Genomic DNA, 519793 nt, shown 5'->3' on the forward strand with positions numbered 1-519793 from the left:
CAACGGCATCACCATCACCAAATCATTGTTCGCCCGCTTGAATACCGGATGTTTTTTCTCCTCCAATATGACAATTATATCGCCCGGTTGCATGTCCGGTTCCTGATTCCCTTCGCCGCTGAACACAATTTTCTGTCCGTGTCGCATACCCTTCTCAATGTGTACCTCCAATATGTTGCGGTCGCGAATCGTTTTCTTGCCGTTGCACTGCTTGCATCGGTCCTTGGCAGCAATTATCTCGCCAGCGCCGGAACAGTTTCGACATATCTGTTCGATTTGCTGCACCATGCCGGGAGCAATTTGCTGAATTCGTGTTTCTGTGCCACTACCACGGCACGTTTGACATTTCTCGACGCATCCCTTTTTGCCGCCACGACCCTCACATTTATCACAGATCACGTTCTTCTGCAGCGCCAATTTTCGTACACATCCGTTGTACATTTCCTCGAGCGTTACACTCAACACATGCTCAAGCACCTTGCCTCGACGTTCACGACCGCCACTGAAAAGATTGAATGAAAATGTTATTTGCTGTTCCAATTAATGGTAAGAATTCATTTGGAAAGAACATGACCGACAGTGCAGTAAGTCAAAACTATTGATATTGGGACTTCCGAGAGACGTTACATAAAATACGCTTAAGTGACACCGTTCTCATTTCGTCATCTTTCCTTCTTTGTATTAAATCCCTTCATACATTCACATACGCAAAAGAAAGGCTCTACAAGTAGCACTTAATCGACGGTAGTTTGGCAATAAGTTAATGTTCCGATGGTAATATGGACTTAGCTTATCACGAATGAAGAGAACGATAAATTCAAATTGAGAATGACACAAGGAAACAGATGCGTTGAATGGTCTTTCTCGCAGTCTCCTTTCATTTATGTGAATTACCATAAAACAAGAAACATGGGAATGAGGTAAAACTGAAAGAAGCATCACAAAGAGATCAGTAAAGTCTGGTCTGATGTAAGTCTAAGTTTGAAGTCGGTGTCGACGAGACATCTATGGATGCGAATCTACAATTGTATGTTTGACGTCACAGCCTAAATATCAATTTCTGAATGAAAATCGGAAGAAAGATTTTTTTTTTGGTTTAGACTTCCTGACTAAGTTGAAATCGAAGAAACAAAAACTGTGCGTCGTCAGTCGAATGTCGAGAAAAGTAAATTAATTAAAGAACGTGCGATGATAAATTTAATCACAAATGCTAGTCCTGGACCGTCTCGACGCAAGCTGCTCTTTCTAGAAAGACGACGCTGCACCTTTCTCAGATACGATTTCTCTTTTTGAATTGGGAGCATTGAACGCTTTGGTTTGGTTTTTGTTCAACTTTCTCAAGAGGTCTGAAATTCTCAAAAAAAAAAAAAATTTTGGTTCAAAAGGGCCTATCGGTCGAAGAGGCTTATTTCGAACCATCACCATTTCTGACGTAAGGCTTCGAAATTGTGCCCAATACGGACCTTGATTAAATCGCACCGATTTTCAATGCAAATGAGAAAGAGTGGGTTGAAAATCGCTGCATTAAATGCGATAGTGAAGCCAACGAAAATGTTTGCATAGACATTTCCGCGTAATGTTGACAACAATTCGATCGATCTAATAGAGCTTCGGTTCGTCGTTAATGGTATATATCAATAATTGGCCTTGAAAAACTAAAATTAAATATATTGCCATGCTGCGCATGTGCAATAAAATCTCAACAAAGAATTTAAAATATAGTCGGATTCGCCGAAAACTGTACAATTGCTCCACACACTTCTGTTGATTTGCATTTTATTTTGACAAAACTTTCACTTACCCCATTCGAAAACCTCCATTGATAAACATATCGAATATGTCCATTGGGCTTGAAAATCCACTACCACTTGAACCACCTTTCTTGATAGCTGATTCGCCACCCTCGTCATAAATTTGCCGCTTTTCCGGATCGGCCAACACTTCGTAGGCCATGGATATTTGTTTGAATTTTTCGCCCTCATTTGGATTCTTGTCCGGATGGAATTTCAAAGCCATTTTGCGATAGGCTTTCTTCAAATCCTCCGACGACGCACTTGGCGATACGCCGAGAATATCATAATACGTAGTTTCTTTGACCATTTTGTACACAGGCGAGCGTAAATTTTATCCCTAAAACAACCAATTTATTGCGATGATCAAAATAATTTCTTTCAAATTTCAAACAAAAGCGAGACACAGCATAAAAAAAAATCAATTCAGTGAGCACACTGTCACACACAAGACATTTATATATTTACATTCAATTATAATAGATTCAGATTTGAAACTATCTCGCAAATGGCCCGTCCCTATTAGATAGTATTTCATCAGCGTCCAATTACCTTTTAAGTGTTTTCCAAGTTAACCAGCTTTCACTCAAAAACGTTCTAATAAAATAAAACTCGATTTTCAAATGTTTTTAAATAAAATTGACGATGACAATCGTGAGACAAGAGACTGAAATTTTCTGTGAATGTTCTAGAAAACGCGACAAAACACAGAATCGCATTTGACATGCGCTTTCCTATTTTACAGTGTTCACAGCGTTCACAGTTGTATATTTTCCAGCAAATGTCCTAACTGTGTTATCGATGATTATACTCAGCGTGGCAGCCAACGAACAAAGTAGCAGAAAAACTGAATTATTAGCTAATTTTGAGTGGTTTTTGAAAGGTAAAAAAACTGTCGAAGTTTTGCAGAAGAAAAATTTTTCATGTGTCGGAGCCGAAATTTTTTTTGAGCATCCGTTTTGGACGATTGATTTTAGACATTTTCGCAGTTCGTTCGGGCTACAACTTGCGAAATTGCCTAAAATCAATCGTCCAAAACACAAATAAGTAGGGTCCGTGAGTTTTTGTGTATTTGCATTATCTTCAGTATGTTTATATTACTTTGTACTGCTATGACCTTTCATGCGACTGGTGTGAAGTTGTTTCAACAGAAAACAGAGCGCAAGAAATAAAGTACTGAAAAGCATTGCAGTGGCCTCCTATAGAAGACAAATAATATACAGCGGTACCTTAAGCACTAAAGCCTTCAAATTCGCAATAAATGTACCATACACCGGTATTTCTTCAAAATCGGGCCATTTATCTCGAACGTACAGATTTAGGTAACCTCGCTTATTATATGTTTATTATGTAGGTGTAGGGTATTATGTACGAAATGAGTGCTTTGAATTTGAATTCGTTTTTTAAAATCGTAATTTACTCCTGGTGACATTAGACCATACCTGGAAGTTTATATTCATTGCAAATTTGACTCTTGATTTAATTTTAATGCTAAAGGAGCAGTTCTAAGGTCATGCCGCTCACATTCTAAAAGTGACTTTCACACGTGCTAATGTTTTTATGTTACGCAAATGTCAAAAAGCACGTGTCAATGTTTACATTTTTTCCCTTATATCTAATCCAGGTAAATACTACACTCTACTCTCCGCGCTCTTTCGTTATGATTTTTACTGTTTTGCACACGTGGAAAATCCCCAAATTATTCAGAAATTTAGAATTACTTAAAACTCGCACACGTAAGTTATTGCTGTATGCTTTTTAGCCATGTCATCGACTTGATGACTCCGTTTTAAAAATTTTGGTATAAAAAAAATCGTGTGCGAGTTCACATTTTACGTAGTTAAAAAATGCGTTGTTTTAGCACCGTGTGCCAAATTACCCCACGCCTTGAAATATGAAAACCAGCTTCGGCAAATTCGACATGGCATGATTCATAACGTAAAACAGGAATTTCGGACCGATACATCGTGACAAGGACGAATACAACTAAGCAGTGCCTACATTCGCGGAAACATTTTCACGAATTTTCTCAAATTTCCGCGATTTTTTCAAATTTTCACAAAAAACGTTTTGCGAAAATTCACGAAAATCTGAGAGATTCGTGAAAATTTGAGAAAATTCGTGGAAATATTTTCGCGAATATAAGCACTGCAACTAAGCGCAAATCAATGGAAATAAGCAATACTCTAATAAATCGTTGGAGATATTCTTTGGTAACAGAACGAAAGATAAAACCGCAATGACCACTCCATATCGTTATCAGACATAGTTAGCTTGGCATTAGTACGGTTATCTCTCTCTTGGTGGCTCGTGNATGTTTGCGTTTGCAATGTTGACAACAATTCGATCGATCTAATAGAGCTTCGGTTCGTCGTTAATGGTATATATCAATAATTGGCCTTGAAAAACTAAAATTAAATATATTGCCATGCTGCGCATGTGCAATAAAATCTCAACAAAGAATTTAAAATATAGTCGGATTCGCCGAAAACTGTACAATTGCTCCACACACTTCTGTTGATTTGCATTTTATTTTGACAAAACTTTCACTTACCCCATTCGAAAACCTCCATTGATAAACATATCGAATATGTCCATTGGGCTTGAAAATCCACTACCACTTGAACCACCTTTCTTGATAGCTGATTCGCCACCCTCGTCATAAATTTGCCGCTTTTCCGGATCGGCCAACACTTCGTAGGCCATGGATATTTGTTTGAATTTTTCGCCCTCATTTGGATTCTTGTCCGGATGGAATTTCAAAGCCATTTTGCGATAGGCTTTCTTCAAATCCTCCGACGACGCACTTGGCGATACGCCGAGAATATCATAATACGTAGTTTCTTTGACCATTTTGTACACAGGCGAGCGTAAATTTTATCCCTAAAACAACCAATTTATTGCGATGATCAAAATAATTTCTTTCAAATTTCAAACAAAAGCGAGACACAGCATAAAAAAAAATCAATTCAGTGAGCACACTGTCACACACAAGACATTTATATATTTACATTCAATTATAATAGATTCAGATTTGAAACTATCTCGCAAATGGCCCGTCCCTATTAGATAGTATTTCATCAGCGTCCAATTACCTTTTAAGTGTTTTCCAAGTTAACCAGCTTTCACTCAAAAACGTTCTAATAAAATAAACTCGATTTTCAAATGTTTTAAATAAAATTGACGATGACAATCGTGAGACAAGAGACTGAAATTTTCTGTGAATGTTCTAGAAAACGCGACAAAACACAGAATCGCATTTGACATGCGCTTTCCTATTTTACAGTGTTCACAGCGTTCACAGTTGTATATTTTCCAGCAAATGTCCTAACTGTGTTATCGATGATTATACTCAGCGTGGCAGCCAACGAACAAAGTAGCAGAAAAACTGAATTATTAGCTAATTTTGAGTGGGATTTTTGAAAGGTAAAAAAACTGTCGAAGTTTTGCAGAAGAAAAATATTTTTCATGTGTCGGAGCCGAAATTTTTTTTGAGCATCCGTTTTGGACGATTGATTTTAGACATTTTCGCAGTTCGTTCGGGCTACAACTTGCGAAATTGCCTAAAATCAATCGTCCAAAACACAAATAAGTAGGGTTCCGTGAGTTTTTGTGTATTTGCATTATCTTCAGTATGTTTATATTACTTTGTACTGCTATGACCTTTCATGCGACTGGTGTGAAGTTGTTTCAACAGAAAACAGAGCGCAAGAAATAAAGTACTGAAAAGCATTGCAGTGGCCTCCTATAGAAGACAAATAATATACAGCGGTACCTTAAGCACTAAAGCCTTCAAATTCGCAATAAATGTACCATACCAGGTATTTCTTCAAAATCGGGCCATTTATCTCGAACGTACAGATTTAGGTAACCTCGCTTATTATATGTTTATTATGTAGGTGTAGGGTATTATGTACGAAATGAGTGCGTTTGAATTTGAATTCGTTTTTAAAATCGTAATTTACTCCTGGTGACATTAGACCATACCTGGAAGTTTATATTCATTGCAAATTTGACTCTTGATTTAATTTTAATGCTAAAGGAGCAGTTCTAAGGTCATGCCGCTCACATTCTAAAAAGTGACTTTCACACGTGCTAATGTTTTTATGTTACGAAATGTCAAAAAGCACGTGTCAATGTTTACATTTTTTCCCTTATATCTAATCCAGGTAAATACTACACTCTACTCTCCGCGGCTCTTCGTTTATGATTTTTACTGTTTTGCACACGTGGAAAATCCCCAAAATTATTCAGAAATTTAGAATTACTTAAAACTCGCACACGTAAGTTTATTGCTGTAAATGCTTTTTAGCCATGTCATCGACTTGATGACTCCGTTTTAAAAATTTTGGTATAAAAAAATCGTGTGCGAGTTCACATTTTACGTAGTTAAAAAATGCGTTGTTTTAGCACCGTGTGCCAAATTACCCCACGCCTTGAAATATGAAAACCAGCTTCGGCAAATTCGACATGGCATGATTCATAACGTAAAACAGGAATTTCGGACCGATACATCGTGACCAAGGACGAATACAACTAAGCAGTGCCTACATTCGCGGAAACATTTTCACGAATTTTCTCAAATTTCCGCGATTTTTTCAAATTTTCACAAAAAACGTTTTGCGAAAATTCACGAAAATCTGAGAGATTCGTGAAAATTTGAGAAAATTCGTGGAAATATTTTCGCGAATATAAGCACTGCAACTAAGCGAAATCAATGGAAAATAAGCAATACTCTAATAAATCGTTGGAGATATTCTTTGGTAACAGAACGAAAGATAGAACCCGAATGACCACTCCATATCGTTATCAGACATAGTTAGCTTGGATTAGTACGGTTACAAAGTAAGCAAGCAAGTCAATAATTTTTATTGAAATAGTTCTAGCCGAAATGTTTGGAAAGTTAAAGTTAACTAACAAATATTCGGTCGAACGAAGCAATTATTTGGAATTTGAAGACATCTCAAAGATTTCACATTAAAAATTTGTTCGAGAAATTATTCATGGCTTTCTATAAATATTAGAATATTAAAGAGGGGCTGATAATCCCGCGAGACAATAAATTTCAAGCTCCTTAAACATTCATTATTCATGAAAAACTCTCAAAAAAAAAATTGTGTTACAAGAAAACGCACTTGAACATCAAAATCCATAACTTAATCTACATACAAAAACCCGAAAGTTCTGTCGCAGAATTGTGTCTAGTCGTGAGAACACCAGCAATAAACAACATATGGTTGCATGGTCGGTAAACCCTTCGTTACCACCAAAAGCATTAAATTAATTCCAAACTATCACTTCATTTCGGCATGCAATCGTGAGTGCTATCATCCGCAGAAACATTATCGCGAGAATGCTAATAAAATCTCCGCAATAAATTAATTTAATGTGTCCGCTTGCGTAGTACTCATAAAAGAAACAAAATAATGCAAACGAAAAAAAAGAAGATATCGTCCACCCCTTCCATTCTTATATATACTCTTCCACGATATCATCATATACCTGTGAAAGTCTTCCATTCATGGTATTACTCCTTATAAATGATATCGAATAAAACTTCTATGTTAGATTTATGTGCCACTCTGCTATTTTATAAAAACAACACAATTTCGGGCATATGATTTTCTCTATGGAATTTTATGTTGTTTTCGTTTTCGTTCCTTTTTTTATCTATACGAAACTTATATTGCTTTGGCTGATTCATGTCGCAAAAGCTTTGGCATTGCGCAGGACCGTAGTTTTCCACCATGGAATTTTGTTGCATCTACACCATTGCAAACAATTGAAAATGGCTGCTGCATTTAGTAGTAATTTGGTTCAGATTTATAAACCATACGTCCTGTAGCTCAGTGGAAGTCGACCACATATTCGTTATAATTTCTACGAATTTCTTTTCATACAAATCACATAATCTTTGTTTGGACCATCGAACGTTTTACTGAAAAACAAACTTAGAGTTGAGTTATCTCCCGTTCATGATTTTCTCATAACAGACTGCGTTAAAATTTATTGATATATTTGGTTCTTCTTCCACTTTTTCACCCAAAATTCCAATTCCAATTCTGTATCGCACTTACCGAATGAGTTCTCTAGCAACGATCAACATTTTCCAACGTAAATTAACAAGCTCTCCCGTTCTCACATTTCACTTGGATCTTGTAATACTACTCTATTATTTCCATTTATATTTTTTTAATTCATGCCCTAAAGAGTCCTTTGAGCGTACAAAATCACTATTCTATATTGATAACAAGGCAGTTCACGATTTTGAAGAGATTTGCCCATATTTCGTCTGAATGAAGTAGTTTTTCCACTGAAAGATGAAACGAAAATTTCACCCAGCCAACAATATAAGGAGCGCAAAATTCTTGGTTCTAAAGGCTTGGAATTGTTGGGTGAAGATAGTTTTAAAAACTATGGTGGCTGCTCTGAATCACCTAACCTTTGAAAATAACCTTTTAGGATCGTATTATTTGCATAAATCTGTCACTTATATTGTTCAAAATATCGCCTGGTGTTAGATGCAAAATCTATTTGTTTATAAAGATTCATTTTACCACATTGGCAGTAGGACATCGCATATTTTTGTGTCGTTACTGGCGATAACAGATGATTAGCCGTTTAAGTACACAAATGTTAGCAGAATCGTCAACTTATCCAACAAAATTCTAAAAATCCATAACAAGAAAACTCAGTCCTACGAGAGACGTTTTCATATAACATGCAGTCCATATTATACCTCCATTCACGTAAATAACTTTTGATCAAACTGAGTTATACTTTCATCACGAATGGTTCCTTTTCTATGTTGTAAAAACGACATCGGTAAAAGCTTCTATCGTGTTTATTATATGCGCCTCTTAGTCATACGAATTTGAATATTTGAGAAATAAATTAAGTTTTGTGTGTGTGTCATTCAACCACATATTCCTGCACGTAACATTTAAATTATGCGTTGATTGATATCACTAATTTGGTAACAACAACAACAGAGAAAAACGGTGACATCTTAATAATAAAAACAGAATCATTCATAAAAAAAGGGTGAAATTAACCATTGAAATAACACCACGAGCTTGGTTCGTTTGAATAGAATTTTTTTATTGAAAAATTAGAATTTGTTTTGGCTTTTATAACGCGATTACCAATCGTATTGACGGCAAAATAAACAATCTAATCGCGAACATAAAATTGATATAACATTTCTGAAGGACTTGCTCTTTAATTAACGGAATCGCTGTAATAACAATTCAGCTTTTGGAACACAATTTTGGATTTAACTGTTTCAACCAAATGGTACGTGTTAAAACAATGCATAATAGCAATATAATAATAACGATAGAGTTATATTATAGTCATGTGATGTCCTCTAAAAGCATGTGTGGTGTACAATAAGAAGCAATTATAGTTCAAACCCCAAAAGTTTATGGCACAAAGATCTGTTTGTATTATCTCTGAAAGGATGGTATTCAATGTTTTGTTGATATGGCGGTTATACAAGAATAATAACAAAAAGAAAAGAAAAGAATGAAAAAAATGGAAAATTGGAAGCACTTCTTATGTACTTTTATGCATGTTTTGTTAGCCTTAACATAATATAAAATCAAAGGATTTGTTTTGTATCTTTACTAAGGCTTATAGTGAAATCGATTATTATTTTTTTTCTTGTCGTCAGTCATGCCAGTTTATTCTATCCTTATTTATTTACATTATATATCATTCTATAGCTGTATGAATGTTAAGTTTATAGTCTATCTGGAAAAGAAGAACGAAAGAAGAAAAAAAACGTATCACTCCAGATTATGAGGGTCATAGATGGTTGTGGAAGATTAAAGTTTGAAGTGATATATGATGAGTTATATTATGGATGAACCCGTTGAAGTTTTGTACATAGTCACTAGAAGGTACTGGCGGTAATGATAATTTAATTTTAATTTAGTTGGTGAAAATTCATCTCATGAGTAAACATAATAAACAAAATGTTCGAATAAGCAGGAGAAATTAGAGATTTAATTTCTACCTCAACTTTGTTTATAAAATAAACTTTAAAATTAAACCCATTAATTTGGAGAATGCAAGCACCGCTTGTATACTTATAATACTTGGTCAAATAAGTGAGTCATGATTACATGAGTTTGGGTATTTTAGTGAGAGTATATATGATTTCAGTGTGATTCAGGGAATATTTCAGAGATAATGCTCGGGACGGAATTGGTCTGACCACAATCCAAACCTGGTACCAGGTTCGATCCGAAACGAGGGGAATGCGGTCATCGTTTCACTAATTACCAGTCTTCTTCTTCTTTTTCAGCCTGTTTCTGTCCACTGCTGGACGTAGGCCTCTCCAATTCTCTTCCATTCCGAACGATTAGTTGCCACTTGTTGCCAATTTGCGCCTGCATTCGCTTTATACCATCATTCCATCTCTCTGGTGGTCTACCTCTAGGTCTCGTGTTTTAGGTGGTCTCCAGTTCATGATCTTTTTGGTCCAACGTTCGTCCGTCCTTCTGGCAATATGTGCCGCCCAGCTCCACTTTAAAGATGCTATTCTTTCCATGACATCAACGACTTTTGTTTGTTGTCGAATCCATTGATTTGTCATTCTATCTCTGGCTCTTTGTGCCACTCGTAATTTATTTTAGGAAGCTTTTGTTAACGTTAACGTTTCCGCTCCATATGTAAGCACAGGAAGGACACACGTATCGAACACTTTACGTTTCAGACTACTGTTCATTTTGCTTTTGAAAATAAGCCTGAGTTTTCCGAACGCTGCCCATGCAAGACAAATTCTACATTTTATTTCTGCAGTTTGGTTTTCTAGACCCAACTTCAATTTATGATCTAGGTACACATAACTGTCGACTCGTTCAATGACAGTATCATCAATTTTAAAGTCTCTGTCGTCGTCAATGTTTGTCATGATTTTCGTTTTCGACAAATTCATCTTGAGGCTGACTTTGTTTGACTCCTCATTCAACTGTTGCAACATAATTTGCGCCTGATCTAGATCAGCTGCCATCAGGGAGATGTGATCTGCGAAACGGAGATTACTCAGGTACTCTCCATTTATGTTGATCCCCATTTCACTCCACTCTTATTTCTTAAAAATACTCTCCAGAATCGATGTGAATAACTTAGATGATATGATGTCACCCTGTCGCACACCTCTGCCAATTCTGAATTTTTCCTTGCTTTTATGGAGTTTTATACACGACGTAGCGTTTTTATAGACGTATCGAATTGTGTTGGAGTACCAGTGTTTGACACATAATCTATTACTTCACGTGTTTTAACATAAAATTTTCAATAGAATATTGCTGTCAATTAGCATTGCATATCGTGATGATAGGATTAGGTTTTGGAACACTGAATTTTGAGACTGAGCGTTACCAATTTTGCTGCGCCACACTCGCTAATATATAGTTTAATGTTTGTTGGTTTGTTTGTTTGACTCCCAAGACGAAAAGAAAAAAGTCCACGAGAGTCTAAACTTCGCATACTACTGAGTAAAGGTTAGGACGAACGCGAAAATGCGTGAAAATATATTTTAGGAAATATATTTGCCGGTGTACTCCACTATTATAGTACTGGATGTGTTAGAATATCATCTATAGGTGAAACTATCAACTTTCATCATCATAAATTTAAATATCCATCATTGACAATTCGTCATATCAGAAAAAAGGCAACCCAATCGGCATGTTCAAAAAAGATTAGTAGAAAATTACGACATTTGTGGTAGAAATAATATTTTCCATCCGCGCGGCGTGAAAAACCTCTCTTAACTATTGTTTTCCATATGGGTCCCATATATAGGAATATTTTTGAGAAATTTTTTGAGAATTCTTTGAGAAATTTGAGAAATAATTCTTTAAATTTTGCAAAATTTTACAAATTTTTTTTTCTTATTCTTCTGAATAAAATTTAGGAAAATTAACTTTGTTACGTGCCTAACGATGTAGACAATATATTAAACGTTTTTGGAACTGATTTAGACAACTAGTTTTGATAAATACTTGAAAACTGAATATCGAAGGCTTTAATTACTTCTTCTTACTCTTTTTCGACGTACGAGTTCTCTGGTTACTTTTTTGTCTGTCTGCACATAAAATTACATTGTTAAACCATGTTTTAAGCTTTAAATTTTTTTAGAAATTTGTGAGAAATTTGAGATTTTTTGGGAATTATGAGAAAGAGTTTTTTGTCACTTTGTTTTGATTTCGATAAATTGTGAAACAAATTAATTTCTTGTTTCGTAAAAATTATGTGTTCACCTCGGCGAGAAATGCTAAATTCCAACTTTCGCTCTTGTTGGAATTTCCTTTTTTTTCACTTGGTAAACAAATAACCATTACTTACCCAGAGAATGTTCAAATTTCGTGCCACCTATCAAAGTTTCGGGTACTCATATAGCTGATATGTTGGCGTTTACGACAAAAAAATGGAGATATGGGTACGAGTTTTATACTTTCAATTCTTCCTATTTTTTGCTGATGCAATTTGCTACGGTTCTAAAGTTTTCCTGTAAATGTCTACAGAAAAACAAACTTTATCTATTCCTAACACTCTTGTCATATATTCGACACGTTAAAAGAAGGTTTTATTGAATATTTTATTCCATCATGCATTTTGTTGTTATTATCGACACGACAGAGTAAATACAGGGAAGAGCGATTCATTCCTCGGATGTCAAGGAACACTGTATGAAAATGAGCTCAAATATACACTGACTAAATTGATTGAATTTTCCTTGGAAAAATTTAAGGCTTCTAGATAAATCAGGTCCCTAGTCAAATCACGTGCTCATGTCTGTCGTATTATCGAGTGTTACCAACTGTTACCAACCGAGTATAACTTTGTTGGCCCTCTGCTGTCTCCGTTTGTTGCATCAATGTTATATTTCGTAATGCTAATATAATAAGTATGTACCAGAGTGAGCGCCACCAATAACCCTTTTCGAGGATTTTTGTTCAAAAACAGCATACCGGAATCGGGCGCATTTTCCGGTATCCACGCAAGGGTATGGGAGATGATCAAAAGTCGAAAACATACACTTTTCTTACAGAAATTTTTTCAGGTACACGAAATGCATGAAATTTTGTTTATAGTAATCTCATCGTCAGTCAAAATTGATAAGTTTGTAACTTGAGCAAACTTTACTCATCCTGCAACTTTCTATGCTGACCTCTTCGCAAACAAACTTCCAAGAAAATTATATCGAAATGAAAAGATACCGGGAGTTTGGGATAACTTAAATTAACAGGGATGACAGTGTACATGTTCCATGCCAAGAGGAATCGAACAGAGAAATTATATTCATTGTGGAACACTTTCTATAATAATAACTTTGCTGAAAAAGAGAATAATTTGGAAGAAATTTAAAAGAAAAAAATTGAACTTTCGATTTCATAATATTTATTAATCTAAATTAACCGCGCATTTCTCGGTTTGATGCCTTTTCTATATAAACTTCATCGTTGTTACTTCTTCTGTACCACCAACCAAAGTGACTCTCAGCGCTGCTACCAGTTTTATACGGTTCATCCATAGCCTCAAACATATACGTTCGAACTGAATTACGCGATGCCCATTCTCCCATTTTTGTCCAGTAATCTCTTAGATTGGCCACCGAATTGGGTGCATTGTTAAATGATTGTCCTTCACTCGCCCAGCCCGTCTCACCGATCAAAACATCCAAATTGCTATTGATGTCTTTAAATGCTTTCCGAACAGCCAGATAGAAATTACCAACAGCATCAACTGCTTTCTGCGCACCACCATGCACCACATCGCTGGCAGGGTACATGTTACACATAATGAAATCCGACTCACGAGCAATGTCGCTTAATACTCGATACAAATGAGAATTACGATTCAGTATCTCGCCGCACACATGGATTCTAGTTCCAACTTTCAGACCTTTACCATGAGCCCGATTTTTATCGTATCGAATCATGCCCAATACTTTCTGTCCCGTCGCATCGTTGACGATATATTCATTGAGAAAAACTAATCCCCAAGCGGTTCCACCAAAACGGCTGTTTGCGTCATCAGCAGCATCGAAGGCATGATTAACTTCTGCATTTTGAATGTTCTGGTCATCGCTCTGGTAAATTCCAATGGCAACATCAATCGCCCTATTTCCTCTCTCCCTATTCAAATTAGCAGCAGCACGTGCAATCAATGCACTTGAATCGGCTTGGTCCCATGGATTGTTTACATTGTAGCTACCGACGCCCATACCATACGTTGCAATATGCGTAAATTTCGAATTGATAACAGCTAGCATTCGTTTCAATTCGTCCACTGAATAGGAATTGAACCAGGGAATTTTTCCATTTTCCGCATACTTTGTGTATGGCCCGAATGCCACGCCAACATTGTTTCGATCAAAGTTTTGCCCACAAATGAATGGCTAGAAAATGTGTGACAAAAGAGTAACGTTATTCTTATACGGAGAGAACAGAAACGAATAATTTACAGTTTAAGTTTTTCCTTGTTTTTATCTCGCACAAAAGGAAAAAATATTTGAAATGGAAGTTTAAGCTTCTTTATCAGCGACAAACATAACTGTTGACTAATCTCGTGACTAACACCCAAAGGTCACAGACTTATTGTTTTTTATGACAAAGACTTTATTATTTGCAACTTTTAAAGAAGAACAGACGTATGGCGTTATATTCATGAAGACATCGTCAGAAACAATTGTTCCAGTGGAATATACCTATGGCTGGGATATAGTTATTTACGCATATATCTTTGACCATTGAATTGTTGTAGCGGAACAACACCAACATGCAAAAGTGCCTAAAATCAATCATCAAATGTGAAATCTCCCTAAGTTACTGAAACAATACAAAGAACTCCTAAGTTAGTGAAAGAACACAAATCACGGACGAACTTTTTGTGTTGAAATATTAATCGAAATCTGCATAATTTCGGATAAGAATTGTTTCTGACGTTGTTCCTCCCAACTATGGAAGCAAATTTGATGCTTTAGCATTCAATTTTAATGGTGAAATGAAAGATTTAAAAAATAAATTAAGTTTCCAAATATTTCCGATTGGAATCAATCGGATTAAGTTTCAGTGTTTCACTTTTATTGGATCTATAGATTTTGTGGACTACCACCACAGTCCACAGTTTATTGTTTCTGATTTGAATTTCTCAATCAATTTTTATCGACGGCCGAAACGCAATTAGCATAAAATTTAACAATTCAATAGTTCAATAGAATCTGGAACATAATTTTATTAACTTTTAATGAATTGCTAAATTGTATGCTAATGGTGCTTCAGCCAAACTACTTGACACAAAATAAAAATTAATGGATCGATTTGGGTTCACATATTCATTTCACCGCGCTCTTCAAATCCCAATTTGTAAAATACCATCGCAATATTTTCCACTAAATCTGACTGGATTGAAAACTTTTTCAAAAGCATTTTCCATCCCATATTTGTTTTCCTTTTCCGTATTTGCACAAAATTTATATTGGAGCATATCCACCAGGACGTTTTACAATTCACTAGTTTTATCACTCAACATACGGATTCACAACCAACATTTAGGTATTGTTTGGAGAAAAAAAAATTCACTTACGACAAATGCAAGTACTAGAACGGACAGGTTCTTCATTTCGTCTGACTGGATTGTGGAAATACTATCACCTTATATATGCCAAGTTTTTTTGCACACGCTTTCCCACATACACACTTTTCAAGTTGATAATGCATTTCGTATAAATTAATTGTTCAAATTTTATATTACTTTTCATGCTTTCGGGCAGAAAATCGGTCTTTACAACGATTGATCCAACGCACTTCAAGCAAAAGTGCTATTAATGACAGCTGCCAAATAGAGTACTATTTTGTATGAAATTTTATCACCACTCGTTTGACAGTGTAAAATTTTGTATGGAGCACTGTCAAGTTTCAGTACCCTATTTAGAGTACCACTTTTGCTTGAAGTGCGTTGATTGATCACATTGCGCAAAGTAAAAACATTTTCATGTCTTGGACATAAATTACGGAATTTTTCTGAGATGAAAAGTCTCAGCTTTTTAATTTTTCCACCCTAGTTGCCGCAAATGGGTATTGATCTCGTTCTTGATAATCTCATGACATCAACCTATTTACTAGTCATCGGTTTGAAAATCCCAATGTTTCATCAGGATAGGAAACACTACACAAACGTTTAGTTTTAGTCGGAAATATTAACGGAAGTTGGTTGATTGGGCATCAAATGAAATGAGGAATGTAGTCATAAGTACCATTTTCTGCTAATTATTTTAGTTAATCGGCATCGAATGTCGATCGCTTCCTGCAGTAACCTGTAGGTACCACTACTAATTTGTCACATACCAACCAACATACTGTGGAAATCCAAGAAAAGAAACTTCTTGAAAATGAGATATAATCATAGTACTGTCAAGCACCGGAGCTGAGTGCAATGACATAATTCAAAGTACTTCCAATCAACTGAACAATTGATTTACACAAATTCCAATGAATTCTTCAGAAATATTAACAAGTAATGTTAGTCTTTCGAAAAGCTAACATTTATCATTGTGCGATATACATTCGGTGCTGTGTATATCAGCACAATATTTATTTTAAAATATTAGCTTTTTCCAACGAAATTTTTTATTAATTAGCCTGTGTTTATTGTCTAAAGTCTAGGAAAATCCACAATACGTCTTACAAGTATTTTCAGTTTAAATTTTGCATGCAATTAATGGGAAATACAATTTATTGGGAACATGATTTGCATTTCTTATTGATTTTATTTGTTTAGAGTGAATGTATGTCGATATCAAGGTATGCGACGAATGATTTTTACAGCCTATTTAACAAAAAACAAACTGCACAGATGACAAATATTCTGATAACAGATCGTCTCAGTTCAGATATGAATATGTCCATTTGAATAAAGACTGCAATACGAGGAAATATCGCACGTTCTAGGTGCAACTTTCAGCTGTCTTAGTGAATCTATTCGACTTTATGAGTCTCCCATTTAGACCTTTTCTCCTGAACTTTATTGAATCATGGAAAAATCTAATTCGAAAGTTGCTCTAAGTACGAATAGTGGAAATCGTGGAAAGACTATTCTATATTTATTCTATAAGAATATTCGTATTTTAAGAAAATCAAACACTCAGGATCGAATGCAGTTACTAACATTTTAACCCATTGAACGAATTGTTATGGTAAGAACCAACGTCAGCTAATTTCGTTTTTTCTTCGATCTATTGAAGTTATTCCAGTTAAGACTAACCTATGATTTCAAATTGCGAATTCACTCGTTTAGTGATATGGTAGAAAGCGCTGCATAAAAATGCGGACGAATCCGATATTTAGAATTTTTGTCCATGAACAAACGTTGATATCTCCGTTGTTTTTAAAGAATAAGATCCAGATTTTGCTAGGTTTACATCTTTTATGGAGTTTTATCGATTGGCATACTCAACTCATTTGTGTAAAATGTTGAGTAAAATTTTGTTCCTAACTATTTCACACAAATGAGTATGCCAATCGATAAAACTCCATAAAAGAAGCAAACCTAGCAAAATCTGGCTCTTATTCTTTAAAAACAGCGGAGATATCAACGTTTGAATGTGAATTCTCATGCAAAAATTCAAAATATCGGATTCGACCGCTTTTTCATTCAGCGCTTTCTACCATACCACTAAACGCGTGGATTCCCATCAATGCATTTGCTATTAAGATTGAGTAATATTTATTACGTGATCATTTCAGCCATAACAGGTCGACAACTGTTCCCTGTCCCCTTCCACCGATTTTCCTATACCAATCAATCCCGTTCAAAACGGCTAAAAGAAAACAATGTCGAAATTGTAGATGGTATAGAACTGTCGAGAACGTTACACGGGCATTATTATTATTTGTTGTCACGTGTACTGTCGTCATTTGAAAATTGACTATTTTTAAGTATAAAAACGTTAATTCAATTAGGCATAGCGAAAAAAGTGTCGATTTTCCGATTAAAAACAATTGATCCATACCATTCCATTCCTACGGTATCCTCTCGTCGATCCCACATAATGTATAATTAATGAAATAAACTTTTTTTATTACCTGTCTTTTGTCTCCACAAGTCTACAGCGGAGGACTTTTATGAGCCCTAACGCTGTTCCATTATGTTAAGTAAAATATTACTTTCATCATTATTTTTCTGCTTTGTTCTAAACATTCCCAACCAGTTTATTGATTAACATTGTAACTGACATTATAATTGACATTGTTCGTATGCCCGCTGTTAATGTATTAAGAAAAGCCCTCGTATATTCAATGGTCATGATGTTTTATGATTGCGTTTGCGTTCCAAAGTAAAAGTGCTTTCAGCCCAGAGAGATGAGTGGCTAGTGAAAATTGAAAGGGAAATATATTAAATTCCCTTTGAATTTAATTGGTGGTGGTGACGCTATTAAAACGCGAATATTAATTAAGAAGTGTACACCACACTCGATTAGTTTTGATTGTGTTGACTTTGACTCGATATCATTGGAGCGGAAATCTAACCAACCTTTGCTGATTACACCTTCTATAGACAGATATGCTCATTGTTCTCATAATTTTTATGTTGGATTACTATAAAGTCAACGTTTTGTTCAGTTAAACCAAAATCGATAATCTAATATCGCATAGTGGGTACGATAAGATTATATAATTTGGCTTACGGTGCTGTGTTCTATTGTGGCAATATAATTATCGCATTTCCATAATCAAATTAAAATTCGTTGGAGGAAAATTGGTCATATGAATCTGATTGCTAGTCTATGTGGTTTACCAGATTGGGCAGAAATTAAAGAATTCCAGAGAGCAATCAGAATCTTACATTGGGGTTCATCTAAAGTCAAAATGGATAGGGGTTCCACACTTCTTAAAGGGACTGAATGGACTGAATTGTATGGGATTAAGTAAGATAAACACTCTCGATGTGGTCGAATGGTTATTTACGCATCTGTTGTGGAAAGTAGATTTTACAATTTCACTTTGTTCGGGCTACAACTCGGGAAATTAACTTAAATCTACCGTCGATAACAGACGCGTAAATAACTATTGTTCTTTAAAGGAGCTTTCGGTAATTTTGGTATTAGATCAATCGACAGTACGAAACAAGCTTGGTTTTAGAAGTGATACGTTGTGAGTTTTGTCACAAGTTATATCGTCAATCCAGCGATTTCATTCACATCGCTTAAGTTTTGTGTAAAGGCCATTTGAGCTTTTACCCAAACCTGAAGCGATTGGCCATGCTAGTAAGATCGCTTCCATATAAATGCTTTAGGCTCCTCAGTGCTATTAAAGAGGTTCTGGTTCAATGGCTGCGCAAGTATAGCTACGCTACGAACTTTTAATAAATAGAAACGACAATATTGTAACACCGTGTTTACGGCGTCTTCGGATAGCCAATATAATCTCGAATTTTGTAGTTACCTTTTCACGACCCTCGTTATCCTTATAAAATTGTAACATAGCATTCCATGTGGACACCGAAACAGCTTTTTCCACTATGTGCATCGATGAACATCATTATTTTCAATGAAAGTATAAATCAGGTACCATAAAATTTTTACACCGTTTCAAGGTCATGCTATGCCGTTAGTGTAAATATTAGACAAGTAATATTCTACTACGATATTAGGTGATTCGTTTTGGTCTAATGTCGGCCCAGAGGATATCGAAATTGTGTATACGTACTCATTGTTTATATTATTTTGACGCTTCAATTGTGAGTGCGTTGAAGGTAAATCGCCGTACACCAGTATAAAATCGATGGTTAGGTGAAATGTGTGTTTCTTTGCCTTTGACTTTATTGTTTCATGTCCTTATTAGGACTAGAAATAGACAAAGCTTTGAGTTTCTTTATGAATGCTGCGCAACGGTAACAATAATAATAATTAAAAGAAAATCTTTTTTTGAAAAAGTAAAACCATTAAAGCATGCAAAAATGTGTTACTTTTAAAGATGAAATTTTAAGTCGTCTATATACTCCATATGAGATATGAGTAAGAATTTTCATCATATACCACTTAGCCCACTCATAGTCTATGGTGTCTTATGTGCTGTTGCTATAAAGATTTTTATTGCACCCAATAAAGTATTCCGATGAGGTTTAATACTAGATGTTACACTGTACCAAGCTCGAACTGACCTTACGGTCGAACGTGCGATGAGCGAAGGGCTCTTTGAATTTTTGAATGTACAAAAGGCCTGTTACAAAATGTTCGTCATTCAACGCCCGACAAGCTGTCCGGTCCTGCACCGTACTGCGTCGAAATCGAGACAGTATTATTATCAGTGCTAAAATGTTGCAATTTATAAATATTGGCTTTAATCAATGCTAGATTGGAATCGCTAATTGGCTCTAATTGTCGAGTAAAACGAAAACGTTTGAATTACAAAACAATGAAACACTCTACTGAAACACTGTAAGTGAAACCCGTTGCATTTACTGGCGTAGGATGATTGTATTTCAGTGGAACGACGAAATAGTTTTCCAACAGATTGTGGGAGTTTTTGTGTTTTCGTGTAATCACATTCTCAGTCGTAGAATCGTTTGTTGCGGTCCTTTTAAATTATTAGGCTCGGTACTCAGCACTAAGTGATTTGAAGTGAAAATACATTTACTCGTCTTTAGATATAGCGACAACATTGACGTACATTTTCTGTTGAAATTTCATTCCACTTTCAGCACTATTGTGTAGCGCTGTTGTGGTTTGAGTGCATGAAGAAAATATTTATGCTTAGTCGTCGCATTGTAATTTAATTAAATTAAAACTGAGCTAAACTTCAGCAAATCCTAAACTGTAAGTGTTTTTAAAATTCATGATCCGAAAATCTCTTGACAAATTTAGAATTACAAAAATTTGCGAAGAAATGTATGTCACACTGTCACAACAGTATAATAGTGGTGCATTACACTATAAGCAATCGAAACATTATTATGGCTTTAACTCTGTATATTTACGTAATATAGATAAAATGTGTGGCATTTGTACTGAACAACACAAAACGAAGAATTTAATTTATATTTTCCAGCAGCATTGAAGGTAGGAAGGTATTAAACTATACATTTACGGTAACGAGACTTTGTGAACGTATAACATACTAAACTACTGGAGGGCGGTCGTTCGTTTTATTGCTTGTCCTTACAATATATTTTTTATGGCGAAATCTTATTTAGCTTTATGAAAAACTTTGAAATTATTATAGTTTCCACCGATCGTTCTATCTTCATACTGTTCTTTACTTTTTTATATATAATGTTGGCAGTTTATTGGACATCGTTGTGTAGATTGTTTTCAATGATTTAGCTCTCTTCAATTTAATTTTGTTTTCCCTCCTTTCTGTAAAATAATAAAAATTTCTTTTTCAGAAATATTACGAATTTTATTGAGCTAAACATAAATATACTTACCATAAAGAGCGTTTCACAAATTGTACTTACTTACTGAATGGAATGTGAAAAGTTTGCTTTTTCTTTGTAGCAAAACATTTTATTATTTTCAATTTAGCGAAAGCATTGCTTCTCTATTACAAAAATGGTTTAAATATTTCAGATGCTTTCCAACACATCAACATCATCCGGAAGTTTACTTCTGCTTATTGGAATTCTTGCATTTTCTTTGTCATCGTTTGTTTGTGTGACAGCGGCCCCAAGGCCAAACGACGCACGAGATGCAGCGAATAAATTGAGTAAGTTTTGAAGTACAACTTTTTTAGTTGGAGCAGAAACATTATAAAAACTCTGCTCACTTTACATGACTATCAAATTGAACTTTATATTAACTGTCCGATGAGGCTTCTTTTTGTATAGCAAACTTCAATAACACGACTCCAGTTACAACCATCGATATAATAAACTGTAGATAATGAGACACGAAGAACGAAATTTCGGAAATATAGCACGCATGCAAGTGCAAAAAATACGAATCACAACACAAAACGAAGAGAAAAAGGAAATTGAGAAATACAGAGTTTCAATTATTTTCAATTATTTGTATGACATTATTTCGCGCGCTTTCTCAAAAAGTAAGTTATGTTACACATACATCCATGTGATTTTTCCGCATAAAGTTGCTTTGACATTACTTATCTACCCTATGTTATATCGATGGTTACAACGAATGACAATTGTTATTATATCTGGGTATTGCTATATTTTGGTCGTTGTACATCACATTAACTAAAATAAAGTCTTAGCGTCGGTCGTTAGGGAGGTATACAACAAAACTGTGACTCAAATGTTATTAAGGTATAGGGAAAAAACGCAGACATGGGGAAAGTGACTCTGAAACACTAGAGAAAAAACATGCGTCTTTTATGAATGACGGTTTGCAATCTTACTTTACCACTGGCAAATGGATATCATCAACGGTGTTTTATTGTGATTCAGAAGATAGTTTAAGATAACTTTACATCGTTGCATTCGCTCCGGTTTGTTTTAGCATTAAACTTTTTGAAACAAATAATTTCCCTGAAAGTTTCTTCGTCAGATACTGTAAGCAAATTAGTGTGAATCGGTCGTCATACAACGAAGTAATGACTCATTTTACGATGGATACAGTGAGTAACAGTATGTATAGGCGATGTGTGAATTTCTCTCAGATGATATTCAATCTTCGTTAGCTAAATTGCATTGAAATTTTCGAATATGATTACTCACTTCTCAGAGCAAAATAAATTTCAACGCTTCCAACATGCACAGGCCTACGTCAAAGTTTCCATTTTGATTATTTTTGTGCATTTACGGCACGAGTTCACGTAAGTGAACGATTTAATGAAAAAGTGAACCGAAAAGTAACTTTCAAGGCTTAAGATTAAGTGTCCACTTCACTCAACAAAAAGTACTCCGTGAGAGAGCAAGCTGTCAAATAAACAAAGAAAAAATTGAAAAAAAATCAATTTTGTCCCTCACACGGGGTACTTTTTTGGTAAGAGGAAACTAAGCATTATGAAAATGACACTGCGTTAGAAAGTATTAAGCGCTTTCCATTTTGAATTTCGACCGCACTTACGGCAATTAGAACAATGAGAAATTTGTCAACTGATACATTTTAGAAAAGGTTATGCCATCCGTTATCGACAACAAAGACAATATGAAAAGGTTCAAGCTTTTATATCGAAAATTTAGTTAAATTAGCGAAGCAGTTAAAAAATTGAAGTACTAGATTTTAACCTCGATATTGTGATACGTGTGCGTTGTTTGCGTTCATAGTGTTTTAATCTTGTACAAAACGCTGTAATATATCGACCGTATTGTTACAACATTCTTTCCAAACAGCAACTATTAGATTGTATACTCTTTTGAAATATAGTTTTGTCAGTGCTGAAAAAAACACCTGATCAACCGTTGTTAAAGGCATAGGAGCCCTTATAAGTATGGTAGCGATTGTAGCCTGATACTGATGGATTCACATTACATAACGAAGTACAATGAAACGTTTTCGGTTAACAAGAAAGGGATCACATAAACATTCATAAAACACTTTCCAGTTCCGCTAAACGTATAGTGCCTTCAATTAGTTAGAGCATATTATAATACAAGGTGTACGCATACGTAAAGTACATATAACAAAACACATCTAGCTAATTGAGACTTATTTTCTGTTGTGAAAATACACTTTATAAATTAAGTTAATGTGGATGTAATATCCTACCTATACAGTGATTGTTAATGGTACTGGTACATATAACGCGAAAACTTCGCATTTCATTTTCTTGTATCAGCACGACAATTTAATTTATTACACAGAGAGGAAACGCGGAAAAAGTATACAAATTTGGGTCAATGTTATGCATAAGTCGAATAAAGCCCATTAATGTATACAATACATGGTAGGTATCCTTTTTGGTATTTTATGTTTGAAATACATTTCCTTTCGCAAATTATGTTTGTGCCGAGAAACAAAAAAAAAGAAGAAAAAAGAAAATCGCCGGGAAGGAAGCTTTTTGGGGTTGGTGTCGGCAAAACTTTTATTTAATTTCACTCGAAATTTTAAACATGAAAAAGATGTAAAACGAAAAGAAACTTGTGGCAGAAGTGTTAATGCTTTACAATTCTGTCAAACCTTAAAAATTGTTGTTTTTTTTCTGTCTGAAACTCTCCTCGTAATCTGCTCTCATCCCGAGTTATACTTGATTCGATTCATGATACAATTAATCTAACCCGTAAATTGAAACAAATTGAAAATATAAATGAGATTTTGTACTTTCTGCTATTGGTGCTGGCGGCTATTTGAGGTTCAATATTTTATTCGACATTCGTTTTAGAATTAAATTATACAAATTTCTGTGTGCTCTCGCTTCTTTTATCGAATAAGTAATTTATGTACATTTTCCACTTTCGACCAAAATGTGTTTCTGAACCAAATTATTAAAAAAAACAATTTTTGGTTTATACACGACCAGAGTTTCGAAATTAAGAGCTGTAAAACATGCACGGAAAATCAGTAAAATCTACCAACAAATCTCGTCTTATCTTCTGCGAATAATAATGCTTTTCTATGAATTATTAATTTCGGTGAAATTTCTGTCTTCCTTTGCACATAAATTTATGTTTTTGTTCCACAAAAAAGTGTGAAGATTTACGAGATATTGCATTGCATTTGCATAGATATTACGGCATAGATTATAGCGATATCAACACAACACGATTTCCAATTATAATTTATGCCGATGCATTGCTCGCACTGGTTAAAATCTTACCAAGGCAGTACTTTTTGCACCCCTTTGGCGGGAAGGATACACAAAGTATTGGAATTTTGCGAGGGACTGTAAAATGGTAACTGGTAAGAAGTGTAACTAGTGATGAAATTTAATTCAAGAGTGAGAATAACTTTTGAGGAACTGTATTTCTCGAATGGTTCGATCAGACGTTTAATATACAATATGAATATAAGGCGAGGGATGTCGCCACACAAAATAACAATCTGCAAACCATTACATAGTGTATTTTTCGAAGACCGCCGGAAACGGGTTTAGCATCAGTCCAATTAGTTTCTGTTCGCGGGACATGCAGCGAGTAATAGTTGTTTTCATCAAAAGGAGAGAAACCACGAATTTACAGTATACGTGTGAATCCGTATGTCGAGACGCAACATACATACGTATGCAAAAATAATTCTCGTGGCATACGAATTCACACACATACTGTGATTGAGTATGTTCTCTCCATATGATGAACAAAATTTTACACGCTTTTTGATACGAAAAACAGAAATAACAAAAAGAGCAAAAGAAAGTGAGAGAGTTAGCTCCGCCTTCGTATACATCAATTCAAAACAGGTCGCATGCGAGTAAAACATCATCTATATCCCTAGACCTGTTTACAAGGTCTGCTCAGAGAGAACTAAAAAACTATGGTTTCCGATAACTTTCGGCGCGTGATTTCGTCTGTTTTCGTATCATGAAGGATGTAAATGTAATTATCAATTGATGGTAATCATTCAACGAATTAATGTCGACTAAACTTTGTATGTATAACCACATCCTTTTACCATTACACGTAATTATTGTTGACATTTACTTGACATTGTGTGCAGTTTCTGTGAATTTATTTAGCTAATGATCAAAACTTAAATTTCTGTTATTTAATTTCGTGCGAAACATTCGTATATAATTCCGTATCTGTAATTCCACTTTATTACTCACAGTTGTTCGTCAAGAAGGTGAGGAAACAACTGGTAGCGCAGTTGCTTCATGAGGAACTTACCAGGGAGGCAAGCTCACGAACCTCGTGCGGAATCCTCCCCACGCTTCAATTCTAATTTAATCTAATCTTGTGATCTTCCATAAAGTTTTCGTTCTTAGAATTCATAAAGTAATTAGATATTGACTGAAGACAGTTCAATACAAAATACAAACATACGGAATTCGTATTACGGATCGAGTTCCACTCTGAGTGGATTATGATAAACAGGCAAAAGATCTAATTATTAACCCAAAACCATTCCATTTTCTGGAAGAAAAAATGATTCAGGGTCGTTCTTCGACAAGAAAACGCTCGATTTTGCAATTTGTTTTTCCTATCGAGAAAATCAATTTTTATGGAATTCTGTTGGAATTCTTCATTTGAAAAACCATAACCTTAGCCCTTATATAGGTCCAGACAAATTATTCAAAACACTCGTAAATGTCTGTAACTTAATCGTCAATGCTGCATACATAAGTAAAATATGTATTCATTCAACATTTTTATTGTGCCGATGTTAAAATCCCATGGTAATGTGCCTAAATAGGTAAAACATTTTCGGAAACATTTTTTTTGTGTAAACATTTTTCTTCATAACAAAAGTTGCGTATTTCATAGATTGACTGACAGTTAATTTATTTTCGAATGAAATTTATTATATTTAGATTAAATCAGGGAGCGTCTGTAGCTGAGGCTCTATTTATATGTATACATGGTTTTAATATACATTGCCAGAGGGAAATATTCGTAAAAATTCAGTCTACCATCGTTGAACCTATGTAGTGAAGTTCAATCGAGAGCTTTGGAGTCTTATTTAGCTGTGGAAAAACTTCATTTAAATGATGGGATTAGTAAAACGGAGGTTTAAGAAGGTTTCAGAAGAGTCAATTGTTTCTTTGTTAATCAATTATGCAATTCATTTTGTTGGTCTTCAAAAAATGTTTTTATTAGCTCTGATACTAGTGCAATTTTAGTTTGTAACGAGAACTGTGTCGCCCACAGTCGGTAGAGTCGCGGAGAGCTCCGACTTATATTGGGATCGGCAGAAGGACTAATTCTAAGAAATTTAGCAAAAGAATTATTAACCTGTAACATCTGGTCCCGCAACTGTCATCAAAAGTCGAAAGATCACGATTTTCAATGGGAGATATCTCATCTCGGAGACTGTAACAGACTGAAATAAAACAGGCAGAAGCGGTTCATTTTTGAAACGTCAAATAAGGGACCTAATACACTGTAAGTGAACTCAAATGTCATGGGAACGAATTCATAGTTTTGTGTATCTTTAGATTTTTTATATGAAAAAAGTAATAAACGATGTGGAATGAGAATAGAAGCTCCAATTTCTGAAAGAAATTATTTAATTTCCTATTAAATATCTACCTGCAAAAAACTGTATGAAAATCAAAATTTTCACTTTAAATTGGTTGCATGAAACTTTTCAAACTATCATGCAATTAACTACTGTGAATGGATGTTGAGAGTTCGTTCTAATTATTATCGTAAACACACGTCAGTGCGCGTTATAATGTCTGATGCATAGAAAACTGATTGTGTGGTCGGTTTAAATAATATTACACTTAAGATGTTTACGTTGTTATTATGGTTGTACGTTATAGATTGGGAGATCACGTATTTCTTATTCCGCAAGGACTCTTAAACAACTACAGTACGTCTAGTGTTTAACAGGAAATTAATTTTGAAATTTTATTTGAAGTGATGGGTCACTTCTGATTTTAATTGGATTTTTCCTAGTTAGTCCATTTAGTTCCAAGAGTGCGATGTAAGACCCTTGACCAATTTTGGAATAAAAATGGACCTTCTAAAATGTCACATTTGAATGATTTCAAACCCTGTCCCGACTAGCTCAAAAATGGAAATTGGTACCATTGATCACCACACTTATAGCAATTATCTTGTCCGAAATATATATGCGTTAATGTTTGAGTGACCAAGTTTCAACACAAATATTGTAAATGACATATTCACGCAATGTGGAGGAATTTTAATTGGGGTTGCTACTTCTATGGACGGATGAGGCGCGGAAAAGAGTTTGGTCTCCCGGTCTGCTTCGTTGCACCAACAAAAAAAAAGTTTCAGAAACTTCAGAGATTGAACGATAATCATGTGAAATTTTTACCATTCCAATGTGGCCATGTAACACCGTGTTCCATTTATAAAAATATTTTTTCCATCCAAAAGTTTGCTCCTTATCCCAACTTTATAGAAAGTGTTAAGCGTTTGGCAAAGTTTCTTTCTTTCTCTTTTTTCCTTTTTAATAAAAATGTTTTCGCCTCAAGTTTTCTCCTTCTTTCTTACCCGAAACCATATCCAAGGAAACAACTCCAACATATCATCGTGTCGCTCCATTATTGCATTTTTCGATTTCCACTTCACAGACCGATATATCGATGTTCTGAACGATGTCAAAGGATATTATTTTGAAATTGTAGTTTTCTTGACAACGTCATCATTTTCTCTACTATAAATAAATATCAGTTCAAATACTGGAGAACGTTAATCTTGAAAAATAACGAAAGCAAACGAATTTTCCGCAGGTTGAACAGCGTTTATTTACAAGCTGAAAGAATCACTGAAAACAATAGTATTGAATAGGGAGGGAAGCCAACTAAGTGATCATCATCTCTTATTGATATTTTAACCGACTCACTCCATTGCCCGTATTACCTCGTTGGCTTCTCGTATTTTATCTGAAACGTACGTTTAAGTAGATCTGAAAAAAAGCCTTGACAATTAACTGTTAGATTTTGCTCAAGTGCATGTGCATTGTTCGACTTAATTTTGCATTTCGTGTCAATCAAGAGCTGGATTTTCCATTTCCCAGCCTTAATTTTTCATCCACATCCCTTCAATATGGACATCACCCTCATCAGTCATTTCGCATAACCCCAAACACCTCGGAGCGTATGAGTAAAAGTTAGTGCTATGAAAATGAGATGTTTGAAAAAAAGATGTCCAAAGTTTTGCCTTCGTTTAGTTAATTCTTCCCCATAACAATTTTCAACAAAACTTTTTCCAATTTAAACTAATAAAATCGACCACTCGAAAGGTGTTACTTTTTTTTCAAAAAGTCAATACGAATCAGAAAATATTTGCATTTTCCCGTTTTCTTTCCTCATCTTTTCCTCGTCTTTTATTATATATAGTTATACTATTATGCCACTGCCGTCAACACAGACATTATTATGAGAAAAAAAGAGAAAGGTCGGTGTTCAATCGAACTTAATTCGATTAGTGCAAAGTCATTTCACATAAAATTTGTGTTATTTACCGCGTTTTCTACCGTGTGTTTGTGTTTCATATATTAGAGAACTTTAGCAAATCACACAATAACGACAAAACCAATAATTTCCAACAATAACGAAAACGATATTGACACGGAAAAATTTTATCATTGTGAATGAGGCGGGATGGGTAAATATGTTCACAAATCATGGTGTGTTATGTGGTGGCAGAATTCAAACTTCTTTCATTTTGTGTTTAAAATTTTTGAATCCGATTGATCTGACAATTTCAAATGAAAGTCACACAGAAGATATAAACGTTTCATGTGAAAATGATAAATTTATATGAATCTCTCGATAGACCAGCGTTGACAATAAGTGAATTTCGAATTTTTATGAATAAATTCTAGTTTTAGTCTTCACAAGTTGTCAAGGATTTACTTTGAATTAGCATCTCCTACTAAGGAGAACTTATAAATATAAAATTGAATCCATGTGAAATAAAATCGCTGATTTAGCCTATCGGTTTAATCAATGGGAATTTTTGAAAAAAAAGAAAGACAAACGAGAGGAAAAAGCACTAGTCTTCAGTTTTAGGACGTGTGCTGAGAAAATCACTTTTCTGTTGAGGTAGAAACAACGATTTATGCACAGGACAACCGAAATAGACAAACGCCCAAATGAATCAAGACTCGAATTTATGCTCCAGTAGATCCAGTAATCCAGTATAGCTCCAGCAATCCAGTATATTTGAGTATATCCACTATATTGTCTATAAATGTGTTGACAGAATCGTCATATCGTTGATTGTTTATTTAATTTAGAATTTTTGTCTACAACGTGTGTCTCTGAACATACATAGATTTATTGAAATCTGTAGACTAGAACATTCTGAAGCTAGTGGAAATGAGATGGAAAAATTAGCTTGCCTTTTGACGACACAATTTACAGAACAAGTTGTGCTGTGGTGAGCATAACCTCACAAACAGCACGTGGAGCACATGCTCACCCGAAACACATTTTTTTCGGGTAACTCCCTTTACCATTCAAATAGACACGTTGTAGACAAAAATTCTAAATTTGTAAGTTGACTCAAAATTTCTAGTTGTAAGACAATTATTATTGAGAGTCAAAAATTGCGCAACCAATCAGAGGATGCGATTTTATATTTGTCTCAAGTGGTTTATGAAACAACAGCATCAGACAAATATAAAATCGCACCCTCTGATTGGTTGCGCAATTTTTGACTCTCAATAATAATTGTCTTACAACTGGAAATTTTGAGCCATAAATAAGAAGTTAAATAAGATTGTCCACATAACAGATTTTTATGTAATTACACCCGCTACTCGTAAAATTCACCAGCACTGCAAATGAGGTATCAATGGAAAGCTTACAACTAGCATATTAGGGTCACATTAAGCGTCATCAGTACCAGCCCAGACCTGTCAAAAGTTCACACAGATTTTGAAAATTTTTGTTGTACATTTTTTACAACATCTATCAATGAATCTAATGAAACTAGACATTCCCCGAAAGTAGTTGAAGTCAGCTTTCCAATGAGCCCACTCTCACCCGGAACGATCTCCAAAAAATTAGGTTAAAAATACCCTTTTTCCATCTTCGGATATCTTCAGCCAGGAACCAAGTGTAGCTCGAGACTGTGTGATGCCTGTTTTGAGGTCTACTGGCAAAGACCTTTCAAACCATGTGTATATTCATCCCAGACGAAATAATAGCACTTTTTCACTGCTATTATTTCACCTAGGTAGATAAATTTTTTAAAGCTCAATATCTGCTTTTAAGATAGTTGTCCGGTGCACAAATTATATTTTTCTACTTCAATTTAATTTCTGTTAAAGTACTTCATAAGTATTTTGAATTCTGCCACCACATAACACGCCATGATTTGTGAACATATTTACCCATCCCGCCTCATTCACAATGATACAATTTTTCCGTGTCAATATCGTTTTCGTTATTGTTGGAAATTATTGGTTTTGTCGTTATTGTGTGATTTGCTAAAGTTCTCTATTTATCGACTGAATTCAAAAGAAACCGACCGTAAATTTGAGGATTTAAAATCAGCGATTGATGTGCGCACTCAATGTTTAATACCCCACATCACAATTGGTTCGGAAAGATTACATGTTCATTTTCTTGACACTTTTGCCATTTTAACCCGCATCCATCATATTTTAGGTTTTTTTTTTGCGAATACTTCATTTAACTGACGAAATTTGTCAATTTTTAAGAGACAACACTACCGGGAAAAAGATTAATGTTATGACACAAAATAGTCTGAATTTTTGATTTCGAAATATTTTAGGTCATGGAAATTCAGCATACACATTGAAAGAATGGGAAGAGTATTTATATCGACACTTAATGAAAGTGAATGATAAAAGTGTATTTTAGAACGTGAGCAAGACGTGATGCAACAACGCGATAAGAAGAAACATCTTAGAGTTTTAAACAACTCGTGATTTATCTTCCGCAATCCTCTAAAAGTTGGAAAGTAATCGTTAAACTCCTTGATATAATTTAATGGTTGTGTCGTGTCGATTTAGATTTTCTTTGCATAGACATAATACCTTCTTAGCATCTTGTAACGAAAAAGTTGAAATATTGTGAGTTTCGTTATTTAACCATCAGTCAAAAAACTTCGAGCACCTTCTCTCTCGCTATATGTAATGTCAGATGCGAATCGGAACTAGATGCGTATTGTACAGTTGGTGAATACAGCGGAAATGCTTAATTAACAACTAGCTGTGTAATTGTCAAAAAAAGCCGTTGGCCGAGTGTTACAATACACCTTGTGTGTCTAAGAGAGCAGCATACGACGTTTTTTTACAACAAATTCATCTAAAGTTTACTGTCTTCGGCCTTTGCACATTATGATGCTGAGGTTCATAACTAGGCAACACAGCTCAATTGCAATATAAAAAAAAGTTGTTCGAGTGTTTAGGGAATTTTTTCTCTTTCATACTATTAGAACTAGATCAAGGACTTCACTGGCCATGACCACCAACCATTTTTTTTTTTATTTCGTCCGACTGGAGCAGTGGGAGCAAACTAATTACACCGACATCGGTGTACTTTCCAAAGGTTTTAAATTGTTGCTTATTTCGGATGGGTTTAATTTTCTATTAAAATTCTAATCCCAAAGAGTTCCAAGTATGAAAAATATCCATGCAAAATTCTAATTCATGGAGGTATTCATATGGAATTCTTATTCATAGCGGCTAAACTGGATGATTGTGTAAAATGTATATTATGTAAAAATAAATTCCATAATTTCTGGTTTGTGAATACTTTGTGGCTTGTGGATGAACGATTATAAAAGTGGTTGGAATATGGAATATTTATAAGGAAATGGGTGGGTTTGCGTTATTCGCGCATGAAATGATACATCAAAAAAAATATTCGATTGGTGTCTCATTTGAACGAAATACCGAGTTTTAAAGTGACCACAACCAACCACCCGATTATCTTGCAACGCAATTGATGTTCTTTGCCCAGAAAATTTTCCAATCAATTTTACGCCATATATTCCACTCAGTCAATGCCATTGTTTTATTCCAATATTTTCAAATTCCAACGAAACCAACCATGGTGTTTTATATTTTGTTGATAAACAGAATCTAGAATTCCGAATGGGATACGTTTCCATAAATATACGGAGCCGACAGACAAAACCAATGTAGAGTGAGACGAAGAGAGGATATGGTTGCGTTTAGATTGTGTTCAAAAGTGGTCGGAATTCAAAATGGATAATGTATGTTCAACCGCTTACAAAAACGTTTCCTTAAGCTATTTACCGCTATTTACCCGAAATTTATGCCTCGATGCCTTTGAAACCGATACAATTTTACATTGGGATTTATATTGCGAATCGTGTTTTTTTTTATATAAACATAAGAGGAGACGTACAATATCCATCTATTTGCCGCATAATTTAAAATTGATGTGTTCGTAATATACGTAACATAAAGCAATCTGTTTTCTACCTGTTATTTGTAAAACGTATGTCATATAAAAGCGTATCTAAATTTATATTATGACGATATCCGAAAGCGTGAAAGAATTCGCTTCAAAGCATTCGTCACGTTAAATTGAGCTATATGGCATATATGGATCATTCCATGAAGTATAGGTAAGATTTTGTATGGAAATGTCGATTTATGTTTATCATTTCACGAAATTTATCGGTTTTTCCATTCATTTTAAGCGAAACGATCGTCAACCATTTCCGACACACTAGAAACAGAACTTCGTTCCCAACTCATGCGCAATACGTTTTTAGCGAACTTGATTCCAGATCCTAAGAGTAATCACTCTAAGTCCAGAACCATTTAAAAAAAGAACCTTTTAGCAGGCGTTAGGACAAGTACTATTGTAAGACTTAAAGCGATAATATTTTCTGACTTCTGCCATCAGTAAAGGTTCTCATCCAATATTCCATATTTTACACACAATAATTTTTGGTTAAACTCGAGTCAACTTGAAAATATCTGCGTCTGAACTGACCTGAATTTATCTAAAATCAAAAAATCACTAAGAGTTCAGGTAAATGAGGTCAGAATTCAGGTATACCTTAGAAAATCCCAGCTATACCTGAAATCTGACCTGATTTACCTGAACTTTTTTGATTTTCAGGTCAATCTCACCCAGTCCTACTAACATTTTATTTTTCCCATCTGCGACATCAAACAACACCAATTTTATAGTCCGTATAGCGAAATATGCTATAAAAGGTACGTAAGAAGTTACCATAAATGCACTTTTAATAATGTTGGTTAACGTTATATGGAAATAATAGTGAATGTGGCTACTAATGAATTATTGTGCAAAATCGTTATTGGTACGAAAAGTTGTAAAATCTAGTTTTCGTGTGAATTTTATTAAAGCGAGACGAACCGAGTTTGATAAAATTAGACGAAGACGTTTCTTTTCATTCATTATCGCGAGTTATGTCAACAATTATAATTTTAAAATTGAACCATGTTACAACGTACATATTTTCTTGAACACAATTTATTTCGATTCAGCCCATACTGGCCTGACTTAATTACGGCCGTTGTGGTTCTTTTCACTACGGGGATTTAATCAATTTTCGTAGATTCAAGTAAAACATTTACAATATCTTTGATGGGTCCTGTTATAGTTATTCTTTTGAAGTAGCAACTGAACTAATATATACACCTTTATAGAAGAACCGGAAGCAATAAAATGATTTTAAATTTTCAGATTTGTCGCCACCGAATGAAACCAGTGACGTTGGAGGCTCAACTCAGGTAAATAGATAAAAAATACTTCTAGATGCTTCTAGTCATTCGAAAGAACTTAAATGGAATTTACCGCCACTTATCGACTTAATTTAATTTGAATATTAATTTCCCATTAAATTTTCCTCACTTTGAGGCTCTATATCTATATATAGTGAGTGTAAATATAATTAAATATATTTCTCGTGTAATAAATCAATTGTTACAGAGGTAATTATCTAAATGTTAGTCCCTTTATTCAATGTGTGAAATAATTGGTGTTAATTTGATGAAAGGTTAATAATCAAACTTTACTTTGTTAGAAAGGGGTTCAAACGGCTTGCCTTTTTTTTGCTGTACATAGGATGCCGAGACTCTCCTTAAGTTTATTTAGTGTTGAATTAATACTTTGATTAACATTTTATGATGGGACTTTCGAATGATTGATGAGAAATGTGCTTTTTGAATAATTGAGTAGATGGTGTAGTTATTAGGTAACAGGGACTAAAAAAATAGTCACCCTTATACTCATGTTACGCCTTTGTTTTAGACCGGAGTAATATGAAATCCATATTAGTTGAACGGAATGTTTGATTTGATTTATTTAGATACGTCACTAACAGCCTTTTACGGCCAATAACAAATTCAGTCTGGACCACCGGCTTATGTGACTACCGAATCACACCTCAATGTATGCAATTACTTTCTGACGAAAGTCGTGTGTACCTCGCTTAAATAAATGTAGGCTACACATGTGTACACAAATGTATTTGGGCTACGTCATGCGAGTCAGTCAGTGTGTACACCGTTGCATCAAACAGACTTTAACCCCTCAAATCATGAAGCCTGACTGAACTTCAGGACGTTACCAAAGCGATGTAATAGCTAAAATCCAATGTGAAATTGTCTCACACAGGAATCGAGCCCGGATCAGTTAGGTTGAAGTCTTATACGTAACACCTGAGTCATCCCGCCTGTAACAATACAACGATCTTTGTTACACGATCTTACTTATTACGATTTTTCACGCAACCCTTCAGAATCAGATCGATTTTCCGTATTTTTGTTCACATAGTAAGTAACTCAATCAATCGTATTATATGAAAGTTTGGTTGGCCTGTAGAGGCGTCACATTTTTTTCAGTACTTCATTCCTTACGCTATATTTTTAGGTGACATTAACTTCACTCTGGTAAATATCTATGAAATGTCATAGCCATGAAGTTGCTTTACAAGAAATAGATCGCTGACATTGACCAAATATATACTAGAAATTTACGAAAATTTATTACCTTTGAGCTTTTGTTTCCGAACATCATTCCCTATTGCACCTACTGCGAAAATTGTAGTTTTCGGTTTTCCCAGAATGCTATGGGACGTGACGAAAGTACGTAGTTGCAAAAGGATGAAACCTACTGTTTGCAGAAAAAAAAACAAATCGATTTTTTCATACGAATTTCAATTCCTATAAAAAAAAGTCTGCTTGCAAAATCGCATTGTGTTGGCGGAGAATATTATTTACAAAAAATACTTTGATTACACACACCCGGAGCTATTTTTATTAAATATCAAAAATATTTTATTTACTTAATTTGGAATTTAATATTTCGCTTCGATTCCAATTAAAATTCAGACAAATATTGTATTGCGGTGAGACCACTGAAGCGTATTCTCCGGAATTAAGTTACAGTTTTTTAAATTTATAAAATTAATTGAGATTTGATGCAAAGTGCAATAGTTATTTACATAATTATTGATGACGCAGTAAAAATTCGACTTGTCGTGTGAAGTTTGTTGTCAGAGGCGAAGTCGATTCATATGTTTTCGTTTCATTTTCATTGATCTGAGGCGTAGCCGAGGTCAGTAAACACACAAAATAAAAATTTCCGAGTTATCGAATGGTTATACAAGCTGAGTAGAATTTGTGTCACATTTATTCTATGTTTCAAGGATCTTTTAAAATTAGCGCGGCAAAAAGAATCCTTAGAAAATAGTTATTTACATAACAAGGGATAAAAAGTTGAAAAGTAGATTTTTTGTGAGAATTTTGTGTTGAAAAGTACGGTTGTCGACGCATGTAGAATGTAAAAAATAAGTTCACAAAATAATTTCTTTGAAGGAATGAAAAATACAAGTAATTAAAATGGGAATACAACATTGCAGGAGAATTATATTTAAAAAAAAATAAAGTAATTTCTAATAAAATACAACAAAATGCACCAGAGAGAGTGAAGTATAAGTGTAAAATACAACCGAGTGTTTTAATTAAAAAAAGAAAAATATTCAACGTGAAACATGAATACAAAATTGTATTTTAATGCCGCAAAGGTGAAGGCCGAAGCTTTGTGTTCACAAGAGTTTTAAATTTTCGTAAGTTTTTTTTTCTGTTTTACATTTTAATGCACCGACATAAATTTGATCCAATATGGTAGAACGAATTTTATTAATGAATAGATTAAAATACATTATGCGGTCTTTTATCAGTCAAGCTAGCGAACTTTCATCTTGTCTGATTTCTGTTTAAGTTTGCTTCACATATTTTAGGAGTCCTCTTGTAAAATCACACTGCGGTTGAGGAATTTTGCGCCGTGTCATTCACAAACTGACATTTTCCTTATACAAAATGGGTCATTTTGTCAATTATTGACTCTTCAAAATATCCAAGGTACTGAAAAAATAGGTTAAGACACTTCTGAGTTTTCAAGAAGGCGGGTGAAATCAAGGTTCTGAAAGAACAGGTTAAGACACCCACGAAGGCGGGTGACACCGAAATCGGAAATTTGTTACGTTACTTTTTTCATATAAACTTCGTAGCCGCTGAACTCAATTTGTGTGTCACCGCCTTCGTGATCAACTCAGAGTTGTCTTAACCTAGTTCTTTCAAACCTTGGGTGAAAATTTTGACATTTTAGAAATGTATTGTTAAACACACTCAATACAGATTGTGTGAAATGTCGACTTGATATTGGAACCACCGCCTATTGTTCGTTGTCTTTTTAAATAAAATTTTTCTTCAAGTTTTCTTTTCATACAATCTATAAAAAGTGTGTTAAACAATACATTTCTAAATTGTCAAAATTTGTGTTTCACCCCCCCTTCGTAAGTGACTTAACCTGTTCTTTCAGAACTTTGAAAATATCATAGATTGTGGAAATTGTTATCGTCCCTACCGCAACGATGGCGCAGCCTCCGAGTCCGTCTTTTAAGCTCCAAAATTTAAAAGAGAAATCGTTTGTTAAGAAATTTAAATTTTCGATCCATTGTCCATGAAAATATTGTTCGTGTGAAAGTAGAGAAGTGACCGACTTGGCGACAGCGTCAATCATTGAGAGTCCCGTGAAATAGTGCTTAAATTCAAAATCTATTGCGAAAAAAGCAGCGTTACAATACTTAATTGCACAAAGAAACTCTTCCCACAACGAAAAAAGTCCTTAAACCCCGTAGTTCAATAACTACGTTTTCCGAGTCATTCATCTCGATTTTCTTTTCTTTTCATGTAAATGAAACGGTTTGAATTTTTCACAGAAACGAAAGACATCACTCGCAAATCTAAAATAATCGTTTCCATTTTCTGCAAAAAAAAAATCATAAAGATTGAAGAGGCTTCGTGGAATGCTATACAAAGCAAAGCACTTAGTCCCACATCAATTAAAGTAAACATAAACCAAAAGGGAAACACTCTTATCCGTTCGTAAAAAGATTTTTTTTACTCTTGCTTCGTACTCCCTTTTTCATAAGATGCAACCACATCACCAAAATGACTATGTTGTCAATATGTTACCATTTTGATGCCCCACATATATTTATACAGAAATATATAACGAAAAGAAAAAGTAGTAATGAACATAAATGATGATGGGGCTTTCTTTTTTTTATATATTATTTGTATCTAATCCCAACTGCCAGATGGATCCGATATAATAAATAATAATAAATACATGTGTTCACTTTGTAACGAACGTTTAATATTGAATACGCGCGCCGCGCCGTACTCTCGAGAAAAAAAAAGTTAAATAGAAAAATCACGTTTCCCATGAACTTATGTTTGTTAAAGTGAGCCAGAAGTGCACAGCATGAAATGAACATGATACTGAAATTGGTTTTTATGTTCGAGAAAATTAGAAAAACGTGTTTCTGCTTGAGCCATCAAATTAACATTTACAACATTTCTTTAAGCATATATTTACCAGAATTTATAATATGACAAAATATGGTGGAATTCTAAGCACGATAAAGCAGTGATTGTTTTCGGTCAAACTAAAACTGCGAGGGCAATGAAAAATCTGCAAAATGCTGTTGGTTTCAATGACATAAAAATTGGGATAGACAGGAATTACGTAGCCGAAGCAAAAGAAAACTGAGTATAGTATACATTTGAGACACACACACTTAAACATTCCAATTCACGCCGTAAGTGCGGTCGAAATTCAAAATTTTTCTCACGTAAGAGCTCGTTCAGAAACGGAAATTCTTTTACTGGAGTTGCTCAGTTAATTTAACTTTGTAGCGCTTTTCTTCACGATGTATTTTGGTCGTGAAGAAAGTGAGAACTGTCATGAGAGGCGTTCGTATTATTTGTTGTGTACAACAAACAAATATTTTTATTTGATGTTGCGGTAAGTATGTGATGTGATACTTTTGATGGTAAATATGTGAATTTTTTGACAAACATACATCTCTACGTGGAAAGTGGACATTTTATTGAAGTAATTGTTTTGTATGTAAAGCTGATTTAACGACAATGTTCCTGAACGATAGGTGTCAAAACAGCGCAGTTAATTTAACTTTGCTCAAGTTTCACCGAGAATTTTTCGTTTCTGAACGAGCTCTAAGTCTTTCTAACGCAGCGTCATTTTCATAGAAGGGGGTTGAAATGTATTTTTCGGTTCACTTTTCATCGACTCGTTCACATCAGGAAAGATGTGTCTTATTTTTGAGTTGTCAAAGTTAGCTGTCAAATATGTCAATAATTCCAAAATAATAAAGATTCGAGAGAAAGAGGTTTCACTGAAAAATCAGCGACATTCTGAAGAAACAGCGAGTTCCTGAAATAGCGGTGTGTAATTGCCGTTTTTTAACATTTTGTAAAATGGTATATTCTTTGTACCTAATTTTAAAGTGGAGAGAACAAATGACAAATTCCTGAAGAAAAGGTGAGTTCATGAAGAACCTCTTTTTCAAGAATTCGCCGTTTTTTCGTAAAGGAACACATTTTTCTATATCCTACTGCGCGGAAAGAAACGCACTCACTTGCTGTGGGATCAACATAAAGCATAGCAACTCTTACTAAATTTTCTGCAAGGTTCTGAAAGAACAGGTTAAGACACTTACGAAGGCGGGTGAAACACAAATGTTGACAATTGGTCAAACACACTCATTTAAGATTGTACGAAAAGAAAAATTAAAGAAAAAAAAATATTTTCATCAAGTTGACGTTTTACAAAATCTGAGATGAGGGTGTTTAACAAAACTCGCAGAAGTGTCTTAACATGTTCTTAAAAAAAGATTTAAAATTATTTAATACTGTAAAAAATTGTCATGTTGAGCCCTTGCGATATTTATTACTGTCCCTAGAATTGGTTTTAACTTTTATTTTCGCAAGTACTCATAAAAATACTTCTGATAGACAGGTTTGTATGAAAATCCAACATAACGACAAAAAAATCATTGGGCTTTCATACAAGTTCAAATTTTCAACGGTTAAAAATTATTTTTATAAAGAATCCCAACAAAAATCTCTTCGAGAAAAGTGTGACTCAGTCTTTGAAATACAATTTCTAAAATGAATGATATCGCTAGAGTTGACGCTTTCAGATTCGTTACGCAAAAATTAAATTTTACACCCAATTAGTTCAAACAAGCTGGCTTAGGTTTTCTCACACACTCAGTCGTTTTAGAAGTGTAGTCAACACTGCTTTTTATAACAGTTTACAGTTTTAATTCAAAAATTTTACGAAAATCGAAAATTTGACGAAATTCGAAAATTTGACGAAATTCGAAAATTTGACGAAATTTGACGAAATTCGAAAATTTGACGGAATTCGAAAATTTGACAAAATTTGACGAAATTCGAAATTTTGACGAAATTTGACGAAATTCGAAAATTTTACGAAATTTGAAAATTTGACGAAAATCGAAAATTTGACGAAATTCCAAAATCTGACGAAATTCAGAAAATTTGACGAAAGTAATTCTCTATCTGCCACCATTCAAGAAATATCTCCAAAACCCCAATTGACCCACCCATTTCCAACTTTCGACATTTTTCATAAATGCCCCTCTGTTCTACTCGTAAAACTCTGAGACTTTGCCGAAGAAAGTAATTCTTTATCTGTCACCATTCAAGAAATACCTCTAAAAACATAATTGACCCACCCATTTCCAACTTTCGACATTTTTCACATATGCCCCTCTGTTCTACTCGTAAAACTCTGAGACTTTGCCGAAGAAAGTAATTCTCTATCTCTCATAACCCAAAAAAATATTAGTCCTTTCATCCTACGCTCGAGTAGCTCAAAATTTGGTCACTCTAATCACTCTAGCTCAAACGAATCTGCTCCGATTTTTTTAATTATTTTTTTGTTCGAATCGTGTTACGAATACCTTTCATTTGATGGGTCGCACGCCTCTGTAGGTTTCAATACAGCTAAGCTACAGCCGAAAACGCGTTCCCGACCCTCGAAAACCACACTCAGAAACCACTTCGAGGCCAATAAAACAAAATTCTGGTTTTTCCTGGGGTAATGGCGTATCACAATTTCATTTTTATGCCCACCCTGAGGTTCCTGCAAAATTTCATGGAGATTGGCTGACTAGTTTCCGAGATCGTCCGTCGATAGATAGATAGATAGATAGAAACATACAGAGTAAGTTGAAAGATTTTGATTGTTTGGGAAAAGTCAATTTGGTGTATTTTCTATGAAAAGTGCAAATTTCAAAACGATGTATCTCCGGTAATTTTAAAGCTACATAGTCGAGTGATAGCTCGTTTTGCTCGTATTAGAAGCGCGAATAAGATAGAATAGGATTTGTGGTGATACAGACCAAAGGAAAGAAACTTAAATTCTCGCCTAATATAGTTGCCGCGTCTCAAAAAAATTTCTTCGTTCTTTTTTTGGAAGTTAGACTGCGTCAAGTCCTCCGCTAACGCTCCGGACATGATTCCAACTGTACGATATACAGTCATGAGAAGCTTCTGAAAGATTTCAACTTTCCCAAAAAAAATCTTTCAAGTTTACTTTTCATACAACATGCAATGAGTGCGATTAATTGATGACGCCCGCCCTCGTGGGTGTCTTAACCTGTTCTTTCAGAACCTTGTGAAAATTCAACTTGAAGAAAATGTTTTTTTTTTCTTTGTTGAAACTGTGATGTAAGCTATCTTGCGTAAATGTCGTTATTTTTCTTGTGTCAAGATTATAGCCCACACGAAAATAATTTTCCAAACAACTGCGTAGTGTACTATTCTGGGAAAATTACTTCCTCTTTAAAGTGGAACAACATTTAATTCATGGCAAGTTAATAGCAATGAATGTAAACTACCTAGGTACGTTCTAACATCATTACGGAGGACGTAAATATTTTAAAAACGGATTCTAACTCACTCATTCTCATATTAATTTGACAAAAATAATGAATGCGTTCAACATAAATCGACCGATTTAAGAGAATCGACCATACCTGGCATGTATATTGGTTAATAGTATAGCTTGTTTATCTACCATTTCTCTGTAAATAAATGTACATTATTGTTGATTGTGAAGCATAAATAATTCTGTACATTTGCTAGTTCATTTTTGTTTGTTGGAACGATAAACCTATTTGAAAGTTTATTGTCGAAGCCACAAAAGTGTTTTCAAGGAAAAGCAGAGCCTCCAACGCTCTGTTCTTTCAATTTGCCTCCAAACATTTGAAAAGAAATAATCTCTCCACCAACACACTATACATTTTCATGTCTCTGCTACGCTACACAATAATAATAATATATTGATAAAATGGAGTGTGAGAAGTCCAACAACTTGCGTTGTATTTTTGTTCCATCTACTGTATGTACAAAATATAAGTATTGCGGTGTAATGATTGTTTGAATCATTAAGTTGCGATAAAGCCATAACAATCAATTAATCAATAAAATTATTAGATTGATGCGTCCAACAATTTTTTTTATTTATTGAACATGTCTACAGTCCCACAGCTCATGCGTAGAAAAACAGAAATGGAGATTATCCCAAACACCAAAATGTGTTGTTCGTTCGTTCTCGTGTATATTTATTGAGAATGGATGGAATATATACGTATATATGCATCAAAGCCAGCATATATTTTTTGGAGAGAAAAATTCTACTTTTTCTCCATTCACCGATGTGAAGATCGATGTGAGTCGTACACATGCGTAGTAGTTGTCTCTTTTCTTCCTTTAGTTTTATAATGGCGTTCAATACGATTTGACAAGCGGCATGCGAAATGAATACATTCTCCACTCTCAGCTGATAGTGCCATCATATAGTAACGCATTTACAAGATGGCAAATACGGCATTTACGAAGCGCGTCCTACTTACAATATCTCTGTTTTTACGTGAAAAGAACTAAGTATTTCGGGGACTTAGCATTAGAATGTGTCGCTATACATAATTTACTCATTCATTGTAATAATCTGTGACAAAAAAGACGCTTATACGAGAAAATAATTGAATTTACACCAGAAACGGTCCAAAGTAATAAACGATAAAACGTGTTTGTGAACGCCAAACAAGTGGACAAAGTAAAATTTCAGAAATTTCAAGTGAAAAAAAATTGTTTTTCTGAAAAATAAGTTTAAAAAATGAATCGGTCCCGTGTATACGTTGGTGGCTTGCCGTACGGTGTTCGGGAACGTGATTTAGAGCGATTTTTCAAGGGATATGGTCGTACAAGGGAAATATTCATTAAAAACGGCTACGCGTTCGTTGAATTCGAGAATTATCGCGATGCTGACGATGCTGTATATGAATTGAATGGAAAAAAATTGCTTGGCGAAAGGGTTCGTGTAGAGCCCACTCGTGGATTACCTCGCAGTAATCGACGATATGATGGCGACCGATACGAGGGTCGTGGACGCGGTGGTGGAGGCGGTCGTTACGGCAATGACAACAGATCTTCATCCAGATATTACGGACCGGCATTTAGCACCGAATTTCGTGTGATTGTGAAAAATTTGTCCAGCCGTGTTGATTGGAAAGATCTTAAAGATTATATGCGTCAAGTCGGTGAGGTTACATATGCTGACGCACATAAGCAGCGCCGTAACGAGGGTATCGTAGAATTTGCATCCGTTTCGGACATGAAAAAAGCCATTGAGAAACTGGATGATACGGAGCTGAGTGGGCGTCGCATACAATTAATTGAAGACTATCATGGAGGACGCAGTGGCGGTGCAAGTCGGGGAGCCGGCCGTCATTCACGTTCACGTAGCTCGAGCCGCTCCAAGTCACGTAGCCGCTCTAATCAACGTGGTGGGAATCGCAGCAAATCCAAATCTCCAGCAGGTAAATTTTTGTTTTTGTTTTTTTTTTTGAGTGTGTGTTCGTCATACTTCGGCATTGCTTTTTCGGTGTAAACGAAAAATTTTTCCATTGACATTGACAAACACCATTTGTTTGCTTTTATAACATTTCTGTTTGATTTTGTATCATCATTTTTTTTTTCTTTCTTTTTCTCTTTCCCAGCAGCAAGCCGATCCAAATCGCGCAGCCGATCCAACCCGCGTGGTGGTCGGTCGCGATCCCGATCGAATCAACGCAACAACCCATTCAAATCAACATCAAAATCTCGTTCACGGTCAAAGTCCCGATCGAGCCGTTCGCGTTCCCGCTCGGCGGTCAGCCGCTCCCGTTCCAAGTCGGAGAGTCGTTCGCGATCTCGCGACCATTCAACATCCAAGTCCAAACGACGTGAATCCAAATCGGTCTCACCAAAAAACAATGGGGATTCGCCCAGCAGACACGAGAGCATGGAGGATTAGAATTTTTTATTCACAGAATTGTGTTGAGTATTTTTTGATTCTCCTCCCCAAAAAACAAACAAAAAGAAACGAAAAATTTTCGTCAAATTTAATATGTTCTTTCTATCCTTTATTTTTTCCAAAATTTCCAAAATTTCCAAAATTTATTGTTTTTTGATTGACCAAAAAAAAAAATTGCTGAAAAATTAGAATTTTCAATTCATAATTTTCCTAACATATTGTACATTGAGCGCAAATGTTCATTTTTTTTAATGAAAAATATTGTAATTTAACAGCTGAAATTTAAGGATTCAAATAAATCAAGATAATGGAAAATGCAAATGCGTTCGTTCATTCGTTTGTACCGAAAATCGATGGCACACACGTTTGCGTTTGATCAATTTATGCCTTGTAACACAAAAACCGAAAAATTAAATTAAATATTGACCGAATCTGGGGTAAGTTTTAACTGAAATTGTGCGGTGTTTTGCATTTTGAGATTTAACCAATTCTACTTGATATTGACTTCTTTCAAGGAAACATTAAAGTCATCCACATAAATTTCACGCTGATGATGCACACACACATCCATCCACAAATCGCCACATTATTTTGGAAATCAAAAAAAAAATGTTTTCCTTTCGGGGTTGTTATTTTGTGCGGCACACAGCAACATGCCAATTCAATTGTTCCTCCCTCTCCACACAAAAAATAAATACCAAAAATCGAAACAAAGAAAATAGTGCGAATTGGTTGGTCATAATGGTCATGGTCATGGTCATATTATGGTCAGCCAAAAGACAAAACTGTAGAAGCCACTGTGGAAACCAATGTTCAATGGGTTCAATGTCACTGTCGAGGTCATTTTCGTTTGCCAAATTGCCAAATAGAAAAACGTAATTGATTTTTGCCAGCCTTAAAATATTCCCATTCAATCATTAGGAGAAGCAAACGTGTCTGCTCAAACAACACAGTCGATTCGCTCCTGGGGCCAAACATTTCACGTTTATGTCACACAAGTCAAGTCAAGCAAATGTCCAGTCGTGTTACCGCAAGAGGCAAAATTGTCCGTTTCATAATTTCGAACTCAGTGCGGCTGGCATACTTGGTGGATAGAATCGCTCGAATCATTTGTTTTCGATTGGCTGGTTGGCTCGTTTTCATTTTTCATTGACAAATTCAATTGTGAACGACAAAGTTCGTGTCATTGGAACGCACATATTACTGATGGCGGATGATAAAAATGGGTTATTTGCACGGTTCAAGATAGTAGAAAGATAATGTCAGTCATTTCATTGTGTTACAAAACACAACACAGTGGAGTGCTTGGTAATCAATCCATCAGACGTTTGGGTACGACAAAAGAGGTGAATACGCAGGAAAATGAGTTTTTTTGTTGGTAAATATGGATCTCTTCTGAGTGAAACGAAAATTTGTCGAAAAATTGTTTGCTGCACATTTCGTACTAAACTGCAGTAAAAGACCCACCCACTCACATAATTGAGAACCAAAAGTTAAGTTTCCGTGTGAAGTTTGTTGATCTGAGGCGGACCCGAGATCAACAGCTTCGCGAAAATGCAACTTTTCCTTCCAGATTATGAATTTACATGCTGAATGTGATGTTTTAAGTGATGAAACTTCGGCTCAACCGTTGAAAGTACGATTTTCGTCCTTGTAAGATATTATTATTATCCATTTATTTCAAGAAAAAAATATAAAGGTCACAGTTTCCTTTCTCTAATTATTACATAAAAAAAACATTAAAGCAAACGTTAACAAAAAGAATAAGTCAAAAAAGGAAAAATTAGCCTGCGTAGCTTCAATTCGCAATTTTAACGATTCAAAGAAGCTACGAAAAACAAAACTAAAAAAAAAAATTCTTTCTTCAAAAAATTTAAATAACATTAACTGCGTCAAATAAGGGGGAAATAGTGAGGGACGATGCAACGTAAAAATCATAAAAATTAAATAAACAGGAAAAGCGCATGTACGTCAAACAATTATCCGATCAATTAACAGTGACGAGCACTAACGGCTCTCTTTCAGCAGTAAATCCTTTAACGAACGGCAGAATTCTTCATAGCGTCTTAAGTTTCTAAGCGACAGTGGCAGTGAGTTGTACAACGAAGGTCCAGAAAAGAGCAAACATCGCCTTCCGTATTCAGATTGGACCTTCGGCTTCCTCAACAAGTGGGAGTACCTGGTCCTGTAGCAATTAACATTGTCGGGAAAAGCTAGAGAGCGGTGCTTCATACGATTAACACAACAAAAGACAAACCTGCAAACTGCCTGCTTATACAGCTGAGGCACTGAGAGAACGGTAGGAAATTCTTTTCCATAGAGCAACTCGGTGGGATACCGAGCTGGTAGCTTATGGGACGCTTTCAGTGCCCCTCTCTGTAGTACACAGAGTCCATCAATGAGAGTCTTGGCAGCGGAACCCCAGACTCCCACGCAATAGGTCAAGTGACAGTGAACGGTTGAAAAATAGATGAGCCTCAGGACCTTCCTCGGGAGAAAACGCAGTCTCTTAATTATCCCTATACGCCCAGAGACAACATTCGACACGCTAGCAACATGAGCGTCCCAACGGACAAATTCGTCTAGAGTCAGACCTAGGCACTTCGCACTAGGACACGTTTGGATCGTAACACCATTAAACTTCAGGACAGGCATATCTAGAACCTTCATGCCTGGCTTACGGAAGTGAACAAGCTTTGTCTTACCGAGGTTGATACTACCGATATGATACTACCATTCGTCCTCAAAAGAAATGCCACGGAAGTCGATTTGATCAGCAGCATATTTTTCGAAAGAGCTTGCTTCTGCGTAAACTGCGTATAATTATATTGAAGCTGGATGTTGATGGATCCATGTAATTGATATTTCGTTGAAAATATTCCAATTTGAGTAAAAATTTGTAAATGCTTCTCTCGCTAACCGCAGCCCAAAGATCACACGTACAATATAGTGGGAACCGAGTCGTGAAGAAGTTATCGTAAAATTCTGAAACTTATTGTTCCATTGACACACGTCAACTCATCATCGGAACTCACTTCCCCATATACCGTGCGGGTGATTTTGTTTTGTAGCTGATCAAACTGTATATTGATTTTGTCTCTGTTTTACGCGCGTTAAAATTTGTCCACGATGCTGGTGAGAGCTCCAGAAGTTCCGAATGTTCACATAACGTAATCGGTGGAGAACTAGTTTACCAGCTCATGTTGCATCCACGCTGTGTGACTAACATCTTACCAATGGATTTCTGTGTTGATTTCAAATTTTCTTTTCCTTTGTTGAAGGACAAGGATGTGGCCGACTTAGATGAACTGGTCTCACCACATCGCACACCAGCCGAACCAATTAAGTTGGATCAGGGCGAGTTCCTTTCGAATCTGGAAAAAGAGCTAGCAGCTTTGGATGCAACCCCACCTCAAGCGCCAGCAGCTCAACCAGAACAGCACGAAGAAACTGTCGTTCCAACGGATCCGGAAGAAAGTCAACATGGAAGTGCGGCTCATCCACAGAAGGTAAAATAATATTTGCTTTGGAGTATTTTTTGTAGAATTGAAGTGCACTGGCAAAAAGCACTTTCCTAGCGGAAACATTTTTTTTCGATTCTTACAACGACGAAGACCTAAAAAGAAAAATTGCATTTCCATTTCAGCCTCTGTTCTACGGTGCAGCTAGACTTACATTCGGACAAAATCCTGAAAGTGTAAGTACCACAACGACAACAACAACAACTACCACTACACCAGCGGCTACAACAATAACAACTTCAACTGAAGAAACTAGTGACGAGACCTCTTCCCTGTCTTCGGAAACTGTTAGCAATAATGGCGCTAAGCGATCGGGAAAGGGACCAAAGGTTTTTTGGATTTGATTTTCATCCTTTAAATTTCGAGTAGATTTTACTCTGTAGCTCATCAATTTTATTTTGGCTTAACGCATTTTTTGTGCGGTGTAGCACACAAATTTTATTGTTAGCAACTAATTAGCACCATCAGTTTATGTTTCCCATATCCACTGTTAACAATTTCTAAATTTTTCACAAGACGCATTTGCAAGCACCAGTTTGGAATTGCTCTGATTAAACCAGAAAAACCTTTCATGTGTAGTTAGACGTAAGAAGGAAATGAGCTGATTGCAAGATGAACATAAAAATCAAATTTCCAACTGAAATTTATTTCACTCTCTTTATGGGCCATACGCACGCAAGTAATTTAATGTTGATATCAACTGGGAACCGTATTAGTTGCATGTTAGTCGAGGTTGTGTTGAATTGGTTGAATGTTGATTTGGAACCTAATTTTTCTGTTAGTTGTGTATGACTCAGTGACAGTCAACAGTTTCTTAGATTTATGATCATATGAACCACTCAATGTGAAACGTGCTCAATTGGACAGTGCTACTGTCACAGTACACATTTACATACCAGTAATTTATTATGTCGTTTCGTTGGATTAAAATGATTATTTTACGCTGTTGCAAGGAATTAGTTGTACGTACACAAAGTATATTCCAGGTGGAGAAGATGACTAGTTTTACCATCAAGTACCTCATTAACATACGAAATTTAATGGATGTCAATGGGTAGCATTCGGACAACACAATGTTCGGTGCTTGATTTTTGTGCGCCTTGGAAAGGGTACCGAAACGATGATAAAATAGTATATTACGTCAATGCTTGTAAGTTTGTTGTTTCGGTAAATATGAGCTTTGCGGAACGAGCCGAAGGCGAGTGGAGTAATCACACAAGCCAAAACAACAAATTTAGAAGCAATTACATAAGTTATTTTACATTTACATGGTTGTGAACGGAAAGTGCATTTTCACTGTCGCAAACATAAGCATAAGCTTTTAAAATATCAAAGGGTGTGTCTGTCGTTGCTTTATTGCCATGGAAATGGCTTCCACAGCAAAAGTTTCCTAACAACAGTTTTCTTCCACAACACGAGTTATTCAAGGTTACAAATCCTAGATAGTAGTTACAGGGAGAGACGGTGAGAGATTTATGATGATAAGTACTATTTTGTATGAAATGGTTTTTACAGTGTTTTACAGTTGTGTGACACACTGTCAAGTTTCAGAACCTTATTGAGAGTACCGATCATACTTGAAGTGCGTTGATGCTATGGAAAACATGAGTAAAATTTAAAATAAGGTTGGACACTTTAACATTGTCAACCGAAGCTGCTGAAGCAGACATGAGAGCCGAGGTGATTTTCCGATAACGGCTGGAGCCTCGGTTTGGGGTGTAAATGTCGTTGTTGAGCTTTGAGTCCTAGGTGAACTATTAGATATTGAATATAGCTAACATATTATAAGGATTTCTCTGATCGGCTCAGTACAAAATAAAAACTTATAGCTTGAATAGAACCCGGCTGGTACGCTTTTTCAGAAAACCGGTACCAGCCGTGCCTAATCAATATCTAATAGTTCACCTAAGACTCAAAGCTTAACAACGGCATTTACACCCCAAGTCGAGGCTCCAGCCGTTATCGGAAAATCACCTCGGCTCTCATGTTTGTGCTGAAGCTCAAATTTTGTAACTTTAGCAGCTTGTTAAGTGACGCAAGAAAATTGCAAGCTTAAAAATTCTGAGAGAAGAAAGTTCCTTTTTGAACAGTTTCATCATAGCCTAAGCCTTAGGGAAACCAAAAGAAAATATTTTTTTCATGTACTCAATTGCCACCAAAATATCATTGTCGATTTATTGGTGTGTGTGAGTCTTATTTTACTATTTGTGACTTATGAAATAATTCTTTTTAAGCCTTGTAGTGCCACGAGTTAATAATCGTCGAAAAAAAATCAGCTTTTCTTTAACTGACACGTAATGCCATAATGCACCCTTTGTTAAGGATTTTGTTTCTCCAAATTATTGCACCTGGATTATGTTTCCATACTAGAAACTTACGTAGTAGCAACCATTCTTTTAAAGTAAAATGCATGCGACGATGACTATTATGTAGCCATATCTATCTCTCGAAAAGAAAATCTTTTTTTTCTCTCCACCAGAATGCTGAATACTTTTTGCGTCACAACAATGGACAGTACTCCAGTCTAGAAATGGCTCAGTATGTCTTTTGGACTGGTGACGAAGAAGGTGTGGCTAGAGCCGTGGAAGAATTCATTCAAAAAGGACTGGTAAGGATCTCGCATGGTTTTACAGAATCGCTTCAATTTTCCAACATTTTGTTTTCGAAATTATTTCCATTTTTACGTACTCCAGATGTCACGCGAAAATGCAATTAAATTCCTTCGGGAAATATCTCTGGGCATTGAGTATTTGGAAAATTCGTACGCGAATCGAGGTCAAAATGAACAGAATGCGGAAATGGTGCGCAGGGTATGTACATTTTACAAAAAATTTAATTTCGTGTGGTCAAAATAGATATTTTTTTGGTACAGGAAACTGTGGCTACATTCGAACCGACAACACCGAAAATAGTCAAACCAACTTTTGCACCGCTTCCCAAAGAGATCCACAATTTACCAGCTCTATCAAAAATTAATGAAATTTCTAATGAAAAAGTCAAAGGTAAAACTTTCTCTATGACGAGACAATGAAATGTAACGGTAAAAATTACCAACAAAATTTATTGCTCGTCAGATTATGATGAGAACACAGGTAGATTAAGGATTGCTGACTTTCTTTATGCTGAATACTCTTTAGAGGAAGTTATTTATCAGTTGGCTAAGGTGCGTATTTCGTGCGCAAATTAAGAGAAGGAGAGATGATTAATGGAGCCGTGTTTCTCATTATTCGTAGGTCATGTTCTCTCAATCGTTGACTAGAGGCTCGGAGCAGGCACAAGCCGCTCTGCAGAGACTTACTGGTTTCCTAGAATCGGAAGGTGCACATGGAAGGATCTCTCCAGCTTTGCAGAAAAAAGTTTTAGGTAAAACTGAATCTAAAACTAAAATGCATGCAGAGTCTGTAGTAAACAATTTTAATATTTTTTTTTGTTTATTTGTTCAGATGTGCTGCTTGCTGCTCTGTCCGATTGTTTGGCAGAACATCCAGAACTCGTTCCGATTGCCCGTATTGGTCTGGGCAATAGTTTTGATGAATTGCCCAATAAGCATACACTTCACAAACCATAAAATCATTAAGCTTAAATGTTGAATGAAAACAACATGATCAAATTGAACATAAATAATTGTAATAATTGAAGAAAATTAGTTGAGTTTGAATAGCCAATTTTTAGTATATTATATAATGGAAGAAGAAAAACTATTATCTAGACTCTAGACATTATTATATTTGGTGGAATGCATATAAATGAATTACAGAATTCTATAAATATATTGAACAAAAAATGCTAATTACAGGGTCAATCCTATAAATTATAAAACTAAATTTTGCAATGCATAAATGTGATGAAAAGATGTGTCAACCATTCCGATTCATCTCACGTTTGAATTTTTCTCACATCCTAACTGTTCCCAACTAGTGAACCATCAGAAGATTCATTCTCGTCTCAGACGATTGATTTTAGGTAACTTTGCTTGTGTATTGCACAGTTAGAAGCGCGGGCTTCGTGCGACGCTGCCTATAATCAATCGCCCAATACATGTTAGGGTACACAAATTCGAGAAATATCTTGAAAATCTCTTATTTCTGTAGCGACAAGTTTATGAAATGAAATTTCGTTGATTATTTTGACAAATACTTTTTCAAGTGAAGCCGTCCATAGACGATTCTGTTCTTTTACTGTTAGGGTTCAGGGAAACATATTTTGATAGAACCGTTAACGCTATGAAATATGACACCTAAGTGGTTACATTACTGACAAACCAATATATACCAAAAGAAAGGTTCTGTGAATAAAAATGGTGTCACAATGGGAAAAATAGAAAAATCTAAATACACATACCATATACGATGAAAGAAGTCCAATCTACACCGGGTAACGATCGAAAACTCGTCCAACGAAGTATGCATCTTTAGAATTATCACTTTTTTAAACCGTGGTTTTAAAGTGTGACTATCTTGACGATTCCGTGAAGCGGTTCTATCTCAAAAACATAATTTTTTCGGTAAAATTCGATAATTTTTAGTCTTTTCATCATATTTAAACAAATAAGATGAGTACATAATCCGTGGAAAATTGGAAAATGACAGAAATATACTTGAAATTAATGTACATCGTGCCTCGAAGGGCAGATAATCGTGTAGTTTGAGTGCAAAAGTCTAAAGAAAAATCCTCCCGTTCTGAGAATTTTCTGGGATTCGACAGGATTTTTTTTTGGGCTATTTTAAAGGATCTTAAAGCATTTTTACACGATTTTTAAGGATTTTCATAATATTTAAAAGATTTGAGGATTTTCATCGAATTTGAAGACTATCTTAACAATGGCTTTTGAGCTGATTACACAAGGAATTCTACGTTTATCTGCCCGTCGTCGTTTCTAAAGTTAAACAATGAGTAATAAACCTACTGAGAAAACTAAAATAGTTTACACTCATTAAACCTAAAGCGTGTGCAGAATCAGCAACAGCTGATCAACAAACACACTCTAATTGTATATACAATCAAAACACATTCTAAACAACGAGTTTACTACAGTCATACGTGTTATGTGTGCACATAGATAACTTTAACGTATGTATGCACTGTACATAGCTTGCCTTTGAATTGTTTTCGATGCAAAGATGTTGTCTTTGTCGACCAGCGTGAGATGTTCAGCTGTTACTGATTCTGCACAAGCTTTAGGTTTGATGAGTGTTAATTTAATTTGAACATCTGTCTAACGGTAATTGGCTATTTAAATGAGAGGTAAATTATTCGTTCAAACATGATTGATACAGAAGTTTCACGGCTTACTAAATACTTCCATGACTGCATATTCAACTTTTGGACCGATGATGTACATTAGATGTTATAATTCGATGATTTCACGGACTGTGTACTATCCTTTGTGCATTACATAATACCATACGCCCTATACCGTAATTAAATGTAACTTACTGTAACTTACTGTAACTTACTTATGACGAGGAATAATAAAAAAGAAAACCAAAAATATTTCTACCAAAATCAATATACGAAATTCAATATGGAAGAAACAAATTGTATTATAAGTGCAGAAAGCTGGATTAAAAATGAAGAAATTGTTTGTGATGTTGAAAGACGTCTTCTAGAGACTCTAAATTGTTTGATTTCTTTCTGTCGCTTATTTTGAGACAATTAAGTTAATAGGAAAGCTTTTAGACGAAAGCTTTTTTGGAAAGTTTTTCGATTTGATAATAGAACGTAAAAGACATTTGGCGATAGAAATGTTTGACGGACATTTTAATTATATTTCACTTTTATGGTAGGTAACAGTTGTTTTTCGTCGGTCAAACGTGGTGACAAGGAATCGCTACACCGAATACACTTGTCCAACCAACATTGTACCAACAATTTAGCGACAAACAGAACAAGAAGTGTAACAGAAACCTAAGAAGAAGATTGTTATGGAAATGCAGTGTTTTAGTTTCGGTGGATTCTTAGCTCATACATTTTTGACATTTAAATAAAAAAAATGAAAATTTACAAATCAGAAACTGTTTGTATCCAGTGTAGTTAAACGGCTTAATAAAAAGAAACCCATTTTGATTTAGAATTAATTTTTAAAATAATTGCAAATTATGTGGGAGGAAAAATAAAACACAGTTAACAACCAAGCAGTGATGTTTTTCTCACATTTTGGTAGGTTACTATACAAGGGAAGTAATTTGCTATTCCGTATCCAGATGAGTAAAGTTATTCGAGGGCTGCAAGTACTTTTACTCATCATGATATGAGATAACAAATGATTTTCTGTGTATGTATTGGGCTTTACCTTACGAGCGCGACAAAGGGTCTTCCCTAGGACCGGAAGAGTTATATTACCTCCGTATTATTATAATAGCGAGGGTTATTAATGGTTATTATTTACATACCAAAGGGATAAAAGTTGAAAGGTAGAGTTTTCGTGTGAATTTTGTTGATCAGAGGCGAAGCCGATGTCAATAAACTTGCGTCGAAAACCGTACTTTTCATGTAGATTACATTGGATGCGGCGGAAAGCATTCATTACATGAGTGATCAATTTGTGATACGAGCCGAACTCACAAGTGTGTTTTTAAGCAACGAGGCTTGGAAAATGTTATGTTGACAAGTGTAGAAATTGCATATCTAAGCCGAAGGCGTAATAGTATGTTGTGTTACAAGTATTGTAATGTTGATTTTTTCAGCACTAGACCCAAGTTTTCCTTACGAGCGGAGCGAAACATACATACTTATGCAAAAAATATTCTTTTGGTATCCGAATTCACACGTATACTGTAATTTCGTGGTTTCAAACCAAGTGATGCAAATAACTATTAAATAGTGTTACCACCTGCTGAGCCTGAAAGTCGCCAACTCACTGTACTTACCTACAGAAAATAAATTACCTAAGTCAGAAAATGCACACACACACACCCTTCGGATATCACCTGTTTAACTCTGTTTCATAATATGTTTGATCAATTTTCTTCGGATGAAAATGTTAATTTTTGATAAGTAAACAAACAAGTTTTTTGAAATTGTGGGCAGCAATAAGTGATCATCGTATTTATAAACGAACAAATCAAATCAAACACATACAGCCTTGAAACTGATGATTCAGCATTTATACTTATCTTTTATCTTTTAAAAGCCCTCAATAAATCAAGAGATAAAGCTGAAAGATGCATTTCAGTAGATTTTACTAACTGCATACAGATCGGTTTTGACTATTAGCCTAGGCGGTTGGCCTGTACAGGTACCACATTTTTTTATAGTACTTTAATCTCACTGGACTACTTTTTTTGTGTAACAACTTCACATTAATTTATTCCCATCAAATGTCACAGCAGTGAAGTTTGTTCATGTAGTTTTTTTATGAAAAAAGTACTAAATGGTAATTCATAGATTTTACCCTTAGTTTCTAAACTCCATTCTCCTATAGATCATCTACGATTTACGGTACTTTCAAACGTAGCCTCAGATTATTTTCGTTGTGTTTTATTTAACCCAAGCTTTCATGTCAAAAAAAAGCTGCCATTTGAGTACTAAATTTAAAATCCTGTGTAAAAAGGGTACGAAGAATAGGCGGCGGTTCAATATCTTTTGTTGGAATGACGATATTTTTAATGTGGATGGCAGTTCTTAACGTGGATGGCCTTTCAAACATTTCAAACGGCCTTGAAGATGATCTATTTGCTTCTATTTTCAATTGGAACACTAATAGTATGAGGGAACGAGAGATATTTTCTAATGTATCCATTTGAATGAAACTCAGAGGGTAGAATTTCAGGGTAAAATTTAATGAGAAATAAATTTTGAATATTCTTTTTCTATCAAAATCCCGTTTATTTCAACACATTTTACACATTATTCACTAGCATTGACTCGGAAGTGGTAAATACGGTAGATTGGGTCCTTGTACAACGCGCCTTGCGTCTGACCATCTAATATTATTCGCCGCCAATACACGACGTACCCGAGCTTGTAAAGATTCGCTCAATGTGTAGCTGCGAGAATAGATAAATATGGTTTCGTCACGATTATAGGCCGGCGTTCCTGGTTTACATCCATAAACAATTGTAAAGTTATCGTAATCCGTATCCAATATAAAGTTGGGATATACATCGTCGTTGACTGTGTAAGTAAATACGCCCGGAGCTAACCCAGCTACGACACCCGATCCAACATCGGAACCACAAGCAGTAACCGTAGGATCGGCTGCACTTTGGCAACAGAAGGCCACATTGATGGCGGTTGCATTCCACTGTGCAGCGAACATTGTCTGAGCCTGATTATTGTAGCACGACGGATAGTTCAAGTTGGAGAACACCCGATAATACCATCCAATGATTCGAGGCATTTCTAAATTGGTTATAAATCTGATTCGCGGACAAGAGCCTTCCAGTTGCAATTCATCGTACTCAAACTCGGCTTTGCACACGCCTAGCGCACAAATCAGTAACAACAACAGCACCGGCTTGTTGGAATACATGACGATCGAAAATTACTGGCAAAAACAATGCTTTGCACCGGCTTTTATATCATTTCGAGGAAATAAACCGTCTTAGTGATGCGAACACTGTTTTTGTTGACACGTGCGTCATGCGTAATCATTATGCAAATACACTAATAAGATGTCGGATAATACATACTTAAGTCGAAAGTAAAGTTCTTCTATTTGCAAATTTTAATTACAAAAAATGAATTGCAAATTGGTTACATTGAAATTAAACTTTGAGTTGAAGCTTCGCATTTGAACTGGTGTTTATCAGCAACAGATGTAGGATTCGATTTGAATATTTCCACAAAAATAACCTACTTGCAAGCGATTCTTTACATTATTAGTTATTAGTCGCATAATCGGTCTGCTCATGAATTCTATTTTCAGTTCGGTTTGTTTTGTTCGCCACTTTTGTTTCCACTTCTGTTGTCAAGTCTATTCGAGGGATAACATAACAGGCACGAAACCATCTATGAACGATCATAGCGACCGCCCGGTTCACGATGTTAATTTTTTAAATTTTTGAACCATATAGATGCACATTATATCAGAAACACAGAAGCCTCACGGGCCATAGCATGAAGCCTTGCATATCAATAGATTCGATAATGTATGGTGTTTATGTGCATCTCGATTAGAAATATGCAAATAAATTTTTTTGTAAGAACAGGATAAGAGTTATAGAATCTATCGAAGGCATTATCTGTTATGTTTTCGAAAAACGAATTTATTTGGCTTTTATCGGATCTGAAGTTAATTTATTGTCGAACTATCTTCTATCAGACATCAAAAAATAGTGGATATGATAAACCATGAGAACAACTTAACAACACAAAGATTAAACATTAACATACACTGACCTCAAAATACTCAGCAATATTCATGCGATTCTCTGGTTTTCTGAGTGTATTATGTTGTGAGAAGTGGAGCTGTTGGAATGTAAGAAAAAGAACCGAAGTCATGAATTTCTTGCTAACTATTTTGATGTGAGTGTAGTTATCAAAAAGAATAAGAATAAACATAATTTGTGTTCGCTCAAATTTCAATACTATTTCCTTATATTCACCTGCCGTCCTATTATAATCTTCGAGTCATTCACGTTATCTGAGGTTATTAGCCTGCAATTATAACTTTAACGGTTTATAGAGCCATAACATTTTATGTTTTAATGTGTTTAACGAACTGTAATCTAGTAATTAATATAAATCGTGTATAGATCGTGCCTCGATAACGGGAATTCAACGAACTCATTTTAAAAATTGGGGCCACTGCTCCACTAAAGTGTAACTTTGATCGAATAACTTTGGATGAATCAATGCCACATCCTGATTATTTAAAGTGTCATGCATGGAATTGTACTCTTTTACTCGGATCGGAAAGGAAAAATTACCGTGTCCGAATCGAGGACACAAGTATATAGCAATCCAGTGCAGGTAAAGGCAAGTCCGATGCAAGGGAGATGAGTTCGGATCGTTGTGTTTTTTTAAGCAATAGTACTCCACCTAGCATAGTAGTAGGATATGTCAAATAGAGTAATTTGGATACTACAATACCTTGAAACTGTGTAAAAATGAAAAATCGCATGTTGCACTATCGTAATTTATTACTCTATTTGACACAAGCAATATTCTACTACTATACTAGGTGCTTTAGTTGCGTATGCCCAGTAGTGAACATAAGATATTGGTTTTGGTTCTTGGTGTACGGTTGCAACTGTAATAGACGCAAAAAATATTCAAATTTCTCATTTGAAAAGAGATCAGTTATACAATATAGTGATCGTATAACAATTCACGCCGTAAGTGTGCATAAAATTTGAATTTTAAGTGAACTATTCGATGAAAAAGTGAACCGAAAAGTACATTTCAACGCTTCCATGTATGAAAATGACTCTACGTTAGAAAGACCTCCGCACTTTCCAGTTTGAATTTCGACCGCACTTACGACATGAATTAAATAAAAAAGTCTTCTAAAATTCTAACATCAAAGGTGATTTCATAGTATACTTTACGAACATTGAAACTCACCGAAGTTTCCCTTCGTTCATGTTTAGGATGTTTAAACTAACGCAACACCATGCAGAACTTAATTTCTCACCTGTTCTCTTCTAATTAACCTTTTATATATGGTATGTATAGCATCGTCGAATCTGCTGCATCTTTCGATGGAATTATTTTCATTACACAAATATGTACTAAATCTTGTACTTCATTTTGCCTAGATAACATAAATTCTGCTATTATTCTTCGCTTATTTTTGGTGTCTCGATAATAATAACAGATGACCAAGTCCTTGGAGATATTTTTGGGATCCTTGGGATCCTTTGGGACCTCCTCATATATTGAGAAGGTTCAATCTTCAATCAATGTTTTGATATAGGTTAAACATTATGGTGTGAAAACCAATGAAGGTCAACACAAGGGATGGTCGAATGTCAAACTTTGTATGTAGCGGAGAGAGGTGAGTTTGTTTATATGAAATCGCTATGTCCTCCGGTTTGTACGAACAGACCATACCTGGTTTATAGTTTCACTGGTGAAACTATTTCGTAATTGGCGGAACTTTCTTAATTGTTTCAGTGTATTAATGGCATTTTCAGAAAATACACTCACGGAATTTTGAAAACCGACACATTTTCTGTTTCTGTGTTTTGCTTGAGTTTCTGATTTCTCCATATAAAAATACATGCAAAATTCACAAAAAACCAGTAAACCCCGAAACAGAAAATGTGTCGGTTTTCAAAATTCCGTGAGTGTAATGTACCAATCAATTCAAATATATAATACACAACCTATCAATTGCCCCGCCTCCAATTATTGGAAATCATCGATTTTATAGGGATATTTTCAAAAGTGAAATAAGGGGATGTCTGTGAACATTAGACATTTCAATTGAAACACCCAATGTTAGACCAGCAAAATCAAATGCTAAAATTGTACTGGATGTCAGCTACTGACGACTAAAATTCCATTTCTCTGCTGGTAAACTCTAGCATGATTTGATTGTTTATTTTTACACCATCGACTTTCTAGCAAGATGTGATGCCCCAATCAATGCTCTTTTATTATATGTAAAATTTAAACCCTTCGTGTGTATGATAAGGACAGAGCGCCATCGTGTTTTCAACACCAAAATAATCAACCTGCTGATTGGAAAACTTTTTGAGAAAATTAGTTCGGGCAACACTAACGTCATTTCTGCAATCAAAACAGAGCAACAGCAAAGTGACAACCAAAATAACATTTTCCCACTTCACGGCAAAACTATACTGAAGTCAATTTATTATGGAAATCGGCGACAACGATATGCCTCCAGACCTGGCCAGGCAACTATTTGAACAAGGTGCATTTTTGATAATAGCTGGCGTTCCGGTGAAAACAGAATTCGGCATCGATCTGAGTTCATATTCCGTTGGTGAAAAATTTCGCGGAGTTAAAATGATTCCACCGGGCCCACATTTTGTCTACACTGCTGCTCAAGGACCGTACGGAGACACTTCATCGCGCATCGGATTTATTCATTACTTCAAATCTCAAGAAATCGTTATCCGCGAATGGGATAATGAGAAAGAGGAGCTACGGTTACGAACCAAAGGTAACAGAGACGAAGAAGTGGCTGGCATTCGGAACAATTTGAGGGAGCTGGACAGTTTTTTGGCGCCATACGATTTTTCCTCCTCAGCGAAGTGGAATAATTTGACGAACCATCTAACTGAGATGACAATCAATCGGTGTCAACCAGAATGTGGACTTATTCGGCCATCGGTGGAGTTCGAATCGTGTTCAAATGATGACCGGCCGAAAGGTAATACCATGACAGGACAGCGAATCAACAAGCTAACCAGTGATGAAGAAGAGCTACTACCAAAATTAAAAATGGTCCCTGAAACCGCGCCGAGATTCACTAAACTTCCCGAATTGTATCCGAAAGATTTGACACCACACGAAATCTCATTGGCTCATATGGATTCGATTCTGGCTGTCGATCAGTTGTTCAGCCGGTTCCAGAACCCCAACAATTTACTCGATGAAATCCAATTTTCGTTTGCTTTGTTCCTCGCCGGCTATTCGACGGATTCTCTAGCCCATTGGCGAAGGATTTTGGGAATCCTATCAAATTCTGAAGCTGGAGTCGAGAAGAACACAAATTTTTATCAAAACTATTTGTCGGTGCTACAGTACCAATTGCCAGAACTACCAGAGGAGTTGATGGAACCGACGTCGCGCAACACTGTGTACAAAGATATTGGAATTTTGTTGAAAAATTGTGCACAGTGTGAACTGGGCAAAGAAGCGGATTATTTGATGGCGAACTTAAGACAGGAAATGGGATGGACTTTCGACGATTTGCTGGATGAAGATCCGGAAGACCTTCCGGTTGTTGTAGAGATGTGAATGAAATGAGTTCGGAATAAAATATTTTTTACTGTAAGCTTTACTGAAAAGTCAATTGAACGCAATTTGTGGATAAGGTTGCCGAACACCTGATCTCTCCTAGTTACACAAACATGGACTTGATAATTCAATGATGGTCTTACTCTGGATGTGGAACCGTCCTCAAAGATTCACCGAAATCCATGAAACTTAACAGCGCGAAGCCTATCGTGACTAATACATCTGCCGCTTGGACAATGTAAAATAAGTTAGACTTCTCTACTCAGTCTCAAAACCAAAGCTGTATTTTGTTGGGTTGTATATGTGTGTGGAAAGTTGGATGACGCTCTCGCGTTTGTGCTGAAGTTGACTTCCCAAACAGTAGAAAACATCGCACAGGATTATATATGCAGTAAGTCTTCATCGAGAACTGAAAGGCTCAAAAATAATGAAATATGCATTTACTTTGTCTAATCAAGTAGAGGTACGTGGTTATAAATTTTTATTTTGACGAAAAGGAATTCTTTTTTAAAATTTATTCAAAGCGAAAAAAAAGACTGCTCGCATACGGCGCAGTCAGTAAAAAAACGATCTTTTCAATCAACAAATATTACAATAAATAAAAATCATCCGCTCTGTTACTTCCTAAAGTTCTAAGAATACATGCCGCATTGCCTCTTTGTATAGCAATAGAAATTTTCTGCAACAGATAATCTTTGGAACGTGGCTCCCCTGATGCTCTCTTCATTAATGATCCCAATTTGTCAATAAATTTCTTTGTTTCTGGACCCATGCAACCTAATGATTCAAAGGCAAGGGGAGTAAATAAATAGATTTCTTTAAGACGTATATAATGATTATGCTTAAATCTCTCCGCTTTATCTGCAATAGACCCTGCTTTCTTAGAGGATTCACTGATGTATGAAGGATCCAAAGTATCACGAATTGTTACATCCCATAAAAGTGATTTTCCATGACTCCATGGAACTACTGTCATACCATCAGGTCTTTTACCGTCATCTCTAGAAATACCAGGTGGTTGCAAAATATTGGGAAATCCTGCAGAGGAAAATGCATGACCAAAAACATTATTGACAGAATCGTGTTTAGCAATAATCCCTATCTTTAATTTGCACGATAAACCATGCAAACCGTCCTTCTTAACCACATTACCACAATTACACTTGTACTCTTCACACAACTGGGATCCTAAACGAAGACCAACAGCAATTCTCGCTGCATTGTTATCTAATAGTAAACCTAGTTGACTCGATGGGACAACCTGCAGCCACTTTGAAGATTCTTTGGTAGATGACGCAAGTAGTCTAGCACGAGTAACAAGTTCACTAGAATCTAACATCTCGCTAAAACTGCTCCTAATCACCGGTAGGTCCCAGTTTCGTTGCACCTTTCTCATTTCATCATTATCTGGAATAAAATCGTTAGGAATGGTATATACTATGCTCGAAATGGCATCATCAATTATTCGCAAATTAAATCTACTCAAAATTTCATTCGACAAATCAGATGATGAATACACAGATGACAGATAGGCAGGCACTGCCAAATCTTCAACCTTCCGAATCCCCAAACCACCAAAAACTAAAGGAAGAGAAGCTTGATCCCAAGCAAAATCTGACAGCCTAACATTCTTAATCGCCTCAAGCGCAGAACGGAAAATCTCGTCAACACTTTTCAAACGATCGCGCAGCGAAAAAGTCCTACAAGTACGCAACAAATAATTAAACCTACATAATGTACTATTGAATCCAATCAGTACCAGCATATCTTATGTAACACATTTCTTCATATATTTGTCTTAAAAATGTATGTTTGTGTCATCGCCTAGGTCAATACTGAGAACTTTCGATTTCCTGCCCACTTTGTTCATTATTTCTTACATTTGATTACTTCCCAAACTTTTGAATCACAATTCTCGAACTCCATCTGTGAACTAACATTCAGCCGTCTGGTACCACTAATGTCATTCACAATATTATTCATACTTCAGCGACACTGGCGGATATTCCGTGAGAAAGAGCAGTGCAACCATATGGATAAAAGCACTATAGCTGGACGCTACTAATGCTTGCGCAACATACAGAGGTATTACCGGTATTTCAGTGTGTATATGAAATTTCAACCTACAAAAACAAAAAATCTACTGGTCGTTATACCAAAGAACTTGAGTTCGAAGTGACACACAGCTGGGGAAAAGTAAAAAAAAAGCCATTATTTTAGAAGTAATACGTTTTCTTGAAATTCGTTTCTTTTAAGTCCATTTACGTTTTTTGAAAGAATTATTTTGCAGTGGCTAAGGTTGCTTAGTCATGACGCAGAATTTAAGGGAAAGAAAGTGGATAATCTGAAACATTTACTTCAAGACTCTCTGGCCCCTTACAATATTAGAATATTATCACCAATGAAAACAATTCAACGATTTCGAATGTTGTGGCAATGATTTTTTTTTTCACGCACCTGGTGAACGCAACCTCTGGTAAAGTAAAAAGTCACTTTCTCAATAAATGGTAATAATGGTAACATGCATAACATGATCAAAGTTGCATTATTCCCTTTGCCGCTTATTCGATAACAATCCGAAATTTCATTATGTTAAAATGATCGTTATGTTAAGGCCTATCGATTGGCGGTAAGAGAAAATTTACTGGGCTAGAAGCACCCAAATTAGGTTGAAATGATCGTTATGCTACCCACATATACTTCGTGGTTTCAAAACAAGTCATGAAATAACTATTTCTAACCGTGAAGACTAAAATGAAAACAAAAGTGAGAATTAGTCTTTCAGCGATCGTTCAACTGGTTTCATCATTCAGAGCTGCCAAAATTATTTGCAACATCTATGTATACGAAGGTACTTTATCGCACTAGGTGTGAGATTATGAACCCGAACCCGGGTGTTGCATACAACGTTTTATGCAATGAACAAAATCGTAGTTTGCCGTTAGTGTCATATATCGCGTTGTACAATCGTATTTTTTGCATTTGTGCAAAAAAAATCCTTACAAAATCCTTTATTGCACTAGTGCAATAAAATACGTTCACACGAGATTGCTTCGTAATAACAGACTTTGAGTGAGGGAATTACGTGAATAAATGAATAGGCAATGTAAATGCATATTTCATATGAGCGAAGCACAATTTTCATGATTATTTAAATTATCATTATGGAACTGTACTATATTTTTACGCATTCGATAGTTTACTTGATTTATTTCAGTGGATGAAAATCAAATAGGTAATCAAATTTTCACAAACATGAATCTACGGGTGGTGAAGTTTTTTTTTAATTACAAAATCTGAATTGTTTTTTTTATATTTTTATATTAATTTGAACGTATCATTATCAGTATCAGTATCAGTTAGAATCAATAGAGGATGACATTATTGAATTCCTCATTGTTGTTGAATACACATTATTGAACCACTCAGCATATGTGTAAGTGAATGGTCAAATTCAGCTTAATGAGAGTCTTTTTCCATAAATCTGTTCTTTCTCATTTCTCTCATAACGAATAATGGTGAATTTTGATTTTATTCCATTCATCTTAAACAATGGAATACAATCAAAATTCAACAAATTATTTCATCCAGACCGTCGTGTACCAGTACCAGTACATTACGCTACATTTGCAATTAGACACACACATCACTTACCAATAAAACTTTTCTACCATGTCTACCCCTCTCGCATGCCGCCAGTATCGGTATCGGTACTCTCGCGCTGAAATAAATGTCATCAAGTCAGTGTAAATATAATCAAAACAAACTTACAAATCGAACACACAAGCAATATTGCCATAGTCATTCAAAGAAACTTGAATATGCTGACTGGTAAAGAAAAAAAAAATCTCGACGATAAATCTGAATGTGATCGACATCATCAATTGAATCTGTGGATCTGTGATGTGGATATGGTACATTTGAACAAATGCCTCCGCTGCCCATGTCTAAACTATTTTTTAAAATCCTAAAGATCCTACGGGTCCAATATATCCGGACACTGAAAATCCATTATGACCTGAATTTTAGACTCTTCACGTAAAATGAACATGCCTAATGTATATTTGGATGGAAATCAACTGGACGGTAGTGGCAACACAAAATAGGAATACAGTATTGTTCGGAAAGTGCCGAACGCAGATTCTCTGAATTAACCGACAATGTTTCAAATTTCGTTGCTGCTGCATAGACCATCGACGATGAACATGATTTCTACAGAATAAATAGTTTGGGTACGCTCAGTAGCGTATTCGCTAACGTGGATAACGAGGAAGGAGAATGGGACAAAATTTTCGAGTCAGTTCCGAGACATCCGTCAGGAGGTGTTCAAATGTTACAACCAGAAAATGAAGTTGTCGAGTTTGTGCCGCACTTTAACGGGGATGGCGGTGGTGAGATGCTAATATATTAGCGACTCGCATTAGACAAAAGCTAATCAATTTTGTCATTTCTTTCAGTGTGACATGCACCGTCTATCTGGACACAACGAATCTGCGAGGTGCCACATCAAATGTCTCTCGGTTTCACAAAGTACGGCGATCATATAGCGAAAAAGTACGTACAGAACCGATGTATACTGGAAAACCTTTATATCATCAATGCCTTTGCTCGACATTTTTACAAGAATGATCCGCCCGATTACACCAACTGTTTGCGAAGCGTTTCTTTTAATGTTATTTGAATTGTCAACAAACAAATCGCAGAGATGCCGCAAACGATGTAGGCTCTGGTCAACTTCTTTTCTTCAATTAACGTTGGTGGTACGATGTAGTTCACAATATCAAATGTGATCAATGTGATCCAAACTAAAATGTTATACAAAGACACACGTGGCACAAATGTGACACGAATACTTGTAATTGAAATGTGATGTCCATTAGGACATATTTTTATTTTTATTTTTTTGTATTCTTCTCTATAAGTCATCAGTTATCTATACTATTATTGTCCAGTGTTTTGCGCCAGTTTTTGAAAAAATATAAAATTGAATGCAACCGAACTGTCATTGCTGGTTTTTTTACTCACACATATACGCCAATTACCATTAGCACCATTAGCACTATAATTTCCCCACCCAAAAAGCAACATGGCCACCTTTCGACATGAACATTTGAATCGGTGACTGACCAAGAACGGTACTACTACGTAAACGTAAATAAATATTATTCGCAAACGAGTGCTAATTAATTGGAACAATTCGAATCAATTGTAGTGTTAATTGAACAAATTTAATGTCGGTCCAATAATTCGCTCAGTTAATTGTAATTGCGTCAATGATTTGGCCAAAATCGTGAATATTGAAGGCAGGTGCGATTGTGGAATATATTGTTTCCCGTGAAAAATAAGAGTTTTTTTTTGTGTTGTGTCATCTATCAACCTAGTTCTGTTTATATTTATTTATTTTTTTAGTTACGTTGCTAACCCTCCCGTTAGTTCATGGATAAATAAATGGTAAAAAGTGAATTTTGTGGAAATCTTGAATCGAAAAATAGAAAAATTGGAAAAAGGAAAATATAAATTTGCAACAAAAAAAAGAAGAAGTTCAAAGCCAAAAAAAATTGCTAGTTTTTTAATGTAACAGTGATAATGATCGTAAAAGTGATGATTTTATAATTCTTTTGTGCTTTCTTTTACAAGGATATGCATCGTCAGCAAAATCAGGTAAATAAACGCACGTTCGACTTTTAAACATTTCCTTACGTTTTTCTCTGTGGTGTTAGGGAATTTCTTCCTTTTTCGGTAATACAACCAACATAAATCAATAAATTTTTACGATCTGTCAACCCAAAGTTTTATATATTTTGGCTTTGTTTAAATTGGCTTTTAGCCACAACTTTCCCACAAAGTGATTGAAATCGAAATTTTTATGATTTTATACCTCGGGTAAGAACACTTCAACGAGAAAAATGTTCTAAAGTCGTAAATGAAACAAGCGATTTTAGGCAATTTCCCTAATGTCAATAGAAATATTTTCTAACATAAATCGTTGTTGGTTTCTTGAGAAATTAAAAAGCGAGTCGTTCAGTTTGAACGAGGGTTGGGGTAAAAAAAAAATTGTTCCAACTTATTTGGACCTGCACCCCTTGGAGGAATTTGTACAAGAAATCGTTTAAATTACATAAACAAAAAAAGGTGTTACCGTTGAAGTTGAAATTTCACGAAAAATATGTTAATGCACGACCGAAATGTAAACAACGAGAAATTATCGACACGTAAAACCTTTACAAACTTTAGATTGTGTGGCCGTGTAACGATTCGTTTTTTTTTAATCATTCTGATTTGACTTTCGATTGGAGATATCGATTAAGTGCTGAATGAAATGGGAGAATGGGCTTTAACTTTGTTACATGAAATGGAGACACCTCGTTTTGCGTCATATCGCTGGAGTCGCGATCATGTTCAAATTGTCGGAATATATTTCTGGCCTTCAAAACAGAGCCAAATTATAACTGTCCACACTGCAACAGTACCCGGGAAGTGATTTTAGTTGATTTCGTTTTAAAGTGGACGACCTTGGTTGCTGGTTTGAGATGAAATATGCTTTTTTGATTTGAAGAAGCAAGTTTTAAAGCTGAAATTTCTCAATGAATCTCGTCGAATCTTGTCGTTGTTCGTTAATAAAGTTTCAGGGACCACTGTATCATTTACAATTACGAATAAATTGGCTTTGATACATTGTTCTAAAAGTTTTGTCTAAAGAGATTTTTGTGAATGAAAATTGAACGACCTTAAAAATCGACAGTTACCCGAGTTACCCATTTCTCATTCATCAATTTTAGGGTAACAATGTTTAGCTGCCTTAGATCCAGTTAGTACTGAAACTTATTATTAGTTTCGGGTCGCTCATTAGCGGGATGTGATTTTAGATTTAATCGATCTTGTCTGCAATTTTTCGCACAAACGAAGTACATTTGTTTGACAGTGACACTACAGGTTGTCATTCTCTTACCTATCTCCGATATTAGTAGTAATGTCCGATGAAGTTCACTGTGAAGATTTTGACAGGTCTACCGTCTACCCATATAATTTATAGACTTGTCAAAATTCACAGGTTAAACTTAACGAAGAATTACTGTACGAGCTCTGAGTCATGAAAAGAACAAAGGGTGGAACTTGTCAATGTCAAAATGAAACAATGAATACTACGCCCGAGACCCCAAAACTAACTAATTTTTGTTACTCTAAATTTCTCTCATTAAACACGCAATAGCTCATTTCTGATAGAAAATGTGAGGACCACGATGCAAATTGTATTTTCTCATCAGACTTTGACTATGTCATTAACCAGCCATTCATCGTTATTACGTTAACTTGACACAATTGTTGTTGTTAAACGGAGAACCACTGTTTGATGTCAATATGTCAATAAATCAATTGAGTCACTCATTTCGCTAAAAATATTTGTAAATTTTTTGTCGGATTCCCGCAGCATCCACATCCACTGTAAAAATTTCGTTTTACACTCAGTCGACTGCAAATTGACTGAAATCAAAATCAAATTACACACGAATGCATCTGGGTGCAGTTGTGTGTGTGTGTCTGACCTACGGGTGAGTTCCGATAATTGTCAAATCAATAACGCAAACATTTGCCGCATTATCCATCCGAATCCACCCACAATATTTCCACAATGTTTTACGATACACGGATCTGAATGTTGTTGACTTTCAAATACCTCGCCAATATACATCATATCAAATATGTGGATCAAATGGACCGTTTCATCGGCATATTTTACGATTTTGTTTAGCAACACAAAAATAAACATTTCTTCCATCATTCATCCAAAAAGTTGCTGTAAATTCGACGGATTTTTATGATTTCCATTCAATGAGTGCCCTGGCCCCAAAGCAAAACAAAAAAAAAACATTTTCGTTGGTTGGAAATTATAAATGAATCCAAAAATATAAATCGAATTGAAAATTGGTCCACAAGCATTACATTACGTTATTGCATATATATATGTGTGGTGTACTACATACGGTTTTTCAGTCGTTAACGAAATAGTAGGAAGATATCGTAAAATCGTAATATTAATGGGTCGAGACCTAAAATGCACTCAAATATTTTCTGTTTGTTTCTCCTCCATACACGAAAACTAAGCTGAAGAAATAAAAATAATAAACAAGAAAAAAAAAGAAAACGAAAAATGAAGACGAGAAAACAAAAAAAGAAAAAAAAACTAAAATCTCAAAGTGCATTAAACGAATTATGTTAGCCGCTGTGTGCATTTTCTCGACTCTTATGTATGGGCAATAAACATGTAGTAATGTGATAAATTAAAATTTATGCTTTAACACATTCTAGCAAATAATACTTCTCTTTTATACATAATACTGTGAAATGATCGTCCACATGCACTGCATGTGCATTTCATATTGTGTAATTCATAAACGCCTGGTAACGAGAAAGATGTGAATGATCCACGAAAAATGGTTTCTCCCCCGATTTAATCATAACGATGTGGATTTTTGAGTGTACAAAATTAGATCGCGTGACCAGATTTACAGGGAAATCAAATCATCAAATTGTTAAGCTCAGTAAGACACGAAATCGAGAATTTTTTTTTAATGTTAACTAGAATTTGAGAAAAATTTGTTATAACAAGAGATTTGGGCGTAGATCGTTTTACCTTTCTCTGTATAACCATTTGGTCTGACATAAAGATGATTATCACAGATAAGTAAATTCGTTCAACGACCACTGCCAATCAAAGATTTTGGTTACTCCAATATACCTCCAGTGTCTCTTGCATATAAGACGTATATCAATAGTTCTGCTTCATCTGTCACTGATCCACACTTCTGATGTGTTATAATCAAAGGCTTACTTTAAGGAATGTTGTTTGGGATGAAGCGGAGGGAGAGTAGGGGTTGCTTACTTCAAAAATCAGAACGTTCCAAGACAGCTTTCTTGGGTTCTAAAATTTCGAACACAGAGGTCGAATGAAGTGAAAAAATTGATTTCGTCAAGGCGGATACAGTAACGACGTCTATGACACTAATTCGTTACTTGAAACTTGACACCATCTTACTCTTCACGTTCTTAGTAGTACAACTCAAGAAGGCAAACGTAGGTAGACTGAATGTAATCAAATATTCGAATCATATCGTTGGGATAAATTAGATCTGATGAAAGAGAGCTGAGCGAGTTCTGAGACTTTTAATCTGCCTGTCAACAGCTTTAAAAAAATTGAATGGGAGGTTCCACAATCAATTCGACAATTTTTCGAGTGAACTGAGCAAACTGATGAATTTTCTTCGAAAATTGTGGAATCTCTCATGAGCGAACTGGTAAATTTCAATTGCTGTTACCAGGAGCTAGTCCGAAAAGATGCGGCTCCAAATATTGTCAAAAATTCAACCTTTGAACATTAATGAAAATGCAGACTTTTATCCAGCCAAAGTTTTGTTAAATTAAACAAATCAGCAAACCACGAAAATGTATCTCAACTGCAATATCAATTTAATGTCACACGGAAAAAAAAGATTTGGAAAGAATTGTTTGCTAGAAATATATTTATAGTTGTGACAAATATATTTATATTTGTCACAAAATTTCAGGTAATTTGCTTGTCACAATTATATTTAATTATTTGTGACAAATTATTTCAAAATATATTTGTTGCAAATATGTAAATATTTGTTACAAATATATTTAATTATTTATGACGAATTATTAAAAAAATATTTGTGGCAAATAATTAAATATATTTCGGACAAATATTTATATATTTGTAACGAATATAGTTAATTATTTGCTACAAATGTTTATCTAATATATTCGCCACAAATATTTATATATTCGATACCAATTTTTTACATTAAATTGGTATTGAATATTTCTTTTTTTTCCGTGCACTTAAACGAGTAGCTGGAATATTTGTTAGTATTTTACAGCCGACGTCAGTGAAATTTAGACATGAACTAGTGCTGTTCTTCAGCGTGCGCCATTCTACCTATTTATACGAGTACACTCACTCGCGTGGTAGTAGTAAAACCGTATAAAGAGGTATGAGTAATTTTGCTTGATGGGTGGACCAGGTGAAAAACAGCTGATAAAGTCTAAATTTCAATGTCGCTTACTGTATTTACTTAATTTAACAGATTTGTTTCATTAGAAAATGTCTTAAATTAACAAAACTCCTCTTTCTAATTTGGAATCGGCTTCTGGTGGGAGAATAATTTTTGCTCGAATCAACTGCAACCATTCCGACTCATAATTATTATGAAAGTGTGCGTTAAAAGATCAGGAGTATTTTCTTTAGTCCAACTCTTTATCAGTTTTTTTTTCGTTTAATTTTGATTTATTTTGATTTATTTTTGTATCTAAACCAATTCAGTTATAATTTGGAAAATCGATTTAAATTATTCAAAAAATTTCCACAGAAAAAATGTAATCGACTTTGTTGTCATTTCGTTACTCGATAACCTTCCATCAATTTCAGAATAACAAAATTTTTATATTTAAATTGATCAATAAACCAGCATGATTTCTATTAATTATATCTGTGTGTAGTGTTCCATCGTGTGTACAGTAACAACACGATTTCATAAAATTATTTATTTTCAAAATATATAAACGATAAATACGGTAACTCAATTATACATCTCGCCTATATCATTTGCATTTGTATACCGAGAGTTTTGAATATAAAAAACGCCCGGTAAAGTCACGTTTTAAATTATCCAATAATCGGCCAAAATTTTCTGAAAACCAAAATGAAAACAAAAAAAATTGAACATGCAACTGTTAGTCAATTTGAATTTGCAATATAATCCGAACAAATTTTATCCACACCTTTCTCTGGCAATTACACATTGCAACTTACGACAAGCGTAATAAAACAACCAAACAATTTTTTTTTGATTAATTAATACTCTCAACTCAACGGCAAACCAGAACATTTCAACAGAAAAAAAAAGACTTTATCTGAACGAATGCATCTCGACAAACAGTTTGCCGAAATGCAAAACACAGTTGCAGAATGGTTATATGTATATCTATATGTATCTTGTCATTTTCGAAGTCAGTTGCATTTATATTAAGCGCCATAGCGTTACAGTGTGTTTTCGGGTGATATGTGCAACGTGTAAACAGTGAAAATTCGCTTCCATTATAGTAAATGACATTATTATTTATGCAATTACAGAGAGACCTGAAAACTCATTCATGTAAACACAAAGTGCTTTTCAGTAAACTTAGTCACCGGTTAGAGGCAAGACACACATACGAAAAAAAATATATTTTTTTAAATTTATTATGCATGAATGCCACCGAAAATTAGAGAGAGAGTTTATAAATAATTTAATTTAACACCATATGCGAACTAACTGCTTTTTATGTTTGTATGTTAAAACCTACAATTTTGGAATTGCATTTTTTATGAACTTCCAAGAGAAATGAATTCTATTTTATGCTAGACATTTTATATATTTGAAGAAAAAAAAATCCATTTTTAAATTCCCCAAAAAATAATTCAAATGCATAGAGAAACATTGAATATATTATATAACCGACACACACCAACCAAAACTACATACAAGACAAAACGGAATGATTATTTTCTATTTGGATGTCGCTTCTTGTTCAGAATTTTTTTTTTGACTCGTTTCATGTCGTTTTAATTCTTTCTTTTTTAATTCGAACCCAAATTGACTTCCTCAATCCAACACATTGTCTTTATTTTTAATTTTTTTTTGTTGGTTTTAAATTAATTTGAATGAATTATGCAGTGGAATGTTATACATACACCGAGGGGAAGGTCTTGGCTTTGTTTATTTTCGTTGGAAGTTGCTTAAGAAAAATCTATTAGTTTTTTTTTGTTACACAAAAATCATGTGTATTCTTCTCATATAATATAATAATGGTCGATGTGTACGTTTTTATTTAGTTGCTACTTAATGTTCTAGTGTTTAGAGAAGACAGTCATTATATGTGTACATAATTAATTCCATTTTTTTTTTTGGTGGAGGGAGCACTTTGACGACAAACATATGGCAGTTATTACGACTCTTTGTCGAGAAAGTTTTGTTTTTTCGTATAAAGAAATCAGGTGGGTGGATATGGTGCTTAATAAGCTTATTATAAAGTCAATTTAACTAGCTACTATCAGAGGGATAACTGAAACACGCATATTTACGTTGTTTGTGATGATGACGAAAATCCTAAGCAATCAGATATATAGGTCCGGTCAACGGCCACGTTTAAATTAAAAATATTAATTGGAATTTCAGTTAGAAATTCGTTTCATAAAATTTATGGACATTCAATTTCGAATTGAAAATGGAATTCTGTCGATGCAATAAAATCGTATAACGATTTAGAGGGATTCTTTTGAGAACGTACGTACCTACCGAAATCGGACGCATTTTCTAGCGGACTGTTTTATTTGTGCCTAGAATGCATAGAAGGCATTGGTCCATAGATGCCAAAAAAAAACAATTTTTTTATTTTGTCGCTTGTGTGCCTAGGAATCAAAACCGAAACGTTCACTTTTATTATAGCTTTGCATGCGGCTGCACGAAACGGCCAAAGTCGTGTGAGGTGTCATGAGAAAGGTAATTAGGTGCAAATAGGGTTTTGTTGGGTTTAAAATTCATTCACATTGAGTTATGAGCGCTTGACAGTTGGGGTAAAAGTACGACTGTTTCGACGAACTTCTAATGGTTGCCCTTTAGCAAACAAGCGGCAGAAAGACCAAAAAACTGTTTTCCCTGATTGCTACTGGTCCCAGGTCACTGAGTATATAGAAGTAAAGGACGGGTTAGGCTTAGTCCAACCACTGAAAAATCACTAAAAGATGGGATGTGTAATGACACGATGAATGTACCTTTGAAGTGTAAATTTACCATAAAAAGGATTAATCTTAGATACAATTGAGTAAAAAAAAGTTTCCGTTTATAATCATTTTGTTAAAGTCAAACTTTGCGTTTAATCAAATTCAGATGACTCAAAGGCTCTGATGGGTTAGAGTGATCTGACTATAGCATAAACAGAGTCATTTACAGCTGCATTTACCATATAATGCCTTGTTGCCCCATATTAGCCCAGCTCACTGTTCTATCGACACATGATTCAACGTAAACAAAAACTGTATCGACGAGATCAAATTAGTTTGAATTCGCTTTTTGTGTGTGTGTAACAACTTTATAAACATGGCTAGCAGTGAAGTGATCACTTCGTTTTGCTTCCGTTTCATCTATCGTTCAATCTCTGAATTCGGTTCGGTTCATTAAATTTAACCGATACAACGGAAGTTTTGTTTACATTATTACATATTGCGATTTTGACGATGAACCAATTCGGTTAAAATTATTCAATAATTTCATGTGAGAGAAATCTCTTTCGACACCAGGCTCAAAAGTGCTAAGATGGTTTCCGGTTGTTTGAAGTGAATGTGCATGGATGGAAATTGAGTGTGTAACTTTGCAGAGGAAAAAAATCGCAAAATTTACGTAATCGGATGAATTGTTTCTAAATGGATTCAGAGACAAATTGGAAATGTGTCGAGGTTTTGAAATCTATTAATCTTATTGTTCAAATCATTTTCTAATTTTCGATACAAATTCTATTACTTCAGTAATTTTACCAAACATTTGGTTATTTACAGAGGAACCTAAGCCGGAGCGCATCATTTAATTTTGTGCTTTTTCACCAAATATTTAGTGAACATTATTTAACGATGGCCATATGTTTGTCGTCGTTGTCGCTACCAAAGAATTGCTTAGAGCTCCATTAGCTTGCATTAATTGTATCATACACCATAATCATCTCATAAAATGTTTTGAAACGTTTGTAAGAACAATGCAGAGCAAGAAAAAAGGATTTTGAAAATTAAACTATTTTTAATAAATCAATTGATGCATGCTGAGCCACCGAAGTTTGGCACCGTTTAAGTATGTTTCTCAATGTCTTAATGCAGAATTCGAAAAGTTTATGAAACAATATTTTTTTCTTCTTCATATATTCTAAATGGAAACATACTTCGGAAAATCGGTATTTACGAAAGTTGGAACATTTTCAATATTCGCCGCGAACACTAACTTTATCGTTTACGGTGAAAAACTTTAAAATCGTTTCCCTATTTTACTTAGCATTAAAATATAAAATTCCCTGTGTATTTCTCCTAACTAATAACAGCTTCAGAAAGTCTTTTGTTGCCGGAAAGTTGTCGAAAATTTTCGAAATCTCAAACTTTATAGACCCATTGTTTATGTGAAATAAATGACTGCAACATACACTGAACGCAATCCAAACAGATCAAAATACACGAGCCACAATATGTAAAACAGGAACATAAGAATTAGTTTCAAGTTCTTGTTTTGAATAAGAGATAAGAAAGTTTGAAAGTACAGCAGCACGAAGAGTAGGAATATTTTTCGCTTACTAGCTGCACCTAAAGTGGATTTTGTCAAGATAATCGGATAAGCAAATCTATGACATCAGATCCTGCGATCTGTTCCCGAACAGTTGTTGTTTTTCGCGATTTTAGGAGATTTTAAGGTAATTTATTGCAACGTTCAACCACTGTAATCCACGACTATGTGCTGTGTTTCAGTCTTTTGTTTTTCAGCTCGATAAACGTAATAATGTGCTCACAAGCTATTGCGAATGAGAGTCATTGGAAGATCATACTTGTTGATTCACTGCAATGTGAAGTTGATTGCAGTGAATCAACAAGTATGATCTTCCAATGACTCTCATTAGCAATGGCTTGAATTTTAGTTTGATGTGACGAAAACAAATTTATTTTGCGGATCAGAAATTGCCGAGAGCACACATGCGTATCAGTCTCTCATAAGGTCACGATTTTTAACCTAGGGCCTATTTTTGGGAAATTGATTTCCTGAATTTGCTAATGTTTTCCGAAATTTGTCAAGGTTTTGCCAAAATTTGCTAGTAGCTGTGTCATATTGTTACAATAAGCCCGACACGAAATACATTTGCTTTACGACTTCTATTTTTGAGCCTTAGAAGGACCTAGCAGCAATTCCAAATAGGTGTCAAAATGATGGTATTAGTCCCAAGTGACGAATGAAATTTAAAAATAAAATGTCTGTTTAAGGGCTTGTTGTACCAGATAAGTCGGAACCTTCGTAGATTTGTGTTGTTTCATTTTTAAATTCGTCACTTTTGACCAATACCTTCATTTTGACACTAATCTGGATTTTCTACGATATGTTTCGATCGCGATATTTACTAGACACACCCTCGATATAGCTCTAGGGCTCAGTTATCAAATCTCTTTTGTATTGGTTAAAGCAACAATTTGGCATATGTTTCAAACCGCAGCCTTATGAGGGACTGATATTCAGGGGAATCTGTATAGGTATACCCAGACCAAATGAACTTTTCTTGTAAACATTTTGATTTGCTTCATTTCAACTCGTCGATCTATCAATCCTGCTTAAATTTCATTACCACTTATTAAATAGCTGGATACCTACTACGAACGCAAACATTCCACAAACGTTTCTTTGATAAACGAATCACTCCCAGTCTCTGCGACATCAAATGAGAAATGATGAAAGAAACTAAACGACATCCAATAAACATATTTTCTCGTTTTTTTTTATTCGCGTCTCTTTGTGCTTAATAAGCTCATCCTTGGTAATCGAATATAAACTGTAGAATATTCTAAATAGTTTTTACCCCCGTCTCGAACAACGACTCATTGTAACGAACCCCATAGGTAATACCGAGTCTTCATTGTATCATTTTCATGAATACAATTTTATTGTTAAAAGTTGGAAAAACAATTCCAGAACATCTTTACAAATGCGATTTCATTTCCCATTAATTCCTATGCTCCACCACAGCAAAGGTTATTATTACGTTCTATATATTTACATTCTACTTTTATTTTGTATTTCGTTTTGTATTACATTTTTTTTGCGTTATATAGATATTCTTTTTGCTATCCCGAAACCATTCTCAGATGCTGGTGGATGCTGTGGAGGTTATTTCTTTTATTTAATTAATCAAGTTGATAATGACAAAAAGTTTTCTCCTTTTATACATTGCTCATAGTATATACGGATACATAAATGCACAGACAATATTGTATGTAATATGTATGCTAAAAATGGAAAACTTTTCACATCAAATACGGATGAATGTATGCATAGCGTGGTATAATGAAGAGAAAGATATTATGCAAATGTAATGTGCATTCAAGGCGGGTGAATTACGAAGAAAAAAAAAACACACACACACACTGACTGGTATACAGAGGACTACAAAATGTGGAATGAGATGTTATGAGAAAGTGAACCTCGAATTCACTGTGACAAAGACAATAAATTAGAATAAATTCAATTAAATGTTACGTTCAATGCAGTGACACTTTGTAACCCCTTTTTTCGTTGTGAAAATGTACATATCTTAAGAGTGGGTGGGTGGGTGATTGTTTTTTTGCTTCCACAAAATATTATTTGACCATTAGGTTGGACGATTTGGACGAAGTAGAATGTGAATGACGTGAATGTTCAAAAAAAACGAAAACAAAAAACCAGAGAATAAAGGCGGAGGGAGTGAAAAAGAAATGGGAACCCTTTTACGAAGACACTTCAGACGCGAATGCCGTTTCGTAATTATCAAAGAGACAGTACATTACCCCATGCCACTCAACTATATTCAACTCCTCATCCCCATTTGTAGAAGAAAATTTATGTTGTGGTTAGTTGGTGCATTTTGTGCGATCAACATTGACGCTTTCGAACGGGGAGAATGTATATAAAATAAAAGACGACGTAGCTATTTGGTTAAACACAACGGTGACAATCCATTCTCGAACAGTACAGAGAGCGGATAGAAGACGACAAAGACAAGACACATTGTGTTGACTGTATCAGACAAAAAAGAAAATTGTTCATGCAAAAAAGGTTTCTCCTTTCCCTTATTATTTTACCTCGTCTTATTGCCACAGGAAGTTATGTTTTATGCATTTTTCCTAATTAATTAAAATTCCGTACTAATGGGGAATATTATGTGCTAGCAATATAGTCGACTGACGTTTGATGATGTATGTCGTGAATTAAGTGTTTTAAATGCATCGATTTTTCTGTCGTTCTCACCTCGAAATCGTCAAAATTAAACATGTCGCAACAATGTAAGCAAACACGTTGCTAATATTCTTTCTCGCTGTTTTCGAATTGATTGCACACATTTGAATTCAATTCGAAATGTTTAAACATTTTACCCATTTAAATTGTAAAACTGAGTCGAACCGTTGTGTTTACTGTTTACAATTTCAAGATGAAATGGTTTGATATATAAATTGATGAACATTTGCTCTGAGACGCGAACTAAATGGAATGGTTTGGCGCTAAGTGGTGTTCAATTACCAGAAGCAATTCATGTAGCGCAAATGTGAATGCTAGGACGACCTATATTTACGTTATATACAAGTATTCTCAATTAGTTTGTCTTATTTCCACTTTAAACCGTTTTCATGCATTGTACCCAACGTAAAACAATTTCTAAACTTTTTTTTTTGTCATTTGCAGAACAACTCAACTGATATCCTTAACAAATTAAATGGCTGCGGCTAGCTCCGGCACCTTACAAATACAAGGATCTGTGCCATCAATATCCCAATCACATCTACACCAACAACAGCAACAATCATTTCAGCAAAGATTGTCTTATGTACAGCGATCCGGTAGTCAGTTGAATGTTGTTAGCGGATGCGGTCCGGTAACCGTTTCAGCAATACAACAAAGAGGTCCTAACGTCGCGCCTGGATGGCGAAGACAAGTCAATAATGGGGAAATTATTTATATAAGGTAAGCAATGTCAATTGTTGACTTTAAAGTTAAGATTTAAGTCAAAAATAATTCGCACAATGAACGGTCGATGTAGTCTCCACTCTTTGTTTTCACACATTCGTTTGTCCTGTGAAATTCCTATCGAACGTACGGTCGGGTTCGGATTGTTTATGGTGCACGTCAGGATTGAGTCATAAAATAATAAAATCATAAATTTTGTCTTTATGACCATAATGGTTTTGTGAGTGCTAGTTGGGTCGTTTTTTTACTTCTTTTTGTGCAATAGAAACCCAAGAACAAATTAGGTTTGACAAAATCGTTACATTAGCTATGAAATCGTATAGACCAATATTAGTGCATTGCGTCACACGTCTTCAATTTTATTTTTCTATCGGCTTTGTTAGTTATTCAACTCGCAACTCACAAGTATTTCGGCTTGGCATTTTTACAATGCAATCAGGTCGGATTTGGTAGAATTTAGATCTGAAAATTAACGAGGCGTGACGCAATTTAAATGGACTAAACCTTATGCTGCCAATAGGTGAATGGGGAAGTACGTCACCCCTTGGAAACTTGTGGAGCGTAACTAGCACATGATTCCATGTTTTTACTTTCGTCAAAAAATATCGAAATTTAACTGAATAAACACTAGCGCATCAATTAGCATGTCATAGCGTTGGAGCGGTTCCGTATGTGCTATACGAACAGCAGTCATCTTTCGCTAGATTATAACATCTTTGCAAATCTATCCACATTTGATTCCTAGCAGACAAACAGAACGAAAATTCAACTTCAGCACATACTGTGCCCGTGTGTGCATACAACATGGAACATGCAGTTAGTTTCTCTCGTTTATCTCGTACTACTGTTGAAATAGTCGTTCCTTATATCGCATTTTAAAATAATTTAACTTTGACATAATAGTTAGGCAAATAATACGTTACGAGTGTTATAAACGATGCAGGTTTGAATTAAAACGAACATAAGTCATAAATGTATGTGCGTGGAGTCGTGCAATATGAAAACAATATATAGACATATATACATGTTGTCAACGGGCATGATAAATTATTCTCTCTATGATAAACGGTGAAAATCGAATTGATGTCTTCATTATAGTAATTTCCAGTTGTACACAACTTGTGTACATGCAAACAGACAGCGTGTATGAGTGTGTGAGCGGAGAATGTGAAGGCTATTCGGTGGTTCTTTTTTTTTGCTTATTTCGTTCTACCTATCAAAAACAAACCACAATTTGTGTGCGATGCTGTCCATTTTGTATCTTTGCGAGTTACTTGGAAGCGTGGAACACTAATTACGCATATTATTGTCGATAACGATTCCGAAAAGAAGAACTTCTTTCATCGATTGGGTCGTGAGTGGTTATATTAAAATCGGATCTGTCACGTCTCTGACTTTTTACAATGTTTTTCCTTTGACTGTACTTCCCAGCGTCTTACAGGATACAAATCACTCGACACTGTTTGTTACAAAATGTTCACTATGATTAAAAGAGCAATTATCAACTAGAGAAAGAGCAACTTTGAACTGATTTCCAAAAACCTTTTTTACTTTGATGAGGAATTCAGTTCCTGGGTTTAAGTTCGAAAATGGGCTATAATGGACTGGTGGTCTTTAATATATTTCCAAATTTGTTGTCATGTCACTGGAAATCACGACAACTTGAGCAATTTTCAACGGATTTTCAAAGACTTTTTTTATTGGATGAGAACTGAAATTCATTGAAATTGTAATATTTGCATAAAAGAAATAAATTCAAATTCCAAAGAGTTCTGTACACTTTAAAGGGACAATTCAAATAGTGTGCACCTTGGATTTAGACATGAATTTGTCTCAGCTGTTTTTCAGCTGGTCCACTCATACAAACAAAACTTCACATACGTTTTCATACGGTTTTAACTCTACCTCGTGCGTACGTGTAACTATTTCACCCGTATAAAGACGCTTGAGTGAACCAGATGGAAAACAGTTGAAACAAAATAATTCCTATATTTCAGTGACGTCAACTGTACGATCAAACATGACCATTTTATGCTCAATAGATTAAGGTTTGCTCGCTTAATTTTTGTTTATTACGTAGGTGGAAGCACGATATTCAGGGGGTATAATGTACCAATTAGGGATTACAAACCGAACTCGAATTCAAAAACCGCGGTTTCGGTTTTTTTCCACTGAAAACCGCGATTAACCGGTTAACCGCGGTTTTTTCAACCCAAAGATCAAAAAAAAAATTCTTTAAATTTCACAGTTTTAATACTTTTTTCGCGTTTATGACGCGGTATTTCATATTTAATTCAATGAAATGAAATGAATTTGTTTACCATCTTTGGAGAGGGAATTAGGGTTTATCTTTGCATCGATACATAAAATATCTTAAGTTTCTGCAGAATAACTGGTCTATAATTTCGGAGGATTGCATCTCTTGATTTCGGAGCAGGATACAACCCTCCTCCTCGAAGATAAACCAATTTTCGTATCACTTAATCTAGAACCTAATTTTGTACATAAAAGTCCAACATTCGAAAATGTTCTCTCAGTGTCAACACTGTCAACTTTTAAGTAAATGCTGATAAACGGTCCCTAGATTCGGTCGTCAAACACAGCCATCTTGTGTTTAATAACGTTTTCGATGTTGCGACTACCATTTGTCTACCATGAATGAGTACTGTCGCTAACTTCTGTTTTCTGCCTTATTCGTGCCTTCGGTGCTTCTATTTATCTACTACACATTCCACATGTCATGAGGAGTTTTTGTGCAAGGACCACAACGCCGGCTTCGATTTTTTGAAGTTTTTTATGTTTATTTTGAAATCATTAAAAATGTCAAAATTCCGAGACCAATGTTTTGCACCTCATATCACACATTGCTCATGTCATAATTAAGAAACAAGGATAACTCCAATAAAACGACATAGGCAGAAAATACAAGCCTGCCACAGTACTTTTTTAAATAAATTCTGGACTTTCGGAGCGACTTTTAAAAACCGAAAACCCCGGTTTTTGTGCCTAATAATGCACGAATAATGCAAGAACGAATTCCTTACTCTATTGCAAAAATCTATTAGGAAGTCAGTCAGCAGACTTTACCCCACCCAACAGGTGGGACCTTCTTCCGAGCTAATTTCTCTCTTTTCAATTTATTATATTTCAACAAATTGAAAGAATATTCAATATAAAGATGCCATAAATTACGATTTTCAACAAATTTTTTTTGCCGTCTAGCGTCTATCAAAATCTAAATTTTCACTTTATTTTATGAATAACCATTTATAGAAATAAAATATCCATCGGAAATTTTCTTTCTTCTTTTTTCCACACTCTGTTTCCATTACGACTTGGGTATTATGTGGTGTATCAGTAAAATTCAGAAATATTTACACAATTCATGTGGATGTTATTTTGTTATGCAGCCGAGGAGAATTATCGATATTGAATGCCATGCATTACTTATTATTGTACCAATACGAACAGATAAAACAGAAATATATATTTAATAAGCAGTTTGAAAACTCCTTTTTATTTTATTTTTTATTTATTTTATTTTATTTTACTTTATGAGCACGGCATAATCGCTTCAATGCGGTGCTCGGTGCTTGATTATTTTAATATTTTTTTTTTGTATATGGTAACTTGTCTGGTAGACAATTATATTCTGGCCTTTAGTATACTTTATTATGAAAACATACCTGGCTTAAATACGATTGTACATTTTACACATTCACTACACATTGGTATATACGTTGTCGTTGTTCGATCGTATCAAGGTGTTGATTAAAGGCCATAGATCTCCCATCTTATATTCTCAAACAATTTTTTTTTTGTATGATCTGAATGTAATTAAGTTAAATGCGCCAACGTGTGTATCGTATTTGGCATGAATTATGTTGAAAATGTTGATTCAGAATTTTAATTGACGGAAAGGGGAAAAAAACTGATTGTACTTTTGATATCTAAATAAACGTGGTTGCTTGTGTGCATACCAATGTGAGTGACATTCAGATATTGTTGAACGTGGATCGGTATGGAGGGAAAATTGCATTCTTATTTTTGTCTAACTTATCTATTTTAGCAGAATTTCTAGTAACTTTTTTGCACAAGATTTTCAGTCCTTGCTCAATTCAATCGAATTTACTTTCGCGCAGCATCCCTCTTCCCGCTTGCGGGTGGGTTTTTTTATATATCAATATTTCTGTCAATGTTAATGCTATTTCAGTCAGTTTATTTTTTCGCACAACTGTAGGCTCGATTTGATATTGTTTAAATTAAGCATTTGAGTTAGTCGAAATGTAAATTCAATTCGCTTTCTAACTCTCTACCGATCAGTGTCATAAAATTACAGTCAATTTTCGTCCTCTTAAAGCCATAACTTAAGGTTAGCTCGTCTAGTATGTGTTTATTATGTAGGTGGAAGCGCGGGTTTTCAGGGGGTGTACTGTGCCAATGTACGTGTGCCTACTTGTAAACACGAAAAATCAAAATTCATGAGAGACATGAGGTCATCAGCATCACAGTTTTAAACGATTCCTATTAAAAGGTACGAAGGTTGACCAATTCGAACGAATTGTCCCTTTCCTGTGTGAATAGACATGTCTGTTAATGAGTTGCAAATATTCGTACAGTTCGTGAATTATATATTCTTACAATCAACGTGCGTATCTTTTCATATTCATCGCCTCAACCTTGTAATTCGCTTTAAAGAATCACAACGTAACCTGCAGAATAAAATAACACCTCGCCAAAGTAAGCGATTACTTTGGCTTTGTTATGTAGGTCTGCATGCAATTTTTTTTTCGACCTTAGCCGAAAGACATGTAATTAATACTAAAAAAAAATATGTCCAGACGCGTACGTGCAATGTGTAATATATTATATTCATACGACACGAAAATGTCTACCACAATGTTGTTCGTCTTTACAATGAAAATCGAATCCATTATACAAACAGGCGATTAATTTACCCTAACACAACCCTTTACTAAACTGAAAATAAATAATATATTTGAAAAACACCGCACATCACCAGCTCTATGCAGTCTTTCAATTAACCTGTCTGATATAACTGCACTCGGATATTGATTAGCTGTCATGACGTTGTTTTAACGTTTTTTTTTGCACCACTTCAACTCATGTTGTTGTTGTTATTGCTTGTCTGTGATATAATATTTTTCCTCTATATCGTGTACTTTGTTGTTCAGCTTTTATTGTTCGAGGTGCAGTTTCTCTAACGTACACCCGACACCCCTTTGGGGGTTTTATACTTTGTCTTTAATGAGAAAAAAAAGTGTATAGACGCACACACACCAGCACATCTGAAGGTTTTTGCTTCTTTTTCTGTGTGGCTTACGTAGTGCAATAAATGTTCGAAGTACAACAATGGCATTTTCTTCCAAGGAAAAATATTTTTAATATTCTCTTGAGGATATATTGCTTAGGAGAAAACGTAGTTTGAAAAGTTAATTTTCATAATAAGACTTCATAGTTTTATAAACGTTGTACATACTATAATATACAACACAGAATGCAGAGCGACTGTAACATCAACTTCGTATTTACGATATTGTTCAGAGTGTAGTAGTTTTCGGTTTGCAATTTTGATTAACAAACAAGCAAAAGTCAACAAAAGTTTGTCGTTTATGTAGCTGGCAGAGATGATTCGTCTTTTTTTTTTTTAAATTAAATTAAATCAAATTGATGATTTCAGAGTACAAATTTTAGTTTGCACAACTTTCATTCGAAATATCAAACGTTGACTAGATCTCGATAGAGCTTAAATGGAATTCTTTCAAAAGGCTGTTTTCAGGTTGTAAATTAAAACAGTGCACAGAGTGGGAAATCAATGGCTGAATTAAAACATTTTTGGTCCTAAATTAAACTTTTGTCAATTCCTAACAAAAATCAGTTCATTTCACCGCTCGTGCAGTAGGTTATAAAAATGTCCTATTTAGTAACTTAGTAACTCCGGAGCTATAGTAGTGTTAAGCTGAACTGAACTCACAATACTGGGTTGGGATTAGATAAAACATTTCAACGAAACATCAAAATATTAAAAAAACTACAGATACGAGTCTCTGCTGTAATACGAGCCCCCTATTTTATTTTGATCGTCTGAATCCTAGATCTGAGGTTAAGATCATTTTAATGACTCAAAAGTCTTTATCGTCTTATGTTCCTACACGTCACAAATGTCACAACCTTCAACGTGTAATAATTCAGTACAAACACGTCTTTTATAAGTCAGGTGTAAAAGAGCTAGGACTGATAGAAGCTGAGTTTTGAAGAGAACAATGCAGATCAACCTTTCGTGTGATTCACGTCTTCCATTTCCAGGTGATTTTTTTGCAAATTGCATTTTATTTTGACAAACAATATTACCATCCGTATATCTACTGACTAAATAAATTGTCGATATTCAGTTCGGCAGTTTATATGACATTCTTTTAAACAGATCAAACACAAAACGTTATGGGGGATGCAATTTTCACATCAATTGCAATGTATCCCCCCATAAAACCAAATCCCAAATTCAAAGTGGATCAATAAAATTACTCGAAAATAAATTCTTATCTGCTTTAATATACAAAGCGAAATCCTAACCGAAATCGATATTATTTATGTACATAGACCATCTAAAATTGAAGAAATTCACTCGACGAAAAATATTTTTCTCCGATTTTGCATCCTTTCGTAGATTCGTTCTTTTTTTTTCTTCTTCGTCATTTTATTATAGCTAGAACGATGCTATTCAGAAAAAGAAAAGAAAAGAAAAATAAATATTCAAATAGAGTTCCTTTGTATACATTTTGTATGTTTCATTTTTTTTCTTCTCGTATTTATTTTGTGCTTAGATGAAAGGAGAAGAAAATGGTTTCATAAAATAGGATTTTTATGATATAAATATTGAATAAATGCATACTGGATGTTTGGTTGCAGTGGAACTGAACGATTTTCTTTTGTTATATATTTGAATGGAGCTTTTTTCTTCGTTCTTATTTCTTCGTCTGTAATTCTGCATAATGATCTGCATTTATGGATGTGCTTTATCCAAAGGATCAATAAACCTATTAATTTCCAGTAAACAGCGACGAAAAGTTCCAAATATTTAACAATAATACTTTTGCGACAAATGGACAAGACTATCTCTGTTCGTTCACTCTCTGTACTGCGCACAATGGATTTTTCACATCGCATTGAAGCAAGTTGTTGCATTGAAGCTTCATCATGGAAAACTTCAAATTTGGTAAAATTACTCATCATCACCGTGATTGCCGGTTCAAAAGTCAATGCACAAAGTATATAACTGGCATAGACAAAACCCAGCAATTTATGGTTCTTTGACAAGGAAAACGGAAAGAACGGATGGCATTTCAATAATTATGCATATACCGTTATGCTGAGTCATTTTTATGTCCGACAATGATGAACAGACAAGAATTCTGTAATTACGAATATCAAAGCATTTCAAGTTTGAAAGGAAGTTTGAAGTATATATTTGAATTGTGGCTGAAAGTAAAAGTGCAATTGGACTCAGACGTTAAAGAATCGCATAGAAATAGCTCTGTGTCCACGAAAGTATGTCAATAACGTCTTACAATACAACTCTCAAAGATTAGTGAGAATTTGGATTAGAGTGAAATAGAAATCAGAATGTTCGAATAAAACATCCACAATTGCAAAAGGTTTCATCTGTGCTCTGAGCTTGGATGCATAGCGAAATGTCCTGGATTTAATCTCCGTCAGATTAAAAATAAAAGGTTTATTTAAAACTAGCGTCGACAGCCGGGCTTCGCCCGGCATAAAATAGACATAATGTTGTCCACCATTTGAGTGAAAAATGGCTGAAAAACACATTCTGAATTCAATAATATTTTTGAGAGTACAAACCTTAATTTTCAAAATATAATTTTTAAATTTTTACATAGTAGGCTGTCTAGAATTTTTTCAGGTCATTTGTATAACATATGGCCATAGTCTTAAATATTTACGGAAAACATTGAAGCACAAGTACCGTAACCGTAGTCTTATTAAAAATATCGCAATAAAATGCATAAATATTTTATAAATTTTATAAAATTCTGCTAGGCATTCATTTGCAATTTTTTTGTGTTTTATTTAAGTTATGGTCGTATATTACACTTAGATATCGGGGGTTACTGCTTTTGATATAAATTCAATTTTAAAAAACCAAACGATTTTGTAGCCTTTTTGACCTAAGCCCTAATTCATCAAAACTCTAATTAAGTTAAAAAGTTTTAGTGAAGTAGCCTCGAATATAGGGGACAGGTCCGTTTGGTCGCAGGCATTGCATCGACTTCAGGGCTTTGCACCTTGACAAAGCAAATTTTTATTGTAATAGTTGTTGAAAGTCATTTTGAAATTGAAAAAATTATCTTGAAACAGCTCTGCTCCTACATAAAAATAAAAAATTTCAGAGGCTGACGAAGTCACAGACTGATTTTCGTAGGTTGAGGTAAAACACATAATGCGCACAATTTAATCGTCCACTCAAATCACAAAAGCATCAGAATTAAACATTTGTTAAAGTAGTGTAATAGCTACAGAAATACGCAACGATAATAGTGATGACAAAAGAGTAACATCTATAAGGAGATTACGATTTAACCAAGGTGGCTCTCAAGCACCCTGAGTGATTTTCGGCCTCGAAATTTTGTAAACAATCGGTGTGATATTGCTAGAGAGCTGCCTTGATTTAACTTTTAATTATAGGATCAAAGTTGTATTTGCTCCATTAGAAAGACATAGTGTGATATTATAATTTCCAATTTTCCGTCAACTCAAAAATGACTGCTAACGCTACCCTCTTCTAAATACCTGCAATGTATGCATTATATTCAAGAAATCAAAATATTTCTACGTGGATCTCTTAACGCAAAAACAAACACGGTTATTTTAAATTGAATTCGTGAATGTTCTTCGATCGGAGAAGGGCTTAGCATAATCTAAAGTTAGTCTAGAAAGGAACAACAATATAATTTAGACCATGATGTAATTTAGACAATTCAATTAAATGTGAACCACGCATTCCAGCGATATAGTCCAGGTCGATATGTCGAAAAAAATGCTTCCGTGCGATTTACGTTATTAAGAAATTATCTTTGTCTTATCTTGTTTGTGATACAAGATACGTTGCTATAATTTGGAATGCTAATTCAAGCGTTTCTTCCACATACATTTCGTCACTACTTTCCCTATCCTTGATTTCGGTTGAAGGATTATGGGAAGTTCCATATTTGGGATGTTATTGACGATTTTTGCTATACAAATTTAATTTGCATTTACGAAAGCTTTATCGTGTGACCTAACTATATTATTGGTCCCGTTCCAGGATGAAATTGTTTTTGTGACTGTTTATGAAGTTACCCATCCAAAAAAAAGTCGAATCCCGACGTTTCTAGCTCTTCTTTGCTCTAGACATTTCTTATGTTTTTGGCCGTTTTTTCGGTTAACATTCGGACTTTTAACAAGTTTGAAGTCACCAGAGGTCAGTTCCTAAAAATAGGTCACGTCTTCATGGTCCACTGTCTTCCCTACCCTAAAACTACAGAACTGCAGGGAATTCGGACGATTTTTCTGGTTCCTGTCTGAATTCTCTCGAGGGGAGAGGACGCTTTCTCCGACAATAAAATAAATTTCATTTGTCTCTCTATGGTTAACGTAATAGCATAAGGAAAAACTTGAATCTAGCCAGCGAAAATGGCCTCAAAGTTTATGAATTTTCCGGGACACTTTTTGGGAGAACCCTAATACCAGGTCCAGTCCGACTCCTCAAAAAAAAAAGTTCTTCCACGAAATATCGGCAATAAGGCATACTTACCAGAACAGAAGACATTTTTCAAAAAAATATTGTATTTTCGGAGATATTCGACTTTAAAGGTTTTCATATGAATGGCTTTTCCGTCTTTTACATATAAACTAAACTAAACTAAACTAAAGAAAACCTAGTCAGCACCTCTATTACAGGACGTTGTGTTTTAATTGCACTACAAAATTAAAATTTATTGAACAGATATATTAAATAGATTAGATTACTGGTATCATAAAACGATGGAATCTAAATATAAATTTAAAGGCTCACTTATAAAATCATCTTCAAGGCTGTTTTAAACGTCATCCACGATGCGAAACTTCAGTGGCGGTAATGACGCCTGATTTGATTTTGCCTTTGCCGTACTTTACAGTTTTATAAAGAGTAACTGGTGCACCGAGATGTAGCGAGGTGTAGCAAGGTGCAGCTTGGTGTAGCGTCATGTAGCGAGATGTATCAAAATGCAGCAAGGTGTGGTGACATGCACTGCAGTGAAATGCAGTGAGTTAGGGTTTTATGTATAAGATAACTGGTGCACCGAGATGTAGCGAGGTGTAGCAAGGTGCAGCTTGGTGTAGCGTCATGTAGCGAGATGTATCAAAATGCAGCAAGGTGTGGTGACATGCACTGCAGTGAAATGCAGTGAGTTAGGGTTTTATGTATAAGAAGATAACTGGTGCACCGAGATGTAGCGAGGTGTAGCAAGGTGCAGCTTGGTGTAGCGTCATGTAGCGAGATGTATCAAAATGCAGCAAGGTGTGGTGACATGCACTGCAGTGAAATGCAGTGAGTTAGGGTTTTATGTATAAGATAACTGGTGCACCGAGATGTAGCGAGGTGTAGCAAGGTGCAGCTTGGTGTAGCGTCATGTAGCGAGATGTATCAAAATGCAGCAAGGTGTGGTGACATGCACTGCAGTGAAATGCAGTGAGTTAGGGTTTTATGTATAAGAAGATAACTGGTGCACCGAGATGTAGCGAGGTGTAGCAAGGTGCAGCTTGGTGTAGCGTCATGTAGCGAGATGTATCAAAATGCAGCAAGGTGTGGTGACATGCACTGCAGTGAAATGCAGTGAGTTAGGGTTTTATGTATAAGAAGTGCAATGAACTCTGCTCCACTATACACCAGTAATGACTTGTAACACATATTACTGAATGGGATCAATTATAATTTTGCCTCAGGTGATACCGTTTTGGTTTCGTTTTGCAAATCAAACAGCTCACAATAACTATAGCAATGCAAAGTGAATGAAGGTGAAATATTGTACAAAATTAAGAATGGCAGACGAAGGTAGTTACGGGAATGGTAATGCTGTTTTTTGCAGTTACAAGTATTGAAAATCTGGTCCTTCGTTTGATAAAACAATTTGTCAGTCCTTAGTAATAAATCTATTACTTCATTGGTTTTAACTTTCATTTTACTCTTTCACCGTATAAAAGGACAATACATATAGACCTCATCACTTAATTTGTCGTTGTTGTCGATAACAAATAACCAGCCGTATCTAAAAAAAACATAATTTGCAACTACCGATCGAAAACGCATTGAGCTTTATGCGAAAATGGTAGACCCGCGTCCTCGTTATTACCAAAATAATAATACTGGAACGTGTATTTTTCAACAAATTTTGAATTCGTGAATGTATTTTTCGTCCAAATTACATTGTCTCGAATTATACGCACTTAAGTTGGTAAAGATATCTTTGTATGTACTTACTATGTTCAATTTGTATTTTTTTTCTCGAAAAAAAAAATCTTCTCTTCTCAATACACACATTTATTAGAAACCTGTTTTTAATTCGAATTACATGCCTCACCTTTCATATATTAAATTTTGTGTTTATTAAACTTCTGCTTCATATTAAAAGTTACGATACGAAAACAAGCACACCGTGTGCAACTTCAAATCTTTCGATATTTTCTTGTAATTTTTTTTTCTTATTCAAAAACTGGTTACCGTTACGATTTCTCTGTACGGTGGAGTCGACGTGATGTTGAATTTCGATTACACTTATGTGTGGAGAGAGAAGAAAAAACTAATGTAAAATGTCATAAAGATAGTTGAATCATTACAAGCAGTAGTGGCCTACAAAAAAGAAATGACAAAAGCAATTTTACATTATAGACAAAAGTATGCAAAAGTTGATTGATTACCGATTCGAATCGATTGTATAAATAGGTTCTTCGGTCATGGAATTTATTATGCGGGTCACTGTATTATGTTAATTTTGTAGCAATTGTGCTGGGACATGCACTCAAATGGGTTATACAATTTAGGGTTAACCATTTACGCAAGCAAACATCATTTACAACAGGTAAACTGAATTGAATTCATTGTTGGAAGTCTTTAAGCATGTGAAACGGTTCGTAATGGAAGTGATTTTTCTTAGTCTTTTATCACTTCACAGAAGATATTCTTGATCTAAAAGAAAACCATTCTCTTAGTCTTTAAGATGAACTTGACAAGCAATCTTATGAAACCTTAACTAAATTTGAATGTGCAAAATTTGAAACTTAATAAAAGATGTTGATAAAAGAAGACCCTTGATCGTTCAGTAATTTCTTCATTGTCTCATTAGAACTATGATGTACCAGGTGCGTTTTTCCATGTTATATAAATGAGTAGATTACATACTTGCTTGGAAATTTGTTTTGACTAGTGGATGGTTTGTAGCCCGAGTCGAAGGCAAGCACAATCTCAAGTCAAAACAACATTTTCCAAGCAAACACGTAATGTACTTTACGTGTTACGGCATGTTTCATTTTCATTTACATTGCCTAATCACGTAAAGCATTGTACTTACGAGGTTCCAAGTTGTTATTTGACAAGTGGGGAATACACCCCACTTATCAAATACACAACTTGGAACCTCGGAAGTAATATACTAATAACAAGCTAACTATCAAGTTGATAGTATCAACGATATTCAGTATCATCATGCAACCGTAATGACGCCATTACGTACTTGTAACAGTGCGTAAATTTAAATCACAACGTGTACAACAGCTAACAACAAATTACGTGTGCTTGAGTGTATAACAAAGTTTTCCTTTCAAAATATCAAAATGATTTTGCCGAACTTGTTGTGTGCACATACAATTTGTACTTGCCGTACCTCATGAGCAGATTGAAGGCTCGATTTTGATCATACTCAAGTTGGTATTGAAGTTTTTTCTCAGTTTTTTCCTCAGTTTGTTTTTGTGAATAAAAGTTAATTATTAAATTTTTGAAATGTTAAGCATCGAAGCTTTAATGTAAGTCTCAATTAACGCTATAAAGTTTACGATAATAGCCTTGAATCACACGCGCTTTTGATGGTAGATGTGTGGAAAGTATTATTTCAATATTTTTTTTAAACGGTTATTGCTTCAGAGTCGTCCACCGTTTCATTTAATTTTCTAAAATCAGACAGGTTTCCGCTGAATAAAAATGTGTCAATTTTAGTTAGCATAAGCAATTATTGCTGCTTGGTGTAATTGATTAATTTATAATTATGTTGAAAGGTTTCTAGTTACATTAGTCACCATTTAATGCAAGCCACATAATAAACTGTATGAAATACACAGTCGGATATCCATCTCAACATATATTATATGCCACAACTCAAAACTTTATATACGATTTCACAAATTCAATAACATTTATTTCTCCTTTAGAATTTGTACTGACGAAAATTCTACTATTTACCATTCAAATTGACAAAAATTAGTTATGGTCGGAAGGCTGCGAATTAAATTGAAAATTTGTGTGCATTTGAGAATATCTTTTTCTTCATAAATTCTGACTTATAATACACGAACACTGTGTAACAACTGTTGTGTAAAAAAGAAAGTCTTGTCATATCGTTCGAATTGTGGTTGGTATACTCGATGAATGTGAATTCCGGAAGACGTGATTCCTTTGTTGGAGAGAATTTCAAAAAAGTTGTACAATTATGAATAGTTGCAATGTTAACTTTTTTCTTCTTCCTTCAATGGATTCGAATGCATTGTCAGCATCTCTTAAAGTATTAGATTTGGTTCTTTATTAACTCATGGTTGACTTTAGTAAACGAAAAACGACAAGCAACGTGGAAATTACCTGAACAGTTTACATTTTTACCAAACTTCTTCATTTCCAATCTGAACTGGATCGTTGCACGAATGTCTTGACACACGCATAATGTTTAGTTTTGAAACTCTAGTACATCATCGTTGTTATATTGAATATGGTCAAATGGTACAGGGCCCGGCTCTTCATATTTATACAAAAACCAGTTCGGGGACCTGCAAATGGACCAACAAAACATTATTTTCTGTAATTTTTATGTGCGAATTCTGTTTGCATTAAATCTAGACTGGTTTCTTCTTTCACATCACTGGAAGAGTCGAGTATGTTGTAAGCTAGTTCACTCAGAGTGAGGTAGCAACTGGGTGCTAAGAGTATTTAGCTTATAAATCGAGTGAATGGAGTTGAAGTGTAGTAACAACAATTTATCGGTCTCGTGTTGTAGCTGGGGAACGTATTTGGTAGTTTTACCCTATTTAAATTTTTTGATGTGGTAATTTATATTGTACTTCGGACAGACTTCCGTAATTGCGCTATGCACTTGTACGATTATACTTTTCGCAAAGTTTTTAATGCAGTAAGCTATACGGGGTCGTACAGTGCTAATAACAGAAATTTGCCACGATCCCCATTGGTTTGTTTTGCAAATTATGACTGAGAGAAACTTTATACCGTTCACAAGCGATATTGTTTTATGGAGTTCTATCCAAATAGGTAATGGCCAGAGATTTAATTTTACAATTTTTAATTCAAAATAATAATAAATTTTACAGTCTCTCTATTTTCAATGATATGAAACTGTGAATTATTTAGAGAAGTTATTTAATTTGTTTTACCACAAAGCAGCGCAGTCTATATGACGTAGATGTTATAAAAAAGAGTTATGATATTCAGGTTATAATATTTTTACTGTTTAATTGTCATAAATTCTTGTTCAGACGGATATTATGTTTCCGTCATTTACGTAATTACCTTGTAATTACATATAATCTCTCTCGAATTTATTGTGTATAATATATTATGCAGAATGAACATTGAATTGGAAATTATTATTCTCCTAAAAAACAACGTTGTTGGGCTAGTGTTGATGTAGCGTTTGTGGATAGTTGAAAATAAATTTAAAAAAATGATTGGGTCATAATTATTCAATTTAATTGAAAACATTTTTTTGTCCCAAGTGGAAAGCCCTGCAGGATAACATTTAACATTTGAAATCGATTTGTAATTATTTTTTAGGTCTGAAGCTTTTTAGAGGCCATTCAAAATTACGTCCCTATAGGGAGTATGTAATTTGTGATTCGGCCCGTATGATTTTGGATTGAACTTTACTACGGCCGGGCAATCGAAAATTATTTTAGAAAAATTTCAGTGACATCTTGCAAGAGATCATATATTTAATTATCTGTCAAAATACACTTCGGATGCTTTACCAGCTGGGTCACTCATCCCAACATGCTGCTTATACGTGTTAATCGGGTAAAAAAATCACCACCGTGTCCGTATAAGCGAATAAGGAGTGTATCAGTAACAGAAACATTTAAATTAGATTTGAATATTGAATATTTCTACTGTGACTATATGACGGAATGGCTGGTGATCAAAAATAATTATTTATTTGTTCAATTAGTCAATTTATGACACCCCTTCCTCTCTTCAACACGAAACGCTTAAGCACTTCGTTTATGGTCAAACAATGAAACTTCCTCGCCTTTCCATTAAGGTAAGCTTCATTAGTTTTAAAGTAAATTCAGTTGTGTAAGGGCAAAGAAACCATAGCTCATATCTGTCGTCGATAACTGATGATTAGTCGTTTCTAAAAGATTTTTCAATTCTTCTCTTGTGAAATTATAAGTTTCATCGTTTTAAATCCAATTGGCTATATTAATTGATAGCACATACGATAGCCAGAATTTACGATAATGCTGTCTCATGTGAAATAAATGTGGATTAAAATGTCTTACAACCACGGAAGTTTTCGTTCCGTAATTGTAACCCTTCAATGAAATGCTTCTGAAAATAGATTCTTAAAAACAGTTCGATTGAAACGAAAGATTTAAAATGATCCTTCGATAGATCAAAAACCTTTGAATTGAGAATTTTCATCTCGATTCCAGCCATTTATTTTGATTATATGCAAGCGAACACTATGGAAACTTTTGATTCAACAAAATCTTCTTAAACTGTTTGCAAATACAATGTTCATAAAGGATAAAATGTAACCGTTTAACCTTACCTTTCTCAATTCTCCCTTCAAAACTTTCAACAATTTATTTAATTCGCCTATCAATCCCATGAGCTGACTATATATTACTACATGTATGCATATATGCATGTACCAAAACACCACTCCAGTATCATCACAACATCCTTGAACTACGAACGAGCATACGTACAATTTTATTTTTACCTCACCGAAATATCATGTACCATTGTACAAAAGAAAAACATTGTGCGTGAGAAAATTTCCGATGCGAAAGAATGAAAACGAACTTCAAATTAGTAAAGTGGTTTGTCTGAAGTCTATATATAAGAAATTCTCGTGTGTGTTGTGTTATTACCCGATATGTGTATTGTAATACATGTTTAGGTTAGACTATTTTGATGGCATGGTTCGGTGGTTTCTTTTTTTTTGTTTTCTTATGCTCATCGTTTGTGTGTTCCAGTTTTTCATCAAATTTAAACGGAAAACGCCACAAGAATTCTTTGCGTGAGGAGAGAGAGAAAAAAATATTTATACCCAACAATAAATTCTTATTCATAAACCTTTGCCCCTGTCTTGTCGTACTGTCTTTCGGTTCAAACTATGTCTTACTTTAAGTCGGACGAGAAGAGAAAGAAAAAAATGTTTTATGTTAATTTTTGGTATATAGAAGGGATAAATTACGTTTATTTTATTAGTTACATTTTTATGCTAATACCGTTCAATTAAGTATAATTTAATAAACATCGGAATGACCGTCGAAAAATAAATTAAAATAAAATGCAACCAAGTTGCGCTCACAAAAGTCATTTAAGAAAATAATAAAACTGTAACGAAACATATTCTTACCAATTTAACCATACAAATTCAACGTTTCCAACGTTTTTAAATATTTATATACATTTTTCTGATCCGCAGACATGGACATTTGCATACATGTTTTTTAATTCATAAGAAAAATCCAGCATAATCATAAAACAGAAATCAACACATCTTATGTGTATATCAAAATAGTCTCGGATGCTTTGTGTTGTTGATGTTGTTTTTACATAAATTACATATTTTATGATTTCAAGGACGCAAAAGACTTCATCAGTTTCGATTTTCTTTGCGTATAAATATTACTTTACATTCAGGTTTCTTTTATATATGTTTTGTTTGGGATTATTTTTACGCATAATTCGTCGTCTCATTTGGAAATAAGTATTTCAAAAATACACATACCGTGTGTATATGTGATATGGTGGCGGTGAGAGTATAACGAATTATATTTGTACATGGTATACCATTGCGTGATTAGAGTATGTTGTTGCTGAATATCGGCCGTGTCTGGAATAAAATATCAAAACAATTTCTTGAATGAATTGTCTGGATTTCATTGAATTTGTTTAAATTATCGAAAATGATACGGTCAGGTTAGAATCAGTAATGAACCAACCGCTTTATGTATGTTATTCGAGCGAAGTACAGATCACTTATTTTACACTTTGCATCACGTAACGTGGTGTAACACGTATTACTTTACTGTCTTGCTAGGAAATTTTTTGTTGACAAGACAACAAAAATACATAACAGTTTTCACTGAGCAGTAAACACATCGCCAAAAAATCATTTAATCTATTACTTCGTTTGTTTAGAGTATCTGTTCATTAGTTTAACAATCACTTTTGTTATATAAGAGAACGCCAGATAGAACTCTTCTCTTATTTCTGTTGTCGCTGTCAGTAACACATGACCAGATATTTTCAAAAAATGTCCATCTGTACTTGTGGAGTTCTAAAGCCTTGTATGATTGTGTCCAAATATGACACAATTAAACATTTTCGACTTTCCGGAAGAAAACATTACCATGACGGTAAATCATAGTCGAAACGTTTTTATCTTATGGCAATTTCAAAGCTATCCACTTTTGTTGGCAGCTTAAATGTTAACAAAGTTACTGTTCTTTCTGTGGTTTCTTTCGTTTCGTTTGTTAAATTATTTGTTGTTTTTTGTTTGTGCCATTTGTAAGGGATCATACAACTACAACAAGATTTGAAAATAAAATGTTTTCTTTTTCCCTCAAATAATGAATAAGTAAGTGTATGGAGAATAAAATGTAAAGAGGAAGACAATTCTCGAGTGGTTTAAAACTTTTCCTTCGAAACTTTTACCGAACGAATTTCATTACGGGTTTCGTTTACTTTACCTACCATAGATGATAAGTTCAAGCTTCGCCATTACAAATGTGATTTACCCAATCCATCCGAAATTGTATTGAAAGTCGAATTATGTTCACAAAAAAGGACTAAATTCATTCACATGCCAATGTTTTGGTAAACGATTTGGTGAAAAAAATAAAACCAAAAATACGTAACAGAACGGCTTGTACTCATAGCCCAACTTATGAGTCCCTGAATACGTGTCTATCCGGTTTGTAAAGAAAGAAAAAAGTTCGAAAATAATAATCATAAAAACGGGATGAAATGAATGGTTAGCTCGGCATTTCGTTTGAACCTTGGTCACATTGAAATATTGAACTCAAGAGTAATGAAATTAGAAACCATAAATTAAATCTTTGGACGTTGAATTAAATTGATGTGGAAAACGCGAATAAAAACAAAATTGAAATAATTCCATTGGAAGTGACACATTAAATTGCTTCATGTGGTTGAACTTGTTTTATAATTGTTTTTTTTTTATTTTGTTGTTGTTGTTGTATCACACAATGAAAGTGCACAATCGCGTTATAACCAATATCATTTATTCCAATTGTTTTGGTGTGACAATAATGCATATAATTACATTATTTTATTAACTATAATTTTAATCGTAAATGCTTTCCTTTTTTCAATAACTAATCTGAATTTTATTGCTGCCTGAACTCGGTTGACTGAAAATTTGCACTTTAATTGTTGTAATAATTACGTAACTTATCTAAATTGAATTTAAAACAAACAAAGCAGTCACACGACATAATATAGTGTGGGTTTCATTTAATGCATAATCTTGGTCAAATATTTTGCATACGACTTGCAGATTTCGTAAGTTCTGCTTTTTTCGTGTGATGAGAACGGTTTTTATTACCTACCCAATGCGAAAGTTGACCCCTGCGAAAACGATCAATTACATCTGCTGTAATTTGCATAAGAAACAACAAGTGTCAAAAATTCACAAAAGAATTTTCGCATGGCGCAAGCAATAAACCAGAGTTGGATGCTGCTACATAATTCATTAATTCGGGAATAATTTTGTAATACTCGCAAAGTCACCCGTGTGTTTTTCTGTCACTGTCACATTCGGCTCTTTGTCTGATATCTTTAACGACGACAAAAATAATGAACAAGCTCTGGGTAGTATGGTCTGGGTTCAACATATTAAAAATGCTTTGTTTATCTAGTGTCACAATGTCGCGACTTCGCCTCTCATTTCTAACACACTATAAACAAAACGTTGTTCCTAACTTACGCTAAGTAAAGAGGTTTTTTTTAGCGGACGAGAGATTTCTAGCACGAGCTGGGGGTATGCGTTAGGAAATAGTATTTAACATAACTAGGGATAAAAAGATGAAAAGTAGAGTTTTCGTGTGAATTTTGTTGATCCGAGGCGAAGCCGAGGTCAATAAATACACGAAAACAAGACTTTTCATCTTTTTATCCCGAGTTTTGTAATTGATTTTATCACATACGCGCGGTGTTCGGATGTCAAAATTACTTACCTAGAAGTTTAATTCAAAAATTACACTTCAGTTCTATGTTGTTGTCTCGTTTTCGCTTATGTGATAAAACAGAGTACACACTTGTCACATTCAGTCTCGGCAAGCCTCGACTTCTTCGTGACAAGTGTGTAATACATATTACATGCTGAGGGCGTCAAAAGAAGTGCTTGAAACATGAAAAGTACGGTTTTCGCCGCATGTAGCATGTAAAATACTATTCATCGATGGAATGTAATAGAACCGATAATAATATTGGCCATATGCATTGCTGTCTGTACAGGTTAACTATTTTTCGACTAGTGGAGTTCTATTGGAGTCGAAAGGTACTAACCTGTGCAATTTTAATTACATTTCTTTTCATATTTTGACCATTAATTAGAACCGAACCATTACACCGTGGTATGTTATTAAAAATGACGAAATGATGACTCAAGAAAATAAACAATGACACAAAAGGGTAGTATCACATTACATGTGAATTAATCAAAGGGAATATGTCTGACCCCAATGAAAACCACGATTTCATAAAATAATTTTTGCATTGTATGCGAGTGGTCAGCATTTCTACTGTTTTTAATGTGAATGCTGGGACTGTATACATTTTTCTTTTAATTGAATCTCATTGAATAGCACACATACCCATGTTGCATATTGCACATCATCCACATGGTCTTCATTTATGTGTTTCCGCAAAAATTATTGATTTTTTTTCTACACTTGCGGAAAAGTGAACACCGACATATTATCTGATTGGGGAGTTGTTGTGGTTTGAAATTGTTTCCACATAAATTTCGTCTGACAAATGAAAATCTAGATTCTATATCTTAGTGTTTCGTTGCAGATCGAGAACCCGGACCTAACAGAAAATCCGCTACATAAAATCTAGATTTATATTTGTTAAACAAAATTTTTGTAGAAGTAATTTTAAACCAGAACAACTCCCCAATCAGAAAATATGTTTGCATTCCAGGTTGTATTCACCTTTCCGCGAGTGTATGTAAACGTTGAGTGGAAAGCACTTTTTTGGTGTAAAACTGTTCGTCGTGTATGTGTAAATGAATGAAATGCTATTCAGCAGAATTAATAAAACTTTTTGACGAATTTCCAAATAAAAGGTGGTTTATTACGGATTATTAAAAATAGTAGACATACAATTAACGAGTACGGAGGACTTATTTATGCCTTTCATATTTAAGAGCAAAGCAAAAACGTTTGCTTTTCAAATTTAAAATATACAAAAACCTTATAAAATTTTTCTAAATAAAATAGATGACGAGCTGTGCATAGAATTCGTTTCTATTCGTAATCATGCATAACATTTACGCAAAAAGGAAACTAATTTTCTGTTTTTGAAACCCTTTTTATTGTTCTGAAAATGTCGTTCCGAGACTAGGCAAAAAACAACAATATGAAAAATACCGTAAAAATGTGACTACGTGATTCATATACATGCAAACAAGCAGAGAAGAGAAAAAGAGAAAAAAGTGTTCGAGAAAAAAAAAGATAAAGTGACCGTCGCACCCAAAAGAACAAAAAAAAAACAGAACCATACGACCCTTAATGTGGCTCATAAAACACCCACCTTTTCCACATAAAATCTCTTAAAAGAATCATAGAACAATGTAATTGACAACCGAAAAAAAAAATATTGGGGACATGTTACGAATTTGTGAAGACAATGCAAACTGATAGAATAAAAAGAAAAGAAGAAAAAAGAATCGAGCAAAATTGAAAAGAAAGAATTGGAAAATTTATGACCGTTTGCATGCCGTTACAGAATTGAATATATATGTGTGTAGACAATATGCCTTGGAAGGATAGATAACGAGACATTATTGTGTAAACGAATAGAATATTGGTTTTGGTTTGGATGGAAAGTTGGAATTTATTTTGTTTTAAGGGTGTCCTTTTGTCGGGGAAAGTTAAGTGGAAGTTATTGGAGTGTGTATATTGTATGAGCACATATATACTGTACATGCCGTGTACGGACTTTCAGAAAAACAGTTTTGTTTTGTCAGTTTGTAATATGATATGTAATCTCTGGGCCCTGAAACGTTTAGAAAAAATGTTCTGTCGAGTATCTTGAAACAGAAAAGGTTCTTTGTGTACAAAAAAGTATGGATTCAGGATTCGGTTTAGACGATCCAATTATTTCCCTATCTGTGTCTCATCAAATCTCCAGCATTTCGTTCAAGCTTTACCGGTACATCGGTTATAATCCCGGACCAATTAAACCTCGAAAGCATCAACAACGAAACAAACAAAGCTAAATGTTGATTGTTGATGATTTGGTTAAATCTCCTTTGTTAAAGCCTGACGAAAAAAAAAACGAAACCGTTTATAATTTCGCCCGACCGAAGCATATTTCATTTTATAAATTATATTGTTACATTACTCTTGGTTTGCGGCTGGGCATATCAAAATCAGACAGTAAAATAAAAATATAAAATGTTGAGCTGCTTTTTTTTGCAATGAGAGAAAATCCAGACTTATATGCATGACTTTTGAGTTGTACAAAGAACGATATAATGTAGAAGAAGGAATGTACAATTTATACACAACTTACGCCTGGGATAATATTTTATGGCAATTTTATATCGAATTGTATACAAGAGAGAATCATAAACTTATAAAAGACGATGTGGATTTGTAATAAGCAGTTCTTTAGTTTTCTTTCTTTTTTTATATTCTTTATTCCTATATTACATCTCTCTATACCCATTTTATTGTACATTATAATGTCGATGTCTTGTATCTCACTTTTATATTGACCTAAGCTTTCTGTTCGTTGGTGATTTTTTTTCCTTCTTTATTTAAACATAAACTGGATGACAGTCGAATATAAATGAAATAACAAAATAAAAATATAAGCTGCATGTATGTGACGATCGGAAAAGGGTTTGCCGAGTCAAGATAATTATTTTTTTTTATTATTAATTGGCTTATGGAAGCAGTGGAAAAACGTGATACAAATTGATAAAAAGGCTTTTCGAACGTAATTGCAATATCATATTTGCTAAGTTTAAATACGTGTCCTTTTCGACAAGAAAAAAATTATTTACACATTGAATTGAGGATTGAAATTAAATTATTATTCGTCTTTTTTGCTGCGTTGCGACTTCGTGGACAGCTTGATGATGAAGTGCATGTATGTTATGAAGGTACTACGTTTATTACATTGTCAATGAAGGGAATGTAATAAAACCGATGTAAAGAAGACTTTTTTTGTTTTTAGAATAACACGTAGAACAGTACAAATTACCATTTGTTAATGTGAGCCTCCATACGATGTTTTTGGTCTTAAGTAGGATTCTAGCTATTAAGAAAAGAGCTCAGACTTACTTCCACAGATGGATGTCATCTGTTATCGAAAAGGTCCTCAGAAATGTGGTCTTATTGTAAAGGAACATTTTTGAGAAAATGAAGTAAGAGATTTGAAACCAATCGCTTCAAAATTCTCACATCAAGTGAAGTAATAGATCCAATGGTAAAACTGCTGATATGTTTGCCGTCTGTAGTTTAACTTAACACCTCCATCTTAAATAAAAATTTAAAGTGATGATAGTTGATAGGTCGTAAAATATCTATTGGGATGGATTTTGATTAGCCAGATACGTTCACCACCAATGCGAAACCAACGTCATATAATCTAACATCAATAGCATATGTTCGACGCATCTTATGTTGTAATTGAACGAAGGCTATGGAAAAGAGAAATGATGAAATTGAAGCGGTAATAGGATTGGAGTTAATTTAAGAGATTCTTAAAGCTGCTTACATTATAAATCGAGATAATATAAGATTATGCACCTCTTGCCTAAATTGTTATCGAGACGTGTGGGCATTGCTGGTAGAGCCGAAGGCGAGAGCCGTAATGACCACACGTCAAGATAACAATTTTGGCAAGAGGTGCATACACTTTTTTATCTGCCGAGAAAATATATACCGAGATAAGCAAATAATCTCTAGAGTGATAAGAGTGGGATAAGTGCCTTTTCTGAGTCATACCGACCAAGACAACACATAAATGTAACCATCTCTGCAATTGAAATATATTCTTTTTAACAAACAAACTTATAATTTACAAATGGCTAATGCTCTGACTTTCTTTTAATTTACAGTCCGTCAGGTGCGGTCCTTAGAAACTTAGGACAAATAAAGGAATATTTACTTAGTGCTGGTACATGTAAATGTGGATTACCTTGCCCGCTCCGGCCGGATTATTTTTTTGAATTCAACTCTCAGGTAAGTGATTTATAAAAAAATAATTCAAAATCAAACACAAAAATAAAAGAAAATGAATGACAATAATTGCGATAATTCTGTCTACCATAAAATCGTCTGCGGTTCTCGCTCATTAATTATTTGATACCAAAATTTGTCATAACCCTCAAAATCCATGCATGATTACATTGTGTATTAAATACTTAAAAATGGATAATCTATCCATCATCAAAAACCATATACCATGTTACACACACATTTACCCTCACACCCTGCCAAAATACACAATTTGTATTTGATGTCACCCTTCATTACATCACCATTTACAGCATATTAAATACGTTTGACATTAATCTCTTCATAATACCTCCCTCTCTCACACACTCTACCGTCGTCTATGACTTCTATAATTTGTGCAAAATTTTGTTAATGCTCCCTTGGGCTACTGACCTTTTTCGGTGTGTTTTGTTGCTGACAGAGCAAACAGAATGGTATAAATAAGTTATAAATGACTGCTGGTCTCTGTGTTTTCTTTTCATTTTATGCTAATTTATATTGAATTGCTACACCTCACGGTTGTGAGACTTACTATAAAATGTTTTCATAGAATCTACCATTTTCTTTTGCCGATTTTTTTATTTCGTCCCAAATTTTTCACTTTTTTTTTCGGCAACAACACTCTTTGTAAAAAAAAGCCTCGTCAATTCCATCGTTTGTATAAAATTCAATATTCATTTTTAAACATTTTAAAGTGTCATCTCGTTCTACAACCTCCTCAAAACTCAAAGTCAAACCGTCACATAGAAGTATCCGATGTATATAATACACACACACCGTACTGGGTATTGAGCACTTGTATCATAAAGGTTCTCGGTCTGTAATTCAACTCTTTTTTTGTATTACTTTTGCGTTGGAAAATCAATTTGGTTTCAGAAGAGTACAAATTAAATTGAATGTAACTCAGCATGAAAGCAAACAAATTTTTTGCACATCATTACGTTTTGCATCATGGGCTTTTTATTTGACTTGACAGACGATTTAAACAATAAAGCTAATTGTTTGTTAATTCATTATTTCGACTTCGGTTTTTTTTTATGTATCACCTTCAAGGTCTCACCGTGCGTTTACGATTATATTATTTTTGTGTTTTTATTATTGATTTGAATTTGTACTAATGAGTCGAAGTCTTCAACAGTTCTGTTGTCGGTATCCACTTGGTATGCCGTATGGGAAATTCTTTTGTCCGAACAGGAAACATTGAAATTGATCGAGATTGTCTTAAGATATCAGATCAAGATTATTGTAAATATATTTGACGGTTGCTTAAATTTTCTGTTAAAATGTTGCGAGACTCTGTACACGGAAAAAAGTATGCGAATAAAAAATAAAAACAAATTATTTTTTGATGTCAAGAACAGTGGCAGATGTTGAATTTTATGTTCATTGATATTCATGAGACAATTTGTAATCAATTTCAAATGCATTTTGTTTATTTATTCGTTTCAATATTTTTTTTCTTATGGCAGCCAGAGGAATTATATTCTTCGGTGAATTTATTTTTAGTTTTTTTTTCTGCTCTCATACTTTGTACGCTTAGCGAAATTGAAATCGAGTATGTGTAGTTATACATACTCGATTTCAATTTCGGATTTGATAAATACGTTCCTTAGACGTCTAGCGTTTCTGAAAGGTTACTTCAATAATTTTTTATTTTACTTGACGTGGAATTTTTGCCCCAGGATGCTGCGGGAAAGTGGGTAAATATTATAAAATTGCCTATTATCTTCAATAGCAGTATTTATTTTTATGAAATCTTCGGTAACTATTCAACAACACCGAAAAGCGGTTCGCCATTTTCATTCAATGTAAGAGTGGTTTGACAAAATAACAAGAAATTTGAGTAATTTCTTTCGCTCGTATTTTTTGGGTACTTTCCCGCAGCATATTTACCATATTTACGAAATAGTTGTGTTTGAGTTGTTGAGGCAAAAATTGTTTACGGACACAAGCGGTAGTCTTAGTGACAAATTTCATTTTTAATGGTCTACCAATCGCTATCCAAATCAAATTCCCATAGAAGGTGTTTTTTATGTGCGCTGTGATTAACCTTATTGTCTCCACTCAAATGGCGTTTTGCTGATGATGGTCCAATGACATTTCTAGTGAAAAAAATGTCTGCGTTTTGTCAAACATGAGAGAGACAAAATTGAATTTTTTCAATTTTTGCTTGGTTTTTGTTTGAAAAGAAACCATACATAGGGAAGAAAATGAAACTTTTCTCACTTGAGTTGTCACTTTCTTTTGAAAAATGTTATAACGAATTGATATTTCGTGTGAAAAAACGGTTATTGACATCACGCTTCCATGAAAAACGCTGTGTTCACCTAGAGGAAAAATAGAAAATTCAAACTCTCATCGCTCGCAGTAAACTTTATTCTTGTTGGAATTTCCTATTTTCTCCTCTCGACAAATCTATTTCATGCCTTGGATCTATCTAAATATTGGAATTTTTCTCGTGATTTGCATAAAATATTGTGTAAGTATCTCTTGTGGTCCGCAACTTTTGGACGGTTGATTTAAGTGATTTTCGCTTGTAGCACTCACCTCGTTCGGGTTAAGATTCGCGAAATTCCCTAAAATCTACCATCCATAATAGTACGTGAAAAGCTATTGTAGCATTTCGACTCGAGAAACGTATCGTAATGAGATGTTATAATTTTGATAAATTATTGTTCAGTTCCAACTCATTTGTCTTGCCGAGAGTAGCTCATCAAACTACAACCAACGCCAAATGGGAACTAAGTTTTTACTCCTATTTATTTTCACTTAAAAGCAGCAACTTCTGCAGCAAGTGTGATATAGTAACTCACTTAATTAGAGAGAAAATGTTTCTCTGTGTGTCGATGAAACTTGAAGTCGAAGGTATAACGCTATTCCAATTGTCTATAATTAGTTGTTAGATCGTAAATTTCGTTTACAGTTTAACAGCTACTCTCCACAAATCTCATTTATTTCTCTTCTTTATTATACCTCAATGCGAAATTACTAATCCGATCACAAATAAATTTTATTTTATCTTCAATCATATCAGCACTTCGAATGTCGATACAATCACAGTTCAATCGTCGTCGATTGTTAATTGGTATATGTTTCAATAAAAAAATCCTTAATTAAAGTAAATCCGTAAATTATTTATTGTAATAAAAAGAAATCCGAATATTTTATGAGTTAAAATGCCAATAGTTTCAACACAAAAAGTTTATTGATCAAACTTATTTAAGAGGTGTTTGCATCGACACAAAACTTGTTTATTTATACGAGTGTTACGTTTACATAAATTACGTTTTATGTTTGCAGACTTGGGAAGCGAAACACATATTGTTTATGTGTGTGCTCTACATACAGTTGGCTTGTAGCTGGGTGTAGTAGCAATTGAAGTCGTGTCAATTTACAACTTGAATTATTTGCAATCGAATGAGATTTTAATTGGTGTACGATGATGTTGACATGAAAAGGTCAGATGAATTCTTTGATGTAATTGAGACAAATTACTATAAATATTTAACTAATGTAAATTCCGATTGGAATAAACAATTTCTTAAGTAGTACAGGTACAGTGTACGACAGGCTCGCCTTATTTTTATTTAACAATTCCTTTAGCGTATTCAAATTTTGCGCCAAATTATGATTTAACTAAGGGTTCAGCAAAATGTCTAACAGAACTTTTTCGTCTGAATACATTCTGTGTAAACTGATGTTGCAAGTATCACGCTTTTCCGAACCCAACTCGCAACGACGCCCAATTGTTCGATTTATTATTTTATATGTCGCAGTGTGATAAGACTAATATTATGCATCAGCTCGGAGAGGGAGTTTATGGGCTTATCTTTTCATCGACACATAAAAAATGATTATGATCCGCGTCTTCGGCTTAGGATCACAATTGCCAACTCGTCAAAATAAACATTTGGACACATTTGGTGCAGCATATTTAATGTCCGTTGTTGATTATTCTACTAGATTCTACTAAGCTAAGCTAAATATTCTAGCCTTGACATAAAGTGTACTTTCTCGGTCCTTTTCACCACCAACCACTTGCTCAATTTGGACACGTATCTGTCAACGATCCCAACATCATCAAAATTGGAAACATTATTATAATTCCGCCCGAAGCGAATATAATTTATAAAATAACATGACACAAAATAGTTGTTAATATGACAACGCCCTCGTATGCCGAAGCTACAAACCAAAATCGTATAACAAATGTAACAAATCAGTCTTCAATTTCAATTTAAATCTATCTGCAACGTTTGTTCATCATGTGTACAGACAAAATAATGTATGATGTATGGGTATGTATATGAATAACGTAAAACAGTAGCAGCAGCATGGAAAATTTAATATTATTTTCCAACAAAATGACATGTCATTGTATTTAAATTAAATGGAAACTACAAATTTGCTGAAACATAGAATGAAACTAACTGCAACGGTTTACAAATTTCGTATCACATTTATTTTGTAAGTGAATGTGATGTGCGAGTATATTAAATGGGATGTCATCTAGTGGAGAATTTAATATTAGAATATGGAATGTTGTATTTATTATGAATGTGTAGATATAGATATATCGCCTAATGCATTACGTATATTGACAGGGTGAAATTCTGTCTGCATTAAATCACTATGTCTGCACAAATTGTACGGTTTTTCGGTTTGAGTCTATTCAGTTTTTGAACATCGTCATAACATCTTACGGTGTGACCTGATATGAGATGAAAGATGATGTCAGAAGACCGTAGACTGTGTACGTGCATCCCGCTAATCTTTAATAAACGGTATGATCATATCCCCCATTTCTTTGCCGATGAAACAGGTGACCAGTCGTATCTATGTTTTTTATCGTTCATCTTGAAACATCATGTCCGTTCGGACTTTTTGCCACCTATCTTCATTGTTTCTCATAAAAAAAATCACCGACAACTAATCAGCATAGATCCAACTCGACCTGCGTCAGAAGCCACTTGGCTTTCGCCGCATCAAATTGAAAGGAATTTCTTTATCTTCCACTTTAACGCCTAATGTATTCATTTGTGGGCATACTTATGTTTTATTAATTGCCATAATAGGTAAATGGATTGATTGCCTGCCGTTAACGCTAAAGAATTAAACGAAGCAAGAATGTAGCTAATTGACCGTGTATATACCGTGGAATCGCGGCTTTAAGTCTACAATCTGTAGAATGTAATTATTAATTCCGATCAAATTAGATACCAATCCGAGAATTAATAAGCCTGTGTGCATTTCTTTGGAATACTGTGTTTGTGAGTGCACATCAGTGTCAATATTTAAAATAATGAAGAAAAAAAAACAGATAAACTAAATGGCATACCTCTTTCACAAGTGGGTTACGCTAAGTGCACACACATCTTGTTTCTTTGTACAACGAGTATCAACCATCTCTGTAATTAAACATTACACCTAAATCGTATGGTGTACACATTTACACATACACTAGAAACAACGACATGCATTAAAATAATGAACATCGTTTACAATTTTAATCTGAATGCCATATTTCGTGACGTGTCACATATATACATCGATTGGAATGAATGTAGTGTTCGAACTCAAATTGGTATTTTTATCCCCATCTATCCGCCACCCTGTCTTTGAAACCATTTTTTTTTATTCGTCTATAATTCCATACGCATAACAACAAATAGAATACAGCATCCACTGTATCAATATCAATAATAAAAGCCAGAGAATATTAATTGCAACAAACAGAGAAACGTCGACTCTGAATAGCGGCTGTGTAATTAGTTATGCGGGTGTTAATCAATATTTTGTAATGGATGCACATGAGATACATACAGAACACAGAGAGACGAAAAAAAAGTTACCCCAAACATTGATTAAATGAAAAATCTACGAACGCATGTTGTCCGCAGAATTAATTGAAATGATTAAATGCTGGGGTATACTTTGGTGGAATGAGAATTGAATTACAAAATGAATTACGCCAAAAATATTAATTAACTATAGACAATAGATTCGCGTTCTCACGCTTAATATCGAACCGAACGAAAACTTCTGTATTCATGTGATCGCATATAACAGCAATGTCATCTTTATGCAGTATACGTAAACGACATGCTATGACAAATCGTTGAAAAACACTGTGCAGTCTAGAGGTAATATATAACATTTAGAGACCTTCACAAAAGACACAATCGTAATTGATTGCGCTTTGAAGCTTTTTGCTTCCATCTTCTATACGATGCAAATTGCAGTATTGCTTTGATAATAATAAAATGACAAGAGCAATGCAATTAAAGTAAATTATTTTTTAAAGCGTCAAAGACATTAATTTGAACGAGAATTATATATAATAACGTTTTGTCCATAGCCACGAAGCTTATATATTACGCCACAGAGGCTCTGTAACAATTTTTTGGTGCTTTTGTTGACCATTTCTAAAAAAATTGCAATGAGTGTGGTGGCATGGCATTTATATTTATATTTAATGCCCTTTTATGTCCTTTTTATGCGAGTTCATGAACTTTCCGATAATAACTGTATTCAGTCTGCGAACCCATTTTTCGCTAAATATACCCTATTATATACCTTTTATCAGTCGATATGCACACATTACCTATATACATATATATCAGAAATTCAATATTTTTACCAACCACCATCCTAATGTGTGCAAAAGTAAATGTTGTCCAAGGTTTAGAAATTACTCGATTTCGTACGACTAATAATAGAATGTCAGAATTTTAAGTATTTTTTTTTTGATCTTTCATATAGAAAGCATTGCATTATAATCCTCCGGGCAATAACCTGTACACACTCTCCAAAACAATAGATGCTGTGAAAGGAGATTTTTCTTCTTTTTTATTCAGTTTTCTTTTCATTGTATTCTTTTTCTGTTTTTTCTTCTTCTTCTCTTTCACCGAATCAAATTTCTGTTAGAAAATTCTTTACATGATAGCGTATTAAAATGGCATCGGGGGATAACATGGGGTTGTTGAAATCCAATTTTTTTCTGTGTTTAATAAGAAAAATGTTTGTTGTTTTTTCTTAAACTTTTTTTTTTGCCGAGTGATGATAAATGGTTGTTGAATTTGATTAGGAAATATAATTAAAATGGATGAATTAAGCATCCATAAGCCGTGTAGAATTAGATGCGCAGCTTGATGGGATTTAAAATGAATTTACCATTACGGCTTTCTACCGAAATTAAAAGTTGAATTTTAAAACAGAATTTTATTAAAAATTTCTTACAGCACAAACGTTGTCATTGGGCTGAATGTTGACACAAATTATTCTGACTACACTTATTCGAATATAACATGTGGTACGGTTCGAACTGACAGAGTTGCCCCAACCATGACTCGTATCCTGAACTTCATGTTTATATTATCATATTCGCTAAAAATTACTTTGTTTGCCTGTTAACAGTAGAATGTAGAATTTGAAAGAAGGTAAGCAAATCGACCCACGCAACTGAGGACATATTAGCACATGACGACACACCCACGCTGTCAAAGCACACGGTGTATCAAATATCTTAAAGAAAATGTCTCAAAGAAATTTTCTCGATTTCACACTTCAATGAAATATCATCAAATAGTCTCTCTCGTTGTGCTTATGAACTGGGTGACCTGCAGTCATAAAAACATTAATTGCGCAAGTGTAAATCTCAATCTCTCGGTCAATAAATATTAAAAATCATTTATCGCAGCTTTGTACATTATTAAATCATGCTGATTTATATTAATCCACACGAACATGACATCCAATCACATTTTAAGTGATGTTTACGTTAATGTGTACTTCTCCTATGCGCCATATAGTCATTATTCTTTATCCTTCAGTTAATTTACAATCATGCAAGCTGTTTTATAAATAAATTTATGAATTTTGAATTCAGGTTAGAAATTACCCTATAACTGGTAATTCCGTCGTTTCCATGTACGACGTAAAATTTAATTATTATGTATTCATGGATTTTGTTGTTATCAAATTTGGCACTGTTGCAACAAAGAGAAAGGTACTAAATTACTGAATTGCGATTATCATTGTCACTGTCCGACACTATTAAGGTATCAAAGAAAGATTGGTACAAGCGCTCTATCACATCACTGATTAGTTATAAAAATGTCGTGTCAAAATAAAAAGTTAGAAGCATTGAAGTAATCTTACTCAACAAAATAAGTAATAGATTTCTCGATAGACCCGTAACATTAAACGAGGGAGTTGCAGGAAATGACGTAACAAATTCAGAGTAATGCTTTTATTATCATGATTAAAATCAAAATGCGAACAATTTCTCTCCATTCATAATGCTTTTGTCGATAACCTTTATCGGCAAGTGTGATTTCATTTTCAGCAAAGTTCAAGTACAGGTCCAGAGCCATTTCCAAATCAGGCCATTCTCCGCATGGCAATCCACCGGAAGCCCATACGATTTCTGCCTCAACAATTGAAATCACGATTTCATACCCGATTCCAGCTGCCTTGAACTTATGACTGTACCATTTTCTATTAAATGGTTGTGGTTCCTCTATTTTACAATCCACGCCATCGAGAGAAACTCGCATTTTAGGATTTTCCGAATTCGTTCGGAAATGGCAGCGCCCGGTTTTTTAACGTTACGCATTTGCAACGGACTAAATGCAACACTAGAACTCACCCAAAGAGCGAGGCTATTAGACTAAAACCAATTTCAAGCATAGGGTAAACACTTAACAACAGAGGCGCCGACTTTGAATTCGTTCATGGGGGGCTCATGGGGGGCAAAGAGCACAAAATGATAAAAAAATTGTGAAAAACCCTAGGAATTTAAAGAAGTTTTGCATTGTCATGGGGGGCAACCGCCCCCCTCGCCCCCCTATACTCGGCGCCGCAGATGCTCTTCCTTTACCCAAACGGATCACGTGAAGTGAGTTTATTTTCAATGAAGCAAAGACGCTGTTTCGACCGACTGGTCCCTTCCCAAGACAGCACTAAAACTTTCATTGAACTAGTATTTGAAAGTTTTGCGATAGACATTTGCCATCTGCAGATGGAAGTTTGGACATTATTTAGAGAGCTACTCTGAAAATCCCCAAATCGTAGCATGAGAAACAAGTGCGAAGATGGGTTACATATTGTTTTGGCCATATATTCTTGCTTCATCAAGGACTATGTCAAAAAACTGATCGACCTATGATTGATCGATTTTTTTTAAATCCTTGTCATGTTATGATGGATCGATTTTGTTTACTTCATTTATTGAATAAAAATTAAAAACCTGAAAAATGTGTTATTTCCTGCAACTCCCAGCAAAAATCGATTCTATTTATTGTTACATTTGACATAAAAATATTCGACTGACTCATTAGTATCCCATCGAAATGAATTGTAATTATCGTAAGACATTAAATATAATATGCAATTTACCTCAGCGAGCAAAGACATTTTAACATCAATCAAATCTATCCAACTAAATGGAAACAAAGCCACAGAATGATTAATCATATGCCTCGTTTATGACATTAGCATAATTTCAATTTTCTTTTAATTGCATGGTTGTCTTACATCTCATAGTATATATCCTACAACTGATCATGAACTCATTTGATTGTGTTGTTGTTGTTATTTTTATATATTTTTTTTAAATAAATAAATAATTATGACGATTTTGCTTAGTAATGGCGATGAATTGTATTTATTGTATTCATTCAACCGTACAAAGTTCACATCAACATATCACAATTTATATCACCATGCATTATAACAAATAAATATAAATAAATAAAAACGATGGCATGTCTCAGCCATATCATTTCCAAATTACTTCAAGTTGTGTGACATTTTGTCGTTTTTTTTTCGCTTCTTTTTTTTCTGCGTACAACTCGCATAATTTCTATATATTTGTGGTGTCTGGTTGTCGCATTCGAACGCTTAACCATGTGAATCGGCATAAAGGTTTTACTCGAGAGCTATTCAGAAAATTCAACTTGACTAATAGCAATGGTTTTTCAGTTTATACTTTCTGTCATTCAAACTATAATAATATAACAAGAAAAAAAATAACAAACGAAAAGAAAACATTCTTGGCATTTTAAATTGACTGCCAGGAATAAAAATTGTTTTAGAGAAAAGTTTTTGTTATTTTTTATGTTCGAATCAAATTGTTTTTTCTTCTTCAACTCTGTTTTTGAATTAAATTTATTTGATCCATCCTATAAAGAAAGAGATTTCATTTGTATGTATTCACATGTTCGTAAAAAGCGTCATACGTCCTTCAATTCGTAACACACTCTCAATCGAACGAAAGTCGACAAAATTGTTGAGACAATAAAATATTTACAGCTCACATTTAGATAATCTGGTAGTGCGGTCTCGTCAAATGCGTTCGCGCGTGTACGCTATATGTATATATCAAAATTAATGCAATGTCAGAACGATGATGTTACTAGATATTTATGTCACCGTCATGTCATTTCGCCGACAAAATGTCGGTCCTGACAACTTGTACTTGATATAGTATTCGTCTTCCACATCACAAATTCACCAGTCACTTTTTGTGACAATTTTTCAATCCATTCGAACCATTCGTTGTAAGGAAAATATATAATTTATGTCGCCCGAATATAGATCGTTGATGCGTTTCTTGTGTGTTAGAATAATGATTTCCAATTAAAGATGTTGATCACATGCACATCGTTTTGCCTTAACCTTAAGTTGTTCTTGCGAAATGAACTGAAATTGCTTCTAATTAGATGTGAAGGTCAACCATTCGATTTGTGTTGTAGAACACATTTTGCGCTAAATTTAAATATGTTTCGTATTTGATTGGCATTACTTACGCACATTACAAGTCAAGAATGGTAATATTTTAAGATAAGTCTCATTCATTGTCGAATAAGTTAGACGTCTACACTATCATCAACGGTGCATAGACGTATTTAAGAGAATTTAAATTCTGAAAAACTCAGAATAATTCCACAAAACTCTGGAAAAACTAAGAAAAATTCGGAGAAAAATCTGAAATTTTCGGATTTTCGGATTAAAATTCTTTAAAGTAAGCCCGGCAACCGTGTAAACTTAAATCATCGTAAAGAACTTTGTTTTAGCTTTAGTAGGCTTCGAGCTTCGTTTACATTTTACTGGTAAAGTTGTGGATTTCTTTGAAACCCAAATGAAGCTTAAAGCTCTCTTTGTCAATTGACAATTTAGACCCTTTTGATTGTATCATAACCTCTTTCTTTTTCCAATTATCTATTTTTCCGTCATTTCTTAATCCTTTTTCAATTTGCCGAACTCGTTAAAAAATTGTTTCACCAATCATTATGGCGCTATTTTTGTAATATAATATTTTGAATGAGGTCATTGATTTGCATAAAAACAAAGTCCAAAATGATGATTGAAAACACTGTTTCGATTGCTAACTTTGGTTTCCGTAACGCGCCAATTATAACGCCGTTGAAAATAACAATCACTAATGAAATTGCCGCAAATGTTTCTCATCTTTAATCGTTAATTGATTATCGTGCTATGCAATTTGTTCATTATTGACAAATCGATTGACATTTGGTCTGTATTTTACTTACTTCTAAAAACACTGAGAAATAACATGTGATGACATTTTGCTCATTCAATATTTAGCCTCTTCACGAGTTGGATTTATTGAGACAATTCGGCGGTGTTGTGGGAACGTTTAAAAGGATTAGATTATTTGATTACTCATTGACATTTTCACCGTCGCAAAATGTGATCACAGTATTAATGTTAGCATAATAACAACCTGTATCTTCTATGCAAATATCCTTAATAGTAAGCTTACTCAAAGATACTGGAAAAGCTTCATTCGTCTAATAAATTAATGAAAATAAGTTTAATGCGAAACCTCCCTTCTTCCGTAGAACATAATATTGCGTATACATTGTATACTATACATATATACACATACGATACACCACATCAAAGAACTATTATTACGCTTCAAGTGGTTTCGATTGGTTAACACTCACTTATTTTGGGTAACCCTTCTCAATGATTGAAATTGATTAATTCCTCAGGAAATAAAATGGTCATAATGTTTGACAAAATTGAGTCGTTCGTGTTTGTGTCTCATTTGATTTCTTTTGTGGTATTTACAAGGCAAATCTTGTGTCACATCAATACTTAAAGCCCCCTCTAGTTATACATTAACTTGTTTGAAGTAACTTTTCAACCGTAGTTGATGACTTATTTTGCACTCAAATGTTTTAGCGTTCTACATAGGTGTGTGGTGGTTGAATTTTAATGAATTTATCATCTGGTCAGGAGTAATTGATATGGATAATGGAGAAATGTATTTGACTCTCAATGTTTTCAATTAGGTTTTTATCAGTCGGATCTCACTTTTCATAAAACAATCGATTTCGCGTCTTAATCTGAAAATTTCCGAAAAACTCCAAAAAGATTCTGAATTTTTTGAAACTTTTTCAAATTTTTCTAATTAAAATTCCGAAAAGCCCCGATTTCAGAATTTTCATTGGTTTCGAATAAAACTTTAAACATCTACATTTGTCTCACTTACGGTAGGCACAGGGTCTGGTGACGCAAGTCCCATTAGAGATCATGCAATTAAAATGTTTTTCATTTTCATTCAAACACTTAACAAATTAAATCGAGCTATTAACATATTTATTTATGGAATTTGATTAGAATGAAGTATCATCACGTTTCTTTCGTTGTGTACCAGAATACGAGACTTATCTGATCTTTTATTGTGATATTTAAATGTCTATGTTTTGTGTGCAAGAGTGCAAGGCAGAGTGTAAATTATAGTTCATATTTTTCATTGGAGGACGCCAGCTTTTTTGGACAAAAACGATAATGCCCCACAATAACAGTAATTCCCAACAATAATGCCCCGTCAAAAATGGCGACCATTGTGAATGCATACACATGGACAAGTCAATTTTCTATTTATTTTTGATTTTTATTCTAAAAGTTCGTCCGGATCTATATTTTATCACAGCAATCCGTAGATCTAAGCTGTAGCTAGCTAGCGACATTGAGCTGGAAAAAATCTATTCACTTTACAACGCGCTGTACGACGACAAACATCATATGTTCCGCTTGCAGGTTAAGCACGTGTTTGTTGTGTAGTGGATGATATTTGTCGTCGAACAGCGCGTTGTAAAGTGAATAGATTTTTTCCAGCTCAATGTCGCTAGCTCGCTACAAATTAGATCTACGGATTGCTGAGATAAAATATAGATCCGGACGAACTTTTAGAATAAAAATCAAAAATAAATAGAAAATTGACTTGTCCATGTGTATGCATTCACAATGGTCGCCATTTTTGACGGGGCATTATTGTTGGGAATTACAGTTATTGTGGGGCATTATCGTTTTTGTCCAAAAAAGCTGGCGTCCTCTATTAAGTATAGTTCTAACAAATTGTTTATCGGTAGAATAAATCTAGGGCATTATTGAAATGAGCAAAGTAATCATGGAATGACCTCGGCTTAACTTAAATATCGCACAATTATGAATTGTAAATTTATTGCATTGTTTCTTCTGTCAATGAAGAACTTATGCCAGTCACGTATATCGAAATATTTCACACTCGCATCGAAAAAGTAAGATCAATTTGACCTTTTGCGGATGACAAATATGTCACAGCTTAATTAATTGTCTCTGTCATTTCGTTTGATCTAAGTGTATTCAACAGATCGATATACACAGTCCTTTGTTTCGCTCAACCAAAGAGACATCGTCACTTCTTTTGCTACTGTCGATAAAAAATGACATTTCCGTAGTTTAGTCCGTCTCAATTTTTTCTTCATTAAAACATTACGTAGCGAACCTTTCTCTTTCTAATGGGTACAACGTATCTCTTTCTCCTCATCCTGTCGGTTTCATTATATTTGAATGTAATTTTGAATTCACTTATGTAGACGTGCTGCTTCAAATTCATAAGAAACAGTTGAAATAACACAACCCAATATTTAATGAGCCCCATTATTCTCAAGTCTGCGTGTAAGTATGTGGTTTCTCTTCGTTGATTTATTCAAATTTAAGGGAACACATTACGGCGTCAAACTTAATTTTTACCATTAAATGAGACGTCTAAATCAACCGATTTACGTAAGTTCATGGAGGTTGTGTAGACTGCTCTAGGAGTATTGCAGTGGAGTTAAACAAATGTTATACGAATCTGAACATATTTCATCGTGAAAGTTTTCATTGGTTTTGGTGTTATTGTCATTTGACCGACTCCGATGCTTTTCTTAGTTCTCTCATTTTCTAAATATCAAAGTGGCTGCACAATAATTGAAAGAAACGCCTAAAATCGACTTCACTCTAGTACTACCTTTATTTTCGGATGTCATCACAAAATGCCATAAAACTAAATTGCTTATTTGCACGGCAAAATGCAATAAAACTGTAGAATTGCAAGTTAATTCAATGCCACACATTACAGCTTTTTAAAACGATAAGGAAATCAGTAACAATGCCAATAATGTGTGGTGCATACACAACACATATATTGTAAATATCCCATTAATCTTTAGCAAATAAAAAATAAACTTTCAATTTTAGAATGGCTTATTGGCATTGCTTGCAATTTAACGAACAATATCTCAATTAATTTCGAGTGCAAGCATTAAAAAAAAGCCACAGGCCATGGTCAATTTTATGATCGCATAACTTACATGCTGTCGTTGTGTATCGTACGTATATAGTATATGTAAAGCATCAGCGTGTAATGCACCAAAAAGTTTTCATATCGAGAAAATATTGTGGAAGAGAGAGAAGGGCAACGTTAAAAAAAATCAATTCACTTTTTTCTCGTAATTGAATTAATGCATTCTGTTTCCAGCCAATAACTGCTCAGCCATTTAAAGCATTCAAATATGAATGATGTGTGTGTCTCGGTTTAAATATACAATGTGAATAGCCTAATTGATTTTACCAGTAATTGTACATGCTTTAACCAAATAAAAAAAAAAAACGAAAAAGAAATTGAGAATCGTGACTGTCGTCGGACTGATTCTGTTGAAATGAGCTCTAAAAACACGTTTATGTTACCAACGATGTTTGCTTAAGCGTTCATTGATTTTTTTTTGGCAAAACGTAATATTGAATGATTCCACTTTGAGGCCGTCAAATAAATCAAATGAGAAATTGGCTACTATCGGATTTATACATGAGTGACTTGTTTTATAACCGCAAATTTATTTCTTTTGTTTTCATTTTTGTTGTACTCGAGACTGGGAAGACCATCATCATCATGTACAATATTCCTCTTTTTTATGCTGAATTGGTATACGCTTTGTTGGTACGTTTTACGTGAATGTATTTTTAGACTAGTCCGAAAAACGAACAAAGCGCGATACATATTCGTTCATGTATCAGAGCCGCTATATTCGTCGATTCATTAATGGATTGGATGAATTGTTATTGAGATGATAGAACTTCAGAACCTCCATTTGATTGGTATTATTAGAATTAATTCAAATGAATAACAAACCGATTTCACCGATTGTAAAAATTTTATCAGAAAATAAAAAAAAAAAAAAATTATTTAAAAATGAAAAAAAATAACAAAACTTGGTAACATTATTCAGCGAAAATTGACTCTTTTCCCCACAACTCGGTCTGCATTGTGTCATCAAATTATTATTATTTTTTTGTCGTTACAAAAGTAACAAGTGCAAAAGGTGACATTAAGGTTAAAATATCGGGGAAGCAGTATGTCGCGTCGTAGAATGTCTATTAATATCTGAACTGGAATTGTTTTTGCAGACTTTCAAATTAAAGTTTTCGAATTTGAAATTTAAATTTCTTTTAAAAGTCATGACAGGATATATATTTGTTTTGATTGGGAGATTTCGGTCTTAGAAAAATCTTTTTCCATTTTCTCCTTTAAGTTTACGACATTTCGCTTCTTCATTTACGGTTGAGTGATTTTCTTAGACTGACTTATGTCTCAACTTTTTACTGCAAAAAACATTTCGAGATGTAACTATTTTTTGTAGTTTTACTAGCTCTTCAGAATGCTAGCTTCTAGAAGTGTTTCCTTGATATTAGTCAGAGAGATTGTAAACGTGTGTGAAAGGTTTGAAACAATCGATGAGAATTTGTCTACTCCTGTGAATTTTATCGACAAATTTTCCCAATACCACTATGCTTCCCCGGAGCGTGTCACCTCTTATGTCATGCATCCCACCATACTGACATATTTCAAATATTATTAATGAATTATCTATTCTCTACGCCACCATCGTACCGACAACAGCATTCGATTCATTCAACGTATGTTCATTATGCAGCGTTTGCACATATTCTCTAATTAAAAAATCTTTTTTTTTTTTTCATTACGTGTCTGGTGTCTTTTCTGTACACATACATGTCCGCATATTCCGTTCATAAATAATAAAGCGAATCCAATTAATTTCAATAAACACAACACAACAGTTTTCACGCATCAATGCGCATCAATTTTGCAAGTTCTCAATATTTTATACGAATTTGTACGCCACGATATCTGGATATGTAAAAGTTAAAACCATAACAAATCGCCATAAGTTAATTTTATAAATTGTGGATATAGTCGGACGAAGCATAAAATGGTGAGTGTTTTGGTGAGGTACATTATAGCCGTACATAGTGTTTATTTAATAGATCACTCAAAATAGCTATATTACATGCAGATTGCAGATGCAATTGCATTTGAATGTATGTATATGTACTGTGTACTAATAAATATCTATAGATCCGGTTGAGTTTTCCGCGCATACAAAACAATCAAAGTCTATTGTACAACTGCGTGAAAAATGTTTTCTGTAATTTATGGGCTTCGTTGTTGATTGCACAGAGAAAATATTCAGATTAGATTGACTTATACGACGGGATGAGTTCAGTTTGAATCGGGGGAGAGATACTCTATGGAATTAAACGACTTTGGAGTATGATACGGTTCGTCTTGCTGAGATGGCAGGAAGTATAGTTGTTCAGGAAAGACTGAACTGGAAAGTGTCTCAGAAATCACTATTTCTGCCCTTTTTATTATACGATTTGTTAAGATAAACAATTGGACCACCGCTGCCTGCGGGCATGTTGTATAACCGTCACAATTTACCTCCGACATGAGGCTTTCAACATTTTTAAAATGACAACAACTCTCAGAATATGACTTGTCGGACTTAGAAGCAAATCTTCAGTTGAATTTGAAGTAACGTTACTTTTGTGGTGAGATCACATTGTTATTACCAGATTTTGGTGTGTGTACATATGCAGCAGGCATATAAATAACTGAGACATATTAATTGACAGTGTGTTCGATCTTCTTGAACCGACAATGTATTTTTCTCTCCTCCAATTATCATTGAGTCATACATTGTATTTTCATGGACACATTCAATTAATAAATGCAACTCCAACGAAATCCATTAATTTTATTTCTTACTGAAAGCTATTTCTCTGCACTGTTAACTTTTCTATTATTTCACGCTTGTTTAATTTATACTTTTTACGTGCATATACATTTGGCCCCTCACATTAAATCTATTTACTTTTTCGATGGCAAAATACTTTACATCAAACCATTTTTTTTCACTGTAATTTTGTTGTGGCTTCACAAGTAAAACATTTTTCGTTTGCTTTTTACTTATTCATGTGTATCAGCTGTGCGAATTATGTAGGTGCTCTTGAACGCATAAGCACATGAAAGGGTTACGTGCAGACTAAAGGATTTTGTATATTTTGTGATGGTTATATTCTTTTAAAAAAATCGTTGTAATTTTCGAGCTTTGTTTGTACGTACTCTTTAGGTTTTTTTTTTACATTTGACACTTCATGTGTAACTTATAAACCTGCAACTTTTATCGTTATTAAAAAAAAAGCGTAAATCTATTCCAATTTATTTCATAACGATAATCACGGTTAATATCGTTGTCAAGTTTAGCATTACACGACTGAGTGTCTCGTCGCTATTGGACTTTTCGTCACCTATGCCATTCATTTTAATTGAGCGTCACATTTGAATTTGCAGATTTAATTTTCTCCTGTTAAGTTTAACAGTAAAACACCAGAAACATTTGAATAAGGTCTCTTTCACGTTGCTATGTGTACCGACAGGTAGCTTCACACAACGAAGCTATAGCTATATGAGTTTTTCGACTCGTTTTTACACACAACGATTCAAGCCATTTACATTTAAAATGAGAATGTCGAAGATTTTGCAACCGTTTCCAAGCTAACATTCGAATATTCGATCAAGACAAACTTCATACTTTAACACTAAGCTGAGCTTCTTACAATAGAAATTCAATTAAAAGTCTCCCAATTAGTATCGACGGTAAGATTTTTTTCGTTAGAGAATTTAGATAGAAGCTAGATAAGGAATTCGAAGAGCTTACCAAGGTGAAAGGTGTCATAAGTTTTATTAATCGAGTCCTACGCTGAAAGTCGAACACAAAGTGAACTTCAATCTCGGTGCAATTTAACAGTCATTGTGGTTCATTGTTTTCTAATTGCTAACCACAGCAATTTATATTCCGCATCGTATCAACGATTTTTTTTCTCTTCTTATTATATTCCTGCGCTACCGACAATATTTTATCATCGTTTTATAATAACAAGCAACATAGTTTGATATAAATTATATACAAAGTGTATGTATAGTATATGTATGTACCGATGTGTATGACTTGTAATGTACAGCTTCTTTGTTCAATTACTTTATCTTGAACACCATCAGCTTGCAAAACCGCATTATATACAGTATTGTATGTAGGTATGAACCAAATAAAATAAAAGATAAAATAAATAATAAAAAAAATCCTTCGGCGAGAATTTAATTTTTTTTTAATATAAAAACAAGTTTGTAATTCGAAATTGTTTCTTTTCTTCAGTTTTTTTTTTTAAATATCGCGACTAAATACATTGTGTTCATTTTGATAAAACAATGATTCTTGTTTGTAAATCTTTATACTCCTTGAAGAGAAAATGCGTCGGCTTTTCAATAAATTTTATTTTAATCGATGCCCTTAGGGCACATGACAACCTTGATTTTAGTTTTGCTATTATGATTGTTTTGCGATTTTTTTGTTATTTTTTTTGCATCGTTCAAATCAATAAAAATTCATTTACAGGGACCTATAACAGGGAAACAGTCGTAGAATAGCCCACATATTGTAATCGCATTTTTTGTAAAAACTCTTCTTCGAGAACATACCAATTGAAGCAGGCCCTATGTGCCACCCTAAACCGGTTCACTATTGACCATTTTGTTCTTGAATAAATATTGCTCAAGCCGAGTGCGATTAACCTTCTGTTTTTTCTGTTTGGTTGTCTAAGTCGCATTTTATTTAATGGTCAAGGTATTTGTACAGAGCAGGTATGGCCGATCGGCCGAATTAATCTGAAACGCTCTCACAATTTACGTCAAAATAATATGACAATGGGTGCGGAAATCAAATTTTTATGTCCTCCGGGCGGGCAATTAGACCATACCTGTTTTATACTTTCATTTAATTGTACGAGCTCACTGCTATTTCGTCCTCTACTAATTTCTTAGTTCTGACTCTATGAATGTCCGTAATTGATGATGCAGAACAGAAGTATTAATAAAGTAAAACTGACGGAAGTTTGTGATCAGTTTTCTTCCCTATCAATTTCTCGTGTCGAATGTACTGCAATCATACTAGTTCGATGACACAATAGATTCTATACGCTGATACCATCGAAACTAATTTTTTTCTTCTGATTGTGTATCAATGGAAGCCAAAATTTTCGGTATAGACAATAGCAAATAATGTCCAGAAATCGTCTGGCTGAACGAACTCATTCGGTAACATAAACTGAAAACTGAAAGTCACTCTCACTGTTTACTGTTTCATTATAATATCTCAGAGCAGACAATCAATTGATCTTATCTCAGACATTTTCAGATAGTCAACGCAAACAAAATACAATCAATTTTCCCATCAATTTTCTAGAAAATAAAAACGGACAGACACAACATCATCGAATTGTGTTTTGTGTTGTTGTACTTTTAATACGGCCGGCGCTCGTCCATCATATAATTGTGTGTATATTTAATAATAATTTTTGTTTTTCGATATATTTACAAACGTCAAAACGAAACCATCCATTCAATGTAATCGCAGCTATACGTAAGCTCCACATCACCCAATATTGTTTCACTCCCATTATATGATTTATGCGATCACGAAACGTTTTGCTTTGAATATTAAACGTGAGGTTAAAGCCATTTGTTAACCATATTTAATGTAGTATCGCTGACGTTTTCTTGTTTATAATCGTTGGATTTTTTATAAAATCATTTAAAATAGTCGCTGGCCGATTCGTTACATACGTTTGTGCAGAGCGAAGGTCTCTTGTGTTTATAAGTTTTTTTTTTATCAACTCGATGATGAAGATTGGAATATTCACACGAAAATTAAATTTCAAATTGATACAAATCGTGTCGCTTCGTTTCAAAATAAATATTAAACGAAAAGACCATTATATCACTGCGTTGTTAAGTTTCCATGTGAAGCGTTAGCGTCTTCAACACATTATAATAGAGTCAAATTATACTTGGACCTATAAATACGTATTTTGTTGATAGAAAGAAGTAGTAAAAAAGTCAAACGTCAAACGTCAAACCGATGGTTAAATCCTAGCCACGACAGGTAACCTTTCAGAAACATATGGCAATCGAATCTGTTACTTTCTTTGTTCAAAGTACCGATATGATCTATCACTTCATTCTTTTTACAACACATTGTACAATATATTTGATTGTGTCCGAGCTTATCGTTTATTTTTGACGTTTCTGTCAGTAACAGTTGATTGGTTACCAATCCAGAAAACTTAGATCGACTTTTTCGTTATTAGTTAACCGACTGGAGATAATAGGAAATTCCAACAAGAACAATGTTTGCAATTTCGCACGAGTTGGAATTTCCTATTTCTCTCAGAGGGGAACACAACGTACATGATGTGTTTATTGCCGTTTTTCTCCACGAAACGAAAACATCGAATCGCGAAACGATTTTCGAAAACATAAAGTAACAGTTCGAATGAGAAAAGTTCTATTTTCTTCCCAGTGGACGGTCCACACGGTAAAGAAAGTGCCGCATTTTTTTCACTAGAAATGTCACTAGAAAACACAACGCACGCATGCAATCTTTTGCTTGTATTTCTACTGATATTTATCAAAATTTTGTCATTTGTCGAAATTGAATGAACATTTCAAAACAGCTACGAATAAAATTGATTTTACCTTCGATACAAAATACGGGTACACAGGCTGATAAATAATGTATTGTATATTTAATTACAGTAAAAGTTAACCGTTTCACCTTCTTCTTCTTCATTGAAAATCAATCTTTTCCCCGCATAGTAATCACTACTTTCTAACGATGCCTTTCATAAAAGATAATCTTGTTACAGTTATGTTTTATAAATTTTAATTTTCTCCGACTAATGGCTTTGAGTTTTCTTAATGTGCACAAAATCGTTACGATGTCTGGTTGAACTTTAGATTATAACAGACATTTTTAAACAATGCAATATAGCCAAATGAAATATTAAATTACTCAATTGTATTGAATTACATAAAACAAATGTAAATGGCATTTCATTCGAACGAAATTCAAATGTTCAATTTCAAGTCACAGAATCAATTTTAGTTTACAGTTCATGTTGCAAATCACAATTCATGCATGAACATCTCGGTAACACATTTCTGAAGTTAAACTAATTTTTTTGTACGCGTGCGGTTATTGTTGATATTCATCTTCTACTCTTTTATTCACAATCAGCAAGTTGTTTCCACAATCTGATTTTTCAATTAGAATAATTTGCCTTAATTCAAAGTTTCTTGAAACTTGACGATACCTGCATATGCGATTATGAGTTGACTTTCTTTTTATCATCAGTTCGCTGACCTGAAAAATCACAGAAATTCATAAGCCCAAAAACTGGTCGAAGTCAAAGCTATACCATTAACAGTGTCAGGCCAGTAAAAATCAATTAACAATTAGTTTTCCGATAACTTTATGCGTAATTTTCCTTCATGCAATCAGATAACTTCGAAAAGTTTTGGGTTTCAACTCGACAATATAATTTGCTTCTCAGAAGATAGTTTTTCCTGATTCCTTCAGGGTTTTTGAGAACGTCATGAAAATTTTAATTTGTTGGAACTTCACTTTTTTTTACTGGATGTGCAATGATAAGCCCTTACTTGGCTTGTTACCAAAGTTTAAACTCAATATAAGTTTTACCTCCTTTATTGTCTCAAAAACCATCGACAATTTCACTTCCTCCATTTCAATTTATCGAAAAGTTCAATTTCACAATAGTTTTAGCTCAAGGGGACGGACGTAACTATGTGAACTCGACGTGGGGTTTTATAAGTAGAATTTTTACTCTACATCTCTTTGAATATTTGATTTAATTATTCAGGAGTAAAATTTTAAAAAATATATTCAAATACCTATACGGCAATCGTTTGTTTACATAAACATTTGTCGGATATTCAAATATGATTTATGGAAGGAAGTAATTTTTATTAAATTGTAAAATCGATTTGAAAAGAAAAAAATTCAATAATTCAATTAGTGGACATTATGTTTCTCAATTATTATTATTTTCATAAAAAATGTTTTGCCATCTGCGCACCGGATAATTGAAAAATAATTTTTATGACTGTCAATACCCAATGGCAGCAAAGAGTGAATCACTTTATCAAATTTGTTAAATGAAAAAAAAAAAAAAAAAAAAACGAAAACGAAGAAATAAATCGGGGCTATTGATTCATCGAGAAAGAAAGACATTTAAAAGAAAATTCAAACGGCCAACGTCTGACAATAAACGTGCAGATACAAACGAGAGTTAGCAATGTTTCGGGAAAAATTATGAAAGAAAGAAAGAAAAAAAATCAACGAAAAGCACTTTTCCAGTTATTTGAAACATATAATACGCATAATACGTTCACTAAGATCATAAATTTTATGAGTTTAAGAACTTTCCTTTGTTACATGAAATTGCATGTGCGGTATATATATATATTATGTACATCGGATTTGGTCGGAATATTGATCCTCTCTTTATACCTACTCCAGCCAATAACAATGATAAAATAAAATTGGTTTACTGAAAACAGATTGCAGTCAAGTCACATGACTATTTGGTTTTTATTGCTATTTGCAAGCAGTTTTTTTATACATTTTAAATAAAAAAATTCTATCCCAGCTATCTCGCATTTATTGGACGATTGGTGGTTAACAGAAGCGACAGTACTGTTTTTTTCTTCGTCGTCTGTTTTTTCTCGATTCAGTGACGCTTCAATGGGAGTCGTTTTTAATAAAAAATGATTTTAATTACACACTTAACGGTTATTTGGTATAAAATTGAAGTGGATAGGCATTCTGAAGATCATAATATCACATCAGTTTGATTTTAACGATAGAATAATCAACGTTTTATTATCCACTTTAAAGTTATAGCCAAATTCTTTCTACCGTATCGTACGGACTGACTTCTAAATTACCGCTACTGCATTATATTCTCTCTTTTTTTTCCTTCAACCATAGCCGCACTTATTACCACCTTTTCGTTTTTTCTTCTTCTCCTTGTTTCCATTTATTATGAGCTGAGCTCCATACCCTTTCAAGCGATAAAATGCAGTTAAGCCTTTGTTTTGGCGCGATATTATATATCATGCAATGTCTAAGAGGTTTATGTACGTCTACCCCCATACAATAATTGGAATATGTTTTACGATTATAACACGGTGAGTGTATTTACGTATAAATACCTTGCTACAAGAAAATGGTACCCCTTTTGCTGAAATAGGTGTATATTTCTTATGTTTTATAAGTCTTGTACTTATGCAGTGCAACATAAAATATATTTGTAAAACGTACAAAACCGTAACATGCATAACACTAATAAAATAAATGCAAAAGAAAAGGGGATGTTTTCGGAATGCCATGTTCATGTTCCCCATATCGTACGTGTAAGGTGGATTTTGTAATTAATATGGAAAATTGAATTTGATATTACTTCACTCACACATATAGTGTACACTACACGTACGGTACATGTGTGTACATAATAAACATAACATTTATGTTCTTTCGTAACAAATTTATTTAGGAAAAGTATGTTTCATAATTTGAAAGAATAAGTAACATGCACTCCATGGTGATTATTTTTACATTATACATGTAAAGTGTTCTATCGAAATGTTCATATACATACTACAGGCAGGTAGTGTCTGATCAAAAGCATAACTTAATTCATGTCAATTTATAAGTTGAATCAACTTTCAAATTTAGTCACTTTTTAATAGAATATAGGTAAGGGCGTACTCCACGTATGTAAGGGGTTTCGCGGTTGTTGGGGTTGAGGTAGCCATAAAGACTCAACACTCAACGAAGCCATAATGACCACCAAAAAGTATCTTTAAAAAAGAAATGAATTTAGAAGATACCAATATGCAGAGCACTTGTAGAAATCGGTCTGTTTGTGGTTTTTCGAAAAACATCTGCCGATATAAGGAATGTCTGAAGATTTTCTGGTATGTCTGGTTCTTCTTCAGAGCGGTCATCTAAATGGATGTATTACCACAGAAATATATTACTCGATAGGGTGATGTCCGTTATTCACTTTCTTACAGTTTATACGCCTTGTTGATGGACACACATTAAATATGCAAAACTTTTCGACCACATTGAATCGTGAAATAATATCGAGATTTGTATCCGATGCTCGTATAAATGACATATTAGCCCTCAGATTATGGAAATTTAAGCTCTCTGCTACAAAAATTAACGTGCACAACGAGGTGTCAAGTATAATAGAATATAAAAACACCGAAATAATTAATAAATCAAATTGACATTCAATTTACACAAATTTCATCCATTGCGAGTGCGGAAAAGTATGTCATCATTTAGATACAAGTGTGGGAAAGTATGTCACCATTTCGATAGAGTGCGGATAAGTATATATGGACATGATTAATGACCTAATCTGTCATATTGCGAATTCTGACATACAGTTTTTGATCTTCAATTTTTTTAATGAAACATTTCTGACCATAGTCTAATAATAAGAACAATAGTAGATTACTGTACCAGTGAAGGAATTTGATATCTCGTATCCCGATGACACCCTCGGATACTTTTACTCATCGTGATACGAGATATCAAATTCATTCTCGTGTACAGTATGGCGTTTTACTTTACGAGCGAGGGAAAAACTTTTCACTACCACATTCCCTCACTAGTAAAGTAAAAGAAATTACCTCACACTAATCGGCTGAAACAGTGTAAAACCAATGGTGCTATTAAGTCTGCCTTATTAAGATAAAATGATTGGTTGATGTATTGACGAAGCTAATTTAAAAAGATAAATGACTTTTATCGTGCGGTCATATTTTCAATTAAATTAACGTGTACAGCCTTCCTTTATTCACAATTGCCGTTTCCTTTTTATTGTGCACAAAAAAAATCCTGTTCCAATTGCCATCATTCAACGATCCCTTTTTCATAAAAAAAAATATTCAACAAAAAACAACTACAAAAACACCCATAAACATTAACATCTTCCGAAACATCCTGTAAAACCGAACCATACTTTACAATCAACACAAAGTTATGACATGTACTCTTTGCCATAACATTTTTTTTTTAAACTTGTACTTTGTGAATATAAGTAGGTTTTAGTTTTCGTCGTGTACACAAGGCAACATTCATTGTTGACTTTCATATTATGCGATGGTACGATGATAAAGCGTACAGCGAAATAATAAAAAAAAATGCAAAGAAAGAGAAGAAATAAGGCTATTGCGTTTGAAATTGCAAACATAAAAAATTATAAGTACCTTACGCTTCAGAACCAATTAGTTGCGATGGATATATGGAGAGGGATCTGCGACATAATGAATTATTAATTAGTTAGACACGTAAGTTCATTTAAGATAATTTTTTTTTTCTCATTTATTTCGTTCTTAATGAAATCCGTCTTGTATACATACAATGTTCGGTGGATGGGAGTAGAGGTATGAAGAGGTTGTGCGTTATTATTATTCAGAGGATTTAGCAGCTCATTAGTCGCTTTCGACGGAATCGAAAAGAAAAGTTTTTTTTTTGAAGACTGGATAGTTTACAGACTCCAGAGTTATTTCACAGGGCGTTTCTTAATTGATATTTATTCGGTGCACATAATATCCCAATTATCCTGTCATATCACATCTCCACACGGTTTTCTTAAATTCACTCAATTCGTTATGTTGACCAGCCTTCATAGACGGCATGATTGAGATTTAAAATTTGATTTCGGACGGAGGCTACCTACATCAGCAGCTTTATTGTGTGAACTTAATCACAAAGATTTTGCCAACAAAACTGATTTGTCTATTCGTAATGTGGATGCTTGCATCCGGGTAATTTTTTTTTTGCTCATCGAAAGCTATTCCGATAATTAAACTACCCAATGTGCACTACAAACAATTTTAAAACTAAACACCTCGCTGCAGTGCAATTTGAAATTTGTGTATTGTTGTAACAATGCCATTAAATCAATTAAAACCATTGCACATAAATCTATTGTTAGCCTTTCATTTCACACTAAACAGTGATAGTGTGTATATAGATGGATGAAACTGAAGCATAATTGAATTTCTACGGAACACATAGATATACTGCACGGGGCGATATATACACTCGAAAGTATATAAATTGGGTGTGGAATTTTCTGATAGTCTGGAACGATGAGATAGATATACCAATCCCAAAACTTAAATTAGAATTAACTTTATCTACACATAGCGTCAAATTGAATACATGCGAGTATAAACCGTATACTCTACATAATATGACACATGTAGTAGACGTAAAACTTGATATGAATAACGTAGAATGAACGTGTACTTTATGAGCCGAAGATTTTGTGGAAAATATATTTTAGAGTCAATTTAGACGATGTGGTGAGATTGGAAATAGTTTTATTATAGTTTTAAAATTGGATTAGGTTTTGTAGTTGAATTAGGTTTGTTCAGTGATTAAATTATGGAGACTAAATTAACTTCAATTGTTTAAGTAAGAAATTAGTTTTACTGTTCGGCTTTACGACAAAAGTAAACACCATTTTCACTTGATCAACATTTAAATATTAAAATTGGAAACGTTTATTTACCGTTTCTGATTATATATGTGTTTTGATCGAATGAAGAATGTTTCAACTCGTTCACAGTTGGTGAGTGGGAGTTTTGCTGGGTTCCATAGATTTTTTGTATTTGCAAAAGAACTCTAGAATTGGAATCAAACATTGTCATTCTATGTTCAATAAAGAAAAAACTATAAATTCATTCTATGACGCAACTAGGTATGAAGAGTAAAAGAATCTAGCATTCGTGTGAGTTTGTTGATCTAAGGTGAAGCCATTTTTACTATTATGACATCGAGTGCAATAAAGTACTAGATGTGTAATTTTGAATGGAGACCGCAGGTAGAGACACACAATACATACCGTGTACCATATCGTCACTTTGCACACCGAGTTTCATACAAGTTTCATACGAGACATCTAAAGTTTGCAAATTTTGTACATTATGATGCTGGCTTGCATGAAATGTTTATGAAAATCTATTACACCACCCATGTAAATGAATAAAAGAAGGAACACCAAGCCAATTAGCCTAAAGAAGAGCTTGTAATAAGCCTTGGATACGTTATAGCTAGTGGTTTAATTTAAAGTTGATAAAACTGCTGATGCAACAAAGTTTTAAAAAAATAACGAATTCAACTTCCATTCGTTATATAAAGAAAACTCCAATAGATAAGCTTGTAAAACGTGAGTAATTCACCTGTGAAGCGCAAATGGTTCCCTTGTGAAACAATGGTACGATAACGTGGAATGAATTTAATCCCTCACAAGTTTCCTTTTTATTAAATTCCCGTTTAATGTTCTAAAGACACAAAAAAAAATCACGAACGGTTTTTCAACCGGAAAATCTTAATAATGTTGCATTCAGTAACACAATACGGAAGACTTTTTACCTCATATCGTACCACCGTGCTGGTGTTCAACTACTTATTCGGATGTAAAAAGCTTGTGGAAAATAGTTTGTTTACCATTTGTATCTCATTCTCATATACACGAAGAAACTCTTGTAATTTTTAACATGATTTATGACTAAGTTCGGAAAGAGTGCACAACTGAAGTACCATTTAGAGAGATATGTTGCACCAACTATACTTGAAAGACGAACATTAGTTTAAATTTTCTTTTGTTTTCTTTTTTTAATGTCATCTTGTGATAAAGCTATGAATGTAGAATTTAACGATGAAACATTTTCCAGGTTCCTAATGTTAAACTCCAAATACCTCTCGAAGATGCTGGCACAATACGCACAACGTCTTGCCTACATCAAGCCAGATTATTGGGAAGCAATAATTTATTGCCAAAAGGTATGTAACGAATTTGTAGTATTTAAGATAATTATATGTGTTAAGCTGGATTGCAGTTCTCGACATCAACATAAATAGCGATTGAAAATTAGCAACGGACTTTCTTTACATCAATTGACATTATAGTTTCTGATTATGCACACTATTTTCATCATGATGAATACAGTCAGAGGCAGTGAAATTTCAGCATGAATTTGCTTCAGATGTTTTTCACCTGATCCACACAAACAATCAAAACTGTTTATACTTGTTTATACGGATGAAGCTGCTACACAGACACGCTCGGTAGTGGTAAAACTGTATAAAGCCGTATAAACAGTTTTGATTGTTTGTGTGGATCAGCTGAAAAACAGCAAATTCATGCTGAAATTTCACCGCCTCTGACTCTTTGTAGTGTCTAGATTTGCGTTTAGTTTTTCGTGTATTCACAGATCAGTAAATAATTTTCGATTTCCTTCAGTCAATGCACTTAATAGAACAAGTTGAAGCTATAAATAAAAGAATTCAACTTTCGAAAGTGTGCGAAAATTTAGTGTAGACGATAGTGAGAACTTGCTGCCACTAGGTGTTGCCATTCTATGGCTTTGAATTCGATACAAATAATAGACTACCGTAGACTAAGCAAATATTTTCTGTTCTACCGACATTTTTCCTTTTTCATGGTGAAAATATTTCTAAGGGTCTGCCCAATCATTAAAGGAAAAGGAAAAGTTGATTGAAGTACTCACAATTCCGCTACTTTCACTCCCCTCACGAGAATGCGGCAACCAGGTCTTTCATATGGTACTCAAAAGGCTGTGTAGCAACACAATACTGCTTTTTATGAACTAAAGCGCTTAACTTGAGTACATATCGCACTAATGTTTCTTTTCATTCGCATGTTGAGTGAAATCAAGTAAAGCATTTTCTTTATCGAAATAAAAGCACATCGCATACAATAAAATGTGAAAACTGTAATTGAAATGTTTAAGAAAAGAAACAACATCAAGACCCATTCCTTTTGCGCTATTGTATATATATATACCATACCCATTCGAAACTTTTAGTTTTTTTTTCTCCTTTCGTTTCTTTTGCGTTCTTTCCTCCTGCATTTCGAATCTAATACAATATGTTTGATTGTATTTGTATATTACTTGACGTAGAGGTACTTACATTGAATGCACTGCACATAAATGGGGTTGAGGAAAACAACGTAAAATCCGAAAAGGGATTTCCTTTTTTATTATATTTTACGTTTTTTGACTTTACATGAACTTACCGTTTTTATAAGTATTTATGAAAATGTTGTATATAATACTATCCGTACTGCACTGCACACACATATATATAAATATAAACTAAATAAATGCCTGAGTATCTCCTCCATCTCAAAAGATGTATTTATATGCAACAACAAGACGTATAAAAATGGCAAAATCTTCAACACAAAAATTTATATATAAGAGAAACTCACAGGAAAAATAAAACTTTGATAAGTAGAAAATTGCAAAAAAATGCATCTCAGATTGGCAAACGGGAATGGGGTGCTCGGTCTGTATTTTTGCGCAGTGATGTATGGATTTTTTGCTCTGCTTTTTTCTTCATTTCTTTTCGGTCGTATATGACGTAGTCATGTATTAATGGACTCGGTTGAATGAATCGTCGTCAGTTTATGTATTGAATCGTTTTGTGCATTTCAAATTGAACATGTAGAGTCAACCGTGTGTTGCGGGTGCACTTTTTTTTAGATCAATAAAGAAACAGATCACGTATTTGCTTAAGAGAGAAAGAGTTTTATAACCATTTTTGTAATGGAAATTTAATTGATTTGATTGAAGGAAAAAGAATGTTGGTACCGGCGGTGTAGCATTGGAACGAAATGATGCTGTATGTATTTTTATTAGGCACTGGCAGACGGAGGTATTGACTCAGTTTACAAAATTTCGAGAAAAAAAAAACAAAACAGCATTGGACATGTGTCCTTAACATGAAACACCAGCGCCATCTATTTACTATTTACTTACCAACTGATGAGAGTCTGTTCACTATTTTTAGATTGTCCAGTAGCTCTCATATTTTTCGAGTGGGTGGGGAATCGAGTGTACCTTATTTCGATTCGACCCAACAGAAGGTCCACTATTTATCTAAAGTTTGATTAAATCGTCGGTAAATTAGAACGAAGAGTTGGTAAAAAAGACGAAAGAAGAACAATCCGTCGACAATGTAGATTTTATTTATTTATTTATTCTTACGTCAACCGCAATAAGCTTCCTCTGACTACAACAAACGACATACATAAAGTGAAGTGTAAGAAAAATGACAGAATAATTGATATCTCGCTATAGGGTAATTGACAATTGGCTTCTGCATAAAATGAAACTAAATGGACCTATGTGGAACAAGATTTTGCCTAGTTGTTCCCACTCTCAGATGAAAAATCTCAGATGACATTGTCTAGATTAGTAAATAAAATTTAATGTTCGCTTTCCATGAAGTTTCAAGTCAGGCTTTGGGACTCGTAAAGTGTGTAACGCTGAAATCTACGTTTTTCAGACCTCTATCAAAAACGTTCGGAAATTTTGCACATTTCAATGGGCTACTATAACACTCAACACCATAGATAAGCTTTTGACCACTCCTCGATTCGAGCAGAATTCCCAGAAAGTTTGAGAGTTTTATGTTAAATTTGTCTCTACTGAAATGCATATTTCGGCTGCTTCGTTTAGATGACAAATCCGACAAACAGATTTCTACATTACATTTTTCTTAGCATTTACACGAATAAAAATATAAAAAAATTGTCAAAACAATGTCTGGTTTTATTACCAGTTGTTGATGATCACATCTCTCTCCTCATTTAAATTATTCTTTCTATAACACTTTAAATAATTTCGTTAATAATTTCGGTATTCCGGTCGAGATGTAAAACTGTTGCCCATCTCCATCTCACTCACTCTGTCGCTGTGTTCACAGTCTTTTGTTCGAAATATATATATTTTTTTAAATCAGTTAAACCAAAATGGTTCTGCCTTATTGAATAAAAAGGAAACGAAGATCTTTCGCGTATAATCATTGTACAAAGAGATTGACTAATTTTCAAATTAAATACGAAAAAGTTAATTGAGAATAATTATCTTAGCAGTAGATATAATAAAATGATAATGAATTGTTGATCAAATAATAAGATAAAGCGTACAAACTCCCACGCAATTTAATGGTTGTTTACCTTTTCTGTATAGTTCTATGCCTTCCACTAGTCGGCATGAAGTAAATGCGTCGAATGGTATATTACGATATATTCCATGATTATGTATGTAATGCTCAGCTAGTTACATCAACCGTCGAAATACATTAGACAAATCCATTTACGAACGGCGTTATAGCTAAATATCCACACACACACACACTGATTGCATAATATACGTAATCGTTTACAAACAGTATGTTCGATGTTCGGCAGCAATAACACAAAATTAAGGTTATCTATTCGATGCACAATAATAGTTTCAATCAATTTATGGATATTGATAGTATCGCCCATTGTAACAATAATTCGAAAACTTAATTGAAACATTATGCATGCTTGGCTCGGGCATTCGAAACAATATTTCATTAGGGTAAAGAGCTTTTCCAGTTGATTATCAATTAATTTAATATTTCATTTGAGTTGCGTGCGATTACACGTATAGCCGGTTATTTGATACACCTTCAATACACATGACCTTTTATATTATGGCGATGTCACAATTCTTCGGTGGAATAGTTTTTCTTCATTTATTTGCATTTATCTTTGGTTTCTCATGTAAATTGACGTGCAACTATCTGTGTGTCACTTCCGCTGTGTACGGTACCACCGAATGTATTGTTGAGATAGAAATGCAGTCTTGTCATATGATCATTTTTTTTCCTGTCTCAATCGCCGTTGAAACATTATAGAAATTTTAGAAAAAAATTGGTTTACTGACTTGTGGCCAGTTCAAGTTTTTTTATGCCTTCGGAAAACTCAACAACATTGATCATAACAGAACATTAAAGGAATTGATGATGGGAGTCAGGGATAAATTTCGTGAACATGTACTGAACTTGTGGTCTACCGTAATTTGCATTTGAGACTTAGCGACAAATTTTAACAAAATAATTGTTCTGTTTAAATTTGTCGCTGAGTTTCTTATGCAAATTACGGCAGTGGTAGAGTCTTATGTTCAATTTGATCTAATGTTTTAGTTTTATTTACAAAAAGACAGAAGAATGACAGATAGTTTATTGGAAAGGAAAAATGTAGAGTTCACTTTTGCAAATAGGAACATATTTTGAAGCCTTTAATTCTTATTTTCGGATCATTTAAGTAATATTTTTCAGTGTAGTCATCAAATTTAAATCTTAAATAACCATGTTCTACCCTCTCAACCTACTCCCTAAGTGGGGGTAGACCTTAATTTTAACTTAGCAGAGAGTGATTTAACTTACTTAATTCATAAATGATTTCTAAGAAAACCGTTCATCATTTCTTCATAAATAGAGGGTACGAGAGGAGATTATTTTTTTCCCAATAACATTGTCTATCAGAGAAATGAGAAATGTTGATTATGGCGCTGTGAAATCAATTCTTTGTCACAGCCGAAAAAAACATTTTTAACTTTCTGTTCAACATAATCATCCAATATTTAGTAATGGTCCTCCTCACGACATTTAAACACCGGACCTCTGGAAAGCCAGTTATCAGTTTTTACCATCGGTACCCTGTCAGTCTGCTTCTATTACAACTCTAATGTGTTCATGAGAATAAAATTTTTCCTTTGATTTTTCTGTTCGTTTTGAATGTACAAATGTTCAGATCTAATCTGATGTTTTAAAAAAAAATTATTAATATGATTGTCACAAGTATAATGACATGTAAACTCAAAACGATTGTGCAGCCACACAAAAACCACTATATTTAAAAAATAAATAAAAATAAAAATGAAATATGTTCGAAAAATGTTGCGTGCACCTTATCGTAGTTTTTCTATCGAAAATAAAAGCAACAGCAACATTATAGCGCTACCTAACACAATAATACACACACACAAAAAACTTGCCAGTCCCATTATTTTGCCCACTCCTTCGAAGCGTTCATACCCCCGATTCCGAAAATGTTATGTGATATAAAATGAACAAAACAAAACAAAAAAAAATTGTGCACTTTATTGCAAAAAAATAATAATGGCAGGTGATTATTCTGGATAAAAACTGAAATAAAATAAAAATAAAATGCACAATGGCACAGTTTTTTAGATTTTAATCTTGAAATTACAAAAAAAGAATTGCGTTTTGTTGCCGAAAGGGGGTGATTTAAAACAAAATGGTTATATACACTCAGTGGTGTTATTAAATTATTGTTTTTTTTTTCTTCTGTCTTTCTCCATTCGAATTGTAGATGTACACAACGATAGTAAAACTAGAAATTTGCATGAATGATTTTAAGTTAATTTTACATTTTTAATTTGTTTGAAAAACATTTTAAAATAAACCAAGCTAATCGCATGGATGTGGATTTTGTCAATATAGAATTTTATGCATGAATCACTGGCACAACCTGTAACTGGATGCAAGATGAAACTCATCTTGCAATTGCATATGTAAGAGTACACACATGAACAACAACAAAAAAAACACACACAACTCTATGCACATATTATGCATCGTTGATAATTGATCACCAGACTGAAAAACAGAATAAAAAAGTGCTCTCATATCTACCAACTTTAACGCCAAATACTGTCATACATCAAAATAAATTGCGCTAATATCGATCAAGCCCGTATCACCTCAAAGACTTTTATTACGTAATCCATCAATGAGATTTCGATTCGATAAACATCCAAGGATTATTAATCAAAATGTTTATTGGAAAAACCGATAAAATTAAACTCTCCCGAACAGAAACATTTAACGACTTCGAAAGTTATTAAAAAAATACAATTGGCGAAAGCTACATGATACAGAGCCCACATTGGTAGACCCATAATGTTTATTGACTTGGTATATGCATAATGTGTATTGACAGTGCATTTTGCGCTGTTCGTTCGTGTTGGGTGGTTTTTCACTGCGAAAAAAAATTGATGCAAGCAGCAGTATAATAAATTGATCCTGTTCTTCGCACAACCAATCACACATCAGGTGGAATGTTTTGTCTATACGTAAATTCATTGTTAAAAAATGCAAATAAATGAAAAACGTAAAACAAAGAGAGACGAAGAGTGATTGTGGAACAAAATGAAAGAATCCGGATTATGTAAACGACTCGAAAGTGAATGACTTTGTGTCACACACATATCATTGTAAGAATGTTTTGATATCAGTTAGTTTCCATGCGGAATGCACCAGCCTCAATGTAAACGTTAATTTGCAAGTGTTTACACATCTCCTACAATGCAATGGATTTTCATATTTGTTGTAGAACCCCAAGGTTGCACAACATTTCTGGTTTTCCAATTCGTGTGTAAAGTTATGCACCTAACTCGTTATCCCTACGAGTAACTATCAGAGTTTACAACGAGGACAATAATTGTTTACGTACCTAGGGATGAAACGTTGAATAGTTTACGTTTCTTGCAATTGTTCTGTGATGACCATTTCAATCAATTTCTAACTTGCTAGCTAGGTAGCACACCAGAATGAATCCATGTCTAACTATCGAATACATGCATAAATTACTGTGGCGTATGTTTAATATTAGTTTATGCAACTCAGCATCATAACGTCTAAAATTTGCAACCTTTAGATGCCTCTGTTGGTTAAATCGTTGTATAAATCTCGGTGCAAATTACTTTATTAGGCTCACGATGCCTGCGGCCTCGTGTCATTACTACTAAACATCTCGATCCTAATAAAGTACTTTGCACTCGAAGCCATAAATAATCTTTGAGGAGTCATAATGCAGTTGGTAAATGCGTGTGACAATATGACAATAACATAGTTGAGGATCACCTGCAGCTAGGAAAAACCTCACAGACACAGGTGACACCGGTTATCTTTGACCAATTGTTTTAGGTAATTTCGATTATTGTAGCCAGAGTTATGAAATTAATGTTTGGACTAGTGGGATTATACGACCGCCTTGCCTTCGGCGTAGACTAAATTCGTAAAAATAAAAATGTTGAAACAAGGACGAAATCTGTTGCTGGTCTCTGATACGAGAAGTAACACAGATGTCCTCGGAAAGCGAATGGTTTGTCTTGATTTCTGAGACTAAAAAGTATTTCAACATGCAAACTTACCAGACTTCAACATAAACCATACGACAAATTCCTATGAGTAACTATAAATAATTACATCAGTAAGAGAAAATTGTTTTTCGTTTTTTTTTAATGAATCAAAAAAAAAGCGAACAAGCGAACAAAATTCAAAACATGTGAAAAATAAAAAAAAATGAAATGAAAATATTTTATTTAAACTTTTTAATTAAAATGTAACTCGGTTATTCGGAAAATGCTGATGCGAGAAATGAAATTCGTCCAGGGAGGTGCGGGAATCGTGGTTTTACAGAAAATGAAAAGCATTTCTCTAAAACAATATATAATTGAGATAAAAAATGTCTTGCAGATTGTTCACATATTTCGAAACATGGTTTCTATTCGAACGAAAACATAACACCACTGCACTCACGAAACATTTATTCAAAAATGATCACATCAACGTTGATTTTTTAATACAAATCCTAGAAGTTGAAATCATGTGTGCATTGACTTTTCATACACACGAAATTATTCTGTGAGATCTTTTATTGTAAGTTGCCAAAATTGCTTCGAAAAAGTGAAACAAAACAAAACAAATCAAAACAAAACAAATCAAAACAAAACATGTTTCGGCCACTTGGCAACAAATTACAAGATCTGTTTTAAGGATTAATATTTGGATTTCGTTAATTATTCTTTTATGGTAGCTTAATTATGATTGGACTTAGAGGTAAACAAAGTGAAACATAAAAATATTGTAAGTATTAGATCGCGAAACAGCACAAATTAAATTTGTTTTCCGTAGATTTCCCACGGAAAAACAATTTGTTTTTAGCTGTTTCGAAGCAATTTAAATTAAAAAAGTTTAAATTTTACTTTGTTTACCTCTAATGCTTAGTTTCCTCTTACCAAAAAAAGTACTCCGTGTGAGAGACAAAATTGAATTTTTTCAATTTTTCTTTGTTTATTTGACAGCTTGCTCTCTCACGGCGCTCTAACGGCTCTCTCACGGAGTACTTTTTTTAAGTGGAATGGGCACTTAAGTTCAATCTCAATGATGCTACCTGGAAAGAGTGATAATCGAAATCCATGTATTAATCTTTAAAACAGATCTTGTAATTTGTTGCCAAGTGGCCGAAACATGATTTGTTTTGTTTTGTTTTGATTTGTTTCGTTTTGATTTGTTTTGTTTTATTTTGATTTGTTTTGTTTTGTTTCATTTTTTGAAACAAGCATGGTTTACAAAAATGTCATAGAACAATTCCATGTAATGTTTGCACAGCGTACTCTTGCGAACTTAAATGAAAATAAATCAATGTGATTATTTTTGAATGAATAATTGGTATGGTAAGTGCAATATAGTGTACGTTTTTGATTCAAATAGAAATTCTTCTTCGAAAAGATTAATCGAATTGCGAAGAATTTTTTATCTCAAATTATTTTGTTACACAGAAATGCGTTTCATTTCGCTATCAAACCATGATTACCGCACCTCCCAGGGTTGTGTGTGTTGTTCTGCGTTGTACGAATTGCTTCAACATATACATATATTCGGTTATCAAATCAAATCAGCAACAGAGCAAGAAACATAAATTTCTCTGTACATATATACGAAATTCATTCACGTAAAGTCAATTCACACTTCTCATTCCAACAATTTGTTAGCCCCGGTGTATGTGCAAAATGTTCCCAGTTTCACATGTGGGTATTTATGTATACACATCACTATAACAAACATTTTGTGAAAACTACGGGAAAAACAATAACAATTTTCGAACATTCGACAGTACGGCTGCATAACATTTTTTATTGTGTTATTCAAATACTGTAGATCATTTGTGTGCTTCGGCCATTTGAAACAGCTTTCCCATTAGTTTGGATTTTTTTGTTGTTACAATTTCGAAAACAAAGTGGAGAGCTCGGATCCAGTTAAAAGTTACGTTTGAATATCAACAATCGGCTATTTGTGGACGGTAAATTTTCAAATTAATTCTAAAATAATTGTTTATGGCTGACTGTAATCCTAGTTTCACTTCTCCAGTTTAATTGTAAATGCATCGCTGCAAATGTTTGTAGTGAATTCAATCGGGGAAAAAACTTTTTTCTAAATATCACACAAAGGAAAACCTCGGTTGAAAATGTATTTCATTCTTTTTTTTTATCTATAAGCGAATCGATGTTCGATTTCATTCCCTTACTTCGACACCAACTAAGTCCCATGAATTGCTGTGAGTGCGTTGATAGAAACCATTTAAAAGAAAACGTTCAATTCCAGATTTCCGTCTCTGTTTACAGTTGATTTTTTGTCCGTATCGGGTTGAGTATATGCAATAAATTTCAAGCGGAAACAATAACCATTTCTCGCAGAAACTACCTGGTTGGTAATTTGCTAAGCAAAATTCAGACAGCGTGTAGCGTGGTACTTAAGTTCGTATTGAATTGCTTAATCAACTTTACAACCGAGCCTAGGCAGTGCTTTATAATGCAATCGACGCAATGAAGAGAAGAAAAAAAAATGTTGATTTATCAACTACACTTTTCTGATTATACACACAAATATATTATGTAAATACCGAAATTGGTTGCGTGCAAGGGAATATTAAAGCCACCCTGTTTGCTGGCGGAATTATAAAATCTTTTAATTACCTGCACGTTAGCAGTATGTATGAATAGCAGAAACTTTGTCAAGCAAACGACATTATTTTTTCTCTCTAATTCCTTTATTCGCTGCATGCAGGAACATTATCGAAGTTATTAAGTGAATTTATACACCTTTGTACGATGCGACCATACGTATTATTTTGAGGGTGGTTGTTGATATTAATCGAATGGGGCTAGATGATATGTGTAATTCTACATTTTAATATTTGACCATTTACATGAATATGCACGTAAAACAAACATGAAGAAAACGGCAGTATATTAAAAGTCGCGCTTTCTTTTGCCGCACATAAATTAAGTTTTAACAAACTCAGCCGCCGCACACATATGTTAGTTAATTTACATAATACATTTAATTACGATCATACGTGTAGATTATTAGGATATGTTGTGCTCGCAGAGAAATGCTCGTACCACATTGAAAGCGTCGTGCATGGCTTAATTGGTACATTCAAAGCACGTGCCATTGATTATACTGTTTTCGAGTCTATAATTATTTTCGACTGACGAATTACTTTGACGTTAATATGTACAGTGTATCCCTTGAGGTCAGGAGGTATTTTGTAGAATTTTGATCTTTCTCAATTTAGCAACATCTTGCAGGGCATATTTTAACTAATTTTTTCGCTTTACTTAACCTGTTACGGACGACTATCATCTGTTATCGATAACCACTTCAGGAATAAAGCTCTGGCTAATGTGATCTCAAAAATCACGTTCAAACAAATAAAGTAAAAGATATGAAATCAGTCCATTGAAAGTACTTAGATCTAATGAAGTAATAGATCCGATAGCAAAACTGCTGATATGCTTGCCTTCTATCAATGGTTAAATATGGCCAAAATAGTCATTGCCGATAGCAGGCCATTTTATAGAATTTTCCGACATTTATCGTATTGATCGTACCCGTAACCGAAAAAGTCTGATCCAAAATTTTCTTTTCTTTCAGATACATCTCCGTCTAAGAAACGTAAATTGGATGGTGCCTGGTCGCCTGCCTCGTCAATATCAAGCAGTGACTCAACTCGATCGTCACAAACCACGGCACTTTGCAACTATGTCGGTAGCCCCATACCAAATCAAATGGTTATAGCGAATCCGCGTGTACAGCCGACAATAATACAGAAGCGTCAAGTCGTTGGTATTCCAGCACAACAACACCTTCCTCAACAACAATCACAGACAGTGGTTTATCAAAATCAAAATGTTGGTGAAAATAAGGTAGCAAATGTTACGGTATCCAGGACGCCACCATGGCGAAAAAATTCAATTGTCAGTCAACACCAAGTAGATCAACAACAAACGACACAGCAAATTATTACAAACTCAAATGGACGTGTTCCACCTCTACCGCAACAGCATATGGTACAACAATCGAGTCAGCCGCAACTACAACAACAACAACAGCAGCAGCAGCAGCAGCCACAACAACAGCAAACTGCTCCTTGGCAAGAAGAAACATTGAAACGTCGACCAATTCCTAAAAAGAGGCCTAATTTCAAAGAAGACCCTACTGGTTACTTGGACCATCAAACTGCCATATTGCATAGTTCCATATTAAATGTACATAGTCCCGATATAGCTGAAAATAGCAACCAATCGACAATATCTAATTCAAATGTTAGCTACCAATCTGAGCCAAAGCTTTCTAACCAATTGAACGTATCTACGCCAAATAACGACAGCGTCCAACCACATACGATCGGTTCAGAACAGTCATTATCTGTGATGCAACAACATCAACATAATCAAAATGTTTTTATTCAACAACAACAGCAACAATCAGGCGTAGAGTCTGCAGGTGGAAAAACACAACCCCATGTGATTATTGGTTCGAATGGTCAACCAATACGAATACTTCAAAATGGCCAAATAATTTATTCGAATCCGACAATGCAATCCGTCAAAGTCCAAGACACCCAAAATAATGCATCTACTGGAATTGTTTCTTCCGGTCCGCGTATTATTAGTGATGAAATCATTCAACCGGTGCAAACTACGAATGTCCATCAGCAAGTCTTCCAACAACAAAACGCTCCACGAATGATGGCACCACAGCAAATCATACCTCAAGGTCAAATGGAACCCGTTCAAATACAACACAATCGACAGGTTCTTCAACAACAACCGCAACAACAAGCGTCTTCTGGACAAACTCAAATTATTACTGTGCAGCAACACGTTCCAACTAGTCAACCATTTGCTATGAATCAATCTGTCCGCCAGCCACATCCACAAAGCATTGTTCAACAGCAGGCTGTCAACAGAAGTCACCAGGATCATCGGATCATAATGCCCAGTTCAAATCAAACTGACAGCAACCAGTCAATGGAATTATCAATTGGTGGACAAACCGTGACTCATCTTCCAAATGGAATGGTTCAAGTGCAACAAAACTGTGATATCGCTCATATGAAGCAGCAACAACAGATACAACTCCAACAACAGATCCAACAACAAAATATGTTATTTAGACAGCAGCAAGAGTTACAACAGAATCCTCGTCTCAAAGATCAATACCAAACATGTAACAGTACTCAAGACACAATTCGTCAGCAACATCAAGTCAGCACACGTACTGTCGCTACATCTCAAGAATCTCCCGTTTCGTCAAGCACCACTTACCGAAACAAAATAATTGAGAAAAGATCCTCGTCGAAAGGACCAGCGCAGGTTGGAGCAATTTCCACCAGTAATGAAAGTCCACCTGCAACTTCTTCCTGTTCGTCACCGGCCGATTCTCCAGAATCTCTACAAGCTCGAACTGTGACTTCAGCGGCTGCATTGTGTCCACCAAAAATACAAACAGGAGGAATTGTAAGGAGCCAAACAACCGGCAAAAATACTATTACGTCTGTGCTGGCTGGAAAAGCAATGACATCTACCACAACCACCAATCATGGATTCGGAAAGCAAAGTGGTAATGCAAATGAAAAAGACACAGCACCAAACACCTTCGACCGTCAAATCGTTCATGTATCTTCGTCGCAGATGGTTCAAATTCCATCATCGGTGCACCAAGCAAAGATCAGCACAGCAGGCTCGAATCAAAATAGACCAATCGCCTCTATGATCCAAAATTGTGTTCCAGTTTCGGCGGCTCTAACAAATTTGCAGTTGCAACCAATATGTCGCGGCGAGCCAGGTAGCCAAATTATTATGACGTCGTCGGGACAGATTTTAGTTATGCCACCACAAAGTAAGTCGTCCAACAATCAGATGATTATTAGCGGCGGAAATGGATCGTCGCTAGTCATGAATAATTCACCGCAAGGAGTTGTTATCAATCAACAAGGACAACAAATTCTGAGTGGTGATATGATTCACGGCATAAACAATCAAGTGTTGGATGGTCAATCCGCTAATATCTTACAAAATTCGGGTAACCAAGTCGTCATACAAGGTCAAAATCTGATGTCTGGAAATGGAAACCGTGTAATTGGTTCGAATAATTCCAATTTTATCGTCAATTCAACGAACAATATGCAGCCGATGATCATCAACAATTCGAACATCATATCTCACAACGGAAATGTCCTGCAACAAGGCCAGAATGTCATTCATGGGAATCAAGGAAATCTCATTAGCGGAACCAAAGTTATTTCAAGTAACGGCAACATATTGAACGGTTCGAACATCATATCCAACCAGTCAAACGTTTTGGCATCGAATAACCAAATCATTGGTAACAGTAACTCAACGAACCTTATTTCACCCAATGGTACCGTTGTCCTTCCAAACGGTTACGTCCTTCAGCCGCACCAATTTACTACAGTTGACGGTCAAGTTGTAAATGTGATCAATCAAGACAACGGCACGCATCAATTTATCCAATCAACACAGCAACGAATTATTTTGTCACCAGACTCGAAACGGCGAGCTAAGAAAAGAAAAAGCAGTTCTGGAACACCGCCAACGCCACACAGTCTGTCGCCGCAACAATCTCCGACGATTCAGCAACACAGTCCAACAATTGTTCAACAGAATCAATCGGGTGCAATGCTTCAAATAACTCCACAATATCAACAGCAAAGCTTCCAAATCAGTCCCGGTATGTCGGGCATTACGCTCGTTCAAAATAAACCGCAAACGAATTCGGGACCTCAACAACAAATTTTGCTCCAAAATGGACAAACGATCATCCAGCCATTGAATATTATCGGTCAACAACTGTTAGTACCAGCTGGTTTGATGGTTGCGCCCGACACAACCCTGCTTCAAATACAAAATGTTGGACCTTGTGGAAGTATTCTCACTCCGCAGGGTATGATGATACGTGCTTCTAGTCCACAAAATAAAAATTTCCTGTCGCCGAACAGTGGCGGCCAACAATTCATTGTGAGTGGAAATGGACAGATCAGCCCCATCGGACAAATGTATAGTACGCCAATGGGACTGGTTGTACCTCAAACAAATTCGAATAATAGCGGACCGACCTACGTGCAACAAAACACCACCATTCTTCAGCAGCAAACTACAATGATAAATAGTGCAAATGGCAACGGAGGAAGTAGCAACGTCGATGCGGATATTCGTTCGCAAAATCAACAGTCCATGTCCCAATCTCAGCAACAGCAACACCATCATCATAGGACTGTTTCTGTTTCGCCACCGGATACAACGACACATAGTCCCAGAAGTCCCGAACGACCGCCCAGTCAGAGAAGTAATGGTAGCGACACAAATATGGTAGGTTTGATTTTTTTTTTTTAAATATTCGGATGTGTAGCGGTGTGATTTGCTGTTCTAATACGGATGTTGAATTGCTTTTTAGGTACAATGTGTGTCTAGCTCAGAACCGGATGCCGTTTCACCGGTTGCTGACAGTGCCCGGTCACCGTCCAACAATTCAGACTACGAACGTAGCGGCGGTGAGTTACATTTTTATTATTTTTAAAATAGAGAGTGTAGACGAAAAAATGCCAGTTTCGCGTTATCTACGAACATTTGGTCACAGATCACAAATATGATGGTGTATGTACGTACAATGTACAATCATGGCAACGGAACGCAATTATTAATTTCGTTTTATTCCAAATTCGCTGGCATTCTTTCGGTCTAACATTAGAAAATAGAAAATCCCCCCATGATAAAAGAACATCAAAAAAAAACAGCAGTTCGAAATCGAACGTCGAAAGAGAAAACATAAGAAAGAAAAGCGAAATTATTAATAAAAAAAATATTTTTCTTTTCGGAAAGGTATTTCGTATCAACAAAATACATTCAAACCGTCGGATGCCAAAATTAGACGAATTCAAACGCCTACACAACTATCCAACAGTCATGTAATTACGCAGGGAAATCAATCTAAAATGAGACCCGATTCACATGGTGAGTGTTTTTTTTTTTCTTACTTCTGTTGCTCATTTTCGAATAAATTTTATTGATTCAACGATTCCGTTTATAACATTTTGAATTAATTAAAAAAAAAAATTTTACTTATCCCATACTTTGCACACTATTATTGTTAAGTTAACGCATGCGATTTTTATTTGGTGGTGGGTGTTGTTGTTCTGAGTGTAAAAATTTGTGTAACTTTTTTTTTTTCGTTAAGTTAAATCGAATGTTGTGGTTTTGTTAAATTGAGATCAGTGGCCTCAAGCATTCCTTTTCATTTCACGCAAAAGACGGAAGGGATTTTTGTAGGGATTATTTATAGGAAATTATTTTCCCACATTTTCTTAGACTTTTTATTTTTCTCTTATTTTCAAAAAAAATTAGGAAAATTTGGGAAAAATGTAGGAAAATTTACGGAAATACAAGAAAAAGGTTTTCGACAAAAAATGATCTTAGTTTTTGCCGAGTTCGACAGGAATTGGAAAAGTATAGATTAGGGTGGGAGCTAGAGTCAGAAATACCGTAGAGTAGACATCCTCAATTTCATTCAAATTCAATATCTTTTAAGTCCAAATCCCACTCAAATTCAAATACTCTTTTTGGGAACCAATTTACTCAATTTTTTCAAAAATTTACCTTCTTCTTTCAAGTTATCCTATATTTTTCCAAAAACATTTCTCGAGAAATAAGAGAAAATTTTGAGGAAAAGCGGGAAAATTTAGGAACAATTGGTAGAAAAAGGATCTCACAATTAATCGAAAATATTTGGTTCAATTTGAAAAACCCATGCAGAAATCATCACTGCTATCGCTCGCGTGAAACTCCTCTAACTGACACATCAAACTAGACTTCTGACGATTTTTTGTTTTCGATTTTTTTTAAAATAAAAAACCCAGGCTTCACGCTTGCTTCAGTTATCGAAGAAACATACCATTTGTTCTATTCTCAAGTTCCCCATTCCATACACACAGAGTAAACCTATTAGTCCCGCGTTGACGTGTACACGCGTTTAGAAACCGCATTCCAAGTCCTTTTATAGGAAATCCTATTCTATTAATAGAACAAAGTGCTTTCGTGTTTCCTTCAATTGTTTTGTTTGAAAGCTGTAATCGAATACTAGGAGACATACCGATTGAACTACATCGTTCGCTGGGTATGGTGAAGTCGTAGTCGGAAAGCTGTAATCGAAACTCGTTGTCCTGTGGTATGATAATAACAGTCGGTCTAGATCGACGAAAAAGAGAGAAAATTAAGCAAACAATTGATTAGAGATTGTCTGCCGAACACATATTTTTGATTGTCGAACATGAAACCGAAGCCAAAACCGTAAATTAATTTGACTGGCTCAATAATATTTCATAATATTAAAGGCACGAGAGAAATAGAGAGAGGGTGGGATGGTGAAAGAGAGGAAAGGATATTGTTGTTTTGCCTGTTAATTTTCTTTTCTTTTGACTCACACGTTTTTAATTGAATGAGGAATGCTCTGAACGTTGATTTGTTTTGAACAATTTGTGTTGTGCTTGATTTTTTAATTTTATTTACTAACCGTAGGGTTGAATTAAAAAAAAAAACTAGTTACTCATTAGACACACAATTTTAATTTTTTTAATAAACTCTAGTAACTACACATTATGATTACTTGTAAATAAAACACATTTCAGCTTCATTAAAATTTTAAATATAAAAAATTCTTTTCATTAATTCATTAAAAATAATTTCACTTAATTGGCGGGACACATTATGTACATTGAAAAATGTAATTTATATAAAATGTACGTAAGAAGCTTTATATACAAAAAAGACATTTCACATTTTACCGAATATAACAGAACGACAGAATAATGATTTTAATTTGAAGCGATGATGCTAAGCTAAATTTAGCTTAACACAAAGGTTAAGGTAATATAATACACCCAGATAATCGACCCATTGTCTGTAAATATGTAAGGATGTTCTCAGGAGGCGCAAATTTTCTCCGTCTAACCTTCTTAAAAATATTCAAAACCAGTGGAAGTCACCATTCGGTACTTTGTAATTCGAATCAAAAATTTTCTTGCAACTCATTTTTTGTCATTTGACACAGAAAAACGACGGTTTTTTGGCATCAAAACTTAAAGCTGTCGTTAAAACTTCTTTCAATTAACCTTATTAAAGCAGATACTAATCTGTTACCGACGTTTTCGAAGTTATCAAAAATTACTTCGAGGGTTTTCGATGCGCTTCAGGGATACGCAGCACAATTTCCATTGGATAGAGCGGTAAAATGTGTGATTACTAAGTATATTGGGGATGAAAGATTTTTTACGAAACACTAGGCACAATTGAAGTAACAGATTTAAAGATGTTGTGTCAATATGCTTGAAGTTTCTAACATGTTAACTGGTTCGTAATTTCGTTCAGAATGATTTACTTCATTTGTTTTATAAGACCACACAAGCCAGAATTTATTTTTGTTGTTCCTTGTTCATATTCAAAACTGATGAACTGCCATCGATTATTAACTTTCTACGGCTTTTTTGTCCCGACCAAGCCGTGTTCTCACATTTTTTCGCAAAATATCATAAGTCGAGATAGTTTTCTTCATTTCGCTTTATTTATTACACAAATTTCTAAACGTTGAACTTTTAGAAATTATTCTCGATTCTAATTGAGAAGTCAAGCTTTACGAAGCGCCTACTGCTAAATTTGTATTTTTCACTACTAGAGTTCATTTTGACCCAATTGATTTCGAATGAAATTTTCGCTCACAAAGCCTAGTTAGCGCATACGTATAGGACTTCTATGTTTCGTTGAACTTAGGTTCTTGGAACTAACTGCTACTGTTTTTGCTCCGAAGAGGGTTCTAGAGCTTTGATGAACACATGACACTGCATTAGCAGATTCAAAAAATAAAATAAAAAAAATCAAATTCCTTGAAACGAATCTGCTTTATGTTGCATGTTTCTCTTATTACGATCGATACAACCTTGGACTCCCATTATGTACCCCAATGTTTTCTCCTACCGAAAAGCAAACTTACAAGCTCACCGTGTGAACGAGAAAAAGACGACCACACCAGATAAACTATGTCTCAATGGTGCACTTTGCTTTTTGTTGCTTAGTTTACTGTTTTTTTAGGTGTTTTATTTTTATGTGTTTAAAATAACCAACAGCAATAACACTAATCGTCAAAACATGTTTGTAAATGATAGTAAATGTTTCATGTCTGGTGATAGTGCCATGTGAATACTAAGTAAATAATCACGCGCCACTATATAGTTAATGCTACACACATACACTGACTGACGAGCTGTGCATAATATTATAAATAAAATTGTCCTCAAATAAATCATCACTAACTGGGTGTGAATAACGAGTTTTCTAATTGAAAGCGAAAAGGCAAAAACAAAACAAAAACGATTTGGTGTCGGCTGTGCTATTAATGAGATTTAACAGACACATTAAACCTAGAAGATAATTTATCGTCATCATAATCCAATCACCTCACCTGTGCACAATAAAATACCAACCAAAAAAATACAAAAAAAATTATATTCAAAGAAACCAAACACAAAATCTTAGAATCTCCTTCAACACCAACATTATGTTCAACTGCTACATTTTGTATTGGTGAACTAGTTTGGGGCGCTGCTCGAGGTCATCCGGCCTGGCCTGGTAAGATCGTTAGTCCACCTGAAACGTATAAAGGTGTGGCAACATCCAGTGATTCGACATGGGTTCAATGGTTTGGAGGACGGCCGAATGTTGAATTGGTCTCGATAAACTCACTGAAAAGCTTGTCGGAGGGATTGGAGGCCCACCATAAAGCTCAAAAGGATACGAGAAAGTGAGAATCTAGTTTAATTTTCGTTTAACCATTTTTGTTCCGTTTTTGTTAGCTGCAAACATCAGCCAACCGTTGTTTTTATGATTTACCATTTTCGTTTACTGTCCACCACAAAAGCTTTTTCATTGATTTTTGATAACTATTTACCAGAAACAAAAAAAAAGAAACTTTCCCTTCGTGTAGGTTTTGGGTGCTTTTTCGAAAAAAAAGGAAATTCTGTTTCGAAATTTTTGTGTAACTCGATAAATATGAATATTGGCTGCAAATAAGTATAATGACAGCAGAGATTCCTACCTGAAATGTGTTTTATTTATGTTTTTGACTGTACGTTTGTTATTGGCATTTTAATTGAATTTGAGTTTTATTGATTGTATATTCCCCCTGTAGACTTTGTTTATTTCTTTTTTCTTCGTCAATCACATCTAGTTGCAAGTTGCAAATTAACGAACGAGAGAGAATAAATCTAACATTTTCCCAAACCGTTTTTTTCCCGTCTACAGGAGTCGAAAATTAAATTCCCAACTTGAGTGCGCCATCCAGGAAGCAATGGCCGAACTAGATCGTACCGTCACCGCTACATCGTCGACGCCGACAACGCCATCGAATCGAAATAAAGCTCGCACGTTGAAACCGACGTCTACGCAGCAACGAACCAAACCGGTTAAAATCGCACCAGCACCACCCAATTCAACAACCCATTTGCCAGCGAAATATTTGCGACAGAGCAAATGACCGTTGGAATTGTTGCAAACGAAAATTATGCCAGCAAATTTTTGCTTCGGTTGGGGTTCAAGATAATTTCGTTGTTAGTTTGGTTTTGAACCGATGCATCATCCTTGATAATTTGATGTAATATTTGGACAGCCGACTGAATATTTTTGATGAGATAAATTGTAAAGAGTCAACGATAATATTTAATACAACAATCGAGTCATCAGAATTCCTCAGAGAGCACATACCATTATATTGTGTTACGTTGCTCATTTATCGTTGTAGTCAATAGATGACTTCGAATGACCGGAAGGAACAAAGAACAAAAATGTACGTCAGTTTTTGATCGTCAGCCCAGTGTACGAATATTTTCACATTTTTCTATACAGTTCGTTACCGAGGTTCGAATTTATGATTAAGATTTTCGGAATGGCTTGAGCTTTTTCAAAATACAAATCGAAAATTTTAATTTAAAAATGGAAAATTGTCAGATGAATGTGATGTTAGTAATATTGGAAGACATATACCACATTCAACAAACGAATCAACAAAATCCCAGCGCTCCATCAAACTGTCTCAAGTAAAATTAGTTCCATCAGCATTGTCACATGACAATTTTCATGAAAAACGTGATTCCTCAACGGTAACGTTACAGCTTCTTCTCACATAAGCTTTTCCACTGTGTCTCTGGAGCCGGTTAATATTAGTGAATAGATATTATAACTATCGATGTAAGCTAAAAATGCTGCAGCTCAAGAATCAGAGTATTGTCATTGTTCTAGCATATTCGGTCTCGCTGATGAAAGCAGAAAAATAAGTTCTTTGTAATTGGAAATTTAGAATCAAATTACAAATTGCGAAGTATTTTACCTGAAAAGACTCTAATTTGATGATGTAAGACCAGGTTAGGATCATGGCTTATTTTTAGGAATTTTAATTCCAAAAAGTCTCGAAACAATTCGGAAAGCACCGATTTTGAACTGAGTGAACCGGCAACCACCAGAAATGTATCAGTTCAGGTCAAATAAGGTTTTCACCTTCACATGAGCTAAAAGCCACCTTCAACACTTCGACGAGAAATATTCTACCGCCCGTAAAATACCAAAATCCATGTCCCCCAGTGAAGAAATTCGATTCAGCAAATCATTTTTCGATCGATAATTGTCGATAATAGTCGGTTAATGATGGTTTTTAATTTAAGAAAAAAGTAAAATTGCTACTTACGTAAAAGAAAACGTCTCTGTTTGTCATTTTAAAAATAACTTATTTATCGAAATTTGTAAATAATTTTTTTTTTGTTTAATTTAATTTTGTTTTTTATGTTTAATAACGTACCTGTAAACGCAAGAAAAAATAATTTGGTTCATTGATTAGCCATATATGTGTCCTTTTCGTTTTTTTGATCCTAATAAACTCTCCCCGGTGTTAACTTTTCAATTTGAATAATTTTAATTTGTCATTTTACTTTTTGAATACAAAATTTCCGATTGTTTTTATTGTACGAAAAACAGAAAAAACGGAAAAATATTCTTTGTACAAACTTAGTCGAAATGTCCATTTCTGCTCAATGAAAAAAGTAAACTTAGACGGAATGAAAAAGTTAATTTTGCTTAAATGTCCATTTCTGCTAAATGTAACATGAGAAATTAAGTAGAATTTGGTTTTAATTTAGTAAATCGTAATTTTTGAAAATGGAATGCACGTTCAAGCTAATCAAATACAAATGCCGTTAAATCAGGACTATAATTTCTGTATAATTGGAGAGATAATAAAAACCGAAAACAAAAAATTGATTTGAAAAATTATGAAGAGCCTTTTCGGCATTGCCGATTACGCAATAAAATTACGAAATTTTGCATGCAATGTCGACATGTACGTAAATAGATAATTTAAGTCGAATTTTAATGCAAGGTCGTTGACAGATCACCATTTCGACAGCCATAATGACGTGATGACGATGGGAGTTTGTGTTTCAAATTCATGATTGCCGCCGCAATGATTATCGTGATAATATTCTCACTGGTTCAGACTGAGATTTGTTTAAACTTTTCTGATCGAATTGACGGCTCCACTGTTGGCATGCCATTATGGTTGTATGGGTGATAGAAGTGTGAATTTCCCTTGTGCATTCGAAGTGATATTATCTGGAGAAATGGAATAGTCATGGATAATCGGTTGTGAGAACCTGCGATATAGGGGACCAACGTTGTCGTTGCTATTTCAATTTTTTTTTTTGAACGGTTTCGACACGATTAAAACCTTACTGATCTTATGTCTGTTCAATACTACCTGTTCAGTCACGGTGAGTTAAGTCCAGTTATCTCAATCGGAATATCAGCGTATCCACTGTTTTTCATACCTAGGACCCGAAAATATTATTCTTACCACGGACTAAAAGTCATTTATAGCTTATTCGATTCCAGACCTCGCCTTCGGAAACCTCTCACACGCTAAAAACGACTTTAGTCCTAGGTACGAAATATACTATTCTCATGCGTTAGGTAGAAAATATTTACCCCGCACTTTTTGTACATAGCTCGGGGAAAGTTACTTTTCCCTAGTTTTGTAAATAGCTTTTCCAAATCATAGTCAATACTATCAGTTTATTCTCATATCGGCATACGTGAACATACCAACATGACTTACCTGAAGTAATAGATTTCTCAAAAGAAAACCCAGATGAGATCATTCCGGTATGGAATAAAGTCTATCTATTTACTATGCGGTGTTCTTTTGTTCAAAATTAGTATGCATTTACACTGTGTACACATATAAACGAAAAGTAGAATGGAAGCGTTACACTTTAGCTTCAAGCATCAAATGTGAGATTTCAAATTTGGAGTCTATTACATGTGTTGTTTGATTTTGAAGTCAAAAAACATTCTTTATACGACCAAGTCGCCCTTTTTTGGTCCAGTATGAAAAATACTATTCATACCACGGACTAAACGTCTTTTTTAGCGTATTCGATTTCAGAACTCGCCTTTGGCTCGTTTTGGCAACCTCTCACACGCTAAAAAAGACTTTTAGTCCTAGGTACGAAATGTACTATTTCATACCTAGGACCCATTGTTCGTACCACGGGCTAAAAGTCTTTTTTAGCATATTCGGTTGCAGAACGAGCCGAAGGCGAAGACTTGTAAGTACTAGGTACGAAATGTACTATTTTCAAAAACTCGTACATATTTCCGTTATGAATGCTGGAATTGTAAATTCAATTAAATCAGATACTGTAAAATGAAATGATGTTTTATTCGAACAAATCAAAAACAATACACGACTGTAACTCCTGCATCCAGCAAATTTATGCGAGCCAATTATCCATGACTAAAAAACCAAACAAAAAATTTATTATTTTTTTTCCAAAATAGGCTTCTTTATGTGCTATGTGTGTAAATTATGGCGCATTTAAAAAAAAAAAATAGGAACGAAAATTGATTGAAAAAAGTTAATTATAAATAAACCATAATATGAAGATAACAAAACAAAAAATGAAAATATTTTTATTAATTTATTACATAAAATCCAGATGCAAACAGAAAACATAAAAAATATTTTTAATTTTAGACGTACGCAATTGTAAATATTGAAATTTAAATTGAAAACAACAAAAAAGATGAAGTAAACTATAAATAAATAAATATATTAAAAAAAAGTGGATTCAATGTACAACTAATTGTAATTTTTTTTTTTTGGTAATTTGTAAATAAAAATAACGAAAAGAAATTAATGCAAAAAAAATATTTAAAAATAAAATACAAAAAATTGTTATAGTAGATTTATTGATAATGATGAAACAAAACAAAAAATTAATTAAAAATAAAGTAATAAAATTCGCATGACACATTCATAAACATAAAAAAAAAGAAATCAAATTAAAAGAAAGAAATTCGAAACCATGTAAATTGATCACACTGAAATGTCATGTAACTTTTTTTTTATTTGTTTCAAAAAATATAGTTAATGTGTCATACATCAAAATAGATATGTTCAGAAAAACAAAAACAAAAAATAATATATGAAAAAAAGCGAAAAAAAAATAATTGAATATATACGGATGAAAAAGAAACATAATTTTAATATTGCATTTTCCATTACACCAAGCCAGACGTGGCAGCGATTCGAGTTTGAGCCGCAGTTACACAGTAATTTTCCATCCGCAGTTAGTCGAGCCGATTTAGAGCCGCATCTTTTTCTTTAAATTTCATGAATATGGGCAAATTCCAGACAAGTTTACATTCGGTTATCTCAATCATTTTACAAGTGTAAACAGTATTCTCATATTCACTGCTAATAATTGGATGCGTGGTTATATTTAGAAATATTTTTTATTTTTTCCGAGCTTTCGTAAAACAAACAGTTTTCGTCTTCAGGGAATAAATTGATATTGAAAGGATTGCTAAGTGAAATCAGTGAAGTCGGATATCTTCGGAGTTATTGGAGCCCATGCTCGACTTAAAACTAAACCGTGGTTTGTCCACGCTCATTAAATTACCGTTGTATTGCTGTATTGCTAAACCTTCTTTGATGCTTCGTAGGTGGTAATTACTCTCTTATTGTTATTTTTGAATTTTTCCAATCGATTTTGTGATTTTTGTTACGTATCACATGTCTTGCTACTGCAGATTTTTTTGTATTCATGTCGTCTTACATTTCCTTCGTGATCGTTTTTTCTTTCCACGAAACGTAGTGATTCACCCAAAAAAATTGAATCACAAGAACTGCATGGAATCTTGTATACTCCTGCTGGTTCTTTCTCTTCTTTGTCTTTGATGCTATTTAAACATAAACGCTTTATATTACGTATGTTCACACGTGGATGTAATACTTTTTATTTCATCTACGAAAGGTTTACATTTAAACAAAGAAAGAAAAAGAAGCCGATAACTTTATGTAATGTGGGTAGTAATGGTTTTTGCCAAGAACAGTAAATGGAATGTGTACAACTGACATGAAAAGATTTGCCTCTTCTAGTTGCCTCTTCTTAGGGCCCCGATGCACTGACACACTGATAAAAAAATTTCGTCAACAAACGTCCAGTATGTATGAAATGGTTGGCAGACAGCTTCATTTCTGCCTTACTACGGATATGAATGTTCCAACATCTGACACGTATATCGTACATGTGCGACGCATAAACATACGAGTGACACGAATAATCACGAGCCGTATATCGTATCATATCGTACGTCGGATATGTACGGTATACATGTCAGACGTTGGAATATCCATACATATATTTTATCAATGCACCAGTTACCTCTCCGTCTATGATCAGACAATGTGAAATCATATCACTTTCTTTTGTTGTAAAGTAAATGGAGAATTAAACGGAGTGACTACGATTGCAGTTGATTTTTTGTTATGAAATGTCAGATTTTCCCGAACGATATAGCGTGCGGGAAAAAAATTCATTGCGTTACGATTTATCGTGCGAGAACGGTTTTGAATGAATTTTTCCATGGCAATATGATCGAACAAATTGAATATGGTGAATGTGAAGTTTGAATTTTTTCAAGTAAATTGATGTGTTTTGTCTATTTCAGTTGTCCGGTGCACAAAACATTGTTCGTACCTCGACAGGAAATGGATTTTTTCACCCCACTTCCTAATTTTCACTTAGGACTGGTGCTGAAAAAATCGTCATTTCCTGTCTTGGTACGAAAAATACTATTTCGTCGCTTATTTCTTACGTCGTTTAGGAAAAATATATAAGTACTTTAAATTCTACTGTGTTAAATTGACATCAGTGACAGCTCTTCACCTCTCGAGTGTTAACTCTACATGTTTTCAATTCTCTTTGTGGAATTTATTTAAATTTTCAGAAGACTAAGTTTTGCATTGACAGCTCCCATGTTTACTAATTGCAAAAACGGCAATTTCAAGCATTAATATGCTCTTTATTTCCGACTTGTCGTTTTCTAAGACCGTTGCCTAGCAATATTGAAAATAACAGCACTGAGAACTAGATTCGTTGATATTTGTCGTAAATGAAAAAGCTCTTTGAGATTGTTACAGTTTGATAATTTCTGATTAGGAAATAGATTTTCACTAACTTATGGATTATCAAAAGCCACTTTCCATGTGAAAATGTTGAGTGAATTTGTAAATGTTCTGATCATATGGTGACTATTATTCAGTTTTAATATTTCCCAGTATTTTTTTCAAATGTAGATATAAGGAAATACTGTTTGAAAACTAAAGCTCAAATATGTAATAGATTTCTATTACATTTATACTAGACTTGCTAGACTACTAATGTCAGGGCTCTATTTTTTGTGAACAAACTTTACTGCTATGGCATTGCATGGATATTTACCAGAGTGAAGATGGCTCATCTGAAGATGGAGCCCAAAGAATGAAGTATTGAAAAAATTGTAACGTCACTACAGGCCATCCTTCATTACGAAATTGTTGTTTAGTCAAGCTACTAATTTCAATTCGAATCACAGTTAACTTATTCAATGCAACTTGTAAGATCCGTTTTGGTCTGTTGCACTCAGAAATAAAAAGAGTCTCTTTCGCATTTCGCATCCTTTAAACACAGAATGACAGAAAATGTAACAGAACGTAACGTGGACAATGTCATTCTTCTGTCTAGAAAACGACATGATTTTAAAGCTTTAGAGCAGAAAACTTCGCCATGAAAACGGTCGTGTCGCAGTTGTCGATTTTTCATCGGCTGTGATGTCTGCACCAAGCTGTCGATTCGGTATATCGGCGATTTTATTTTGCTTCGGTGAATTTTAATTTCACTTTGCCGAATTATAAAACATTGTGACAGGTGTCATCAAAACGAAAATGATACCAGATTGATATTCGCACACATGTGATGTGATTGCATGAATTGATTGACTTTGGGGGAAGGAAATATAATTTTTCGCATATAACGTTCATGCGGCACAAATTTGCTCTTCTTTTATAGATTCAGGATATTGCATAGAAACATTGGTTAGTTATATAGAAATTTAAGTTCGGTAAATACCTGAACGTGTTTTGCCCTGAACATGATGTCATCAACGTTGACCTGACCTGAAATCTGAAAAAATGACAGAGAGGTGATACCTGAACTATAATCCATTTAGCTAATGGCATTAGGCTACCTGAAAAACTTCGTTTGATAACCGTAAGTTCACGACACATAGTTTTTCACAAAGGAAGCGAATGTTTCTAGTCTCCATCGACCGAGAAGAGTATGTTAACTAAAAATGTTATACGAAAAGTGAGTTTATACGGAAAGTGAGAATAACATACAGTGCAAAGAAATGAGCCTTAACACATAGAAAAAAAGAAGTGGATTTACGTTCCGCTTCAGTTAACTCAATGGCAGATCTCTTCTAACTCCATTGAACGAGTATTGAATATTGAATTGTATCTTTTAATATTTTGATAGTCAATATTGGTGACAATGTAAGGTGCGAGAGATAAAAATAAAAAATGAAATCCATAAATACAATTGTTGTGATTAGACAGATTTGCTTGGTTATCTCATGCTTGGCCAACATTTAACAGAAAAATGCTCTTGAGGGCAAAGATAAAATGATTTATCGATTGGCGAAAAGCGAAATTTTGATAACACTAGACTCTGAAAGAAGTAGCGTGCCTTAACCTACTTGCTTGAATTCATCGAAAACCGAAAAAAAATTATTCAACAGTCGATTCACAAGAAGTCCATTTAAAATAGTTGACTTTATCAATACCAGTCATCTATTGTCGACAAATTTGGCGAAATATTTGATAGATTCAACTATCGAACATCGTGCTTGATTTTCAAACCGAATTCTTTTACCAGAAATCACAACAAAGAGAAATGAGAAAACGTTTTTCTCTCAAACGCACGTCTATCAGTGAAGGGATTTCCAAGATAATCCTTTTATTTGAATCCCAACCAAGGCAACTGGATACCTCAAATGTCCCAGGAGAATTCCGAATTCAATTTCAATAGGTAGGTATGCGGTTAAGAAGATATGATAAAGAAAATACGTATCACTTTCAACCATTTATAATTTTACCGTTGAAGTGGTTGTGATAAGGCGGTTATTTGACAGTAAAACATTTCCTGTAATTGTTCGAAACGGATGAAGATTAGAAATTTGTGTCACTTAGTAAAAGACTGATCGAATCACAAGAATATTGGGTCTATTATTGGCTATTTGGACCGAGATAAAATCTTAAACACATCGGATGTAGAGAGAAAGGGAGAGTCCGGTGGAAATGATATGAGCCATTCGATATGCATTTAGAAAACTTGAAAGGGCAATGACGTAATTTGTGGACGATGTATGATTATACATGCTGAATCGTTACAGTCTGAAATCGATACGTTGAAATTTGTTGATCGTTTTTAGATTCGAAAAGTTGTCATTTCTGAGTCACATTTCCATTGCTGTTCGGAAATGTTCATATTTTTGGCCTCTGTCTGAGAATATGTACATTCTCGTATACCCAGAAATAAGATAACACTTTTAACTTGTTTAATAGTTGATGAAGTCAAGCGACTAGAAATCAAAGATAGTATTATCGTATTCCAACGCGCCATAGATTGCCCAGGTCAATAAATATCAGTTATCTTAAAAATCCTAGATTTTTTGTTAAATCATAATGCAAGATTATCATTCATTATTTACATTTATGGTCAAGGAAGCTGCCTTTTGGTATGGTTTCTTTATAAATAACTCTTTAATACATCAGTCAATTTCATCGATAAACTCGGCAAGATGATTTACAATGCAACCGGCGAAAAAAATGCAAAGAAATATTTAAAACAGAGAATAAGTTTGGCAATTCAAAGATCTAACGCAACTAGGGTGATGGGAACCTTCAATGCTTCAGAGTCAATGAAAGAAATTTTTTATATTTTGTAATTACTATTTTCATGTCGTTAACTCCATTATTTTCGTCGAATAAAAAGATAAGATCAATCAAAAAAAAAAAAAAAAGTCAGTTCCTTAAGGTCACAGTAAATGACCATTCAAGTCAAGCTGCCTTGGACCATCCGATTTTATTTGTTCTTTTTAATTAGTTTCTTTGTTTTCATCCAAGTTTTTATTGATTTGTAACAGACGATATTTTAAAGTAAGCCAAATGATTAAGAAGTGAAGTCTTTTAGAGAAGAATTTTAATGTGAATTTCTGTTGGTACGGTTTTAGCATCGAAATGAATTTGACGACACACTCGCTTCGGTGTATGAGTTTACATTTAAGCATTTAAGGTATGGAGTGTTGAATGATTTGTGTCCTCATTGTTTTAATGTTTTCAGCCAATGAGCGACACCGATTTTAAGGGGACGGGTAATGTGGCACACCATACAAATTGATGGTGTGCCAGATTCACCTATAGGCGGCGAATTTGGCACAATCATGACTTCTCATTACATGTCGTAAAAGGACGCATACTATGATGCGTGTGCCAGATTCCCCGATGCCAAATTTTTAATATTATTTTAATCAATGTCTAAAGAAGGCGCTTATACAGTCAGAGGCAATGATATTTCAGCATGAATTTGCTTCAGCTGTTTTTCAGCTGATCCACACAAACAATCAAAACCGTTTACACGTCTTAATACGGTTTTACCACAAGGCGTGAGCGTGCAGCAGCGGCATCGGGGAATCTGGCACACGCGATCATAGTATGAGTCCTTTTACTACATGTAACGAAAAGTCATGATTGTGCCAGATTCGCCTCCTAGAGGTGAATCTGGCACATAATCAATTTGTATAGTGTGCCAGATTACCCGCGCCTACACTTCAACCGTATAATCAGTTTTGATTGTTTTTGAGTATCATCTGAAAAACAGCTGAAGCATGCTGAAATTTCACTGCCTCCTCTGCCTGTCGTTTTTTTTGTAGTTTTGACAATTTACACCATACCACTTCAGCACTTGTTATCTGAAACCTTTTCATAAGATTCAATTCAAACCAAATATTTATTTACAATGAATGACTCGTTTATTAACTTTATTTTGTCTGTGTTTCTAACAGTAGCACTTAATTGCTAACCGGTATTGTACTATTTGTTTCCAGTAATTCTATTCTCTCCTCTAATAAGCTAAGTTGTTCGACTACGGCTTCCAGTTTCTCATGTAACGTAGCGGTCGCACTGTCGATTCGAGACTGAACCGCAAGTCCCAGTTGATCACCATTCACAATTCGTTCCTCAATCATTTCAAATGTTGGTGGACATTCAAGTAAAATTTGGAACAATACATCTGGAACCTTATCTGGTTCATTGTAGACGAATTCGTTGGTGCAATCGTTATTGAACATATATAAGGTACGAAGTAAAGTTAAGTGATCGAATACATTGTTAGCGACATGTCGTATCTGATTGTTGTCTAAGAAAATCAGAGTCAATAATGGATTCTCGATGAATAAATCGTTGCCGATCTCTCTTAAGTTGTTGTCAGAAAATCTTAACGAACGTAATTGAGCGAATCCCGTTAAGTCCTCACGTGTAAGACTGTCCGACTGAATTCCATTTGCCTTAATTAATAGAAGATTCGGAAAAAATGAGCTCACATTGCGTGGTGTGAAGCCAATGGGTGCATTATACTCAAGTGCTTCGACATCGTCGTTACCATAGCCTTCCAAATGTACTGAATTTTCAGATATGCTAAACACGTATCGTTGATCCCCAACTGGAACGACTCTCGCTTCACATGTGTACACTAAACCTATATCGTCTTGGACTTTCCTGCTGTAGTTGCATTCCAACATTAGACCACTGGACACTGCCAACATTGAGGATAAACCGCAAAGGACTAACACGTTTTTCAAATACCTAGAGTACAAAAACGAAATTATTTATTTTTTTGATATTAAGTACTTTCAAATTACACTCCTTACATTATGAGCTGTTTTCTCTACGAACGGACGAAATCTCTTCTAATAAAAATCGTTTACAGATCTCCAGTTATATAGTACGAGCCACTCGTACTCTAATCAAAAGAAATTCCAATTCAATGTTAATCAATTTCGTGCAACAAGTTTCTTCCTGCGATTGAAAGATTACGAAAAATGTTTACGTGATGCGCATGTGGGTGATGGATTTATTGTCATATCTTCGATTAAATTTGAAGTTTTTAGAGAAGTGACGGATTCAGGTTAAGAGTGACGTAAGGTGTTTTTGTTTTCAATACATTCAAATAAAATGTTGGGCTGGGCCAATACTCTCCCTAGCATCCAAACTCTCTCAAAAAATCGATTTAGGGGGGAAAATAAGTTTGAGAAACGCTGATTTTTAACATGGCATAAAAACAACAACAACAACAACACGAGCGAACAAAGTAGCAGTGATTCATAAACGTAGTTACCACCTTAATAATTGTAGTTTGGTTGCTAGGGAGAGTATTGGCTGGGCTGGATCGACTTGAAGCTTTTTTTTAAAGCTCATGTTATGGCGGAAGAACACTGAACGGGCTCGAGGGATTGAATTCCTGATATTTATTCAGAGAACGTCCACAAATCCCGCCATCTCTACAGAAGAGATTATACAAAAAAAAAAATATTGGTAAAATGAGGACGCGCAAAAACTGTCGAAAAGGAGGAGAAGAATTTGAAGAATTTTTGAACAGTCTGTCTTGTAAAAAAAGAAAACAAAATCATTTCATTTATGCTGTACAACAAATAAAACCCAAGTCTTTTGTTATTACAATAGCGATAAGGTTTTCACAGCAGACTTGTAAATATCCGTAAATATCAGTTCGGCACTGACCATGAAGAATGGATGTCTTATTGTTTCTTGAATGTCCATGTTTACATAAGTTCAGAGTTTTCGGAGATAAAATTCAATATTCACGATAAGAAATCACCGACAAATTGTGGTATATAAGTTAGGCTATAACGGGATACGACAAGTTATACTTAAAAATCTTCTTGTGCAACAAACATCTTCGACAGGTTAAATTGTGTGAAAAATGTAGGTCTACCATTACATTGACCCAAGTGAAATAATTTTAATAATTTTCCGTTGCACAGGTTTCGTCAGACATCTTTTATAATTTTACTGGCGTTGGGCTTATCTAACGGCATTTTTTTGGAATGTGACTATGCACTAAGATCTGTTGGAACCATTGGAAACGTTTATTCTTGTCTCGCCAGAATTCATCCATCTCCTGGCGAAAAGAACGTATCAGATGTATCACACAATCATTTAGACGGTCGTGTTGACGCTGACGTGGAGTCGTTAATACTCAACGATAACATAGCTTTTACTCCGTTCAATATTCAAAACTTTTTTCCAAATCTAGTTGCAATTGATATAAACGGAAAAGGTACATTGGAACTGACACGCGAAAGTTTGAAAGGATTGCAAAGCTTGAGATATTTCAGTTTCAGTCGCAATCAACTTCAAATTATTGAACCGAATTTGTTCATAGAAAATCCTCGGATCGAATGGATATATTTCGATGGTAACCCAATACGGCACGTTGCATTCAATGTGTTCGATCATCTGGAAGAATTACGCGTTTTGTATATGATCGAAACCACATGCATTAACGAAGGTGCCAACACCGATAAGAATGCCGTTGATTTGCTGAAATTTCGTATTCTTGTTAATTGTCCGCCAACATTTGAAATGTTAGAAGAAAAAATTGTGAGAAGCAGTTTGCTACAAATTATTATTGCAGCACAAATAGATAGAGAGATAGATCCAATCAATGAAGCGTTAGAGGAAATTGTTGAGGAGCAGAGGCTGCTTATCGAACGAGTTGAAGCTTTAGAGGAAAGTCATAGACACTAAGCTAACTTTTGTAAGATCCATGTGGAACAATAAAGTGATTTAATGTTAATTTTATGAAGAAAAAGTGTTGGTCTAAAACAGTATTATAAAGTGTAGCAGTCCACGTCCACAGTCGCTTAACTAATGTCTAGAAAACATATGTGCACCCTCTCATAGATGGCAAACCTTTCACGTGAATCTCACGCCGTAAGTGCGGTCGAAATTTAAAATGGAAAGTGTGGAGGTCTTTCTAACGTTGCATCATTTTCATACAAGGAAGCGTTGAAATGTATTTTTCGGTTCACTTTTTCATTGAAACGTTCACTTAAAATTCAAATTTTAGGCACACTTAGGGCGTGAATTAAGACTTTTGAAAAAAATGGACAGCCGTTTTTGCATGATGTTATGGTAAATGGAATAATTCAGAAAAGTTGGACGGTTCGACAAGCTTTGTGTTGTAACTTTCGGTTTCTTCAGAAACTTTCAAGCGTTCCCCATTCCACATTTGCTCTACTGGCCTCGAATGGTATCTGGACCCTAGTAATTTTGCATTGAAATAGTTACTTGTTTACCGACCAAAGCTAGAGCGAATCTGAAGCTTGGAGGAAAGGAAATCACTCGAGTTGGAATTGCCTAATTTTCCGCAAGGTTTTCCAAGGTTTTCTTCAACACAACGTTTTTAGAGTGAAAATAACCGTTTCTTTACACGAAACGAAAGCAATCGTTATAACAAAGTGACAATTCAGGTGAGAAATTTCCTTAAGAATGGACAGGTGTGCAGTGCTCTTCAGTCTAGTAAACCCTTAAGCCAACTACAACGACGACCACAGTACAGGTCAACTAACGTTTGTTGAGATTTCATTTGTACACGGATTTCAATTTCCTGAAAATGTAGGCTGAAACTTACCAAAACAGCTTCGATGGATTGCATTGATATCGTTCATCGCTTTGAGTCAATTCAGTGTTGGCCACAGTTTTCTTGATTTCGTTGCACAAGTCGTCACATAGCACAATCTAATCCAGCTGCGGAGACATTGGCTTGTTGCAGTAGCGAGGACACACGATTGGCTATTTCAAAAATATTTATTTTTTCACAAAGGTTAAAAACGGACATCTAGCCGTAATATACACATGTTTGAAGAATTACGATTTGATCTCGTAGGTAAGACATTTCAAGGCAACAACAGTAAAAAGCGCCGCTGCGAGCGCTACAACAAACACGCATGTTCATTTAAAAGAAGGGAAAGAATGGCGATTCAGACTCATCAGAGGATTCTGCAGATGATCGACCGCATCGTTCGCACGGTAGGCTTTGACCGTAAGTACCTGCAGGCGAAAAAAACACAAGTGAAATCAATTTGTTGCTCCCAATTTGTCATATACGGAACAGAAATGCGCATTACATTTGTTGCATTTATCGCAATGCCAAAACCGCCACTTGTTACACGTCTTACAAATGTCACAGTGCCAGTAGCTATCGTCCTCTAATAATTCGTTGTCACAAAATGAGTAGTAAAGATCGGATGATCGGGAGAAAACGATTCGGAACAGTTCTTGCGTCTTAGAAATGTCATCTTCCTCAGCATCGTCATCCTTCCACTCTTCAGCCAAAGCCGAATCAGCAAAGCTGGAAATTCAATTAAATTTCTCATTACCGTTCGTCGATTTAGTTATATCAATGTTGACGAAGCACCCCGGCAGTTAGGGATGCTATGAATTGTAGGTTAGGTTATCAATGAACCGCACTCACTTCGCAGAACTTGTGATCTGGTCACGCAGCGCGTTTCTGTCGATGGTTTCGACACCATTTTTAGCATTTTTCATAAGCCATTGTTCAAAGCAAGGATTTATGTCGCACGTCGTATCTGCTCCGAAGAAATATTCCAGATGGCCGAAGACATTTTTGCACTTAGATTTACATTTACATGTAGAGCCACAGTCACGTTTTGCTTTGACGCAAACACAGCGACTGGTCAGACATTTGCCAGAGCAAGGGCAATTATCTTCGGTTTTTGATCTTTTTGCCTTTGAGATTTGACCATCGTCTTTAGACGTGCTTGCATGCAACATCTTTATCGATAAATATAATATGGACAATCAAATATTTAATTTCAACAAAATTTTAAAATGACGACGGACTCGTTACGTACTGTACTGTACGTACAGGAACAGAGGTGATTGTTATAATATAGATCTCTTCAGTTGGCGACACTAATGACAGTACCCAGTTCACTTTGACTATTTTGTGTGCTAACTAATTACAGCCAACATCACTAAAGCGGAATATTTTTTAAATTACTGAGAAATTCAACAAAAAATGTTAGCAATTTTAGACTAAAATTTTTAGTTACTTCAAGCAATGAATGTACAAACCAGGTATGGTCATAGCGATTTCATATAAGCAAACTCACCTCTCATGAGAGATGACATTCGACCATACCTTGTGTTGACGTTCATTGACTTCAAGTTGTGACTTGAAGGTTTATTCCAAGTAACATTAAACACGAATTTTGTTGACTGGCCGAACGGAGACGATTTTATCCACAGAGATCGGTTTTCATAAAAATATTGATGAGGTTTTGTCTCTATGGATGAAATTTGACAGATTTCTGTTTTGTACAGAAAAGATTTTTGAATTCTTTCTTTTCACTTCTGACACTAAAAATCTAGCGAAGTTTGTGGTTTCTTAGTTTTTCTCTTTGTCTGGTAATCGGGTGTCTTAGCACGACACTTCTTATAATGTTTCAGACCCCAAGCGATGTATTGTGTTCATCGATTAGCGTAATTGTGTTCTAGAGAAGAAAATTACAAAATTCGTACTTGGTCAACTCACTCCAAGAACAGAAGGCATGAGAACCGAATTTGATTAAGAGGCATCCACGGCGCAGTAGTATACAAATTTACCATATAAATTCAGTTTTTTTAATGTTAGTATAGGTCACTGCGTTACGGGCGTTCCATACATAATAAGAGGCCGAATGACTCTGTGGCTTATTGGAGTGCGATGACTTGGTCTAGCAAACGATTGACTTTCGTATCTGAGTGGTGTACTTATCAGACATTGTTCTTCTTAAATAGTCAAACGTAGACTTAAGCTTACGACACATTGTAGGCCGCATACGAGCTAGACTTACTTAAGTGGGCATCATCGCATCATAATACAAAACCATCGGCCAACGCAGACATGCCTGGGATCGTTGTCATAAACTGTCGGCAGGCAGACTTTCTTTTATGTGATACGCATACGTGTGCAGGAATAAGCGGAACATTCAGTTTGAGGTTATAAATCATTTAGACTGAGCTCTCTCTGATGGCATAAAGTGTGCACATAAAAACTAATTAAATCATTGTTTACCCACGGCATTAGATTTAATACAATTTCCATTTGCCATCAAAACACGCTCATATTTATGTTTCATTTTCGAATAAACCCAGCAAAATTTTAATGTGTTTTTAAAAAGTTTTCCGCTTCTTTGCCATAATATTTTCATATAGCGAGTAAAACACATTATGCGTGTGTGTTTATTCATATTCACACAGCACCCGTACCCACATATTTATAACCCATTTTCTTGCTCGCATTTCAAAGCTTGAGTGGTTGTTAAAATACAACACATTATGCACACAGCCAATACAAAACAGAACTTCTTTGCTTTGTTAACTTCACCACCACCTTCAATGAGAACAAAAAGCACAAAACGAAATAACTTTAACGCCATCACCGTAAGTATTAAACCTAACATCTTTTGAGATTTTTTCCGTTTCGTTTTCATATTCTGATTCATACAGCTTAGGAAGCGTAGAAGCTCTCACTGTGTGTATGTGTATATAGACCCATGCATATATTATATGCCTCGTGAGTTTTATATGCAACTTGTATTATTTTAAAACAATATCAGGAACGTAAAATGTAATAACGAGCTTCATTAAAATAATTTCAAATGTATACAAAACCGACTTGCGAAACGGCTTTTATTTTTCCATTTCCTAAACTTTAGTATAGAAAAGCGCAGTGGATGTTATAAAAGAAGTTGCTCGTCTATTTACTGTTTTTAACAATAATGCTGGGTGGGTGGCTGTTCCCATAAATGTTAGGGTGAGCCGATTTGAGATAACAATCGGTGAACTTACCAGTCGAGGCTCACCATTTAAAGTGAATAGAATCCAGAAAGGGAATATGCCGCGTTAGCGAATGATGAGAAAAATTAAAGATTTCTGAGGCTTTCTTAAAGCTACATAAAAAATCATATCCGATGGTGATGATTATCGTCGCCGAGATGATACGCTGTTTTTTATATGCAAAATCATCAGAAGTGGTGTGTTCCCACGTAACTATCTGATAAAATGTTAATCTGTTTGACATCCCCAAAATTTATTGATCGAAAAGAAAAAGTGATGCACCTGCACAACAGAGGTAAAAAACACAACTTTCATTTTGCATATAATGTGAAATATTGACATATCGCATACGGCGCAGTCAGTAAAAAAACGATCTTTTCAATCAACAAATATTACAATAAATAAAAGTCATCTGCTCTATTACTTCCTAAAGTTCCAAGAATATATGCCGCATTGCCTCTTTGTATAGCAATAGAAATTTTCTGCAACAGATAATCTATGGATCTATGAATCTCTTCATTAATGATTCCAACTTGTCAATAAATTTCTTTGTTTCTGGTCCCATGCAACCTAATGATTCATATAATGATCATGCTTAAATATCTCCGCTTTACCTGGAATCAGGTAGCGGGGTCTTTCTTAGAGGGTTCACCGATGTATGAAGGAGCCAAAGTATCACGTATTGTTACATCCCATCAAAGTGATTTTCCATGACTCCACGGAACTATTGTCATACCATCTGCTCTTTTACCTTCGTCTCTAGAAATACCAGGCGGTTGCAAAATATTGGGATATCCTGCAAAGGAAAATGCATGACCAAAAAAATTATTGACAGAATCGTGTTTTGCATATAATTCGCTAATGCGACGGCGACGTCTCCACTTCCTGCATTTAATTATTCAAAAATGGTTGAAACGAACTTTATTTTCACAAGGTTTGAGTTCTTTTTCCGTCAAAAATGCATATGGCAACCTAACAATTCAACTTGCTACTTTTTTTGTTTTCAGTAATCGTGTGACGTTTTACACCAAATCTTGTCCCTCTTTTGTTCAGAAAACCATACGTTAAAAAAGTACCATCTTAGCTGGAGATCTTCATGCATTGTAGACGTCTTTGTCGATAGCAGATGATTGGTCATTTATAAAATTGTTATTGAATTCGAATAAGAAAACACTTCTGGGCACTGTGGTAGAAACGGAAACAAACGAGAGAACGCAAAAAATTAACGAAACAATGAGGAAAATTAATGGTTGTAATAGGTATAAGTAGCCCGTATAAAAACTCTGTAAGTATTCCAAGTTAAACCACAATGTGCGCTTCGCACAAATTTGAATTATTTTTTTACTCTTAAACCTCCATAAACTAGTAAAATATGCTTCGCAATACTATTTCAAATATCGAAGCACCCTAAATAAATAAAATCTTACGAATCGCGTTCCATTACCGCACACCTTTTTGTTGATGTGGAAGAGATTCGTGAGGCACCTTTTATATATATAATATGTTTTCCACTGTTCATCGTCGCTCTATCAAAATATTATTTTTAAATATAAAATGAAAAGTTTTAACTGATATTATTTGAATCAAGAAGTCACTGAAACCCTGTTATACAGTCAATTATTCCTAATTAAAAACGTTACAATGGTAACAAGTTTTCGTTTTGAATGCTTTAATTAAGTTCTCTCTGATGTTATTATAATTAAAAGTCATAATATGAGTAAAATATAAGTCACAGAGACGTATTACATGAGCAGAGAGACAAACATCATTTTGTCAAGCATGGTTGGAATTTGTTCGAATTTTTTTTGCAATTAAAAAGTTAGAAATGTACTAAAATTCTCTGTATTTAGCACTACTACGCTGGGTCGTGCTCCTAATTGTTAATTTTAGTTTTTTTTTGTGCTGCAGATTATTAGTTGTAAGAAAACGAGAGTAGCGAGCCTCTGACCGTGATTTGCTTGTGGAAATTGACAGGCAAAGAAAATAATAACATAACTCGCCGTTCTTAATACAATTAACTATCTCGGCTCAGCGATGTTATATGAAATATCACAAACCACGACCATAACGCAACTCTTTCAGTTTTCAATTTCGAAGTGTTATTGCTTGAAGCTATTCACAGAAACGAGCAAATATCACTTTTATAGTGAAGACTGACCCTTTGGCATCGTAATTAATCAATAATTAATTAGTTTTTGCATTTAAATGTTTTCGGTACATTGAGGCTTGCGTTGTGGTGACCGTGGCTTGTGGTAAATCATATAAAATCGAACTATAATATGTAAATTTCCATAAGCAACTCACGGTCAGGCTTTCGCTACCGCAACTCTCGGTCAAATACCTTACAGTTTTTTTTCGCTTATTTTGTGAATGTCATTTTATTTACTATACACTGGTCAAAACAAGAGTATTAAAATTGCAGAAAGTCTCACAGTCTTAAATATTTGTTTCTTTGAGGCGTGTCGGATGTGAAGCATTTTTTAAATTTTTAGATGGTTTAGCCATGATTTGATCTTTTGAGTCATTCATTTTTACCCTGGTTTGCAAATAAAAATTCGAAACAGAATTTTTGCTGCACTTGGAATGGTTTTTTCGGATCAATTTTTGGATACTTATGTCTATTTTTGCATTTCCTTACTGTTTTGTGCGCTCACATTGGTTACTTTATTGATGGCTTTCTCGCACTAGTGCGCAGTGAACACTTTTCCTAACTATCAAAGATCAAATTGATTTTATTCAAGTCAGCATTGTATTGTGCACAACATGCAAACTTTAGATGCCTCTATTGCATAAATTGTTGTATGAATCTCTGTGAAAAGACCCACAACCACGATGTCATAAATAACCATTATATTGTCATTATATTGTAGTGTGGATCACTACTGATATTCCGAGACAGAAAATACAAAATTTGTGAACTTTGCAAAATTATTCACCAAGCAAAATATTATGGCAAAGCAGAACAAAAGACCACCCTTTCACGGTCTCCATCTGCCACAATTTACGAGAAGAAACTTATTCTCTCGTTCGAAGAATTCCATCACTTACAATGGACATATAAAACCTATTAGCCCTACGGCAAAAACGCAAGATATTGTGAAACTATTAGACATTGCATTTAAAAACCCATCAATGTAAGAACGTCGTACATGCATTTTGTATTATACCTTTAACATTTTCTGCAAATTCGTATCTTATCCAACCGAAAGGAAAATAGGCCGTGATTTGATTTAATTTCCGAAAATCTAATATAGTTTTTACTCCACAAACGTGATTTAAATTTCAGTTTGCATTCGTTTTGAAAGGTCGAGTGAAGAAACCTTTCTAGTTTCCAGGGCTTCGTATATGTAATGACTATACAAAACACGGAGACATTTATCCGAAATTGCGTGATTGTAGTTTTGGTATTGATTTAGGTAATAGCTAAGGCATCTCACAAAAAGAAACTGGAATATAAAGACATGAGCTGAATAAATGTTAATTTCAACTGGTGAATAGAACAGTACTAAGCCGAACCGAAACGTTGAATTACTGCCTCCTCCTACTACTCTTTACCCCGACACTGTCACCGAACGACGATAGATACAATATAGGTATACATTCTCTAATAAGTCAAGTGGGGTTATACCGAAAATACTTATCTATCTCATTAGATTTATTCGGTGAAAATTTCTTGACAGTTTTCGACCCTTTTTTTCATTACATTATATTGGATGTATAAAATACGGATATGGGCACAAACGACACACAAAACTCCCCACAAAAAAAAAATTAAATTTAAAATCGAATAGTCATTCAATTAAGATTATGCACAGCAATTGCGTTCGAATAATTCTTCCTGCTACTCTCGCTTACCCTACCTTTTCATTATACACACAAACAAATGCGGATATAAACTTTTTTTTGGAGGAAAAATCCTCTAACACATTTATTATTAATTTCCATTTATACACATTATTTAAAGCAAAAGCGCACCCCTTTTTCTTCCGCTGTTGAACCTGGTTATACAGCCGAATTTGCCGAACGGAAACAGCTCGAGAAATTGAGTTTTATACATTAGCCTATCAGTACATCACCATACGAAATTGGGTTATTATCTTTGAAAATTAGGCACACAGCGGTAGTCACTTTATAATATGGAAATCCAGACTCATTTTTTTATTTTTTGTGTCACTCTGCCTGCCTGCGTGTGTTCGTTCATCAGCCCCTTGAGTGGGATATAGATTCAAACATATTACACATAATATTGGTATAGATCGAATACGATGAATATAATGCTTTCGCGAGATATATACTGTCATTTCGATTATTGATATTGAGTGAACTTTGGAGTTGATTATCAGTTTGATTTTTTTTGCGGGTCTTTTTTCCTGTAGCTGTTCGTCAAGAATTTTTTTCTTGTGCTTTATATAACCTTCATTTGCCTATACCCTGTCCCGGTTTTCTTTGCCGTGTTTCGTGAGTATTTTCTTTTTTCTTTTGCTTCAATTCCATTCTTCAGCCAAACATTTCTGATTTATCTTTATTTGCTGATGACACGCATAATTATTTATTCGATTTTAATTTGACTGAAATATTATGCATAATTTGTAAGGGTTTGCGGGGAACAGAAAGACGGAACGAATCGTAGATCAAGTTGTGTTATTTGATGAATTCATTCGAATTTATTGAGTCGTTTGTTAACGACAAAAAAAAGGTTTCATTAGCGGGTAATCCAAATATTGTCAAGTTATGCAATTTTCTGTAATCAAAATTTCGTATATCATAATCATATTCGGTTTGTAGTATATTCCTCTGCCGTTTACACACACACTCACATAGATATATAAAATATATAAAAGTCAAAACTCTGGGTGTTTTCTCCGTGTAATGTCTACGAACTTAGAACAAGCAGGACGCTTCATTTCATGGAATTTTCTTTTTAAAGTTTAAAGTAATGCTTTGAAGCCAAAAAAAAACTCAAACGAAATACGATCCGTACACTCAACAGCAACTGGCTCACAGGGGGCGAGTAGTGCGATTGGCCCACATGAGAAATTAGAGGACAACATTTCAACATTTCATTGAGGAGTAGCTACCAAAACAGATTTCTAACATTGTCTTAAGTTAGGTGGAGTTTAGAAAAATAACAATAAGCATATCCAAAGTCGGACGCCTCTGCTCGCTCAAGGCGCTAAATTTGCAGAATACGAAAAGTGGTTGTTTCCCTTACTAGATGTGAGGTATGACCATCGATATAATAAACTGTAGATAATTATCTATTATAATGAGACACGAAGAACGAAAATTCGGAAATATAGCACACATACAAGTGCAAAAAATACGAATCACAACACAAAACGAAGAGAAAAAGGAAATTGAGAAATGCAGAGTTTCAATTATTTTCAAATATTTGTATGACATTATTTCGCGCGCTTTCTCAAAAAGTAAGTTACGTTACACATACATCCATGTGATTTTTCCGCATAAAGTTGCTTTGACATTACTTATCTACCCTATATTATATCGATGGGTATGACAAAAACACCACTTTTCGCAACGTGTTGCATATACAAGAATCAGGCAATTTCGTCGTGAAAAATGGTGTGAATGATCATGATCAGGACCAATGAATAAGAGTAAATGGTTTGTGGTGTGTTTGTGGATATGTAATTGAAAGGTATCGGCTAATCTGGCACACGAAGCAAAAATATGACATTTTTAAAGTCCATTTTTCACAATCTCGCACACGTAACTTTAATGCTTTAAATATTTGTTAGCTCTGTCACCAACTTTATTATGCCTTTTACGAAATTTTAGTGAAGTAAAACTATGCGTGAGTTCACCTTTTACGCAGTTGAAAATTGTGTTACTTTTGCACTGTGTGCCAAATTACCGCACGCCATTATTTCCTGAAATTCCTAAAATTTTCCGAAATTTGCCAAATTTTTCGAATATTTGCTAGAATTTGCCATTAGCTTTGGCAAATTTCCAAAAATAGGCCCTGGTAGCTATAACCGATTGACCTAGCATGCACCATGACATGTTGATCAAGGAGCGTTTGGGCCTAGGAAAGCAAGACTATATTTTGGAAATCACTTTCTTATATTTTCTTGAAGTTTTTTACATTTTACTGGATTTCCCATATTTTCACTAATTTTCTCTAATTTTCCCATTTTTTTTTTAAATTTGGAAATGTAGGAAAATTTGGCATAATAATACATTACTGTCATACACACCTCAACGATTCCCAGTGCGGTACTCTGTTGTCTTGTGACAGTAATGACGTATTTTCTGGGCGCAAGCCAACAAAAATAGTTACCGGCTGATGTAACAGATTTAACGACTGTGTCATAATACGCTTGCCGTTTGTCATAAAGTCGTTCGAAGTCGGCAGACGATATTGGTGGCGATTGAAAAACGTCAGAAAAACATTAATAATTCGAGTTAACCACATTCGTATACAGTTTTCATTTGTTTTATTACTTTCAAACTTCCCAGCATAAAACTTTATAAAATATCTCAATCTAAGTCGTGTCTTTTGTGAATGCGGTGGTGGATAGAAATTGCTTACTCGAAGGAAAAGTCCAGACATTATCGAATATAAAACACCGCAATATTATCGAAAGCGTCAAGGAAACACATGAAAACTTTTTAATTTAATTTTAATGTTTTATTGAAAAAGATTTACAAATTACTTTATGTCAATTGAAAAGGCGGAAAATATTTCGGTATAAATGGTATACCTTATTTTTCCCCATGACAAATAATGGAGAAAGGGAGAGAGGAGGACATGCCATCGAGTTTTTGCCGTAGCTATTCAGTAAAACATAAACCAATTTTAGATTTATTTAAATTTATTCAAACTGTTCGTTTGATGATTGCGTGTAACCCATAGTCTTTCAGTGCTTTCTCTTCCACTTCGTCGAAACTTTTTTGCTTTTAAATCTTTCTATAGCCCCATCAAAGCTCCTTTTACGAATTTTACTTTTTTTTTCTTGTTGTTTCCTTTGCTTCTCGCTCAAAAATATCGACAAAAATGTAATGTACATACCATACCCGAGCCAAACATAAAATGTACTTATATTTCGAGATAAAAAAAAACACACAGAGAAACTGCCGCACAATAGGTTTTTCTATCACCCGAAAATCATTGCCACCTCATACCCGTCAAAGAACCATAACCTTTGGGCCCTTTTTTTGTTTGTTTAAAATAGTCAATACACAATCGCTAAAATGAAGGTACGTCGTATACGGTGTATGGCCCATAGCCATCGGTTGTATAAATTTCAAATACAAAATCGATATGCCGTTGGATCGAATAATATACATATGTTTGCCCGATGTGTGTTCAATAAATTTTCATCATATATTATGAAGAAAATAGATGTGTTTACACACAAAATATATTTAGAAATCGAAATGGAAAAAGTTTCTTTTTTTTTCTTCACTTTTTCACAGCAAAAGTTCTGAATAAATACCTCCATAAATATAGTCAGAGGGGATCTGTGTGTATCTTTTTCAAAAATTAAAGAAATCTGAGAATTTACATTACCATTTGAACGACCAAATTTGAAAATTCTTCGATTTAGACAAAATATCAAAATCGGCCAGTGCAGACTAACGTCGATCAAGCTGATAAATTTAATAATTCGGATTTTCGAGATCATTGATTTTTACATGTGTCAGGTTCGAAAGGAGCTATTTGTGCTACCGAGTGGTAAATGTATTTATTTAGGTTCTAGATGTGAGATTGTCACTTGAGGTCGCATGTATCTCAAGTTTTTTTTTAGAAAGATACAATAAATGGAACAAATGATGGGTTATGGCTTCTGATGTGATTATTGACATAGGACCTCTGGTGAGTGTACTAAAAAATTCAAAATGGAAAGGGTCAGAGTTAACTCACCACCATTATCATTATAAGAAAGCGTTGAAAATAAGTTTTACATTCACCTTTTTAACTGACGACGTTAGTTTTGACACATGTTTGACCTTTTCCATCTTTTGTCAAATTCACTGTGATGTACCATAGCGACAACTTGGGAATGAAAAGTTTTTCATGCACCTGCTTGAAGTAGTAATAGACTTTTGAAGTAGTGGCGAAAATTGCTGTAGAAAACTCTGAGCAAAATATTCCTTTTACAGCTCAAAAGCTCGATACATTTAAAATTACGAAACTTACATATAGATTGAACGTAAGAACCGAAGAAATAATCGCTCGGACTACCACTGATAAAAATCTCAAGCCATCGAAAGGGTCACAAAGTGTATAACTATCATAACACATCTGCAAACCAAAGAACTCACTATAGCACAAATCGCCCATCGGAAAAGTTGTTTTCGTTATATAAACACGTTGCAAGTGAATATGTGCTGATGTTTTCTCGTGACTTTTGTGATGTGAAAATATTCTGTTGTGAAAACGATAAATTTCGTTTCCCATTTCTGTAAAAGAAAAAACAGAATCAGGAGACTGCCGTTAAGGAGTGGAAAACTTGGCGCCGAAAAAGTTTGACGAAGCTACTCAGAAATTTAACTTTTGCATTTCTTTAGGCAGGCGTTTATTCAAAAGTATTTTTGCGAATAAAAATAGATTTCTTTCGAACGACTGTATTAGGATCAACAGTAAATTCAGAAAAACAAAACAACTATGGCAATTCACCATGTAACTTTTACGAAAATCTGTGATGCTACATGAGATGCCACCATAAAGAGTCAAGATGGTGAAAATGAACCATAAAGAAAATCTTTAGTTCACAACAACATAATCTAATTTCAAATATTGCCAATGAATAGGTCACCATAATTAAAGGGACGTATGTTTATATTGCAGACACCCCACTCTCAGTGCGTTAAAGATTGGAAATGGTATTTAGAAACATCAAGTGGTGGTATCGAAATTCTACACTTTATTGCTGCGTTCCAATGTATTTAGGCTTTCGAAATTGCACTAATTAATCAAACCAAAAGTCAAATTATAATTTTGATAAATACGAAAAATATACAAATGTTCACCTTCATTCACCTTCACGTTCGAAAACAGAATTGAATGCATACCCATTTAAATAGAGAAGTAGAGAAAAGCTGTATACCCAAGAATCGATTGCACTTCTCGTTTGATAAAAATGTAGAATGCATTTGCAAACGCTCAAATCATTATTTATCATCACGGTCAATTTGAACTGCAATCGCAGTAAATCGTAATAAGATGGTATAGACAGATAAGAGCTCGTTAAATGTGACATCTGGTTTTTGGTATAGTATTACACACATAAAGATCTGGTCGAAATTGAGTCACTTCGTTGGAATTTAAAGTGACACAGAAAAGTACAAGGAAAAATAACTTAAAAGGATTTGACCGAAGTGGTTTAACCTACAAATACAAAGGCATACTAGTAAACGGTTGTACTTGGTACCTGTAATATGAAAACATAAAATATGAACAGACCAACACAAACAAGATCAATTCGTTTAATATTGTTAGATTTCGCAGGGTACAAAAACCCTTTACGGATTATGCTTTCTGTGGCTCATTCGCACATCGTAGCTATATCAAAATAAAGGTATTGGAACCAATTGAAGAATACAAATGTAAAATATTCTATTAAATATCTCAAGCGAAAGTTGGCATAGCAGTTTGCCCCCTGTAAAAGTTGATCATTTTGTAGCACTTGACCATTTTATCCATTTTTTTAAAAAAACTTTCGGGGAAAAGTGGTAAAAGTAAGTGGAAAAATTGGTAAAAAATGTAACAAAAATAGTCCCTGCTAATTTTATTAAGAACTTTGCCCCCATATACGTTCAAGCAACCTACCTGGGTTAAAATCGCCTTTGTGACATCATTTACCTACTATTGTTCGAAGCAAGAAATCTAAACAAAAGGCGACTAATTCAAATCAAACATCCCATCTGAAGCACACAATTGGCGAACGCACAGCAATAATTTTTTTTTTAATGAAAACAATTCTGACTATAAGGAATACTTTTCTCGAACGAATAGGCACCTCTGTACGAAGGTATTTCCACAACCAACGGTTTTCATAATAATTTATACGTTCCGCATATGAGCCATTATCTCTATTCCTTCCGCTAGAATAAGCAATGGATTTAATTAATTTCGCTTTTATGGCCTGTGAATAATGTTAAAATTTTTATTGTCTTCAGCCACTCCACTGCCATAAATTTAAATAAATATTTTAGAGAATTTATTGAGGTTAATAAACATGGCTGCCAATCCAGGTGTGAATATTTAATGGACCATACATTGATCCGAAAACGTACCACTACAAACACCTATAAAATACGAGTCAATCTAAGTGTTGAATACCGAAAATAACTGTAATGAACTTCCTGCCAAGTCAAAGAACAAAAAAAAAAAAAAATATGCAACATGTTTCACAAGGCATGTCTGTACCGAAATCATTATTTCCAAAAATAAAATGTAGACGAGAAAAGAATAAAACATTTTCCGTTCGCTCTCGAATGTCCATACCCAATTACAGAGATCTCATCTTTGTCTTCATTTAAAATTAGAACATCATTTGACACGGACGACTTAAATCGAATTTGAATTCTCCTTCATTGAATCCAAAACATTCACCCAACAAGGCAGATAATCGAAATTTCAACATTTCTATCCCGAAGTCAGCATAACACATATCCCAAAATCCGAGAGTGTTCATCCCTTGTATTCAAAGTCTCATTCCACACGATGTTACAAGAGCGAAATGTATAACACACGCAGCACCGCCACATCGAAAACGGAACATTCAACTTCATATAATGCAAACAGAAACAGAATGTAGGCTCTGTCAGTCAAGGATCACTATTTAGTATAAGGACAAATGGGTTCTCAAGAGGGTGGGTTGTAAATCTCATTTTGATCGCTTTGGCTGCTACACAATATAATATGGAATATATATACGGAAAACGACACATAGACGACCCAAATTACACACACAAATCACCGACAGCATATAATAGATGGGGTGGAATTTTTCGGAACGGGAGCGATGTATAGCTAAAGACAATTTGCTGTATAGCTAATTTGATATGGTAGGATTGCCTTTTATTATTATTAGAAAACGGCAGAAAAGACTCCGGGTTGTAATAATAAGGATTTGAAGTTTAAAGTCATAGAAATGGAAACGATTCTTTTTGTTTGGGAATTTAAAGGATTTAATCGAACGAAATGCAAATATGGGAAGTTTAAATTCCATAAAATGGCTAGTTACAGAAATCCAATAAATAAATTTAAAAAAAAAATTGAAACTCCCATACAAAGCTGGAGAAAGAGAGACAGTGGAAGGAACAAAAGTTTTTATTGTTTCAATGTTAAACGTCGATTGATTTTCAATTTTACAGCTTTGATTTTGGCTTAATTTGGCTCAAAATGAAAAAGGAAATTGCTTTTGTTATATCACTTTGTGACATCGTTCCTTACTTTAGTGCAATAAAAAAAAATCTTTTTCTCGATTAATGCTGTCTGTGAAATTTTTACAAAATCTTCGCGATGTACGCCGGATGCAATGTTTATACAACACGCTCTCTAAAACGTGTTTCAACCATTCTTGTAAATGTCACTATACAGTCGCAAATAATGTGAAATACTCCGTTCCTTCCTATTTGAGAGAGTGTGGTAAAACTAGTGAAATTTTCTGACGACATGTAGATTATAGACCTGGAGTCCACATGCATATCAAGATCAAGCCTACATAAGGCCTCGATTTGAAACTTGTTTCATATTGTTAGTGGGTGTATCCAGCATTAGAAGTGGCCTCACAAGGATAGGCAGACATCGTTGAAAGTGTAAATTGGTGTCAAAATGGGTGGCCGTTCTAGGGTCGAAAAATAAAATTCAACGAACCGATATTTTTCGTATTGCACGGTGGGGTTGAACAAAACTTAAATAGAGTCCTTATTGAGGGACTCGAGTCTGCTTCAAATAACTTAAATCACTGATTTATGAAGAATGGATAACAATTCCACTCATCCTAAAGGAACGGGCACTTGAAGATAGATAATAAATTGAAAATTTTGTCGTAGAGTGACCTTGCTGCAAAGAAAATGTCGAAGTCAGGTATTATTTTTTGTTGCAGACAGGCTCAACCTGGGTATTACAGATGAGTCCAAGATGAGTCAATTATTGTACAATTCAGACAAATTTTGTAAAATCCTTTTTTCGGTGGTTAAGAGGGCATGGAATCCTCTATCAATATCGCCATTCAAAGAGTTTTAAACTTTCTTCAACTTGGACATATCACGATTTAAAAATGTCGAAATTTCGACTTTAGCTGGCTGTGGCTACTTGGTCAGGTTGTCGAGGGAAACTATTTTAACACGAATTAGCTTAGAATTAGTACATCTATCCGTCGCGATAACAATCTGTATTCAAATTGACTCGTTGGTCCCGCACGGCACATGAAGAAAAATCAGAGGTGGTATCGCGACTCTATTTAAGCTTTGTGCAACCCCACGGTGATTGGGTAAGTGGTTGATTATATGCATGTGGGCCTCGGTCTATTTTTCAACTTATTTCTTCCTCACGGAATTCGGTAATCACCAATCTATATCCAATACAAACATCAGAAACTGTTAACATCACGTTTAAATAAGAGCATAATTTTCAGTAAATAATTTTCACTTATTTGCTGAAAATTGTTTACATTTCTCTACGTAATTTGAGTTTTCCAAAATAAACTGGTTGAAAATCGATCATTTCCATTTTAATAAATACATCCACATAAACCGATAAACTTTTAAAGCGAAACCCCTTTATTGTATTTCCAATTGTGATGAAGCATTCCCGAATGAAGAAATGCTTCCATCAAAATTTGGAATATATTTAATTTAAGCAAAGAAAGGGAGCAAAATGAACATAACTTACTCAAAAATCGACCCTAATCTTGTTAGCGCAAAACATCACTCCAAACGTCTGTACATAAACAACAAAAAAGCCTAGCGACAAAGCTTTTTTTCTATGCAGCACTAACAGAGTCTGTGTATGGTTCATTGCACACATACATTTAAAAAAAAATTAAAATAAAACAAAAACAGAAAAATAAAAACATTGAAAATCGTTGACGCTGAATGGCACAATTTTTTTTTTATGTTTAACCTTGTACACATATCAAATGCGAATCCCCATCGGACATAAATTTCATTTATACTCTCGATGAAGAACAATAATACCATCATAGGATTGTCATTTCAGTTAACCAACACAGAAAATTTTTGTCGCTGATGTCTGAATGTACAAAACATTTGCTTCTGTAATGGCGAAATTGGATTGAATGAAAAGTATTATACGCAAAATTTTATTTTTTTTCTGTTTTTGTTTTTTTTTTATTTATTTAATTCCAAAAGCGAGTCTAGGGTAGATATTTCGAATGAATTGGTTGTTGTTTTAGAGAGGATTCGATTTGTTTTTAAAAATCCAATGAAATCATGAATTATTGCAATGAGTTGATTTATTTTTCTACTTTTAAAATTGGTTTACATTTTATGCGATGATGGGTTCGTTTAATTAATGGGGAGGATAGTTTCAAAGCGTAGTGGTACCATGGTAACCAGTAACCATCAGTATAAAAGAGAAAAAGAAAAAATAAGCTAGAAGTTACACCCGGACTGAAAAAATAATGTTCCATTTTTTGTCGAGATCCTGGAGTAACGAACTTCTTCAACTTACAAGTTCGGAATTAGGGCCCGTCATAGGGAAATGACAAAAAGATGTGACAGAAGAATAAACTAAATTTACTCAAATCAAACATTTTAAGAACTTTAACGACTGTACAATGGAAAGCATAAGAGGTGAGTTTCTTTGAATTTTTTCGGCGAATTTTTGTGATAAAATTTTCCATACATTTTCGGGAAACTGTCCTGTCATTCCTATGACGGGCCTTAAGGCGATTACAAACCACTGTTCTTATGACCGTAAATACACCTGTCTCATATCCTTAGGGAGCATTTGTCATCTTTAGATGGTAGGCACCCTAACGAATTCCTATCGAAAACTGGAAATTGGCACTGATGTTTGTTTGATGACCAAACTTTGGTCGTCGGATGATGGAAGAGTTGCATCTCTGCTTTTCTGAAATATTGTTGATATGATCAACGCTACATTTGTACAAATGACTCGCTCCCTATGCCTAAAATATTTTTTAAAATTCTAAAAAAAAATACGAGTCCAATATTTTAGCCTTCCAGACCAGAAAAACATCTTATTAGCCCAATGTCCCACATTCCCCGAAATCTGAACTGACCTAATCTAGGTATTTCAATAGAGAACCAGACGTTCATACATTTAAGTGCGAACATTTGAGTTTACATACTTCGAATGTACATAAGTACTGATATGTGTGTTTGTTGGCATATATATATATATATATATATATATATATATATATATATATATATATATATATATATATATATATATATATATATATATATATATATATATATATATATATATATACCAGGGTAGCGGTCGCTTCACCACTAGACCCGCACGTATCGGGTGATGAAACGATGTAAAAGTTCATTTCATTTATGATTCACTAGACTTGTACATGAAAAACGATATGACCTACTTTATAGAAAATCTCGTTGGAAATATCCCTGAAAACGGAAGTACGGCCGGTGAGTGAGTAAAAAACAACAAAGAATCTTTGATCTGGCTTTCTTCTTTTCGAGAGGAATTATGTTGAGTAATAAATCTTTTGAGTCCATATAAATACGTTAACTTTCCCGCGCAGCATACTACTTTTTTTTGTTTACAATATTGCTATTAGATAAAAAAAATCTCTATACTTTATGAGTTTTAACATACGCATTGATATCTATAACATATAAAAGTGGTTGGTGGTTTGAAAGTGTTTTTAAGATCCTAGCATCACATTGTGAAGACATGCAATCATATGTGCAAATATCATCCATGCCGTGCCTAAAATCAACCGTCGACAACAGATCCGTATACAACTTTTCATGCTGAGAGCCTAAATTACGAGAAATATTCCGAAAGTGATTGAATGTGAAAATGATTTTTTTTTGCTGAGGTTGCATGTAGCTCGGGTTGCAACACTGAACACTCGCCAAAAAACTCACTTTCTCCTTGATGCGTCAATAAATAATTCCTTACAATAAAAATAGACAGACAGATAACCTCTGTGTTGAGGCGCCTTAAACTAACCACAGACACATTTTAAATAATTTGTCTTCCAGTTGTATTTTCGATTTTAGCAGAGATCGAGCTGTGTTTTGTTAACGGAACAACAAAATACTTCTTGTTCACACTTCACATACGTACCGAAAAATACAGCCATAATAGACACATTTTGCTTTATCCATGTGTGTTACGTATGTTGTATTTACGTATGTACCTAGGTATAATGTACACACAATAAATGTATCCGTTGAGAATGTCAGATGTTGTACAAGACGAATGTACAGAGAAAAAAAAAACGGTAAAATGTTTGATTTGGCAATGTTAAAATATAAAATCCACTTGAAAACAAATTCATTTCTTCTACATAAGTAGTTACGAAGTTACAGTGTTATTTGACTCATCCCTCCAACCGAATAACCCCCAAGGAACACCCAAGACAATATGAATATTTTTCCGAAAGAATAGCACGTCTGTTATGAAAATATTGAAACATCCCCAGTTTTGTTGCAAAAATATATGAAAACACAAAAAGTAAAGCGAAGCTAGAGAGGAAAAAGCGTTCATGTTAAAACAACATTTCACAATTTTATCACGAACTGAATGTTGTTATATGACGGAACATTTCTGCTCCTTTTCATATTGCATATCCCATGTATGACAACTCCGGTCTTTTTTATTGATAAATAAATTTAACTGATTTTCATTCATAATTCATAGAGAAGATTTGGAAGACACACACACACGTTTACATATAAAAAAAGCGAGCGAAGTATGTGGGACTTTCTATTGTCGTTTGTTTTATTTAAATTGGCGCCGTTTCTATGCAGAGACTTATCTCAAACAAGTGATTTGGCAACAAATTATTTTTTACCAAAACTCAAACGACTTAAAAAAAATACGAATTTTTACGTGCCACTCGTTGATAAATGCTTCATTACATCATAAACTATGGCATTTACTATCTGATTTTCAGGAAAAGGATTTTCAACTGCAAGTCTGAGTTTTATAGTCGAATTTTAAGCGATACCCATAAATATTGAACATAAAATAATAAAAAAACATTTTTCAAATGACCGATTAACACGTGAACGATTCGGAGTAGATATTAGTAAGGTAATTTATCGTAGTTCGTGCTATTTCACAACATTTTGAGTTTGAGCATTGATAACGTGGAAAGTGTTGTTGGAATTGGCTTAGACTGAGTGTCAACTTGAAGTATGTTTAATGAATTAACGATTAAATCAATAATTTCATGAAAAAGAATTAATAATTAAGAGCAACTTATATTTTATCGATGATTCAGCTTCGTGCTATGCTGATCGCGGTTCGTGCTTTTGTATGAATCTTACTTCGTGCTACCATACAAAAGTCATAGCACGAAACTAGATACATCGAATCAAACTTCGTGCTATCAAATTTTTTGCATGTAAATTCCCATAAGCGAACCAAGATCAGTTTTTGATAGCACGGACCCAGATAAGTTATCTTACTTTCAAACTTCGTCAAAGTTAACAAAAGCTCTGTAATGTCTAGTTTCCTCTTACCAAAAAAGTACTCCGTGTGAGAGACAAAATTGAATTTTTTCTTTGTTTATTTGACAGTTTACTCTCTAACGGCTCTCTCACGGAGTACTTTTTGTTGAGTGGAATGGACACTTAAATCTAACAAAAAACTACTTCAACATGGATAATAACGGTAAATATTTGAAAGCTCAGTTCATCGCTGCCATTTTTGCTCTAGGATCCGTTGCGGTAATATGCACATTGTTTAGGCAGTACTTCTACCAATACGACCAATACAGTATTTGTGTCTCGCTTAAATTTTCGAATACGAATGATAAATTCAATTGTACGACCGCGTTTGCTGTTTTTCCTTGCCAATGTTTCCTTACTTATTCATATTTCTTATATGTATGACATACGTGTGTACCGGGACTCAAGATCATCTCTAGTGATATTCTGTGATATTAAAGCAATATAAAAAAGCCATACTCACTCACAAAACACCCACATCATGACAACATTTACAGGAAGTATGATTGAGACATCATAAAACGATTTTGATATCGTTCGAATAGATGGGAAATTTATATGTTAGAGTCACTAGGGTTGATGTCAATATTACCTCATGAACCTGTCCAGTCTTTGTGAATAACAAAAATGATTTTTCTTTTATAATTTTAATGGACCGTTCGGTTGGATCTTTTAATATTTTCCAGTTGATGAAAGAAAAAATCGTAATGGACTTATGTTTGGTAAGTCTATGTCAATAAGTTTACGACAAAGGTATCAGTTAAAATTAATGACAGTAAAGACATACATCTGTAAAGTTAAATGTCTGCAGGCTCGTTTCTCTGTTAACAACTCGTAAACCGTAGGAGTTGACTGGCTCGCAAAGATGGCGTTTAAACATCTCCAATATATCAGGAGCATCAATTCGATTCGCATGACGTCATACATAAAGAACACAAGGCTGCACTTTCGCCTTGGCTGAATGTTATTCGATATCAAGGATCTTTCGTCGATAGTCGTTTGGTGGAAGCCCAAAGGCAACTATACATATGTCGATCGTCTCAGATTTGATACTGTATTGCTGCTGCAATTTTGAGATACGTAATTTATTTTATCCAAATCTATTCTTCAGCGCTCCAACTCTTCAACATTTACGTATATGCACAGACGACTCGAGTCTCGATGTAGCACGCTATCGGCATAAATGTCAAATGTGGAACGTTTTATAAATAGCATGCGTATCGTCAAATTGCAATTAAATCTATTACTTCTTTACTCCTTGTGTTTGATTTACAATCTATTACTTCAATATTTTTATCATCTGTATCATCACCAGTGACAAATATCGCTTATTATCGTCATACTTGTCTCATAGGACTAGCCGTTTCGTTAGGGTTGAAATTTTCAAAATTGTATACTGTCAGACCATCATTTTAGATGCACGGTAGCAGACTACGTCTGATGATTTTACATACGACAATCATCACAAAAACGATAGGGTAATTTTCTTGAATTCCAATATCTGCTGTCTTTTATCATCAAAAGTTGAGCATCATCCACGCATCTGTATTGAGGTATTGACGCTACCTACCTTACTGTATATAGCGTAGAAAATTTTCATCAATGCAATAAATTCGTGCTATTCATGGACATTTTGTGGACGTCTCTTTTAAAGATTATCGATGCCTTTGCAACAAACCTTTTGTACTTTAGGCTGTATGCGAACGGTATTTTATTTATAAGGATCATCTTCTTCATCCGTCTAGACAAATCATGTATTGTACGTTTTTATTTGTCTAGACAGACAAAAACTGACATGAAAATGACATTTTTAGCGGTCTGAAAAATTCATTTGTTTGATATACCACATCGTCTACACGATAAGTGTAGATATAATCTCATGTTTTACAGGAATTTAAATCCATTTATGCACAAAAAAAGAGCGGACTACATAATGGACTCTTTTCTCGGCAGATTACTCGAATCCAACAACTCTGAAATTTAACCTCAAATTATCCGCAAGTATCCGCACAGAATAGTCGTCGTACACCGAATATATGCCAGATAACAACACCTTTTGAAATGGGTCATTATTCTTTCCGCATATAACATATTATACCAAACGATATGCACGAGAACACCGAAATCCAAATTATCATTGTTTATTGCTAACAACTGCCTTATTTATACTTTTCGAGTGGTCATTTATACTCCGAACATATATATATTCCCTGAAAATGCTTTACGAAAGCACACACACACACATACACACACCACCTTTCTACCAAAAATAAAAAAGTACTAGCATACTACACACTACACACATCACAGTTCTATGGCATGGCATCCAGAGTCAGACACATTTGGTTAATAAGCCTCTTTGGAAATTCACCTTTAAGCCCAATGTATTATATGTGCTGTTGATGTTATTAATTATGCATAATACGGTAGCGGGGGTCGATGTGGGAAAACTTGTGCATACATGGCTGCGGTCTGTTCCACAACACATGTGTGTTATATTTTATTATTTATCTCTGCGTCGATCTGTCCTACCAAAAACATGAAGTTAAGGTGAGAGGAGCATGTGTTGGATATAAAATGATGAAGCAAGGATCGAATCAGAGATGATAACGGTATACTTATGCGTATGTTATCTATACATATATACGATATTGGAGCTGATGAACGTGAATTTACAAGACTAATAAGTATAATCGAGATTCATTGAAATGGTAATTTCGGTTTAGCCTATAATGCCTATTGGTATAGCATTTCGATTATCCGAATATTTGTATATAGTCAATTATTCCCATTGTGTGCACATTGTTGTAAAATATAATGGGGTGTGCATGCAATATTCAATAGTGTGGTACTAACAAGTCGCATTTATATCGATTCTGTTTGAATTTTTAACTAGCTTATAGCTTTCTTACATCTTGGCTCGCTGTAGTAGAGGCAGTATTTTTAATCATACTACTCTTGACCAAATATACAAAAAATCTTTACATTCTTCTTCTTCTTCTTCTTCTTTTTCAGCCTTTATAATATCCACTGCTGGATGTAGGCCTCCCCTAGCTCCTTCCACTTCGTTCGATCCATTGCCACTTGTTGCCAGTTTGTGTTTGCTGTCCGCTTGATGCTGTTCGTCCGTCGTTCTGGCGGTCTGCCCATAGGTCGTGTAGGCGGTCTCCAGTTCATGATGGTTTTGGTCCAACGTTCGTCCGTCATCCGTGTAATGTGTCCAGCCCAATTTCACTTCAGATATGCTACCCTTTCCATTACGTCAACGACTTTCGTTTGTTGACAAATCCACTGATTTGTATATTTATCTCTCAGTTTATTTTCGGATGCTTTAGTTAAAGTCAACGTTTCTGCCTCATATGTTAGTACTGGGAGGACACATGAATCAAACACTTTCAGTTTCAGGCTATTGTTCATCTTGCTTTTGAATATCAACTTAAGTTTTCCGAATGCTGCCCATCCAAGTCCAATTCTACGTTTCACTTCGGCCGTTTGATTGTCGAGACCCAACGTCAGTTTATGACCAAGGTATACGTAAACTGTCGACTCTTTCGATGACGGTGTCTCCAACTTTGATCTCCATATTATCGTCGATGTTCGTCATTATCTTCGTCTTTGACATTCTAGCTTGTGGTAAAGTGCACTTTGTTACATGTACTTACATTATGTCCGAGGTAAAAATAGTCATTTGTGTACCTGATTTACTCGATTGATTTTAACACATTCAAAATAATTGCGGCTTGCCAACTTTTGGCACCCTGGACTTTAATTAAATAGTCGAGGAATGCCTCAAAATAAATTTCTAAAAATCCAAAACTGAATTCTAGATTTTTAGAAATTGATTTTGAGGCATTCCACGACTATTTAATTAAAGTCCAGGGTGCCAAAAGCTGGCAAGCCGCAATTATTTTGAATGTGTTAAGCAATTTCGCGAGTTTTAGGCCGAACGAAGTGAGGCTTACAAGCGAAAGTGGCTAAAATCAATCGTCCAAAGCAGGTACACATGTGAGTTTTCATGCAAAGGGCCGAAAACTCGAGAAAAAAAATCAAAAATTGCATGAAAAAAACTTACGTACCTGCTTGTAAGTTACTGTTTCTCTTGCGTTTTGCCTTCAGCTCGTAGTCCTTACACTTGCCACAAAAACAAGTTTTCTAGTATGTACGTAATGTACTATTTGTCGCGCTCAACCCATTTGTTCGCTGAGATGTCTTTGTATCATGACGTTGCGGTAGCGTATGTCAGGTCAGTACTGGCAACCCACATAATATCGAACAGTTTCCTTTTGATGCTGTTGTTCATAAAGCTCTTGAAGCTCTTAGTTTTCCACCTGCCGAGTACGATTTTTCTTATGATTTCGTCGGTTTAACATCGAGCCTAGCTTCGGTCTGTCCCCGTCGATGTTCATTATGACTTTCGCTTTCGAATTGCCAGTTTTCTGCGATTCTGCGTTGCGTTTAAACATCATCGCTTTATCTATTCCAGACGTTGCTATCAGCAGTGCTGGTTCAGGATAATTCAGACAACAGCGCTTTTCGGCTTGATAATAAAGATAATATAAAAGTAGTTTTCAAAGCTCTCTTTTTAAACAGTCGGCGACTTAGGATTAAGTGACACACAGTACTAGAGTTCTTGAGTTTCACCTTAACAACTTACACGTTCAAAGCATGTGTTAAATCGACTTTGCGATTGGCAAATTGCGAATGCCATTAAAATTTCAATATTTCCTGGAATGCGCTGTTCAAAATCGGTTAACAGGTAACTATGTCAACTGTTATTGAAAGCGACGATAGAAGCAAGCGGCAAGCTTTAGCTATTTAAGAGGGCAGACTAGGTGCGAAGTAGGCTATATATTGAAAAATTGGTTTTAAAATTAATGTAGACCATATAATGAAAATCTGTTCCAGCAATTAGATGAGCAATATGTTTATCTATCTCTAAAAAATGAAAAACGATTTACAATAAGCAACAGTTGGAAGAAAACCGATTTCCAAAAAAATATTGCATAGCCTAACTTTAAGCGACGTTCATATTTTGGAAATCGGTTTTCTTCCAACTGTTGCTTATTGTAAATCGTTTTTCATTTTTTAGAGATAGATAAACATATTGCTCATCTAATTGCTGGAACAGATTTTCATTAAATGGTCTACATTAATTTTAAAACCAATTTTTCAATATATAGCCTACTTCACACCTAGTCTGCCCTCTTAATGTGGTAATGCATGTTAAAACGAATGGTGTAGAAGAGGTTGAGTGTAGAGATTAAAAATGAGTGACGGACTCGTTAACTGGCGATTCAATTGCCATCGGTGAAAGATTTACCCATTATATTAAGTAAATAAACAAACAATTCTGTGTGTCTGTGTATCGGCATAAATGAATAATCAGTTTATCGAACAAGCACACAATAAAAGTAAGATTTAATTCTATTCCTCCCATCGCATTTCGAATTTGTATTATGGGAGGGTATGCATTACGGTCTTAATTGTTTGTAATGAACCAAATAGCAATAAAGATTTTCTAGTTCATTAGCCGGCACATAACACTTTCTTTGCGCGGCGTTTTTGTGTATCGTCCTTATGTACAAATAGAATTAGCTCCATTCCTTTTTCGTGCTGTCCCCCCTCATCTAAAAAAAATCATATAAAAAAGTAAATAAATTGCATCATTAGGGAGGACTTATGATATTAAGTAGTAGCGTATATATACAATGTTCCAATAATGTAAACGACGAGATGGGCAAAAGGAAAAGCGGAAAGCAAGATTTTTTAGTTGTTGGTGTCGTTAAGCCGAAAATAATTAACTGCGGCTTCGTTGGACGTTATTGTGTAGAGCACAGTGTATCAGTAAATGAGAGCGAAGACCAAGTAAATAAATGTTGTTTTTAACGACTGCCACATATAAATTTCCTTCTTTTCTTCAACTTTGAAATTCTGACATCTTAAGACGACGAATTCAATTTCTTTTGCTGTGTCGGAATAATAAATGTTGCCTTTTTGTTTAAAATTTCAGCTTTGGAAACATTTTAGGTTTATATTAGTAGAAGTATACTCGTTATAGAAGTAATGGGTTTTCTCATAGCACTGCTCCAAGCAATGAATCAACAATCGTCGAAATTGGGGGCTCTAGCGTTAAGAGGTATCGCTTATAACTTTAGTGCAAAATAAATGCAAGATTTTGAGAGATTGTATGAAATTCTCTCACGAAATCGGGCATATCTTTTGAACACTAGGGTTTCTATGCATTGTGTGGCAGTACTGTGACCTTCTCAATCTCCGAATATTTTTTATGTTAATGCTAGGAATAGTGCTATGTTCAGCAAATCATTGTAAAGATACAGAAAAACCAACAGAATTGTGACGTAGAGCTGTTGGTGGGAACTAATATTGTCATTGCAACTATCCAATATAGCAGAGGGGAAACTACATCAGAAAGTCATGGTAGCAGGTAAGTCACTATACAAATACACGTAAGGTCAAAGTCAGCTTGACATACAGCTTAAAAGAAACCAGCAGCGTTTTTCGAAGTAGTTTTCCCCTCGAGAATAGCAATACAATTAGCGTTTAGTATCTTAGTCGCTAGAACATGCTGCCAATGCTGGTAGTTCTTCCTATAAAGGTCCAAAGTTATCTGCTAGCACAGTGACCAGCACGGCAGACACTAGAAGTACCCGCCGCTACAAATACACTAGAAGTACCAGACGCTACAAATATAAAAAGCTCCATAGACGAGGGAGAAATCTGGGAGACAAACGGAGACAAAAGGGAATGCATTTTGGACTCTGTGTGGACCTTTATCCACGCGTTTAGTGGTATGTCGAATCCGATATTTTGAATTTTTGTATGGGAATTCACATCCAAACGTTGATACCTCCGCTGTTTTCGAAGAATAAGAGCCAGATTTTGCTAGGTTTGCATCTTTTATGGAGTTTTATCGATTGGCATACTCATTTGTGTGAGATGTTGAGTAAAAATTTGTTTCTAACTATTTCATGATCGTTATGAATCGGTGTCGGTCGGTAATATAATGGTCGGTAAAAGTGTGAAAAGTGGCAATGGTCGACACGATCCATTGACTTTCGGCGACATCTTAAGCAAGGTATAATTTTGCTAATTTAAAAAACTACGTGTTCAATCAATAAGTTTTCTTGTAAATTCGTGTTCGCCTCCACGTTCATTCTTACACAAACAAACACAATATACGTTTCTACAACGTACTGACATTACAGTACACTCTGTGCTCAAAGAAAGCCGGGACACACAACAATGTTGTTGTTTACGTTATCAAAAGGCGTAAAATTGGTATACATATAAAAGATTAAATTAGAATTTATATTAGCGTTGCCGTTCTGTCGCACAATATCTTAATATACAATAATGTATCTTCACTTCAGAGAGATCGTTGATCCCCTCTATAACAATATATTTTAAAGGGAATATAAGAAAGACTATACACAATATATGCGGGGGGTATGGGAATTGAAGCGGGAGTTCCACGCCAAGTATATCATTTTCTGGTGATATGAAAAGGCTTATGTCAAAGTGATAGGTTCTGAGGTGTATTAAGATTTTCTAATTAAAAACAATTTATAAATATTTATTAAAATTTATTTACTATATACAATGGTTGGAGTATTAGACGTGCTGTGTGTGTTCGCTCTGTATAGTCAAAATGTGTTTATTTATATATATCTATCGTTTTAGCAGAGTTGCTTTTATTGCTCTTAGAGCTTAAATGGAAATAAGTTGAGGTGAGGAATTATTGAAAATTACATTTCAGAGCGTGAGAACATCAACAGATGTTTTATATAATATAAATAAGAATACCTAACACAAATGCACATGTTTCATGCAAATTTCAAAGTGAACTAGCAACGATATTTATACAAAAGTAAAGTACTTCGAAGATGTGTATTAATGTCAGCCGAAATGGTTGTTCACCCTGAAGGGGTATTCATAAAGTATGTCAATGTTCTGATAATTCCTCGTCTAAACACCACAGAAACGTATGAATCCGTCTAAAAATTTATTCACCAGGCAATTCAGTTGTTTTCTGAAAGACATTTTGCATTTTTCTATGACAAAACTGAGTTTATGTTAAATTGCCCGAAGGGGGCCTTTGGCAGCCAGTTCGGCCCTGATGTGTCACAAACTCCTTCTATTGCTGAAATGGGCGTCCTCAGTAAACTTCATTGATGAAAGCTTGCTCCATGGAAACATTCCACTAGCTTCATCATTCATAATAGCATCAGCACTAAACTAAGAGAGTTAAGAGGCAACGGTAGTTAGCTAAAATTGTAGCCTACATTTGTGTGCCTCGTATTTCATTTTTGATGATATCTTTTCATCAGAATCCTTTTTGAAAAATGTACGACCGCAATTCAGACCACGCATGTGTAAGCTTCAAATCAAAATTGGTTTTGGTTGTAGTCGTTTGACCAGCTCTGAGAAAAGTGAGCAGTCGAAATTTTCATAAACTGCTCATTGTTCTCAGAGCTGGTCAAACTGCTGCAACCAAATCTATTTTCTGTTGAAAGCTAACACATTCGTGTTCGGAATTGCGGTCGTACATTTTTGAAAAAGGATTCTGGTGGAAAGATATCCTACCTAATGAAGGATTTTAAGCAAAGTGCCGGTGCCTCGGGGTAGGGTAATCTCGCACACCACACAAATTCATGGTGTGCGAGATTCACCTCTAACTGGTGAATCTCGCACAGTCATGACTTTTCGTTACATGTCGTAAAAGGACGCATACTATGATCGCGTGTGCGAGATTCCCCGACACCGGTGCCTCTTAAGTGATTTGTACTTTTTTTTACTAAGTCTTGTAGGTAACTATTATCAACATTTAGGCGGTAATGTATATTTGTATGGCTAAAATAGTAGCCTAAATTTGCGTCATTTCATTTCTGATGATATCTTTTCATCAAAAAACTTTTCGAAAAATGTACGACTACACACACCCCCCCTGAACAAAAATAAAGTTTTACCGAAATGCACCCAAAAATTTATTGCTGTTCTAAATAGAGGGACCCTAGAGGAGTTCAAAACGATGGTCCGTTAAGCTGGACCAGATGCTTCCCCACACCCATACAACTAAGGAAAAAATTGTATGGGCTGGGGAAGCATCTGGTCCAGCTTAACGGACCATCGTTTTGAACTCCTCTAGGGTCCCTCTATTTAGAACAGCAATAAATTTTTGGGTGCATTTCGGTAAAACTTTATTTTTGTTCAGGGGGGGTGTGTACAATAACGACCACGAATCTGTTAACTTTTAATAAAAAGTAGTTTTGGTTGTAGTCGTTTGACCATTTTAACGAAAATTTCATAAGCTGCTCAGTTTTCGTAGAGCTGGTCAAACTGCTGCAACCAAATCAATTTTCTGTTGAAAGCTAACACATTCGTGGTCATTATTGCGGGAGTATATTTTTGAAAATGAATTCTGTCGGAAAGATATCATCAAATGTAAATTAAAATCCAGTATTTAAGAAACGCCCAAATGCATGCTTTTCAGCGAAGCATCGATGCCTCTTAATGTAATGATAAAAAATCCAGGTACTTTACTGTGTGCGTGTTATCGTTTGTTTTTCGAAACACTCGGAACATTTGAATAGTTTCTAGAACATAAGTTAAGCTATTATGCGCCACCAACGGAATACAAAATTTTGCTTAATAAAATGGGAAAAATCTGTAATTAACACACTTGCTTTTAATATAATCTAATTTATGTTGCATGATGAAAAAGCTTGATGCATTAAAATTAAGTGGCTTTTGTTTATAGCGTTGAAGAGCTTTGAACGAGATCAAACTTGATTGGACTTGACTTGAGTAACCAAAACGTGAGTAACCAAAACGTGCTCCTGTGAGCGATCCCATGAGAACATTGTACGTGAGAACTTTGACTTGATTGTGAGTCAGGCCCTAATCCCCCATTTTCAAAATCTTAATGTGTGAATCCCTTAATGTGAACGAGATCAAAGCTGACAAAATCTCTTCGAACCGAAACACATTTTTAAAGTGTACGAAGTACTTGTCTATTACAGTTTATACTTTCTTTCATAGGGCTGCCATATTGCGATTCTGACAATTCAGCATTGAAAAAAGCTTGGCGTTTATAAAAAGAAAGGAAGGTCGCCCACCCGCAACTGTTGTACCTGGTTTCGTAGCAGCATGTAGTACCTTTATCGATTTTATTCGCACAACAAAAAAGCAAACACAGATACGAGTAAATCCTAATTCCATAGTCTATTGAAGTGAAGAGACATGGATTTGAAACTATGAATGTGCTCAGTTAGAGTCACATAATCCGATTAAAGTTAAAGTTTGTTAATCGATCTGTAAATTTTAGACTGCGGTTCGACGAAACACACGAATCATAATGGAAACTTCAAACAATTCGTGAAGCAAAGGTAAGTTTATTGAGTTAACTTACACAAATCTACGGATGGTTGTCAATGCTTTCAAAACGTAATTTTGATTTCATTAGGTGATATCGCTATGTAATCTGTCATTAGTATGGCTTAAAGCTTAAAAGAACCACCGACACATTTTAGATGTGACTTAGTTAATTTGCTCTACTTTGTGCACATTCTTTCTCATCTTTTTGTTTTTTGTCCGTGACGCAATCACTCGATGGAAATTAATTTATTCCGAGAAATTTCTGCATTTTTTTTATGAAGCTCGAAACTTTAACTCGTAATGCATTTTTATGGGATTCAATAAAATGAATTTGGCTCGTAACGCAGCCGTAACTTTTCGTAAAATTTGTCTCGCTTCCAAGAAAAAAATTTAAATTTTAAAATATTTCCGTCATTTGATGTTTTAAAAACTTGCGGAAACAGTAACTATATACCTGACTGACGGTGGTATAAGCTTAAACGAAATTTTAAATTAATTTGTATCTCATTGAAGCAAAGTAATAACGCGAAATTGGTAAATGTAAATTGTCGTCAGACGTCAGCAAATGCCCTCGAGTTTCGAGGTTTAGTTTCATAATTTTACTTAGTGGCAAGGGTAAAACCACAGCACCGCTACTAGCATGAACACTGAATTGACAAGTGTCAAATTTGGAGGCTTTAGTGATACGAGCTGCCGCTTAGGATGGTTTGTGTTGTATGTTTTAACTCATACAACAAAAGCAAGTCAACAGAAACGCAGTGCCTACTGTGATTTCATCAGCCTCCGAATATTTTCTATGTCCATGCTAGAAGCAGGGCTGTGGTAAAACATATGCTTTAGAATGTATTGAAGTGGTTTTGTTTTACACAGGTTGCCAGGAGCGGTAGGCTAGTTTGGCAACACATTGTGTGCACAAAACACCACTACTTCGCAACTCAGTAACGCAAAGCCAAATCACTAAAAATATGCAACCGTTTTAACCGTTGGAATAGCTGATACAACCGACACTTTCCTCCAGCATATTATTATGAAAGGATTTTAAAACACCGGTAATTTGAATGTGGGAACAAAAGTGTCAATAAATCATCCTTATTTCCTGTTTAAAAGAAGAACGTTTTCAATTTTCTCATGTAAAATCGAATTCCATAGACTGAAGTACCTACACCAATCATATTCAGATCATACAAAAAACAACGCTTGAGAACTAAAACAGTTGAAGTGTATGCAGTGAATGTTACTTAGAAACAAAAGGCTGGGAATCCAAGAGACATTGATTTGACATTATGGTGAAATTGATTAGGTTTTCTTTTTGACTCGTAACAATCGGGTCAACAACTCTCACACTAAAAACTCAACCACTATTCGATGAGCAGGCGACTTAACCACTGTTGAGTTGTTCTAGGAAAATAGTTTAGTTGCCTAAGTCAAATTAAAGAGGCTCCAATCCTAGTGAAAATAAACTCCGTATCTCTTTCACTACCAGATGAACAGCATTGCTAGTTTGCTCCCAGGAATAGAAACTTATATAAGAAAACGAGATCATCGAATTCGAATGTGTAACGAAAGAAATGAAGGGAAAAAGTGGAAGAAAAATTTTGACGATTCAATATAATGGTATTACAGCATTGGATTACATATTTCCCGAGCATTTTTCATTTTAAAGTTTAATAGCAACTATTTCCTCGCACTACTTTTTTGTGTATTACACTTCCCATAAAATGATTTTTGATGTATTTTTCGGGATGAATTTCTTTATGGTTTTGCAACCCCTACACGAGTATATCGATATAACCATAAAATAGACATTCTGTACATAGTATTACATCACATTCCGCATTTTATTATATCGCTCTCGTTCCATGTGTAGTAACCCATATCTTTTTTGCCTGCAAATTACTGCTGATGCTTGCAAAAGAACGTCAACGTTACCACCGTACAGATTTACTCTTTTATATTTATATCTCAATATCCCACCGAAAAACGTTCCTGCATTTTGCTGGGAATATGATATTGGTTGCGATGTTAGTCATACTCATGTGGAACAATATAACGTACTCATAACGCGATGTTATATGCTATAATATGAGAGCGCTATACCAAGTAATTCCATTCAAAAAAATTCACTTATATGGGAAGAAATTGGTTGAAATTACTTTGGTTTTTCTGCTGACCCATATAAAATATCTTCATCATAATCTCTTCGTGTAATTCGATCAGTATATTCAACATCCTATTATGGTACATAATATGAATGGCTTTGTACAACATTAAGAAAGATTAAAGCGATGTCAAGCAAGGTAATTTTTTCAGAAATTGTTTAATTCCCGAAGAGGGTTGTATGTACGTCGTACATCCATCCCCTCGATGTTTCGTCTTTATGGTAGCTGCCAGATGGTTGAGAATTTAATACGAAATTCTTACATGTATGAAAGAACAGAGAAGGCTAAACAGTTATTTACTTTACATGTTTCAGCACGTAATAGTTTGGGAAAAAGCCATTGCATAGCACTGTCTTTTGACAGTGCTTCGGCCATTTCCATCATTTGACCCGTTAACAAGTGAAGGAAAATTTCACCGTTTTGAATAAAATTTGAATTTACATCACGTTTTTGAGCAATAGTTATTTTGCAGAGGGAAGAAAATGCGAAATTCCAGCAACAGCGAGGACACAACTTTTACATGTTTGCGATGTGTGACTAACCGTTTTTTGACAATTATATTACCAATATTTTACATGATTTTTCAAAAGAAAACCAAAGGTGATAGGTCGGTCAAGAAAATTTCTATTTTCTTTTCTGTCAAAAAAAGAGGGAAGAAAGAAAATAGACATTTTCACCACCGAATTGTCATCAGACAAAACCTCAACAAATCGTCATTTTCTCATAGCCTCTTGTGTGGAGAAAACAACGGTAATCACCGCACATACGAAAAATGTTATAGGCACCTAGTTCAAGCCAATGCGTCTCTATTGCATGCTACGGTGGTCATAACGAAGCTTTTTCAAAAGGAGAGAAAAATATTGCTGGCCGAAAAATACCTGTCGTTTTATCAAACATTATCGGTGGTTAGATAAAAAATTTCCATTTCTTCTAATCAAAATATCCGTAATCAATTTTCTCTATTCAGATTCGGTGTTTATGTAACTGATGCATCTAGCCTATACCTTTATCTCAATGTGAAGAGCGTCTACGTATCGCGTCTGACTACGTATCGATTCCTATCTAATCGTTGTTGAAATATATAATAAGCAAAACTGTAGTAAAGTCATTCAAAGTAATCGAAACCCCCACGTGAAATTCGCCAGTTTATTATCTACGCGTATACACGTTCTGTTTGAACGAAATGAAATCTTTATTGTCCATTGTTTTGGTGTCGATTTGCATCTACGCATGTAATGGCCAGCTTTATAACTACACTGAAGTAATCCGTCTTTCCACCACATTCTACCAAATTCAAAGGCAAGGTAGAATTGCCGATAATCACATTCCCTGGAGAACCGATTGTTTCCTACACGATGGTCAGGATGTTGGCCGTGATTTGTCGGGTGGCCATTTCCATGCAGGTAACCCATATGTCAACAATATTTACATGCAACATCGGTATACAGATACTTGTTTACTGGTCTGTGCACAGGTGACTTCACCAAGTTCCTCTTTCCGTATGCTTCATTCACGACAATTCTGAACTGGGGCCTTCTTGACTGGGCGAACGGTTACAATGAAACAGTTGTTGACAATGCCTTCGATACGGTTCGTCGTTCATTAGAATATCTTATGCGTATGCATCCATCTCCCAACCTAATGTACGTCCAAATCGGAAATGGAAGTCTAGATCACACTCTTTGGGACAGATGTGAAGATTGGCCACATGGACCAAGACGAACGTTCGAGATTAATGAAACTGCACCGGGAAGTGATATAGCTTCCGGTATGTCAATTAGTGTTTGGTTTACTGATTTGACCAGTTAGACAAATTATGTATCCCTTATCGCAACTACAGAATACGCTGCTGCTTTCGCATCTGGCTATCTAATCTTCAATAGCAGGGACGCTACATTCGGTGCTGCGCTTCTTCAGCATGCAATCGATGCATACGAATTTGCATTTAACTTTAGAGGTATTTACTCAGAAAGTGTTCCAGAAGCAGCTGAATTTTACAAGTAAGTGAGTGAATCTATCGTGACTACTTCGTGATCCACTTGAAAAATTTATCTTGCGAGTTGATTAGAAAATAATTTTGTTTTTAGTTCGACTGGATTTAATGACGATCTGGGTGAGTTTGTTATGAGGCCGTTTCGTGCGGCCGGCGTAATCGGCTTCCTGTTGTGGTTTCATATTTCACTAACAATTTCTGCGATTCTAACTTTTTTTTAGGATGGGGAGCTGTGTGGCTTTTAAGAGCAACAAATGACACACAAAAGTACAAACCCATTTTGGACAGATTGTGGTGCGAAGATGATTTCCAAGGGCAAAATCCAATTCAATTTTCTTGGGATAACAAATATGCCGGTAAAACCTGTTCAACGTGTTCTCCTGAGAACAAAGTTTATTTTGTTCGTTTGCAGGTGTGTTCATTCTCGGAAACAAAGTTCTCGCTGAAGCAGGAAGTGCTGAAGCTCGATACCGTGACAAGGGCATTGAGTACTGCGAAACGGTAATGAACCTCGAACAGACACCGCTAGGATTGACACTCTTGGACGAATGGACTCCACTTCGATTTGTGGCAAATGCAGCTTTTGCTTGTTTAAATCTTGCTGAATGGCCGAATATAACCAACGCAACTCAATATCGTACCTGGGCTGTGAGTCAACTTCATTACATTTTAGGTGATACAGGACGAAGTTATGTCATCGGGTTCGGCGAGAATTCACCAAGAAATCCTCATCACCGAGTGAGTTCATGTCCTCCCCGACCAGCACCGTGCGGATGGACATTTTTCAACAGCGACGAAGACAATCATTTTGAATGTACTGGAGCGATGGTGGGCGGACCAAATAGCAATGATGAGTTCGAGGATCTGCGACAGAATTGGGAACAAAATGACGTAATTTTTATTTCAATCATTGAATCGTGGAAACGTTGTAATGTTCCTATTGATTTTTAGGTTGGCCTCGACTACAATGCTGGACTCCAGTCCAGTGTAGCTGCGTTGAATCAATTGCATCGTTTCGGGGTTATTCCATAAGCAAATAAAATGGGGCTATTAAAGGATGATCATCAATAAATCTAACGAAATCATTTGTTTTCACTTCAATGATCGTTATTCCTCTGTTGTTCTCTTCGTCCTTTTTCCCTTTTTTGGCTTTGTCATTTATATTAAACTGAACCAAAAATTTTACTTTACTATTCGACTCGTCTTCGACTCGTGCTGGGAACCTCTCATTTGCTAAAAAAAACCTTTTATCATAAGTGAGGAACAACGTTTTTCCCATCGATTTGACCATTCCGAATATTTTGGGAGCCGAAATATCTTTATTTTCTTAGGTTAGAACGATACAAAAGTGGAGGCTTAGTAGCGTGCGTCAAAATTACCGGTTCTTTTATGCAATGTTTCACCTTTTTGTTTTTTTCTTCTTCTATGAAATGTCGAATATAAAATGTAGTTTGATTGAAAATGTCTATTTTACGTCGATTTAATTAACGAAAAAACGGCAAAGTTACCGGAGGAAATCTGTTTACCGGAGTCAGGAAAAAATGAACATTTCACGCACGATAACAAAATTTAATGTCTAGCAATAACTAACGTCATATGTAGCAAACAATGACATAATAGTGGGTTACCCAAGGGTTCGTAGCAAACTCTTCAAATGTTAAATCGAATTTAGTAGAAGATTCCATAAAATCATTTATCGATCAAAAGAAGTAATTGATAATTAATTGTGTATGGGGTTGGGGAAGTACTGTCGAATTTATGAGTGAAATGATTTTTAAGAGACACCGATACTTAGCTAAAATTGTAGCCTACATTTGTGTGCCTCATTTTTCATTTTTGATGATATCTCTATTTAAAAATCGCCCTAAAAATCACTCAAAAACGCTCCGATACCTCTTAATATTAATTCTAAGACTAAAGGAATAAAGGTGTCCCTTCTAATTAAAATACACGATACAAACCATTATTGATGTTTAAGGAAACTATTCGAGAAAATGATGAAAACTAAAGTAAATTTTGGAAAATCGAGAGTAGTTTAGAAAACCCGTAAAAACAAGAAAAACTTAAAAAATGAAGCACAAAAATAAATTTCTAGATTTTGTTTTAAAATTTTGCTAAAAACTTGCAAAGATTTGCTAAAATTTGTCAAAAATATTTCAAAATAGTAGTGAATTTCAGAAAATCTTAGCAAATTTCAGAAAGTCTTTTTTAAAGTTTCGGGAAATCTTAGAAAATTTCAGCAAATTCAGGAAATTTATTTTCCAAAAGATTTCTTGCTCAAACATAGACAATGTTGCAACATTGTTTGCGAACGTAATCTATCGAATGTGACGAGATTCTAGTGAAATTTTCTCTGTGTCAATAGACTCTATCGTTAAAGCGTTTCCCAATCCAACAGAAATTATTCGAGTTTGATGTCCGTTTTTTGTTTTGGCGATTGCTAAATTTATTTTGTCATAAAATGTAATTACAAAATCATTCCCAGTAATAAAAAAGACTCAATAAAATTGACAACACGTAAAAGTAATATTTATACCTAACCTTTTTTCATATAAAAGCCATAAGCATATCCATCCTGAAGCAGAAGGTAAATAATAAAAATGAGCAACACACACACACCAATATATAATACACCAGGAAAAAAAATTATATTTTCTGATCACGTAATAACATTTATCGAGTTAAGAAATTCTCTTACTTCATTCTTCTCTACGCAACAACTTAAGTCATATACAATTCCAACCTAGACATATTGAAGGTATGAGCGCAACGAAAAGAAAAGAAAAAAAAATTGGGCCACCACATCGACGCTATATTATACTAAAGTTATTTTCATTCAATGCGAATATTTCTGGCTGGAATATGTATAACAAATATAAAATCGCTAAGAATTCCAATAATAAAAGATAGCAAAAAAAATTGAGTTTGATGTAGAGGACGATAAAAGATATTATAGGGACTAAAGATGAAGTCTGTAAGCACAGACATACACGGCACCCATATACGTATACGTAACGTAGCTTCACGAAGATATGAAAAAAAAAATTATCCAAATACAGAAAATATGATAGAGGAAAAATAATATGCATAAGAAGACGATCAAATTTCGGGATTAACTTTTTGTCTATTTTCGCATCAACGGAGTAGGGAAGGAGGAAGGAATAAAATATTCTGCATTTTTATAAATTGTAATTGAATTATTATATACGGCAAAATAAATAGGATATGATATCTCTATATCCTGTATTTACATCCACGGCGGCATATAGACGATATATTCCACCGCATAACCATGTTCTGATAAGTTGGCAACATTTTGACTATTTTTATTTTAGTGATCTGTTTCGGTTGTGTTTTTTATTTTAAATTATCTCTGATTCCAAAGCATGTTACGTCCAACTTGGGCAGACTCTCCCCATTCGTGTGATCGTTCTTCTAAACTAGACTAAACTAAATAAGGACTAGAATCAGGACCCTGCACGAGCCGGAAAATCTGTATGTACGTATATTTTTGTCATCTGACTGTAAAGAACGACGGAATACAATTTCAAGACTTTAGCGTAACTATTTGCCTCGCTCGCACGAATGTAATACTCATTCAACTTAAAGCTAAGTGTACAGTCAGCCGTGAAATAAAATTTTGACAGAAAATGTTTGGACAATCTGTCATACTTTTACTGCTTGCGAGAAAAGTGACAAAAAGGCCAAACTTTTTCTGTCAAATTTAGTATCACGACTGACTGTATACTAAGCTTAAACAGGAATAGCTCATGATCATGACGCCCAACAATGTTATTTCTTCGTGATAACTTTAACTTCTCAGATCCGTAACATTCATGTGATAGTTTTCGACGAGTTTGTCGGCAAATGATGCTACTGATTGATAATATGGAAAATTGATTCTTCCACATAATAAAGCAAACGCCACATGTTAGTCGGAGTGAATACCACAACTTGTGGTACCGCTGTATATGAGTTTTTTTTATCTGTTCACAAAAACCAAACTTTCATTAACTAATCAGATTGTTAGTTTTCTCATTTTATTTTCACTTTCCATCAAATTTTAATAAAAAGTTTTCCACAAAAAAAAATTACAACCAAACGTACTCTGACTCTACTAATCCCAAAAGTATACCTAATAATAGGAAAACTTTTTTCAGACCTATCAGGCGTTACGTAAAGAGTTTGCTTTTATATTGTTTATGATGATCGTTTGGTGTTATATGGTGGTTTATCATAGTATACTATCATGCTTCTTCGTCGAACATTTCCTAAAAAAGTTTATTTCATTGGTGTATTTAAGTTGGTGCATGTTTATCGTACTGACGAGGATGTCTGGTGAATTGGATGGATACATATACAATACATCAAATTTAACCTGTTCGTCGTTGACGTATATATACAGAATAGAAAATAGTACAAAGAAACGGTGTGAAATTGATTGATTCGAGCCGAAGGCACAAATGACACAGATAGTCATTTGTGTCAATGGATTGTGAAGTACAGCTGCATTGTTGAGCAAAATACTCCCTGACGAAAAGACTTCAAAATCTCACCTGTAATACTGCCACAGGTGTAGCGCCACATACAGTTGTCAGTGCTTTTGAATTCAGTTTAGTTTGCCATTACGTTCAAGACCCCGTTTAAGATAGTGACAATTTCGATAATAAGTTATCTCCTACAGGTGAGATTTGCAAGGCTTTTTTGAATAAAATAGAATTTTGAAAGCCGACAAATTTTCTGTTTTATAATTTACTGACCTTTCTGAATTTTGCGTGTATTTTTATATGGAGAAATAAAAAACTGAAGTAAAACGCAGAAACAGAAAATGTGTCGGTTTTCAAAATTCCGTGCGTGTAACGCAAATTATCGAATATTTGAGCTGCCAGAAAAAAATCTGTTTTGATCAGTTTTAGTAAATATTTTTGCTGCCAATTTTTTTGTTTCCACTGAATACTGGGTCCCACCTTTTGGGCGGGTCAGATCCCTTGACTGACAGTTTACTGACAGATATATTTTTAATCAATTTCATTGCATTTAATACAAAAGTCTACTTATTCCAGCTTGTTTCAGTCACAGTAATGATCCATTTTCCAAATTAAAATTAAACTCAGCGATGGATGGCCAGTTGCCGATTTTTTTTAAAAATAAGGATGACTGAAATGCAATGTTTGGGAACTAAATCTAAGTTTTTCGAAAGAACACATAGCGTAAAATTTTGATTTTTTTGGCTAGACGTATCAGTAATGAATGCTAGAATTTAAAAAAAGAATCTGATATAAGTTGAGAATAGTTCATCTTGCCTGCAAAGAACATCATTTCATAAAGAGGCATTTTTCTGGCGTAAGGCATGGTTGTAAAGGAAATAAAAAACTACCTACTTGATAGTTGACTATCACATTTGATAGTTGACTATCAAATTTGATAGTTGACTAACAACTTGATAGTTGACTATCTTTGATAGTTGGCTAGCCGTAGATGTTTACCGGTTCAAAGCTGGACATCAACTGATGAAATTGTTCTTTCCACTTGCTCTTTAATAAACTCTATCGAGAACATACGATTTACACACACTACGCAACAAAATCAAATTTCATCAAAGTAATCTTTTTTGATTGAGGTTAAGTGATTGAGTGAAAATTCTGTTTTTCTGTGATAGCTTCCAGATCCTTCAATGTACACAGCCCACCTTCGAACTTAGCCTTGGGATCTTAATTCCACACATTTAAAAAAAAAGATTCATCCAAATTGGTTGAGAATTACTCAAGTTATCGTGTCTGCAACTAAGAATTGTTACCCACATTTAACGTTTTTCATACACTTTCGAACATTTTCAGTCACAGTGAGCCTTTTTTGTTAACCACATTTTTCGGTATTTTCTGGTGTAAGACCCTGACTTTCAGTCAAGGGAATTAAAAACCTATCGAAGTTAATTCTGTTTTGTGAAACGGATCGTATTTGATTTATCTCTTAAATTGTCATGTTAATCAGAGCTCAATGAGCAATTTTCTTGAATTGTTTTCCTATTCCTATTCAAAACGATTCTGAAATTATTTTTGTGGTCGTTTTTGCTTTCCTAACATTTTTTTATGTTTGCGCCAGAGGATGACCTCACTCTGTGCCATCTAGTTTGTAAATAGTTTGCACAATAATGTACATACAAACGCCTAACAGGTATAAACCGCATAACAATCACACAGTAACGAAAATATAGTCGAATATAAAAAACGCCTGATGGCCGACTTTCGTTTTAGTTTGGCGCGAATATTTCTGTCAAAATTTTGAGTTGATAATTTCGTGTTGTTTATGTCGGTCTTACATTTACTCAATAACAATTCGTTTCGTGATTTATTTAAAACGATTCGACGCTGATTGTTAAATTTTGATTTAAAAATTGATTTAAGTGAATAAGGCACGGAGCTGACGAGTTGTCGTTTCACATTTTCACGATACTAAATCAATCTGTCCATTAAACATCTCGTTGAACGTGTAGTGTCGGTGAAAGGCAACAAGTTTCATCAAAACCAAAATCGAACACAGAATGTCAATTCTGCTGGCTGATATCGATGCCACCTGTGCAGCACTCGGATTTAACGATGGTAACGTTTACCATTTCGAGGACGATGCGCTGCAAGGCCTCAAAGTGAGTATACAGAATGTGGCATTGCATGACATCGCAACTAATGTTTCTCATTCTATCGATCATAATTTTAGCATCTTATTTGGATCCTGCGACGTGACAGCGAAATTCATGAGCATCGTCGTCATTTGGGTCGTGGTCAAGTTCTGCAGACCGATCTGTTGCCAATGTTAATGAATCAAACGGAAGAAGATGATATGTCTGATGTTTTGCTACGATTGCTGGTCAATTTGACCAGTCCAACGTTACTGCTGTATCGTGAAGAATTGCCGAAAGACGGTCCCGGTCGTCGAAATTTCATGGAATTGACCGAAATTCTGCAAAGCTATAAGGCCGCGTTTTCGTTGCAACCGGTCTGGGCAGCACTGGGGAAACGGTTGCAGAAGGTGCTCGAAATCGTAAGTGTGGACCAAACGTTTACTTTTAAAATTCAAATTATTTTGCTTTCGGTTACAATCCAATTTCGTTCCGATGAAAATTCAAACAGTCTGGGAGTGTTGTTTATGGTGAAACGGTTCACGGTTATTTATTGAGTTATGTCAGCTTTCAAAAAATGTAAAAAGTCTTGTGGATGAACTCGGGTACGGGTATAATATCACGCGAAAGTTCAATATTTTCTGCATAATTTTTCCGAAACACAAAATTGATATCACAATCCGAAAAGAGAGAGAGTGGGAGAGTTCCCGTCATCGTCTCCATATATTACTGCTTCTACGTTCCTTCTTTTTTTTTCCTTTTCTTTGAATAAACCGAAATTGAATATTGAAAACGCGCGCGGGTGTATTTTATCTGTTCAAGCATTATGTTATTGAACCATTCGAGATGATATCGAAGACGATTTTTCACAACAGTCTCTCGCTGGCTCGGTACACAATGGAGTTGGTGCAACACACATTCATCTCGAAATAGATATCTTCCAGCGGATATGTGTGTGCGCTTCGTACCACCCGAAAAATTCAAATATTATACTCCCGCAAAAGTTATAGAAAAGTCGAGAATGCGAGTGAATGTAAAATATATTGCCCAATATTATACCTTTCCCAGAGCGATATCATTGATGTTTGTTGCGCATTGTTTCGATATTACACCGGTGGGTACGTGTATATATGTACGAATGTGAATGGTGTCTATCTAATCCACTATCCCACTGTAGTAACGAATGTGTCTCAGTTCCTACGTGTAGCACACGGGTGTACCACTTTACCAGAAAAATTGTCGTAAAATACCATCGATGTTAGGCAATTGCCGAAGTCAATTAAAAGTTACTATAACAGAAAATCGTTGTTGCCGAAAACTATAACATTGACGAACTATATGAAAAAGGCAGCAGATTTTGGTTTTGATTTTGTCAAGTTGAATTTCAGTGTAGAACCTGGCTGTAAATTACCATTTGATCGATTACCAGCTGGTCCACGGAATAATTACTCGTTTAGGGCATCTATTTCTTTAATTAAATTAATAAAAATTTGATATTATTTAAAAAAAAAAACCTTGGAACGAGCCGAACAATTCGTATGATCTGGAATTTCCAATTGTATCACAGAAATCGGTTAAATTTGCATTTAAAATGTTTGTCGATTTATTTGACTGGATCTGCGTTGGGTAATCAAAATTCCAGATCATAAGAATTGTTCGGCTCGTTCCAAGTTTTTTTTTACAATAAGAATCAGATTTTAATTAAATTAATTGGAGAACTAGACGCAAATGCGACTTTAATTCGCCACCCACCGGTTCAAAAAATATTTCGGTACATGTTGTGGTATTGTCGGTAATGAGCTGACATTCAGAAAATTAAAAAACGATTCGATGTTTTTGAACGACATTCAACAGGGCTGGTACAAAAATTGTTGATTCTTCAACACTAACCAGTACGACTAGCTACCAGCTAGACTCTAGTTTCTTCGAATAGGATGTGGACTTTGGGGGATTTGAGGATAAACACTTAATTCGGGCGTGTTGCCCTTTCAACGTTCGTATTTATTCTGACAAAAACTTTATTTGCTTCACAAATCAGTGCCAATTCGATTTTTCTCTTTATTTAACCGAGCACTTCGATTGCAAATGAAAACCATTACCGTTACGATAGTAAAAATACATAAATCTTGAACGGATCCCACTTCGTCGTAGCTGTCGTTTATCGACTACCAATTGTCCAGTGTCTCTATCGACAACCAATTGTCTACTGTCACTATCGACGACCAATTTCTTCGGCTTTACGGAATCAACGAACCACTTCATCTTCGGACTGATAAATCTGATCGAATGACCAAAATCGACACGCGTCTTGACCAATCGAATGCTTTCAATCAAATTTACGAACTTTCCGGCTTTACGGAATCGACCAACCTTCTTCGGCTTTACGGAATCGACCAACCTTTTCTTCTTCGGCTTTATGGAATCGACCAACCTTTTCTTCTTCGGCTTTACGGAATCAACCAACCAACACTGCTTCGGCTTTACGGAATCGACTAACCATTTCTTCTTCGGCTTTACGGAATCGACTAACCATTTCTTCTTCGGCTTTACGGAATCAACCAACCAACACTGCTTCGGCTTTACGGAATCGACCAACCTTCTTCGGCTTTACGAAATCCACCAACCTTTTCTTCTTCGACTTTACGGAATCAACCAACCAACACTGCTTCGGCTTTACGGAATCGACCAACCTTCTTCGGCTTTACGGAATCGACCAACCTTTTCTTCTTCGGACAACCAAATTGCTGCTTCGCTATGACAACCGAATTGCTGCTTCGCTATGACAACCGAATTGCTGCTTTTTTCAGACAATGTTGCTTCGCTCCTAACTGTGACAGTCAATGTTGAGCCATTTACCATGGAAAAAACGTTACTCGTACACCAATTGACGATTACGTAACGATTTTCACTTTCCTATTACAAAATCACCAGCCCCAAAAGTCCACCCGGGGGCGCCAAATGTTGATTCTTCAACACTAACCAGTACGACTAGCTACCAGCTAGACTCTAGTTTCTTCGAATAGGATGTGGACTTTGGGGGATTTGAGGATAAACACTTAATTCGGGCGTGTTGCCCTTTCAACGTTCGTATTTATTCTGACAAAAACTTTATTTGCTTCACAAATCAGTGCCAATTCGATTTTTCTCTTTATTTAACCGAGCACTTCGATTGCAAATGAAAACCATTACCGTTCGAGATCCAACAAAAATCAAAAATGTTCTAAGCAGCCACAATAAAAATTGTTCTAAGTTACACCCCTGTGGTGTAGCATAGTGTGTGATGGAGAATTTTTTTTCCTCGAAATTTGTTTAGTCTTCTGGCGAATGCAATTTCGTTGATTCGGCGAACGGATAGATATATATTCCCGAAATGGGTTTATGAATAAAAGATTTGACGGCATAAATGCAAACAGTAACGAAAAGGATTCCGAAAAATTGTATGAAAAATTGTAAAATATCTTATATGCGAGCACAATTCTACATGGGAAGGGCGCGCGAGTGGGTTATACGGGTTTAGACAGTGTTCCCATTATTTTCTTCGACGATTATTATTATTATTCGGTTGGGTTACGTTCAACGGAATTTGTTTGATTGAATTTTTCTCATCTCTCGTCCACACGTACGAAATGTGGAGAGCTGTTAGTTGTGGTGCGCCGTTTGTTATAATAACGATTTCACGTTGCATGGAGTCCAATACAATTATTTTACTGTTTCGACTCGAAAAGATCTTACGTGAGTCTCCTGAAATGCCTAGATCAAGGAACGTAACGTAATCGATCTCATGATGGTGGAGTCCGACGTTTTTCTGATTTAAATAAAATTGACATTGGACTGGACAGTAGCAATGCATATGTTTTAGAAACAAGGTGAAGCTTTGTTCATTGATCTGGCTTTAAGTTTTCACTTTTTCGGAGATGATATTTTGAAATGTCAGCGTAACTCTTCAGCTGGGATATCTGCCGAATCGTAATAACAATGATTGATATGAGCAAATCTTCATCATAATTAAAATGTAGTCAGTTATTGTTGCATATAGTCTGTTGCGGATTATTGTCTCTGTTTAATTACACTTCGAAATGTTTGTCAGAAATTCTTGGTCAGAAAATAGTGCATTGCCTGCCTGCTTCAGAATTTTTCTTTTGCCAGTGGGAAGGTTGTAGCCTTAGCGGAATGCGGAAGGCAGTGGTTTTTCGTACACTCAGATAAAACATAGTACCTAACTACTTCCAACTTACTATTTCGGCACATGAAATTGTAGTCCTTGCCTTCGGCTCAGGTTATAAACTTCCCACTGGCAAAAAAAAACAGGTAGGTTAAACGACAATTTTACAATGAAGACAACGTTTCCAATGGTAAAAATTTGAATTTTAATCTAAGCAAAAACGTTCAGTGTTATTAAGATGTTAAAATACTTCAGCACTTAAGTGTCTGCGTTTAAGTCCATTCGCCTTTACCAATTATTTATCTTCAAATTTTGGCCTCCGGCTCTTCTTAACCACATTCAAATTTATCCCATCAAAACATAATGAAAATTCCATTGAAAATGTAACGGCCACCACTTATTCTCTTTCGCTCACTCAGAGACTATAATAGAAACCATCATCATTCGCTATTCAAGATTTTCATATCTCAATCGGTTAACGTTCGACCTTTCATTTGCTAGACTGTTTGGTTTGTGTAGCTAAAGTTCAAAATTGCGAAAACATTAAAATTTAAAATTCAAACATAGTTATTTATCGACCGAGTGTAGCCTCGGGTGGACAGTTTCGTTTCGGGGTTTAGATTCTGGGTCGGTACAACATTTTTATTTCCGAAATATCAATGTTTTGTGTGTCTTTCTAAAGGGAACATCTTCTTCCATTACTCTGCTAAAATATTTCTTGTTAGACTAGTGCGCTAATAGCTAAACAACATGTAGATATGTGATATGCTTAAAAGTTCAGTACGAAAACCATTTTACAATTTCATCAGATGAATATTTACGCGCGCAATTAGGGACTTATGCCACCAAGTGAAAGATGTTTTCTGAAGCATTGGATGTGTCTCTCGTGGCGTAGGTCGAGTGTGACAACATAAATTGTAGGCCCAAAATAGTATATTATGTCACTAGGAGCGAAAAGTAGTATTTTTGACTCATATGGTGAAAACGTCCAAGGATATAGCGAAGCGGAGTCAGAGAACATTCTAACCACTGTGATCAGAAATTAAACCTTTTTGGTCTGAGTGACATATTGTATTTTATATTCAGGCACAGCAAGAAGTCACATTCCGCACATAATGTTGACACAAGTGAGATGAAAGAGTCGGAAAACTCGCTCTCCATCTGGTGAGAGAATTTAACGTTTTTGTAACAGAAAGTTTTACTTTTCGTCACTAAGTTGAGAAAAAGAATTTTCGCGCACTGTTCTACATACAGATTATTCGTTATCATATTTCCATCAAAGTTGTGTTTTTCGCCTGCTGTTTGCATAGGAAATCTAACATCGAATACGTAAAACAACACCATTTTCAATACCAATCGTAGCAAGGAAAGGTGAGGATTATGTTCCGGAATTGTGAATAGCAGTCACTGTGATTGTCCGACTATTTTACATTTATTGATTTCACTTGTTTGTGCACTCAATAGCATCGGACAATATTATACCTATAAATCGGTATAGAAATACGAAGAAGGGTTATATTTTCGGCGTTATTACGGTGGGGACTGGGAAATGGAAATAGCATTGCCGTTTTCTCCGCAATGTCTCATCTAATACGACAGAGATATTATTTATTTATTTTTTGCATAAAGCTTTACTATCATAATTCATAACTTCATATGCCCCCGCCCCCTCTCCTTTTTCCCTCATGCCATTTTCTCTGTATCCAAGCCAAAAATTGTATATTATATCAGCTCTTGAAATGCTCTTTTAATACACATCCACTTGTGTCGATGCTTATATAGTATTGAATTCTATATCTGTATCATTGAATGGCTGAATATATGAATAATAATATTTTGTGATTGTTATGCTTTTCGGGGCTTAATGCCAAAAGAGGTATCGTTATAGCTGAGTATAAGGTAAAAGCTTGTTGGAAGTGGAGCATTGTTAAATCTCAATTTGGTATTAAGATTTTCGATATAATTGTTAAATGTAATAACAGCGAAATGTAATTTGTTGAGTTAAGTCCGTCAAGTTGAAGATAATACACAGTGCGAATCGTAGCAACAGAGCTTTCTGACATGATTCAAATGACAAACATATATATGATTCAAATGATGAGTCATATTTCTATCGAACCACACACGGTGGGGCTGAACGAACTTTAAATAGAAATGTAAGTCAACATTCCGGGTTTTTTCATAAATGAGTTGGGGGAGGGAAGTGCTATTCAAGTAAGTTTTAACAAAATCCCCTGAGCTGTTTCTGAGAACCGTTCGAACGTAAGCTTTCTCTGCAGTGAGCCAATATAAAAGCCGAGCCAGGCAGAAGCGTCACTCAACAGTGTGCCACCAAATGGCCAACCGCCAAACTTTACCATTATTTAGCCCAAAAGCCCTTACTTCCAAATTAGACTGACGAACCAGCCACCTTTGAGAAGAGGGCCTTCGGTGCAAAAGGCAAGGTGACAGCTTGTCCAGATTATGACACACTACTGAATAGCACAACGACCCGACACGGCGACCATATCGTCCCTTTGCAAAGAGTTTTGCACAACATCGAGTACATTCCCCGGATATAAATTCAGAGAGCTGTACACTGATTGAGTGTATGCTGTCTCTGCGAGGAATCAAAATAAAAGCCGGTAAAAACTAGCATCTCTCAGCAGCATAACATCACCAATCCATCCGTCGACCTTGTCCACTCTATAGCCCGAAAGCCTAAGCTCTATGAATAGTCCGGATCATTTTACTCATATAGAAGCAAAATAGGACCTAGCCACATCATTGAGTAAACTTTTAGACCATAAACCAGCCGAAGGACAAAGCTGGCGAGTGAGGCAAAGCAACTAAGAGTCCTGGTAGTGACACACCACTAAGAAGAGTACCAATCTCGACAAGCCTTCCTAATGTCTCTCCGCAAAGAAATTCCGCTTACAGCGTCCAAACAGCCTCACTATGAGATGAATCCGTTGCCATAATCGCTGTGTCATCAGCGAATGTGCCAATGAAAGAGTTCTCTGAGACGGGTATGTCGGCAGTGTATATCGTGTCAAGGAGAGGAGCTAGTACGCTTCCTTGTGGTACGCCTGCCATGATTGGATAGTAGTTGGAATAAGTTTCTTCGTCTCTCACTCGGAATTTCCTTTCCGACATATATGATTTAAGCAATTTACAGTAGTTTTCTGGGGGTATTATGCTCAATTTGTAAATGAGTCCTTCGAGCCATACTTTATCAAATGCCTTTATCAAATGGAGTGAAATTGGTCTATACGATGTAACTTTCTCAGCTGGCTTGTCGGGTTTTCTCAACATGATTACTTGTGCAATCTTGAAGCTCCCTGGTACACACTTCAATTTTAGATTTTGGAATTGATAGAGGGACAAAATCTAAGACTTACAGTGTAAACATTATTGCTCTCGACATTTTCTTCATAGAGCAACAGCAGCTGAAAGTCAACATTTCACCATATTGGTAGACTGATATCTCCCTTACGAAGCAAGTGAGGAAGCCTCTAAATGGTAATCCTAGACTAGTTTTGCAAATCCTTTCGAACAACAATTATTTTTGAATCGAAGTTTTCTGTTAAATTTTCAGAAATTGTACTTTTAGGGTACCCTCGGCCAACTTTGACCACTTCTATACATTTCAGTAGGATTATTACATAACAATGTGTTGCTAGTAGGCTAGCCTGGGATCTCAGCTTTACAACGATACCAAATATGCCATGCTTGATCCTGTACAAGAAATATTGATGAAAGAGTTTTCCATCGAGATCGTTCTACTCGCAAATCTAGAGCTATCTAGATAAAATTGAGCGACCCCTAAATCGATGCCCCAAGTATTTCGACACTTTATTTTTTTAACCCCAGACTCTTCAACTCCCGAACAATCCAAAATCAACTGCGAAAAGAAGACGCGGCTTCTATCTTTTGTGTCACAATGAACCCTATGAATCGATCGAAAACGGGAACGTCCTAAAAGTCCCTCTAGTCGTCTCTTCGTCTCTTCACCATTGTGTATAATTTAAAACTTAAAACTAAATTACATTTTCCTCCTTTCAATTTTGTATCCACAGAACGTTAATTACTGTACTTTCGAACGTAACCGAGTACTAAATATTTTTAACATGCGAATGCTCGCAAACTTTCCACAAATTTCTTCTATGCTATTCCTTCGACTTAATTACCATTTTGCCTCTTTTGTTAAATTTTGTTAATCTTATGCCTTTATACCGTTGTGTAGTTATATATGTATTTTCATCTCCAGTCATTACAAAAAGATGCAAGCAGATAAGAAACCAAGAAACCTCAAATACTTTTTTGAAATTTCTTCGTAAAACTTTTAAAATGAAATAATTAAATTGAAAATTATGGTCGATGCATCTGTTGCATTATTTTTATTAGATACACGGAGGGTAGTTCGAGTTCCAGTAAGTTGGTGTATGTAATCAAAGTTTTCATTTAACGAGGGTAAATGTTAGATAGAATAGAAATTTACATAATTTTACTTATTTCAAAAATTTTTGGGGATACTAAAACGATAACAAAAGATATGAATGACAATTTCCTCACGTTTCTTTTTATTCTAATTTCATTAAAGACATGAAACATAATTGCTTTGTTTGTTGAAAATTTTTAGAAAATAAATGGCTAAATCGTCTTCAATTAGAAGGATTCATATTAATTTTTAATATGGTGCGACGGCCCTTAAATTTGCTTGGTGTTGTTTTAACCAATCGGAGGAAAATGATCTATGTAGTAACCACTTCTGTAACCTGAGTTTTATTGTGGCAATATTGATTTTCAGGCGCACAGAAATTCTCGGAAGTCCCGGAACTTTTCATACTAATTTTTCCATTGTGATTTCAATATTTCCACATTTAAAAGTTTGACATTACCGACGTGTAGGAACAGTTTTCGGAAAGAATTTCTCAATATTAATCAACAAAAAAGTTTTTATTTTGTCTGCAGCACCTCAGAATCCAATTTGAAATATAATGGAGAAAGAAATTTCAAAATGGGAAGAATGCTCGACTTTAAGTCACTGCAAACTTAGACCTAACCAGAAAAAGTTAGCCAGTTTTCAATTTTATTTTTTTGTTGGGAATTTGCAGCGAACGAACAGAACAGAGAATCAGTATGCTGATCTACTATACCGTCTTACGTAACAGCGAAGAGACTAAAGAGTGCTACTGACATTTATGTATTTTGTACAAATTGAACATGAACACGGTAATAGTAATGAAGGAGTTGGATTTTACTAGATTTTTCGATCAATGAGAAGTAACAGGCACACATAGCCTGAGAGAAATTTTAATGAAATTAATTTTGTCATTAAATGAACTCAACTAGAACAGTTGCGTTCTTGAACATATTATTGATACATCAAAATTTCGGCATATCGTGATAATCGTCAGTCAAGTCACTCAACTTGATACGTTGATATGTTGAAAGTGAATTTTAACTGAAATGACTGTCACTGCCATCTAACGTCATACTTCAAAGTTAGAATCACCCTTAAGGTAATAGTAATAGTAAATGACTTGCGATGAAATATGAAAAGTAGAGTTTCGTGTGAATTTTGTTGATCCGAGGCGAAGTCGAGCTCAATAAACACACGAAAACGAGACTTTTCATCTTTTTATCCCGAATTATGCAATGGATTTCATATGCTTAGAGTGTCATAAGTTGTGCTAACATGAAATAGTTATTTATGCAACCGAGTGATAAATGTTTTTTTATGCACTAGATGTGTAAATTGTCACTCGAGGCCGTAGGCTGAGTATGACAATAAAAATCGTGTGAGTAAAAAGCATTCAACGCTTTGAGTTGAGAAAAGTTCGGTTTTCGAAGCATTTAGCATGTAAATAAAGGTCGTTTAAAAAGCAATAAATCGTAATACTGCCCATAGTGCTATGGATACACACATTTTTGATAATCTTTTCATTTAGATTTTCATCGCAAAAAACTGAAATATTATCTGTGGCCTCTACATTAATACGTTGATTAAAGAGATGACACATTACTCGCATTCCGTTTTAATTCTGTGTTTTAATCCTATCGCAAAAAAATAGTTTGAGAGATTATGTGTTTAATCTGAGATCTTTGTTCCATCAAATCCCTTTGTACAAAGTTCTCCAAATCCTTTGTATGAAATTGCAATATTCTTGCATGAAACCAATTCACCTAAAACTTAAAATTTCAATTTATTTTTATTTTTTAATAAACTTTTTAAGGATTGGGCTGAACGCAGTGAAGAGCAAGGACTACTCATCGAACGTGTTTTAGTGCTTGTTCGTAACGTTCTGCAAGTGCCAGCTAACCCAGATTCTGAACGACGAGCTGACAACGATGCATCGATACACGATCAAGTGTTGTGGGCTCTTCAACAGGCTGGTGTACTCGACCTAGTGCTTTACATAATGGGCTCCGAATATGAAAATCAATATCATTTACACGCACTCGAAATCATTTGCCTCATGTATCGAGAACAGGTTAGAGAGTAAATTACACTGCACTGTTGTTTCACTGTTATTTGTATGGTACGGTTATAACTACACATTGGATGTGATGTATGAGGGGGTGAAAGTGTGTGTTTCCGTTTTTATGCGAATGTCGGTCCCAAATTAAATGGGAACATTGAAAATTTCGTATGCATAGCATATTGTGTTTCGGGTTGTTGTTGCTATATACACGTCGAGCCAAAGGCCGGCTGGTTATAAATTTTCTAATTTAAAATTGCATATTCATTGTAGACGGCTGAATCGCTGGCCGATGCATCTCTACAACGTAGTGCGGCTGAAAAGCATCGAGATGAACAAGAACTGATGGTGGCTCGTAGACGTGAAAAGGCTAAATATCAAATACGGCCACCACCTGGTCGCCATTCACGCTTCGGCGGTACGTATGTTTTGCAGAATGTGAAATCCGTTTCCGATAACGATATCATATGCCATCAATCGTTACCTCGGGCCATTACAATGGATTTTAATCGAGAGAAAAATATTCAAAAGCGGTCGCATCGCATTGTACAGGAGGTGGCGTCATGTGAACGACGCAGTGCATTCTCGGTGAGGTAAGAGTGAATAGATGAAATGATAACGGGAATAGAAATGGTATGGGGAAACCGATGATGGTGAGAGTGAGAAAAAGTGTTGTTTTGGGGGATTTTTTTGCGAATTTTTAGATTGAATTCAATAAGCGTGCGTTGGGTCAATGTGTACGAAAAAAAAATAATTGTAAAATTGAAAAGATGCACAGTCCTGTAAAACTCGGAATTTTATTACCCGTTTTAATGTCCCCCCCCCGTTTTCCTTTCCATTCTTTTTTCTTCTTCTTTTCATTTCCGTTTTGTTAACTTTTCCCCATTTCCGATAGATTATTTCTGCGAGAATTTTGTATTGAAATTCTGGGATCAGCATTCAACAATTTGGTTCGACAAGTGCGACGTGTGCTGGAACGCAGCACCACCGGTAACGATGATTCCTATTTACTGTGGGCGATACGTTTTTTTCTGGAATTTAATCGGTTAAACGATTTTCAGTTGCAATTAGTTAGGTAAATATTGTTAAATGAATCGACAAATAAAATTTAAAAAAACATGGGAACAAGGACAGAGAGACACACCAGGGAAAAAATCTGGAATGCACACGAGGTTTACGAGTGCTATAGCACTTGTTCCTGTTCAGTTATTCAAATAGATTTAATCCTTTACCGCTTTAAATAAACATTTTTCATTTCCCAGCGAGTCATTAAGCACTCAATGTTTTCATTGGGTTCTCACAAGAGTTCAACATCACATCGATATGATCGGATCGGATAAAAAGAACGCTCGAATCTGGGCGAAACGATTGCACATTGGAATAATGGTAAGAGAAGCTGCAAATCTTATCTCGTCTTAAAATTCAGATAAAATCCCGAAAAAACGCCAGACTTGAACATTAGAATTTTGATAAAGCGAATTTTTCCTACCAAAAAAAAAAAACTTGTGTAACGTGAGTGTAACGCTGTTCACGACATTTTTCTTCTATCTATTCCCGTTGACAGGCATTCAAAGAGTTGCTGTGCAGTTTAATTGCGTTACAAAAAGTTAAAAATGATGATTCGCAAGCATTGTACAAAATGTTGCTGAATAACGTGTGCTATGTCATGGAATTCCGGGAATGTATTTTGCATACACTTATGAATTACAACGAAGCGCACAGTACAAAGTGAGTATTTTTTTTGTGTGTGAGTTGTTTAGCTTGCTTCATTTTTTCTTCTGCGCTTTTTTATGCTAAATTTAATTATTTTTATGCCGAAAGGAAAAACCGTGGACTGGTTGGAAATAACACTTTCTGAATAGTGTCATGTCCATTGGGTTCTTTTTTTTTCTGTCTGACTCGTATATTCTCGAAAAAATTGCATTTTTTTTGTTTGTTTTACATTTAAATTGTCAAACGACAAGTTGGTAATATTTTGAATACAAAATGCACCTTTCCGAATAACAAATGATGCGAAATGTTGATCTAGCATAAATGGTTGAAACTTTTCAATCGTTCACTCGAACCTTCGAACATCGTCAGTATTTCGCTTAGTGTTTATAATTCCGTTGGACATTCAGCGCAAATTTATTAGAATTTTCAAATTTAAATTATTTTGTGTGTGTCAGAACTTCAGCATAATTAGTTAGTGTACGCCTAACGATATTTGAGATGTTTCCTCGATATTAAAGATTTTTTTTTCCCATTTTTGGGAATTTTCTTTCTAAAAAATTCTGACAATTTCGAGAAATTTAAAAAATTTCGAGACAATAAAGTTGGGGCATTCCGACAAGTTATTTTTATTCGGCGTAAATCATTATTCTAAGCAAAAAATTGTTCTACAGTATGCCTGTAAAATGCGCCCATTTTTTTATAAGTTCATCGAATCATCGAAACGTGCAGCCGCCTATAATAAGTTTTTCGTTTTTACACTATTTTAAGATACTCTGTTGTTACTAGGCCCCACCTCTTGGGTGGGTCAGGTCCCTTGACTGGCTTTTTTTTTCTATGATTCCAGTCTTAGTTTTCTAACCATTTTTAAATGAGGTGGTGTTTTTGAGATCACAAAAGTAAAGTCACATGAAAAGGTGATGTATCTTTTATTTAGAAAACAGCAGTCATCACATGCTTCATTTTACTCATATTTATTTAATTTCCTGAAGAAACAAAAAGAGCTATGAGTCGTAGGCTTAGTGAGCGATATCTTACTCCTAATATGAGTCTCCCATATAGTCTACGAAAAGCGCTGAACAGGTGGCGCATATCTTGCCTACCTCTTAAAAAAAACTCATCTGAATTACGACCCTCGCGTCGCTCTGGCGAAGCTCACTCTCGTGCAAACACTTTAGGAACGAAAAAATTTCTTTTAAGAACACGATTTCACGCAAAAATTGTCGTATATCGCAGATTACCAGTCCAATAAAGTCCAATGTTCGAATTTAACCACATGAATTACGATACTGGTGGAAAACACTTAATATTTTCAAATCTGCGATTTTTGAAGCCTCTGAGAATTACTCGAGTTATCGTGTGTTATCAAGCAAGCAAGATACGAACTTAAAATCGGGTAAAAATTACTTAAGTTATCACGATAACAAGGAAAAGCGTCTGAGTATAATTTCTCCCATATCTTGTAAAAACGATCACAAAATTATAGTTGTACTCTTTACTCCATTACGAGGCTTTTATATTGTCTCCTAAAAAGCGCTATGAATGGAAGGTCCAGTGAGGTACGTTTAACTCCAAAGATGAGTCTACCAAAAGCCCTGAAAAAGTGCCTACCTCTTGAAAAAATAAAACTCGTGTGAATTACGGCCCTCGCTCCGGCCGCAAAGTTCACACTCGTTCAAACATTTTACGAACGAAAAAAATTGTTTTAAGAATACGATTTCACGCAAAAATTGTCGTATATCCCAGATTACTAGTCCAATTAAATTCCAATGTTCGAGTTTAACCACATGAATTACTGGTCGAAATTGATTTTTGAAGCTTTTGAGAATTACTCGAGCTATCGGTTTCTGAAGCAAGCAAGCAAAAACTCTTTTGGGAAGCACTTCTAAATTGTTAGATCCGAAATCCAGAATTTCACTACTCGTCAAATACGAAATTTTTCTGGAAATCCGTTGCAAAAATGTCGTGGTAAACGAGTTATATTTACAATTACTCTAAACTCACTACTCCAATATCATTCTCTGTCAATTAAAACAAAAATATTTGAAAATCGGGTAAAAATTACTCAAGGTATCGCACGGTAACAAGAAAAAGCGTCTGTGTAGAATTTCTCCCATCTCGTTGTTCGAACATTATCCATCTGCTAACTCAGCCTCAAGAGTTTCAATCTTCGTCGATTAAGACAAAATCTTTGAAAATCGGATAAGAATTATGGAAGTTATCGCAGTAACAAGTAAAAAATTCTCTTGAGAATTACTCCCAACTCATTACTCCAATATTGCCCATCCACGAACTTAACCTCATGATTTTCATTCTCCGTGGATTAAAACCAATATTTTGAAAATCGGTAAAGAATTACTCGAGTTATCGAGTCCACAAGGAAAAGCGTCTGTGTAGAATTTCTCCCATTTTGTTGTTCTAACATTATCCATCTGCAAACTCAACCTCAAGAATTTCAATCTTCGTCGAATTACACACAAAATTTGAAAATCTGATAAGAATTAGGGAATTTATCGCGGTAACAAGGAATAAAATTCTTTTGAGAATTACTCCCATCTCATTACCCCAATATTGCCCATCTACGAACTTAACCTCATGATTTTCATTCTCCGTCGATTAAAACCAAAATTTTGCAAATCGGTAAAGAATTACTCGAGTTATCGAGTCCACAAGTGTACGGACGTTTTCTGTATTTAACGTTTTTTGCCCATGTAGAACATTTTCAAAATATCAAAGTGAACTTAGCGTTACGGACATTTAAGGGTATTTTCTTTCATAAGACCCTGACTTTGAGTCAAGGGAATAAAATGTGGCCAAACACATTGTTCTAGCTACAGAGCAGGTGTAACAGTTTTTTTTTTCTTATCACGGCTACAACGACAAATGACCTCTGTCAAGTTTTCGGCGGCTGACAAAATGTGTTGCAGTGTGATGTATAATTGTTATGACAAATAAAACTAGGTCCCACCTTTTGGGCGGGTCAGGTCCCTTGACTGATAATTTTTTTCAATATCTTTTTGATCATTTTCATTGTTGAACTTCCGAAGCATCACTGATACAAATGCCTACATTTGATCCTAATTTATTTTTACATATGCTGTATTCCTAAAAAAATTGTCAAATTTAGAACATTAATATATCGATTACTCTATACATTACAACAAAATTCTTCAAAAAATCTTTGAACGTAAGACCGAATGATCTTTGAGTTCTTATGTTTCTTATAAATTTGCAGCAAGATTTTCAATCAACCAATCAAACTCGTATGAGCTATGTATTATTCTGTTTGATTGCCATTTTGTCGAATTGAATCAGAGTAGATGCGAAATTTAACGAATATGGAACGATGAGAGGCCTTTTCACTTTGGTAAAAAATTTAAAAAAAACCCATTTCGTAGAAGGATGAATTCCCTGGGAACGAACAAAACGCCTTCTCATTACATTTCGTAGAAGGATGAATTCCCTAGGAACGAACAAAACGCCTTCTCGCGACATGTACCACATTTCATTTGAAAGCAGGCATTTTTCTGCCGTAAGACAGTAAAAACATCTTTCTTTGGTATTTAGTAGACGGATTTTTGTTAGTCAACTATCAGATTTGTTAGTCAACTATCAGATTTGTTAGTCAACTATCAAATTTGTTAGTCAACTATCAAGTTGTTAGCAGTTCACTAACAAGAGATGTTTACCGGTTAGAGGCTGGGCATGTACTGACGAAATTTTTCTTCCTATTTGTTTCATGCACATCATCGAAAACATACTTATACGATTTACACACACTACACAACAAATTCAAATTTCATCAAAGTAATCTTTTTCGATTGAGGCTATAATCAACAGTGTAAAATCCTGTTTTTATGGCATAGCTTCCAGATCCTTCGTCCCACATAGCCCATCTTCGAACTTAGCGTTGGTATTTTACTTCCACATATTTAAAAAAAAATCGTGCCTTGAACGATTTTTTGTTACCCAGATTAAACGTTTTTCATGCCATTTCATACATTTTCAAGCACAGTAAACTTTTTTGTTACCCACATATTTCGGTATTTTCTGGTGTAAGACCCTGACTTTCAGTCAAGGGAATAACCGCAGCTCGTGTGAATTACAACCCTCGCTTCGCTCCACAAACTTTAGTCGTCGTAGTTGTCTAATGTTTGGTTTGCTTTGGCCGCAAACTTATCGCTCGTCCGAGCTGTCTAATATTGCAATACGACACTGCAACTCTTGTGAATTACGACACTCGCTTCGCTCGGGCCGCAAACTTCACACTCGTCAGAGTTGTCTAATAATAAGTTTTAGTCTAATCGCAAACTTCTCGCTCGTCCCAGCTGTCTAATATTGCAATACGATACCGCAACTCGTGTGAATTACAACCCAGGCTTCGCTCCGCAAACTTCAGTCGTCGTAGTTGTCTAATGTTTGGTTTGCTTTGGCCGCAAACTTAACGTTCGTCCGAGCTGTCTAATATTGCAATACGATACTGCAACTCGTGTGAATTACGACCCTCGCTTCGCTCGGGCCGCAAACTTCACACTCGTCAGAGTTGTCCAATATTAGGTTTGATCTAATATCAAACTTATCGCTCGTCCGAGCTGTCTAATATTGCATTACGATACCGTAACTCGTCGAAGTTGTCTAATGTTAGAATTGCTTGACTTTTGTAATACTATATACTCACTGTAGTGTATATGTAATTTTAGGTATATGCTGCTTGTTAATTAATAAAATATAAAATAGCAATTATCAAATACCAATTATCGAAAATCAACTATATTGTTCATTTATTACATTTCTATTTTTTGGCATAACTTCCGAAGCGTTGATCACACATAGCTTATCGTCGAACTTAGCCTCAGGAATCCCATTCCTCGTCGATTAAAAAAAAATCATCAAAATCGGTTATGAATTACTCAAGTTATCGTGGTGACAAAAAAAAAAGGTTACAAACAATTACGTTTTTCTTCACATTTCATACAATTATCAAAAATTAAAAAGTATCACATTTTCGTTTTCAATAGGTAAAACACACATAAAACAAAAATGTGATACTTTTTAATTTTTGATAATTGTACATTGTTAGGCGACAAACATTTTATGGTATTAGATCATAGATCATTAGATCGATGTGTACTCTTTATAAGATGATTCTGGAGTGACAAAAGACATAGCTAATGCGTTCTTTTTATACATAAATTCATAATTGATATTCAAATAGCCAACTATCAAATTTGATAGTCAACTGTCGAATTTGATAGTCAACTATCAAGCAAGTTGATAGTCAACTGTCAAATTTGATAGTCAATTATCAAGTTGATTGTATACCATCAATTCTAATATAATTCGTTGGCGAAAACAAATTCAAATGATTTACACACACCCTAAAAAAATCAAATTTCACCAAAGCAATCGTATCGTATTTAATAGAGAAATTATCAACAGTGTAAAATAAGGTTTTCCTGGAATAACTTCCAGATTCTTAATCCCACATGGCTCATCTTCGAACTTAGCCTCGACAATTTAATTCCACATCGATAAAAAAAAAATTTGTTGAAATTGGTTAAGAATTACTCGAGTTATCCTGCCCACAAGAAAAAACGGTTACAGACATTTAACGTTTTTCATAACATTTCACAAGTTGATAGTCAACTATCAAGTTGATAGTCTACCATAAATTCTAATATCAATCGTTGGCGAAAACAAATTCACATGATTTACACACACATCCAAAAAAAATCAAATTTCATCAAAGTAATCGTATCGTATTTAATAGAGAAGTTATCAACAGTGTAAAATCAGGTTTTTCTGGAATAACTTCCAGATTCTCAATCCCACATGGCTCATCTTCGAACTTAGCCTCGAGAATTTAATTCCACATCGATTAAAAAAAAAATTGTTGAAATTGGTTAAGAATTACTCGAGTTATCCTGCCCACAAGAAAAAAACGGTTACAGACATTAACGTTTTTCATAACATTTCATACATTTTCAATCAAAGTGTACATGTATGGTTACAGACATTTTTCGGTATTTTCTGGCGTAAGACCCTGACTTTCAGTCAAGGGAATAATCTACACAATTTACAGACATACCATAAAACAGTTTTTTGCTTAGAATAACGGTCTGCGTCGAAACGGTCAACTCTATTCTGCAATTTGTTACGGTAAAACTTGTAAAGCTGTTTTTCAGATGTCCACTCACACAACTTAACAGCCTGACTTAGGCTGCCTAAGTGTGTTTAAAAATCGAAAAGCGAAACTTTTGAGATTTAAGTTAAACGATAAAGATCATCTTCAGGGACGTTTGCAATCATACAAATGAATGATCTGAAAGTGCCGTAACCTTAAGAGGATCTATATAGATTTCTATTTCGTAAAAGTTTTGCATAAGCAAATGCACATGCAACGTTGGAAGTATCGTGAGTGCTTTTCACTAATACAAAGAAATAAGGTGTGAATTTGACATAAAGACCTGAGAGTTTGTTTGCTAGAAAGAGTATTGACCGAACTATGAAGACCATATTCAATAAGGATGTGTGTATGACTGTGCACTTTTGTGACGTCATCTTACCTTTGACCGCACATTTGTGACGTTACAGTGACAGAATTTTTCAATAAATTCTGAATTAAACGAACTCAGAATTTAATTATATTAAATATTAAACTCATGAAAAACGCTTTTTTTCCGTACCGCTACTTTTTCATACCATACAATGGAATGGTTTATTGAGCCAATTTGGATGAGCCAAATTTTCGTTTTCATTTTTAATTATTTGTAAATTGATTTTCCATTTTTGGCTCACCTTTCAAAGTTTTATTTTTGCAATTCCATTATAATGAAGGTAGTCAAACATTTAATTGAATGAATAATTTTAGTTATTTATCTACCATGGTAGATGGTATCAGCGGTGTTTTGTCGCGCTTGATATCCGAGTATTGTCAAGACAACGTGTGCGAGAATGTTCCGTCACAAACTTTTCTTTTAGTCGGGGATTATAACATAGGTATACTCATAGGAGGATGATATTTAGAAACTAAGAAGAAATGTAATAGAGTTTTCCCATATACATATGTACAATGTACATTGCGCATTCTGATACATGCTGCGCATTTAACGAAATTAACGGAAAAACGTTTTGGTAAATTTTAGTAAATTTCGGTAAATTTTCAGTAAATAAATTCCCAATATGACGCCCTGGATTCTGTATAGTCGATCGACTTTATTAAAAAAAACATTTGACATCGAATGGAATCCATTGAACAGATACATGCAAAGATGAGGATTATAACCCGTAATTGCAAACAAAATAATTTTGTAACCAAAACTGAACAACAAAAGTTCTAGTCTAGGTCAATAAAAATTCATTGTCTCGTTTTATCTTGTCCTAGTCCGCGGGGGAGCATAAGGCACTAAAAAATTGCCTCCATCGCATACGGTTCAGCGCCAAGGCTTTCACTTCGCTCCAAGTCTTTCCTTGGTCTTTGGCTTCTTCGACGTTCGGCTAAAAGATCTTCAAGATTCGTCTTAAACATTTGTTGACAAAAACTTCAATCTGTGATGTTATCGAGTTCGTCACTTTCCACGTCTCACAGCCATATAACAGCACTGAAAGACAGTTTGTCTTGAAGATACGATCTTCAGGTTCCGTGAAATTTGGGATGATATCCAAATGTTGTTCAGCGCTCCAAATGATTGTCGCGTTTTTTGGATCCGGCATTGAACATCTGCATCTGCGCCACCGTCCTTTGTGATTATGCTTCCGAGGTATTTAAAGCTGTCACCTTCCGTTATTTGCTTGCCGTCGATGGTTAGTACAAAGTTTCCTGACGTGCATACACGAAGTATATTCGTCTTCCGGGATTCAGGTTCAAACTGACTTGATTTCCGTAGTAAATGAGCCGATTTGATTTCCATGTCTCTTCCACCATGTGTCAGCAGACAAATATCGTCAGCGAAATCCAAATCGTCGAGTCGGGTCGTGATACTCCACTGGAGGCCATTTGATTGGGCATTTGTTTTTCTCATCCCCCAGTCCAGAGGAGGAACAAAAGTGGTGAGAGGATCTAGTTTACATGACTTAAATTCTATGGCAGACGATTCTTTCGTATAGCATATTATACATAATGGCTATAATGTGACTTATCACATCCAGACAAAGTATCCGAAGACTTTAGCACGTCTTGTACAATACGCGATCCTCAAACTCTGATGGGAGTATATTACGAACCAAATATGTTCAAATTAACGAGTCAAACTCACGACTCGACGTCGAATGTTTAACATTTGTCGGCTTGTTTGTTTTTGAATTGTAATATAACTAGCCAATAATTCAAAAAGGGATGGTATAAACAGACAAACGTTATTAGCTTTTGGTTGAACGTTAAAAATAATTCAATTTACCAATATTATCATGCAATTGGTTACCAACGGTTGAGAGAATTGAACTATTTGAAAAAAGGAAAAATCCCAGAGGTCGTCCCATGGTCGAATATAATTTCCCATTTAAGAAGTGTATCGTCCAATATAAAACCAAACATTTTTATGTACATCAGTGCTCGTATAGGCAATCTCACATCTATTGCGCAAAACATCCGATTAACTAATCAGGCAGCAAAATAGCTTTTATCTCCTGTAATGTCATAATATTCACAATTTGAGTGTCACTTTTAGAATCAAAATGGGCTAGATCTAAACACGTCATTCACAGAACGTACGTTTATTAACTGAAAATTTCGATAATTTCTCATTTGTGATTCGAAAGGGCATTTATTGCCAAGTTTTTTAATGTTGCGATTTGGCAACGGACTAAATGCAACACTAGAGCTCACCCACAGCGCAAGGCTATTAGACTGAAGCCGCCAACTTAAAAAATAACAACTCGAACAAGAATTAATTGTTGATTGAAGATCCAGTGTAGTTCAAACGTTGCGTCCTTATACAGGACGTTTGGTATCACTGAAAATACCCCCAGCTGAAATGCCTATAAATGAAAAGCTAAAACAGAAAATAAATTCACAAACAAAGCCAACGCTTTTCCCTTTCCCATGGTTCACGTTTAGTGAATGAATTGAGAAAAAGAAGGCTGTTTCGACCTCGAGAACTAGCGGCGGTCCAAAAGTCAGAGTGGACTGACTATCTTCAGTTGCTTCCGCTAGCCTCTTTCACAAGACAGCAGTAGCCTTACAGTTGAACTAGTTTTTGAAAGGCAACATAGATAAGTGCCATCGTCTGATGGAAAGCTTGTGGACATTGATGGAATGCTACTATGAAAGACCCAAATCGTAGCCAAACAACAAAACATTCTCGCAGAGAAAATCACAAAAGACTCACCATACACACGTATAACTCAGGTTCGGCAGCAGCACACACTCCACAACTTAATTTCAAAACTCAAAAAACAGGGAAGGTAAACAGCTCCAGATCGTCCACTAAACGAATTCTTTCCAAATGACACGAAAACTGAAAATCGACTTTCAAAGACAGCTGTGATGATTCTGAATTGAAATGTGAAAACCCATTCATAACGAAGTTGCTAAGTTTCTATGCAAAATGATACGCAGCAGATCAAACGTTGCGCTCTTAACCAGAGCGTTTGGAATCACTGTAAACGCGTTAATATCTGAAAACGGGAAAATTCCGAAAATCTGACAACGAAGGTAAAAACGCGAGAACCGATCCATCTGAAAATCGGAAACCTGAAAACGTCATAAAAACAGGACAAATCAGTTTAACGATTTCAGTCCTCAACTTCGGTTCGACGTTATACGTTTGGAATCGCAGAAATCATTTCCAGTCAAAACTCCACAAATTATTACGTTATGACAGTGCCGGTTTTTTAACGTTGCGATTTGGCAACGGACTAAATGCAACATTAGGACTCACCCACAGCGCAAGGCTAATAACAACTCTGTGAAAAATGCCTGTTCTAAAGACCCAATAGCTGAAATGCCTGTAAAGCAAAATCTAAGCCATTACGTTATGGCAGTTCATTACGTTATGGCAGTGCCGGTTCGAAAGGGCATTTATTGCCAAGTTTTTTAACGTTGCGATTTGGCAACGGACTAAATGCAACACTAGAGCTCACCCACAGCTCAAGGCTATTAGACTGAAGCCGCCAACTTAAAAAATAACAACTCGAACAACAATTAATTGTTGATTGAAGATCCAGTATAGTTCAAACGTTGCGTCCTTATACAGGACGTTTGCCAAATCGCAACGTTAAAAAACTTGGCAATAAATGCCCTTTCGAATGATGACATAACAGCAAAATAGCTTTTATCTCCTGTAATGTCATAATATTCACAATTTGAGTGTCACTTTTAGAATCAAAATGGGCTAGATTTAAACACGTCATTCACAGAACGTACGTTTATTAACTGAAAATTTCGATAATTTCTCATTTGTGCACGGCTAACTTCGATAATTTCACATTTATTCACGGAAAACTTCGATAATTTCTTATTTATTCACTGAAAATTGACAAATTCTTGACAGTATACTAGATGTGTGTTTTATTTGTGGGGAATTTGAATGAGTGACGGCGTCATGGCGTGTTTATGTTTCAGTTTGATTTTTGAATTTTTTTTTTTATGGTGATTATGACATTACAGGAGATAAAACCTTGTTCCTAACACGGTAGTAAATGGGGGTTTTGCGCACACGATGTGTTGCCGAACTCGCTTCGCTCTTATTGGCAATCTCACATCTAGTGCGCAAAACAATCCCATTTACTACCTTATTATGAAAATAGCTATATATAAACTCGACCGACTGTTTTAAGTAAGCCGATTGTAGAAATGGTATCGGTTCAATAAATGTCCAACAATAGATTGAAAGTGACAAAAAAAATTCGCTGATGCTAAATTAATCCGTCAAAATTGGACAATTAAATGTCAAAAATTTTGCAAATTTTACACGACGACCTTTAATGGATTTATGAGAATTAATAATGAAAATCGTTTTTAATTAAATTTTAAAAATGACAAACAATGATGGGAGACATAAAATGGAATTTGTGGCCACACATTTTGGCTTTTTGCTAATTGGTTAATACTATTTAAAGTTAATTTATCCATCCACACCGAATTTTTAGGCAAGGAACATTTTAGATGCTAGGCCAGTTTGTACAATTTGCCGATACATCGAATTGCTAGGACAGTTTTTACAAGGAAGATGAAAGAGTTGCTTGTTCAAATTTAGTAAACAGATTTTCTCACACTCGAAGTCAATAAAATTTTCGCAAGTCAGGGTTGACATACAGGCCATTATAATGCAAGGCTATAGACTGTTGTCATTTTATTAGACACACAAAACAGAATTTAACTACTACAGTTTTTAACATTCAAAAGTATCGACATATTACACATTTCTTATTTTGCTTACTTCTCTCATTTTTTCATATACTCGTTATGGAGAAATGAGAGAAGTTGGAGAAATAAGAAATGTATAATTTCGATACTTTTGAATGTTAAAAACTGTAAGAAATTGTCAAATTTGAGAATCCTTCTTCTACGAAAATGTATGAAAATGTCAAATTTTGTGTGTGTCACCCGCGTATCTGTATCTGCGAGACCCCAAAGTTTACAGCCTATAATTTACATGCACACACAGCGCTGCTCCTAACATGAACGCTGAATTGACAAGTGTCAAATTTGGAGGCTCTATTGATAAAAGCTACCGCTTAGGATTGTATTTTAACTCATAGAACGAAACAAGAACTCCATCTTAAAAAGAAATGCAGGACGTACTTTCAGCCTCCCAATATTTTCTACGTTCATGCTGTGGTACATGCCATGTTCGATTTAACAATATTTAAATACAAATGCGATAGTGGATTTTATGGACTGGCAATATGTGGTAACAGAGTTTCAAAGTTAATTTCGTAGACTGAAAATAAAGAGTGTTATAGTGATATTACTTGACTATATGCATTGATTTGTTTTCACACGAGTGGGCCCATCAATGCAAGTGTAGAAACCGAAATCAACTGAAACAGAACAATATCGAAATTATGAACTTAACGACATTTCCTTCGAAGATGCATAAAAATTCACACAAAAATAAACCAGCACACGGAAATTACAAATTGAAAAACAGCTTCTGGATATTCCACACAATGTACGAAGAGTTTTTGAATCAAAACTAACATACGACATTTTGTTGTATTTTGAATTGATCCGAAACTCAATTTTGTTATGTTTCAATCAAGCGATGCACTATGGTTTTCCATAAATCCATAGAATCAAAGAAATAAATTTGCAATCGCGTATCTAGAAAATCGTAAAATGATAAGAAGCTCAGTGGTGCTCCTGGTCCTAACGTGTGTACTTGCGTAGGAGCTTAAAAATCCAAGCTAACGGTTACCTGTAAGAATACTGAATTGGTCATTTTGCACAGTCCTTTCAGAACGTAGCCATTCAAGGGACGATTTTGTCGATTATCCTATTGCACCAACATAATTCCAAAATCTGTTCACCGGGCTTATATTCATTCATTCGTCGGATGGGATCAATCCGACTAAATTAGATTAAGGCGAGCGAATGTAAACGACGCAACAAAGTAGCACTAAACCGAAATGTTTAACATAAACGAAAATGTTGTGGCATTGCCCAAAATAGAACAAACAGATGAATTGATTTATAAATTAATTGAATATTCACTGTAATAAAATGGAACATTTCAAATCAAATTTTGGTCCGGCATCGAGATCGAATTCACATATCCGGACAACACACAGCCATTATTAATAGAATGCAGCGACAGTGAATGGATGGTGCAAATTTTTAATTGCAAACTATTTATTTTTGATATTAAATAATGTTTAGCTCTCTATATAATCCCTTCAGGAACAATAATGTCTAATTTTAGTTTCATTATTCGACCTCGATGCTTTACAATTTTGCCGGCATTATGCCACACACTATCATAACAAAATGAATAATAAATTTCATTTAAAATTTCAATTCAATCAATTTAATTTATTCCATTCTATTTCCCTGTATGGATGCAACCAACCGCACACACACACATACATATGTATATGCTGCAGGCAGACGTGTTTGCCACAATTTCCTTATATTTGCATTTACATTACGATTAATTTGAAACAGTCAAAAATAGAAAATGAGAAATACTATCCAAGCGAAACAATCGAAAATATGTAATTGGATATTTACTTGTTATTCCAGCACGGATATGGAATCAATAAATTTAAAAAAGAACATATTTTGTGTTGTTATGAATGGAAGGTTTGCAGCTTTTGAATTCATATTTCTTTCTCTAACGACCACTTAAAATTTTCTTAATTTATCGCTCCAAGTCTCTGATAATCGCTCTGATTATTTTAACGTTTCAATTGTGAAATAGCATGTTCGCATGTTATAAAAATAGCAAGCCTTAGGAATGAGAAGAAGGGAATGAAAATCCAAATATTGAGTAGTGCAGATCCTTTATATTGTGGATCTTCTACAAGATAATAGTATTTTACACGATTAAGGATAAAAAGATGAAAAGTAGAGTCTACGTGTGAATTTTGTTGAGCCGAGGCGTAGCTGAGGTCGAGAAAAACACGTTAACGAGACTTTGAATTTTTATCTCGAGTTATGTAATGGATTTTAGATGCATGCTGAGGGCGTCTAAAGTAGTGCTTGAAACATGAAAAGCAGTGCCACATCTTGCATTCAGAGCCCCGGACTATTGAGCTCTCTAGCGCCTCTTTTTCTTGAAAAGCATAATTAGGTAAGTTTTTTCGTCTATGATATTCCAGCGTCCTCTTTTTCCAGTGCCCTGGACCGTGGTCCAATTAGTCTCTATGAAGGTGAAACACTGATGAAAGGTACGGTTTTCGAAGCATGTAGCATGTAAAGCTAAAAGTAAAAGTAAAATCTCCGTTTACATGTTTCATTATTTTGAATCGAATCCCTTCTGTTACCGCATAGACGAATGATACATGAACATTGATATTGCGTTGAGTGGATTTAATCTGTCACAGTAGGTTTGCATTCGCTAAACAGTAGGAAGATCAACGCAGATGTTTTACGATTTACCCCTGCTTGTTTCTCTCGTTCAGCTGTTCCTACTAGCGGTAGGTAAAGTATGTCAAAGGAAGCTATTTTTCTATAAAGATGAAACCGAAATAGGTAGCCAAAAATATAAAAAATCTTTTTGTATCGTACACGTACAGTTCACATATAATTCCATCATGTCAAGACAGAAAAGCAAGTGGCTTTAAGTAAATTCACAAAACTTTGAGTTTTTTTTCCAAAAAAAATCGTTTTGTTGTGATTAAATCTGTACCTTCGTTTGTTGCAAGTCCTACATTAAGCTTGATTCATAATCTGTTACTTCATTTGTTGAATCGTAGATTTTTCTACCATAAACGGATTCTTGCCAGAGCTCATCTCTTACTTGGTCATGTTTATCGATAACTGATGTATAATAGCGGAATTGACATTTATTATAAAATCAGCACCTTTCTTATTGTAGCTTGCAAAGCGGTTTTTTCTGCACTTTCTGTACAAACCAACTAAAAATCATGAAAAAACTGCTCGCAGAGATATGGATAACATAGTGAAACAAGTTGATAACGTTACTTCTTTAATTTCTCACTCTGTAAAATCGACTTATCCTAGCATATTCATACATCAATAATAGAGATGAATGAGAACAGGTGAGACAAGGGGTATACTTGCCAACTACCGTATAATGATTTTTTTTTCAATCAGCTAGTATATTCAGTTTGCTCATTAAACTGAAATCAAAATCAATTTATTTCCATGAAAAAATATATTTACAAATTGGTTCTGAAATTGTATAACTACACAGTAAAAAATCGGATCATTTATCATTCACATTAAAAAAAAATATAAAAAAATGTTGTACATAGTTGATTTTCCCCTTCATCACTTACATGCATTTGTTCATTTATTCATTTTTTTCTTTCTTCATCTTTCACAGAGCCTATTTACGCGATGTAATTGAAATGGTTCATATTTTCTTCAAATTAATGGAAAATTTTTGCAAGGGTGGTGTCGTTGTACAAAAGAAATCCACCAAAAGGGCAAAACATTCAAAGAAATCGTCTAAAAACAAAGCAGCCACATCAAAACCAGAAGAAAATCTGGTAAGTACTATACTTAAGCACCATAACAACATGGAATAAATTATTTTATGTAATAGCTCTAGCACTCAATATCAATAAATTCTCGTTTTATACCGAAAAAAATGTATACAAAAATTCGTATATATATAATGTGCATAAATACCAATCCGGGAACAGTCGCAGCTCGGCCCATTTCATATTTAACAAAAATATGAAAAAAGAAAAAACGGAACAACGTTAGCCCCGTACGACAAACCTGTACCCATGTGCAGTACGCAGCTAACTCCGAGTTTACTAAACCAATTTGCTTGACTATGGATTTCCAGATTGACGTTGATGTTCGCCGTGAACACATTTTATACTTCTGTAGGTCCCTAAAGACCCTAAACCACTATCTAAACGATTGACAGATTTGTCACAAAAGAAAGCTAGGATATCATTCATAAAGTATAACCAATGACTATTTGCATCTCTTTCTATATCGTCCTCAACCATATCTTGCATCTCTTTCGCAAGGATGGCATATTGTATGAAGGGTTGAGTCAAGTAGAACTATCGCACGTTTACCAGCAAAAGTGTTGTTGTCAGAGCCGCTCCAACTTCTACTCCAACTAGTTTTGCTCCTTGTACATCAAAGACGGCAGTAGGTTTGACGATCGACTTTCGACTGTCACAGCAAAATTTTTTGGTTATTTTTGGACAATGGGTCTCAATGAGTAGCACCAAAACCTTTCACGTTCGCTCTGAATTACATACAAAGAGATTATGTTTCTGCATAAACACTCGAAAAGTGAGTGTCAGATTTGTAAACAAAACAAAGTTGACACATCATCCATCGAGTATGTCACGTGTGAACACTATTTGCATTTCTTTTTATCACATTTTCAACCATATCTTGCATCTCTTTCGATCGAGTATATAGTCGATTTTATGGACGATCCCTGATTGAATCGGGTCAAATGAAGTGAAGATAGCAACATTATCATATTAAACCTATTATTCTCCAGTATACGTTAGAGTTCGTACGGGGCTAACAATTTTTTTTTTGTCGATGCAATTGAGTTTTATTGAAACATAAAATTGATTACTAAATTTTAACAGTAAATTGAACGCATTATACACATATAGCATCGACGATATGCCCCTACATTCCCTATCGTACATCGTCTTCTCTTCCATAATATGTGACCGTTAAAATTTTTATATGGAAAACATAAATTTCGAAAATTTACTTTCATTGTGTGCCCCCTTACTCGACTTACTCGACGAATAAAAAATAGAGAAGAAAATTGAGAAAATAAAAATCTTCTTGCAGGAAAAGTTTGAAAATATTTGGGAAACCATTGCGGCTCAAGTATCTGCTGTTTTGGCAAGTGACATTGCATTGCCGGAGGAAGAACATCCTTTACCCTTTGACGCTATATCCGATAAAAGTATGGATGATCAAAAGTAGGTTAAAAGCAATTACCATATTTATTACGTATACTATTATACATAGCATAAGCTGCTGCTGGTGGTGTGTAATATAATGCTTAGTAATGGAAATAAAGTTAAATGTGCTTCCCGTATTAGAGGGAAACTTCGATCATAATCTATGTCAATAGGATATGTGTGCCGCCTCTCTTTCTATGTTGAAATGTGATTTTAATAATTAATATTTACGTAATATGAATTTTGCAGGGATACATGCATGATTAAGATCCATACTCTATTGCGGCAAGAAAAATTCGAGCATGCCATCATCCTGTTACGTTCGGCAAGGTAAGTGCTTCACATTATAATATTGATAAATTTTCAATGTTCGTTCGTGCATCATATTAATTAATGTTCAGATTGGTGTTGGTATTAATTATAACATTTGGTCGATTTTACGGAACATTAAGTTGTCATTAAGGAAAATAATAAAACCGTGGCCTAAATAAAGCTATACGGATGAAAAAAGACACTTGAACTATTGATCTCAAAACCAGTGAATGGCAAGATTTCTTTGTGCCTCTGGAAAAATCGTTTAATCGTTCTAAAGACTTTGTCTTAATCATTTAGATTATTGTTAGGGAAAGCGTTTAATCATGAAATCGGGAAACCGCAATACCCGGTCATTACCAAAAACTCCCAATAGATCGATTGGTAGGCAGATAGCCCACAAACGGTTAAGCAGTGAATGACTCCGGAGAATCAAGTAAAAGTCCGAGAAGTCTCTGCGGGAAATCACTAGCGAATCAAAGTCATTTTCCTCTGCTCCAAATAAACAAGTTCTGTCACACCCGTTTTGGATAGGGACTATTTTTGGGAATTTCCCATAATTTCCTTAATTTTCCCAATTCTTCAACTTTTTCAATTTCTCAATTTTAAGAAAATTACAATCGGTAAATTTCACTGGAGTGCAGATTTTCAAACAGCTAGTCTTTCATCAGCTGGCGCTCATATCAATAGTGTATTAACAGATTTATTCACAAACAGCGTGTGAGTGAGTAAACCGACAAATGCACTTTTGATATAAAATGTAACAAGGGCACCAGCTGGTGAAAGACCAGCTGTTGCAAATTCGACACTACTGTAAAATTTACCGGAGTTAAGGAAAATATGAAATTCAAGAAAATATGGTAAAATGTCTTTCCAAAAACAGCCTCTGGTTTTGAATATCGTTTTCCCCTCGCATTAAGTTGCAATTTGAAAACGAAAAATTTCTGTTTTGTCACTTTGGTTTTTCAGCGCTCTGGGGATCCTCTTCGAAAACTCTACTATTCACCTTTTTATCCCGAGTAATGTAATGAATTTTACGTAGGGCTTCGAAAGAATAGCTTGAATCATGAAAGGTACGGTTTTCGACGCATGAAGCATGTTGCTGCCTAAAAAAGCGTTTATCACTCGGTTGTATAATAGTAATTTATACAATCGAGATGCAAAGTACTTTATTAGGCTCCTATAGGCATCGAGTGCATCGAGTGCATTGAGTTGCATACAACGTTTTATGCCACAGAGGAATCTAAAGTTTGTAAATTTTGCATATTATGATACTGAGTGGCATAAATAACTATTTCATGACGGGGGTTTTGCAGAATTTTTCTCGGGTTTTCGGCCCTCTTACATGAAAAGTTGTATGAGCATCTGTTGAGGACGGTTTTTTTAGGCAATTTCGCGGATTGTAGCCCGAACGAAGTGACCGTCCACAAGAGATGCGTAAATAACTATTGCACAACGAAGGCGAGAAAATAGTCATTTTATCACCTCATGAGGAACTTCAGAAGCCTTTGTTGTGATGTTGTGAAAAATGTTGTGTTGATCTAAGGAAAAATGTAAGAAGTTTTCTACTTTTTTTCCCTCCGTGATCAAATAACTATTATTCCGACATCATTTTACTTTCTCTACGATATAAGTTGACTGAAATATACAGGTGTATGAAGGACGATTCCAGCACGCATAAGCCAAAGTGTCAGAACAAATACGTTTCGTCGTAGGTAGAGTAACAACCTTGATGAAAATGATTGTTCGAAACCTGGCGGTAATGATGCCAACAGTTCACAAAGCTCCAAACAAAACCTGAACGTGTATACACAATTTAGTTTTATTAAAAATTAAATATTTACTCGACCAGACCGGAGCATAAAAGTTTAATTTTCACACAGAACGAACTCAATCTATAAAGCAATAAATTTCAATTGTGTATCAGTTTGAACAGACTGATGTTAAAATTTCTAATAACTCTTTTGTTAGCACCGTCCGTAAAAATACTCGACAGAGCAATTTCTATGAACGCAAAGAGGAAGAATACAAAAAAAAAATTGTAACCAAAAGAAAATTAAATCTGAGTGAGTAAGAAGTAATTTCTCTTCATTCTTCGTTTGAACAAGAGTAGAGATGTTGGAAGAAAAAATTTATATAGATAAACTACAAATTTTAAGCTGCAATTTGTCTTGAGAAAAACTTAGTGACTATAAGTAAGTGTATATTGCGCTCTATACAACCATTTTGCTGTATAAACTTTTGGGCTTCAAGTGAAATTGGCTTCTCTATGTGGCATACAACACAAGATTTCAGTACAAAATTCTGTATAATGTTTGTATGTTCTTCAACGATATGATGGGGAAGATATGTGAAAGTTTTTAAAATGAAAGATAAAATGCTTTCCGTGAATTTCTACGTCTTCGTATACGTATGTATGATTCTTTCATCCGTGTGAGTATTTATTTAATATGATTAAATACATTATTTAAGGAATTACAAAACTTTCATTAAATTATACGACTGAAAGAAATATCTTCATAAAGCTAAATAAAATGTGGAAGAGTACTCAGCATGATTAATTAAGATTTCGTAAAATGATTCGACGTTGGCTTTTTTAAAAAAGAGAGAATATTTTCCGGAAAACTTTCGTATGTCAAACTTGACTAGTTAAAGACATTTCAATCGAATTAAATAAAATTTCGATTGAGAGAATTATATGTCTAATATAACACAATCACATCATCACATCAATTTCAAAGGCCGTATACGTAGTATTGAAGTGGGGTAATAAGATGTCATCGTCTCGCTACGTAGACGTTATATGAGTTTCATCTGCATACCTTGCTATATACACACACACACCATCTGTGCTATGCAGGTGTTCCTAATTATTGTGTGGAATGATTAATTAATTAATTGATCCATTAATTTATGTCAATACGTTGGTCGTTATTGCTGGCTAAATTGTTTACACATTCAATGGAAACGAGTCTGTCCGATGCGTATAATTATAAAATTTTAAGATAAGAATTCCAGGCGGGCTATAGGGAAATGCTGTTTGGAAACTAAAGCCGAAATGTAATAAATAAATGCTCTTTGTTTTACTGAACCTACTTCACAGCTATGACATTTCATGCATATTCTACTAGAGTGAAGTTATATCACCTGAAAATAGAGCGGAAAGAATTAGAAAAAAATAGAGGTTTCCTATCAAAGAGTTCATCAACGGCGAATAGGATGAGTGGTGCTGAAATTAGTTATTATTTGGCAATCTGCACAATGTTGTCTATCTGGTATATGCGTGCTCGTTCTCCAATATTTTTTTTTTTTTCCTAAAATCTAGTTCATCGAAATATGTTCATCGAAAATGTTCACACAAATGTTCACAAAAGCCAAATTATTTACCATCTTCGAATTACATTGTAATTTCCCGATGAGGACTAAATCTCACTTATCATCAATAAACGTTTAAGCCTCTCAGCTGTGATATAGTCCATTTTAAGAAGAAGAAAAATCTTGAAATTACATTTTCTAATCGCAATTCAGCACACAAAATACTAATTCGAAACAGATCGTATTGCTCAGATTCTCCAATCTCTTAATCCAAAGCAAATGATGATACGACCTGGTGATATGGCTTTATTAAACATGTACACACATGAAACACGAGAAAATATGTCCTTAACACGTGTGCAACTGTGTACACAATACATTCTGCACACGAGATGGGTGAAATAAATTTAAAATTGGATCTGGGTAGTGTTGCCCTTACATTTAATGTTATAAACTATTGTTGCTCAAAAAATTATGTAAACTTTGTCTGGTACATGTCTATGTGTAGTCGTGTATAAGTATAAAATGTATCGATGACCAATCGGAAACGGTTGACCTTTACACACACAATCTTGCTTGAGGCGTAACGAACATTTTCCATTTTCCATGTCTTAGGGTTTTGTCTAATCAAAAATGTATCGAAAAGTGTTCGTGTGTTTATATTGTAGTGTTTCGGTGAATCTATTTTTTTTCTGTTTGATTTCGATCGGTTTTGTGAAACAACTGAACACGAACTCACAGAAAAAAAAAATCCTCTCGAAAATATCATTTGAATGAGTGTTGCTTTATGGCAAATGATTTTTTTTACATATAACAACAATATGGCAATAAAATTCAACGACTTGAAAAGTGCAAATAAAAAAAAGAATCTCGAACAATTGTAACAATATGAAATAATAATGTTCAATCTAACCACATAGAATTATACAGCATACCGCACAATAAGATTATGTCGAAAATATGTTCCCAACCGCATAAACTCAGTTTCTAATACCCCATAATTTATGAAATGTTAACATTTTCTCTGCAATAAAATACAGTTACGTTAGGTAAACTCAGATACTACGCTGAATGCAGCATATTTACCCCCTCGCCCCACTACTCCAGCCCATTTTTGGTGAAAATGTTTTCAAACAAACAGAGCGCGTTATGCGCTGAAATCTTCCATAAAGATTCCCTTATACCGCACTTACATTGGGAAGAGAGAATGGAGGTCGCCGTTTTCTTCCTTTTTGCCAGTTTGTAATTAATAATTTATCATTATTAAAACAATTTCCAAAGATTTAAGACCATATTTTGCAACATATTGCACAAGGCTCAAGCTGAGAGTCGTGTGGTGGGGTGGTGCATTTGTAATTGCACCGGACTGAAGATAAAATAATTTAGCGTGTTTTTATTCATAGTCGTATTATAAATATAAAATGCAAGAATTTGTGGACATTCTTTTTTAAGTACATTTAATTGCACAAAATTTATCATCTAAATAAATGGGATAGTTTCGCAGTATCAAGTTAACTTGGTTTCCATAACTAAAACTATATTTATTAAAGGGAGCTTCAGTGCTTGACACGTTAGTGTATATTCAATTTTATTTATTATAAAGCTTAGTAAAGCGTCGCAAGTGTTGTGCACACATTATTATTGGACAGTCAGCCGTACTGTTTTATTTAATTAAATGGATGGCTTAGTCAAATATTGTGAAACGTATTACAAATTCATATTTGTTCAACGCAGCGTTGTCGCAATGCAATTGTTGTCTATTAAATTTAAATAAAAACAAAATTATGGCAGAATTTTCATGGAATTTTTACCATGATAATATGAATTTTTGTTACGTTCTAGGTCCGGTCTGATATCATTTTAGGATTCTAAAGTCATGCGAAATTTTAAACAAGGTAATTAGACCGTGTATTACACCTAGTAATACAAAAAAAAATCGTTGACAAACTTAAAACAGAAGCTTGTCGTATGACATGACAAGATTGAACAAATTAAAACAAAGTCAGAATATTTTTTTCTTTCAGACAAAGACAAAGAGTTGAAATAAGACCGTCAAAACATAGTTTAGCAAAGCACAAATCCGACATTTTGTACTAAAAACTTTAGAACCACTTTCAATTCACATCACAGTGAATTAAACCAATGAAAGTATACTCTAATACTCTATAGGAATGGTCTAACGTCAAAATTTGTATGGAGCGAAGGAAATAGCGATTTCATACAAACAAACTTACCTTTCAATGAAAATCATTGAAAGGTGAGTTTTTTTATATGAAATCGCTATTTCCTCCAGTTTGTATGGACAGGCCATACCTGGTTTCATTGAATAAAATCACACTGAACGTTTCTGTTTATATACTCTTCAAAAATAAGCGCTTCAAACAGCAGATTAAAAAAATCTCAGTCTCTGTATCACTCTAAAAATGCTAATTTCGTCATGTACAACATAATTGTATTTTTCAAAATTATCATCAGCTACAAAGATATTTAAATATTTATGCTGCAATTGACGTGCACAAACCACCGTTTTGCGATTGTGCGTGGAATTGATGTCACACTTTTATTTTCTGGTTTTAAATCACTTGTACAAAAACGGTCGAAAACGCTTCATTTATAAAGTATGTCACGCGTGACGACTGTATGCATCTCTTTTTATTAACCTTTCAACCATATCTTGCATCTCTTATGCATGAATTTGATTTGATGAACAGGCAATAGGAGAAAAACGCTGATCGAAAGCTTTCTTACTTTGTACAAGGTTGATACTTTAACCGCAGAGAAATAGTAACCGAGTGACGCTGATGCTCAGCTTCTGACAGAACGCAGTCATTCGACATGTGCGTATTTTCTGCAGTGTTCAGTATCATCAACACTTAGCTGAATTATTTTATCTTTTTTGATATGATTCAATGACTTTTACACGGACAAAGATTTATTTTTGAAATCTAATAAAGGCCTCGAAGGAATTGCGGCTGCAGTGTTGGGAAGGAAATTAATTACACATGAAATAAGAGAACGTTGAAAACGAAATCTAAAATTGTATAAATTTTGTTTATTTAGTGCTAAAATGTTGCGACTTCGTCGCTCATTTCCGGCCCACTATAAACAAAACGTTGTTCCTAACTTATGCTAAAGGACTTTTTTGAGCGAATTCGATTCCAGAACTCGCCTCCGGCTCGTGCTGGAAATGTCTCATTCGCTAAAACAGACCTTTATCATGTGTCAGGAAAAATACTATCGAGAAATTTCGTTTGACAGCCTGTTTATATCTTCCCGATACAATTTTTAAAACAGAAACTAGTTACACAAACTACTACCTCTTCGTATATTTTTATAGTATGTTTTTATCACTTTTAATTTGTATAAATTTAATTTTGAATTACGAATAACTTTCAAAGTACACTTAAAATGAAAACATGTGTACACACCCTATATAAACCAATTTACATTATATATATAAAATATAGAGACCATTCTACCTCTCACTGTCATTGCATTTCGTCCTTGCCATGTTCGTGCTGCGACGAGAGGCGGTGGTGTACAAAAACCTTATTCATTTTATAGAATTTTATTAATAATATGTTTATTTTGCATATTTTCTGCTTTATCAGGACGACAATATTATTTTAGGTACTTCATTTTTGCGTTATAAAATAAACTGAATATTCACAACCGTAAACAATTCGTCGTTCATTTTTAATTTTCCAGTTTTGGTATTATTATAACTTAACTTTGCATAACATAAAAATTAAATGTTTTTGTAGCAAATATTTGCTACTAAAAAAATGTAGTTTTCGTGTGGATTTTTTGAAATGAATTTGGCTACTTTGAATATACACTGTTTTGTTGGTTCATTAAAAAAAAGTAGCAGATGACATCTACATTTTTGGATAAATTAAGAAGTAGGCACGCGAAACATTTGATAGCTACATAAATTGACATCATTGTCATTCAAGTTGTGTACGTACAACGAATGTTTATAGCTGAATTATTTGATTTGCTTGTGTCAAAAGCTCCGCAATAAACTTTGTCTAAGTTCAATATGGTCAAACTTATAGGCTTTATCGACAGCTCGACCATTGTCTTTGTATGATCGCAAACGCTGTGAAAGATAGAGATTAACCTTCTATAACTGTTTTAACTATCGTGTATTCATACATTGTTTATAGATTTTGTACTTCTTTAGTTTTACTGTACTGGAGATCATCATTTTTTTTTACGTCGTTGTCTAGCAGTCTAGCAACTGCCGGAAAATATTGGTTCTTATCGTTATGTTCTCTCATTGTAGAGCTTTATTGACGTTGAACAACAGATCAAAATGATTAGAAATTTGGTTCTTCTTTTTCTAAGATTTCTAAGATCCCCAGGAAGATCCCTTAAAAAATCTCACTTAGCCATCCCCCTCCGTTTCTTTATCCATTTTTTTCTCTTCAATTTGTGATACTTTCAATCAGTTACAGACGTCTGTTATCAATAAAAACGACAAAAATAAACGACAATTTGTGTCTAATATGTTCAAAAGGAATGAAGTAAAAGATTTGGATAAGTTTTAGACGTAATAGTACAGTCCGACGATTTTGAAATTGAATAATATGAATATGAATATGCGCGTGGTAATGATAGAACTATTAAAGGCATATTTATTTTTATAGGTGGATCAGCTGAAACGAAATACTAGTACAGTCTATGACAGGATAAGTTTTAGAAATATCTAAATTTTGAAGGGGTAATCAATTTCTTTATGGGCGTACTATTTGGTTTAAGAAGGTTAAAGGTTTCCTTCTGTTGAAAGAAACGCTTTACTTGCTAACACACTCAATCTCTGCGAGTGTGCCTGTATATGAAAATACTATTGTTATTGTAAAAGCTATGTCTAGTAATCTGACATACAAATTTAAAAAAAAAATAACCTAACCATGGACTATGTTAGTTATAAAGTCGCATATTTTATAGATGTTAAGGCTTTTCTGTTGAATTTCAATGAACTGTTGCCGACTTAATAAAATCGAAATTAATTCAAATAAATGTGACGAACAGGAATAACTTTTTGATCAAATGCTAAGACCACAAATGACAGTATATCTGAAAACAAAAATTATGGCGCAATCCTATGCTAAAATGCTAAGATTCAACAGTAAAAGGAATGGATAAAAGTTTCTTATTTTTACTTTGAAAGATTAATAGTTTTGTAGAGAGTTGAGTGTCTCTTTTCGATAAAAGTTCATATAAACCATACTTCATTCACTACTTAAATGGCACACACACATACTTCGATTTAAACAAAACTTGTGTTTGCGGTAATTTATTTGCTTTTCTACTAACGTATTTACTTAAACTTAAATGAAAGACATTTAAGTGAAGGGTACAAATTATTTTATACTTTCTATTTGCACTTTCTTGCATGGATGAGGATTCAGCATTTTGTTTTTTTTTATAAAAATCTTTCTTTTATCCGAGCGAAGCATATAAATAATGTGCTGTGTGCAGCTCTGAGAAAAAAAAAAGTTTTCGCATATATACAAAAGGAACTGCGGAATGTTAAAAAGAATTGGCTCTTCACACTTTTCTAGCGGCGATGGGAAAACTCTTTTTAATTGCATGATCTAAGTAATGAGTGTTATACAACGTCAATAACAAACGTCACATTAACGCCACAAGAGACTGTTCAGCGATTTGATTTATTTAAAAGTTAAAACATCTCTCTCTCTCTCTCTCTCTCTCTCTCTCAGTACTTTCGGAATTCCCAGGTGAACTTTGACCATTGTTTCACACAAAATTGTCGTGACTATGTTATCAAAACATAGAATTAAGAAATTGTTGAGAATTAACTTGTGCCATCTAAAGCAAACTCAACATACCTAGGGGAGCCGCAACTAAAGTAGATCTAGTGTATAGACAAATGCAATGGAATAATGAAATTTTCGCAGAGATCAAAAGTCAAAATTCAAAATTTAAATTAAATTTAGCAAAACTAAGACCAAAATGTGAAATCACGGCAGAGTAAAATAAACCAGGCAGGAGGGGTTCATTTTCGAAACGTCAAATAAGTGACCTAATACAATGAATGAAAATGAACTCAAATGAACACTGACTTAAATTAAATAACTTTATCCGCAAAAAATAAGGCTACTAGATAATGCAGGTCCCTAGTCAAATCAAGAGCTCCTGCCTGGTTTACTTTATGAAATGATATGCCTGGTTTGCCGTGGTGAAATTATATTTGGATAAATTATACATCTAGATGTAAATTGTAGTTTATCTTTCCTGGAACAATAGTGTTTAAATTGCTATTGTTGCAGGAACCATTCGCTACCTACTAAAACACTCGACTAATTTTGATTCTCAAGGATTTTATTACGAAATGCATCTAGAATTATAAGTAGTGTACCTCGAACAACTCAATTCCTTGAAAATCACGATGTCCAGAAAATTTACGATGGAATGTACACCAATTTCATATAAGGACTCGTACATAGTCTCAACATCAATAATAAACGAGTCACATAATAATGGAATACCACAGATTCATTGACCAATTATCCAATTTAATAGCATTTCAACGAACATTGAACAAAATTAATTGTGTCAAGTAGCGACACCCTCATTTTATAGTAAATTCCCGATAACGATTCTTCTCTATACTTCTAAACAGGGAAATATGGCCGGAAAATGATTGTTTTGGTGCTGCATCTGCAGCCCCCGAGGACGAATTTATGCTGCTTCATGACATTTTCACCACAAATTTGGGACCAGGTAAGTTACATTCATATCCCATGTACTAATTCTAATGTTCATTGAACAATACAATCACTTCTTAACCGAGTGGAAAGAATGAGAGCAGTTGTTGTTATTGCTGTTGGTTTATTTTCTTTTCTCTGAATTTATGTCCCGTACAAAATATAATATCAATGTAAAGAAAAGCGTTATCACACACCTGGATACATTACTGTGGTAATAACGAAAAACATATCCAGCTACAGTTTTTTGTAGCACTCAAAAAGCAACATTGGCGAGAGCAGAAACATCTATTTTCCGCTCCCTTGTTTAGTGGCGATAGTGGAGCTATTTGGTTCATTCTTGCACTCCTTTTTTTCTTTTATTTCGGGGTAAAATATGTGAAAATAAATGCGAAAAAACAAGCAAACATAAAACCAAATGTTAGCACAACACTCTTATCTGCGAGGAATGCATAGTGGGTATATAAAGTGTAGTATTTATGTAAGGCTTACCAATAAAGTTACGGTGTATGTGTATAATGCATGGGATAGATAGATGCACACTAGTGTGATCGCATAAGTTTTCGTGAATAGTTAATGTGCAAGCTGAACAATCTTTTATGGGGAAGACGGAAAATGTTTGCTTAAAGCTCTCTATCGTTCTTTTTTCTTCTGTTGATCCATTAAATATTTATTGAATTTAACGGTTTCGTAACGCTCAACAGCATAGAAAAATGTCAAACGTAGAAACATGAAGATTTGAATTATTTTCGACTTTTCCATGACTTTCGTATCGTATGCGAGGAATTTTCGAATGAAATGAATAAATAGGGACAGCGGACAGATAGGAACTGCAGCAAGATTTATATACCTTGACGCTGAGTCGTTTTTGTAGTTTTCTTCCGCTTCTTCCGATGCAGCCACTGCAGTTAAGTGATGGATTTACAGAAAGTAAAACTGTTGGTATCAGGTGCACAGCATAGTCTTATGCTACCGGGAAAACAATTGAGAATACAGAATCTGTATTACAGAGTCATGTGACAAAAATGTTTTGGCTAATTTTGCGTGACATATGTACTTAGTGAACAAATTTAGTGATAGTTTGATTCTAATCGTAAACAATGTTTACTTCTTCGAATTCACTTAAATTATTTTGGCAAAGACCAACAATTCGTCAAACGAATTCAATAGACAGATATTTCTGAGTGCCTGACTATAAAAGAATTATTGATTTTTCGGAATATTTGACGGCCTAACATTTGAATGGAATAAGGGAGAATTCGCTTACCTCCATTTCTATATATTGACACACATTTTAATGTGATTTCAAGCAGTAATCAAATATATTCTAAAATTACATTCTTGCGACGATAACCATGTATAATATGGCATAGATATTGGCATACTGAATTTTTATCACAAAAGCATTATTCAAATTCACAAACATGGCAATGTCAGACAAATAAAAAATAAAAAAACATTTTCTCAGAAAAGTAGAAAAAGGAAGAAAGAAACGAAGTTACTGGAACAACTTTCTGATTCCTTTTAATTTTTTACGAATTGTTCAGCACAACTCTTTGGAAATGTTGTTCGATGTCAGTTTTATGTATGGTTTTTTGTGTGCTTCGATTTATGCACAGTTACCAATGTTGTCGAACACAACACTCAAAAATATTTTTTTTTTTAAACAAAATTATGTTCCAACTCTGAGTAGACAGTCGTTTTATTGTTGTGTTCCGTACATCAATTTCATGGAACCAACAAAAATCAATTTATATTTTCCAGTCTACACCATTTTTTGTGCTTCTCAATTTGATTCTCTAGTGCACACCAAAATGCTTTGCAGTTCAAAATTTAATTTCTTAATATTTTCGTAGGGTATCTAAATATTGAATCAGTGTTGAAGAATTCATACACGGAAAAAAAAAGAAATATTCAATACCAATTTAATGTAAAAAATTGGTATCGAATATGTAAATATGTGTGGCGAATATATTAGATAAACATTTGTAGCAAATAATTAACTATATTCGTTACAAATATATAAATATTTGTCCGAAATATATTTAATTATTTGCCACAAATATTTTTTTAATAATTCGTCATAAATAATTAAATATATTTGTAACAAATATTTACATATTTGCTACAAATATTTACATATTTGTAACGAATATATTTTGAAATAATTTGTCACAAATAATTAAATATAATTGTGACAAGCAAATTACCTGAAATTTTGTGACAAATATAAATATATTTGTCACAACTATAAATATATTTCTAGCAAACAATTCTTTCCAAATCTTTTTTTTTCGTGTAGAAGAGTAGAGTGCTAAACGCCCTATACATATATCTAGATGATGATGAATAGCACCCATATTCAAGGTAGACGTTGGTAACAAGAATCTGAATAGACAAAGAAAATTGTTCAATTTCAAGGTCATGCTGTGAATCATCCTTCATCACTAGGTGTACTATACATACGCATGCGAGAATTGCCTTTCTTTGCACTGTCATGTAAATACTAATAATCGCATAATGTACCTTCCTAAAACAAACAATTATTGTTAAATGGCTGGTATGTTTGAGATTTTTAAGATTTAATAAAAGGAATCGAAAGAGAGGAGTAAATTTATTACGCAAATAACAAGAAATTCGATTTATATTTAACCAGACCAGAAATTTCAAAAATATTCAGTCTATGTAAATATACGGAGAAATTCTAATGAAATTCGAACGCATTCGCCTGTAACCAATATACTAACACTTTCTTCGTCGAATTTCCATTTAATGCTAAACAAATCCATCGAAAAGACTCCTAGCCTTGTATTACTGTTGTGAGGGTTATGGGGTTAATCATAAAATATGTAACATTAACTCCTAGGAGTGTCCAACCTAAAGTAAGAGACGATACTTATAGATTTAGAAAATTTCGTCTAAAGACATCGATTTTAGATCGACAGATACCTGTTTAAGAAAACGTTTCGTTTTATTGAGCGAAAAAAAGACTCCTCACAATAATGACGCAGCCAGTAAAAAATCGATCTTTTCTTTCAAAAAATAAAATTACAATAAATAAAAGTCATCTATCTTATTCTTCCCCAATGTACCCAAAATGCAAGCTGCGTTTCCACGTTGTATTGCGATCGATAACAGGCGAAAAGTGTCTACAGTGAGCAACGACACTTCTTCGAATGCATCGCTCCAATTACAATATAAAAATCTATTTGTCCAAAAATAGTCATGTGGTACGAATTGACCTAGAACGCTGATTTTTTTTTGTATACTTTTATTCGATTCAATGTACACAATTAGATAATTGTGCTTTGAGCTTCGATGGAAACATACTACGGGAAATTTCACATTTTATAAGGATGTTCGCATCATTGAACACACTTTTCACAAATGCTGACTCGTTTATCACAGGTACTCTGTTACGCAGCGTTTACGGATGCAAAGAAGCGACAGGAAAAGAAAAAGGAGGGCCGTGTTATGATAAAGTCGATGATTATTTCATGTTTATCCGCTGAATGTCAAATGATATTTTTAAATTTATTTCATATTCATCAGTCTATTAAACAATAAAAAATAAATATTTAATTCCACTCTGACAGTCATATTAAATTTAAACGAAATTTAATTTGAATTCGAGTAGTATAACCGGTTGATTGGTTCTTTATCGTTGACAGACTGACAGAGTCACTTATAACAGGAAATCTTACAAACAATTAAAACCTCTAATTACACATCCAATACAGTTTGTAAAAGTAGAAACAAAAAAGCTTTAAAAAAGAACGCCTCTAAAACTTATACCATCTTCAACTTTCAGTCCCCTCCTTCGGAAGCGGCTAGCCATTTACTCGCTGTTACGAAAGATAGCACTTTAAGCCAATCTAATCCCAATAATATCCCTAATCCTAATGTAAACATTGCCTAAATGCTTTGTTCTAAGGTTCAATACAGCCGGACAGGTGCATGTAAAATGTCTGTCAATTCGAGAGTAACTCTGATGAGCGTTGGCATCGTCACGACAATTCGTTTTCTTCAGCCCAAACTCTGCTCACTACGTTTCTACTATTCTAACGGCTCTGATCATCCTCCAGTTGAAAACCTTTTCAAAAGCACCGGAGCTCAAGACCGCTATGTCATCGACATATCTTATTGCTAAGAAACTCGAATCGTTAAGCTTACCGAGCAGAGCTTCGGCTGTCATATTCTATAAAATCGATGGAAGAACAGCAACTTGGAGTGAGCTACTATAGCCGGTAAACCTGTTACAAGTACTCAATAGACTTTTCAAATTCTTTTTCTTGTGTATCTGTCTTTCCAATGTTCGTACGCTTCTTTTTCATGTTGCATTTTTCTCTTTAGATGTCTGTCTACTTTTCCGCCACAAATAAATTGAAAACATTTCACCGCAAATTTTCTATTTTCAATGAAAATGACATCTAATTTCCAGATACTTTCAATTTTTCAGATTTTTTTTTTCAAATTTATTGAATATTTTTTATGGAATGGCATTGCATGTGGTGTCATTGTGCTTGGTATATATTAAATGACTTGTATAATTTACAGAGCGCGTATTAATATAGAAAGGGGCTATTCAGATATTACGTCACACTCAAGGGGAGGTGTGTGAAAAAAATTTACGAAGTCGGACGAACGGGTAGTATACGTTGAGAATTTCTGGTAGAGTGTCAAGTAAGAATCGCAAGCCGAATGCTTCACGGTGTGGAAACTTTGCCTGCGTTACATGCGTGAAGCTCCCTTTTTCCTTCCCTATCTATGTCAAATTTTTAATTTTTGGTCTTCGTTGGTCTTTAGGACTTCGTTGGCGCTCTAATTCTGATTCTTGTGCAATACTGTAACCTCAAATTTAACAGGGTCTTCTAAGCTTGACATACAATATTGTGAGTTAATTTTATATTATTCGGTGTGACAAGGGGAAGTCAAAAATTCATTGATGACAAAAAAAATTGTAAAGGCCGCCATCAGTAAACAGTATTTATGTTCCTGTTCCTGCAGTAGTAATCCTCGCCAAATTTGAACGTAGACATGGTTATGAATGAGCCCCGGATTTCGAAATGTTACACGTCCTGCGTTGGGGATGGAGTTTAATTAAAATGAATGTAACAAAAGGACATATTTTTATATCGCCAAGGGATTATTAACTAATGAAATTTTATATCGTTATCGGCAGGTGTTTACGAATTTTATATTTTTATTCATAAAATATGTCTGGCTCGAATCAATTAATTAATAAACAAATAAAATAAATAAATTATTTAATCGACTGCAGAGGGTATACTTGATGCTTTTATTTCGATAATAATTTATATGTCGAGTGATCAACGTGACCTGACCATGCCACACGCACCCCAAATTTTAGGTTGGGTAGTGATTTTAGTATTAAAAAAAAAAAAGAGAAATTGTTTATCGCACTACTGCGAGAATGGTCATTTCTCATCAAATGATCGAGTAATGAGGGACAAAAAGTTTAAAAGTTTGCGAAAAAGTTTCACGGCGAGCAACGGAACCTGTTACCATTTAACACAATAATTGAACTGTAACAAAGAACTGGTTTTTCAACTTAAACTTCAATCAAAAAATTGTGCACATCACTCATTCCGATGAGTAGAAGTTTCTCACTTGTCGGAGGATTTTACCACGGTCATTTCTAAAATATACTTGCTCATAATAATATGAATGTTTAACGAAACGCGCACTAAATAATGAAAATCAAATATACTTCTAGCAGACATATTAAAACAAAGATAAAACTTTAATTGCAACATTTCTCGTGTATGCGATGGTCTTCTCATTATATCGAAGCCAAATCGTCCTCAACCAATACGGTCAAAAACCGGGTCAGATTTCTAGAACGCTGGACTAGCACATTCGCCCTCCCAATAATCAAGAGTAACCGTATGTATATTGTAAGTTGTACGTTGTATATAACGTTGTACGAATGAGTGAAGCCTGTGCAAAACCGCAATAATACCACATGTGCTATACTTCTCCATTCGCTAGTTTCACCACAATTCGTTTCTACGTGCAATGTTTCATCCAGTTGAGTTTTATTTGAATAAGTAAAATGGTTTATTCTCAAATGTGTCCTAACGGTTCGTCTTGGCAGAAATATATTTGTTTTAGCTTCAAAATAATAGAAATTTTTAACTTTTGACTTGAGAGAGTAAATAAACGAAATGTTCATATGCATATAGAGGTTACGCAGATCGTAGGGGCAGAGTATAATCGTAAAAATGTCGGTACGTTTTGCTGTAATTTTTTTTAAACATTAGTTTAGCAGAAATTCAGAAATTTTGTACTGAAATGAAGTTAAAACTACCGACATATTGGGTCAAGTTCGGATTACTTTATGAAGAGGAAAGGGCATTCAGGTCCCAATGGTCTTGAATATTTACGGTTGTCTCGCCCTTTGCAAAGTATTTATACATTCGAATGACTATAATTTTCGCAGTGAAAAAATCGGTCAAGCTAATTGGTCTGTATAACCTGCTGATACGTGATCATGAACCAACCAAACAAACCAACAATCAGTTGAATGATATTGAAAGTTGCACATTCATGCAGTGATAACACTTTTTTTTATAAATATTCCAATTAGAGCTTTTTTGTTGTTTCATTCAATATCTTTCTGAAATTCAATTTTCTTTAATTTCAAACAAAAACCTCGTATTCTTGTGGAAACAATTGCCATTGAATAATAAACTTAACTTCGTTTTCATTTCACTTTTTTTTTTATTTTCATTTTATTTTCATTTTTATTGTGTGTTTACGTAGACCGTATTGCGAAAGCACTGTGGAATCTCGCTAAACTTTAACCGAATATGATATCGCATCGCAAGTTTTGCAGTTTTGCTTCCACACTGTGTCTTATGGCATTTTATATCAATAAAAAGAACTGGGGTATGCTCTTAAGCCAATAAAAACTAATGAGATAAAATCCATGATACCGTTCATATACGACGAGAAGTTGTTTGTTTCGATATTAAAAGGATATTAAACTGCATTACTCGAATGGAAAATAAACAACAACAACAAAAAACCTAATGTTACCCCAATTAACATTTATTTTATGGCCATTGTTAAGTAGCCCCTCAATGGAACGAGTTAACGTTTTTGTGCTAATTGTTATTTTGGGAATCTGTATACAGACTGACTTAATACTAAACCAAGCGCATTGAGACAATCTTATGACTATGAAAATCATTTTCATTTGTAATTTTAAATTAAATTCTGTTTTACGGATGCATCAATCGTATGTTTAATTGAAATTTAATAGTGTATATTCAACCGAAATTTCTGGTAATTTTCGGTTGAATTTCGAATTTAAAAACGAACCGAGCTATCAATTTATGTATTTTACCCGTATTATCTGCTATAATTAATGCAGAATATGGTTTGGCTCTGTTCATACGGTTCATAAGGTTTTTAAGGCACACAGGAAAATTGCAGGTTTAATCCCGAGTCCTTTTTTACTTTCATTGAATCTGTGGAATCCGTGTGCCACATTAAACAATCCCGATGGAATTTCAGTGGATTTTTTTTGAACTGATTTGTGGGACAAATTTTGGCGGTGTGAGTCCCCCTCTTAATTTTGGAAAATGACTTTGCTAAAAGATTCAAAAATTTGTTAAATTTAGTGACGTTTCCGCATGAATTTGCTTCAGCTGTTTTTCAGCTGATCTACACAAAAAATCGGAAGTGTTAATCCGTCTTTATAAGGTTTTGCCACTACTACGTGCGTCCGTGTAGCAGCTTCAATTGAAACAAGGATAAAACGTTTTGATTGTATGTGTGGATCAGCTGAAAAACAGCTGAAGAAAATTTATGCTGAAATTTCACTGCTTCTGTAAATTTTTAACGATTTAGTTAATCAATTTTCCAATAATAGGCCCTGAATCTGAATCTGAAACTGAATCTAGTCCGGCTAGAAACGACAAAATTATCACAAGTTATTGAGTTACAACAAAGGTGGAATTTATCAAATGGCTTTCCTTCCATATTGCAACAAAATCTTCAGATTAATGGAAAAATGGTTTTTCATCTAACACAAGATTTTCTCTGTGTATAATTCGTACAAAAAGTATTTTCGAAGTGGGGATATGAAAAAATTATAATAAAAAAATGATGTAAACCGAAACGGTCATTATCGTGGTAATATGGTACAATATTATGTTATTACAAAACCACCTCAGCGCACACACACGTGTTTTTCTTTGCGTTTTAATATATCATAGCGGATTTAGAGATTATATTAAATTGTGCACATAAAATACATCCACCCATTTCATGCCTTGATGCACCTGAGTGTGGGAATTATTTAGCTCTTTTTCGCTGTTTTTTTGTTGTTGTAACTAAATAAGTATTCAAGTGGTAGCCTATTCACCTTAAGTTTGAATATTCCTCGGAAAATTCAGACTACCAGGAATTATTCAGATAATTTAATCTCCTAACTTTACAGTTTTGTGAACCGGAGTGCCATTGTATAACAGATTTTATTATCCATAGTGGTAACATGAATATCACCACATCTAATACACATGCACACACCATCCATAGCCATTCCGAGACCATTCGTACAAGGAACTATACAAAACTCCTTTTTATTGTTGCATAAAAATAAGGTTGTAAACGCGATCCTCTTATAGCATGGTTTTCATTTTTAAATTAAACCCAGAAGCACTGTGCACGTGTGCAAAAAAGGACCCCATTCAATTCGAAAATGTTATTGGTCGGAAAATATAGGTTCTCGCATTCCATATGCTTTACACCCCAATATTCATATACTGTGGTGGAAAACAATGCTTGTTAAATTTTTCAGAAGAACACATGAATTTCAAATAGTTTCTTACGCTTTCGCATACATAAACATTAAGCTTTTTTTTGTGTATACATTCGCAATATTCGGGGTGTGATGCTAACTTATATATACAGGGGAAAAAGAAAACAGCAAAATAACAACGAACCGTATACGGTAAAAAAAAATCAAGAAAAGCGATTGAGTTAACGAAAAATACGCCATCAAAATGTTTTTCTAAACGTTGGAAAAATAGAGATTTCTGTGTTATTCTAGCGCGTTGCAACGTCAGCAAAAATGTTTACACAAAAAAGCGCCATACTCTCTTTCTGGGTGGTTTTGTGCGGGTTTCGAAATGGACGAACAATTGGTTAAATCGGCACTATGTGTACGGTGTATGATTTTCAAACGATAATGTTATTGAAATATACATTTTTTTTGTTTAAATTGCTTCCCATTGTTTCGAATAATATGAACTTTTTGGATCGTTAAATGTTCGTATCAGTTTTTTTTTTCATATTTATCACCCCATTAGTTTAATAGTCGGAAAACGATAATGGCATTTAAAGGTTTAGTATAGTTGCTGTAAATTTTACAGCTGTGCTGGTTTTCGGTACTGGTTCCAGCAATATAGTTGGGACTTGTTAATGTCGGTAAATTATAAAAACCTGGCTATACCTGTTTTTACTGATGCAATTGTGTTGTACACAGAGAAAAATATTGGATATTGGACTTTACCTTTGGACGAACGATATTTTGTTGAAATTTATTTGTTGACCGCTTTTTGTCTGACCAGTCAATAATATGATTAATATAACTTAGAACACTAACAACCCCAGCCTTGACGAACACTATCCATTAGCGATTTTCAGTAAAATGTTGAATTTAGTCGTTGATTCAGTCGTAGTTAGTAATCGATTTTTGTATGATTCTATTACATTTCAAGGACTATACATAAACTAATGTCAGCGCTCAGGGCCTATTTTTAGAAACTTTTTTGGATTTCCAAAAATTTCCAAAAACTGCGAATGTTCAAAAATCAGATTTTTCCACCATTTCGAACGGTTTTGTCAACTGCTGAATCAGCCTTGCGTTTTAACTGACTCTCGATTATTTCTTGACACTATCAGGTTTCAAATGAAGACGAGCATGATTAATTTGAAAGATGAGAGCGTCAATAATCAAACATAAATCATTGAGAGCCGGCTAAAACATAAGGTTGAGCTCCGGAGTTGCCAAATCAGTTCGAAATTATGGAAAAATTGGGTTTTTGTACGTTCGCAGTTTTTGGAAATTTTTTGCAAAATAGGCTCTGACAGCGCTCAATTTTTTTGTCAACCAACTTCACTCCTATGACATTTCATGGATATTTTAACAGAGTGACGTTTTTCACCGAAAATAGAGTCAATAGAAGAATAAATATTATGCACGTATGACAAAGCGGTCAAGGCTTGCCGAGACGGCTTGTCATACGTGCATATTCTTTTTTATCGCATAAGCGAAAACGAGACAACAAGATATGCGAATGACACTTTGACAATTTACAGAAGTATAATGTTTGTTTATATATACTAGGTGAATAATTTTTTCGGGGAATCACACCGCGTATGCGATAAAAAATTATGTCGCCTCTACAGGCCACCCGAGGTTTTCAACGTGTACGAATGATAATAGGCGAACGTACGAAAAATTATTTCAGATTTGAAAATATTTAAGATTTATGTTATAATCATCAAATCCATCAGTTCAATTGTGCTAAGCATCGCTTAGCTGGGTGATATCAAATCTTGTACTGCTTTAGTTTAGCTACACTTTTTGCTGCATAAGTAGAGAACACTGGTTGTTGTTTATCGCTTATTTTGTTCATTGTTGTCAATAACAGATGACGATCCGTTTCTAAATAGAGCTGATCTGAGATTAACTACAATCTAAACTAATTTTTATTTAAAACTAACACATTCGTGTTCGTTATTGCGGTCGTACATTTTTCAAAAATGATTCTGATGAAAAGTTATCATCAAAATTGAAATACGAAACACTACAATTTTAGCTGAACATCGATGCCTCTAACGGAATGATTGAATGATAGAAATGCAGACATCCGCTAATTGCAACTTTTTCGTGATCGTGTAACCGGATGTCAAGATTCAATCATTTCGTGCACGATGTGTTGACGAAAGATTCAGTATTTTACCCTCATGTTTTTTTTTGGTTACCTAACAAGAAACGACGTGCCTACAATGGAAGGCAATTAAGGTATAAATAAAAAAAGTCTTTTTACTAACAAATTGTGTTACTTATAAAGTATAACAAACATTTCCACGAATCCAGAAAAACCATTTGGTAACATACAATTTACTAACATTTTCCTTTACGTCTTTTTTTCTCTACCATTTCTTAAATTACTCTTATCCTTTTTATATTATATAATATTCCTAAAAATTTATAATCAAAATCATCAGTACTCTAAATGAAATCGTGAAAAGGCAGAATTCATTTACATTTATTTCGAATAAAAAGAAAATACTTTTCCCGTTCCCTTTTTCAGTATTTATACGTTTCTATTTCATGATATACTACCTGATACAAAACCATAAATAAAGTTCAGCTAATGGATTGGGTTACGAAAGGGCATTTAACCAAACTCGTCCTACAACCTTACTGCCTACTTGAAAGCATAAAACAAAAATCAAGAACATAAACGAAACCCAAACAAAACAAAATATCCAAAATTTATTGTCTGCGAATCCATCTAATCGAATACTTATAAATATACAAAATGAGGGGGGAAAAAGTAAAAAACAATAAAAAATAGGTCAAGTGGCACAAAACAATCTCTCATTCCAATAATTCGCATGGAATGTTAGGGAATCTCAAAAAGTTTTTTTTTATTCTCTTTTTCAACCCTATCTGACTAACTTTCTCCTCGGCACTTTGACTTTGTTTTTTTTTTTCCTCAAAAAGACTTTTTCCCTTTTCTTTGTTCTTGTGCAAATCGGTTGTTATATTCGTCGACTGTTGCGTGCTGCCTGAACGTCTGACATTTCGGGTTGCTTGTTAGAATTTAGTGTGTTGTGTTTTTCTAAATTTTCTTTCACATATAGATCGCATAATGCGAATAGTTTTTTTCTTCTTTTTTTCTTTCTAATGGTAATTGTGTAATGGTTGTATTCGACGAACGTATAGTACGAACAGAAAAGATATTCTTTAACTTTTATTGTACATTAATGCAGTAACAAAGATTTGTTTAATGAAACCAACGGAAACTTCGCTAATAAAGATAAATTGATGGGACCGCAATAAAAATGTTGACTTAAGTCATTTTCGTACACATTACTGCTTTTAAGTGTTTAATGCAAAAAAAGGAAATGCGAAAACATTTGTCAGACCCGGATCTATTGCGAAATAAATGCGTGTGTGTACTGTATAGTATACACCAAATTGAAAGCTTTTATAGAAAAATCGGGACGATAAATAAATAATTCATCGAGGAAACAGACTTTAATTGAACTCTGATCTCTAAAATTAAAATCTTAAAAGAAATGGTAAAGTCGTGACATTTTACTTAACTTTTACCCACGCATCAAAATGTATTTTTACTTAAAAAAAAAAACGTGAATACTTTACTTCACAACGGCGAAACTTTCCCTCGGGTTTTTGTTCAAAATGTCATGCTTGACAATGGGACAAATGATGGAAATGGTACTTCTACCGACCTTGTCACCGCCTCAATATCACGATCGAGAAGTCATCATCTGTCACATTGGAAAGTAAAGACACCATTCATTGGTGACCAATGTGACTAAAAACTACTCTATCCCACGTATATAAGTGGTACAAATTAAAGTTGAAGTTAAGGTCACTCGGATCTTCTTTCGTTTTTGGTACAATAAATTCTCATTGGGGTATCAGGAAGACTAGAGGTTGCCATTGTCTCTGCGGTAATTTTTTTTAGTGATGTTCTCTGAGGCTCGGTACAGATCAAACTCAAGTTATGACAAAAAAAACTCAATCGCCCTGCATAGGCAATAGATCAAAATTATTTCAATTGTCAGTCTTAAGCTTACTACCATTAATTTCTGTCTTATAGCTGGTATGTCCATTCCATACAGAATGAAAATTAAAAAAAAACTGCAAAGCTCAATAGTACAGTGCCTCAGATGGTACTAAATAATTAACACAATACGAAGGTAATATATTTTTGCGCTTTAAGACTGAAATTCGGCGGATTTTCACATACAAACTACGATTGAATAATTCAATTTTTCTCTACTTCTCGAAGAGTGGTATTTGTGGCCGAAAAAGTAACTCTCTCTGGCCGAAAATGGATTTAGAAAGTTGAATTTTTCTCAACACGTCGTAGGTTTATCGTTAGAACAAACATACAAATACCGGAAAATTCAACTTTTCATCACTCGCAACAATTAGAACAATTTCGATCCGTTTAACGACAAAACAAACAATTTTCGATTATTTCAACAATCGACCTTTTAACCATTTAGTCGTATGGCTAAACTCAGTGGACACGCTCAAACATTGGTTCACACTGATAAGTGTTACGACACACATTCAATTGTCAACGTATCACACTCAAACTCGTCATTGTCCTCGAATTTATTTAGCCATTAAAAAATGTGTATGAAAAGTAGGTGATTCATGTCGTATCCTTAACTCCAGCTGATACTCTCATTAATATTGACATGAAAAAATATGCAGCCAGAAGTGCACGTTACTTATGCATGTGCATTGTACAGGCATTTTTTTCTTCTTTCAAACAAGACATTTCCTGGAAGTTATATATACATACAAAGTGTCAACATAGCAATCCTTCTTGACCGTTTCAAACTCCACTTCGTTCACACACACTCGCGAAAGAAAAATCCAGCAGTCCTTAAGCGACATAGTTTTTACTCTTTCTCTACGCTATCTAATAACTCAAGGGTTTATGATTAAAGAATAAGAAAATGAATTTTATATAAAATGCAGTACAGTTCCGCTGTTCCGCATTCCCAGAACGGAAATAAAAAATGTTCTTTATTCAATAAATTTTCCTAGTTAAAACAAATGCTTCCGAAAGTGAATAAACGCCAGTATTTTTCTTCTGTTACTTGTCTGCATTCGAAGAAAAAACCATATCTCATGATGTTTAATATTTAATTTCCATTTATGTATACCGATATACCATTCAAAATAAAAAAAATAAATTTTTAAATCTTGTACGATACACAGAGAATAGCAGCGTTTGTTCCATTCAACAACAACAACAAAAAAATCACCCTCTGTACGCAAAATGCTTTCTATCATATTGTGTTGAATACACAGTACATACACATACATTGGTGTCTATCTAGTAGATATTAAAGAAGAGAAGTACAAAAATGTATATCCAAAAATGCTCTCATACATCAAATATAAAAGTATCATTACAAAACGAACATATATTTCATTTGTGTAAACGTTTTTCATAGAAAACACCCTAAGGATTGCACATATTTTCAGTTTTATCTGGCCAATTTGACGCTATATATGTACAAAAATATTTTTTTTATTTTGTTATGAGAAACAATAAAATGAAATTTATACAATACAGAGGTTTTGCAAACACTTCTAGAAGTCTCCACCTCGGTTTCCAGCTCACTATTACACTACTAGTCAAGCTCTATGTTGATTTAAATTATTTATCAGTTTTGATGTGAGTATATTGTACAACTATACTTCTATCTACGCTCACACAGAGAAAAATCATAGGAAATGTCTCCTATTTTGATAGAAGCTTTACATTCCATTTCATATCAAATGCGATGGGTCACCGACTTACACGGATTAGTTGGGATTTTTCGATCAAATGTCTATTGGTTATTCTACTCATAAGCGAGCGCAGGTGACAGGGATAGCAGCATTTATTTATTCTTCTTTGACGTTTTCAACACATGTAAATGTCAAAATTATTGAAAAGCTAAAAGGTGGGGTCTACAATATTTGTGTGGTGTACAATTTTTGAGAAATTTTAGTGTATCCCTGATGGATCTTTCATTTCTAACCGGGATCCCGGATTTTTTCTTGAAATGTATGTTTTAAGGATCCCATGAAAGATCCCATACAAAAGTCTAAAAGACCTACCTCCTTTCTTAGATTGGTTGGTTTTAGAATGTTAGGCACTGTACGATTGTACGATTGAGATGGTCACCGTTTCCAATTGCGCAACAACAATTTCATCGAAAGTCGGACCGGACGAGAGCTGTTGCTACCCCGAGACTTCTGATTCCTCGATAGTTGTAATTCCTCGAACGTTTTGAACCAGAAAAATCGATTGCATTAACGCATTCACTTGGAAGGGCTGACATTTGGGGTTTAGCAAAATGTCAGGATTTCGCCCATTTCAAGGGAATGCGATAAAATGGTAAATTCAACTAGTATACCATAAAAATGGTTTATATTTACCTCCCTGTGTACGTAGACTAAGACAGTGTAGGACACCAATTTTGTCTGTGATTTCTGGAGCTCTAAATGTAACGAGATTAATCGTTTAAACGTTGTACTAAACTGAATCTCTACAAATATAACTGGGTTCTTCTATTCGAACCTCCATTAGCATTATGCTATTATGGACTTCAATCCAAGATTTTCCTTTGTGCAGAAATCAGATAAGTCTGTAGGTATATATGGATATATGACTACCGTCTCGCTGTGATATGAAAAAGGCAAGAAAAATTAAGCTTTTAATATTATTTCTGCGCTGTCATTGTTTTCTTTTTTTTCCTGTACGCCTCACACCATTTGCTATTCTTAATTTAGCTGAATTGCAGCAGTTGCAGCGAAACGGTATATATTTAGCAGATGAAACCCCAGTTTAGGCTCTGTTATGGGTTATTGCACAAAGATGTTACGAGAGTAAAATGTAACATGTGAAACTTTTGAATTTTGCGAACATATATAGAGCAAAAACGTTCCGTAATATAACTACGGAGGAGATAACATTTATCTCACACATTGTATAATGTGCCATATAGATAGAATTTAGTGTATAGAACAACTTAGTTCCGGCCTTTCGACTTTTACTGCAAAACTGCAATGGATTACAATGAATTATTCAAAGGTTTGCGAAAGTTTATAAATATGTGAATTACGATACACCACTGGTTATATAATATCGTCATTTTCAGTGTTATTAAAAATTATTATGAATGAGCACATTGTGTCACAATTATACATACACTCCATATATATGTACTTCCAATATACTCACACACTCGACGCTAAACTCACTCTTGAACAATATGGTGCACAATTAAAAATAATTGTGAAAATTTTCTTTGAATTTGATTATATTGTCGTAATGTTTTATTGTTTTAGAGAGAGAGGAAATGCTTCAAAACATCATTGAGCGATCGGCTGAACAATATTATATTCTAGCTGAGAATTAGTTTTACTTTTCGTTTCATGGCACAGTATAACTTTCTGCTGGTTGTATGTGAAAAGTTCGTATAATGCGGTCGATAACAATTGGGATATAAGGTTTGTTGTTCTGGTGACTCATAAAATAAAACTATTCGAAGTTTAACTTTATGATACGGAACATTTAATAGTGACTCCGGTTCTGCTCTGGACTGGATCTGTAGCTTTTTAAGTGGTCACTGGATCTGTTAGCTGCATTAAATCATCTATCATTTTGTCGTTTAAGTCATTGCAGACACATTCCGAAGAGCCGAGCTTTTGTCATATACTGCTTGCAATTCGATGGAAACTAAATATTATTACTTCCAACACCAGGATTGTCTGTAGACGAACCTCGTACTGTAGCTAAACTAAAAAAAGTTCTCAAGAAGTGCATTATTGCACTAATGCCTGAACTAATGGATCTACTAGGATTCTGCATATTATAAGAGTTTTTTTAAACACATTTTACTGAGTGGGGGAAGGGGTCGAAAATTTGTGTGTGTACTGAACGTCCTTTTATACAATTATAAAAGCTCACAGTCAGTAACTATGGCTACGACGACGTTTTGCATCATCACTTAATAACAATACAGTCAGCGACTTTGAAATAAGTGACGTATTTCGTTTCAACTGTTTTTCAGCTGGTCCACTCATACAAACGAATATGATTTTTCGCCTTTAAACGGTTTTATCATTACCACACGCTAGCGTGTACATTTGGACACCATTTTGTTGTAACCAAGTTTAAGATTTGCAAAATGCTGCTGATTTGTTTGTAAGCTGAAAAACAGATGAAACAAAATGCGTCACTCATTTGAAAGTATTCGACTGTATTACAATTGAAAATATCGTCTTAAATTTTCGGAAAGTCCTCGTAAAGTCCTCGGAAAAATCACATATTCAAAGACGCAGGTTGCAATGTGGCTGACGCACATTTCTACACAATAATTTCACCCTTTTCGAAATCTACTAATCCTTTAGTGTATTAATTAACGTTCTACTAAAAAAAGGTCAGATTTCTCTTTAAAGAATTTCATTCCTATATTCTATGATGGCCCGAACTTCAATCGAAATTATTCGTAAATTAATCTTTTCATACACTCAATCATTTTTGTTTTGTTATTGATTGATGAAAGAAAATCCAAGAAAATATTAATCTTATGGTTTCTCACTGAATTTTCGGTTTGAAAAATGTAATAGCAATATTGCGACATAGTAAGGTAAGAACACTAAGTCTGGTGCAACCGTTGTGACTTTAAAATGAAGTTTTCTAAATAAATTATGAAAGGATTAATGAAGTAATTTAATATTGGTAAGAAAAAGAAAGTTTTAATGATTCTCAGACGGTCATAGTTTTTTTTATTTTTATTTATGGGTTCAAAGACGTAATGAAGAGAGAAAGAGAGAGAGAAAATTTAGTTTAGGTAAAAGTTGATAGATTGGACCATAATCTTATTTTTATAGCCAACAAAGTATATTATATTTGTACACAAGGTAGTAGGAACGAATAAAAACAAAAATTGTATATAATTATAATAGAATGCAGGTCATTACGAAAATTTACACAATAAATTACACAAAAATAGAATTGTGATATTTTCCATCCCATAAACACACAATATCCACAATAACTAATATGCAAAATAAATGCAAATACCGCATGAACAATAGCACGTTGTACGGCCAATCGTCGGACACAGCCAAAATCGACTTCATTATACATATTTACCCGAAAATTATTATCATTTAGCAACATTGGGTATGGGTAAAACTATACGTTTATCACATTCAATTCGAAAATTGTCCCGAAATGGTTATCTATGCATTTTAAATGCCTCGCATATCCATTCCAAATAATACGGTGAATTATTCACATTTTAGTTCATAAAGATGGCGATATTGAAATTATTTGTCGACATATTAACTACTAAGCTTAATCGAATTAAAGTTAAAATTTTCAGTTAATATTTACTGTGTAATAGTTCGGTAGTTCGTTAAACACTTTAGTCATATAGGAATGTTGTATAATTCAGTTAGTTGTTAGCAGTATAAATGTTGCACAAATGCATTATGAATCAACATTTAAATTAATAGAAATTTTGAGTCTCGTCTTACGTATCTTGTATGAAAAGATGACTTGTAAGTTCCAATGTGTAAGTAAACTTACTAGGTTTAATGCTTTCGTTTATTGTACAAAAACTATGATATCATTGGTATGGCAACGCCAAGATCTTAGATACATTATATTTTAAATTAATGTCAGTTATATCTCCCTTTCAAGTACTTTGATGGTTGACAAGATTCTATAAGAAGATTATTACAGGTGCACAAATGCGTCACATTTAAATTTTGTCTAATTTATTCGACGGAAATTATAAATCTATTCCATCGAGAAAGAACTTTCTTCTTCATATTAATCAGCCTAATCCAATTTTTCCATCGTTCTGCTGTTCTGCCCATTGGTTGTCATTGATGGTGGTATCGAGTTCATGATGTCCGATTTTTTTTTAACAAGAACCAAATTCGATAAGCTAAAAATATGGCTTTGGCCTTCTTTCGTATCAACTTCCCTCGACTTTTGAAGTAAGGTTATGCAATAGATCGTTACTTGTTTCACCTGCGTCCTCATTTCGCGAAACTGGCATATAGATTTAGTTTCATAGCTGAACAAAGCTGAGTAAGGACCATCATATGGATAATGACATAATCTACTACTCCATTCCTCACGTTTAATCATTCATACGCCCGACGCAACGCACCAGCATTTGGTTTCAGATACCACAATCGGACATTTCGTAGCAAACGTTAAACATTTGACTTACACTTATAAAAACAAGTTCATGCAGCGAAGATACTTTTCATTGGCAAGGAGCAGTGCAAATGTCTAAATACATGTCTAACGACGAGTTTCATAATTTTTTCTGATTTTGAACGATACGTGTTTGGAATAAATATTAGATGATGAAGTAGTTCAATTGACAAACACACTGCACATATGCCGTAATTTGCATATGAGACTTAGTGAAATTTTGTTAAAATGTTTCACTAAGTCCCTCATGCAAATTACGGTAAACATGCACCTTTTAAAAATCAATCCTAACTAAAGGCTGCAACGAACGTTTGGTTTGTGATTTTCTATTTATCCGATATCGTAATTTATGTAGAGGCGTTCTTCAACGGTATACAAACAGATACCTCCAAGACATGTTAATTAATTGCATCAATAATTTGCATACCTTCGCTATTACATAGCACAGAGCAATCGATTACATTTACTTTCACCTTCTGGGTGCAGATAAATTCGTGTTAAGTAGCTTCAATTATGCTGCTCAAATATAATCTTCTCCATTAATTACAGACGGTTCGCATTAATTAAATTAATTTACTCAGTTAGACAATTAAAATAAATTAATTTAAATAATCGTCGTAGTTCAAATGGTTTCGCCTTATTTGCTAGATTACAGAATCTGGACGATTCGAAAAAGAGAAAAAATTATATTTTGCGAAAGCGGTGTTTAAACCAAGCCCAATAGTTGTGTAAGATTCTACTATTAATCCGCCTCCACGGAGCAAATGCCATCTGTTATCATCACTGTGTTTTGACTATACAATTTGATATTTTCTTTTGCGATGTAATTCCTTTTGACCAGATAATATCGTAATAATATCGAAAGAATGGAGGAAAGGGTTATAAGATAGGAAAACTTTTTTTTTTTGCAGCTAACCAACAGCTGTATCCGATTCATTAAAATCCCTTCATCGTTTAACTCCATCCACTAAAGCGGTGACGTATTTCTGTAATTACCTACAAAAAATATTTAAATTTAGTTTTTCTCTTTTATCAAACACGAATCTTAAATCATATTGGGAAAAAATGCTCTGCTTTCAACATAAGAAGAAAACAAAATCTTCGAATTAAAGTACTTAGTCGACTTGGGTTGGGGTATAACCAGCTATTAAAAATAAATTAATATGAACCTTTTCGGAAAATGAATGCCACACACAAATGTTCCCATTCCATTACGACATGAAACCCATCCTCCCGTCCGAAACGCCCTAATGATCATTCTCGTAATCGACATTCCAATTTAACCGAAAAGTGTTAATTCAAAATTATGTTAAACGAAACTTTTCTTTGCCACGATTATCGTCGACAATCCTCATCCGCACCAGCAATTTTATCTAAAAAACCATTTCTATGGAAAGCTAAAAACTTTTCGAACGTACAAAACCATCTGAATGAATTCTCAACATCCTTTTCTGCTCACATGTTTTAAAACTCATTAAACTAGACAATAATAATACTCGTAATAATCCTTTTCTTCCTTCTTATGCCTGTTTTGAGTTTTAAGCTCAAATATGCAAACAAAGTACGACATTATCCAAAAACGAAAGTTGTTCTTCTTCCATTTCCATTCTACTTATCTTACATGGAAGATGAAAACGCACATAAAATCCTTGTTGTTATTTCATTAGTCCCTCAAAAAACAAATGATTAGCTAACCTAACATGTAGAATAACACTGGTAATGATGGCGTAAAACATGAAAATGTTAAAATTGTTATCTGGGCCCCGTTAAAGTTTTAGTTTCTCGGTAAGTTTATTTCCATGGTACATTAAAGTGTATCTGTTCACCTCTATTCCATTGAAATATGTAATATTTCGAATGAGATAAAACATTTCACTCGCGGTTGTTACTACAAGGATATAACCCTCCCTCGACACATTCTACATTCTACATTTTTATTTATTTATTTTATGAAAATGCAAACATGTAGTTATTTTGATGCTTGCGTATGTAATAAATGTATGTAATGTCATAGACGTCGTCGTCTTGAAAGTACTCAAGAATTTTACATTGTGTACCGTTACGTTAAATTACATTCAGATTATATTCCTGTTTGAGTTTTTTTCTGCTTCTACAAATTGACTAAACTTTAAATAAATAATTAAACTCGTAAGTTGCTAAATATTAATATTTTTTTCATTCACATTGTGAGTGGTTGTCATTGGCATTTCCTTGAATTACGACTTAGCATCCGGAAATTTTTTTATGCTATGAAAATTTCGTTAATACCTACCTTCAGAGCTCAGATACAATGGAGAATTCAAATAAAAATGCGTATGGTACTACGTAAATTAGAAGTTTTGTTTATATGAAGGGACCAGCTGAAAAGCCAGTGGAAAAATTGGTTTACGGTGTCACTTACAACTAACTTCACAACATACATGTCAATAATTTTTGTTTATCTGAATGGCAACATATTTTTGCATGTTTTTTTTCACATTTTACCGACTGAATTAGAACAAAACGTTTTGCAGGGAATTTCTAGGCACATAAACATAAGGAATTGAACACTGAATTGCATAATCGACACCAAATTGCCTTTAAAAATGAGATTTTCACAACACCCACAATGTTTGACCAAATTAATTTGTCTTTAAAATTATTTCGGAAAATTTGTCCTACATTCTGTTTAAAACAATAGAAAAAGCACACTCGGAACTATTTTCTGGACGAAATTTAAACTGAATCACTAAGTTTTACGCGAAATACTACAAATTTTCAACACAAACTTGTTTGAGATTAATAATTTACTGTGGCGATTTGACCATCAAAACAAAATTCAGTGAATCAGTCAAAACTGGGTGAACTGAGTGAACAATACTACTGTAATTTTAAAGTGGCAAACTTAAGACCTTATGTGGAATTTGGGTGGAAAATGGCGCAAATCACATATTTCAGGAATTTATAAAGTGAAAAATCTTACCGGTTTAAAGTTTTTTCGTCAAAAGACACGGGTATCTTTATTTTCAATTTCTAACTACTTTATGCAAAAAAATTGAGAAAAAAAGTCATTTTGGCATAGTCTATTGAACCAACCTCTTTCATAATTCGAAAAAAAGATTCAGATCTGACGGAGATATCTGAGTTTTAGGTTTTCGAGAAAGACCGGTTGTTACCGGTTCAGAGACCAAAAAAAAAAATTAGTTCGGAAACTTTGACCCCTCAATCACATTCAATAGCCGAAAGACAGCAAAATTGTGATAACTAAAATTATTTGTATTGATGAATTCGTTGATTTGAAAAATGCAAATTAATCTTTGAAACAGTCGAACCAGTTCAATTTTGATGGGTCACTAATTCGTAACGATAAAAAAAAAGTTTCATCAAGTCAGGTTTTGGATGACAGCGACAGCTTACTTTATTGCTGCCATTCCACCCCCCGTTTAACCAATCAATGATCGAGCTAAAAGACGTGTATAATGCGAAAAATAATGCTGACTCGTGCATTTCAGTTTATCTAAGTTTCGTGAAGGAATATGGATGTTTTCACACGTTGCTGCTAAGTTTCGTGCTTATTTACTTAAACCTTTTTTTTCGTTGGTTATTTTCGTCTGTTTAACATTATCGAATTAGAGTGCCATTTTCGATGTTACATGTTACAATGTTAATGCTGGCTGAAAAATATCTACCTGGTACGAATTTCTTCTTTTTTTTAAATTAAATTTTCTTCTCTTAAAGAGAAGTAGCAAAAAAAAACGTAATTTGCACGTTACACTGTATTATCATGATGGTTATTTATTGTTGTTTGATGTTGATGTTGTTTATAAATTTTGGTGCTACCAAGAAAACAACAGTTCGCGAGAACGTGAAAATGGTTCGGTTGTTCATTGTTATGTTGTGACCTGGGGTGGTTTTCTCATTGTGTATAAGCGGGCGAGCATAGTTATTAGATGTTCCAAAGGTATAAATGGATCTGGTAATTGGTTTGCTGCTTTAAAATTGGTTTTGTTGTGTATGGTTGGAAAATTAGTTTTAGGGTTAATTTGAATTTACGTTTTACTTGATTATAAGCGGAATACATTGTAATATAATATGCACGTAATAGAAAAGCGAAACTTAAGCCACCAGATATTTTTTCATCGAAGCGAACACGTATTGATTTCAATGGTTCTCTATTGAATTTCGACTAAGGAAGGTATCGGTTTCGCATTTTAAAAAAAACGAAATTTCACGAAAGCAGGAGACTCCTCTTTACACTTGAATAAGTCGCGCTCTAAGTGCAACCTATAGAGACTTGACGCCTTTTGGAGTCAGTTCATTTATCCTTTGCTAGCATCTGCAAAAATTGAGTTTGATCTTGAAAATTAAAATTAGACGAACATTTAACGTGTCTCCATTATACAATTGAATGACTAAATATTCAGAAAATGTTTGAATTTTGTCCCTTTACACAAATATATAAATTGCACGACATATTACCGAGTGATCGTAGATAATTTCCCTGAATGAAAATCAGGATCTTACAAATACAAATCACTCGAAAATGTTTGTCACTATGATTGCCTGACCAAAAACCTGAAAAGGAATCTTCACCTTCACTTGTCAAATTTGTAACCTACATTTTGGCTTAAAATCAATGGTTCAGTGAACGATATTTTTACTTTTTTACAAAAAGGATCCGAGTACTAAATTATCATTAAAAGTGCAATGTTTTTGTGCCCAAATGTAGGCTACAAGTGAATATTCCTCTTAACTGTATGAAAATGTTTGTCACACATAGTAAATTCCTTGATAACTCGAGTAATTCTCAATGGATTTCCAATGATTATTTTTTAATTTGATGGGGAATTAAACTTCTGGGGTTAAGTTTAAAGCTAACATTGGTCTGAAAATCTAGAAGTTATTTGTAAAAGAATTTTGGTCTCGTCGCTTGATAACAGGATACATCGAGTGATTTTCAATGGATTTCTTCGTTAATGGAACATATCGGAGTAATAATCTAAGTGTTGTTTGTATAAAAAGAACAAAGCGAAGCTGTTATTAACACGAGTTGCATATTTTATTCATTTGCAAATGGTGAAACGAACAACTTTTCAACTATAAACTATACAAAATCAACGGGAGTGAACTTTGTAATACCATTTTATGGTATTTTGTAACAATTGCAAAGATTGAGAAAATTTGCCAGTCAAGGAACCTGACCCACCCAAAAGGTGGTCTCTAGTATTAAGACGTTGAAAATTTTAGCGTTGATTTGTTACCGAGATACAAATTAACATGCAAAAATTCTTCGAAAATCCTAGGCTAAATTGTTGTCATGGCTTACCGGCTCTGAAAGTCTTAACTCTCACAGATGGTAACTCTCGATAAACTTATTGTAAAAATAAGCCATTTTGAGTTATAGCCATTTTGTCTCAGTTTTAGAGCTAAAAAATATACTGATGGAAATCTCGCTTTTAAATTCATAAAGAATTCTTCGCCAAATCGTGCAATGCAGTCATTCAGTGTTACTCCATAAAAAATAAGTTCCTGGAAAATCCCCAGTTGTAATCGCCTCATACGAGCATCATCTCTCAAATATTATGCCATAAAAACCGGAAAATCCACGATTTTACAGTGGAGTGACGATTTTTTTGCTTGCTTGTTTCTATTGGCAACCATAACTTACTGTTGCTTACCGTAACTAGCGTCTCATACGGCTCAAATACACGAGATGATAAATCGTAAATGTTTTATTAATAATTCCACTCCACATAAGTAGACCAGCCAATAAGTAATTCTCTTTTTCACAAAACGTACACGAATTACGCCGAATATTATTTCCTTTTCGCAGTACTTTATTAGCAACTGTAACTATGGAACAAACCAATTTATAATATACCAGCCATACACAACGTATTTATTATTTTAAGCTTTATTGATAGTAAGCATCCTATTCAAATAGATTGAACGGTACATTGAGAATAAGAAGAAATTGAATATTTTGTAAAAAATCAAACATAGCATGTGGCATTGTAAATATGTTGGATATTCAAATGTTGGGTATTGATCTTTTGAAAATACAGACCGAATTGAGCAGAGAAATAATCATTATTTATGTTTGCTCATTCGAATCGGTCGTAATCCGGTAAATCATCAAATCTCTGGAGTTTTTCCAATTACCAAGAATGATTTCAGTATTCATTCGAGTATATACAGACAACCACAATATGGAAACTTTAATGGAGATACGTCTGAGTTTCAAGTGGTGTCAAACTGGCAATCACATTTTAAATTTAAATTAGGATCCTCTAACGAACAGTAACTTTTAAGGTCCACCAAATCCGTGCAAAAAATCTTAATAATAAAAAGCACCAACACAGAGATGAAAGAACGGCATGAATGGGTCGGCAGCTACGTTGGGACACTTAAAATAATCCCACTGTACACGGTCATACCATCAAATATGTATAGACGTTGATATGTCCATTCATTGAGAAATTGAGATATTTTTAATTTAATCTGGTTCGTTTCTGTGTCGTCTATGTGCCATATGGGATAGACTACTTTCAGGTCCATTTGACTGGAGAGGAAAATTGCAACTTCTCTATTTTAGTTCGATAGAAAACAAAGTTGTAAGAAAATGTAAAACTCCTGACTGCTTCTAGTAGGTACTAACGGGACAATCTAATATGAAACAAAATTTTCAAGGTGGTAACAGTGAAGTCCATATTTTCATTTGAATGGATATTCCACCGTTTTATCAACGTCCGTTTCATTTCAACAATTACAGAGTATTAAACAGATGTTAAACTGAAAATGGAGTGAAACAGAGAAGAAGTACTTACCATTAAATCCATATAAGTAACGAATGTTGAATGATTTATCAGGAGAACCGACCAAGAATAAATTAACTTTTCACCCGTTGAAACATTAGTTCCATACGTAACATTTTGCCACGACGATAAATGTATGTCTTTTTGCAAAATTAATTTTCCGTTTTGTTTTCGTCTAAGTTTGAATGGAAACAGAGTCACGTAGAGTTTCAATGACGAAAACTTCCTCGCTCACTCTCTCGCCACGCTTAATTAAACAAAATTTTCGCACTTCAGTATTGAAGCCATTATTGCCAGTGCCATGTAATTTCGGTAAGAACATTCTTGTTTCCTAAAGCTGTCGAACCAACAATGTATTATATGCAATAACAAGCTAAGCAAATCGTACGAAAGCTTTTATCAAACAAATTGCGAAAACTCTGCATAGCTATTACAGTATACAGCCCCATGCATGAACCTAACACATACGCATATTGTAACTACACGTTTTGTACCTTTCGAAACTGAAAACGTGATTTATAAACATCATAATTCATCTATACATCGCGTGATTGTTACATAAATGTTGTTCAGCTCATCTATATACATAATTTAATTATTCATATCTTTTCACATCTAAATTGTTGGGTGTTGTGTCTCTGTATGTACAATATATACAACACTAGGCACTAGGCACACACAATTCACATATCACGAAAAAGCTTTTATTACTTACAACTAAATTTATAATACATGAGCGTCATTTATACTATAGCGCTAGACTACAGAACCGTCATGCCATATGCATAAAAAAGTCATTGCCGGTCGTGGGGGTTTTTATTTAAAAAAAAAAGTTTTATTATGAATATTCAATGGATAACAAGTCATAATGTTACACTGTTACACGCATGATGCCAACAAATAAAAAGAAAACTTTTAACAGATACAGGACGTTACAATCAAAAATTATTCATGAAGTGATCATTAATCATTAGATGGTAATTAAATATTAGACAGTGTAGGCAGAAATGACTCTATGAGCAATAAAAAAATACCTGGTTCGGCTACGTACTTTCGTAGGTTTATTGTGACGTTTGATGGATTCGATGCTGTAAATAAGGATTGTGCCACCGAGAATTGAAATACGACTCTTTTCAGCACTCATTTCAATGTTGTAAAGTGACTTATTTCAGCACCCGTTTGATGTGATATTACAACACTCAAAGCAGTGTTGATATGGAATTTGCATGAGTTGTTACAGCATTCGTTTGAGAAAATGCAAAGCAATGTGATCGATCAAATTTGAAGAGTGATCGTTTACAATGAAAATTATGATTTTTTGTGCTATTATCTATTTCAATTCTCGGTTGGCACAAAGCATGATGTGTTACACGTATTGTAATGAGATTTTTTCAGCAGTGCTGAAAATATCAACATTACAATACATGTAACACAACATACTATTTTAATGCAAGAAAACCAAAGTGTTGTTTTTAACATTACAAGTTACTAGGCCCCACCTTTTGGGCGGGTCAGGTCCCTTGACTGACAATTTTTTCAATATATTTTTAATCAATTTCATTTTATTTTCCGTTGCTAAACTTCCGAAACATCACATATAACTGACTGGCTTGAGTACAAATTCTTTGGTAAAGTACTTTTTCTGTTCTCTATTTTCTTGTAAATTGGCGGCCAGATTTTTAATCAACAATAAGTCATAAATAGACAAGGACTCGTATGAATTACGGCCCTCGCTCCGCTCTGCCTGCAAACTTACCACTCGTGTAAGTTGTCTATTATTCAGTTTCATAGTCTTATTAGCGCTAATCAAAAGTAAAAGATGCGAATGTGGAACGATTAGCGGACTCTTTCACTTTGGTGCAATACAAAATTCACGCCGTAAGTGCGGTCGAAATTCAAAATGGAAAGTGCGGAGGTCTTTCTAACGTAGCGTCATTTTCATACAAGGAAGCGTTGAAATGTATTTTTAGATTCACTTTTTCATCGAATTGTTCACTTAAAATTCAAATTTTAGGCACATTTACGGCGTGAATAGTACGGTAGACGTTCTTCCCTTACACTTATCTACAAAAAAGAATCCCCCAGGTACTTACTACATTCACAAAACCTTTAATCATGAATAAAATAGCACAACTCGTGCGAATTACGGCTCTCGCTTCTCTCTTGCCTCAAACTTCACACTCGTTGGAGACTCCAACTTGGAGTTTTAAAGTTTTCTGTTTGATCGTTTTTTAGTGTCATTCCATACATTTGAATAACGATTGGTAATTGGTTGATAATTACTCAAGTTATCGTGTTTACAAGCAAAATATTGGGACAAACAAATCCGTTTTTCATAACATTTGATACAACCTTTCATACAAACATTTTAGGGTATTTTCCGGCATAAGACCCTGACTTACAGTCAAGGGAATTAAAAAATGTCTTCTAAGCAGATGTGTTTAAAAAATCATCTTTTCTTCCGAGGTATAAATAACCTCGTTGGTATAGTGGTTAGCGCAGCTGTTACTGTATGACTTTTATTACTCCGAATTTTCTCAAAAGAATTTTTAGAAACTTTTTTAGAATTTTTTAAAATTCTTAAAAGAATTAAAATTTCCTAAAAATTTTTAAATTGAATCCTAAGAAATTTTAGGACTGGGGAGAATTTCAGGAATTTAATTCTTAAAATCCAAATTTACGTTTTTTTTTTAGTTTTTTTTTAAAAGAATGATTATGAACCAAAAAAAGTATCAAATCCACATCACCATAAAGAAATACCACAACAAACAGATCAAATGCTGCGCGATACTTTGTCCGGACCATAGTATGTTACCTGAACATTTTTGTTTTAAAATTTGCAATTTGAATAATAGCTGCGGCGTTGAAATAAATAGTACAATTTTACCTCACCCTGGCGACAACTATTTATCATAGCAACTTTTACGTACCCCATGCACCTACTATATCTTATCCAAACACGCTTTCTTCTGTATCTAGGACGACATTTTTTGTTCTCCCGTGTTTAAAACCCTTGTTCTTTATCTTGTTACGCTAACATACGTTACCTATATTTTTTGTATATGTAGAGTGCTGGTTACTTCTACCACATTTCTATATGGCTAATGCTATGAATAGAAATGGTGTAATCAAAAATACCTTCTAAATGCTGGGTGATCGTAGAGTTGTGAATGTGAGAGAGCAAACTTTATCTGTCCCCGGATGGGTGATAGTTTTTTTCGTTCTAACAATTTAGATAACATTTGAGATTTTTTAGTGTATCTAACGGTATAGTTTGACCCTCTGTCAACATAAAGAGAGGATGTATTTGGTGCGGATACGGTCCGATGCTAAACGAATGGAATGAAAAAATAAATAAATAAAATGAAATGAAACGAAGTTAAATCCTTTAATTATATTGGTTTAACACCGAAACCGATCCGTTCGGTTCAGTTACGAAAAAATAGTATGCACACCCAACAACAACGACACAAATAAAAATAAATCCACACAATGACAAATTAAAAATTAAACTCTCGAACAACCGCACTTCGATTTGATTATTTTCTATATTTTTTTTTGTCGTCTTGCTCCCGCTGAATAAAAAGTAACGTTCTGGGAGTTGCTGCTGGTGTGATCCAATTGAAAACCATCAGTACGGAATAAGTACTTCAAATTTGACTTGAGATTCTTTTTTCGGTTAAATTGTTCGGGGTATATAAAAACAAAAAGCTTTCACTCACATAAACTTTGCTGCAAACGACGAAATGGTTAGGAAAAAGCATCAAATTTCAATTTATCGTTAAGACTTAAAATGAGTTCGTTCGTTTTTTTTTTCTCTTTCGTCTCCGTTTTTCGCTAGAAATCCATTTTCATGGAAATTTGTCTGTTTTATAGCATTTTTGTAATAATTTTATTTAAAGAATTGACAATCTCTTATTTAGAGATTGCGTGTGCTAGCTTCATGATATTTTATTGTTCGATATTTGCTGGATGTTGTTTGTGTATAATGTATCAAATGTGATGTAAAACATTTCTGTCTGTAGGTAACCTATACTTTGTTGCATGTGTGTTTAAATCTAAAAGTAGGAACGAGAAAAGCTTTTATTTATTTGGTACAATAAATTTTCTTTAACAGGATGTATGGCATATATATCCAGGGCATGTTACGTTATACCGTATTATATGTTTTACGGGCGCAAAAAGAAGTTTTATCGGGGTTAAGGTCGTATGTCGATATGCGAAATGGTTTTCAACAATGATATATGTTTAATAGGATGGAAGATGAGATGTTTTTTTATGACGAAAAAGAAGAAAAAAAAATTGTTTTTCTATGTAAGACATACGACCAAACATTTGTATTACTATTATTCCATTGTGCAAATCTTATTAGTTTGTTACTATTATTATGCATTTTATGTCCTCGGATAATGGTCTATATCGTTTGGGGAAAATGTTCCCTTGAATTTATGATGGGACATTCTGGAGTTATCAAATTTATCGAAAATAATTTTTCTTTTGTGAATGAAGCAGCAGGACAACTCAATAACTGGATATATGTATTCTAGCTGTGAGATATTCGGCTGTCTTTTGTGTGGAACGTGATTTAAGAGTTAATTTGCAAATACTTCAAACAACTTGAAAACGAACCATGGGTGATTTTTAATGTTTTGGCAGTAATTCTCCAGACGTTTTTGAGCAACTTACAGGACGAATTATGTAGACAAAAATTAAATCAAGCACAGCCTGAAATTCCTATAACCCATGGCTATCCGAAATTACGTCGTTAGTAGGGGAAACCTATTATAATAATATAACAATGCCGCCGTGCCAAATATTTTAATGTTTATATCTGACTGCCTACGATTGGATACGATTCGAAAAAAAGCTCTCTTTAAACCAGTTCTTCAGATGGTTGTCTTGAAGGTGGGAGACCAATATATATTTCACTAGGTTAAACAATAATGGGCTGCGTTAAGTGAGAAAACTTGCATTCTTTAGATAATTTAATTTGAAACATTTTTAAATATAACATTGGCAGCACATGTCATTTCAATCCGATTAGTCATTAAGATGATGGTCATGTGTTGGATACATAATCTTTTACTTCACTTCTTTTAAAATACATTCTACTATATTAGATAATGTCATCCAGAGCTCATCGCTATACGCTATAGTTTGTTATCGTTGTCGTTGACGATAAGACAACAATCGTTTCAAATATTCTGTATTGACTTTAAGTCAAAGGTCTTATGTCAGAAAATATGTCTTCCAGTTGTACAGTGGGAGATTCTCAAATAAGTGATTTTCAGATGAGTTTTTGAAATGCCAATTATTTTTCGGTTCTTTCCCAATTTCTGTAGTCCCCAGTGAAAAAAAATGTTGAAGTTAGATATCTCAAAGTCTAGATCTGTCGAAATCAGATATCTCAAGTCTATTGTCTCTCAATACTCAATGAGATTTGAAATATCTGATTTCGACAGATTTAGACATTTGTGAGAACTTTTTTTACTCGGGGTATTATATCCTAACCTATGCCTTCGATTGTAGTGTTTCTTTTCTCAGTCGTTTTCACCTCATACGAGCGCATCTGGACCTTTTTGGCCCTAATTTAGAGAATGGAGTTTAAAGTTTAAAATAAAAGGATGTTTCAACATCTTCAGTCACCCGACCCACCCATAAGGTGGTCTCTAATACAATTAATAGAGAATCTTCTGGCTCTGCTAGGCCTGTAGCTACGGCTAGGCATGTTAAGACATTTCGTCATATAACAAAGATTTTTTGGTCGCTTAGTCTCTAAAAAATGCCTAGGGGCTTAATGGAAATACTGTGATCATCTGTAAAATTCCCAGTTACAATTCCAATCTTCCATACACTGGATACATTCCCATTATAATTTGACGACAACAAACAATTAACCGTAAATTTTACATTTTCATGAGTTTCATTACAAATAAAAACTTTAAGCATTTTCACGAAAAATCTGTTTTTTATTCGTCTAATTTAATAGCAGAAATATGAGATATTATGCGTATAATATTCATATTGTCGCAATTTTTTTGCACATTCCCTTGTAAAATATGTACAACTACTCAAAATGAAATAAAAATGTGAATATAATGTAGATTCATACAAACACATAATTGCTACAAACCAACAAAAAAAAAACTTTTTCAACTCATCGTTCTACGAAGAGCACAATTTAACTTTTGCCATAAAAATGCAATAACATTTTTCGATCCAATTAAATTTTGAAAATAACAACGTTTATGGTTATGTGTACTACAGTATTACGGGGCAAACAAATACAACAAAAAAAAAACGAGAAAATTTAAACTCTCTTAAACTATTAAGGAAATATAATGCCCATTGGCAATTTTCAAAACATTCACAGCAATATTTATATGAAAAAACTTTAAATAGGTCTTTGGTAAATAAATTGAATAGATGTTATATTGAGTGTGTCTCTGGATGTATAATATGTCCCTGTATCCGATTTCAATTGAAAACTTTTCCGATATGAAATGCTATGGAGACTAAGGAAAAACCCATCAAAACAGAAGGGAATTAGATATATTTTTGCATCTGCCTCCCTCATTCCATTCATTTGCACGAAAAAAAAACCAGGCTATTCAAATATGCCCGAGTAGAAGGAGACTGAGTACGAGGTGGAAGATACAACCAGCAAAAAAACTCTAACGCCAAAAAAAAGGAAAAGAAAATAATTTCTCTCTGCTGAATTGTGTAACCGAAAAAAAGAAGAAAATTTTCAAGTATAAAAATGAAAGCAGTAAAAATCATGTGTAACATATGCGTTCTTTTAGACATAAAAAGCATACCAAACGGAAACTGTCTGAATACCTCCCACGGGAGTAAAAATACAATTTTTTTTCCCGTCGAATGTGTGTGACCGAAAAATAACTTTTATTTTACTCATCTTCTCTCCGGTTCTAGAAAGCATCCGAACATATAGGCATTAAGCAAACCGAGTCGGTTCAAAATAAATATAAAAAAGAAAGAAAAAAAAAACAGAAAAGAAAAATTCGAGTGCTTAATGGAATCTACAGAGGTGAACATTTTTTATGGCATACAAAAACAAAGTGTTTTGGGAATACATTGGTATATTTGTTGCATAGTTTGTAACATGTTTGTCATGATGGTGTGTTAATAAATAACGAAATGATTATATGCATAATTGAAGAATGTATTTTTCTCTCTACCTACAGCCGGGACACCGACGAAAATCTTGAATTAACCTAAATATAGATTGCGGTTTCTTTTTCAATCTCTCTTCTTGTTTCGTTCGTTGAAAATTGTCACCGACCAAATAAAGAAGCAATAGTACATTGAATGACAAGGGGCGAAAGTAAAAAAATTCAACCGTGTACGAGAGTTGGAGCCCGCGCCGAAGGCAAGGGCTCTAATCGCACAGGTTGAATTTTTTTATTTTTGCCCCGAGTCGTTCATACTATTTTTTTTGATACCAACATTGAAAATTGATACGTATCGGAAACATCGCAACAAAATGTTGAAATAAAAAGGCATTTAGCCAGAAAATGCGGGGTCCAGGGGCGGCAGCCCCCTGGTATATGAAAAATTTAATAATTTAGCCATCACAACAATAACACACACAAAAATTAAGAGGTTCCGAGCCCACGCTGAAATTGTAGCCTACATTTCTGCGTTTCGAAATTTTTGATCGCTGATATCTTTTTACGAGAGCTCTTTTTGAAAAATGTACGACCACATTTTCGAGTAAAAATATGTCAGCTTTGAATAAAAAATAAAATTGTCTGTGAAAGTTTCATGTGCTTTGAGAAAACTGTACCGATGCCCCAAATTTGCATCAAAGGTACACTTTTCTCAAAGCACATGGAACTTTCACAGACAATTTTATTTTTTATTCAAAGCTGACATATTTTTACTCGAAAATGTGGTCGTACATTTTTCAAAAAGAGCTCTCGTAAAAAGATATCAGCGATCAAAAATTTCGAAACGCAGAAATGTAGGCTACAATTTCAGCGTACGCTCGGAAGCTCTTAAGATATAACTAACAAATCATTCAGTAACAAAAAGTATCAACTTTGTATGCTAATTTCAATAAGAACACTGGCGCACAGTGTTTTACAATTTTGATCAAAGTATTCTGCATAATATGAGCGGATTTTGTTGACAACTCGACTCATTTCTCTCATTTTCTGTGACGTCAGTCACTTTCGCTGTTCGTTCAGTTGCGTTCGCTCTTCGTTAAGTACTTTCTCCCCGTGGGATGCATATTTTTACTTTCGCCCCTCATATGCGGGGCGAAAGTATCATTTTTCAATGTTGGTATCAAAAAAATAAGAATTTTCATGTGTCGGGGCCGAAAATGAGGGCAATTTTTCGAATTTTCTCGGGTTTCCGGCCCTCTGCATGAAAACTCACATGTGCACCTGTTTGGGACGGCTGATTTAAGGCACTTTCGCTTGTAGACCTCACTCCGTTCGGCCTACAATCCGCGAAATTGCCTAAAATCAATCGTCCAAAACAGGTACACAAATGACTATTACCTTTCACAAACGGTGGAAGTATCGCAATATAATCATTAAATCTGCTACTTTGTTTGTTTCAATATTCTTGCTTTTCATACACAATCCTTTGCTTCATTAGCTTTAGCATGGATGTTGATATTCCACACACCAGATTTCATTGCTTTATTTCATTTCATTTATTTCAGTTTCAAGGTGATTACAAATACAAAAACATCTGCGTAGCTCTAGTGTGACGAAGTCAATTCGAAAGAGCTACGAAATAGTATAGCTCTTTATGTAGACGTCATGGTCGATTTATGACTAATGACTAAACACTACATGGACTTCGAATTCTTCTTTAAACTTTTAAACTAAACGCTCTGAAATGGATTCTAGTTCTCTAAGGTCCTCAATGTGATCTGATCAATGATCGATGAATGTGATCAACCCCTGAGCGTAATCATTTGCTCACTATTTAGGATGCCTCAAAAATATTTACTGGACACTCAGCTGGGCACTCCTTCAACTGATGATCCGAGATTTTTGTCTGTGTGAGTATCGAACTTAAAAAAAGTCCAAATAAAAATGAAAGACCGAAACCCATTTGCCGATATAAGGTGTAATGCACATTGAATTTTCCGCCTCATTATTATTGTTATCATCTGTTGGGGGACTGTAAGGGTTGTTATTTGTGCTGTTAACGCTACGCAAAAAGTTTCATGTTGATATATAATAAGTATTCCCCGGTAACGACTTTCTAAAAGCATTTTATGGATTGATTTTATCTCATTGAAATTAAAAATTTACCAAACATAATGTACCCAATGTACTTCCCCATCCAGTCACTTCACATAGCACTAGCATAGCTAACTCTTGTGTTTATAAAAATAAATAAGAGAAACAACAGGGAAAAACTTTTCGTTTTTAATGGTCATCCGAATCTATATGTGAGTACATAGGATGTAGGATTGTAGGATGTATGTTGGTTACATAATAAAAAGTCATTGTGACCACAACTTCCATTTTTACGTTGGTGTTTTTAGATGGTGTCGGTGTTGCAATAAAATGTAAATTTATGTGTACAAGAAGCGGGTAGAGCGACTAACGAGCTATAGTACATTTTGATTTTACCTTTATTACTGCGAAGGGTACACATTCACTTGATTTACGACTCGTTATTCACGTCCTATTTAATTTTGTGATATCGTGAATGTACTTCCAATAAATTATTGAAGAAACGCGTGTTGTGGAGTGAGTTATAGAAATGACTTTTGTTTGCAGGTGATCGTGTTTGAGTCGCTCGTTGTTATTGTTGGTGTGTGCATTAGGATAAAATTAATGAGCAGAGTATATCGTGTACTAATTGGGATATTATTTTACCGTTAATCAGTAGTACAATGAACTGTACAGCCGATGATTCGTAAATTCTAATAGCTCAAATTCATGTTACCACCATTGTATACAGACTTCTCTTTTTTATTCAATGACCTGAATATAGACAAACCATGCTGAAATTGCAGATATTTTATTTTATTAAAATTTCTTCTTTGTGCTGGTTGTTCCAATTCTGTTAATTTCAAACCAACGTACTTTTCAGTGGTGGACTGGCATCGGGAAAATCAAAGAGACGCCCGATATAATAATGGAAAAGGCTCTTCGGGAATCGGCCAAGATATTTTCTTCTTCGTTTTAGAATGAGAAAGTCCGAACACCGGCACAATTTTGTTTAAGTTGCGGAAAAGTGAATACTGAAATATTTTCTGAGGGATTGGGGATTGAGAAAAAAAATCCAAAAATGAAAATCTAGATTTACATTTCTTTAACAAAATTTAATTAACCACATCAACTCCCAAATCAGAAAATATTTCGGTATTCACTTTTCCGCGAACATAGCGAATAGTTAAACAAATTAAGTTGGAGCGACGCATCAGTTTTCCCATATTTGGATTCTTTTTAGTTTATTTCAAGATAGGAAAGACTGATAAAAAATTAATTATTTTCTAATCCGTTGGTTCACGCGTATGGTGTTTTGAAAATAACATTGGCTTTACATCCCAGTCGGACGTGTAAATGATTTCATTATTCCTTTTGCCTCGTTTTGCCCACTTCTTTACATAAAGTACAAAATCATCTGAGTTAATATTGTCTAAGACAATATCCAAGAAAAAAATGAAATATTTTTTAACCTTCGTAAATGTCATGTGTCGTTGTCGTTTCAGTTACCCGTCGAAATATTTTTTTGCTTTGACTTTACATTTTCTTGTCAATACGTAAATAAATTTGTCAAGCATTGACCTGCTTCTGTTCAATGTCTGGTGACATAGGTTTCACTGACACTGAGTCAAAGAAATGAAATGTAAAATCCGTCAATTATTCACAGGTGATATTGGCGATGTACCCGTGTATTCATCTAATACATGTGTACGGTACACTTAAGTAGATATTCAAATTGTTTGTATAACCTGATGTACGAATCAATAAGCAGATTGAAATATCAGATTTCACAATCTTTGCTCAAAATCACTATTCAAATACGAAAAAAAACTGTTTCTTTTCGATGGTAGACAATGCATGATTTATTGCTTTCAACTTTGTGTTCGTAACATTCTTGTTCTGCCAATACGGACAACGTTTTACCTACCCATCAAATTCACTGATGGATTTTTATCACAAATTTGATATCAAAAAAGTGAATTTGAATTTAAAGGGCAACAAATTTCACTCTATCTTTCATTGACCAATTTTTGAACATATTCAGCAGTGCACGGTTGTGGTCCGCTAAAGCACGCTGCAACAATACAATTCACATGCACCTCACATTTTGGACAGTACGGTGGCCGCTCGGTTGCGGGCTGTGGATTAATGATGGTTTGAGCCGCATCGGGGAATATGCACGGACACGTTGCAAAGCATGGCTCAATGCATGGTGGACAGAATGGAAGCAATTGATTGATATTGTAGCATACAAATCGTGGCCTAACAGGTTTTGGTTTAGTACAGGAGCACTGGTTGGTCTTTGCTGGCGTAACAGCAATTTTATCGTTGCACGAACATAGCTGTATTGGGGGGATCCGAAGAGGATGGATTCAATTTCTACATGAAATTATCTAAAAGTATAATCGCACTTACCGCAATCGAAAGAAAGATGCCAATGGTTAACAGATACAATTTCATTTTGAATGTTCGCGTGTGTACTGACTGAAAAATTCTTCCGCTTGGTTCTTTTATAGGTTAATTGATGTTTCCTTAAATACATTTGTGTAAATATCGGAAGGCAAATAGTGCCTATTTGAAGTAACTGTCTTTATTTTTGATAAAAAAAGATACTAAATTGGCGCATGTGGCTGATCAAACAACGGATTTTTCACATGTTCAAATATTTTTTTGGATTCTGAAAATATCAATTTGGTCTTTAGAGCTCCCTTAGCTACAACAAACTGTTATACTGATGTCACAAGACAATAAATAAAATATGAAGGTTGTTACTTGCATAGACAGTTCTGCAATAACACTGTTTGCTCAGAATATTATATTATATGCAGCTACAGTTCGTAAACAATTTTCAGCAAAATTTCGAAAATGGTTCAACAAAGAGAGAAATGAACAGACGTCTTTCAATTTTGTAGAGGTGATGGCTTTCGCTAAAAATATTTTTTCCAATTGAAATGTTTTTCTGTTTGTAAATAGTGACTGCACATTATAATTAAAATCGAACTCGTTGTTTGGTTCACAAAATCAGAAAATAGTTCATCGTTTCATTCACAGATCTACGATTCAGGAGTCAATACATTCTATAAAAATTGGGTCAAGCAAATTTCAAATTTCTCTTGCATGTTTTCATTGAACAAGCAATTCTTAAGCGCCATTGATGGCTCAGTGGTCATTACATTACCCCATTTATCCTACACTCTATGTAATGAGAAAAAGAAATCAGAGCAAATAAATTCTAACGAACAATACGCCTGACAGTGGGCACGAAAGTAGTCAGTAGAGAATTATTAGTTGGTGAAAACAAACGTTTGAAAAAGTGAGTTCATCAGACTCTTTCGGAAGAAAGGTAACACAAAAAAAAAAATTGGATGTGTAGGCGTATAATACACATATTGTTTGGATTTTCGTGAACACTCTATCAGTTTTTTTTGCCGGGTATTTTGGCTAATGAATATTAGACTGCTGAAAAAAACAATAAAGAAGTCAACACCAATGATTGACAAATTAATACTTAATGAAGCAGTTTTGATTTAAAGGTGCTTTTTTACATTCTGCCAGTAGAATGTTCCAGGTCGTGGTCTGCAACCTGAACATTTGGAAAACTGTGCTGTCTTTATATAAAGTGTCTTACTTTCGATTCGAACAGTTCATGGTGCGGAGAAAAATTATTTAAATATGAAGTTAGCACAGTAGACGCTGCGGGCATACATTACATTACCAAACCAACATGTTGACCATTGTGTTAACGAAATAAAACACTATAAAACCATTTTAGTCTCAACTGTTCGAAAACTGTGCTAACTGTTCTAACTGAAACAATTTATTCAACTACTTAAAGATCACTCACAACTTAAAAACCCCAATATGACCAACCCGCTCTTTGCTTTGATTTTTTTAATGTGTGTAAATCATTGGGATAGTGTCTACAAGTGTCTGGCGCCTTTGGGTGTGATATATTGCGAATAAATCATCTAATTGAATATGAATGATTAATGTTGATACAGGACATGTCACATTAGCGAATTAGAAGGAAAATGAAATTTTATTGATTTATCTCAGTTTGAAATTGGCTGACGATGTCAATAGACTAGAAATACCCAGAAACGTCGTATTTGAAACGCAGCTAATGATATAAATTTTCTTCTTCTTATCAGTCGCTAATGTGACATGTCCTGTTTGTGCATTTAACTATTCATATGAAATCAATGGTATGAGTAGCTTTCAAAGGCCAATAAATATTTGATTAATCTATCATAATATGTAAATTTACCGTCACATATTTACACATTGTTGCCCATTTTGAGTCACGTCTGAAGAATTACTGCTCGTAGGCATCAACTATATCGGTGCAACGATGATAATTCTTTTTAATGGAATGCAAGAGGTAACGACGAAAATTCTTGATAAAATTTTTAATTGAAAAGAACGAAAAGATTTTCCTTTAAAAAATGTTCAACCATTCTCATTTTATTTGCATTTTTTAATTTTCTTACAATATTATCTGTTGACGTTTATTCAACATTGATGTAATATTTTAATGGAATTATAAACTAACTTTATTAAACCAAAAATTATTATTTTTTTCTTTTTTTAGAATAAAATTAAATTCATTTTTATTCTACTATTTATAAACATACATTTTCTGGTTGTTTTTTCTTTTCTGTTTTTTTTTCTTGTTTATATATGTCTATTCTAAAAATACATTTATTTTCGAAGTTTCAATTTTTTTTTCTTTTTTTTTGCATTTTCAATCAATATGAAATAGGTTGTTCTGTTCAATAAATTTAATTTTAAAATTTTTTCCTTTTTCCGACTATTTTCTTTTTTAAACATTTTCTATTTGATTAAACTTGAATTGTTTTACATACAGTTTCTGTTTAATTTTTTTTTTTTTGAAAAAATATTTTTTGTATTTACATTTTCTTTCAAATTTTATTGTTTCCATTTAAAGTTTCATTTTCAGACAGAGTATATAACTTCACACAATTATGTCTGTCATGTACGGTACATAACCTAACAATTGACTTATTTTAATGGCACTCGATGTTATTTAATTAATCAATCTAAATCAATCAAATATTCGTTACATTAGATCCTTGACCATGCCATTTTAATCGATATCACCCTTAAAAATCGTATAGTTGGTAAAGAAGCATACCGTTTTGCCTTGAGTCTAGGAGTCACATGTTTTTACGAATAATTCAGCGAAAAAACGCATGTGCGCGCGGTGACTACGGCTGTACGTACAATATATGTATTGATTTACATAACTAGTGATAAAAGTTTGAAAAGTCCAATTTTTTATTGATGTTGCTGATCCACGTCATCGCCGAGGAATCTTCGAGAATTTTAAATAATTTCAATTCAATTCAAGTCTTGGGTAACTATGTCAAATAGTTACAACTTAAATTGCATGAAACGCATACAAACCATTTTTGTACACGATGACTTGGAAGTCTCTTTCATCACATTGGTAAGGCTTTGCTTAATTAAATTCTTAAAAATTCCATAAAATTGAGGAAAATGCAAAATTTTAATTTTTAAAGAACTTTACTCGTGAAAAAAGGCTTCCGAGTCAGCTCAACGTTTTCGCAAAAACTGGACCTCAAATTTCTCCAATGATGAGTAGCCGTGTTTTGTAGCTAGTTCCGATTATCAACTAATTTTATTGCGTTAATCGGAACCAATTCAATTGTGAGGTTATGTAGTGCGAGGGACTACCATAAAGATTAAAAATACAATGCGTTCTTGACTCGCATCACCGCAATTTTCTAAGCTAATTGCACATTTTTATTGAAATCGGAGCTAAATTAAATTTTATAAAACTTGAAAGCAATTTAGCGTAATGCTTGGTCGATCAATTTCTACTTCTAGTGCCAAAAAGATTTGTATGGCAAATAGCAAATGACACAAACAATTCTTGCTGGGCTCCGATTTACACAATTTTGTTTTAAAACATTGTACACTCTATGGTAGACTCTCTTCAATTATATGCTTGTAAAAGATAGCGCGAGTCTAAAAAGATAATTAAAATTGTTCGACTTACTGCATCCCAAAAAAAGATAGAATCAAACGGCAAGGTGAAATAGAACGACGAATTCTCTCAAAATGGTGGTTGATCACATCCCTATCGACGCGCCTTTGAACTTCCACCAGTCGTTCACTTCTGTTCCAATTCTCAATCGCCATTTTGAGAGGATTCTACAAATTATTTGCTTGCCATCGTCACTACCTTCACTTCAACATTGCAGTCCAGTAAGTCGAACCACAATAATTTTGGATCTTTCTCTCTATTTGCTAACGACAAAAAAAATCATTTGAAAATTGTGTGTGCCGCCGATACAAATACTCCTACTCGAACACACTGTATGAAGTTGAAGAATTTTTATGTCACCAAAGACCGATTGGTGAATCTGAATAGTGCAAATGGGATGAATTTAAAATTTCCATCGGAAGTAAGTCATGATGGGCTGGCGTATATTGTTCTTGATCATCGTCATGCAAATTTTGCCGATGCCATGGTTTACGACACCGATAAATGTGAATAAGTGCAAGCGATATTATCATGCCGATGGTGACACCAATCACAATAAATAATCCGGGATGGCCAACCGAATTTCGAACATCGTTCCATTGTTCGGGTAAACCACTCGATGTGCTTGTATTACTGATTGTGTATTCATCGCTTATTGTTGTTGTATTCGATGGCATCGTTAGATGCGATGGTTCAATGGTAGAGTTTTTGGTGGATTTACGTTGCATATTAAATTGTGTGTCGGATTTCTTTAGAACGGTTGCCATCGTATCCTGAACCATCGGTTCAGACCTTGATGTCAAAACTTTATTTTTTAATTTGCTCACAGCATCTAATGAATTTTCAGCCACATAAATATCATTTTCACATTTTCCGTTGCCGGAATTCGTACATTGTTGTACATCCATTTTATTACTTTCCATTTTCTCGTTCTCTTTGTCGTTATCTTGTCTGCCAACATTATGAGAATTTATTTTAATTTTCATATTTTGCTGATGCTGTTCCACATTTTCTATTCGGTTACGTACACTATCATTAACAATGTCGGCGAGGGAAGAGGCTCCTGCTACTGCTGCTGCTGCTGGTGGTTGTTTTGTCTTGTGATTATTTAAGTTTTCCGCATTGTTGATAGTTTTATTGAAGTGTTCTCGGTTCTTCAGTACTGTAATTGGAACGTCTGCCATCCCTTTTATCTTTCCATTATTATTTGCGTTCGGTGTAGTGGGACCTTTGCTTGGAAAATTAATATTGCCATCATAATGGTCATTGAGTTGCTTGTACGGCATGATATTGATGGGGTTCGGGTTGGTCGTTTTCTCCTCTATACCCACTATATGCTCTTGGCTGCTTTGTTTCGGTACATTTATGTAATGATGTTGGACAGTGTTTTCCATTCTATTTCGGACACTTTGATTCGCCTTTATTGGACTTTCCTGTGTCAACTCGGTTGCAGTGGTTTTATATTTATTCGTTTGGTCGACCCGATATTCTCTTTGCTTGGCTACATCTCCATGCTCGTCGTTCACCATTTCCATTCGTTGCGAATTATTTGTATTTTCATTGTTCTTGTAACTAATCGGGTCGCTTGTATTCCAATTTATTTTCTCTTTTTTATTATTGCCGTACCGATTTTGCTGCTGATGCTTTTCGTTTTGTTGTTGTTGTTGTGGATTGTGATGTGGCAACATTTTCTGTAGCTGCTGTTTGTCGTTAGCATCATTGTCATTGCCTTCATTGTCGACGTGTTGTTTATTTTGGGGTGTCAAAGCAACCACTACACTCTGTTTAACAAAACCTGTTTGAGTTAATATATTGTTGTCTTTTTGCCCTGTCATCATTTGTGCTAAACTATCTGGTAAATTGTCTAATTTATCATTGCCGTAGCTAGCACTGAGTTTTTCATTCTTATCATCCACTTTGCCATTCATTTCCTTAACTTTTTGCGGTTTTGCTTCTTCATCGTTTAAATAGACATCCATTTCTGGATTTAATTTATCATTTTGATGAGATGTAATTCGAGATTCACTAAATCGTAATTGTTTCAATTTTTTCTTCGTTCCTTTGTTCATTCGTTTTACTGTTGCTGAATCGTCCACATGTCTATTTCCATTATCATGTTGCTGGACAAATGTCGTTTTTGTTGTCGCTGTTACGAAATTGTCATTTTCATTTAATGAAACTACGTCATCAGCAGTAGTAACAGTAGCAAGACCATCATTCATAATGCGCTGGTGGTTGTTTTCAGTTTGTAACTGTTCAACTGCGCGACTGCGATTACCATTGAACGTTTCAAACGAAATTATTTTGTCTTTCAAACTATTTTTATTGTCAATGTTCGTCTGGTTTACAAAGTTATGTAAATCGTGCAGCACCGCCGGCGGTGGTGGTGGTGGTGTTTCTACAGTCTTCGTTTCATTATTTCGAAAATATTTCTGCAGCATTGGCACAATGTCACCGTTTTTATGTGGTACTTTCTCCATATTTTTCTTTCGTTTTGCCAATTTTTCGTTCGATCTTGATTTTTTCGCATCTCTCATATACCCGAAACCGGTCGTTGCTATCAAGTTGGCATCATAAGTTGTTGTGGTTTCCACCATATCTACACTGTTCATCGTTTTCCCATTTGGCACAACATCAACATCAATACCACTTTCCCCCATCCGCATTTTACCCATCGAATTTACGATGTTGCCACCACTTTTTATTGCCACCCGTTCGTTCAGCGACACATCATTTACATCAACTGCAAACATTGATTTATTTACCATTTTTCCATTGCCATTATCATCTAATTTACGATTTAAATTCTCATCTTTTGATGTTGATTGAGTTGTTTTATTATAATCAAATTGATTAAACTGTAAAAACTTTCCGCCATCACCATTGCCATCCTTTACATTCCATAAATCTTGTCGATTGGTCGTCGTTGTTGTTGTTGGTATTTTTGCTGGAATACTCGTTGTCACGTTATTCTGCTGCTTGCTTTCATTCGTTTTGAGTTCATTTGTTAAGCGAGAGGAAATAATTAATTTTTCCGTGGGACAGACTGGTTTTTCACTCTCCGAAATCGTTTTTCTGACACTTTTTCGGCATCTTTGTGATTTATTGAGTGTTGACAGTATGCTCAACACGGTCGTCTCATCGTCATTCGTTTTACCATCAAATGTGTCGAAAAGTTTTTCATTTCGGCACGGTGATGCCCATTCGGCGATGCCAAGCAGTTCGGTGCATTTTATTGGATTATTTTCTAAAAACAGATCTTTAAGATTTGGCGATGTTTTCACAACAGTTTGGCTTAGTCCGCGCAGACCGGACGATCGAAGACTGAGTGTTAAGAGTCGAGGTAATGGCAATCCGGGCAAATATGTCAATTTGTTACCGGACAAATTCAGTGTTTCCAAATTGACCAGTTGTCCAATGGTAGTCGGTTGCACGTCAGTGATTCCGTTGTTGTGCAAGTAAAGATTGATTAGACTGGATGGAAGACTTGACGGAATGTAGGTTATGTTGTTGTTCGATAGGTTCAGAGTGACAAGAATTTCTAATCGCCCCATAGCATCATCTTCGATGTCATTGATTTTGTTGAATGAGAGGTCTAAGTTTTGCAGTAGGGGATAGCTGTCCAAGTCACCGCACCTGATGATCTGAAAGCAGAAGAGAAATTTGGGAAATTATTTCGATGAAGTTAGACAGTCTATTTAGCAATAAGTAAATTAAATCGAGAAGACCATTGCTGAAAGAATGCATTCGCCAGCATCAGTTCATTATTTGGTTAGTTGGTATAAGTTGGAAATGAATACAATATTTGGTATGGAAATTGCAATACTAGTTGAAACTTTTGAAATAAAATGTTCAAATTGAATATATAATAGTCCGACCAAAAGTAGAAATGGCAGAGTGCATATATTATAATTCATTTCCGTTTTATGGCACAAACATTCTCTGCAAAGCATTAAAAACTTATATTTTTTGACAAACATTTTGATAGAACAAAACTACTACTCTCTCTCACTGTTCATGATTTCCCTCGCAAAACGTTCGGTCTTATAATTGCTGAAAACTAAATACATATCTCATCTGCATCTGTTGCCCTTTTATACTGTAAAAGCGTCTAAACGGATCTACTAATACGTCCAAGTTTCGGATTGTACACATTTCAGACTGTCAGCCATATGGATTGGCTGTGCTGTACCGCGCGTAATTTATTTCTGAAACTATTTATAGGCGAAGTGAGTGTATGTTTATGGTAGATGTAGGTCATTTGTATAGCAATGTGTTACATTTTCATAAGTAACGTTCAATCATTATCTTTTGCTTAGAAGTTTTTATTTTGAACAAATGCAATATACGAAATTTCTCAAGTTTATTGATTAATTTACTGTAAACTAAGTCAAAGTCATTCCGGAGAAGTAAATAAAGATTTATTATGGAAAAAAACGTTACCGGTCTGAAGAGTAAAACGGCTAATCATTTGCAACGACCATCGGTTAATATCTACTTTTATAGTAAAATATAGAGCGTTGGACTGATGGTTCGACTCTCGTGTCAGACATAGTTCATAGGGTTTTTCAAATCGCAATGCTAGTCTATGCTGTTAGTTAATATTAGTCAGCTCTATTGACCGTAATAGGTCTTTTAGGAGAATCAAGATTATGAACAAAGTTATCACGGCATACGTCACATACATAAGTCACAATCGTGATTCTAAAGCATCAGCTTTCCTGCCCTTCTTATCCTATCATATACATCAACATTTTTTTGCCCCGTACGAAGTACGAAGGGGCTTATAGGATTACGATGCCGTGTGTAATTGATGGAATTCGAAGCAGACGGTAAGGGCAAAGTGTTTGCCTATGTTCATAGATGACGAATACGCAATAAAAATTTGGGCCGTCTGTCCGTCTGTCTGTCACGCCGATATCTTGAGTAAATCAAATCCGATTTCAAAAAAAAAAAAATCCCAGAAAGATAGTCAAAATAGTGAGGCTAAGTTCGAAGATGGGCATATTCGGGTCGGCCCTTCGTGAGTTAGGGCCACCTAAGTAATTTAAGGTCTTTTGGTGATATTTATGGCAAAATAAACGATGGAAATGTAAATGACACGGCAAATGATAGGGCCCTATGCGTATTTTACATACAACTCGAGTAAATTTCATCCGTTTTTCGTAATTTTTGTTTCATTTGAAAGATAATCGAACACCGAATAGAATGTTGTTGAAAAAAAAATTAAATTTGGGTCCTTGGACTTAGGCTGCTACTAATGGCCCTATGTGTATTTTACATATAACTCGAGCAAATTTCATCCGTTTTTCGTAATTTTTGTTTCATTTGGAAGGTAATCAAAGACCGAATAGAATGTTGTTGAAAAAAAAATTAAATTTGGGTCCTTGGACTAAGGCCACTACTAGGGCCCTATGTGTATTTTACATTGAACTCGAGTAAATTTCATTCGTTTTTCGTAATTTTTGTGTCATTTGGAAAGTAATCAGAGGCCGAATAGAATGTTGTTGAAAAAAAATTAAATTTGGGTCCTCGGACTAAGGCCGCTACTAGGGCCCTATGTGTATTTTACATAGAACTCGAGCAAATTTCATCCGTTTGTCGTAATTTTTGTTTAATTTAGAAGGTAATCGAAGGCCGAATAGAATGTAGTTGAAAAAAAAATAAATTTGGGTCCTCGGACTAAGGCCGGTACTAGGGCCCTATGTGTATTTATACTCAATAAATTAAAATTTTAGGGCTATTTGAAATTTTTTTTTCATTTGAAAAGAACGTCGTACGGGGCTTCGTAATTGCGCTATGCGCAATTTCTAAGATGTACACATTCCATAATAATTTTACTTTAACTACATTAACCGGCGCAATAGGTTTACGGTCAAAGTAGGGTGACAGACGCAATAGGGTGACGTACGCAATAGATATACGGGTTTGTACGGGGCTCAGTCGCAGCAAACGCTCCGACTGTTCTGATGGCTCGTTTATTAACAAAATTCATTCATGTACAGTGCAGTCTGCTGATATAGTAAAATGAAGGGTTAAACAAATGAAATAAACGATTTGTGTCAAACACTAGACGATACCCACGCTTCACTAACTTGAATAGCGGAAGCAACAGATTTAATGGTACGCTTGCCGTTTCTTAAAATTCCATTTTGAGTAAAAATAATTCAGAAAAGTTTATGGGTTCTAGTTCCAACACATATAAGGGATACATCTGGCGAGAAATGAATCTTTTTTCGCTTAAAATTGTTTGTTTTCAAACAAAGATGAACATTTTAAAGCTGAAAATGGAGTCTATACGCAGAAATGATTCCAGAAGCTACATGTAATGTTATTCTCAATAACTAGCACTACCTTCCAGTTTCTATTTATAAGCAATTAATGCATTAATTAAGGAGAATGTTTCTAAAAAAAGGTAACTTGAATTTTAAAGGTTACATGGTGATGTGCTTTCTGTTGAAGGTAATCATATAACCATACCTAAAACCGGACCACAGGACGAAATAAAATGTGATCTTCTAAACTAGTAGTTAAAATCCAAATCACTGGATTTGTAACTCTTTTGCAAGCTAATTTTTCTGGGGCTCTTCTTCACTTACTGACTCTAAAATACATAATTATGTTTTAAACGTGCATTTCTTTCAAGTCTTTCGGCTGGTCTCCCCTCGTTAAATTTATTGAACAGTAACAACAATAAATCATTTCTAATTGTGTCACTTTGACTTTGCTTGCCTCTTAAAGTTTGTGCAAAATTTCGGAAAAAGAAATCCAGTTTACCGTGAGTTCTATCGATGAATCTTTTTCTTTTCTTTAAAAAAAAAAACTTAAAAAAAAGAAGAAGTTTGTGCCATTCCATCCGTGAAAAATATGTGGACTTTGAAGCAATTTAAATATTGTCATGATTACACGATGCTTTCGCATTCTAGGTGTAACTCTATTTAACGGCGATAAGAATTCGAGCGCGTTGATGATACTTTCTCTTTGAAAATTAATTAAAAGAAAATCCGAACAAACAAAATCTTTTCAATCTTTAGCATTGTCGACAGAATTTTTTTTTTTTGTTATATTCTCCGACCAGCGAATAAAGCTTTTACAAAGTTAAATAACTTTACCGTTCATAATAAACTTCTAATCTCTAATGAATTTTAAAACAAAAAAAAAATCTTAAAATATTGCATAGAAGCCCATAAAACAACCGGAAAAGTTTTGTTTTTATTTTTTGTGTTTTTATTTTCCGGGCAAACCTTTTTTCTGCTGTTTTTTTTTTTGCTATGGTGTATAATAACTGGCGTTTGTTAATAAATAAAAAGCGACAACACAGCACAACACAACAACAAAAAAATCGCTACACTAAATTAAATTACTGAGTGTATAACCTTAGAAGTTCGCTTTTTTTCGGTTCATGTTTAAATTAGAATCGGTTCATAATTGCGATGAATTTTTCCTCTCAACTGTTAACGGACGGATAATATAAATGATGTGGTGAGGTTTACACCCTTTTTTCCGCTAAGAATCATTTTTTATTTTGTTTGTGAAAGGATTACGGAAACGTGCGGCCTACTTACTGAAAGCTAAAAAATGATTTGTCATAAGAGAATATGTACTGCCAGGGCATTCCATGGAATTTGTATTTTTTTTTGTATATGCGAGTGAATTTATTTTTTTTCTTTGTTGTTATACTTTCAAAGACATATAAATACATAAACCGAGAATATATATGGTAAAAGGATCTTCCAAGTTAAATATTAAAGCCGTTTATCTTTGGATTTTAGACATAAACATATATACCTCGCTCGTTTTTCTTATTTAAAAAAAAAGTACAAAAAAAAAGTTTGACTGTAGTCTGAATTCCCTTTTTCTTCGAAATTACTCTTTCAAGTGCCTTTTCTATATTTTGTGTTTTTCTTTTGTTAGTATTTCGGGTCTTCTTCTTCTTCTTTTCAACTGAATGAATCGTGACAAATTTTTAATTTTTTTTAAATTTATTTTCTTCCAGGTAAACCTTCATAATTTATTCAAATGCCAACTTGTTGAACTACGGTTAAGTAAGTAACGAGAAAAATAATTGTTTCAAATTGTGACAATGCTCTGTATCATTGTTACTTGTACCTTTCGTTATCAAGCCAATGTATTCGGAAAGCATCTGCTTAAAAATTACATTTCATGTTGTACGGTTCCCACGTTTATATAAGTTTTGTTTTGGGAGTGGAGAAGGATTTTGTTTTGATTTGCGAAAGGAAACAAAAAAAATCTTTAAGAATTTTCAGACTGGGTATGTTAAAGAGTTTGTAAGTCTTTTTCTACTTTTGAAGAATCTTTGAACTTTAGCGATTGTTTGTTCAATTATTTGTCACAACTGACAATATTTAATATGAATACGTCGCCTAAAGAACAGGAAATACACCAACAATGACCGATAATCGCAGACATTTTTTGTTGTTCGAAAGTTTAGAATTTTCTTATGACTTGTTATGACCTTGCTTTATAGTGAAATTAAATAAATCAAATAGCTAGTGTTCAAGAACCTAGAAGCAGAAAGCGGGTTGTAAATCGACTTTTATAAGACAAACCGCGTGAGCAAATTATGTGTATCCGTGGTATCCAGGATACCGGGAAATTTCTGAAATTTTTTTTAGGATACCGGGAAATCGAATTATAGCTGCACAAAACAGCGGGAAATGTATGTAGCGGGAAGTCACTTTTACATTTTTGGATACCGGAAAATCCGGGAAATCTTGACTCGGATACCGGGAAGAAAACATAATTTGCACACGCGAGGCAAACGGTTTTGTTATCATTAAGTCTGTTCCTTTTTTTGTAACGTTAACAAAGAGTGTTTAATACAAAAAATCTTTTACTTCATTTGTCTCTAAGAGAACTAAAATGTCAATCGACATGTGAATCTGGTTGGAAATTTTAATCTGATTTCTTACTCCAAATTTTTCTTAGCACCAAGGCAGTAGAATTCAAATGGACAAAATCATACGTTTTTTCGAAAATTTAAAATCAAACCTCTGCCTAACGCCTATTATTAGCGACACTAATTAAAGAAAAAACTAAGTGACTATTTGCACTGAGATACTGTCACTATTTGCACCCAGATTCTAATCGTATCTACAATATGTGTAAAGATGCGGTTAGCGCCAACGACGCGCAACGACGTCAAAAAAAAAATCACAAACTTGCACATATCTGGATTGCCTAATTCAAATACAACAATCATAATGATGTGACCCCACCCCCTAAATAATTAACGCAACCACTTTTCTAACTGGTTAGATGTGTACAATTCAATCGACAAAATCTAATATCGTCAGCAATTTTATTCACAACCAAAAACTAAATTAAATAAAAAGTAATTCAATTCCGAAATTTGTAATTTGCCTAAAATTTTCATTTAACAGACAAGAAAAACTCATTAAAGGTTTATTGTGAATTTTATATTTAAACTAGATCAACAAGCTCATAATCTATACACACATAAATACATTATATAGCCAGCACACCATGAACACGGAATATATATTCTGGTGATTATGAATTTTGTTTTTGGCTATCATTTTCCGAATTAAACCAATTTTCCGAAAGTTTTTGTTTTTTTTTTGTGCTCTTAATTTTTTGGGTGGAAATAGTACCAGAGATATAATATAAAATGATTGGGTTGGTGATACATTGCTGGATATTACGGAGAGTCAATATGGATGAAAGAATATTCACATTTCGTAAATATAATTAGGTAATTCAATAATGCCTCAAGGGTTACGTAATAAAATTCAGCATAATTGGAACTGACTGAAATTAATTCACTTATTTTCTTACTTCAGTGTGTTAGTGCGAGATAGCCAATGTCGTTTTAACGACAAAGTATAATACGAAATCCCATGGGCAAAGATATAAATTTTCAAGTTCAAATTTTAGACCGACTGTGAATTTAGTTCTTTTTTCCGGGTCAAAGTCAAGTCTCTTTCGTAAGGTAAACTCAAGGCTTAATACAATTTTAAAACAACTTCGTAAACACAATTTTCACACGATATCTTCACAAACAAAAAAAATGGGCTCATTGGATACCACCTTTTTCATATATATATTCAAAGCTTGTTTGATCAGATTTAATTTTACGACCTCGTAAAAGCTGACTTGCCAAATTAAAACGTAGTGAAACAAGAAAATTTCGCTCTTTCGGATATAGCCATTTTGACGAGAGATAGCACACGTGCGGCTGTAGTATGATGTTTACATTGACTGAAACATGCCATAATTCATCTTCGTCTTGTCAATCATTTTTATATATGTCTGTTGTCTGTACGATATGACGACGAGATGACAAATTTGATGGTACTTTTATTTCTGAACGAACAACATTAGTAGTTTCTGCAACAAATTGCACGAAATGTTGATTATTTTCAAAATTAGCAAATAGAAGCTGCCATCGAGCTGGACTAATGTTACGTACAATGTGTTTCCAAAATTGTGATACTTCTTGTTTGCATTAGGCAGCTCGTAAATCGTCAAAACAAAAATTAAAATTAGACAACACAATTCTTTTCATCCGTGCGGCATGAATAACCTTATTTTTCATACCGCCTTCGCCTTCGGCTCTGTCTGGAAACTTATCACACGCTAAAAAAGACTTTTAGTCCTAGGTGCGAAATGTACTATTCTCCCCTCAAAGGGAAGATGGCGTTTTGTCGATGCTTTACCTAATGACAGCTCGGGAGAGAAATGCTTCGCTCTGGCAACCTTCAAATTTTTCTGTTTGTACCTCAAAAGCTTAACTTTCTGTAGAAGAGTCGGTAAAACTTTTAGCCTCCGTTCGTAGCATGTATCGTGGATTTGTGTGATAGGTCAAATTGAAAATCGAGAATCGGAAAAAATCCTTAAATATCCTCAGACTAAGAAACTATTTTAGAAATCCCAAAACCACCGATCAAATTGATTAAATTCTTTTTCAGTTCAGGAACGGTACAGACAATTCTCTTAAAATCATAAAAAATCATTTAAAATCCTCTGAGGATTTACTTTTCGGACGAAATTTACAAATGTACGCCCCTCGGTGTATCTAAATCTAGTACTTCAAGGCCAATACAATTTAAGTGAGATAGTGTTTGTGCGTCACAGAAACATTAAATCCAAACACTGTGTCTTTATACACTGACATGTAAATGATTTCCAGTACTAGATACATACGGGACTATAAATTACTACATACCGCAATACCGGGGGAGGCAATACATCAAACCAATTAGCCAATCTCAAAAATTACCGTCACGTAATTTATAAACCGCCACCACACAATTTCACGAATTAGATAGTTGCTGAATTTGATTTTCGGATTTCGGAACGTAAAATGTAACATGGCACCAAACGTTTTAATAGCATGGTGTAATTATAAGGCATCGAACTGAACTCACCTGGAAATGATTATCTGCAATGCTTAATGTATGCACGGATTGTGCCAATGCAGCAGGTATTTGGCACAGACCAGTTCCGCTTGCATCCAGCTCTTTTAAACTCCACGACGCAACAAATCCTTGCAATGCACTGCCCAGTCGTGGATTGTATGCGACCGATAGACCGACCAAATCGATACCTTGCAGCGTCCGTATCGAGCCGGCATCAATATCATTGTGCGATAAATCTAAGTATTGTAAATTTGGCAAATACGCGAATGTGTCATTTTCAATATCCGATATGTCATTGCTGGCCAGCACCAGTGTTTCAATGTTCACCAATGTAAAAAAATAATTTTTCAAAATCCTTTTTAAATGATTACCCGATAAATTTACCACTTTCAAATTGGTCGTATTTTGAAATAAAGTTCGGTGCAATTCTTTTAAGTTATTACACGATAAATCAACCACTTCTAGGTCACGGAAATAACGAAAATTTATCGATTCTGTGTTGTCGAAGCTATTGCTCGATAAATCTAAAGTTCTTAGATTCGGTATGTGTTCACTGGCGAAATGCTCTAACCGATTATTCGACAAATTTAACCAATTCAATTTACTGAATGCACTGTCAAATGTTAATATATCGTTGTACGATACATCCAACCGTTCCACATTTATCAACACCCGTTCGACACTATGACTAATTTCATTTAATTTATTATTGGAAAAATTCCCTATCACTATATCACTCAGAATTGTTTCGTCCGCTACGCCTAATTCACTAAAATTTAATTTTTCAATTCCTCGATGGGAGAAATCGAACTTTGCTTTATTTGTACTATTTACTGCAACAATTGGTAATAATGATTCTACATTTGCATTCCGTTTGACACGTCTTTCCATTTCCCTCGGCGCCATTTTCCGCCATCGTACATTCTCATTTCTGTATAATGTATCCTCGCTGTGATATACGCTGTGTACATTATCATATCCATTGCTGTCGCTCAAGTCACTGTAAATTGGAAAGTCTCGAGAGCTTTCCGGTACCGTTGATAATGTCGCTGGTAGATTGAGCAGTAGCAGTGTTGTAACTGTAATGAGCAGCAGGACATCAACTTTAATTGGAAACTCTAAACGATGCAACAATATTAATGACATTTTGTCGGGTTATTATTTTGATTGTTTACATCAAACAATTTGTCGTTGGTTAATATAGTCATTTGAAGTTGATTCAATTAGTGCGCCTTTGTTGTGTGGAACGCATGAATTCGTACGTGTACGTGTCGGTGGTATGCTCGGTTTTCGACTGCTGATGGTATTCTCTTAATTTCCGATTATGTGTAGATCCAAAAAAAAGACGTACGATGCACTAGCGAGAGTGCTTTCTCCGCGCTAGGCTTGCGGTTGTTTCGGTTTTCGATTAGAATGCTACTAGCTCTATATTTTATGTAGGCGAAATTTCACACGGGTGGTAACCTCAATTGTTGCCGTGGCAGTATAGAAATTTTGAATAGTAATGATGTGGTTGCGAGTTGTTTGTGTTCAGTGACTTACAAAAGCTGCTTTTAACTGTACCGGTAAATGTAAGTGATATGCCTCTATTATCCACCCTTCATGGCGGCATTCGGTTTGTGACACAGTTCATTCAAAAATTGCCGTTCCGAATGTGGAAAAGGATCTGTGAGGGAGAAATAAGGAAAAAAAGAAAATTAGTTCGTTATGTATGCGCCGGTGTGCCTTTCGCTTTGTGTATATATATTTATAATGTGAGGCATGATGTGACGTGTGTTGTGGAAGTAATATTATATATAAAAAAACAAAACAAAAAATAAAACAAACTTTTGATTGTTTTCTGTTTCTGATGCTTTTCGTATTTTCTGTTCTTACTTTTCTGAATAGAAAAAAAAACTTTCTTCAGTTTTCTGTTTTAAACTTTGGAAAGTTGTATACAACACTGTACCGCTGTATACACACAAATATAAATATATTTTGATCGAGTGCAAAATATACTTGAAATTGGTTACCAGAAATTCACTTCGATGGTTGATAATAATATCCATTGCCATAGTCGTGAAAATTATCAAACTCAAAATGTTATTCATCATAATTTCTGATTTGAAGTTGTGATGCTCATTGTTCCTAACAAAAATTTCATTTAACAAATGAGAATCTAGATTTAGCGTAAATTAAAATTAAAACGATTTCTACCTCAATCGATAAATGTACTAAAGGCCATATTTTTTTGAATTGGAACTTTAGAGCCTCGGCAATTCTCCACAGCTTTTCCGGCTCTTTCCATCCCCGAAAGTTTGGAATGTCCTCCCACATAACTCGGGGGTTCGCTGATGGTCAATTTTCAGAATCTGTAAAATCGTCTATCAGCGGACGCCTGAGTTTAAATGGTAAACGAATAAAACTTGCTGGAGACGAACGATAGAGCGTGAAAAACTATGGAACAAATCCGTTATTGGCGGAGAAAAAATTTTGAGAGCGGAGATCGCCGTAGAATATGGGTTTGAAAATGCAGACCTCCGCCAATTGCAATAGTTTTGTATGACCAGTTAACTCAGATCAAATTTTTAACACTTTGAGGCAATAGAGAATGGACCAGTCTAATGCCTGAAACTACGATTTTTTCTTGAAACTAGAGTTTTCAGTCTTAAAAATTGTAACGCAACAGACCGTTATTGGCGGAATCTGCCCTTTTGACACTTACGTTAAATTAGTTTAAAGATTGGTAATCGTTCCCAAACCAAACTTTTCTACTGTCGTTTTCAGATGGGAAAGAGAATGAAAGTCCCATCACTAGTTGGTCGACAATATCGGCACCAAAGCTGAATCATTTCGTTCCTTGTTGTAGGTTGTAGGTATAGGAAACGTGTGTAATACATCGTAATTACCAACTACGTATCCTTAACTTAGCTTGATGCTGAGCCCGGTTATCTTCAGGATTCATCAGCAGTTGTAGATTTAATTCGTGAAGATGAATAACTTGAGTGAAGATGTGCAAATCTCTGCCAGTTACTTAATTTACAAACAGACCCAAAACAGAGTTTCATTTACGATTTGACTATAGTCTGAGTTTGCTGTAGATATTCCATCATAGCCAGTAGTGATTACAATTTGCGTTTAACATGATTATCTATTAACAAAGAGAATTGATCATCATAGTCACTTTGTATCCTATTCATAAAGTGGAATCAACTTTGTCTTTTCGCCACATTATAATACATCCTCTCCCATTAAGCTGCTGAACGTTTTCTGTAATTCTAAACGCCCCAAGTGACATATTAATACTAAAGTTTACGGATGACCGCATATTCTTCACATAAATTATTCCATTAATTTTCAATATTATCAAATAATATATAAACCTAGGTCACACAACCCGAAACGCTCGCACACAGTATAAATTGAAGCTAAACATGATGCGAATAAATTTATTTTCTACCCCCTTAGGTAGGTAAATAGTACATGCTTAAGATCCCGTTCCGATTAAAGGTTTCAAAACAATTTATATGACTAATTATCGGTTTATGAATGTGGTTTTGATGTAATAATACGTTGAACATGTCTGATAATATAAAACGACGCAGAGTTGAGTTTACATTTTGTTTTGCAAAGACATTGGAAAATGTTTCTGTAATTTCATTATGGTGCTGGATTAGTCATAATTTTGATTCGTTCACATTCGTGTGGAATGCTGACTGATACAGGGTATTGCTGTTTTATTGTAGCTAAATGATATAACGGAGTCGAAGGAATTATATTCGTAAGCCTTAGGTTTTCATTGACTTAAAGTCTTGACTTAAAAGAGTACTCAAACATATTCACTTGAATGAAATTCATACTCGAATGAAAGTGGCACGTTTATGGTAGGTCTATTAGATTTTACATTTTGCCTACACAGGCTATATACAAATACATGACATAGAGTAAGTCTTAAAGCATTATTCAGGACAATGGAGATATTTATGACTGAAATAATCGCTTAAATGTAAAGTGTCGTACACAAATGACTACACACAATATTACGGATATTTTAAGGCTCCCCATTTTAGTTCGGTTGGTGAAAGACGTGTTATACAATCAAAAAAAGAAACTCCTACTTCTTCGAGTGAATTCTGAAGGATGATTTATAATTCATCCATAATTCATAAAAATAGCAAACTTGCAAAGACCGGCCAAAATCTCTATAGCTGTTTGCGTAACGTGTCTGATCTTTAGTGATTCTGTCCTTGAAATTTTTTCAATTAAAACGTGGACTGAGGCAATGAAATCTATTTTCGTTACTTTTGATTTATATGAACGAGATGTTTTTCCTTTTTTTTAAGACCCCCAGAGCATGACGTCATTTGTTGCACTTTTTGCACCAAATGTCGATAAGTAGAAAGACACATCAAGAGATTGACCACGAAATCCATACAGTTTCTTGACTTCTACGTTCGTTACACTTACAATTTTCAGACATTTTCTCCTCTGTTCTTTCATATTATTTTTTGTACAAATTTTCCCTTATTGGAATGACTGGCAAAAATTAAAAGACGATTACCGCTTCAAATGTCTGAGTGATATAAATGGATATGCCAGACAGCAAAATTCGTTAAATAAAATTTAGCTTCTCGTGTTACATTCAAAAATCACAAACAGTTTATCTTTCTTAATTCTGCCCATAATTTTTGGGACAAATTTCGATTTGTTGAAGTTTCATCGAAGCAACTCAAATTACCCTGAAATTACTTCAGACGATTATATTTACAGACATTTGCATAAATCGGGGTCGATTTGAATTCGTTTAGTTTCAATCAACTCATACGCAGATACAACCAATTGACGTGATTGCAAGGATTGGGAATAAATTCTTGAGGTCTATTAAATTGCCCGAATTTTCGTACTGGGATAATGTAGGAAATTGTGGGAAAAGTCAAGAAAATGTTTTCCCAAAATTAGGCCTTACATTTGTATCAAATGAGAGATGTGATGGTTTTTGTTCCGTATTGTGACTCACGAAAAGTACAGTCGGAGACAGGAAAGTTTCAGCATGAATTTCCTTCAGCTGATCCACACAGACTGTTTATCCGTCTTTATACTGTTCTACCACTACCACATGCGTGCGTGTAGCACAACAGCTTCAACCATATAAACAAGTATACACAGTTTTGATTGTATGTGTGGATCAGCTGAAAATCAACTTAGCAAATTCATGCTAAATCTTCACTGCCTCACACTGTAAAAAAAAGTTTTAAAATTATCCGTTATGATCAGATTGGTACAAAATACTTTCTATTTCTTGGATTTACGATAATCTATTCTATGAACGACGTTTCATCGACGGTTCGTTGATGGGGACAATAATTTTTCATTTATTGCTCTCTTACAGGCGTTAAGCATCTTAGACTTACAGTAACATTTAAGTTCATTTTTGTGATGTAATAATTTTTGCGTTTGTAACGCAATTAGAATCTAATGGCCAATGATGAGTAGCATTAAAACTAACACCAACATAGCCAATAAAATACCCTCGTCAAAATCAAAATGGTGTTCGCTTTCGAAAAGTCGTTACGTACAGAGAGAGAGAGAGAGAGAGAGAGAGACGAAAAAGAAATGGTATATATGACCTGCCGCTAAAACTTATATATGGTTTGCCAAATGAAGCAAAAATTAATGCTGATCAGCATAACGTCATTAATAAAATGTAGAAGGAAAAAGTAAAAAAAAATATTTTTAGAGTTTTTATGCATATTGTATTCTGGGCTTTGATTTAAAACTTTTTCATTTTAAAAACGAGCTAGGGAAAAAAACATCAGAGCTAAAATTTGATGTAAAGTTTTTAATGAATTTTCACGTCCCATTTTGTAAAATCATTGCTTCCCTATTATTTTCACAAAAAATTATGGTTTTTCTAAGAACTGAAAGCGAACGCAAATTTTTCGCATTTTAAATGACGAATACAGTACGTTGTTATTACACAGAAAGTTAATAACGTAGTAGATATATGTAATGTTCTAGAGGGATTCTTTTGAATTTCGACTGACCGAAATCGGCGCTATTTATTCCGGGACTTTTTTATACATGCCTAGTAAGGCCTTGGTGCCTAGGCCTCAAAACCAGTCTCAGATATTTTTGATACCATACCTGGCTGGTTGTAAGTGGCCAAAAGTCGAAAAATGGGGTTTCGTAGTCCGGATTTCATTTCCGTAAAGTGGCGATTCCACGGGCGTGTACGGGTTCGTTGGAAAGCTGATGTCGAGCACTACCGGGGCAAATATTACCTTCAAAAAATTTGGTGATAAACGGCCGAAAATATGAACTCCGGAAAATTTCTCAGTATCTAGAGAACCTATGTGAACTTTGATGAGAGCTGTAACCTCACTAATGCAATTATTTGATTAAATTATTACTTATTATGAATGTGGAGGACCTCAGCTTCACACCGATACCTATATTTAGTAGTTTGGAACGTGACTACGTAACAGATGAAAACTGTGTGTTTCACTCCGCCAAACTACTAAATATGCGTATCGCTGTAAAGCTGAGGTCTTCCACATTCATAATAAGTAATAATTTAATCAAATAAATGCATTAGTGAGGTCACACCACTCGTCAAAGTTCACCGAGGTTCCATAGATTTTGAGAAATTTCCCGGAAGTCATATTTTCGGCCGTTTATCATCAAATTTTATGAAGGTAATATTTGCCCCGGTAGTACTTGAAATTAGCTTTCTAACGAACCCATACACGCACATGTCCTCTTTACCTTACGGAAATGAGATCCGGACTACGAAACTCCATTTTCCGACTTTCGGCCACTTACAACCAGCCATGTATGGAAGATCAAAAATATCTGAGACTTGTTTTGGGGCCTAGGCACGAAGGCCTAACTAGGCATGTATAAAAAAGTCGCGGAATAAATAGCGCCGATTTCAGTCAGTCGAAATTCAAAAGAATCCCTCCTAATGTAACAATATTGGAAGCAAAAAAAAAACAGAAGCAAAGAAGAAAAACCAACCATTCATATGCCTTTGCCTTATGCACACACACACACATATATCAAATAAATGTTATTCAAATTTATCACTTCGTCATCATGTTTATTATCTACACAACCAACATATATTTCCGTCGAAATTAATTAACACGAATTAAATTATATTATATTTACGTATGGTCTGGGTCGAGCTCTGGTTGAGGGGATTATAAATCTAAAGAGAAAGTTGTGTTCAACAGGATTACGTGATATATCATTTTAACAATCTTTTTTGTGTATATACTAATGCCATTCTGTAAGATATTATATTTTCATGATGGGTAAGCTATTCTATGTATTATGCAATGGTTATCGGGTTGAATGAGTCGCACACATTATTCCGGGACGAGCACTTTTTTAAGTAGACACATTTGTAATAGCAATTTTTATAAATATGATGACAAACAAAGTGTACCGTATCCCCATTGTCTACCATTTAAATGAACTTATGGGAAGCTAGTAGTTAATCAGCAAGAATTATTATTTCTTTTCTACTTTGTTTGAGCTACTTAGTCGGAAAATGTTTGTTTTATTGTAAGCGTATTACAATATTATAAGCCGATTGAACTGGACGTAAATGATTGAATGATTATAAGTAGACGAAAAGGTCCCTTAAAAAGATTATAGATCAGAATACCACATTGTCGTGTTCGATTTATTGTCACACATGTCGACTATTTATGGCTTCTATTCTCTAATTAAGAACAGTTAACTTTAAATTAAACACGAATTCTTATAAAAAATAACCTCCAAACCATACTATTGTATCAATAGTTATTTACAGAACAAAGGATGAAAAGTTGACTTTTCACTTTTATTCCGAGTTATGTAATGTCTTTTACTTTACTAGTGAGGTAGTCTGGCTATTCCCTAACTAGTGAAAACCTTGTCACTCGCTCGTTAGGTTACATTGGATACTGCGGAGGTAGTTCATTACATGAGTGATCAATTTTGTGATACGAGCTGAACTCACAAGTATGGTTTTAAGCAAAAAGCTTTTGAAACGGTTATTTTGACAAGTGTAGAGTTTGCACCGAGCCGAAGGGGAGGTATGCAACAACACGAGTCAAAATAACCGTTTCCAAAGCGAGTTGCTTAAAACCACACGAGTGAGTTGGCAAGTTCACAAAATTGTTTCCGAGTGTTATGAACTACCAAGCAGCATCCAATGTATGCTGTTTTATTGCCTATCCACCCAGAATATTGTTGTTAAGAGTACATTTTCCCACCCAAGGACCTGACAGTTCAAAACCAAAAAGGTTCCAGAAAAGACAACTTTCAAATTCTTGAATATCAAAAGATTATTCTAAATTAATGTATAATTTCACAACATATATGTCGCGCTATTTCATTCATTGCCAGACTAACAATAAACATAAAAAATACCGATAGCACAAAACCAACAAAAAAATCTGTTGTTGCATTGAAACGTTTATAAACGAATCTAGTCTGCTCATGAAATCGGCTCTCACTTCTTCATAACATTAATCCCGCCCTGGAGGTGGTTAACGAAAATGACGTCACACCACCTCAGGGGGAATTAGGACCATGTTTGAAGGAAAAGTTTTTTGCACCAGCATTCGGAGGAAGTGAATTATAAAAAATGTGTTTATTACCTGTCCCGAGCAATGGGCGAGTGGTACATTACATTTCTAAAACTAAGCTGACTTATCAATAGCAAACTACTCGCATACATAGTATTAGAAAATTTACAAAGAAAATTTACTTTACTTGTATTAGAAAACCGTATCGACGTCGTCATTTTCATTGGACTACCGAAAAGCGCAAATAAAGGATTTTTAGACAAAGGATTAAACAAAAATTAATTGAAAATGTCACAAGATGACAATATTTGCCTTCGAACTGAAGAAATTATTGTTCTATAAACTAAGCATGTAAACATTGATAGCAAACAACGTAATCCTTGGAACAGTGTGAATTTACAGAGGGGAAAACCTGACCTAACCTATTTTTGTTTACCTGAGCTTGAATTATACACCACCTGTTTTGTTTGGAATGATAAAGACTCAAAATTTGGCATACTGAGTGACATGGAGACACCAATGTTCCTTATTTGCCCGCATGACTTTAGCATTAAACTTATTCAAATGTTAAATCTTTATTTTTCGAACTGTGAATGAAGTGCACGAACGTGAAAAGCCAGATGAAAGGAAAAACGAATTGCTTTTTTACCTACCCCCAAAAATAATGGAACAGTATTTGAGTCGCAAAGGATTTTCGAGACGTTGTTATACGACTTTGTTATGTCAAAAACTAACGATCAAAGTTGCCGAAAAGCAAAAAAGGAAATTTCCCGTCTAAAGTCGAAATGTATATGCCCTTTGAAGTGTAGATAATAAGGATGCGTTCTTACACAGATGAAAGAACATTGCAATACAATCTGATTTCAGTTCACTTATATCACAATATAAATCATAAAAATGTTATTTTATCCTCGCTTCGCAACAAAGCGATATTTTCCCCCAGAGATATATTCCATTTTTATCAAAATACATTTATTCAAATATAACACATTACAATGAGCACAATAAAACTCAAATAAAAAAAATACCCCAAGATGAATTGTAATGCTAAAGATTTCGCTACAATAAATGTGTGTAACGGTGTAACACATCAAGCGAATTTAGTCAGCAAAAGGAAAATATGTTTTCTCTCAATCTCATGGAACATTCCCACACACATATTGCCCACATACATAAATATGACTCGACACAAAAAAAAATGAAATAAAATTTTCTTCTCCGTTCCAAGGGCTGTCGTACTTAAGTATAATTGAATAAAATGAAATATTTTAGAAAATCTATTTTCCATATCACCCTAAATGGATATTACATCATGTGTGTGTTGTTGTGTACTTAAGTGTTAGATGCTCAAATCTTTAACCACTCGAAACAAAACACTTTGCCAAAACCAAACAAACTTTCCAATTGATTTTAATCTTAGAACGATATATACAGCATTATGATGATGAGGAGGATGTATGTTACACTGCTTAAACTATGCTGAACTAAAACTTGTAAAAGCGATATATTATATTGTTTCGTTGCGTTTTCCCTTCAATCTCTGCCAATACACAACAATAAGACGGATAGAGAGTATCGGGTTGGGGTGGGCGAACGAAATGTTTTCTTCTTTTTGTTGGATAATAATGAACCCCACCTCGGTAAAGGCCTTTTCCCCCAGAAAACTTACAGCTTTATCAAAACATTTATCTCCTGCAAGAAAACAATTCGAAATATAGTTTTCGGAGGGAATATTTATTGAAATATCTAATCCATGAACCCCGATGTTTTTTCATCTTCTTGGGATATGGTTAAACATTTTGGATGTAGAAAAACACTGTGTGTGCGTATGTGGTATCATTAAAACTATATCTTTAGTTTACCGCAACATATAGGAGGACTTTCTTCGATACACATAAATATTGTAGTTACAAGAAGGTGGAGATGGGAACACGACATCGGCGACGATGATGATGATGATGGTGGTATACGGTATCTTTGTACATAAAATACATGTTATCTTAAAGGAAAATTTTACAATGAATTTTAGATCCAACACACATATCTTATATCTAGAGATATTTTTGGGTGACTGTGTGTAATGTGTAACTAACTTCTGTGTGCCTAGGAATTAGTTTCGAATTTGGGTTAGATTAAATGGTGAGGAATTTATAAACTAATTTAATTTAATGCGGAAGTTATGTTCGTTTTGTGTTCAAAATTTATCGACAAATGGCCTTTTCATGGATCTGTGGACAATATAATCTCATTTAAATGTGAATTAATTTTGTAGGACACAGTAAATTATGTGAAAGTAATTGGAAATAATAAAAGTTTTCTTTCGCTTATACCCACACTGGGTCGATAGCAGCATATATCCAATTATATACAGACCAGCAGCTTTCGGAAAACAATTTTGAGCGTCGACGCAATCAAAATATGCTCTTCCCGTTTATACGTACCCTTAAAATGTCCACGACAATCCAAGACGAATAATTAATTCAAAATTAAACTTTCCTCGTAGTTAATCAAACCGATATGTCAACAGTGGCAGCATACGTACAGACTCTGACTTGATTGTCAAAAGACGTAAACCAAAAATTAGATTAATATATACTACACTCCGCTCTTACTTATGAAACTTTACTTCGAAACTTTCCCGCAAAACTTTTGAACACTTGTCAACAACATGTAATAAATATCATCCATATCAACACACAACAGAGGACAAGACAGATATAGTGAAGAAAAGAAAAAAAAAGAACAACCCAAGTCAGAAGTTGTAGAGTGTAGAGTGCTGCGTCGAATTTTTCTTTTCTTCGTCGATTTCACAAAACGTGAGTGGTTGTTCCAATTGAAAAAAGTCAATGGAAAAATAACGGTTGAGCACCTGGGATAATTTTGGAACTTCCTTTGGTAGGTTAGAAAAAAATGTTATTTTAAGAGAAATGAAATTGAGATTGAGCATTGAGAGAAAGATGCTGATGTGCTATGAAGCAGTAACATTAACAGCCATGCATACTTGAACTTTGATTCGGACCCAAATTGTCGTGTACATTTTCGATGCATTGAAACTTTTGTTGACAAATTCGCAATTTGAATTGATGCTGTCACGTGGCCGACTCTACTCGTACTCCCCATAAACGAAAATCGACGTGAAATACACCACTTTCAATAAGTTAACAACGACTAATCATCAAGCTAATCATTTGCGATGCGACCATGTTTTTAGTCCAAACTGAAAGAGTTTATGGTGTTATATCCTAACCCATGCGAAAGTTGACAATTACGTAGCAGCTTGCCCCCTGCGAAAATGATCCATTACATAAAAAACAACGTACTTCTGATTTTCAATATGTACGAACTGAATGTACAAACCGTAGACGAAAGGATAGTTACCGAAGTTTGTTGCTCAACTAAAATATTTGTGAGTGTGCTTTTATCACAAAAATCGTTACCTCTTGTAAGAATTACTTTCGCATCGTGCAATGTCTACTATTTTTAATCTATCTTTCTAAATATGGCAAGCGTATTCCAATAGAATATTAAAAACTACCATCTGATGTTTGATGACAAATCTACTACTTCATTAGTTTGAGCAGACATTTCGATATAAATTGAATACTGGCACAGAGCTCATATTTCGAAGTACTGAGTTAGTGTTTGATTCGATCTTGATTTGATTTTATATTTAAATATTACGGGATAATTGGGAAGTTAATTTCTAGACAAAAAATCGGAAGCGATCTCGATAGAGGAACAATTAGGATCTTAAAAGATCTGATCATGTCTGACAGTAGACCCATTATTTCATATGTACCTAATAATCCCATTAACACTTAAAAGCACTGAGGAATTTATCTGCTTGCATTTTAATCCCCTCACTTAATATTTATATTTCTGTTTGTTTCATTCACAAGTGCTTTATGCATGCATCGCTGTTTTATGTATATGTACATAATAAGTACAACTGTGGTTGATCCCTCTCCAAAAAAATGAAAAGAATTTAATCCAAACAATATTCCAGTTAAATGTATGAATACTTTAAAACTTCGAAGCACCCAGCATAAATCATATCCCTTCCTAGTAATAAAATAAATATATTACACTTTATATTCTATATAATCCTCCCACATTTTTGAAATCTTTATTCGCGAATTACATACGCTATGCTGTTACACATTATAGCCATCAACGAAAAAAAATACCAAAACGAAAAAAATTATAAATTTTATTTAATAAATTCCAGAGCTGGTGCTGGTGCTACTGGGAGAGGGAAAAAAAACCGTAACCATAAAATACAACAATAAATCGCACAGCCAACATACAAATCATATCATTTACATTATTGTTCTGTGTATAATGTATAAATCTCGATTCTTTTTTTTTCGGCTAAAAAATAATGAATAATTGGAGCGTAACAAATCCCCTGGCCATCGAATCATAAAATAGCTATATAAAAAAAAATAGTCAGCATGATTGGACGATGTCGTTCTGTATCATTTAATTGGGACTAAACGATGAATATTCATAAATTTTTAGTTTCGTATGTCATTGGTTATTATTCGAGAGTGGGGGACGGATGGACGGGGGTGTCAATATTGGCTTATGTGTAAATTGACTTTGTTCGATGAAAAATCCATCATCAGTTAATCCTTATCCTTATTTATTCTCTCAATTGAACGGGAGTTTAGATTAATGTGCGTAATTTCGGTGTTGATTGGATCAAATTTTTTGTTTGAAAAACAGAAGACCGAAATCGGACGTTTTCTTTACTGGAATTTTCTATATGTGCCCAGTAATTCGACACCAGAAGCCCAAACCAAAACCCAAAAACCGAAAGCTTGCACTTTTCTTACAAAAAATTCTCCATTTACACGAGCCGTACAGGGTCGTGTGAGGTGTCATTAGAAAGGTAATTGCATGTACTTCCGGAGCACACAGGGTCCTATTGGGTTCCACACTGAGATATGCACAGTTGAAGTTTCCAACCGAAAAAGACTGTAAACTTTCACTTTTCTTACAGAAATTTCTCAAGGTACACGAAACGTATGTGGTCGCGTGGGATGTCCCTGTACGGCTCGTATAACTGGAGAAATTCTTGTAAGAAAAGTGCAATTTTTCGGTTTTTGATCGCCTCACAATAGCCATACAAGCTTGGTAGAAATTTTTTGAAAGTGGTTTGGGCTTCTGGGGTTGAATACCTTACTGGGCACATATAAAAAATTCCAATAGAAAATGCGTTCAATTTCAGTCTTCTGTTGTTCAGAAGAATCCCTCTTGATGGTTCCCAAAACACAAGCACAGAAAGTCGGAAATGCAGAAATTTAAAGCTTTAAAGAGTGAATGCCGAATAGTCGAAACGTGACACATTTTATTGCAATCATTATGACTTATATTATTTGCTCTTTATAAAATTAACGTCTGTTTCCATCGACCGATAATTCATTTAAATGAACAGCTCGACTATGCAAACATTATTTAATTAGATCGAAGTGTGTGCACTATTGGGGTTTCTTATTTTCCTTTTACGAACTGATCGTGATACAGTTGATACATTAGACAATAGATTATAAGCTACTCTGTGTAAATTGCACTGCAGTGCATAATTTGTCTGTTATCACAATTACACATGATGTGTCGACACCGCACTTCAAGCAAAAGTGATCATAGTCGACAGCTATCAAACAGAAATGGATTTTTACAGTGTCAACACACTGTCAAGTTTCAATACCATATTTAGGGTAAAACTCAAGCTTTTAGAGCGGTGACGTCAATGAATAAACTGGCTAACACACTACTCATATAAACAATAGCATGAACACCAGCTGTTGTAAATTCTGCATTCCAGTGATATTTACCAAGTGTGGTATGAGCTGAAGCTCGGATGAAGCTATGTTTTAAAAGCTAATTCTTACTTATGGAAAAGTCAAATTGTTGCTTGCTCCTCTACTCGAGGAGCGGATAGTTGCATATATCGTTGACATAGGATATTCAAAAAGAAAATTTTGAGGATTTTATATTATTTACTTATCTTATTTACTGTTTGTGCTGGATTTTAAGGAGTCCCTTTATAAGTCTTAAGGATATTCGTGGATTTCCAAAGATTTTTTTAGTTTCCTGAGGATTTCCTGATGAAAGAATTTTCTTTCAAATAATTTCAGAGTGATTTTCGTTGGTTGAGAGAGACTTTTTAAGATTCTCCACTCCTCGTCTCCACTAGCATCATTAGGTGTTGTTTGATAATTTCAAAGATAAGAAGGAGTTGGAGTTCACAAATGCAGTTCTCTTCCTTCGATCTATGTCTCACATAAGTTCACGGTCACCATGCACTCACATGGTCTGTCCACATCGAATGTGGCAAACAAAAACACTGGCCTAACACAGTCACCCGAACTGTGCCAATGATAAAGCAACAATGACTTTTTAATCAATTTGCTTTTGAAAAGCTACCATTTATCTACTAGCACTCCATATTAGCGTATGTGTACACACTCTGCAATGTGCATACTTAATAACTAGTAAAATCAACTTGATAACAATCGAACTACAAGTTTAGTTGTACCATGTGCATATATGCAGTGCATCCACCCCCATGAGAACAATAATTACGGTACAATACACAAAAGAATAATTCATCTGCGCGACATACTTTGTTTGATGATGCAAACATTATATTTATCATTATCCCTTTCGCTCTGGATACTATACTACACACATAACGCAAATGTTGTATGGAATTCTTCAGCGTGTGTTGTGTGTATCATTCCATTCAGAACAAAATGTATGCTTTGTCAAATCTAAGCTAACAAAACACTGTTTTCATTGTCATACAGATCATATAGGATTGGTAAATGTACTAGCTGGAGCGTGTACTTTGTTGTTATATGTTAAATACAATCAACAGCGGAGACACAATTGGTTGATGATAACATAACACAACAGAATTGATAAGGGTGATTTAGTGTGAAATTGTCACATTTTAAATTATGATGTGGGGGTGCAGCATAAAGCATGACACTCGATACAGTGTGGATGCATACATTGGCTATCCACATAATGGACTGTACGACTTCGATTCCGTGCTATTATATTGGTTTAATGTCGATAATGATCGATTGATACATGATCGATAAGTTGAAATTAGTGCATTGCTTCAATCGCCTTTGTATTACGAACATTGCCAATTAATTTAGAATTATCTTACATGAATAATCAGGCTGTCCTGGATGCACATTGTACATACATACGGTAATCATGTATAAAAAGGGTATATTCTTGACAATACAATGCAGTCGCTAAATTAGGAAAACTCATTTAAGTTTAGACTTGCCAAGTGTTGACTCAGACAAACCACAAGCTCTAAATTCCACTAGTTAAAGCTTGGAAGTAGATTTTCACGTATACATCGAAATTACAGTGTTGGCTTTTAATCTTTTAATAAAATTTTAATCCCCCGGCCCAGGTGTGATTCGAAGTATATACGAACTAATGATGATTTACGACACTGTTAACTAAATACCCTTCTTCTCCATACATTAAAACCGAACGTTCCCAGTGGAATGCTCTTTATTGTTAACAGGTGTTCACAAGTTCATAGTTTAAGCTGCACCTCCTTTGAGTGGCAGAAGTATGAAAATTTTCCGAGGGAAACTTAAAAAAAAATTGTTTCTTCTGGACCCCATATGGTAAGCAGCTGTTAGACTTAGTTCTAAAATCGATTAATGGTAGCTAGTTTATTGGTATTGTGAAGAATATAAATCTTTGATGTTAGATTTACTTCGGAGGTATGGTTGAACTACACATAAATGTCTTGATTATTAGGTAATGATTTTTGTATGATTTTCAGTCATTGACCTACGACAATTTCTTTTGTCAGACTTACGATCGATTCTACATTTTTTCCAATTTTTTTTTTTAAATATTTTCCTCATGGTTCTCCCGACACGATTTATGGCAAGACATCAATATAACAAGAAGATGTCTTCAACCTAAATTCTTGCTGCAATTTTCTATTCTAAACGTTTCCGTTAGCAAATAAAATTCTTTGATCGTCTACCGAATAGTGGTGTAGGAGAACAATAAAAGAAAAACGAGTACAATATCTCAGTGGGATCAATTCACGAAACCTTGAACATATTAGTATCTCAGTTTATCCACACGCAAAAAAAAAGTCCAGCAAAAAGCATTATATACCTGCCAACGGGTATAACCCTCCAGACATCATACACGATATGTTTTCTAGTATTTTTGTACCCACATACAGTTGACCTAGCACACTCATATCAAGTTTTAATAGTCGAATTCATCCCGTCGAAGCAACATTTCGGTATAGGAAATGAAATAAATGAAAATCTAATATTGCTGATAAATGAAAAGCTTTTTTTCTCCTCTTGTTCCAAATAAATGAGTTTATTTTTATTAATATTACCGGTTGATGTTCGGTTATGGCTTTGCTGAAATATATTACAGAAAAATGTGTACAGCGTTCATCGTTCCATAGATGGGATATAACGGCAATTTTTCCCGTGTATAAACCAGAGTGGCAAAGAAGGAAAAAAAGCACACACACAAAACTAATAATGCGAAACAGAAAAACTCGGCAACACGGATAAGTAAAGGGAAAGAGAGACGAAGAAAAAGTGTAGCAGGAAGAGAAAAAAAAATCATATTTTTATAGCTGTTTGAACCGTATGTATTGTAATATGTTTATTTATGTAACCTTATAGTATCCGAAGGATGTGGTGGAATCAAAATGTATTTTCAATGAAATGAAATTTAAGGTTAGACATTGGTTAAAAGGTTTTCGATAATATATTTATCTGGGTCAAATATGTCAAACAGATTAGGACATTTTACGAATGGAAAATGGATATACAAAAGGATCAAAAGGTCTGATTTGTGCGGACGAAACGTCTATTGAGTGAAAGTTAAATACTTAGAAGTGAATTTGTTTTTTTTTGCCTACGTTGATCGTCTTAATCGAAACAATAACAATAAACGAATTTTGTTTATCTTGTTGTGATATTTTGGGTGGGAAAGTGTAAGGATTTCGAGGTATCTCAGAAATTCACGGATTGAATAGGATATTAGGATAATGTGAACATTTAATTAGTATTAGCAGATTATGAGTTTCAGAGTTTCTAGTACTATCACTGATTGTAACAGTCTGCTTAGAATGTTTAGGTCTCCAGACTAACGTTATTGTCGTCGTAGTCACTCAAAATAAACGATCATTTTTCTTTTGTAGCTTTTCAAAGAACCCCAGACCCCTGAGAAATCCTCAAAGTCTTGAAATGATCAACTACATCCTCAAATTACAATGTAATGTAAGGATTGATGTTACACATTTCGAATTTTCGATGATTCCATTTCCACCATCAGTAATGCAAAAAGAAACCGAATTACCCTTCCTACCATACTTCTCTTTACCTTTATGTGAGAATCATTTCTAATCGTCGTTTGGTTTATCTCCTTTGAATGTTACTATTTCTATTAGATAGAGGGTCAAAAGTTTCCGTTTCACTTTGAAAACAAATATCGAAATTGTTATAACACTCTCAGTTATATACTGGGTCACTCTACTGCATCCAATACAAACGGTATGTGGGTGAGGATAGTTCTTGTATATTTTGTATCATGTCCAACGATGCTTGATTACACAATAATCAAAGTGATGGGATGAGCAATTATTGAAGTGTGACGTAATGCCACAGAAGACTTATAGATCATTACTATGACATTTATTTTGCTGGCTGAAACTTGACTTTTTGTGTGCGTACACGCTCCGTTCAATGGCTATAATTAGAAATTAATTGTCTATCGTAGCTCTCAGATGTTTGATCTGCTTTGCAATTTCCAAATTCTCAACCATATTTAATTTAGCACAGGCAGCCACCATAGAGGGATTACTTATCATAATCACCTTAGTTCTGTGACAATAAGATTATTCAAATAGCAGACGCACCAAATGATTCTATTTGCTTTTTAATTCAAAACGTTTTTCGATAGAATGAAATTTTTGAAAAATCCTCGATTGAATTTTCCATATTGCTCGCTAATAACAACGCATCAATTCCAAATCGTTTCTAAATTCCGATGAATTCCCATTAAAACGTTACTTCAACCAGACGATTTGAAATGAGTACTGTTTTGTTGAATATAACAAGAATGATAAATGAGATTCCATATACGAACGGTGCCCCAGCCAAGGCCCGTATATTACCACTTACAAAATTACAATTTATTTTAACATTACACAGACACTCACGCACATATTACGCAGAGAGAAAAAAAAATGAAAAGAAAAGAAAACGCTAAAGCTTTCAGTAATGCCCACCTACAACTTCCATTACGTAATGATTTGCCTATGCAAAGATATTACAGAATAAAAAATACGAAAAAGTTTTTTATTATCTCAGTCACGAAATTTTAAAATACACGAGAAGTATAATCCGGCATTATGTTTGAAGTTTAACTACATTACTCACGTTCATATTTAACCATATATACATACAGACGTGATCACTTAATGCTCTCCTCTTTTTTTCATATATATTTTCCCTTTTCGGAGACAAATTTAAAAAAAAATTGACTTTAATAACTTTAGCAACTAAGATTGGTTACAAGCATATTCCTATATACACTATATCATTCTATACTCTATTTGCATTTTATACACAGAACATACACAGGGATACCTTTCAAAAATCCTTAGTTTATTTAGATACAATCCGCTGTATATACTCATGCAAGCAGCCATTCTAATGTTTACTCGACCTAATAAAACGGTGTCATGTACGTGTACATAGGTGATTTTTATATAGAAAATTTTTGTTAAGTACATCCTATACCTACCGACTTCTTGAACGACATCGGCATGCACAGAACCTTGTCATAGAACTTGTACTTTGCCGTTGTCGAAAGTTCGTGTTTAATGTACTGAACGACCTCATGATATAAAGTGTATTATATGCAGAGCGGCAGCAAAAAAAAAACTTCTCGACCGATAAAGGAGAACGAACAAACCTTGTTACGTTTATCCTATATGGATGAACAACGTAACTATATATGTTCTCACTTATGCACCCGGTCGAGATGAGGATTTTCTCAAAACTATTCGCTCGAAAGAAGATGACATTTTGCACGAGATGCGATGAAATAACATTGACATATTTGAACGATAAATAAAAATGAGTCAAGTAGTGTTTATTAGAGAGCGGGCGCTTTCAGTTTGAAGTCGTCAAATATATAACCTTTCAATTCAATCGGTTGTGGGAATCACTCGGTTTGATAGCTAAAATATTTTTCTAGAGAATTGTCTGATCTCACATAAAAAGCTTGCCTTGTATGATGATCCTAGGTTTCTTCAGGTTAAGTCAAATAGTTATCAGGTCAGACTGAACTTTGACAAGACAAAACCCTGTTATATTTGATCCCCTGTTTCTGCGCTTCATCTTTCCATTGTTTTCGATTGAATTTCACATCTGTTCGCCCAACAAGAGGCTGTTCTCGAATATCTTTTATCCTTTTTTTTTTAAAACAAACGCTCGTCAGTTTATTCAACGCGAACAAAATTACTCGTACAATTTACACAAGAACGGAAACAACTGCAGGAAGTGTATGTAAATATTAAGTGACGCTTGCTAAATGTCTGCAAATTTGGATACGGTTACCATGATTTTACACTGCCCTCAATGCTTTCTGATGTTACACATGAACGAACCACAAACGACTTAATTAATATGAACCAACAATAAATAGCACTAGAGGGGATTTTGAGATTTCTATCTCGCCTAATAGCTTAAGTAAACACTTCCAAGGCACTATTGATTCCATTGCTCTAGTTCTGCGTTGTGATGAATCGTTCATTTCAAATTTGGATGATTCGAAAGTAATTTTTTTTTATTGAAAAACACTTCACGAGACCCTGGGAATATTGAATTACTTTGCGAATGTCAGCAGAGAGAAAATATTATTTTCAAAATGTAACTCCACATTCTTTAACGAAATCTTATTATATTCCCCGAGCATTTCTTCTTCGTCAGTCATTTATCTTGTCTGTTGTTTACTTCTTACATTGATAAATAACAACAATTCATGGGCATTGACATGATCTTGCATTATAGCTATTGCATATAAATGTATTTGAACGGAAACAGTGTGGAGTGATGTGGTGGGAAGGGGGCAGAAGGAGCTGCAGAATTGTTTTTTTTTTCCGTCTTTCGATTCATCAATGGTGTGGACGTTGATGTCAATTTGATAATATTGACGTGACCAATTGTTGATAGGAACAATATCCAGGCAGCAATAACGATTGAAATAACGGAAACATTAATCAGAACATTCGACTGATTTGATGGAGGGGTAATCTAATGATTAGGAATGATCATCATAGTCATTCGAATAGAAGGAAAATTTGTGGACTGAGTAATGAAAATACATCCGTGGACTATGGACTAACTTGAATCAACTGTTTCAAGGTCATTGTCTCTTGTTCAATTCCATTTGTGCGAGCAGCAATTAACAAATGTCTTTTTAACTAAAGTCGAAGTTGACCTTGGTACCACAAAGATTAGCGGCATCGGGAACATACGAAACATGAAACATTCAGAATAGAAAACCACACAGAATCATATTTTCAGTGTTTCGTGTGTTTTATCAGCCAGCTATCATTAAGGATTTTACAAATTATTGTAGACGACCTCTCTACATCTAGTGAAATATGGTTACATGGATTTTGTAGTCAAATATATATTATTCAAGGACTAGTGTGGTTAAAACTTTCGCATACCTTTTTTGCGATCAGGGATATAATTCTAATTTTACGCATCTAAATTATTCAGATGATGTAGAAAGGTTACTAAATGCCAGATGAATACCGTTATATGCTGTAGCATTAATTCTAGCTTTTCCATAGAAAAAAACATTTTATCTGAAAAGTTTTCATTGAAATCTGTCACGAAACTAAACCATTTTAAGTTCAACTGGCACAGTAATCCAATTTAAGTACACACACTACGAACGATATAGCACTATAATAAATATATTCTCGGTATTCGTGCTACTCCGTTCCTTAATCACATAAACAAAATAAGTTTTCAGGATATTTTATGTTCATATTCATTTAGAAGTGTCTTGTTGCGGACTGTGAATGTGAACATACTTTTTTCGAATGACGGAACTACAAGTTTTGTGGAAAAACAGTTATTTTCCTAACGCAGGCTTTTTTTAGCGAATGATTTAGTTTCTCAGACTCCGACAGCCTGTGCGAGAATCAGTACAGGTTAGGGTCTCGACTTGAAACCTATATTATTACTCTACTTGATACCGAATCACATTTGTTCTACGACTTCAATTTTGAGCGTAATGGCCTAACAAGGATAGATCAAGTCAGCCCTCAGACAAATTAGAAGATCCAAATTGCTGTTAAGCACATGGATTTATTGAATTTACTGCAATGTCTGAGGACTGTGACAGCCATCACACATTCAACCTTGCTAGTACCTTCCTAGCGCTTCCTAGCATGGTATAGGTATTAAATATGATCTTATAAAGGGCTAATGTACATACAATCTGTACAGTTTGTATAGATAGCTAGCCATGCATTGTCACGGTTTACAAGAATAAGTAAAATGTCAAACTGCTAATACTTCAAAAAATGTTCATGAAAATCTTAATTAACTAGAACAGACTGAACACTAAATTTTGTGTGGAATTTTGAGTTATTCTATTCCTTCTCAAAGTATGAATGCAATTAATTCTGTTAAACTATGCCCACCAGCTCGCATAAGTTCATCAAAAACTTTTTGTCCATGTTAACACGTGCTTCTTTATGTTTTATACAATAAAGTTGAGAAGCTATTTTTAAAAGCTGGTTTAAACACCCAAGTATTGTCTTCTAATGAAAGGGTGCGCCAAAAAATTGTACAAAGAAGGGTTTATGACTGTTGTGAAAATCTGATTCGGTGTGGTTTTATTTTGGAAGATTTGAACTGTTCAATGAAAATGTTCTGTTCTGAACGTTTTGGATTCGTATGTTTTCGTTGTCGATAATGTTTGCGCTACCAAGGTCAACATCGAATTTTGTTATGGCATGTGTTAATTCCTTCTAGTATCAATTTAAACATGAAAATTCCACAATGCGCAGGATACAATGATTTCGAACCATTCACTGGAATCTCCACATATTGATGTTGTAGCAGCACACGAACACACGAGTTTTCTTCGTTGTTAGCCACTGAAATAGTTCAATAGAGCAAATGGTTTATACTTGGATTTGATAGAGGACAAGTGGTTCTAGCTTCCCGACGTAGCCTAGTCATTGGAGGGTAGCCATCTTACACCATTTCCTTGTCATCAACGATTTTCCCTTTAACATGACTCCTCACACTTGAACAGGCCCTTGACCATATTCCCTTAAACATGACGACCCCTAAAACTGCAGACAAAAAATATCGATTCCGAATGAAAACGAGGGTTGAACAGAGTTACCTTCTTTACAGGTTACTAAGCCCAAAAGTTGGATGAAGATGATATTATGAATTTCTATGCTACTACTACTATCACGAGACTGGTGCTACATTAGTCCGAGTATTTTACATTTTTATTAAAAGGAAATGGCGTTACTTACACGTGGAAAAGACATAAAAGTTTTCTCCATAATTTTTAAACAAAGATAAATGAAGCCTACCAGCATCCCTATTTTTTGTCTGTTATTCTTATTGTAACTGGAGGGAAAGTGTAAAAAGATTTGGGATCGAGCCTTCTTTACATTTTTGTCGGTACAAAGGTCTTTCTATACATAATTTTATGCGAATCGAAAATATAAATTCAGGATACGTATACACAGCGTTACAATTTGGTATCAGTAGTATGTATACCACCTAGCTGTAATAGACAATCACAGTTCCCATATTTCTGTTATGTATATCTATACGGCGATATCATTCTGAACTAGTACAATCACGTATACACATTATATTCGAAAAATATAATTTTTATTTACTTTTTCTCATGAAAATATTTTAAGATGGAAAGATGGGACGAATGATATTGAGTATAACAATTTCTTTTTTCTGTGCACAGACATAGGAATGATAAAATCGTTGACCTTTTTTTTCTGGTGTGTGTATCGATTTTGTGAATTTATTCGTTTCGTTTAAAAATCTACGAATTTATGATGGTATAAGCGAAATTTGTTGCGCCAGATTTTCCTTCCATCAGCAACAAGAAAAGGAGAGAGAAAAAGGGAATTTTTATTTTTTTTATTTTTTTTTTTCTCTGATGGATACTGAAAATATCACAATCATCATAACCCACTTTGAATGGAGAATAACACTCGTTTATATTTGATGTAATTGCAAAAAGAGAAATTTAAATTGACATATAATGAACGAACAGATACAAGGAATAAGGGTTCGTTTCGCATCTTTTTTTCTTCTTCTCAAAACAAAAAAAAATTGTTCCTAATAAGTCTTACGGAATCGGATACTCTGCTGTTATTTAATGCTTTTTCCGTCGTCGTCATCTTCGTTTTTTTGTTATATTTCAATTTCGTTTCCTAGGATTAATCAATTTATGTTTTGGCTAAAAATGAATAAATAAAGTCTCGTCTACCATAAAAATGAACATAAAAATTTTATAGTTTGTGAAACAAAAGCAATGAACAATTTAATTCCGTTGTTTGATGAAGCAGATATTTGTTGTTTTTGAATTTTTATATGGAATTCATGTCTGAAGTCGATGGTCTGATAATAAAACAATTTATTTCGCTTAAACATATTACCAGCTTTCTATATCTTAGGAGCAATCTGTACTACGATGAAATATAGCATAAGTTTGGGCGCTGAAATAATTTATGTTTGATGATTTCAATGTCCAACCATTCTCTTCGTTAATATGTTAGGGCTATTCCCTTCATTTTTCTTATACAGCATATACTGAGTATAACCAACTATATCCAGTATATTCCCTATTGAGTATAAACGTCTGTCAATGTCAACTGAAAAAAAAAATTCTACTCGACGCAATTTGGTCAAACAAACTGCCAGTGTGTAGTACGCGATCTCAGGACTCCAGTAAAGTAATTAGTTTTTCAACTAATATCTGCCGAGCGATAAGACTTTGAAATCGCGATGTGATCAATACGTAAAAAAACGTTTTCCAAAGTATTATCGATTGAAAAACTAATTACTCTACCGGATCCCTGAGATCATTTAGATTTAATCAGTTAGGGTGATCATTTCTGATCAATGCACACAGATCATGGGATCCTTTGTGCTACCCTGTCATCATGAAAATCTTGAAGCCCTTTTCAGGACCTCATCTCCTTCTCAATATATCCCTGAGATCATGCTCTACACACTGTCAGTTTGTTTGACCAAAATCTGTCGAGTTAAAATTAAATTATTTTTCAGGTGAGTTGTCAAAGATTTTTGACCCCCACACAATTCCTGTACTTAAAACATTTCGTGCCAATTGTCAATGTTTTCTCAAACCCCCATTACTTCAAATGTGGACGTCATTATTACAGCTTTTAAGTTCAACTAAATTAGAAATGTTTTCGATAAATTAATCTACAATTCAACAATTTTTCGAACCATCGGACAGTTCAATCCATTTTAATCGAATTCGCTCTACTCATTACACATGTGTACCAACATTATGTTAAGCACTTAATTGGTGTGAATGTATAGCAACGTGAATATCGCATTTTGAATGAAGAACTCGAATTGAACATTGAACTTGTCCGTTCTTATGATTCTCAAGCTATAGTCTTTAAAAAGAACGAAGCCGTTTGTGGTAATTTGTCTAAACTGTTCATATCTCTCAAAGTAGAACTTCGTATTTCGTTCGCCTGTATTGAAGATTTAAATCAGACTGCAGTAGCATCCGTTCAAGATTTCAATCAGACTCCCAGTGAATAAGCATTCAACTCAATAACAAAGAGAGCCCTCCTCCATATTGCTCTATCTCGCTACCATGTTACTACAAACACATTGTAAGATCCAGACAGGCTTTTAAGTTTTCTTAAGTTTTATATTAACTCGAAAATCATGATAATGAAATGCACACCATACTTGTAATTTCGTCGTGAATTTTAAATGTATAGTTGTCTGGCGAAGAGGAAACAATGCACAGCAGCTTTTGTTAGTAAAGCATATAATAATCGCTGGCGCGGTAATGAGAACAATTAAACTGTCAACTTTTCTAATTTTCATAATAAAGTCTTGAGTGTAATCGAAAATTTTATGCTGACTTTGTGCAACAAACCAACAGTAAATTTACAAAGTTGCACTACATTTTATACATGCATTGGTACCGAAACTCATCTGTTTCGACGATGGCAGCAAAGGGAAAAATAAGTTTTGCCGACCATAGCACGTACAACTCAAGAAAAATATTCTTTTGATTTGTGTCGTTGCTGCCAATGTGCAAAGTTTCAGTTTCAAACACTATATTCGATGGAACTGACAAACGATGCCGTAGTATTGTAAATAACTATTTTACGTACATGTTTCACGTACTTTAAGCCCGGAATCAAACTACTCCACGAAGTACATTAACGGGATGCATATACTGTATATTTACTTATTGCTTCACATAGAGACTCCATGCATACGTTGTTGGATGTAAAATATTTATAGACCCACAAAATTTGTTACATAGAACTCGTATAGTGTGTACCATTCATACAGAACACGATTGGTTATGTTATATGTAACTTTAAGTGCTTGCATATTCCTGGATAGTTTTGTGCAATCATAAATGTAGTGTTTTAACACTAATAGCTCCATCTAAATTGTCTACAATAAAACACAAAACATGAGTTTTTGTTACAAACATAATTAAACTAATTTTTAATTCATTTCTCATGACTAGAAATTGATTAACGTGTGGTATGCAAGATACTTTTGTTAATACCATTTTTATGATGTCAAGATCAATTTTATCTATACGACATAATGAGCTGAAAACGACTAACAGAGTGGAAAGTAACTCAGACGAAAATTAAGAAAGTTTTTGATTTTATTCTCTCTCTCTCTCTTTCTTTCATGAATTTCGCAACGAAAAACATTTTTTTAACTTTTTCTTGCATAATCAAGCGATAAATAGAGAAGTTAACTGAAGAATGGAACGTTAAAAAATAGATTTTACGAATTCCTTTTTTCTTTACTTTCAACAAAAAGAAACCGATAAAATTATACAAACTTCATTTGGAAAAGTTGTAGCAAAAATAATTTAGTTTCGTGTGGAGGCTCAAAGTTGTGGAGTTTATGACGTTAGGTAAGATTTAAATGCATTCGAAATTGTAATATCGTCTTCATGATCGTATTTATACCTCTGAGTGAAGTAAAATAATGACGAGTAGTACATAGTATCTGACTGAAACTTAGGGTTCGAGATATTGGTTGTACTGAAATACCAGTTATTTATGCAAGTGCGAGTGATTGAAGCTTTTATGGGCATTAGATGAGTTAATTGTTACTCGATGCTGCGACTCGGCATTACACATTTTACGCCTATCGGTTGCATATATAACTAAAACGCAATTCCATTGCGAAAAATTAACTTTTTTTGTATGTTTTGGGTGGTCGAATTGAACGAATTTTTATGCGAATACAAATGCACACTATTTGATCAAAATCATATAATTTTTCGTCAAAATAGCGAAATAGTTTTTGCAGGTACATATGATTATGTTTTGCATGGAAAAAGGTTATATTTTCGCGACGAAATTGTATGCATCGCTGTATGCAACTGCAACACGTTGCGAAATGAAATTGCTTTTGTGGTTACAATGTGTTTCATTACGCATTATTCTACTCGGTGACGCGATCGAAAAATTTGTAATATTTGATCATGTTATCTATGTATGAGAATCCTTATTTTATCGCTGTGGTAGGCAATAGATAAATCCTTTTTTTTCGAACGAAATATTAATAGCCATCCATCATGCCGCGTAAATGCAGCAATAAAATTAAAATTAATTGTGTGCGCCTGCCGTGTGCGTATGGTTAAATTTCCACATCACGTTCATTAATAATTTTATCAAAAGCAATACCCTCAATTCGTACAGAGTATACAAATTGATGATTAAAAAATACATTTTTTTTGTTGATAAAATAATCACGATTCAGTTAGACTATGAACTCTAACGTCCGGCTTACAACTCCACATTTATATTGTATGATTGATAATTGAATGCAACTGAACGTTCGAAACATACCCATCTTGCCTCCAAACACTATGAAACTAAACAGTAAATCATCTGTTGTCGACAACAACGATAAAAGTAAGCAATGTGCTGAAGAAAATGTCTTCTCATATATCAAATAAAGGTTAAAACAAATGAAGTAAAAGAATCAAACACGAAACGAATCACAAGAAATGGCAGATTTGTTGCTTTGTGTTTCTGAAGGTTGTGTGAATAATCATTAAATCTACTACTTCTGTCGCTTAAAGTATTTTCTAGTATTTGATGCAAAATCTTGTACGTCATTTGTTTACAGTCGTTGCAGTCAACAACAAATGTTAAACAGACAATTCAAACGTTCACTATTTTCATTTTTTCAGTATTCCTATCCTAAGACTTCAGATTTTACCATTTATGCTACGAGTACGAGAACTGTAAAAGTGGTGTTCAGAACGAGGTGACTCTACTTAGGTTACGACATCGATTTTCCTCAATCCGAAAGTTCGCTAACTCTACTGTAAAGTCGGTGGTAGATATCTGTCGACATAAACGATAAAAAGCGGTTCTAATACATGCTAAAATGACATTCGCACTTTCGAAGCTATTGCAGCTGCATGACCTAGAATTCGGCGGGTAATTCCTGAAAGTGATGGATTTGTACAGGCACACAGGTGGGCGGGTGACACTGATAGGGACTCCAATGTTGTACATGAAATCCCGAAAAATAATGTAACAAAAAAGAGCAGAGAACGTTCAGCTCAAAGACTCAGTGCCGTTTCCATATTAAAAATCGTCTTCGTTTATGTGTCAAGAAAATAATACGAAAACAGTGAAAAAGTAGAAAAAATGCAACATCCGTACACAAACAAAATACACAAAATTTGTATCTGACAAATCAAACTTTTCTTTTAAAAAGTTCAAACAAAACTTAAAATTTTTCCCGCCCAGAATGAGAATGCAATTACCGTAATAAATCTGATAAATGTTCGCTTAAATGTCAAATTCTTTCCATTTTAATTAGGAAAATGAGCCTGTATTGCGAAATCGAATCCAATAAATCCATCAATCAATTTCAATAATTCCAAATCCAAACTTTTACTGAGACTGGAAAACTTTTTACGATACTTAATGCCGCTATAAAGTCATTAAATACTACTAATGACCATGGTTTACACACCAAACAGCAAAGTTCTTTTAAAAAACATTTTACTTCAAATAAATATAAATACAGAAAAAAAGTAAGTCGTCAAAGCCATAACATTTTTTAATATGACATTTACGTTTCGTGTGCTTTTTTTTCGCAATATAAATTTTTATATTGCCGATAAATTTTGCGAAATAATTTTTTTTTCTCCTTGTTCAACTTTATCAAATTCATTTTATATTTAGTGAAAATTTTATGGAAATGATGTCAGTAAAAAAATGGATGCTTTTATACGATGTTTTGATGCGAAACATAAAAACCACTTGTGTATCTCCGTATACAAATATTGTAGATAGGTATGTATAAATATCTGATGTTGTAAGTGGAATTGGTACTCGTTGTATGGCTCATATAATACTTTAACTGAACAACATTCAATCGAATAATAAAAAATAATAAAAAAACAAAACAACAAAAAAAAATACCAGAATGAAAATATTTACCTTATCTCACTCACTAAAGATTGTCTGATGTGTTCTCGTCTCAGTTGTCTCCGTAATCCTTAGATAAAATAGCCGTGTTAATTTCACCACTGAACAACAATCAAATTTCTTTTAAAAATCACTCCTTTCAGTCATGCTTTCTGAACAAACTTTGAAAATTTCTATCTTATAATTTATCGTCACTATTTCGATTCAAATCTAAACAGTCAAAACACTAGACATTTTCTGTTCGAATTCATGAATGGTCCTCCAGCACTCCACTAACGTTTTTCTTCTTCGATTCAAACAAATTCCATTTTCCACTTTAAACTCTTTTTTTTGTTTTATTTCAAAATTCATCAAATTTCATCATTAGAAAATATGATTTTCCAAACCAAAATATTTCGATGCAGCCTGATTTCGACTTACCTTGGCCAAGTCTGACTAGAGACTAGAATTTTTTTCCGACTGCAACAATATTTCTATATCGAGCGTTTTCCAAGTCCCTGACATCAGACGGCAACTTTATTTTTTTAGGGGATTGTCATGCGCACTCGGAAAATATTTTTGTTGTCAAACTCTCTTTCTGTGATTCAGAGAAGCTTTGGAAAACTTAAAGCAAATTTGTGAGACGTCTTATTTAATGCAATCTCTCGGTTTATTTTGAACAAATTTATTTGAAAAGAAGGAAGGGAGAATTTTTTCTTTCCATCTGACAAATTTATTACCAATTTATATGTGTGCCAGCAGTTTGAAAGAAACTTTTCATTGGTATTCTTTGTAAAATTGTTGTTTTGTTAAGAATAATGTTGTGTAATGTGTGGTTCCACTGCAACGTATCATTGTGCTATTAACTGCGTATACAGACTACAACATTAATGTAACAACATTGTATGCATACGCAATTACCGTCTTCCACCCCAACGATAATTCTATTAATAATTAAATTGCCCATTTAACAGTCCCATCTAATTGAACATTTAACGCAGCCCCCCTTCGAAAAACTAATTATTCCGAAATTACCAGCAACACTATTTCCACTAAACCCACTCCCCAGTTTTATAACTCAACAAAACCAGTACCATATTACTCACAAAACACCATAAATACAACGCAAAATAACAAACAAATATTGTTTCAGTCATTTTAAATCCGTTCTCCCCCCACCAAAATAAAAAAAAAATACCGAAAATTCAACCCTTTTTCCCGCACACACACATTACATTACATACTCCCCAACAACACCATATTCATCGTCGCACTTTAGTCACTTTGCGTATCTATTTTATATTTATATTACTTCCGCCATTCATGGAAAAACTTATTACACGAATCACAGCGTATTCCCTATTTTAGATGCCGTTGTTATATTTATGGGAATATATGCTGCTGCTTCTTTTTCATCTTCATCGCTAACTTTACCGATATAATATGTAGAAAACACCAAGCCATCAGATACTTTCCCGAGCATTTTCCTGGCATTATCCAAGTTTTATGTATGAAATGAAGTTTAATACAAATTTTGGTGTTCTTGTTGACTGAAAAGAGAAAATAACAAATTTGGGATGCTTTTAGATCATAAATATATACAAATAATGTCATAGAAAAGAAAATTGATGGAATTTTCAATTTGCGAGAGAATAATAGCAGAGCGACGGATAGGGATAGGGAGCGAAAGGGGATGCAATGCACAATGATACAAATTATATTATTTGATTTGCAGAGATGGAGTAACATGACTATAAGCAGAGCTTTCGAAAGCTGTCCTATTGCCATTTGGGAAATGATATAATGGCAAAGATTTCATCTCTCTCTATCTCTCGCTTGTATTTTCTCCAGGACATCATCGTCCAGAGAGACACATAGGAAGAGTGAGCTTTAACGATTCTCTTTCAGCGTTGGTTGATGTCGTTACACTAAAATATCGGAATCATTTGCAAAGACTTCATGCTTAAAATACACAGTTTTATAGCGAGTATAATATGTATTATTATGCTGTAATGAGCGTTAATAATTATGTTATGAAATATTTTCCACTGTATACATAAAGGTATATGTGGTGTTTTAAATGGTATGGAGTATGGTTACGTTAATATTTTATAATTGTTCTGGTTATCGGTTGGATCCTTATTCAATTCATGTTTTACTTTCAATTTTTTTTTCTGTCCGTAACAACTACCAGTACTATACACTTAAATTAGGAATTTCTTGAAACTAAATATCAATAAAGTTGATCTTTACAACGATCTGCTGATAAGACATTAGCTAAGTTAATGAAATCGATAACATTTGACTTGATTTAATTTAATCAACTTTCTGGTTAATCTTTATCTAAATCGTACGTGCTTTTGCGTATTTTTTGATCGTTTTGACTGCTACTGTAAAATACCACAGAATCGACGTGGTCAGTAAGTCTACCATGAAAATGCGCTATTTATTGATTCTAATATTGTGTTTGGTGCAATTTCAAGTTCAATCCTCCGATTGGCTGAACAGAACTGTTCGAGTGGATTTAATTGCACACCGTCAAGATTTTGTTCGAACAGTCTGATGAAATGAGGATACACTCAACGGATACTAATGCAACGAATGGACAATATCCATGGACTGTTATGACCACAGCTGGGGATATGTAGGAAGGATTCGGAGTGGGAACTACTTGTGCGAGCACAATCATCAGCAACAATTTCGCTCTGAGTAATTTATGTTGTGCTGGTCAGGATTAAGTGTTAGTTCTTATTCTTACGACATAATGTACATAAGTCATCATCTGCGACTTATTCCATTTCGTTTTCGTACAGTCTTATTTTCCCAGTCACTTCGGTTGAAGTATTTCATAGCTCCGTACAATGGACCTATGCAGATTTTATATAATAAATTATAATGGATAGCACGGGCCCGTGATGGGTAGACTTGTCAAAATTTACCGGCTAAACTTAACGAGGAATTACTGTACGAGCTCTTGTGAAGGGAGGCTAGCGAAATTACTCTCACACAACGACAAAACTCGTGTAACGTTGCTGTCAAGAATTCAGATATATTGTGTGTACGATTACCATTCCAATAATATCAGTATCTCGAGTCCTATTTTTGATTATCTCGAATATCAATTTCATTATCGACATCCGGTGTATCTTCGATGAATAAAATTTATAAATATCTGAAGTAGCACTTTTTGCTGCTTATCTTAATACAAGTGGACCGTTCTCTATGAGAAGAAAAATATGCGTTTGAAAAGTCTTTTTGTTCCAGAACAGGCCCAGACTGTCCATAACTGGTGTGTTTTTAAAGCACATCGAAAATTAATAAGTTAGTCGCAATTAACCTTGATATCGACCCCACTCAGCTTATCACCCGATGTGACTTTTGAGCCTGGTTAACAGAATCTATAAAACTGATCGTGATTTGATGTGACGCTCACAAGTCATTTTGCCTGAACCCCGGCTGGTTCTGCTAAATCTTCTGAAGTCTACGTTTTTCCTAATTGCTACGCCTCCATTTATTGGAAATGATTTCAAGGAAAATCTCCCAACATAACATTCACAATAGTTTAGGATTTTTAAACTCTCGTTTTCGCCATCGAATTTCCCATCGACTTTTTTTAACAACAAAAATCACAGCATCTAATTATGTAGCGTAGGTGTAGTGAAATGATTTCACGTAATTGAGGGTACATGATTTGGCACAAATAGGGGTTTCGATTCAGCTATTTCAATATTGCCGTGTCCTTATGATAATGACAGTAATTTAATGCTAATGACGATATAATTTATCAATTTGAAAACGATGTATTCAGCGGCGCGTACAGTGCAAGTTTGCTAGTTTAACAGTTAAACGGTGTTTTTCTCTGTTTTGGTGGAAATAGAAATGCGATAAATGGTTGGCGGAAGAAAGAGGAAAAGAAGGCGACAATTTCAATCCATTATTCATAGCATTTCACCACTTTCGGGGAACTATGCCAAAAAAAAGGTGGCGGGGTAAAGTGCTGTTCATGTAGGTCTCGACTAATTCACACAACTTAAAATTGATTTAATGAATATCGAAAACAATCTGATTTTGTGCAAATAGAATGCGGGTGTAGTATTATAGCAAGCGCGGGAGCTAAAATGATTATAATGCGGCACATAAACATGTTTCGTAATTTAATAGTACATGACACAGTGAACGGTGTATCCATTTTTAAGCTATAAATAAGTTATTACCATGGTGGGTTGACTTCAATTATTGCTGTGTAATTAAAAAAAAGGCTTCCAGGTGAATTGGTTCAATAATTTTAAAACGTCCAATAAACATAGATACGTAATGCCAGGTCTATTATAAAGGCTACATTTTTGTATTGTTATGTCAATGTTGCACCCGAAGCAATGGACATTTTAATAATACTGGAGGTTGTAATTATTTTATTGTTTAGTTCCGTTTTTTTCTCGTTTCACAGAAATCCGTATAATAGCGCCAACACAGCAGGGAGTTTTTCATGTTTTTCCGTAATTAAAATAAAAATCATACACACACATGGACACACACACTACATATGTCATATTCATCAACGGAAAACACCCGTAAAATTTTCAAAAAAAAAAAGTTTTTTTTTTTGCTTTTTTATTAAAGCTCATTGAGTGAGTGCTGATATGGTCAGAACAACATTGTAGTCTCGAGGAACAAAAAAAAAATAGAAATTAAAATCGATATCCATATAGCGCACGGGTATATTAAACCTTTTTTTTCACTGTGTGCGCTATTTACTTTATGATGTGATGTTTCGTGGGGGAGAGAATTTTGCTTATAATTCAGATAGTGTAGTTACAGATAAAGGGTATCAGGGTATTTGATTACCGACCAAAAGTGGCCTCGTAAAACTCATTTATTCGATACGATCGACCGTCAACGAGGATAACGGAACAAGAGAGAGAAAGAGAGAGGTGGCACAACACTCTTTTTTTCCCTGGCCCGTGTGCTTCACTGAATTCAGTTGTCAATATATGCAATAGGGTCTAGCATTCTCGATATAATAGGGTTTCATTTTATTGTTCCGGTGGCATATAATGAAAAAGGAAAAAAAGCAATTTGAACTCTAATTTTAAAAGCATTCATTGGATGCTGTAGTATACGTGTGGCTTTTTAGCTATTGTTATCCCTACACATAATCCACGTAATCTTCAATGTACCAATATGTGCTGATACAAACATATATTGAAATCCGAAAGCCATCATTCAATTCAAAATAAAACGAGAAAAAATAATATAATATCCACACCAGCCACTGATGTAGACTAGGTTATAAAAGAGGGAGTATATATGTATATAATAATGAACACACAAAAAAACATTCATTTAAATCTAAAAACTTTATATTCCTTCGAATTTATGTTAAAACTTCCACATATAGAAAACTTAAATCCATGTTGTAAAAAACGAAAATGAAATGAAATATGTTCAAACTGAAAGTCATAACATCAAAACTATTAGAAAATCCCGTGTATATTATGTCTGTACACACACATATCCCAATAATACGAAATTCACATTTGAATGAGCTTTTTTTATGGTCAAAAATACCAATAAATGCAACTTCATGAAACGGATATTAATGGAAAACAGATTTTTTATGTTTACCGAGTATGAATGTTTTCTGTGTTGGGAGGACGTCAGTGTCCTAGTGTGTGGAGCAAGATGAATAAGACGAAGAGTGGGGAGAGAGGAAAGGACTTTTTTTTCTCGTATATTTAGTTTTGTTATTCATATTTATGCAACGCGTACATACGTCCACCCATTACAGTTATTTATTAGTTTCTCTTGCATTCATTGAAACCATTAGTGTCGCAAAGATAACAATATTCTATTTGACATTCGAGAGTTCGTAGAGCATTATACATTCTCCAGCCTCGCTGCTGGCTTGGAATTCAAAATATTTTATCAGTGGCGTATCATGTAATAGGAGTCGACAGATACTCGAGCTGTTTTCAAATGGATTATATAATTTCGACATAATAAAGTGCAAGTAACTGACAGGGAACGTAAGTCCAAGGGAGGACATTGAAACTAAAATATTTCGATTAGATTATCTGCATATCAAAAGTTGAAGCGAATTTTCCTGTGGTCTGGATTATTATCAATAATCGTATAGTTCGACATCTTTCAGGTTCACCTGACCTGTTCCGATAGTTCGACGGAAACGTTCATTAGATTTTAATTCAATTCTTTTCGATTTTAAGTTATGACAAATAATTGGACGAAGAGGACATATGTGACACTAACTTCTATGCACACTTCCAAAAATATTTTTTTTAGCCACAGCTCGAAGGAAACGGTGGTACAACCAAAAAAAGTTTATTTATTTTATTGAAAACATACAATTTTAAATTTTAGACAACATTAGAATGGAATTGTTTGTTTGACAGTTTCAAAGGTTAAAATAGACTCCCATCTGAGTAAGTCATAAGTTTGTACGAAAATGATGAAAAATGTATATGAAAATTAGACATCGAAAATGAAGCGAAAGTACAAAACTAAGTGTTTCAAGTCTCATACTAAGATGCGATGTCTATCTGACGGTTTAACTACTCGATTAAATGTTAAGATACAATTTTGTTTGGTTGTTTACCACTTTTATTTATGACGTTGTGCATTGTGTCGTAACGGTGGTGGAAAGCTTTTGTGAACTTTAATTCTGAATTATTTTGGAATTATCATTCTCAAAAATATGCCTTGTTTGAAAGCGAATGACTTTCACTAACAGCAATACATCTCCTAACTGCTTTAGGAAGACGCAGAAGGTATCGATATTTTAGCATTCGTAACTAGGATAATTTGTATTTTGTAGAGCCCGGAAGCAATTTCAAAAATTTGCTTTCACTGGAAAGGAAAGCCTTTCCATTCAATTTCAATTATTCATTTTTATTATTTTGTACAAAAAAATATCGTGGCACGTAACAAATAGCTGTACCCGTGGCTAAGCAACAAATTGTAGTTCCATTCGAACTTATACCTTTACCTCATATTACAATTCTTTTGTTGTGTATGGTGCAGGTCGGTTAATTGTACACAAAAGAAACGAAAGTTTTCCAGCCGATTTTAAAATGAATATTTTCAAAAGAAATTTAATGGAATAGAGACCACGATTAATATAAAAAAAGAAAGATGTTATCTACCTTGATAGTAGTGTATGTGTAGCTGATAGCCAACCATTTTTTTATTCAATTCACCGCACCACTGGAACGTAAAAAAGATTAAACTCAAGACACATTATACGAATGTGCTTAGCTTGTAATAAAAAAATGCGCAATTCTTAAACGAATAGACATTTTATATGCTACTCAGAACATTTTTATTTCGTTTTTTTATATCGCATTATAAGCATGCACAACATTATTCGTATACGCAGCCCCAATTGTGAATAGAATTTGATAAGGTCTACGGATTTCCGGTTTCGGAGACCGGATACAACCCCGAAAAACACAGAAAATATGAAAGAATAGTAACAGCTTTTCGTCGTTATAATTTTTTTTTCTCCCTTCTTTCGCTTTTTTTTGTACTTCATGCACATTTTCGATAACGAGGCTCTGTTTAAATGTTAAAAAGGTATACATAGCCGGAGGATTTATTTATTTGAAACGTTTTGAATTCAATCGACAAAGTGAGTGGACTTTATTATGTGTGTGTGTGTGTGTGGAATTCATATTTTATGCGTAAATATTTTGACAATAAATATTATCGCAAGGCATTTATTTTTGATCAGATAAGGTGTAAAAGGTTTTCCATTTTTCTTTTTAAAGGGGACACGAAAACAATTTTATTTTCCTTTCGGTGTTATTTGGTTGTTGACGTTAATGGGCTTATTATTTTCATATCCAATGCAACAATAATACGAAAATCCATAAAGAATATGGACGATTCTATGGGACACTATTGTATTGCGAAAATTTTCTGGTCGAAATGTTGGTACATTAAAAAGGGAGGGCATGGAAAAGTATCGACATAGTTTCTTTTCTTCTTTTCCTTTTTTGGTACTGTCACATTTTGTAACACATAACCAACACTTTACGTTCCCAATTCTCATTAGGTTGTGCAACTTTCTTAAATTTATTTACACAAAAAAAAATTATTTGAAGACTAGTCTGGGATCACCATTCAAATGCTGCCTGGGTTGCTTCTAATGTAAAGGAGTTGTCAGTCTTTCAACATGGATAAATTTTGACTTTCAGCTGCTATTGTTCACTGAAAAAATTATCGACAGTAATTATTTTTACACTATAAATCTTAGAATTGGTCCCTCTACCAATTTCAATGTAAGTCTTCAGTCCTCACTGTTTCACAAGCCCTGAGAAACAGCTCAGACGATTTTGCCAAAACCTGTTTACTTGAATAGCACTTCCCTCCCCCAACTCACTTATTAGGAAAACCGGGATGGAAACTTAAACGTTTATTTAGAATTTGTTCAGCCCCACCGTGAATATATTTGGGACAAATAAATTGGGAATTTATTTATTACAAATATTTTCATATTCGTGCTTAATATATACATGTATTTGTAGCAAATAGTTGTTTAAATTGGGTTTTCAGCGTAGTTAAACGAAATCGTTGTGCAAATATTTTTTTTTGTCTTGAAAAATATTTATTTTTGACTCGTTAAAATAATTTTCTTTGCAATAAAAGTTTGCTTTTGTCAACAAAGAAAACGTAAAGAAAATCGCTGCTAGTCTATATGGAACGAAAAAAACTCAATGAAAACGTAAATTAAAACCTAGGAGTCCATTTAAAGGACTATTTGCGCCAAGTACTTCACCAACCCTGTTATGATATTTTGGCACAAAATTTAAAAATCTCTTAGCGAATTCAAATTTCACGCTAAATTATCATATACTGGGGATCGTGAGGATCACTAAAATTACTGGTAACATCGAGGACTAATCTAAAATTGTGTTTTCTAAAGGCGAACAAACTGTAAGAAAATAGGCAAACTAAAATCAAAGTTGTCACATGAGAGTAAGTGGACAATTCTGAACCTACGCTTTTTGCAAGAATAACTTTTTTCAAAACCCTACTAGAGGAATGCATCTGAATACAAAAATTTAATTTCAATCAAAACATGGTTTTGATGTTGTTGCTACAAACAAATAGAATTCTAGCTATGTTTATTATTCAAATCGCTGCTGCAAATCAAAACATCTGGACTAAAATTCCGCAATCCATTTCAATTAAATTGAATCAATTTAATGTTTCAGATTATGACAAAATGTGTGACTGAGTAATGCAACTAGTGTAATTGTTATTTATGGACATTTAATGTGTTATAATGTTCCACAAAGCATGTGAATGTCATTTTTTACAAATTGTTGATCTAGTTTATTTCATGTCATTTTTACGTGTTACTAATTATTGTCGTATGCAAAACATATTTAATTTTGTGGTTATTATGCATTTTGTATGATACTCACTTAATTCAGATACTGCAAGAATATTGTGGCGAGTTACTTGACTGCAATATTTATTTCGAAAAATAAGTTTTTTTTATTAATTTCATCTTTTTTATTGGTTTCAGGTATGTACATACTAGACTATAAAGCGTTGGAACGAACATCGAACATTTTGTAGAAGACCGTCTCGTAGACAATAAGGTAATTTTATCCTAGGTTCTATAGAACCAGGTTAAACTAATCATCATTCGTCAAATAATTATTGCCAATGTTGAAATGTATTAAATATTGTGTGTGCCGGACTGGCTCAAAAAAGCCCTTAGGGCTTTCTATGAAAACATTTTTCAAAAGGTTCTTCGTTGCCATTTATCCATACAAAAATCAAAACGCCTTTCGGGAATCACCCGAACGCCCATAGGGCCAGTCCGGCACTGGTAGCAGACAACTTGTAAAAACTACGGTAGGGGAGAGATATTTTATAACAGTATGAAGATAGTACAATATCTCTAGGAGTAGTTTTTGTTCTGCAAATTCATTGGATTAACAATTGGGCAACGATTTAGTCTTTCAATACACTACACACCGTATGCGATAAGTAAGTTTGTTGTATTTGCCAGATATTTCACGAAAAATTCTTCATGGAATTCATACATTCTCTACCAGGACTGTATTGGTTTCCTATCGGTTCTTCGAGAAGCTTATGCACAAAATTTCCAAATCGGTCCTAATCTCTATGGTCTTTCCAATTCTGCTTTTTACCCTACTAGTTTTTAGTTGGAATAGTAAACTTTTTGGGGTGCTCATAAACAATCGCTTTAAGATGTGCGTGTGAAATCTATCTTTGTCCATCTATTTCCGTCTTGCTTGCATGACAGCCCATACAATTTTTCCACAAAATATTTTCTTAGCACCTGTGACAGACACTACTTCTTATAGTGTATGTCCTATCCAACGTAGCATAGAATTGTGAGAGACAGTCGACGGTTCCGCCTAAAGCACACATCCGAATAAATAAATTATGAACCAATTAGCTGCAGTAATTGAAACGAACAGCTTCCACCAATCAATGCCAATTTACTCGTATTATCTCTAATCTGTGTAAATCAAACGTTTAATAACAACAAACAAAGGCGAAAAGAAGAAGAAACAGCACCGCATCATCAGCACCAAAAAAAGGTTGTAAAAATAAAGAGAACATAGCCCATTCTACGGAATCGCACCACCTAACCAATCCGCAATGACAGTACATCAAATCAATTTATGAGAAATATTTTCTGTCACTCGATTTAATCAATAATCTTACCAACTTCCCTCTCAATAGCCAGTCGCCGTAACTCGACGGTAGCAGCAAGGAAAAAAAATGTATTTATTGAAGCTAAAAGCATCATTAATTCGACCCTATAACACATCTTCCTCCCGTTTGTTACACATTATTTTGTTCACCTTTTGGTTATTTTCCCAAGCATCACATTTTATAGATCCCTTTCATCATACAACCATGTGCACACACTAGAATACGATTCCTTATAGCATCATACAGTACGTGTGTATTTGAGGATAGAGTTAAGGTTGGCAAGGATATATATATAGTTTATGGCATATGAGTAGAACACCAGCTGCGAAATGTATAAAAGTAGAAAAAAAAAGATGAAATCAGAGGTGACGCAACGATAATTCTTCTTCCAATTTGCTGTAATGGTCTTTAATGGCCGACCTATCTCACTTATATATTATTTTCCTCACTGTCTGTATAAATTTTACCTTCCATACTATCTCAACACCGACACACGGGAAATTTTTTTTCTATTCATTTTTTTTTGTTCTATCCGAGCAAGAACAACTTCCTCTTACTCCAAGTAAACCAATTTATTTGAAGTTAGATATTTTTCTGAGCGACTTTGACTTCATCTGGGTATGAATGTCTTGAGGAAGGTATTCAGATAATATCTTTAAAACGGTCGGTGTTTTCATATTTATTACTTTTGTGCGCTGTATGTACGGAGCCGTTGACTGTCGTATTAGACTATTATTCCTTTTTTCTCATGTTTAGTTCATTTTCATTTCAAATTATGTACCTTTAAGGGTTTATCGTTCTCCGGGTAAATAATTAAGCGCAAAAAAATTTCAGAAAATATGCACTGGAGGAGATGGTGTATGTAAATTTCAATTTGGGATTTTTTCTGTTCGTTTAGAATTCCGAGCTGAATTTTAGCCAACGGGGGGATGGGTTTTAATAGGGTAGTACAAACTTTCAGATTGTCGATTTGATATTAAAATAATCAAAAACCTAACTGATGTGTTTGCGTGTCATAGATCCGTGGATTAAAGATCTTACGGGTCGATTATGATTTACTCAGGATTTCATCTCTTTGTTGCATTTGCCTCGTAAAAAAACTGTTCTACAAATCTCAGCTTCTTCTGAACAAATGAAAACAATTTCCTCTTTCTTCATCCTTAATAATCGATTGATTCGAATTTTATCCGATTGGACTGCGCGAATCGCAAACTGATCGGGTCAAACTTTGCGAAACAAGATTCGGACCTCCCGCAATTTAATTTTCATTTCAAAAATCAACGACTTGGTCCGTGATTACGTATCTCGAATCTCGATTAAATCATCGTATCACAGACGTAGAAATTCTTGATAATTAAGTGGAGTTTTGACTATTCTACTTCCCATAGACATAGAACCTCATCGATTAGTATATGCTTTGGATGAATGCTACAGACGGCGCTATAGTTCACGTGGAAGGCTCCAAGGGACTTTATTTGGACTTTATAGAACGCCGGACAGTGCAACAAGACGTTCTCAGCTGTTTCAATGTCTCTTCATCTGGCCAACTTAGTCGTCCACAACACCCATATTAACCAAGTGTTTATTTGACGCACAGTGTCCTGTATCCAAAAATTTCATCCGCCCTTTCATTACCTGGGATAGTATTGATTAGCTACTGATCAACCATCAACACTTTCGATTGATGAGTGAATGTAATTTTATACTTGATACGGAAGTTGCAACTGTCAACGATTTAATTAATTGGTTCTGTCTGAGTCCAGTGGGGCAGTGGTGCATTTCGAATTGACCATTTTGTTTGTAGCGTCAACATTATAGTGGTGTAAGTTAGAAAACAGTAGCAGTAGTAAGTGGGCTAAAAGAATTCAAGCATCCGAGACGCAGATGTGCCTGTTGAACATAGCCACAAAGTAGCAATAACGTAAAATTCGTCTAAAACTTACTTTACCATTTGTAATTAGCTCTTGATCATAAGTCTCGGGTATATAGCTCGTGACGAGACGTGGTACAATTTTGCTGTTTATTGGTTATATATACAATACAACAGCGAAGGGAAAGGGCTGAGTTTGAAACGCCGACAAGGGACAGTTTTCGGAAACGATGCAAATTTCTTACCACCCATTAAAACTTTGTAATTGTTTAACGTTTTCACAGACAGAAACTCTAAAGTCTGACTACCTTATTCAACGCACCACCTTAATTGAAAATATTCAATAAATTCGAATCATTTTGCCATGTTTAAAACCTTCACCATTATTATTGCAACACGTTTTATTATTTGGCTATTTCGACATAAATTAATAAAATTTCAATAAAATCCACCACACACAGCAACAATTAAAATCAAACTTTTATTCTCACTGCGTGTAGCCTGTACATTGCATCATATACGTTAAACCAACTCCGAAATAAATTGTGTCTCCCTCTCTAGGACAAATAACTTTTGTTCCGTACATATACGAGGGGAACATAGATCCCAGTGCCAGCCAGCACATTGTACGTGCCATAATGATTTCATAAAACAAAATATGATCGTTCTCTTAAAATCATATTACACATGCTAAAACATCATCAAAAATTATAACACTTCGCTGGTAAAAGTAGGTACTTGTAGTAATTATTCTGCAGATAACTTTAAGAGCGTTTGAAAATTATACGAAGTTTGCATATTATAAATGTTATGTTCCCACTTTTATGAATTTAATATGATAGAAGGAATCGTTTTGAGATACTTGTTGTTAAGATAGAAATAATAAAAAACCAACAAAAAAACAGGGAAAACGTTTTCAGCAAAAAGTTATCGTTTCATTTGAAAAGTACATTTTATAAATTGTATACTTAACAACACAAAATTCAACGCGAAAAGCAATTACCGACTTTAATTGCAACTGACGCACAATTTTGCTGTACTTGATTAATACTTTCTGTCGAGAGTAAAAGGTCTACAATAAACGTTAATTTGACAAACATTCAACTATTGAAACGACATATTTAATTCGGCTAAAGCATACAGGAAGGCTCAGGTGATCGTCATTGCGAAACAGACGAAGGAAACGCGTCGAACTTATTTATATAATTCCGAGACATAATTATTGCCGTTCATTGCCATCCATCTGTCCTTTTTTTTGCTCTCAAGTAAGCAAAAAATGTTTTCTTTAATCTCTTACTTTACATTTCCATGCAACTATTCAGAGGCGAGAGCGAGCGATTTTTTTTAATCGACCTAAGCCTCGGCCCGGGTTGTAGCGTTGTAGAACTTGTGTGTATTCAGCAAACAATTAGATATTAATTAGAGGAAATATATTTCGAAAGCATCAACTTCAGGGAAAATCAAACGGTAAAACGCGAAAAAATGGCTTTAGCCGAGCATTTAAGTTTGTATGCAGCTGATCGCTGACACCCTTAAAATATGATTACTGAAGTCGTTTTTCCACATTTTCCCAAAAACGTTGTTTGGGAAAATTAAGGAAAATGTGGGAAAATTAAGGAAAATGTGGGAGAATTCAAGAAAATAGAGGAAAATGTTTTCCATGCATTTGGTGTTTATTACCGAGTTTATTACACTACTATTTCGGTGTAATCTATTGTAGTAATTCCTGGCTTGCGGTATTGGCGTTTTTTTTAGTAAATCCCATAAATTCATAGACCCTGTTAAAATAAAGTTATCGGACTTCGACGATCCATTTCTTGACTTAGTTATGAGAAATAAATTCGTCTCCAAAAGATTGAAATTCTCGAGACTTGTGATATTATGAATGATGCAGTCCGATGTGTCAAGAACTTCGAATAAGTAGAGTCAATAAATTGATACAACTTCAGCGTATACGAATTTCTTTGATAATCTATGCCATTATGGACTACCACAATGTAATCAGCCGTCTTTTCAATCCGAACTTTTATTTTTCTTCATTTTCTTTCGATACCCCATCGTAAATACAAATTTTTGTGTAAGAAAATTCCCAAATATTTTATTCGAATGATTGTCTAGTGTTTCGATTGTTTTCCTTTTAATTTTCGACTATTTCAGATTAATAAACACCTAACAAACGATAACCAATCACCACAAAAAAAAACCTGGTTCCAAAACTTCGGGTTAGAATTAAATTTGTTTCAATTCAATGATTAAAACCTTCGGAACAAAACTTCGCTCAGAAATACCTTTCTCCCCTCTCCCCCCACTTGATTATCGAATATAATAGAAAATGAAGACTTAAAGTCTCTGGTAACTTCAACATTTTCCTTTGCCATCAGTTTTATCGAATCTACTTCCAGACAATACATAAACAAACTGAAATTATATGCGAGAATTTTAGATTTAGACCTACACGTATTCACCACCATGAATTTTCGTAGCTCTTCGTACCCACTGTGAAAATCTGTTTTAAAAGATAACATTTTAATGGAAATTTTAAAATAATAACAAACAGATCCATGGAGCGTAGCGTCTCTCTCTCCTATATATGCCATTACCTACAGTTTTCCCGAATCTTGAATGTAAACATTTGATACAATATTTCTATCCATTTATTATTTTCGGAAAATAATTTGGCAAATTCCCTTTTGCCATTTTATCGCATATATAGAAATAAAACCGTTTTTGAAACGTCTCCGTATAATAAGGAGTCTGCGATGTATCAATTCAATTAATGATTTCGGAAATTTTCATAAAATAATTCCATCTCTGTGCTTTAACAAAAAAAAAGGATCAGAAACGGATTTAGCGTTTGTGTATTGTAAATGTTCCCTGCTAGACATAAAGAGATTTGGGATAAATTGTTGAGGTGTGATTGAATATAATCACTTTCGTTATTTTGATAAGTTTTGTTTGCTGGAAATGGAATCGAAGCATTGATATAGTGCCGCGTATACAACAGAGTAACTGTACCATTGTCTTTCGCTGGAATTAATTTGGAAAACTTTTCAAAAATTTTACTCTTCAATACCATGGTGGTGGATGTGTGAATGTTGTACACGTTGCTGTATTGATTAGTTCATGTCCCTGGGGAAAGTACTTTTTTGTTATTATTTTACCGATGACAATCAATCACATTACAGCTACTGGTATGAATCTCGTAATTCAATTATCAGAGGCTTTTTCTTTTACCATTGATTCAAATTTAAAGCCCAGTACGCAGTGTACAGAGCGCATCAAAACGTACTTACTTCCGTCATTAGCACCATCAGAGCGCTAAACCATTGTAATGGTGTAATACAGGGGCCGGAAGGGACATTCCATAATCATAGAGGATTCCCATCTTACGAGTTTTCGTACGTGGTCAGGATCTGCACATAGACGAACTCTTGAAGGCTCATCAAACTGCAGAAGTTACTCTGAAAATGTTGTGGGATTGATTAATCTGGAACCATTTTCTAAGGAAGTATAGACAGAGAAGACCCCAACAACTGTACAGCTCAAGTTCAGTTACTGATTGTTGGCTTTTTCATTGAAAAAAATATTGAAACACAAGCAAAGGTTACACAATAAACTTATCGTATCCGTATTCAGATCACAAATGAATGGTTCCTTCTTTTATCAAAAATACTCCCAAGAATAAGTTTTCGTAATTATTTAACCAAACCACCGCACACATTGCTGGTACTTTTAATATAACAAATTTAGTATCTATCCCCATAATAGCAAGTATATTTCCACTGGTGTATGTTATAAGTGGGATGGATGAGAACAAAGGAGTGAGCAAAATGTACGAGATGTATGTATAAGTATGTAGATAATTTGATTTAAAATATTTAGGGTGTTTTGGTAGAGTTACTCTGTTCAAACTTGAAAAACTCTCGTTAGGCACGTTATCACAAAAAAAGAAGAAAGAAAGAAAGAAAAAACAAAGAAAAATTTACGGATTAACGGAAAAGTTGAATTAAAAGCGATATTTGGAATTCGTTAGTGGATGGTTGAACGTACTTAATTAATTGTTTTGTCACAACTGATTTTAGTGAACTGTTATCTTTATATTTCAATGAAGCGGAAAATCTATAACATTTTCGCATTTTCGATTTATTAATAACAGCGCCAATTCGAAAAACATTTGAAATTAAAAAAAAAAAAAATATTTCTCTTTCTCTGCAATTGGTACATTTTTGGTACAATATTTTTCCAGATAAAAATGAATGGAATAGTCTGCGCAAAAAATTACATTTACAGCGTTGATTTTGGCAGTATACTGGACCATACAAACCAACTGTGACGTGACATGTACATATAATGAACTCACTTCCGGCAAAGCTCAATCACAATAGACAAATAATAGTAATATACATGACTACTAGTCATTGACCAGAGATATAAAAATGAAAAGTAGAGTTTTCGTGTGAATTTTGATGATTTGAGGCGAAGTCCAAAACGAAAACGAGATTTTTCATTTTTATCCTAACGGATTTAAATGATGACAAACTCGAAAGAAGTGCTTGGAGCAGATACAGGTGGACGGTAGATTTTAGGCAATTTCGCGAGTTGTAGCCTGATCGAAGTGAGGGCGACAAGCGAAAGTGTCTACAACGAGAAAGGTAACAATTCAAATATCTAAATGTAACCAATCATTTATTTAGTTTCTGCTTGTTTGTGCTGCATGCACTAGTAATGTGGGTGTAGCACTCTTTCAAAACGACAGTCATAAATTTTAGCTGATCCACTCATACAACCAGGTATGGCCTGGTCGATTTATCTTGAACGCACTCATTATTCATGTCAAAATAATATGAAAATGAGTTCGTTTGAATCTGTTTTATAAAATCATTTTTTCCAGCGGTGACATCAGACCTGGTAGTTTATATTTATTGGGTAATTGTACTTTAAAACTCTTAAAATTATCTGAAATTCCCAAAAAATCTTCAATTTAAAAATTCATTCTTAATTCTTAAAATTCCTAAAAGTAAAAAAAAATCCTAAATCTTCAGTAATTTCTAAAAAAAAAATCCGAATAACAGGCGGTGCCTTTAGAGTTTTAGAGTTTCAAATATTTGTAATAAATAATTATGCTCTGAGCCAGTCAATTGACTTATGGTTTTCCTATAAAAGACAAGAAAATTAAAAATTAAGCCGCTGAAAATACAGGATGAAAGAGAAATAAATTACCGTTGGTGACCTAAATTAAGTTATCATCAAAACCTTAACACAAACAGTAAATTCAATGAGCTTCCGATTCACACAAAAAAAAACTCAGAATACACAATCTGTCCGCTGTATACTCATCCGTTCATTCATAATTCATATTTAAAGCACCCTTAACGGCGTGAATGGCTAATGATGCTGTGAAAAATGTTTGCATAATTTTTGCATGCGAGATGTGATATAAATCAGAGACTCTTCGGATTCCGTATTTGCAGTCTCACTGTCATTGTTGAACGGCCGTGCATTTCCTCACTTTTAATGGTTTCAGATGGTCGGTGAAGATTAGTGCGCTTCAACTTCTTCTTTTAAGAATGTTAAAGTGTTGAATATATATTTCAATTTCTGTTAATGATCTTTTCTACGCTAGAAAGTGTGCTAATTTTATCATATACTGTTCCCAGCATAAATATTCTAAATTTCTGTGGCATTCAATTTTTTTAAATTTTAAATAGGCTTTCCATACCACAGTGTAAAATAATAAGAGAAAATGCAACACCTTCGGTGCTCGCTATTAAAATGCAAATCTCGTTAAGAATGTGAAAAATTGCTTTTGTTATGAATTTCTGTAGCAATCGCCTCCAGCCTGACAATGATGGGTATGCAATTTGTAATTTTTTTTTCACTCTAAGCATAAATACCAATTATGTTACCTTGCAACGCGACGGGCTGAAAATATATATATAAACGCACTTTGATCATATATGCAAACGAAAGTACTCTCCATTCACTCCTGGGACATGAAAGAAAATTCTTTTACCCATTTTATTCGATTGAATGTGTGTATATGTAAGTCTTCACTACTCGTCGACATATTCAAATATTTTCTGTTCAACTCAAATACACATTGATGTCAGGATATATTCAATAATAGCAAAGAGATCGGTTTTTCCTCATACAATCGATTTAAAAGGAATTCCATTCACCATACATAGATTTATATAAAATTGTTTATTATGTTAAAGTAATACACACGCCCACAGAATGTCTAGCTGGCTTATACTGGAAGGTGTCTATCGATTTCTTTAACCCTTTATTGATACACATTTTTTTTCTCATTTTTATTATTTGATACAAGTTGTTTATTTAAATAAAAAGGATCTCGAGACAAAGTTCTGTCCATTATACAGGTTCTGACGTTTTAAATTGAATTTAGGTAATAGAAACACACACTCATCATACGAGTACCATACACAATTGTGTGTGAACACAAATTGTGTATAAAATTTGAGATTAAGTTGGTTGGGCACTGCAGAATATTTTTTCAATTACTTTTGACCGAGTCTGACGCGTCTACAGGCACCTTTTATTCAATTCAATTCAATTCATTTTATTAATCAAGGAACAAGAAGGAAATGAATCCTTATACAAATGTCCTTACGATTAAGCTTAAGATAACCATATTTACATTTTTATGCTTGGAAAATATAGTTGTCTGTGGCAGATAATGTGTTTTTTGAATCAGGAAAATACTTACCTGATGAAGACGGTTATTGGTTTCATTGTGAGGTAGTTACTATAACTGTATTGGTATGCTAAATGAACTTCATCATATGCTGTCATAGTGATACATTCTCTTGTTCTCGCCAATACATGCAACACCGTCCTAACTGAGGTAAATTGGTATCGTCTCACGTATGCTAAGTTGCTAAGTTCGACAGCACACTCAAATATACTATACACCTTCTAGCTCCCGATGTATGTGGTATGTCACAACTTATAGATACACTAATAGGACCATAACCTGTTTGTTGGACCACATGCTTAATGGAAATTCTGAGCCACGCCTATGCATCAGAGTCTTAGAAATCCTCCTGAAGCTGGTTATATCTCCGCCTAAAGTTAAACTCAGATATTTGTACACAGAATTCATCTCTGAATGGGTTTTGTCATGTCATTCTTCTTCTATCTATGTTCGTTAAGGGCACCAAATACCCCAAATATCCAGATTATGAAGCTTGATTGGGCTTAGGAACGTTATGTTCATGCTATACACTGAAGAAAAATCCTATGCAGAATTTGTTCTCGTCGGTATTGGGCCCGGGATTTCTGACGGGTTCCTTCTTGATGGAGACGAAATTCCTGTCTTCTGAAATATTTCGTGTGAGTGTGGTTGGAGATAATTTTACTTCCATTGAGAGTTTTTTTTGGAAGTACTGTAGTTGCTGTAGGACTGGTCGGTATTTAAAATCGCTTATTTATCATATTTCTACCACACAGTCGTCTACCACACAGAAGAACAATCCGCGGAAATGTCGAATGATGTCCACTGAAAGTCGAATTTTTCGTTTCGCTTTTGTTTTATATTGCCCGCTTTATCGTTCCAAATCATTTTGTCCTTCATATCGAATAATCAAGTCTATGATATGTCCTTTCAAAATATTCAGTCTATGTCCACGGAATCGAGAAGTGCCTCACTTTTCAACTAAACAACGTTGGAATATATATATTCAAAAGCAGTACGTCATCTACATCTACCGAGCAAGAGCAACCAATCAAGAGAAAAGGCCCTTTCACCGAAAATTATAAATTTATAAATCAACTGCTATGCCATATCATCATCTTAATATGTCAACAAATTTATTAATTTGGCGGCAGAATGTAAGTAACCGACAAAACACACCTCTCCGACTTATATGCCGGGTATAAGATTAATACGTACATATGGAAATGATTGATAGAAGAAAGAAAGAAAAACAGAAGCAATGGGAATAATCAAATATTCATGGCAACACTCTATTACATGACGAAAATAAATCCAAGCAACAAACAAAATAATGTGTTCCACCACAATCATTCCAACCATCCATATCCCACCTGGGTGTGCAAGGAAAACACACATACACAACGTATTGTATGAATGTATAACACCACACCGCATCCATAAGTTACATAAATGTTATAATTCACAAAGGGCGGAAATTAAATGCTTCAAATGGATTAAATTAAGTATAAGCAAACCTAACAAGATTATTATAGATGTGATGTGATGAAAATTTATACTTTATCGTTAGATACGATGTACGATAATATTCGTTCGCTGAATTTAAGAACAAAAGCATTATTATTCTCATCATACAACCACAATAAACATTGCATACACGCACGCACACCACGGTATGGTTGGAAAATAATCAGAAATCAGTGGCTTGGAAATGTGAGGATTTACTTTTCATTCGGCTTGTTGTATTTGCGTCTCTAATTTAGTTTAGAGCATTAAGTTTATCGAGCATTCGATACACTACCAGTACATGCTACACACACTAAAATCTGCCCCCGGTCTAGCATTAATTCAAACATTTGTATAATAGGTCACAGTTTATATTAGCCACAAAATATCTGCTATTGAGCAGAAAACATATGTGTAACGAGACGAAAATCGTACTTAGAAACTAAGGTCGTTTTGACTGAGCACCTTTTTCAGTTTCAAAAGTATTACAAGCTTTTTCTGAATTGAGTTCATTTGTACCGAAAGCATATCCTTTACGGTCGGTGTATCACCACATCATACCCGAGCATTTTGTATATTTAGATCTGTTTTTTCCCTTTAAAATTCATTGCACGAATTGAATGGATGTTGTGTGTGTGTGTGGCCGTATGCTGAATCGTGGCACTCTATTTATTTATTTTTTATATTTCTTTTTAGTTAAGTGTTACCTGCTTCATATCCGCAAAGTATTAATTCTTTAATCCTTGCTCCCCAAATGAAACTTGAGTATTTTATTTGAGCACGTTTCAAGTAATTCAATGAATTCACAGAATGGTGAACCCATTCCAAATTGAGCATTTCATTTATTCATACAATTTTATTCAATTTGAAAAGTTTTTGTTTTTTGTATATCAAAAAAAAAACTTTCCCAGAGTGTCGGTTCATATATGACCATTTGGTGTTTGTGTGTATCATATATATATATATTGTTTTGTAGTCAAAGGTGAATTGACGGCATAGGTGAGTATCAAATTATTCAAAGAAAAGCACTCAAATCGTTCGGCTTAAAGGATGTGTTACAAACCGTAAACGAAATGTTAAAATCCACTTTCATGTATTCATATTTACCCACCTTTTATCCATTTCATAATTCTACGTTGAAAGATTACGTTCTCAACGAAACCTCCGTCGGCCTGCAGAGGCGCTCAATTTTATGGTGAATTAACTTCACTCTGGTAAATAGCAGTGAAATGTCATTGCAGTGAAGTTGGTTGACAAAAAGAGCGCAGACAATAGTAATTTTATGACGAAATGTACGAAACAGCGTTTCCCTATGAAAAATGTAACATTTCATAAGAACATTTGAATTATCAGACAGATTTTGCACTAATGCTGTACCATATAATACTGCTCGCAGGCAGTCATTTCCGTTAACAAAATATTCATTTTTCATTTATAGAAACAACAGCGAAAGGAAAGTAGAGTAGCGTTATGAATAAGTGTATGGCTTCCTTGTGTATACTATTTTTGTGTCGAAATTTGATTTAATAACATTTTCATCATTTTCGATCTTTTGAACTCCACAATTTAAAAAAACATCATTTGTAAGACAATTTAATTGTTTGTCCATGAAGATATTGTTCGTGTGAAGTGACAGAAGTGACCTACTTGCCGATAGCGTCAATCATTAAGAGTCCTGTGAAATAGTGCTCAAATCCACAATCTATTTAATCTGCGGAATGAAATAGAATGCATTTTAGATCAAAACCATACTGTTAGATGATTTCGTTCAATGACACAACGACTGTCTGTATATGAAATTGCAAGAATCCAATGTTTGTTGGATTTTCGTTTGTCCTGAATCTACCACTACTTCAGCCTTTGTTTCTTAATGAAATGAATTTGCAAGCAAAATACTAGGTCCTCACTGTTGGGTGGGTCAGATGCCTTGACTGTCTGAACTTCTCAATAGTTCTTGTATAAGTAATTATTTACTGATTTGGCCACAAAAATATAATTAGTAAAGGAACTACTAGAACGGTATTAATCTTTCATTAATAATTCTGTCTAGTTTCACTAAAAATCTTCGAAACGTTTTGAAACGTTAATACTTAATTTTAGCTCATATAACTTCATTTTCTGGTTTTATTATGTTCACATTAGATTCTTATTGTCTATAAAATGTTCCGGGTAAGAAGTGGCGTATGTCTTCAATGGAACTTAAACTCGTGTGAAACGTCACACTCGTTAATTTTTGTTCTGTTTATTCGCTTTCGTAACCAGGCAAAATCACATAACAAGAAAATCACTATTGAAGTCGATACAAAAATTCGCTTAGAAACGGCATCGGCAGATAGATCGTTAGACCAACATAATATCTCGTGGAACCTAACCTCAGGAATTCCATTCTCAGCCAAACATTTTTTTTAAGTCGGGGTTTAAGTCCAGTTATCGTGTTAACAAAGAATATATATGGTTTCTTTGAGAACTACTCCCAGATAGTTGAATCGATACCAACCTTTTTCGAACTTCATCTGAGGATTTCAATACTTCATTCAATAACAAAAAAGTTTTTAAAAATCGGTTGAGCATTGGTTGGTCAAGTTATCAAGGAATTATATTCGTGGATGTTTATCTATTGCAATAAAATACGTAACCGCGCACTCGATGTTTTCACTGATCCTATAATTTTTTCCATCTATTAAGACTTTTGTTAGACGCTCATTCCAGCGTTCATTTCATTATCCATTTCTGTGGAATTTCGTTTAAAAAAAATCTGCGAATGTAGTGAAGCTCTGGAATGAATCTGCTCGTCGGCTGAACGTGGACAAATCCAAAATATGTTCGAATCAAAATCCTATCTGTTAAAACATGGAAAAAATGTTTGCATCCAACGAATCATTGGAACCCATTGATGGGTTACACTCTTTCTGTTCGTGGTGTTCAATTAAAAAAAATGCGTTCCGTGTTCCTTCCCTATTCGGTTCATTTAAATAATTAATATAATTCTCATTTTACTAAGTTCATCGAACACGATACACAATGAATACACATAATGCCGTGCAACAACGTTATACAATATACAACATTCACCCCACTCTTTTTGCATCACTCTCCTTGCTTGAAACTCAATTTTCTTTAGAAAGCTAATCAACGAAAATTATTAATAGACGAGAGAAACGTAAACGTTTATAATTATGCACATCTTTGTATACAATCCATTCACCACGTTGGCTGCTATACACTCATATAGGTATAAATAGAAGACTTTATAATTTGCGTGTAGCAACATATCCATATGTATATATACGTAACGTATCTATGATACGTTTAGGTCTAGATACGTTATATTACTTTGTCTCTGGTAAAACGGTGTTGTATTATAATTTTCATTAAAATATTCTAAAATACATTTTATCAGTTCGCATTTTATTATGTTATACGTTATAATATGTCTGTATCAACATATAATAAGGTAAAACGAAACTTATATATGATAAAATACATTAATACATTACTCGCAGTCGCTTATTTTAAGGGTGACATCCTTTCGATGCCGTATGATGGTTAGATAGCATTGTTTGAAAGTCACTTCCCTTGCGTAATATTTTCTTTTCAGCGAGGTAGATGAGAGCAAATTTTCTGTATCAGTCGACGAAGTCTTATTATGTATGATGAATATCGCAATATCGCACAGGTTGTCATTATGGAATTTTCAATGACATTTTGTTTGCATTAAATGAAAAAGCGGTATATAAACGGGTACCCCTATACGTCATGCCATCAGTGCAACATAACACACACACACATTGTACATAACCACCCACACACCGCACGTTGAGGCAAATCATCTAATCATTTGCTGTTTGAAGGATTGAGGTGACAAGACAGGCGAGTAATTTCTAAAGACAATCTCTTATCTTTTGCAAACAGAACGTTGTGTACTGTGTGTACATATAAGTGACATTATTTCGATGATATCATTTTGTTGAATAGTTTTGAAGTACTGCCAATATATGAATACAACAGTCATACACACAAGAGTTTTGCTTTTGTTAGCATAAAAGAAAGATCTGTGTAACGATAAAGTAAAAGTTGAAATGTAATTTGAGATCGCAAGAAAAAGGGGACATTTCCATTGGGGGTTTCAACTGTTGACATGTATGAATTTCTTAATGTTTTTCGTTTTCCATTTTTGTGCTATATCTTGCGAGGCCCATCTTGTCATCTTTGAAAGAAATTCAATGGGAAAGCTGAATTGTATGACGCTTGGAGTAGGTTAGGTGGAAAACACATATTTCGGCCGCTTTATTTGATTATTTTTTAAAATAGATTTTGGAGAGCCGGTCTTATGTACGTCCGCTGGGTGACAACTTAGTTGTTTCATAGGCTCAAATCAAACGTACATTTTTAGATCATACGCATGGTCTATATCCGAAAGCGCTCTATCAATATGTCTTTATCTAAACATCGAGATTCCACCAATTATTTTCGAGTATTTGTCTATTGAATTCTTGTACAAGCAGCATACGACCATTAAATATGTTACTTCTTTTTCCAAGACAATCACTTGTTGTGAAATCTTTTACTTCGTTAGTTTTAACATATATTTTACTACATAAGAAATCACTAGGCTTAAACCATTGTTTACTTGTGTCGACGTTGTCGATAGCAGATGACACTTGATTTCATTCGGTCAGATGATTTTTCTCTGATTTAAATAATCTACAATTGCGTTTTATTGTCTGCCCGTGCTTCTTATATGATGACAATGTTAAACTGGTTGAAAAATGTATCAAAAATCATTTCGCATTATTTGGCAACAATAACATTCCTGATAAAATCGGTGTACCTAGATGGCAATACAAAGTGTAAAGCGAGATGTTTTATCGTTTTCTTTCGTTTATTTTTTTGTATTTCCGTTTTATTATAATAAAATATTTTAATGATTTATATGAAGTTATATGTGCGGGGAGGCTGGCAACAATGTATTTATGAATTTTATTGCACTCAATAAATAATGCTTTATTGTCTGTTGACCACTATTATACAGACGTAATGTGTGGGATAGGTTAGTATAATTTTCCATTTTCTCGCTATAAATAAATTTCCCATTATTTTGTAGTCGTCTTTTTTGTTCTCCACGAAAATTGTCGTAACACAATCAAATGGATGGCTTTCTATTCATTTTTATCCGTGCAATTTTATATCACTTCGATTGGTTAATGGTATTTGAGAACATCCTACTTGAAAAAGTGAAAAAAAATGGAAATAAAAAGCAAAAAAGAGCTTAAATTTAATCGGCATGAAAAGCGAAACTTGCACTCAATTCAATAGACAAGATACACATTTCCATACACTTCTTTAAAAATACATTTCAATTCAAAAGATGCCGATGAAAAACAGTACGGAAACGACTTCTTACAAAAAAGAACTTTTAAATAAAATTTGCATGTTGAATGAACTAGAAAAATAATTTTCAAACTAAATGGGATTGGGAGTGTGGGTTGTCGAGCGTTCGTTTTTTTTATAGATATATATAGACATCAGACACATGTGAACCATGTAATTTCATTACGGCGTATAGCGTCTCCTATCTAAAGTATTGCATTTGCCGACATTCCTTGTACAAAACCATTTTAAAATGTACATAACTTGATGGCAAACGCCTCTCTCTCTCTCTTTCTCTGCGTTGTCATTGATCACTGCATAAATTGTCTATGTAATTCTGTTGAACAGATAATTTTCCTCGACATGGAACATGGAAACGTAACTGGAATTTTTAATTTTTATTTTCGTTGATTTTATGCAATTCGGTTTCTGTGGCAAAATACCGAATAGACTTGGTGCAATTGAAGAATGTACGTATGCATTATGTATGACTTTCGGCAACTACATTACATAATTTGGCCGTTTCATCGGTATTTTGAGGTCTTACGTCTTATGATATCGTTATTTAAGTCATATTCACTTTTACATATGCTCCATTTCTCAAACGAATATGCTATCGGCACCGGGTGCCAATATACTCTTTATAATACTGTGGCTAATGGCACCGGGTGCGGGTGCAGAATAATAAAGAGACTATTGGCACCCGGAAAAATTAAAATTAAAATTAAAATTTGTTTTGTGCACAATACTGCCGTAATTAGTCGGGAAACAGCCGCATCTTTTAAATTTATTTTGATTCGTTGACTTATTTTAAGATAAAAATTGTTCGACGACATTTGAAAAAAACGCAGTTTTTTATTTTTTAAATTGAAATCAAAACTCACAACATTATCTTCTTTAAAAAAACGCAAAAAACAATGTCGACTTTTTCTTCGTACGGCTTTGGTTTCTCTCTATAATTATGACATTTCCCTTTGTATTTGCTTAAATGTATTAGTGTTAGCAGCTCACTGCCTTCTGACTGCCTCTTTGACAGCATTTACGAAAATATCGTTTCGTATAGCTCGATCGTTAAAAATTAATTTATAAAAAAATCTGATCAATTTAAATTGTTTCTGACAACGCAAATATTTCTTGTTTTGGTTATAGAATCAAAATAAATTATAAAAAAATCATCTGTTTCCTGACTAATTTGTATAGGAAACAAGTGTTTCTTATGCAAATTATTTATTTGAATTTTCGATCAAGTAGTTTCTTATGAAATTAAAAATTGATAAAAAAATAAATAGTAAAGTACCGTTAAGTCTTTCTTATGCAAATTACTGCAGAATACTAGGGAATCCATCTTTTTACGGAATGTAAGGTAAAGGTAGTTTGATCGATCTTAGGGAAGTCGATCTTTTACGAAATTTAACGTAAAGGCTGGTTGTTCGATACTCGTGAATTAATCCTTTTACGAAATATAAATGCGTTTTGTAGAATACTAGGGAATTCATCTTTCTACGAAATGTAACGTAAAGGCGGATTGTTCGATCCTAAGAAATTATTCCTTTTACGAAATGTAACGTAAAGATAGTTTGTTCGATCTTAGGGAAGTCGTCCTTTTACAAAATTTAACGCAAAGGCGGATTGTTAAATCCTGAGGAATTCATCCTTTTACGAAATGTAACATAATGGAAAGGTAGTTTTTTCGATCTTAGGGAATTCATCCTATTGAGATATGTAACGTAAAGGCGGATTGTTCGATACCTTTACGTTACATTTCGTAAAACGATGAATTCCTCATGATCGAACAATCCGCCTTTAAGTTACATTTCGTAAAGTTTTATTTTCAAAATATCTGGATTTTTTATTCAAATTTTAATTTTTCACCGGGTGCCAATAGTCTCTTTAATAAAGAGTCTTTATAATACTGTGGCTAATGGCACCGGGTGCCATTAGCATTAGTATAATAAAGAGACTATTGGTACCTGGTGCCATTAGCCGCAGTATAATAAAGAGACTATTGGCACCCGGTGCCAATAGTCTCTTCCTATCTCAAACTACATATATTGCGATTTGCAAATCTAATTATAAGTTCAAGTACAACTTGAAAAGCTTGCAGTCTACTTGGAGTTCCACGCTGACTCATAATTTAGGAGAAATAAGCATGAACCGATTTTTTTTTGGAAATTGTCTTTTTCTGACGGTTAGTGCATAAACATCCTCAATTATAAGTGAAAATCGCAAACTCTCTATTCTCAGTGCTTAGCAATAAATACATCGAAGATTTGACATCAGCAACATGCATATGCAAGCTAGCAATAAAACTGTTGTGAATATGCAAGGTCTCATACAAATTAACTGGCACATACCACTTATGAAACAGTCCACAATATTTATTAGTTTCCATGAGATAAGCGAAGCTTAAATTATGAATTTATAGCCGATACACGATACATTTTGCATAAATGATAGAATGCATTCGGTGGGTTAAAAAAAAATATTATCATCCTCTCTCTTCACTGTGGTTGAACCGGGCGAGAATTGCATATTTTCTTCGTGAAATGCTTTGCAAATTTATCGAAAATTTAAAATTTTTGCCATATTTCTGGTGTGAAATTGTTTGGGGATCATTGAAGTACAATAATGTATGGAGAGTGGGTGTATTTGTGGGTGATTGCATTCGCTTGAAAAATATCTTGGATGAAAATGTTTGGGTCGCAAACATTGCATATTTTTCAAAGAATTTTGGAATATTTTTGAATGGATAATATAAAATGGAAACTAGCGCAGACCTGGGTCTGCACATGCCTATTTTATGCTAACGCTGATCATATCATTCACGAGGGAAAAAAACAGTTACTTCCCTTATTTGACGTCCCCTTTCCGAATAGGATGTCCTTAACTCTCCAAAATCGAATGACTCCACAACCATAAGAAATTGAGGGGGTACCGTTTCGTTAGGATGTTTCAGTTTTATTTAAGGATAAATAGCTTCAGACTGATCGTTTTCCTAAAACGTCTTGCACTGTTAATTGAACGTTGTGTTTTCCACTACCAACATATTTTAATGGGCTTTCACGTTCCATCGTTTCCGACAAATTCACGAGAAAAATGTTACAAAGCGGAAACGCCTGCAAGACGCAGATATTTCCACTGTTTCTCGTAATCTTTCATATTTCGCAATTCATCGTTTTTTCAGTTAGACATTTTCGTTTGCTCTATACTGTGCTTGCTCAAAATCCAAATATTATTTTTTGTAGAAAGAATTGAATAGCAAACTATTCCAGTTTCACCCATTATTACCAAAAAAATATACGGTCTCAGCATCTGTGAGTACCATCACCTAAAATTGAACATTTCGATCGGGCTACAAGCAATCGACGAATTGTGTATTTTGGTCGAACAATAAACAACACTGTACGGTGTTTGTTCGTAAATTTGCTGAATAAAACCGGATATCACCCATCAATTTTGATAGAAACATTTTTGAACAAAAAGAACTCGGTTTGTAATAAAAATTTGACGAAAAAAAAAAACATAAAAACAAGAGGAGTTTTGTATTGTTTAAAACGCCAAATAACACAACCTTCTGGAATACTGAAACACCATTGTTGTTGTCTAATACACCATACATGTTAGAACCGTGGTATATACACAAAATGCAAATAACACCAACTTGTGTATAACAAATTGCTAGAGGGTCTTATCTATGGAAGACTGAATAAATATAGACGACGTGGAAGAAGACTCTGTATTGCGGATGATATAAATGTCTGGGCGAAATCTTATATATACACGTAAGTACAACATAAAATAACTTATAATGAATTGTACCTCAATCCGATAGGTACACAGCCCGTAGAGATGTAGAAGGCCTTCTTAAACAATAAACAAAACTTATTTTCCGAAAAATGTTCGGAGAAATTTACAGCTTTAAGCGGTTTTTGTTACACTAACTTTTTAGTAAGAATTTATGGAAGCAAATTAAGGGAAAAATTATGATTATGATGCGGTCTATATAAACAAAAAGACATTAAAAAGTAATGCGAGGTGATTATAAAATTCGCGATAGAATTGCTAAAAACTTCTTTTTCACATAAAGCCAATAAATAACAAATTAACGATGGCTGTGAATATGTGCTCCGATAAAGGTATATTATGATGGTCGCTGTAATTTCACGGAGAAAAATCTGGAATTGAATTGATTGATTTATCACAACAAAGACGAAATCCTCTGGCTATTAACACATACTATGAGCTTAGCCCCATAGTGTCATTTCTATCGGATCTACTACTTCATTTTTGATCAAGAGATTGATTTCAAGTCTTCTACTTTATTTTTTCGAACATGCTTTTCGTATGCGTATTCTATTGAAATTTTTAAATAGTAGGCATCCAAAGAGTTTCATTTGGAATTTGCCTTCTCACATTCTTACAATTTTCTTTTTAATTAAATTCCAACTATTCATTTGAATTTCAATTGAAGTCGCTAGTACCAGATTTCCAATAAAGTATTTATCGAGTGAATGGCAATCTGATAATGGGCAATCTTGTAAATTTTCCGCGGAACTGATGGATAATAGAGTGATGCAGTTCGAATTTCGAATAGCTTTCAAAAATGGATGCCACGGATGCTCAGCGGTCAAAAACAAAGCAACAACAGGGAAATCGAAATTTTTTCTTCGAGCAATAGACAGCTCGAACTTGTGTTTAAGGTTGCTTCGTATGTTTTACCAGCTGGCCCACTAATATATAATCACACTATTTATGCATCGTTTTAGGGGTTGCATAGTCAGCCGGACTAGTGTGGTATGGTGGTAAGCCCATGTCGCCACGCATAAGCAGTAACATCGGTTGACATTAGTTGCTGGATTTAGATCTGCAGCTTTGAGATTTAAAACATAGCTAACGCCGACCCGTACGAAACACCTATTCGTGTCAAAAGCCTTTAAAATCACTTGCATTATCCACTCTTTGCCTTGTTATCATATACAAATAAATTGCCGGAGGCAATATAGACAGTCCCGTACGAAGACAAATTTCATAAATTCCTATTTAAACAGCTACATACCGCTATATTTAACTATATTTCACTATAAATTAACATTTCACAGATAAATATATGCTATTATATGCCTGTATATAGCTCAATATAGCTGTATATAGGTATATATAGATGTCCATATATGGAATCCCTGAAACCCCACACACATAACAAATTATTTCCATGTTAACAGAAACTCTCTAAGTACCATTTTTCCCAAGAAATATCACTTTTAATAAAATCCAATATGGCTGCCGGCAGCCATTTTGTTAGTAGACCGGAAATAGTACCGACGCTTTACATTCGTTAATATCTTTCAAACAAAAAAAAATTCATGAAATTCGGTCAAAATTTACTCGAGACATTGTCAAAATACACCACGTTCACTGTACTTCCGAGTAGCCAGATAAGAGCTCACTCCAAGAGACCTAGCTCACGCTCCGGAGAACATAATTTCATAATTTTTTTTTCCCTGATTGGTACGGTCAATACCTATCTAATAAAGCTAAAACAGACGAAATATGTTCAAATGTGGCCAACCTACAAGCAAAAACTGCTTGCCGCCCTGTGCCTGTTCCACACCAAGGGGTCTAACTCACGAGTCGGTCATCCGATTTCCATAAACTTTTTTTTTTGTCGATCGGTATTGTAAATACCTTTTATTTGACGTATCACTTACAAGTTTAACGTTTAAATGTCCGGAGATATCTTCGAAAAACCGTAAAGCACTTATTGGGCCACAGCTCGGGAGGGGTCGATCCAAAATCACTCATCTTCGAACTTAGCCTGTCTTTTGACATTACCAAACGGGAAAAAAAAGAATTTTCAAAATCGGATGCGTTTTACTCAAGTTATCGTGCAGACAGACAGACGGACTTTTTTTTTCGCGGATTTGGCATCTCTAGACAACCACAATAGGTTTCCCCTTACTCAGGGAGTCCAATTCGACGTGTTACAAACGTATGCGTAAACCTATAAGACCCCAGTACTTCGTACGGGTCTAAAAATTACCAAACTTTCTTTGACTCCAACTCTGTACTGAGAGAAAAGATCCATTTAGAGCTTAAAATTTTATTGGCACTGCAAGTTGAATTTTTCACAGCAATGCTGCAATGCGGTTGTATTCACAAAGTAAAAGATCCGTCTTCCGGACTCAATAACTTCAGTTTTTTCTCGGTGTGTTTGTATTTTTTTCCCATCTTCTTAAGTTTGCTTGTCAACATTTCCAACTTTATTGCTATTGTTTTTGGTAACTTGTAACCTTCCAATCATTAATGTTTCAGTTCCACCAACTTGATGTATCCGGTTTTTTTTTTCATTGTTTCATTTTTGTTAAAAGGTTTTTGCCATTTACTTTTTTTTTCAAAAATTGTGGTGAATATCTTGAAACAACAGAAGTGTCGTCGTTTCATGTGAAATGACTTTGTCGAGAATATGTTTTAGAAGAACACATTGCGTTAATTTATAAGGTAATACTAAATAATCCGGGAATGGTCTTCAAACTTAGATTAAGGTTCGAATTTGATATTTACAACAATTTCCGTACTAACTCTCCACATTGTAGCGTAGCATTTAACTTCATTTTAAATAGTTGACTCTGCACTATAATTCATAGATATTTCCATACCGAAAACCTCAGTTAAATTGGAAGGCAGAAACGAAGTGATTTGTTGAATATAAATAACATTACCCATTGCATCGCAATCACCGAAAATTTAAATGGGAAAATCGTCATCAATTGTAAGTCATAAAACTGCAGTTGGTGCAGATGTTACTTTGAAATCATTTCGAATCTAGCGAAATATACGATAAAGTTTTAACTGGAGAAAAGAACTTTTCTTTGGAGGGAAATGACTTGAGAAATTTAAATTTCTTTTAACCGCTGTTCGTGACTATTATCTTAGCAACAATAAAACTTGATATCTTAAAAGACAATGTCGTTGCATCGGTTTTTTTTTAGAATTCATTTTCGCAATAAAATGTAATTAAACATTTTGGCGATGTGGTATTAACAGTGAACGGATTTTCATTCGTTTATTCAGATGGAGTATTTGAGCTAAATGTAATTTATTGATTGAAATAAGACAAAAGCCAAAATACAGATGAAAAAGTCTCCGGTTTTGAGGGCCCAACGTCCGACAAACTTTATTCACAATTGAGCCATAACTCAGGTAGAAAACCTTTTAAACTTGCTATTAAACGATCTTGAATGATTTTTTTTATTTTCACTGGACGTGGTTCAGTCACCCAATAGGTGCAGAACTGAACCGAAACGAAGGTATCCCAAAACTTTAATCGTGTCGGGCTCTGATCTGTATAATTTAACTTTCGGTTCCGGTATAAGTTTGACAGTATCCATTGTCTTTGATATTGCTAGTTCTGCCTTCGTATATGTTCTCAAAACATGAGGCAGTTCTTCTGATAGGTAATCAGCATGCTACAACATACAATTTGGTCAAATAATTATATCTGATAATTTAACACTCATCACTTTTGACAGGAGACTGGATGTTTGGACGATGTTTATGTAACTGAAAACACCTAAATGAGCCGCCTAAATTTATACAGATCTTTTGATAAGTTGAATGCAGAAACGGAACAAAATGAATGAAATTTAATTTTTCTTATAAGTCACTAATGTGACACGCCCCATCGCTGCATTTAACTCTTCATTTAGGAAACGCGGTTCATCTACTTGTTATTCGCTGTCACATTGATTAAAATTTTAGTAATTATTTAGAATAGTTCCTATTTACGTGGTACGCAGCTTTTTTGATAAATCTGTTCAACCAGGTCAATCGTTGTAAGACGCCTACCATCCGTGATGGTTCAACGAAGAGTTCCATAAATCATGGTTAATCACGATTTAATTTTTGGTTATTCAGACTACCCACCGTCTCGGTCCCGATATAATTCTGCAATCTTTTCAAATCTAATATCGGTCCCATTTGAATGAGTAGCAAAAAATCAAAGGTATTCGCTCTTAGGCCTCTGGAAAACTAAATAAAAGAAAAATGTTGCAAACGCATTTGTCAGTAGCAGCACATGGCGCATTTTCCAAGAAACAACAGCTCGACGTTTATTATGGTGATTTCGAAAATGCATTCGACAAAGTCTGGCATCGGAAGTTGATAAGAAAGATGAAATTGTTTCGTATTGGAAAGAAAACAGCGAGATGGCTATTCGAATTTGTTCACAATCGGAAGTTTTTCGTTAAAATTGGTAACACCACTTCCAGAACATATACAGCAACGTCAGGGGTCCCAGCAGGAAGTGTTATCGGTCCAACGTTGTTTCTGATTTTCATAAACGACATTGTGGAATGTGTCCAGTACTCACTTCCGCTGTTGTTTGCGGACGATATAAAATTGGCATTGGAAATAGGTTCGACGGCTGATTCAAGACTTTTTCAAAACGAAATCAATAATGTCCTGAGCTGGAGCAAAAGGAACAGGCTTCCATTTAATTTGGGTAAATGCGAAGTTATCACCATTGCACGAATAAACGATCCATTCTACGTCACGTATTTCATGGGCGATCACGTCATCGAACGAAAGCAAGAAGTTCGAGATCTTGGAATTCCAGTCGACCCACAGTTTTCACTCATTGCGCATATGGAACGGTGTATAACCAGGGCTAGACAATCAATGGGATACATTAAAACAATTTCGAAAGGACAATTTGGTACGAGTGCGTTGGTGGTTCTGTACAAATCATACGTTCGGTCAAAGTTAGAGTTTGCATCGGTGATCTGGGATCCTTATCAACAAAACTACAGTGATGATATCGAATCAGTGCAAAAACAGTTTGTTATGCATGCGCTTGGAGACACGAATCGTATTCCACCTTTTCGACTGGCACCTTACACAGAGCGATGCGAGAAACTTGGGTTGCAAAAGTTATCAATTCGAAGGAAAATTACAACAGCAGTGATGGCGTACGATTTGTTTCACAAAAGAATAAATGATTCGAATATTGAAGCGAGACTAATCAGAAGGACACAGCATCGCTTGTTGCGAAATGAAAGGCCTCTAGCTGAAGCGATTTATGGAAACAACTATGGACACAATCAACCTTTGGCGAAAATCATCAGATCGGTAAACGAATTCAGTGATATATTATGGATGGACAGGAGTGATTTTAAGGCGGAATTAAAACAAAGACTTAAAGAAGATAGAATTGTTGATCAGTGAAAGTTTTGATATTTTGATTCTTATGATTAACGTAACTGAATGTGATATTTTGTGACTGATAGTTGGTTTAAGATTTATGTATTTTACTTTTATGTTATCTTGTATGCAGCCAATTTTTTGGCGGTGAATAAATAAATTAAATTTACGTGGTACGCAGCTTTTTTGATAAATCTGTTCAACCAGGTCAATCGTTGTAAGACGCCTACCATCCGTGATGGTTCAACGAAGAGTTCCATAAATCATGGTTAATCACGATTTAATTTTTGGTTATTCAGACTACCCACCGTCTCGGTCCCGATATAATTCTGCAATCTTTTCAAATCTAATATCGGTCCCATTTGAATGAGGAGCAAAAAATCAAAGGTATTCGCTCTTAGGCCTCCGGAAAACTAAATAAAAGAAAAATGTTGCAAACGCATTTGTCATTCGTTGGGTGTTCGAAAACACATTTCCACCATTCAATTTCAACAGAAAAAAAATTAAAATTTCATGAGAATTTACTTTTTCCTAATATATCGTCTCGTGTGTTGCCTTTATTATTATTTTTTATTCGTCGGTTGGTGATGCCAACATAAATACCATATTTACCTAGAATATAATACATAAAAAATGGGTTCGCAGGCATGCCAAAAATTTACCATAGAACCTAAACAGCACGAAAAAAAAATGTATTCGGGAATGCTTTTATTGCTATTTTCATTCGCCGTTCGGAATACAAAGTGTCACGTTTTTTGTCGTTTTGTAAATGAAGGGTTTTTATTTTGCACGAAGGTATGAAGTATTTTGGATATGGCTTATGCTTAGCTATGGGATGGAAGCTCAAAGGGAATTCATCTGGTTGGAAAGATTTTTCTTTCACTTTTTTTTTCTCTCCACCATCGTAGGTAAAATCACCCTTTATATGCGAATATGGGCGGCTTAGAGCATTAACTTAATCCTAGCATATATGATTGAGGAAATGAGACTTTTAAAAAAACGTGTGGAGTTCGTCGTATATTCTAAGTATGGGAAAAAAAAGAGAAGATTTCGTAAATTCTTTAAAGGCAAAGTTTAAAAGTAATTGACTTTTTTATAAATAGGAATTTTGTTGCGACGTCTCGGGAATTTGATTAAATGTAAAAATAAAGTAACTCAATTGTTGTACTGTGCAAATTGGCGTGCCATTGTTAAGAAGCTATTCAATGAATTACCTTTAATCAAAATTTATTTTCTTTTCACCTACTACCGTCGTCGTCGCGGCGTACATATATATAAGTACATCTTGTACATATATTGGTGTAATCGAAAGAATTACGAATGGGAGAAAAATTAATTTTCTTATTTTCTTTTCGGTTAGTCAATAAATTTCAATTTAATGAATAAAGAATAGGTTTCCCGTCGGTTTCCATCGGAATATCGACCAATGAATGGGAGCTGATTATTAAAGCATTATCTTTCTTTTTTTAAATTCTATGAAATGTCTGTGTGGGATTATGGAGTACAAAAGGTAGTAGCCCTACAGCAACGAGACAGGGTGATGTAACATTTTAATTGATATGTACATGGTACATCCAATAGCTTTATTTATTAAACCAATATAAGCGATCCAATTTGTGTTTTCTTTTCGACGCGTCCATTTTAGAATTTATTCAGAATTTTATTTGTTGAATTTATACATTGGACGTGTTAGTTCTAAATACTTCTTCGAGCTTTCGAAAAGTCCCATTCACTAAACGACCATTTCCAAAAACAATTGATCTACCCTTATTTAGATAAGATTAGATTGCGTACTAGAATAGAGTTTTTGGGAGGGCGTCGAAAGAAGTCCTTGAAACATAAAATACGGCTTTCGACGCATATAGCATGTAAAAAGAAATTTAACAACAAAAAATTTGACAAAAATTTGACGGGCATGATAGACTATATTCTGTTACACCATAGAAACTAAAGACTACATTATCTATTGGCCTATTGGCCAAGACAACATAAAGTTCGTATTAGAACCGTGGATCATTTTCTGCAGTTTTACCATATTTGGTTCGAACCGTTCGAACTCACAAAAGTAAAGACAAAATTTGCTCGAATTTTTAAGAATTAAATTCCTGAAAATAGGCTCATCTATGGGTGATGTAAATAATGACTGGTCGTTTTTTTATTATTATTTGAACATCGTCAATTAAATGTGTAGTTAGTTTTATGAAGGACGTCCTTAATACTTCTGGATCCTTGTTTTCCATTTCCAGAAAACCTTTATCAATAGTTCAGTGATTTTCTTACAACTACACGTTCCTCAGCCTGAATGACAGTGTCTTGAATATATTGAAATTTACGAGCGCTACTACCGAAAAATATATTTTGTGTCGCATATATCTTCTGGAGGCAATCCATGTTTTTTATTGGGTTACGTGGTCTGGTCTTTTTTTTTTCTAAAAGTTACACGTTGGTAAATGCACAAAAAAAAAACCAAAGAAAGGAAAAACACTAAAAAAAAATTCGACGAAAAAAAAACTTTTTAATTTTATACTTTTGTACACACAATGCATTGTTAGATTGAGAACTCAACCTCTATATTCTTCACAGCTTTTTTTTAAAGAACCCAGGCACACGGAAATAGATTTATCTCAATTTATATTTCGTTAAACTTTTCCTTGAAATACCAATAAGTAAAAGACATTACACAGAGGCCTATCGATCTCTTTAAAAAATATGATAAAAAAAGGGAAACGGCTGTGTACTGGAAAAGAGATTTAAAATTGCTTTTGGAATAGCTATCCACTTTTGAAACTCTGCAAATTGTGTGTAATGCAACCGAGAACCAAGAACAAAACTAATGGCATTGTATATTGGTTGGTGTATAGTCTATAATAATAGATTCAGCTGGGTGCTACGCTCTCATTCCCATACCAATAATGGATTGTTATGGGATGGTTTTTAACGGAATCTTGATGGAGTTGACTAAGACACCCGGTATGTTATATAGCTACTGCATCAAGTATATATACGTAAAATGGGTAAACTTCTTTTTTTTTTCTCTCCTCTCTCTCTACTTCCTATTCTCGCTCCTCTCACACAATCCATTCTTAAGCTATTACACCAAAGACACAAAATAGAAAGCAACTGTTTTTTTTTATATTACTTTATGGAACAAGATCCATTTTATTAGTATTTATGTTCCGATAAATTACTTTGTTTTATGACTGCATGGTATGAGGATGATGCGAGATATTTTGTGTTTTGTTTCTCACAGAAAATGTAACGGAAAATATTTCCCGGGTTGTTTTCGTTCCGTCGGTGTATTTACGGTAGGCAGACACTTACTTTTTTTTCTCTCTAGTCTGAAGTCCCAATGTCTGAAGTGTGTTTTACTTAAGTTATATTATTTTTAGTAAATCCCTTAAGTGGTACCATAAACACTATATCATAAAATCAAACCAATCGTTCAACACACATACCGTTTTTACGCACGTGCCCCACGATAGATATGAACGAGTCGATTTTTTTTAGTGTATTGTAGAGATATGTAGCTACACATTTCTTCGTTTATTCTATTCCATTTTTTCCTATATGATGTGTGCTACATGTAAATACCGACTAGAGATTTCCATAAATGATTTATAGAAATGGATTTTTTTTCGCTCGTTTATAGAATGGAAAATCGAAAAGTGTTAGTGAAAATTGATGTCTATTATATTGATATTTATGTTGGAAAAAAATGTTTTATAACAAGGAAACGGTGATGTTGAATATCTATCGCGCAAAAAATATGTATTTTACAATTTAGTAAAAAAAAAAATTTTAGAAGAGTTTTATGAGGATGTGAGTAGTCAATTTTTAAAGGGGTTGCGTGTGTACCTTCATATCTACACAATACGCAAGATTCGGGACTGCTGACTCAAGTGTGACTTAATTCGAAGCGCGACTTTGAACTGATTTCCGCAGTTTATCATCATTCTACACACACAGACCTTATTTTAGGATTTTTTTTTCTTTAAATGTGATGATAAAAGCCAGAATCTGAATTTGAGCATCCGATACTGGTGTATATATCCTTAGGGAGTGACCTCTTTATACCAATCTCAGGCTTCGCATCTTCGGGTATCATGAACTCCAAGATGACCACCATCATTAGATGACAAATGCCTTAACGACATCTTATCAAAAACAGGGAAATTTCCCCGATAGAAGTAATAAGGCAGTGAGTAGGAAGCAAAGTATTTTTTTTCTGGACTACTTCTTCTCATTGGAAGAATCATCGTAAAAATCTCATCTATCTATCTAAGCCAGAATCCAAGATTTTTAAATTTAGCTTTTTTACAAGCGTCAAGCAGATAGCTAAAATAATCACTAAATCTGGTACTTCTTTTGTTTACATATAGTATTTGATAGTATTTGAAGTAAAAGAAATACTTCTAAGGAATCGTAAGACTGAGTGACATATTTTTAACCGTACAGATGAATTTGAAGGAAAACATGTATGACACTCGTCCGTGTATTTGAGAAGGTTTCGCACCTCACATCAGATCAGAATAGATTTCATTATTCAGAAGGAAGTTCACATTTTTAGAGTCTACTGCTTTGTCGTAGAAAAACGTTAAAATCCTTTTAAAAAAACTATGTGCAACGTGTCTACTATTTGAATGATCCCTTACCAATCATTTCTGTTTGTCATCTGATAATTTACCTTCTCTTTACCAGAATCAATTTTCAGTAATCAATATGTCAGCCTTGATTGATGGTAACAATTATGTGTTCGGATATATTTATGTCAGTAAAAAGTTTTCTATGTGCTGGTCCTATTATGCAGCTATGTTAGACTCTGAATGTCTCCTCATCCTAACATTTAAAATTCTACAATTTCCCCATTTTTTTATGCATTTTTTTGTTTGTTTTCAGGTAAGCAATTCAGAACCAATTTTTCCGATTGACAAGCAGATCCGTAAGTACATTTAAATTGTTCAATGTCATTTGAGAGGAATGATAATTTAGTAATTTTGAGCAGTAAATTGTTTCTATAGCTACAAAAGTTAACGAAACACATTGATCAGTCTACCACGAATGAATGTAATTTAAGAACAGAACTTTTCGGCTAGCTCACTCAATACAATTCATTGGTCAAATCAAATAGTTTCTTTAGTCAGTTTTCTCTGTTGCCTTTTCACCTTTTTATGTTGTTTAGCAACATCCAATATTGGCAATAAATATAGGCTTCCAGATAATAAAAATCGTTGAAATTACTATTCCATGATGTTAAGTCCATGAAACCATAAGAAATATTCTACCGAAATGAAAATATCTTTTACTTGTTGAGTTATTGAGCTACCTTGAATATCTCTACACTAACACACACACACACACATACATACCACTCTTCCAATCTCTTCACCGTTATACTCGGTTATACTTAATGTGGTATATTACACCAAGGGGAAAGTTTCTTTTTGCGATATTTTATTGTAAAAAAAAAATCTGATAGCGCACTCAGCCAAATGAAATCAAGAATGTAAAGAATGTTGAGGTAAATAACACCGAATAACATCGTTACCAGACGAATATTACTAATAAAGCCATTTATCGTCGTTGTATTCAAAAAAAAAAAACAAACGAATCATCGGAAAAGTGTAAAATGTATTCGCTGGTTAGACAGGATGGATGGTTTAAAAGAGTGAATCAAAATTTAATTTAAAAAAACAATGAATCGTCTGGAAATTTCCAGATTTTTTTTGTCGGAACAAGTTTGCATCCGTTGAAGTTTAAATAAATGAATGTGCCTCAGATTGTTTACTCGACGGTTTGTTATGTCTAGTTTGAGTTTGCTATTATTTTACCGGCTTTTACATTTCTAAAATAAAAATTCAAAATTTGTTTGCAACTTCGGCCATTTACTGGCTTGCCTCTCTACCCTTTTGCATAACTCTAAAACTTTCAAAGTCTATCCGGTTTATATCATTATCAAGAATAAAAAAATGTAAATTGCAAAAATTAGAAAGTTTTAATTTAAGATTCGAAATCAACATTCGTAATTCGTAAACTTTCCTTCTTAACACAATCCTACCAGATATCTCTCGGTTATCGTTGTCGGAATAACAAATAACTCAAACTAATTGGAACCAATCAATAAAATCTCAATTTAGTGAACTGTATTGAAAAGTAGCAGAAAAGCAAGTAAAAAGCAGAAAAAAAAAATCCATAAACCGTTACATCTCAATGCAAATATATGCACAGCCAGAATATTTTCTTCTTTTTTCCTGAAAAATAATGAAAGCAAAAAGTTTTCCTTTGTTTTTTTTCCTTCTATGTTAGTTCTTTTTGTGTGCTCTTTCGATGTTTTCGAACATTTATGTGGTGAAAAACTGATTTGCAATTCAGGTCTTGTCATAATTCTTTTTCGTTTCCTGTGTTTATATGGATGTTCTTTCAACATTTTAAATGCAACAACAAAGAAGTCGCATAATAAATCTTATGTTGTTGAATAATGCTATATGTGAACAGCGTGAACAGCGAAGTCTTCCAATCGCATGTTCAAGGAGAAAAACCGCAATTACAGATTTGGGATAGTGCAGAAAATGACGAGCCCCACTGTCATTGTTTAAACATGATACAGAAGAATCTAACCGCGGTACCCGAGATAGACCAATAGGTTGTCGTTTCGCCATCTCTTTATAGTCAAAAGTCTTTATAGTCAAAAGTCCTTTCAGGCAAGTTTTTTACACCTAAATCCGGCAAACTACAGTCCGATTCAACTTTAAAGCTGCCAGCGGACTTACGCCGTTTAGCTCTCCGTTTACAAACGAACAGTGCAAGCTCCTCCCATTTCTCTTTGTTAAAAAGTTAACGGAGAGTTAAACGGAGTAAGTGCGATTGCAGCTTAAAAGTGTCCACTCCACTTAACAAAAAGTACTCCGTGAGATAGCCGTGAGAGAGTGAGCTGTCAAATAAACAATGAAAAAATTGAAAAAATTGAATTTGTCTCTCACACGGAGTACTTTTTTCGTAAGAGGAAACTAAGAATTAAAGTTACAATTTTAATTCAGCTTTATATTGAGAGATATTTCACTAAAAAAAAATCAGTGAAAGATTTCTCAATATTAGGCTCAGGCTTCAGCCGTTCGATTCGTTGTTTTTAAAGACTCATCTCCATGTAATCGTATTTCTGTCGAATACGTGAATTTGCTCGATGGATGATCGATGTTCCAGCTTCGGAAGTATCAGACGAGAGAGTATAGCGCATATTTAATAGCTTGTTTCATTTAACTGCATTTGTCATATTCGTAATTTTTTTATTGCTTCAAACTACTTTACAGCCCTAACATATTTCGATTTGAAAGATACCGATTCTAGTCCTTCTATACACCGTTCTACATTGCTGATTGATATATGCTCGTGGTTTTTTGAAAACAGCTACAGCTTCATTAGAGCGATCACTTCTAGCATCACTGAGTCCAACTGCTTTCAACGCGAAACGCAGCTCGTACGAATTATTCGCTGGATTTTCTTTTCTCATTGTCCATATATTTTCCGGGATGTTAACGGAAAATCGTTCTATTCCACCATCCGTGCAATTTCCTACTGATGTCAAATTCACGATATGTGATTCGTTCAGCTGATATGCATTTTCAAATGGCTCGTCTCCGATCAATACTCTGATGTCATAGTGTTTGATTCCCATATTGAATATCATGTTGCCAGCCGGGCAACTCCATTCCAAAATCACTATCTGTTGGTCATCGTATGGGACCATTGCACGTAAATCCAAAATAGGGCTGGGTGGGATTTCCTCTTCACCGTCTTTCGAAAATAATTTTATGGAACCCACATCAGTCTCTCTTCGGAATGGTCTCACCCTTTGTCTTCTACAAACAGGCCACCTACACTCGCTGTTTTGCCTCAAAAAGTAATTGACTTCCCTCATGACGATTTCGGCGGTGCCGTTTGATGTAGCTACTACTGTTACCGAGTATCGCTCGACTTTGGGCAGCTTTATGATGCTGGCTGTGTATACACCATCATTCGCGAGACGGTCAGGGGATACTCCGTTATCAGACAATTTTAGGCGAATAATTTCTTGATTCAGACCTTTGATATCGGCGTACACATCGGCATGAATAATTGGGTATTTATCAACTCGAACTTCGGCGAAAATATTCAATTTTTTGGGATATTTGAGAACTCTACTGGACACACTAGCATCTAGTCGGACGACAGGATTTCTTTTATCCACTTCATTAGATTTAATCATTAGAATTGCCTTCGTTGCGCTTCGTACAGATCTTCGACTTTTCCCACTCTTGTTTACCGTCAAATTGTAATGCCCGGGTTCAAGTAGTCCGATGTTGTAAAATTTTCTCATCAAAGACGACGAAAATTCTGGACTCTCCGGTGTGTACTCTTGTCCACTGGGCGATGTTAACGTCATATCAATATCGTCAATATCATCGCTTATAAGATCGATCTCGGTATCTTTACCAATATTATCTTCAATTTCAAAAGGCACATCAACATCACCATCAGCGAGCTCGATCTCACTGGTCGGGAAATGAATGGGCCGATCGTCGGCATCTAATTCACTTTCATACGAAGCTGTTACAGCTCGTATTGTGTCTGCCATTTGTGCATCCGATCCACCTTCAATGACGTAGTACACCTGACCGGCTGTTTCAGCACTAATGTTTTCCAAATCTTGTGAAGCATCTGCTCCCAATCCAATTGAATTGATTGTAATGCATGAATTCTGAATTTCCGGCAACACATCGTATGGTCCTTCCCCCGAGGTTTGTTCGCCATCGGAAATTAGAACAATCGTCGAGCACAATTCGCCATTGTCGTCTGGAATCAATTTCTTTATCAACTCCATGGACATCCGCAATCCAGCACCGATAGACGTGGATCCTTTTGCTACTTTCGGTAGTGGTGACGTTAAGGAATTTCTTTCAGCTGATCCTTCGATCTGGACGATGTCATGTACAGCAACAGCATTGTGATTAAATGTTACCACTCCCACATGCGTGCCAGTTACCATATTAGAAATTAGTTGCTTAGATGCATCTACTGCAATCGTTAATCGATTATTGTTACGCATACTTTCCGATATGTCCACGCATAGAACGTATGGTTGAGTGGCAGGAATTTCATTGGAAGGAACACTGCCATTTTTCACATATTTCGAATACATCTGCCACGCTTCGTTGTGCGAGCAAATATCTTCGGTTAGTTTGTTTTTACAACTCGGTTGCGTTTGACCGCCGTTTACTAGTTTATCGTACGGACTAATTCTGGCTGGAAAACCATATTTGGCCATGTTGGTATGAAATACCAACAGATCGTTTGCGATGCCCATTTGTAGTGCCTCATTTAGATGTGTAGACCAGTATAAACCGGCTGGATCGAGGCCTGTTTCCAAACGGAAAAATTTTATTTTAATTAAATGTGAAAATTGGCATTGCGTCACATCCCCTAACCAATTATTTTGTCAATGTTCGTTCCTGTGAATCTTTTGAATAGCTTTCCTGCTTGCCCTGCTACATGAGCTCCAATGCAGTGGCCTATCAACTCCACTGTTCCGGCACCTTTTCTACGAACGTACATCAACTTTTCATTGAGATCAGCAGCCATAGTCGGAACATGCAGTGTGGCCACTTGGTAATAACCAGAACCAACACTATTGCATTCTCCTGCAACGGTTGGAATAGCTGCAAATGCACACAAATAGTAAAAAAATTTGGCGAAATAAATTCTCAAACGTTCGATTTTACCACAAGCATAATCTATCCATGACACGACTACCACTCTAGACACAGTTGGATTGTGTTGGAAAATGTCCTCCACCAAATTTACTGGCCCATCTAGTGAATTTGTCGAATAACCGTGAATGATAAACACAGTCGTTTGATTATTATCATCGAAACGCACGTCTCGAATGTCTGTCGGATTCTTTGGGTCTTCTTTACTGTACGTTAAATATTTAACATTGTGTTGTTGTTCCAACAAAGAGTATTCCAACGGTGCGTTCCGTTCAACTGAGTCAACACCAGCCCATAGGAAGACAATAAATGCGATATACCACATCGGTTCGATCGGTTGTGAGAAAAAAAAAGATTGAAATTCACAATTTTATTCACCGAACATAAACCTCTTATCAAGGTGAAGTTGCTGTTGTTTATATACGTTCCGCTGAGTAATATTCTTAACCCAGTTCGCACTCTATCGTTCACATAATTAGACTAAAACTCGCATTGCTTAATTGATCGACATTAATTTTCTAATCGTTGTAACGATCATACGATTTGACCTGAATCGATCCGAAGTCATTCACAATTTTCACTTACACCAAATAAACACTTTTAGCAGATTAGACATATTATGTTTATCAGATGAGAATTTATTTTTAGTTTGAACTGTTGTTGTTGCGGTGTGAAAAGCGTAGCTGTATTACACATACAGTCAACAAATAGAAAATCATCCTGCAATTTGCCTGGGCTATGGGTAAGAAAGAATGATTCGAGGGTTTAGATAGACCAGATATTCTATGTCTATTTCAGTATTCGAATTTTTCGCCAGGTTTTCTACAGAAGCCAGTCTTCATCTGTAATAATGATAGAATTCTAACACGATTGGGAGACCTAAAAAAAAGCGACCGCAGCACCATCTATTCAAAGTTTTCGATACATAGGTGACGAGATGAATTATTGCCTGAGAACCATTTATGCTGTAGATTCGATTCTTATGAAAGGGATATGGTCCAACTTTCGTTTTACAGCGGGTTTTTTTGTAGTTCGGAGCATATTTGAGATTTTAAAATTTTTAAAAGTCATCGATGTTCACAGTTATTAAAGTGTTTCCAGATTTTGATATTATGGCACAAAATTTGAAAGTCCCTGAGCGAATTCAAATTTCACGCCAAAATATCATAGACCCTGCGAAGCACTTAATTGACTGGGAGATCGATGACCTTTAAAACTATGATACGTCTAAAATTGTGTTGTTACACTGTAAACTGTAACACACTGTAACAAAAATTTAAATTCCGAGTTTCTCATTTTGAGTTTTCCGCGCTTTTCACAAGGTAAATCGAAGAGGACAAACAACCTTGTCATTCCATAGTTCTAGAATTGGGACCAATGTAAATCGTTGCGAAACAGATCTGAATCAAGAACATTTCCTTAGCCTCCTCACAAAATAGTTAAGTCTCGAGCTGACACGAAAAAAGCTCGTCAGAACTGTCGACATCTACACATTCTGAATGTGGCACTGCGAACGGAAACTAAGCAGCGTGAATGTTCAGCAGTTTGTGTGCGAGCTAACACATTATGTGGTGGAAATCTTATTGTAACCACTGATAACGGCTGATTCACCAATTAGTCACGCTCTTTAGGGGATAGGGGGTTCTGATAAAAGCTGCATACATTTTTGCGCACAAGCGAAGGCCACACTAACATTCGTCGTCACCAGATTGTGTTCGAGAATTTCATATTTCAATCGCTCTAAATCCAAAAAGGAGATTATAAGAGAAACTAGGACTTTTGTAGTGATTCTTTCGATCTTCTTAAAGTTTATCGACACAACAGGCCCTAATGTTTCAGACTAAGCGTCGTTTCTGTTCTGCTTATTTCATACAAATGGATGAACATGAACGATGATGTTGTACTTCAGCATCATGGCAAGATTAAAAAGTTATATCGTTATATATGCTTAGAACGGGCCGTCTCCTTACTCTCGCCGGAAAATTTTACGCTCTGTGCGTATACACAATTTTCAAAGAATATCAAATTACGTAATCACAACAATCTAACATTGAATACGTATTTGACTAATATTTTGAAAATCGCCCACGAGCTAAATGTTTTAATAATATAGTTGATGTACAATCGGCCAATATAAGCCAGACATTCAATGCCAACTTACACATTACACACATATACGTATCACAGTGGAATCCCTTGTGAATTTAACATTTTCCATAATATTCACCGTGTATACCTATCCCGTATACCTTCGTATTTTTGTAAATAGATTGTTTCGCCTGTGTATAATATACTATACACCACATTGGCTGGCTGTACACATGAAATTCCATTGACTAGATGCTCCTGGGTGTATATTAAATTTTGATGAATTAATCAAACAAAGCGGAATTATATCGCTGTGTTTAAATTGACTGAGAGTTTTAGGTTTTGGAAAAGTTTTCGGCGAGATTAAACAAACCCTGGGATTGATATTGTGTGCTACTACAAAAGCTTCATTCACTTTCACTTTAGATTGCTGCGCTGCAGTGTGCAATATTTAATACAAAAGTGAATTCTTCTCAATCCAACGGAACGTAAACGGAACAACAGAAAGGTTAATTTCAAATTTGAAAAGCTTGAGTAAATCTTTCCTGAAATATTTCAACGAGTTTTCGTGTTGAATCCCTTCCCTTGCATATACGGCCTGTATTCAGTAGATTTGAGGACTTTAAACGTGAATATTTTACGTTAATTTGAAAAATTGCTTTGCCTTGCAAATGTCTACGAACGCAAATCGAAGTAACTAAAGTTAGTAGATGCGGGCAGAATTAACGGGCACACACAAAGACCAATCACAATGTGATCTACTAGACAAGCACAGACATCTCTTTAAAATTCAGCGCCTCAGATACATTTCTCAACTACAATTGACTGTCTCCGATTGATTAATCATGTCCGTCTAGCAACATCAAGCAATATCTTCCGCTGCTCTTTCCGGTGAATATGTTGTTGCTATACTTATATTAGAATCAGATGTGTCTAGCTAGTACGTTGAAGACGGTATCTTCTGGTAGATCTTATAAAATCAGGCTTCTGGATTGTGAACGATAGCTAATCTTTATTGTATTAAAGAACCCACGTCCAGACAGATGTAAGCTATAAGAATCCTTCAACGAATCTAAACAAACTAGAGGGCGAATCATGACTATCAATTTTTCCACTAAACTTGTTCGTACTGATTCTTTTGATGACTTTTTTCGGTACTAATCCTTCCAAAAGCTTCCATCTCGTAACGATTTCACAGTAAAAAGATTTTTAGATCTCCTAAAGTAAAATAGCGGAACGAAATCCAATAACTTCCGCTTACGAGATATATTTTGAATTTAATAAAAGAAAGTAAGTAAATTCCGCCCGATCGTCCAAATGCGAATGTGTGTCAGCGGTACCTAACATAAAGCTTTTATGTTTCTGCTCTAAGCCATATCGCATTAACCGCTTGAGATATCATTTTATTTTTCAATATAACCCCCGTAATAACGTTGAACGTATTAATATCATTTCATCGACCATGAATGATTTACCGTCCACATAAAATATTTTATTGCACGTAATAACGATGCACTCAACAGATAAAATTATCAATGCTCCAATAATCCATTTGTACAATTTACCAGCCTAATTTGCATATTTATTTTATGAAATAATATGCCATCGTCATATGCATCGATCCCCCAGCTAGCTATTAATATTTGGAATTTCTAGTCATAAAACTGTTTAATCGAATGAAACAGTGCCGGCGTTTTGTGGAAAATTATACGGGCGACATATGCTTGCAAATTCGAAGCCTCCGATATTTAGAACTTTTTCATGTGAAACTAAAGTCTACCGGACATGGGATTGAGATTGAACGAAAATTTTGTGAAAAAATATTTTCTTTCTGATTTACCTCCTTCTGCTTTCGTCAAAATGCTATATATTTCAATGATACACGCCTGCTATATGCTATAATATTTCAATGATACACGCCTGCATCACACAATTGCAAACGGAAAGGAAGGAAAGAGTAAATATTGTTTGTACATTCCAATTTGCATTATTCATAGCAGTCGAAATTAATGTACGTCAATGATGAATATGATTTCGGATATCTGATGCTTAGAGGATATTAATTAAATACATAGAAGTCAATCAAGTCAAGCCAATTTTACTTTCACGTACAAATTAGCAATTAGACCCTTTTATGAAATCCCATGTACATTCATCCCTCAGTTCATTTATTATCCACTAATGAACCGTGCACAAAAAGCAACTCAATTGATGGTATACACACACATGTCAGAAATTCAGAATTCGGTCACACGTGACATATTCTGGTGTTTTGTTTGTAAAATACAGAAATTAACTATGGCAATTCAGCGATACAAATTGTGAGTGATAGACATTTTTTCGATTGAAATAATTCTTTTTTGACATCATTGGTCTTAATTCGTTGACCAAAGATTCTGGCTTAGACCTGAGTTCAGAGCAATGAATCATTAAATTCGACCTAAAAAATAACTTAAATTTTAGAGTTTTTTAATTTTAATTTTTTTTTTTTTAAATGGCTCTACCACCCTGACCTGACCTGACACAATCAAGCCTGGTGCCTTTGCACACGACCAAAACAATATGAACGTTGGAACTTTGGTAGCACAAAGTGTTACCGACAGATCCACCTTTTGATCCTCCAGGTTATATAATGGATGTGGTTCCAAAAATAACAGCGCTGGCCTGCAACTTGACATGTACAACTTAAAACTAATAACAACCACCGTCGCTCGACTTGTGGCCGGACTAGCTACTAAATACGACATTATGTAATTGCCTTTAGAAGTTTTGTGGCGTCTTTAAATTCTTCGAAACAAAAGCAGATGGCCGCAAAGGTACTCTGAAAACAGTGCAGTAAATATCTTTCAATTGCTAATTTAAATTGGTAAGTTACGCGCGAGTGAGGGGAGTCTTAGCATTTCTAATTCGACTAAAATTTTGTACGTTTCGCGTGAAGCACTGTGAATTAAGTTACCGAATTTGCTGTTTATTTTCGTTAAATTTACCAAGTTTTCGTCAAATTTTGTACTTTTTTCTACAATCCAAATTTCGGTAAATTAGGGTCATTTTTAGTAAATTTAGTAAATGGTTTTAATCTATATGTCCCGGTGCGAAGTGATAGACTGGATTCGCGAAATTCATTCGTTTAATCGAAAAATTCATCCGTTTATGTAAACCACGCCTCTATTCTATTGTTTGAGCACAACTGTCAATTATACGGAGAGCCAAACGAATGATTTTTTTTAGTCTGAATTCTGCCATAAATACCCTAAGCACTTTACTTGTAGTGGTGGTAAAAAACTCTAAATTGAAAAAACTACAGATTGTGCAAGAAAAAAAAACATTTCAGAGTGACAAACAAAAGATCAACAAGTAAAAGGGTGGGTTACTGCTAGAAAATTGTTGACCCCTAATTAACAAGCAAACATCAAAGTATCAAAACACAATTTGTCCGAATCCAAATCGAATTATGCCATTCAAAGTTTGAATTTTCATTCAAAATGATTAGTTTCAAATCGACAGAGGCAAAAAGAAATTGGTTTAAATCGAATTAGACACGAATTTCATAATTCTACATTTCATTGTTGTACGTTTAGATAGTATGCCCACGGCCACTTAATGAGTTGTCTGCTCTACAATATTCTAAATATATCTATCTAAATACAGGAATTGCATTATGAATCAATACAAGTTACCAGATGAAAATTTGCGTGGAAAATTTTGTGTTTCATAAATTCGAAACGAAAAATTTTACCACATAAAAAAGGAGAAAAAGAAAATTCACCAAAATTGGTAGCTCTGCGACAATAAAAAATATGTTCAATCATTCAGGTTGAAAATTTAATTTCAAAATCTTGTCATATTATTAATGTGCTCCGGTGTATTAAATACGTGCTCCATTCTGCTGTGATTTTTTTTTTCTTTTTCGTCATGCGAAAAAAAAAGCGGAGTAGGAACGAGAGACGGAAATCACATATCTGGGTGTAATGTGTAAAAGTATATTTCAAGGAATATATACACTTATGTGTTAAGCTCCGCTCTTACAAAAAATTTCTTACAATAACAGCACATCACATATGAGGTGGAAAGTTAAAAAAAAGGAACGAAGCTCACAGAAAAGATTTTTCAAGGAGGAGAACAAAAAACGACAGAAATACGAAAAAGTAACTATTCTTAATGCAATTTTCTTTTGTTGCTTAAGACGAAAGAGAACAGAAAAATAACAAGTCAAAGTTGAAAAACACTTTTTTTTACATAATTGAATTCTGGAGACTTTTTATTTCTGTACGTTGTATGAAAAGACAGTTCCATCAGACGATAATAATTTGTTTCTCGTCTGCATCATTGCATTTAATAAAAATTTTAATAAGCTAATGACGTGATATACCTCTATCGATGTGAGAGAATCACACTTTCATCTCCTTTTTTTTCGCATTAACTAAATGTGATTCATAATAATGATACCGCGATGTTATTTCCACGATATAAGTAGCTATATTAGAGACTCGCATTCTGTTTTTTTTTTCAAATTTAAAATCAATTCAAGTAAAAAACCTTGGTGTGCAAAAATTTTTGTAGTTTTAAAAATTATTGAACTAGTTTCAAGTGTAACTAATATCTACCACAATTGAGAAAGTTATCATCTTACCACTCTTAAATGTCCATATCGACACATTGATCATGTTTATTAAAAGTCCATTTCATTCTCATGGAGTAGTTTCTTAAATCAAAATAAGTCTCTTACTAGTGTCTCCAATGTGAAATTTTGTGTCTGACGAGTGTTAGATCTCTTTTTACTGGGGTCAGCGATAAATTTTCCGTGAATGAAAAAGTACCACTCGAGTGGCAAATATTTATAAATTTAGTTGACCAAGTATTTCCGAAAATCCGAAGATTTTCTGAAGCTTTTCTGTGATTTTAAGAGGATTTTCTTTGAAGTTTTTGCTTGATTTTCATGAAATCTGTAAATTTTTAAGTATTTTCCGCTGATATCCAGGAATGTTCGTACTATTCTGAGAATTTTATCAGGTTGGATTTCTAAGAATGTTTTTACTCTTCGGAGGAATTTTTTATGAGTTTCTTCGATTATGAGCTTCTGCTAGAAAAAGAAATAACGTGAAGATTAGAGATAAGGCGGCATAAATCAATCGCTCCGTCTAGTTATTTTCTGTTTTCGATATCAAATCAATCAATATCACTAAATTTTGCAAGAGTGTGTATTGGCTCTGAGTTTTTAAGTTTGAATAGTTCGTCGCTAATGCCCAATTTAACAAAAGTATTCTCAATCTGTTGAGTGTCTAATATTAGCCACTCCACTAGTCAAAACTTGTTAAAAATGTTAGGAAACGTCAGGTTTCGAAAAGTGATTTAAGGCTGTTTATAATTGATGTACGAGGTTAAGGGGGTTAGAACTATCGACATTCGTACTTTAGAGAACGATATGGTTCAGAATGTATACGTACAATGTCTGAAAAATGATTCTGGGAGAGACAATTACGCTGTCCCGAATCACAAGTTCTGCCACCTCATTCACTTCAACAAAATAACAGATAGAAGTTTCTGTCGGGAACAGCGCTAATTTCCATGCAGAAGTGGTTAAAAGAAGAAAACAAAATTGAAAAAATCTATTGCTTGACCATTTTTTTTTACATGCATTTGGCAACAATTCGAAGTTAGGTAAAGTGTGGAAATGGTGGCGTGGTGGTGGTAATGCTGGCTTGCGTTCAAATTCAAGCATATTGATTGCCTTTGATATTTCATTTCATGAAATCTTATCGATTCAGCTAAAGTTTTGCTAATTGAAGAAACCAGTCAATTTTAAAAGTCCAAACAATTTTTCCTTTTCTCAGATTCAAGTTTGTAATGGCTTGGCTAGTTCAAATATATTTTTTCTCTACTCCTTCCGGTGTAATTTCCATTTTTAATTTTATTGGCTTATAAAGATTCAATGAATAATCTCTTGAAGTTTTTTTTTTTCTTTCTTCTTCTTTATTTAACTTATGGTATTGTATGCATGACTTCTTAAACTAACCCGGGACGTAATTTTATTCACTCTCGCATTTCCAAAGTGCAAAAAAGTGGAAAATTTAATTCTACGCATTCTGAATTTTTGTCGGTCGCTCTTTGTTCATATATTTTGCTAGGGCTGCTAATGAAGAATGCGCGCGATTACTTTTTTCTTTTTCAAAATGAAGAACTTCTCCGGTCTAAGCTAATATATAAGTACCTGTCAAAACCATGCAGGTATATCAACTCATAGCAGAGGCTTGCGATTATTTTACGTTAAAAACAATTTATATTAAACAATCATTCATCTCTTCACTTATCATTGACTGTAAAAAAAATATGAATTTACACGAATTTGATTAATGTGAATACAAAATAAATCTATTTGCAGCATGATTGCTTCAGAAAAACTGAAATTGCCAACAGAACGATTGCAAAGCGAAAAAAAACGGCATGAGAGAAAAAAATGCGAGCCTGAATAAAACCTTCAAACAAACATCACAAACGCAGCAATATAAAATTCTAATAAAAAAAAATTATTTGTAGTAGATGTGAAAATGTTAGATTTGTCATTTTCCACCCATAAAAACCACAACCCAATTCATCTCTGTTATTTACGCATCACCTGCATTAGATTGATCATTTGTCAAAACACTGTACATATAAGTCCCTTTTGGCTGTAAAGCATAAAAATGAGTAAACTACTTTTTTCTCTCTGTTTTCGGTGTTGGAATAGTATGTTGTGTTACAAGTATTGTAATGTTGATTTTTTCAGCACGAGACCCAAGTTTTCCTTACGAGCGGAGCGAGTAGGGAAAATTGGGTCGTGTGCTGAAAAAATCTCATTACAATACGTGTAACACATCATGCTTTGTGCCAACCGAGAATTGAAATAGACAAGAGCACAAATAATCATAATTTTCATTGTAAACAATCACTCTTCAAATTTGATCGATCACATTGCTTTGCATTTTCTCAAACGAATGCTGTAACAACTCATACAAATTCCATATCAACACTGCTTTGAGTGTTGTAATATCACATCAAATGGGTGCTGAAATAAGTCACTTTACAACACTAAAATGAGTGCTGAAAAGAGTCGTATTTCAATTCTCGGTGGCACAAACGATATTCCGGTTTTATGAAAGAAAATGCTTCCATTCCCGAAACATTCAAACCGATTCGCACATAATGCGTACGTGAGATGCCACTTTTTTCTTTCTTTTCCGAATATTTTTGGCAGTATTGCCACTGGAATGCTAAATTTTCGCATCCAGTACACATACATATGCGCTATATAAGACGTTTCGTACCTATCTATACGAACATCTACCGATATATTCTATGCGAAGCGTATTATTATGTCACATTTCACATTATGATATAGAGGAAAAAAGGATGATTTTTTTATTTGTTTCCTAGAAGCGAATGTGACCGGTATTAAAATCCTTCATTTATGTGCGTTGTATGGATGAGAATAAACGAGAAATATATAATGTACAGAGGCGAATGTAGAAGTAGCTTCGGCTTCTTACAGAGGTCTATGCATGCAGAATTTGTTGAAAGGTTGTCATGGAGTCAGCGCTGTTTTGTAATCTAATTTTTCTGAAAAAATTCTGAAAAAAGTTAGAATTTTCGGACTTTTTAAAGCAGCTGAACGAATTGTCTTACACATAATCTTCGAACTCGTTCCGCAACGAATTGTAGATAATTAAAATATTCACTGCTGGTTCGGAAAAGCAACTCTGCGATACCGACTGGCTGATTTTTTTTCTGTAATGCACGGATACACTAGGTTATTGGTCTTCTAGTACTTCGATACTAGTTCGCTAAGCTCATCATGTTCCAAAATTATTTTTGGTCAACTAAATTCGTTAAAATATGTACAATGAGTCTCTGCGTTTCTGGAATAACTCAGAAGAAAATGCTTCGCTCCCCCGATAAATCCCAAAGAAATGTCAATCAAATCGCACCCGAATTTTCCTCGGTGCACAAATTTTCCGTGTGGTGAAATAGTTTTTTTTATGAGGTCAATATCGGTGGGAATAATAAACATTTAGTGTTCCACCGTAAAATATGATGTGACAATGAAATGTGAAAGAAATATGCTTTTCATTTCGTTAAACACCATGTTTAATTGAACATTACAGTGGTTATATGCGTAATGAAAATATTTTTTTTTATGTGTCGCATGTACAATTTTGTCATATGATAATTTCTCGTGGTAATAAAACGTAACTCAACGATAACACGTAAATTGAAAACTACAAAAAATAAATTATGTTTTCGCATTTGCTTTTAATCGTTGAAAATTAGATTTCTCGTTTAGTGTGAATTTATACAAAAAAAAATGTTAAAAAAGCTTCAATGTACACAAGAAGCATAAACGTACAAATAATAAATCTACCAAACGTGTCAAATGAAAGTGGAAGTTATAATCCGAAAAATAAGGAGAGTTTGAGTTGATAATACTCTGTAATAATGATGAAGAAAATATCTAAAAGCTGCTTTCGTTATACGCATTCAGGCGATTTATAGCAGGCGCTCCTGGTTACATTTATGCGATGGTACAAAAAAATAATAATATGAGAGCATAAAACCAGCATCAACCAGCACTGGGAGAAACGGCAAATGGCATTGAGGCACATAATACAATAAATTTTAAAAAATGCAATCATAAATCATTCGCTTAAATTTCGAAGAAAAATAAAACATTAGTATTAGCTCTGGGGTGTTTAAATTGTCTTCGACAGTGTTGTCGCCCTCCGATGCAATGGTGTTTTGTGTGTGTTCAGCTCATATTTAATTTATTTCTTTTTCTTCTTTTCGGTAGGGGAGGCTATAACAGTTGACACATTTTTTTGTTCGAATCAATTTCTGATTAAGATGAAACCGTAATTGGGTTCTGTATGTTTTCGAAGTAATGGGTTCAACTGCATTGATCCGGGATCAAGCTCATATGGTTTTTGCTAATCATGTATGAATAGTCTTGGCTATTACTAACATCTAACTAGCTCTAATGACTATTCAAAATCAAAAACGTAATTCTCATTTGACACTCACAAGGGCGACATTTACATATAAATATCCAACATAACTTCCTGCTCCAAATAAAAAATTAAAGGCACCTAGGAAAGTATTACTTACCCAATGGGTAATACCCATTCTATCCTTTTCTAATTATCGAAATTTGGAATCTAGCTCCTCGGCTCACGCATACTTAAGTCTCATAAGCTAATCAAAGGGATTGGTTGACATTTGTCACGCGATCGTTTCAGCCAATAGAAATTCTTAACGCAATAGCACTTTGATGCCTATTTACAAAGTTTTTTTTATCTTTAAAATTCGCGACATTCGCTTAATTGTTTCTTTACTCCACCGAAACTTTATTAATTTTCGATTTTGCTGTGCAATGAATGTTAAAATTTAGTGACGAGTGATAACGTTGTACACTTTCCCCTCAAGATTGTTTTTAATTCGAATATTTGTAAACATTTCCGTGTTAAGCGTTAGGTTTTCTTAACTTAGCTTACGCAACGCTTGGACGAAGTTGTAAGCCTCAGACAATCCGTTTCATCGTCAACTCTCATCTCCACTCATCTCATCTCACTATCATCTCCAACCCAATGTACGATTCCTCTCACTAATCTCTACAAAAAACGTTAAAATGATGCATCAGATTAGTGCAATAAAAGTTCAGAACACGAATATGAGCTCGATGAATTGAATTGGAAATACAATTGCTCGCCTGCGTGTGTAGTTTTAAACTTATGGTTGAGCAAACTGGTCAACAATGACAATTTATTTCCAGAATTTTCACAAAATTTAGATGAAATTAACTTGTCACTCCCAATAATAAGTTGGAACATTTCGCAGAGAAATTTCGACATAATAAAACGAAACTTGGTCAGTGTTCTTTATTTAGCTCTTGTTTTGTCCTCCGTGTTTTGTTTCAAATTTCTTGTTCGATGCAGTACCATATAGCTACAAAACAGTACATAACATATACATATAAACATTCGGAGGTTGGTATGATGGTGGTTCGGTAACAAAATCTCATGGAGGAACACAATATGACAAAGTTTTCGGACGATAAATTCAAATTATCAAGCCAATAAACCTACTGTGTGGTTTAGGTTTAATTATGGTATAGTACATTCATGTATTGTATGCTATGCAGAATTGTGCACAACAACAAATAATATTTGTTTATCGATTAAATGTTCCATTAATATGTATAGAATGGAATATTATGTCTGCATTGTTTTGTATTTCCTGATGGCTTTAGCCAACTGGAAATCGAGAAAAAGTTATTCATTGCAACTGCATAATGAAAACTGCAACAATGCCGCTTGTGGAACGTTCAAGAATTTGCATTACCTTACAAACTGGCGTATCGTCGCATAACGATTCAATCTGCTACTTCATTTGCTTTAAATATTGCCAAGCAAATCTATCAAATTTTCCACTTCACCAGTTTAACGAAGTGTTTCTCTCTATATTATATGATGACCGTAACCAGAAACCGTAATCATGATTAATTGTTGAAATTTTTGTCAATAACAGATGTTTAGCAGATTTTAGTACAGATGCAAGCGAATGTGGAATAATTTATTTAAAAAAAAAGTTTGGAGGAGTTGTAGGTCCACTCGGGCTGACGCGGCTGGACCGAGAAATGATAACTTATCATGATCGCTTATCTTATCACTGTGACTGAAATTAATCCGATTTTTATTGAATTTCATCTGAACATTTAAAAATTCCTTAACTCTTGAGCACTCTACAAAATTAGATTGAATGTAATTTTGATGTTTATATACCCGAACAGGGAGGTTGACGGATTTCTTTGAACACGTCATGGAAATCTGGAATGAAGTATTATGTGACCAGAATTTGCAACATTTATCGATACATAGTTTTTGAGATGGGTATGACAAGGACTTTATCTTCTACTCGGGGAATCTATGCGGAAGCGCAAATTAGTCTGATTCAATAATCTAAATTTTTCTATCCCTTCCTGCGTATGGTTAACAATTGTTTTTCTATTTACAAAGTGTTATATTGATTGAAAGACGGTTACGTTCGGTTGTATAAGATGTTTAGTTAGCAAAAAAAAAAAACTTACTGTGCCACTGTGCAAAGGGACAACAATTCGCTATTCTTTGTTCTATTTACCTTTTTATTCTTGACATTCACCTTTTTTTCCTACAGCTTTCAACGTTTGGGTGAGAGGTTTATTTATGCATTATTCATTTGCCAAATATGGCATGTGCGTAGTTCAACTTATTACACCGATTTCAGGCCCGACGAAAAATCGGTACGATAAACGTATGACGAACGAATACATCTTACAATTCTTTTAACTTAAATAATCCTCTAAAGCCGGTAATGTTCTGCAAATCTCCTACCCTCCATACACTTTATCATTTTTGTTTGCAGACTATGTATCAAAAAAATGAAATGACATGTCTCAAAATATAATCCATAAGATACAGAGTCCTTTCTATCTCTTCTTTAATACTTTTTGCCACTGGAGAGTGTGGGTAATGTTCAAACTCACCGTTTTACACCTGACAATTTTACGAAATTGGATGATAAAATGGGGACTTTGTAAATTTTAGAGATTTATTCGCAGTCAACGAAATGACATTGTGTTTCATCTGTACAGTTGTTTGAGACAAAGCTCGTGCGTGTGTGTGAAGACATGCTGATTCCCAAAACAATTTCATTAAATTTTCAGCTGCCTTGAACTATTCACCCCCCCCCCCTAGTTGTCCAAATATTAATTATAATACAATCTGTAAGTGCGCGTATAGTTGTTTCTGTTTCATTAGATGGAGGGTTTTTAGCAGCAGTAATAGTGGATACAATTTCAGCATCCCCCCTATTGCAATGTATGAAAACGATTTTCTTTAAGACTTTACCCAAAGGAAATTTCTTATCAGTCCCATTGGGGCTGTTGCCAATTGTACATCTGGATAGAAAAGCATTTTTTTCTTCCGTTATGCGGATTGCTTTTGGTCATTTTAGGCTGGTATATATAAATGTTATTGTAAGATAATTTGATTGAAGTTGGCTTTTAATTAAATTTGTTGCAATCATTTCATTTCGCTTTTTCCGTTCATAGATCCTTCATAAGGGCATTGAGCTAAACGAAAAAAAAAACACATTTTGTTCGTTGCTCTTCTCATTAAATTGAATTAGGTAGGTATAATGGAACAAACAGCAATCCTACTGGCGATGTTCAAGATATCCGGCTGGTGTTACTTTCTACTATACGCGAAACCTGGCATTTTGACTGGACCAATTACTAAACACTACGCGTCGCATCCTTCGTATAGCCTTATTTAGATCTAATGAAATACTGGTTATGTGCACCACCTAAGCCACGACAGAGTAAAGCAAACCAGGCAGGTGCAGACGACGAAAATACATTCAAAGGAGGGTCCTAAATCCCGTTATAATCGTTTACGTATTCGTTCCATGCATTTGTATTAGTAAGCGTTTTGCACCAAAATCAAAGGCCTACTTACGAATTTAGGTCCCTCGACAAAATCGACTGCTCTTGCCTAAACTAATTATAATTTGCAGTCAAAAATTAGGTGTCTGCGTTTTTACATACATTCCACGCTTATGATTACAAATCGGATGAAATTGTCGGGATGAACATTCTAGATGTTACACAAAGAGCAATCATATGACCAATATAATTATCGATTCTGAAGTTCTTCCTATGGACTGATAGAAAATCTTTTACTTCACTATCATTTAACATATAGCAGCAATCAAGACGTAAGTTCTGTCTCCAAAGTGATTCAATAAGAATGACTATGTGTACTAAATCTACGAATACTCACTTTTTCAGATAGAGAAAAAAACACTTCCCGATAGTGAAAATCGATCAGATTGTCACACATCAAAAATAGACGAAGAATGTAATCTTTAAACGGAAGATAAACAAAAATTAAAGACAAGTAAAGACAATCGAATACGAGACCAATTGAATGTAATGAAGGAGAAAACAATTGGAAAATTGGTTCTTTATTGGATGGCAAAGGTAGACCAGCTAGCGACGATGCCATTTGCCAAACAGCATATGGCATTTGGAACGTTTAATACCAGATATATGCTATTGCTGACTGAACATTTTCATTTCGTTATTATGGTTCGGTGCAATAAAAAGCAATTAAATTTTCTTTTATTTGCTGTAGTAATTTATATTGTTTTGCAGAAAATTTAGTTTTTCTAATTGCAATTTGCTGTTTATATATATATATCTATATATAAAATATTGGGTAATGTGTTTCTCCGAACCCATCGGAAATTTATTGTCGAAAATTGTATTTACTTCACGTAACAAATGAGGTTTAAATTTATGAAATTTAACCATTTGTGCAAGGTAGATGCGACATTATTTAATGCTGGCTGGCTTCGATAGAAATAATAATGTGTTTCCTGATTGTTGCAATAATGGAAAATCCACACAGTTTTCATTACATTATTTGTCGACTGGTGCTTTTTGTGTTTTAATAATTTTGCCAGTTGGTTCAACACGATTTGATGCTGAAGATATATAAAAATTGCATTCGACATGTCCTTAGTGCAATGGAATTAAGCTGTGTAATACCACATTGTATGGTCACAGCAATACCTTATCGGTAGCAAATTATTATGCTAACATAAATGGTTGGTTGTTGGTGGGTTAAGTGGTGTAGGATTGTAGGACTTACACAACCAGAACTTGAAAGATTGAAGTTTTTTAGGAATCATAAGCTCACTAAGTCAAAGTAGCCGTTTTGAAAGAACAGGTTAAGACACTCACGAAGGCGGGTGACATCACATTTGTTTAAAAAAAATGTTGATGACATCGCCCTCGTGATTTTGTACATATTGATGATAAATCTTGTACTTCGTTAGTCGTAACATATATTTTGATGTATATGACGACAATACACGAAAAAAAAATCAATTATTCGAACCAAATTTAATTGTAAAAATTTGGTTCGAATATATAAATATTTGTCACAAATATTTAAAATATTTAGGAGAAATAAATTCAAATTTTTTTGTTACAAATATTTTAAATTATTTGTCTCAAATATTTGTAAACATTTTTTAGAAATAATTTTTAATTCTCCTAAATATTTCAAATATTTGTTGCAAATATAAAAAATTTGCAACAAATATTAAAAATATTTAGGAGAAATAAATTCCCAATTTATTTGTTACAAATATTTATATAAGGTAAAAGCAAAATAAAATGATCGAGTCTGGTTTTTGACAAATGAAATTCAATTGTCAAAAACCAGACTCGATCATTTTATTTTGCTTTCATTTTATTTGTGCCAAATATTTATATATTTGTAGTAAATAATTGTTGAAAAAACTTTTTTTTCCGTGTAGAGGTCATTGCATATTTTTGTTGCTGTTGTCGCTAACAGATGATCTTCCGAAGCCTAATGTGTTGAATATAATTGACCAAATTCCTCAAAAGGCATAGTTTGCCTTTAAATTATTACTTTGACATAAACGGCACGATCAGAACATCTGATAGAATGCAACGTGTGCTGAGGTGAATTCGAAACTGTTAAGTACTTCAATGCTTGAATGGTACCGTAACATTCATAGATATGAAAGTATAGAAAGTATAGAGAATATAAATGTAAGAACACTGAAGGTAAAACAGAACCATTGGTTTATAGACTATTATGGTTATAGCGAGCGAGACTACCAAAGACCAGTTAATTACAACTTGCCTTAAGGTACTCGTCATTAAATACTTTCATGCCTCGGTCACCTGCTCGGTCATAAATTTCAGAATTTTTCTCATAATTCAGGCCCTCGGCATGAAATGTTCACTTCGTTCGGTTTACAACTCGCAAAATTGCCTAAAGTCTTACGTCCACCATAGATACAACTATTGGAACATCCTTCCAGACAAGTTACGATAACTGGTCCGAATTATCTTCCCTACTCTATCATCCAGTGACTATTTTGAGAAAACGATTTCTCAAAAATAGTCCCTGATCATCATAACAGTTTACTTCGATAAACCAGTTTTCTGAGACTTACATTCCGAATTTTTCCCAGAACTTCACTCTCCAAATGAAGAATAAATTCTTTCCATGCAGCGAACGTAAAATAAACATTAAAAAATAGAAATACGCTGCAGTCACAGCAATTTTACTAATGAATCTGTTTGAAGAATATTTTGAGAGCTGTCATCCAAGGACAACAACAAACATATGCATGCATACAGCCATATGCCCTATGTATCCTGCCGATAAACACAAAAAATGACAATATTATCCATTTCAGTTGAATAAGCAATCAAGGATAGGAAAATGTTCCAGTACAAATATCGATGAACGAACATCGTATGACTGACAATTGTGTCCGTTGAAGCGATTATTTTTTCTGAATAGATTTCCGATCAAATTATTTTACTATAAGAGAGTCCCGATTTCCTCTTCGTCTTTTTCGGTCCATTAAAAAAGTTCTTCTTCGCAAAATATTCGACTTTGGCCAATAAATCATCACAGGCGATAACACACAAAAACAACTTAAAATCTAAAAACCACCACAAACATGTAATAAATCAATTTTTGGTGAAACTAATCCTATATCAACAGAAGAAGAAGACGCAGTAAAAAAAAGAAAATTATTTATATTGAGAGCTTTTCAACCTTCGTTCTTTCCCTCCGCAACTGAAAAATATTATGTGTGCAAACATATAAATCGGGATTATATATCCACATTACTGATTACATCAACACTTAGAGGAATCCTCTGTTCCTTATACATTTTTGTGGGCCTTAGCCATTTAACAAGACTTTATACATATAAGCATAGGCATTCCATTTATCCCGAGATATTATGAATGTTACTCACAATATGCAAGATGGAGGGAGGGTGGGATGTACACACACGCATAGAGCGACGGAATGAATGAAGCAAGGCTGGGTTCAAGTTGAAGGTGACAGCCTAGTGGAATGTTCAAAACACACAAATAATCTGAAGAGAAAGTTTCTTGGTTTGATAGCCTATTTGATAAGAGTTTTCCCCCGGTTTTTCTCGGTTCGGTAAAAAGATCACCCTCCCATCGTCTTGTCTTTTGTATAATTTAAGGTTAAAAGAATAAAGAATATCGTTTTGCTTATAGAATTTTCCTTTTGCTTTTCTTCCTTTATTTTTCCTTGTTATACTTTTGTGACTTTGCGAGTTTAACTTGTGTGTTATGTTGAACAGTTCTTCATATTACTTTTGTGCACATATTTTTTTTCCATCATCCCCTATGGTTTTATTGTGAGTGCTGTTCATATAAAATATATATACACTACACACACAACACACGTTGAGTGTGTGCTCATATCTGTACATATATATTGTGAAGCTCTTGAACATGTATATCCGTATATCCGATATAATAAAATGTAATTCGAGTTGAGAGTTTTCATCATGCATTATACATTTCATCCCATGAAGTACAAAATTCACATTAACAAGAGCCATTAATCAGCGACTAAATGTATTGTCATTTCAAGAACCATTTCTCCTTAACATTTTCGAGCACAATTTTCGAGAACCTCCCCAACTACCAGGCACTCTCCTCGGTCTTAGTTACATTCGGATATTCTAAGCAATTTACTGGAATGTGTTCGAGGAGTTTGATTTTTTTTCTTCCGTCGCTTCGTTCAAGAGCGATAAAAACGATTTGATACAAGAGATTAATGCATCACTCTTGGTGAATTGTATATGTGCGATTACTCTTTTATATGTGTGTGTATGCGTGTGTGTGGGAAAAGTAAAGTACATTAGAACGTCGTCAATTGAAATGTTTTGCTGTTGCTTGAAAGTTGAGGTTTTTGTTGGTAAATTTTGATTTAAAATGCTTTCTGCAAATGTACTTCATTTGCGAATCCGCCGAACGATTCTAAGGAAATATTAACAGTAAAGCTCTTCAAGTAGATACAAATGTTTTCATTTAAAATCGTGCAGCTAAATGGAACGCTGATGGAACCGTGTCACACAGATGGATTAAAAGTAGTACGACTCGTTCCAAATTCTCAGTTTCATCATACCCTTCCTTTATGAAGCTAAGAACTGTAGACCCCTAGGATGTGGTTATGGTGGTTACATCACAGTTGGTAACTTGAAATTCGCTCTATAATGATTATGACGTTTTCCCAATTTTCCCAATTTTTATTAACACATTTTTCTGAAAAATAGGAATTTTTTTTTTAAAAAGCTGCTTTTTGGTAAAAAAATGAGGAGAAAGTTTTCCCAATAAGGGACGCTGACATTTGCACATCCTAAGTTATTGTTTGCGCTTGTCTTTGTATTTCCTGACTTCCTAGAACTGGTTCAACTGATGACACTAATAATATCCATACTTCAGAACGAATTTTATTTTTATACGTTTCGATGATGTCGAGAAAATAACTTGCACAAAATAGTCTAGCCCAATCCATCAAGCTAATTCCTCATACTGTAAAGTATACATATGGTGACGACATAACACTCCATTTTATGCACTCGTTCTCAGTGGGCACTAATACTTTTTGGCTATCAATCATTACTAGTAATTAGTTTTGTAATCTGCTCTTTCACTTAAATGAATTTCATCACTGCAGTGGCTTTGATTAAAAAGGGTTTTTTTTTTTTGTTTAAACTCAAAACCATTTTATCGCCAGTACGATTTTGGTCAGCGAAATTTCCAAACGAATTTCTCTAAAGCAATATCTAATTAAGACATTTTAGGAAGTCGGTAGAAATTTCACGTTAATTTTTTATGCTACTACCACATCTACTTTTCACTGTATAGCGCCATGTGTTATATATTTACATCTAAAATACATCTCACACTCAAAATGACGAGAACATGTATATGCAATGCACAGATTAAATATACAAAATGGGATATTAATGAAACTGCTAAAGGTTTTGGTTTGGTATACAATGAAAATCCATTTGAACGTGTCCAAATCGGTTCATTTTATATTTTATATAAGTTGAAGCTATTGCACACTCATATAAAATAACTAAAATTTCTCTCCAACTGCTGCCCTACCACTGAAATGAAAGTTTATTGTTTTATGTACCTAGTTTTAGTTTTATTAGTTTCTGGTAGGTAGAGGAGTAAATTAAAGGTGTTTGGGTAAAAAGTTTTATGGTTTTTCGTTTGAAAATAAAATTAATTTTATCAACACAGAAAACTTTTTTACTTTCATTGCGAATGCGAAAGACTTGTATTGGTAGATGCACGAATCTGTGTGTATTTATAGCTTAGGAATAAATCTGGCATTTCATATAAGTACTGCATTTTGACCAGGAGCCACTTTTGCTTGCCAAAGAAAGTCAATTTTCGACGAGTATGGTTAGAGCCCTTTCATTTTCCCGTATTTTCTTGAATTTGTCCTGATTTTCCTAGATTTTCCCACATTTTGAAAAAATTTAGGGAAAATCGGGACAAGTTAGGAAAACATTTGAAAATGTTTCAGTCCCTGCAAGGATGTGTGTAAATTTTCACAAAGTCACATTAACTATTAAGTGCGATAAAAGGAAAAGTGGAATTCAATGGAGAGATGCTTTTTTCTGCACGGCCTCTTATGAGAGAAAAAGCTTACTTAAGGTATAAATAGAAGAATAGAAGAATGAAGAACGTGATACAATTAAAAAAATTAAGGAAAAATCCTACACTTAAATACCGGACTGAATATAGGCAAAAAATGAAACAACACATAACAAAAAAAATTGCAGAATCTTGTTTTCCATCTCCCGCTAATTAAAAACTTTTGAAAATTAATAAACAGGAAAAATGTAATCTTTTATGTACATTCACTCGACAAACAATAAAGGCAGTAAAATGAAACACAATCCAGACTTTGTATTATGGCTTTAATGTTTCTCTCACGGGAGAATTGCGAGATATTTGCTTTAAAGAAGAAAAACGACAGTAATAATAATACAGAACTGAAGGAGTGTATATTATATATGAAAATAGACTAGCGAATGCAGTAAAGAAAGTCTTCTTGGTGCGTCTGAAATAACTTAAAAGAAATATGGAAAAAGGAAACCAAATCTTCTTTGTTGAAGACTGTAACTGTTATCTGAGCGAACGTTATAGAAATTTGTGTAATCTTTTTTCTTAGCTAGTAATCTTTCGTTTTGCCTTTTAGCCTTTTAGCAAGCCTCTTAGCAGGCGAATTACATTTATCGTTGGGCAATCTTTTTGTTAAATTGGCTCTGAAACTATTGTTCGCATCATAATGCACGTTTGCTATTCAGAAAATTGTTTAATGTGTGCAATGGGCATCGAAACACAAATTTTTACAATTTTTTCAGTCATAGCTGCAAACGTATCAACAGTTTTTCTATCGGCTCTATTACTTAACTTGATTAATGGTTATTTGTGTACCTGTTTTAGACGATTGATTTTAGGCAATTTCGCGGATTGTAGGCCGAACGAAGTGAGGCTTACAAGCGAAAGTGCCTTAAATCAATCGTCCAAAACAGGTGCACATGTAAGTTTTCATGCAGAGGACCAGAAACCCGAGAAAATTCGAAAAAGTATTTTTAACAGACTGATTTTCAATCTATTACTTGATTTTTTGAACATGCTTTTTACTATATAAGACCACTTTAGCCAAGGCTGGTGATTTATTCATGAAGTCGTTATTGATAACATATTATGTTAGCCGTCCGTAACAGGTTCACAGTCAATTCAGATGATGGATGTCACGTCGTGTAAATGGTAGTTTGAATACAGTTTAAAAGCTGAGAAGTATTTCTACACACTATTGAAACCGTAAGTGAAGCGGCAGTTTGCTAACTGTAATATTGAAAACACAGAATATTTACCATGGTCCAATCATTCAACCTAATGGAATTAGATTAAGGGTCACCGCACTTAACATAGATCCGAAGACTGAATCCATCACCTAGTGCCTATTGTTCAGCACACAATTAACTTGTTGTTTGAACTCATATCGGAGTTTATACAACTTGTCTGACTACATTTGCCTAAACACTAAAGCTACGACGAAAAAACCCTGGAACAGATGTCTATCTGTTTCCATAATTCGTCATAGCTCCGCCTAATTATTCTATACTTAATTGGCTAAGGTTCACGTGGTTTTCGCCTGACAAACAATGTCACTGACCCGTTATGCGAAAGTGTTTGACCTCAATAACATTCAATTGTTCGTCTGTTTTCTGCTCCCGGCTACACATCCCTGCAAATTGTGCTGTACATAATTTCCAGCCGAAATAAAAATAAATTTTGCTTTCCATAAATATTTCCTTGGTGCTCATTACGATCTGTCATCAACAACAGTATCGTATCATCACACCCTTATATCAAACTGCACCCCAGATAAATATAAATCTAATAGATGATGATTCTCCATTGCATCATTAACACACAGCCGAAATACAAAACGAATGCCACAAAAGACGTTATATTTTCTGTTCATCTTTGCTGTAACACAAAGGTCCTTATCTGAAACAAGGATGACATAGCAAACACAAAAAAAAAACGTAATAATAATACAAATCGGATAATATTGTCGCGACGAAACTTCACCGCACCGCAAAAGCCCATTCATAATATCCATACATATAATGTGTACACATGAATGGAAATATTATTCGCCTAATGTGTACCAGAGCCTAGGGTCTTCTTATCTTTGATGAAAGTATAATAATTTTGTGTGTATGGTGCTTCATAAAGAAGATTGTTTACAAAAGTTCTTATGTATAATATGGGCGCTCTAAATGTACAAAATCGAAATGAATAAAACGCACCCTAATGTACACATTCACATATTTTATTATGAAATGTGGGTAGACTATGTTTGTATGGGGTCTGTATGCTACCGTTTGTCGCCGCGTAGGTATTATAAAAAATCAAAATGGGTTTCTAATACTTTGTTTGTAGTTTGTGCTATTATGCTCGATGTCTTTTAATGTTGAGTCGTGTTTCTTCTCTGGTATTTTCATACATATGTGAGTAGCATGTGAATTGAAGATTATTTTCTATTGAGAAAAGCGGTTTTTTTTTCTATCAAAGAAAACGTCGCAGAGATTCATAATTTATTTTTAAGAATAATGTTGGAGAAATACATTGCACTGTCTTCTATGTCGATTTTGAGCTACACGAAGCTGACTGCAGCGATATGCAGAAGCTTTGTCAACAATTAGACTTCGATGATAAATATTCTAGATAATAAGCCTTGTACTAGGCCGACTAGGCCATAAGTTTACAATAGAAATGACATCAAACACAATATAATTTGTTAGCGAGTGATCATGGAGTGCATGAGACGATGAAATGTTAACAAAATAACACGGAACCTAAGCTAAGTGTCTAAAATCATATATTGTTCACTGATATTCCTCATCATCGTTTATACGGATAATGGATAGGTAAATGGCAGTTCTAAGCAATTGACAATATTATTGTAAAAGTTGTGTAACAAATATTTTTGAATGAGTTCAATGAAACGAATAAGGAAATTTTGGCATATAACAGCTTAAGAAGACACTGCGGCCGAATGACAAAACATTTAAAGCATAACGTCAATCAAGATGCATTCGACTCCATTTCCATATTTGCCCATCCGTTGATTTTCAAATTTATCAATAAACATTGTGACTTCATTTGTTATTACGTTTAAAATGAAACCCACTCACTCGTGCACACTTTACATTCAAACCATTACTGCATTCTCGATATGTATATTATATAAATATGGATGGATCTCTCGTCTCAAAATGTGTCAATTTCAAAAAGTGGGATGGTGATTCCGTTTCATTGACTACAATGACCATGATTGTGTGAATAAAACGCACATATCTCTATCTATACAAACACACAAGACTTCCGGATTGCTGAACGACGACCCACATTTATGTATAACCAATGCTCCCATATAATAAACAAAGTCATCATTACGTATCGTCCATTTGGCTGCGTCTGGATATGGATTAGCCATCTGTGATATAACACATACGATCCTATTATATTATTTGTGATGTATGGCGTATGTTACATCGGAGCGAATGCATGCTTTCGTATTGCATGGGTTTAGGGTATGTAGATCGGTTCCTTCAGTTTATATTATGACTCGATTATTCTGTCATACATTTTATGGCATTTGTATGGTCGATGGTTTAGATACAAATTTATAACACAACGTCAGTGTAAACACACGTATAGAATATCTGGTACTGGTACACACATATTATATGTGGAGTCGAGACCAATGCTGAAAATTGCATCGAAAACGAAATATTTTACATGCATGAGATTATAATGCTCAGGGGCGAAACAATATTCAATGTAATATAAGGATAAGATAATGAAGGGTTCAGAATTAATATAAAATTACGTGGAACAAAAGAGAGGACCTTCCCGTTGCTGTGTAGAAATTCAATATTATTTAACATCTCTCTATATATGTGGGCACGTATCAACTAAATTATATGGGGTCTGGGGCTGGTGTGGGTTGAATTGAAAAGAAAATTCTATTATGCTGTGCTCTGTTGTATAGTTGGGGGTGTGGGTATGGATATGGCGTTGAATACGAAAGAAAAAAGAATTCGAAATTCTTTTGATATCTCTATCCATATTATGGATTTTAAATTATGGTTATGCAATATGCATGCATGTTGCATATATGTTTAGGTGCTGGTGTGAGCATGAGTCTTGTGATAAAAAATAATTGCCTGCTTGGAGAATGTATCCTTTCAGAGGCACTGGTATAGGTGAATTCATTACGATAATATGGATGGTAATGATCCTGCGGCACTGTGCACGGTGTTTTTTTTTTTAAATATTAATGGTTATCTTGAAAATTGGGACATATTTGGGAAAATTGTTACTTTGGTAACCGTGGGCGTCGTTGAATATTAAGGATGGCGAGACTTGGTGTTAAAATTGTCTCAGCACTTTTTACATTAGAGAATTACCTCACTTTGTTTTGTTTTAAGACCGCACTACCAGCCTTTAACAGCTAAGAACAAGTTCAGTGTGACCCACCAGCTTAATAAGACTTCCAAACCACACCTTAGGGTTTGCAAATACTCACTGGGGGAATTTGGGTACATAGCTTATGTCTCGCCTAAATGTAGGTTAGACATACGGTCATATCGTATTTATAATACGACATACGAGTCTGTAAGAGTGTGCATGTCTTAAGGTGTGTTGAATTGCTTGATGTGTTAACGTACGCTGACTTAAAAAAATAAGATAGCTCGACATAAAATAGTCAAATAGTCAACACGTTGATGGAATCTCATACTAATGTTTTTAAAACTGAAATTCTTTCTGGTTTTCAGCATTTTTAAGTAGCAGCAAATAAGTTCTAATAAGTCTATCAGAGTGAGAGGCTTTCATCAAAAGCAGTCATAATTCGAATTGTCAATCGGTGGAGTCATGTCCCTTTCTAAGAGACTTCAGAAATTGTTTCATTTCAAAAATTTCAAGATCGCATCCTCCTTAACTTTCCAAAACGGTAACATGTGGCATACACTTCGTATATTTGCGATAAAAGTCAGACTAGGATTATCTTCATAAATGGGCAATTGCGCTAAATGATCTATGAATACCGACATTTCCTTTATTACTCGGAGACACTATCCTATTCCATCCATATTTTATCGAATAATTGAATTCCTCCCTAGTCGAAATGCATATGTTATTACTATATAATGGACAGTCTTTCACAGACGAGGGGGGTACAGCGAATTACCATTACAATTTTGATAATTTACGAGAAAACTGATTCATAAATTTAATTTTCCAAAAATTTGCGTCTGACAACCAAAAATCAATTAGACAAATTACCGCAAAACGACACCTACAGAGAATATTAAACTAAAGTCTCCTTAACATTTAATAAACGAACGGTATAATGTGAGTAGTTTGTTTTTGGATGAGCTTTCCAGTTTAGATAGAATACATGCTGCACACACATTTTATATATATAGATGAACTGCCTGGTGGGCATAATATTTCATTTTGAATATGGTAGGTGTGTCCAGTAGGCCTCCCAATGGGACATATATAGACATATAATATAGAAATTTGTATCATAGAGAAAATGATATTAATGGAATGGTTATACACCCGTTATACGGTTTTAGAGAAATTTTGATGAGTGACTGTGACCTGTGTGACGGTATCTATATCATGGTCTCTGTTTTGTAATTGTGGTTGAAATGTTTGTCACATGATATACATGTTTATTTGTTTTGAATTATCACCTGACTGACAGATCTCTGTGCATACATTATTGTTATTATCGAAATGGAACGGGAATGGATGGGACGGGGTAATTTCACGGGGAGTTGGGACGGTCGCTAAACGGTAATGCCAGTGTCTATTGAAATAATATTCTAAATGCGGCCGAAACCAATTCAAGGTGATATTTAATGAATTAAATAATGAATTTCACAATATCATATCATGGTTGGATCATTCACAATTTAATTCATTTCCATTCAGATTTCCTTTGTGTCGTACATTATGTACTATTAATGGAAGCGAATGTCATGCCTAGCAAGATAACTAATTTTCTCTCATTTATTGATCATTTTTGTTATTTAATTAATAAAATTTAAATTGTCGCATAAAATCCATTATTTGCGCCGCACAAAAGTGTCACCTTTGACACATATCAAAGAGGGGAAAATGAATACTTCATACCTAATCAGTTAAATTGATAGACATCTCCCCTCCCCATCATCGAAGCTATAAACATTTTACGTAAAATTGTACTCGCCATAAACTACATGTCGTATATCCATTCCATTGTAAGAGATCGGAATAATAGCCGTCGAAAATAGTATGTTACATACCAAGGATCGAAAAGGTGTGTTTTAGACCCAGGTGGTGAAAACGTCCAGGGATGGAGCGACGCGAAGCGGAGCGGAGACCAAGGACGTTTTCACCACCGTGGTCTAAAACACACCTTTTCGATCCGTGGTATGTATACTATTTTTCTTCCTGGAGTACCAAAGTCACATTCCGAACAAAACATAACAACAGATTTGCACGCCATATTCAGCTGCGATCTCTATACCACATGCGAGATCGTATGCGATATCACAAAATCTCATGCGATATCACAATATCACATGCGAGATGGCATTCGATATAACAAAATATAATGATAGATCGCATGCGATATCACAAAATCTGATGCGAGATCGCATTTAATATCACATGTGTAGCATTTTCATTTGTTATAGTACATGACACATCTGGGAAAAAATAAAGATAGGATCGAAAATGACATAAGCGGGAATGAAAATTGAGAGAAAAAAGTGTCGGAGAATGTTGCTCTTTCGGTACTAAATTTGGTGAGTGAATGTGACGGTTTTGGTACTTCAGGAAGAAAAAAAAATTATTTTTCTTCCTGGAGTACCAAAACCGTCACATTCACTCACCAAATTTAGTACCGAAAGAGCAACATTCTCCCCTACTATTTTCTCTCAATTTTCATTCCCGCTTATGTCATTTTCGATCCTATCTTTATTCTTTCCCAAATGTGTCAAGTTGTTGTATGTACGCGAATGTAATGTTTTTAGTGTTTTGTGACAATGCATTCATAAGGATTGCTTTCAGCATTCATACGGACTGCTTTCGGCATTCATTCGGATGTCTTTCGGCATTCCTACAGATTGCTTATTTTTCGACATTTGTGAGAATACATGCACACGGAACGGACTTCTTTAGGCATTCATACGGATTACTTTCGGCATTAATATGGAATGCTTTTGCACTGGTATGTTGTTCAGTTTTGTTGTTATGTTTTGTTCGGAATGTGACTTTGGTACTCCAGGAAGAAAAATAGTATACAAACCACGGATCAAAAAGGTGTGTTTTAGACCACGGTGGTGAAAACGTCCTTAGTCTCCGCTCCGCTTCGCGTCGCTCCATCCCTGGACGTTTTCACCACCTGGGTCTAAAACACACCTTTTTGATCCTTGGTATGTAACATACTATTAATGTAAAATTTGCCTTGAATGATGTTTTTTCATCTAACCTTTCGAAAGGATGTTTCCATTGTTGTGTAGTGTTGACGTTCGATGGTGACTATACAATTACATTCATTGCTGAGCTGATGTTGATATACATGAAGATCTAAGTGATTTTTATCATAGAAGCAAATATTGTGTATGTCAACGAATGACTTTGAATTAAAAAAAAAATCTTTTCATTTCGTTGTTTTTTGATCATTAGCCTGATATTAGCAGTACATCCACTTTGAACCGTTAATGACTTTCCATTCGACTCTGTATTGTACTGACAGAATTCGCTGAAAGGATTTTCTTGTTTTTAATTTTTTTAAATGATTTTCCAATGACAGAGGATTTTTTAGTCAATCCGCCCCTCAGTCTAACTTAACTACGAATTTACCACTTTAGTTAGTGGTTTTTGGGCTTGTTGTCCCTTCGGACTTCAGTTACGGTTTTCTTCGGGCTCCTTGACCGAATGATATCGTGATTGCATATAATTGAAATATCATTTGAACACAATGATATCGATCGAGTCGACAAATTTTCGAAAATGGTTTCCAAATTTGATCCATTAGAAAAATTCGGAAATGTACAGGCCGAACTGGCTACAATTGGCCGGATGGACAATTCGCTTTTTTACATACATCTCGGACTGGAAAATTGGCTAGCCAATTCGGCCCTGAAAATGTACTGAAGTTATATGACAGTGTCATGGAGGTACTACAAAAAGTAAAAATCCGCTCTCAATGACCAGATAACCCGTTTTACTAAAGCTTGATGTTGTTGTACTATTTGTAGAAATTTGTTTTTTCTACCTAAATGTTGTTAAAACACCGACTGAAAATTTGAAATGATTATTTTATCGCAGCACGGTCCGTAAATATCCATTCGTTTTGAAGCCAGTCACATGATCACCGTAAAGCATACAATGCCATCATGAACTATTTTTTTTTATTTTATTTTAATATAAAGCTGATTATATGTAGTGGCAAATTTGTGTGCTGAACATTGGTTGCCCATCTACGCACTGTCATACATGTGATAGAGTGGAGATTTGGTAGAGTGCTCGCTTTATTTATATGAAGCGGTTTGGGAGTAAAATGAAAACATTTTAGGGATGGACGGAAAATATATATATTTTGGGGAATAAAATAGATTTATACCAGCGAGTGTACATATTACCACTAAAGAATACAATAGACGAAGTACTATAATAACGTTACGAGCTATAATTTTGGTCCGTTTGTAATGTGTGTGTGTGTGTGTGTACATGGGTGTAGGGGCTAACAGATCCATAACTACGTATACGTATGGTTTGAGCGCATTCTGACCACCGGCGATAAATCTTGGCTGGATTTTCGAAAAGGATTATCTAAGTTCAGACACAATGGACGCTTTCTTCAGCGCGATATCTGTTTGTGCGATAACTCGGTGTGTACATATATATGCCATAGTACATACATCATTCCTGTGTATACCTTTCTAACCGCATTCGGGGGTTGGAAAATAATTTTATTTTTACCATATTTTTCATATTGTACACACGTACAAAACAAACCATAATATTTATGTAATGTCCATTTGTGTGAGAAGGTAGTTTTTACGATAGAGCTAACATTACAAAGTCTTGGCTTATAGCGTGTACACAATTCTGTTGATAAGTGGATAAGTGCAACAACAAAAGTATTATTTTTATGCGCCATAAATTTTAATGGTTTGAAAAGTATAAAAAAAATCTTTCTATTTGTGTAAATGCGATGAGCATGGAAAACTTTTCCATTCCAAAACAACCAGATTCAATTCACCTATACAATGACGGAAATTTGATTATTCTCCATGTGAAAATATCACGCTGGCTTTAGCTGGTTTTCAGATTCATTCACACACTAGCTTTGCGCTTTCTGCCAAGAACATGGCATTGTTGTTGCAATACCAAGCTGAAGAAGGGCGAAGAACACCTAGTTTTCCACTACTTATTTACGACCTAGTTCTGTTGGGAGCATTTCAGTCAATATTCATTTCAAATGCAGAACGACTTTGACCACATCCCAGAAGTTAGTTTTCTATACTGAAATACTTATGCAGACAATACCAGGGCGAAATTGAGCGGAGCAATAGCCCCGGGATCTTGTTTCACAAAGTATACGACTTGTTTCGCCCTGGTGTCTGGTACTGTATGTTATTTCTCATATGATTCTGTTACTATATTATACCGACCAAAAATAATTATATCAAAGCGAAAAGCTCCTTGTAGGAAATAAGCGATGGCAACGGAGATACAAAAAAAAGTGCCCGCCTGGTTTTCTTTTCCTTTTAATTTTAGTTTAATGAGCCTTTACGAAAGGAAAAATCACTAAAGAGGCAGACATCGGATGCCAATCAATCATTATTCATCATCATCCTTTTGGTACATGTAGTCGGGATGATATATATACCCCAAAAAAACCGATAGAAATCAAACAATCTGTCGACCTATATCAGTAAATAAATATTACATCGATTGAGGGTTTTATGTTTGGGGTTTTATAAGTCATTTTTGATTTAATGGGTTTATCATTTAATGTGCGTGTGTGTGTGCATGTGTTCAAGATAATACTATTAAAAGGCTGTTAGTAAAGACATTCTCTTGTGGTTGATTTTTCATGGTAAAACAACTTCGTTTGCGATCGAAGCTCTGTCACCTCACATCAATTCGGTCGATGGTTATTTTTTCGAGAGCATAAGTTTACTATCATTCGTATATAAAAATGTTTAAATGATTGTGTATGGCCGGGTTGGTTGATGAACCAAAATAATTGTTTTTCCATTTATTGAATAAATTTTATGCCACACACATAGATGTATGAATGATAAATGATTGATCAATTTGTACACTCTCGATCTCTTTGAGATGCACCATACAATTCGTAAGTTAATAACCGTCCTCAACGTAAATAATTAATTCTACGGCTCTGTAGTTTTCTATTGTTTTATTGAATAACAAAAGAATATTTCAAAACTCTCTGTTGTATTATTATAAAAACCAGAAAACAATTGGAGTAACACTGCATCCACAGCTGTGTATATACTATATAGAGTTAATTTTGACCGCGTTTTGAAAATTCATTTTGAAAGCAAGAAGAACTCGGGCAGAGCACCCTCTTTTATATTCGATATAACAAGAGACTCATGTTGAGTCCGTTCTTTGTTTCATTTTTTTTTTCACATTTGACTGTTGAGTAGAAAACTTTTTACATTCATCTACCGATATGAAACAGCAACATGCAACATAAATGATTCAATACTATGTACAACTAGAGTGTCATAATAAAGTTTGTGGAATTAACTTTCCAATTTTCTTGAAAATGAGACCTACGATTGGTTACATTTGTTTACGCACGGAAGTATGCGTTTGAATATATTTTAAACACGAATAGGATACGTTCTTCTAGCCTACCTTATAATTCTCTCTCACTCCCTTACTGGGTAATATATGACTTTTATTAAAACCGGATGTGAAAAGGGGATATTCTGTACCCTGTTTTAATTCAAGTCATATTTGGTCTGTAAGAGATTGAGAGACATTTTTATACCTAGGGAATATTCTCACATGCTCACATGAAAGTCATGCACAGCATAGTCCTTTATCTGCTTCGAGGACTAAAGTGAGAGAATTCTGGAAATCTCGTGATTTTTCTCTTGCTAGAGCTCTTTTGTTTAAGTTACTACTGTCAGTTGATTTGACTAACTGCAACCTTAAAACTGGTAAGCTATGTTTGGAAGCTATGCAAACACAAAACAATCATCGAAACTGATTGCATTTGTTTTCCGTCCCAGGTCACGATTAATAAGCAATTACTTGGGACATTAAATTGGGCCATTTGACATGGCGTTGGCTATATGATCTCAAACACTAATACACAAGGAAAGAAGAAAAAGATTTTTCCTCATGTCTATGTGCCACCTTTCTTTTACCGATAAATTAGTGCTTCCATAATGACAACATAATAATAACTTTACTACATTGGTGGATTACATTGTTGCTAAACTCTCCCCATTAATACCTTTTTCCTGCAACAAAACTTCCCCAGCAGAATATAAAAAGAAGATTTATTGGCGTTCGGGTGTTCAGCCAGTTCACACACCCTATACATCCTGTGTATATTCAAATTACTGTGTACCCAACCGTTTTATGTTATTTCAAACTCATTCACGTAAACGCCTATTTAAGAACAATTTGCTGTAAATCATAAAAAAGCGACTTTAATTAGTATTTAAATTCACGTAAATTACAACAGTGAACCGTTCGGAGGATTTTTTTTTCGTTCTTGTTTGAAAATCGCTTTATGGATATTGCATTGATTTATCGTTTACGGAATGTATTTACGTTTTTCCCGTTCAACTTTGTTCCCTTTTTTTGTAACTGTTGGGCAAATGAAAAAAAAACCAACCGACAGGAGAATCAATTTCCAAATTAAATTATTGATTAATTCCTCAAATATACGAACTGATGGATAGGCACATTTCAAAAAGGTTCATTGATGAAATGAAAATGCACTAACGACTGTTTGGTCAAGCCAGCCAATGCGGTTGAGCTGTAGCAATTATTATGATTACTTTACCGATTTCGTTCGTAAAACAAACAGCATTCGCGTATGCACTAGTTCTTATTGTATTTCTTGTGGTTTTACGTTTCCTAATTCGTTGATTCCATGGATTTCATTGTTATCACTATTGAATATATTCAACCGTTTATCATTTATAATTTTTAACTCTTATTTGCTTACTTTTTTCTGCAAGCGAATTACAGTGACTAACAATCTAAAACTAATTTTAGTTTTCCGATAATTTTGACATTCCTAGTGTTAAAAACGCCAAAGAGCATTAATTTAGTACGGTTGTCCCAGGCAAATGAGTTTGCGTATGAGTGAGAAAACTAAACAAACCGCTGACATTTGACATTTTAAACACTTGAGAACGTCGAAAAACATTTACAAATTTATATTGTCTTCAGTGGCTGGTTTTTGAATGTTAGTCTCTGTAAACCAAACATTGTCGAAAAAAGTCACTGTAACATCGCAACATGAAATGGTTCTACTAAATGCGAAGCGTTACGTTAAATTGTGATTAACGTATTTGTTGTTTGAAAACTTTCCATCTTACGTCGGTTACCAATGTTCTTTTTTTAACAAGAAAATATGGAATCCATAAAATTGTGGAGCAACATAAAGGCAGAAAGAATTAATCTCATTTTAATCAAAAAAAAAAAAAAATACTCCCGTTGATAGCGATATAATTGGTAACGGTGTACCGTTATGGAATGTACTACATAGACTCGTATTTGTACACGCTCCTCACTGAACCATTTTTGACAAACCTACGACACGATATTAAGTTTACAGGTGCGTTCATTTTTCTTAAATTAGCTTTTTATTAAAAAGTAACGAAATTACGAGAATCTTTTGAAAGAGGCGAAAAAGAAAACAAGAAATTTAGAACTTAATTAAGGGCTCATAATGTCTGTTCTGGCTTAAAATTAATAGGAAAAAGTCGTCTGATTGAACAGAACAGATACCAACGGTTTTTGTTACAACGTTGTAAATATTAAATCCAAATGAATGAAGTACTTAATAGTAAAAAGATGAAAATTAGCTGTTTCGTGTGAACATACGGGAACGAAACTTTTTTTCCGAGTTATGTAATGGATTTTCTGCAACTGCGCTGCGAAAACTGAACTTTTTCATGCGTGATTTGGGTGGCGATCGAAGGGTCTTTTCTTCTTGTTTTCTATGTTTTACTTTTCACCACTAGTTGTGAAATGGATTTTCATATATGCTTTTCGTCACTAGTGGTGAAATGGATTTACTTTTCACCACTCCTTCTGCATATCTGATTCAGATATTCAGAAGAAATGGTGAAAAGTAAGTCCATGTCACCACTAATGACGAAAAGCATATTTGAAAATCCATTTCAGATATTATCTGAAAAATTAACCGTAAATAAAAATTCTGTCCTAACCAAATTTCGAACCACCGGCACCAAAACCCAATGCTTATCGAGCAACACCTCTAACTATTCGGCTATTGAGATATATAATCGCAGTGAACCAATTTTTGAAGCGTACACAAATGCAGTCTACTTCATCGTTCATAAAATATTTCGTTCATACAGTAAAATGTGTGTTAAAGGTAGAGTTATGTTTTGCATTTCAAAAGTTCATTTTTCGCATCTTGTTGCAGAAAACGTTGTATGCAACACGTTGCGAAAGTGGTAGTTTTTGTCACACGATGTGGTTATCAAACTCGCTTCGCTCACATTACATCTAGTGGCCAAAACTACCACTTTTCGCAACTATTACCGCACTGTCAATAAAAAATAAGAATCGTTTGTGATTCAATTCTCAGGTTCGTGTAAATTCTTACGTTCAACAAAAAGCATTTCTTGATCAAACAATTAAACTTTCGTCATCGTAACTTAGTGTGGAATGATAGCTTTTATGGTGTCAATTCTCGGTTGATCTTTACAGCTTCAGTGCTGTACTAATGTAATTTCGTGGAAATATTTTTGCGTCAGCTCTGCTTGAATGTATCTATTTAGGCGAAAGTGTCACCGCGGTCATCTGATAATTCTTTGTTTCTCAAATTTCTGTTCTTTTTTTCGCAGAATATTAATTTCCTTCTTTCTAAATGGGTGACTCCGACTACTTCTTAGACAAAGATACTCCTGACAAACTCTTACACAACCAAATTTTTAATTGTTTTTTTTTTTCACTTCAACCTACAACTACAATATTCTTATAATAGTTTTGCCAATACAAAAACACCTTTTACCTTTCTTAATTCATAGAAAATTCATTAATTTCAAACTTGACTATCACACTCCATTTCCAGTGAACACACCGGAGGAAAATCGATTCGACAATCTCCCCCTCCTAGCACACATCTCAGTAATGAATCGCAATTTAAATGCAATTACCTCTCATTATTCGTAATTAACCTAGAGGAAGCAAAGTTTTGTTGATGAGTTGACCTACTTGCTTATGGGGAGAAAACGAAATTTATTCTCGCTGGGAATTCTATACTAACATAAAACTATATTATGAAAAGGTCTACATAATAATGAGTTCCTAAAAGGATTGACCTGGCAGCAAGAGAAAGATATTTTGTGGAAAAGTATATACGGTTGAGGTTTCAATGTGTAATCAACATCTGTACATCGTAGTGTTATCGGAGCGAAAGTGCCAGAAGAAGGAGTAGAAGAAGAAGTAGATGATGATGAAGAAAAAAAAACTTTCATTTCTACAAAAGCAACATTTCACTCCAAAATATTTACTTGCATTTCAAAGATAGTCAAATCAACAACTCGAATTATCAACATTTCTTTTGGAAATATAATATGCCTCGAAAACAATTCTCCACAGTCGAATTCGAAACGTTTTCGTACTCCGAAAGACTGGATTGCTCTCAGCTGCCAAACATAAAATACAACGGAGATTGTTTTCAAGTAAAATTGAAATTATGAAAAGTTGTCACGACGTGAAACATGCAAAATTAGACATGCACATTGACGTGATTTCATTAAAAGCACTGGGGTGTTTTTGTTGGAGCTTGAATTCTGGATGTGTATATGTATGTATATATGAGAAATGGTTTTGAACGGTTCATGGATGGAGGGTGGAATGGGGCTGTGTGGGAGAGTGGATATTATTTTAAGTTTATTTGTTGGGAAATGATAAAATAATAGCAAAGTTGGTATTAGTTTATGGTACAGAAGTGGATGAAATTGTGATTGGTGGTTGCGTTTTAAATTTCATTTATATTTAATTAAAGTGGGTAATTTTAATGAAGGAAACGTCGTTTAGTTGAGGTAATTTAGCTGTTATTTGTGGATAGACGGTGACGGTAGGCATACTACTCGTTTGTTCAGCTAACAGAAAAACAATTAAAACACAGGAATAAAACTTTTTAATGTTACTATCTAATAGATAGTATCTATAAGTAATATGAGTATTTGGTAGCAATAATTTCTGTTCGGAAATGACTTTATTACATCCGATGAGAGTGGTTAAGTGAAAAAGTAATGAATCGGTTGGCAAGGAATCGATTAAGACCATAGAATGTAGTATACATTAATAGAGATTAGCCTCATTTACAAACGATTAATCAACTGCCATCGACAATGACCAAAGCTCTCGCTGATGTTGAGAGGAGATGCTACAACCAACAAGGTTAAAAATTTTGCATTAAACTTTTGGCAATACTTCAAACTAAAGAAGAACCAGATTTGATAGACTGATAGGATACATCTCCGATCGATTCTACTTTTACTTAGTTACGATACACTATCATTCAACCAATTAAAACCTTATGTCTTTTGGTAAGTCTGGTCACCGTGAAGGATTTCTATTGGTTGAAATTCGTCAGCTGTCGTAACGGAAGTATATTTTACCTTTACGTATTGATTCCATTAAATGGTAATGGCTAGCAGAGCCGGACTGTATACCTTAGGGAAGCATAATCTTACTCTACAAACGCAAAATTATGTAAGATCGGCACAAATATAAGAATTTCAAGAGATAAAACCAAGAGGTGAAATCGGGCTTGCAATCGCTTGCAATCGAAAATGTGTCTGACAAACGTATTCTTTGAAAAAGCATTAAAAAAATCTTTCGTTTGTCATAAGATTCTACTCTAATATTGGCAATTCTTGAAAGAGCTGCAAAAAGTTGCACGTGAAAAAAAAGAGTTGCACACGAAGCTTTTAATTGAGAGTGTTCTCCCTCAGAAATTTTCAATATTGCTGACAATAAAGGTTAGGTGGTTGTCAATGCTACATCGTTATTTAGAAGGATAACATTTCATTTCGGTGCTATTTGTATATTCTTCTACCTGCCTGTCTACTTGACTGTCTTCAGACATAAACACTCATTTGTATTTGGGATTGTCCTTAAGATGGTAATATGACACATGAATGAACACGAATGTATAAATATTTTCTTATCGAAATGTTGTCAGAATGTGTAAGTGTTGTGTAGTAGTGAAGGGTTGAGTATTAATAGGTTGACTTATCCTGTTATAATGCTAATAGTTTACATAAATATGTTCGGTTAACTTGTGCAGAAATGATACGTACGATTGAATTTCGCATACCAAAAAAGATAATACACATAATGCTTGTACTACTCGTAATTAACACCAATTATTTTCCCTTTAACCCCTTTTGATTAAACATTATTGGTTTATCGTTATGTATACATATATATAAACCTCTCTCTATATTTAAATGTTTTCATTGGTATGTGTGTGTGTACTTTATGTATCCAGTGCGGAGAAACAATTATAATTGCAATTCGGTTGAAGATTTCGTAGAATGACTGCTATGGTGGTTGGAATTCGAAATTTACGTGAGTGAATATATAATAACACTATCGACTGTAAGTTTAGCAAGAGCGTGATTTTCTGTTATTCTGTATAATTTTAGGAAAAGCCACAAATGAATTTTAGTGTCTTGTGTACACATTCTAACTTTCTACGCAGTTCACAGGTTTAATATACAAAGTAAATTACCCATGTACTTTATACATCATAATTAGGGTTTTCGCATTATATACAACCCACTGTTTGTACACATATCAGCGGTAACATTTGATTCTGTATTTGCCTGGTAAAATTAATTTAAATTCGTTTCTTCTTCAGACGCTGCACAGCCCTGTTCAACATAGTGCATAGTAAACTTTTACGAATCTGTTCATACAGAATCTGCAAACAGTACCTGCTCAATGTTTATGTTGATGGTCTGGTCACTCTTAAACAGATGTTGTTTCTGTGTTTCTTAAAGTATTATCTCGCTCTGTTTCTCATCACTTACCAACCCCCAATGATCTAGTATCTTCGACCACACAGTCTATCCATCTCTTCCGTGGACGCCCTCTCGGTCTACGTCCTTCAAATTTTGTTTCTCATCAGATCAGAGAAAATATTCAGATTACATTTTTCGGTAACTTTAGCGACTGGTATTCGACAACAATCTGAAGCAAGGGTAGGGAACAACTTATGTAAGTCATCGACTATTAGTATAGCCATTCGTGGCAGAGTATAATAAAAGCTCTAACGCTCAAAAATCACTTTCTGTTTTTCACACTTATGGTGGTTTCAGATGGTATATATCGAGTAAACGTTAAATTCATTGGAATGTCATATTGAACGCCATGTACTCGTACCGAATCGTAAAATGTCCATTAAAATCCAATATATTCCTGTATGAAGCAAAATTAAACCATTTTCCGATTCACAGACGTTTGTGCAAACATTCTGAGCAGGAGTCTAACAATAGACTCGAACGTCAGACTGTTATGTTGAGAGAGAAGCAAAAATAATTCGGACCAGTTTTATCGTAGGTTGCCTTGAGGGATGTGTCAAAATTTATATGAAAATACTAAATGACAAAAGTACCTCAAAGCAAGTTGTAGTTAACTGTTCTTCGGTATTCTCACGACAATCATGACAACTTGTCTAAATTTATGAATGTTAAGGCATTGTTGTGAGATCTTCACCACAAAATAAAGAATTGAAAACGTAGCATTATTGTGAATCCCATCGACTTGATTGTGTGTTTTCGACCTAGCGAGATACGCTCAATCAACAATTGCACATCAAAATAGAAATCGCTTTAATAACATAGTTGGTAAATTGAGGCGCTATCATTCGAACCTATCCAGGTAAATCGAGGATAGTTTATCGATGAGTTCAATTTGTCAGTGCTAATAAATGATAACGTGAATATTCATATTGTCATTGTAATAGCCCAGTTGGTACAGTCTGTGCAATTTCTTTGATTGACTCTGCTGTGTACCTTCCAGTTTGATCAATAAATACTTTCACAATAAAATAAAACATAAATTAGCGAAATAAATGGTAACGAATAAAGGAATTATACGGAACATGAGATCTGTTACAGTCTATATATCCTGTGCAATACAAAATGCACCGAATCAATAATGTGATTATTTTTCTAAGTTACTTTCAGCTACACAAACTGCGTGATTAATGATATAATGTGGTGTACTGTTTCCCTCTTGGCAATTTCTAATAGCATTTTCACATCCAATATGGATGTATACGGATAGATGCTTGAAATACACCTCGTACCGTGCAATTATGTTTATATTGTTTATCGATAAATTTTCTATTTATAAAGTATAAAGAGTTTCTTTTTCTCTTCCGTTACAGTTGAAAACCTTGGCGACAATTTGTCAGTGATTGATGGAAACGATGATGGAACTGATGATGAGGATGATGATGATGAAGAAGGTAAATATGTATTTCCTATTTTCTGTTTAAGTAAAAAAAAACAATCCGTAAATGAATTGAAGGGTGAGAGGAGTATAAGAAGAAAAAATAGTAAAAATCATTTATAACGAAAAGGATACAAAGGATTAACGTAAAGTACACAATCCAAGTAGAATATGTACCCTCCTCTGTCTTTATCTACTCGTTTTTTGTTTGTTTGTTTGTTTGTTAACAAACAGTCTTTATTTTTCAAATCGTCAAATCACAACACTTATTCCCCGCAGATATTCTCTGTAGTTTATTCTCGGTACTCTCAACTTGGAAATTGTATTAATAAACACCTCAGTTGTGATGTCGCTAAAAATGTTCTTGAACCTGTTCGCAAGCTGAAAGATTTTTTTATTTTTTTTCATTTTTATGTTACCCCTTTCGGTGTGCCATTCAATAAACTTGAGAAAATGAAAATTTGCATTTCAAAATGATTTTTTTAACTTCTGTCCGTGCTCACGGTTAAATAGAATGGTTCACAACGTTTATAGAGCACGTAGATCACGTAAATGATTTTCGTTCATTGTTGTCAATTCGAAATTCGAATATAAGCTGAGATAAGCAAACATTAACAAACAAAAAATAAATGGCACCAAAAGGTATACAATTCCTTTTTGTATATGCTATGACTTGGCCATTTTCGAAAATATTCATCTGACTACAAAGCAAACTCATGTCTGCTTATGAATCAAAACGTGATTACGACGTTGAATAATATTTGCAGCCAGGTCAAGTATTTCTTTCATTTTATTTCAGTTTTCTAAATTTTCGGCTCGTCAAAAAACATTTGGACGATGGAACAGACCTTTAGTAATTTGCCGATTTATTTATAAAAATGTGACTTGTTTGTCGGGCTGTAGTTTGTATTTCACTATTCGCTCTTTTTTATTAGATTAAGAGTCATATCGCCAAGACTTCAGGTGATTGGGGAACAAGCCGACTCCAATTTTAATGAGTGATAGCTCGTTGGAAGTGTTCAAAAGTGATCACATGTCAGAGGGTACCGAAAACAGTTTTTCGGCAATAACTCAAGAAAAAATTATTTTAAATTGTTGTAATGTTGTACGATTGTCGGCCTTGGAAAGACCTACAGATAGAGTATACGCACTGCTTGGTGCTAGTTAATCCACGAGAGCTATGACTTAAAATATAGTGAATGTTCGGAGAGTACTGCTTCTCTGCAGCTTCGTTGTTCCACGGAACTAAGTATGGGGTGTTGTAGCTGGCCTCACCCACTATCGTTCCACACATAAATGAGCCCAGTACTTTTGTGCTGCAAGCCTACAGAAGTGTTGGAAAAAAAGTTGGTGCCAAAATGCAGATTTTTTTCTTCTTTCCGGGGGCTCTACAGCTGGAACAGCATCTGGAACGGTACTATGGCAGTCATTCTTTATCGTCTACTATTCTTTTACCTTATCAATAGAAAAACGCTTCGATATGTCACGAATATATCAGATCCAATGTTAGGAATATCAAGAGAAAAATTATAAAAATTTTCTCGAAGGATTTTAGTCGAATAAAGTGTTAGCGTATAGCAAATGACCTCAGGACTCCGGAACAGTAATCAGTTTTTCAATCGAACCAATATTTGCTACGTGACAGGAGTTTGGCAAACCGTTTGCTCCCACTTGATCGTATCGTTTTTCCAAACTTCTGTCGCGTAGCAAATATTGGTCCGATTGAAAAACTGATTACTGTTCCGGAGTCCTGAGGTCATTTGCTATACGCTAACACTTTATTTGACTAAAATCCTTCGAGAAAATTTTTATAATTTTTCCCTTGATATTACTAACATTGGATCTGATATATTCGTGACATATCGAAGCGTTTTTCTATTGATAAGGTAAAAGAATAGTAGACGATAAAGAATGACTGCCATAGTACCGTTCCAGATGCTGTTCCAGCTGTAGAGCCCCCGGAAAGAAGAAAAAAATCTGCATTTTGGCACCAACTTTTTTTCCAACACTTCTGTAGGCTTGCAGCACAAAAGTACTGGGCTCATTTATGTGTGGAACGATAGTGGGTGAGGCCAGCTACAACACCCCATACTTAGTTCCGTGGAACAACGAAGCTGCAGAGAAGCAGTACTCTCCGAACATTCACTATATTTTAAGTCATAGCTCTCGTGGATCAACTAGCACCAAGCGGTGCGTATACTCTATCTGTAGGTCTTTCCAAGGCCGACAATCGTACAACATTACAACAATTTAAAATAATTTTTTCTTGAGTTATTGCCGAAAAACTGTTTTCGGTACCCTCTGACATGTAATCACTTTTGAACACTTTTCACAGAAAACAAATTTTTTTTGGAAAAAGTAAAAGATACGTGTTTCCTAGAATTGAAAGACGAATCCAACGAGCTATCACTCATTAAAATCGGAGTCGGCTTGTTCCCAAAGTTAAAAAAAATCATCTGAAGTTTTGGCGATATGACTCTTAATAAGCTTTTTACGCAACTTGATTTTTTGATTTGTTCATATAAGAAGACATGCAAAATTCACTAAAAATAAGTAAACCACAAAGCAAAAAAATGGGTTGATTTTCAAAATTCCGTGTATGACTAAATTATTGAAGTTAGAAAAAATTGACGTAATGTCTCGTTTCCTCTTACCAAAAAAGTACTCCGTGTGAGAGACAAATTCAATTTTTTCAATTTTTTCTTTGTTTTTTTGATAGTTCACTCTCTAACGGCTCTCTCACGGAGTACTTTTTGTTGAGTGGAATGGACACTTAAGTCATTAAAATGTAACGATTAAAGTTTCGTATTAAGTTTCTAAATTTTGTAAATGAAAACATCACCTTCTTCTACAAAAATTTTGTGAAAGGATGCATCACATACAGCACAAAGTGCTATTTGTATTTATTTTACTATTCGCACTTTGTGCAATAAAGACTAATCGAAGTTTCTGCGAATAGTACCTACTTATTTTAAAATAAAAACTGAGTCAAATAAGTTCTAAAGAAGCGAAATTCTGTTCGTAAAAATGTCTTCAACGTTTTCTAAAATTTTCAGATTTTTCCAAAAAATTGATTTTTGAAAAAATTTGGGAAAATATGCGAAAATTACAATTATTAAAAGACTTGTATGTGCAGAATAAGCACCAGCTGAATATCACCTGGTACAAACAAAAACACTTTGTATTGTAAACAATTCAAAGACAACCTACACACAGTGCATTTCTAAGTTCAGAATGTGTTTTGATTGTTTATCATACAAGAAGTGTGTGTGAGTAGATCAGCTGGTGCTTATTCTGCACATACAAATGTTTTAATAACTGTATATAATTTTTCGCACACGGATCTTCAAATAATCCCAAATGTCGTTACCGGCTGACTCTTTCTTTTTAAAAGTTCTAAAAAATTCGGAAAACAACACCCAATTGTGTCGTACGAGTGTCTTATGTGATTGCTATCGAAAATATTTCATTTTGATGTGATGCACTGCATTTTTTATTATTTTTCTTATTTTAAATTCTTTTATGCTATTTTATTTCAGGTATCACAGAGATAACAGAAACTGATTTCCGTTTTTCTGATTTCGAGAAGCGGTAAGTAAGAAAAGGAAAAAAGAACGGTGAACTTGTTGATTGAGTGGTATGTGCATGTGCAAACATAGTGTAAATAGAGTAAAACGTTTTATTTCCATTTTTTCTTTCACATTCAAGAAAATGGTTTTTGAAATTCACTGTATTGAGATAAATTTATGAAATGTACACGACACCATTTCGTGATGATTTGAATAACATTTAGCTTATCCAATGATCTGGAAAAAATCATTTCTTAGAAATGATTGTATCATAATCATTGAAAATTAAAAAACAACGGGCTAATCGAGGCAGCTACTTCTCTACTGTGCTTCCAATAAAACCAATTTCGTTTTTCGTTGGGAATTTATTTGTATTTTATGTTCGATTAGAATGCTCTTGCCACTCGAGATCATCGCAAATTGCTGCGATAGGCTGTACGTTGAGATATTGTGTTACATATAGCGAAAAGTTCAACTGATACGATTCACATAATGTACATATAGCGCGAAACGCACAACTAGTGTGAAGTGCAAACTTAATACCAATATCATGTAGCAAAATCTTTCCAAAGTGAATGTAGAACATGTTGGTAATGTAATACAAGAGACGTTCCTTACTTTTTAACAAAAGAAAACTTCATTCCACATTTTTTTTTTTTAATTCATTTATTTTATCATTCCTTTATTATAATGTGGGGAATACTATAAGTATATGCGAAACAATCATAAATTAATCTTACAGATAAATACAAATACATTTTCATCGAAAACTTGGTCTAAGAAATTTTAGTTCAGCGATTAGAAATCAAATCTTTGTCTAAGCCTTAGGCTATATCACAGAGTCAAATAAATAAATAAGTTCAAATTGCACATCTCAATTCAAGTAAAAGTAAGGCGATATCACATTATAATCACTGGCACCTTTCATCACTTCGATCTTCAACTTAGACCTGAAAGTTTTTATACACTTCAAACTTCGAAGGTTATTACAGAGGCTGTTGTATTCATGCGTGGCTTGTTTCAAGATTGGATGATAGTCGGGGCATCTTAAGTTGTCCGCATAGCGAGTATGATGGGAATGAACATCGCGATTGTGTCGAATTGTGAAATTGTGCTTAGTTAGTCCATTCACGATCTTGTGGAGTTGAGCGACCCTTTCGACGGCAGCAAGTTTTTCAACAGGTAGAAAACTCATTGAGTAAAGATACGTTGACCGCGTCAGATGTGGTAAACGATACAGCGCCTTAATGCAACGATTCTGTAGTCTCTGCAGCCGATTCAATTTTGCTTTGGATCCGGCACTATATATCGGCAGCATATATGCAATGTGGCTCTGTACATACGCGAAGTAAAGTTGTTTTCGCTTTTCAATAGGGACATATTTGCCTCTTTTCCACATCAGTGGGATAAACGGACGTATCATTTTCATCACATGATCGATGTGCTGCTTAAATGACAGATTTTCGTCCAGAACTAGGCCGAGATATTTAAAAGTTCTGACTCGTTTGATGTAATCGTCATTTATTTTGATGTTGAAGTCTGGAAGATGCCTCGATTTTCCAAAAGTCATGTAGCACGTTTTACCGACATTCATTGTCAGGACGTTGCGGCAGAGCCAGTCATTCAATATTAAAGTGTCCCTTTGCATTGCGTTTTCAAGTTCCTCTGGGGTATCAAATGCGTAGTACAGCGCGGTGTCATCAGCATACAAAAGTATTTTACCCAGCAACCCAAGTGTTAGCATGTCGGCGATATATATGAGGAAATGTAACGGTCCCATTTTCGAGCCTTGGGCTACTCCCACGGAGATGCTTCGGAAACTGCTGCAATTTTTGCCAATAACGGTGGCCGTGGTTCGATTACAGAGGTAACTCATCATTAGATCAACAGCTCTTTCGGAAAGACCGATCCGTCCCATTTTGAGTGACAATCGTTTCGGATCCACGGTGTCGAAGGCACGTTTCAAGTCAATGAATATGACAGCCACATATTTTTTCCTGAATGTTGATTGAAGGAAATCGACGAGTTGATAGGCAGCTGACAGACAACTTGAATGGCGGATAAATCCGAACTGGTTTCCTTTGAAGAAATTCAATCCGTTGAGGTACTCGATTAACTGCTCCGAGAGAATGTACTCGAATATTTTCGACAGCGACGGCAACAGTGTCAGACCTCTGAAGTTCTCAATGTCGAAGCTACCACTTTTGTGAATCAGTTTCAGACGGCCCTTAAGAAGTTCAGCTGGGAAAACCGCCGTTCGTATCATCAAATTGATGCATAGAGCAATTAACGGAGCAATGGTGAGCGAGCTCGCTTTTAACAAACCGACTGGAACTTTGTCAATGCCAGTGGCTTTCTTGTTGGGTAAACTTTCGATCGCTTCGACAATAGTTTTCGGCTCAACTTCCTTGAATGACCAATTGTTTCCAGCATGTTGAGGGTATAGGAAATCGATGTCGTCAATTGCATAACCGTGTATTGCTATAATTTCAGTCGCCAGGTGCTCACCGGCTGTGCAGAATTGGTCATTTACAGCATTACAAGATTGAATGGAATCGGTGATTGGCTGGCCATTGATATGAATTGGGTGGTCTTCGCTTTTCTTATATTGATTGAAGATGATTTCTTTGTACAATTTCCATGTTTTGCGATTATCACCAGCTGCCGACTGAATTCTTTCACACTCGTAGGTCGCACGCAACTCATAGTTTTTTGATGTAATAAACGCCACTTTTTGAAGATATTCTCTCTTGATGAACTCGTTTTCGGGGTGTAGATTCATCAATCTGTATAACCGGCCACGTTCCCTTATCGCCAATATTAGCTCTCTACTCACATGATTTTTTTGATTCGGTGGTTTGACTTGATGGAAACAGTTGAGGTGCAATCACTAACGATCCTTTCAAGTGCATTGTTGAGCTCGTTGCCATCAGGCTCATCACTGGTTGACTCACAGATAGCTGATACCATCGCTACAGCGGCATTAAAGTTAAATTTTGGCTTCAGGATTTTGCTGCTGATTGACTGTACGATCTTCCGGTTAAACGATGCATATACGATGCCATGGTCTGACTGGTTATTGTGGACAATTGAGATTTTGTACTGATGGCTCAGCATGTTTGTCGCTACGAGATCAAGGATCGTGCCAGAGCATAGTCTTGTGGCTGCAGCTTTGTCAATTGCATTCAGCAAACCGAAGCCATGAGACTCGAAAATATCCGTTAGCTCGTCGTGTTTGTTCTCATCCAGTTGGTCCATGTTGAGGTCACCAATCACCAAGCAATGTTGATGTCCGAGACACAAACGCTGTAAATCGTTCAGAAACTGTGGTTTTTTCCCCTTCGGTCTGTTGTACGGAACCGCGATGGTTGCGTGGATGGATTGTACTCTGACAACAAGAAAGTGGTGTAATTCAGAGGTCGTTATGTTACAAATTACCTCTGGCATGGTGCTGCACAATGAGTCGTGAATGAAGATCGTTACGCCACCACCATCAGATGACCGGACATTGTGGAAAGCAGTGTAGCCACGGAGTTGATACGTGCTATGGTTATCTGAAGTCAACCAAGTTTCGCTGATTATGACAATGTGTAGTAAGCCAGGATAGCTGAATACGTATAGTTCGACATCCTCCAATTTGTTGGTAAAATGATTGACATTCCAATGCATACAATTGATATCATCGACAGCAGGTTGCAGAATCGTGCCGTTATGAATGTGCGTGACCCTCAGTAGGCTCGAGATGGTGACGGGCTCCAAGTCGTCCATGTTTCGGAAATACGAACGGTTGCAGATTAATTTGCGATCTGAGTTCGTTCACTTGACTGATGTCTGATATCCTGGTGACCTTTCCTCCTTGTTGCGGTCTTACAAGAACTTGACCGTCACTGGACCATACGAATTTAAATTTGTGTGTTTCTCTGAGAGACCTTGCAGCGAATAGAAGTTCTTGGTTGCAACGGGTCAGCTGTTCCGTGATCAAAATCGCTTTCTTAGATTCTTGACATAAACCAATATCAGCCAAAGTTATGTCTTTTTTTCGTCGTCTTATCTGAAGAAGCTGTTTTTTAACGACTTTTGAGCGTAGACGCACCTGAATTATCCTTGAAGCAGATGGCTGCTTCGCCGTCGGGGGTGGAATAAATTCTACTGAAAGCGGGTTGAATGCTTCGTCGTTTCCAATGCCCAGGTGGTCACGAACGGAATTGTAAATATGATTCGGTTCTGTTGCACAATCGGTGGTTAGATCGATTCCTCTGATGATGATATTGCTGTTCAATTCTTCTTGTTCGGTGGAAACGCCGTTCACGGGATTGTTAGCTTGAGAGTGCTGGACTGACTTAAACTTGACTTCGTTGAGTTCGGACTTAAGAGTATGTACCTCTGCTTTCGACGCAAGGCTGTCTGATTTCAGTTCTAACACCACAGACTTCAAGCCAGCAATTTCACTATGTAAATTTTTGTTCTCAGTTAACAGTTGATTGCGAGACTCTTCTGATTCGTCGAACTGAGTCCGTAGTTCAATGAGTTCCAATGCAGCGTATTGTAATCTGAGGTTCTCGTCCTTCAATTGTTCATAAAAGCTGTAGATTTCTTCAATTCTGCTCTCGAAAAGGGCGATTTTCTCAGTTAGAAGCTTGACTTCGGATATCGTCGTTATGTTGTTCGCAGCCGAAAGTCTGTTACTTGAGGTTTTGCTCGAGTTGGGAACTGTTTGAATTGAACCAGATGCAATAGTAGACTTTGGAGCTCGGCTTGCGCTGGAGAGTCTTGGCTGAGATGTTGAAACAGGCGTAGGTACCCCAGAAGATGTTCGAACTGAGGGTGTACCAGAATACTTCGTTACTGATGACTTAGTTTTATCGAGCGGCTCTGTCTTCTTGTTTCTTGATCCAACTTCCTTGTTGGTTTTTGCGGTGCTGAGATTGTTCGTCCTACTCCGAAGGGCACGATCATTCGTAGGTTGACTCATGGGCAGACCGATGCGTTGAATATGCGATTTTAGCGATCAGATGATGTCATTGCATGAAATGATACAGAAGTAACGAGATTTCGCGTTGAGTTGCCCAAAAAGTATTTTAATCAATCTCCTACCTCGGAATTTATAAATTAGAGAAGAAAATGCTCATTTGAAATCACGCGCCAGCGGATTCGGAAAATTTTCGGAGTGCGGCAACACTGCTTAGTGACGTTGACGATCTGATGACAGCTCAATGTTTTCGTTTCGTCCAAAGTTGTAGAAAAAAAGTTGAAAACAGCAGCGATAACAAGATGATTCGAGCAAACTTCAACTTAAACACGTAGCCAGTCTTACAGCCAACTATTTCACGAAGCTTGGGCGGTCAACGATTAAAGAAACACGGAAATTCTCGCAAATAGAGCACGCGCGGAATACAAACAACTACTACTTCTTCTTCTTCTTCTGATTTCTATTGCTAACATTGCAAACATGTTTCACATTGGCGTCCCAGACAACTTTAATGCTAAGTTTTGAGTCATTTAATAAATTAAAACTTGTACTGTACGTACGTCCAGTCGAGTAGTCCAGCTCATTTGCATACTTTCTCGTCACAAATAACTCAATTTTTTCTGTGACGAATCCACTGAAAATTCAATAAAATAAAAAACAATAGTGACGCAAGTCAAGGCGTGGACTAAAAGAATAAATTCAATGAGTTCTTTCGGTTCTTTCACTTTCCATCAGAATCAAAGACAGTCCAGAACAGCATCTACGAGGGGAATTTCTTTTTTTTTCTTTTTCTTTTTAAAGTTCCTACTTTTCATCGATTTCTTAACTTTTACTTAGTCGGGCTAAATTAACAATTTTCCACTGTGCTACGCCGAAAAGCTTCACCAAATTCATTTTAAATTACAATTAATTACCCGTATCCCGTAATTACCCGAAATCCTGTATCGTTTCGACGTGTAGGATATATTCCTCGCCTTCGGATCGAAATACAACCTTCCCACAGGTATCAACAAAAAATGTCCTAAGGCAACAGTAATGTACTATTTCCAATGGGAGTCAATCATAAGCTTAAGACAAGTTTTTACTTTTTCTTGGTTTTGTAACTGAGTCAGCGACAAATTATTGGCACACTGCTTTTTAGTCCGTTAGGACTTGCGTTACTTTCTCAGCATAATTGACTTGAAACGTTTCAGCTTTCTGGGAAACAAGTCCACTATAAAATATAGACACAAATTGCATTCATCAAAAGTATAAATTTACAGCATAGTGCACATTATTTATGAGTTTTCCGCATACAAAATGACATTTTTTCGAAACGAAAATATTTTAATCAAAAGACTTTCATTCTCATATTAAAATTTCGAAAAAGATTTATACCTTCCTCCGAGGCATTTTAAAGATTAAATTGAAAAAAAAGGAGAAGAAAACTGCTGACCTATGTGCACTCATGACTTACAGTTTAACGTACATTATACGAACACGTTCTACTGCTTCTTTTCGTTCGTTTTTTTTTTCATTCTGAATGGTACACATTCAAGTACATTCTTTATATCAGTGGAGAGAAAAGCTTCCATAAACTTGTTATGCTTGGAAAAGCTTAGATCATTACACTTTGCACCCATCCGTGATGAGCTTCGTATATTTTGTATACAAGAACCAAGGATACTTTGTTAACAAAAGGAGAACATTCTTTTTGACCTGAATTTTGATATAATTTAAAATACTTTACCTCATCACACGTTGCTGAATGGCAGAATGGAAAGAAGCAAGAAAAAATTGTATATTACAAACACAAAAAAGATAACACAAAACGAAATAAAGTAAAGAAAATAAGTTTCTTGTATACATTGTAAAAGCCATGGAAAACATTTATGTATACCCGTAGCACGGAACGCACACACACCGTATAAAGTATATGTACGTATTACAATGTGAAAATGAAAAATTTGAGAAATGTAACTTTTCATAAAGACTGTTATGTCGGAAATCATCGCATCACTCGCGTGTTTTACGTACAAGCAAAAAAAAAATTTGTACGAGATTGTGAATGAGGCATACCATTATAATACACCTTTTGAACAATAAAATAAAAATGCTGAATGTAAAGTGTTGCTTTTCAAGCCCATGTACGTTAAGGGTTTGATGCTTTTTGTGTACGAAGATTTTTTTATTTTAAACAATTTTTTTTAATGTCAAAGGTGTAATGGTGCCTTTTCACCTCCTTGAAAAGGTTTTTTTTCGGTGCGGTAATTACCATATTTTAATTGTTATACGCTTTAAAGTCACTTAAATTATTAATTGAAAGTAAATAGCGTGGAGGTAAATGGAATAAAACGTCATTTTGTAGTCATTGTGGATGGCGTAAAAGGCGTTCTTTAAGTGGTATCAATGAGGAAACAGTATTTTATTTAAATGTTTCAGTTGTTAGGGAGTGGATTTTACGAAGTTAACGATTCTCATTTTAAAGAGTTCTTAAATCGTCAAAAATTTCGCATACTGGGAGCTACAAGGTGCATTCAATTTAAGAAATTGTTGAAAAATAAATGAAATTGAAATTGAAATTGCTCTCTGCACTTGCTTTATATGAAAATATTGAATGATCAGTACTTCAAGGCAAGTTATAATTAGCTGGCCTTCAATGGTTTCGATCTAATTATACAGTCTATAACGATAGATTTACGTTAATTAAACCCTCACTTAATCTCGCTCTCCGTTAACATTGTATTTTGTCCGAAAATTGTATATACGACGTTATCAATGTTAGCTTGCTGACTGCTATGCCATGGAACTCCCACTGTGAATCAAATACCTTAACGACTTGTCTGATCTCTGGTTTATGTTACTCCGAACTAACTGATTAAACTTTAAAATGTTTAAAAGACCTGTTACCTTTAAGAACAGAAGGGAGTTCTTGTCGATGATATTGTTGAATAAAAGAAAAACTTTCTCGACTAAGGCTACGGTCTCATTACTTTCCTCTAAAACCCAAACTTTTACGACGACTGTTGCAAAGTCTTTTCCCCATTATCTGTAGATTTTACATGTTAAAGTACTAGAATTATCGTCGAGCACTTAGAATGAACACCAATACATAGAATGGTAAAGCTCACTTCATTGATTGGTTTTGGTGCATTCAAAATAATTTTTAATCGATTGTCTGCAGTAAGGAACTGGTTCGGTTGAAGAGTATCTCCAACGACCATAATTGTTTTCTTATAGCTTCTCAACTTCTCAGCTGCTCAACTAACCCTTAAATTTTGAATGCACAGTCAATGAGCACAAACATACCCCACAAAACCCTCAAATATGTCACGTCGGTATCATGTTTAATTTGTTCAAAATGAGTTAAAAACTAACTAATTTCGAACAAATTACCGACAACTCGTGTAAAACATTTTGCCAAAAGGGTCATTGCTACTTCCTACTGCCATTAAAGAATGAACCGACTGAGAAAAATAAAACGGAAAAAAACATTGTTAAAATTTGCCTTTAATCAGTTACCGTTAAATTAAATCAATGTCAGATGAAAACTTATGGCAACGTAAAAGCCAAACAATGTTCAACCAAAATGGAAATCTATTTTTAAATTTTTACAATTTTGTGTGTATGTGTCGAGGTTTATGTCCTATTTATCACTTAAAATGGGAAACTAGACTCTCTTCATCCTTCTCTTTGTTTTATAAAATTATTAGCCTCTCTAGATTTTCTTTCTTTGTTCAATGTTTACACTGCGTAAAATCGGAACATCAACTCACATAGAGTTCAAAAAAATTCAAGCAAAAAGAAAAGCAACAAAAAATTACTTCAATCTAATTTGGCTTCTGTGTTAGGTTTGATGTGATATTAAAATATAATGAGGGCGAAACAAGCAGTGACTTTCTTATGTAATTAAAATTTTCTGAATGTATATTAGCAAAGTGTTCTTTATGACTATACGGGACGTTAAAACAAGAGCTAGTACCCGAACAAAAAAAATGAAATTTTAACAGGGGGGTGAAAGAGCATCTTTTTTAACTCACTTCGTCTCTTTTTTATTTTGAAGCTGTGAAATTTACTTACTTCCGCAGCATTTAATGTTTTGGCTATTAATTTCCATTTACGGTCATAATAAATCAAAACGACGTGAGCTAGTATGTATATGGTTTGCTTACGTAAAATCCACTATATAATTAAATATACTTAAGCTGTCGGTTTGTTGTACAATAATAAATTCTTTTTAATTATCAAATATGTGAGATTCGCGCATTTATCTACTTTTAATGAGACGATCATAAACATTTGGTTGCTCACAGTTTGTAATATTCCGTTGAATTTTATTATACAAATGAAAATATTTATATTTATGTTCTCTCACCGGTATATACATATATGGATATGGCTATGGATGGAGTGGGGGTAGCTAGTAAAGGTGAAAATTTATCTCATCGCGAAAATGTATTTTTTGTTTACGAAAAGGCGCTCATATGTTACACATAGACATTTATGTTTTATGATGAGGTTGTTAAAATTTTTGCTTTTTATTATCGCATATAAAATGGTGACATTGTTCAAAATATTGTGCTAAGTCTGACTTTGTTGCATTTTACAGCCAATAATTCAATTCAGGAAAATTTAGCTGCGTAATAAAAACGTAATAGCCAAATTTGATAAGGTCGATTGTGTGTGTCTATTACCTAGTGCGAGACAGACGAAAGTAATTTAATTGATGGAACTGTAAATCCCCGACGAACTGAGACAGTGACACGCACCGATTACGTTTTTCATTCACTTCTCAGACAAAATGTAATCAAAGCCAAGCATGGTTTCATTAATTTAGGGAAATTTTTATGAGATTTTCACAGATTTTGAAAGAATGTTGGAGTTTCTGTAAGTAAATAGCCGCGTGTTCAATCACAAGTTTAAAGAAAGAATTGTATTTCCCTATGTACATGTGAACGAAAACAACATTATAACGATCGGCGGAGATAAAGCATAAAAGTGTGACGTTAATATTGAATCTCACTGTCAACTGAAAAATAATTAACCTTTCAGAAACGGCAAACATATTACAATATAGTTAATAAATCTTTTACTTCGATTATTCTATCCTGTGTTCACTCTAAAATCTATTACTTCTAATACAGGCTAGAAAACATCACTTACTTTGGCCATCATTATCGATAATAGAAGACTTGCCTTTTCTGAAAGGAGTAGCACAGTTGAGAAGCCGATTTGATTTTCGTTTGTAAAATCAATGGGAAACTAGATATTTGGCAGCACGTCCACTGTGTAAGAAAAAATGACTTCTTTTTGCTGATGATTCTTTTATTATTCTGAACCAATTACAGCGCTACAAATTTCTAAAATAAAACGGTACAGATTTCAATATTTATACCAGAGGACCTTTAGTAAAATTAACTGACATCTAGGGTTCTCAAAACTCAAACAGTCTGATTGTTCCTATTGGAATCTAATGAAAACATCAACAGTTAACCTTTTCGAACTGTGACAATAAATTGAATCTTCGTAATCTTCTTAGTTACTTATGTCCATTGCTTAATTAATTCAAATAAAATTAATTGAATTTCGTCTAATTCATTGAAAACGTGAGGCACAAATAACAAACAAAACTTACGTTGATCCTTTCGTTTTAAATAAAATACCGGTCAACGCGTAGAAAACATTAAGATTGTTCTATCAAAATAACACTAACCTGTCACATACGGCTATTCATCTGTTACCGATAACGTCGACAAAAATAATGACAGGCTCTGGGCAATATGGTTCTTTATACAGCAACTTTCGGTGATACATTCGAAAACGGTCATTGTTTTACTAAAACCAAAAAAGTGTTCAAAGACAGACTCACTAAAAACCGTAATCACTTTCCAAAGGTCCAAAGGTATCTATTTAATGTATGGTTAGTAATTGAGCAAAAGGTAATTTTAATTTTGTTTAAATTACCAATCACAGTATCACGTTCACATCGTTCGTTTTAATTGAATCCAATTAATTATTTTAGCGCGGAAAATTATCTAAGACAAATTATCAGTCTCTAGGGACCCAGTAAATTTCGCAGTAATTTCAATTAAAATTTCTATTTGAATTTTTCATTTTGTTTTGTTTTGCGTTGGGTTTTTTTTTTGAAAAAGCGTCGCACTTTTTAAATTAAAGAAAAAAATATTTCAAGATTAACGAAAGAAAAGGAAAAACCCGCCGTAAAAAAAAGGAAAAAAATCTTTCATTTTCATGGGAAAATGCTGTATTTTCCCCATTCACGAAACCCAGCGAACAGACATGTATTTTATTATGAATGTAAACACTTCCCTCTAATCTGAAAGAATCCATCCTATGTGGTTTGTCATTCATTATATTATGGCCTGTTAGACGCGCTACCCCAGGGGAGCTAATTAGTGAATTTTCTTTAGCTTTTCTCTCTTTGTGTACATGTTCATTGTATAATATTTATATATCTGCTGGGCTAAAGCAGCAATCCCTATATCTTATCTGATGGTGAACGATCTTATATTCGCAGTCAGATGTGTACATTACTTATTCTTTATACATACCCACAAGCAAAATATCCATTCCATCTTGACTAACCGCCACAATGGTATACACAACCCACATGCACAACGGTTGACTAAAGTGAATTTACAGCAATAAAACATGAATATTAATAATTTTTTTTTTCTTTCTTCCCTTCATCCCTCGTCTTTTTTATGGGTTCTCTGTGATGATGTTGGTTGGTTTTTATCTCATTTTCCTTTCTATTCTTTGTTTTGCTTTTACTTAGGTTCCATGCCCGTTTCGTTGGAAATGATGGTTTGCCTTAATTAAATAATAACCGTTTAGCATAATGGAAATAGACTTGAATGTAGCGTGGTTGCCGCGAAAATGTATTAACCAACGAAAATGTGGAACAAAGATTACGGATGGGCAATTTTCTAAAGCTTTACTGTGCGATTCGATATATTGTTGAATAGACCCGATGCAACAAAACTGTTCACCACACAGCACTAATTCATTGAATGTTACAAATTAAGGTCACTGTATAGTGTTCGCTAAAGTTTCTCAAATTCTGATATATTTTTTTAGAAAAGTTTCTGCAAATTTCGGTAGTTTTAGTGAATTATTTTACAGTTTCCAATTACAGTTTCTTGAACGGGAGCTCTACGTCTAGAACGCGTTTACTATTTATCAATCCGATTATGCTGCATTCTCGCGCAAAACCTTTCTTCCATCTCATAAGCCTTTTTATATATATTTGACGAGGGGTAACCGACTGGCCAAAATGGTGGCAAATCAATTTCTAATTCCTTTCAATCCCGCTTAATTACCTCAATTACCGGACCAACTCGTCTAATTGCCGGATTCGCTCTATTTCCTTTCAATTCCTTTCAATTCCGTTCAATTCCTTTCAATTCCCTTTCAATTCCCTTTCAATTCCCTTTCAATTCCCTTTCAATTCCCTTTCAATTTCCTTTCAATACCCTTTCAATTTCTAAAGGTACTTCCTGTCAATTCCTTTTAATTGCTCTTAATTCCTTTTATTTCTTTAATTAACGGATTAACACTACTACTTGCCGGATTCGCCCTTCAATTCCTATAATTTCAATCAATTCCACGAATTTTCGAAATAATTGCACGATACTTTCAAATAGATATAAATTTAAAGTCAAAGTTAAACCCTTAAGCATTTTGGAAAAAGAATCGTCAGATTATATCAAGATAAAATCTGGAACAACTATGTTGTCCTACATTTGTGACTCATTTTGTTAGAATCTTTAATTTTTACTCATACTTTTAGAAGAGATTTTTCAATTTCAATTTAGATTAAACCGTCCAATTGACTGCAGTTTTGTTTAAAATGATTTCACATAGCACATCATTGTTTATTTTAGATAAATAGTATTTTTCGTACCAAGCTAGGAAATGACGAAAAACTTTTGTGCATCCGACAACTGAAATACGACATATTTTGCCATGATTTTTCATTAAGAAATGTCAGTTTTTCCCGAACTATATATCGTGCAGGAATAGTTAAATTGCTGTGTTTTGTCTATTTCAGTTGTCCGATGCACAAAACGTTGTTCGTACCTCGACAGGAAATGGATTTGTTCATCACACGTCAGCAAAAGCCAAATAGCACTCAATTTTTTGTTTCGTTCAAGTGATCGACATCGTAAGATTTTAGGCTTTTGAAAAGTTGATGGAATAGATGATATTGTCGGTGATGCATTTTTTTGTAAATTTGGTTTGAAACTGGAGCATTTCGCATCGGCAATGCCCCAGCCTAACATTCCCCCGACGAATATTCACTTGTTTGTTGCGGCTCAAACTCTTCCGCATCTGACTCACAAGAATCCTCTGAAGAAGAATCCTTCAGTGTGCATATTTTGAACATAAAAGAACGTTGGACTTGTTCTAAAATGGAACTGATCAACACTGTACACTGTTATTTATTGTGCGGGAGCCTTTAAAATTAAAACAAAAAGGAAATAATGTGATTTTGCATTCGCTGGTCCTTCTTTCCGATAATCACACTTATCAGCATTTACTCTCATTTACTTTCAATTCTTTACAATTCCACATATTTCCAGTCAATTCCTATCAATTCCGATCAATTCCGGTCAATTCCGATCAATTCCGGTCAATTCCGATCAATTCCGGTCAATTCCATCAATTCCAATTATTTACCGGATACTTCGGCAATTCCTTTGAGGGTGTGTATTCAATTTCCCGAGTCGGTTACCCCTCGATATTTGAAGTTCTGTACAGTGTTCGACAGTTTAATTCCACAAAGCCTTCAACAATAATATCAGGACACCATTGAGTTGACTCAAGTCATGAAAATGATGTCGGATATACAGCTATGCGGACGTTGTGTGTTTGTTTGTTCCTTAACACTATTCAGTTTTAGTGGTGCCCCCTTTTTGTTTTCAATTTAAGCTGATTTATACAAACAGTGCATTGCAATTTTCGACTCCTAACTCTTGTCTTTAATTAATTTTGTCGTGACACACTAATAAAATTCAATATTTGTAGATCCTTAGAGTTCGTGCATTTTCTGTTAATCCCGTAGCGTTATCAGAAACACGACTTCGGAGATATTGCCTCTTCTCTCTGCTATACCAAGCGCCCATATGTGACTCGCATTGTATTCGGTGGAAAACCAAATTCATGATGTCAAATGCGGTTTAGCGAACAGAACAATGTTCATTTTATACCATGTACAACATTCTTAAGCTATGTGTGCACTCCTGCAGAAGATATGAATATATGGAAAGCATATGTGACTGGGATGGAATCGCTATGCATGTGTGAAACGGCAAAGTGTATGAAGAAACAAGAGTAAAACGATGTGTGGGGGGTAAATTCAAACGGATTTTATTCACGTACTTTATGTATGAAGTGTTTGTTTTAATTAGTCTTGTAGAACGTAACGCAACGCGGGTGTTGAAATACTGAGTCGCATGTCGCAAAGACGTTAGGTTTATGGTTAAGTTTTGTGTGCGATATAGAATTTTAGCTAACATTGAATTGCATGTTTTTGGCTAAATATGCATTTGATGGTGGTGATGACGGGAAGCAAAATAATAAAAGGGAAAATTGAGTGAGTCTATTTTGTGGGAGATTTGTAATTACGTTAATAGAAAGTTTAACTATATTTTAACGGAAGCGAATTAAATTTGCTAGGCCTACAGTTTTGTCAGTCTCTTCGGGATGACAATCACAGTTAATTCTCATCTACATTTGCTAACCCAACCGCAGAAGTCCTACTTCAAACTCTTATATAAAACATTGGGCAGGTTTTCCGTTTCATGCTAGATACATGCTAGATCTATTATGGATACAGTAGCACTGGAGCAGCGAACAGGTCTATTCTACCCTTTCTTTAATGGAGCCTTGCTATGATTCGACCGAACGCTCTCACTTTACGCACCATTTATTGCATAATTTCAGGCGTTCAGCGAGACCCAGTGACTACTTGTGACTAGTGACTAGAAAACCCAGTTAAGTTATTAAAACAATTGTCAAATCTTTTCTTTTCTTTTTCAACCTGGTAATGATTTCTCTATACAGCCGGGGTCACTTACAAAAAAAATATGCAAAAATGTGAACGAGTTATGTTCGGGGTAAAATAAAACTTTTTATCAACATAATTTACATTTCAGTTTTTGCGAGAACAATTTAAAAAATTTCATTCCATTCATATGCTAATTAAACTGAACAATCATTCGCTCACACAACTAAAAGAATAAATTGATGTTAAAATTGGGGCGATAAAACCTATTATAGCTAACACACACCAAAAAAAAAAATTCTGTGTGTGGTTTTTTATCATCAACTTTCTCGCTCTAGCTCACTGTCTCCCTCAATTGGCGAAAAACAGAAAACCCAATTAAAATTTTCAATTTATATCCACCTCAACTCCAAATAAAAGTGATAAAAATTTTTAAAGTTTTATTATCGCAGTTTTCCAGTTTTAAAAACATTCCTGTATGTATCTAGCCACGGTAATTTGTGGCGGTGGCACATACCTGGATCATAGATATATATATATATGAAATGAATTGGTTGTTACACTACATGTTGGAGATAGTAGGGTGACTCAATCTATGAAGTAGCGCAACACTAGTTTTCCTTTTTCGATTTCCAATCTATCTTTATCGAGAGGGGCAGACATTTAAAAACGAAAATTCTCTGAGGATTTTCAATGATTTTCTGAAGATTTTACACGATTTTAGTTGCTTTTCCTTATCATTTTTGCTGGATTTTCATCAATTTTTGAAGATTTGCTTGGATTTCCAAGTATTTATTTTTAGTTTTCTGATGATTTTCTTCAAAATTTTCTTTGATTTTGATAGTTTTCTGTTGATTTTCTAGTTTATATCCTCCCTTGGTTTACATTAAACGGATTTCTCTAGTGTATTAAATTGTGGCATCGCTGGCAAGAAGTTGGTACGGCTAAAAGTAAAAAAAAGCTCCCAGGACTTGTAAGAATTCAATAATTTAGTTTGTTTTGTTTTCGCTAACACGATCGTTATGTGACTCACGCTAATATTTACTTGTCTCTTGCGAAAGACACGTATAGACACATGCCATGATATCCGACGTCATTAATTTACTGTTATCAAATGAATTCTTTTCTCGCTTTATCGCCCCGAACATAAAAAAGGATCCAATCGCTTTGTCTCTCAACATGTTTATAATTTCAAAATGTTTGTGCGAATTGCCGTGTACTTTTCGGTTTTTTGTTGTCGACAAAAAAAATCCAACTGAAATCTTTAACTGAGAATTGCAGTTTCTGCTCCATTGTGCAGAAAATTCCTTGTGGTCACACTATTTGAATTAATAGCAGCGTTATACCCAACATTTTTTTTAACTGTTATATCTCGTGTAGTATATGGTACAAAATATGAGTACTTAGTTAACATTGTTGTTGAAATTGTACCAATATTTCTGCTACTGTACTTCGCTTATTTCTGTGTCGCTATTCACATAATTGCACTTTATAGTCGATTTTCGAAATCGCCAACCATTTATTCCGAAACGAGAGGACAATAAAGATAACGATGAAAATAAAACAAAGAGGCGAAAAAAAACGGAAGACATGTTAATATTGCAACAAAATGGCACAATTTTAATTGGCCAAGTACCAGCAATAAACTCTAAGCTGATAGAAAGGATATTATTCGATTTTCTGTGTCTAACTAAGCAGATGTTACTTTCAATGAAATCGGGCATGGAATTTGTTAAGATAGATGAAATTTGGTGTAATTTTAAGCACGACATGTGGGTGGGTTTACCTTAAGTTTGTGCGTAAATAGCTATTTTCCTGCGAATTTCTCGAGATGGAAAGGCATAAAAGATGTGAAAATGAGATGAACCCGAGACTGAAAATCCATAGTGTGCGAAAGTAACTGAGAGAATTTCCCAACCCCATGTACATAAAATACAAATGAGCAGTGCAGTACAGAACGAAAATCGAAACAACGAAGCGTAAAGCTTTTTTTATTTACGTTAGAGTCATACTATCAACATTTTTGTACAATTTATTTGATCAGCAGATTTAAAAACAACGAGAAAAAAATTCATCCTCCGAAAAAAAATCATTTTGTAGTCAAGTAGCGACCGTTTAAGGGAAAATTAACACAAACATTTTCCCATGTAACCTTATTAACACACGTAACTACGTGCACACCAGTGTTTTCGGATGACCGCAATGAACGTTTATTTGATTCACTCACATAATACGAATGCAATTCCCAATTATTCTCGCATAAATTTTAGCTGGTTGGTGAACCTCGTTTGAATTTTAATTGTATATTTTCGGTCCTCCGTTTTTCTGCCATGTAAATATTATTTTTTTGTAACTCTTCAAATTAGGTTCATAATTGTTGTGTTTCTGAACTTTAACGACCGTTTTTCCGTGTCGGTCATTCGTTTGCGATACAATCACGATTGCATGCATGATGTAAATTGGTTTCTTTGAATATTAACGGGGAAAAATGGGAAGTGAAGACCAAAAGTTTATTTTTGTGCAATCAAATTAAGGGCGGTGTAATTTGAATCTATTTATCAACGGCTTCCGAACCTTTCGCAGAGACGGCTGTTATTACAATAAGATTCAACAATAAGGTTATCTTATTAAGGTGTAGGAGTAGGCGCTTGCACTGATATACGTATAAACATGTAGATAGAGAAATACGATTACATAGAGACGGGTATGAATTTCGACAAAATGACCAGCTGAAATAAAATCTAGAATACTGTTCGATGTAACAAATTTTATTAACGGGGACGACGTCTTATGAACGTCCAAACTAAATGAATTGAAAGATTTTGTATTAATCTGAACAAAATATTTAGATCAATAGAAGTAAAAGCAGTTTTACTATAGGATCTATTACTTCAGTTCATAAATGATTTGATTTTCAAGAAACTGATTTCAAATCTTTTACTTCATTTCTTTGGACATTTTTTTGATATATAAGACCGTATTAGCCAGCCCTTGTCGTTTATTCCGTATCGATAACAGATGATAACTTTCGACGTACTTTCTGTATGTTTGTAAATGTTGCAATTCTTTTTTGGAAACAAGCTGTTGTGAACGGTCGAACGATTTCATTATAACAAATTAATAAAAAGGAGAATGTACTACGGCCGCAAGGCCGATTAAACATGGAATTTATGCTTATTTAATGAATTGTATTGAATGTAATTTTTAACCATACACCCTCAAGCTGTCAAGCTGCTTTAAAGATTCGCTGGGGTTTATTGTTTGCTGTTTGAAAAAACAAAAAAATATCAGTTGTTTACATTTGTTTGGTGGTTAACACAGTTATACCGTACACGTTCACCCAATTTTATTTCAAATTCAAACTTTATTTCCTCACTTCCATGTTTAGTAAAAAAAAAGGACATGCGATGTGTGCTATGCATGCAAATATTCCCTATACCATCACACATACTTTTTATATTGCAATTCGATATCCATTAAAAACTCTTACCATTGAATTTGTCACTCCAATTCATTTCGGAACATAATACGACTCTGATTGCATTGCACACCTCTCATACTGTGACGATAGAAAAAAAACCTCCGGAATTTTCTATGTCATTTGACTTTAACCCCCATTCACCCATTTTTATATGTTTTTTTTTGCAGGTTAGTAAATCCTCGAGTGGTACGTGCCTGCACAATTGTGCTCGCTGATTGGGAAAAAATAACAACTCGAGCATTAAAAAGCGCTGTAACAATTTTGCATAGAATATCATTCGGATGCAAAGTACCAGCAATGATGTACCAAGTGAGTTGTAACAATTATTTACGTTTTAGTGATAATGAGCCTTCAGCACTTTTGCTTTTTTAGTTTGTTGGGTCAGAGTGGAAGATTTTGTGCATAGTTTAATAGATTCAGCGGCACACAATATAATATACACGATGCTTTGACGATGAATTCTATTGTATTGGTGTCCTGACTTTTGTGGGTCGATAATAGTTATTTATGCAACTCGGTGATAAATGCTATTTTGGGCACTGGATGTGCAGATTGTCTCTCGGGGGCGCATATAGCGTTTTTCTTCTTAATAATATAATGACGCAATCAAAGCGTTCCTTTTCGTCACTGAGTTAAAGAAATACTTTCAGGGCAGTACATCAACAAATTAATTTCTTCAATAGGAAGGTTAACGTGAAAGCAACAGATTGTTCAAAGTTCCCAGGAATATTTTGTAAACTTTAAATATTAACATCAGCCATTATTGTTTGTGCTGTTAAAGTGAATATAAGAGCAATTTACGCATATTTCAAGTCTCAATGACTTGTTCAGCGTTTATTTTTTTCAAAAATAAACTCCTTACGAGATAAGCATTCAGGATGCCCACGCGGACAATTTAATTTTTTTTTGAACAGTCTGAATACACAGCTCGAAGATGCATTTTAATTATCGAGTATTGTTGTTTCTCTTAATGGTTTCGATAATTAAGATATGGCGAATACAATGATAAGTCCTGTGATGAAGGAAATTTCCGAGAAATTCGGATATTTCGTTTTAAAATTGTTCGAAATTTATAGGTTTGAGCAACCGTCAGGGCACCTCATGATAAAGTTTATCTCATTTACTAGTGGATTGCATCTACATCATGGATTGCTTCATATACATATTAAGTTACAAAATTTTCAAAAGCAAAATGATCAATATTAATCCTAAATTTGTACCTGTACATGACACAAATTCCACCCATGGAGTGGCTTCTATTCTTAACAAAAATTACCCTACTCTATTTATCCAGAACCATGGAAACTGGCCTGATTCAGGAGAATCAGGGGAAAACATTAACTATCGTTTTTTATTCTCATTCGAAAGAAGATAATAAACCTCGTCCAATGACTGGGTTGTTGGCAATGTACCGAGCACAGAAGCTGAATTTCCACGTTGAATGTCTATGGATAGTCTCTGCCGAAGGAAAAGCGTAGCTCTCTTCTCGTTAGTGATATTCGAGATTCTCTTGCCTAATTCGGAAACAAATTGCTTTGCATGAGGACCCCATGGACCAAGCGTTTCAAAACCTAGATTTCATCAGTTAGGGTGATCATTTCTGATCAATGCACACAGATCATGGGATCCTTTGTGCTACCCTGTCATCATTAAAATCTTGAAGCCCTTTTTAGGACCTCAACTCCTTCTCAACCTATTACCTTACGCACTAAACGAGCCACTCCAGGCGAGCAAACTCATCCCTATGATTAGGTACCAAAATGATCAGCTAATCTCTAGGGCAGAAAGCAAAGAGTGACTGGCGTCAACCTCGCTTCATTAGATTGTGGTTGCCAGAAAGCCACTGGGAGGACGGCTGCGTCTCATCCCTTAGGCCTTACACTAATGAAAGCAAGTAAGGCAACATTGTCGCCCGAATCACAGTCCTTGTCATTGAGATTGACAAAGCCTGTGATTTACATTCCGCTCGAAATTGACCTGGTCCAGTCTCATATTTCATAAGACTAGCCCGTTCGAACGTAAGCTTTCTCTGCAGTGAGCCAATATAAAAGCCGAGCCAGGCAGAAGCGTCACTCAACAGCGTGCCACCAAATGGCCAACCGCAAAACTTTACCACTATTTAGCCCAAAAGCCCTTACTTCCAAATTAGACTGCCGAACCAGCCACCTTTGAGAAGAGGGCCTTCGGTGCTAAAGGTAAGATGACAGCTTGTCCAGACTATGACACACTACTGAATAGCACAACGACCCGACACGGCGACCATATCGTCCCTTTGCAAAGAGTTTTGCACAGCATCAAGTACATTCCCCGGATATAAATTCAGAGAGCTGTACACTGATCGAGTGTATACTGTCTCTGCGAGGAATCAAAATAAAAGCCGGTAAAAACTAGCATCTGTCAGCGGCATAACACCACCAATCCATCCGTCGACGTTGTCCACTCTATAGCCCGAAAGCCTAAGCTCTATGAATAGTCCGGATCACTTTACTCATATAGAAGCAAAATAGGACCTAGCCACATCATTGAGTAAACTTTTAGACCATAAACCAGCCGAATTACAAAGCTGGCGAGTGAGGCAAAGCTACTAAGAGTCCTGGTAGTGACACACCACTAAGAAGAGTACCAATCTCGACAAGCCTTCCTAATGTCTCTTCGCAAAGACATTCCGCTTACAGCGTCCAAAAATTCACTGAAACACGTTCTCAAAATATTCGTCGTGAATTTCTGGTAGATCTAGCTGTCACTGTCTTTCACCGGTATGCTTATACACGTACACAGTGTGAGGTTATGACGAGCACCGTATCATTAGCCGCACGAAAACGTTGGTTTATTGGATTATACGAGAACTCCAACTTTAGCGGCGACTTCATAACTGAGATTTAGTCAACAGAAATGTTTTTCTGGTCAGTTCTGACTACAAAAAGTATAATTAAATTCAGACACAGAAACAAAACACTTGTTGACGTTTGCAGTGTTGCCAGTTCCGTTTCAAAACCTAAAGGAACAAAGATGTATTGGCCAATTAAAGAATTATATAGTGTGATCTTTTTATCCTCTGCCGTTTTTGCCACCCAACCAACATGTCTTGAACTGTTCATCAAATACGATTTTGCAACTGTGTCTCGGCAAGTTGCGTCCCACAGTAAACATTTTCCAGCAGACCATGGTATCAAGGTGAGTCCATCGGGATGTTTTCCATCTTCACGCACGACTCCAGGTGGTTCCAAAATTGCTGGAACTCCTGCAGAAACTATACCTCTTCTAAGTGTTTCGTTTAAAGATTTATGTCTCAGATGTCAGCCTGATGCTTTTATACAAAATTCTTTTACAATATTTTTTGATTATATAAAAAAATCTCCTCTCCTCAAAGGACACAAGTAGCATTAGCGCGCTGAAGAGTAAAATATTGTTTTGCACGTATCTTTCCCGTTGGAAGTTTTCCAAGATTTGTTAATTTGTTTGAGCCTCTCTTTGCACCATGGCATGATCCTAAAATTGCGGATGCCTAAGGGTATAATTTTGTTCAAGTATTTTGCGTTAGTCGTAACTTTTTGTTGTGGCACCTTGCTCTGCAATTCTACCACCTTTTTTTAAAAAAGTTTTCTTCAGATATGATGGACCTAATGTTAATCAAAGTTAATTATCTGATATGTATTTGGGAAGCGCAATTCTATGAATACAAACAAGTGTCGGTGTAGCTGCCATTTTTGGGAAAATAATTTTCTAATTTCCCTCGATGAATTTTCACAAATTTCGTTACATGAAAATATTGTGGAAATTGTAGGAAATCTGGATAACTGAAAGAAATTGAAGAAAATAATTTCCTCTAAAGAAATCTGTCCCGTGCTGATCAGGCTTGTTAATTAAAATCATAGTTGGGAACGCCTGTATAATTATCAATATCTGAACGCTACACGATATTCACGATATTACAATGACGAAGTGCAGAATGAAAAAGAAACTAAAGCGAAATAATATTTTTTTAAAAAACGAGCCAACGAAGGAACGAATAAGACGAAATAAATCAATCAACTTACCATAAATAAATTTAAATATTTCAATGAACTTTTTACGTACTCCTTATATTCCGTGGAGAATAATGGCAGTCATTTATCATTAACGTCCCTTGTATTTTCAATAAACTGACTTAATTGATTCTGTCTGCCGCCAATTATTAATTAAAAATGATTCTTAACGTTGGATGGTAAAATATAATTTATTTTCAACCATAACTCGATTACACGATTACACCCTAATATTATTATTTAAGAAAAGAAAATTGCAAAGAAAAATATTATATGGAAAAGAAGAGGCAGAGAGCGAAACATAAAAAAAAAACTCCGACGGAAAGAAATTGGAAAATTAATCAGTTGACTTTAATGCGTTTAAATGGCAGGAACCTACACAATATCTCAATTTATTTGCGTTCAATGATTATTTTCTTTTGGGATGCGATGAAGATATTAAATAAATTTTGGTAATCACGGGTGTAATAATACGTTATGTACTCAATGTGTATACATCAGTGGTGGTTTGATTAGCAAATCGGTAGCAAAATATATCTGAAACATTTTATAATTTTTATCATTACGTTGTCGTTTTCTGGTACTGCTAGCTTGCAGGGTCGTCCTTGAAATAAACATCTGTTAATATTTTCGTTGAAAATATCCGAAAGACAAAATATTTTAGGTAGAGACTATTGGCAGGCGCCTGCCAATAGCCAACTCATTATTGAAAATGCTATTGGCAGGCAGGACCTGCCAATAGCCAATGTATGTTTGAAAATGCTATTGGTAGGCGCCTGCCAATAGCCCATTTATTATTGAAAAGACTATTCGCAGGCGCCTGCCAATAGCCAATGTATTATAAAAAATGCTATTGGCAGGCGCCTGCAAGTAGCCGATTTATTATTGAAGAGACTATTCGCAGGCACCTGCCAATAGCAATTTTAATAATACATTGGCTATTGGCAGGCGCCTGCGAATAGTCTAATTATTATTGACAAGACTATTCGCAGTCGAAAGTGGAGAACATGAGGTGTTTTGGCGCAGCGCCAAAACACCTCATGTTCTCCACTTTCGACTGCGAATAGTCTTGTCAATAATAATTAGACTATTAAGGTAAATTTCTTTATTTGATTAATATTTGATACTATACCAACGATGACGAGCATTAACCTGTATGGGTTATGACTTATGGGCGTAATGCCTTTTTTAATCGATAATTTATTACAAGTGATTCTATCGGTCATTCACGGCTCTTTAAACTATGCTGCATTTAGAGTATAAATATGGTGTCGGTTACTTTTTATCGGTAGAATTGAATTAAACTATAGGTCGAATATAATATCCCAACTTTTTAGTCTGTCAATTGCAGACCTTTTGCAACAGTCACTTCATAATAATTATGAACTTCCTAGCATGTGAGCCGCAGACCTGTTGCAGCATTTCGTAAGAGGATGAACTTTCTAGTGTGTCAGCGACAGATCTTTTGCAGCACTTCTTGAAAGGATGAACTTTCTAGTCTGTCAGCCACAGACCTTTTGCTGAAGTTCATTAATGTTGAAGTAATGAATTGATGAATCGACACTTCGTATGTTGCACAGTAGTGCACGCTCGTGAATCGTTAAATCCTACCCATGTAGTTGAATGGCCAAGTAAAAGAAGAAGTGGGTAATCACTTGAGTTTGAGAGAGTTTGATTTCGGGAGAGTGAGGTCTGATTAACTTGTAGAATGGCATTCATCTGAATGGAATGTGATTGGTGAAATGATGTGAAACAGTTGAGACTTGGGTTAAGGTTAATGTGTTATCAATTTTTAGTTTCAAGTGATTTTGGATATTTGCATTGTATAATGAAGAATCTTTAGGAAATTGATTATTCATTAAGGGAAAGTGTTGAAATATCGAGTATGGAATGTTTCACCGTGAGCATATTTAGTGAGTGCAATGACATCGGTCATTGTGTAAAGGGAAATTAGTAAGCAAATTCCTTTACAAATATAGTTATTGTATCGTGTGACATTATGTGTTATAAAACCTGAATACACAGTATTATTATTGGTCAGTCTTAATACGTCTTTCAATATATCCACTGCAACAATTAAGGGATGAACTTCCCAGTCTGACAGCCATAGACTTATTGCAGCAGTTCAGAGCATAAAAACGGAGTTACAATATCTCCGTTTCTTTAAGTTTTATTCCAACTTTGTTATTGTTTATATTTCTAGTCTATTTCATATCACCACTTCCCAAAGTTTAGTCTCTGATCATATTTATCTCCATTTCTTTAAATTTTATCTCCACTTATAATTGTTTTTATCTACATTCCGTACATGTGGAAAATCAGCACGATTTCGGACACAAAAATTGCATTTATGGAAAAGCTAAATTTATAATAGAGTGGCCGTTGCTAATTAGCAATTAGTCTTTCAATAATACATGGGCTATTGGTAGGTGCCTGCCAATAGCATTTTCTTCAATAATAAATTGGCTATTGGCAGGCGCCTGCCAATAGCATTTTCAATAATAAATTGGCTATTGGCAGGCGCCTGCCAATAGCATTTTCAATAATAAATTGGCTATTGGCAGGCGCCTGCCAATAGCATTTTCAATAATAAATTGGCTATTGGCAGGCGCCTGCCAATAGCATTTTCAATAATAAATTGGCTATTGGCAGGCGCCTGCCAATAGCATTTTCAATAATAGAATGGCTATTTGCAGGCGCCTGCCAATAGTCACTTCGAATATTTTACTTCATTTGTTCTAACACACATCTCGTTATATAATAGAGTATTGATCAGAGCTCTTAGTTTACTGTTATCAGATCAGTACAATGGAAAGCGCAGCAATTGTTGATTTCATCAACGCATAATTGCTCGCGTGTTGTTGGTTTAATAATAGTTATTTTCCTAACGCATGCTAAAATGCTTTTTTAGCGAATGAAGGGTTTTGAATTCGCTAAAAAAGCCTTTTAGCATAAGTTTGTTAGGAACAACGTTTTTCCTAAACGACGTGGGAAATAAGCGACGAAGTCGCGATATTTTAACACTTGTTAGGAAAAGTACTTTGCATCCTACAACGATTCATGCAGCACACGCTTCTAAAGTTTGAAAATTACACATTGTGATTCTGAGTTGAATGAAGTTACTTTATATAAAATGCATAAAACGTTGTAACGCAAAATTGTTCATGTGTTTTCAACCTTTTTAGGCTCACGATGTGTATTATGACACACGGCCTACGGCACATCTAGAGCCTAATAAAGTACTTTGCACTCGATGTCATAAATAACCAAAATTAGGAGTTTGTTGGAACGAGTTAGTAAGTGAGTCAACAACTATGAACGTACATTTATATGCACTTTACGGGTGTCTGTACTCAAGAAAGTTCAAAAAGAAGAAAGTTGCTAACACCCTCATACTTAAAACTTTGCCGAAAATCGACCATTTATCAAATTTATTTAGCATAATGTAGAATCCTCAAAGTCCATTATAACACATCAATTCGCACTATTGTTAAATTTGAATTTAATTTTCCACACACACAGGCATCGTTGTTCCGCATTTTTCAAAGCGTTTTCCATGCGCCCAACGAAGAGCATAGCCGTGAATTGAAGAAATTGGGAATTTACATTGTTCGCCAGTTTGTAGCTGTGGCACCGTCAAATCCGAAAATTTACGCAGAAATGCTGTTTTTGAAATCACTTCGGGAAGCTAATGATATTGAAATGGGCTATGACACCGTGCATGAAACGTGAGTATAATTTTTTACTAGAACTTCGAAAAAAAAAATCTCTGCGCCCACCACTATTAGAAATTGTGTTAACGTGTTGATTCAACACTGTTGAATTTATAGTTAGCAATTGCCAGTTTATTTGAGAGTTAGAATTTTTATTCAAAATACGTACACCGTCCAAATAGAAAACCTTTCTTCTTTGCTGCCGATAATACCCTCAATAAATACGCATTCAAAAATCAGTTTAATCTGAGGTCAGCCCGGGTCCAATAATTTTAGAAAAAGAACGTGACCTGAACCTGGTTTCATGTTCACAACCTTACCACTTAAATATGCATTTTTGGCCTACACATTCCTAAAATCGATTTTTAACCGTGAAGCCATGATGGCACATTTTTGGCCAAATGTAGAAAAATGTAGAAGACAGCATGATTTACAATTTTCTTCAAATTGCCAAAAATGTGCCATCATGGCTTCACGGTTAAAAATCGATTTTAGGAATGTGTGGGCCAAAAACTGACATTTCTTTTAATAGAGATAGGTTTGCGATCAGGACTGGCCTAAATGATATATTCAGGTTTCAGGCCAATTCAGATCAGGTCAAAACTGATCATATCAGGTTCAGGTCAAAACTAACACTTTCAGTAATTTTCAGGACTGATTCAGGTAATACTGACCTGTTTCGAGCTTTAATTTTTATTATGATAAATGTGATCCTACCAGTATTTAAATCCTAGCAGCTACATCCCTGTGTCACTTGGAATCTTTGAATTATGATAAGGACGTTACAAGAAATCGAAGTCATGAGAAGAAATGACAAAACTTAATAAATCGCAACCTTTTATCTACGCGCAAAACTGTACCGCCGCAATGAATCTGTTCCGGTCCAATTAAAGTAATTTTCAATGTAAATCAATTGGCTAATATACCAGTAGGTCGCGATCCACAATACATAAAACACAAAGTTTTGATTGCGCATAAAAATCAAAGTTTTTGTATATCACAGAAATTTTACGATCCTTTTCATGGTTTGATTAGTCAGTTGACTTAACATTATGCACAAGGAATGAAAACAACAAGAAAAACTTTACTCAATAAACAACATCTTTTTTCCCCCCGAAACTAATCAACGAAATTATATTCCGCAGCGATAACAAAAGAGGATGGAGCGAAGAACAAGAAGACGAACTACGGCATCTCTATATGGAAAATCAAAATAATCCGCAAACGGATCAAGGTACATTTAATTTGGTAACAAAGAATCACATTACCCATCATAATTGCATCACTTTGTGCTGCGTGTGTGTGTAAATGATAACTCTTTCGAATATGTGTGTGGCTGTGTGTAAATGTTAAGCCCATTTTTGTAGCTTGTTGCCTGTCCGAAAGTTTTCGTTTTATTACTCCAATTCCATGTCCAAATAGCCGAACATATCGAAAATCCTTTTTTGTGTATCTTTAATCCCAATTTCGATAAAAACAAACCAACAAAAATTAGCTTTGTTTATCGCATGGCTTAACACATCTCCCATTATTTTATTATAGCTTCATGTTTAGGCGATTCATAAACATATGTAACAAGAAAGTATCAGCTCAGTGCTCGGATATTGTGTATAACAATACGTACATTTTATTCACCTGAATTGTTAAGTATCTCTTCTCTTCGATGTGTTGTATAGCTTTAAATGGCTATATCGAAGCGAAAATAGGACAAACAAGAAGTGGGTATAGGTACGAAGCAACAAAAAAAAAACACTCCGAGAAATCTTTACTCAACAATCTGTGTATTTCGAATATGTTCTGGATACCTTGTAAATATTAATGCGAATACAGCTCGTCTGTATACCACACCGCATACATGTACTTATGTGGTATCGTTTTCGTATCCCACCATACATGATAGTCGTACAGTGCACACTACATGTCCGTCTCCATATCCGAGGTCTCCACATTATGTCGATACACACACATATATATGTACAAAAATGGTACATCCACAATATTGGTAACTTCAATAAAACTTTTCCAATTTAATCCTTCATTCATCTTCCATTAAAGTTGGGGCATAGAAGAAGAAATGGAAGTATAGTATAGAGTAGGGAGAGAGAAGCGAAAAAAAAATATGAAAACATATTCCGACAGAGATAGAGCATGAAAATAAAAAATGATATTTTACCTAACCATCGATAGATAGAAATAAATGGAAAATCAAAATTTTTTTTTTTCTGTGAAGCAAAACCGAAAAACGAATCGAATGAAGTAAAGGAAGATGCAATAATAAATCTGCTGGAAGAAGTATAAATCAATTCTTTTCGATTTTGTGAATGGTTGAGGAAATACCGAGCAATTTTTGCGGTTAGAATTTGATTTGAGGTTTGAGTCAAAGAGTTTTTTTTTTTTTTAAGAAACATACCGACTACGTAAAGCCCCAAGCGAAAGTGTATCAATTTTATAGACGACCTATAATGGTTAAAAAAACTATTGGCACTAAGTTCGAAAATACCTGCTAGACCGGGGGCCTATGTGTAAATCAGTCTCTCATAAGTTCAGTGCTTGAAGCATCATGAAAACAGTTTATAGTTCACCGAGGGAAATAAAATTGTAAATTACAATTAAATGTCACACAGCACATTATGAAAATTAAATTTAATTCTCGATTTATTCACAAAATTTATCATATCACTCTTCCGCTCACTGGTCAATTACTGGTTAACGGGTCAATTAAACGGCAACGCTCCCAAAAAATGAAGAGTTTTTTTAACCTTCCTCCCCTAAAAACACGAAAATGGAAAATATCGAAAATGTATGAGGCGTTCATGCCCCTAAGAGAGTACTTCATCATATTATGTCATCATTAATAGCTACTGCTTTCGAGTCTTCACTTCTACCAAACACTTCTAAAAATAACCCGGTGTTTGGAACCATTTGATCGAGTTTCCTCGTCCTCAATTCTAGATCTACAATTTCATTGACAATTTCAGAGCGCGTATGCAAATCATGTTTTCTTCCCGGTATCCGAGTCGACATTTTCGAAATTTACCGGTAACCAAAAACGCAAAATTGACTTCCCGCACATACATTTCCCGCTGGTTTGTTCAGCTATCATTTAATTTCCCGGTATCCCAATTTTTTTCCTACAAATTTCCCGGTATCCTGGATACCGTGGATACACATAATTTGCACACGCGTTTCAGAGTGACAGGTGCATTTCTGTTTCACATCGTGATTTAATTTCAAATGCAAATTTGGGCTCAACACAACTTGTTTTGTGTGATGGAGTTTCTAATTGCTGTCAATGCAACTTTACGCCGCACCACCATAATCTTCTTAATTTGTCTTCAAATTTCCCTATTTAGTGTCAGGTTCTCATTTTATATTGCATATTGTTGACTATATCGAAGGTTATGCAGGTAGTATACGATCTAACCGTCCTATTCCATTAGTTGAGTGGCTCGAATTTCGAGTTATGTTTTCTGTGAGATATTTCGCTGCTGTTTCGAATGTGTGTAACGGGATCAGTGCATATAACTTTTTACCAACAGCAAATTAGTGTTCGGATCAAAATCTACTACTTCATTAGATTTTATAATAATTTACATCCACAATCTAATGACTAAAATTCGATCATTTTGCAGACGTTATCGATTGGATACTGGACAATCTCATTGATAAGACTCGTACGCGTCGAATGGTCATCAAAAAATTGAAAGATCTTGGTCTCATATTTAAGGCACCGACCAAGAAATCGAACGCATTACCCAAAAATACCTGGCTCTTCGATCAGGATCAACGATTACGTGATTTATACGACGAGAATCGACTTCATGACGGTACGTAAGACGATTAGTAACGGCGTGACATGTTAATTGATTGATATAAATTTCTGTTCGTTATTTGACAGACTGTCTCGCCAAAATTGAAGCTGAATTCGATGGTCGTTCGAAGAACGCTATTATCAAACGAATGATTGCTCTGGGCTTGATTGCGGATCGATCGGAAATTGTACCTCGAAAAGCGAAAAAGTCCAACAAAAAATCGAAATCTGCTGGCCGCAGCGATGACGATGATGACGAGGAGTCCGGTTCGAATGATGACAGTGATGACGAAGCTGACAGAGTTCAAACTAAACGTCCCAAGAAACAAGCTAAACCAAAGAAAACCACGAAATCGGCAAAGAAGCCGATTGTCAAAGTTCCATTCAAGTTGAACCATCTGAAGACACTTCTATCCGAAATGAATGATTCGTTGAAGCTGGTCCTACCGTGGCTTCAAGAGTCGTTAAGCGATGCTGCCGAAGATATGGAAGAGACTCCGAACGATGGTGACAATGGAGTTCCGTTAGTTCCATTCACCATGGACCAAAGCAATGCAATGGATGACGAAAATTTCAAGTTTTTCTTGACCGCACTCGGTATTCAGCCACCGGTTGAACAAATGGTAAGTTGAATGGTTATATATCGATTCAATCAGTCCACTTTCAATGGCCGAAAATACTTCCAGGAAACCTATTGGCGTATTCCGGTCTATTTTACGTTGGAAGACCTTAACTTACGGGTTCAGCTTTTGGCTGGCGAATTGGATGATGAAGAAGAAGAAGAACAAATCCAACAACAGCAAGCTGCTCAAGACGACGTAGAAATGGAGCCAATTATGTACTCCACAGACGACGACGAGGATGAGGAAAGTGACGTTGGAGATTCGTCTAAACCAAAATCTCCGCTTAAAAATTTGATGTACAACGACAGCGACAATGACGACGACACCCACCGCACGCCAATGAAGCGTAACGCTACAATCGAACAAAAGAAGGACAACGCAAAGAGAAAATTCGACATTTTCGACATGATAAAAGAGCCCGAGTCGGAGGAGATTGCAATGCAGTCACAGGAGCTGCGCAGCCGTTTGGCTACGCTAATTGATTCGGATGATGATTCGGACAATGAAACGATTACTCACACCAAATCCGTGAATAAGTCACACCACCGAAACGCCATCGTCGACACGGATTCGGAAGACGAGAAAGAAAATACGGTTTTGATTTCATCAGCCAATGATGCAGCAACAGCGACAACAACAACAAAATCTCTTCCGTCGACGACTTTGGACAGTCATTTCGATTCAAGTGCCTTTGATGGAAACCATTCATCACATAGCATCGGCATTAATGTGTCTGACGATGTGAATGGTACACGTAACAATAAACGTGAACGATCTGAATCCGATGAATCGATGGTGGATGGAGAAAATGTTGTTGCCAATAAAAAGGCAAGGAAACTTGTATCTCGACGAGCTGTAATTGATGATGATGACGATGAGTAAAATGTATTTTATTTTCACTCTCCATAAAAATTCAACTTCGATCCCCCGGACTGATGTCGGATTGGATGGATGGATGGTTGGATATTCCATTTTTTTTAGATTTAGATTTTAAAGAATTTCATTCAACTTTCGACGTGTATACAGCAACATGTTTATTGTTCGCTTCAGTTTACACTTTTTTCTTCTTTTCTGTGTTTTCGTAATAAAATAAATTGAAGACGTTTTGCAAATTCTTGCTGTTCAATATGCTACGTACTTGTGCACTCATCATCTTCTATTCTTTACATTTTCGAAACGACGAAACCCATAACTCAACTTGTCTGGACATTAAAACCCCCGATATGAAAACTTTGAAAACGGTAAGTACGGTTATGCGTCAATGTACGGATGATGAAACGAATGACCATTTTACTGATGCTCGTTTGAGATGCACAGCATACACCCAATGATTTCGTTCGGTAGCTCTAGCGTTTATTATTCTCTGTTACAAAAATCATTTCCACGAAATTACACCTCACTTTCAGCTAAAAGTTTCCATCATATCCTCAGTTGTACAGTTGCGAACGTAAGAAATTTTAGAAAATTCATGAAACTGCAGAACTTTTTATTGATCTTTATCGTTTGGATTGCTTAAAATTAGTCCTTTGATCGTTTCAACAAACAGAGATTCAAAATAGTATCCATTAACCAGTAGAGGTGTGCCGAAGGAGTGGACTGAGTGTGCACTCAAATTATTACACTTTATCTCGAAAGTGATTCGTGAAGTAGCTGAACAAATATTTCATCTTGTATCGATGTAACAGGTGTTTGAAATGCCCATTCCGCTTCTACGATACTCAGATAGTTGAGCAATGATCTTACTACGCCTGCTTTTGAAGTAATTTTTTTGGAGTCTTTTATTTGAGGTAAGTATTATGAAGTTGTGGCAATATATACAACGGTTTCATGTTAGCAGACCTCCCACGCCAAAAATGAGCTCCTTAATTCAGGAATAAGGAGGAATTTTTTTAAAAATCAGTAGGATTCAGGAGGTTTTCATAGTCATAAAATAAGGAGATTCGTGACTGTTATCAAAGAAATGAACGCCAAAATTATTTAAAAATTTGTGAAACAAATCTTTTACAAATAAAGACTTTTCGAATGACAAACGATACAGTTGCATTAATATGCTAAAGGTAAATTTTTTTGTGGAGTCGTAAAGAAGAAGGACTAAAACGACAATCTAATTCGTTTCATTAGACGACATTTTTAGAAAGTTTACTCATATTCAGCTTGAGTCGTAAAATTGTTATGCCCGTTTCCAAAACCATCATTAGTGTGGTTTTGACAATAGTTTTCTTAAAGTTTATGTAGGAATGTAAGGAATAATTAGGAATTTTTGAAAAAGAAAGGATGTGAATTAAGAAGGTTTTGATTGTCGTGAAAATCGTAGTTGTCTTCGTCCGAGCTTCACGTATGTATCCACAGCCCATTGCCAAATCGAAACGTGAAAAAACCCAGAATCTGATTTAATCTGCGAATCTTTGTAAAATATGAGATTGATATGCGATTCTCTCGGGTCTCCTTGCATTTAATAATTCTTTCGCCTTGATAGAACTGTTCATATCACAATGATTCTCTCTAGGTCTAGCTCATACAACAACATTGAAAGTGTTCTACCGTTCTTAATCAATAATTGGTACCTGTGTGGTACAAGTGAGTGGATATCAAGTAATATGTGAGGGAAGCGAGCGAAAAATTTTCATTTAAAACGGTTGTAGTCACTAACGTTCTAGTTCCAGACAATAAATATGTGTCGATAATGAGGTAATTTTCCTATGCTCACTCGTTTTTTTTTGTCGAAAAAGTAGGAAAATAGGAGAATTTACTAAAAATAAGGAGGATTAAGGAGGGTTCATCAGAAATAAGAAGAATAAGGAAAATAAGGAGAAGTGGGAGGTCTGTGTTAGTGTACCACGTACTAAGACTTGTGTTTTGGAGGATAGGCAAAATAATTAGCCAAGTTCGTAGTGAGGTTCGTTGTGCCAGATAAGTCAGTTTTAAGATGCAAGGTGTGAGTGTGAAATTTTTGCGTTAATTCCAGTGGTTGATTTTCCTCGATTGCCCAAAATTAAAGGTAAATGTCAAAGGAAATGGGAACGTCCGGCTTCCAGTCTACCACATGCGAAAATCAGCATCATGTAATGGATGATTTTATGATTTTCGTAAGTGTAAAAATTAATAATAGTCAACTTTTGCATAGGGCTGGTAGTACAAGATATTGTGTGAGTTGCAGATTTTATGCGCGAGAAAGAAACGTCTCTGTGAGATCATTTATTAATTTACCCGTATTTGATCAACATTTCCTGAAAATCTAACCGTCAATTTTCGCTGGTACTCGAATTTACTTGGAATTCGCCCAAAAAGACTTGATATTTCCTCAGATGTACAAGAGTTTCTCCATCCACTTTATTCGTATTTCTTCGACAATTACGTACCCAGTCAGTGATAGCATTTAACCGGAGTCGTTTCTCCCGGTTGGATTACATCGTGATGCCGCTTGGATAAGGTATAATAGTACAATATAACACAAATGATGACGACATTGCTAACTCCAATGAAATTCGTTCTCCAAAGTAAAGAAAAAAAAACTAAAACTTTTCTTTCACCTGCAAGCGGCTCCAATTTTGTAACCGACCGATACACCGATATAGAATTTATTATATATGCAACTGAATCTCCCATTCACCTGTTGAATGGCTGACTCGGGTTGACTCTTGGATGATAAATTTCTTATTTTCCTTTATACCGGAGAATGTATATATATATAGTGGCAAGTCACACTTTTGGGTAAATAAATTTTGCAGTTTCCAGTCTTGGATATTTTTTTTACAAAGAAAAATAAGTTTTATTTTTACATTAACTTCCGTTTCAACATAAAATGTTTTCTACAAAATAATTCATAAAAAAATAACCGAAAAACAAATATTTGATACAAATATTCGCCGCCGGCAACAATATTATAAACAACACAAAATTCCTATTTTATACAAGAAAAAAAATATATTTTATATAGCAAAGGGATGAGTGTATCCTCATAAAAAATCATCTAATATTATACATCGAAGCAATCTAAATAAATGTTATTCCTATGTACTATGTCTCGTCTCAACCATTTTTTTATTTTTTTTTTGAAAAATGTATAGAAAAGAGGAAATGGAATGCGTGCATTTTGTAACGAAGAGAAAATAAGTTCTTCTTCTTAAAATAAAATATAAAAAAAAATCCCGATCAACTCACAACAAATAAATACGAAAACAGAGAACGTGTTACCGAACAATATCAGAGTAATACAAAAATTTAGCCAACGGGAATTATAACCTTTTTCGGTTCCTGCATCTTGAACCGTTCACTCAAGTTCTATGATGATATTTGGTGCAATCACTATATTGTCTATTGTGATGAACGAAAATGAAAGAAGTGATAAGCAAAATCAATCGGTATATGTGGGGTGAGCCAATTTTTGTTTTACTTTTCCGTTTATAAGTTCTAGGTAGAGCAATCAGTACTAACTGTTAAAAATATGAAAATGGATTTAATTTAAAAGGTATCACGCCGCGCCATTTTAATACTAGTTGATTAATTACGTTGTTAGCACTTAATAGTAGATTAAAGCTAGCGGATAATATGGCGAATATTACTACGTGTCTGCATTACACAGACCGAGACTTGCATAAAACCTGTCCATTATGTTAAATCGAATGAAGTAAAAGATTTTTATTGCCTGACCCATGCGAAAGTTGATCATTACGTAGCAGTTTGCCACCGGCAAAAATGATCTGTTACATAAAGAATATTTTTGGTTCATTTTACGTGAATTCCTTTGTTAACTTTTGCATGGGGCAGGGCAATAAACCATAATACCATTGGATGCTTCTACGTAATTCATTTCGGAAACAAACTTGGGATACTCGCCTTTTGGGGCAACAAGCTTCGGTAACTGTTTTTTGATTAGCCAAAAAGACAGCTACCGAAGCTTGTTGCTCAAAAACAACCTTGTGAGTTTGCTTCTTTCACAAAATTGTTACATCTTGTAATGAAATACATTTGCAGCTGTCAATGTAATCTATTATTGTTAGACGATGCGTTAAAAGTGACGATTGGTTTCAAAACTTATCTTTTCCCGAATATACCTCAAATTCATGCGATAAAAAGAGAAGAAGAAGGAATGCCAAAAATGAGTTTTGAAAATCCTTAAACAATCGTTTGAAAGACTTAACAGAGTAACGATTATGCCGCGATAAGTTTGTCGCGTTTAACATAGCCTAGGTGGTGCAAGAAGTCCCCTGTGCCTGTCTCTTCTTTTACTGTTTTTAACTAATTAACTCGATAAATTGACCAAGCCAAATTATTTGATTATCAAACGAAGGAAAGCAATTAAAAAACCTGTCGATTCGTTTTTACTATCCGCCATCCAATATTATGGGATTCCCATTATCTTTATTCCCATGCTGCACTTTGTTATACTGAAATGGATTTAATTTTTCGTTTAATTTCTTTCTGCCGGCAAACAGCTCGTTAAATGCGTTTTTTTCTTCTTTCTTCTGTGCATGGTCTTATCAAGTTTTAAAATTGAGCTGTCGGGCCGCACTGAGAAGGTCATTTAAAATTAGTTTAAGTTAATTTTTGCTGATTTTATTTCGAAAAGAATTGTGTGGCTGAAAATCGTTTCAAATTTTAATTCTTATCCGAAACTTATCGATAATATTATTTACAGGTAAACGAAAACGCAAGCAGCATTTTCGTATACATTTTATGTACATACCGGAAGAGACATCAGAATGTCAATTCTGGTTATTGGCTGGTCATTGTACAAACATGCAATTTTTAATACGAAAAAAAAAAGATTTTTTTTAAAACCTGATTTGGGCACGAAACTGGTTCTCAAATTTATATTTTATGTTTTAATGTAAGTCACGGTCAAACCAAGCCAATATTTGCTTAATTACACGCAAGATTATAAACTGAAACGAGATATGAACTTTCAGTAAAAGTAAAAATTGTAATTTTTTTGGAGGTAATTATCCATGATGATTGATTTTTAAGTTGTTCGGACCACTAAAAAGCCATGTAATTAAGATATTAATTTGCGAAAAGATTTTTTTTTACTGTCTTTATCCATGGAAGCTTAAATTTAAAACAAAAAAATAATAATATTCAGAGTTCTCACATAACATGTTTAAATGGTTCATAAGCTCCGATCTGTAAACTCTGAATAATGGCTGAAAAAAATGTGATTTTTTTCGTTATTCAAAATGCATCAATATCTGGCTTTTAACTAAAAATGAATTTCATGTCCATACAATTAGCTGAATCGAAAACATTATAATCCTTTTCAGCCCGACTATTCATCGGCAACAATTTTAAAAACTTTTGAAATGTTCGCCGATGTGGTGTGTCAGTGCACTAGAGTATGGACCACACGTCCGATGGTTCTCAGTTTGGATTTAGGTCCAGCCGCGTCAAACAAAGAATCGTCTTGAAGCGGCTGGAATTGTACCCAGGCGTGATTAGAACCAAAGGATATCTGTTTCAAAAATCTTGTCTATGGTAAACGTTCATTCTTCTCCTCCTTCTTCTTCTTCTTCTTACTCACTATTCTCCTAGAATTCTAATTATACTTAAAATTCTTGTAATTCATTACGCTTCTCATTGAGTATTTTGGAGGCACTGTTTTACATTATGTGGATATCTTACAACTAATTTAAGTCTTTTCGGATTCTTAATTAACTAAAACCTATCTTATCGCACAATTTTGACAGACGAGAGCAAACTTGAAATCTCACTACAAATTTTTGAATCGATATTTTTAGGGTTTTAAATGGCTGGGATGACAGGAAACAAATAGTGGCAAACGTGTAACGTGACGTTCCCAGCCAGGGCCTATTATTGGGAACATTATTTCACTGAAATCAGTGAACATTGATTTACTGACCTAAAGTTACCGAAACAGATGTTTGGTTACATTTTTGTAAACTTCGGCTATTTTCGGTAATTTTAGTAAATAAAATTCCCAATAAAAGGCCCTCACTCCCTCACTCTTTTTAAGTTAAAAATTTACCCGTAGTTCAAAATTGTCCAACTCTCAAATTTGTATGAATTCTCTACACATCAGTTGCGAAAATCGCTCTTTTATCCTCCTTTAACTTAATACATAGCCCAGAAAAATAAACTTTTTTCGCAACTCAGGCGAGAAAATAATCATTTTCTTCCCTCTGCTGAAACTTCGAGAGAGTTTTACATTAAAATGTTGTGTTTACTTCGGGAAAAAATTGGAGATTACATTTACTCGGGTGATTTGTGGCTCTCGCTTCGCTCTGGCCATAAACAACACACTCGAAATGCAATTTCAAGCTGTCTATTCCCTCGGTGAATAACTGTTTTAATAGCCAAGTTTTTTTAATGGCAACACTTTTCACTCGCAGAACCTATCTAAAACTTTCAAAAATCCTTATCATTTAAACACTCAAACTCGTTCTTTCAAACATTGTAAATTAAGTTCGTTGGTTGAAACCCTGTAATCCTTCTTGTTTCTCAACAAAAAACCAACAACTGAGTTAAGTTATTTTTTGGCCCTGGAAAATAGATCAGAATCTCGATTATTACCTGGCTTCACCGTCACTGTTCTGATTCAATTAACGAATTCAATTCAATTAAAGATTACAAAAATTTGCAGTGAAATTATCACAAAATCATTTTCACACGAATTGCTAGCGACTATAATACAACAACAGCATTCCTCCCATTCCCTCCCCAAAATTATTCATCTTAGTCTCAAGCACAAATTTCGGTATACATTCTAGCTAAATAATTCCAATAAAATTTGACTACCTAGTCTACCACTTCATACGATTCACTTCTTGGTTTGATAATTGTTGTAGTTGTTGTTAACGCTAAACAGTTGACTCCAATCGTATGTCAAAAACGGACTCTGCGACTTTGGCTGCTGATGATAGGCGGTCGTTTGGTAAGTATTTTGTTGATATGCTGGCTGTTGATAAGTAGATTGTTGATATGTTTGAGGTGATTGCTGGTATGATGCTTGTTGATAAGACGACTGTTGATACGATTGCGGCTGATATGATTGCGGTTGATGATACGATTGCGGTTGGGATGGTGGTGATGGTGGTGGCGGTGGCTTCACAGCGTCTTTGAATCGATCGAAAACATTTTTGCCAAATGAAAATCCATTCGATATGCTATTTGCAACCGGTTGCACGAACGTCTTATATGGTTGCTGGAATGCAGTCTTGATGGTGTTTTGCACTTGATACGTTGGCGGATTAAATGTCTCCGTTTTGAATGTGTACGTATTCTGTCCGATGAAATTGCTCTGTGGGTTGTAACCGGACGCCGTTGGGGCTCCATAACTGGAGCAAAGACCGGAATATCTACTTGACGGTTGCATACCATAATTCTGACACGCTGGTCGACCAGCTTCATATGGTGGAGAGCCAACGACATTACCGCTATTCGAATGGAATAAAAATTGAATTTGAAATTACAAAGAAGAAAAAAAGTGGATGGAAAAGCCATACTAACCCAGGTCCATAATTGCACACCCATAACTTATTGAATCTTCGCGAATCTCGGTAATAGGAGAACCCACAGCCGACTAAATTTGTATCGCCCCATACCAACTGTAACGAAAATTATTTCAGTGAGAACAAAGTCGCGACTGTGGTCAGAGTGAATCGGATACAAATTTGGATTTTTGTAAATCAAATAATGTTACCAAACGCAACGTTTGGCCGACTTACATATTTCGCATCTTTTCGCAGTCAAACGCAGTTATATTTAGGAACCCAAAGAAAACGAATCTTTTCGTCTGCCCATTATGAAGATAAATTAATAGAAATCCAGTCTAATGGGATTAGATCAGTTTAATAATTTTGTTTTTGCTTCGGTTCTCACCCGCATTTTATCACATCATAGACAACGTAATCTCCAACATATCTACCATTTAGACGACATATATACGTTTAATGTATGAACCGTATCCACAAAATGTCCAAGCAAGCTGTTATTGTTGATAGAAAATCTCATAATGCCCACGACTAAAGAGTTTTAATGGAAATTGACATAGCTTTGGAAACGAAAGTTTTATTTTCACTATACACCCCATCCCAAAAACACACAATGGCAAAAACAATGGTGAACAATATATCCCATAGTTACATGAAATAACGATAATCTGATTAACCAGTTGGCTTGAATCTCATGTGAAGATTAAATTGGCTATCAAAATTATAACTTAATCTTGTTTATGAGGGGATAACCTGTCTGATAAAATGATAATAGCCTTAGAAAACTTTGCGTTTGACTCGTTACTTTCCACCCTCCATCTCTATCTCTCACTTTCTGTTCGTGTGTATCCATTAAGGGATTGATTTGCAAAATATTTTTGTGAAATTTGGTCCAAAGCCTTACCTGCGAATAATGGCCAGTTGCCGGTGACCATTGCGCTCCCCACGCATACTTTCTCACTTCGTTGAACCAGTTCTGAATGCGTGACGGAAAGTCTCCATCATCCGGCGCCAATGGAATGGTACTCCAAATTATGGCCAAATTTTGGCCCATGGTAAACCTATCCAAATACCGGCTCGGATCGTGTTGAAATGTGCACTGATTGGCCCATTGTTGTGCTTTCAGCGCCAATTCATCGTCCCAGACCATTTCACGCATATTTTCGGCACCCGGTTGATTTGGTACGCGACCCTGAGCAACGGTTGAACGTAGTCGATTGTGGCTTTCTAGGATTTGATTTCGTTCCTCCAATGTGACTCCAGTTCCTGTTCGAGAGCAACAAAGGACACATCGTTAAAAAAATTTGTGGTAAAAATGCTCGACAGATAATGTTAAACGAGTCGAAAAATGCTGAAGACAAAAGGTTTGTTCAGGTATGGACAGGCCATACTGGTAATTCCGAAAGAATACGTCGAATTTTTGTTTTTTGATGAAAAATTTTAATTTTTGAGCGTTTTACGAATTGTATGTAATACCCGAGGGTAACTGAAATTTACCAATTGGACTATGGAATGACGAAGCGATAGAAATCGAACTTCGAATATCCGCGGTACACAAAACATTCAAAGAATGAACCAGAATTAATTTGATCCGGTGAGACTGTTGGTGCTCACTCTGAAACACATGCTCGTATTTCTTGAACATACTTTTGAATTACCAAAATTTGTCTCATTTGCATTCATGGTGTACCATTACTCGCTGTGCGGTACAACTCAGCAATGCCTTTGTCGATTATTTGCTAATTTTAAACGAAAACAAAATTTCTTTAACGAGTACTTTTGGCATTATTTATCTATACTAACACGAGCCCATTTATGGCTTTGAATAGAAAAGAAAAAGACAAAAAAATATTCCGCTAGGGTACGTTGACTTATTTTATGAAAATTATCAAAGACTGGCCTTGGTGATGGTGAAATTAACATATTTGCGTCTCACATAAATGATATATCTACACCATTCAATAAAACGGCAGTACTAAATCACTTATTAGACTATAAATTATTGACGAAGAGAAAAAAAAAATTGTAAAAAAAATATTGTCGTAGGTAGCTTAGTAAGTTCACACGAAAAAAAAAAAGATTTCAAAGTCATCGCCTTTTCATTTGCGTATTGCCCGCATAAATATTCCACTTACGAACATTACATTTCAAGTGCATATTTTACCAGTCTTTTTCTCTGTTCGAATGAAGAAAAAAAAACCTCTTCCGATTTTGCATACTTCACATTCAAATTCAATCGTTTTTTTCAGCAATCTCAGTTATTGTGTAAGTTTAAGCATCACATTTTATGAATGTACATTACAATATATATGTTGCCTACATGCTGACGCTGACATAGGGAGTCGTATACATTGTTCCGAATCGAAACAGATGAGAAAAAAAGACTCAAAAATTATACTTCGGATAAAATATAATTTTAATCGCCACAATGTCTAGCGAATGCAAAGTTGTTGAAGAGGCTCTGCACCTTTTTTAATTGTGACTCATCTACTTCTCGGTTATTGAAAAAGATATTTTTTTCTCTCTCTCTCACTGGCTGTTCCAACAGATTAAAATACGTTTTGTTTACCTTGACTTTGTTTGATACAATTTGGTTTGTTTCTTTTTTGTATTATTATTATTTCACTTAAATGTTATGTATAGGATGGTGATTGATTAATGATTTGGTTTTAAAGCAAAAATTTTTGAAACTGAGTCAATGAACCAATAAAATGTGTTATGCAATTATGAGATGGAAGGAATTGAATACGATTTTTTGTTAAAGTTTTGAATGAATAATTAATGAACGTGAAAAGTGAATTCGATTGGAGTGAATACGATTTTTTTTTTCTTTCGTCTGAATATTGATTTTAATTGGTTGATTGACTTTTTGATTGTTCCGATTTCCGTGTGGCATTTCTTCACTTTTTAGAAGGTAAATGTGGGCACACAGAATAGGATTTTATTACATGCATAAGCTGACTTAATTTAAATGAGCATACAGATGGCTCAAGCAGCTATTGTTTGAAAAACTAATTTTCATAATAATGATTGTCTGAAACAGTCAGGGACAAATTGGTCTACTTTTTTTTGTAGAGCCTTTCGCATAAGGTAATCCATGTCAAGTTAATGTGCAATTATTTTTTTTTTTTGTATAATTAAGAACAATTTTTATCGTTTTTTCTTTACAATTTTGACAATGAGGACAATATATGATGTTCCCATGAAATTTTGAACTCGTAGCCTTTCTGTCGTATTAATTGAAACATAGGTAGTCAACGCAGAGGTCTGAGAAACTGGTGCGAACTTAACATTTTAAACCAAAATATTAGTCAATGAATGGTCTGGGATTATAACGATTTTTTTCCGTTACAACTTAACCATTTATATTGAGACTAGTGATGCGTTCTTTCGGGAATATTTTGTGCCCTTTATGCTCAAAAAAATATGGTGCCCGAGGCTAAATAGATTTTGTTTTGAGTCACCTAAAACAGGTAGGTTCGGCGCAAAACATGTGCTCATTTAGTGACCTATTTCTGGCCAAGACATTCTTCAAATCGATTTTTTACCATGAAACCATGATGGCTCATTTTTGGCCAAATGGAGAAAAATGTAGAACACAACCAGATCTACATTTTTCTCCATTTGGCCAAAAATGAGCCATCATGGCTTCATGGTAGAAAATCGATTTGAAGAATGTCTTGGCCAGAAATATGTCACTAGGTTTTATGTATTGGTCCGAAATGACGAATGAAATTGAGAAACCAGAAGAAATTCGTTCTCTTCGTGGAATGAGAAGTTTTACTGGAAACGCTATTATTTCGAACATCTCTTCCATATTTTAGTTCTATATGTTAGACTTGTCGACTCCATAAACTGCAGAAAAAGTTTAGAATAGGACACCAAAACATTGAGATTTAATTCAAACAAAACCTAACTCTGCAAATTCCACTATTTCTACTGCGCATACTGTTTTATACGAAATCTTTTACTTCATTAGTTTTAACGGACATTTAACTATAAAATGGAACATAATCCGAAGCTCACCAATTATTTTTGTCGTCGTTATCGATAGCAAATGATTAATATTTAATAGGTTAGCCTAAAGCGATTACATTGATGGTTGCTGCAGGCCAGATTTTGATCAATGTGCATTGAAGTAAGGCCGATATATCTTTTACCGCAGACAATAATCTGACTTAATGATGTGTTTTTAATACAAAAGCTTCTCTCCTGTGATAATGTTTCTTAATTTACGACAGAATCTGGAAAGGTTTCGAATATGTTCTTGGATCTCCTTCCATATCATTAAGATAAAAGTGATCTGTCAACATTCCATGACATTGCAAATCATTGCCTCATGTATACATGGACCTACGTTGCTATGTGATTTTTCAATCATCAATAAATTCAAAACTCAATTAATAAAATAACAAAAATTATGGCAACAAACTGTACAAATGTGAGTCTATTTTAAGAAAATTACAAATGAAAATAAAAAATCAAATTAAAAATTGTTACATTATCGTCTATTCAAGTCTCTTCTATTGAGCTATTTGTAGACTTCAAGGCTCAGATTTATTTCAGAATTTATGATATCCGAGGATGAGACAACATTACAGCGTTAATTTTTATTAGCTTAGAACACATTTTACTACCAGTATATTATGATGGAAAATTTGCTTAAATTTACTTAATCCTTCTACAAAATTAATTAGAATTATTAATATTTTAATTTCAAGACATTCAACTTCCTATCGATAAAATTTATTGGCAAATTTATTTTTCTTTTTTTGCTTCTGCCAATGAGCTCATTAATTAACAATTCTACAGTCAATTTGATTCGAAAAACCGTTGTTTCCGTTTACCCGTTATGACAATTTTCAGTTGAATGATTATGGTGGAGTATGAATTGAAAACTGTCAACGTGAAATCCAAATTTGTGGTAATGGGACTTGTATTGGTGAATGAAAATTCTTTTTGGGAAAAAATAAAAATATTTCGAGTTCAACGACCGATTGATTGATTTGCCCACGAAATTTTTCATGCGAAACACGAATTTAATAGCTTGAAAAGATTGTGTAATTTTTCCTTTAGAAATCTCTAGAAACTAATTTGCTAAATCTTTAGGCTTGTGACGTCGAGCATGAAATAACAAAGCTTCATTTTTGGTCTTTAGAAGTAAGTCTTTTTTTCATAGTTTCTAGGATGTATAGAATTTTCACTCCGACTGACCACTTTTAAGAAATCTAGTCATCTGTAATCGACAAAAATATTAACAATTATTAAGGGCTAATGATCCCTTACATAGCACAATTTCTATATATTGAAGTAAAAGATTTTGTAAATAAAACATTTATGGTCATCTAGAAAAATTTCTGATCTTACAAAAAATGAAGAACAATATATCGAATGAAGTACTAGATTGTTCTCTTGATTAGATCGAAAATATTAGAAAATATTACCACATTTGTATACAAGTTCATTGACCAATAGATTATGCAGTGCACACTCTGTCCAAAATGTTTATTTTGAAGATTTGGAAGCTACATGTACCCACCCGAAGACGAAACTTAAAATGAATTATATGAAACTGTTAATTGATGTTTTATGCGCTTAGTATTTAAACTTCGAAACGTTTTGCTAATAGAACTATTGCTACGACATAATATAATATTGTAGCGAGCGTACAGTTGGACAGGCTGAACCAAGAACCAACAACTTCAAATATTGGGCCATGCACAGAAGTTTACTAGGTAAAAGAACGAAACAACATTGTAAGTGACGCGCCTTAACGGAGCGTATTTTTAAATAATCTCGTTTTTCCACCAATCCCATCAAACTGTCGACATGTGCCGAAAAAAAATTAATTTTTTTAAATTTGGTAATAATAATCGATTTAGCTGAAAATTGTCGATAATTCATTCGAAACTACCAACGGATGACAACCAATTTCATTGTTAAGGTCAATAAAATCAATTCGCAAAAGAAACACCAAACGAAAAGATTACATTTTCAGCCAAAAATAGCAAAATTACACGCGTTATCGAACTCGCATTATAAAATTTCAGTCAGCCGAAATTTGCATAAATTAACACAACAACAAAAAAACGACCAAACCATCCGTTTCTCTTATTTTAACAAATTTTCGATCGAAACTTAACGGCAATTAACCTAATGTTCATATATCATGGCTTAAAGGAGAGAAGAAACACACAGAAAAAAAAGCGAAAACTGACTGAAGACTATCCAATTCGCTCATATTAATGGTAAATGTTTAGTAAGTGTTACACGGTATATAGAACCAGACTGAATGGGATCTGGATTTTGATTATCGTTTTTTTCCTTCGTTTATTTTAATATTTTTCTAGTTCCAATATAATACATCCAATTGAGAGAGACAACTTTATTTGACTATTCACATCATCATCTTCAGTTTTTTTTTGTGTTCTTTGGTATATTGTATTAGTTACATCGTTTATCGCTTATGGACATTGATTTTATTATTTCCATTTTTTTCTTCATTGATCAACAAATATGTTTTAAAAATCGTGGGAACGTAAAGCAAAATCACTACTTGATTTACCATTAATAATGTCAATAAATTTTGCAGAGAGCAAAAAAACAAGAGAATTTAAATTTTTATAGAAAACCAATAAACATGAAAGAACCAAAAAACCATTTTTCGCGGACTATACATAATATTCAATTCAATTAAATAGGTTTTTTTTTCGTTTTTATTTGTTTCAATTAATTTTAAACATGCATATAATGGATGATACTTTTGTGAATTTTAATTTTATGAGTTGAAGACGACGAAAAAAAAACTCGTTTTTTTTGTAAAATTTATTTGATTTATGAACAAGGTGCGTCCACTTAATTGACCTTACACCGTTGCATTTTCGCATTGCGCGATGGTTGAAGAAAAAAAAATGTTTATTTTTTCGTGCTTGACTTGACTTGGCTAAATGAAATGTGTCTCTTCTTTTGTACATACATAAGTATATTTGTAAGCGAAGAACTGTTTTGCGAATTGTTGCAATTATTGTAATTGAAGGATGTTTTATTGGCAATAAAAAGTAGCAAAATGTTGCAGATCTGAGCATCCAGTGAGGACAGTGGACTGGAAGGTTTTATTATGCCGTTTGTAATATTGCCCAGAATATTGCCAGAACTTATGTCAACTATAAAAAAAGTCAACCGTGTGCGGTTTGTGAGCCCATCGAAAGGTTTGATTTTTTCTTTTTCGTCCCATGAGATACGTACACCTTTTTTGTTACAACAACTACGAATGTCGTAATTGTAGCTTTGTGAGCCCGATGGAATACAATATTCGATTCTATTGGTCAAATAATTTGTGCGGAAATTCCATGACTGACTGACTGATTCAAGCAATGAATAAGATGTGTTTGCTAGACATTCGATTCTGAATGAAGGCCTTGTTGAAATGGAACTAAATGTTTAATTTCGAGAGCTTTGCATAATTTTTACTTATGTTGGAAAAGATTGACTTTCGATCCACCTGTCCAGTTTAATCATATTGTGAAAAGTTTATTTCTAAGATAAATCTTAGTTATGATTTTGTGCATACATGTAAAGTCTCACCAACAGCAGTAAATGCACCAGCAATCATATGCTCTGCCAGGGCGTTTATTTACTGTTATGCGTAAAAATGTTGAAGAGTAACCTTACCACAGTTTTTGGCCGACATATTCTTAAAATCGATTTTCAACCATGAAGCCAGGCCAAGTGGAGAAAAATGGTAGAAGACAGCTTGATCGATCAGAAATTCGAAAAATATCAGAAAATTTGAAAGAAAAGGAGAAGAAAACGAGTATAGACACAATAGATACAATACGATGCCTTTGTCTTTTGAGTGGCTCCAGTAAAAGCCTATGTAGACATGTCGAGATTTTTTTCTGAACACCTTTTCACAACGTTCATCAAAAGCACCTGTAATATTATCCTAATAAACCAAAAACTTTTCTCTCAACACAAATAATTTTTTTTCTTCAAATTGTTGGTTGAGACTTAACGACAAAAAACTCATTTTACAATAACTGGAGACTGTAGTAATGGCCTTACAGCTTTTTATGTATACAATTTTAGCTTAATATTCATTGTTTTTACTTTTCCTTTCCTACTACTTTCGTTTGCTTCTGATGGCGCTGCACTTTTTTAAATCTTATACACAAGGGTACGAGTACGAAACCAACATTCGATTCAGAATAAACTTTATATGAAAATGAAAAGAGAAGTTTTACGTTCAAACTTTGGGGATACGAAAAAAAGAAGAAGAAGAGAAACCAGAAACCACCCCGTCAAACGACCTAGATGAATAGACAAAGGTGAATAATAGAGTAACCGGAGAGAAGCACTTTCGAACGTCGTAGATGGATGCTTATACAGATAATGTTTAAGTTTTGCAAAAATTCAATTAGGCAACGGATGTACAGATTCAGGTCAACTGTGCCATGCATTCTATAAAGTATAATTATAATGGATGTGTTGGCTTTCTACCTGTTTTAAATTTTAAAGTGTTCCTTTTAACCTAATTACATTGCCCTAATACGGTTAAATTGGCTATCCATGCATATAGAAAAAACTGAGTGAAGTGGATGGAAAAATCCAGATGATAGACGCCTCAAATGGCAAACCGATGTTTTCTGAATTAACAACTCACAAAAATGTCATATTGAGCCCAACTTTCGACCAGAACGTATGGCTTTGCTTTTGTTGGGTATTCAGTTCTATGAGGATTAACGTCTCTCAGAAAACACTTTCAAATACAAAATTAAAGTTTTGGTTAGACACTGAAATCACCAGTTGTAGTTTGAGTGGTGTCGAAAGAGATGATAAAAACCTTTTTATTGTTGCAAACAGACATTAATCAGACGTTACTATTCACGATATTTTTGTTTAAATGCCACAAAGATTACAATTTCAAGCTATAGTGAACCCATCAAATCTGTTTCAAAGCAATTGGAACTACATTCAATCCACGATCGATAGTTGAAAAATCTTTGAGTTCATGGTTTTCATGGTTCTTCTTAGATTTGCTTAGATGAAGGTTATCGTTAAATCATCCAACGGATTATTAACTTAAATCCAAGAAAAAAACTGTTGGTCCCATTTTCATTGTAAAATCGATCTGTGTGTGTCTGTGTGGGCTGATTTTGGTTCAAGTTCAGAAATTATATTAAAATACCGAAGAATTGAACTAAAGCGAATTCGAACCATCATAATCGACACCTGACCTTCAAACAATGTTACACCATTCCCGAAGTGATTTAAAGTAAGCGAAAAATGTGTAAAAAGAATTCCGTTTTTTTTTTGTCTGCAAATTAATTGAAAAAGCAAATCTCCAAATCTGTTGCATAATTGCAAAAAAACAGAATTATCTTTCACACCTCCGACCCATACCATTTATTTGCAAATCTAATCATCATCACCGAAAATCAAGTGATCAAACAATAAATATTTAAAAAAAAGCAAAAGAAGCAACGAGAAAAGAAGAGATATTTACTTACTTATTAACGTTCCACCTCGGCACGCCAAAGTCGTCTTTATGAGCATCAGAACAATCACTATCCAATGTTTCGACGCACCGAATTTCATCGTTCCACTTACGATGATTGATCGCCAAACAAACGATACAGCCTTTAATATCATTTTTCACGCGCGCTAAGCACTTTCAAATTTTCATTAACGAATATTAAAGGCAAAGAAAGCTTCACGATACGGAAGATAAAAGTTTGTCGCGGAAAAAAGATTTCCCCGTTTTTTTCATACAACCAAGCACACAGCGTTTCGTCGGCGCGCACCGAAAAGAAAAAAAATGTCTTAAAATAAAACGTTTTGCTGTTGTACTGTAGTCCTTCGTTCCTTTTTTTCCTGTGTTTGATATTTTTCACCCTCGCACTTTTATGTAATGTAATAAATATTTGACAAAAAAACTGCCAAATTTTAATTGAAAATGATCCTGTCAGTGGCAGATAGAAAAACTCAGCTGGAAAATATTGTCTCAGTTTTCACTTTGTATTCTTTATTCTATACTTTTCAGGATAAAAAACAACACTGGCATAATTTGTCGTGGTGTGGTATATCATATACAAGTCCTGTGTATATTTTATGGAAGACACTAATGTTTACTGACAACGTAATTGTGTCTCCGTTACGTATATCAATTTATTTTCTTTGCACACGATGATGACTCCAATGTTTTTTTTTTTTTAACAAAATCCAATTATTCCTCTTCGCTACCATCAATTTTTATTAAAACAAAAAAAATAATATTTTTACTTTTTTACAGCAAACAAATCGAACAAAAATTGACACCAATTGATTTTTTTAATGCAGAATCAACATTCTTTTCGTATAAACTCTCGTCACGATAAATTAAGAAACGATAATATAATGAAGAGAATAAAAAAAAACCTCGTATGACGGTTGTGTAACTTAACATCGAGACATGAAGGCGTCTAATGGTATCGCGAACTTTTTAACCTGTCGCTTTTATATAGCATCGGTGTTCGCAACTACAGCATGTATATATTACTACTATAGCAGCACCGGCAGCGAACGCAAAATTCAGTAAAGTGTGGTTTTGAAGTGAAAAAAAGACCGGTCTTACGATGTTGGTCATTGTTTTATTCTGATGTTACACTCGGTATCGACCAAAACATTTGTTTCTTTTGCGATCCATTTGAATTTTACGAAGTTTTGGTCAACGTGAAAGAATTAGCTAATTTGTTGATGGGTTTTGGTTGTGCATCTCGCTGGGAACCAATCCATAAAATACATCACCGCATTTCAATCACTTTTCGGATACGATTTTTTTAAGACATAACAAGGCACAGCTGTTAACCTAGGTATAAAAAATATCGGTAATTAGTATAATTGTGATGGAAAGATAGTTTCAGGACATCGTACATGTGAGTATCAGTACTCCAATACTACAAGTAATATGATTTGTGCAGCGATTTAAGTAACACTGTAAGGAAACCCATTGAATTAGAAGGTGAGGGATGACCCCTTTCATTCATTTGGGGAACCGCTCATTGAATTCAGAGCCACGTGAGGCCGTCACAAAATTCATTTACGGTTCTCATTATTGTTCTGAACATTTGCACTGCGCACCTAAGACGAAGTTCTATTCTATCTTTCAACTTCTGGTGAAGATGGTGTTGACTCTGACTCTGACTTTTCTCAAAAAGCGTTTTTTAAGCAGCAACTTTTTTTTTTTTAAATCTTTTTATAAGTTTTTTGACCAAATACATTTTATCGAAACATTGACAGTCTGTACTTCTCCTGAATGTACTCCTCCTGATTTCAGATTTTCGAATTTCTTAATTTGCCTGGCTCTTTCAGGCTTTTCAATCAAAATTTCATTTAAAATTCATTAAACATTTGAGACCTACAATATTTCACAAAAATTTGGATTTTCTACTATCATAGTAGTACTATGTTCTCATGAAAAATTGCCACACTCGTCAATCTAAAATCACGCCGGTCTAAAATAGTTTTCAGATTCTAAGAATTTTGTGAATTTCCTGAGATTCTATAGAAACCTTTACAAAATTCTCTGGAAATTTACAAAATTCACAGAACCAGGAAACTATTTTAGACCGGCGTGATTTTAGAATGAGGGAACTGATTTAAAATACTATTACTTCATTCGGAGATTATTGTTGGTTTTTGTCGTTGCTGTCAATAACAGATAATTCGCCGGTTCTCGCACGGCCTATAACATTTTTTATCTGCCTAGAACAATAATGTCCCACTTATCTCTCTAGAGAATTTTTGCTTATATGTTATGTTATATAATATGCAAATATGTATGCACCTCTTCACCTCGCCTTCGGCTCGACCAGCAATGCCCACACGTCTCGATAACAATTTTGGCAAGAGGAGCATAATCTTATATGATCTTATATGACTTGCGAATTCAATTTCAACTGGAAATCTTCCCAACACATTGTTTACCATGGATGAATGTATGTACGAATCACATGTTTATTTGCTCAAATTCACAATCATTCATAATTCATGACAGTCTTTCAGTCTTTCCTGTGTAGTCCTGCATAAATAAACAACACAATTCGTGATAGATTACGGTTTCGCTCACTCGCACAAACTGAGACACTAAACTTTAAACAAACTGGTAAGTATCACATTGAAACATGGAACGTTTTGTAGTAAATGCATAAAAGAAAAAAACCGAATTTTATCTTGAGACGATTTTAATAAAAGATTTTTTCTTAAGAAATTAATAAAAACAACTGAAGAGGACTTTGATAAATAAATGCATTGCATGTCCATTATCCTCAAGTTCAAGACCAGAAATGTTATTATTTTCGTTGAAAAATAATGAAAATGTTGGTCAAAGTTGAATTATTCTTAACAAGTAATTTCATTATACACTAAATGAGCAATGAGCACTGAAATTGCATGTTCTTGATCTCAGAAATTGTAATAAAACAGCAACCACCATAGGAGATAATGGTGTTCGAACAAGATAACCATTAACTCCTACGTCAAAATCAGTCATGTCACACACCAATTTGTGTTTATCGACATCGGTAAGTAATTCACTGTGGGTGGTCAATCAGACAGAGAACAACTTTACGAAATAAAATCTGATATTCCAATGAATAATTGGTTTTTTATTCACCATTACGAAGATTTACAGATTTACTTCTTGTAATTGATTTTCATACCCGTACATTTGGTCCATTTTGGATGGGCACGTTAAGTTTCCTGCTATTGCAAAGAGGACTCTGTCAAAAATTTTAGAGGACTCGATTGAGAGAACAACAAAACCATTTTCTAAACGAAACTCTAAAAAACGAAATTGTTCGAACATCCATGTTACAGTTTTACACATATCTATTAGATTGTGGGAATTGTTCTCAGGACAATAGCAAATATCAGCAAGGACACTGTCGGCGAGTCAGTCCTTTGAGCTCCCAAATTAAAAAAAAATCGGTATTTTCGAACACGTCGTCCATGGAAATATACTTGTTTTGAATTGACAGTGATAGTTCTAAGAAATATTGCTCACATCAACGTACTTCAAGCATGAGTGATACTCTGAAACTTGACCGTGTGTCACACAACTATAAAACACTGTAAAAAAAAACCATTTCATTCAAAATCGTACTCTACAGCTGTTGACTACGACTACGATCACCTTTGCTTGAAATGCGTTGCACAAATCCACTTTGTAAAAGCCTTAGCATACAAATAAAGCTAGTCATCTGTTATCGACAACAATGATGAACTCTGTGAACTCTTTTAAATAGTGAAATGTATAGTAAAGCTATGGAAGTACTAGATTTGGTATCTATAACATTGAACTATACTAAGTATGAACAGATTTATTCGAATATGGCGATACGCCTGTCATTTGAAAAGGTTAAGAAATGGGCAGAGATGCTTCCGTTGTTTTCCAAGAAGGGGTTATTGCCCGATTTGTCCGCAAATTAGGAAGATTACAAACACAACTTGCAATCGAATACTGTCCGATTTTAGGCCTCCTAATATTGAAAATATGGTGTGGTTTCTAGAAAACTGCCTTGATCACACTTATTCGTTGAATTCATTGATCGATGCATTTCACTCCTTACCTATCAAGATGAGGCTACGATTTCGTACTACAGATTATCTTCAAGTTACGGTCCTTTCAGACGTAACCTCACTAAAGTTTCGTTCATTCATTTCATTTGAATGATTTTTTTTTAATGAGGATGACATTTCTTAACGTCCTTGAAGATGATCTATACTTAGTAACACATTACTAAATCTGTTGTGTCACTTCGATTTGTATTACTAAAACGATTGCTAATACGTTTCATTTTTTCGTTGAAACTTTGTCAACAAATTTAGCCTAATCGAAGCAATACAAAGGATTTAGTTATTTAATTGTTGCAGGCCAAGCAGTACAACAATTACAAAGAAATAGTAACTCAGTGAAAATATTTGAAAACGAAATGCACAATGTACAGCAAACATATGGGAGTCTGTTACCATTCCCATGTACATAACTAGTGTGCGCTAATAACTGATTGAATGAAAATTCTATAGAGACCAGTGGTGGAATGAGATATATCAATAATAGTAATTTACATAAGCTAAGCTGAAAAGTACGTTTTTTGTTTGAATTTTACGAATTCGAGTCGGTGCTGAGGTCAATGAACACGCGAGGACTTCTCTGCCCAGTTAAGCCAAAATAACGTATCACAATGTATGAGTGCTACAGAGAGCTTTCGAAAACGTTGATTGAAGCGTTGAAGCGTTGAAAACGTTGGAAGTCCCAAGTTCTTTAAATGCAAAACACACAAATGCGACGCGTAGTTTTGACATAATACGGCAGAACTATTGCGAAAAAGCTTCTCAATTGTCCAATTATCACCCTATAATTGATTTATTCTCGGATTTATTATTGACAAATGTCGTCAGTATTTACAATCGGGTCGTACACCGATTTTACCTAGTCTATTCTAATGGAATTGTTTACAAGTTTTTTGTTTCCAAGTGCACAATTTAGTTTCATCAATTAGCTACTTATAGTGCACTTAGTCTAAAACGGGCTAGAATTTAAAAATAATAATTTCGCCTCAAGACAAAATTGCCATTAACAAACTTACACGCATGGGTACTGAAAACGTTGACAAAGTAAATTGCTTTTTTGTTTTGTTTATCAGCAGCTTCGTATGGATGCGTGTGTGAAACTAGTTTTCGTTCAACTGTGACGATTATTTCGTGAACACTGCTGCGGTCAGTAAATCCGTCATTCTTGTCTGAATCGTTCGTAGTACATTTTGTAGATACGAAGATGTGTAAAAAGGGAAAATGTTTGTATGATTGTTTTATCTATTCTAATTCTTTGCTTTGTCTATAATGATGGCGTATGATTATAAGTACAAAATTCATCGAAATTAAAACATTTTCCCCATAGTGAACGTAATCTACTATTTTCTTCATCATTTTTTTTTGTAAATGCAATTTTTGATAAAATCGAAATATTCAATCGATTTTATAGATTGAAAACGAATGATTATCACAACACAAATGACCTATTAACCCATTCAATATAAATACAATTTAATTATCTTTTTTTCCCGATGTGTTCAACAGCAACAACAACAACAAAGGCTATTATATATAGTATATATCCAATACTTCATTCATGCCAAACATAATTTGTGCACACATTGTCCGAACGCGACCCATTACAAACCGATTTAGAGTTTCATTCATTTCGGATGTTTCGATCTGTCGGAAGATACCTTGACTTTATTCAGTGCTGTGTGTCTTTTTTTTCTCTGTAATTTTCTCATGTTCAAGAGCACTTTTGAATTATATACGAATATACATGCAGCGCTCAGGTAATGAACGATATAATGGTATTAATTGCTTCATTTTTTTTTGCTGCTTCGTAAAGAGTGGTAGTATATACATATATACTCCATGGATACATATATGTCGATAACTAAGTATAAAATATAAAACACTTGGATATTGCTTAATTCGAAACAAAATGTGTGTGGCATGTTTCACATCATTTATGGACTTTATATATTCCGAAAATCAAGTCCAAAACTGGTATAGGGATTTAATGTCGTTAAGTGAGTAGAACTTAGTGACAACATTGCGTTTATACAATGTAAGATACTAAACATTCTTTGATTCGGACTATATTAATTTCAGTTCGCATTTAAGCGGTGCGAAAACTTTTACTTCCGCACATATTAAGAAGTTATACTGCAGTAGATAGCAATGTATATGTGACAGGTGCACGTTTAGCAACTCCCATTTTCATTCTCGAAATGGAAATTATGAAATTGCGGTTTGCCGTATTTGAAATTTGTTGCACTTTTCATACAGAACTAAATATGCGTAGAGGTAATAGTGAAATATGAAAGATTTTATTATAAGACTGTTGTCTGCGAAGTTCCCAGAATTATGAGGTCGGCACAAAAACTTCATAATTTCGAAATGTTAAAAAATACGAGATTTTGCAACTGTTCCTCGATGATTGTCTATGCATGCTTGCGCTACTAATTTCACTCTGCTCTGGTTAAAGTATTTTCCTTTTTTAACTTTTTAAAGTAATAGTCTTTACACGCTTTTGTTTTCACCAGGGTCGAAAGTAGCTTATTACACACCTAGGGAAAACAAGAACATTTATTTGTGCAGCATTCGAACAAAGTATACAATTTCATTCATACAATTTCATCATAAAATATAAAAATATAACAAGAAAATTGGCATAAGTCTCAATAGCATGTAATACATAGTTATAAACCTAACGAATGCTAACGAATGCGGCTTTTTTAACAAATGAGAGGTTTCCAGAATTCATTAAACAAGCCTTTTAGCATAAGTTAGGAACAATGTTTTTCCTAAATGACATGTGAAATACGCGACAAATTCCCAATATTTCAACACTAGTTAAGAAAAATCCATTATATAACTCGGGATAAAAATGATAAGTTTTCGTTTTCGTGTGTTTATTTACCTCGGCCTCGCCTTTGATCAACAAAATTCACACTAAGACTCCCTTAGTTTTATTTTTATTTTTTATCCCTTGTTATGTAATAGTTATTTATGACATCTACACATCGTGAGCCTAATTAAGTACTTTGCACTGAGATTCATAGAACGTTTTATGCCACAGAGGCATCTAAAGTTTGCAAATTTTGTATGATGCTGAGTGGCATAATTAACTATTACGTGCTTTTGATTTCCCTAGGATGGAAAATTGCTTATTATATTACTGGGGAAAACAAGACAATTGGTTTGGGAAATGGCAGTATGCAAAATCCATTACAAACTTCGGCATAAAAATGAAATGTCACGTTTCCGTGTGAATTTTGTTGATTCGTGACGTCGACGAGATCAATAAAGACACGAAAACGAAACCTGTCATTAGCATTTAGAGTTGGGCAAATCCACGTTATTTGAGACATGTAAGGTTGCCTAGTTATGTAATGGATTTTATCTATCTAGAACGATAATCTCGAGCTTATCTCCCTAGGGAGTTTTTACTTATCTCGATATATCTTTTTTCGACAGATAAAATATGGTATGCACCTATTGCCAGACTGTTATTTTGACGTGTAGGCATTATTGCCCACGCCTTCGGCTCTGGCAATAATGTCCTACACGTCAAAATAACAATCTTGGCAACAGGTACATAATATATATTACATGCAGTGGGCATCGAAAGTAGTGCTTGAAACGTGAAAAGTGCGGTTTTCTACGCATGTAGCATGCAAAAAACTATAATTTCACGATCAAACATTTTCATTATATCTCACCGTTCAGTTATTTATGTAATTTCCGTTTAAAAGTTTCATGCTCTTTTTTTCGTTCTCCTCTTCTTTACATTATATTTGACTATAAAGACAAAAGACCGATTATAACAACAATGAATATGTTGCAGAAATTATACGATTTCGAGAGAGTGTTTTATATATATGTTCGCTTTGTGTTTCATTTTCTGTTTTTCAATAATAAAAGTTTAAGGTTGGCTTTATTATATTTTCATGTCTATAAATGAGATGGAAGGTAGGTAGATGTCTGTTTTCTTTTACCAATACACACACTACACACATTTCCAGTTTCTGATACACTCAGAGTATTTCGAACCATTTTTTTTAGTATATTGCGAACATCATTAATTATGTAAAATTGAATTCTTAGAAGTGTGAAAGAAAATTTTATGTCCTTGTAATTAAAATAATGATTATGATTATTGTCTCTCGTTCTTTTTTTTGTTGTTGTTGCTGTTGTTCTCGTTGATATATATTTTAATTGACTTCGACTTTAATGAATCAAAATTAATGATTCATTGTTTTGAAATGTGCTGAAATTAGCACGAGCAAAAAAATTTATTAATAGTGACACCCGGGTGTAACAGCAAAAACGTCTAAATTAACCTGGTGGTAAGCTAAAAAATAATCAATTAAACTGCACACGTACATTCATTATGAAACAATTTAACTTTATTCTGTGGACGGTCGTAAGCAATAAGTTAACTAGGAAAAAATAAATTACAAAAGTTCAAGTTTAAAAAAAAACCGAGAGTTATGATTTTAGAATGGGATATGCATACGGGTGTATAAAAGGTCAAAAATAGATGAAAAAAGGATAAAAAAGAAAGGACGACCAGTTGTTGATAAATGGATACTTTCAGTTTAAAGGGTTTTGCTAATTTTGTGCAGTACGCAACTCTACCACTTCAACTTTATACGGGCGGATAAACTGGAAAATGCTCTGTCGACGGAAAATAGTTCTTTTACATGCTTTTGTTTTTCCTAGGGTCGAAAGTGGCTTATTACACACCTAGGGAAAACAAGAAATTTGGGTTTCAAAATCATGTAACAGTAATTTACATTACTAGGAATGAAAAGCCGAGGTCAATAAACACAAGAAACCGAGACTTTTCATTTTTATCCCGAGTTATGTAATGGATTTTATCGCATACACGGTGTGATTCCCCGAAAAAATTATTCACCTAGGATATATAAACAAACATTATACTTCTGTAAATTGTCAAAGTGTCATTCGCATATCTTGTTGTCTCGTTTTCGCTTATGCGATAAAAAAGAATATGCACGTATGACAAGCCGTCTCGGCAAGCCTCGCCCGCTTTGTCGTACATGCATAATATTTATTATCACATACGCGCGGTGTTCGTGGTGTCAAAATTACTTACCTAGCAGTTTAATTCAAAAATTACACTTCAGGTCTATGTTGTTGTATCGTTTTCGCTTATGTGATAAAATAGAGTACACACTTGTCACTATCAATCTCGGCAAGCCTCGACTTCTTCGTGACAAGTCTGTAATATATAATATATTTACATGCTGGCTGAGGGCCGCGAAAGACGTGCTTTAAACATGAAAAGTACGGTTTTCGACGCATGTAGTATGTAAAATCCATTACATAACTCGGGATAAAAGTTAAAAAGTCTCGGTTTCGTGTGTTTAATGACCTCGGCCTCGCATCGGATCAACAAAATTCACACGAAAATTCTACTTTTCAACTTTTTATCTCTTGTTATGTGAATAACTATGAAAATTTTTGACAACTTGAATTGTTGTTGGTTTATTAATGGGAGAAATATAAAATTCCAATAATCACGGCCCTCGCTTCGCTCTGGTCGCAAACTTTCGCTCTTGTTGGAATTTTCTATTTCTCTCCGAAGTGAAGACATAGTTTTTCATCCATGTGTAGCGTGAATAACCGTTTGTATCCACAAAACAACAAATTCAGTTTGTTTGACAATTTTTCAAAATTAAACCAAAGTGACAGTTACAAAGAGACAAAACTCTTGTTCGCCCCAAGGAACATATAAAGATCTATCTTACTGGCCATTTAGAGAGCGACGTATAGTGTCAAAATTGACAAAATTCTTTTGTTCTAATGTCAATTTTGACACTATATGTTGCCCATACGTCGCTCTCTAAATGGTCAGTTGAGCACCGTCAAATCGCCAAATTCTTATATAAGGAAACGTTCAATTTTTCGTAATTACCGCTAGCAAATTGGTCTTCAGTTGAAATCTTATAACTTAATTGAATTGATCTGATGATCTTTTTCAGAAAAAGCTTTACAATCGTTGTGATAGCATGTTAAAGTAACGTGAAATCGACAATCTACTATGAAGTACATCTTGCCGATCCATCTATCTTCCGTCTTGTAGTTTAAACAAATTTCGAATCAAGAGAAATATTTCTTTTAATTAAATTTTTCGTTCGATTATGACTCATGGTTGGCTAACAAGATCGTGTAAATGCAAACCATTTAAAAAAAACCGTAAGAAACAACCTCTAAATAATTTCACTGCTAATCTATCATTGATTTGTCGGACCGAGTAACATGAATGAATTGACTCTCGGTTTATAGATTTCGTTTATTCACTTTAATAAGCTCATTAAGTTTCCGAACCTGTCCTGTATTCGTGTTATATATTTAACGGATTTAATTTTTTTTTATTTGTTTTTAATATTTTATTATCAATCAATCGAAAATCAGTGCATTAGAACATTTATTGTAAAATGTGAAATATAAATTGATTCAATTAAAAACAAGAGAACTACGTCGACCTCTTCTTACTCACACGTGCGGATTATTATTATTATTGTGTCCCTGGTTTTTTTTCATTAATTTATTTTTAAAATAATACAACGATTGCAGTTTGATGAATATGAAAGTGAACAAGAATGACTATTGTTAACATTGATTTAATCTCGGATTTAAGTCATATTCAATATAAGTAATTCGATTTTAAATAGCGTTGTCATTATTATATACGTATATTAAGACGTATACACTTGATATACAATACACCTGGTATACTGGTGATTTAACCCCGGAACGATATTGAAAACATTCACATTCGTATGTTTTATGCGCTCCCAAAAATATTTTGTTTTTGCTACTTGTGGGTAGCTTGGAACATGTGCAGTTCGAATCGAAGGCAAAAGCTGCCGTTACCCGAGTAAAGACAATAGGTTGGAAGTAGTTGTACGTGCGAAAAAATTAGTCACAATTTCAAAATTAGACTGGTAAGTTTGAACGGTCCTGGTATCCTAGTTACAGAGAAATTTTTGTCTTAAAATTTAGATACCGGAAAATCGATCCTCCGCCGCCGAACCAAGCAATAGGAATCAAGGGATTATTTTTAAGGGATTCAATTTTGAAAAATTACAATAAATTCTTGCGGAATAATGACAATTTTATCTCAATTCATTCTATTCGTTGCAGCGAACGTGGACTTTCAGTACGCACTATTGATATATCATTTGGAAAAATTCTTATCTGTCCGAATTTGGAAAAGCGTAACGAATTTGCATGAGGAACAAATTGACAAGTGTCAAATTTTGAGGCTTCAGGGATATGAGCTACCACTTAGGCTAGTTTGTATTGTATGCTTTAACTCATACAACGAAAACAAGTCATCTATCTTTACAAAAAAAAAAAAAACGCGGAACCTACTGTGACATCCTTCGAATATTTCTTATTTTCATGCTAGAAGCAGTGCTGTGCTGAATTGGTTATTGTAAAATTGAAAATTGAAAAAATTCAAGAGCTCGAGGAGGCAACTACGAATGAAATGGGTAAAGTGTTCTCAACTATTTTCTCCTGTATCGTTTCCTTCAGGAATAACTCTGACAAAATGAGAATTACATCTCAGCCATTTTATCATTTTCAACAAGATTTTACCGTTTTTTGGAATGCAGTAGTCATCAGATCCAATCGTCTACACTTTATAAAAGATAAGGGGCCATTCACAAAGTGCGCACGCAAAAAGTGAGGAATATAGGGAGCAAATGCATGAAGCATAAGCTTTTGTCACACCTCCTTCTCCTCTTAAACTTATCGAGGGCAACAATTTAAAATATTTTTCAACATTCCCTGAGTCGGAGTCCAAATCAGATCAGGGTATAGTTAGGTAAAGAAAATTGGTTCGACTGAAGCTACAGCCATGGGGTTAAACTTTGTCGATTTTTTTTTGTTTTACATCCTCCGAATGGTTGTAATGTGGGCATCAAAAATGTGCAAATACCTCTACCTTTCAGGAAAAAAAAACTTTATGAAAATCAGTTGAGCCGTTCCAAAAGGCATTTGTGAATGATCCCTAAGCAGAGAAGTAGCTAATTGATGTAGTAAAAAGCAGTTAGGTTCATCTTCGTTTTTTGTTTTTTTTTTTTTTTGTTTAATTAATCTTCTATGAACCCATTAACCATTTACAAACACTCTTACAAACCACAATAAAGTTTATGGTCCATTGATTGATAAATCTCATTTAGACAAGAATTTGAATTTTTCATTTTAATGCTAAGAGCATTGCCAGTTTGGCAATTAATTTCATTTTCGAGATTCTAAGAATTTTAATTCTTTTTAGCTTTGTTAAATCTTTACATTTAGATAAATTGAATATTAAGTGATTTAGCTGTGCGATATGTTCGTGTTTTATGGTTAATTAATAATAATCGTTTCGATAGACGAATATTTAATACATCTATACGAAATGAACATCGTCCGATAAACACCAAACTATATTGTACGTATACTGGCAGATCCATTAGCTCCATTTATATGCAATGCTAATCGATATAATTGTGAATAATTGACGTGCGAATGGTAATATATATAGCAGGGTGGATCGATTTTAGCAACTCGAAAATTCACACTCAGTCCCACAAGCCAAGATCGATCCAGACTGCAACATAGCTTTTAGTTTCCGACACCTTTTGAGTACTGCATGAAGTTTCAGTGTATTGTAAGGTTCTAGAGGTGTTATAGCTCCGACAAACTATATAAACTTATTGAAACCTATCTGTACTTTCCTTCGCCTCACCATTGATACAATCTAAGTATTGTCCCTACAAAGGCATGTGGGGCCTTTGTAGGGACAATACTTAGAGAATTATCTCACATATGACTTATACACGAAAAATTCAATCTTTAAGGAATTGTCAAGTTGTTAAAATCGATACGCCTTACTGTTTAGTTTGCATCACCGAATCGGATAGATATATTCTCGATGAGAAGGGGTCATACCAATGGTACATGATCAGACAACATAAAGTTGCAGTTGCATTGGAATTTCGTAAACTATTAGCAAATATTGCCAAATTTATGCAAATGCATTCAGAACAGTATGTATAATCCAAATAGAAAGATTCACAAGTAAAAAGAAGCTGTGAAGCCACTTTTATATGGGAATTGGTAGGACAGATAAATGGAAATAAAATTTTTAAGTTATTATTCCATTCGTGAAAAGAAAATGGTAGTCAAGTATAATGTGCTACATTTTCAGCTGTTTTTATTCAATATTGTACCAGTGTTGAGTCATTTTTACTAAAAAATCTGACCTGACTTGGGTTAGAATTTCTTTCTTTTTTAAATATTGATGAACGGGATAGGGATATTTGATCGCTCATTCAACAAAAAGTATCGTGCGCGTTCTTAGGGACTATTGAAAAAGTGAATATTTCATTAGCAACAATACGACTTTCTTGAAAACATTTGATATTTATGAAACGTTATAATGGACAGTTTTAGGAGAATTGTTTGAAACTTTTACAATTTTCAGTTTTGACCATAAGTGGATCTTACAAATCGAAAAGATTTCTGAGAAAACAAACGTGAACTAATTCTCATCTTGAGTTCCCACGTCTCTTGCCTGTTTTGATCACATTTTTCTATCCAGAGAATCAGTGCCGCTTTCAGCTTTTGGGCGTCATGGGGCAATTGCAAAAATAGGCGCCAATTTAGTAAAGCTACCTCGGGCGCCATTTTCTTCTGCATTTGCCCATTTGGCCCATATGGAAAAGGCGGCACTGCAGAGAGTCACGTCATTTGTACCTTTATGCATAATTCAATAAAATTATGCGAAAAAGTTAGATTCTCAACTATCCGTAGCTGTATATCGAGGTTTATCGTGTAAATAATCTTAAACCTTTAAAGGAGATCATAAAGTATGTATCTCACTACCACTTAATATAAAAGCTGACCATCGTACGTGCTCATTTCGGATGTGATTTTTTCTTAAAAATGTGTAAAATTATCTGATAAATGGACAATGCGTTTCTTCTCCCCGATTCAGTCATACGCGAAAAACCAGCCAAACTCGTTGTATTTTGCGATTATTGTTCAGAGTTAATCAAATTTTTATTGCTACGAAAATAACTTTTGTCTGCATATTATTTTCAGTCATTAAGAATTGATCAGGTTGATTGTGTTGATACCCTATCATTGTTTTTTTCCTCGTCTTTTTTTTCGCCTTTGCTTAAACAATTTTATTCAAAGAAAACGAGAAAACGGACAGCGACAATTAATCAAGACTGACTATTTGAATAAATAACATTAATCCACGTGCCAGATTTGTACGATTCTGCAAACAACAATTTCATTCATATTTTTCAAGTCAAATGTTGTTCGTCGAACAGATGTAAGTTGTAAGCAGATACCTATTCAATCTGCAAACGAAACGATCAAGCGAAAAACAACTACTTTTTTTCCAGCTAATTTGCATTTAGAAAAGAAATAAAACTGCGATCAAATATCGTACGATACACACCAAAACTCTGTTAGCATCGAAATAATAAAAATTTATAAAAAAAAGTACAATTTCAATGGCCAGTCGTTAATTAAACTATCGTGAGATTGGGCTTTGATGCTTCGAAGATAAATTAAATTTTAAGTGCTGAAAAATTGATATGAATTGGGAACCATACTGTCTGTGACTTGATGATCATATTTTTTACTTCATTTTTTTTTTGTAAAATCTCGTTATGCCGATAAATTGTTGCCAAGCGAAACGTCATCAGCATTAGTTGAAATCAGCATAAATTGCATCAGAAATGTTAGCAGCTTGAACGCTGATTATTGCTTTTGACTGTCCACTGTCGTAACATTCATCAATAATAAGTTTTCAAACCACATTCGCAAAGTACACTGTTTTGTGTGGTAAACGTTTCCTCGCCCGATCTACTGCTAATTAAATTAAGTTTTTAATGTTGTTGCTTTTTGATGATGTTCCATACAACACAAGGGTCAATTAACTGTTAAAAGTATATGTGCTTGGTTTGCAGTATTTTGTCCTCATAAAAACGAATGCGAGCTTTTATCAGAGTTCTAACACATCGAATATATACAATATGCAAATATCGAATTTGTCCAGCCATGCTACGATCTGTCACTTCTTTTCATAAAAGTATTTTCAAAATCGTTTACTTCATTAGTTACACCTTACACGGCAGAGTAAAATAAACCAGGCAGGAGCGGTTCATTTTCGAAACGTCAAATAAGGGACCTAATACACTGGATGAAAATGAACTCAAATGAACACTGACATAAATTGAAAAATTTGGTTCGCAAAAAATATAAAAATATAAATATATTCAGGTCCCTAGTCAAATCAGCGCTCCTGCCTGGTTAACTTTACTCTGTCGTGTTAGTTATCTTTCACTAAAACTCTTCACAAATGAAACGTGCAATGGTCACCTGATGCAAAAATCAATCGCAATTGAGCTATGCACAAGCCAGCGCGACAGATTCCAATCGCATGATTTGTGGAGCCATTTTACCTTTGAAATACAAAATGATTCTCCTCAATCAGAATACTAATTTACAAACATTAAGCACGTGTTCCCAAACCCAAATCGCATACATGCCATAAATTATATATTTTCGTGATTTATAGCGAAATTATAACGTTATTTTCGTTAAAATATTAATTTAACAATAAACGAGATTCATCAGACACGTGCTTCAATCACGGTGCTTCGGCCTTATGAAAATGGAAATGAATTTGGAAAAAATAATCTCCTCGTTCTCGCTCCAATTAAACGGAACTCGCAAAAAGAGACGTAGATAGACTATGAGAAAACATCAACAACGACTTTAAATACGACCTTAAAAGATCACGAAACATGCAAGTGTAGTTGGAAAAAGTGAAGGGTGACAGTTCGTAGCTTATGGTGAAAGAGAAGCGCGCAGCGTTTTTACAGAAAAGTAATTGTGTTACCAACATGATCTTGACAGCATCCTTAGATCTGTATAACCAGGGCCGGATTAGCATTTATAGCGCCCTGGGCAATGAGCCTTGCAGCGCCGCATGAAAAATTTATTAAAGAAATTGTTTCCCACATTGTCAACCAAATCAAATAAAATGTTTTCAACATTTCCTCAAGAATATTATTTTCTAAGTAATGTGTAGTTAGAAACGGCGAGCGAGGCGAGGTGGCAAGCTTATGATAACATATAACCATATATGAATGAGAGATATATGATATAACCAGAGTTTTCGTGATTAATTCGCAAAACTTTCCCACAAACAAAAATCAAGTAAAGTTATAAAAAGGTTTCGCTCGTATTTTTCGGGATTTTAAGTTTGAAGTTTGTAGAATGAATCCGAAACAATTTTTTCTTGAAATTCTTCTTGAAGAACAAATCAAATCAAACAGACATTGAAAAATGAACACTACAATTCAAATTTACATCACAATTCTATAGTTTCATTCAGGTGTTCTTTCAATTTACACTCGAATGTCCTCTCATTATTCTCACTTTTCACTTCCCTTGGAAGATCGTTAGAACATGAACGCGTTGTTTGGAAAAACCAAGAAAAAAACGTGAATTTTTGACACAATATTTGTGATACTGTTACAGTTTCATTATATTGCGAGATTTACTCTACTTGGTAAGGCAACGCACTGCTCCTAGCATGAACACTACTTTGACAAACGTCGAATTTGGAGGCTTTTGTGATGAGAGCTACCGCTTAAGATTGATTGTATTGTGTGTTTGAACTCACACAACTAAAACAAGTCACCTATCTTCACGAAAGAAACGCAGTGCCTACTGTGACTTCATCAGCCTCCAAATATTTCTTATGTTCATGCTAGGAGCGTACCCAACGCACTGGTAAGGTCATGATTCGGAAAAAACGACTTGCGTTGAAGCAATTTCAAGGATCTAGGACTCGGGATCCCAAAAGTATTGAAGTTTAGGGCACTCTAGAATGATCCTTTGTCTTCACTCTGAAAGTGTTAGATCTTGAAATTCACGCCGTAAGTGTGCCTAAAATTTGAATTTTAAGTGAACGATTCGATGAAAAAGTGAACCGAAAAATACATTTCAACGCTTCATTGTATGAAAATGACGCTACGTTAGAAAGACCTCCGCACTTTCCATTTTGAATTTCGACCGCACTTACGGCGTCAATTTAGGTAATTGGCCTTGGATTTCGACAAAAAAAATCGCGAATATATGCCATGAACAATTTTCAATGGGCGGAAACGGATTTGTTCTACAGCTTTTCCAGCTGCTTTATTTGTTCCAAACTCCCGTTGTCCGGCGATCATGAGCAGGTTTCAGCTCATGAGGAATTTACAAAATTTTCGAAAATTCCTCATGAGCTAAAAGCTTTCCATCATCCGACTATCACCGGCGGCTGACGAAAATGAAGCAATGGAATGGTTATTGAATATTATTTATAGTGTCTTCAGCCAGAAGCCTCAAAGTTCAACTTTTCTAAAGCAGGACCATCAAAAAAACGCTTTAAATAACCAAATACGAACAGCCTTGGGTTAGTCGATGTGCGTGTATTATTCAAAAATATCAAGTTAGATGTATATATGCATTTCTTGTAGCTCACATTTACCCCAAGAATGTAATGTACAGACGCAAGCGAAGCGAGCGCGATTTTTTTTTAATCGACGTTGATTTGTGCATGACTTATGTTGAACGTGAAATGATTACACTGTCGAAAAAATTTAATTTCTCAGCGCCTCTATTTTCCCAGCGCCCTGGGCCGGGCCCACTTTGCCCATGGGTTAATCCGGCTCTGTGTATAACGTGGGTAACACGTGAATCAGCAGCAATGAGTATAGGCAATCAGTTTTAACGTTTGTAGAGTAGTATTGCCATATCCGAAAACATTCTCCATGAGAAAAATTGCAGTTCAGTTGAAATTTTGTATTGAAATGACAAAATGCGATGAAAGTTACCGACCACAGTGAAATAATGGCGGTGCATTTTCCTAGCCTAATTTCCCAACTAGCTTCGTTGATGCACGCGCCACACAAAATAACAGTGTTTGTGTGCATTTTGGTGTGATTTTTCAGTGTAATCAAATATGAAATATGTTTCCGAGACATTTTTATCGAGAATTAAAACGGCGTTTTAAGAGCACATTGTTAAAATATATCGTCCATTCGGTGTGATATTATTTATCGGAGAATAATTTCCATAAAATTAAAAGACTCCGACCGTCGTCTTTGGTGGATAATTTCTGCCAGAGAATTGATTTGCGGTCAGACCGAAATCGATCGAAATTTACGAGACATTTGATTACAGTCTGCATAAATAAATTAAACTTTTTTCTTAAGAAAATTACTGGTTTTTAACAATGTTAGCAGTTTTTAACCAAATCAGTTTCCGCTCACACGGACACCGACGGCAAAATAGAAGAACGAGCGGAGAAGTTAACACGGGTAAACGTTTTTTCGTTTTTTTTTTTTTGTTTAAGTCTCTTGACCAATAAATTTTGGATTATTATACTTAAATATGAATATTGAATACTTAATGTAAATGTCACCGTTGTTGTGACTAATATAATATGTCACTTAACAATAGACTTACGATCATTAAATTTGCTGTTCAACAGAAATGCTGAATTGTCGGTTAATGAAATAGTATATTTCTTTTCGCTTTGTCTTCGAGAGTGTCTTCATCGATGTCGTGCTCGAAGGTCAAGTCGAATGGTGAATGATCTTCATTATATTGTTTTCGTAAACAGGTGTGTGCAATGAGAATACGATTTTTTTAACATTATTATTATTGAGCTGATGATTCGATCTATCCTCGATTTTATATACCGAATACAGCTCCGGACTGGCAGGACATTTTCCTTTTTTCGAACCTCTCAAAAAATTATTTGACGAGTCGTCAATTTTACCGTTTGTCTTCCTCCTCTTCTTCTTTTTCAAATAATCTACTGCTCACGTTTACGTTATGTTAGAAGTGTATGAATTTTGAAGTAATCATCCGAAAAGACAGAGTACACTGTCCGATTTTCCGCACAATAATTGTTTAACCTACTCCGGTTGCTAGAAAGTGTGTTGGCAATTCTCATCGTCTATCAACGGAAGATAGTTTTCTTTCAAAAATAACGTTGTTAGAGGTGAGGTAGTGTTCGATGAAAGTGGCGAAGAGGTAACTATAGAATTTCTAAACTGAAAACAGTTAGGTAGCAAGAAACATCAATCATTTGTTTGGCTACCAGTCTTTTTACGCTCGAGAAGCCCCGCTTGGTCTCACTTAGAGGACCATATCTCTGGATATAGACTTTTTCACATATTTAGTGATAATTAATGTTCACGAACACTTACTGTTACGAACACTATTATCAATTAAAGTTGCTCAGCAATGGAGTTTTCCCAGAGAAACCCTTTCGAGATAATTTAAGACTGGTAATGAAATTTAGTAATTTTCAACCAGAATACAGTAAATTTCAATGACTTTTCCTCGGAATTTACGTAACAATGTAAAAAAGTGAATTTCTAGCGGATTTCATGTTTTTTCATGTCGTTTTGTGTTCGGTACTTCAAGAGTTTTGCTGAAACTGGACACTGTAAAAAATCTGTAAAAAATCATACAAAAAAATACTCCATTTGGCAGCTGTGTTGATTGGTCAATTAGGTCACTTTTGAGATGAGAATCTCATAAAAGTTGAAATTTTTTATCGAGTCTTAGGTGATGTAAGCTATCTGCGTCCTGGTAACCAGTGTCACAAATGTTTATTTCTCAGCACTGTAGTACTAAGTTTATACGAGACGAAGACGACCAGCCGAAGTGCTCAAAAATTACTTTCATGGCACTTTTATGATGAGAGCCACTTGCGGGACTTGTCAAGCTTACCGAAACAAAGAACTGTTTTTGTGATCTTATTTATTACAATTCAATGCAATTCACTGTCTTTGGACAATAAAGAAATTAAATTCACCTGTTCTCTGACTCAACAATTTTGGTTAAGAAAGAAAGTAAAAACATTTATTGAAATATGATGCTACAACGTCTGCAACCGATATAACATTTATGTTAGGAAGTGGTTTTACGTTCCATGTTTTCCTATAAACAAAATTTAATTTTGAATATAACGTTGTCATGGTTCAATGTACCATATTAGCCACAATTATGTCATATTCGTGTCGATTGTTTTTTTTTTAAGAAAAAAGCTCGTAAATCTTTCCAACTGTTTTGTTACCGGTATCACAAGCGAAAAACACTTAAAATGCATTAAAATTCATTCCAAAAATCTGCTCATCCTTGAACTTAAACTTAACACAAAACTCATCACTGACTAAACCAAATATGGTAAATGATTACATTAAGTTCCTTTCAAAAAGTGACCATTCGGTGATTGGCAATCACGTAGAGATTTTAATTCGATAAATAAACAGACGATATAGACAAATTGGCGATGGTAATCATATCAATAAAAAAAATCTAATTTTTAATGTTACAAATTTGCATGTTTCTAATTTTTTATTTTACATTTTATTAGTACGTTAAAAAAGCGATATTGACTCATATCGTGATGGAAATTTATTTTTATCGGTGATTCTTAGGCGTTTATGGAGATATCTTAAAGTTTTATTTTATTTATCTTTTCGGTAATTCATCCAAACGGCATTTAATATCGAATTCAATTGCCTAGCCCAACATTTTCACTGCGATGAGATCATTTTATTAAGCAGCGATTTCGAGGTTAATCTTGATTGTGATTAATGATAAATGATCCAAAGTTTAATCTTTTCAAATTAAAAATTATTCGGAAGTTGGGTTTCGTGTTTTTGTTTTGTTAATTGCAAATTAGTTGTTAGCAAACTTTCATACAAAGTTTTTACATTTTTCTGGTACAACAACTGCACGGGAAATTGGTTTCAGTTGTTTCATTTAACACCAAGGAGGTGAGGTGACTGTCCTGTTTGCGATCAGAAGACACATCATCGGATTATCCGTTTATTTGTTGTTGTTTTTTTTTGCAATGCGACAATTATGTGAGATCATTCAAAGATTTCGAAGGCTTGACGAAGGAAGTCATAAAACGAAGATATTACATAACGAACAACTGACTCTCAGTAGTAACAGCAGCTAGGAAGTTTTTACCATAGCCATGAGTTCAGAAATCTGTGGAAGGTTTCTTTTGTGACGTTTTTAGTCGAATTGTTAATGGTTCATGCGCCCGATTTACTTTTACAGTACGTTGTTTTGTCACATGCCTTTTAAACTTAAAAAAACAATTAATGGTTTTGTTCTTTGGTCTTACACGAGCAACGTAATTTCCAAATTTCCTTGCAGCAGCCATTTCACTTTCATGGTGACTAGTTTACAATTTGTCAGAGCTTTTCTTAACGCTTTGGAAACGTGTTGTTTTAATACAACAATTTCAAAAAGTTTGGTACTAAAATACAACAATGCAACACTTTTGGTTTACAGTTAGTAACCATAGAGGAACGTTTTTGAAATTGTTTGAGCCAATCGATTTAGATCGGTTAAACCAACTACGGACAGATTCAGAATATGTTATAATCTTTACCGTATAATGACAACACAAAATGTTACTGTACCTAATGTTGGGGAGGAAGAGTCAATCGTCATAATGCTAGATGAGGCAGAATTTGTACAGTTTAAACGTTACCTTTCGAAAAATTATCCCAAAAATTAATTACTACGGTTGGGGGTGTGGATATGCGTGAGACAGACAGTAGATTTTTATGAAAATAACCTTCATTAGAGTGTCTATAGAATCGGTGTCCACTGTCCAGTCCATTTGCAAGTTTAAAACGAACGTCATTTATTGTTGTGAGATGACGATAATTTATTCGGTCACCCAGGTGCCGTGTTAGTGCAGAAGTAATAGAAACTTGTTTTTTTCGTTTATAATTTAATGGAATTAGCAAAATCCACATTATATAACTATTTTCATTAATAAAATAATTTATGAATGAATGGATGAATGGGCAACGGTTTTTTATTATTTTATTACAACAATATAAATATGGTGTATTGGCTACGGCGATTGATCACGTCATTTTTATATTGTGTTATTTTTGATGTGTGAAAAATGGATGTCAATTAATTTATGTTTTTAAAAGTCTTTAGACAGCTCAGTATCTTTTTATCACATTCATTTTGGTCGATTCAAAGCTAGTGCAAAGAAATTAAAGAGCATCGTTGATCGGTCAGTCTTTACTGCTGGTTGCCTGGCAGTTAGTTTTACTTTCACTTTACTTAGACTGTAGGTCCTCTTAAGCTCACTACGAAAATAACCAATTCGAAACGAAAACTTTAGTCAAAATATACACTTTTATAGTTGATTTATTTCCAATAAAGGACTGTCCCACAGGAAACCTCTAACTCAATAGGTGACGTAGTTGCTATAAAAGAGTCAGATCCAAAACATATTCTTTTGTTGACGCTTTCAGCTTTGATACCTCAAAATTTAACTTTCACATCGGAAAAACGGCTAGAAAATACCAAGGCTGTATACTGTTGTGGAGGCAACATCAATCACCATTTGATAATACGCCAGTTGACAATAAACTTTTCTTACAAAATAATCTACCTCCTATATGAAGCTACCTGTATGCCAACAGTATAGAACCTTGAAACAGTCAACCCTAAGTGAAACTTGACACTGTTCACCAATTATTATACACTAGGGATGTGCGATGGGTAAGGGACCGAGACTGGCGTAGTCCACAAAAATTTGTTTTCATCCCTAGATGACAAATATCGATTTAAATTTTTTTTAAATTGATTTACAAATTGCGTAAAATCAAAGAAGCTAAATTTTCGAGTTGCTCACATATTTTGACCTCTACCAAAAACTTACTTTTAGATTTTTGTTAGCTGTCATTCGACTAAATAAGGTCCAATTTAACTGGAAAAAATAAAAACCGAAAGAAGTTTGACGAAAAAGTATGTTTTGTGAGTCGTCAAAGTTCACCGACTATGAAAAATTGAGTGGATCTTGAACTTGAAAATTCGTAAATTCATCGGGAAAATGATTCAATTTTTGCTCAAGTGGGCTTAAATTCTTGTGAATGTTGTAGTCTATCCAGAACTGAAAAGTTTTTGAAAATAATCTGAGAATCGTTTTTGTCGTAAGTGTTTGTTTAGTCTAAAATTGGGGAAAAATGCATAAACTGAGAAAATCAAATTTTTGAAAAAGTGTACAAAATCTTCAAAATGTTCGAAAAGTGACCACAGATATTACATTCAATTAAATGAATCAAAAATAATGTTTTTCGTGCATTATTGTTTTGTTGCAGACAGTACCAACATGTGTATTACAGATGAGTCCAAGTTTCGCCGAGGATGGTGGAAATAAACATTTTCAAATAGTGTACAATTCAGACAAATTTTGTAAAATCCATTCTTGGCGTTCAATAGAACATGGAATCCTCTACCATAATCGCCATTCAAAGAATTTCAAACTCTCTTCAACTCGGACATATCACCATTCAAAAATGTCAAAATTTCGACCTTAGCTGGCTGTGGCTACGTGGTCAGGTTGTCGAGGGAAGCCATTTTAACACAAATTAGCTTAGAATTAGTCCCTCTATCCGTTGCGATAACAATCTGTATTCAAATTGACTCGTCAGAGCCACACGGCCATGAGTGCCGGTTCTCCGAAACGGCTGGATCCGCGAACTGAATGTGGTTCCTTACAGTACTCGAGTCCCTCAATAAGAACATAAAGAAAAATCAGAGGTGGTATCGCGACTCTATTTAAGTTTTGTTCAACCCCACCGTGTCATGCTTAAGCATCGTTGCAGTACTAAATATTTCGATGCATAAACATGTAGTGACGTCGCGAATTATAAGGTAAGATTTATAAGTTAACTTATATGCAAACTGTCTGATGTACTAAATTTCACTGGAAATATCTACTGCATTTGAACTTTAGTTTCTAAATATAGCATTTCTCAATACATAACGATAGATTCACACTTAAGGGTAACTTTCTGAATCTCTTTCTCTCTCTCTCTCTCTCCGATAACATGACATATGATTGACTTATCACCGTTGTGATTTAATCACAGTGATAATGCTACTATACAAACTGAAGCGAATTTTCTGCATAAATTTAATTCACAAGTGGAAATAGTTCTCTGTTAAAATGCAAAAATCCCATCCGAATGAAAAGAAAATGCAAATGAAACCAGATCGAGTTGTGACTTAACTTAAATTTTATTTTTATATTTCCATACACATTTTTTATATAATAAAACATGGACACAATATTCTCTTCTTCCGATTTTTTTTTCATTAAAATTTTTATCTAGCGTAATCCTTTCTTTAAATTTATTTTCGTCTACTTCTTGTAATGATTTTTCGTCTTTATCAGATATACATTCATGTATAATAATAATAATTTTTATTTTACTTTGATATAACTTTTTAATAATTTTTCCATTTTGTTTATTCAAAAATTCAAAAATATTCTTTTTTTTTGTTTAATGATATGTAATTTTGCTGATATGTAAATATATTTTTATTTATTTATTTTTTCTTCTTTTCTTTTGTTGTTTGTTGTATATTATAATATATATTATTGGGGTATTCTGTGTAAGTTTGAGATTTATTTCATTTTATTTTATTAAAATAACATTTTCTAATGTATTCAGCATAATAGAACCCTTCAATTTGCTACATTGTAATATATAATTGTTTTTCTTCTCGTTCTGTTTATCAATATTTATTTCCAATTATCGTTCTAAAATGAATCACTGGAACCAGAATTATTTATTCGATATTTGGTGGAGTTTTTTTATGTCGTCGGTCTCACCGATAAAGCCAAAAAGTCCTGCGAACATCGTAATAAAAAGTGTGATCCATTTTGTGTACGATTGATTAGTATTATAAGGATTTTATGATATGTTTGTGATATGTTTTCTGTTTGGATGTGTTTCGGTTTGTGTGAGTGCAACGGGACATATTTTAAAGAAATTTTATTCTTTAAAAAAATTGTAACTGGCTGAGAAAAATTAGATGTCACTCCATATAAATTACCAACGTTACGACATTTAACGATGTTTATCACGGCATTTACATTCTGAAAAAGCCCCAAAAAGTTCTGAATCGGAATTTTTTGCTGAAATTTCTTGGAACTTACTTTTTGAATCTATCTGGATTTTCAGATTTCTTTTTAGAAATATTACAAATTCCTGACGTCAATCGCTTTTTAATCATTGAAAATTGTCGTCTTCAACGATTACAATCCGATTGTTGTTTTTCATTCCACATGTAATATCCACGTTATAATGCATTACTCATGGAAATGCGCGGACTATTTTTTAGAAAACATTTTACCATATTTTCCTAACATTTCCTAACATTTTCCGAATTTTCATAAATTTTTAGAAATTTCCCAAAAATATTTTTTGAGAAAATTAAGGAAAATATGGAAAAACTTAGGAGAATGCGGGAAAATGTTGGAAAATGTTTTCCTGAAAAGAATCCTTGCGTAAATGTCGTAACATTACTTCCGTTTGTGCAAGTAATCTTGAATAAAGATAATTGGGTCGTAATTGTGACTTCACATTTTACTCCGCTTGTACTTGTTTATTTTCCTCCGATGTAAATTTCAAAAAAGAACAAGATTTTTGACGCGCATATACGGTCTAAGGTAAAATTTCGCAGGTTAATTGCGTCATGTATTTCTTGCGGGTGGACTTCTACGACAAATTCATTTTAGATCGTAAGTCATTTATATTTTTTTAATGAAACTTCTGTAAAATATGTCCTGGCTTCTGTAAGGGTATTGAAACTAGATTTTAGGCAAAAATAAGGACAATTAGAAAAATAAATTATTTAATTTTTTGATTAGTTTCTAGATGAACACACTTATGAATATAAATATTTCTTTCATTTATAATTTGACCGAAAGGATAATTCTTTTACTAAATTAATGATTCAAAAAATAAAATAATTTTTCATTTGTTTTTAGAAGAGCGTGTTATGTGATTTTATTTGATTAAATTTCTTTAAGCGTTCGTTTTCTACGATTTCATTTCTTAAGTTAACTTTTTTTTATATTTATTTAAGCGTTTTTTTAGAGAGGCTTCTAATACATATCTTATTATATGATTTTTGTAAATTTTTTTCTTCTTTTTATTTTTTATTTGGTTTTATATATATATTGATGATTAGTTGTTAGGTGTATATGATTTTATTACAAATTTTATTGTTCACAATTCCCATTCAATTTTATAAATTTTTTTTTATTTATTATTGATAATTTTTTCTTCTTTTTTTTTCTTGTTAAACTAATATAAATATATTTTATATTATCACACCGATTCTCTTTATTATTAATTATTATTTTATCTTCTTCTTATTCTTGTTCTTCATTTTTATATCAAATATACATTAGATAAACATTTAGCTTCTTAACACATTTGACACACTAATTTATTTAAGGTCATTTAAATGATATTTCATTATTATACCGACGACTGTTTAAGACATAATTGTATTCTCTCTTCTTGTTCTTTTTGGTTATTTTCTTTATTTATTTATTTTTTCATCTGTCGGTTTATTTCTTTTTTAATTTTAACCTAATTCTCTAAAATATTGTTTACTTTAAGCAAATCTAATATCAACCGTGAATTTAATTCTATTAGAAGCAGCTTCATCTATACTTTTCATTTTGGTATTTGATATGTGTATTTGACGTAGGCCGAATAACGATATGTGTGTGAAGAGTGTTCATATTCTTTAACTTTTTCTTTCATAAAACTTTTAAAGTGCTCGCATTACAATTCGATCGATTTGCGTTCATAAGTTGAGTGAAAGCTTTCAAAGCAAATAAGTACTAGTGAATGCACTTATTATAATGCCAGAGTTTTACGGGATGTAAATGTTTTTTTTAACTGAACCTGTTCCTGACAGGGAAAGGGGTAGGATTGGGGACAGATTTGTTTTGTTGTGGACATTTTTATTTTAAATTTTGGGTAGGGGCCGGTAACTTTTTTCAGTCGAGATTTTGTTTTAGATTTCGGACACAGATTGACCGGTTTTTAGAGTTTGGACACTCAAACTTTCAGAAGAGAATGGGCAGTGAAAAATGAATGTCTGCACAACGTTAAACTCTGCAAATCTGATTGAAACTGCTCAAATATTTGCTTTGAAAGTTTACCAAGTCAAAACGGAATCATAAAATCGATCTACGGGTTATTTTACTACGACTTTAAGTTTCAAATTTATTTTGCAACATCTGCTGGATGTCTTCAAACCAAAAAGAATTTCATTTTATTCTGTATAATTTTTCCATTGATAATTTCGAAACCAATTTTTTTTTGCGAAGACAATCATAATTATCATAATTAATCCAATTAATAACAAAATCAACAAAATCGGTTTGCTGACGTGGGATATACCTTTAATTTGACGTCAAACTTTTTACAATGGTATTCGAAGAGCACTGACCGATCTAATCTATATCTATTTAACAATGATATACCGAGATTAGTCGGGTAGTGTGACACGAGAAAAACTGCATTTGAACCATTTCCATTAGAAGTTAAACGAAATGTAACAACAAATATTTGTAGATTCTTGTACACCCTTTGTAACATTCGAAAGCACGTTCGATGCTATGAAAGAATCTATGAAATTGTAATTATAAGGACTGTGTAAATAGAAACAATCGCCTTGGCACGTAGTAAGTGATGTCGGTCATAATTCAAAACAGTTCGATTGTTTGGACGTATTTGCTGTCTGTCTGTTTACTTTCACTTTACTAGTCTTGTTTCTTTATTTCGAAAGCCGGTTCTAACCGGAAGTGACATTTCGTTGCGATAAAAATATCTCTTACTTAAAGAAATTTGTTACCTGAGAGCCAGTGCAATGAAAACCAAAATATATAAATCTTAGTGTGACATAATTCTGGTGTATACTTTGGATTTAACAGCCACTTACGACTCTCAAAAATAAACCAAACCAGAAATGATTTTTTTCTCGTTATCTCTACGAAGTAGCTGTACATTAAAATTGGTTTGGTTTTGTGTGTATATTGCGAGTTCGATCATAAAGTTAAACTATGGAAAGTTAGGCGAATAAAATGAATAACCAGTTATGGTAATGCGCCGATAATACTAATATTATTTTTGTCACTTATTGAGTGGTCGAGTATTGAATTGAACTGTATTCGATTTTACCATGGGAAATTTACACGGACGAGACCCTCTAATGTTCCATTTTTACATTGAAAATGAATGAGAAAACAAACTTAAACGGTGCAGCCAAAAGTTTTCAACGAGAAACTATACTTTGATCATTGTAGTGAATGTTCTCGACCCGTACGAAGAATTAGAGTTAGTGGCTGCGTGTGGCCTATTACTTGCAATTTGAAACAAAGAGTTCGAAGATTGGATTCAAATATTACTACCGGGTATGGAAAAATTGGATGTCTGACAACGCGACAAATAGATCAGTTTACCGGCGGATAACTGGTGGATCAGAGCTTACTACTGCGATTTTTCATACTGAAAATTACGAAAAATTCAGAATTTTTCCGAATTTTCGGAACTTTTTCCGAATTTTTTTGGAACTTTTTCCAAATTTTTCGGAACTTTTTTCCGATTTTTTTCGGAATTACCAGACCTAAAATTCCCTGCTGTTGATTGTAAAACGACATCGGTGTAGTGCCTTCGTATTGGTCAACCATTTCGAGACAAAAACGATAGCAGGTGAAATTACTAAGGTTTCTAAGAATGACTTTTGGAAACGTTTTACCAGAGTCTAGATAGAGATTAGAGTCCTAGATTCTATTTCGAAAAGGTTTTGTCAATTATGTTGTTGATGACAATGTAATTTCAATCCCTTTCCAAATGTAATGATGGTTTTTTGAATCCACCTAATTTTGCCGCAATTCGGTACGTACGGGTCTCCAATCGCCTTCAAAGCATATGAAAAAAAAAATTAGATCCATCGGTGCTGGCTCAAGAAATTCAAGGTAATCAGTTTAGGTCTTTTGCTCTTTTTTTCACAACGACTATAATGGATACCAAAGACGCCAAATTGTCTGATTAAAAAATAATATTTTTTTTGTTGTATAAGAACGGTTAGGTATTAGAGTATCGGCTGTGGTGACTCATAATTGTAATACCATTTGGATTATACTCAATAAAATCCCAAAAATTAAATGACTAATGAACTAAATTCATCATTTGGATTTTAAATGGTTTTATTGGTAAAACTGATTGGTATGGAAAATGATGGTTAATGATCATCTCAGTGTAACGAATTAAAACGAATTTTTATTGATCGATCATTTTTGAATTTTGCTTGCACGTGAAGATTCCTTTTTTCTATCCCAATTTTGTTTTCATTCATTTTGTGTTCTTCGTCTTTGATTTTGTTCTTTAGTTTTTATAAAAAAATTTATTTAAAAATTTATTTAGATTACATCCAGAATTTGTGTATATTAAAAATGTTTCGTCTTCTTTTTGGTTTAGTCAAATATTTTTTTTTTCTCATATAAAAAAAGTTCTATGAAGATTTTCATTCGATAGGCACTAATGCTAATGCATACAGACAAGATAAATTGTGTGTATTATACGTTTAACAACCATAATCGTTTAAAGCGTATGCAAGTGAGAAATAAATTATGTCTGGGATGAGATGTTTAGGTATACAGTGTGGGTGACATAATAGGTGTTTCGGTTTAACTAAGAAAAAGTGTGAATCAAGCTTTTGTTGGCGGTAGTATACGCATGGTACGCTAGTGTTTTATCAATAAAATTTCGATTTTTAAAAGAATTTTCTTTTGGATGTTTTGTTACTGAGCTACTGAACTAATTTTTTGTTTCCAAGACGTCGTCGGTCTGAAAGTTTGTCAGACAGAATCACCGATTTAAACAGAATTAACATAGAGACGCTAATTTATTCTTAGGAGTCTCTTTACGTAGGGTTGACTTTGGTCTTTTCCGCAGCAAGCATCTGAACTTAATCGAATAAAGACAAACGTATAACCATGTTCAAGAAACTCAATCGGAGAAATACAATTGTTGAGTCTATTTGACTTTGACAAAAGTAAGGAATATTTGAAAAGTGATAATCAAAGTCCATATCTGCAATGACTATTTACTATAGTACCGGTAAACAGATCGTCGTTCCTGTTTACTCTTTTTAAAAGTGACTCCTTAGTTCCTTTTTTTAGAATGTTTTGAGACTCTGTGCCGCTTCGACTTTAGCTACTCATCAAAATCGAATAAAAATTGCGAAAATTCGTATTTTATACATAACGAAATTCATTGAACATGGAACAACTGGAAAAAATTCAGTTTTGTGGTCACTTTTGGTAGGGAAGTTCTGCACTCTAGTGTTCTCATCGAATTGATCAGATCACTACTTCCGGAGAGGAGTAAATAAATGCATTTCACCAAACTCAACTCATTTTTAAAAATAGAAACGAGGTGGGTGTATGAGTGTTTCAGCTCCGTGTATGATTGTGTATGGCCATGTTACGAGAGAACTACCCTTAACAGGTCGAACGAAAAAAAAAAAATAACCAAAATTCTTATCACTGAGTAACAAAAAATCAGAATTAAAAACGATGTTAATCACTCGATCGATAACATATCAGCGATATAATATGGTATAGTACGGTGTCGATGTTAAGTAAAAGTCGAAATTTAAATATTGATGAGCGGCATTTTAGGGATACGGGATAGTAACGAACGAAAGAAAAGTAAAATCGAAAAAAATTTGTGTTTTCTGATTCTGTGTATCTTCTATGCTATATGCAATGTTCGGTTTTTTCTTTAAATCTCATTCAATAAGTTTCAGTTGTGCAATCTAAGTTTATATCAGTAAAAAATAGTTTTTTTTTATTATAAATAGTCAAGTGTATCATCATCATTCCTTCTCTTGTATATCTAAATAATTGTAGTATCTATATTGTGATAAATAACTTTTCTACGGTCGCTAAAATAGTCGCAATTTACTGTCCTATATATTATATATATTGTAGTCTAAAGAACAATTTCATATAAATTCATTTTATTTTTTTATCTTTAAATTAGTTTTTTTTTTAAATATTTTTTGTTTTCTTTCTTCTTCTTTTTGTTTAAATATATAAATATTTTAGGTATAACATAAAAAATAAAATATTGTGTGATTTTGACGATCGAATTCGTCCATAAGAATAAGTTACAATATTAACAGCATCTACGTTTTATTTCATTTTTTTATTTGTTTTTTTTTTTTAATTTTTCTTTTAATTTATATTTTCAATTTCCATTTATTTTTCTCTCTGTTTTGGTAATAAATAGAATTCATTTTATTGGTTTTTCTTGCACAAGGATAAATGTATGTGTTACACTTTAGTATATTAGTGCGTATAGGTTTTCACGTTTTGTGTGTTAAGCTCTCCTCATTTTTTTAAGTTTCGCTTCTTCCATTTTTTTTTAAATTTTGTAATAAAATACGATTGTAATGTAGGACAATTGTAACCGGAATAGGACCAATTTTGATCATTGAAATTTAAAACCTTACAAAAATTAGCCCAGAAGATAGTTTCGACGTACTCTTATTCGATTGCTTCCGCTGAATTCTATACCTTCTAATGATGTATGCAATGTCGATTCAATTTGCATGACGTATATCTATATTACATCAGGTACAGCACGTGTTCATATGTCACATGTGAAATGGTATGGATTGAAATCGCATACAACTGAACGAAAGGCGATATTGACGTATCATACGAACATGTCGTAATGTTGAATCTCATGTGACGTAGATTAGAAATAGATTTGCATTTATAATGCTGAAAGTTGTAATTTGCTCGCTGTACAAACTTTATATTTTCGTAAAATAAGAAGATTTATGCGATCAGTCACAGTCACAAACATGCATTGATCTCATCGTCGAAACAATACTTTCAGAATTTCAATTCTCCGAATTCTTACACTTACATCCTGCCGTCCTCATATTTCGTTCAACGAGTGAAAACTTAGGTCCGTTCGATTTGGTATTGTGAGACAGAGTCGCATGTGAGTATCGAAAAGGTAGAAAAGTATCAATCTATTTCTTCATTTGTTAAATAATTACGTGAATTTCGAATTAAAACCCGACCAACATATTTTTATATCGCTTTAATTCAGCTTTGTGAGGACGACGTCCTTCGATAAACTTCTTGACTAACTTCGTGGAATTTATGAAAATGTTTTGAATTTTAAGAAGAAACCAAAACAATTGTAGGAACCGGAATAACACAAAGAGCCCATTTTGTATACAATCAAAACCAAATTGCACACAAAAACACAAAATTATCCTCGTCGATCATTGGTTTTCCGTTTCGGTTGCACAGGAGTTATGTCCCGAGACAGTTTGTGTACAAAAAAGCGAGCATTGTATGCATTATATTTGTGTGTTTTTAGGTCAACATTTAAAAATTTAGTTCAAAATCATTCAATTCTAAGTTTACAAAAAAATTTAACGAAAATCGAAACTGAGTTTTGCTATGGACAACAAATTTAGGTCTTTTGGAAATATTTTTTTTAATTTTTCATTTACAGAATTCTTCTTTTTCATTTTTTTAATTCAATTTTTTTACATCAGTTTCTAAAAAAAACTTGCAAATTCATACAAAAAAAAAACTCTTTGCACTTTTCACCCAATAATTTTTCTTTTAATTTTTCAAACGATATGCACACATAATTTGAGTATAAACATTCTTAAAAAAATTTCTAAAAAATTGTTTCGCCAATAAAAATGTTTCGATTTTTTATCCCTAAATAGAATCAGATTCGCTTTTCTAAAATTAGCAAGACTCTAACACTTAAATTTCGTCAGATATTTTTCAGTATGGTTCAGTTTGCTGTTCGACAATATCGTTATTTGGTCCGTTCATCAATTGATTTTCATCAAAGTTAATCAAAATTAATCGCGCATCTGCATTTCTATACCAATCGCCACATTATTCGCACAAATTCCATAAAATGTAAATTCGAAATTGTCTGGAATTTCTAAGTACAGTCATAAACATCTAAAAGTGGCGCTAAATTTTTATTAGACCGCTATGTTCCACACATTCGTATATGTGTTTGAGTCACAAAAAACAAGAGTTTGATAACCTGACAACCTCTTTAGAAGTACATGACTGCATCCGACGATATAGGTTATTGTTACACAGAATCATGAACAATCAAACGCTTAGATTGCAAACTCTGCAGTTGTTATTTCCAATGCCAGAAAAGGTTTGTGAGCTTTAGAAAGCTGTTGTGAATTTTGAGCTTTTTTTTAGAAATGTCATTTAAAATATCCATGTGGAGTAAAAAAAGCTTACTTTCCTGGCTATCCCGCCTCGATAAAACGCACATTATTTAATATCGTGTAGGCTGTAATGTGTAGTAGCGATGACAAGTTTTCGCTTTAGTTTCTTCAATCAAAACACCGCAGTTTCTTGCGTTCTCGCGGATGTCATTGGTATGTTCTGCGGAATGAACTTTAACTTAATCGAAATGCATCATTGCCAAACGAATTATGCCCTCCAACAAATGGCAATCAAAACTGAAAAATATTTAACAAAAAGAAAAAGAAAACTAAACAAAATTTTCGAAATATTTAAAACTAACTGAAATTTTCATTTTTTTTTTGTTTTTGTTTTGTTTAATTCGTTTAGAATTCCTCTACATTTTTCTGTTACAATAAACAACATCTAACATTGCTTTCGCAAAACATAAAATTTTTCTTTATAGATTTTCTCTTTTTGTTTATATATTAAAGCTTTCCTAAATATTCTTTTTTTTTCTTTCGTTAAAATAGAGTTTACATTATTTTTATATAAGATATGCGTTTTATATTTTGGTTTGTTGCTTCCATCAAAATAACAAAAATATTTCTTTTTTATTCTTTTCGTTATTTTAACCGTTATACAGTGTAGGTACATTCAAAAATTGTCAATAAATTTTTTTTTGTATTGAAAAATAATACTTTTAATGCAATATAAATGTTTGTTCATCATTTGCAATCATCAAACATAATAATATCAACTACTATTTTAGGTGCGTTAGTCTATTATTATGTCTCTTCATCATAATATTTCTCATTTCTATTTTTTTTATATAATTCTGCTCTTCCAATTTTCTCATTTATCCTTCTTTTTAAATAAAATTTACTTTAACTATTTTTATTTCATTTTTTTTCGTGTAAATTGATATGTGTTTACATCCCTGTTAATAGGTGTGTAGCTAGCAATAGAACTAGCATTGCAATACTCATAGATGGGGCGGATATGTGTGTTGAAGTCGAAGTTCTGCTGCTATCTTCTAAATTCATGCATGGCAAATTCTGGGGCTCTGAAATTGTTTTGTTTGTTTATTTATTTTCTTTTGATCCGCACAAAGAAATTAATTCGATTTCAATGAATTTCATATTATAATAAACTGTATTATCTTGGCCTTTCATGTGTTTGTTATGTAGTAGAATGTAAATTTAAATAATTGAAGTAAAAGATTTTTCATATGTGCAGTGTGATTAACCTTATTTTCTTCACTCAAAAGACCATGAGAAAATGACGCTTTATTTGATGACAGTTTGGGATAATTTTTACCGTCTTATTTGACAGCGAGAAAATTTAAATCTTGTCACTCAATCTTTCACAATTGAAAATTTTTCTGTGATAAATTGAGGAGAGGAGAGAAATGAACCGATATGAACCGTCTTTTTTTTGAAATGTCTTATTGTGACGCTTAGTGCATAACTCTCCTCAATTGATGTGTATGTTTTGTGGAGGAAAACGGTAAATTACCACTCATCTGAAAAACATTGTGTTCACCTCTGGAAGAAAATGGGGAATTCCAACTCGATCGATTCGCGGCCCTCATTCCGCTTTGAAGAAAAATATTTTGGTCAAAATAAGTAACCGATTCGATAATTGTATACAGTTTACCATCTGCGCCTTAAGGATCATGTACATTATTTGAGTTGACATTAGAAATGCGAATGCTAACAAAAGTGGACACTTAAAAATATCGCCTACATTTTGGGCACTATGACAGTAATACTTATGCAGCGATATGTAAAGTTCTGAACTGAATCTTTGTGTCTCAAATTTTTTTGGACCGAACCTCCAACTTTAAACCTATCTTTACTGAAGTACATCAACTCAATAACCAAATGATTATTCACTCTAATTCTAAGTGTTTTTTTTCAGTTGCAGTTACAGAAGTTCATCAATGTTGCTAGCTCTCATTTCCAAAATTCATTATTTCATGTAAGGAATACTGTCGTGGTAAGTCAAAAAGTTATAATTTGTTTTTAGCTGACATTCGTGGAGTAGTCTTCATTTATAATTCATGTCATGCATTCCAGAGCTCAGATGTTACAATTCTGACCATTTTTTATAACTCTTTATATTTTAGGAAAATTTGATTGTGTTTTCATTAGTTTCTCCCAAATTTTCTATGCGTTTTCTGAAGAGTGTAACGCATTAAACAGCTGAAGCAAATCACGTCTCACTTTCATTTTCGTTTTGGTCATCATATCAACCAGACCTGACCTGACCTTTCGTCGCAAGCCTTAGGAACGACCAAAGAAAGCAAACACCTTAAATGGTAACCTTACTGTTTGGTATCATTGGAGATTAGGGTTACATACTAAGCACACTGAAATCACTATTTCTCTAAATGTCTCCTTACGACAACTCCTCTAATCAACTTCGCAGAAAGACAAGCAATAGTCTGCAAACTGAACGTTATGAAAGGGAAGAACAAAACAAATAAAACAAAATTGTTAATAAATTTGTGAAATTATGAGTAATTTATTCAAAATAAACCAAAAATTACAATTTAAAGCAAATTCAAATAAATTCAAAACAGGGAACGAGAGATTCAAATTAATATTAATACGTTCCTTGGGATCTGGAATGCAAATCTTAAATGAAACGAGAAAAAAGCAGTAAAATAAATAAATTAAAAAATTAGCAGGCAGCAACAACAACAACAAAAAAATTAAGTTTGTGGAAATAAAATTTTCTTGCCATAAACGGTTTTATTAATCTTTTGTATAACCGGTTTTGTTCTGTTCAGTTTGCATCTCGACGTTTGGTTTCGTTTCGAATTTCCTATTCGCGCGACACAAAATGATAAGAGCCACACATTTCAGACAAAAAAAAAAGAAAGAAAAAAATGCTCAGAAACTCATTGAAATTGAAAATATTTTCCATTTCTTGTTCATATTACCTGCCCACGTTCGTAGTCGCGGTAGATAGTCATTCCAAAATGCACAGGCAGTTGCCATCGGTCCTTTTCCCAGTTTGTCAGCTTTCTGCTTTTCATCACCTTTCGAACCTTCGTCTTATTTGGTTATTATTTTGTTATTTATTTACAGCTAACATCAAAGTATAATTTTACGACAATTTTGTATTTATTAGCGATTTATTGATCGTTTAAATGGAAGCGCAACACTTCATTATATATATACCAAGTACGTGGTCTTCCTTTTACGATTTGAATGAGTTCTGTTAATTAATTTTCAATTACATGACAGCGCAATATAAAACCACTATTTGAAACACAGTGCTCCATATAAATCGATCGTTTCATCGCCAATAAATTCACTACATCTAATTCATCGTTTTTACGATAAATCACCTACCTTCAGCGTTAAAAATATAATAAACGGGATTCTCTTTCGAATATTCAGGCCATGTCTCGCCCTCAGGTGCCGGATTGCTGAAATTTGATGTGTAATGTTTAGCTTTACGTGAATGGTATAAAATGAGCTTTTGAATGGTTAAAAGTGAGCTTTTGAATGGTTAAAATTGAGCTTTACATTGTCGAATGGTATAAAGTGAGCTTTTTGATTGTCGAATTGATATTTTGCAAAGCTTTTGATTGAGTTATGAAGAATGTTACCGTAAATTATTGTAGAAACGGAATTATATATCCAAATAATGGAAAAATTAACCAAAAAGAAAAGAATTTGTTCAAGCGGAAAGCACACGAGCAATTCTAATTTATTGATTCTAGCAATTGCCATCATGTAACCTGTACAGAACTAAACTTTTCTCGGCATTAAAAACTAGTTTAAGATATCTATTCGTATTAATCTTTAAAATTAATTTATTCGTTCACTTTTATTTGGGTGATTTACATTTAAGTTTGCTGGACACTTGAGTGCGACTCTTCGGGATCACGAATCCAGAAGTTTCAACGGATTATTGAATTGAACGATAAAAATGAAGAAAAAAGAAAATGTTGCACGCGTTTCAGTGTGTATTATAGATGTGTATACAGATTATTAAATGTTTAAACGACTGAAGGTAGTCTTCAATTTCTGATCGCGTGTAAGGAAATGGTATTATCTGCATCATACAGAATGTACACATTTTTAGGCACAGTATTAGCACAACAATCGTAGTTCGGGTACACGTTTTTCGGTTAAATGGTTTCACGGTAACAACACGAAACACAACGGTTCGACAATGTAAGGGTAAGTTTTTCGCGTTGACTTTTTTTTTCAAATTACTTTAAACTTGAGATTGACAGTGTTCAAACAGATAAATTAACACAAACGTTTGTAACGAATGCTGGATATGATGAATCCAAAGTATTTTCTTATGTAATTCCCATTTCATCTGAAAAGTTTGGAAAAATTTCACGAAAAGATACAATTTGAAAAGCAGAAACAAATTGAAAATTGTTTGGCACAGTTTCGTGATGGACGAATATCAACGCGCTTTATAAAACGATAATCGATAAAATGGATGAAAATAAATTTTCAAAAAACCAATTTCTTGCTGTTATTACGACCAGCAGTGCCTCGTTATGTTTGTGAATTTTTCATGCACATGATATCGGATCGATTTTTCACGGAACGAGCGGCACTTACCCGGTTCTAGCGAATTCACTAACCGCATGCACCATTCTACGGCTCAACTCTCGTTCGCGTTCTCGATACTGAAGTGATTTATTGATCGGTTGGCCAAATATGTATTCAATTTCATCAGCGTGTAAGACACCCATCCACTCACCCCATAACGATGTACTGGTTCGCTGTATAGAAAAAAAAATAGTTTACATTTTTAAAGAAGAGAATAATAATTTTGTTTCATAGAATTTATTGGATAAAATGAGGTTGCAATGAAAAATTAAAATCGAAATTACAACCGCATTATTCGAATTGAATTCAATTGTTCAGTTACCCAGTATTTTATTCAATAATTTATAACGAAGGGCGAAAGTACAGAAATGCAACGAGAGTGAACTTTATATGCACAAGATCATACTGAGGACTAAGAGTCACTTTCAACAAGGTTAACCAAATAAAGCTCATACCATCCATTGCCACAAAACACAATTATTTGTTTAAGTATCTGTCTTGCATAAGACGGATATAAATAAGTTCATGTACCAAGTGGATGAAAAAAAGAAGAAATTTACTCACTGCTCCCCCGAGAATGGTGTCATTACTTCATTGACCTGAGCGTTAAAACTCATTGCCCGGGGACTTAGTGAATAAAAAAACTTCAGTCCTTGTTTTGATATTTATATTTTGCTTCATGCTCAAGCACTTACGCCGTTTAGGTCTCCGATTACATACGAACAACGGAAGTTTCTTCCACTTCTCATTGTTAAAAAGTAAACGAAAGGCTAAAGAGAGTAGGTGCGATTGCAGCTTTAAGATCCCTTATTTTCCAGAACGTCCAGAGCATGCACAAATCGTTTCATGCCAAAGGGGTCAAAAACAGATTTGATACGCCAATATATTCTATCTAGCAAACAAACTTTGTTTTGACGCTGTCAAATACCACCTTATTTCTTCTCTATATATTTCTTTGCCTAATTTCTAATTTTACATGTTGAATGCAAAGGCTACGTTGCATGTAGTTAGTTTGCTAGAGAAGGTATTGGATTCGCACATCGCGTACAATCATATTGTTTGAAGTCAGCACGACTTGACATTACATATTTTTAGACAGAATTGTTGTGCTTGAATTTCAGTGAATAATTGCGTTGATAGTATTGATAGTATAGTATCTGCATGAAACAGGGTTTTTCGGAGGAAACTATGGAATGCGATGGTGGAACTTGGTTACCCCAAAAAACTTATTCATTTGGCTAGAATGACTCTGTCACATGTGAGAGCCAAGGACAGAATTCGGAAAATCTATCTGATACGTTTGAAGCCTTGGAAGGACTTAGACAAGGCGATGGACGGGCAGCTCTATTCTTCAACATTGTTCTTGAGAAGGCGATAAGAGAGAGCGACGTGGAAACCAGCGGTACAATCTTCAGAAAGTTGAGTCAGTTGTTAGGATATACTGATGACCTAGACTTAATTGGACGGAACATTGACATCGTTAAAGTGAATTTCACGAAAATTGAAGATAGGGGTGCTGAGTACGGTCTCAAGGTCAGTGAGAGAAAACCCAAGTACATACATGACAACTTCATTGTCTGATGGCAGATCAACGGACCATACGCTGGAGGTGAATGGAAAATACTTCGAGACTGTCGACAGCTTTATTTACCTTAGGTCGCTGGTCAATAGTGATAATAGCATCGGAGAGGAAATACGTAGAAGGGTAACGCTTGGTAACAGGAGTTACTACAGTCTTCAAAAACTCATCCGGTCGAAAACACTCAACCGCAACCTTAAGTGCGAATTGCACAGATCGCTGATTCGACCAGTTGTAGTATATGGATTGGAAGCTTGGTGCATGACACAAAGTGACGAAAAGACACTTTTGGTTTTCGAAAGGAGAATTCTTCTATCAATTTTTGGAGGTGTCAATGTGAACGGCAACTTCGTGACCCGAGCTTCATCTATCAATTTGCTCTTCACGTCAAGAGTAGAAGTGATGCTCTGTTAAAGTTAAAGTTTTATGTAATGCTGTGGTGGCTGGAGTGTGACTTCATTAAGACAAGTTAATGATTTTGAATCGGTTAAACTAATGTTTTTCTGTTTTAAAGTTCCATTGCTAGAAGAGTACCTACAAAAGCTCTATGTTATGAATCACTGCCAATAGAAATTAACTCCTCAGAAATAACATGTTAGGAAATTTATGACCAGGCAATGAATCTTGCAGATATAATAATTTCCGAGATCATTACCTGCTGCAGGTACGCGCAGAGCTAAAACAGTATGTATCGTAATGTGTAGATAATCTATTATCTTTTATTACACCTTTCAAAAAATCGGACGCAGCGATTGGGTTTGCAAACCTCAATGCACCCCTGGAAGATCAGTCAATCCTTCATTGACATGAGTTCGAAACAAGGACGTAATCTAGTATTTCTTTGTGCCTATGTTTGTCACATAGGCTATTCTCAGAAGACATGTGAATGTCCCTGACCGATATAATTTAATCCTGCCTTTTATTATACGAGAATAATCAGATTTACACCGCTGTGAAGAGAAGAATTTTTTTTCCCTCTGAAATTCTGAGCAGTTTAATTGTATTTAAAGCAAATTGCATAAATGATTTGCTATTGAAAATTTTCCAGACTCAGATTTCAGAGCGTCATATAAATATATTTATATTTGCGTTATTAGTTTTTATCTGACTTTTTTGCCTCGCTTTTTTTACTATTCCACAATGAATCTAAAATTTATGCTTCGCATTTTCATAAAAAAAAATATGAAGAGAATATAAAAATGTGGAGAAGTTATTTAACGGGCATGTTATATATTTAGCATAAAAAAGTATGCATTTACCGTGAGTGCTCATGCTTAAGTAAAGTAAAGATACGTTGAAAATATACGTTATTAAATAGCGCTATAAAATATGTAAGTACCATTTAATAAAAGGAAAAAAAAATTGCTGAAAGCATAAACATTAATATAAACTGGTGGTTGATGGTGATGTTACGTAAACTTTCGCATGATTTGCTGAGTTTATTTTATTGTTGTATGGGTAAGTACTTAACTTGATGTCCTCTAACTCCGATAGTGTGAAGAAATGAGAAAATTGAAACTTAAATGCTTCGTGACGAGAAGAACGCAAAGCAATTGAAGTAAAAGATTTGTTAAATAATAGTAAATGTAACGAAGTCCAGTGGCGGATTAAGTTTTTCTGCGCCCCTGGGCAATGGAAACTTTAGCAACGGTTTTACTTATAGATATTTTTTTCTCAAATTTCATTGCTCGTTACCCATGTATATCTATATCATATACATCTTTTGCCTTGAACTTTTTAGAATAGGATACAGTGTTTAGTAACAACGACAGCTGATCCTTGCAAGACGAGTTTAAATTTTAGAATATTTTAAGCTTAGACTGTCAAAGGAACTTCAGATTATCAGAACACTACTAAAGCGGAGCGAGCGAAATCTTTTCTTAAAATTTTAACTTTTCATTACGTTTGGTTTATTCAATATTTTTGGTTGGCTTGTGATATACCGTAGCTTATAAGATTAAATGTTTGGGGTTGGTTACGAAAACACCTTTCGTTTATTCGTTCTATTCATTCCACACTATTTCATCACTCAATAATTCAAATATTTTTGGCTTGACGCAACCTATGCAATAAAGGCAGAACCAGACGGGAAGTTTTGGTTTGGTCGAAGATAAACTACCCGAAAATTCAAATTTTAACTAAAAACGTGGTAATGGCAACGCCGCATTCGCCGTACAGAACTCGACGTGCCTGGACTGAATTGGTTATTATGGATATCTTGTCGGTGATAACATATTACCCAAATAACAAAGAGTAATATGAGACGCGTTTACTTTCAATTTGGGTTTCAACGGCGAATATGTTTAGAAAGTGTTCTGAGGATGTAAGTTTCAGGTTGTAGATAACGAGAACGAAACGTTGAGCACGGGTAGCGAAAATTGTTCACTCTATCACTCATTTTACGATATGTTTCGGAGAGTACAACACCAATTTTTCACGAGTGAAAGCAACGAATCTCTTTACGATCATATTATTGGTTGGACGTAAACATTGATAGCCAACGGCCTGTTGACGTTTTCATGTTTCCGTTCGTCGCTGATGATGTAATAATCAATTACGAAATGCTCGACAAAAAACGACACATTTCCTTTTTAGTCGCATTTGGAACGAAAAATTGAGAAAATTCCAACCTCGTTTTCACGATCAAGATTCACACCAATTATTGGTATCCTCAATTATTGGTAACATGTAGAATGATATAGAGCGAATAAAACTGTTGAGGATTTTTTTTCCCTTCAGTTGCCTAAAATATTTTCGTTCGATTACTTTCACTTTTCTCACCGCCTCAATTTTCCAGCGCCCTATTTTTGTTTCCAGCGCCAGCACGAGCCACAATTGCCCCGAGGTTAATCCGCCACTGACGAAGCCTGTCGGGAATTTTTAATCTGTTCTTGTTCAACAGTCTAGCTGACAACAACTGCTTATCTTAGGTTTCAGAGTAATAAATAGATCATATTTAGGTAAATTAACCTTTATTTGAGGATTATCATTCTAGAACAGGTGAACGAATGAAGTGGAATACATTAACCAGATGAAATGTGCATTTTTCCAAGTCCAACAGAAATCTTGTTCAAAATAGACTTAATTTTTCAAACCAACAGTTTTTCAACTTTCACAACGTTGTCGCTAGGTGTTGGAAAAAAAATTCTAAAAATTTTTCATTTTCGTTTGTTTATTGTTCTCGAGATCGTTATGGTTGTCTACCATACAACAAGGGTGTTGCGTTTATATTTTGTTAAAGCTTTGAGAGAAATGTCTGCCGCTTTCATTGTGAATTCCGCATGTGTGTTTGGTCACGATAGAAGGAAAAAAACCAACAAATAAAAGAAGAAAAATGTTCATAAATCTGTCAGTCTCATATAAAAATATGAAAAATGCGCTCTATGTTGCTAAAATATAAATGTTCCAACGATAAATGAATGCTTAAATGAAAGCGCAGTAGTAATGGTTGGTAATTTGTGAAAGATTTTGAGACGATTTCTCATATACATGAGACACAGTTTTAGCAACTAAAGACAGGCCACATTCTTCCATGTTTTCTGTGAGTACCCAGGGACGATATTTAACAATTATAACGTCTTACAAAATAATAATGATTAAATCATCAAATCTGTCACTTCTTATGTTTAACGAATTTCAGTGGCGCCAACTTAAATTTTTGAAGGGTGGTGCCCAAAAAATGTTGACCTAAGATTTTACGATACACGAATTTTTCATGTTTTAGAAATATTTATTTTTTAAGGAAAAATGATTTTAGACAAGTTCTACACATACAAAAGTTGACTGTATTTTGATGAACGTACATAGGGTTCCCAGAGGAAAATTTTGAAAAGAGGAAATTTGACAGGGATAAAAAGAGCAAGTCATAGCTGATGGATCTGGCGTATTATTACTGAGCAGTACTTCTCAGGTATTTTCGCCCTTTTTATCAAATTTTCGATGAAACTTCGATGAAACTATAATTACTAAAAAGTGCTATGGAAAATTGCAATCCGAATCATAGCGAATAATGTAGAGAAGCGAAGCGAGCAATTTTTAGCCCCGTACGAAGTACAAAGGGGCTTATAGGATTACGATGCCGTGTGTAATTGATGGAATTCGAAGCAGACGGTAAGGGCAAAGTGTTTGCCTATGTTCATAGATGACGAATCTGCAATAAAAATTTTGTCTGTCCGTCTGTCCGTCTGTCACGTCGATATCTTGAGTAAATCAAATCCGATTTCAAAATTTTTTTTTCCCTGAAAGATAGTCGAAATAGTGAGGCTAAGTTCGAAGATGGGCATATTCGTGAGTTAGGGCCACCTAAGTGATTTAAGGTCTTTTGGTGATATTTATGGCAAAATAAACGATGGAAATAGAAATGACACGGCAAATGATAGGTATTGTCAATACCAATCCAGAAAAAAAAAGTTTTTTTTAAATCGGGTGAGTGGACCGTGAGTTAGGGCCTTAGAAGTGAAATGCTACTAGGGCCCTATGTGTATTTCACATATAACTCGAGTAAATTTCATCCGTTTTTCGTAAGTTTTGTTTCATTTGGAAGGTAATCAAAGGCCGAACAGAATGTAGTTGAAAAAAAAATTAAATTTGGGTCCTCGGACTGAGGCCGATACTAGGGCCCTATGTGTATTTTACATATAACTCGAGCAAATTTCATCCGTTTTTCGTAATTTTTGTTTCATTTGGAAGGTAATCAAAGGCCGAATAGAATGTAGTTGAAAAAAATTTTAAATTTGGGTCCTCGGACTGAGGCCGATACTAGGCCCTTCAAAAAAATAAAATTTTAGGGCAATTTGAAATTTTTGTTTCATTTGAAAGGAACGTCGTACGGGGCTTCGTAATTGCGCTATGCGCAATTTGTAAGATGTACATATTACATAATAATTTTACTTTAACTACATTAACCGGCGCAATAGGCTTACGGTCAAAGTAGGGTGACAGACGCACTAGGGTCACGTACGCAATAGATATACGGGTTTGTACGGGGCTCAGTCGCAGCAAACGCTCCGACTGTTCTGATGGCTCGTTTTTTTCACAATTTTTAGCGTGCGCTTTGACGTCTGGATAGTTTCTAAAAATAAATTTCAAGAAAGCACTAGAGCTGAACATTGAAAATTTCCAAGAAAGTATACAATTTCGTAATAGTTTTCATGTGAAGTGGTTGCTGATGATTCATTTCAATCATTTTATTATTTTATAAAAGTATCGACAAACATATGGCCGCGCAGCTTCTTGTCGCTGTCAGATTACATATTACAAGCAATTTGCTGCGCATTTTTACTAACAAAGTGTAGTAAACGAATCAATACGAACAATAGATCAGCACATTTGGGCAAAACCATATGGTTCGTAAAGTTCGTGAATATGACGATTTCATACATTTTTGACATTAAATATATGGAAGAAATGTCAAAAGTTCACGAAATTGCCATATGTACGAACTTTACGAACCATAATGGATTACCCATATTTTAAATCCAACCCTCAGTAAATGTACCTCGCAAAGGGCTTAAGCTATTGTTAATTTCTGTTAAAATAAGTATCTAGTCTGGTGTCACAATGCTCGTTTGGATCAATATTACGAGCAAAAAAAAAATTGAAAACAGTTGGGGTGCATCCACAACGCGTCATAAAATCATCAAGACTTTTTTCGCTTCTTACAAAAAATGACGAAAAGGTCAAAGCAATAATTGAATATCATCATGAACTTTCGGGTTACTTAAATTACCTCGAAATAATCCGATCATATTACAGTCTTATATTCGGGAGGTAGGCGTTTCAAATGTTTTTTTTTGCAATATTGGGACATAAGATTCACTTTTCATTACATCCAGCTGATGTGTCAATATGATGAATAATAAAAAACACGGAATATTTTTTGGAGAAAAGTTCTCGCGCCACAAATGCATGTGAGAAACCAATTGTTTGGAACAAATATTCAATTTCTTCTAATAAATAAAACAATCTCCACAAGCTTCGATTATCCCTTATCAAGTAGTATCAACCAGGTCTTGTGATAACAATATGATAACAATCTATCGCGCAAAACTCGGCTTCGCCTCTGCTTGGCAATTTAGCATCTAGTGTGTTATCTTCATACGAAATGTTTGATGGATAAATAACTAATTCATTTTTCATTTCTTTTTACACTTTCATTTCTCTGCGTTTCCACACGTAATAGCTTTTAACGTTTGAGTTTTTCTTTTCTCGCGGTTATAAATTCTTAATCGACTCTGTAATCAACACACGGTTCTAACACAATCTAATGTGTAGGTACACATTAAGATGTTTTATTTCAAAGAAGAAAAATGTTTCTTTTCATAAAACACAAATGAGAAAATATATCAAAATGTGAAAAGGTCAAGTCATTCAAGAGATAAACAAAACAAAAATTTATTACGTTCGAGTTTGACGGGCAAATTGTATTTATTTCTTATTGGCCACTTTTCGGCCCCCATTGCAGTAAATTAAATTCCTTTATAATACAGCATTTTGATGACTATATGCTTTAGATATGGCAGCTAGACGAATACAACAACTGGGTTTTCGTATACACTGATAAAAATCGCGAACAAAAAATGATTTTTGAATCCAGGCGACATTCATAAATTACGTAATTACGTCAATATTTGCCGTGATTTTTTCAGATATCCTCGACCCTAGGATAAAAGTCTATTATAACCCTTCTACTGATGATGTGTTTTATGGATGTGCTCTTAAAATGCCCAGATTTTCTTATAAAATTCATTTTGTCTAAAAAGAAAGACAACCTGGGTTTGAGTCCCTATAACAGTCGTAATAAATGTAAGTGTTTCGGAGATGCTCTGTAGCAAGAAAAACACGGAACCTTAGAATGGTATTTTATCAAAAATATGAGTCCGCCATTTCGTAATGGATTTTTGACCTGGAAAGTGACCGACACAAGAACCAGTGCAACAAGAAAATTTAACTGGTTCGTAGCAATAGTATACGCAAAACGACCTCGAACTACGTTCAGCAATGTGAAATGTAGGACTGACGATCAAAACGTGGTACATTAGAATATGAGATCTCGACCCAAGTACTCAGTGGTCGCTTTTGCCGATCATGATTATCTTTTATCGTCTGTGGATTTTGTCGCATGCTAGCAACTGGTTAAGCTATTCGTTAAACATTCAGGGCATAAAAATAAAAATTTTGTTTCTCGTCTATCTTCAAATCGGAAAAATGGAAAACATTGCCCAAGGAACAGAGTGCGGTACCTTTTCTATTGTTTGAATAGAAATATTATCCGAAATTTATCCATGGTTGCCTAAATTGAATTGGTCTCGCTTAATGGACCAATACAGATTTTCTTAACGCATATTTACCGAGGAACATGTAAAGAATACACATAAATTTATAGACATGTGTACATAGGTTACGGTTCAGAATAACTTTATCCAAATCGTAACATGTGCTTGAATACCATAAAGAGACAAAATGTACGAAAACATTGATTTGCAATTAGCTTTTTCCAATAGACTGGGGCAAGGTTCATTTTCTAATTTTGTGTCGTTATCTACATTATGGAGTATATATGCGTCTCGTATAGTTTCTTCGTTCTCTATACTTTGTCGTGATTTAATTGCACACAGGAATACAAAAAAAAAACGTAAATCTATAGAGTAGACAATTTGATGTAACTGGAGGCATTTTCTTTGCACAATTGTAAAGGGCGAAGTGATGTAATTGACGTACATGTGGATGATAAAAAATACATCGTTTATGCAGAGGAAAAAACACTTTACTCAGAAATTACAAGTGTCATAACTGCATAACCATACACATTGCTAACAAGACGGATTTCCTGTCTTAAGTTTTGTTCTCATCGTACATATACATGCATTGCCAGTAACAACAATACAATACCCACGTTTTCGTGGTGTTTTTTTTCCTTGTGTAAGTTTCATCTTGAGTAAAAAATGCATTCAAAAATTTATTCACTTCCGCATGGATTTTAAAAAAAATTACAAAACAATGAATGTAACTAGGTCGAGTGTTGCTACATTTTGAAGCAAAATGATTAACGAGAGTAGAGGAAAACTGAAATCCAACTATGCCATCTGAGTCTAAGAGCCATTCTAATTTGGTGAATGGGTTTTAAGTGAAACGAAAAATAGAAACGTCTCTTATGACAACAACACAGTAATGTTTAATGTTGGAAAATGAATATGGATAGTTCGTAATCGAGTTTTCTGTAACAGGAATTTTATGTTTTCATAAAATGCTAAGTACAGTAAACGTTTTAATCAAGGTCTATTTTAAAAATCAAGTTTCTTTTAATTTTATAGCTTGAAGATTAACCATCTGGATTCAATTAACAAACACTCATTCCCGTTACAATGTTATTTTATCGCCGAGCGGTTTTCTTCATATCAGTTTTCTCGCCGATCAGTCAGACCTTTCTCAAGGTTTTATATTGTCGATATTATCGATATCGACATAGTCAATATATTAGCCATGATTTCCGACTGACGTAAATACCGAAACGTATGTTAAAACTAATGAAGTAATAGTAGATTACGTCAGTGGGTCCAAATTTTTAGTTTGATGAGTTGGTACGTTATAGTTCTAATACTGCCCTGTATGGAATCAAATGTGAATTTATCTCCAGCAGGACAACTTGTATGCAATAAAAATTGTAAGTCTTGTCTCAATTGTTACTACAACGAGGAACCATTTTCACTGTTTTCACTCATTTTCCAATATTTCTTCACATTTTCCGTGCGAAATTTCTTGGGAAAATCTAGGAAAATTTGGGAAATTACTAACTTTTTTGGGAAAATTTCGGAAAGTGTGCCAGGGTATGTTCTCCAAAAAAGTCAATCGATATATAGATCATCTTCAAGATACTGTTCTTTCAGACGTAACCTCACTTAAGTTTCGTTGGATCATTCATTTATGGGTGATCCTATTGTGAACCACATACGAGATTTTTTAACGTGGATGGCATTTCTTAACGTGGATGGCATTTCAAACGGCCTTGAAGATGATATATAATACATTGGCTCAACACTTTTTATTTATGGCGTGTGTCATTTAAAAGTTATAAACAGCAAGAAATTAATTGAAACTGAAATTGTGGCTATCAATCGCTAAATGTAAACTTAAACTAAGTGTCTTTAACGAGGTCTTTAATTGAAAATATTCTAAAAACAGCTCAAGCTTGAGGGCTTAATTGATGTTTTTAACAAGCATCGTTAAAGCACACCACATAAATAGACGTTCCAGGAAATTCGTCTAGTTTACAACAACGAAAAACGTTCCAGACACATCTAGCGACCAAGCCTGATAATTAATTCGATTTTCTTGAATGTCTTTTTGTGAGGCATAAACTATTTACGGATGAAATGGTTGACTGTCCAGGTTTAATTTTAAAGTTATTTGAAAACGACACAAGGCTAATAAGATGCAAATGGTAATGGATTCCATTTTCTCTGCAACGACAATTATTTGTTGACATCATTCTACCCTGCAGCTCTTGGTACAGTTATTTTTGAAGCGAAGAATAATGATCCGTTTTTCGGATCTCCTGCATAATTTAACTGGCATAAATTAACCATTCCAAAATGATGTTCTGAATTTAATTTTCCATTTTTTTTGTTGAAACAATGCGTATAATTCGTGACTCATGAGTGTTGGAAATATCAAAATTAGATCATTAATTAGAACAACGATTGTTGTAGGAACGGTTGCTGTGGTTGGGCCTGGATTAACCAATGGACAAATTGATTCCGGCCCTGAGTTCTGGGAGAACGAGCTGCGTTGAGAACGTAGAATAAATTTCAAAACATGAACAATAAAAATCTCCGATGTTTATTTCAAGGGCCCTCTCAATAGAACAAACTGACAAATTAAAATGAAAAATCATATATTTGAATGTGTGTGTGACAGCTCCGTGTACAGGGACTAATAATGTCAAAAGTAAAGGGACTCATAATGTCAAAAGCAAAGCAAAGTTGACGTTTTTGTGTTAGTGGTGTGTGTAATTTTTCAATGAATTTCGGTCATAATTCCTCTAGGTAGTCTACCTCTATGGTTTATTTAGCTAGAATATCATGAATACGCATTTTGAGAACTAGATTTGAAAAGAAAAAGATAAACTGCCACGTCCGGGGATATGTCTTTACAGGAGAACAGAATTTCAATTAACGTGAACGTTGCTCAAAATTAGATTTGAGAAGAAGAAGTGCTTCGTTGGTCCAGTGGTTAGGACAGCTGTGTACTGAACAAAAGGCCCGAGTTCTATCCCGGGACGTGGCAATAAATGTTTTTTCTTTTCAAATCTAGTTTTCAAAATGCGTATTGATGATATTCTAACTAAATAAACATCGAAAACATTTGCCGTTACATTTGAAACATTCAGCTACGCTGATTCGATTGACAACTTTGTCTAACGAAAATATTCCCTTGAAGATAAAAATCTCGTTGAAATTTATTTGTGTGCGCTGCAAATGCTAACCGGCCCAGGTCACCATGGTTCGGTCTTATAGAATTTTCGTTACGCTCTGAACCCTCAGTAAAATGTCAACCTTTCTTAACCATTAAACCACCTAAAATATTTTCCACTTTTCGATAATAATTGGCGGCTGTAATTCGCCCTATGGAAATCGAAAAGAATTATTCTCAGTCAACTATGACATTAAATTGGATTTTAATGCAATTTGATTTTTTTTTTAAAACTGAATTGAAGACTTTGCTTCTTTTCCGCTTCTAATCACAGTTTAGTTCGAGTACATCTCTTAGACCTATAAAAGCTTGACATCTTTACCTTCATCAAAATACCTATATTACACATAGTGGGGCATAAACTGGTACATATAGATATATTATTAAACACTTAAATACAAATACAAGAAAGTATCCAAGGGTAGAGGCGGAAAATCGATTTTCTAAGTTAAAGATAAAGTACGTGATACAATGTTCGTATACACCTTTTTGTTACAAGGAGGTGTTTTACACAGACTTTCTTTTATGTATGTGCATTATTATTATATTGTACCGAAAGAAGAAAGCACGTGAAACCTATGCCCTTAATAAAGCTTTTGTGTACGGAGCTTGGGACGTACACAATGCACGCTTTTATGCCGAAAATGAAAGTAGAAAAAAGGAAATTACGGAAGGTTTTATGATTAATGGTAGATAATACAAATCATTTTTTTGAGGGTGCCGCTCAACTTTGTGCTCAGCGTGTAAAGATTTTTCAAATTCAAAAGCATTTGTACAAGGAGTTGTAAGCCAATAGCACGAGCGGTTAATCGAAATTAAATTCGAACTAAAGTTTCAGATTGTTTTTTTGTATATCGGGAGATAAAGATCTGGTTTTACGATTTCGATCACCTGAATCATTTAAACGGTTCGCACTGATGGAATTGAGAATTCCTGTATTCAGCACCTTCCAATTCTAAAAGGTTGTGTTTTATAGTACATTATTTGTCAATGGGACTAGTGATGAAAGAATAGCTTCGCCTCTGATCAATAAGAAGCCATTTCCATCATTTGCTCCATTGAACGGAGGTATCTAACTCAAAGACGTGAGTTAAATTGACAAGAAATGACATGCCACTGTAAGGCCTACAATTACCCTCTTCTGTCACGTTTTATTTTCGTCTGTTTCGTTTCACCCTTGTACGAAAGCAGTTGATTGTTTTGCGCTCATCATGCACGCATTTTTAGTTTTTAGTCAACAACGAATCAATTCGGGAACAAACTAGTTTTTTACCTATTACACACACTATTTTGATATACAATTATGTTAGGCAGCTAACGCTGCATCAAAGAGGTCTAGATTTTATTTGAGATTGATGTGTTGTTTGTGGTTGGTGCTGTGCTCCATGTGTGTAATTTATACACACCCACATATACAAACAGCCGAATATACACCCACCCAGATATACACACACCCACATATACATACACCCACATATATACACACCCTCATATACATACACCCACATATACACACACCAACACAACGCAATGTGCGACCCCCTAAACCACCGCTTTATTTTCACCGCTTGCAGTGTGGCCTCTAGCACTATTTAGTCAATTGTAAGAAACTACTTGCGAAACAAAGAAAGCAAAAAATTCTTTGAGGTCAATAAAAATTTTGCTAAAGAGAATATGCTATGAGGTCGTTGCATTAGTATCTCGTTAATTTTTGTAAAACGAATAGCCTATGAGATCGTTGAATTAGAGTCAACGTCACATTTCTCTGAAAGGAAATAGCTATGAGGTCGTTCTTTTAGGATTCAAATTTCGTAAAATGGATTAGCCTATGAGGTCGTCCTGTTAGCACTTACATCAAGTTTTGTAAAATGGAAAATCCGATGTGATCGTTCAATTACGCCAGATGAACTAAATTTAATTTTTTTCTGTTTTCAACGTTATTTAATACACAAATACGGTCCATTTGAAATCACATTGCAACATAGCTCGATTATGCTTATGCGCGAGAAACTGTGGTAAGTAAAGGCAATAAAAGTATCTAAGCTAAAATTTTCGACAGTACTTTGTAAAAGGAAAATCTTATGTGATCGTTCAACTGTCTCACCTACATTTTGAAAAAGGGAAAATCCTATGAGGTCGTCCTATTAGACTCTACGTTAGATTTTGTTGAAAGGAATATCCTGTGAGGTCGTTCAATTTTTTTTGAATGCAAAAAAATGTACGTATAAATCGCGACTGTTACTGAATAATGTGTATACCAAATGCGAACACATGTCTACAAAAAGCGTTTAAATTATCTGAATTTTGTGAACTTTTACATTTATTGAATAGATCAGTATCAAAATTAAATCTGTAAAATTTTATCCATGAAAGTGATAAATTGACATTCAATCGTGTCGTCTATATTTTAATTATTTATGTTGTCGTAGTGAGTGGGGGTTCCACCCCCACACCCCCGGGCCTCCGGCGATCATATTCTTAATAGTGAAAGTGTCGTAGTTAGTGGGGTTACACCCCCACACCCCTGGGCCTCCGGCGGTGAGATTGTCAGTAGTGAATACGAACCAAGTGTCGTAGTTCGTGGGGGTTCCACCCCCACACCCCCGGGCCTCCGGCGGTGAGTTTGTCAGTAGTGAATACGACGCAACAACTGAAACCAGCCAGGCTTTCCCTATAAAATTTCTGATTTTCTGATTTTCTTAAACAACGCCAGTTTACTTAAAAACCGATAATCCATCGAAAGAAAGTAAAAAAAATTGATTCACCCTAGTCAAAGCACAAAAAAGGCAAAAAATTGTATAGTCGACTGCTGGGACCGCAGAGGAGCCGATACCACCGAAATTTTATAAGCGTTCGAAAGGGTTTGGTCCACCCGTTCATATGCACTATAGTACAAGAAAATGCCATCCGAAATGGCCATACGGCAAGTAAAAATATTTTTACTTCACTCTGCTTTGGAGTAGCTTCGAAGTGGCTCATTTGAAGAGTGGAAACGTGGCCGAAAACATCACGACCACATCGTGTGAGGTCTCTAATGAAAGCTCAGGACCTGCTCTATCGGATAGACAAAGATTTCCGATGCCACACTTAACCGGGTCCGCACAGCAAGTGCCGAAGTGTTCGCTACCCTAAATTTCCATTTTACGTCCGAAGTGTTTTCATCCAAATTCGCAACGCAACCACGTCGTGTTTGGTATCGTTGAATAGGTCTTGAACAGGCCGTCACTTTGAGCCCAAACACAAAGTGCACCGACCGACGCACTGGCTGCAAGTTGTAAAAAAGACCTGTTCGACCAAAAGTAAAAAAAAGTTTTTTCTCATTTTTCTCGAAAATTGCCACGCAGATCTTCTCGAGTCATATATCAATCGATCGGGCTGTTTGAGTAGACAAATACGTGAAAATATGAAGAAAAAAAATCGTCCAGTTTTTTAGCAAAAAATGTTTAAGTGACGTAAAATGACCATATCCACTTTTCGACCATTATCGCACCGAAATATGTCCCCAGTACACCCGTCATTGGTGTCTACGTGTCGCTCGTGAAATTCTGCGTCGTTGTGAGGCAGTTTGTGGTGCCGACCGCCCCGACCTCCGGCACCATAAAATTTCGAATATCATTTTATTTCACTCATTTTCGGTCCAAAATCGAAAAAAATAATTTTTTTCAAATTTTTGACACCACCACCATGCGTGGCTGTTACTCCGCGTCCATTTAAGAAATAAAAAAAAATTGAAAAATTTTCGGCAATTTTCCAACCACACCCAAATCATATACCAAACTCATCTCTGGCCCCTTACCTACGCAGGGAAAATAGTGGCTTCCGCTCCGCTTCGCTCCGCTCCAGGAGACAGTAGTAAATAGGTACTAAGACATTCACGAACTAAGGGTAAGTAATAAAGAACCTTAACACTAAAATGTCAATTTTTGGCCTACACATTCTTAAAATCGATTTTTAACCGTGAATTCATGGTGGCATGATTTACATTTTTCTCAATTCGGCCAAAAATTAGCCATCATGGCTTCACGGTTAAAAGTCGATTTTACGAATGTGTAGGCCAAAAATTGACATTTAAGTGGTAAGGTGGGTAAGGTTCAGAATTCGAAATATTCGTCGAATTCACGTTGCTTTATTTTCTCGTGAAAGAGCATATTTTTCAACAGTTATCAACGATTTAGTTTCTGTAGAAGTAGAGCAGATATGCAAAAAAACTACCTCACCTCCTAATAGATTGTAATAGTATATTATTGACAAATAGGAGGAAACCTCTAATAGCAATACGCTCTATTTCATTGTGTAATCGAAAAAGAGAAAACCGACGTAGGGGAACGGTAAATTTTCCTGTCAATTTCAAAGGAAACTCTCTGTTTATAAGTGCTAGGACAATAATCATTTGGGGGAACATCGTGCGTATACAATAAAATAGCCGAGGCAATTGTGTGTCGTAACAACAATTCTATGCAAAAAGACAACACCGGTCGACCATGACCATGATTCATTATAGTATAAACTCCAGACGTTAAGAAAAGGAAATTATGCCTCTCTCTGAACATAAATTACTTACATGAGTGAAATAGTAATATTTTACTGATGCTCCTCGTTCAGTCATTCCTTGAGCGTATTCGTTTGTTGGACATATGAAAAAGTGATCACCAACCGCTTGACCAACCTGATATTGATTCTGGTAACCATCGGCAACGCTCTCCCAATTCGTGTACTGGAAATAGTAAATCACACAATCAAATAAATTAGAGCTGACAGTGCCACGACAAAGTCAAATAAATTTTAATCACACTCGAATCAATACCAGTCTAATAATAGGCTAATCAAATTGTGATGTTCCAACTTTACATCTTACTTATTGTGTACAAGAGCTGAATGAAACCAAACGAAAAGTCGAATTATTCATCTTCGTGTATAGTAACTGAACTGAACCTAAATTTAGCCCATTCTGAATATTTAGTTGTTTGTTGAGAGATAGGTAAGAAGCATACAAATTGCAAATAAGGGAAGTAAAATCTGATGTCATTCGAATTTGGTTTATGTTTAGATTGTCTATTCCATACCCATAACAATTAGATAGGAGGATTTGAACAGAACAATGTGAATGAACCATCATCTTCTCGTTCAGTTTATAACAGAAACGGCAGTACATTAATTACTGAAAATCTCCTCAAAGATAGAAAAGAAATGATCACACAGATTTTTCACTTTATTATAAATACTGACGGTTATAGGGTAAACAGGTAAGTTACGAGCAAGAAACTAAAATAATTTGCCTTGTCATCGACCTGTTTACCCTATGCTTTAAAGTGGAACTTATGAAATGGTTACCTGAAATATTATGGTTTCACGTTCGGCCTCCGATGCTTTACTGAATATTGTGTTCATTATTTCAAGGAATTTCTCTCGCGGTAACGCTGTCGGTGAATCTTTTTCGAAGTAGTCAATGAAGTCGTACAGCAGGAAGTAGGTTCCTGTATAAATAGTAAGGAAAATAAATTTAATTTGCCGTTTTTGGTATCAGGGATAGTTGCAGGGGTCACAAGTTCGCATGATATGCTGCTGATCCAGTTTCAGAGCTGTAGCCCGTATACTAAAAGCACAGCCTTCCTAAAAAAATTCTCATTCGCAATGCTTCAATACTGAAACAGAACTTCATGGACTGATTCAACGCACTTCAAGGAAAAGTGTTTCGACTGACATCTGCCAGCCAAACAGTGTTACAGTGTTAAAATTTGTTTGATACACTGTCCAATTTCAGTACTCCATTAATTCATAGTACCACTCTTGCTTGAAGTGCGCTGACTGATTGCATATTTCATGCTCCACATAGCCAGCCATCCATAGACAATATTACTCCAAGTGACCCAAACCTCACACCAATAACGTATAAGTTGTACTAGTCCATTACACGTGCTGCTGTCGAAGAAAATTACGTAGACTTTCGTAGAACGTTTCAACAATTTCCACGAATAAGGTTAACATTTTCACAAAAACCGAATTACTACGAACATTATAGTCGTGCTATTCTACAGGAGATATCATCAATATGACGACAAATCCACTGTTTGTTATACGCTTTTCGAATTGTAAAACAAGAAATCCAATGACCCATTGTTGCTTGTTTAACTACAACCAATTATTCGATATCAACAAATAAAATTCACCTTTAAACACACATTGTTTGCTTGTTCGCATTTTCTTTATACACTCTCACACACAGTCTGGTCAATGTTGCACAATAAAAACCGTGTCTGTGGCACACGATATTACTAGTTCCTTCAGTTTACTCAGCGTTGATTTATTTAACGTTGTCACGAGACTATTGATAGCGCACCGACTCGTGTTTAACTTAAAGGTGTATAATTTCTCCTTATGCGTTCATTAATAATGTAAAGAAAATTTGCAGTGCGATAAGCTTTAATAAAGTAAATTCCCCATAAATGGCCTATTTGCCTCAACATTTTGAATTGTCGGTATTTTAGACAGAAAGCTTTACTGCTTTACTATGATCAATGCCTTTCCAGCTATCCATTATTTTGCATTTCAATTGTCTGTTTGTAGATGTGAGGGGTCAGACACACCGTCCATAAGTATACTTTCAATCAAGGGAATAACAAATAAGCCGACGCGCAATTTCGGAATAAATTATTCCTTATATTACATTCGAATGGTATACATTGTAATAGTATACGGACTATACGAATTAAATGAATTAAGGAACATCATTTTGCTGTTAACACCATCTAAATCTACATAGTTAGACCTTAACTTCTTGTCGTAAGTTTTGATAATAAAACTTTTTGAAATGGTCAGACTCTGATTGTTTAAAGTAAAATGCAATCAAACATTAACAATGACACCGGGGTCATCTCCCGCAGAGGCAAGCATATTATCATTCTCATTACAAAAACGTTTCTTAGACTTATTTCGGTAGAATTATCCACATAAAATCGAATTATCCTGAGTTCATCGCCTATTTGCCATTACCAGTGCAGTCGAAAAACAGATGACACAAGTCGTCTGCAAAAGTTCAATGTCGGGACAGGCTTAT

General features: G+C 34.5%; 15 protein-coding genes and 3 long non-coding RNA genes across 24 annotated transcripts in view; 9 read left to right on the top strand and 9 right to left on the bottom strand.

Moving 5' to 3' along the window:
- LOC119069846 (dnaJ homolog subfamily A member 1-like) overlaps positions 1 to 5034 on the bottom strand; it is a 54538-nt gene extending 49504 nt beyond the window's left edge. The window contains exons 1-3 of one of the 2 annotated variants that reach the window (XM_037174016.1): positions 4886 to 5034; positions 4345 to 4673; positions 6 to 502 (exon numbers count right to left, since the gene is read on the bottom strand). In XM_037174016.1, the coding sequence (XP_037029911.1) occupies positions 6 to 502; positions 4345 to 4643 (796 nt within the window). In that variant the 5' untranslated portion in view covers positions 4644 to 4673; positions 4886 to 5034. Of the gene's footprint in view, positions 1 to 5; positions 503 to 1801; positions 2131 to 2342; positions 2422 to 4344; positions 4674 to 4885 lie in introns of those variants that run through there. The other variant, XM_037174015.1, reaches the window with a different exon arrangement.
- A 3486-nt stretch (positions 5035 to 8520) lies between these two features.
- Positions 8521 to 53675, top strand: LOC119069847. 3 transcript variants are annotated; one of them, XM_037174017.1, is made up of 11 exons: positions 8521 to 9086; positions 21376 to 21511; positions 34004 to 34050; positions 47302 to 47529; positions 47667 to 47870; positions 50021 to 50149; positions 50235 to 50351; positions 50414 to 50543; positions 50616 to 50704; positions 50775 to 50904; positions 50985 to 53675. In XM_037174017.1, exons 1-11 carry the CDS (start codon positions 9084 to 9086, stop codon positions 51107 to 51109), a joined length of 1338 nt encoding a protein of 445 aa, XP_037029912.1. In that variant the 5' UTR covers positions 8521 to 9083; the 3' UTR covers positions 51110 to 53675. The 3 variants fall into 3 exon arrangements, with proteins under 3 accessions (XP_037029912.1, XP_037029915.1, XP_037029914.1); XM_037174020.1 differs by having other exon boundaries at positions 47667 to 47717; XM_037174019.1 differs by lacking the exons at positions 8521 to 9086; positions 21376 to 21511; positions 34004 to 34050 and adding exons at positions 44487 to 44859; positions 44942 to 45366.
- On the bottom strand, positions 13183 to 15528 carry LOC119069848. Its single transcript, XM_037174021.1, has 2 exons — positions 15393 to 15528; positions 13183 to 14205 (listed from the first exon to the last, which is right to left on the bottom strand). The coding sequence occupies exons 1-2, from the start codon at positions 15426 to 15428 to the stop codon at positions 13219 to 13221; spliced, it is 1023 nt and encodes a 340-aa protein (XP_037029916.1). The 5' UTR covers positions 15429 to 15528; the 3' UTR covers positions 13183 to 13218.
- Positions 42496 to 44335, top strand: LOC119069849 (serine-arginine protein 55-like). The gene is made up of 2 exons (XM_037174022.1): positions 42496 to 43544; positions 43728 to 44335. Exons 1-2 carry the CDS (start codon positions 42842 to 42844, stop codon positions 44018 to 44020), a joined length of 996 nt encoding a protein of 331 aa, XP_037029917.1. The 5' UTR covers positions 42496 to 42841; the 3' UTR covers positions 44021 to 44335.
- Positions 53676 to 59209: 5534 nt separating the features above from the next.
- On the top strand, positions 59210 to 60451 carry LOC119069850 (protein AAR2 homolog). Its single transcript, XM_037174023.1, has one exon. It carries the CDS (start codon positions 59308 to 59310, stop codon positions 60415 to 60417), a length of 1110 nt encoding a protein of 369 aa, XP_037029918.1. The 5' UTR covers positions 59210 to 59307; the 3' UTR covers positions 60418 to 60451.
- A 3680-nt stretch (positions 60452 to 64131) lies between these two features.
- LOC119069851 lies at positions 64132 to 65410 on the top strand. Its single transcript, XR_005086417.1, has 3 exons — positions 64132 to 64331; positions 64391 to 64808; positions 64875 to 65410. It is a non-coding gene; the product is annotated as an uncharacterized LOC119069851 (long non-coding RNA).
- An 88-nt stretch (positions 65411 to 65498) lies between these two features.
- LOC119069852 (methyl-CpG-binding domain protein 5) lies at positions 65499 to 150696 on the top strand. 4 transcript variants are annotated; one of them, XM_037174025.1, is made up of 10 exons: positions 65499 to 65724; positions 65827 to 66078; positions 77928 to 78206; positions 102098 to 102221; positions 130582 to 130690; positions 141497 to 145236; positions 145322 to 145418; positions 145747 to 145878; positions 149449 to 149713; positions 150214 to 150696. In XM_037174025.1, the coding sequence occupies exons 3-10, from the start codon at positions 77959 to 77961 to the stop codon at positions 150443 to 150445; spliced, it is 4947 nt and encodes a 1648-aa protein (XP_037029920.1). In that variant the 5' UTR covers positions 65499 to 65724; positions 65827 to 66078; positions 77928 to 77958; the 3' UTR covers positions 150446 to 150696. The 4 variants fall into 4 exon arrangements, with proteins under 4 accessions (XP_037029920.1, XP_037029919.1, XP_037029921.1 ...); XM_037174024.1 differs by having other exon boundaries at positions 65499 to 66078; XM_037174026.1 differs by having other exon boundaries at positions 65499 to 66078; positions 149506 to 149713.
- Positions 150697 to 160352: 9656 nt separating this feature from the next.
- LOC119069854 lies at positions 160353 to 161387 on the bottom strand. The gene is made up of 2 exons (XM_037174028.1): positions 161269 to 161387; positions 160353 to 161203 (listed from the first exon to the last, which is right to left on the bottom strand). Coding segments are annotated over exons 1-2 (795 nt in total). The 5' UTR covers positions 161271 to 161387; the 3' UTR covers positions 160353 to 160410.
- A 798-nt stretch (positions 161388 to 162185) lies between these two features.
- On the top strand, positions 162186 to 163219 carry LOC119069855 (leucine-rich repeat-containing G-protein coupled receptor 5-like). Its single transcript, XM_037174029.1, has 2 exons — positions 162186 to 162340; positions 162400 to 163219. Coding segments are annotated over exons 1-2 (768 nt in total). The 5' UTR covers positions 162186 to 162338; the 3' UTR covers positions 163166 to 163219.
- A 996-nt stretch (positions 163220 to 164215) lies between these two features.
- On the bottom strand, positions 164216 to 165478 carry LOC119069860. The gene is made up of 3 exons (XM_037174036.1): positions 164895 to 165478; positions 164548 to 164771; positions 164216 to 164470 (listed from the first exon to the last, which is right to left on the bottom strand). The coding sequence occupies exons 1-3, from the start codon at positions 165212 to 165214 to the stop codon at positions 164376 to 164378; spliced, it is 639 nt and encodes a 212-aa protein (XP_037029931.1). The 5' UTR covers positions 165215 to 165478; the 3' UTR covers positions 164216 to 164375.
- Positions 165479 to 197458: 31980 nt separating this feature from the next.
- LOC119069859 (endoglucanase A-like) lies at positions 197459 to 199591 on the top strand. The gene is made up of 7 exons (XM_037174035.1): positions 197459 to 197900; positions 197972 to 198265; positions 198338 to 198497; positions 198585 to 198610; positions 198712 to 198846; positions 198903 to 199381; positions 199442 to 199591. Exons 1-7 carry the CDS (start codon positions 197681 to 197683, stop codon positions 199520 to 199522), a joined length of 1395 nt encoding a protein of 464 aa, XP_037029930.1. The 5' UTR covers positions 197459 to 197680; the 3' UTR covers positions 199523 to 199591.
- A 5165-nt stretch (positions 199592 to 204756) lies between these two features.
- Positions 204757 to 445946, top strand: LOC119069857 (protein timeless homolog). The gene is made up of 19 exons (XM_037174032.1): positions 204757 to 205133; positions 205205 to 205528; positions 215487 to 215744; positions 216006 to 216325; positions 216628 to 216807; positions 216995 to 217118; positions 217297 to 217460; positions 232394 to 232559; positions 233854 to 233987; positions 234219 to 234299; positions 244249 to 244349; positions 410573 to 410653; positions 414177 to 414228; positions 432830 to 432971; positions 440210 to 440415; positions 441546 to 441634; positions 444033 to 444227; positions 444299 to 444834; positions 444898 to 445946. Exons 1-19 carry the CDS (start codon positions 205032 to 205034, stop codon positions 445714 to 445716), a joined length of 4074 nt encoding a protein of 1357 aa, XP_037029927.1. The 5' UTR covers positions 204757 to 205031; the 3' UTR covers positions 445717 to 445946.
- LOC119069861 lies at positions 281216 to 281932 on the bottom strand. The gene is made up of 2 exons (XR_005086418.1): positions 281798 to 281932; positions 281216 to 281724 (listed from the first exon to the last, which is right to left on the bottom strand). It is a non-coding gene; the product is annotated as an uncharacterized LOC119069861 (long non-coding RNA).
- LOC119069856 lies at positions 284449 to 326658 on the bottom strand. The gene is made up of 3 exons (XM_037174031.1): positions 326198 to 326658; positions 296825 to 298481; positions 284449 to 289057 (listed from the first exon to the last, which is right to left on the bottom strand). Exons 2-3 carry the CDS (start codon positions 297959 to 297961, stop codon positions 285770 to 285772), a joined length of 4425 nt encoding a protein of 1474 aa, XP_037029926.1. The 5' UTR covers positions 297962 to 298481; positions 326198 to 326658; the 3' UTR covers positions 284449 to 285769.
- On the top strand, positions 305153 to 329041 carry LOC119069862. Its single transcript, XR_005086419.1, has 4 exons — positions 305153 to 305166; positions 318765 to 318779; positions 325074 to 325076; positions 328940 to 329041. It is a non-coding gene; the product is annotated as an uncharacterized LOC119069862 (long non-coding RNA).
- LOC119069858 (calcium-activated chloride channel regulator 1-like) lies at positions 368788 to 371834 on the bottom strand. Its single transcript, XM_037174033.1, has 3 exons — positions 371277 to 371834; positions 370983 to 371213; positions 368788 to 370914 (listed from the first exon to the last, which is right to left on the bottom strand). The coding sequence occupies exons 1-3, from the start codon at positions 371587 to 371589 to the stop codon at positions 368831 to 368833; spliced, it is 2628 nt and encodes an 875-aa protein (XP_037029928.1). The 5' UTR covers positions 371590 to 371834; the 3' UTR covers positions 368788 to 368830.
- A 2950-nt stretch (positions 445947 to 448896) lies between the features above and the next one.
- On the bottom strand, positions 448897 to 463528 carry LOC119069708 (CRISP/Allergen/PR-1). Its single transcript, XM_037173832.1, has 4 exons — positions 462791 to 463528; positions 454186 to 454547; positions 453298 to 453395; positions 448897 to 453224 (listed from the first exon to the last, which is right to left on the bottom strand). The coding sequence occupies exons 1-4, from the start codon at positions 462930 to 462932 to the stop codon at positions 452609 to 452611; spliced, it is 1218 nt and encodes a 405-aa protein (XP_037029727.1). The 5' UTR covers positions 462933 to 463528; the 3' UTR covers positions 448897 to 452608.
- Positions 463529 to 489208: 25680 nt separating this feature from the next.
- Positions 489209 to 518216, bottom strand: LOC119069722 (acetylcholinesterase). The gene is made up of 6 exons (XM_037173847.1): positions 518071 to 518216; positions 517301 to 517453; positions 500700 to 500863; positions 499464 to 499540; positions 499049 to 499162; positions 489209 to 497164 (listed from the first exon to the last, which is right to left on the bottom strand). Exons 1-6 carry the CDS (start codon positions 518125 to 518127, stop codon positions 497031 to 497033), a joined length of 699 nt encoding a protein of 232 aa, XP_037029742.1. The 5' UTR covers positions 518128 to 518216; the 3' UTR covers positions 489209 to 497030.
- Positions 518217 to 519793: the final 1577 nt, after the last annotated feature.

Source organism: Bradysia coprophila, assembly GCF_014529535.1.
Source record: "Bradysia coprophila strain Holo2 chromosome X unlocalized genomic scaffold, BU_Bcop_v1 contig_39, whole genome shotgun sequence".
Classification (NCBI taxonomy): domain Eukaryota; kingdom Metazoa; phylum Arthropoda; class Insecta; order Diptera; family Sciaridae; genus Bradysia; species Bradysia coprophila.

Excerpts from the sequence above, each read along its gene's own strand:
- LOC119069858 (XM_037174033.1), bottom strand. The coding sequence starts at position 371,589 with ATGTGGTATATCGCATTTATTGTCTTCCTATGGGCTGGTGTTGACTCA. Across the intron at positions 371,214-371,276 it reads ATGGATAGATTATGCTTGTG|CTATTCCAACCGTTGCAGGA; the intron begins GTAAAATCGAAC and ends GTGCATTTGCAG. Across the intron at positions 370,915-370,982 it reads GAACATTGACAAAATAATTG|GCCTCGATCCAGCCGGTTTA; the intron begins GTTAGGGGATGT and ends GTTTGGAAACAG.
- LOC119069708 (XM_037173832.1), bottom strand. The coding sequence starts at position 462,932 with ATGATATTAAAGGCTGTATCGTTTGTTTGGCGATCAATCATCGTAAGT. Across the intron at positions 454,548-462,790 it reads CCGAGGTGGAACGTTAATAA|GAACTGGAGTCACATTGGAG; the intron begins GTAAGTAAATAT and ends GCTCTCGAACAG. Across the intron at positions 453,396-454,185 it reads CAACTGGCCATTATTCGCAG|TTGGTATGGGGCGATACAAA; the intron begins GTAAGGCTTTGG and ends TTTTCGTTACAG.
- LOC119069860 (XM_037174036.1), bottom strand. The coding sequence starts at position 165,214 with ATGTTGCATGCAAGCACGTCTAAAGACGATGGTCAAATCTCAAAGGCA. Across the intron at positions 164,772-164,894 it reads CAGATCACAAGTTCTGCGAA|CTTTGCTGATTCGGCTTTGG; the intron begins GTGAGTGCGGTT and ends TTGAATTTCCAG. Across the intron at positions 164,471-164,547 it reads TTGCGATAAATGCAACAAAT|GTACTTACGGTCAAAGCCTA; the intron begins GTAATGCGCATT and ends TTTCGCCTGCAG.
- LOC119069852 (XM_037174024.1), top strand. The coding sequence starts at position 77,959 with ATGGCTGCGGCTAGCTCCGGCACCTTACAAATACAAGGATCTGTGCCA. Across the intron at positions 102,222-130,581 it reads TTTTTGAATTCAACTCTCAG|GTTCCTAATGTTAAACTCCA; the intron begins GTAAGTGATTTA and ends AACATTTTCCAG. Across the intron at positions 149,714-150,213 it reads GCTCAAAAGGATACGAGAAA|GAGTCGAAAATTAAATTCCC; the intron begins GTGAGAATCTAG and ends TCCCGTCTACAG.
- LOC119069847 (XM_037174017.1), top strand. Across the intron at positions 34,051-47,301 it reads ACGTTGGAGGCTCAACTCAG|GACAAGGATGTGGCCGACTT; the intron begins GTAAATAGATAA and ends CCTTTGTTGAAG. Across the intron at positions 47,530-47,666 it reads GTGCGGCTCATCCACAGAAG|CCTCTGTTCTACGGTGCAGC; the intron begins GTAAAATAATAT and ends TTTCCATTTCAG.
- LOC119069848 (XM_037174021.1), bottom strand. The coding sequence starts at position 15,428 with ATGAAGAACCTGTCCGTTCTAGTACTTGCATTTGTC. Across the intron at positions 14,206-15,392 it reads TTCTAGTACTTGCATTTGTC|CCATTCATTTGTGGGCAAAA; the intron begins GTAAGTGAATTT and ends CACATTTTCTAG.
- LOC119069850 (XM_037174023.1), top strand. The coding sequence starts at position 59,308 with ATGGAAATCGGCGACAACGATATGCCTCCAGACCTGGCCAGGCAACTA.
- LOC119069857 (XM_037174032.1), top strand. The coding sequence starts at position 205,032 with ATGTCAATTCTGCTGGCTGATATCGATGCCACCTGTGCAGCACTCGGA. Across the intron at positions 205,529-215,486 it reads TGCAGAAGGTGCTCGAAATC|GATTGGGCTGAACGCAGTGA; the intron begins GTAAGTGTGGAC and ends AAACTTTTTAAG. Across the intron at positions 244,350-410,572 it reads CACCACAAATTTGGGACCAG|TTGAAAACCTTGGCGACAAT; the intron begins GTAAGTTACATT and ends CTTCCGTTACAG.
- LOC119069849 (XM_037174022.1), top strand. The coding sequence starts at position 42,842 with ATGAATCGGTCCCGTGTATACGTTGGTGGCTTGCCGTACGGTGTTCGG. Across the intron at positions 43,545-43,727 it reads CAAATCCAAATCTCCAGCAG|CAAGCCGATCCAAATCGCGC; the intron begins GTAAATTTTTGT and ends CTTTCCCAGCAG.
- LOC119069722 (XM_037173847.1), bottom strand. The coding sequence starts at position 518,127 with ATGAACACAATATTCAGTAAAGCATCGGAGGCCGAACGTGAAACCATA. Across the intron at positions 517,454-518,070 it reads GTGAAACCATAATATTTCAG|TACACGAATTGGGAGAGCGT; the intron begins GTAACCATTTCA and ends TACTATTTCCAG. Across the intron at positions 497,165-499,048 it reads GCGACTACGAACGTGGGCAG|AGCCCCAGAATTTGCCATGC; the intron begins GTAATATGAACA and ends AAACAATTTCAG.
- LOC119069856 (XM_037174031.1), bottom strand. The coding sequence starts at position 297,961 with ATGTCATTAATATTGTTGCATCGTTTAGAGTTTCCAATTAAAGTTGAT. Across the intron at positions 289,058-296,824 it reads TTGCAGATAATCATTTCCAG|ATCATCAGGTGCGGTGACTT; the intron begins GTGAGTTCAGTT and ends TTCTGCTTTCAG.
- LOC119069859 (XM_037174035.1), top strand. The coding sequence starts at position 197,681 with ATGAAATCTTTATTGTCCATTGTTTTGGTGTCGATTTGCATCTACGCA. Across the intron at positions 197,901-197,971 it reads GGGTGGCCATTTCCATGCAG|GTGACTTCACCAAGTTCCTC; the intron begins GTAACCCATATG and ends GTCTGTGCACAG. Across the intron at positions 198,847-198,902 it reads TTGGGATAACAAATATGCCG|GTGTGTTCATTCTCGGAAAC; the intron begins GTAAAACCTGTT and ends GTTCGTTTGCAG.